The sequence below is a fragment of the Schistocerca cancellata genome, chromosome 2, assembly GCF_023864275.1.
Source record: "Schistocerca cancellata isolate TAMUIC-IGC-003103 chromosome 2, iqSchCanc2.1, whole genome shotgun sequence".
Taxonomy (NCBI): Eukaryota; Metazoa; Arthropoda; class Insecta; order Orthoptera; family Acrididae; genus Schistocerca; species Schistocerca cancellata.
The window spans coordinates 276872989-277449704 of NC_064627.1; the positions used below are offsets into that span (position 1 = coordinate 276872989).

At 40.1% G+C, this 576716-nt stretch overlaps 1 protein-coding gene across 2 annotated transcripts; it reads left to right on the forward strand.

The window, feature by feature from the left end:
* Positions 1-158966: 158966 nt before the first annotated feature.
* Positions 158967-410464, forward strand: LOC126161612 (NFX1-type zinc finger-containing protein 1-like). Of its 2 annotated transcripts, XM_049917567.1 has the most exons (17): positions 158984-159117; positions 179295-179518; positions 214918-217648; positions 225433-225752; positions 249284-249367; positions 249647-249918; positions 264247-264390; positions 291714-291903; positions 304394-304673; positions 309972-310287; positions 324080-324337; positions 332408-332636; positions 361935-362100; positions 365516-365627; positions 375088-375305; positions 376410-376684; positions 409291-410464. In XM_049917567.1, exons 3-17 carry the CDS (start codon positions 214935-214937, stop codon positions 410010-410012), a joined length of 6300 nt encoding a protein of 2099 aa, XP_049773524.1. In that variant the 5' UTR covers positions 158984-159117; positions 179295-179518; positions 214918-214934; the 3' UTR covers positions 410013-410464. The 2 variants fall into 2 exon arrangements, with proteins under 2 accessions (XP_049773523.1, XP_049773524.1); XM_049917566.1 differs by lacking the exon at positions 179295-179518 and having other exon boundaries at positions 158967-159117.
* Positions 410465-576716: the final 166252 nt, after the last annotated feature.

The window sequence follows — 576716 nt, forward strand, 5'->3', positions numbered from 1 at the left end:
AAAAGTCCTTTACTACTTTAAGTGTCTCATTTCCTAATCTAATACCCTCAACATCACCCGACTTAATTCGACTACATTCCATTATCCTCGTTTTCCTTTTGTTGATGCTCATCTTATATCCTCCTTTCATAGCACTGTCCATTCCGTTCAACTGCTCTTCCAAGTCCTTTGCTGTCTCTGACAGAATTACAATGTCATCGGCAAACCTCAAAGTTTTTATTTCTTCTCCCTGGATTTTAAAACCTACTCCAAATTTTTCTTTTGTTTCCTTTACTGATTGCTCAATATACAGATTGAATAACATCGGGGACAGGCTACAACCCTGTCTCACTCCCTTCCCAACCACTGCTTCCCTTTCATGCCCCTCAACTCTTATAACTGCCATCTGGTTTCTGTACAAATTGTAAATAGCCTTTCGCTCCCTGTATTTTACCCCTGCCACCTTTAGAATTTGAAAGAGAGTATTCCAGTCAACATTGTCAAAAGCTTTCTCTAAGTCTACAAATGCTAGAAATGTAGGTTTGCCTTTCCTTAATGTTCCTTCTAAGATAAGTCGTAAGGTCAGTATTGCCTCACGTGTTCCAACATTTCTACAGAATCCAAACTGATCTTCCCCGAGGTCGGCTTCTACCAGTTTTTCCATTCGTCTGTAAAGAATTCGCGGAAGTATTTTGCAGCTGTGACTTATTAAACTGATAGTTCGGTAATTTTCACATCTGTCAACACCTGCTTTCTTTGGGATTGGAATTATTATATTCTTCTTGAAGTCTGAGGGTATTTCGCCTGTCTCGTACATCTTGCTCACCAGATGGTAGAGTTTTGTCAGGACAGGCTCTCCCAAGGCTGTCAGTAGTTCTAATGGAATGTTGTCTACTCCTGGGGCCTTGTTTCAACTCAGGTCTTTCAGTGCTCTGTCAAACTCTTCACGCAGTATCGTATCTCCCATTTCATCTTCACCTACATCCTCTTCCATTTCCATAGTATTGTCCTCAAGTACATCGCCCTTGTATAGACCCTCTATATACTCCTTCCACCTTTCTGCTTTCCCCTCTTTGCTTAGGACTGGGTTTCCATCTGAGCTGTTGATATTCATACAAGTGGCTCTCTTTTCTCCAAAGGTCTCTTTAATTTTCCTGTAGGCTGTATCTATCTTACCCCTAGTGAAATAAGCCTCTACATCCTTACATTTGTCCTCTAGCCATGCCTGCTTAGCCATTTTGCACTTCCTGTCGATAGGACAGTCTCTTAACAATTAACAGCATGGATAGAATAACTGTTAATGCAAGATGGACTTCATCTTCATGTTGCACAGCCAGGGAAGCAGCTGCTGTAGAGGCATTTTGGAAATGCTAGAATTATCAGCCATCATTTCCCTACAGGATGGCCATCCAGAACACATGATCTTAATCCGAGTGACTTCTGCCTGTGAGGTTGTATAAAAGATGCTGTGTTCAGTGCACCGATTAGAAACGTAGCTGAACTGAAGGGAAAAATTGCGCAACACGTTCTGAACATGACCCCTGAGACTCTCTAATCTGTTGTGGAACATGCCGTTCCCCAATTTCAGCTTGTGGCAGAAAATGATGGATAGCATACTAAACATGTCTTACGCCAGTCTCTTAACAATTAAAAATCAATTTCATTCTTGCTTTTTATGCGGTTTTTGGCCTCAGGGCAGTTGAAAACCGATCTTATTGTTGCTTTATATGCGGTTTTCGGCCTCAGGACAATTGAAAACATATGTCATGGTTACTTTATGTCGTTTTTGGGATCAGGTCAATGAAAAATCGGTTTTTACCATCTGATGCGGAACAAGCTTGTTGAGGTGGATGGAATTACTTAACTAACTGTACTACATCTGTTGAATGCCACCCTTGTCCAGCACTGTATATTTGACAGTTCGGTTGGTTTAATGTGCAACTAACACCACAGCCTCATATTACTATTCATCTGTCATTAGTCGCTGAAGCCATTTGCGTTACAATGCTAACAGTGGCATCTAGTGGTGAAATTTTTGTTAAATTTTTTTGTTCCATGTTTTTCACTTCTTCAATAATATTCAGTTCAAATTTGACGTAATCCTGATTAGTAACTCATGTTTACAGCATTCTCAAACTGTAACTTAAATTATATACACTTTAAGACAAATAAAGTGTCGCATCGCGAAAATTGATCTGAATGAGACTGAAAAAGGTAGACGTAATGTACGCTTACAGAAAAACAAATGATCACATTACCGAAAAATTTGATAATTTATTCGAGAGAAAGAGCTTCACAAACTGAGGAAGTCAAAAACGGGTTGGTCCCCCTATGGCCCTTATGCGAGCAGTTGTGTGGCTTGGTATTGATTGATAGAGTTGCTGGATGTCCTCCTGAGGAATATCGTGGCAATTTCTGCCCAGTTGGCACGTTAGATCATCAAAATCCCGAAACTGTTGGAGGGCTATGCCCATAATCCTCCAAACTTTCTCAACTGGGGAGAGATCTGGCGACCTTGATGCCCAAAGTAGGGTTTGGCAATCACGATGAAAATAAGTGGGAACTCTCATCATGTGCAGGCGGGCATTATCTTACTTAAATGTAAGTCCAGGATAGCTTGCCGTGAAGGGCATCAAAACGGGGCGAAGAATATCATCGATGGACCGCTGTGCTGTTTAAGTGCTGCAGATGACAACCAATGAGGCCCTGCTATGAAGGAAATGGCACACCTGACACTCCTGGTGATCAGGCGACAGTCAGATTGGTATCCCAGCGCTGTCCAGGGCGTCTCCAGGCGTGTCTTCGCTTTTCCTCACTTAACCCATTCTACTCCATTCAACGAGATTCAAGGCCACAGACTTTTCTGGAAACGCTCCGAATAGCCATGGGACATCAGCCTGACTGTCGCCCACTATACAGCCTGACAACCAGGCCAGAAGTAGTGGTTTGGGGTGCCATTTATTTTCATAACAAGACCCATTAAAGCAATCGTGAGCTTACATTTCATTAATATAATACCCATCCACACAGACTGCTTGTCATTAAGCTTACCAAACCCTACTTTGGCCAGCAATGACGCCAAATCTGTCCCCAATCGCGAATGTCTAGAGCATTACGGGCAGGGTCCCCAACCAGGTCGGGATTTGGCAACCTAGTGCGCCATTTGGACAGAATTCCGCTTGACATCTCTTAGAAGAATATCCAACAACTCTATTAATCAATGCCAAGCTGTATAACAGCTTACTTAAAGGCCAGGCATGGAACAACCCATTACTGACTTGTTCAATTTGTGAAGCTCTTTCTCTTGAATAAATCACCCATTTTTTCTGAGATTGTAATCATATTTGTCTGTACATGTACATCACATATACTTATTTCTATCCCATTTGGATAATTCCTTCATGATGGATCGATATTTTTGTCTTAGAGTGTATATATGCCAAAGGCCTTGCTGCAGTGTGTAATGGTTGCCTGGTCGTAGATGTTGCTAATTGCTATAATCGCACTATTTCACTCCCATTTACGGAGCTTGTTAGCACTTGATGTTAGGTTGGCGCCATTAAAATGCATTGTGTTGTGGTAATCGCTGCCACTTGCTGGATCGCTGCTGTGTCTCGATGCTGATGCTGGCTCTAAATCTGGTTGTCGAGGGTTAAAAACATGAGGTCCCGTGTTTTTTATGTGCTTTTGATGATAAAGAACGAGCGAAACCAACATATATGTAAACTTCAAATATTTATTACTCTGGTGGCCATCTTAATTCCACTGTCCACCAAAGACCATGACACAACACAAAGTAGTATTTCCGTTACATATTCTTTGCATTGTTTATCCACCTCAAACAATAACACACAAACACACTTTACCAAAGTGACATTCCGACTGCCTCCCGACCGTTCTTGCTGCTTGTATTTATAACATTGTCAAAGAACTACTAAAAAGAGATATAGTTTACAAGTCACATGTACATCTGTTATCATAATTCGTGCAGAAAAGTTATTAATTTGCATCGAGTGACATAATTTAACATGTTATTAAAATGACAGACAGATTTGTTGACTTGACAGAATAATTCTTTGTTACAAAAAGGCCGATTTTTAGAAGTTTGTCAATTGACTTCTCTAATTTGCATAAATAAGTAAATAACATGAATTATTAAGAATTACATTGGTTTTCGTCTAAAATAAGATTGATTTCGTGAATACTGAGTGAAACCGCTCCTAGTGAACAAATAGGTTTCACTGGGTGATTTTTATTTAAGGAGATCCAAAATACCAAAGTTGGCCACTATTTTTCGTACTTCATATTAATTATTTAAGATGAACTTAGTGTTTTTACATGATGACATTTGCTGTATCAGTGATCAAGTGATATAAACTTTTGTGTGGGTCAGTTACTCAGTATAATTTAATGGGTTGACTGTTTATGCAGACATGTTATGCAATCATTGTTAACAAACACAATACCTTTGCTATAATCATAAATACTCGTTAAACTGGTTGAATTTGGAGGGTATCGCATACTTCGGTACAGTAAAGCCTTTAATATGTTCCGTTACAATACCCCCCCTCGGGTAAAATCATTTACAGAATGTTAATGATATTAGCCGACTAGGACGAATGTGTCAAATGGTTAAAATTTGGAAAAGTACTACTTTAATAATTTTGTTTTTTGTTTTACTATGCATAATGTGTATGTATACAAGGACCGTTACAATGTTTCAAAATGACTTTTTCCTGCAAATATTTTAGTTGTGTTGTTTCAAATGCTCTTTGTGTTATGTCATTCAGTATGACAGCATAATAAAAATATTTAGTAATATATGAAAGTAAAAAAAAATGTTAATCTTTGCTCCCAGTGAGCCACATGGAAAATGATCAAAAAGAGACACAAATATATCACATGCGATTTTAAGATATATAAAAAATATATGTAAATTATTTCAAAGTCAGTTCTCATTGAGTCACAGATTAATCAAGATAATAGAAGGAACATAAATATATTACATAGATGGACAGGTCATATGTCCATAGGAAAATATTGCAACTGTCTGCTCTTTTTGAGCCACATAAAAAAATGAAAACAAAGAACATAATTATAAGTATGGACATGATATATAAACACAAACACTAGAGAAGTCACATGTATGAATATAATATGCATTTAAAAAAAAGGAAATATTTAAAAAACTTGTCTCCCATTGAGACACATAGTCCAGACAGTACAAGAACATATTAATACTAAAATTGGACACTTAAATTGGTCACAACATAACACAAACATCAAACTTGGTGAACATCTGATTAGCTGTAGAAAATTGTACACAAATCTTATGCCTAAGAACACAATAGTCACAAAATGATGGGTCTTGCACAACAATTTTTACATTGTCTTTTATTTGGTGCAAGTATGTCCCATATTCAACAATACAAAACGAAAGTAATAAATGTTTGTCACTTTCTTGCCCATTGCAAGTAAAGAAGATGTCTCAAAATTTAATATTCAATAGTAACAATAAAAATATAAAAACATTCTCTCAGAGATCTGGAACTTTTCCAGGGTCTGTAGGATGAGTGGTAGTTGCTATTTGACACACCGAGTAAAAAACTTTGCTCATAACATGCTTTATGGAAAATGGGTAAGTAACTGTATTCAAACAGGGAAATGTGCTTAATCATGTTTATATGGTTTCAATTCAGTGATGTTTCTTAATCCAAATAACCTTCTTGATCCGGGAAAGATAAGTCTATATGCATTAGGATGTGGGCTTTCTTTTATTTCAAATGGACAAATGTCAATGTTTACTTTAACATATGGACAACCTAGCTCAACATCTTTGTCTATTTCAGTATTTTCAAACAGTAGATCATTTTCAATTTCTTTAGTTCCTAAGTCTAATGTCTCTTTCCTACACTTAGACACATCCCTCTCTGTTTGCAAAGCATTGACATTTAAACATAAACCTTTGTTTTCATCTGTTCTTTTAACACTGTGTTGTCACTTAACAAACTACTGTTTTCACCCACTTTTTTATAAAGTCCACTACGGATTCTTGTCCACCATGTAGGATACAAGGTTGCACTTACCTTTGCTAATTCTTTCCAAAAGGCATCTTTGTTTATACAGTTTCCATAGTTGTTCCACAAAACTTCTAAAAACCTTTCCCCTTTTTCTTGAAAACACACATTTACATTCCATCCCTTTATATTTTCTTTAATATTATTATTACCATTCACATAGATTAGTGTTTCATAGTTCCCAATCGGCAATAGCTTGTCTTCAGATACACATTCTCTAGTCTGCATTTCACTTAAATTAACCTCATTATTACTCATGTTTGTCACATCACTTACCTTTACCTCATCATCACTTTTCAATTCTACAAATACTTTTATTTCTTCCTCCACATTCTCATCAATAACATCACTTGATTTAGGATCATTATTTAAATGTCCCTCTATTCCTTCTTCCTCCTCCTCCACAACAACCCCATCCTCAGTTTCCCCCCTACGTATCTGAATCTCAGCAATTGAGTCTTTGGCTCCATTAAACACTTCGTCATCCCCCTTCTTATCAAATAAACCCCCCAAAATAGATTCTATTTGTGGTGTGTCTGACTTGTTATTAACACCAGTATCTTTTTCAGCCCAACTATGGAAGTCTGCAATACCTTCAACTTCTGCACTTTCACTAACTACCTGTGCTTGAACACTGTTTTTATTAACTGTATCACTTTTACTCATAGTAAATTAAATTAAATTCTAATTTATTCATTCTAACAACATCAGTATTTTCATGGTACTTACTCCCTACATTGTATCTTCTCCTTTTCCAGTTTCGGTAATGTGTTGTCCTGTCATAATATTGTCTAGCCCCAAAACTACGGACATCTAGTGGCACTGTCCACCGTTTCCCGGCTGGTTCCCTCGGTCTGTCCGTTTGTAGTTGTCGTTTTGTTCACTAGTTTCAGCAAACCCCCTTCTATCTTGTTCTCTTCCCCAATACCTATTTCTATCATTCCTGTTATCTCTCCTCCATCCTCCCTCCTGTGTATTGTTTCTGAAATCATTTTCATATCTCCTATCTCCCCTATTTGGAGCATTATTTCCAGAATTTTCAAAGTCTCTCCTTCCATAATAATCTCTATTTACATTCCTGTTCCACCCCCCATACTGGTTGTTGCCAGAGCCAACCTTTCCAAGGCCCTATCTAATCTATCTACAAATTTCAGGAACTCTTCCATTGAATCGTCTGGTCCATGGACCAATTCCCACTGCAGTCTCTCTGGTAACCTTCTTTTTAAAACATCAATTTGTGTCATAATATCAAAAGAGTTATTCAAGTGAGCAAGTTTTTTCAATTGATCTCTGCAAAATATTTGCATTCTCCCTACTTTCCCTCTATACACTGGTCCATTTAGAAATTCTGACTTTAATCTGGCTTGTATGGATTGTGACCAAAATTTGCAAATAAATTTAGCTTCAAACTCTTCAAAAGTATTCCAAGAATCATTATTCTCATTTGCCCAGGATAGGGTCTCCCCTTCTAGAAACCGTTTTACTAACTTAATTTTTATGTTATCTGACATTCCTTCAACAAACATATCCTTACATTGGTGAATAAAGTCAATAGGGTGCAGATTTTCACCAGGAAAGCATTTCACTTGGATGTGCCCATACATTGTATTTTGATTGTAAATCGTTTGTTTGGACATCAATGCGTCCTCCAATTGTGTACATTTAGTGTGTATATTTTCTACTTTTGTATCTACATTAGTGGTATACAGGTTGTGTTCTTGTTTAAGGTTTTCTGAAGTTTTGTCTATTCTCTGATCTAATCTTTCAACTTCAGTATCTACTCTGTTGTAGATGACAGCAATGCTGTCTGTGTTAGCTTGTATGTTTTCATTTAAACTTTCAACTTTTACTTGAAATTCTTTTCTAAAGTGTATCAACTGTTCTCTAGTGTCCTTACTGAGGGTAGTTTTAATTTCCTCACACTTCTCATTGAGATGAGTACTTAATAGATCAAAATCCAAACTTAACTTATCCAGTCTATCTGTGAGTTTCAAACTTACTTGTTCACTTGATTTTTTAACATCCAAACGTACTTGTTCACTTGATTGTTTAAAATCCAAACTTACTTGTTCCATTGATTGTTTAAGTTGCGAGCTTATTTGAGTTGCAAACCCTGCTAGCCACTCTGTTAAGTTTAATTGTTCTCCATCCCCTGGTTCAAATTTTACATTTCCTACGATCTCATCACTCTCAGGAAGAGACATGTTAACTAATAATTATTTTAAATGACAACAACAACAAAATACCTTGCTATATGTAGCTATGCTAAGATGTCGTGATCGGTGTTCCTGTTGGCTATCTTCACTTCTATTCGGTTTTATCGAAGCTGAAGTCTTGATTGATGAATTCCATTGACATAATCCAGACGTTAATCTTCCAAGCGGCGTAGTCGCACAAACCCACTTTATTTATTTATTTATTTTTGAAGTATTTTCACTGTTGCCACACTGCACAAATAAACTTTTTTGGAATGATAAGCACTTACGAAATTTATCGCTGCACTATTATCATCGATGCACTTAAAGATCCCGGACGAGCCCCCATTTTTGTAATGGTTGCCTGGTCGCAGATGTTGCTAATTGCTATAATCGCACTATTTCACTCCCATTTACGGAGCTTGTTAGCACTTGATGTTAGGTTGGCGCCATTAAAATGCATTGTGTTGTGGTAATCGCTGCCACTTGCTGGATCGCTGCTGTGTCTCGATGCTGATGCTGGCTCTAAATCTGGTTGTCGAGGGTTAAAAACATGAGGTCCCGTGTTTTTTATGTGCTTTTGATGATAAAGAACGAGCGAAACCAACATATATGTAAACTTCAAATATTTATTACTCTGGTGGCCATCTTAATTCCACTGTCCACCAAAGACCATGACACAACACAAAGTAGTATTTCCGTTACATATTCTTTGCATTGTTTATCCACCTCAAACAATAACACACAAACACACTTTACCAAAGTGACATTCCGACTGCCTCCCGACCGTTCTTGCTGCTTGTATTTATAACATTGTCAAAGAACTACTAAAAAGAGATATAGTTTACAAGTCACATGTACATCTGTTATCATAATTCGTGCAGAAAAGTTATTAATTTGCATCGAGTGACATAATTTAACATGTTATTAAAATGACAGACAGATTTGTTGACTTGACAGAATAATTCTTTGTTACAAAAAGGCCGATTTTTAGAAGTTTGTCAATTGACTTCTCTAATTTGCATAAATAAGTAAATAACATGAATTATTAAGAATTACATTGGTTTTCGTCTAAAATAAGATTGATTTCGTGAATACTGAGTGAAACCGCTCCTAGTGAACAAATAGGTTTCACTGGGTGATTTTTATTTAAGGAGATCCAAAATACCAAAGTTGGCCACTATTTTTCGTACTTCATATTAATTATTTAAGATGAACTTAGTGTTTTTACATGATGACATTTGCTGTATCAGTGATCAAGTGATATAAACTTTTGTGTGGGTCAGTTACTCAGTATAATTTAATGGGTTGACTGTTTATGCAGACATGTTATGCAATCATTGTTAACAAACACAATACCTTTGCTATAATCATAAATACTCGTTAAACTGGTTGAATTTGGAGGGTATCGCATACTTCGGTACAGTAAAGCCTTTAATATGGTTCCGTTACAAGTGGTAGCACCAGTTCCCATCAGGTCACTGTTAAGCACTGTTGGACTTGGCTAGCACATGGATGAGTGACCGTTCGGTTGTGCCAGGTGCTGTTGGCAAGTGGGAACACTCAGGCCTTGTGAGGTCAATTGAGGAGCTAGTTCGTTGAGAAGTAGCGACTCCAGTAACTAAAACACAACAGCTGATTGAGAGCAGTGTGTTGACCACATACCACTCCATATCTGCATCCAGTGAGGCCTGTTGACTGAGAAAGGCACAGTGGCCTGTGAGAGCTGTTGGGCCTTCTAAGGCCCGTTCAAAAGGAGTTTATTTTTTATAGTTTGTAAGTAGGCTGTTTAGATTTTTATATGGGTAATGCCACGTAGCGCTCTGTATGAAAATCACTGGCTGTGCTGTGTGCAGTCTGTGGCTAGTTTGCATTGTTGTCTGCCATTGTTGTCATGAACTGCTATAGCTGGATGCGAACAGCGCGTAGCGCTGGGCAGTTGGAGGTGAGCCGCCAGCAGTGGTGGATGTGGGGAGAGAGATGGCGGAGTTTTGTAATACTGGATGTCAATTATGAATATTAAGGTAAATACATTGTTTGTTCTCCATTAATGTCTTTCATTTGCTAACTATCCCTATCAGTAGTTAGTGCCTTCAGTAGTTTGAATCTTTTATTTAGCTGGCAGTAGTGGCGCTCGCTGTTTTGCAGTAGCTTGTGTAGCGAAGATTTTTGTGAGGTAAGTGATTGGTAAAAGGTATAGGTTAAAGTTAGTCAGGGCCATTGTTTTGTAGGGGTTATTGAAAGTCAGATTGCGTTGCGCATTGTTGTTTTTACTGTAATATTTTTTCTGGTTGCGCTATGTCATGTTTAGGTATAAGTTGCTGCTGTTTGCCAGGCATAGTGTTATTGAATTTGACTTTTGCTAATTTATGCTGCTAGCTTTGCCAATTTGCATTTTTTGTCATTTCTGTTTGTGTTGATTTGTTGTGATGCTGCATTGCCTCGTCCCTTGGTATATATATCTGAGCTCAGTAGATTTAAGTTAGCTTAAGAGGGGGTAGACTATATAAGAAACTGACTATGGAGAATAGGTAAAGAATGCATTGCAAAGTTATATGAAAAAGATTTGGGCCCCAATAAGTATTGTACAATCAGAAATAATTAGTTTGAAAGAAATATGAATAGAATACAGGAAGGAGGTATAAATAGGACTTTTGGGAATAATGATGAACGAAGGGAGATCTCCATGCAAAATACTGCAGTAAAACAAACCTTGTCCTTTCCTTTTGTGTCATCCCTCTATATGTTTGTGTACCCTTGTGTATTTGTGTTTTTCCTGTCTTTATGTGTTGATGTGTTTATGTGCTGATGAGAGCTATGTTGTAGAATTTTCTAATACTCTGTTATTTTCTTTGTAAAGATGCTTAGACATTATTTATTCTGTGTTGTTTTAATGCTCATGTGTGAAGTTGACGTTTCAAAAGTGATTCTGATCTTTTATTTTTGTACTCATGTCATCATTCCTGTAACACTGATGTATATGTTTATTTCTATTCTTTTGTAAAGCCTGTACTACAAATGTTATCAGTATTGTTATGTTTTTAATTATGTATTTTGTACCTTTGTCATTGTATTCTTATGTTATAAAATTGTAATTGACACCAGTTCATCATATTATTAACTTGTAAGCATTCATTTCACTGCACACTTTTCTGTTGGTCATACTATATGGACACTATGTGAGAAGTTGGGACTGTTAGTGTTTGCACGTGTGTTACTAATTCAGCAAGGGACTGGATGACAGCATTGCTGGTTCTAAGGACAATTCCAAAAACTTTGTGAGTGCACAAGTGGTGGTTATGGACTTGCTCTATTATCCGCAAGACTCTTCAATGGTGATTGTGCACCTGCACAGTCGCAGCAGATGGCTGCTGGCCATCTCTACAAGGACTACAGTGGGTCTGCACCTCTGGTGGCCCACCAATACCACAATCTCTACCAGGACTACAGTGGGTCTGCATCTCTGGTGGCCCACCAATACTCTCTACCAGGACTGCAGTGGGTCTGCTCTGTGATGACCTACCTACCAATCTTCATCAACTTCGACTGACTCTGCTGTGGGTTTGCTCCATTGTGGCGCATTACCTGTCAGCATGTCAAGAGTCAGCACTGTCTTTCTGTTGGAAGGACAACACTACTTCTTCAAGACTGCATGGACATCCACTACTTCCGTGTGCATTGTCTTTATTGCTCAGACTTTGATAAAAGAAACGGCAGTTTTACTGTGGTGAATGATCAGGACTGTCTTTATTGACTGTGAGAAAATTTTAGCTGTTGACCAACATTGTATCAATAAGTGTGTGCATTGGATATCTTTGTTAGTGTAATTATGAAAAAAATTTTCGAATCTGTATTGGCCACTGGCCAAAAACATTTTGTAAAATTTTTTGTGGGGAGCATGGGGGCTATGTAAGTAGGCTGTTTAGATTTTTATATGGGTAATGCCACGTAGCGCTCTGTATGAAAATCACTGGCTGTGCTGTGTGCAGTCTGTGGCTAGTTTGCATTGTTGTCTGCCATTGTTGTCATGAACTGCTATAGCTGGATGCGAACAGCGCGTAGCGCTGGGCAGTTGGAGGTGAGCTGCCAGCAGTGGTGGATGTGGGGAGAGAGATGGCGGAGTTTTGTAATACTGGATGTCAATTATGAATATTAAGGTAAATACATTGTTTGTTCTCCATTAATGTCTTTCATTTGCTAACTATCCCTATCAGTAGTTAGTGCCTTCAGTAGTTTGAATCTTTTATTTAGCTGGCAGTAGTGGCGCTCGCTGTTTTGCAGTAGCTTGTGTAGCGAAGATTTTTGTGAGGTAAGTGATTGGTAAAAGGTATAGGTTAAAGTTAGTCAGGGCCATTGTTTTGTAGGGGTTATTGAAAGTCAGATTGCGTTGCGCTAAATAATATTGTGTGTCAGGTTAAGCACAGGCTTGTATAATTGTTCTAAGTGGACGTTTCACATGTAAAATTGTTCAAAGGGGACGTTTCAAGTTATATATACATATACATATATATATATATACACACACACACACACACACACACACACACATATATATATATATATATATATATATATATATATATATATATATATACACTCCTGGAAATTGAAATAAGAACACCGTGAATTCATTGTCCCAGGAAGGGGAAACTTTATTGACACATTCCTGGGGTCAGATACATCACATGATCACACTGACAGAACCACAGGCACATAGACACAGGCAACAGAGCATGCACAATGTCGGCACTAGTACAGTGTATATCCACCTTTCGCAGCAATGCAGGCTGCTATTCTCCCATGGAGACAATCGTAGAGATGCTGGATGTAGTCCTGTGGAACGGCTTGCCATGCCATTTCCACCTGGCGCCTCAGTTGGATCAGCGTTCGTGCTGGACGTGCAGACCGCGTGAGACGACGCTTCATCCAGTCCCAAACATGCTCAATGGGGGACAGATCCGGAGATCTTGCTGGCCAGGGTAGTTGACTTACACCTTCTAGAGCACGTTGGGTGGCACGGGATACATGCGGACGTGCATTGTCCTGTTGGAACAGCAAGTTCCCTTGCCGGTCTAGGAATGGTAGAACGATGGGTTCGATGACGGTTTGGATGTACCGTGCACTATTCAGTGTCCCCTCGACGATCACCAGTGGTGTACGGCCAGCGTAGGAGATCGCTCCCCACACCATGATGCCGGGTGTTGGCCCTGTGTGCCTCGGTCGTATGCAGTCCTGATTGTGGCACTCACCTGCACGGCGCCAAACACGCATACGACCATCATTGGCACCAAGGCAGAAGCGACTCTCATCGCTGAAGACGACACGTCTCCATTCGTCCCTCCATTCACGCCTGTCGCGACACCACTGGAGGCGGGCTGCACGATGTTGGGGCGTGAGCGGAAGACGGCCTAACGGTGTGCGGGACCGTAGCCCAGCTTCATGGAGACGGTTGCGAATGGTCCTCGCCGATACCCCAGGAGCAACAGTGTCCCTAATTTGCTGGGAAGTGGCGGTGCGGTCCCCTACGGCACTGCGCAGGATCCTACGGTCTTGGCGTGCATCCGTGCGTCGCTGCGGTCCGGTCCCAGGTCGACGGGCACGTGCACCTTCCGCCGACCACTGGCGACAACATCGATGTACTGTGGAGACCTCACGCCGCACGTGTTGAGCAATTCGGCGGTAGGTCCACCCGGCCTCCCGCATGCCCACTATACGCCCTCGCTCAAAGTCCGTCAACTGCACATACGGTTCACGTCCACACTGCCGCGGCATGCTACCAGTGTTAATGACTGCGATGGAGCTCCGTATGCCACGGCAAACTGGCTGACACTGACGGCGGCGATGCACAAATGCTGCGCAGCTAGCGCCATTCGACGGCCAACACCGCGGTTCCTGGTGTGTCCGCTGTGCCGTGCGTGTGATCATTGCTTGTACAGCCCTCTCGCAGTATCCGGAGCAAGTATGGTGGGTCTGACACACCGGTGTCAATGTGTTCTTTTTTCCATTTCCAGGAGTGTATATATATGTATTGGCTTTGCTGTGATAGGAGAACATACTATCCTATTTTAAATGTAACTGTTAATAAACAGGTAGTCTCTTTCAAACTTCCCACTTCTGAAAGGCCCAGAAAAAAGTTTGCAGTAGATACAATAGTGAAGTTACACCATATGCTACAGCATCTCAGAAAATTAACATTCCTACATCATATGTGCCAACTATTGTTGTCAGAGTGCAGCTTGTGCGTATGAAGTGAAAATGGCGGCTTCACAGCAGCACGTGCAAGCTCGCACATTACTGTGCAAAGAAATTACTGTAGGTTGTGTGGATGTGATTCACCTGATGTGAAAAAAATTAAAGAATACTGTCGTAATTTTTTGGCAACTGGAAGTGTTATGGAACGCTCTACCAGAACACGACATAGTGTTTTAGAAGAGGCAGCTGAGTACATCAGACAAGTATTTCTCAGAAGCCCATGAAAGTCAGTTACACAGGCATCTAGACAGCTTAATGTACGCTGAGCAACACTATATCGACTATTGCACCAGCGTCTTCGCTTGTATGCTTACAAAGTGCAAGTTCTGCAATATCTGATGATGAATGAGAAACTACACCAATGATAATTTGTTACAGGTATACTGCAGCCTACTGATATGAATTCCAGCTTCCTGGAAAAGTGTTAATTCTCAGATGAGGCAACGTGTCTTGTATCAGGAACGGTTTATCGGCATAAAGTTCGGATTTGGGGCTTGCACCATCCACACGGTATCACTAAATATGTTCGTGATAGCCCTAAGCTCGACATCTGGTGTGGGCTAATGTACTACAGCATTGTTGGAATGTTCTTCTTTGCAGAAAACACAGTGAATGAGCCAATGTATGTGGACATGTTGAAGCAGTTTACATACCCTTAGATATTAGATTTGCACCTCAAAATCATCTTTCAACAAGAAAGATTTCCCCCACATTGCTCAATGACTGTTTGCAAGTTGATGGACGCAAAATTTGCCAATCGCTGGATCGAATGTGGAGGACCCATTGCCACGTCAACAAGTTTACCCACGATTAACCTACTGGTTTTCTTCTTGCAGCAAGGATTCGTGAAGGACTGGATGTGTGCTACCAAAGTGGATAGCATTCATATGCTAACAACTCATATCACTGGATCAATTGCAACAGTGACAGAACGTGTGCTATAAACAAATGCTAAGAAATTGAATACGGACTCAATATCCTTCATTCTAAAAATGGTTCACTCGTGGGGGTGTACTGATGATTATTAAGGAAATTCTTCGAGATGCCTTAACATATTGTGCTATATCATTATCATATCTATTGCTTTTTTCTTCCTGAGCTTTCGAAATATGGAATGTTTGAAAGGGACAAACTGTATACTGATTAAATGAATATCAAACTAGACAATTTTGAACCACTGTATCGAATGACTACATGAAATCATTTTGCTCATAACTGGTTGAGCTTAACATTTTATTATTTATTTTGCCTTCATTTATCTTTACAGATAAAAGGATTGATGAAAACATCATAGCACCGACATGCAGACCCATCTTGCAGGATAATATGTGATACAAAGATCTTGTTCAACACTTTGCGTAAACAATAGGCATATTTAATGATTCTATCACATTGGTTTGACTGTCAGCATGACACCACTAGTGTGGGACGGGAGCGCTGCCAGCATACTCCCAGGAGGACGCGAAATGTTTTAACAGCAGTGTTACGCAGGAAACGGGAGTAAAATTAAGATCCCTGAAGGTAGCAGAAAGTATAGCAAATTTACTAAGGAATGATACTGTGACAGATGATTGTTCATTTATGATGTAATGATTTTTATTAACGACTCATTATTTGAAATATTCTCGGTATTTAATGAGACATGCAATAAAAGAGTTTTGGATCGCCTGCATACTGTGTCTTCTGCTGGCTACTGTGACAAAATGAAACTTACTAGCATTATTTCGCCTGCCTCCTGTCAGGTACATCCTGTTTCCCGTTTGTGGGCGTATTTGGAACGCATCTATAGCGTTCAGTGGGCAGGAACATGGAGAGGATAATTCGGCTGTTACACAGAGTGACACACAGGTCAGTAATTCCTCGCCTCCTTATTGTTAGTGTCTCGTGTGTTGCCATTGACAGCTTGTGAACACTGTTGGTGGAATGGCCTTGGATTTTTGAGGGATAGAATGTGAATTCTTCAGATCTGTATGGCTAGGTGCTGTAGGACATAATATATGTGAGACAGCAGTAGCTGGCATCTGCCTGAATCGTGTGTGAGAGACACTTTGTGATGACGTGCGACTGCGGCTGTATCTTCCCAACCAGCAATCAGGTAACACACGTGTAGACGTGTTATGTAGATTTCCACCATCTCCCCTTTTTTATTTTGTTCTAAATAAAGTGTTTGTTGTCCTACTTCCAGTATCTGAGACTACATGTGCTCTATGTGTCAATGAGTGGAAGACATTAACATGTTCTGCAGGATGTTGACAGTTTGTGCCTGCAAATATAACGCTGTGTGAATTGGTTTGTGATAGACACTATGTCCCAGCGTATGGTCGACTTTCGTCTAACCATGGCATCAAGGAATAGTTAAAGCACTCCGTCTTCTGACCACAAGTGGCCCATCGGGACCAGCCGACCGCCGTGTCATCCTCAGATGAGGATGTGGATAGGAGGGGCGTGTGGTCAGCACACCGCTCTCCTGGTCGTTACGAAGGTTTTATGTGACAGGAGCCGTTGCTATTCGGTCGAGTAGCCCCTCAGTTGGCACCACGAGGCTGAGTGTACCCAGAAAAATGGGAACAGTGCATGGCGGCCCGGATGGTCACCCATCCAAGTACCTGCCACGCCCGACAGCACTTAACTTCGAAGATCTGACGGGAAACGGTGTATCCACTGCATCAAGGCTGTTGCCAAGGAATGGTTAGATGCCATATTTTTCCACGTCCGTGGTGAATTGTATATTTGGACAGAGGGAATTCTAATGCTCGCGAAACAAAAGTATTGTCTCTATTCCTGAAGGCTACACCACAAAGGTATTGTCTATATACCTCCAGAAGCAGGAAGATTGGAGACATGCTGCCTGCAGTGCTTTTTCCTCAAAGTCTTCAATAAAATATACCGACGGAAAAAAATTGCAACACCAAAAAATAATTAATGTAGAGTAATTAAATTTCGGAAATATCCTTGTCTAGGTAACAAATTTAAGTGATTAACATTGCAAGATCACAGGTTAATGTAAGTGTGAGATAAGATATTGCAAATGTGAAATGAAGTTACATTAATAACCGGTGTAACCACCAGAATGTTGAATGCAAGCATGCAGACGTGCATGCATTGTGTTGTACAGGTGGCGGATGTTAGTTTGTGGAATGGATTTCTATGTCTGTTGAACTTGAACAGTCAATACAGGGAGGGTTAGTGCTGGTTGTGGATGACGTTGGAGTTGTCGTTCCATGGTGTCTCGTACGTGCTCGACTGGAGATGGATTAGGTAATCGAGCAGGCCAAGGCAACACGTCGACACGCTGTAGAGTATGTTGGGTTACAACAACGACATGAGCTGCTCTAAACCGTCCCGTGGGATGCTGTTCGTAAATGGCAGCACAATAGGTCGATTCACTAAACTGACGCCATGGTGCGTAGAATAACCACGAGAGTGCTTCTGCTGTCATAAGAAATTGCACTTCAGACCAGGTGCAGGTCCAGTGTGTCCACTACAAAGACAGATTGCCTGCAGACCATCAACTGACCTTCTCCTAACCAATACACGGCTATCACTGATACCTAGGTAGAACCAGCTTTCATCAGAAAACACAACAGACCTCCACCCTGCTCTCTAACGAGCGTTTGTTTGACCCCACTGAAGTCGCAAATGGCGGTGGTTTGAGGTCAGTGGAATGCACGCTTCAGGGCGTCTGGCTCTGAGCTGTCCTTGAAGCAAACGATTTGTAACAGTTCGTTGTGTCACTGTGGTGCCAACTGCTGTTCAATTTGCTACTGCAGATTCTGTACAAAGCGCCAGAGCTGTATGACAAACACGACGGCCTTCCCCCTCGGTAATGCCATGTGGCCGTCTGGAACATGATCACCTTGAGAGCGTACATTTCCGTGACCACCGATGCCAGAAGTCATGTACAGGGGCTACATTCCTACCAAATCTTTCTGCAATACCGCAGAAGAAACATCCAGCTCCTCGTAGCCCTATTACACGACCTCGTTCAAATCCAGTGAGGTGCTGACAACGGCGTTTTTGTCGTCTTAAAGGCACTCTTGACTAACATCAGCCGCGTGGGATTAGCCGAGCGGTCTAGGGAGCTGCAGTCATGGACTGTGCGGCTGGTCCCGGCGGAGGTTCGATTCTCCCTCGGGCATGGGTGTGTGTGTTTGTCCTTAGGATAATTTAGGTTAAGTAGTGTGTAAGCTTAGGGACTGGTGACTTTAGCAGTTAAGTCCCATAAGATTTCACACACATTTGAACATTTTTTTTTTTTTACTAACATTAATTCACAACGTCCATATCTCAAAGGTAACTAACGCTCACAACCGTTACAGCGTGTATTTGAGGCAAACCTGATTTGCATCATCATAGTGGCGCGGTACAACTCCTTCCGGATGTTGCAACTTTTTCCGTCAGTGTAGTTGGCCACCAGTGGAGACAGAGGCCTTCCCATGCGATACTGCCCACTTGTCTACAATACTGGTTATTGAATAAGAAATAAGTTGAGTTAAGCATATGTTTCAACAAACCCATAATGTCTTCCTGAAACTTATTGTTGATGAACTCTAATGAGTCCTGCAGAGGTACTTTCGTAAACAAAGACAGACCGTTAAAGCTAACCAAAAGACGCGACGGTTGTAGCTTAGGTGTCTTTAGGCATCCTATAAAGCCCTCTGAATTCTCTATATGGTGGACACACCTGCCAACGAGAGATCCCAACAGCAAAGCAAAATGTTTAGCCAGGAAAAAAGTAGGGGCTCCAATGTTTCTATTTAGTGGATGCTCCACCTGGTTGTCTACCGTGTTTTTTGTCTTTGTTCTGTTCTGCTACATTTGAGATAAGGATGCATAAAATGTTTTCTAAAAGGCTGTTAAATGATGACAGTGCCTTTCCCATTACTTTATTACCTCGTCTTGTTGTCTTCATCTTACTCCAAACGATATTCGTGAAGTATCTGTAGACATGCTATTACATAAGTGCCGCCTGCTTTCCTCTTTTTATTTTTGTACTGGACACATCATAATGTTTCAGACAGGTTAAATAATTCAGAAGTCAGATTTTAAACCGTACAACATTTCCAACAGGTGATGTGGAGTCTCAATACAATTTATTGTGTACAGGTTATACACTAAAACTGAAGAAATTGGAGAAAGATAGCAAATTAAGAAGGCTGGACTTGTATAAATCGGAAGAATCAGAGGTTTGTGGGGGTTTCAAAGGTACCATTAGGCAAGGATTGGAAGAAACAGGAGAAATGAACACAATAAAAGCCGAATGTGTAACTTTAATAAATGAAATAATGTTGGCAACAAAGGATAAAATAAGCAGAAAGACAAAGTACAGCAATGATGGTTGAATTACACACGGGACACAAAATCTAACTGACGAAAGCAGAACACATGAAAATGAAGCAAATGAAGCAGACAAAAGAAAATACAGACATCTAAAACATGAGATTGACAGGAAGTGAAAAATAGCAAACCAGGAATGGCTGCAAGAGAAATGCAAGGCTGTGGAAGCATGCATGTTTGTGAGGAAGATAGATGCAGCCTACACAAAAACTAACGACGTGGTTGGGGAAAAGAGATGCAGCTATATGAATACCAAAAGCTCAGATGGTAAGCTTATAATAAGCAAAAATACGGGAGGCTGAAAGGTGGGATCTACACAACAGGAGAAAACCTTGGAAATATTTTATAGAAAGATAAGCTGAGATGGGAGATACGATATTGTGAGAAGATTTTAACAGGGTACTGAAAGACGTTATGTCGAAACAAGGCCACTCGGGATTAATGGAGATCCTTGGGGGAGCCATCCATGACAAAACTATTCCATCTCGTGTGCAAGATATGTGAGACAAGGGACCTACACTTACAAGTGGACCTTGTATTGTTAAATTTACCGTTGCTTTGTTCTCTTTCAGACATCTGGTGTTTGTGCGGGTAAGGACTGCTGCTGATTGGTGACACATTGAGCTGGATTTGTACCCAGAGTTACTTATACATCCCTGTACGGAGGTTGTACTGCAGCTTTCCCTTCCTGCCCCCCTTCCCCTGCCCCTACAATGTAGCTTCAGCTGATTTCCTGTTCCCGAAGCAGCAGCGGATAGCGGAGGGCTGATCGAAGGACTGCTGGGCGAACGTACTGTACATACCTGCACGTGATAAATGTCACGCTTGCGCAACGTTCGTGATTCATTTCGGCGGTTGCGTGTGCGATAATGGTGGAGGTCTCAGAAGCACTGTCTAACTAGGCTGTGACCAGACGTCTGTGCGGATGTGATATCAGCAGTAACTGTTGCGGATATCCGTGGGTTACCTGCGGATGTCCGCTGTAACTGCTCTGTACTTAAAACTTACAGGACAATGTTAATCTTACTATATGCTTCTCGTAAAGTGATACTCGTAGTCAGTGAATGATACTGCATGAATCGGCACCGCACGTCTGTTGTAATGTTAGCTATAGACATGATGCCTGTGGAGATTCTACGGCCTCTTTAGTTGCACCCGAGGAACCCGCACCTGTTGACTGTGCATTGCCGCAACCGATCTTCCGCGCAGTCTGTGAAGCACGTCCTGGCTGACGCTAGGAGTATGAGGTCAGCCATCACGACGCTGCCGATGGATCACAAGTCTCCCCTGTGCCGCTACATTTGATTGGTCCCGACGAGCGACAATTTGATTGTTCACCACCAGACGTCAACTTTTCTAACGGAGCATGAATTGTTGTAAAATATTTCACTGAACCTCACGATTGCACTTTATTTATTTATTTATTTTAGAGGATGGAATACCAAAAAAATGGTTCCAATGGCTCTGAGCACTATGGGACTTAACATCTGAGGTCATCAGTCCCCTAGAACTTAGAACTACTTAAACCTAACTAACCTAAGAACAGCACACACATCCATGCCCTAGGCAGGATTTGAACCTGCGACTGTAGCGGTCGCACGGTTCCAGACTGAAGCGCCTAGAACCGCTCGGCCACAACGGCCGGCATGGAATACCACTACATAGGTTTTGACTATGCAATACCCTGGAGAAAAATACATGCATTATTGACATCTGCCGAGGCTTCGACCTAATTTTCCATTCTTTTAAGTCTGCATACTATTTCCATCCTGTAATCGGCTGTCTTAAATCTAATTCCCTTCTCTTTTGCAGCGACAGAGGCCAATTACGCAGTTTCGAAAAGCAATCACATTGTGATAACTAGACTCTGGTAGAAAAAAACCATCTTTGAAATTTTCATTTCCTAATCTCACTCCTGTTTGTTAGTCACAAATGCCATAAATTATGGAAATTGAAGAGGATGTAGGTGAAGATGAAATGGGAGATACGATACTGCGTGAAGAGTTTGACAGAGCACTGAAAGACCTGAGTCAAAACAAGGCCCCGGGAGTAGACAACATTCCATTGGAACTACTGACAGCCTTGGGAGAGCCAGTCCTGACAAAACTCTACCATCTGGTGAGCAAGATGTATGAGACAGGCGAAATACCCTCAGACTTCAAGAAAAATATAATAATTCCAATCCCAAAGAAAGCAGGTGTCGACAGATGTGAAAATTACCGAGCTATCAGTTTAATAAGTCACAGCTGCAAAATACTATGGCGAATTCTTTACAGACGAATGGAAAAACTGGTAGAAGCCAACCTCAGGGAAGATCAATTTCGATTCCGCAGAAATGTTGGGACACGTGAGGCAATACTGACCCTGCGAATTATCTTAGAAAATAGATTAAGAAAAGGCAAACCTACGTTTCTAGCATTTGTAAACTTAGAGAAAGCTTTCGACAATGTTGACTGGAATACTCTCTTTCAAATTCTAAAGATGGCAGGGGTAAAATACAGGGAGCGAAAGGCTATTTACAATTTGTACAGAAATCAGATGGCAGTTATAAGAGTCGAGGGGCATGAAAGGGAAGCAGCGGTTGGGAAGGGAGTGAGACAGGGTTGTAGCCTGTCCCCGATGTTATTCAATCTGTATATTGAGCAAGCAGGAAAGGAAACAAAAAAAAAATTCGGAGTCGGTATTAAAGTCCATGGAAAAGAAATAAAAACGTTGAGGTTCGCCGATGACATTGTAATTCTGTCAGAGACAGCAAAGGATTTGGAAGAGCAGTTGAACGGAATGGATAGTGTCTTGAAAGGAGGATATAAGATTAACATCAACAAAAGCAAAACGAGGATAATGGAATGTAGTCGAATTAAGTCGGGTGATGCTGAGGGAATTAGATTAGAAAATGAGACACTTAAAGTAGTAAAGGAGTTTTGCTATTTGGGGAGCAAAATAACTGATGATGGTCGTAGTAGAGAGGTTACAAAATGTAGACTGGCAATGGGAAGGAAAGAGTTTCTGAAGAAGAGAAATTTGTTAACATCGAGTATAGATTTAAGTGTCAGGAAGTCGTTTCTGAAAGTATTTGTATGGAGTGTAGCCATGTATGGAAGTGAAACATGGACGATTAATAGTTTGGACAAGAAGAGAATAGAAGCTTTCAAAATGTGGTTCTACAGAAGAATGCTGAAGATTAGATGGGTAGATCACATAACTAATGAGGAGGTATTGAAAAGAATTGGGGAGAAGAGGAGTTTGTGGCACAACTTGACAAGAAGAAGGGACCAGTTGGTAGGACATGTTCTGAGGCATCAAGGGATCACAAATTTAGCATTGGAGGGCAGCGTGGAGGGTAAAAATCGTAGAGGGAGACCAAGAGATGAATACACTAAGCAGATTCAGAAGGATGTAGGTTGCAGCAAGTACTGGGAGATGAAGAAGCTTGCACAGGATAGAGTAGCATGGAGAGCTGCATCAAACCAGCCTCAGGACTGAAGACAACAACAACAACAACAACAACAACAACATGCTCCGTATAAAATCGGTGTCCCTATCAACCTTTGTATTAAGTATACTTGAAACTACACGAAGAAATCCTTGTTACAGTGAGAAGAGGAACACGTTGACTTAATGTTGCAATATGGTAACTGGTAAAGGAATGATAAATCAAGTAAGTCACTATTAACATCCCCTTGCAGCTAAAATGATCCACAGAAAAATTCGTAAAATCTGCTTCAAAATTTATGACAGAATGTTATTATTTGTCGACCGTATGGATTAAATTATGTTTTATTAAAATATGAATATGTAACTTATATGGCTTTTACGTAAAATGTTAAAAATTGCGTACGAAATTTTTTCTCGTCACATGGATTAGTAAATAAATAAGAAACAAATATATTTTGTGTCATTGCAATATGAAAGTAAAGGAGCTTGAATTTGATGCGACTGCCTTTGAGAGATAAGGGAAGACAAATGAGAACGAGACAGATGGAAAAAAGTAAGTAAACGGTTTGTTATTTCAAAAGCAATCTCCATAACTGTTAATACATTTATCGTATTGTGAGACTAGATGGTCAGTGGCTTCATGGAAAAATATTTACGGTTGCCTACCAACCGTGATTGTACACAGGCGTGCACCTCTTCGTCCGAAGGAAATCGACGGCTACGGGCGTATTTCTGCAGCCCCCCAAAGACAGTGATATCGCAAGGGGAGAGATCGTCACTGTATAGAGGATGCGTAAGGCTTCCTAGTGACACTTCCGCAGCGTAGTCGAAACAACCTTGGCAACATGCGGACCTGCCTTGGAATCAAAGCAAGACAAGATTCCTCCATTCGTGTAAAAGGTGCATTACATACATTACAATCTTATGTAATTTTGTGACTCTAAAGACGATTAGATTAGATTAGTACTTGTTTCATAGATCATGAATCCGACACTTCGTAATGGTGTGGAACGTGTCGGGTTAATAAGAGGTGTCTATACAAGATATTACATTACACAAAATATTACATGGCATTTAATTTTTTGGAGGGAGAGGGGGGAATTATCCACTTACTACATCCAAAAATTCATCTAATGAGTAGAAGGAGTTGCCATTCAGAAATCCTTTTAATTTCCTTTTAAATGCTACATGGCTATCTGTCAGACTAGTAAGTGACCAAAGACTTTTGTGGCAGCATATTTTCCCCTTTCTGAGCCAAAGTTAGATTTAACCTTGAGTAGTGAAGATCATCCTTTCTCCTAGTGTTGTAGCCATGAACACTGCTATTACTTTTGAATTCGTTCAGATTGTTAATAACAAATTTCATAAGTAAATATATATATTGTGAGGCTACAGCGAAGATCCCAAGCTCTTTAAATAAGTGTCTCCAGGATGACCTTGGATGAGCTCCAGCAATTATTCTGATTACACGCTTTTGTGCAATGAACACTCTTTTACTCAATGATGAGTTACCCCAGAATATGATACCATAAGAAAGCAGAGAATGGAAATAGGCGTGGTAAGTTAATTTAGTGAGATTTATATCGCCAAAATTTGCAGTGACCCTAATAGCATAAGTACAGGGTTATTACAAATGATTGAAGCGATTTCACAGCTCTACAATAACTTTATTATTTGAGATATTTTCACAATGCTTTGCACACACATACAAAAACTCAAAAAGTTTTTTTAGGCATTCACAAATGTTCGATATGTGCCCCTTTAGTGATTCGGCAGACATCAAGCAGATAATCAAGTTCCTCCCACACTCGGCGCAGCATGTCCCCATCAATGAGTTCGAAAGCATCGTTGATGCGAGCTCGCAGTTCTGGCACGTTTCTTGGTAGAGGAGGTTTAATCACTGAATCTTTCACATAACCCCACAGAAAGAAATCGCATGGGGTTAAGTCGGGAGAGCGTGGAGGCCATGACATGAATTACTGATCATGATCTCCACCACGACCGATCCATCGGTTTTCCAATCTCCTGTTTAAGAAATGCCGAACATCATGATGGAAGTGCGGTGGAGCACCACCCTGTGAAAGATGAAGTCGGCGCTGTCGGTCTCCAGTTGTGGCATGAGCCAATTTTCCAGCATGTCCAGATACACGTGTCCTGTAACGTTTTTTTCGCAGAAGAAAAAGGGGCCGTAAACTTTAAACCGTGAGATTGCATAAAACACGTTAACTTTTGGTGAATTGCGAATTTGCTGCACGAATGCGTGAGGATTCTCAACCGCCCAGATTCGCACATTGTGTCTGTTCACTTCACCATTAAGAAAAAATGTTGCTTCATCACTGAAAACAAGTTTCGCACTGAACGCATCCCCTTCCATGAGCTGTTGCAACCGCGCCGAAAATTCAAAGCGTTTGACTTTGTCATCGGGTGTCAGGGCTTGTAGCAATTGTAAACGGTAAGGCTTCTGCTTTAGCCTTTTCCGTAAGATTTTCCAAACCGTCGGCTGTGGTACCTTTAGCTCCCTGCTTGCTTTATTCGTCGACTTCCGCGGGGTACGCGTGAAACTTGCCCGCACGCGTTCAACCGTTTCTTCGCTCACTGCAGGCCGACCCGTTGATTTCCCCTTGCAGAGGCATCCAGAAGCTTTAAACTGCGCATACCATCGCCGAATGGAGTTAGCAGTTGGTGGATCTTTGTTGAACTTCGTCTTGAAGTGTCGTTGCACTGTTATGACTGACTGATGTGAGTGCATTTCAAGCACGACATACGCTTTCTCGGCTCCTGTCGCCATTTTGTCTCACTGTGCTCTCGAGCGCTCTGGCGGCAGAAACCTGAAGTGCGGCTTCAGCCGAAAAAAACTTTATGAGTTTTTCTACGTATCTGTAGTGTGTTGTGACCATATGTCAATGAATGGAGCTACGGTGAATTTATGAAATCGCTTCAATCATTTGTAATAGCCCTGTAGCTGAACTCAAACGTTTCAGCAGATCCTCAGGGTGTATTTTTTTTTCAGTTCAACCCCTTATCAATGCATACACCTAGAAAATTTTAATATTCTACCTTAGCTACCGATTTCTAATCGAATTCTGTATTTATTAATGGTGTCATTCCATTTACCGTGTGGAACTGTATATACTGTGTTTTGTCGAAGTTTAATGAGAGCCTATTTGCAGAGAACCACTTAATGATTTTCTGAAAAACATCGTTTACAATTTCATCAGTTAATTCTTGTCTGTTGGGTGTGATAGCTATACTTGTATCGTCATCAAAAAGTACCAGCTTTGCATCTTCGTTAATATAGAATGGCAAGTCATTAATATATATTAAGAACAGCAGAGGACCCAAGACTGAACCTTGCGGCCCCCCATTCTTGATTGTTCGAGAAATCACCAGTTTTTTGCATATTATGTGAACTGCTTATTTCAACTTTCTGCACTCTTCCAGTTAGGTATGATTTAAACCATTTGAGCGCTGTCCCATTCACAGTACTTGAGCTTATCTAGAACTATTCCATGATTTACACAATAAAAAGCCTTTGAGAGATCACAAAAAATCCCAACGGGTGTCTACCGGTTACTCAGAGCATTTAATATTTCATTAATGAAAGTATATATAGCATTTTCCGCTGAAAAACCTTTCTGGAAAGCAAACTGACATTTTGTTAAAACTTTATTTTTACAAAGGTGTGAAGCTACTGTGCAATACATTACTTTTACAAGAATTTTGGATAAGGCAGTCAGAAGAGAGATTGGGCGGTAGTTGTTGACATCAGACGTATCCCCTTTTTTATGCAGTGCTTTAACAATGGCATACTTCAGTCTATCTGGGAAAATACCCTGCTTCAGAGAGCTATTACATATGTGGCTAAGAATTTCACTTATCTCTTGGGAACAAGCTTTTATTATCCTGCTGGAAATGCCATCAATTCCATGTGAGCTTTTATTCTTGAGAAATTTGTTTTAGTCTTGCGGGATTTCGCATAGAGCCAGATCTTTGGGATCCTCAAGAATTGGCAAATATAGAACCGGAAGCGACATTTAATGAAAAGTTTGAGAGCGTTTCTATACTGTTAGTCTATCCTTCAGCATCACTGGATACATTTTTTGCGGGGGATGATGACGTGTGTTCAGTGCCGGTTAAGTCAGACAAACACATTTTGAACATTTGTTCAGAGCTTAAAAGTTCGTATCAATGTAAACGACGACAAATTTAACAGTGAAATCAACACTGCAGTTCCTGCCCCCGCTACAGCAGAGTTCCGGATCATCAGGAAGTATATGCAAACCTATTTAGTTGCGCATTCGTATGACGAAATGAGTATAACGATGGATGATGTCGAACAACATGATGTCAAAAATTTGATGCTGAAATAAAACACCGCAAAACACTATTTCGGATTTTTCCCAGTACTGCATACGGGCTTACATTGTACAGTATAGAACTGCAAGAGGAAATTTTAACAGGAAGTTTAATTATTGTAGTACATTAAAATTTTATGAGACTTAAAATACAATATCGTTTTTCTTTTCCTTTAACGGTTATTAAGAAAACTAAGAAATACTTCAGTTCCTTCAGTTTCGTGTTAAACGTTTTTCGCCATATTTGAGAGCCTCTTTTTGTGTTTAATTTATTTCGTACAGGATGACTAATTTCACTGCATTCAACACACAAGCAAATGGTCTAACGCTTTTCAATGACATTCATTTACGGAAAGCATCGTACTTGCAGCGTTATCAGATATACTTGAAAACTTTTTTCTTGCTAAACGGCATTCCATTGATATCGCTAATCGCTCTGTGCATCGGTATCAAAGGTGCATGTTTATCTGAAAGAGAAAATAATTGAGCACAGGTAGACTTCTTGCTGCAATGCAACATGTTGCTACTTTCGACGACTTGCATCTTATTGACAATGTTCGAGTATCGAAGCACCTCGTCAGTAGCATACATGAGACTGTGTGCATCTTGCACTAAATCGTGGAACATGGAAAGTTAAGGCGCACTGGGAGGTAACCAGTTAATCTGACAGTCGGTCGTGGTTACATAAGAAGTCTGCAGTACATAAAAACCTGGGTTAGCAAACAGAAAGGTAGCTGAACGACATTCTTTTTAAATACTTTTCTGTAATATGATTATATGTATACAGTAGTAAAATAATATATCAACTGAATTTTGTTTTCCATGTGGAAAGTAAAGGACGAGAGGGTTGGACTCTCATTTGTAACAAATCTCAGTGCTTACAGCTCTGACAGGAGGCCCCTAACTCTTGTGAAGGCAAGATATTATTACCACAAAATAATCAAATAGTAAACGAAGATGTGTGTTTCATATTCTTGGGACTGAAAATAGATAGTAAGTTTTATTATATATGATTTATAAAGAAAGCTCAATTTTTACATGTGTTTCACCTAGGCATTTCGAGAGTATAATCATTACACACAACATGAAACCTTAAAGAAACCTTTTGCATTTTGTGATCTTCACTATCATGTTACTATTGCCCACAAGCGACAGTAGTATGAGAAGATGCATTCTGGCGCAGCATGGGTTGTTCCCAGATTAACCCTCTCCTCTACCCTGGCCCCTATGATATCATGCACATTTGCCAGATTTCCCCTCCTCTCAAAATGGGCCAACTGTCATGTGTATAAATGGCATTGGAAAGGAGATTTTACTAAACAACTGAAAAAACTTAAGTTTGTGTGTGGATTAAACGTTGGGTTCTGTGGGGTGGATGGTTGTGGGTGTAAATTTATAAGCCGTTTGGTGGTATCTGTGGGAAAGAATGTAGGTTGGTGGTCAGTGCCATGGTATCAGGAGAGGAAGAGACTGGGAAAAAGGAGAGGGGGTAGAGAGGCAGGAGAACCGATGTCGAGTGGAATAGGTGGGGAAGAGTTGTAGCTGGTGAATTTGATAATTATCGAAGTGGATTTCATTTACTGGGAGAGGGAGTCAGCCGTAGTTTGTAATAGAGTGGTCAAATGGGAGACAATAGGGTCAGCTTTTGGATAGCTTAGGATAGTGGAGGTGTTTGTTGTGGGGGAGGAGGGATAAGAATTTTATTTGATGTGTGATAGAGGATCCACATGGCAGTTTCGGGATATTGGCAGTGTAGAGAAGATAAAGGAGAGGAGAGAGGATGGAGCCTTGTGATACACCTGTTTTGGGATAGAAAGAGGTTACTACTGTTAATAGTATGATATTGCTAGTATTTTTTAAAAAAATAATGTAATATTATATTCATCATTTTTGTTGGTGGCAAAGCTTCTGAAATGGTAGCATGGTGCATAGAAAATTTTTACTTGTTGATAATGAAATTATATTATGCCATCCAGTATCAGATTGCCATCAGATCGATGAGAACTTTGAAAGGCAGCATTGCTTAGAGGCCAGTGACTGATCTCAAAATAACGCAGTTTGCGTAATTACTTTGCCCGGATATTGATCGAAAAGATCGATAAAAGAGATCTTAGGGACACTGAAACAAAAGTTTAATAAAGCAAATGCCGATTGAACACTAGTAGCATTCGGCTGTAGCCACCAAACAATTCGTCGGCAACTGTCCTTCGCTTCAGCCTGAAAAAGTTCGAGAATGCAACATAATTAATTCAAACATGGCTATTGTAATTAAATTAGCGTACTTATTTAACCAAAAGTTACAGATACGAGAGTGACACATTTTGTTAAACAGCCATCAAAACAAACGAGAGTGAGTGAGAGAGCTCACAGCTCCTGCTTTTATATAATCTAAAAACAAATTACGGCAACTGACTTGAACTTGCTTTACAGTTTCGTCATATAAACATTTCTCTGGAACATTCTTTATCGGAACAGCAGAAAAAAAAGTTCCTCACATTAAACTGTGAGCTTTTCTCCTTACTTTACAGATTTGTTTACACAGAGATAATTTATTCTTAATGTATTTTAGCCTTAATTAAACGATTGGGACATATTCTATTAATTATTCAAAAAGCAACATTTCATTTCATTGCCTTGAACACTTATTACCTATTTTGTCTCTAGAAATACAGAACAAGGGTTCAATTGTGGTAAGAGTAGTATACATTGTGTTACAGAGGAGTAAATAAACATCATATTCCAATAGAATCATTAAAAAATACCCTACCCACTTGGCAGTGCATACTGTTCATAATGTTCAGTACATACACATTATATTTTACTGTCTTTGTGTACCTGTTTCTTAAAGTTTGTTGAAATACATTTGTCATTATGTTCATAAACGTGTAGTAAATATACAGAAACACAATGTTATTGGCATAAGTTCTTTCTGTGTTTGTTATCTCTTTTTCTTTTTTTACTGTTTCTTTTTTTTTTCAAATAGGGAACTTGACGCATGTGTCTGTAAATACAAAACACGGGCGGTCCATCCAATTGACACATCACAACTCCCTCTCGATTTGGCGTGCTCTGTTGAGAAGGCGGGAACGTCGGCTCGTGCGGTGACCTCTGGCGGCGATTCCGGAAAATCGGGGCCGTTGATACATGAAAAACAAAGCAAAGCAATATCAACTCTACAAAAATTAGCTCAATATCGCCGTGCTGCCGTATGGAAAAATTTGATAAGTCCAATAGATTCCACTTTCATTATTGTCTTCCGTCTGTATTGTTCTAGCGATCCAGGTCTGTCTTTAGGGAACTTTATTTCTCAGTAGTTTGTAGTTGGCACCACTTTCTACAGAACATGGTGTATTTTCAAATGAAGTGAGTCGAGTTCTTGACAGCTGAGTTCGTCAACAAAGAGTACTCGTTTATGCTTTTTAGTGTTCACCACACGCATTTCAAGAACGTCTCTGCAGTGTCACTGCTTAGAATTGTTACACAAAAAAAGTTTACTTGATGTATAATTGCAAAGTTTGTGTGCGGCGATAATTAGGCACACTTTCACACGGTTTTCGTTTATTGACGAGACAGTTTTCAACTTGTCCATTACCTCGCCGAAGCAATATTATCTTTTATAACTTCACTAAGTCACTTTTGCGTGTGGATACATGTGTCAATGTGTGTGTACACATCGAAGATATGTGATGTGCACTGGACTTCTCGCTGCGTTGACTGGCGTGCAATGAGTTTGACATATAAACTGTACTTCATGTAGCACTTATTTACTTTATACATTTTGGACTCACAGTGTCACGCGCCATTGCGATCATTGTCCACCAGTTCATGTCGCTATCTTCATTAATAAAAACAGTTATGGATAATTGCGTCTCTTTTTTTCTTATCCATGTCAGTCTCATTCCCTGGTTTGCATTTACTTTTTGTACAAATTAACTGACATAGTTTTTTTTTTTTTTTTTTTTTTTTTTTTACATTTGTCCTTCTTGCGAGTGGAGTACTTTACGTGAATAATGTGTTGCTCATGTGCTTTTTGGAATGTTAGCTGCGTTTGTTACAATGCATTGCTCTTGTTCTGATCCTCACAAAATTCTTTACTAACCTTCTTTTTATATTTCACAGATTGAGTATCATTACCTAGGTTATTGTCATGTTACCACGTACCCACGAACTAATCCTGTTCTAGATATGGACCCTCAAAGAGCAAAGCACAAACGTAATCCAAACAGCATAGACCACTATTACAAAATTAATACATGCCTCCAAAACCACATGTGGCAAAAATCTAAACTCGTGCTCTGCATAAACTCACATAATTCTTGGTCTTACATCATTTAACATATAATGGATCATACCGATGAAATTGTGCCAGTATACCATTGCATAGCAATTATCTAATTCAAAATGGAATTCATGTCAATTCACATGAAATAGATAAGTAAGAGATTAGCGTACATATAAATATTCATGTACAAAATAAAATATCAGTCCAATAGCACATTGTACCAGCTTCTGCTTGACATATACTAGAAGTGCTATCTTTCATGGGGCTTACATACTAGTATTTACAGACTGAATATAGTTATTGCATGGCCTGTACATTTTCCTTTCAATAAATGATCAGATCAATTTAGTGTCACCCTATATAGCACAAGTTTGACCAGAGAATGCACTCTGTTTACATACATTTCACTACCTGGTTTAACTAATTCTCCTTTTATTCAAGGTGTAAGTGTATCACATACACTCCTGGAAATTGAAATAAGAACACCGTGAATTCATTGTCCCAGGAAGGGGAAACTTTATTGACACATTCCTGGGGTCAGATACATCACATGATCACACTGACAGAACCACAGGCACATAGACACAGGCAACAGAGCATGCACAATGTCGGCACTAGTACAGTGTATATCCACCTTTCGCAGCAATGCAGGCTGCTATTCTCCCATGGAGACGATCGTAGAGATGCTGGATGTAGTCCTGTGGAACGGCTTGCCATGCCATTTCCACCTGGCGCCTCAGTTGGACCAGCGTTCGTGCTGGACGTGCAGACCGCGTGAGACGACGCTTCATCCAGTCCCAAACATGCTCAATGGGGGACAGATCCGGAGATCTTGCTGGCCAGGGTAGTTGACTTACACCTTCTAGAGCACGTTGGGTGGCGCGGGATACATGCGGACGTGCATTGTCCTGTTGGAACAGCAAGTTCCCTTGCCGGTCTAGGAATGGTAGAACGATGGGTTCGATGACGGTTTGGATGTACCGTGCACTATTCAGTGTCCCCTCGACGATCACCAGTGGTGTACGGCCATTGTAGGAGATCGCTCCCCACACCATGATGCTGGGTGTTGGCCCTGTGTGCCTCGGTCGTATGCAGTCCTGATTGTGGCGCTCACCTGCACGGCGCCAAACACGCATACGACCATCATTGGCACCAAGGCAGAAGCGACTCTCATCGCTGAAGACGACACGTCTCCATTCGTCCCTCCATTCACGCCTGTCGCGACACCACTGGAGGCGGGCTGCACGATGTTGGGGCGTGAGTGGAAGACGGCCTAACGGTGTGCGGGACCGTAGCTCAGCTTCATGGAGACGGTTGCGAATGGTCCTCGCCGATACCCCAGGAGCAACAGTGTCCCTAATTTGCTGGGAAGTGGCGGTGCGGTCCCCTACGGCACTGCGTAGGATCCTACGGTCTTGGCGTGCATCCGTGCGTCGCTGCGGTCCGGTCCCAGGTCGACGGGCACGTGCACCTTCCGCCGACCACTGGCGACAACATCGATGCACTGTGGAGACCTCACGCCCCACGTGTTGAGCAATTCGGCGGTACGTCCACCCGGCCTCCCGCATGCCCACTATACGCCCTCGCTCAAAGTCCGTCAACTGCACATACGGTTCACGTCCACGCTGTCGCGGCATGCTACCAGTGTTAAAGACTGCGATGGAGCTCCGTATGCCACGGCAAACTGGCTGACACTGACGGCGGCGGTGCACAAATGCTGCGCAGCTAGCGCCATTCGACGGCCAACACCGCGGTTCCTGGTGTGTCCGCTGTGCCGTGCGTGTGATCATTGCTTGTACAGCCCTCTCGCAGTGTCCGGAGCAAGTATGGTGGGTCTGACACACCGGTGTCAATGTGTTCTTTTTTCCATTTCCATGAGTGTATTTATTCCATATAAATTAAACTTGAAAAAAAATGTTTACCACAAGATATATTACTGTCTCCTGCTCTGTATACACTTAGTTATATGTAACAGTTCATCTGTTTTTGTTTGTACTAGGCAAAAAAATGAAAAAAACATCTTTAGTTCTCATTTGGCTTTTGTTGATCACTTTTTCTTACCGTATACTTTAAATAATCTGTACAGAAATATCTTCCATAATAAGCTTGTCTTTTCACTGACAAAATACTCAATCCTCATTTTCATATTTCGCAGTTTTAGTACCATAGTGATACTTTCTCATTGCATAGAGTCACTTTTAACAACTCAAACATACTTTCATGAAAGTACATGGAAAAACTTCCAAACTACTACTCATGTTCAGCAAATAGGCTTTAATAGTATGACAGGTTCAGCATAAAACTTCACAATGTATATATTCACCATACAGAGTGATAGATAAAATATAAAAGACAAAATACTTTGGTATCTGCAAATATACTTACTGAACATATTTCTTCAGATTCTTTTGGTGATAAAGTCCTTTAACTTTCAACAATTCAGGATAGGCCAATAGGTAACTGCCTTCATGAGGTATTCGGATAATCTTTTATGGACCAGTGTACGTTAGCTGCCATTTCTTGTTTTTCCTTAGCAAAAGAGGAGATTTAGGGTGTGTTCTCAACAAGATTTTATCTCCAATTTTGGATTCTTGCATCTTTCCCAGTTTCTTATCATAAGCTGTTTTTCTCAAAGCAGCTGCTGAATTAAGAGCAACCAGAGCTTGCCTAATTCTTTCCTCATGTGACAACCTGCTCTCTGTAAACTCATCCTCTCATTAATCTTAGGCGTATCAAACATGAGCAATGCTGGCATTTGCTGTGTGGGAGTGTGTGGCAGGTTGTTTACCCCCTGCTCAAGTGGAGTAACGAATTCAACCCATTTGGTTTTCTTGTGAGGTACATACATTCTAATGAAGAGGTTGAATCCTCGAAAAATCCTGTCAGTAGGATTTGATTCGGGATAAAAATTACTTATTAACATCTGCTTGATGCCATTTTCTAGCAAAAAGTTTTTCCACTTTCTGCCAGTTAAATTGATAAGATAACATGGCACCCAGTTTCCCGAATCTCGGAATATAATCTTCCTTGATCTGTTTCATTATGGGTGCTGTAGTGGCATACAATTCCACATATGTTGAAAAAAAGTCGTACAAGGCAGCCAAGTATTTTATTCCACCTCGTCCTTGAGGATATGGCCCAGATACGTCGACCAAAATAATCTCTCCGGGTTTGTGAGCCAGTATAGGATGCAGAGCTACTTTGACAGAAAAATTAGATGGTTTACTTATTTGACACACTGTACACGTGCGTAACAAATGATGGAAGCACCGGTGGAAATTTGGAATGTAACAGCACTGTGCAATGCTCAGTTTGCATTTCTTGACACCAAAGTGTCCCCATGTTATATGTGTATGGCATGTAACATGTTCTTTAATCTGTCTGGAATGCAAACACACCAAGAGTTAAGTTGGTTTCTTTGCCTATGAAACAATAGATTACTGCACACGTGATAGTACTGAGACAACTTACGATTGGACTGTTCTGCGAGCGTGCACTTTACTTTCGCCCATTTTGTGACTGCATCCTGTAGTGTCTCTACATATCTGCACATTTCTACATAATACTGTTTATGCAGGGGATCTTTCATTAAAAGTACCTTGAAATGTGACATTTGTTCTATAAGATCCGAATACTCTGGCAGACCTTGTGGAAGCCGGGATACAGCATCCGATACCACATTGTCCTTGCCACTGATATGGTCTACTTCATAATCATACTCCTGTAAGAGGAGAGTCCATCTGGCTAGTTGCTGGTGTAACAACTTACATGTCAACAGAAAGCTCAACACTTGACAGGTCACAATACTTGACATGTTTACCATGAATATAATAGTTGAACTTTTTAAAGGACCAAATCACAGCTAATGCCTCTAATTCTGTGGTTGATTACTATCATTCACAATCTGTGAGCACGCGGCTTGCAAAACTAATCACTTTAATTTCGCGTTTCCCCTCGACATTGTCTTCCTGAAGCAGGCACCCTCCCAAACCGGAACACAATGTGTCTGTCGTGATGCGAAATTATCCTGCATGTTTGGATGGTGAAATATATTCGACTTTACCAGTGCCTGTTTAATTCTCTTAAATTCCTCCTGACATTTGTCGGACCAGTGCAATACCACATTCTTTCTCGATAAATTCAGAAAATCATGATTGTCCATAGACTGATTGGGCACGAACTTTCTGAAGAATGATTGAGGCCGAGAAACGCCTTTAACTGTTTCTTAGTTGAATGAGGCGAAAAATTTTCTATGACCATAATCTTTTCGGGGTCAGGCCAAAGTCCTGATGGCGAAATGATGTGCCCAAGGAATTTGATCTGGTTCCTTGCGAATCTATACCTGTTCAAGTTGGCAACAACTCTGTACTCTAAAAACTTATCGAGCACAATGTTCAACAAGCACAGGTGTTCATGCCAGGTAGCTGTTGTGATTAGCAAATCGTCCACATATAGTGTGACCTGGTCTAACAGTTTGGGTCCAAAAACTGTATTTAGTGTTGAATTATATACTCCGGCACTGACATTCAGACCGAAGGGAAGCACTCGAAATTGGTACGATCTCCGGCGAAGATGAAAGTGGTGTATTTCCACGAATCTTCTGAGGACGCCACTTCCCACTACGAACAATGGAGGTCTTTCGATGACAAATACCGAACTCCATGGAATTTCTGTTGGTGCTCCTCTACAACTTCTGTTCTGGTTCTTACCGGAACAATTATTTTGTTGATGGATCGTGCATCAAGAACAAGGCGCACCCCTCTGCCTGCCTCACCCACAGCTAATAATGGGTTGCTGTATGGCGAAAGGGAAGGATCTCTAACAAGCCACTGTATCATTTTCTGGAGCTCCTGTTTGACAGCCCCACTTTTGGACCGTGGGACAGAATAGGTTACTTGGCAGTAAGTTTTATGCGGTATGACATCTACCCGGTAAACATAGTCCTTAATCACGTCAGTCTTTAATGAAAAAACCTCGACATATTTCTCGAGTAGCATTCATAATTCAATTTTCTGTTCGTCCGATAAGGTCTTCGCTTAATCGGATTTGCATTGTATAAGCGAAGAATCTATTTCGTTTTGCCCACTGTTCTTTAGTTCAGATGCAAACTTGGTGTACTGTGAACGGTCTTGCACTCACAGCACTCTATTCTTAATAATTTTAACTTGTATTCTTTCACACAGTCTGCAGTGTTTCGCTTTGTCTTTATCAGATTCAAAACAAACTCTTCACCTCCTAACCTTATATAGCATTTCCCGTGCGGGAGGTCATACTTTAAGTCCCGTTTCCGCATGAATTCCATGCCAACGAGACAGGACACGGTTAAATTTTTAGCTGCGAGAAACATGCATTGATCCGCTCTGTTCTCGAATTCTATACCAATCCATGCCTGCAACGTAACAGTCTGGCCTCTTGGCACCAATAGCACCAGATACTACGCTGTTTTGAACTGGCAAAGTCGGAATCTTTACAGACTGTGCTATTTTCTTAAAGAAATAAGCTTCTGTCACGTTCACGCCTGCACCGATATATGGAAAATCAGTGTCATGGGAATACCTCCTACAACCGCTCGAACAGCAGCTTGTACGTACTCTGAGGGACCTTCAATATTATTGTCTACCTCATTAAATAACTCTTGATGGATGTTCGTCTCATCGTTACATCGGAGCATGTTTATCCGTTCATTGAATCTATTGCCATCATTCCGCCCCGCGACTGTCACCGGGGAGCTCGATACAGCCGCGTTTAGTTTGACGCCCCTTACATTGTCGTCAGTGGCGCTTCAACCACTCGACTATCTGGACGTCCTGATTATAGTTGTTCCTATTTTGGTTTACCGGCGTACCTTGCTCTTGATTATTTTGCGAGCACTGATTATTGTGGTCTTGATTCCTATTGTTGTTTTGCCGGTTCTCTTTTCAATTATTTTGATAACCGGGATGTATCTAGTATTATTTCACTCTGCCTTTGAAAGAATGCCTGTCCGCTTTGTGGACCACCATTGTTGCTGTTCTGATGTGCACGTCCGGTTTGCAACGTGCCACCGTTAAGGTGAATACAGACTACTCTGGCGTGACTTGGGAACACGTGGGCTCACGTCATAATGCACTTGACACAAAAATGCAATACAGGGTTTCGTACGCATATGTTTATATTGAGCTGACGTGACGTGGAAATGTGTTGGATGACGCGATCTGACGCAACATGCCTTATGACATCAAAAGATCTAGATTTTTCGTTAGTAGTGGGATGGCGTCAGAAGAGTCAAGTGGTTACTCCTGTACCGTTTCCAGTTATTATTCGAAGATGGAGGAGATGTTAAATGAGTACGTTCGGTGAAATCTGGTGCTGTATGACCCTACAAACCCAGAATATCGTAACCAGCGTTCAAGGAAAGAGGCTTGGGACGAAGTAGGAGAAAAACTCGACACTCTAGGTTAGTGAAAACAGTTATTTTTTCCATATATTTTATTAGTTTGTCTTTTTTTTTACTATTTTTAATAGTCCAATAGGCGTTATATTTGATGATGATAGGAAAAAAATACAATCAATATCAAATAAGACCAGATAAGAATATAACAGATATTTATTATATAAATTAGGTTACATGAACTAAAAATAACACCCAAAATTGAAATTGAAACTAGGTTATATTGAACTTAAAACGGTCGTTTATAATGAATGCGCCTATTAAATAAGTAATACTGGACGTGTCACGGAGCAGCTCTACCCTTACTAATGGAGTGCCATTGTCAAGGTTAACTGGATGTACCATAATCAGAAACGAAGTACTTTTTGAACTTATCTGGTGAAGGCCGCTTTTCTCACAAAATTTCTACGAAAGGGTTCGAGGTTGGTTACACCACGAATGAGTTCACTTTCCATTCGGTTTGTTTCTCGAAAGGGAAAATATTGGTTGAAGAATTCCAGAGCATGTTGTGTAGACAGGTAGAAGCTAAGCTATTATATCGGCATTTTCTGGTTTAGTTTCAATAGGCTTCAGAAATATTCTCCAGCGCCCGGCTAGAATTCCGAACGCAATTTTTGTACAGCTCGCCGAGCTCTTAAATGGCGGTAGCTTTATACCTTCTCTTCGTCTCTTTTAAAGGCTGCTTTGCTGTATGGATGCATCTAATAGGTTTTAAGAGGAAAGGCTTAATCTGCAGCAATTACGTAAGGAAACTTCTCCATTGCTGTAATAACTCTTCGCCTTATGGAACGGCGTATTTGTTGCCTTCAAATCTTTTCCCTATCTCAGATCACTCATAAGTTCCTCGATCGCTACTTTTCCCGTAAGCTCCAACATCAACACGCGTGAATTTGTAATTTGCATCTACCAAACCCAATAAAACAATGGAATATGTGCCTTTGTAGTTATAGTACATTAAACCAGCAACAGCTGGACATCGGATTTGAACGTGTTTGCCGTCCAAAGTTCCTGTGCAGTGTGTATAATTCCACTTCTCATCATAATCCTCGGCGATGCGTTTTTATTCGTCTTTGTTTGGTTCTGGCATGTAAATCGGTTGCAGAGTTTTCCAAATTACCTCGCAACACTCTTTAACTATTTCTCCAATAGCTGAAAATCCAATCCGAAAAGAAAAACCCAATGTTCCGTAAGTATTTCCAGTTTCCAAGTATCTGTGAACCGTGAGAAACGCCCAATTATTTAAGTATTACTCTACGTTGTCCTTTGCCATCTACACGACCTTTTATTGTCTTTGGACGCCAATGGAGAAAAAATGAATAACTAATAGATAACTAAAGACTTACCTAGAATTCTAAACTAATTTCTCTTTTCTAGGTAATGAATGTAAAGACAATTGGAATAAACTACGGAATGAGTACATCCAGGCTAAACACCGTAGAGCCACAAAATCAGGTCAGACAGCAAAGAGTTTGAGCAAATGGAAATTTGAAGATGAACTGGCTTTTTTGAATCCAACTCTCGTAACAAGAAAAACTCGAGGAAATGCGGAAGACAGCCCAATAATGAAGATTATGATGGATCACGGGAAGAGATAGGCTAATGTCCAATTGAAACATACTCACAAGTGGTCTCGTCAGAAAGTTCCCAATCCAAACCACGAAGAAACGACCTATTGCAAAGTGCAATCTCTACAATGGCGGAGGCCATCGACAATCTCATGGCCAATGTGTCAGATTCTCCAACATCTTTTACTCAACCTTCAGCAAAGCCCGTAAGGTCTTATGTTGGAAAGAAACGTTTGATGTCTTCTTTACAATTGTACAGGAAATGGTTACAGTTATGAAAGACAACCAACGCTTGCGCTCCAAGTACTTCTTCAAAGTGTATCCGCTGCATCAAGTAACAATGTGGACGATGAATGCGAACTTTTCTCCTCAGCTTTGCGAAAAATGTAAAAAGTTGCGTCCTGACGAGCAAATCAGAGTGAAGATGGAAGTGAGCTACATTGTTTTTGGGGCAGCGTTGCAAGCTGTACGTGGGAGCTCTTTTCAGGTGAACCCTGGTTACCATAATATGTTAATACAAATCCATCACCCTTCCATCAGTGCTTCTCAGCATCATCACCTCAGCAGTCTGAACACAGCTCGGACTGCTCAACGGACTCACTGTTCTCCTACACTTGGCAAGAGAAACAGCAAGAAAACTTTACTAATTTGTAATCACATTTATGATGTATAGCAAAACGCACATTGTGAAAAGAAAATCAATAAACATTCCAAAATGTCACTACGATAATTTTCTCCCTCCCAGGTATATAATAAAACAATGTATTAGCAGTTACCTCCAGCACACTGCAAGTCGTATCTCAGCTGGAGTGCTTCCCCTGAGTTGAGTGGAGTGTTCCTCTATTATCAGACCAATCAAGCTCAGGAGATGGTAGAATTCAGTTTTTCTCACTCTGTACTATCACTTAAACGGCTCTTCAGCTTCTATCAGTTGAGGCATTAAATTTTGGAACTCCCCGAATTCGTCTCGCAGCATATTGATAGGATGCACCGATTTTCTAGACGAGCAAGTGGATGCAATACACAGAGCAACCATTTCTTCTTCTTTTTCTTCCAGCATGGCAAAAACACGAAATACATTCACGGTTGTAAGTTCAAAACAAGCTGTTGGGGAATCCAAAGCACACAAAGTAGTTGTTTCATGTTGCTACACGTCAGGCCAATGTGAAAACCGCTTCTCATCTGACTTGGTCCAACGGTGCCTGACGTAACGTGAGTAGGGGGACAGCCTATGTGCCAGGCCACGCTGGATTGTTGCCAAATTTATTCAAGATGGCGAGAATGACGTCATCCAAGATAGCGGCATGTAGACTTGGCAACATCGCATGACGTCATCCAAGATGGCGGCTTTTGGCGGGAAAATAGGCCAATTGTGCTACATCCACTAACCTAAACTTCAGAAAAAATGGCGGGAATTTTGAATTTTGGCGGAAAATAGCCCAATTGTGCTATGACCACTAACCTAAGCCTCCAGAAGAAACAATGGCGGGAAGTTTGAATTCCAACAGGATAATGCATGCAAAAAACCGTACTTTTCTTCATTATTATTGATTATCATTTATTAACATTTATTATCATTCATTGTCATTTATTATCATTCATTATCATTTATTCTCATTCATTATCATTTATTATTATAGGCCTACCTCCACTAGAAAATTGCGCCAAATTCAAATTCCAACACGATATTGTCTCGAAAACTGTACTTCTATGTATTATCATCATTTATTATTTATTAAAGATGTCCGATTTTCTCGGTGAGAAAGCCATTATCCTTACATACCTTAACAAAAATCTATCACAAGTTCAAATCCCAACACCATAATTGATCACACGTACGAGCTTTCTCCGTCACTTATCTTTTTCACTGGTAGCCTATCATAATCGCCTCACATAATAAACTGCACTTATAGTAACGTAATTCACGTCCTTTGATTTTGCAGGGGGGAGGGGACTGAAGACTTTATTTCAAGCAGTAGGGTCATCATTTTTTCTCCAACACAGTCTGCACACAAATCTTTGATATCGCAGTGCAGTCGCCACGACGTCCGTGCTCCAACTGAATTAGTTCAAATCCTCGCCACCCCCTGGCCAGCGCGCACAGACACTGCCGACGCCTGTCATGTGAGGCGGTCAGCCATTCGCGCTGGGCGCAAGCCCAGTGATCGCTCCCATGTCGTAAACATGTTCTCGCTGGGCACACTGGAACTTGCCGAGTTTGACATCACAGCGGCCCCTTGTCCGCTCACCACGTGTATTCGTCGCCTCCGCACGTTTCCCGCCAAAATTGTCTGCCTCGGAGCTCAATCACCCAACGGTCGACCGTTCGCTGCCACACTTTTGGCGCCAAAGTTGTTTTCCTGGGCACGTTCAAACATGTCAATGCCGACCGCTCACCGTCCACCACGTGTCCCTGTGCGAGCGACAATGCAGTGCTACACATTTGGTGGCAAAGTTTGCTCAACAGTGGAATCCGCCATGACTATATAACAGCACGTTTGGACCGCACTAGAACGCCTGCTAATTACTCGCTACCGCGCACGCGTAATGACTGTACAATCGCTGCGCCGCCGCCCCGCTTACGTCACACACCCTCCATACACGCGACGGACATAGCCTTCTGTAAATACCTGGAAAATGACTCTTTATTTCAGACATTACGGTCATGCAGGTGTGTCCCAACTGACTTCTCCATGCTCACACAGCGAAACTCCAGAGCGCAGCTGACGTCCGCGCGGCCGGCTGAGCCCGCTCCATCGGTAGCTCTCTGGCCAGCTGACGTCAAGCGACCAGTGGTGCCCGCACACCCCCACGGCCAGCGCGCCAGGAAGGCGGCGAGCGGCGCCTCAGGGTCCCGCCACAAACGGTCAGCCGCGTTCGCCTCAGAGTCCGACTACGTAAACATTATTTCCGCGCCCGCGAGCACTTAACGCTGGATAGGATGGAACCTGTCGACTGCGTGCTGAACAAAGGAGCCGTCCGCGAGGCGTGCATGTACATAGAGATACAGAAAACAGAGCAAGCGCTCTCCGAATGTGGAGGTGACTGGATACGCCTTGGTTACATTTAGAGACAATTTTAGAACACAGAACGATAACTTATGTCGCGTTCGCATGGATGGATCTGATATAAAATCGAAAGAAATACGAAAACTGATTAGCGCATTGATGTAAACGAACCTAATATACACCGAAATGCGGTGAAAATGAGAACGTACTTGCTTATCTTCTGGTTCGCAGGGGGGAATTTGTACATGGAGTCAAGTATGCGGCAACAAGAGGAAAGCAGGAAAACGATGACATCGAAGCGAGCGGAATAAAGGAAGGCAGTCAATTTTTTCTCGTTGAGTTCGTATTATAGTGGATGTCTACTGAGATAGCAGTGATACACGCAAGTTGAATACTGTATTTGATGCTTTTCAGGAGAGACAGAAATTCATTCGCGTCTAAACTTACTCACATCTGTGTTAAATGATAACATAGGGTGTACGGGATGATCGATTGAGACAGAGCTTCAACTAGGTACGATTCAAACGTTGACTCATTTATTCTAGAGAAGGACAAGTTGCTGAAGGTAGATTTTTTTTCCCAGTATTCTATTTGGATGCTTTAGTCACGTGATATAGCCAGCGTTCTAGTCGTATGCGGCTACGTGTTCGGTATGTGGTTTAAAGCACTGTCTACTTGCGATCGTTAATGGTGAACCCGTCGGTCATCAGAGGACTTCCATCTCATGTGTGATGAAAGTTGACACATTCCTCTAAACGCACTTTGATTTACGCGATCCCCACCCTGTCGCATGCTTGGTGTAAAATCGAGACTTCAGCGTCATAACTAAGTTAGCTGTGGGTATTTGTGAGGGGCTGTAATCATTGTGTACACACTTACCCGACAGATGTGTGTTTACAGAGTTGGTGACGGGATGACTTGTAATAACCACATGTTGGAGGCTGCTGTTATACGTATCTGTTTGCTTGTAGGATGTACCGGCTGCTAATAACTATCATTTCTTATATAGACCTGATGGAGTAATAGTACTATTTCTGACTCGTGATCTGGTGTAATCATTGGGCACTAGACGTGTCCACAGGGCTATATTGGGCTCGTATCATAGAAAGGAAAAGTTTTACTATTGGGGTAGAGATAGCTCAGCGTAGGGTGAACGGGGAGAAGGATGTATGTCTGACAGGACGGAAAAGTAAGCGATCTAAGGTTATTGCACGTTTTTAAGTGCTGAACGTTCTAGTCTTAGGAGTGTGTGTGTGTTTATGTTCTCTCTCTCTCTCTCTCTCTCTCTCTCCTACCGGAACCTTAGATGCACCAATCATGGACTCTAGAACAATATTTTACACATGATAGATTGGGTGATTTGCTTACAAATCTATCGAACTACGTTGTGTATAAATATCGCTCCGTTCTTGTTCTTCTTAACTGTATGCTATTAAATTAAGGCACTTTGAGATCTGTTACTATAGATAGACATGTTGTGCTAAGCTCCAAGGCTTGGTTACATTTCGAGAAATGTGGTGCACTAGGATGGGTTAGGACTATGAAAGCTCTATTCAGTCAAGAAAGGTGGAGTGTAGCTGTATTCGTCTGCTCGGTTGAGGAATAATTTGGTAGCGATGTTGCAGGGTAGATAGGTCAATGCCGAGGTGTGGATGGTCTTTTAACGTAAGAGGACTAGATAGTTCTGTGACCGCCATACGCAAAGAGATTGATCGAGTACTATGCGTGAGGTCTTAGAAATATGTATAGCATTGTCTGATATAATTTGATCGCCTTTATGTGTTCAAGAATTAAGTGTGAATGGACGTGCTGAGCAGTCATCTATGAATGGTCGCAATGATACTTGCAAAGTAGAGGATATATGGTTTAGCTATGATACTGAAATTAAGAAAACAAGCTGTCACATGATTGGCCAGTGTTGGACTTAATGTAAAATTTTTCGCGATGTCAGCTGTGATGGATAATATTACAGTAGATCGGTGGTGTCTTATCCATCGCATCTGTGCATTGGGTACAACATAATGATTGACTGACAATGCTTGCTTGAGTGGGGGGACAAATTTTGGTTGATGGACCGCAACTTCCGAGGTCGCTAACACCAAAAACCGTGATCCCATACTTGGGTGCAAAAATGACCAATCATTAGAAATGGAATGCAGAGCTATAAACTATTTGGTCACTGCGACATATGAGTTTAAATGTAGAGGTGGTCAATCACTTTCGAGGGAAGTCGCTACAACGCCAGCAGGCTCTTCTATTTTCCTTGTGTTGTGGCTGTCCTTTATTTAAAATCATTCAATGTTATGCTACCGACTGTAAGAATATGATTTACGAGGTGCAAGGTATAGTTTCCTGTGAGAGGCGGTGCATCAATCCATGTTAATGTCTGTTTAGAATCAGACAATGACTTCGAAGTTGTGGCAGAAAGAAGAAATGCTCGGCAGTGTGCAAAAGTGTGTTAGAAAACACTGTTTGAACAAGGGCCAGAGGCAGCTTCTCATTTGCTTAGAGTATGGGTGATCAAACTTTAAAGGGGTCTCTGCAGCGTGTGTGTATATTTAATATGATCTTGTTCATATAGGCATCTGTAGTTTGAGGCGTTGGATTTGGCGAGCTGTTAGGAATTCTTGGATGGTTGCACTCTGAGTTATTTGGGGGGAGTATTGTGAATTCCGTTTGTCCGTGCTGGAGGTGGATCGCATTGGTGCCTTCATGACTTTTTCACTGTTTGATGGTAGAGGATAAAGATGATTGGGTGTTGAGGATGTGTTGTACTTGTACCTAGTTTGAGGCGTACAACATTGCGCGCATTTCCGGCGAATGGTCAAAACAAGGTCCTGTTGTAGTAACTGAGATCGTTCTGTTTACAGACAGGTTGCAAAAGGTAATAGATACGTCTTTCTCTGACTTAAATTGCAGAGATCAGATGGGTGAAGATAAATGCATACTCATCTATGCTTAGAAAGGGAGAATGCTTTTTATTATTAAGTGAGTTTTGGCAGGAGTGAATATGGTTCTATATAAGCGAGTGGAAATTGTCAGCGAAGGGTGAATGTCGTCGGGATCGCTGGCTGGGGGAGACACTGTTTACATGTCCTGTTGGATGCAAGATGCAAGGGGGAGATAGAGATCTGCACTATTCAGGAATCCATTTGTGCACTATATGTCGTTAGACAATGGCTGGAGAGCAGGTATAGAGAGAGAGCCTACTTCAGCATTCTGGTCCTGGGCTGAGTGGACGGCTGTTTAGATGGACAGCTATGTGGCTTTGACATACCGCCGGCGGCGCTCGGACACTCGCTTTGTAAGGCACTATGGGATTAGTTTGAGCATTTAGTACTTGTTTCGGTGGTTATTGGATTAAGAACTGTAATATTGAAGGTCACGTCCTCAGCGGTGACAACAGTTAAGAGCGGAAAAATAGGTACAAATCGAGCGCTGGCCGAATGTTGCGGCAAGGGTAATAATATTTAATTGAAGGTGGAGGTGGTAAATATGGACCAGGCTTTGAATATTGGTGTGAGTGTCGTATGTGCTTGATGCTCTGTATAAAAGTTTGACTCTTTAATTGTGTTTGGTATTTCTGGCTGTGTGTAAAACTAATTTTACTGTTGAAAGTGCGAGAAAGATGAGTTGATTGGTGTTTAGATAGAGGCTACGTTTGTAATTCGAAAAGAGGGGATGAGAATGGTAAACTGATTGATGAGCATGGTTTGTGGGGTGATATATGAGCGCCAAGATAGGGTTGAGGACGTTTGCGAATGTTGATGGTGGGACGGGTGTGAGGTTAGGTGCGGTGGGAGGTGTAAATTAGATCTTATTTTTTAAAAAATGTTGTAAAGTAAGAATAATATTGAGAAGGTTTTAGATGGCTGGTCACATGACGAGGCGAGAGCAGGGATGTGTAGTTATGTTTAGTTAACGGGCCGTGTAATGTCGTGTGAGGAGCAATGCACAGTGTGCTACAGTGTCATAGGAGATAAAGACATGTGTTGCTATGATGTGTCTAGTGTATGGAGGCTGCGCTTTGGAATTATGCTACGTTGATATAAAGTTGACTTTCACCCGCGTTCGGTGGTCGCGGCTCGGGATTGCGGTCCTGGATGTGTGTGCTTTGACCGCTGACGAGCGCGTTGACAGCGCCAACTCACGCTTGCAGAAGCCGAGTAGGAGCTGTGCGAGGTCTGAAATCAGACGGATGGGTGACTTCACGATCCTGTGGGCAGGGTACAGAGTGGGGGTACCTGCGCACGTCTACTGAGTTATTTTGCGAGCGGATCTGCAGACTCTGCTATGCATTATTAGGATAGTTTACGAGTACTGAGCGTTTCTACACATCTGTGTGATGTATTATTTAGTAGCAGTTTGCTATAGTGTGTACTGAAATTATGATTGGGTGCGTGTCTGTGGGCTGTGCAACATGGCCCAGGGCACATCTGGGATTGGTGTTTTGTGATAGCGTGCTAGATATACTGTATGGTTAAAAAAGTTGTTCGAAAAAAATAAATAGAGTGTTCTCAATGATTACACGCGCCTGCAGCGCAGATCAGAGTGATTGGTTTTCCATCACATCTCAGTTGCATGCGAGTAGTAAATGTTTTCCCGGCCGCATTAATCGAGTGTGTCAACGAGCTATGAGCTATTCAGACAATAGACATGAAGGTGGGTCCAGACCTGAGACGCCGGCGGTATACATGAGAAGAAAAATGCAGCTATCACATGTGTCGGCTGTCACGAGCGCTCGGAAGCTGAACTTGGCTGGAGACTCTGGAACCCCCTTCCCCGCCGACCGCACACTCGCGCGGCCTGCCTTGGAACGTAATCTAAGGCGCATAGGTGATATAAATTTCTCTGGTGATAGGTGCGAATGCGACTGTGTTGAGGTCATGTTTGGGGGAGGCCGAGCAGAGACTTTTGGTCGGTTTGGCAGCTGGTGGTGTTTGTGCGCGTCTGTTGCGCTATTTTGCGAGCATGTCTGTGCACTGCGCGGTGCTTTATTTGGAGAGTTTAAGAGTACAGAGCTCGTCTGCTGATATTGTGTATTGCATTATTTAAGAGCTGTTTGGTATTGTGTGGTGAAATTAGGAGTTGTTTATGTGTTTGTGGCCTGTGTCAGATGACCACAGTAGGATCAGTGTGGGTGTTTTGTGACAAATATACACCTAGATTAAATAAAAGGGCTCCAAATAAATAAAGTGCAGCCCTTCCTTACTTCCCCGAGCAGCACAGCGCAGTCTGAGCTTTTTTTGGGCAATAACGGCAATCTGGTCAGAATGTGAGTGAGTAGACAAATAGCTGGACAAATTTATCTGTAGAGGAGTTAAAGGTCTGGATTGTAATGAATATCATGATGGGTGTGGTTGTGTTGCCAAGTGTAGTACACTAATGGAGTTCAGAAACTGCCTTATGTCAGCCTTACATATCGAAACCTATGAGAAGTAAAAGTTTGAAAAAGATACGTCGCAAATAAATAAAGTACACTTGTTCCTCCTTCCATCAGCCTATGCACTGAAGTTATTTCCGAAAATTAGCAGTTGTTTGGCTATTTGGAGGTAAATGTTTTGCATTATTTACGAGCGGTTCGCATGGCTGTAGGCTGTGCTATGAGTTATTTTTAACTGTTTACAAATAGCAAGCGTGTGTCTAGCACATTATAAATGAGTTATGTAGGAGTGTTTCGCAGGTCTGTCTGATGTGGCACATGTCGGTGTGATACATATACTCCATTACTAAATAAAGTAAATTCGTTCCTCCATCCATGGACCTAGTGCAGGGTGAGTCCGTTTACCAGAAATGTGTAGGAAGAGGTTGAGTGCTGGTGGCTTAGTTTGAAACAATTTTCTTAGGTTGGTGGCGGAAGCGCAAGTGAGCTTTGTTTACTGGCAGATTTCAAACTTGGCGCTGGTTCCTAGGAGGAGGAGGTGGCGGTCTGGTCCTCGAAAAGTAGTTGAAGTTAGGGAGTTGAACACGTTTGCATACGTATATGAAATTGTAAATTCAGTTATTTAATATAGCGGGGTGGTGAGAGTGAATTAGCGGGCGTTCTCGCGACGAGCAAGCGTGCTGTTACACACTCATGGTGGATTCCACTGTCGGTCAAACTGTGGTGCCAAACGTATCCTTTGTCCGGCACGCAGTCGACAGGTTCCATCCTGTCCAGCGTTAAGTGTTTGCGGGCACAGAAAGATGTTTACGTAATCGTACACTGAGGCGAGCATGGCTGACCGTTTGTGGCGGGACCCTGAGACGCCGCTCGCCGCCTACCTGGCGCGCTGGCCGTGGGGGTGTGCGGCCACCGCTGGTCGCTTGACGTCAGCCAGCCAGGGAGCTGCCGATGGAGCGGGCTCAGCCGGCCGACCGTATGTCAGCTGCGCTCTGGAGTTTCGCTGTGTGAGCATGGAGAAGTTAGTTGGGACACACCTGCATGACCGTAATGTCTGAAATAAAGAGTCATTACCCAGGAATTTACAGAAGGCTATGTCCGTCGCGTGTATGGAGGGTGTGTGACGCGCTAGAGCGAGTCAATTAGCGGGCATTCTAGTGCGGTCCAAACGTGCTGTTATATAGTCATGGCGGATTCCACTGTCGAGCAAACTTTGCCGCCAAACGTGTAGCACAGCATTCTCGCTCGCACTGGGACACGAGGTGGACGGTAAGCGGTCGGCATTGACAGGTTTGAACGTGCCCAGGAAAACAACTTTGGCGCCAAAAGTGTGGCAGCGAACGGTGGACCACTGTGTGATTGAGATCCGAGGCAGACAATTTTGGCGGGAAACGTGCGGAGACGACGAATACACGTGGTGAGCGGACAAGAGGCCGCTGTGGCATCAAATTCGGCAAGTTCCAGCGTGTCCAGCGAAAACATGTTTACGACGAGGGAGCGATCGCTGGGCTCGCCCCCAGCTCGAATGGCTAACCGCCTCACATGACAGACGTCGGCAGTGTCTGTGCGCGCTGGCCAGGGGGTGGCGAGGATTTGAACTAATTCAGTTGGAGCACGGACGTCGTGGCGACTGCACTCCAATATCAAAGATGTGTGTGCTGACTGTGTTGGAGAAAAAATGATGACCCTACTGCTTGATATAAAGTCTTCAGTCCCTTCCGCCCTGCAAAATCAAAGGACGTGAATTACGTTACTGTAAGTGCAGTTTATTATTTGAGGCGATTACGATAGGCTACCAGTGAAAAAAGATAAGTGACGGAGAAAGCTCGTACGTATGATCAATTATGGTATTGGGATTTGAACTTGTGATAGATTTTTGTTAAGGTATGTAAGGAAAATGGCTTTCTCACCGAGAAAATCGGACATCTAGAATAAATAATAAATGATAATAATACATAGATGTACAGTTTTCGAGACAATATCGTGTTGGGATTTGAATTTGGCGCAATTTTCTAGTGGAGGTAGGCCTATAATAATAAATGATAATGAATGATAATAAATGATAATGAATGATAATAAATGACAATGAATGATAGTGAATGTTAATAAATGGTAATCAATAATAATAAAGAAAAGTACGGTTTTTTGCATGCATTATCCTGTTGGAATTCAAACTTCCCGCCATTGTTTCTTCTGAAGGTTAGGTTAGTGGACATAGCACAATTGGCCTATTTTCCCGCCAAAAGCGTCATGCGTCATGCGATGTTGCCAAGTCTACATGTCGCCATCTTGGATGACGTCATCGCCGCCATCTTGAATAAATTTGGCAACAATGCAGCGTGGCCTGGCACATAGGTTGTCCCCCTACTAACGTGTTTACCCTTAATCCACGACCCGCCGTTACGGCTATTATTGTGGCCGTGTCCGTTCTTATTCACGGACTAAGAGCCACTGCTGCCAGTGCTGCATTTCGCATCTTCTTGTATTATGTCCCAGGTATCAAGCACTGACAAAAAGAGTTCAAGGTCACAATCAAGGACTTTTATTAACTTTTTCCTTATATGAACAGGCAACTTTGCCTCTAAGAGGCGTAATACATCTTTGTGCGCGACCAGGTCGTCCCAGTATCTCGTAAAATTACTGTATTTTTCAAAATACTTTGTAAGTCCACCCTGCTTTGTGTTGTAAATTTCTGGGCTGAAAACCTGTTTTATAACGCGTTCTTGTATGCCCACTGACCAGTATTAGCAAGGTAAGGCTTTTCAAATTGTTCATAAAGTATACAGTTCTTAGCGGCTTCGGTAGACCATAAAACACCGTCTCCTTGTATATGTGAGGCAATGAATTGTATTCTCTGCCTCTCATTCCTTGACCTGGGCAGTTCGTTGCAGAATGAACTTATAAAAATTTCAGGATGAACTTGTCTTTTGTCTGGGATAAAGACCTGAAATTGTCTGTTTTTTAACAGGCCTCCTTCCTGAAAGACCTCTGTTAAGGTTGCACTTGGCCTCATCTCATCACGTGATTGTTGTGCAGGGGAGTTTACAGGCTGACACGCTTCAAAGTATGTCCCTGAGCTTTGTGGACCTGCAATGTATGCGTCCTGCATTTGCGTATCGATAGTCGGTACTTCCCGTGACGGCTGTGGTATTGTTTTCACCGCACATCGCATTTAGTTCACCTGTGACGAAACTTCGTATCGCCACTGTGGAAGGTTGTGATGTATAATGTGCTTTATGTGGTCTATTTCCAAGCGGAGCGTTAGTTTTGCCGTGCCGAGTTCAGTCATCGCTTCGCTCCCAGCACATTGTATTGCGCCTTTCCACTCTGAATTTATTTTATCGGTGAGCGTTTTGTCTTTCTGCTCAAGCCACTTGGCGAATTCGGTATTTAATTTTTCACTCTGTTCATCTAGCCTGGTTTTTAACACTTCTGTTCCCACTGACATCCTGTCAAGATGTGTTAATTCGCGCATCGTATCTTCCATCGTCTTCTGTTCTGATTGTAATGTTTCCACATCCTTTGATAGTTTGAAAACGGTTTCTGGTAAATCCTTATATGCCTCCTTCAGGTTGGTAATTGCGGATGCTATTGTTCCGTAACCAGTGTGTAATTTTTTTTTACTAATTCCTCAATTACCTGAGTGGGAATATGAGTGACCAACTGTTTGTCACGTTCAGTCAAGGTATTATTTATTTGAGATATCAGCGCTACATCTCTCTCAGAAAGAGTAGTACCTATGCATGTAGCAAGCGCTTCATCGTGTTCGTTAATCATCTCAGCAATTTCATTGAATAACAAAGAAAAGGGATCTACGATGGGAGGAGGTATTTGCTCGGCACTTTCAGTTGCTTGTGCCTGCGTATTAGTTTCTGCCACCACATTTCGAGCATTGGATTCTGCCACCGTCGGATCGGTACTACTGTTACCACCATCGACGTTATTTTCAGGAACACTATCAATTGCGGAATCCATGTTTTCAGGTTTACGTATCTTTGTTCTTACACAAATTGAAAATATAATTTGAAATAAAATCTCTTGACAACCCTCTAAATAATTAGCGTAAATTGACCAGAAACTAATTGTTGTATTACTAAAATGACAATATTGCTGCTTCAAACTAAAACAATCCACTATCACTCATTTTCTTCTCGCTTTAGTCATCTTGTATAATGCTCAGCAACAATGCCTACTGCAATTACAAACTACGCAAAATGCAGAAAATCCAAAATTGACCATGAATTAAATGAGTTACACGTTGCAGACTACGAAAGCAAAGTGTTGTGTACATAGTGCCGCGTAGTCAGCGTGTACACAACTTTCCCACTAGAGCGTGCCCTGCTAAGCACAACAGCACAGTCTCCGCTCTACAAGACCGCGCTGCCATAAAGACGGACCAAATTCTGCTTCCACCGATCCGCGTATTAATATGTAACGCAGCTAATGAGATTACTGCTAACGTAGAACCTTTTCTCCTCGCAGATCACACTCGCGCAGTGATACATGAACACACGGGGTATTATAACGAGTATACAGACCTCCGATTAGTCAGTCTGCATTAATCTGCATTAGTCTGTAGTCAAGATTCAGTCGGCGCCTAATAAGATTACCATATTCCTGTACATAGCCATGAAGATAAATGAATAGACACTTTGTCAAGTATCAGAGATATGTGAGAATAAGATTAACGTACCAAGACCAAAGGAACTTCAGATTGTCAATTGTAAATAGCACTCAGAACCAAGTTAAGTTATTTCTATGCTTTTTATTATTTTAATAAATGTGTGTGAAAATTAATCAAGTTCTGTTTAAAGTTGGTCATCGTCAATCTGCTACTCTAAGCGTGCAAGTGGCATTTCTATCGTCTGACCTAACGGCAAAAGATAAACACGCCACGATAACCACGAGACATATTGCTGACACTCTCCTACTTCACTAGAGCGACAAGTCAAATAATCTGATTGTGTGTGTACCGAAGGTTTTACAGTACGCACACCACATAAAGGCAACTGGTAACATGTTGTTACTTAGAGTCTGCTCTGATTCCCGTCACATCAGTTAATTTCGTGTCCGCCCCCGGTAGCTGAATGGTGGCATGGCCATTTTAGTTAGAGAAGGCATCCCCGTACATCACGTTGATAAATTAGAACCGGGGCGAGGTATCGGAATAAATGTAACAGAAGTTACTATTGTCAATTTATATGCGTCTTTTGGAAGCAGTAATAGAGTTGCAAGAGCCACATTCTTTAATGAAAGCGTAATTTATTTACTGAGGAAAAACCCCCTCCAACTTATAATCAGGGGAGATTTTAAATGTGTATTGAGTCGAAAGGATCAAATCCCCAACTGCAGTTATTCAACTGACTTGAGAGGTCTTGTTGTTGATTTAAAATTAAAAGATGCGTGGGAAATAAAATACCCAACAATGGTGCACTTCGCTCATATTGTTTCGAATTCATGTAGTAGAATTGACAGAATTTACGTATAGGAAAATTTAGCAGATAAAGGACTGAAAACAGAAACCGTTCACGTTAGTTTTTCCTATTGCAGTGCGTTCTTGACCTGCGTAAATTTAACACCACAACCTACTTGAAGAGTAAGAAGCCAGTGGAATCTAAATGTATCGTTATTATCAGAAGAAGACTTAGAAGATGCCCTAACTAGAGCTTGGGAAATGTGTCTCCGTTCACTGAACAATTTTGCAAGTGTGATGGAATGGTGGACTCAACGAGAGAAACTGAAGCTAAGGAAAGTTTTAATATCTTTTAGTATAGATATGGCCAGAGAAAGGGAACAGACTGTAGAATTCTACTACAGCGTGCTAAGGGACCTCTACAATCAGACAGACGCAATTCCTACAAGATTAAAAGACATCAAGCAAATAAAAGCAAAATTAATAAGACAGAAGAGACTTAAGATAAACTCCAAAGCAGAGTCAGTCACTGAAGATGAGACTGCTGTACCACCTTGTCAGACACACCAATAACAGAAGAAGAAGTTTCATGGATGAACTTCAAATTGATGATGGTGCCATAATCACCACCCAGAAGGAAATAATTAAAGAGATCTCAGTGTACTATGAACGTATGTATGCGTCAGTGGGAACAAACGAAGAGGAAAATGATGAGCTCTTTGGTACATATCTTCCACGAATATTGCGAGATGATGATGAGAACATTTCTTCGGACATCACCAAGGAAGATGTATTAGAAACTGTGTGCAGCTCCCCCGCTAGGAAATCCCCAGGACCTGACGGACTGCCCATTGAATTTTATAAACGCTTTTGGACCCTAATGGAAGAAAAGTTCACCGAAATTGTCAATGAAGTCTTACAGGGAAAGCCAGTGACTGTAGAGTTCAAACAATGCAAAATCGTGTTGATCCCAGAGAACAGAGGCTGCAAAAAATAAACAACCTACGGCCGATTTCGCTTTTAAATTCGGATTATAAAATGATAGCTCGAGTAATTAATAAGTGCTGACATCATAGGCCAACAGCAGACTTGTGCTTTTAGAAGGACGATTTTACAAACTGTGGCTTTGTATCGCGATGTCACTGTGCTAACGCAGGCAAGTAACATAAAATGTGGAATGCTTTTCATAGACTTCCATAAGGCATTTGATCAAATTAATCACAAATACCTGATAGAGACAATACACGGAGTGGACTTCCTGCCAAAAATCATCGACATAATCAAGAACATGGCAATGGGTTTTACTGCACAAATCTCCGTTAACTGTCAACTGACAAAACAAATTGAAATAAAAAGGGGTGTTACCCAAGGAAGCCCTTTATCCATTGTCCTGTTCGTTATGTCGCTGGAGCCTTTCCTGGGACAGCTACAGCAGAGGCTGACAGGCATTACCATTCAAGGAACAAAGACTGTGGTAGGAGCTTATGCGGACGATGTAGGTGTAACCATCAGAGACCAAGCAGATGTGACACAGCTAGAGATGGCACTTGTAAAATACTGCTCCGCATCAGGTGCGTGGATAAATGAAAACAAAAGTAAATTTCTAAATATAAAGCGGCTTGCTAACTTGTGCATTGAGTGGGCAAACCATGTTAATGAACACAAAGCTCTTGGAATAGCATTGACAACTTCCGTTTTAAAAATGATAGCAATAAATTGGCGGGAAGTGACAAGAAAAATCAAGGGAGCTTTGATTGAAAACTGTCAACGTAGCATAGAAGAGTTCCAGAGAATACTGTTTATCAGCACGTATGAGGGGGGGGGGGGGGGACCCAAAAGTAACCAGAATCGTAATGCTGCACATAGTATACTTGTAGTAGCAGGTTGCGCCGCCGGGGGGTTGTAGTAGGAGCTCTGCTGAGTCATTCTGCCACACGGTGTCACCCAACAGTGAGAAGTGTGGTTTCTTTGGCAGTTCTTTGAGTGTGTGTACAGAGCAGACGTGACACAAGGAAATGGCTAGTTCTTACGAACAACGTGCGGCAGTGAAGTTTTGTTTCTTGCTCGGCAAGAACGCAGCAGAAACTGTTGCGATGATTCAGACAGCCTACAAAGACCATGCTCTTAGTAAAACGCAAGTGTACAAATGGTTTTCTCGGTTTAAAATGGGAGAAATGGTGGTTGAAGATCAGCCCCATTCTGGTCGACCTTCAACTGCTTGAAGCGAAGACAACACGACAAAATCCATGATCTCATCAGTGAAGATCGACGCACGACAATCAACCAACTCGAGAACTTGTCCGGGTTGTCCTGGAGCTCAATTCAGTGCATCTTGACCATCAGTTTGGGGATGCAAAGAGTGGCAGCAAAATTCGTGCCGAAGCTTCTTACCGGAGATCAAAGGGATCGTCGTGTTCAAGCCTGTCTCGAAATGAAGGACGCGTTCAAAGATGATCCACATTTTTTCAACAAAATCATTACAGGTGATGAGTCATGGTACCATGGGTACGATCCAGAAAATAAACAACAATCATCACAATGGAAGTCACCTGGCTCACCTCGACCAAAAAAAGCTCGACAAGTGAAATCGAATGTGAAAATGATGTTGAATTGTTTTTTTTTACATCAAAGGGATCGTACACTCTGAATTTGTCCCTGAAAACCAGACAGTAAATCAACAGTTCTATTTGGAGGTTATGAAACGACTTCGCAGAAATTTGTCGCGAAAACGTTCGGCTTTGTGGGATTCTAGCGTGTGGTTCCTGCATCACGACAACGCTCCCGCGCACACGGCTCTCAGCGCTCGCCTGTTTTTGGCCTCAACGAAGACGACTACCTTAACCCAGGCGCCCTATTCGCCGGATTTAGTACCCACGGACTTGTTCCTATTCCCAAGGATGAAAAGAGACTTGAGAGGGAAGCGTTTTGCGGATGTGGAAGACGTAAAACGCAATGTCATGAAAGTGCTAGCAGGTGTCAAAGAGGACGAATTTAAAAGGTGCTTCGAACCCTGGAATGAACGTTTGGACAAGTGTATTAACGCTAATAGAGAGTACTTCGAAGGAGATTAAGGTTGTATTTTAAAACAATAAAGTATATGCTTTCTAGAAAGAAATTCTGGTTATTTTTGGGTCCCCCCTCATATATTTTATCCAAGGCCTACTACATAGCACAGGTTCTTCCTATTCCATCAATGGTGGCGAAGACGATCATGTCCACCTTAGCAAAGTTTTTGTAGAAAGGGGAATTGCTCTGTGCCGGTGAAGACAGCAGTTTTGGATCCAAGCAATGGAGGAATGGGACTAACCGACATCAAGTCTAAAGCGATGGCATTGTATGTCAAACGAACATGGAGCATAATGTGTAACGATCCAGGGTGCATTACAGCAAAACTATACGACATTGTCAGGCCAGGAAGTGTACAGCCGCCGATAAAAATACAAAAAATAAGTTTTAGACTAAAACATATTAGGGAGTATTATCTTGAACTGAACTAAGTCAGCAAAAATCTTTTAAACTACAAAAACGTTACAGCAAAGGCGATTTTAGCTGAAAGACGGAAACATGAAAGGAAAAATAACATAGAAACTAAATATACTGGAATAGCATGGAATGTGGTCTGGAAAATCATCAGTAGTGATGTTCTTTCGTCTGAAGTGAGAACAGCGTGGTACAAGATGGTCAATAATATCATCAGCACTAATGAGCGCCTCTTTGCCATCGGTTTAAGTGGCACTAACCCCTGCAGCAAATGCAACCTCGTTGATAGTGTGCCTCATCGTTACACATGTGGAGATCGGATTATCAACTGGAGGTGGACCAGGGAGAAAATGGCTCAAATAACAAGAACTTCAGCAAGCAATGTAACGACTAACATTTTCTTCAGACAATAAGAAATTTAATACCCTCAGGCAAAAAATAATGCAGTGATTTGGTTAATAGGTAAATATACAAGCTACATTTTAAACAATATTGGGAGCGATGAATATATTGAATACAAGATGTATATGGAAAATGAATTCGAGAAAACACTTAAGTATCAGAATCACAATAAGAAATATGGTAACATGCTGCGAATTGTCTTCAACAGAATGGGTATAGGTTAGGAACTGGATTCCTCGTGGAGAGGGGATGGGTTGTGTCACGTTCCCGACCCTAACCTCACCTGCAAGCCACACATGAAAAATAAATCAGTAGTACAGAAGGGACAAGAATATGACGGCAAACATCTGGTGTCTGTTATTAAGGAAGATCTTGAACTCCTTCAGGATGTGTTTAGAAGGCTGTAGCTGAAAAAAATAACAAGACAGTAAAGAACTTTGCGATGTCGCTGTTCGGGACTGCTCTTCTGTCCACGTAATTTACCTGGAAGGAATACACATCAAGGATTTACTGAATGATTAATTTGGGTATGGGAAATGATGATGAGAAACCTCAAGCTGCAGGAGAAGAAAATGTCCATGAAGAACTGCCACCAGTTGAAGATGACAGTGGAGGTGCTAAATGTGTGCTACTGCTAAAGACTGCATATCATTGCTCATTCTTTGAATGCTGTAATTTATGACTACAATTATCTGTCACCTTATTTATGTCATTTCATTGTAAGCTAGCCATTTTTGTTACTGTTTTTGTGGAATAAACAAAAAATGGTCAGCGTGAGGGAGTGTCAATGCTCTGGGCCCAGGTTCGATTCCCAGCTGGGTCGCGGAATTTTCTTCGCCCAGGGACTGGGTGTTGTGCTGTCCTCATCATCATCCTATCATCCTCATCGACTGCAGGTCGCCGAAATGGCGTCAAATTGAAATACTGGCACCTGGCGAACGGCCTGACAACGGGGGGCCCTAGCCATATGATTAAATAAATAAGTTAATTTCGTTTATTTTTTGTGTAGCCGTCATCAGTTTGTTCTTTACTCCAACAATGTTCATGAAAAACAGAACAAACAAGCATCAGTTAACATCATACAATTTTTTGTTCGAGCTACACGTTGTCTGCTCCAATATAATATTACTGGTATTTTTTAAAAAAATGTAATATTATATTTATCACTTTTGCTGGTGGCAAAGCTTCTGAAACGGTAAAATGGTGCATAGAAAATTTTTACTTGTCGATAATGAAATTATGTTCCGCCATCCAGCATCAGATTGCCATCAGACCGACGAGAACGTTGACCGGCGGCATTGTTTAGAGGCCAGCGACCGATCTCAAAATTACGCAGCTTGCGTGGTTACTTTACCCGGATACTGATCGAAAAGATCGATGAAAGAGATCTCAGTGACGCTGAGATAAAAGTTTAATAAAGCAAATGCCGATTGAACACTAGTAGCATGCGGCTGTAGCCACCAAACAATTCGTCGGTAACTGACCTTCGCTGCAGCCTGAAAAAGTTCGAAAATGCAACATAATAATTTGAGATGTGGTATTAATGGAAAAGGAAAGTAGTTTCTTAATTCAAACATTTCTATTGTAATTAAATTAGCGTACTTATTTAGCCAAAAGTTACAGATACGAGAGTGACACTCACATTTTGTTAAACAGCCATCGAAAACAAACAAGAGAGAGCTCACACCTCCTGCTTTTATACAATCCAAAACCAAAATAACGGCGATTGCCTTCAACTTGTTTTACAGTCTTGACATATAAACATTTCTCTGGACTGTTCTTTATCAGAACAGCAAAAAAATACATTCCTTATATTAAATCATGACCTTCTCTCCTTACTTTACAGATTTATTTACACAGAGAAAATTATTTCTTAATGTATCTTAGCCTTAATTAAACGTTGGGGCATATTCTATTAATTATTCAAAAAGCAATATTTAATTTAGTAACAGGGGATGAGCATTTACATAGGAAGGATCAAATAAGGTGGACATAGTAAACTGGAAATGCGTATGTTTGGAATTTGAAAAGGAAACTGGAATGCCATACTCAGCCATAGGCTTTCTCCAGCTTGTGGGAGACAAAATTGGCGGATATTTGGGTGTCGAGTTGTTGGGATATGAGGTGAGTGAGGTACAGGAGTTGGTCATCAGAGAAGAATTTGGAATGGAAGCCACACTGGTTAACACGATGGAGATGGTGTTGGTGCAGGTGTCGATGGATGCATCATGGGATGATGGATTGAAAGACTTTGCTGAATAGTGAAGTAAGGTCAATGGGTCGGTTAGAGGAGGTACTGAAAGGGTGTTTGTGGGGTTTGAGAAAAAGCAGGATTTTGGATGTTTCCCACATTTCAAAGTAGGAACCTCTTTAGACGATAGTGATAAAGAGGTTTGCGAGGGTGACCAGAAAGGAAAGGGATATTGTTTGAAGTGGTAAAAGGTAATATGGCTATGACCAGGGACTGTGATACATTTTCTGTGAAGTACTTGTTTTGCAATGAGTACTGTGACTAGTGGCCTCAATAATGTTTGTAATATGTTGTAGAAGTAGTAGAAGCTGGGAGCCAGGGATGAGACAGTGATGTTTGCGACTTCATGGGTGGTAAGGAAGAGATAAGATACAAAGTGGTCAGCTTTGCCCAGATTGTCAGGTAGGGTATGGTTATTACGGAGGAGCAGATAGTGAAGGATGGAATTGTTACCTGCAACTCAATGGAACGATTTCTAATACTTTGAAGAGTTAATGGGGAGGGTAGCATTGAGTCTGGTGCATGGTTGGGGCCAGTGCGTTTTTTTTTATTTAATAAGTTTCTGATGTATCTCTGTATTTGCTGGTGGCATGTGAGTATACCCCGATAATGATTGGAAGAAGAAGTACAGGCGATGAGATTTTCAGAGAAGGTGTAAGGATTGTGGGGGGGGGGGGGAGTGATGCAATGAAGATATGTGATTTTGGTACGGATGTGGGCAAATATGTGCCCTGACAGTATCTGCTGCAAGAAGCTCATAGTGTAAGGGATATCACCATATCCAATATGAGTATCTATGGATCCCTAGTAGCATCCCAATTGGCACAGCAGTACTCTTGTATAACCTCTGGATGGAAACTGGGATAGGGAGCGTGAGATGAGGTAGGATGTAGGGAATGTTGAGGACAACAGGTAGATGATCACTTCCAACTGGATGAAGGATTGCTGCAGGGAAGTGCCCAAGAAGTTTGGGGAAAGCTAAAATGATGTCTGGAATGGTGTTACTTTCGGGAAGAGTGTGCTGTGGAATGACGACAAGGTCATCTTGGAGGGAATTTGTACACTGATGCTACCGCTAGGGTTCTGCAGGGATGGCTGTTGAGGTCAGCAGCAGTAATGTAGATACAAAAGTTGTGTGTGTGAAAGTCATAGGGGATGGGGTGATTAGGTCAGATGTAGGTGGTGGCACAGGTGACACTCAAGGTTTTAAAGAAAGTGGTAATAATAACGTGTCTGGTTGGAGAATTGTACAAGGGTTGTAGCAGAACAGAATCGTTCTTTTGGTAGCTGATTGCAGCTTCACCTATGGGCAGGGGAAAGGGGTTACCTGTATGGTAGAGGATACAGAGAGAGGTTTTGAGGGTGGTTGGGTTGGAGGAATGCTTAACTAAGAATGAAGAAATGGGCACTTTGTTGGACAGGGTTTATACAAAGAGTTGTCTGTTTGTTGTATGGGATGGATGTTGTAGAAAAGGATATCGCAACTTGGTCACATCATGATAAGGGTTTGGGTGAGGTTTGTGTAAATGAGGACTAGAAGATGTTCAGACTAGGTGTGAAGGTGGGTGAAGACGAAGTGGACCTGGTCATTGGTGTAGGTGGCTTGGGAGTTGACTTGGAAAACTGGGTGGGCAGCCAAGAGAGATTTGTTAGAGGAGTGTGGTTGTTGAAATGGATGGATGTTTTGGAAGATGATTGCCATAAGTTCAAGAATTATTATATCTTCAGCAGTGGGAGGTGGGTGGAGGAAACTGTTGGCATGAATGGTGTTAACAATGGAATAAATCAGGACAGTGAGTTCCAGTTTGGCAGGCTGGGACTTGGCTCTTCATTTTGCGAAATGGGTGGGGTGGGAGTTGTCATAGGCATTGTAGGTAGGAGGGGAAACAAGGATGTAGCACCATTTAAGAAAATCAGAAGCTTTTCAGTGGAGACAGGTGAGTGGGTTTTTCCAATCTATGGTGAGGTGATCATAATCTGTGTTGAGTGGGGGTAAGGTTTACGGCTGACTGAGGATATTCTTCTGATGACGGATTGTAACCCTACTTATGGCCAAGGGAAGTGGATTATCTGTAGAGTGGAGGATGTAGGGAGAAATTCAGATCGTGTGATAAGGTTGGATGAACGTTTTACTTAGGATGAATCTACAGATGCTGTAATTGGACAGAGTATGCAATAAAAAGGGATTTTTGGTGGGCAGGGAGTAGATATTACGATACAAGATACTGTATTGCTGCCACACCTTGATGAGAAGCTAGAGAATGGGTTGTGTGGGTTAGGGGTGGAGAGGGTCTAAACGACAATCCTGAGGCAGGTAAATATGAAGTGGTTTTGGTAGCAGGTGGCTAGGGTGTTGAGATGAAATGTGGAGTGTGGAGCAACAGAACTTTGTTGTAGAGTGTGTAGTTTTGAGAATGGGTGAATATTTTGAAGGACGATGGTGGACAATTTGATCATATCTTCAGCAGTGAGAGGTGGGAGGAAGGAGTTATCAGTATGGCTAGGATCATCAACAGCTTGAACAAGCACTGTTAGTTCTTGTTTGATGGGTGGAAAATTGGCTTTGTATTTGGTGTATTAGATTGAGATATCAATGCAGGTAGGACTGGAGATGATATCTGGACATTGGGAATGTGTGGGGTGTACTTACTGATTTCAAGAGTAAGGGATTTAGTGTTAAGGTATTTGGGATCAGGGCAAGATAAGATAAAGGTGTGAAGAGATGGTAAGAAAGTGCAGGTGTGGCCGATGTCCATGTGTTCAATGAGATGGAGATATATTTGGGGTATCTAAGGACAATACTGATAGAGGAGTCTATGTTAGTGCGTTTCTGTGATTTATTGGAGACAGCAGGATGGAATGAGTGTAGGGGAACTGGGAATAATGGAATATGTTGTGGTGCAGGTTTTTCCATTTAGCTGGAGTTGGTTCGGCAGCTTGTTGACTGGGTGACAGGTATTGCAACTTATAATATTGCTGTTATATCATGATGGGATGTCACCCCTGCTGGTGGTTGAACAGGAGAAGTGTTTAGTGTTGGTAAGTTGGAAGTGGGGGATAGGCGAAGGATGTGGTACAAGATGGGGGAGATGTCACAGGAAGGGATGAGTAGGCAAAGGAAGTGATTGTAATGGGGACAAGACTGTGGAGTGGGGAGGGTGGAACAGGTTGATGGATTGGAGGAAGTGCTCCATGTGACGACAGTGGGAGCTAGGGATGGTTGTTATAGATGATAGACATCACAGGAATTTACATTATGGGGTAAGAGTACAGGGAACAGTTAGTAAACGATGACTACTAGTGTCGCCCAGGTGACAGGAAATGACATCAGCAACATCCAGGATAATGTGGTGGTGACTGCAACAAAAGTTAATGACTGAGATGGAGGCACCAGAGGCAAACACAGTACGTCAGAAGTGGTGAATCAGAGGTAGTGGAGGAGATGACGATGATGACGATCCACAGGACAAGATTAGGATGATGGTGAATGCAAATGCACAGAGAAGAAGTCTTGATGACACAAAGAAAACAGGCACACAAGAGGTAATGCTTGTGGAGCGTATGACAGTGGCAACTGATGAATGACGAACTATCGATTCAGTATGAGAAAGTGCTCAGGCCAGTCTAGTAAACAGTTGCTGGAGATGAGGGAGTCCAACACTCAGATGTGAATGCATCCTTTTTTCCTTTATTTTTATTTCATCCCCCTCAGCCTATTTGGGGGGGGGGGGTGCATGGGCTGTCAGTGGTACATTCAATCCTTTCTTCAGCCGAAAGACAAATAATCTAACAGAGAAAAAGAAAAACACAGACGTTGTGGAGTTATTTACAAAAGAATTTAAAAATTTTGAAGGAGATATTTATCTAAGTTTTTATGCATGAACATGACTTTCTTCGTTTTTTGTTAAAAACCGTAATAATAAAATGTAAAAACAGACAAAAATCAATAAGAGTACATTTAAAACGTTTATGAAAACACTGGTGTTGAATCCAAATACTTCAGTCACCAAAACTGTAATGATCTACCCTGGGATAGGCAGTCCGTTGGTGACTGGTCGTTGGGGAGGATAGGAAGGCGGTGGTGTAAGGATGGAGGACTGATGTGTGGTATCGATGGGATATGAGTGGCTGTTGGGGGACAAGGAGGCAGGGTTAGTTGGGGGTGTTGGCCAGACTAAAATCTGAAGAGAAAAAGTGGATAGGGAAAGAAGGGGGAAATTGACAAAAGGAGTAGGGAAATATGAGGAGGGGAGGGAGAAGGAGGCCTGATTAGATGAAATGTTGGGGTTGGCTTTAAGGTTGGTAATATTGGTACATGTCAGGATGGAGTTCATGATCTGGGAGGGGGAAACGCTGAAAGTCTTTTGGAGAGTATGTGGAAGATATGTAAGTGTAGGGTTAGTGGAATGAGTCAGTAGATGCAGCAGTGTACTAGGATTGGAAATTAGTGGGGAAAATTTACGGTTATTGAAGTCGAGTTTGCAGAAGGAGTAGGTTGTTCAGAGGTCTTCAATGAGAGGGGGGAACTTGATGAGTTGTCAAAGGATCCATGTGGCCGATAGTAAATGCATGCAGAAAGCGACGTGAAGTATGTGGCATTCAAGGTTATGGAGCGACTTATAAACTTCTGATGGGGCAGATATCCATGTAACATTTGCATAACAAAGGATGGGTCGACTCAGGACTTTTTAGTTGTGAAGATATGAATTCCCAAGTTCGGCCACTTGGTAGTTTTATTCTATTGGGGGCTCTGTGCTGGATGGTTAGTAGGTAACATTTCCTTGTTAGTCGTCGGTCGATGGTTAGTGCAAGATATTTTAGTGTATTAGTTACCTGGATAGGGCAGTCGTAAATGGTAAGGTAGAAGTCATGGAGATGGAAGATGTGGATGGTGTGTCCCAATATTATTGCCTGGGATTTGTATGGGCTGACCATGAGGAGATGTTGGTTACACCACTCACCAGGAAATAAAATGATTGAGGTAGATTCGCTGGAATCGTTGGGATTTCTGTAGTGTAGGACAGAGGGTGATGAAAAAGGTGTCATCAGTGTACTGAAGGAGGTGTAGTGGTGGAGATGGTTTGGGCATATCAGCAATGTAAAGGAGATATAGGAGAGAGGACAGAGCCTTGGGGCACACATACATTGTGATGAAATTTGTGGGAATTGGTGTTGTTAATAGTGGCAAAGGATGGGCGATTAGAGAAGAAGGATGCAATAAGTCGAACACAATTAACTGGAAGTACGTATATCTGTAGTTTGGAAAGGAGACCAGTATGCTGTACAGGGTTGTTGGCTTTCTCTAGGTTGGAGAAGACAAAACAGTGGATTTGCAGATGTTGCGCTCTTGGGATAGCAGATGAGTGAGGTGCAGGAGCACATGAGCTTTTAGCACTGAGTACATTCCTGATGTGTCTCTGTACTTCTCATGGGCGTGTCAATGGATCCTAGTCATGAGTCTTTGGGAAGGAGCAAGGATGTGGATGGATAAAGTGTCTGACAAGGTCTGCTCCAGAGAGGCAATGGCTTGGGGGATATTGTCATGCCGGTGGATGGTTATGGGGTGGCTTCCAATCTCAATACCTATTGATTCTTGATAGGAATTGCAGTTGACGTGGGAGTAGCCATGGATAGCTCTTGGATGGAGATTGGAATGAGGTGTATGGGGATGTGGTAGGGTGTAGGAGATAGGAGAACAGGAAGCTAGTCATCTCTAGTTGGATTGAGAACTTTTGCAGTGAGACATCCAGGGAAGCTGGACGATGCAGGGACAACATTTGGATGGTGTTGCTTTCAGGATGGGTGTGCTGTGGGATGGGGACAACATCACCTTGGAGAGAGTTTATAAACTGTCACCACCACTGTAGTTCTGCAGGGGAATTACTATGAATGTTGAGGATACTGGCAATAATATAGATGGAAAAGTTATGGTCTGTGTGAGTGAGGAAATTGTATGGTATGGCATTAATAGGTAGAATGTAAATAGTAGCACAGGATTTTGAAGAAGATGCTAATGATAAGGTGTTCAGCAGGGTTACTGAGTAAGAGTTGTGGCCGAGTGAGGATGTTCTTGTGGTGGCCGACTGCAGTGTCACCTCTGGCCAGTGGAAGGGGATTATCTGTATGGTAGAGGATATAGGTTGAGGCTTGGATGGTGTAATAGTGTTGAAGGAACGTTTCATTAAGGATGAAGGTATCAATGTCATGTTGGGAGAGGACATGCATTAAAAGGGGCTAGTTGGTGGTGGGGCACAAACGTTTTGGTACAGAATACCATTTTGCTGTTGCACCGTGATAAGAGCCTAGCATTGGTTTGCCGGGGTGAGGAGGTGGAGAGGTTTAAATGAGTATATCGAGATGGGTGAAAACGAAGTGGACTTCTAGCCACTGAGACTCCTACCGATTTTGATTGCCAACTGTAGGCGTTGTCTTTGAGTGAGTGCCATGCCAGGGGTATTAGAAGGCATGCCCAGAGAACTCTGGGGGATGTAGACAGCCAGTCTCGGACTGACCAGTGGTGTAGTCGTGTAGTGATGGCTCTGCTAGGCAACCAGGAAGTGAGCCACCATATCGAGTACAAGTGAGACGAACCAGGTTCAGTTGTTGACATAGGGCTGTGCCAGTGGACTTTGGCCAGTCATGAGTATACTGAGTCACCTGCATGGTTATTGGAATGTGCTGTGTAGCTCTGGCTGCTGCAAAAACTTTTTCTGAGTTTCATGAGTCCCGTGCACTTTGGTGCCAATTGCTTGTGCTGGGAATGTCCATGTATTAACCCACTTGACCATATTGTCAAGACTACAGTTATGTTGGTGACTATTCCTATTGCTTGTTTACTGTAGCCGTTCAATTCTTATGCGGTGTGACAATGTGTGACTTAGTTTTGAAATTAAGTGTAAAGCCAGCTGGTGTGGCCGAGCGGTTCTAGGCGCTTCAGTCTGGCACCGCGCGACCACTACAGTATCAGGTTCGAATCCTGCCTCAGGCATGGATGCATGTGATGTCCTTAGGTTAGTTAGGTTTAAGTAGTTCTAAGTTCTAGGGGACTAATGACCTCAGATGTTAAGTCCCATAGTGCTCAGAGCCATTTGAACCATTTTTTTACTGTAAATTCTGTAGAACTATGTTGCTCAACTGTATTATAGGAAGTGCTATAAATTTAGGTGGTAATCGATTCCACTCGTATTTTCACTCTAGGTGAAGTTGACAGACTGTATAAATGCAATGCGTTGTAGCCTTTGTGTGTTTTTTATTTCGTGGCAAATGATTGAACATGAACTTAGCCCAAGTTGTTGAGTGAACTTTCTTAGTGTTTGTTTTCAGATTTCATTTTGCTTAATGAAAGCAATCAAAATACCGGGTGATCAAAAAGTCAGTATAAATTTGAAAAATTAATAAACCACAGAATAATGTAGATAGAAAGGTAGAAATTGACACACATGCTTGGAATGACATGGGGTTTTATTAGAACCAAAATAACAAAGTTCACAAAATGTCCGACAGATGGCGCTGGACAGCAAAACATCAGTGACTGGGCATGACAATCGTGTATAAAAGGAGCTGTAATGAGAGAGAGAATCAGATGCGCCAGCAGTCGCAGCATGTTGACATTACCGGAAAAGGCGCTTTTAGTGAAGCTGTGTTATCAGAATGGGGAATGTGCTAGTTCAGCGTTACGATCGTATCGCTATAGGAAGGAGATTCGAATGGGTAAAGGTCCGTTGACAAATGCAGCTGTGGCGAGAATGATTTCGAAGTTCGAAGCCACGGGTTCTTTAGACGATAGACCCCGTAGTGGCCGACCGAGCACAAGGTGTAATGCTGCTGAGACAGTTCAGGAAGAAATGGAGACTGTAACGGGTTCGTCTACGCACGGGGAAGTCAGCGCTTGTGCAGTCGCACGTCGCACCAGCATTCCATACACTACTATTTGGTTGGCACTGAGGCGTACCATCCGATGCTATCCGTACAAAATTCATCGGCATCATGAACTGTTAGCTGGCGATTTAGTGAAGCGGAGGGCATTTGCGGTGTGGACGTTTTAAAAGATGGCGGAAGATGACGATTGGTTGAGTGACATGTTGTGGGCCGACAAAGCTCATTTCACGCTCCGAGGGTCTGTCAACGCTCACAACTGCAGAATTTGGGCTACCGAAAATTCTAGAACTGTCGTGGAAACCATTGCACGACGAGAAAGTCACGGTATGGGTTGGATTTATCACATCTACCGTCATCGGGCCTTTTTTCTTCGAGAAAATGAGTGATTCTGGTTTTGTAACTGCTACCGTGATGGGTGAGAGGTACACCGATATGTTACAGAATCGCATCATCCCCAGCCTGGCTGATAAACACCTGCTGGAAGATACGGTGTTTATGCAGGATGGCGCTCCACCCCATATTGCTAGACGCGTGAAAGATCTCTTGCGCGCGTCGTTTGGTGATGATCGTGTGCTCACCCGCCACTTACGTCATGCTTGGCCTCCCAGGTCCCCAGACCTCAGTCCGTGCGATTATTGGCTTTGGGGTTACCTGAAGTCGCAAGTGCATCGTGATCAACCGACATTTCTAGGGATGCTGAAAGACATCTGACGCCAATGCCTCACCAGAACTCCGGACATGCTTTACAGTGCTGTTCACAACATTATTCCTCGACTACAGCTATTGCTGAGGAATGATGGTGGACATATTGAGCATTTCCTGTAAAGAACATCATCTTTGCTTTGTCTTACTTTGTTATGCGAATTATTGCTATTCTGATCAGATGAAGCGCCATCTGATGGACATTTTTTGAACTTTTGTATTTTTTTGGTTCTAATAAAACCTCATGTCATTCCAAGCATGTGTGTCAACTTGTACCTCTCTATCTACATTATTCAGTGACTTATTCAGTTTTCAAATTTATACTGACTTTTTGATCACCTGGTATATTAGCCTACACCATTTTGGAAAGCAAAGCAGTTTCAACATTTGGTTACCGTTAATTATAAGAATTATATTCCTCATGTTGGGCAAATTGAAGGCCTTGTTAATCTAGAGAAGTTTGTGTACTTCTTAAGTTGTACAGCTGCTGTTCAATGTGAATCAGATTTTGAGTCATTATGACAAATTGCGCTGGTGGTTTGGTACCTATTGCATTAAGTAATATAATCCACAAATGGCAGCTTGTGCTGAAAGACTGTTGTACTGCATTTCTCATTGAATTGTGTTGAACTAGGTCAATATAGTTTTACTTCACAGATGGACGTTGCCGTTCTGAATTCCTTACAGTTATTAAATCACGAAGAGGTTCTTTATTCTTAAGTTAACTCAGTTTAATTAATTGTAATACATTCATTATTATCAGTACTGTTCAAACTTCAGTCGTTCTGCAATTATAACGAAATTCTCTTAAATAGATTAAGGTTTAAAAATTTCAGGGTTTAAATTATTTATAGTTGTTCATGTCAGACCAAGCTCAGTAAATTCAGATATTTTAATGCTTACGCAACTTTTCTGTTGTGGCATAGCTTAAGACTTTAAAGCATTGCAGTTTTTGGTTAAAAAAAGGAATTTGTTTTTGGTCTGTTTACATTTGAAATCTAATCTTAGCTTGTGGTCTGTTGTAGTGATTTGATTGGAACTGCCCTTCTGTCCATTCCCATGGGTCCCATTGGGTGATCCTGTTATGGCGGCTGGCTCCACCAGGTTGTTAGCATCTGTGAAGACGACTACTTAAAGATTCTTGTTCTGAATTTTATACTGAATTTCTTTTGAAAAAGTTTACACTCAAGGTACAAGTAATTTGATTAGAAGTAATACGCAGAACAATCTTTTAAAATAAATATTGCTGAAATTTTTTATTTTGTCATCAATGGTGTTTGAAAAATTACTTCCTTTTACTTGTGGTGTGGCCCTCCCACCCAGCAGCTATTCATGCTGACGCCAAGTTGGCCTAGCATAGCAGCAGTTAACTCCAGGGAGTCGTTATTTGTTAGTTGTGGCTAATTAACTGGTCTTTAAAAACATCATTCACAGTTAAAAAACTTTCTTCTGTTGTCTTATGTTTCTGCTTTGTGGGGAAACTATCGTTCCTCCAACGTTTCAGAATAATGCTGCAGAGGTAATGAAGCCAAGAAGTTGCCTGTGTACAGTATGACTTAGGCAAAAGCAGCTTCTTTATGAACTAAAAATTCATGGTCGGTAAGGAGACGGAAGCATTGTGGAACTTGACATGCACTTGTACACCATGTTGCAATGTCTGGTCTGCATTCCCGCCAACAGCACTGGTAAGGTAGGTCCAGCACTTAACATTCGCACTGAGACTCTCTATGGTGTGCATGAGAACATTGTCCACTTGGAAGCCAGTGATCCTACCCACAACCAAGTATATGGAGTTCAAGCTCAAATTAATCACTGCATTAACTGATTTCAGGGTTTGAAACACCTTAAGATTAGTAAGGAACAAGCTTTTGTTATTGAGCAGTTACTCACCCAAGCCACAGAACTACAAATTAGAGTTAACATGCTGGGTTGGGCTGATATTGGAATGGTAGATCAAGAGGGTTGTTCCTCTCCAAAAGAGGTTAATGAATCAGGTTGTCTTATGGACAAGAGAATTTGGGATCAATTGGTACCTGAATCATTTGCTAGATTACCAGATCCCATTATGCACTTGCTTCAAGAAATTAGTTTCTATTGGTTGAGGGTCTTGCACAAGTGGTGGATATTTTATGGCTAACTATCCCTTTCGAGTTTCAAGATGATGCACATGGGATTTCACATCAGGTGTACCTTCAGCTACATAACCCTTTAACTCAGGGTTATTTAGTAACAGTGTCACTAAGATACTGCCGACCAGGGTACATTGGGGGATCTAAGGAAAAAAATCAATCAGGAAAGTCTGCCATCCAAATTTGGATTTCTGAAGGGTTCTGATATAGAGAAAGCTATTTACACTTACAGTGAGAATGTACTTAATTCATTAGGTAATAAATTACAGGCTATTGGATATTTTCTTTGACCTGTAAAAAGCCTTTGACTGTGCAAACCACAGCATTCTCCTAAGTAAGTTAGAGTATTATGGTGTCACCGGTAATGCTGCAAAATGGTTGAGGTCTTATCTATCTAACAAGAAACAAAGGGCGTCGTTGCAAAATACCTGTGCCATAAGCAGTCAGTCTTGATCTGACTGGGAATTAATTCCATGTGGTGTTCTTCAAGGTTCCATTTTGGGTCCATTGCTTTTTCTTGTGTATATTAATGACCTCTCATCTGTTACATTGCCAGATGCTAAGTTTGTTTTGTTTACAGATTATTCAAACATTGCAATAAGTAGCAAGTCAAGTACAGATTTAGAAATAGCTGCTAATCAAATTTTCACTAACATTAATAAGTGGTTTGAAGCTAATTTGTTGTTTCATTGTCATTAAACTTTGAGAAGACCCACTATATTCAGTTCAGAACCAATAAGATATTTCCTTCCAGCATGAGTATAACGTATGAAGACATGAAGATCGAAGAGGTTGACAGTGCTACATTTCTGGGATTACAACTCAATAATAAATTCAGTTGGGAAGGGCATACCACAGAATTGCTTAAGCGCCTAAACAGGTTTATGTATTTGCCGTGAGAATGACGTCAGATGTAGGAGATATAAATAAAAAAAGACTTGCATACTTTGCTTACTTTCTTTCATTATATGGCATCATATTCTGGGGTAACTCATCAAACCAAGCAAAAGTTTTTAGGGCGCAAAAGCGTGTGATATGAAACATTTGTGGTGTAAATTCAAGAACATCTTGTAGAAACCTGTTCAAGGAACTTTGTATTCTAACCACTGCTTCTCAGTATGTTTATTCCTTAATGAAATTTGTTGCAAGTAATACATCTCTATTTCCAACCAATAGCTCAGTACACAGTATCAATACTAGGAATAAGAAGAATCTACATAAAGACCTAAAATCACTTACCTTGGTCCAAAAAAAGGTCCAATATTCAGGAACACACATTTTTAATAAATTGCCAGCAACCCTTAAAAACTTGGTTTCACATAAAGCACAGTTTAAACAGAGTTTGAAAGACTTTTTGATAGGCAACTCCTTCTACTCCATAGATGAATATCTTAACAGAGACTGTTAAGTCAGCTTATGTAAAAATATCTGTTAGATTTCAGTTTTGGCAACACTTCGTCACAACAGTCAAGATTAGATATTTTGCGTATGATAAATTTATTAATAGTGGATAAAAGTGTTTCATTCTGACAGTGTGTTAGTTCTGTAAACATTAGCTGTCTCAGTTTACTGCATTGTATTAGCTCGTTTTCGACTATCTCCTGACAAATGATCAAGGTAGCAAGTACTGTATTCAAATGTTTTACGTTTTTATATAATACTTTCTGACATTTTCCACAACCACGAGAATCATCTCATTTTTTGGGTCTATGGAACGTAAACTGAATCTAATCTAACCTAATCTCTAAGAGTTAGGAGCAGACTGATGAATAAGTATTTTTTGTGTGTTCAGTTGTACAGTGAGATCCTTGAGCAATATGGTGGGGAAAGTTACATTGCTCTCTCCACCTGAGATTCAGAAGTAGCTAAGGGTGAAGCAGTGGAAAATATTTTCGAAGGAATAAAGCCAGATAATGTTTTTCCGGAAACCCCCACATTTCTGGAATTAAATGGTTTGGTCTATAAATTGAAGGTGTACAGTTTGCACACGAGAAGCATTGACAAAAAACTTTCTTGTTACAGGAGGTGGCAAACAGCAAGGGAATAAGGAAATGGGGCCTTCGCTAATGAGAGGGGGTGTTTTCGGTGTGGCAGGCAGGGACATTTTGTACGTGAATAACCAGTAAGGTGTGAGGGGCGTCTGAACAGCTGATGTAAGCTGAAACGTGAACCACACAAGACTCCACTACTACCAAAGCAATGTAATCGAATTAGGGCAGTAATGAATCAGTGCCATCCTTTCCTTTATGGAGTTAATGCTCTAACCTTTATCTGCCTTGCTTGATTCTGGAAGCAGCCTATCATTACTGGATCGTGATTGGTATTTGAGGTACCATGCTCTACGTAAGCTTCCTCCCTTACGAGCTGTAGCCCAGAGATGTCGTACTACCAATTGGCAGTCGTTGTCTGTGGAAGGCTATTTGCGGGGGAGCCTTGGTGTTCAATGTGTTGCATGACCAACAGAGCTGACTGTAGTTAAGGATTTATCTGTTAATTTGCTTTTGGGCTATGACTTCATCCAATGAAAGGAGCTGGTTCTGAATTACGCTAATAGGAGCTTTCTGGTTAAATTTTGTCCTGGTAGGAAGTCTCGCTTTTGTTCTTATCAGTGGGTGCTGGGGTCAACAGAGTTGTAGCGTTAGATATGGAATCTGAGGTAAGTCACTTGGACGCAACTGAAGGTAAGTGCTTAGGAGAGGTGCTCTGTTGGTTCGCAGAAGTCGTAACCCATACGCTGGGGGGCTGCAAATAGGTTTAATTATAAAATAAGGTTGACCAATGATATTTCTTTCCGACAACCCCTGTACCGGACGTCACCCTCGAAAGCGAAAGCTTTGTAGCATCTCGTCGATAAAGTGCTCCACGATGGCGTTTGTACCTCCCTGTATGCCTAGCAGATGTTTTTAGTCCCAAAGGGCAATGGGCAGGTTGCCGTCTAGTAGTGGTCTATAGAGCTCTTAATTACAAGATGATTTTAGAGTCAGGACCGCTAACTGACCTACACGATTGTCTTATTTGGTTTGTTGGCGCATGCTGGTTCACTGTCTTAAATCACAGCAGCCATATCATCAAATCTCACTTACCGAATATTCCAAGCACATTACCACATTTTGCAGCGATTGGAATCTGTATGAGTTTAATAGGGTTCCTTTCGGTTTATCCAAGGAGCAGCCATTTGATCGCGACTTTTAGACGCAGTACTAGGCAACCTTAAGTTTAAAACCGTATACAACTACTTGGATGATGTAGCTGTAAACAGCGCGACCTTCCAAGAGCACGTCCAACATCTGGAGCAGGTCGTGATCCGACTCTGTGCCGCAGTTTTGACAGTTCAGCCATCAAAAATTAATCTTGCCTGCAAACAAGTTTCCTTTTTGGGGCATTTGGTGTCAGTATACAGTATTAAAATAGATCAGGAAAGAATGCACGATTTGCATCGCTTCCCACCTCCCAAGGATAAGAAAGGAGTCGTCCATTTTTTGGATATGGCAAACTTCATCAGGAAGTTTCCAAGCCTAATTTTGCCCAATTTGCGGCCTCGTTTTATAATTTGCATAAGAAGGGAGAAATGTTTCAGTGAGGAGAAAGTCAGCAGTCCGTTTTTGACGCCATTAAGGTGGCCCTCAGTTATCCACCGGTGTTGCCCATTCCATGTATCGAGTGCCCTTTCATTGTTCAAATAGAATCTGAAATTTTGTGATTGTTGCTGTTCTCTGGAAAGAACAAGATGGTGATCGTCGACCAGTGGCTTATGCCTCTACAGCCTTCTCTAACTAAGTTGAAGTACTGAGTGTATGGATGGGAGGTCCTGACAGAGATGTTCGTCCTGAAAAAATTTAAGTTATATTTGGAGCAACGCCAATTCACCCTTGAGACCGTCAGTCAGGTTGTACATATCTCTGAATTTCGTTTCTCTGTGAAGCACATTAATGGTTCAGACAATCAAATAGCTAATGCATTTAGTCGAATGTTGAGGAGGGTGACAACAAGTACCAGGGTAATTACGTTATTAAAGATACAAGGTTGGGTTTCGGTCATATTAACAGACATACCACAAGTTTCCGATAATCTGAAAGAGAAACGGAGCCACGTCACTTCAATTCAGCAGATAAGATGAAATCTCCTTCCTGGGAAGCAAGTGTCAAGGTATCGTTTAAATAAAGGCATTGTATACTATACGATCAGGAGTGACAAGAAATTTAAGATTTGTTTGCCTGAAAATTAGTTCCCACGATCTTCCGACATTTTCCTCATTCATTATTTGTGAGACATCTCAGTGTCCATAAAACGACCACCAAGAGAAAGAGCATTTGAAATGGCCAACCTTACGCAAGGACACCCACAGATTAGTGGGAGAGTGCGAGGAATGCAAGGCTGCTAAACTGGAACTTAACTCTCGGGAAGGTCTTCTTTAGTCTCGTGGGGAAATTATTTATTGACTATATTGGGCAGTTGCCGCCGGCCCGGAACGGATACTGCTGTAATTTTGTTGCTGTTTATGCCTTTTCCAGGTTTTTGAGTCTCATTCTGAGTCACAGAGTTACTGCCACTTTAACTATCCTCCATTTGTCTAAATTTTTTTCGATCTTTGGCCCTCCCAGAACCTTGGTTAGCGAGAATGCTCAGGCATATTTATCCAAAGACTTAAAGAGTTTCTGTTTGGAAATGCGGTAAGACATTTCAGGACGATACTCTACTACCCCCAGCCTTCATTTGCGGAGATAGTCAACCGTAACCTCAAATCTGTGTTGATAATAATTCGTGCATGCACTCAGAACACATGGGATACATCCATCCCCTGGTTGAATTCAGCATTTAACTCGTCATAAAGTCATCAGGCTAACACTTGTGTCCTTGGTTTTTAGCTACTCACTCAATTCTCTCTTGACCATTTTGTGGTCTATGAACGGTCTCCTTCCAGACAAAATCACTCCTGGACTTATCCAACAAAACTGGAGACCTGCCAAATGCACCAGAGACAGGCACAACGGGAGGCCGGGTGAACGTACCGCCGAATTGCTCAACACGTGGTGCGTGAGGTCTCCACAGTACGTCGATGTTGTCGCCAGTGGTCGGCGGAAGGTGCACGTGCCCGTCGACCTGGGACCGGACCGCAGCGACGCACGGATGCACGCCAAGACCGTAGGATCCTATGCAGTGCCGTAGGGGACCGCACCGCCACTTCCCAGCAAATTAGGGACACTGTTGCTCCTGGGGTATCGACGAGGACCATTCGCAACCGTCTCCATGAAGCTGGGCTATGGTCCCGCACACCGTTAGGCCGTCTTCCGCTCACGCCCCAACATCGTGCAGCCCGCCTCCAGTGGTGTCGCGACAGGCGTGAATGGAGGGACGAATGGAGACGTGTCGTCTTCAGTGATGAGAGTCGCTTCTGCCTTGGTGCCAATGATGGTCGTATGCGTGTTTGGCGTCGTGCAGGTGAGCGCCACAATCAGGACTGCATACGACCGAGGCACACAGGGCCAACACCCGGCATCATGGTGTGGGGAGCGATCTCCTACACTGGCCGTACACCACTGGTGATCGTCGAGGGGACACTGAATAGTGCACAGTACATCCAAACCGTCATCGAACCCATCGTTCTACCATTCCTAGACCGGCAAGGGAACTTGCTGTTCCAACAGGACAATGCACGTCCGCATGTATCCCGTGCCACCCAATGTGCTCTAGAAGGTGTAAGTCAACTACCCTGGCCAGCAAGATCTCTGGATCTGTCCCCCATTGAGCATGTTTGGGAGTGGATGAAGCGTCGTCTCACGCGGTCTGCACGTCCAGCACGAACGCTGGTCCAACTGAGGCGCCAGGTGGAAATGGCATGGCAAGCCGTTCCACAGGACTACATCCAGCATCTCTACGATCGTCTCCATGGGAGAATAGCAGCCTGCATTGCTGCGAAAGGTGGATATACACTGTACTAGTGCCGACATTGTGCATGCTCTGTTGCCTGTGTCTATGTGCCTGTGGTTCTGTCAGTGTGATCATGTGATGTATCTGACCCCAGGAATGTGTCAATAAAGTTTCCCCTTCCTGGGACAATGAATTCACGGTGTTCTTATTTCAATTTCCAGGAGTGTAGTATTTGCAAAACATTTTTTCATGAAATTTATTACACACAGGACCTCTACGGAAATCATTCAGTACACATAACACAATTTTGCAAATGTCCAAGACACCTATATGGAAACGACTGTGAATACGGCCCAACTGTTCCCATCGACTAATACGTGTAACACTATAAGCAAATTCCCATGAAGTTATTCTGTGAACTAACTCATAATTTTTCTGCAAACTGCACTTTCTTCTTTTTCTTCGTTATTTGTTGCTTCACAGATTTGATAACGCCCTGCGAAAGAAGGTGGCCCAAATATTCGACTTCGATCTGAAAAAAACTTCGATTTCTGTAGATTGCATTTATGGCTCGCCTTTTGCAATTTAGTGAACGGAATTTTAAGGTTAACGAGAAGTTTCTGGAATGTGGGACCCGTGAAGATAATGTCCTCAAGACAGTTAACAAAGCATGAAACACCTTACGTTACTTGATCTAAAAATCACTGGACAATGGCAGGAGTACTTGTAATGCCAAACACCAGATGTAAATAACAGCACGACCTGAAGGGAGTGCTGATGACTGTAACCCCACTGAGGGACGGAATCCAGCTGGAACTGCAGGTACACCTCTGCGAAATCAGTTTTTGAACAATCCTCACAGACTGCCAGCTTCATGAATAGTTCTTCTGTGTGGGTTGTGTGGGATTGAAGGGACCAGACTGCTATGGTCATCGGTCTCTTCTGGGTGGGATTTTGTAGGAACCAATCCCGGCAAAAACAAAGACCCAAACTTGTGGTAAAGGTCGTCCAACGCCTAGAAAGGGTTGGAGTCAGGAACTGAAATTTAAATTTAAAACCCAGAAACGGAGAATGCATCGAGACCAAAAATATCTTCAGACGTCGCACTCCCAATGCTCAGAAACGTAACTGCCTGCATAATATGCTGATGCTCACTGTCGATAGTGAATTGACTTTAAGCAGAAATTGCCTGATGCAGTAATCGACCAAATGCCAACTGTTGAAGGTAATTAGATGGGAGAATAATGATAATATATTTCGAGATTCATGAGGAACACGAAGCTTGTAGTATCGACTCATAAATGGAACAGATGTTGCTGAATTTGCAGTGAAATATGGATCTTACTGGGAACACCGAGCTTCTGGCTGGGCACTGGCGTGACGCTATAAATCTCCAGATACTGCACATATGCATCCGAGGACTGGCTGTGTGGGCAACTGCAACAGACAGCTGTGATATGGCTATGTTTACGTCAAGCCACACACTGTGACCTTCAGTGCGGCAGCGACTACGTGCATTTGTTAGTAAATATGAGGGGAAAATAAGTCGGGAAGAGCCACAACTGGTGTCGAATATAGTGAACATGATGAGGTTGTTGGTGAATGATGCGTTTGCTGTAGAAATAAAAGCACTACCGCTATGTCCATTACATCCTCAACTGTTCAGCTGCAGCCTGCGACACTTTGAGCTACTTAGCAACAGCCTCGACTTTCTCACTGTGGAATCTTTTAAACAAAACTCCTCCCAATGAACCTTTTTGTCTGGAGCAAATAACACAACAATGTTGCATATCAGAGAGTTAACACAGGACTGTTTACAATGACCAAAGATAAACCTGCACTTTCAACTTAAACCACAGAGGTCAGCTACCCACACTTGACAGGACTGAACCAGTTTCTTTTGTCACTGGTGAAACTCCATACAGTGAACTGCAATGTGGCTATGCTTAAGATAATAAGCACTGAGCAATGCAAACATTTTAGAAAACGACAACACTGCTGGTTCTGTTAATGGAGTAACTTTCCCAAGCATATGAAATGTTTCAGGCCTGATCAAAGAGAAGAAAAATTATTTTTACAAAGTCAGATCCTGTACTTGAATCGCTGTGAAATACTGTTGCAAATTTCAGATGTATGAGTGCCAAACTTCCTTTGACCCTTAGAATGGTGTAAATCTGGGGGTGCAGGTGGGTATGCTAAGTGTGATTGCAGAAGGACCACGGAAGCCTATGAAGTTGTAACCAACTGACAAAGCAAGTGTAACTGCCGTTATAAAAAGTGAACCAATGATGGATCCATCGTGCTTGCAGGACACATGCAAATACGAAATAACCGTATCACTAAAAACTGTAGTATCTAGAGTTTATCACAAAGAATCAAGGAATACAAAACCCTGGCAGAGCAGAGCTATGCATGCACGATAACCTTAACTGAGAAGAAAAAACAGCCCAAGCAGAGCCTAATACCTGGCAAAATTCTATATCATAGTAAAATAATGGAACAGTCCTTGTTGGTAAGTAGAAACAATACTGAGCCCATCCGATATGTGAGAGAATGACCTGGTTGGTTGATGTATGGCTGTCTCCACATGGCTGGCAAAGGTACTGAATGCAGACAAAACATATTCTCTCGTTTTAGTTTTTCACTGATGGCACTGAATATGCGCTATGGAATTGTGGTCGTGGCATAAGCAGACATGCCACTACACACATCATCTACCTCAGGGAACTGTTGTGCTGAGGAAGAAATAAAAGAAAACCATGAAAAGTGCATATACATACACATAATGAATAACAATAATAATAATAAACACTGATAGAGAGAAATGATGAGTACTTAAGGCCAACTGGTTGAGTCAGTATTTTCTGTCAGAGATAGAAGATCTCTGACGACATTTCATTATGCTGATCGACCTCTCATAAAAGTGACTGTTCCACTTTATGCCTGGTAAGCCTGGATGTTGAGGATAAGATGTCAGGGTTGACAACCACAGCGCCATAGAAATTGAAAGAGCCGGCTGGAGTGGCCGAGCGGTTCTAGGCGCTACTGTCTGGAACCGCGAGACCACTACGGTCACAGGTTCGAATCCTACCTCAGGCATGGATGTATGTGAGGTCCTTAGGTTAGTTAGGTTTAAGTAGTTCTAAGTTCTAGGGGATTTTTGAAAGTGAAAGAACTACTTTTTACTGACAATATTGCATGTTGCACCACATCCCCAGATCCATCATCTTTGATAGCTGTCTTGGTTTCTGATGTCATCAACGATGTCATCGATAACTATCTTGCATAGCCATCTTGACCATCTCAGGACCATGCAGAACACACCAGTACCCTAACCACTGCTATCTTGGATTCCAACAGACTGCTCTAACATCAATCATTTTTTTTCTAGTTTTGTAACAATATGTTTCAGTTTTGTGGCAATTTGTTACAGTTTGGGGTCATTTTATTACAATTTTTTGCTGAAACATTCAGTAACTTGTTATAGTTTTGAAGCAATTTGTTACTGCATTGGGGTAATTTTTTCAGTTTTGAGGTAATTTGTAGATGTATAGACTGAAGTGTTAGAACTTAGTCTCTACTGTGCAGACAGGAGTTATTAAATTTTCTTACCATATTCCCATTTGAGCTTCTCCAAAATATTTCAGAGTTGCATTCATAAAATCAAACTCTCTCCAACCTGGAACAATTCTCTGTCACCGACTGTCGAAGGTATTTCACTACAGTCAAACATATCTCAATGTCCTATAACCTAGCAGACCTGTAAAATTTCTCCTAATTCTGCACTCATGGTCATTTCACATCATATCTTCTGGCACATGCTATCACTGATCAAGAAAACATCTCCTGTGTCAAGCACAGTTCATGAAGGAATAATACAGGCACACATTGGAAGGTGATGTAGAAATCTTATGGAAACATGTAAGCTCGTTAATAGAAGTCTCAGTATACCGCCAAACGATTATAAACATGAGCACCTTTGACTCATCATTCACTCCTTCAGTTTCCTTATTTGCCACCATTAACAAATCCGACAGAAACGCTAGAAGTCCTATGTATCACATAAACACTTACAACTTATGTAAAGAACTATTTAAAAATCTCTTATGAATTCAGTGCTAACTTGGACATTCGATTTATTTCTATTTATAGGAATGATGGTTGAAGTATAAGATTTGTCTGTATCAACATCAGAATTTCTATCATTCCAATGCATACCAGTATTGGAACAACCAGTGTACCATTCCAAAGAGCCATTGACCAAGATGGCGGCAGTGACGTCATCAAAAATGGCGGCCATGTCGGCATTCAAGATGGTGGATTTTGAGGGAAGTTTGAATTTTGGCGAGATAGTACCGTGCCCCCTCCCCCAGAAAAATGACGCGAAGTTCAAATTCCAGCAGGATAATGCACCACACTTCACTTATCTCTAATAAGCAAAGAAAATGGCGGGAAAAAAGTACTTGTCTTTATTATTTAACCAATTGCAAGCAGGTGTGTTCTCCACTGGGTCTAGACTCCAATTGGCTTAGTTCATATCGGTGCCACCATAGCACGCTCTCCTGACGTCAGATGATGACACAAGTACCATTATTCAATATGGCTGCACCCGGTGTATCCACCATGAGCTCAAGAGCCCAACTGACTTAGTTCATATCGTGGCCACCAGAGGGCGCTCTCCTGACATCAGATCATGAGGCAAGTATCGGTATTCTAGATGGCCATATACATTGTGTTCACCATAAGCTCCAGAGCCCAACTGGCTTAGTTCATATCGTGGCCACCAGAGGGCGCTACCGTGATGTCAGTTGATGACACAAGATCATCCGCTCTCTCGCACTGCGCCACTGGCCTGTGGGCATCTGACCGCTTACGTCATACACCCTCGCCGCACCACCTCCATACAAATGCCGGACATAGTCTTCTATAAATATGCTAATCAATTTGACTGAACACAAATGACACCAACATCGCTCATCTTACTTATAAATTATCAAAGTACTTAATTCCATTTCAATTTTAATCATGTTCAATTAGTCAATTTACAATTTCGATATTCAGTGATCAAATCAGAAGTTCCACATTTTCCCACTATCAGCATGGTGTTCATTCATGACCTAGCACCCCACCCCTAGAATGCTGCACCCCTATTGGCTACTGCATTAGTCACGTGATTCGACTTCCTAGAACCTAGGACGTGCAATCAATTTTCCCGAATGCCACACCTACCTGGACTTGGAATCAAATAGTTAAAGTCTCCACCACGATTCTAACCCAGCACCACGCTCCCTTACCGACCCATGTTGGCGGGCTAACGTGTACGAACATACACTAACGTGCACTAACCTATACTAACGTGTATAGGTTCAGAGGTGGATCCACCACATGCAACATCTGTGATATGGTTTGCGGGTGGACTAACCCCACGTTATGTCTGGACACGTATTCTATGTTCGAATTTTGGTCCACCAGCAGATGGGCTGGGTCCAGGGAATCGTCTGCGAGGCATGCATATAAGCAGACATACTGAAAACAGAGATAATGCTCTCTGCATGTGAAGGTGACTGGATACAGTGGAGTATAGTGCTATATTACACCCCTACCCCCCAATCAGCGCATTTGAGCTAGATGTTAGTAGCTGTGCTACATTTAAATATGTTCCTGGCTTGCAGTATTCTTGTGAGTCTGGTATGTATTTGATAATAGGGAGACAATTTTGTGAGTTTAACTGTGAATGCAATTTAGCGACCTGTGTAATATAATGGCTGAAAGCACCACACAGAATTGGTCGATGGTGCTTCAATATCGGCTGTATAAGTAATTCTGCGTGTAAATTCGATAAGAGCAAATCAGAATGCTCCATCGTTTGTGCTGTGATGTAGGGGTCTGTACATAGCGGAGGGAACGTTTGCATATGTGGAAATCTGAGGAGAAAGACGTGAGGAGCGCCAGGATGAGTGTATTCGATGTTATTTTTGTAAGGAGATTCCGTTAGAGTAGGAATTTCCGTGCATACAAGCTGGGACATACAGAAAGCTAGCGTTAACTATTTCTGGGAGAATATACAATTCCAGAGAGGTCGAGTTGGCTATTATTTTTTTTACTAAGCAATATGACTTGAATAAGATTGGGAGCGTTGTTACATGGCGAGCCACGATATGGACGTTTCGCCAGGAGACGCAGCGTGAGCCATGCTGTGGCAGGCAAGTACAGCTGAACACGTCACATATGTTCCATTAAATGGAAGAATGCTGTCTATTCTGCCACCTGCGGTAAAGAAAATGCTGGCCTGAGGTGTCTCGAGTATGGGGCTGCGCCTTGGAGTTCTGTGACGTGAGTATAAGGGAAACTATATAGATGCCACTGATGCCTGCGTTTAGGGTCGGCTCGTGGCTGTGTTCCCACGTGATCACGTCAGCATGTGTGTCTAGGTGAACACGTATTTGGATAGGAATTTCTCAGAAATGAAGTATGGATGAGATGTCGCCGCTTGCGGGACGCGGGTGGGAGCCTATGCGTGGTTTGACAGTTGACAGCTGTGCCACGTCTGTCTGTGCGCTCTACTGTACAGTGGTTGTCGGAGGATGCTTGCGAACATTGATTGAATTATTTTGCGAGCAAGTCTATAGGCTGTGCTATGAGTTATTTGGACAGTTTACGAGTACTGAGCGTGACTAGACATATCTGTGCTGAATTATTTAGGATAAGTGAGAATGTCTGCAATTAAATTATTTGAATAAAGTAGCAGTTGTTTGCTTGTGTGCAGAGTGTATATCATGAGCGCAAGGCTAAGGTGGAGAGTGTTTTGTCTCAGTGTGATGAATATATTAAAATATTCGAAAGGAAATAGAGTGGACTCCTTCCTTACTCTCCCCAGCAGCGTGGCGCAGCCTGACTAATTTTAGCATAATTCTCACCCCTACAGACCACAATCTGGGATTAGGTCATAGGAGGGATGACAGTACGATCTGATGGCAGTAATGTGTACTATGTCAGTTGGACAGTAAATCTCGTGGTGGAGACACCGCCTGTGAAATAAAGACTTGTGTTCAGATCTGATTTCACGCCATTTCACCCCACCATCTTGGATGATGTCACGCACTGTGCACGTTAGTACATGTTAGTGCACATTAGTGCACGTTAGTACACGTTAGCCCGCCAACATGGGTCGGTAAGGGGGCGTGGTGCTGGGTTGAGAATCGTGGTGGAGACTTTTAACTATTTGACTCCAAGTCCAGATAGGTGCGGCATTCGGGAAAATTGATTGCACGTCCTAGGTTCTAGGAAGTCGAATCACGTGACTAATGCAGTAGCCAATAGGGGTGCAGCATTCTAGGGGTGGGGTGCTAGGTCATGAATGAACACTGTGCTGATAGTGGTAAATTGTGGAACTTCTGTTTTGATCACTGAATATTGAAATTATAAGTTGACTAATTGAATATGATTAAAATTTAAATGGAATTAAGTACTTTGATAAAATATAAGTTAGAAGAGCATGGGGGTGTCACTTGTGTTCAGTTAAATTGGGTAGCCTATTTACAGAAGACTATGTCCGGCCTGTGTATGGAGGTGGTGGGGTGAGGGTGTATGGTGTAAGCGGTCAGACGCCCACGGGCCAGTGGCGCAGTGCGAGAGAGCGGATGATCTTGTGTCATCAACCGACATCACGGTAGCGTCCTCTGGTGGCCACGATATGAACTAAGCCAGTTGGGCTCTGGAGCTTATGGTGAACACAATGTATATGGCCATCTAGAATACCAATACTTGCCTCATGATCTGATGTCAGGAGAGCACCCTCTGGTGGCCACAATATGCACTAAGTCAGTTGGGCTCTTGAGCTCATGGTGGATACACAAGGAGCAGCCATATTGAATAAGGTACTTGAGTCACCACCTGACGTCAGGGGAGCGCGCTCTGGTGTCACCGATATGAACTAAGCCAGCTGGAGTCCAGACCCAGTGGAGAACACACCTGCTTGAAGTTGGTTAAACAATAAAGACAAGTACTTTTTCCCGCCATTTTCTTTGCTTATTAGAGATAAGTGAAGTGTGGTGCAATATCCCACTGGAAGTTGAACTTCACGCCATTTTTCCAGAGGAGGGGGGCGTGGCACTTTCCCGCCAAAATTCAAACTTCCCGCCAAAATCCACCATCTTGACTGACGACATGGCCGTCATTTTTGATGATGTCATCGGCGCCATCTTTGTTAACGGTACTTTGGAATGGTAAGCAGGTTGTTCCAAAACTCATACCCACATCGAAAACCAGTACTAGTTATAGAGTAATGCTGTGATCAGAAAGTGTATGTTTGTTGCAGTACAGCTAGTTGAGAATCTATGGTATAAATCTACTACTAGCACTATAGCATAGCCCAGAACCTGTTCAGATCTACTGTATCTACCTTACTGAATTTGCTGTGAGACCTACTATTTTAATCTACTGAATAAATGTACTACTCCAACAGCAACAACCAGTAGAACTCTACAGACTGCAGCTCACCAATCTCGTATCTTTAAGAAATATGATAAAGCGTTTCCTGCACAAACATACTTATAACTGACTGTGGTATTACATTCAATCATGCTACAGTCGTTTTACGAGTAGTTGTGTTGATGTCTTGAAAATTAAATTCGTCTGATCTGAATGCATCTGAGATGCTATTGGATGTCAGTCCTACAGCTGCAATTCACGGGAGTTGTGTAAACATGGAATGCCAGATACCTCTGCAAACCTAGAAGAATCTATTACACTAGTTTGATTTTCTGACAGTCCTAGACCATCATATGGAATGCAGTGTAAATGTAACAGCAGGAACTCGCCACTGTGAGTATTCTTAGCAAGTCTTCAGCAAAAGCTTAGTGTGCAAAAACCCTTGTCTAATGAAGCACATCTCTAGTCACCTAAACTGATTTAGAAATCCAGTGGAAACATTAGATCTCTGTACCGCCTTGACAGAGGCATGTCATGCAGACCAATGCAACTACCCCTACCAATCCATGCACTTCTCTCCTGGAAGCATTCATAAGACCTGACTGTGGCATGAAATTCGCTGACTTATATGTAAAATTTTCTGTATGTAGGCACTAAAGTGACTGTGTTTATTTCCTATTCTGTGGTGTTAGATAGTTTTCATTCTTCATTTTGATTGATCTCCATACTGACGCCTGCATAGCTTCATATCGAACCTTTTGACTTCACTTTTCGTTGTGATAAGCATGCAATTTCTAAATACTGTGTGGTTGTTGTAAAAATCAAAGTGGTCTTAAGTGTGTTGTCCCAAGTTTCTTTTCCAAAATCGAGTCTACAAGGCAAAGTGGATGGTAACTGTATCGCTTCTAGTCATTCCCTTTCCTATTCCACTCGCAATGTAGCAATGTTTGAACGATTACATACTTCCATACATCAGGTGTTCCCTAACGAGTGGCTTTGTCAATGTTGTGACCGAAACATCTAGTGTGGATTAATGTAGTACTGCTCAGCTTACTTTATTTTACAATATAGACCTAAGGAGTCTTGGATGATATCATCATGTCCGCATGGTGAGTTCAACATTTATGTCTTGTGCACATAGGATTGAGCAGGAAATGTTTTCATCTGAGTGGCCTACCATTTCAAATACCATACGTTTCACTCACTCGAAACATATCAAGTATTTGCCCAATCCAAGTCTAGTTGAACTGTGTGCGAAAAGATCGCAAAATACCAACAACTGACTCATTCGTCTTTTTAGATTGCTTCCAACTGCTGTGTTCGTCTCTGTGTGACTTAAATTTTCCAACAAAAGCATCTCTCTGTAACTATGTCTACTGCAGTCATTCCCATTCCTCATTTCAGTTCTCAGAGCATCTCTGTTACACATTCATATTGGTGTATTGACCTGTTATAATCATAATAGTCCGTTGCTAAATAATGTCATGTGCACTTGATAACAACACCAAACCAGCGGACGAGTACTCTAGAATTAAGTAGCTGTAGAAGGTCACATTTTATCTTTCCGAGAACATTCATTGCAAACTCGTTAACAGTATTTTATATCACTTTAATCCTTTCAAATTTTACAGGGTCTTAGCTACTGTACACTCTTAAGGGGTGCCTGCATTCTCATGAGTGGAAACAGTGCATATAAAGAGATCGTCAGTACTGTTTCCACTCTCTCCGTTCTAATTCATGTAATGTGGACTGTGATGTTATGTGAATTCTGGGAGTGGCTGCAGTAACAGTAGCACAACATACAAGTGGTGAGAATGTGAACTTCTATTCTCCACTTCACATTATGCTATTGAATCAGCAGTATGTGTTTGATGACCCTGGGCACTGAGTTGTCTAGTGCTGGCAGTGTGGGTGACTTACATGTGGGCTTCTCCAGCAGCAAGCAGTGGTGCGACTGCACCCAATCGAGTGGCACTCCGATACAACATGCATGCAGCATACTGGCAGCAGTATGATCACGAGTTAGCTCCACTCAGGATGATGCAAGACCCACAGACAGTGGGGCAGATGACCTATCCCCAGTAGTAGAACGAAATTGTATGCTCTAACTCACTAGTTCACTCACTGGCTCAATACCGCAATTTCTGATTAATTCAACCGATTTTTTAAATTCAGTCTATTTAAATCATTCCCATCGATTTCTGAGCTTTATCTCAATACCTCAATTTTTTAATAACTCTTACGATTTTAGCTGTTTACCTCATTTTTTCGTTCACCAAACGATTTCTGAGTTCTTTATTTCATACAAAAGGTGAACGTAAGGAAAAAAAGTGCACATAAGATTCACCCATTTTTACTTCATTCTGTAAAACGTGAATGTAAGTAAATAAATAACATGAATTAGTCAACGAAGGTAAATTATTCGAATTCACATCGTGAACTCTATATCGTGAAATTCATTATTATTATTTTTAAGTTTCTTCATTCCTTTGTATTTCAGTCTTAAGCCCCCTTCTTTTAAATAATTAAAATTACAATCAGTAATTAATTTAGAAAATCTGTCTGGTAAAGTAATCTAAAAATCATTATTGAGCTATAGATAAAGTTTCTCTCCATATCTAGTATTTAAATATTCACAGCCAGTAACATTATATAAAACATTTATCTCTAGCCCACTTATTTTTCTGATCTCTTTCGAGACACATCGTTGAGCTTCTTGATTAGAGTCTCCATTTATACAGAAAACATTTTAGTATCCAGAATGAGATTTTCACTTTGCAGCGGAGTGTGAGCTGATATGAAACTTCCTGGCAGATTAAAACTGTGTGCCAGACCGAGACTCGAACTCGGGACCTTTGCCTTTCACGGGCAAGTGCTCTTCCATCTGAGCTACCCAAGCATGACTCACGCCCTCTCCTCACAGCTGTACTTCTGCCAGTACCTCGTCTCCTACCTTCCAAACTTTACAGAACCTCTCCTGCGAAACTTGCAGAACTAGCACTCCTGAAAGAGGTTGTCATGTGGACTCAAAGCTTTCTTGTTTACCACAGCTGTGAAGATTTCATGGTTTTCACTTCGAATCAAATTAATCGTTCTTTACTCTTCTCTATTGTTAAACAAACAATCCTTGTAATCTAAACTTATTCTGTTTTTTACAACACATTTCTTAACTCTTTTAGATTTTTTCCTCTGTTTTATCACCTGCTTTATAAGCATACATATTTGCTCTCAAACCACAAAATTCTTCCATTATTTTTCCATTACATTCATCTTTCTTTTTTCCAAGAACTTCCTTGTTTACTTAAGGAATACCATAAATATTATCTGCTGGATAGTCTCTTGTATAAAATTTATCAATCATTGATATCATGTCTACATAGAAATCTTCAGTTTTAATATTGTAACTGTCCATATCTTGATAACACGACTCAATATTTTCTCCATATTTTGGTTTCATAACTCTGTAGCGAAAATCGCACATCAGTTCTTTAGACAGATCAACTATACTCATTCCAACATAGATAGGCTTATTAAATGTGATTTTTGTTTTATTTGTATGGATAGCAGCAATATTTTCTTTAAATGTGGGTTTTCCTTTAAAGTTTGACTTAGCTACAGGTATGTCACACACTTCTCAATCTGAAATTAATTTTATATCCACTCTGTTTCTTATATTTTCCATCGTTTTACCAAACACAGAATTGTTCATCAATTTGTAGATATCCTTCTCAAAATCATTTCAAGCCTTGGTCCTCATCTGTGTTCAGATCTAAATAATTCTTTAGCCAATTAGATTGTTTAAATTTTAAAATTTTATGTATTTTTGTGAGTTTCATTCCCAGAGAGAGATGCTGTTTGATGTTTCTATAATGAACTCCATAATTATGGTTGTCAAACAGAATAGTCATCAATTTGCTTTCCTTCAGCCCTGGCACAATTTTCTCTTCAGGAGCTAATGGGAAATCTTTATTTAAATCGTGTAATTCTCTTTGGTATTCTAGATCTACTTCGAATATGTATCCATCTCGACAAATGTTTGACACCTCATAATTTTTTAGTCAAAATTAGCTGTTTCATCCCATTCAAATCCAGAATGAGGTAAATATTGATTCATAGCATAACCATACAGATTGTTTACATCGAAATATGCAAAATGATTTGATATCTATTTAGCATCAAAATGTTTCAAATATTTACTATTTGCTTTTATGTATCTCTTGCAACATTGTGATATTCCTCCTCTTATTCCCTTTTCAACCATTAAAATCATATCATAATCATGTAGTAAATCAAGCAGTTTAGTCATTTTCAACTTTGCATCCAAAGATAACCTGGTGCTGTAAAATACCAAGATGTATCCAAATCATAAACTTTAATACAAGTTTTTCTAAAGTTTTCAAACACATCAGCCAATAACAAAACATCCGTTTTCAGATACAGATCATGCATCACCAAGATTTTTTGTATTGAATTTTTCCCAAACTAATTTTGCATGTTTGTAAGCTTCATCACTTATGTCACAGTCATTCACTTTATTGTAAAATTCTTCTTTTGGCGGTAACTGTGTCTCTTCAAATTTCTTCCAAGAATCCATATAATCATATATACACCTTTTCTGATCACTAGCTCGAACAACTCTGCTGACTGCAGGTCTGAGCCTGCTTCAGTTGGCGCAGAGAAAAATTTCCTAATGTTTGTCGTTTGATTCTTTTGCAAATTTGATGAAAGGTTGTCAAGTGACAAAGGCATAAATTTAAATGTGTCAATAAATCTGATTTTCAAACTTTCACTTCTCATACCAAAACTGATATATCTATTTTCATTGCGTGGGACTAGGTCTATCTTCTTCTCATCGTAGCCAAGTTCTTTCACAAGGAGGTGAGAATCATATCCAGATAAATTATGTAAATAAATAGGTACAAAATGAGTATGCTTTAGTTTCAGATTACAATTATTACACACCAGGGCAATGTATTTTCCAGTTAGATGATCATGATGATGAACCTTTTTATTTTTCTGTGAGTAATGAAATCCAAACAGTATACAAATTTTTGATCTTGCATATTTTGATTGTTGTTCAGGAGTTAATGGTTTCATTTCTACACATTCAGAATAAATTCTTCCAATTTGTTTAACATCTTGTTTTATACATTCAGTGAATTTCTTATGGCAAAAAACAACAGGATCTTTATAATGTCCATTAATGTGCTTGATATAGTAACAGAATCCACTTGGTTCATGTTTTTGATATTTCGTTGTATATGATTTTTCTGGATTTGGTTGACAGTTGTCCACCATCAAGAGTAAACTTTCAAAATCAGCATAAATTACAAATGGAACTTTCAGTGTATGTTGATAATTTTTAAAATGTATGTAAGAACCTTTCTGTGGTATTTCTACTTTTAATGGCTTCTTAGTCAAACAATTTGATGTGCGCTCATCCAACCTCTGCTTGCTGTTGAGGCGAAGCAAACAAATGTCACAAATAAATTATGCTTTGGTATGTTTGGTGGTTTGACTCGAGACAAGCCGAGATAAATTTTTTATTTAACAATAGTGTGGATTTTCATGTTTTTTGAAATAAAGAAGCTTTACATGTTTCTCTTTCTTACTTTTCGTAGTTTTTAATGGATACACTTGATATTCTTCATGAAATGAATAGTTGTTGATAGATACATGAATTCTATCCTCTATTTTGGGAATATGATCAACCACTACATGAAACTCAATATTTTCAAGTGTCTGATCAAGATCAAGACTGATTTGTATTTCGTTACTCTTTCAGCATTTTTATCTACTGGATACAATGCGGATTTTATAGCCCACAGAAAACATTTTTGATCATCGTTTTTTTACATTGAGGCAAGCTTTTTTGGTTTTTCCAGTTGCAGGTAACTCAATGTAAGATGATGCCCTCAGTGGAACATATCGGTTAATTGTTAGCCATAAACCAATAATTCTGTTTAATGCCCATTCTGATCCTTGGGCTTGAAAATTAGATATTTTCGCTAAAATGTTTTACTAAAATCCTTCTCTGTGATAATGGTATAGTTTTGAGTTTGTTGGCCAAATTCCTGAACTTTATCATCCGTTTACAATTTATACTCACAAAATAAATTGAAATTTATCTTCAAACCATGATGTACTCCCAGGGTGTCTTTCACAATATTCAGAATTTTCGTCTTCACTGCAGATAAGAAATGATCAGGTTCAAGAGAGTCTATACTGTTTTCAAAATTTATGGTTTGTAACTTGTTTACAAATGTTTTCGCAACTACGTAATCTTTAACTGTTTTCCTGTCTCTTGGTTTCTGAAATAAATCAGTGTAAAGGGGAAATAATACTTATTTATTGGTTCCAGTCTTCTGTTTCGCAAACATGTCGATAGAAAATGGAAATATTCTTTTCAACGGCTTCGCAAACACATCAGTAGAAAATGAAAATATTCTTTTAAATCGTTTATCTTCTTTAGTTTCGGCAAACAAATCGCTAGAAAATGGACTTCTTTGTTTCAATGGTTTATCCGCCATAGTTTCGAAAATCTCGTCATCGCCTCCAATTTCAGAATATGGCAATTTTTTCCAAAGATTTCGTCCTGCAGGATATCTTATACCTTGTGTCGACTGACGATGTGCTACAACAAATCTAATTAGATCATCCTTGCTCAGTCTGCTGTAGCCACTGAAGTCACCAAGTTGAGCAACTCTGAAGTTTTCCATTTGGACCTTCGATTTAAAGGAAATAAAATTCATTAAATTTGCAAAAAATAGTTTTTCGCAAATCGAAGGATTCTCAAATCGATGGAAAGAATTCTTATTTAACAGATAATTAATCATTAAGTTCAAGATGCTTGACTGCTTGGGCAGGCATTTCTTTAGCTTCTGCTGCTTTAGCTTTCTTATTCTTCAAGTAATCTAAAGTACAATTCTTACATGTAATGTTATGTTTATCTTTATGTGAGGGATTTATATAAAAACAACTTAAATCATTAACCTCTTGACAGCTTTTACATTTCTTTGTAGATGTGGATGCTTGATCAGTTGCAGCTTCTTCGTTATTCATCAACAATAATATTTTAGTATGTTCTTCACTCTGAATTAGTTGTAAATGTTCTTTGTAATAATATTTAGCAACACTTTTTTCCACAAATGCAAGGAATTGGACTTTCATTGTAATTTTTGACATGATATTTATTTATTTGTAGCCTACACATCGTTCTGTAACCATCTTTTGTGTATTTCTGTAATGTAAAATGATTTGTTGACTTCTCAGTATTACAGTATTTAAAAATCTTAGATTTGATGTCTTCTGAAAACTGCTGCGATGGTTGCTGTATGCTCTCCATTTATATAGAAAAAAGCTTATTAGATTTGTGAAAAAGTTAAATTCTCTAATTTTTGTACAGTGCCTTTCAATATATTTATTACTTTAGGAACTAATTTAGATGTTTTATGACAATCAATACCAAATAAAGATAAATCGGTTCTACCAGCTCCAACTACTTTTTTTGTAAATTCGCTGTACTCATAGAATGTATCATCCTTGAAAAAATACAACAAACCATTTCAGTATCTAAATGCAGAATTCATTTTTGGCAGCAGTCATAGAAATTCTCTAGTTATACTTCCTTGTGATTTGTGTGTGAAATTGCATTGATCCAATTCTAAATATAAAACTTCGTTAAAGTGTTAAAGTGTTTACTATGCTATTCACTAAAATTTTTTACTTGATCATGTAGTAGTTATTGACTTTGGATATCCTGAAATTAATTGTAATGTGTGTAAATTTACCATATAAAACATATTACAATTTCACCACTTTGTCTTTCATATATTCCATCAATTTTTTGTAAATCTTGTGGTAAGAATGGTAACCAGTTTCTGATCAATGGTCGTTTTTCATTTATCCATTCCACTTTTGATAAAAAAAATGTATAAATCCCCATTCACAAATAATAACTGATCATGTCTCACATTCAGTCCTTCAGGATGGTCATACTTACCAATTTCACTTAATGATTTAACTGTTTCCCTTGGTTTAGAAGGAACAGTTGGTAGTGTTACTTTTGGTATTGATGGTTTCATTGATATTTTACTGTATAAACTTTGAATAGCATCAATGTCATCTTGAGATAAATCTAAAAGTGATCCATTGTAATAACAATACATAATTGATCCAAAACATATGTGTGCTCTAAACCTAATGCATGGCCGATTTCATGAACCAGAACTTCAAATAGATATGTTTGATATTTTGGTGTATTTTTTTATTAAATTCCAAGTACCAGTTTTTTCTGTATCCATATGTATTGCTACTGGATCATTACTCATATTTGGAAAAAAAGCATGAGCTAACACATTTCCTTTTCCATCTAACTCCTTTGGACATCATTGACCAGTAAGTACATTTAAATGTATTCATTTTAACCTGTAATAAAAAATCAGGATTATTGATATCATGAATAAACTGAATACTGTTATATTCCTGCCATAAACTAAAAGCTGCATGTGTTAATTCCAATACTTTTTATTTTCTCCTTTATAATTCCATTTTATATTCTTTTTATTCCATTTATACATACTAGTTCTATAACTGTGGAATGAATCTTTTACACCACATCTAAGTCTGCTCATAAAACATAAAATTTCTTTACTTAATTCGCCAGTAACCTCAAGATTGTGTTGAAATAATATTAACAATTCTCTTACTAATTCATCACTCACTTGGGTTATTTCAGTTGTTGATGGAATATCTAAGTTACCAAAATCAATTCAATATTTAGCTGCTTTATTGTTTTGATCAGGCTGCAGCCCTAAGGCTGGTGCAGCAAGAAAGGTTGCTTCAGCTGCCACTACTTCAGCTGGCACTGCTACTACTATTTTCACAAACAGCAATAGAAGAAATATCGTCATTTGTGTAGAGTTAAAATAATATAATTGCTCTATATCAATAAAGTTATTTTCATTTACAATTCAACTCTAATCATCATTAGACTCTTAATCAATTTGGGTTATAATATCACTATACACAATGGGCAATTATTTATTTCCTTTACCATTCATCAATACACTATTTGTGAAAAATATGATTACACTTTGTTTTTACAAACTGACGATTTTCATCACTTAAACATATAGAATATTCGATATCTTTGGGTTTTCCAATTAGTTTATAAGGATGAAATATTTTTTGTAAGAGTGGTTCTGATACATATTGATATTTTAAAATGAAATCCCAATTAACTTTATCTTTAAATTCTATATTGAAATTTTCAGATAATTCTTGCTCAATTGATACTTCATTTCAGTCTAATTTGTCTGCAATTCTCTAATGAAATTTTCAAATAATTTTTGCGAAGTTGACATATTTTCCAAATTAACTTTATTCTGAAATTCTCTTATAAAATCATCAGATAATTTTTGAAATTATGATATTGAAGTTCAGTCTAATTTGTCTTGAAATTCTCTTATAAAGTTACCAGACGATACATGGTAATATGATATACCCCCCCCCCCTTCAATTTACTTTATCTTGAAACTCTATAACGAAACCTTCAGACAATATTGGATCAGATGATATACCATTCCAATGTAATCTATCTTGGAATTTTCTGATACAATTTTCAGTCACTTTTTCACAGCATGATATAATATTAGAATGTAATTTGTCTTGAAATTTTCTCATAAAATCTTCAAATAATTCATAAGGTATTGATACATATTCACAAACAATTAGTATTTTCTTTTGCTTTAATTTCCAGCTTGCAGACTTCCAGATTGTTGAGGCTCGCCATTTATCAAAAATAATTTTTATTACCTAACTAAAAAATGAAAATAAATGATACCATTAGAAAACATATTGTTGAAGAAGATAAACTGAAATACAAAAAACTTGGTAGTCCTGAAATGAGACTACCTAAATATATTCAAAAATCAATAAAATTTATCAATGAATCTGGCCTTTACAATTTAGTTATGAGTTCAAAATTACCAGTTCCAAAAATAATTTAAAAGATGGGGTACTGATGAAAGAAAATATGGTGAATAAAAAAACTACAAATTTGAGCTACTGTTATTTTTTTACAAAACTAGTAAAAATGTTTCTCTTAAAAGGAGTCGAATTGTAGATCTATTCAACAACAAGCTTAAATACACCAATAAGCAAGTGTTTTTAATTATTGATGAAAATAACAATGTTGCTGATCTTGTAGGATATGTTCGACCTAGGAAAGCAATTCAAGAGTTTGTTAAACAAAAATATTGTAAATAGTTTGAAAATTTTCGTAGTCCCAAAATGGGACTACCTTAATATATACAGAATTCAACAAAATTTACCAGTGAACTTGGTCTTTATTCTTTAGTTATCAAATCTCAAATGCCTTTTGCAGAAGATTTTCAGGACTGGGTTTATGAAGAAGTTTTATCAGTTATTCGAAAACATGGTGAATATAAGACAAAGATTGATGTAAAGCAGGTTTATAAAAGGCAAATAAATCACTTGAAAGAACAGAATTAAATTAAGGATCACTATATAAAAAAATCAGATTAAATAAATGATAGAAATCTAGAAATTTTACATGAAAGAAATGAAGAAATAAACAGTTTATTACTTCTTGTTGTTCCTCAAATAGTTAATGAAAATTTAAAGCCAACATTCGTTCTTTCAAAATTATTTGATGATGAATGTGAATATGATTATTATATGATTAGAACTCAGAAGAAAAACTTATAGAAAAGGCTATATAGAATTGAAGATCGACATCCTAATTGTGAGGAGCTGTTAAGACTGAATTACAACCTAAATTCAAACAATTTAAACCAAAGATGAAAGAAAACTTTGCCAATGTTTGCCATCAAAATTATTTTAATCTTTTGGTTAATTAACTACAAGAAGAGTTGATTACTGATTTAATGGAATTCAAGAAAAATTCGACATGTAAGTCAATCACTTACATCTTATAAAACTCCTTTATGTTTATTTACCCAGCTGTTGCGTGAATTAGCCGGCCGCGGTGGTCTAGTGGTTCTGGCGCTGCAGTCCGGAACCGCGGGACTGCTACGGTCGCAGGTTCGAATCCTGCCTCGGGCATGGGTGTGTGTGATGTCCTTAGGTTAGTTAGGTTTAAGTAGTTCTAAGTTCTAGGGGACTTATTACCTAAGATGTTGAGTCCCATAGTGCTCAGAGCCATTTGAACCATTTGTTGCGTGAATTACCAAAACTCAACCATGTAACATAAACTTTATTGCCTTTCTTTCTCAAAACCTTTTCAAAGAGATACACATCTGGATATTTTGTCATCTGCAGTTCTTGTTCATAAAAATTTCCTTATACTACTTCGCCATCTAGAGCCTTCAACTTATATGTGATTGGATTAGAATGAATCACATCTTGAATTTCAAAAATTTCTGTTGACCAGTTGGCAGTACATCCTATTTCGAAAAGACCTTTAAGTTCATTAATTCTCACTTTATCAACTTTTTTAAATTAAGCTTTTTCATTAGATACTATGGTAACTATTTTCAAATCTTTCTCACTAACTTCTGTTGGATTCATTTTTATAGTTGCATGTTTTGTGTTATTTAATTCATCAACTAATTTTGAAACTAAGTCAACCCATTTATAAACTCCTTGTATGTCACATTTCTTCCACATCTTCTCTTTCAATGTTCTGTTGAATCTTTCAACAACAGATGCTTTTGATTCTTTAAAAGTTGAATAATGATTAATACTGTATTTCTTTATCAGTTCTTGAAATTCTTTGTTGTAGAATTCTTTGTCGTTATCTGTCTGCAAATTTCCTGGGTGTCTGTCTGTAAATATTTTTTGAAAAGCATCAGTTACATTTTTACCTTTTTATCTTTAACTGGGATAGCCCAAGAAAATTTCGTAAAGACATCAATAACAGTCAATAAATTATTATATCCATTGTTTATTTTTGAAATTCCATTCAAAGTACCGGAATCCATTTCAAGCAGATCAGCTTGCCATAAATCATCTATAGCAAGAAAGACAACCTGTCTTCTTATAAAAAAATTTTCTTATCGGTTTATGTAATTCATTAATTATTTCTTCATGAATATTATTCAGACTGTTACCACTTACAAAAATTTTTAACGAATTTACTCTTTTTAGTTTTACATACTGTGCATAGTACTTCAATTCTTTCTCTTCCATTTTTTGTAGTTACTCTGTGTGGATTATGTGTCTCAGTAAATTTTTTGGACTTGAAGCAATAAATATCATCATCCTTAAGGACTAAATGCGAAGTGTGATCATTCATTTATATAGAATAAATATTTAATAAGGTTTAAATTATTTCACAAAATATAATTAACTTGACATTAAACGGAACAGTTTTAACAGAATCTTTCAATGTTAGTCAGAAAACTTGCTTATTTACTATTATTGACTGATTAGAAGAAGCTATGTCATAAAGATTATCATAAACACTTACAAATTTATTGAAATCATTAAATGTTAATTCTTTATTTATATTTTGACTAATGACTATAACCTTTTTAAAAATAAACCTGTACTCAAAGTAATGAAATTTTTGTTTGCCTCCAGTCATAAAAGTAAAATCAGTGATTTGTTTATCACATAATTTATTTTTAAAATTACTTAAACCATCTAAATATGGCGGTAAACCTGTTTTTGAGAAATAATCCGAAAAAATTTTTTTACTTCCTTTTTTGAAAAGAAATTCTTTAAAGTGTTGTAGTTATCTTTATGAATCACTAATTTTTTCATTCAACTGCGTTAGAATGCTTGCGTATTCGGGTTTTTTAACAACATTTGATAACTCATTATCGAAATTGTTTGTTCACTGCATTCTTTTCATCAACTGGGTCATTTACATTCGTAAATCTTCTGCCCTTAAAGCCAATATAATCTCTAGTTACTTTAAAAATGCATTAAATTCTTTCTGAAATTGTTTAATTTGCATTGGCTATCTTTGGGTCTATTAATGATTGAAATTGCTTGATAATATTTTCTTCAATTTCGTTTTTTATTTTTTTAGATTGAACGCAAGCGCACTAAGCCTTTCAGTTTGTTTAGTTAGAGCTATCTTATTTCCAAAAATGTCCGTTTATTAAATCGAACATATGATTAAAATTAATATTAGCAGACCACAGTTTAAAAAAAACAGACACTAATGTCCATACAGTACTTCATCAAAATTTTGTATTCTCTCGGTATTGTCGTAAGTTCATTTTTTCCCAAATAGTTAACTAGCTGTTTTGGTATATTACCACCAAAGGAATCAAAAACAAATTTTAAATTTTTCGCTTTATACTAACGAATCCAATGAGTACCAGGATGATCAGATGTATCTAAATTAACTATTCCACATTCATATTCTCTTGGGTGACTTGTTAATTCATCAAACATGTATACATCACAAAAGAATTTAATTTTCAATTGTTTAGCAATTTTTTCTATGTCGCAATTAGATAAAGGATTGTTAAATTTTTCGATCAGCTCTTCGAATTTTTTTTCCATCAGTCCAGTTCCAGCTCTCTTCTCCTTTGCTCTTTTCTGTTCTTATACTCCTTTATCAGCTTTCTTCTTGTTTATAACTGCATTTGCGATTGCTGCAGATCCGCCAGCAAATGAAGCAATAGTTGCTAGATATGGTAATGCAGCCAAAAGTAATGGTAGAAATCCACCTTCATGTTGTGTCAGTCCTTTTCCTTCCTTCTTTTTTGTTAGATTTTCAATAATCTTTTTCACAACAGGAATAGCTAATGGTAACAAGTAAATTTCCACCAACAACACTTGAAGCTGTCTCTGGACTGCATCCAGTTCCCTATTCTTTCTTTCGCTTTTGAACATCAGTCAAAAATGGTTCAATCGCATTTAATTGTTCATTATTCAACTTCAATTTAATCGATTTTGGTTTAGTCTTGCAACTAGGTATCAAAGTACAATCAATCGTAAAGTTATTCATTTATATAAATTAAAAATTTGTAAAGATTCTTATAAACTCCAACCATTTTCGTCAAGATCGAGTCCCACCCCTAATTTTCGTGTTTCGTACATTATTCCTCGAATTGCAGTTGCTGCAACTTTAACTCCTAATGAAGCATCACTTGTATACATTCTTTCTTTTGCAGCTAACTGAAGTTCTTTAACAGCTTGGTGTCTAGATTCTAAATCTTTATGATCAAGATATGCAATATCACGTTTTTTGTAAGCCTCGTCTAGTGCATTAAATCCTGGATCACCATGCGCTATTCGCTCATCCAGTTTAGTTCCCGGACCACAGTACGAGTCGCATGGAAGATGCATTTCGAATGGTAATTTTTTGAACAGAGTGTATACTAGGCCCTTGCCATATTTATCATTTTTCCAGAACGTGTGTGGTAAGTTATTCAAAAATCTAATCAGATATGGAATTCCTTTTGGATTGTCTATTATGAAATCACTATATTGATTTGTTAACATCTGTGCTATGCTTTTTCATTGTGAAATTTTTTCTTCCCCACTTGTTCTTCACCATGGATTATTGCTAATCTATCAATCAATTGCCAAACATCATTCATCCAAACATATTCAACTGGTTTTTCTGTATTCCTTTTAATTAAACCTGTACCTTTCTTCTCAGCATCAAAGCTGCGATCAGGTGAGCTAAAATCTGAAGAACTATAGTTGGTCTTCTTAAGTTTGCAAAATAGTCATCAAGAATTGGTTTCATCAAATGTTTATATTTATTACCTCTACTTGATCTTATATTATTCAGATTATTATCAGAATACAATGCTCCTGAGTTGTATAATATATCTGCATAATTTGATAAATCTACACTGTCATACTTTTCACCCATATTATCCACAGTAATCTGTTTTTCAGTTAAAAGACTCATTAATCCATCAGTTCCTTCATATGTCTTGTCACCAATTTTTAATTTATCCCCATTGAACTCAACTGGTTAATTACCAACATATTTAAACATGTCACCGGTTTTCAATCCACAAACTTTATCCTCACTATGATTAAAATACTATAACATTCTTTAACTAACATTTATCTTTTTAGCTTCATTTTCATGACTGCTGGACTGTGTCTGAGATTGTTTCTCTTCTTGGTATTTATTCAAGACATCCTGACTTTCTGATTCACTTAAAGTGTAGTCATACTTCGCAGGAATGTCATCATCAGACTAATCGTGTAATTGTGTAATTGGTGATAAAACTCCAAAATCTTCTATATTTTCTTCAATTATATTCAGAATGTTTTCTCCTAATTCTTCAACTCCTTGTATTACTTTTTTGATAGCATCAATAAGAGGTTGATCTTCCTTTTTATATTTTTCATATTCTGTTCTTGGTTGCTCTTTCCAAAACTTGAATTGTTCTTTCAGTTCTTCAGATTTCTTTCTTTCTCGCTTAGCTTTTTTAACAACCTCCAGATCGTATTTTGCAACCATTTATTAGGGAAGAAAAAACATTAATTATGTTTATGTGTAATGTTTATGTTTATGTTTAATGTTTTATGCTTATGTTGGACATTTATGTTGAACATGTACGTTTATGTTGTTAAGAAATGTATTTTATTTCTGAACTTATCTTCGTTTGGTGTTCTAGCCATGTCTATCGTAAAAAATCCAAACTCATCATTCCAGCATTTACTACAGATTTCTTTAAAATCATCAAACTTTAAATCCCCTCCAATGAACTCATGGTTAATATGATTTAAATTGTGTCATCTTGTCTAAAGATATTTAAAATATTTATGTTATCTCTTATTAGTTGTTTTGGTATCTTCAAGTAGGTTTGAGCTAAGTAAAAACAATCTATTCATTTATGTCTACCTCTAGTAAAATATTCTCTAATGATATCTTGGTTCTCAAGAATGAAGTCATCGAAGACAACAACTGAATTGTCTTGACACTGATCCAAAGGAACAATTTCGTCGTTATTCTCGACAAAGGTAGCTGTTTTTCATTATGTTTATCTTCAATTTTTTCACACCTTTATAAAAATTCTTGACATTTTGGTTGAACCAAACGTTTTGAATAAACATAAAGAGGATTAATTTTATTCCTGTTCAACCAACCAGGAGCTTGAATATAACTGTCTATCATTAATGTAATCTTTCCACATCTGCTCGGTCCAATTATTGCACTTTGAACAGAATTTGGTAAAAACTTGCCATGTTTGTTTTTCGACTTCTTCTCTGAAAGTCTTATTTTTGGCTCCCAACCAGTTTTGCTCATTAATTAATAATTTTTTCAGTAGTAAATGGGTTGGTTGTTTCAATTAAGTGGTAAGTCATCAGTTCTGAAAAGAAAGGTTAACTGTACCTATACGACACAGCTTCAGTAATGTTGCTAGAGTTGGTTTTTATACAACCTTTTTAACTACAAACATTACTTCAAGATATATTAAATTATATACTGATGGAGAAATGACAGAAATTCCTGTAGGACAGTACAGTCTGAAAATTTTTTAAAAATTTATTCATTCGAAATAGCCCAATATTCACCTTAAAGCAGATGAAATTCTAAACAGAATTGTTATCGAAAGTGATGAAAAATTGTACATGGGCATAAAAGACAGTATTGAAAGTTTACTTGGTTTTAGTAGTGAAGTTGTTGAGGCTAAATAAAATGCTGTGGCTAAAAATGTTCCTAAAATTATTCCATTTGAGTTAATCAACATAAATTTCAGTCCCACTGATGGAATGTTTGTAATGGATACTGATAATTTTCACAGAGAAACTTATATTATTGCATCATTCAAGCCTAATGCAGAATTTGATGGGTCAATAACTCATGAACCACATTATCCTCTAAATATTCCTATTTTTGATCCTATTCAAGACTCAACAATTACTGTAACTGATGAAAACGATAATTTAATTATTAATTTAATCGACTTTAATGATTCTACTGTAATAGTTGTTTTAGAAATGTCTTAATAAATTTTTCTTAATAAATCATGAATAAAATCGAGAGTTCCCAGTTTTACTCATTCCCTGTGACTGAGAAAACTAAAAATAATTTGAATGTTCCGAATAAGGATACAGAGATTGAAATAAATATTGGAGATGGGTGGCTTTATCCAAATCATACACAATTGTACATGAATTACAGTATCATTGGAACTGATGGAATGGATTATCCAACATATGATGGGAAATCAAACAAGCGGTTAATCGATAATTACGTCGCAAAACTTTTTGAATTTGTAATGATAACGAAGGTGAATAATATTTTGTCTAGAATTGAGCATCCTTTTATTTCCTCATCAATTTTACTGCATCTGACTTCATATGTTGCTGACAAGATAAGCTTAGAGGAACATATTCTTAACACTGGAAAAATAAAGAGTAAGAGAAATGAAGTCCTTTATCTGTTGTCAATGCTTGGCGGATTTTTTAAAGTTTACAATGAAATTATGTGGGAAGGAGATTTCACTGTGATTCGTGTAGTTCGATTTCTGTAGACGCAATTCTACGATGGGCTGACAAAAAACATGCTGGAATTGAAATAAAAGACACTCTTCTAAAAGAAGGTAACATTGTTGTAGAATCTATGGAGATTCGTGTTCTTATTGTTAAATATGAACCAAATTACGAGCTTGAACAACGAGAAAATATTCTGAAAAATCCGAAAATTCGGATCTCTTTTTATGAACTTCAAACAAGAAGGTGCTGGCTTATCTGGCAAGAAGAGCTTTGATATCATAAATTACTATAACTCGAGAGAATTTGATATGCCATATTTCATGTTCGTTGCATTTCAGACAAATCATAACAATAATCAATTAGTTGACTCGTAATTATTCGATTACGTTAAACTACAGAATATATATTTGAAAAACGGTAGAAACGAAATTTTTCCACAGGAAATGTGGAATATTAATCCACCAAACAATCTTCTCAAAGCATACGATGCATTTGTCGATTTTAAACGAATTACTCTACTGAAAGCAGACATCGATATTAACCCATTTAACCAATTATCCGATTTATGTAATCAATGTGACTCTTAGAAAGAATGATATAACTATACAGAAAACAACTATGAAACTTTGTGCAACTTTTAACGATAAACTTTCGAATGATACACTTGCTTATATAGTTATGTATGGTAAGAAGAATCTGATATACTATGCACAACATAGAATGCTTACTAAAAACTTTTAATTATGTAAATGAATAAAAAACTAGAAAAAGTTGTAGAGATGCTGGCGTTGTATTTACATTTCCTTTCGAAGTATTTTCGGAAAATGCAAACTGAATGCGAATATCCTTTCAAATAACTTTCGGGAATTCAGCCAGGTAACACTTTCAGCGACCGCCGATATTTCGGCGGGAGAACACCCCGCCATTTTCGAGGCAAACTGCAATGGACAGGCGGCATACATGCAATACCTCGGTTCTCGGACCGAAGCAGGAATGATAACACACACACACTGAACACTAGTGCCACCAAAGATGACCAAAGTCAGAACTATCGATAGTGAGACTATGAATTCGCAGGTGAGGCAGCATTGACTCTGTTCCTCTGTTTTTGACAAGGGAGAGAGCCGGATTCCAAACAGAGTTTAAACAGAAACCTCCATCCCTGTTAACAAGGTTGCTCGCTAATTTAATCTCAACTGCCTCCCTAATGACACTGTCCCAATAGCTGGACGTGCATGCCAATATCTCGGTGTTATTATGTAACATGGGGTGACCAGTATCCAAGCAATGTTCGGCAATAGCAGATCTATTTGGCTTCTGTAATCGTGTGCGCCGTTTATGCTCAGTACACCTGTCCTCCACGGTCCTTTGGTGGCACTAGTGTTCAGTGTGTGTGTGTGTGTGTGTTATCTTTCCTGCTTCGGTCCGAGAACCGAGGTATTAAATTTGCATGTACCCCGCCTGTCCGTTGCAGTTTGCCTTGAAAATGGCGGGGTGTTCTCCCGCCGAAATATCGGCGGTCGCTGGAAGTGTTACCTGGCTGAATTCCCGGAAGTTACTTGAAAGTTGTATACGCCAGGAGAAACTCAGGTCTGAAAGCGAATAATTTACCTTCGTTAACGAATTCGTTTTATTTATTTTCTTACATTCGCCTTTTATGGAATGTAGTAAAAATGGGTGAATTTGATGTGCACTTTTTTCCTTATGTTCCCCTTTTATATGAAATAAAGAACTCAGAAATCGGTTGGTGAACAAAGAAATGAGGTAAATAGCTAAAATTGGTAGAGTTATTCAAAAATTGAGCTGCTGAGATAAAGCTCAGAAATCGGTGGGAATGTTTTAAATAGACTGAATTTTAAAAAATCGGTTGAATTATTCAGAAGTTGCGGTATTGAGCTAGTGAGTTAGAACATACAATTTCATTCTACTCCCATCGTTTGTTTAAAGGTAAACACAATTGTTCCTCTATTATCCAAACAGTGGTGGCAATTGTTTAATCATAGCAAAAGTGGATGTAACCTCAAGGCAAATGAACTGTAATGTTCTAGGAAAAAATTTATTCTTTAATTTTCTACCGTTTTAAACTTAGAATTCTATACAATCTTTTAAAGTTAGGGCAAGAGAACTGGAAACCATGCAGATAGCATCACTGAGCTGTGAAATCACAACAATGGCTGCCATAAATAGCCCTGCTGGTCCTTGCATGTCTGAGTTAATAACAGCTTTATATCTATATCGGAAAAACATGTTAATGTGTACTTACTGGTTTTTATGTCACTGAAATTAGGTCAGCTGTAAACAGTTGGCAAATTCAGACTGGTTACTACCTTTAGGGTGAAAAATGTTTACATATCATAAGCCATCAGGTTTCGACAGACAAAAGGTAAAATATCTTCTATCACAAATATGAACAGCAAACCTGCTAAGTGAATTCCTGAAATGGAATGCATTGCAGGTATCAGTGAGACTATACTCTTTGTTACACAGTCAGGATAGGGGAGGGAATGACCTTGAGACACACAGTGCCCATAGTCCCAGATGCAGAACATGTCCACCATCTTCAATTGTTTTGAATCTCACACCAACATGAGACTGCGTCATTTGGGATCTTTTGAATTTCTGGCCTGTTATACTTTGGACATTCAGTTCCTAGAAGGCCGCCAAGTAACATCACATGTATTTTCTTCGTCTGCTAAAGGAATTTATTTAAGAGGTAATAGTGTCAAATTTAAATTTTATTTGTTTTGTATGCTTGCTGTAGTGTCCATTCTTGCCATACAACTGAATATTAGCGTCCCAGCAGAGCGTTTTCTTGAAAAAACGTCTTCTTTAGCTGAAGTGCCGATAAACGCGCCATAACCCGAAATTCTGCGTGACATAAACACAAAGAATTCTATTCACGTTTTCTTGATAGTGCAAAATTCGCTTAAAAAGACAGATACTAGTTTCATCAGTGTCTATTGTCGCAATAAAAGTATGACTAAACGTTTCTAAATCGTATTTAACTAACACATTTCGTATTGTTTACTAGTTAGGAAAAAAATGGTTCAAATGGCTCTAAGCACTATGGGACTTAACATCTGGGGTCGTCAGTCCCCTAGAACTTAGAACTACTTAAACCTAATTAACCTAAGGACATCACATACATCCATGCCCGAGGCAGGATTCGAACCTGCGACCGTAGCGGTCACGCGGTTCCGGACTGAAGTGCCTAGAACCGCACAGCCACAGACGCGATCTAGGCCTAAATTTTCCAAGTTATAAACGTATAAAAACCTGACCAAACACGCCTGATAACGTAAATTCTCTAAAAGCAAAGTAATTACAAACTCGTTCTTCTGTCATTGTATCTCTAAATCAGTACAAAAACAACAACCACCGCATATAAGACCTCTGTGTCGTTTTTTGTTTACACACTGCCAATCTCGCGTCCTTGACAAATTTTAAACATTCTTTAAACTTAATTATTCTTCCGAAACTGACCATGAGTGAGAAATGTGGGAGCTGTTATAGGGTAGTGAGTAGAGGGATTTATTGCCAATATTGTAAGAAATATTTTCACTGGGGAGAATGCAGCTGGGACAATGTGGGGAAAACAGAAGACACTCTCTCCTGGAACTTCAGAGTATGCAGTAGGAACATATTGATTGGGGAATGGGAAAGTAAAATCTGTGCCCTTCAGGCACAGTTGGAGGAAGCAAGGAAGGAACTCATAAGCATCAAGGGAAATAGGTGGGAGGAGGGTGGTTGGGAACTGGCAGCTGGTAGGAGTATAGGAAGAAAGAGAACGTGATCTGACAGTTTTACTGTCAACACCAGAAACAGATACCTTCCTCTGCCAGAGTTAAGTGGAGAAGAGCCTCAGGTATAACGAGGAGCAGGAAATGTGCAGCACACATCAACTGAGGCCAAGAAAACCTAGGAATGTGCGAAGTCTTAGGCAGAAGAAAGTGCTGCTGCTAGGTAGTAGCAATGGGCGAGATGTAGGCCCTCAGGTAAAGGAAAGTTTAGTGGCAACGTACCAGGCCACCAGTATCTTCAAACCAAATGCAGGTCTAAGTCATGTAACAGAGGACTTAGGGTCATTATGTAAGGACTTTACAAAAGAGGACTATGTAGTGGTAGTGGGTGGGGTGGGAAACAGTTTGGACAGGGATGGGGCATATGACATAGGTGGTGACCTTGACAAGATAGCTTCCCTGACTCATGGCACCGACTTACACTTTGTTGAGCTGTTCTGGCCTCATGATCGACCACACCTTTATGGAGTTGTGAGGTGAATCAATGTGGGGTTAAGAATGGCTCTGAGGACAGCCAGCTTTGCTCATATTTCTCTGGTGCCCGTCAGGACTATCAACCGATGGAGTTTCACTAGGCATGGCATACACCTAAACAGGACTGGGAAGGGAAAATTGGTACAGCTGATTCATGAAAATATAGGGGGTGGATCTTGGGCCACACATGGTCAAATACTTGTTGTCGTAGGTAGGAAAGGTAGGTCCTTTTAGGATAAATCCAGACAGCAGGTTCCCCTACTTAAAGAGTATCTCCAGCAGTTTAAAAAATACTGAAACAATCACTCACAAGACAGATTTTAACACTTCAAATATCACATATACCAGATGTCACAAAGGAAAACAAACCATTGGAAAGAGAAACATTGGGCATTTCACAGACTTAACAATCCTCCATCAAAACATGCAATCAATAAAAAATAAAATACAACTATTAGAAGTTGAGCTCCAATCTTTGAACCACACAGTAGTTTGTATTACTGAGTACGGGTGTAGAGACACAGAAAAGCAACATTTAGTATTATCATTGTATGAAAAGGTAAACTCTTACAGCAGTACTACTTCAAAGGGTGAAGAATCATGCATTTATATCAGAACAACGAACACAGTTCCAATCAAGACATGACCTTAGAACAGTAAGTGAAAACAAACACTTTGAAATACCAAATATTGAATTAACAAGGCTTGATATCACCAAGAAATTAATCATTTTGTGTATGTATATATCTCCCAGTGGTAGTATGGACACTTTTTTCAATAAGTCAGTAGGCTTAGATTAAACAATGGATAGAGATTATACAAGGTCCCTTAACAAATATAATAAATGGATCCTTCACATCAGGGCAGTTAAAACAGGCAAGAGTTGTACTTTTGCTTAAGAAAGGTAATGCTGACGACATAGAAAATTACTGGCCCATTTTCCTGCTGTCAGCATTTTCAAAAATAATAGAAGAAATTATGAAAGACAGACTATTGAATTACCTGAATAAGTACAATCCCTAAAGCAAATCACAGTTTAGTTTCTGAAGTGGCAAAAATATGGAGTCACCTATAGTAGAATTCACAAAAGTTGTACTTGATGCTCTTGATAAAGATGAGTGTGGATCTTTCTAAGGCGTTTGATACAATCGACCACAAGATTCTATTAAATAAATTAGAAGCATTATGAATAAGAGGGGTAGCTAATGACTGGTTTTGATCATACCTAACAGATAGGGTACAAAGAGAGAGATAACACATACTTCAAATAGATCCAAAGATTTAGTAAAACACCTATCAGAATCAAAATACATGAATATAGGGGTTCTGCAAGGTAGCATATTAGGACAAATACTGTTCCTGATATACATCAATGACTTTCCCAGTAGTGTTTCTCATGGTGAAAATATTCTCTTCGCTCATGACAGCAATATTATAATCACTGAGAAAACAAGAGAACTCCTTGCCGAGAAAGCAAATCAAACTTTCTACGAAGTTTATGATTGGTCAATAAGCAATAAAGTGACATTGAACATAAAGAAAACTAATGCCATGAATTTCAGTTTGAAGAGGAAAAATGACATGTTAAATTAAATGTAGATGGCACCTCTATAGACTGTGTAACAAATGCAAAATTTCTAGGAATGAATATTGATTCTCTCTTGAAGCGGAGTGAACACATAAAGGTACTTGCAAACAGGATGTCATCAGCACGTTATGCCCGTAGAATCCTATCATCAGAGTGTAACATGAAGTGTCTTTTAATTACATATTATTTAGTTACATACAGTTACATTTAGTTACATATTATTCATAAACTTTCTACAAAGTTTATGATTGGTCAATAAGCAATAAAGTGACATTGAACATAAAGAAAACTAATGCCATGAATTTCAGTTTGAAGAGGAAAAATGACATGTTAAATTAAATGTAGATGGCACCTCTATAGACTGTGTAACAAACGCAAAATTTCTAGGAATGAATATTGATTCTCTGTTGAAGCGGTGTGAACACAAAAAGGTACTTGCAAACAGAATGTCATCAGCATGTTATGCCCATAGAATCCTATCATCAGAGTGTAACATGAAGTGTCTTTTAATTACATATTATTTAGTTACATACAGTTACATTTAGTTACATATTATTCATAAACTTTCTACGAAGTTTATGATTGGTCAAAAAGCAATAAAGTGACATTGAACATAAAGAAAACTAATGCCATGAATTTCAGTTTGAAGAGGAAAAATGACATGTTAAATTAAATGTAGATGGCACCTCTATAGAATGTGTAACAAATGCAAAATTTCTAGGGATGAATATTGATTCTCTGTTGAAGCGGTGTGAACACATAAAGGTACTTGCAAACAGAATGTCATCAGCATATCATGCCCGCAGAATCCTATCATCAGAGTGTAACATGAAGTGTCTTTCGGTTACATATTATTCATATGTTCACTCAGTTCTTAGCTATGGCATTCTTCTTTGGGGAACAAACACACACAATATGAGCACAATTTTCAAACTCCAGAAAAGAGCCATATGAATAAAAACCAAAGATATTAGTCAAGCTTGTTGTAAAGATTTGTTCAAAACACTGTTATTTGGAATATTATTAAAAGAGAAACAAGTCAACCAAGAGCACAGGAAGACAGTATTACCATCAAATTGAATGAAAACTTTATGAACAAAAAGTCAGAAGTTGAAAATATTTTTAATAATCATTTTCTAAATGTTGTGGATATAGTAGGATCCAGGTGTTCATTAGAAGATGCTAGGCTGTTAATGGAAGAGGCCATACCTATGCAATTTGATACAATTGAAATCTCACCCACTTCTCCCTCTGAAATTAGGAAAATAATAAACTTGCTTAAAAGCAAAAACTCACATGGAATTGATGGCATTTCCAGCATAATACTAAAAGCTTGTTCTCAACAGATAAGTAAGATTCTCAGCCACCTGTGTAATAGCTCTCTGGAACAGGGCATTTTCCCTGATAGACTGAAATATGCTATTGTTATACCTTTGCATCTGATGTCAACAATTACCATCCAATCTCCCTTCTAACAGCTTTATCCAAAATTTTTGAGAAAGTAATGTATTCAAGAGTAGCTTCACGTATCTGTAACAATGAAGTAATAAGAAAATGTCAGTTTGGTTTCCAGAAAGGTTTTTCAACAGAAAATGCCATATATGCTTTCACCAATCAAATTTTGAATGATCTGAATAACCAAACACCACCCATTGGGGTTTTTTGTGATCTCTCAAAGGCTTTTGATTGTGTAAATCATGAAATTCTGCTAGACGAGCTCAAGTATTGTGGCATGAGTGGGACAGTGCACAAACGGTTTAATTCGTACCTAACTGGAAGAGTGCAGAAAGTTGAAATAAGTAATTCTCATAATATGCAAAGATCAGCACATTCCTCAAACTGGGGAACTATCAAGAAAGGGGTTCCACAAGGGTCAGTCTTGGGTCCTTTGTTGTTCTTAATATACACTCCTGGAAATGGAAAAAAGAACACATTGACACCGGTGTGTCAGACCCACCATACTTGCTCCGGACACTGCGAGAGGGCTGTACAAGCAATGATCACACGCACGGCACAGCGGACACACCAGGAACCGCGGTGTTGGCCGTCGAATGGCGCTAGCTGCGCAGCATTTGTGCACCGCCGCCGTCAGTGTCAGCCAGTTTGCCGTGGCATACGAAGCTCCATTGCAGTCTTTAACACTGGTAGCATGCCGCGACAGCATGGACGTGAACCGTATGTGCAGCTGACGGACTTTGAGCGAGGGCGTATAGTGGGCATGCGGGAGGCCGGGTGGACGTACCGCCGAATTGCTCAACACGTGGGGCGTGAGGTCTCCACAGTACATCGATGTTGTCGCCAGTGGTCGGCGGAAGGTGCACGTGCCCGTCGACCTGGGACCGGACCGCAGTGACACACGGATGCACGCCAAGACCGTAGGATCCTACGCAGTGCCGTAGGGGACCGCACCGCCACTTCCCAGCAAATTAGGGACACTGTTGCTCCTGGGGTATCGGCGAGGACCATCCGCAACCGTCTCCATGAAGCTGGGCTACGGTCCCGCACACCGTTAGGCCGTCTTCCGCTCACGCCCCAACATCGTGCAGCCCGCCTCCAGTGGCGTCGCGACAGGCGTGAATGGAGGGACGAATGGAGACGTGTCGTCTTCAGCGATGAGAGTCGCTTCTGCCTTGGTGCCAATGATGGTCGTATGCGTGTTTGGCGCCGTGCAGGTGAGCGCCACAATCAGGACTGCATACAACTGAGGCACACAGGGCCAACACCCGGCATCATGGTGTGGGGAGCGATCTCCTACACTGGCCGTACACCACTGGTGATCGTCGAGGGGACACTGAATAGTGCACGGTACATCCAAACCGTCATCGAACCCATCGTTCTACCATTCCTAGACCGGCAAGGGAACTTGCTGTTCCAACAGGACAATACACGTCCGCATGTATCCCATGCCACCCAACGTGCTCTAGAAGGTGTAAGTCAACTACCCTGGCCAGCAAGATCTCCGGATCTGTCCCCCATTGCGCATGTTTGGGACTGGATGAAGCGTCGTCTCACGCGGTCTGCACGTCCAGCACGAACGCTGGTCCAACTGAGGCGCCAGGTGGAAATGGCATGGCAAGCCGTTCCACAGGACTACATCCAGCATCTCTATGATCGTCTCCATGGGAGAATAGCAGCCTGCATTGCTGCGAAAGGTGGATATACACTGTACTCGTGCCGACATTGTGCATGCTCTGTTGCCTGTGTCTATGTGCCTGTGGTTCTGTCAGTATGATCATGTGATGTATCTGACCCCAGGAATGTGTCAATAAAGTTTCCCCTTCCTGGGACAATGAATTCATGGTGTTCTTATTTCAATTTCCAGGAGTGTATATTAATGACTTGCCATTCTATATTCATGAAGAGGCAAAGTTAGTTCTGTTTGCTGATGATACAAATATAGTACTCACACCTGACAAACAAGAATTAACTGATGAAATTGTCAATACTGTCTTTCAGAAAATTACTAAGTTGTGCCTTGTAAACGGACTCTCACTGAATTTTGATAAGACACAGTACATACAGTTCCATACAGTGAATGGTATGACGGCATTAATAAATATAGACCTTAATCAGAAGCATATAGCTAAGGTAGAATATTCCAAATTTTTAGGTGTGTGCATTGATGAGAGATTAAATTGGAAGAAACACATTGATGATCTGCTGAAACGTTTGAGTTCAGCTACTTATGCAATAAGGGTCATTGCAAATTTTGGTGATAAACATCTTAGTAAATTAGCTTACTATGCCTATTTTCACTCGTTGCTTTCATATGGCATCATATTTTGGGGTAATTCATCACTGAGAAATAAAGTATTTATTGCACAAAAGCGTGTAATCAGAATAATAGCTGGAGTCCGCCCAAGATCATCCTGGAGACATTTATTTAAGGATATTCACAGTAGGTTTCGGTATATATACTCTCTTATGAAATTTGTTGTTAACAACCAAACCCAATTCAAAAGTAATAGCAGTGTGCATAACTACAATACTAGGAGAAAGGATGATCTTCACTATTCAAGATTAAATCTAACTTTGGCACAGAAAGGGGTGAATTATACTGGCACTAAAGTCTTTGGTCACTTACCAAATAGTATCAAAAGTCTGACAGATAACCAACAAGTATTTAAGAAGAAATTAAAATAATTTCTGAATGACAACTCTTTCTACTCCATAGAGGAATTTTTAGATATAAATTAAAAAATATATATATTAAAAAAATAAAATAAAAAACACAAAAAAATGAAAAGTTGTTATATTAACTTAAGTATGTTGTTAAATTAACTTAATTATGTCATGTATTGGAAAATTTTACTCGTTCCACATCATTACGAAATATCGTATTCATGATCCATGGAACTAGTATTAATCTAATCTAATCTAATCTCTAATCTACACTGGGGATTTTAACTGCTCCATGTGACTACATTTACCAGTCAGCTGTACACATCAAAAATAACATTGGTACTTACTGCACAAACAGCTCTGTCCATGACCAAGCAACAACTTACATTTATCAAGAAAAAATAAACATAAAACTCAAAACAGCATTTTCTTCCAGGGAATAAATCTGTACAGTAAATTAACAAAAGAGATTAAAGAAATTGCAAAAATACACTTATTGAAAAAGGCAACTAAAAAGCCCTTTTTTGCAATAAATTTTATACATTGAAGGATTACTTAGATAAAACAGAGTGGAGGTTTGATAAAAAAATGTTATACAAATAATAATAATAATAATAATAATAATAATAATTATTATTATTATTATTATTATTATTATTATGAAACATCGAACATTCCACATAACGCCTTCACTTTATGTTTTTTCCTCTTTTTCCCTCTCTAGGAATACTTACCACCGAGCTATGCATAGCAAAATACTAACACTTCTTCCACTTTATGAGCTCAACATTTCACTCATTGTGGAGGGATGCTGGCTCAGTTTGTCAGGATAGCAAATGGGAAGTTGCGGTACAGAAAATGGCCCAAAGATCAGCAGTGTGTGTGTGTGTGTGTGTGTGTGTGTGTGTGAGTTTGGGTTTGTGTGTCTAGTGAGTGAAGTGCTATGAAACAATATGTGTATAGTGAGTGCAGTGACTGATAGTGAGACATGAGTGAACAGTGTGACATTACATTATTTAATAAGTTATTTGTAAAAGAAAGTATTGTATACCAGGAGTAAATCTAAAGATTGTCTCTAACTACAAGTCTGTCAGTATATGTGTCTACAAATTAGCTTATTTTAAATTGATCTAAACTTGTAAATACTTTGACATGTCCTATATCCTTGTAAAAAGACATGTATGGATGAATAAAGCTACTACTACTACTACTACTACTACTACTACTAGGACAACAGCCCTACTTCCACATTAACATCATAGGAGTGGGGGATCAACTGTTGCACAATTGGGCTATTTTTTAATTTCCCTTCATCTTTTGAATTTTCCCCACTTCATGTGTTAACAAGTTGAATAACTGCATGTGGCTCAATGGCCAGATGTAGGTCTTTGATGGGATGCCACTTTAGTGACTTGCATGTCCCTAACATATCCTGATTGTCCAACTGAGAAAGGCAACCTACTGTTTAATGAGGAATCTAAACCATGTCTCTTTCCTGGCAACTCCTCACATCATTGAGAGGTGAAGGCTATTTTAAAGACAGACTGAAAATTTCTGTGGTGTGACCAGGATTCGATCCTGTGACATCTCAGTCTGGAGGCACGCTTTGAGAAAGTCGCTCATGTCAGTGGATTCACTTTTGAGGCCCTCTTCATTATGGATGAAGCAGTGCAGGATTTACGTGGTGGGTGATGTTTTTGGTCGAACATTGTTGATAAGCTCTCTGGGTTTTACTGTGTCATCATGGAAGCAAGTAGTGCACAACTAAGAGCTGTCTTTAAATAGCCTCACTTGTGAAACAAAAAGTCTATAAGCAAAATAATTCCCCATTGGTCTCTGCTCCGTTTGTATAGATTCCTTATTGCATCATGTGCTTTCAACACCACCTGGCGGCATTCAGTCTCCTAATGGGCAGTGTTTGTAATGTTTTGGCTCATCTGTGTATACTCTCTATTGCAATCCGTAGTTAATTCTTTGACCTCACTCTAAAACAACTGGAAAGGAAAACAAGATGCTTTTGGATAACACTACATCTTTTAACATAATCTCCAGTGAGCTCATTTCATTCAGTTCAGTAAAACTTCTTTGTATTTCCTTAGGAAACAAATGTTTGCAACCTAATATAACACTGCCTTAACAGCATAGACAACCTTATCACTGGACAAAAATATCGACCTTTCAAGACTTCTTTTTTAAAGTAAGCAAGCTAAAATTTGTCATGGGTTCAGACGTGGAGAACATGATGGATGCTGAATTACAGCGAAACCCACCCTGTGTCTCTTTTGTTAATCATTTTTATAAACTGGCACCTGAGCAGAAACTCTTACATCCAGCTGTTCTTTGACAACACATTGCATTTTACATTTTTAAATTATGTATTACTAAACTATTATTGTCATCTAACATATTATTAAGTTTTATACACACAAACACACGCACACAGACCTGCAGTATGTGTCCCATCTGTAGCACACAGGAGATTTCGGCGATATTCCAGTTCCTCTCACATCTGCCTTAGCATGCCCTCATAAATGTGTGCAATTGCAGCTCTCACCTTTGGATTGTAGTGCAAAATGAGTGGGTTTTCCTTCCAAAATATGTGTTAGTTACATGTTCCATAGATAATTTGAACGATTCTCTTAACAAACTGATGTGGAATGAGTCAGTTTGCAGATTATGTACACATCATTAGTATTAACATTAACCAACACATCTTTTTAGTTCAACTTATGCAAAATGCTTCAAAACAAGATTTATTTATTTATTTGTTTTATTTTTCTACTGGCTCAGTTTTTAAGTTGAAATTAATCAGTGGAACAGAAATGATTTTAAGTTAGATATAGAACTTTCATTTCTACCCACCAGCTATTTTTTATTATGGGACATATAATTTTTTTTTTTTTTTGGCGAATGTTGAACTACTTTCTGTGCCATCAGCAACTTTAATAATGGATCATAAAAGTACTTTTTCCCTTCTAGTGTTGTAGGTATGGACACCACCATTCTTCTCAAATTGTGATGGATTACTTATGATGAATTTCATTAGCAATTATATGGACTGTGATGATGCAGTTAAAATGCCTGGCTCCTTGAAGACATATATGTATGAATTCCGTGGGTGAACATGATATATTATTTTTATTACTCGTTTTGTTGCAATGAATACTTTCTTTCTACATGATGAGTTACGCTGAGAAATTATTCCATGAGATATTACTGAGTGGAAATATGCAAAATATATCAGGTTTGGCGATTATACAAAGAGCAAAAGTATTTGAACTTATTTGTTTGAGAAGTTCAGTAATATTATTCTTCCAGTTCAAGTTGTCATCAATGTGTACACAAATATGTCGAGCATTCTACCCTATTTACTGATTCCTGTTCATGTAATACATCATTTTTTAAATTTCTAACCAAGAGTCAAATATCAATTGTAGATGTAATCTTAAAAATTCTTTAGTAGCTCTTTAGTAATTATTTATTTTAAAAAAGTTTCACCCACTGTTTTACCCTCTAAGTGGTTAACTTTCCAAAAATGCTGATACAGTATTTTTATTTTCGGATTAAGAAACCAAATAATAGTATTCATACTTCTAGCTTCAAAATTTCCTTAATAGTGACCTACTTTCAAAAAACCTTTCATCCTCTATCTCACCCCCTTAGGAGTGGAATTTCAGAGGCTACACGGGTACCAGGGGTTGTGTGGCGTGGGCTGGGCGGTTTTTTAGGTTAGATGGCCTCGGGCAAGTACAGAAAGGGCAACAGCCTCAACGGGTGCGAGGCAAAGTCAGGACATGGGGGGACCAAGCAGCAATCGGTATTGTAATTGTAAACTGTCGAAGCTGCGTTGGTAAAGTACCGGAACTTCAAGCGCTGATAGAAAGCACCGAAGCTGAAATCGTTATATGTACAGAAAGCTGGCTGAAGCCAGAGATAAATTCTGCCGAAATTTTTACAAACGTACAGACGGTGTTTAGAAAGGATAGATTGCATGCAACCAGTGGTGGAGTGTTCGTTGCTGTTAATAGTAGTTTATCCTGTAGTGAAGTAGAAGTGGATAGTTCCTGTGAATTATTATGGGTGGAGGTTACACTCAACAACCGAGCTAGGTTAATAATTGGCTCCTTTTACCGACCCCCCGACTCAGCAGCATTAGTGGCAGAACAGCTGAGAGAAAATTTGGAATACATTTCACATAAGTTTTCTCAGCATGTTATAGTCTTAGGTGGAGATTTCAATTTACCAGATATAGACTGGGACACTCAGATGTTTAGGACGGGTGATAGGGACAGAGCATCGAGTGACATTATACTGAGTGCACTATCCGAAAATTACCTCGAGCAATTAAACAGAGAACCGACTCGTGGAGATAACATCTTGGACCTACTGATAACAAACAGACCCGAACTTTTCGACTCTGTAAGCGCTGAACAGGGAATCTGATCATAAGGCCGTTGCAGCATCCCTGAATATGGAAGTTAATAGGAATATAAAAAAAGGGAGGAAGGTTTATCTGTTTAGCAAGAGTAATAGAAGGCAGATTTCAGGCTACCTAACAGATCAAAACGAGAATTTCTGTTCCGACACTGACAATGTTGAGTGTTTATGGAAAAAGTTCAAGGCAATCGTAAAATGCGTTTTAGACAGGTACGTGCCGAGTAAAACTGTGAGGGACGGGAAAAACCCACCGTGGTACAACAACAAAGTTAGGAAATTACTGCGAAAGCAAAGAGAGCTTCACTCCAAATTTAAACGCAGCCAAAACCTCTCACACAAACAGAAGCTAAACGATGTCAAAGTTAGCGTAAGGAGGGCTATGCGTGAAGCGTTTAGTGAATTCGAAAGTAAAATACTAGGTACCGACTTGACAGAAAATCCTAGGAAGTTCTGGTCTTACGTTAAATCAGTAAGTGGCTCGAAACAGCATGTCCAGACACTCCGGGACGATGATGTGCATTGAAACAGAGGATGACACGCGTAAAGCTGAAATACTAAACACCTTTTTCCAAAGCTGTTTCACAGAGGAACACCGCACTGCAGTTCCTTCTCTAAATCCTCGCACAAACGAAAAAATGGCTGACATCAAAATAAGTGTCCAAGGAATAGAAAAGCAACTGGAATCACTCAACAGAGGAAAGTCCACTGGACCTGACGGGATACCAATTCGATTCTACACAGAGTACGCGAAAGAACTTGCCCCCCTTCTAACAGCCGTGTACCGCAAGTCTCTAGAGGAACGGAAGGTTCCAAATGATTGGAAAAGAGCACAGGTAGTCACAGTCTTCAAGAAGGGTCGTCGAGCAGATGCGCAAAACTATAGACCTATATCTCTGACGTCGATCTGTTGTAGAATTTTAGAACATGATTTTTGCTCGAGTATCATGTTGTTTTTGGAAACCCAGAATCTACTATGTAGGAATCAACATGAATTCCGGAAACAGCAATCGTGTGAGACCCAACTCGCTTTATTTGTTCATGAGACCCAGAAAATATTAGATACAGGCTCCCAGGTAGATGCTATTTTTCTTGACTTCCGGAAGGCGTTCGATACAGTTCCGCACTGTCGCCTGATAAACAAAGTAAGAGCCTATGGAATATCAGACCAGCTGTGTGGCTGGATTGAAGAGTTTTTAGCAAACAGAACACAGCATGTTGTTATCAACGGAGAGACGTCTACAGACGTTAAAGTAACCTCTGGCGTGCCACAGGGGAGTGTTATGGGACCATTGCTTTTCACAATATATATAAATGACCTAGTAGATAGTGTCGGAAGTTCCATGCGGCTTTTCGCGGATGATGCTGTAGTATACAGAGAAGTTGCAGCATTAGAAAATTGTAGCGAAATGCAGGAAGATCTGCAGCGGATAAGCACTTGGTGCAGAGAGTGGCAACTGACCCTTAACATAGACAAATGTAATGTATTGAGAATACATAGAAAGAAGGATCCTTTATTGTATGATTATATGATAGCGGAACAAACACTGGTAGCAGTTACTTCTGTAAAATATCTGGGAGTATGCGTGTGGAACGATTTGAAGTGGAATGATCATATAAAATTAATGGTTGGTAAGGCGGGTACCAGGTTGAGATTCATTGGGAGAGTCCTTAGAAAATGTAGTCCATCAACAAAGGAGGTGGCTTACAAAACACTCGTTCGACCTATACTTGAGTATTGCTCATCAGTGTGAGATCCATACCAGATCGGGTTGACGGAGGAGATAGAGAAGATCCAAAGAAGAGCGGCGCGTTTCGTCACAGGGTTATTTGGTAACCGTGATAGCGTTACGGAGATGTTTAACAAGCTCAAGTGGCAGACTCTGCAAGAGAGGCGCTCTGCATCGCGGTGTAGCTTGTTCGCCAGGTATCGAGAGGGTGCGTTTCTGGATGAGGTATCGAATGTATTGCTTCCCCCTACTTATACCTCCCGAGGAGATCACGAATGTAAAATCAGAGAGATTAGAGCGCGCACGGAGGCTTTCAGACAGTCGTTCTTCCCGCGAACCATACGCGACTGGAACAGGAAAGGGAGGTAATGACAGTGGCACGTAAAGTGCCCTCCGCCACACACCGTTGGGTGGCTTGCGGAGTATAAATGTAAATGTAAATGTAAACAGTTTTCGTAGTTCTAGCTTCAAAATTCCCTTAATAGTGACATACTTTCAAAAAGCCTTTCGTCCTCTAAATACTAAAGAGCTACTAAAGAATTTTTAAGATTACAGCTACAATTGATATTTAACTCTTGATTAGAAATCTAAAAAATGTGTTTTAGTGTTTCTAGTAATTTAACCCCTAAGGGAGTGCTATAGAGGATGAAAATTTCATATTAAAATTTTTTTGAAGCTAAATTCACGAAAATTAGTATATCACTTCTCAGTTATACATAAAGAAATATTTGTTAAGAGGATGAAAGTTGTTATTAAAGTATCTCCACAAGAGCACAAAAGGCATGGTTATCAAAAACTTTGGGCTCCAGCTACCAGAATAACTTGTTTGTCAGAAGTACATTCGGAAAAGACCATGGATATATGGCCTTAATTTGCATGAAAAACATTGAGGATGTTGAAGTTTGTCAACAACATAAAAATTCGATTAAATACAAAAAAAGCTCTGCAGCTTACGTTTTTATGTGAGCAAAGAGGTGGACACTAAGCTGTTATAGATATATAAGGAATTGGTATGGACCCAAAATTCAACCCAGTGGTATTCACTTTGTGACTCCCATTCACAATAATTTTCTATACTTTCGACTTTGTTTGAATTAATCAGCACTACATTTTGCAATCTGTTAGTTAAGTATTATTCAAAACAGCTGTGTGTAAAGCCATGGATTTCATAAACATGAGTTTTTTTACAGTGAGTAACATGATCTACATAATCAAATGCCTTGAAAAGATCACAAAAATACCAACTGGCAATATTTTATTATTTAAGGCTTGTACTGTTTGATGAATGAATGTGTAAATAGCGTTCTTAGTCCAGCAACCCTTCTGGAATCGAAATTTTGATGTACTAAGTAAATTGTTTTCACTTAAGTGTGAAAAATACTTTTGAGCAAATAAATTTTTTGAGAATTTTGGGAAAAGATGTCAGTAAGGAAACTGAATGATCACTGCTTAAGTATATCTTGACACCTTTCTTAGGAAGATGTCTAATAATTGCGTATTTTCACCTGTCTGAAAAAATTCCCTTTGCCAGTGATGTGTTGCATATATCACTAAGAACATTACTTGTTATGTTGGAACAACTTTACAGAATTCTGTTTGAAATTCCATCAGCACCATACAAGCTTTCCTTTTCAACAGTTTTTGTATTTCTACTGATTCCAGTGCAGGATGTTGGTGCTGCTTTTAATCACTTAAAGTTTTGTGGAATGACATTTTAAATGTATTTTTTTGCTTCTTCAACTGAACTATTTAATTCTATTTTTTGCTGCAACATTCAGAAATTGACTATTGAGTGTAATTGCAACTTGTGCATTATCAGTCATAATGTCATCATTTAGATAAATTTTTATGGTATTTGTACTTGTTTTGCTATCCTGTCTCCTGTTTGACAATATAATATGTAGTTTTAATCTCATTATCTGCATTATTTATTTCTGCCAGGACAGGCATAATTCTGGTCATTTCAAAGCCTTTCCTTAAAATAGTGTAGTATTTTTGTAGTAGGCAAGTAATGATGGATGTTGACTTATTCTGGCCTTTATACAAATTTACACCCTTCCTTTTACATGAGATTTTGATTACATTAATTAACCACAGCTTAATTTTCTTAAGGATCAATTCTTAGGAAAGCAACTTTCAAGTATTGACATAAATTTACTACAGAATAAACTGAATTTGACTTTATCATCTCTTTCTATATGTACCTAATCCCATACAACCACTTTTAACTCATTCTGAAAACATTTTACCATGTTCTCAATAATAAGCCTCACTGCTTTTTACAAATCGGCCTCAGGGTGCAATATTGTTTATTTCCATTAACTTTGCATCATGATCAGATAGTACACATAAATATTTCAGCCTGAGCACAGCCTATAAAAATGTTATCAATCCTTTTAACTTACTCTTGAAACATTGTAAGCTGTTCTCGTTATTATGACTCACTGTTGTGTAAGAACCTGTCTCAGGATATGTGTAGGGTCTTCAGATTGCCTACACATATAAATAAATATTCACGTCATCTCCATTTGGCAAAGATATTGTAGGGATGTATGATTATATCTACTCACTAATCTGGGTGTCTGTCAGTCTTTTGAACTGGTGGGATAAAGATGTACATTATTATGCTGTATTAGTATAGTGTTAAGTAAAAGTTATAATATGCAGAAGTCTCAAGTTTTGATTATACTATCGAGCTGTAGCGTACTTTCCTTCTCCCAATCTGATGATGACTTAAATTTCAATTGGAGATTTTTGGAAGAGTGTGAAGAGAGAATAGCTGCCATAGCCATGCTGGCATTATTGTACACCATTGGCGAGAAAAGGTAAATTACCAAGCCGCATATAAAACTAAAAGACATTAATATGAATTTCATTGTTTTAAAACTGCCACAACGTTCTTAACAGGCATGCATCTATACCTGTGCATGTTTCTGGGCGGACAATTGCTGGTGTGGCTTACCTGAAAATTACTTGTATATACCTCTCTCCCCAACCATTACAGGTGCAAGGTGCAATTTTGTTTATTTCCATTAATTGTGCATCAATATCAGATAACCTATTAGCAGTTGGGTGCACACTGATTGTTTCAGCCTGACAGCCTACAAAAATGTTGTCAATTAATGTCCTACTACCTTGCTGCACATGAATTGGAAATTTGACTGCTGAAATGAGATTGAAACACTCAAATAATGATTCTAGCTTATTTATCTTGTCTGTATCTTTTGAGAAATATAGATACTACTAAATACACAGGGTCTACTATTACATATGTTTCTTCTTGTCTGATAGGTTTCTTCTTGTCTGATAGGTAGTTTAATACTACATCCAGATTTCTCACAAATAGCTGAAAGATTCCTAGAGGGGATCTGTAGACCATTACAATTATTAGTGAAGTTAACATCTCACAAACATATGCTTCTTGGTTCTGGTCAACACAAAACCTATTTATTACAATATTTTTGACTTCTCCCTTTTCAACTGTACACAAAAGCAATGGAAGTCTGTAATCCTAATATTTAACTTCTCCATCCCTGAAGTTATATGGCGTTTAGAGAGGCATGGAACAACTATCAGTTCAGAATTTTCCACATCTTCTAGGTATACAAGAGCCTTATCTATTTTGTCCTTCAGGACTCTAATTTTCTAATGGAACGAATTAATTTAATTTTTCTGGAAACTGTTATTCTGCTCTATTTTCTTTCTGTTTGTGACCTGATACCGATTTAAGAAATGTGCCCCTTTGACTACATTAATCACAGGGATTTTGTTTTGCGTGCTTGTGAGCCCCCTTATGCTTTCTGCAAGATGCTCAGCTAATCTTTCGTGCCGGCCGGAGTGGCCGTGCGGTTCTGGGCGCTACAGTCTGGAGCCGAGCGACCGCTACGGTCGCAGGTTCGAATCCTGCCTCGGGCATGGATGTGTGTGATGTCCTTAGGTTAATTAGGTTTAATTAGTTCTAAGTTCTAGGCGACTGATGACCTCAGCAGTCACATAGTGCTCAGAGCCATTTGAACCATTAATCTTTCGTTCTGTCTACTACACAGGTGCATGCCATGATTTGTGTATTTCCATCTCCCAATTGTAGGAATAGACATTGTATGAGTCAAAAGAAATACGCACAGCTCTCCGCTCAAAGGGCTAACAGCCATGGTAATCCAGGGCTGACCATGTTGCTGCAAAACACCCGCAACTCCCACACGATTGTGTGCTGCTGCTACTGCAATTTCCTTCACGTCATCTTTGTTGCAATATTCTAAGTTGCTAAACAGGCTTTTTCCTGCTCCTTCTACTATAAGCACCTTATCTTCTCCATCAAAACCTCTGCAGAAGGTCCCTATGTTCTCTGTCTGCTGGTTAAGTATGGTGCTAGATTTCATGATGCCTCTTAACAACATTCCTGTAGCAATTGACCTACATCTCTTCTATGACTGTTACCTAGCAGCAAGACTCTTTTCTTTCTACGTGACTTTTGTACTGATTGAGCGTTAAAGTCATTCCTGCGAGTCTGCTGCAGTCTACTTAGCTCAAAAACTAGTTGAGGCTCTTCTCCTACTTCAGGTAATAAGTCAAACAGATTGCTAACTCGAATCTGAAATCTGGTTTCTGAGTTTTTCTCCTTTTACCTATTACTCGTCACCTTCTCCCAGCTCCTACTGTTTCCAGGCAGTATTTCTAATTCTGCCTGGAGGGCACTACCCTTTCTTTCGTGTTCCATTACTTTTTTGCACCGACTACATAATCTACAACTCCATGGAAGAGCCACATCTGACACTTTTTCGGCTTCCCCATTGCATTCTCCCCACTGAAACACCAACTCACAATTCTGACATGTTTCTCCCATGCCAATTAACCTATGACAACACCCACATTTGCCACAAATGACGCTACTCTTACGGTACAGCAAACTAAAAGGCACTACAACGTACTTAAATTGTAATTAATTAGTAATTAGTAAAATCTTATTTCTCGTTAGTTTTGCAGCTGACTTCCATGGAGCAGGCAGACATAGAATAACAGATGTTCATTGCACGTAGGTAGTAGAAGAAAAGAAGGAATGAAAGCAAGCTTGGCTCATGAATATCATCTTCAATCAGATAATCTGGCTCATCATTGATATGACTCAGAATTTCAGTTACAAATGCTTTGTGCTTTGGCCTGTCATCAGTTTGAAGCAGATGCAGCGAGTGCACCTTGTAGTCATGAAGCTCCAGTCTCTTGTGTAGCACCATGTGCACCATGGTTCTTGGCAGCAGCAGTTGTTAAGATGCTGGAGAGATTGATTTGGTTGGGTTCTGGATAAAAGCTGTTGCACCCATTCCACATTTGCATCACTCATGCTTGGACACCCAGAACTTATATTCTTCATGACATTTCAGCATTCCTCCATGTGTACCACAGTCTCATGGTCAGATGTGATAGTGGTGTACTCTTGTGACGTACTGAAAGCTCTGCAGAACCATCAATAACTAATCTCCAAAAATAAAGAAAACAAACAAAAAGCTTCAAGTGTGCATGTGAACATACCTTTGCAACCCATACCTTTGTAGCTATCCACATTTCTGAAATATATGTGATCAAATTTGTAAAGATCATTTTGGAACACCCTTAATACTCCCTTGACCAACGACCTTGCCCATCATATCACCAAAGTTCAGTACTGTTGGGCTTAGCTAGCACTAGGATGGGTGACCATCAGGATATGCTGAATGCTGTTGGCACTTATTTGAGAAATATTGGCTCTGATCACGAAAACATACAGCATCTGGGAGAGCAGTATGCTGACCACATGCTCCTCCATATTCATATTCAGTGACGTCTGTGGGTTGAGGACAGCATGGCGGTCGGTTGGTACCATCGGGACTTCAGGGCCTGTTTGGAAGTGGTCTGAGTTGGTATACTCCTCTTAACATGCCAGAGGACTTCAAAAGTACGTTACACATTATTATGGCAGGCCAAGTAACTTCCATTGCATTGTACACTACACTTCCAAGTAACACAGATTCATGACACTGTTTTTCAGCATAGTCACCAAGCCTCTGTAAACAATGGTCAGCACATTATACCAATCATTCAGTTCCATGCCACTAGAAAGCCGCTGTCTAAATGTCCTCATCGTCGAATATTTCGCGATTGCTGCATATTAGTTCCTCATTTTCCTGGACATTGTTATTTGTGGTCGAAATTGATGGTATCCCTTCCCAGCCAGCAATGCCTGTGTGGCCTTGAGCGAACCATTGACTCCATTTCACTACTGCTCTATATGACATTGCATTTGGGCCATGTATCATCAGAATTTCATGGTGAATCTGTGTGCAATTCAGACGTTTTGTACACAAGAGTCGTATTGTCACACGTACCACATTGGAGTACGTTACCATTTGCCATGGCATTTTACTCCTAACCGTTATCTGCACCGCGGCACAACTGTGTCTGCAGGAACCCAGAGTGTGTACTCCCTTCTGACAATGTGCCACACATGTTGTGCAATGGTCTTAGCATGGGACTGCATGTGCAACATAGTTCTTCAAATCCCCTTGTACAGTCATTAATTAAAACTTCCGGGCTGAATTGACGTGGTCCATATATAAAATTGCTTCTCCTTCCTGACATTTCGTTGCCTACTGCAGGCAACGTCTTCTGAGGTGAGTCGGCGACTGGCTGCTAGACGCTGGAGGTCCCACTTATATAGAACGCTTAGATGGAGCCACCACTCATCACGTGCTTTCGACTTTAAAACTATCTCTGGCTAGTGCCATCTATCTCCATTATAGGTAATCGATAGTCACTTCGTTGGTACAGAGTCGACCGCGATATCTTGCCTAGTTTTAATCCTTCTTCTTTTTTATTAAAATTATTTTCGTGCTTGTAGATCTCTTTAGCTTCTCTATACATGCGGGTATAATAATGTGAGGTCCTAGTTATCACATTTGTCTCACCATCTTTGAAAACGTGTTCCACTGCAGCTGATTTGTCAATTTGTTAGCTATAGAGATCTACAAGCACGAAAATAATTTTAATAAAAAAGAAGAAGGATTAAAACTAGACAAGATATGGCGGTCGACTCTGTACCAACGAAGTGACTATCGATTACCTATATTCGAGAGAGATGGCACTGGTCAGAGATAGTTTTTTAAGTCGAAAGCACGTGATGAGTGGTGGCGCCATCTATGCGCTCTATATAAGCGGGACATCCAGCGCCTAGCAGCCAGTCACCGACTCAGCTCAGAAGATGTTGCCCGCAGTGGGCAACCAAACATCAGGAAGCAGAAGCAGTTTTATATATGGACCATGGCAATTCAGCCCGAAAGTTTTAATTAATGAAGATGCCGGCCGTGAAAGCTTACATGTTATGATCCCCCTTGTATAGTGTTTCTTGCTTAATCACTGTAACTCGTCTCTGCTCTGGTCCCACTTTTCTGCTTACATTGTTTCTATCATGAATGTGGCTTGAAAATGATGACCCTTTGTATGAAAGTCTGAACTTGGTCCTACTCTGAAATATTTCTTGTTTTCGATCACATCACTAATCTCCTGTCTCAGAAATTTACATGTTTTTCTGTCATCAAATTGGGGATGCTCAAAATGTAACCTACCTTCTCTGTCATTTTCACTCGAAAGTCTATGCTAAAGTTCACAGTTTCTTCTTTTTTCTTTGTTCTCTACCTGTATGAAAATTTATCTTGCCTGACCAGCTGTATTGAAAATAGTTTCCACTGTCTTCCCATCTTGGAAAGTAGATGCCTTATGATCCATTTTACATGCTCTTCGTCAAATGATTTACCTAAGTATTAGTTCCATCTCCAAAAATTCTGTTAATGTTTCATCAACCTCTGTCGAATATTCTGTATTATAGACCCCAACTATCATGCAGTCCTGACTGTATTATAACCACACTTTTCCAAAAATTCCAACTCATATTGTGCATACATCATTTGTTCTTTATTGTGCCCGGCTACATCTATCTCCATACAAGGGATTATCAAAAAGAGGCATCTCAGCATCGATAGATACTGATGGTAACATGCTTCTTAAATTCCTACTAACTGCAATATGATGGACATCAGCTATAGGTTTGAATCTATTTAACTGTATGCTTAGTAGAAAGTACACCTGCCCTTGCTCATCATCTCTTAAGTCACCATAGTGCATGCATAGCAAGCATACTTTCGCTACTCTCTGGAGCAATGCTTTGTTTCATTTTCACTCGAAGTCACATATCGATTGCTTTCTGCTAGCAGGTCCGGTATCTGAGTCAGTGTGATCTGAGTGCTCTGCTCTTCTCAGATATTTTTTATAGTATTAATATATTCCTCGAGCTCCTTTTTTTATTTGTTTCTGTAGATAGCTCGGTGTGTACGTTCTCTTATTCATACTTAAATCCAGTGAGCTCTCTTTTAACTACACCAACAGCATGACCGTGATGTTCTAGCACCTCTGGCTCGAATTTATTACCTGCTGTTGCAGTTATTGAACAAAAACTTGTCTGATTTCTTTGAACTGCTTAGCTATGCTACTCTGCAGTTCTTTCAACTATCACTATATATATACTGTTTTGTTAAAACTTTAGGAAGATTAGATTCACTTTTTTCGATTTTATTATGAGGAGTAGCTTGACTTTTCTCTCGGTTGTTCTGATATTCTTCCTGTAAAGTGTTTACATTCTGCAAAAGTAACCACATCATAAAGTGGGATGAGGTGTACTGCAAAAGTAAGCACATCATAGACTGGGATGAGGTGTACAGGGAACCTGACGCTAATATGCTAATTTAGGATTGAACCTATTTCATGACACCTTTGTGAGTACATTTGAAAACAGTTTCCTCAAGAAAGCAGTGAAATATAATTGTAAGAAACTATCTAACAAGCCATGGTTTACTAAAGGGATAAAACTATCCTGTAAACAGAAAAGGGAAGTGTGTCTTATAGCTAGAAGGAGTAATGATCCAGAAACAGTCAAATATCATAAAAACTACGGCACTGTCTTAATAAAAGTTATTACAAAGTCCAGAAGTATATGCATTATGTCTGAGATTAGCACCTCTGATAATAAAACTAAAACAAATTGGAATTTTGTTAAAAGCTAACAGGGGAGCTGAGAGCACAGGCAGGCTGTATTTCTATCAGGCTCAGTGAAAAGCTTGTTAATAAAAAGTCAGAAATAGAAAGCATTTTTAATAATCATTTTTAAGTGTTGAAGAGAAATAGGAACAACTACATTCCAGCTGCATTCATTAGAAAATGGAAGGCTATATATGGAGGAGGCAATACCTTTGCAATTTGATAATATTGAAATTCAATTTACCTCTCCTAATGAAATTAGTAAAATAATAAATTCGCTCAAAAGTAAAAGCTCACATGGAATTGATGGTATTTCCAGTAGAGTACTAAAAGCTTATTCCCAACAGATAAGTAGGATTTTCAGCCACTTACGTATTAACTCACTGAAACAGGGCATTTTTCCAGACAGATTGAAATGTGCTTTTGTTACAACTTTGCATAAAAAAGGGGATAGATATGATGCTAACAACTACTGCCCAATCTCTCTTATGACAGCTTTATCCAAATTTCTTGGAAAAGTGATGTATTAAAGAGTGGCTTCACATATTTGTAGAAATGAAGTACTAACAAAATGTTAGCTTGGTTTTCAGAAGGCTTTTGAACATAAAATGCTATAGATGCTTTCACTGATCAAATATTAAATGCCCTGAATAACTGAACATCACACACTGGAATATACTGTGATTTCTCAAAGGCTTTTGAGCGAGTGCATCATGAAATTCTTCCAGAAAAGCTTAAGTATTACGGTGTGAGTGAGACAGAGCACAAATTGTTTAAGTGACATTTAACTGGAAGAAAGCAGAAGGTTGAAATTAAGAGTACAGATAATCTGTAAAAATCAGCAGAGTACTCATACTGGGGAGGAATCAAGAATGGTATGAAACTTCCTGGCAGATTAAAACTGTATGCTGGACCGACACTCGAACTCAGGACCTTTCTAGTATCAAGAATGGTGTCCCACAGGGTTCAGTCTTGGTTCCCTTATTGTTCTCAATATATACTAATGACTTGACACTCTATATTCATGAAGATGTAAAGCTAGTTCTATTTTCTGATGATAGAAATATAGTAATCACACCCAACAAACAAGAATTAGCTGAGGAAATTGTAAATAACATCTTTCAGAAAATTATTAAGTGTTTCTCTGAAAATGGACTCTCATTACATTTTGAGGAACCACAGTATACACAATACTGTTCAGTAAATGGCATAATACCATTGATAAATATTGACTCTGAACAGATGCCTGTTGCTAAGGCAGAATATTCAAAATTTCTGGGTCTGTGCATTGATGAGAACTGAATTGGAAGAAACACATTGATGATCTGCTGAAACACCTAGATTCAGCTACTTATGCTATTAGGGTTATTGCAAATTTTGGTGACTAACATATAAGTAAATTAGCCTAATATGCTTATTTCTATTCACTGTTTTCATATGGCATCATACACTCCTGGAAATGGAAAAAAGAACACATTGACACCGGTGTGTCAGACCCACCATACTTGCTCTGGACACTGCGAGAGGGCTGTACAAGCAATGATCACACGCACGGCACAGCGGACACACCAGGAACCGCGGTGTTGACCGTCGAATGGCGCTAGCTGCGCAGCATTTGTGCACCGCCGCCGTCAGTGTCAGCCAGTTTGCCGTGGCATACAGAGCTCCATTGCAGTCTTTAACACTGGTAGTATGCCACGACAGCGTGGATGTGAACCGTATGTGCAGTTGACGGACTTTGAGCGAGGGCGTATAGTGGGCATGCGGGAGGCTGGGTGGACGTACCGCCGAATTGCTCAACACGTGGGGCGTGAGGTCTCCACAGTACATCGATGTTGTCGCCAGTGGTCGGCGGAAGGTGCACGTGCCCGTCGACCTGGGACTTGACCGCAGCGACGCACGGATGCACGCCAAGACTGTAAGATCCTACGCAGTGCCGTAGGGGACCGCACCGCCACTTCCCAGCAAATTAGGGACACTGTTGCTCCTGGGGTATCGGCGAGGACCATTCGCAACCGCCTCCATGAAGCTGGGCTACGGTCCCGCACACCGTTAGGCCGTCTTCCGCTCACGCCCTAACATTGTGCAGCCCGCCTCCAGTGGTGTCGCGACAGGCGTGAATGGAGGGACGAATGGAGACGTGTCGTCTTCAGCGATGAGAGTCGCTTCTGCCTTGGTGCCAATGATGGTCGTATGCGTGTTTGGCGCCGTGCAGGTGAGCGCCACAATCAGGACTGCATACGACCGAGGCACACAGGGCCAACACCTGGCATCATGGTGTGGGGAGCGATCTCCTACACTGGCCATACACCACTGGTGATCGTCGAGGGGACACTGAATAGTGCACGGTACATCCAAACCGTCATCGAACCCATCGTTCTACCATTCCTAGACCGGCAAGGGAACTTGCTGTTCCAACAGGACAATGCACGTCCGCATGTATCCCGTGTCACCCAATGTGCTCTAGAAGGTGTAAGTCAACTACCCTGGCCAGCAAGATCTCTGGATCTGTCCCCCATTGCGCATGTTTGGGACAGGATGAAGCGTCGTCTCACGCGGTCTGCACGTCCAGCACGAACGCTGGTCCAACTGAGGCGCCAGGTGGAAATGGCATGGCAAGCCGTTCCACAGGACTACATCCAGCATCTCTACGATCGTCTCCATGGGAGAATAGCAGCCTGCATTGCTGCGAAAGGTGGATATACACTGTACTAGTGCCGACATTGTGCATGCTCTGTTGCCTGTGTCTATGTGCCTGTGGTTCTGTCAGTGTGATCATGTGATGTATCTGACCCCAGGAATGTGTCAATAAAGTTTCCCCTTCCTGGGACAATGAATTCACGGTGTTCTTATTTCAATTTCCAGGAGTGTGTTCTGGGGTAATTCATCACTAAGAGAAAAAGTATTCATTGCACAAAAGAGTGTAATCAGAATAATAACTGAAGCCTCCCCAAGATCCCCTTGAAGACATTGATTTAAGGTACTCAGGATATTCACAATACCTTCATAATACATATATTACTTTATGAATTTTGTTATTAATAACCCATCCCAATTCAAAACTAATGGTGAAGTGCGTAACCACAGCACTAGAAAAAAGGATGATCTTCACTATTCTGGGTTATATCTGATTTTCGCCCAGAAAGGGATGAATTAAGCTCTACAAAAATCTTTGGTCATTTGCCAAATAGCATTAAAAGTCTGACAGGTAGCCAACCCACATTTAAAAACAAATTAAAAGAATTTCTGAATGACAACTCTTTCTACTTAATAGATGAATTTTTGAATATGAAGTAATGACTATACAAGAAAAAAATTAGATTGTGTAATGAAAACTTATGTTAAACTGGTACATTCCACATCATTACAAAATGTTGTACTCATGATCTATGGAAATAGTATTAATGTAATGTAATATTAGAACGATCTTCTTTCCCTGGATTAGCTAGATCTACTAATTGTTGCTTAGTCATTGGCTGAGGTGTGGAGGCATATTTATCCACAACCTCTAGAGTACTATTTCTACCAACACTGTCTTCAATCCTTCCTTGTATCCGCAACTTTAAGTAAGTCTACACTCACAACTGCAACTTTGTCATCCATCTGGGATTTGTCACTATGTGACATAAACAGAATCGTAATATATAACCATAAGTTATTCTACAAAATATTGTTTTAATATTTGCAGCACTCTGTTTACACTATTAATAATGGTTAGCGGCAATACAGTGCCATGGAACACTATATCATGTGCTCAGTTATGCCTGACACGAACTTTTGTCTGTGGTGATGATCTGGCCACTGTTGCAAAGTACTGCAGACGCAGTTCACTGTGATGTGGTGGCTCTGCAACTCTTGTTTCTTATGTAATCTAACTGTGATGAAAAAGGCATCCCATATATGCACTTTTATCGTTTGCATCTACTGTTTCTAATTCTTTTTTGTGGAATATCTTCTCTATTTAATGTCTATGATTAGGCTATTTTTGCACTGAAAATTACTGTCTATTCACGAAGCGGGTGTAAATTCCTTACTAGGGTGGTTGTGACGAAATTAGACATGTCAAGGTCACACCCACCCCCTGCAGTCTGCCGGCGCTAACAGTGGTGTTCGTCCCCCCCTCACCGCCTCATGGCTTTGTTGCTGCATATACACTGTTACCAATGCAGCAGGTCAGCGGCAGCCGAATGTTCAATGTTTGTGTGTGTTATTGTGTGTTCATGTGTAGTTACAGTCCTCCATGGAACAGTTTATTGATGTGTGTTTGGTAGTGAGCAAAATGCAGGAATGAGGGCCTATGTGTAGTGCTACTCTGGTCGGTGTGCGTAAAAGCCGAAAAGACATTCACAAGCTATCTAAAATTGTCATATCATACATACTGAAGATTTTTTACTGATCTGGCCAACAGTGGACAAGCCAGGAAAAATATAAATTTTGCATAAGTTCTAAAATGAGAACAAAACCTTGTGGTATTTCCAAATCGACTGTATTCCGTATTAACAGTGGAGTAACATCGGCAGAATCTCTAGATGTGACCATAAATTTTGATCATCCAAGAAAGGCATATAAATGAAAGCGGAAATTACGGAATTTGACGATTTTAAGAAAAAGTTAGAGTGTAGAAGTAACTATGACAGAGAAGAGTATCTGATGGCTAGAAAAGTACAGGGTAATCTCCATGAAAAAAATCAATTGTTCTGGGTCAGGGACCTCTGTTCTTGTCTTCTCTGCTCATTTGGTTTTTTATTTAGAAAGTATAATGATGGATAAATTTTTTTAATAAAATCCAGAGACATTGCAACAGGAACAACGAAGTTCTGTGTGAAATGGACAGCGGCGTTCAGGTTGATGCCATGTTCCTTGATTTTATTAAGGCATTTGACACCGTGCCGCATTGCCATTTAATGAAAAAAATAGGAGCTTAAGGAGTATCAAAGCAGACCTGCGATTGGGTTCAAAACTTTCTTGCAGATAGGATTCAATACGCCGCTCTTAACTGAACTAAATCGACAGATGTAAAGGTAATATCTGGAGTGCCACAGGGAAGTGTGACAGGACCGTTGCTGTTTACAGTATATACAGTATAAATGATCTAGTAGAAAGCGTCAGATGCTCGTTAAGGCTATTCACGAATGATGCAGTTGTCTATACCAAAGTAGCAATGCCAGAAGATAGTAAGAATTTGCATAACAACTTGCAGAGAATTGATGAATGGTGCAGACTCTGGCAGCTGAGCCTGAACGTAAGTAAATGTAACACATTGCACATACATAGGAAAAGAAATCCACTACTGTACAACTACACAGTTGATGACAAACAGCTGGAGAAAGCGTCTGCAGTAAAATACTTAGGCGTAACTATCCAGAGCGACCTTAAGTGGAATGACCATATAAAACAGATAGAGGGAAAAGCAAGCACCAGACTCAGATTCATTGGAAGGATCTTAAGGAAATGTAACTCAGTCACGAAAGAAGTGGCTCATAAGGCGCTTGTTCACCGGATTCTTGAGTACTGTTCATCTATCCGGGATCCCTATCAGGTAGGACTTGTAGAGGAGATAGAGAAGATCCAACGAAGAGCGGCGTGTTTCGTCACGGGATCGTTTAGCTGGCGAGAGAGCGTTACGGAGTTGCTAAACGTACTCCCCAGGCAGACGTTACAAGAGAGGCGTTGTGCATCACGGAGAGATTTACTATTGAAATTTCGGGACAACCCTTTTCAGGAGCAGTTAGACAACATATACTTCCCCCCACAAAAATCTCGCGATTTGACCACAAGGAGAAAATTCGAGAAATTAGAGCCATACAGATGCTTACCGACAGTCATTCTTCCCACGCACTATTCGCGAGTGGAACAGGGTTGGTGGGATCAGATAGTGGTACCGAAAGTACCCTCCGCCACACACCATTAAGTGGCTTGCGGAGTATGATGTAGATGTAGATTAATGCTCCTGCTGTTTGCTGAGGACAATAATCTTGTAGTATACTTCGATAAAACTTGGGTTTTCCAAAACCACACGCAAAAATATATTTTTCATGACTTTAATGGAAATACTGTACCCATAGTTACTTCTGTGTAGCGTATATCGGCGATTTGGGTGATGGATGCAGTTACGAAGGTCAGTAAGAGCTACAAATAAACTTTCGGTGGGTAGGGAATACTCACATTAAGCCAACCGTCAGAACTAAAATACTGGCGGCGACATACAAGTATTTTTCAAAACGGTAAAGAGCTGCAATCAGTCGACTTTAACATTTTGAAAGTTACATCACAGTCTTGGGGCGCAGTCCACTTTCCTAATGGGAGATAATTTGTTACAAGTATTTGAGCGTTGTCATGCATTGAGTCTCTCGTAAATACAATGCGTTCATACGTGATACGATCCAACATTAACGTTGTGGGAACTAGCGCAGTGAAATAAGTAATTCTGATCACGGAAAACGCAGGAATAAGACAAGCTATATTTTAACATCCATTACATAGAACAGCGCATTTACAATCGGTAGTTGAGGTAAAGCCTACAGTATACAAAGCAGTCATAGAGGTTTATTAGTCCATGCACTACACTTTGCCGCATACAAATTCACATACGAAATTACTGTTCACATCATCCCCCTTGGAACAGATATTGCGGATGTCACTTTCACAGTCAAATCATATTGTCTCACTATCGTCCGAAATTTTTCCTTGTTCAAGGGTTTGTTTAGTGGATCAGCTAACATCTCTTCTGTGCATAAATAGTCTACTTCAGTGCTCCCTTTCTCTATGTGATTCCTTATAAAATGGTGCTTTATATCAGTGTGTTTGGTTCTGGCACTAGTAACATTATTTTTTGCTACATTATAGCTCCCTTATTATCACAGTATATCTTAGTGGGTTCTATATTGATATTAGAATCTATATCACTCATTAGAGTCCTTATCCACAATGCTTCTCGAATTGTGAGTGATAGCCATATACTCAGCTTCTACAGCGCTCAGAGCTACTGTTTTCTGTCTTTTACAGGATCAGTACATAAGTCCCCCCATTAATCTAAAACAACATACAGTAATGGAATGTCTGCTCTCAACTCACTTCCCCAGTCTCGATCACTATAGCCTTCGAATCTTATATTTCCTTTCTTACAATATCTTAATTTACAATCTGTTGTGCCCTTTAGATAACTAAAAATCCTTTTAACGGGTCTCCATCGTTTCTCTCTTGGTCTTCTGCAGAATCTGCTTACATTTGCGGCGAAAGCAGTATCAGGGCTTGACATTTGTGACAAATACAAAATGGTCCTTACTGCCTCTATATATGGTATATTTTCATTGCAGTCTATGTCTTCTTCATTGGTCGTTAACTTGGCTCTTGGTTCCAACGGTGTAGAAATGGGCTTATAGTCACTCATACCAAGATTTTCCAAAATTTTCCTCGTGTACGACGATTGGTCTATGCATAACTCTTCTGTCTTCTTATTTTAAAAAAATCTTCATATCCAAGTTAATTTTAACTCTCCCAATTCGTGCATGTCGAACATGGTTTTCAATTGTCTGTTAAATTGTTCACCTGTTCTTCATCTTTAGTTAGAATGAAGACATCATCCACTCATACAGCCATTACTGTGGCCTCTTCATTACTTCTTCAATGATAGAGACCAAAATCTGTCTGCCTTAGATTGTTTCATACCCTATCTTTAGCAAGGTTTCATGCAGACATCTCTTCCAGCAATGGCCACTCTGTTTCAATCCTTAAATACTTTTCTTCAGTCACCAAAACTTCCCTTTTTCTAGACGAGTTTTTCTAGCTTCTTCTGGTGGGACCTCATTTTTTTCTTCGACTAATTTCCCATTTAAATAACCTGTCTTCACATCCATTTGGTGAATTAGTAAATCTTCTTTTATTGCTAGGGCTAAATGTGCCTAAATGATTCTTATTTAACCACTGGCAGAAATGTCTCTCTGTAGTCTGTCCCTTTTTTCTGTGATTCCGTGATGCTTTGTATTTCGGTGTTTCACTCTCAGGGTGTTTTGTGCTAAACACTTATAGTGATTGTAAGGGTTTTTTTCCTTTCTGACATTCCTACCCATTCGAAAGTTTCATTTTCATAAAATTATTGTAATTCTCTTTCCATAGCTTCTCTCCATTGTTGAGAATTCGGACCACTCATAGCCTCTTCAACTATTGTAGGTTCATCATTAAGAGATTGGACTATATACATTTCTTAACCAAGGTAGTCTTCAGGTTTTGGTACACGAGAAGAACATCTCAAAACAGTTTCTTTCTCTTCTTCATCCACTAGAACTTCATCTTCATAACATGTATTTATGTATTCGTTGCCATCTTATTCTTCCTCTTCTTCATTTGCTGTTTCTTTTCCAGAGTTAGTATTTCTTGAATTTGACGACTTTAATGAAGTGATTGTATTCTCTTGACAATCCTGTTTTATTTCGTTTTTATTATTCCAGGGAATACAACATTTCTACTAGTCAGTATCTTCTTATTCGTAGGACCTATAAGTCGTTAGCCCTTTGGGTCTTCACAATAGCTTACAAAAAATGTTTCTTAGACTTTACGCCCCATTTTCGACTCAATTGTTTCGGGATCTGTGACGTAGCCTCGCGTCCAAAAACTTCTAAGTTGCTTAGACTTGGCATCTTCCCTGTCCATACTTCGTAGGGCAATCTGTTTATTACCGCTTTGGTAGGCGATCGATTGATCAGATATACAGCTGTCGACACCACCTCTGCCTAAAAACATTTAGGTAACCCAGCATCAGTTGACATATTTCTTGCTTTTTCAACAATAGTCCTATTTGATCTCACTGCAACTCCATTCTGGGCTGCACTGTATCTGATGGTGTTTGGTGTCTAATTCCAACTTCCTTCAAATGTTTCTTGAATTTTTGATTGGTATACTCTGTCCCATTATGAGATCTGACAATTTTAACCTTTTACGAAAGTTCTCAAAAATATCTCTCACTTGATCTTTAGAACTTAAAAAATTAAAGTGGTTATATCTTGAATAATCATCTATAAAGGTAACAAAATAATGGTTTTGTCATATAGTTTCACTCTCCATCGGTTCACAAATATCCGTATGTATTAGCTACAGGACTTCCGTAATTCTGATTTTGCTAGGCGTAAAGGGTAGTGTAGTCTGTTTCCCTTGTACACATATTTCACAGATTTATTTACATTAACCGCAATCTTCCATTCCTGTCACCATATCTTTTAATAATGACATTCCTTTTCTGTTGAGGTGCACAAGTCTTCTATGCCATAAGACATATTTTGCAGAATACACACAATGGTTTACAACTTCATCAATACCGTTAGCAGTATTTAACTTGAAAATTCTCCTTTCATTTGCTGCTGTACCTATAACTTACTCATATTGGTTAACTATTTTTGCTCTAATTATATCGAAGGCTACTCAGTTTCCCTTCTTGACTATTTCACTTACAAGGAACAAGTTACTTGCACTATCTTCTACATAGTAAACATTATGTGCAGTAATATTTTCTTGTTTTCCGTTTATCTTAAGCTCCACATTCCCAGAAGGCTCACACTGTAACCTGGAGCCATCCACTACGAACAAACCCACATGCTTTTTACTATTAACATCATAAAGAGCTGTTTTGTTCTAATAATATGTACTGATGCTTCTGAATCTAATATCTATTCTGGTTCTCCGTTACTCGTTACTTCAGAAGGGTAATAAATGGAGAGTGCCTTACCTTTATCAGCAGTTCTCCTCTCTGGACTATTTTCGTCATACCTTCTTTCCTTTGAACATGGCGGCACTGGGATGCGATGGGACTCATCTTCTGGCAGCTGTAGCACTTGACTGGTTTCTTCATTTTCTTCTTAGACTGAAGTGCTGTAGCTGTTTCCTTCTCTGAAGTAAGAAAAACTACATATTTTCCACATCCTGCGGGATCTTCACTTTTATGCTCTCTCCCGTCATCGGTATTCCTGAACTTTCTAACCGCATACTCATGGGTGCATGTTTTTCGGTAAGTCCAGCTAACAAAATGTGCCTACCCACGTGCGAACCCAATGTTCCTTAATCGATTCTATGTGCATTTTGTGTTGTTAACATACTCGTCCACCTACTTGCAGTTATCCACTCGAGTGGTTGTAAATTCACATAGTAATCCGACTTTTCTTGTAAGGCCACTGTCTTCAAATGCGTTCTGTAACTTGTCCCAAACTTCTTTTGCCGTTACAGCTTTCTCCATGTGTATGTAGTTCACTGGACCAATCAATAATATCAGCTTTGACCTTGCCTTCCGGTCCTTATTTGGTAATTTTGCTCACGGACTTCAGTGCACAATTCACTACATCGCATAAATCGTCCAAGTGTAAGTATGCTTCCACAGCAAATTTCCAAGTGGCGTATTTCTCACGACCTACAAGTTTCTCTATTTGGGGTATTTGTGTCGCACTCATTTTCACAATTACTTTCATTGGTAGTAAAGACAGTATTAAACTACTCCGCAGTCAGCTCGTTACGGTAGCTTTCACTACACACTTCTAGGAGTATTCCAACAATATGTCAAAATACATAGTTTATCAAAAAGAATCATCTGATTAGGCACATCTGTATTTCTGAAACTAATGAATATATACAATTAATTTTGTTTTTTGATGAATGGGAAACTCAAAAAGTTTTTTCATACCTTTTCATTAGTGTTCAATATGCCCCCCTCCTGTTGGTAACCGAGGCACATAAACAGAATACTTTATAAACCCCCACAAGAAATAATCACATACAGTCAGGTCCCGCGATGGAGTCCAGTACAATAAAGCTGAGTCATTTGGTCCAGTGTGACCGATCCATCATTCAGTTATCCTATACACACAACTGCAGATGCCAGTGTAAAACTAGAGAGTTTGCAATTCCAACAGTACATTGTTCACGCACACATCTCAAATAATATAATAATTACGATTTTTTTCAAATCAGATGATTCTTTTTGATACACATTGTATTCATTGTGAACGCCTACCCTGTTGGAACTAGCGCAGCGCAGAGAAATAGTAATTCTGAACACAAAAAAGCAGGAATAAGTCAATCTATAATTTAAAATCTATTAGATACAACAGCGCATATACGAGGGGCGTTTGTAAAGTCTGTGCAAAGTCCGAGAGATGGCACCACCAGCGCGTATCGAGGTCATGTTTAGTTAGTAGCATCTTTGGATTGGAAAGAAGGCTTACCACGTTTCAGCCATATTTGTCTATTTCTTTGTGTTCGGCATTCGTGTGAATCAAGGAAGTCGAGTGATTGTCAAAAAACGGACGAAGAAGAATTTCGTGTGGTGATTAAACATTACTTTATGAAAGGCAAAACGCCTCAAGAGACTAAAGAGAAGCTTCATAAACAATACAGTGAATCTGTACCTTCGATTAGAACAGTTTATAAATGATTTCAAAAATGTCAGAGTGGCCACATGGGCAAAAATGAGGCTGAACGTTCTAGACGCCCTGTGGAGGTTACGACTCCAGAAATCATTGATAAAATCCATGATATGGTGATGGATGACAGAAGAGTTAAGATGCATGAGATTGCTAGTGCTGTGGGCATCTCGAATGAATGGGTACATAATATTTTGCATAAACTTTTGGACATGAGATAGCTATCCATAGGATGGGTTCCGCGATTGCTCACATTGACCAAAAACGGAATCGGTTGAAGTGTTGCAAGAATGGTTTGCCGCTTTTCAGGAAGAATCTGAAGGCCTTTAAGCGTCGTTTCGTCACTGTGGATGGAACATGGGTACATTATTATATTCCTGAGACCAAACAATAATCTAAACCATGGGTTACCAAGGGAGAATCTGCACCAAAAAAGATGAAGACCAGTCCTTCGGCCGGAAACGTTATGGCGACTGTTTTTTGGGATTCGCAAGGGATAAACCTCATCGACTATCTGGAAAAGGGTAAAACTATTACAGGTCCATATTATTCATCGTTATTGGACCGTTTGAAAACCGAGCTGCAAGAAAAACGCCGGCGATTTGGGCCGCGAAAAGTCCGTTTCCATCACGATAATGCACCAGCACACACTTCAGCAGTTTTGGTCGCAAAATTAATGGAAATAGGAGTCCAACTCGTTTCACATTCCCCCTATTCTCCAAACTTGGCTCCCTCGGACTACTAGTTGTTCCCCAATTTGAAGAAATGGCTGATAGGACAAAGATTTTATTCAAACAATGAGGTGATTGCACCAACTAATAGCTATTTTGCAGATTTGGACAATTCCTGTTATTCGGAAGGGATCAACAAATTAGAAAGGGTTGGACGAAGTGTATAAGTCTAAAACGAGACTATGTCGAAAAATAAAAAAGGTTTACCCCAAACACGTAAGTGGTTTTTTTCTTTTTTCCACTGACTTTTCAAATGCACCTCGTACAATCGGTAGTAAGGTAGCACCACAGAGTATCCAAAGCAGTCATAGAGGTCTATTACACTCCATGCATTACACTTTGCACAAACACGTTCACATACTAAACTACTGTTCATATGTGTTGCCGACTTCAGTCCAAAGACTGGTTTGATGCAGCTCTCCATGCTACTCTACCCTGAGCAAGCCTCTGCATCTCCCAGTAACTACTGCAATCTACATCCCTCTGAATCTGCTTACAGTATTCATCACTTGGTCTCCCTCTAAGATTTTTACCCTCCATGCTTTTCTCCAGTACTAAATTGGAGATCCCTTGACACATCCGAATGTATTCTACCAACCAATCCCTTCCTCTAGTCATGTTATGCCACAAATTCCTCTTCTCCCCAATTCTACTCAGTACCTCCTCATTAGCTACATAATCTACACATCTCATCTTCTGCATTCTTCTATAGCACCATATTTCGAAAGCCTCTATTTTCTTCTTGTCTAAACTGTTTATTGTTCCTGTTTCACAGCCGTACAGGGCTACACTCCATACAAATAGATTCAGAAAAAACTTCCTGACATCTCAATCTATACCCGATTTCAGCAAATTTATCTTCTTCAGAAACGCTTCCCTTGCCGTCGCCAGTCTAAATTTTATATCCTTTCTACTTCAACCATCCTCAGTTATTTTGCTGCTCAAATAGCAAAACTCATCTACTACTTTAAGTGTCTCATTTCCTAATCTAATTCCCTCAGCATCACCTGATTTAATTCGACTGCATTCCATTATCCCCGTTTCGCTTTTGTTGATGTTCATCTTATACCTCCTTTCAAGACTATTCATTCCATTCAACTGTTCTTCCAAGTCCTTTGCTGTCTCTTTCAGTATTGCAATGTGATCATAAAACCTCAAGGTTTTTATTTCTTCTCCCTGGATTTTAATTCATACTCCAAATTTTTCTTTGGTTTCATTTACTGCTTGTTCAATGTACAGTATGAATAACATCAGGAAGATGCTGTAACCCTCTCTCACTCACTTCTCTACCATCGTTTCCCTTTTATGCCCATCGACTCTTATAACTGCCATCTGGTTTTTGTACAAATTGTAAATAGCCTTTTGCTCCCTGTATTTTACCCCTGCCACCTTCAGAATTTGAAAGAGACATTGTCAATAGCTTTCTCTAAGTCTACAAACGCTATAAACATAGGTTTGCCTTTCCTTAACATCACTTCAAAGATAAATCATAGGGTCAGTATTGCCTTGCTTGTTCCTACATTTTTACGAAATCCAAACTGATCTTCCTCAAGGTCGGCTTCTACCAATTTTTCCATTCGAGTGTGAAGAATTCGTGTTAGTATTTTGCAACTGTGACAAATTAAACTGATAGTTCGGTAATTTTCACGCCTGTCAGCACCTGCTTTCTTTGGAACTGGAATTATTATATTCTTCTTGAAGTCTGCGGATATTTTGCCTGTCTCATACATCTTGCCCACCAGATATGAGATTTTGGTCGTGGCTAGCACTCCCAAGGCTATCAGTAGTATGTGTACTCTGAAGAAATTTGAGAAGATTCAATATGGGCATGTGTTTGCACTGGACAATTATTCCCTCCAATGTAAATTGGAAAAGGGGAAACTATGGCCATAATTTTTCCCAAGGGCATGCAGCTTTACTGTATGGATAAATGATGATGGCGTCCTCTTGGGTAAAATATTCCGGAGGTAAAATAGTTCCCCATTCAGATCTCCGGGCGGGGACTACTCAGGAGGATGTCGTTATCAGGAAAAAGAAAACTGGCGTTCTACGGATCGGAGCGTGGAATGACAGATCCCTTAACCGGAAGTGTAGATTAGAAAATTTGAAAAGGGAAATGGATGGGTTAAAGTTAGATATAGTGGGAATTAGTGAAGTTCGCTGGCAGGAGGAACAAGACTTTTGGTTAGGTGAATACAGGGTTATAAACACAAAATCAAATAGGGGTAATGCAGGAGTAGGTTTAATAATGAATAAAAAAATAGGAGTGCGGGTAAGCTACTACAAACAGCATAGTGAACACATTATTGTGGTCAAGATAGACATGAAGCCCACGCCTACTGCAGTAGTACAAGTTTATATACCAACTAGCTCTGCAGATGATGAAGAAATTGAAGAAATGTCTGATGAGATAAAAGAAATTATTCAGGTAGTGAAGGGAGACGAAAATTTAATAGTCATGGGTGATTGGAATTCGAGAGTAGGAAAAGGGAGAGAAGGAAACATAGTAGGTGAATATGGATTGGGGCTAAGAAATGAAAGAGGAAGCCGCCTGGTAGAATTTTGCACAGAGCACAACTTAATCATAGCTAACACTTGGTTCAAGAATCATGATAGAAGGTTGTATACATGGAAGAATCCTGGAGATACTAGAAGGCATCAGATAGAATATATAATGATAAGACAGAGATTTAGGAACCAGTTTTTAAATTGTAAGACATTTCCAGGGCCAGATGTGGACTCTGACCACAATCTATTGGTTATGAACTGTAGATTAAAACTGAAGAAACTGCAAAAAGGTGGGAATTTAAGGAGATGGGACCTGGATAAACTGAAAGAACCAGAGGTTGTACAGAGTTTCAGGGAGAGCATAAGGGAACAATTGACAGGAATGGGGAAAAGAAGAACAGTAGAAGAAGAGTGGGTAGCTCTGAGGGATGAAGTAGGTGAAGGCAGCAGAGGATCAAGTAGGTAAAAAGACGAGGGCTAGTAGAACTCCTTGGGTAACAGAAGAAATATTGAACTTAATTGATGAAAGGAGAAAATATAAAAATGCAGTAAACGAAGCAGGCAAAAAGGAATACAAACGTCTCAAAAATGAGATCGACAGGAAGTGCAAAATGGCTAAGCAGGGATGGCTAGAGGACAAATGTAAGGATGTAGAGGCGTATCTCACGAGGGGTGAGATAGATACTGCCTACAGGAAAATTAAAGAGACCTTTGGAGAAAAGAGAACCACTTGCATGAATATCAAGAGCTCAGATGGAAACCCAGTTCTAAGCAAAGAAGGGAAAGCAGAGAGGTGGAAGGAGTATATAGAGCGTCTATACAAGGGCGATGTACTTGAGGACAATATTGTGGAAATGGAAGAGGATATAGATGAAGATGAAATGGGAGATACGACACTGCGTGAAGAGTTTGAAAGAGCACTGAAAGACCTGACCTGAGTCGAAACAAGGCCCCGGGAGTAGACAACATTCCATTAGAACTACTGACGGCCTTGGGAGAGCCAGCCCTGACAAAACTCTACCATCTGGTGAGCAAGATGTATGAGGCAGGCGAAATACCCTCAGACTTCAAGAAGAATACAATAATTCCATTGCCAAAGAAAGCAGGTATTGACAGATGTGAAAATTACCGAACTATCAGTTTAATAAGCCACAGCTGCAAAATACTAATGCGTATTCTTTACAGACGAATGGAAAAACTGGTAGAAGCCAACCTCGGGGAAGATCAGTTTGGATTCCATAGAAATATTGGAACACGTGAGGCAATACTGACCTTACGACTTATCTTAGAAGAAAGATTAAGGAAAGGCAAACCTACGTTTCTAGCATTTGTAGACTTAGAGAAAGCTTTTGACAATATTGACTGGAATACTCTCTTTCAAATTCTAAAGGTGGCAGGGGTAAAATACAGGGAGCGAAAGGCTATTTACAATTTGTACAGAAACCAGATGGCAGTTATAAGAGTCGAGGGGCATGAAGGGGAAGCAGTGGTTGGGAAGGGAGTGAGACAGGGTTGTAGCCTCTCCCCGATGTTATTCAATCTGTATATTGAGCAAGCAGTAAGGGAAACAAAAGAAAAATTCGGAGTAGGTATTAAAATCCATGGAGAAGAAATAAAAACTTTGAGGTTCGCCGATGACATTGTAATTCTATCAGAGACAGCAAAGAACTTGGAAGAGCAGTTGAACGGAATGGACAGTGTCTTGAAAGGAGGATATAAGATTAACATCAACAAAAGCAAAACGAGGATAATGGAATGTGGTCGAATTAAGTCGAGTGATGCTGAGGGAATTAGATTAGGAAAGGAGACACTTTAAGTAGTAAAGGAGTTTTGCTATTAGGGGAGCAAAATAACTTATGATGGTCGAAGTAGAGAGGATATGGCAGTGGATGGGGCATGTGTGGAGAACCTAACGGACACTGATTGGTGCAATTTTGTCATATGATGACATGATGGAGACGGTGGCTGTTGTTTGAAGACTAATGTTGATGGTGTTAGGACAGCAACCAGCCCCAATTTTACTTTCAGTTCCTTTATTCAAACGGTACCGTTACCGGTTTCGAATCGTTATGATTCATTATCAGATGGTTTACATGCTTTCTTTATGACATGTGGTGTGTTTTTTACAGATTAATTGTCCTAAAATATAAATAATACATAATTATAAACACGCCACACACAGATGGTTGCATTACCGATTTTCGTTGCATGTGATTTACCTGAAACGTCGGTTTGGAGTCTTTGTTTCCATAACATTCGTCCAACAGATGTAAATGCATTCCCACTGCATTCTTATTGTTGCACACATAAATTGTTCTAACTGTACACTTTAGATTTGTCACTGAGAAGATTTCTACCATGCACCACATGTTTTGATACATACAAAGAGCTTACAAACATATGAGTATCATTGATGCTACGATATGTCGTAACATTTGATGATGCTGTCCTATGTTTGGAAAGGATCATCGATCATATATTCATTTACGCAACTGTAATGCCTTTTACACTAGTACAGAGACATTGAATTTTTGAGTTGTTGTTGTTAAATTAATTACAAAGTTTTTTTATAACTGTATAGGTAAAATAGTATATTATTAAATTATTTAATTACATTTAGCATCATGAGAATTATAGTAACATATAAATTTGCTACTTGATCTGCAGATGGGTGTACTAATATTATTTGCTTTGGAGGCTGGAAAGTAATTTTTGGAAATTTTTCAGGAAAGGGGTGTTAGCTATCTCTGTTTGTTCGTTAAGGATATAGTCTGGGGTGCTGGTTTTGTGTGTGTGTATTTCTAATTCTTCTAATAAATTCATAGTGGTTCCTTTTTCTTCTAGATGCAAAATTTTTAAGTTGTCCTCAATGTTTCCCACTGAATGGTTTTCTTCAGTAATATGGGCTGGAAATGCTGATTTGTTCAAGTTACCAAGTCTTAAAGCATCAATATGTTCTTTGTATCTGATTTCAAAACTTCTGTCTGTCTGTCCAATGTAGAATTTTGGGCCTGTATCACATTTGAGTTTGTATATTCCTGATTTACAGTAGGGACTCTTGGAGGTATTTACATCATGGATTACTTTTTGTTGTAATTTATTGTTTGTGGAAAAGCTGATTGTGATATTTTTCTTCTTTTTAAATAAGTTTGCTATTTGGTATGAAAGTGGGCCTATGTATGGGAGAGTAGCATATTTAGGTTTGGCACACTGATTTGGCTTGAAGTGACTGCTGTGAAATGGATCTTTCTTTTTTGTCTGCATTTTGTTGTGGAGTTTTTCTATTATTGTGGGTTTATATCCATTATTATGAGCAACTGTTTTAATTATATTGATTTAATTTTGTTGGTCTGTGTCACTCATTGGTACTTTTTTAATTTGGTGTAGCATCGTTCTGAAATATGCCATTTTTTATTGGTGGGGGTGGGAAGATGAGTTGCCAATACTGACATCTGTGGTGGTAGGTTTTCTGTAAATACTCAATTGATGTTTATTGTTACTATTGCAAATTTTCAGGTCAAGAAAGTTAATGCTTTTATTAGATTCATGTTCAACTGTGAATTTAATATTTTTGTGCATTTTCCTTAGATCTGCTGCTAATGTATCTATTTCATTGCTTGTACCATCAAAATGCAAGATTTGTAGATGCATGTGATACATTTTTTCTCTGTAATAGGGCAAACCTGGCGTCACGCCATTCTGCATTTTTGTGAAATTTATTCAAGATGGCGGATCCCATATGGCGGCCATAAATGTGGCAAGATCACAGTGACATCATGGGAGAAGTTAAAATTTTGGCGGGAAAAATAGGTCAATTGGGCTACCTCCATTAACCTAATACCCCTCCCCTCCGCCTCCCCTCCCCTGTCCCTCACCCTCCCCATCTGCAAATTGGCAGGAAAAGGACTCCATCTGTGCTAGGCTGTCAGATAGGATGGGCATAAGTCTTTATTTTGTATGCATTGTTTATTCAAAGAATTTGAGTTGTCATAAGCAGTAGCTCCATCCAGTGTGTTCACTATGATGTCTGGAGTCCAACTGACCTAGTTCACAACACAACGACCAGAGGGCACTGCCATCCCACCCCCTCTCCCCTCCCATGACCCAGCTCAAGATGACGGTCTCGGGGAAAAATGGGGGGAAAGGGACACAGTCTGTGTCTACCTGCTGGACTGGGAGGACGGACATAATTGTTTACTGTGTTCAGTGAATGAGATGTCTGTACTGGAGAAGGAAGAGTTTATTAGCTGTAACAATGCATGTGAGGACTATGATGATAGCAATTAAATTCGGTGAATATGAGTATGTTTCAGAAAAGATGCAGCAGGATGGGACTAAGTTACACTTTACAACTAATGTTGATAAATACGTCTGCTGTAACCATAGCTCATTCGATAAAAGTCCGATCAGTCAGTCATCCGATGTGCAAGGGGCAAGATGTTCACCCACTCTGGCTGGGCCTCTTCCAACGAGTGCAGAGATTTGGGCAGGTAGTGCTCCGGCTCATGGCACGACCACGCGCTAGCTGCGCAACTGCGCACTCAGCACTTCCTGAGGTGTTAGAAACCATGGCCCTCCTCCTCTTTCCCATCCCCAGTGTGCAGATGCACTTTGTCATTGAACATGAGCTGCTTCGGGAGATATTAGATCTGGTGTTGCAGAATATTGTCACATACATAACTTGAAAATGTCACAGGAACTAAATGTACCACTGCACAAAGAGAAAATGCTTTGTATATGCGAGAGAATATTTAGACAATTAGACGTTTTATTCCAAGGAATACCACGACAGCCACACTTGAACAATGACTCTAAAAAAAGATCGCGACACACTTGTGAAACCATCCCAGAGACACTTGGGGCACTTTTGTGAAAAATACCCTTGTCTCTGAGAACAGGCTGCTTCGGGAGTTACTAAATCCAGCTGAATATGTCTAAATATACTTTCAAAAGATATCTCTGCACAGTAGTTTGCTTCAATTTTGCAATGTATACCGCCACACTCGAACATGTAATCTAAAAAGATCGCTGCACACTTGTGAAATCGCCCTAAGACACTTCACAGCGCTTTTGTGAGAAAGAGATCTCAGAACCGATCTCATCTGCAATGTCTGATTTTTCACGCCAGAACGATGATATTTGTAAGTTGAAATAAATATCTGTGTAACTCTTAACAGGACGCTCAACACTTTTCGAGTTATAGCTGCTTGTTTGAAGGCACTGACAGAGACAAATTTCGGAGTCCTATAGCAAGTGTGGCATTCATCACTTTTCTGAAACAGTGATTGGGCTTAGTTTTATATTTACTGCTGGTGGAGTCAGTGACGTTATTTTCCTCACTTATCGAAGTATAGACTGCTGTCCAAGCACAGACGGGAGTATCAGAGCAATTACACAAACAGAATTCGAAGCATTGGTTTACAGACGAGAAAAATGGTTGGAATTTTCGGTGAATTTCTGATGTCCTACAGCTGCTGGTCTGGAGATGCTCTAAATCCACAATGGCGGATGAGGGATAGCATCCCACCAGAGGTGGATGGTGTACTTGGGCATGTCTCTGATCACTCGAATGAAGAAGACATCATGTTAGCATTCATGTTGCATTCAGAGAACTTCCCATAAATATGTTGTTCGAACCAGTCTGTAGAGGCTCCTGTGCCCTGTATAAATGATGCCTTGTGAATGGAGCATTCTGATTGGCTCTTGCTGAATTTACCTGCCAAGCTGCTTCTGCTGCTGTTGTGGGAGCATCTTCCTCCATTTTTCGCAGACGAGACAGTCAGTGGCAAAACTGTTTCATACGGACTGAAAAAAAGCATACAGCAGCCATACTGCACTGACGATTAAACCATGCAAAAATGGTCTACAGATAATGAAATATGGAAAGACACTTCCTCAATTACACAGCTCTTACAAAGCTTGAATTTTTTTTCAGCGTGAAACCGATCTCCAACTTGGCTATATCATGTACCATATCGATGTAGTAAACACTATTCGTATTCTGCACCAGACAAATTAATGACTTCTGCGTCCTGCATATGGCTATCAACCACCAGACACCCGTATGTATATTACAAAGACAGTCAAGTCTCAAAACATACATAAGGACATGCTCCGCACATTCCTCGCAGCACTAGATATTTCCCTCAAGGGTGGTCGGTCATCAACTTCAGCGAGCGGTCATGAGTCAACTGCCCCTCACACATGCTGGCCTGATGCGCAATCCGAGTGCCTTCCATGGACAATGGTCACCCTCGGAACTGTTGTACAAAGGCTGTGTTGGTTACCCTCGGCACAAGGGCGTTACTGTTTCCGGTCCTGACCTGCTTGCTTGCTTGTTTACTGCCATGGTTCCCACATACATCTCCACACACTGGGATTAGAAGTACACAATTATTTTCACATGTTTTGCCAAAATATCATACCATTTAAGAGATAATTCTTAATATCAAGCACATAGCAATATCGCTTTCATAATTCCAAAGATAAAAAGTGGAAATAATTTATCTAGAAACCTGAATATTTAGCGAGGTGCAGCGAGGCAGAACATGCTTCAAACCACTGGGTGACTAGAAGCGTATCTCCTCTGTGAAGATCTTTATGTGAAAACTCGAAAAAGTAATGGAAACGACTAGTTCCACTCATGAATACCGATTTCAGTGATATCACATATTCCAAATCATCCTCCTACATTACAAAGTCAACCAAGGTCTAGAGAACCAGCAAAAGTCTCTTTCAGCTGTCGTTCAACATCTAGATGCATACAACACACTACACAATCGATGTTCTCTCGACCAAATAACGACGAGAAATGTGTGGAAGCAGTCAGTTGGACAATTTACATGTTGTTGTTGTTGTGGTCTTCAGTCCTGAGACTGATTTGATGCAGCTCTCCATGCTACCCTATCCTGTGCAAGCTTCTTCATCTCCCAGTACTTACTGCAACCCTCATCCTTCTGAATCTGCTTGGTGTATTCATCTCTTGGTCTCCCTCTACGATTTTTACCCTCCACCCTGTCCTCCAGTGCTAAATTTGTGATCCATTGATGCCTCAGAACATGTCCTACTAACCGGTCCCTCCATTTTGTCAAGTTGTGCCACATACTCCTCTTCTCCCCAATTCTATTCAATACTTCCTCATTAGTTATGTGATCTACCCATCTAACCTTCAGCATTCTTCTGTAGCACCACATTTCGAAAGCTTCTATTCTCTTCTTGTCCAAACTATTTCTTGTCCATGTTACAATTCCATACATGGCTACACTCCATACAAATACGTTCAGAAACGACTTCCTGACACTTAAATCTATACTCGATGTTAACAAATTTCTCTTCTTCAGAAACGCTTTCCTTGCCATTGCCAGTCTACATTTTACATCCTCTCTACTTCGACCATCATAAGTTATTTTGCTCCCCTAATAGCAAAACTCCTTTACTACTTTAAGTGTCTCATTTCCTATTCTAATTCCCTCAGCATCACTCGACTTAATTCGACCACATTCCATTATCCTCGTTTTGCTTTTGTTGATGTTAATCTTATATTCTCCTTTCAAGACACTGTCCATTCCGTTCAACTGCTCTTCTAAGTTCTTTGCTGTCTCTGATAGAATTACAATGTCATCGGCGAACCTCAAAGTTTTTATTTCTTCTCCATAGATTTTAATACCTACTCCGAATTTTTCTTTTGTTTCCTTTACTGCTTGCTCAATATACAGATTGAATAACATCGGGGAGAGGCTACAACCCTGTCTCACTCCCTTCCCAACCACTGCTTCCCCTTCATGCCCCTCGACTCTTATAACTGCCATCTGGTTTCTGTACAAATTGTAAATAGCCTTTCGCTCCCTGTATTTTACCCCTGCCACCTATAGAATTTGAAAGAGAGTATTCCAGTCAATATTGTCAAAAGCTTTCTCTAAGTCTACAAATGCTAGAAACGTAGATTTGCCTTTCCTTAATCTTTCTTCTAAGATAAGTCGTAAGGTCAGTATTGCCTCACGTGCTCCAATATTTCTATGGAATCCAAACTGATCTTCCCCGAGGTTGGCTTCTACCAGTTTTTCCATTCGTCTGTAAAGAATACGCATTAGTATTTTGCAGCTGTGGCTTATTAAACTGATAGTTCGGTAATTTTCACATCTGTCAATACCTGCTTTCTTTGGCAATGGAATTATTGTATTCTTCTTGAAGTCTGAGGGTATTTCGCCTGCCTCATACATCTTGCTCACCAGATGGTAGAGTTTTGTCAGGGCTGGCTCTCCCAAGGCCGTCAGTAGTTCTAATGGAATGTTGTCTACTCCCGGGGCCTTGTTTCGACTCAGGTCAGGTCTTTCAGTGCTCTTTCAAACTCTTCACGCAGTGTCGTATCTCCCATTTCATCTTCATCTATATCCTCTTCCATTTCCACAATATTGTCCTCAAGTACATCGCCCTTGTATAGACGCTCTATATACTCTTCCACCTCTCTGCTTTCCCTTCTTTGCTTAGAACTGGGTTTCCATCTGAGCTCTTGATATTCATGCAAGTGGTTCTCTTTTCTCCAAAGGTCTCTTTAATTTTCCTGTAGGCAGTATCTATCTTACCCCTCGTGAGATACGCCTCTACATCCTTACATTTGTCCTCTAGCCATCCCTGCTTAGCCATTTTGCACTTCCTGTCGATCTCATTTTTGAGACGTTTGTATTCCTTTTTGCCTGCTTCGTTTACTGCATTTTTATATTTTCTCCTTTCATCAATTAAGTTCAATATTTCTTCTGTTACCCAAGGAGTTCTACTAGCCCTCGTCTTTTTACCTACTTGATCCTCTGCTGCCTTCACCTACTTCATCCCTCAGAGCTACCCACTCTTCTTCTACTGTTCTTCTTTTCCCCATTCCTGTCAATTGTTCCCTTATGCTCTCCCTGAAACTCTGTACAACCTCTGGTTCTTTCAGTTTATCCAGGTCCCATCTCCTTAAATTCCCATCTTTTTGCAGTTTTTTCAGTTTTAATCTACAGTTCATAACCAATAGATTGTGGTCAGAGTCCACATCTGGCCCTGGAAATGTCTTACAATTTAAAAACTGGTTCCTAAATCTCTGTCTTATCATTATATATTCTATCTGATGCCTTCTAGTATCTCCAGGATTCTTCCATGTATACAACCTTCTATCATGATTCTTGAACCAAGTGTTAGCTATGATTAAGTTGTGCTCTGTGCAAAATTCTACCAGGCGGCTTCCTCTTTCATTTCTTAGCCCCAATCCATATTCACCTACTATGTTTCCTTCTCTCCCTTTTCCTACTCTCGAATTCCAGTCACCCATGACTATTAAATTTTCGTCTCCCTTCACTACCTGAATAATTTCTTTTATCTCATCAGACATTTCTTCAATTTCTTCATCATCTGCAGAGCTAGTTGGTATATAAACTTGTACTACTGCAGTAGGCGTGGGCTTCATGTCTATCTTGACCACAATAATGTGTTCACTATGCTGTTTGTAGTAGCTTACCCGCACTCCTATTTTTTTATTCATTATTAAACCTACTCCTGCATTACCCCTATTTGATTTTGTGTTTATAACCCTGTATTCACCTAACCAAAAGTCTTGTTCCTCCTGCCAGCGAACTTCACTAATTCCCACTATATCTAACTTTAACCCATCCATTTCCCTTTTCAAATTTTCTAATCTACACTTCCGGTTAAGGGATCTGTCATTCCACGCTCCGATCCGTAGAACGCCAGTTTTCTTTTTCCTGATAACGACATCCTCCTGAGTAGTCCCCGCCCGGAGATCTGAATGGGGAACTATTTTACCTCCGGAATATTTTACCCAAGAGGACGCCATCATCATTTATCCATACAGTAAAGCTGCATGCCCTTGGGAAAAATTATGGCCATAGTTTCCCCTTTTCCAATTTACATTGGAGGGAATAATTGTCCAGTGCAAACACATGCCCATATTGAATCTTCTCAAATTTCTTCAGAGTACACATACTACTGATAGCCTTGGGAGTGCTAGCCACGACCAAAATCTCATATCTGGTGGGCAAGATGTATGAGACAGGCAAAATATCCGCAGACTTCAAGAAGAATATAATAATTCCAGTTCCAAAGAAAGCAGGTGCTGACAGGCGTGAAAATTACCGAACTATCAGTTTAATTTGTCACAGTTGCAAAATACTAACACGAATTCTTCACACTCGAATGGAAAAATTGGTAGAAGCCGACCTTGAGGAAGATCAGTTTGGATTTCGTAAAAATGTAGGAACAAGCAAGGCAATACTGACCCTATGATTTATCTTTGAAGTGATGTTAAGGAAAGGCAAACCTATGTTTATAGCGTTTGTAGACTTAGAGAAAGCTATTGACAATGTCTCTTTCAAATTCTGAAGGTGGCAGGGGTAAAATACAGGGAGCAAAAGGCTATTTACAATTTGTACAAAAACCAGATGGCAGTTATAAGAGTCGATGGGCATAAAAGGGAAACGATGGTAGAGAAGTGAGTGAGAGAGGGTTACAGCATCTTCCTGATGTTATTCATACTGTACATTGAACAAGCAGTAAATGAAACCAAAGAAAAATTTGGAGTATGAATTAAAATCCAGGGAGAAGAAATAAAAACCTTGAGGTTTTATGATCACATTGCAATACTGAAAGAGACAGCAAAGGACTTGGAAGAACAGTTGAATGGAATGAATAGTCTTGAAAGGAGGTATAAGATGAACATCAACAAAAGCGAAACGGGGATAATGGAATGCAGTCGAATTAAATCAGGTGATGCTGAGGGAATTAGATTAGGAAATGAGACACTTAAAGTAGTAGATGAGTTTTGCTATTTGAGCAGCAAAATAACTGAGGATGGTTGAAGTAGAAAGGATATAAAATTTAGACTGGCGACGGCAAGGGAAGCGTTTCTGAAGAAGATAAATTTGCTGAAATCGGGTATAGATTGAGATGTCAGGAAGTTTTTTCTGAATCTATTTGTATGGAGTGTAGCCCTGTACGGCTGTGAAACAGGAACAATAAACAGTTTAGACAAGAAGAAAATAGAGGCTTTCGAAATATGGTGCTATAGAAGAATGCAGAAGATGAGATGTGTAGATTATGTAGCTAATGAGGAGGTACTGAGTAGAATTGGGGAGAAGAGGAATTTGTGGCATAACATGACTAGAGGAAGGGATTGGTTGGTAGAATACATTCGGATGTGTCAAGGGATCTCCAATTTAGTACTGGAGAAAAGCATGGAGGGTAAAAATCTTAGAGGGAGACCAAGTGATGAATACTGTAAGCAGATTCAGAGGGATGTAGATTGCAGTAGTTACTGGGAGATGCAGAGGCTTGCTCAGGGTAGAGTAGCATGAAGAGTTGCATCAAACCAGTCTTTGGACTGAAGACGGCAACACATATGAACAGTAGTTTAGTATGTGAACGTGTTTGTGCAAAGTGTAATGCATGGAGTGTAATAGACCTCTATGACTGCTTTGGATACTCTGTGGTGCTACCTTACTACCGATTGTACGAGGTGCATTTGAAAAGTCAGTGGAAAAAAGAAAAAAACCACTTACGTGTTTGGGGTAAACCTTTTTTATTTTTCGACATAGTCTCGTTTTAGACTTATACACTTCGTCCAACCCTTTCTAATTTGTTGATCCCTTCCGAATAACAGGAATTGTCCAAATCTGCAAAATAGCTATTAGTTGGTGCAATCACCTCATTGTTTGAATAAAATCTTTGCCCCATCAGCCATTTCTTCAAATTGGGGAACAACTAGTAGTCCGAGGGAGCCAAGTTTGGAGAATAGGGGGAACGTGAAACGAGTTGGACTCCTATTTCCATTAATTTTGCGACCAAAACTGCTGAAGTGTGTGCTGGTGCATTATCGTGATGGAAACGGACTTTTCGCGGCCCAAATCGCCGGCGTTTTTCTTGCAGCTCGGTTTTCAAACGGTCCAATAACGATGAATAATATGGACCTGTAATAGTTTTACCCTTTTCCAGATAGTCGATGAGGTTTATCCCTTGCGAATCCCAAAAAACAGTCGCCATAACGTTTCCGGCCGAAGAACTGGTCTTCATCTTTTTTGGTGCAGATTCTCCCTCGGTAACCCATGGTTTAGATTATTGTTTGGTCTCAGGAATATAATAATGTACCCATGTTCCATCCACAGTGACGAAACGACGCTTAAAGGCCTTCAGATTCTTCCTGAAAAGCGGCAAACCATTCTTGCAACACTTCAACCGATTCCGTTTTTGGTCAATGTGAGCAATCGCGGAACCCATCCTATGGATAGCTATCTCATGTCCAAAAGTTTATGCAAAATATTATGTACCCATTCATTCGAGATGCCCACAGCACTAGCAATCTCATGCATCTTAACTCTTCTGTCATCCATCACCATATCATGGATTTTATCAATGATTTCTGGAGTCGTAACCTCCACAGGGCGTCTAGAACGTTCAGCATCATTTTTGCCCATGTGGCCACTCTGACATTTTTGAAATCATTTATAAACTGTTCTAATCGAAGGTACAGAGTCACTGTATTGTTTATGAAGCTTCTCTTTAGTCTCTTGAGGCGTTTTGCCTTTCATAAAGTAATGTTTAATCACCACACGAAATTCTTCTTCGTCCGTTTTTTGACAATCACTCGACTTCCTTGATTCACACGAATGCCGAACACAAAGAAATAGACAAATATGGCTGAAACGTGGTAAGCCTTCTTTCCAATCCAAAGATGCTACTAACTAAACATGACCTCGATACGCGCTGGTGGTGCCATCTCTCGGACTTTGCACAGACTTTACAAACGCCCCTCGTATATGCGCTGTTGTATCTAATAGATTTTAAAATATAGATTGACTTATTCCTGCTTTTTTGTGTTCAGAATTACTATTTCTCTGCGCTGCGCTAGTTCCAACAGGGTAGGCGTTCACAATGAATACAATGTGTATCAAAAAGAATCATCTGATTTGAAAAAAATCGTAATTATTATATTATTTGAGATGTGTGCGTGAACAATGTACTGTTGGAATTGCAAACTCTCTAGTTTTACACTGGCATCTGCAGTTGTGTGTATAGGATAACTGAATGATGGATCGGTCACACTGGACCAAATGACTCAGCTTTATTGTACTGGACTCCATCGCGGGACCTGACTGTATGTGATTATTTCTTGTGGGGTTTATAAAGGATTCTGTTTATGTGCCTCGGTTACCAACAGGAGGGGGGCATATTGAACACTAATGAAAAGGTATGAAAAAACTTTTTGAGTTTCCCATTCATCAAAAAACAAAATTAATTGTATATATTCATTAGTTTCAGAAATACAGATGTGCCTAATCAGATGATTCTTTTTGATAAACTATGTATTTTGACATATTGTTGGAATACTCCTAGAAGTGTGTAGTGAAAGCTACCGTAACGAGCTGACTGCGGAGTAGTTTAATACTGTCTTTACTACCAATGAAAGTAATTGTGAAAATGAGTGCGACACAAATACCCCAAATAGAGAAACTTGTAGGTCGTGAGAAATACGCCACTTGGAAATTTGCTGTGGAAGCATACTTACACTTGGACGATTTATGCGATGTAGTGAATTGTGCACTGAAGTCCGCGAGCAAAATTACCAAATAAGGACCGGAAGGCAAGGTCAAAGCTGATATTATTGATTGGTCCAGTGAACTACATACACATGGAGAAAGCTGTAACGGCAAAAGAAGTTTGGGACAAGTTACAGAACGCATTTGAAGACAGTGGCGTTACAAGAAAAGTCGGATTACTATGTGAATTTACAGCCACTCGAGTGGATAACTGCAAGTAGGTGGACGAGTATGTTAACAACACAAAATGCACATAGAATCGATTAAGGAACATTGGGTTCGCACGTGGGTAGGCACATTTTGTTAGCAGGACTTACCGAAAAACATGCACCCATGAGTCGACATGGCATAGACTCTAGAAGTTGTTGGTAGTCACCTTCAGAAATACTGAGCCATGCTGCCTCTATAGCCTTCCATAATCGAGGAAGTGTTGCCACTGCAGGATTCTGTTGTGCACTTCTAGATTATGTCCCATAAATGTTCGATAGGATTCATGACAGGCAAACTGGATGGCCATATTATTCACCGGAATTGTCCAGAATATTCTTCAAACCAGTCGTGAACAATGGTGGTCTGGTGACATGCTGCACTGTCATCCATAAAAATGCCATTGCTGTTTGGGAGTATGAAATCCATGAATGACAGCAAATAGTCTCCAAGTAACCGAGAATTACCATTTCCAGTTAATGATTTGTTCTGTTAGACCAGAGGACCATGTCCATTCCATTTAAACTCATCCTATACCATGATGGAGCTGCTACCAGCTTGCACAATGCCAAGTTTATGCACTACTCGAATTCTGTCATCAGCTATTACCAATTGAAATCGGGGCTCATCTGAGCAGGCTACAGTTTTCCAGTCGTCTAGGATCTAACCGATATGGTCATGAGCACATTAGGGGTGCTGCAGACAATGTCATGATGTTAGCAAAGGCATTCGCATCGGTCGTTTGGGGCTATAGCCCATAAAATGCCAAATTTCGCTACACTGTCCTCACAGATGCGTTCGTTGTATGTCCAACATAGATTTCTGTGGTTATTGCACGCAGTGTTGTTTGCCTGTTAGCGCTGACAACTCTGCGCTAACGCTGTCGAGTGATTAATGTGCAAGTGTCTGTTCACTCCAATGGAAAAGTAAGATTAAATTCATAGATGATCAGAGACAAATAAAAGTCATATAGGATCCCACCTCTAAGTTTTATTTGAGTAAAAATTGAGATGTTATGCCTGGAGCGTCAAGTATTAAATAAAAAGTCTCCACTCATATTACTGTAAAGGGTAAGATACCGTAAGTTTTGAAGTAGGATAACAGAGAAGAATACAACAGAAATTTATGAAAAGTATGTATGAAAACTGGACAAATACCGCTATGGCGACTTAATGGCACTCCAGCTGATGGCATGCTATCTGAACAAAACATATGATGAGGTATGTGTAACTCCTCAACAAATTATCAGAAATGGGAATGACGGACCTTGATGATGCAAAAAAATACAAACTAGAACAGCGTAACCTCAGGTCTAGAGGATTCTGGCGTCTATAAAATTCCCAAATTTGTCGAGTCCGAGAATGTTAATCTAAGAGGGTAATCCCAAAAGTAAGATCTCCAATTTTTTTATAAGTACATAGACCTGTTTATTTATACAATGGTGTACATCAGATTACAGCTTGAACATTTAGCTATTTTTCGACAGAATCACCGTTTCTGTCGATGCATTTTCGTAGACGCTGTGGCAGTTTTTGTATGCCCATGTCATCCCAGCTCGCTGCCATGCTGTTCAGAAAGTTATGAACCTCTTCTTTCACCTCGTCGTCGGAGCTGAATCGCTGGGACCACAATTAACACTGACAGGTACTGTGAGACTCTGAAAAAACTCAAACGGTCAATTCAGAACCGGAGAAGAGGAATGTTGAGCAAGGGCGTACACATTCTCCATGACAATGCTCGCCCACACATCGCTCGGCAAACCGTTGATCTCCTGCAACAGTTTCAGTGGAACAAAATCACCCACCAACCCTATAGCCCTGACTTGGCACCCAGTTCCCTAGGTTAAAAGAACATTTGGCCGGAAAGTGATTCAGCTCCGACGACGAGGTGAAAGAAGAGTTTCATAACTTTCTGAACAGCATGGCGGTGAGCTGTTATGACATGGGCATACAAAAACTGCCACAGCGTCTACAAAAATGCATCGACAGAAATTGTGATTATGTCGAAAAATAGCTAAATGTTAAAGATGTAAACTGATGTAAATTAGTGTAGAAATAAACAGATCTATGAACTTATAAAAAAATTGGAGACCTTACTTTTGGGATTACCCTCACACATACAATGTTTCATGATTTGAGATCTGTTAACAAAATTTTTATATGAAATCAAATACAGATGCGCATACCGACTAAGAACTTACCTTGAGTATTACTCAAATTCAGGAATAATCACTGAAATGCTGTTATGAACAGCGAAATAAATAGTTCGGATTTGTATGTAAGTCGCCGACAACTATCTAACGAAATGTTATGCCAGCCTTGTCACTGCAATTTCCCAAGCAGAGACTCAAAAATCTCGCTGTGACCTGTTTCTGAAATTTGCATACAAAACGTTGTCGTCACTTTGTATTTCTCATACCTTCGACATTTCTTACTTATAATCGCTTTTTCGACTTCCTTTCATCGCAATAAACGCAGTACAAGCTCTCAGCAAAGAAGGGGATCCACAGCAAACTGCTTGTGCAATTACGCAACGTGTGGACGTCAAAACGCCCATGCGTAAATGCGATGTTCACACAAACTTTTGTGGATACCCTTTTATTCCCGTGCGTCTGCAGCTGCGCACGAGGAAAGATGCATAGTGTGGGCATACCTGTAGAATAATGCAGCGAAATACTGCCAACGCAACTTCGTTTTATGTTTCTGGTCCAATGTCAACTTGTATGTCGTTCTATTAAAAACTTCCAATTTATAGTCCCTTTTATCCTAAACCGTTATCAAAATTGACGTTTTACACTATATATGTAAATGAAAACAAGTTTTTTTTACACAAATAGTCCTCTCTTGATTGACTGAAGGTAAAGTTGGTGTAGGATACTACTGTCTGTGTAGGGCAAATATTTTTTTCTTTTACTATGAATTATTTCCTGTTTTCGGATAATCATGATTACTTTTTTTAAAAAAAAAGAAGTCTGCAAAGGGAATGCTTTCTGAGCACAAATGAAGAAATAAAATCATTAATATCTGATGTAGGGGAATCCCAGACCATTGTGCTAGCATATCGGGTGTTCTCCCATGAAGACACTCTGACTTTTTAGTTCCGAAGGTGATATGACGGAGGAAAGAAGTACGAAAATGAGGCTGTGAAATGCTTAGAATTCTCATAACCGTTTGGATTTCTGTGTCGGATATTTAAAGTACCAACAGGCCATTAGAAACGTGAGTACCGTGAAAATGATGTTTGTTGTTCTCAATGCACTCAGAGTATTTGTGGTATTCGTCATTACTCATTTATCTTACGTCGCAACAAAATCGCACTCACATTACGTACGGTTTATTAGTGAACACGGCTCTGTAGCGTTTTCATTTTTCTTGAATATATAACAGAAAATTGTGGAGAGGTGTTTGACATCACTACTGAATGTGCAGTGTGTGCTGTGCATATCATTTTTGAATGATATGCGTATACCTTGGACGGGCACCAGCATCCACGGAGGTTATATGTTAAATAATTGTATACGAACTGGAATGTTTCAACGTGAGGGTTTATCGTTTTGGTTTTTATTGATGTACAAATGCGAAATGTTAGTTTCTTGCGTTTTAATTTTAACATTCCAGCATGGTGCGAGTATCGTGCGAACGTGTTAGGTATCACACGGCGTATTTTCAGTTACCGGGCCCAGGATATGATTGTATTTTTATGCACGGCAATTCAACGACTTGTCAAGTGTTCATCATGTGAACCGTAATAGAAAATATCACTGCACAGGAACCTCGTAACAATTTTGTAATCTGGGATACATTAAGATGTCTAGCTATTTCTTACTATAATACGTTGCCTTTATAGTTCCCATAGTCTTGGCAAAAAGAAGAAAACACATTCACATACATAAAACACTAGTTGAATACAACACCGTGGTGATGTATTAAAGGTTTTGTGCCTTATGACATATTAGTATGAGGTTCCCTGCAGTACCTACCACACTCTGCATTAAATGTGCTAATGATAATTCTTGGGAAACATTATGAAGGAACTAATGTGCTGTTAAGCTGTTCCAGTAATATTAGAAATAACATGACAGTCACAATAGTATGTAAATGTAAAAACAGTAGGTCTATATAATCATACCTGCAATTTCAAACCAGAAAGATAGGCTAGTTAATTTCGTATTCTCTTACTCTTCTGTGCAGATAAACGCGTACAAGTCACTTAAGGATAAAGTTGCAGAGCTCAAGAACGCCAAAAAAGAAAACGTTTCTAGCAGCTCCTCAGTTTCATAATTGTTGACACTTCAAATCCACATCGTGTGTGGACATTTATAGCCATTACATGTTATTTTGATTGGATGTATTCACCATTGTGATGTCACTTTCAGTATTTGCTCAGTTATGCTGTGATTATAATTTCTTCCTTTAGTAAACAGTTGTGTCTGTTTGTTAGCTTTAACAAAATAGCTCCACATTTCTATTTTATAAAGTGGCTTAATATAATATATTTCTTTTTTAACTTCTTATGACTCTGCTGATTTTTATGAATGCTGCTTGAATATGAGGTTTCCATGTATCTGGAAACATTGTAATTCCAATTTGACAGTTCATATTTTTCCATTTCGTGGTATTATGTCAAAATTTTTTCGAGCAACCAGTAGTGTGTGTAGTCCTTGTTAGTTTCAGCTGTTGTCACAGTTGAGTTCTCTCCCGTACAGTAATGCTCAGCGAGGTGGTATATGTTAGTTAATTGGAAGTGACATGCAGGGATTGTAGCAAAATCTGTTTAGATGAGTGCAAGATTGGGAACATATTATCAAAGAGGCTTCTTGATTATGTGTGTAAACCTAGTTTCCAAAACTTAGGTAGTGTGTTCAGTTTTACGGAGCTATTAAAGGAAACTGCCAAGTGATAAGGCTTTGAGTGTTGTGTTATTGGGAATAATATTATGTGATTGTAAGGCTTATCAAAATCAGTTTAGTGGATACAAACCAGAATAGGTACCTAAAGGATTGAATGATTTGGAGTGTATTATATTCAGCTCGAATTGCTGAAAGACTCATTTCTGTAAGTTTATATTTGTATGGATGTTTAAATCTATCGTTATTTGACACTTCTGTACTGGCAGAAGCAACATTGGTTCAGTCCAAAGCACTAGTCTGTTTAAATACACAGCTCTTTCAGCAACCTAGTAAACTTCATGAGTTTACACAAAGACTGTGTAAGAAATTGTTTTATTCTTTGAAATGTTTCAGTTATAGATTTCAGTCATATGTTCTGTTTTCAATATGTCATTCCTTGCGGGTAGTGGCTTGGAGCATGTTGTTTACGTGACCAATGTAAGCCTAATGGAGATGACAAGCCATTAAAGGGTACAGTATCTTGGATTGTGCTGTATACTAGACTTTTTTGATTTCGAATTTTATTTTTACCGATTGCAGTAAGAGACTGAACAGTAGGGTAACCCAAAAATTAGACTTGGTTTGATGTGATAGCTTTTTCGAGAGTTGATGAAGCCAACAAATGCATCACCACAAACTTTTTTTGCATTATTGTACATTCAATAGTTAGGATTACATTCCTGAATAAAACCACTATTTTGTTACTGTGTTCGGATATTTCCAAGTTTTTTGTGTTTCTTGTGTACACATTCCTGATCTAAAAACACCTATTTATGTGAATTTGATTTGATTTTTTTATTTGGTCCTGTTGATTACAGATTGTACAAAGGGTGTACTAGTAATATAGGAAATGTCAAGAGAAATAATACAAAATTATGTGAGCATTTTATATATCATACAATTACTTATTTTCTATGAACAATTTATTGTGGATAATATTACAACCTGTATTTTACTGGTGTAAGTTCAAGTGAATGCTTAAGATAGCAGAATGAATGGAAATACGCATTTTTATCCCAGTGCCACAAATAAATAATGAAATTTACATTTTGTGATTATGGTTTAAGTTAAAATACAAAATTCTTATCTTCATCGCATAAGTAGGTTTAAATTAATTCTTAATGGAGTAGAATAAATTTCAGAACACATTTTAACTTATGATATGAATAAATTTACATTTCATCACTATAATTTGTATTAGACGTACACAATTTTGTCTTCATGATGTGAGTTAAAATTTATTTCCTCTATTTTTATTCAAAAGGATGCCTTATTACTCTCGGAATTCATTCATTTTATGATAAGTTTGTTCTCTCAAAGATGTTTTTAGTTTCCTTTTGAATACCTGCATGTTATCAATTTCCATTTTTATACTGATGGGAAGCTTGCTATATACTTTTATCCCTGACTCAGTTACTCCACTACGGACTTTTGTCAAAGTTACAGAGCCTGGACTTTTGTCAAAGTTACAGAGCCTTGGTGGAAATTTTCCCCCTGTCTTGTGTTGTGCTTGTGGATGAAACAGTTTTTCTGGAATAATTTCTTGTTACCGGTTACAAACATCAGTCAGTGTATATATTGATTTGCAACAGTAAATATCATGAGAGTCTTAAAGAGACCTCTGCAGGATGTTCAAGAGACCCAACATATGCACCTCGCTGCTTGTTTTTGTAGTTAGAAGGCTCTTTTGAATGCCTGTAGTATTTCCCCATAAAATAATACCACAGAAGAGCACAGAATTGCAAATATGCAAAATATTAGGACAAAAGCAATATTTCTCTGTTAGCAAGTTGAGAAATAGCTCTCAGGGCAAAACACACTGTGCTAAGTTTTTGACCAGCTGATGCTGTGTCCATCATAACTACTTGTTCTTCTGGATGCCTAGGAATTTTTTATTTACTGTGTGAAACTGTATAATGTTTACTTAGTTAGTGACTGTAGGGCAATATCCTGCAATGTGGAGTTGGAACCCTTGATCAGATTACTTTGATAATCTGCAAACATTACTATTTTTGCTCTGTCATTAATTGTAACTGATAGATCAGTAATGCAGATCAGGAAAATCAGTGGCCCAAGGATCAAGCCTTGGGGACTCTGCATTTTACATTTTCTCTGTCTGAGTTTTGCCTCCATTAAGATAACTTTTTCTTCCTGTTATGTAGATAAGATTATGGGAACATCAAAGATTTGTCTTTGATAAACATAGTGTGGAAGCTTTTTTAGCAGTGTGTTATGATCGGCACAGTTGAAAGCATTAGCAAGGTCACAATAGATCCGCATTGAACAACTTCTGACATTTGATTCTCCTAGAGTTTCATCTGTTAGGCTAAATATAGCCTTCTTTGTGGAGAATTCCATACGAAAGCCAAACTGTGTAGATGTCAGTTAGCCTTTTTGTGTCATATGGCCGTAAATCCTATCATAAACTACTCTCTCAAACACCTTTGAGACACTGGCAACAAGGAGATGGGCCAATAATTGGATGTACATTCCTTGCCCCACTTTTGTAGATAGGCATCACTGTTGTATGTTTCAGTCTGTCTGGAAATGCACCAGTTTTCATTGTCTGGTTACATAAACAGCATAACTTGTGACTGATTAAGTCTGCATATGATTTTAAAATCTTAGTTGACATTCCATCATATCCAGAACTTTTAAATAATTTTATGATTTGTTTCAATATCTTTAGGAATTGTGCCTTTGAAAAGAAGTGCTGCATTTGTTGTGGTTTGCATGTGATTTAGTACGTCTTCTGTGGGAGAGTGTTTGTTATGATTTCCTGGTCTTTCAGGTACAGGGGAAAAAGCTGTTAAAAACTGGAAGCTGCAACTTTTTGATTATTCTTGTCTAAACCATTACAAGAGGACTGTGGAGTCCCTGCTTGTTCAGATTTTATGTTCCTATTTGTCACACTTTTTATAATGTTCCATATGGTTTTTACTTCTATTTTTTCTGCATAATGGGTTTGTTTGGAGATCGTATTAGTTTGTAGGATTTTGCTAATGTTTTCATGTTGGTGACATCAACTGTCTCCAGTAATTGGTCTATATAGCATGACATTGTATTGTTAGCTGATAGTGAAGTAAACACAAATGAACTTGAGCACTAATGTCCAAGGTAATGGAAAAGTAGTTTAGGGTTATAATCCTCATTATTTGTAATAGACATAATCATTTTATTGCCATAGAATGCTAATTTTATATCTGCTATATCATAGGCTACTCCGTTTTTTCATTACAACTGCTGTAATTGTAGTCACTTAACCTCATAGTTTTTCCCATAGAGATAACACATTAAATAAAGCTGGCTGGATTAGTATTTTTTCATGGCTTTTCTATTTACTGCCGGTTGCTATTAACTTGTTTCTTATTAAAACTGCAGCTGTAATGCTGGGAAAAGAGTTGAACACCTGCAGGTGAGGGGGGGAGGGGGGACTATAAATATCATTTAAAGGCATCTATTGTGTTAATTTTTCACAGGAAGCATAGCTGTGTACATACTTGCTAAAGTTTGTGATCACTTTGCTGAGGATAAAATGTTCTGTACCTTTCACCCAAGTTTGTAGTAAAGTTGGTTCATTGTGGATACTTCATTAAGCAGTGCAAATAAAGTTCAATTTCTTATTGCGATATGCTTTTTTCTAGTTATGCTAAATCAGTGACTCCGAATTTTAAATTAACTTCAAGTAACACTAAGTAACCAATTCTTTGGATTTATGCAGTTGAAAGTTACAGTCACTAATGTTATTGTGGAAATTGGCTGTTTTCCAAGATCTTGCAATTAATCTATGTAGTTGATGTTTGAAGATAGTAGGTGGCCTGTCTTAAACAAGTATCCTGAAAGACTGTTAAATGTATATGTTTCCTGATACAAGTATGCTTATGAAGGATTGAAATACCCTTATCACATCCATGTGTGGTAAAGTTTTTACACCTCAGTATCACATTTCATGCCACTTCAGCTCTCTGTTGCATCAGAACACTGATACTTCAGCTCAGACAGTTACTCAGCAAAGTGTTAAGAAGAGCAATATATTGGGGAAAGATGTGAGCTTTAGGCAGTGGAGAGCTTCAGATACAGGTCAGAAACTCTCCACGACTTTATTTCTTAGATCCTAATGGATATTGTGTATGATGCCATCCTCAGACCTTTATTGAATTTTTGCGTGTGCGTCTGTATCACTTTGATGAGTGTGATTAATGCAATAGTGTTGCATTTTTGGGGTGAGCCGAAAATTGCAATTCCACCCATGTGGTTTGGTCTGTGACATAACAGTGTTTGATTTGTGACGTCATGGTTGCATGTTGGTGTCATGGAAGCTTCCGATTCCACCTGTCTGCTTTGACCCATGACATAAGTGTTTTGTGGTTTGTGACCTCATTACGGCGTGGAGTTTGAGTTGGTTGTGTTTGTATATGTCGTCTTGTTGTTTTTTACGGTGCCCTCTGGTGGTGGTGGTGGTGGTGTGTGTGTGTGTGTGTGTGTGTGTGTGTGTGTGTGTGTGTGTTTTGTGGGGTGGAGTCAACCAAGATTTATGTGATTGTGACATTGATTAATAAGTATGTTTTTTAATTATTTGTCTGTTTTTTTTTTATTGTAATATGTGTGTTTATAGCTGTTTGTGTACATTGAAATTGGTGATAATGCAAGTTTTCATGAATTTCATGGTTTTTCTTGTATGGTAATTTTGCGAGATGGCGATTGGGTAAATCAATATCACGGATATTGATTTACCATTGTTTGTTAGGTTTTGTTATTTGGCATTAGTTACGCAAGTGATTTTTGGTTTGTTGTACTGTGGACTTTGTTTTAGATAGATAGGGTAAATAAAGGGTTTGGATAACAGATCTGACAATTTCATTTTTGTTTTAGCTGCTATATGGGTCAACCAAAATTTGCGGTGTCAGGTTTAGGTATCGAGGGCTCCCTTCGAACTGTATAAGCCAAGTACAAAGTCACCCTGCATGAACCATGGACTCTGCCATTGGTGGGGAGGCTTACGTGCTCAGCAATACAGGTAGCCGCACCGTAGGTGCAACCACAATGGATGGGTAACTGTTCAGGAGCCAGAAAAACGCAAACATGTGGTTCCTGAGGAGGGGCAGCAGCCTTTTCAGTAGTTGCAGGAGCAACAGGCTCGATGATTGAAGATTTGGCTTTGTGACAGCGACCAAAATGGTCTTGCTGTGCTGGTACTGTGAACGGCTGAAAGCAACGGGAAACTACAGCCATAATTTTTTACAAGGGCATGGCATGCAGCTCTACTGTATGGTTAAATGACGATAGCCTCTTTTTGGGTAAAATATTCCAGGAGTTCAGATCTCCAGGTGGGCACTACTCAGGAGGACATCATTATCATGAGAAACATAACTGACATTCTACAGATCACAACATGGAATCTCAGCTCCCTTAATCGGGCGGGTATGTTAGAAAATTTAAAAGGGAAATGAATAGGTTAAAGTTAGATATAGTGGGAATTAGAGAAACTCTGTGGCAGGAGGAATAGGACTTCTGGTCAGGTGAATACAGTGTTATAAATCAAAATCAAATGTAGGTAATTCAGGCGTAGGTTTAATAGTGTGTGTGTGTGTGTGTGTGTGTGTGTGTGTGTGTGTGTGTGTGTGTCCAAGCTACTATGAAGAGCACAGTGAACACATTATTGTAGCCAAGACAGACGTGAAGCCCACACCCACTGCACTAGTAAAAGTGAATATGCCAACTAGCACTGTAGATGAGGAGGAAATTGAGGAAGTATATGATGAGATAAAACAAATTATTCAGATAGTTAAGGGAGCCAAAAATTTAATTGGTTATGGGGATTGGAGTTCAATAGTAGGAAAAGGAAGTGAGGAAAAGTAGTGGGTAAATATGGACTCGGAGAAAGGAATGAAAGAGGAAGACACCTGGTAGAATTTTGCAGAAATTTGATCGTAGCTAACATTTGGTTTAAGAATCATGAGAGAATGTTGTGATATTAAATTTAATTGATGAAAAGAGAAAATATAAAAATGTAATAAATGAAGCGGGCGAAAGGGAATACAAGCAGCTAAGAAATGAGATCGACAGGAAGTGCAAAACGGCTAAATGGGAATGTCTAGAGGACAAATGTAAGGATGTAGAAGCATGTACCATTAGAGATAAGATAGATGCAGCCTACAGGAAAATTAAAGAGACCTTTGGAGAAAAGAGTACTACCTGTATGAACACCAAGAGCTCGGATGGAAAACCAGTCCAAAGCAAAGAAGGGAAAGAAGAAAGGTGGAAGGAGTATTTAGAGGGTCTATACAAGGAAGAAGTGCTTGAGGGAACTTTTATGGAAATGGAAGAGGACATAAGAGGAAGATGAGATGGGAGCTATAATACTGTATGAAAAATTTGACAAAGCACTGAAAGACTTGTAAGTCGAAACAAGGTCTCGGGTGTAGACAACATTCCATTAGAGCTACTCATAGCTTTGGGAGAGCCAGCCATGACAAAACTCTTGCATTTTGGTGAGCAAGATGTACGAGATGGGCGAAATAACCCCAGACTTCAAGAAGAATATAATAATCCCAATTCCAAATAAAGCAGGTGCTGACAGGTGTGAAAATTAGTGAACTATGAGTTTAATAAGTCACAGCTGCAAAATACTATACGAATCCTTTTCAACAGAATGGAAAATCAGGTAGAAGCTAACCTCAGGGAAGATCTGTTTGGATTCAAGAGGAATATAGGACCATGTGAGGCAATACTGACCCTAAGACTTACCATAGAAGATAGGTTAAGGAAAGACAAACCTACATTTATAGCAATTGTAGACTTAGAGAGAAATCTTTTGACAGTGTTGAGTGGAATACTGAATTCTGAAGGTGGCAGGGCCAAAATACAGGGAGCAAAAGGCTGTTTACAATTTGTACTGAAACCAGACGGCAGTTATAAGAGTCGAGGGGCACAGAAGGGAAACAGTGGTTAAAAGGTAATGATACAGAGGGTTGTAGCCTATCTTCAATGTTATTCAATCTGTATGTTGAGCAAGCAGTAAAGGAAACAAAAGGAAAATTTGAAGTAGGAATTAAAAGTCCAGGGAGAAGAAATAAAAACTTTGAGGTTCGCTGATGACATTGTAATTCTGTCAGACACAGCAGTCGACGTGGAAGAGCAGTTGAATGGAGTGGACGGTATCTTGAAAGGAGGATATAAGACGAACATCAGCAAAAGCAAAATGAGGATAATGAAACGTAGTCTAATTAAATCGGGTGATACTAAGGGAATTAGATTAGGGAATAAGACATTTATAGTAGTAAATGAATTTTGCTATTTGGGAAGCAAAATAACTGATAATGGTTGAAGAAGGGAAGGGGGGATATAAAATGTAGACTGGCAATGGCAAGAAAAGCATTTCTGAAGAAGAGAAATTTGTTAACATCAAGTATTGATTTAAGTGTCCGAAAGTCCGTTCTGAAATTATGTGTATGGAGTGTAGCTATGTATGGAAGTAAAACATGGACGATAAACAGTTTATACAAGAAGAAAATAGGAGCTTTTGAAATGTGGTGCTACATCAGAATGCTGAACATTAGATGGGTAAATCACGTAACTAATGACCAGGTGCGGAATAGAATTTGGGAGAACAGAAATTTGTGGTACAACCTGACTAAAAGAAGGGATTGGTTGGTAGGACACATTTTGAGACATCAAGGGGTCATCAGTTTAGTACTGGAGACTAGAGAGTGTGTGTGGGGGGGGGGGGGGTGGGGGGGTGGAATTGCAGAAGGAGACCAAAGCAGATTCAGAGGGATGTAGGTTGCAGTAGTTACTTGGAGATGAAGGGCCTTGCACAGGATAGAGTAGCATGGAGAGCTGCATCAAACCAGTCTTTGGACTGAAGACCACAACAACAAGCAAAGTAAACTTTGCAATGCCAACGGATTTAGTTTTTGCATTTTTTTCATTGTCTTGAATGTGCTTGATTTTTGGGTTAATATTTGTTTTGGAATGGTGCTATATATTTTGTTTGCTCCTGCCCAAAGACCCCTACTTGCAGCAGTTGTCCAGATGGTTTCATTTTATTGCTAAAGTTAAATATTTTGCCCAATCTGTATGTTTGATAGGGGATGTAATGAGAAGTGTCATGGTTACCATATTGTATGTGCTTGAAATTAAGGTGTCGATCATCTTGGTGGTGTCACAGAACAAAGCAAATGGGTGGATTCACAACTTTCGGTAGTCCCAATTTTTGCTGTGCATAACATGTGTTGTAGGAATGACAATTGGAAAACCTTATGCTGATAGTACACAATACCTCTCAAATAGCAGCAAGGGAGCTGCTGAGCAACTTGTCTGCATTTGATGGGTGGAACTATCATCATCAAGTGTTGCATGCCTTCACATCATGAGGTGCTTTGAGGGGGTGTTTACCATGGAGATTGGTGCGTAGTCTCACGATCAGTAATAGTATGTTCTCATATCTCCTCCCTTGCCACTCAGCAGTATGATAAGGATCTGCAGCTTTTGCTGTGTTTCTTTGCTGATACTACTGGAAATTAGGTATTGTGCATTAGGTATAAACCAAATGAGGTAGTGGTTTAGTTAACCCATTTACTTAATAATATTTTTTTCCCTTAGGCAACCCTACATTTCCCATTTAAATTTACGAAAATGGTTCAAATGGCTCTGAGCACTATGGGACTTGACATCTGAGGTCATCAGTCCCCTAGAAATCAGAACTACTTAAACCTAACTAACCTAAGGACATTGCACTCATCCATGCCTGAGGCAGGATTCGAACCTGCGACCATAGCGGTCGCTCAGTTCCAGACTGAAGCACCTAGAACCGCTCGGCCACACCGGCCGGCAAATTTACGAAACTCAGCGTATTGTGTCTTGTACACTTTTCCCAAAATTATATAATTTTTGATAGGAATTCTTTAAAAATCTTAACTTACTATTTATTAAAGTGATGAGGAGTGAAAGTAGTACTGTTTCAGAAATATTTGTTGGTGTGTTATACCTGAAAGTTGGTGTGTTATACCCGAAAACAATCAGTTGTGTGCAATGCCACTAGACATTTCTCACACTCGTACTGTGTGTCACTTTTACTTCTTCCTTGCTGTGCATGCTACACAATTTTTGGAGGATGTTTTCTTGATGAGATTTGGTAGTTGGGGGGGGGGGGGGAGGGGAGGGGTGAACCTAACAAAATGTGTCTAATTTGCTGCTTGCATTCTAATGGGAAATTCTAGATTGGGACCATCCATGACTAAGGTAGTCTAGTAGAGTGACCTGCTCTATTATGTCCTCACCATGGGAATTCTAAACTGATTGAAACAAGACTTTTCCCTGTCACTTTGTTTAGTAGGATATATGAATTGAAAATCCCAATGTCTGTAAAGTAAAAGAAAATTTTCATATATCCTTTGGCGTATCATATCCTGAGAAGGGAAGATGCCATGTGCTGGTTCTGTCTGTCAACTTTATTCATTGAATTGTGTAATTGCTTGGGGCTTCTGGACTGGGGTTTTATTTTTCCTATCAGTTTTCCTGTTGCAGTCACGTTGACATCTGTGTGGATAGTGGCTAGAATATTTACTTCTTTTTTTATCCATCCACTTCAGAGCCATGAGCTTGTGTGAAGATAACACAAGAGTCTCTCCTTCTCTTAGTTTAGATTTTTGAAACTCATCTGACATATTTTGCCTTGTGGATCTAACTGTCCCTACAGCATTTGTGCACCTTTCAGCGAGCCTGTCCTACCCTTAAACATGCCTTTATATTTTTATTTGTCTGTATTACTCTAGTGCACTATATCTTTTCATCATCTGGTGTTAAGGTGTGTACAACCAAATCGTTGGATATGCGGGATTTTTTATTTCTCTCAGAGAAATTTGTGTTATTTTACAGTAGGGAAAACGAGTGTTTGTTTATAGCAAAGTTTTTTGAAAGTAGTCACTTTTGTGTCTTTACTGTCACGTTATTCAACCTGTATTGTTACTGGCCTGTTTTTATTTGGACATTATTGTGAAGCAGGAATTCTTTATTATTAGACCAGTTTTACTTTATTTATCGAAACTATGGATCCGTGCCGCAAGAATATTAATTGCTTACTTTAGTCTGATGTGGCATATGTGCCATCACTTTTAGCATGCTGTGTTTGGAAGAAAGACACCTGATGTGTGACAACCAAGAACAACATTTTTGGTCCTATTAATTATTTGGACTTGCTGCTCTTGCATTGGCTGTGTTTTGCAAGAGTTTGGTCAGTTTGTGTGTTACTAATGATGATGAGGAGGTCCCCTACTCCAAGGAGCGTAGGGGACGATGCGGGAGACCCACACCGCTGTACTAGGCAAGATTCTAGTGAAGGTGGTTTGCCGGTGCCTCCCTCCAACCGTAATGGGCATGAATGATGTTGATGAAGACAACACAACACCCAATCATCTTGAGGCAGGAAAAATCCCTGACACCGCCAGGAATCGCAGGAAGCGAGAACGCTACTGTACGACCGTGAGCTGCGGAATGTGTGTCACTAATAAATGACAAATCTGCCTTAAATCTTGACTCAAGAGTCAACATCTACTAAATCAGTACTCTGCTTGGGAGTTGCAGTCAGACTTTATTACGCATTGACTATATATCTTCCAAGAGATTAGCATGAGCCTTTATGTTATACTGACATTCAGTCCTGATTCTACATTCAGCCAATTACAACAAAATTCCGTTCAGAAAGATTCAGTGTATATTGACATTATTGCTATATAATTATTAATTTAATTCTAGAAAATGTAGACAAAGAACAGTAGAAGTAAACCAGACTATAATAAAACTGCTAAACAACACAATAAATCAGCTTGCACACAGATGGTGGTGGTAATAAGTGGTAGCAAAGAGGGCTTGCAGTTCATGTCAGTTTCTTATAGATATATTGCAAGGAAAACAGGTGTAAAAATTAATGAAGAGAAAAAACTACATGCTCATGAGCAAAGCACCCAATGAATAGTACCCCATTGACAGTAGATGAAGTAGCCCTTAAAAGAATAGACATCTTAAATATTTGGGAAGCATCTTTAGCGAGCAGAATATAATGGAATTTGAGATTAAGGCAAAGATTGCAGCACCAAACAGAGTGTATTTTGGATTATAGGATATGGTGTGCAATAAAGCAATTTTGAGAAGTTTTAAAATCAGACTGTGCCAGTGTATAACTCTCCTGGTACTCTGTAAGGCTCTGAGACATTTATGTTAAGGAAAACAGATGAACAAAAACTGCTAGTCCTCAAGAAAGAGATATGAAAGAAATGTCTGAAGGATGAAGGAAAAAAGATTGATGTGGGCGGGTCACCTAATTAGAATGGAAGAGGAAAGGCTACCACAAGTAGCATTCTTTGTATCTGTGGAAGGTAGAAGGGGCTGAGGAAGTCGATGGGCAAGATGGAAGGATGATATCAAGAGGGATACAGAGACAGTGGGTGTGAGAAAAGGAAAATGGGCCACAAAAGCCCATTGGTGGAGGAATGTATAGAATGCATTTGGTCTCTCAGGCCAAAGCAACAGTGCACAGTGCTACAGTTCTGGTCTTGTCACCGCATGAAACAGAATACCTCAGGCAAATAAATAGAACAACCAAAACAGCATGTGCACTGTAAGAGAACTTCGTAAATAATAAAAATAATTCTAACCCTCAAAATGACATTTTTACTCAACTTTACCAAAATAAAAATTGTACACTTGTTAGTTTATACAGCAAGCAAGTATGGGATTTTCCTGTTAATTAAATGATTTTCCCCCAGCCAACTAAAATAACAGAAGATCATGTATAGGTCTGCTGCTATGCAAAACACTGTTTTTCATATAGACCCAAACATCTACCAGTACGTTCGTGCCATCAACAGTGGGTTTTCTTTATTCAAATCTGTGAAATGTGATTGTGTTTTAAGTGGTGACAAATCTACAAATATTAAGCCTAAAAATAGTTTTTCTTTGTTTTTGTTATTACCTTAATTTTACGTAATGGGTTTATGCCGATCTCTCTGTACATTTTCAGCTACTGATAACTTGTCATCTGCAACTATAAGATGCTTTTATACACACACACACACACACACACACACACAGGGAGAGAGGGGGGGGGGGGAGGCAAGGGGGGTAAACAAAGTTGGAAGTTGGCGCCAACTCTTTTGAAAACAAGTGAATGCCAGCTGGGATTGGACGCACAATAACAATATATATGCAAGTTTTTTTTTTTTCCCAAAGTGAAAAGAGTTATTTACAAATGAAGTTCTGCAAATTATCGAGATATTGGGGTGCTTCTCAGTAACACGTGGGAAGGCAGATGGAAAAAGGATTTGCCAAAGCTAAACATAAGTAATCACAAATACAGGCACGAAATATTTTCAGACCACAAAATTGCGTTTAGATATAAAGTGAAGTATTAACTCGTTAATGAAATTCGCATCAACATCATTTAGTTGCAGATGACAAGCACCTGATAATGCAACTAGGGTCCTACATAATCATATAATGTAAAATGATAACAACAAACAAAACTGTCCTTAGGCTTAATTTTTGTAAATTAGTTATCATGTGGAATGTGTTCACATTCGCGTATTTGAATGAAGAATACTCACTGACAACAGCACAAAGGTGATGAAACATGTTTGGATCTATATGAAGAAACAATATTTTGCATAACATGGGGATGTGATATCCAATATTTAAAAAAAAAATCTATATAGCATTGAGCACAGTGTGTTTATTTTACTGTATTTTTTTTTAAATCCTTCCTAGTCCGTGGATAGAAGTAACAAAATTACAGGCAGTATCCATTACAAGTTCAAGAGTTTGATTTGCCTTTACCTGTATGAATGACACATGATTATGAAATCTTTATCGTATGAAGCACATTAATGGAAATCCTTTGCTGTGCTGCATACTGATATTACAAGAACTTGTCACCATTAAAAATATACAGCCATGGCCCCTAAACATTATGATGCTAGAAGAAAAGAGAGTAAGCTACCAGACATTTTATGAATTAGTAGCAACTACTGGAAAACTAAGGGAGCTTTCAAGGAATGTTTATATGTTGTTAGGAGTCTGGAAGAAGAAGAAAAGAATAAAGAACAAAATACACCCATGCATGTTTGTTTCTTTCACGAACTTGTAAGTGCTATTATACATTGTTGAAGTTACTGACTTACATTACACTATTATTATTGTTAAGGCGGAGTGAGAACTACTGTATATCTTCACTGTATAATACATCATCATATTTTTGGTGTTTATTGTGTGATACATATGTCTAGAAATAGGATGTAAATATGTTAGGATTAAGAGAGACCTCTCACCGAAAAGCAACACGCTGTCCACCAGGATAAATGGCCACTGCCAAACTGTTGTTGTGAACCAAATTAACCACCCAGTGGCAGCTGACCACAACACACTCAGTTTCAGTGGCTGCTTCATAACACAAGCCATCTGGATCCTTCACTCCACCACCAACTTCTTTGAACTACACAAATGGTAGTTATCCTTACAAAACCTACCAGGAAGTATCATATGAGTGCACACTCCACTGCAGAGTGAAAATTTCATTCAGGAAACATCCCCCAGGCTGTGGCTAAGTTATGTACCAGCAATATCCTTTCTTCCAGGGGTGCTAGTCTTGCAAGTTTTGCAGGAGACCTTCTGTGAAGTTTGGACGGTAGGAGATGAGGTACTGGCGGAAGTAAAGCTGTGAGGACGGGTCATGAGATGTGCTTGGGTAGCTTAGTTAGTAGAGCACTTGCTCGCAAAAGGCAAAGGTCACGAGATCGAGTCTTGGCCAGGCACACAGTTTTAATTTGCCAGGATATTTTGTAACAGCATAAATTTGTAAGTATAACGTAAATATGCCTTGGCTTGTCATATACATAAAAATGGAATGCATACTCAGTAAGTTGGTTCTTAGTTTTCAATTCTGAAGCATGTATTTTTGCATGGTGGACAAATTGATGTATTCAAAGTGTGATATCTCCTGAATCAATTAACCTTTGGTGAAAGTGATTACCCCACAATGGTCATGGGTGGGGACAGTGTATCTGTGATAAAACAGATTTGAAATCCTGTACCCAATGTAAAAGTTGTTAAATTTGTGTACACCTATGATAGTCCCCTCTATATTTGTAATAACAAGATAATGAAGGGTGACTGTAGCATGTTTTGTGGTTGCACTAACATGCTTTCTTTCATATTCCGTAGACAAAGGTTTGAATATATAATAAATAACGTGTGGTGTGTGTGTGTGTGTGTGTGTGTGTGTGTGTGTGTGTGTGTGTGTGTGTGTGTGTGTTTTACGAGAGGAAGGGAGAAATAAATTGGGGGGGGGGGGGGGGTGTAAACTGGAAAGGAACATGAATGCAAAGGCCATTGGAAAGAAATGTCATGTTTTGGAGATAAAATGATTGACTTATTTTCTTTTATTTTTGTATTTTTGTGACTCAAATACTAGAGCATTTCACAATGCCATTACTGGTTTCAACCAGAAGTAGTCATCTTCAGACAGTCAATAGATAAAGACACTACAATCAATCATTTTATAACCTATAAATTCTGTCAAGTAATTGTCTATGTAATAGTAAAAAGAGAATGAAGTCATACTTAGAGATGCTTACTGAAGTGGAGTCTATTGCATTGTCAAAAATATTAAAGCCTTGAGACCACTTGCAGCACGTCACTTTAAGTATAATTTTAGTCTTTTGAATCATTACCTGATAATTGCTTGGCAGATTTTATAGATTACACAGTAATTGTTTGGATCCTTTAGATCAGCAGCCTTAAGATGACCACTGGCTGTTCGAAACTGGTACCAACATCGTGATAGTGTCAAAATATCAGTTTATATAATAAATGTGTGGTTTGTCCTTGCATAATTCTGCAGCCCACCATGGGATTATATGCATGAAGGTGGTTTCAGTTTGGAACTGCAGAAGTTGGGTTCGAAAATATAGGTGTTAAAAGAACGCATCACACCAATGAATTTCTTATGGAAAGTCGTTGAAGCAGCTGGAAATCAAGTGCTGAAGTGCCCAAAGCTGGCCAGAATTTTACAGACTCCTCTAGGTAGCTTGAGAATGTTGTAGAATGTTCCATGATGTTGAAGAATGTTCTCAAATGTTGTGTTATCTTGTTGTGGTGGAGATAATTTCCATCTCAAAATAGCAAGTATAAGGTGATGGTGAAACTGTGTGTCGGTATAGTCTTGAAAATCGTTTGGATTAGATCAAGGAAAAGGGAAAATGATAGAAATTAAAATAAATTTAAATGAAAGTAAATTGCTAAGTTAGTGAATAGTGTATTAATTGTATTCTTAGAATGTTACGTAGTATTAACATTTAACAAGATGCCAAAATGTAAAAGGAGAAGGAAGTCTTACCAGTGATGATGTGAAAAGAAAGTAGCAGAAAGAACAGCAAAGAAACGAAAGAGAACAGGAGTGAAAATCACATGTAGCTACACAACAGAAGAGAATAAATAGTGAAGAGGATAGAGCGAGACATTCAGCAAGCAGACACAGAGATGCTCCTGAAGAAATAAGATTATGTAATAACAAAGTAGACTTACTATCCGTGAAGTTCACGAAAGACAATAATCGCAAGTGCAGGAAGTGTAAAGCAGAAGAATTAAAGATTACATGTTTGGTAGGTGAAACATTTCATTGTGGTCACACTAAAAAGTACACCAAACACATTATCATTGGCAAAATGGATGAAGTGTGTGAGTTCTGGGGTGCCAAGAAATTCAGCAGAGAAACTCCAGAAATGTGTTACATGAGTGGAAAAATTTGATTAGGACCATCACCAGAATTGTTTCACTACATAGCAAAAAGGATAAAGTGTGCTAGTTCTGTAGCACCAAGAAATTATAGAGAGAAACTCTAGGAATATGTTGCGTGAGTGGAGAAAGTTGATTAGGGCTATTGGAAATGCCTTTACCAGAATTGTTTCATTACATAACTGAAGAAACTCTGGTATCAAGACATTTTCTAGAAAATACGAGAGCATACAATTTGTGCTTTAGATGGCATCATTCGATGTTATTCCCTGAGCATTCAAAGGTATTTTTGACAGTGAAATACTTAAATTTTGTCATTTTTTGTTTGTTCATTTTTACAATGTTCTCAAGTTATCTGGAATTTTCTCAGAAAACAAATGAAAGTAAAAACAAAGCCAAGTGCGTCTTTTTCAGCTTGTATAGAAATAAAAGAAGTTTAGAGCTGCACCAAACCAGTCTGCAAATTGATGACCTGAACAATTACGTTGGATGTTGTAACTTCTTAATGGTCTGCAAAAGTGTCATTGTCAGTAATTAGTAAATCTTTATAGCCATTTTATTGAAGTAATGGCATTTTGTCAATGAAACATTGATAACACTGAGTGGCTTTCAAAATATTTTTGGAAGCTGAAATGATAACACTGCCAAAATAGTGGCTTTCAAAATAGTTTTGGAATCAGAAGTAACTCTCTTTTTTATTACGGTGCAGATTATTGCCAAGTTAAGATTCTGTACAAGGAATTCAGTATTTAACCTCTTGAACACTGAACTATTCCATTTTTTATCCCACTAATTAGAAGAGTAGGAGACTTCTTCACTACGTTTGTTGGAGACTGTCCATTCACATAGTAATGATCTCAGAAAAATATCGAGAGACTAGTTCACTATTGCCTTATACTGCTTAGACTATATGATGCGTCTTACTCCCAGCAGTGATGCAGTAGATAAACTTTTCTCCCCCATTACATGCCCATAACAGTTGTCACAGTAACTTGTTAAAATTAACTTGTTGTTTTTTTTTGTGAATTTTGGTAACCATGCAATGTGTGCTTCTCTGTCAACATTCATCTACATCTATACTCCTCAAGCAATTGTGCAGTGCATGTAGGATAAATTGCATCAATATTGACAATTTTCTTTCCTATTCCATTTGCCTATTGAGCCAGAGAAAAACGGCTGTCTAAATGGCTCTGTACACACCCAAATTTCTCTTATCCCTTTCTAATTATCCCTGTGCAAGATAAGCACAGTCATCTTTGAATACAGGTTTTCTAAATGTACCCACCAGGGTTTTTGAGAATTAAGTCATCTTTCTTTCAAGCATAGGTGATACACTTTTGTATGGGCTGTGACGACCTTTTGTGACCCTAGCCATGTGTCTGAAATAATACAGTGTCTGTTTTCATGCCTACTTGATAAGGGTTCCAACATTGGAACAATATTTTATAATTTATCGCACTTGTGTCTTGCATGCAATTTCCTTTAAAGATGCACTACGCTTCCCCAGAACCTTTCCAACAAATGTAAAGTCTCCCTTTTGACGTACCTAAAACTGATGCTATGTGGTCATCCCATATCATTTCGCTTCAGATGTTCACCATTTATCTTGTAATCAGATACTATCCAACTCTTTTTTTCTTATAGGCATTATCTTACATTTATCTAAATTTAAGGTGAGCTGGCATTACTTACACCAACTGGAAGTGTCGACCTTCCAACAACAATTCCTTCCTGTATATGATTGAATCATCAGTTCCTATAGTGCTGCTGATCCTATCTGAGCAGTCGTTCTTATATATTGATAACATTAAAGGTCCAATTACACTTCCTTAGGGCGAACCCAATATTATCTTTATTTATGTTAAACATTCGTCATACGTATAATGTACGGTACTGGTTTCTATCTGTCAAGTATTCGTGGAATGTCTCTTAACATACAATTTCAAATCACTGACTTAATGTACTGGAGACTAGTCAAAACCAAAAAATTGTTTACAATTTTTCTTATAATAGCATAAATATAATATACTGTACTGAATATGTAATTAATATGCAATTAATATTTTTTTAAAAGTAACAAACATTTAACAATCAGCAATCCTAAGTACTCTCCTGCTCAGATTTTCAGGTTGTCCTTCACAAGTTGTTCTACTGAATAGTAGGCTAACATTTCTGCACTAGTTTCTCATATAAGGTTCTAAATTTAAATGGAGCAGTACTCTTCCTTTCACTTTGTTATTCCTCCAGTCAGTTACATACATTTGCAAAGATACTCCATAGGATTGTATCTTTGTTAGTAGTCAAAAATGTGGTACTGTTTGATGTCTCATAGAAAACTAAGAAGAGACACTGTAGATCTTGAGCCGTGTCTTGTTTGTAAGATCTCATGTATGAATAAAGCAAGCTGTGTTTTTCACAAGTTATTTATTCTGAATGTGTGCTGATTGTTCAGAAAACCTTATTTCGCTCCAGAAAAGGTATAAGTTTTAGCTTATAATATGCTCAAGGATACTACAGAAGACACAAGTTAGTAATTTTGCCCTCTGATTCTGTGCATCCAATCTATTACTCCTTTTGTAAACTGGAGTGACATTTGATCTTTTTCCAATCACATGGAAGTATGTGCTGTGCAGGCAATGTACATTGTGTCACAGTTTACTTCCTGTACATAATGCAGTATTCTCTTGAGAATAACTGGCACCATAATTTACGTTTTTTCAGTGACATGCCCATAAGAGAGTCGAAGAACTGCAAACAGAGCAGAAATTTGAGTTGATCCAGCTATGACCATATTGAATAAGAATGCAACAACGATGTCTGTACTTATGTCTTAACAAATGATGAATTGAAGAGTTATATTGTTATATATTCAGAAAAAATTGTAGTAATGTTCGAAGAAAGATACAGTGGAGCTACCAAACACAACTAAATAAGCAATAATTGAGGTAGGTTATTAATTTAAAACATTATTAGATACCAGCACTGAGACATTGTGTTTGTCTCACTGGTTGTAAGTGTACTTCAGGGCAAACCAAAAACTAGCAGAGAAGATACACATGTAGTGGGTGCATATGAAGGGGAAAAATACAGGATAGAATCAGATGGCAGTGGTACTCACACCAGGCATAATATGACAGGGAAATACTTGACTAAAAGTTTCAAAATGTGAGGCTTCAATGACAGTGATGGCAAGGAGTCAGTTGGTTGTTGGAAACCTGAGAAAAGTGAAGAAACAGTGTCAAAAGAAGTCAGAATTTGGTGGAAGTCCAGTGATTCGATCAGCAGAAAAAAGGTGAAAATTCTCAAAATGACTGATGAACAGCAGACTGGGAAAGTTAACACACACACACACACACACACACACACACACACTTCTGGCAATGAGAACCATGTACAACCAATCTGACCAGTGATACTGTGTGCTGTTGTTAGTGTGTTTAAGAAGTATGATTGCTACACACCACTCTATCAGTTTGTTTCTTATTTGTGGCAGTGCTGTAGTCTGTTGGGATCTGCCTAGTCAGTCTTTAATGTCACATGACAAAATATAACAACACTGCTCCTAGCTGTAATCTGGTGGGATCTGCCTGATCTATCTTTAATCACACATGACAAAATATAACAACACTGCTCCTAGCACATTTGAAAAGATAACTTGTTGCCTACCCTCTTCACAATCTGCTTGTACTAGATGCTACCACAATATCTGGTATAACTAGCCACTGAAATTCTTTCAGATGAAAGTATCTGTGACATTACAGGAATTTTTTTATGTGCCGATGTGCCCTCTTGCTTTTAACAGTAGTTATGCTTTTGTTAGTGAACTGTGTGTACATTGTTTGGTTCTCATAGTGTGACAAATGTGATACAAATAATAAGATTTAGAAATATAAAATTTAAAACCATAGCTTCACTGTTAAAAGGGGCAGCAAAGTAATAGAGGAATCTGAGGTGAGAAATGCTATTACAGTAGAACCTCGATTTTACATTCTCCGGTGTTTTATTTTTTGGGATTCTACACCATAAATTCATAGCCCCTGTGAAAACCCCTGAAAATCAATGCTAAAAATTACCGAATTTTACATTTCTTCCTAGTAAGGTTTACTTTGATTGTAAGTTCTTACTAAATGTCTTGCTTGACTTCATCCCGTTTTCTTCCAATTGACATTTGATGTGACTGAACAAGTTACAAATGGTGCAAATGACACATGGTTCACACCATGGGTGATGGTGAAGTTGAGGGAATATTTTAGTCCGTTGTAGAGAGGGGAGATGCGAGAGGAAATGCTGACATAATCCATGATTGGTGTTGCCAATACAACTTGCAACAATTAGCTTTACCGTGCAATTATGATACAACTACTGCTAGCTTGCAGTGGTAAAGGAAAAACAAGCCAGTTGAAGTGAAGTTTTCTGGACTGAGCCAACATTTGACGAAGGGGCCCAGCCACCAACTTTTCTTGTGCCACGTATAACTTAGTCTCATCATTTTACATGTATTTTCGATGTACGGTACTCAACAACAATATCAGTCATCAATATTGTAAATTGAAACACTTAAGTCTCGAAGAATATCTTCGCTCATATTCGAGGAAGTGTCGCCCGTTTCCACCTAGTGAACTCATATTGGCTGGTGACTAAGTTAGTCACCCAATAGCTAGTACAGCACACTCACACATGTAAAATAAGCTTGCCTACTGGATGTATGGAGAGGGGGAACGGCCCTTCATTGACACAAGTGTTGTAGGGGGAAAGAGTTTTGTGAAGTACTGAAAATATACTTTTTGTGCAATTGATGTGCAATGACAGAGACATTACATGGAAATAGAACAAGAGTTTTGCAATAGCATATTTTAAAGACTTTAGTGTTCAAATCTGACATGATACAGTTTGCAACTACTACCTGCACTACTTGTGTATATACTTTGCACTGCACACATCACACACTGTAGATTGTAAAGACTGGCAGCAGTGATACAGGGCACAATGCAAAACTATAGCACCTGAGCTTTCTTCCAAATTTACATTTTATACAGTGTACAGAAATTCACTAAGCCAGCTTCTAACATGCTTGTAACCGACTTCTAATATGCTTGTAACGTCAGCTGGGGAAATAAATTCATGTTTCGTGCCTCTGTTCAGCTCACCAGGCCTAAAATAACACTTTAATTGTGGTGAGCATATGAACTGCGGTTCATAAGAAAAGCATTAAATAATAACAACAATGGTGACAAAGTACGTCATTTAGCATATCTCCGCATTTATGATTATGGTTTAACCACTTAGATGCTGTGATGTTTTTTATTTAATTCAACATTTCATCAATATTTGCTTTTTTCTGGGTGTGCACAAAGAATGATGTCTCAAAAACAAGTGTTTTGAACATATAATTTGTGGTCATAGCGTGTTGGAAAACAGCTCAATTACCTTGTACAAAGATACCAATTTCAATTTTTTGATGAGTTTTTACTTGCTGTTACACATCTGTGATATTTTTTTTTTTTTTTTTTTAAGAACTGATGAAATTCATTACCACAAATTATTGTGCACACATTGTATTGTACATTTAATATCCTTCACTTTGACAGATTTTATACAAAGTATTGGAGAGGATTGTGATTTTTAATCATATATGCCAATTACATGTGTTTTTGCCCATATTTTGGGGGATTTTAATATTTTCTTCGATTCTGCACTTTCTTCAGTTTTGTGTTTTTTTTAGTGTGGACCGCACGAAAACGTGAAATAGGGGTTTCACTGTAGTAAACTAATTCCAGATGTGGTAATCAAGCTTGGCTCCACCAGCATAAACTCTAAAGTTCCTGACAGTAATACTTCTTTCAGGACAGGTACAGTCAAAAATGAAGCCCTAATAAAGCCACACTACAGGGAGGACAGTAAGACTGGCATTAATAATTATAGATCAGTGTCACTGGTCACAGATGTTTCTAAAGTAACTGAAAGAGTAATGTGTGAAAAGTGAGTTGGTTTTCTGAATAAAAATGAGACATTGAGTACTGCTGAGTCTGTTTAGGAAGAACAGATAGACAGAAATAGCAGTTTTCCACATCATGAAGACAGTGCTTTAACTGGCTTGGATAGGAAGGAATTAAGCTGTATGATATTCTTATATTTATTCAGGACATTTTATCTAATCAGCCACAACTTACTGCTTAATGAAAATAGATGTTATGGAGTGCTCCAGCATTCCAAATTACCTGTGAAGTGCCCCAGAGTTTTGTGTTAGGACTTATGTTATTACTGGCATTTATAAATGATTTGCCAAACCAATTCATGTTTGTGTATGACAAGCATGTACACACTGAGGATAATGTACAGCAGAGTCTCTAAGTAAGACATTAAATAAGGCAGAAAAATTGTTTAGAGGTAACACTTCGGTTATAAAAAGTAAATTCAAGTCACGTCTTCTGATGGTTTCCGGTGATTAACGGTGGTACTGGTGTGCAAGACTCACACTCCCCCTTGGCTTTGAACTTATTAGGAGTTGCTTCACCGATCTTCTTTTCATGATAGCCGACTGCGATGTCCTGCACAACTTCTTCTCCGAAGATAAGATGCTGGTTTGGAGGAATTTTTTATACTTTTAAAATAACTCCATACACTCGAGAATACTTTGAACTCAATCTCATTGTATTTTAATCTCATATAACAGTTTTCATACAACATAAACATTTTTTGTAAGCTCGACACCTTCCGGTCCGTCAGAAACTATCACATTAATTTTCCATAAATACAGTCTACAAATCTCTCCAAGTTTAACAAAACAACTCTCTGGACCTTACAAAAGTAAGTGAAAGAATGAATAAGTAATTGTCTCTTCTCATCTTTCAACAACACTCGGATGTTCGCACAATGATGTTTGACGTCGCACCGTCACGGTTACTCCTTGTGCTGGACATGTTACTCCTTAGGCGGGCTCGGCAACTACCTGCCCGCACCAATCATCTGTCCGATACACTCCGCCCCCCCCCCCCCCCCCCCCCACACACACACAATTGTGGTTCAGTAGACACAGTTCTACTTTACCACACTCATCTCTAAAATAATGCGTGTTCGAGACGGTAGAAATTCAAGGGTCTCTAGAATTTACCCTGAAATTCTCGAGGCACTACATATCCCTCCCCTTAGATTGAACACATGGTACTTCATGTATAGCTCTCTTTCCCTTTCCATGTTTATATCATTATAATCATGGGCATTTTGATCTAATCATGGACCTTTTGATCAATGTAAACTTTGTAAGGACAAGAATCTTTCTGTTCCCTTTCCAGTCGTAAACTCCAAGTGTGCATTACCCAAGTGTATGCTGTTATTTGCCCTTACTTCATGTACTAGTTTTTCTAAGTATGGGTTTATTCAATACCTTTTACAATCTGGAGGAATTCTGGGTAAATAAAGGTGTTCTTTTCAACACATGTAACTTCACACAAACATAACAATGCGAGTGGAAACAAGAATTCAAACTTACCAGAATAATCTCTACAAAATATGTGACTTTTGTCACGATACTGCCCTTTTCCTTTAGGCACATTACTTATACCTCACATATGGGTTGATACTATGAAAGCACTTCCTCCTTCCATTTTGGTAGGTACGCCCCTTTAAACAAATTCCTAATTTACTGTGGTACAGGTCAATCCCCTTCTTGGTGCCCGCTATTGTGCTGCTGCTATGGTCGCAGTTTCGAATCCTGCCTCAGGTATGGACGTGTGTGATGTCCTTAGGTTAGTTAGTTTTAAGTAGTTCTAAGTCTAGGGGACTGACAACCTCAGATGTTAAGTCTCATAGTGCTCAGAGCCCTTTGACTCTTGGTGCCCCTGCCCACACAGTGTAGGTCAGCCTTTCTTGGGTCTCCCTACCTGCCCTTTTCCATCCAATCAATGCTGGGTGTGCCCTCCTTCTCCTTCCTGAGTAGGCATCATAGTCCATTGCCCTACTGTACATCTTTATGTACCCTCACACTATATGTTCTTAAATATACTATTCTTATTTATTTTATGTCATTGAGATAACACTCTGCTTATCACCAGATTATTATTCTGTTTGATCCATATTATGTCCAGAGATCGCTGGTTATTCATGATTCCCTAAATTAGTCACAATCGTGTAGTCATGTTTGGCCACTTAAATACTAATATGATAGGATAGTTTAAGAGGTTATGAATAAATTACAGAATAGTTGAAGATTTGAAGGGAATTGGGTTTAGAAAACTAATGTGGAAGGTGCACCGAACCCAACTCAGGAACTGAATGTCGTCACTCTGCCTGGGTTAACATCCCTGGGGTATATACCACTTTATATCCTTAACGTTATATTTCCCTTTTTCTCTTCCAGTTGTAGGATCCACTAAAAATAAGGTTTTTGGGTGGATCACTGATTGTACTCAGTAAGGCCCCACATACTTTTGAAAAAATTTATGCATTTCTTTCTTCAGGGCAGAACTCTATAAAGATGTTGTTTTACTAAGACTAGGTCATCGACCTTATATTGATGTTCTACAGCCTTCTCATTGTGGTTGCTTACTCGTTGTTGTGCTCTCTCAACTGAGTTCTTAGCAACTATCATTTGATTCAGTTGGTAATCAGTAGTAGGTTGCTCTGGCCACGTAAAACATTTGATAAGTGGTTCACCTACAAAGGATTTACCTAATACTTCCAAGGGTGTTAGTCCAGTTGATAAATGTGGTAACTCATTTAAAATGAGCTCTAAATCTTCAATTTATGTTGCCCATGATGTATGGTTTTCATGGCAGTAAGTGCGGCATAATTTCTCAATCTCCTTCGTAACTCATTCATACGGGTTAGTTGGATATTAATATTTGATGAATCCCTCCCCATGCTAAAAATTCTTTAAACTTACTAGGAAACTGTGGTCCATTGTCAGAAAGAAATTGTCTCGGTTTGCCTACTTAGAGAAAGTATTGTTGTAGACAATGTTTTACTGTATGTGTGTTTGCTTTCTTAATGGGGTAGAATGTAACATACTTCGACCAACACTCTATGAGGACAAAAATGTAGGCCACTCCTCCTCTTCCTTTTGGAATTGGTCCTAAGAAATCTGCAGCTGTCAGATCGTGCAATGCTTTAGGAATAATTGAATAAATTTTATATTTAACGTGATAGTTATCCTCTTTGACTCTCTGACAAATCTCACAAGTCTTAATCACTGATGCTACTTCATGTCCTAGCTTTTTAAAGTAATAGAACTTATTCACATGTGTAATGCATTTCTTTATTACCGAAATGTCCATAAACCTTATGAGTGTACCGCACTGACTTGTCTTCCACTAGACTTGGTATACATAAATGCCAACATTGTGTCGTCTTATCGTATCTCCAGAACAAATTATATTGCACAATCTTCCACCTTCCCTCTTGATTAGGCGGTTGTGATTTCCTAACACACATAGCAAAGATGTCCATAAAATAAGGGTCATGTTGGATGTTCTCTGTTATTTTCTGAACCATCTCTTGTACCTCATTGTGTGGGTATTCTAATGTCAGAAAATTAATCGCAAAGATTACGCCAGGTCCTTCCGAATGCTTTAGTTCTTTCATTCCTACTGGTAGCCGAGGCAGTGTCAGGTACAGTGTTCTCCGGACCCTTTACATACTGGATCTTACTGTCGTACCCTTGAAGAAACAACATCCACCACACCAATCTACTATGTAGGAATCGACTATTCATTAGAAATGACAGAGCTTGGTGATCTGTATAGGCATATATTTCGGACCCCCATATCAGTGTTTGGAATTTTTGTATACCCCATACTGTGGCTAATAATTCCTTTTCTGTTGCCGTATAATTTAATTCCTCTTTGTTGAGACTCTAGCTAGCAAAAGATATTGACCTATGGTGGTCAATACTGTCTAACCCCCATTCACCTTGGAAAAGCTCTGCAGCTGTACCATTGTTGGATGCATTGGTCAAAATATTAAATGGTTCACCTATCACCAGATAGTGCAGCAGCGGTGATTCTGATAGCGCCCTCTTTACATTTTCAAATGCGTCACGTGCCTCTTGGTCCCAACTCTGTGGTATTCCCTTTTGTAATAAACACAAAAGTCAAGGGTCGTTCAACTCTTGCTCCTGTACACATCATCTATAATACCCTTCCAATCCAAGAAATCCCTCCAATTGTCTTATGTTTCTAGGTGGTGGACACTCCTTAATAGCCTTTACACATTCTGGATCGGGCTTAATCCTTGTACACCTACGATACGCCCCAAGAATTTTAGTTCTTGCCTGGAAAAGTGTGACTTAGGCAATTTTACTGTAATACCTTTTTCTTTAAATTTTTGCAGGGTTTTCCTCAAGGTTAGGCAAACTCTTTCCAGGTGGGTGATGTTATCAATATATCATCTACATATATAATTAACTCCTTTAATAACTCTCTCCCTATCGCTTCGTCCAACGCGCATATACACTGATACGGAGATATTTAGCCCAAATGGTAACACATTAAAATGATATGATTTTCCATAAAAAAGGAATGCTGCATATTTCCTTGAATCTGGATGTAACCGAATCTGCCAGTACCCAGCAGTCAGGTCCATCGAACTAAAGTACTGTGCTTTCTCAGATTTGGATAACAACTCGTCGATGTTAACGAGTTTATCCCTTTCGGTTTCTATATGTTTATTCAGGGCGCGCGCATCCATTACGAGCCGCACACCACTTGTAGCCTTTGTCACCACTACCAAGGGATCATTTATAATGCTTGTACTGCGTTCTATTATTTTATTACCTACCATTTTATTTATCTCCTCCTTAACCACTTCTTTTAACCTCACCGGTACCGGGTAAGGTTTACCGAAGAATGGTGTATCATCTTTGATCTTAAATTTACATACGTAGTCACCAATACTACCTGGACTATCCAAAAATACCATTTCATGCTCTTAATAGAATTTTGGCTAAATCTGTTTTCTGGTCATTGGTTAGTATTGGGGATTCATTTACTTTATTTTGTGTGTCAGCTCGTTGTGATGCATGCCTTACGTTTTCCATTTCTGGTGATAATTACGCTGTTGCGGTTAATCGTAAACTCTGGCGTTCAGATGTTTGTTTATCAACATAACTGTCTGCTAGAAACTTAACACAATATTTATCTTCCCCAAGTCCAAAATAAAGGCAGCTCTCTTCAAAATTCAATATAATGTTTAAACTCTGACAGTCAATGTAAACCAAATAACACCTCTATTAATATTTTCTACTACCAGCAGTGTTTGCCGGAACGTAATCTCACCAATGACACAGTTTACTTGGGTTTCGTGTTTAACAACCTTACTTTTAGTTCCAGTTATACTGATTATATATACTCCTGTTACGGGTAATACAGGTAAGTTATTGCTAGTTCTTAACATATTAAAGAATCCACTAGAAATAAGTGACACTGCACTACCGGAATCAATAAATATGTCCACTTTGGAATTATCTACTTTTCCAACTATAATCAGTTGTGGAGTAACTGTAGCTACATCAGGTTCTTCTAATAGCAACTATTCTTTTGTTGGTATGTTATGCGTAAAGGAAACATACTTATTATGAGGTAGGCCTCTTAATGTATTTCTACGACCTCGGCCCTCTGTTTTGCTCACTGTTTGTAATCACCGATTTGTTACCAGACCTGTGTATGACATTCCCATTTTGAGCCCTCTTATTGCCAGGTGCAAATTCTTGTGTAGTTACTCGGCCTATATTCAAAGGAGGATGCCTTTTTTGATAATTTTCATTACCCTTATTCTGATTATATTGGTGTACTCTAGCCAAATTCATCTCATGTCTTTTGAAATTACCAGAGCTATTATTATTGCTCCTCCTGTAGTTTTGATTCTCGTTTTCGTGCATATTCTCATTTCGATCTTTATTTATTGCATCCAGTGCATCCACAAAGGAGAGTAATTCTTCTACTGTCTTCCACCCGCTACTTAATATGTCTTTCCTAGCCTAAGTGGGTAATCGCCTTATCAAAATCCATACCAATCCTTCTTCCTCCATTGGTTTATCTAAATATTTGGCTCTTGTTAAATGCCAGTCAAAATATTTTCTCATTGTACCCTACATACTATAGTAATGCTTTGGCTCCCATAAATCAAGTATTAACTTCTCCTGGGCACTTGATGACCAGTATTTCTCCATAAACTTTCTCTGAAAGTCCGGTCCTAGAAGGTAATGTGCAGCAAATTTTTTGCATCTTCCCAATTTTTTGGTAAGGCTTGATTAAATTTTCTTAAGAAATGGGTTGGGTGCACGTCTCCATCTGATCTAAATTTGAGCAATTGTCTGGCGAGACCAGAATTTTCTCCCCATTGTAAATCTGTTACTACTTCACTAGTCAACACTACATTCTGTGAAGCTACCCCCTTCTCTATCTTATTCTGGATAAGTAAATTCCTTCCACAAATCATCTATGCCTTTTTTAGCATCATCAAGCTCTGATGCTAAACGCGGTGGAACGCTATCTGTGCTTACCCTCTTGCCAACTTTGCGGTCGGTTAATTCCTCTATCTGTTCTCCAGACCGCTTATATTTGTGGTGTCTGAGGTTGCTAGCTTTTCATTAAAATTTCCCTCTACCGCGTCTACACGAGTGTTAACCCCCCTGCAGTTTGCAATTGGACAATAGGGATCAGTTTGTCTTGTCTTTCAATGGTGTCTTTTACGGTATGTTAATCTCTGTTTCACTGTGTTGAATGTAACATTACACACACTTTGAAATGACCCTAACTTCTCATTAAATTCAAACTCTATATTGGTACACTTGTCCTCAATATCAAATTCTAATTTCTGGGTCAACTTCTGAAATTGATCATTCTGCTTTTGGTTAAAGTCCATCAACATTTGATTCATTTGTACAGTTAAGAATTACTTCATTCATTCTTTAAATGTACTCGTAAATTTTCAACTTTTATCATTTAACACCTCAGATTCAGAATTTAAAGCTTCACTCTATGCTTCTACTTATTCAAAAGCTGCACTCTGTGCTTCTAGTTTTTCATTTAAAGAACCATTTTGGTCACTTAGTTGTGCTCTAGTTTTTCACTTAAAGAAAGATTTTGGTCACTTAGTTGTTGTGTCTGTACATCTGACTTAATATTTAACTCTGTATTTACTGAGTCTCACTTCAGACTAAGTCCCTTAATTAAATTTGCTGCTTCAGTCCAGTCTGGCGTGACTTTAGTCAGTCATCGCCATAGCTGGTTCTACAGTTTCCGTAGGTTGTTGTTCCTTCTCCGTAGTCCTAATTTTCTTTGATCTTGTGATCATTAAAAAAAATCACCTCTGTGAATAATGACCACCATAGTTTACATTCAGATCGTTATTTCTTGAGCTCACTGAGCATAGGTTTGTAGGTTGCATCAGTGAGGTGTAGGAAACGGCATCGGCGAACGGCACGGGTGCCAGCTGGGTCAAATGTTAGTCACGGTGTTGGCATCGGCAGGCGCAAAGTCAGCAACTCAAACAGCAACCAGCAGCGATGGCGGGTTACTGTGATTGCGTCGGCTGGTTACTGCGTCGGCATCAGCTGCTTACTGCTTGTTTATGAGGATTGCTTCCTCCCCACAACCAAATCGTGGGGTGTTGTCCACGGGGAGGGCCCCTGGTCAGAGTGGGTGTCATCAGGGCGGATGACACGCAATGAAGCGTAGTCCATCAGCTCTTGCTGGTGGTGAAACACCAGCAGTCTCTAAGCGTTCACGAGCTCAATTCAATGCACAGAAGTATGACCCCAAATCGTTCCCCTCCCTGGCCACAACATGGGAGGAACATCATGCTAAGGATGACAGCAAATCGTATTTGCCCCAGTACCTTGTATGTTGAAGAGCTGTTGGGGGATCTGTCATGACTATGAAGCCTCAGTTTTTTGTTGAGCATTTAGAGGACAAGTTTGGGGAGGTGGAGGGCTTGTCTAAAATAAGATCTGGATCAGTCTTGATCAAAACAGCAACCTCTGCCCAGTCACGGGAGTTACTTGCTTGTGACAAGCTGGGGATGTTTCTGTAACCATCACGCCCCATAAGTGCTTAAATATTGTTCAGGGTATCATATTTCACAGGGACCTTTTTTAGCAGTCCGACAGTGAGCTGCGCGCCAATTTAGAGCGGTGAGGTGTACATTTCATCCAGCGTTTCCACTGGGGTCTGAGGGATAATCAGGTTGCCACCAGTGCCTTCATCTTGGCCTTTGAGGGTGATACATTACCTGAGAAGGTCAAGGTGATGGTCTACCACAGTGATGTAAAGCCCTATATCCCTCCTCCGATGCAGTGCTTTAAATGCTGGAAGTTCGGCCATATGTCTCCACACTGTACTTCCAGCTTCACATGCCGAGATTGTGGACGCCCATCACATCCCAATACTCCATGAGCCCCGCCTCCCGTCTGTGTCAATTGCGGACAGCACCATTCGCCTTGCTCACCAGACTGCAGAATTCTCCAGAAAGAAAGGAAAATCATGGAGTACAAGACCCTGAATTGACTGACCTACACTGAGGCCAAGAGAAAATATGAACACCTGCAGCCTGTGCGTATGTCATCTTACGCTGCCGCTACAACAGTTCTGGCACCATCAGCTCTGCCAACCCAAGTCACCTCTCAGAGCTGGAAGACTAAACTTGCCCCTTTCATGGTGGGGGGCATTTCCCTCCCTGTTGCTCCTGCACCACCTACTTTGGGAACAACAGCCCCCGATCTCCCCCCCCCCCCCCCCCCCCAAACCATCAGGGATGTCTGTCACCGGTGGCTGAAGAGCCCAAAAGCAGCTGGTCATAGGCCTTCACACTCATCCTCAGTCCTGGAGACTGAGCCAGTGTAGTCCTGCCAGCCAGGGAAACCCAAGGAGCAGCGAGAGAAATCCAAAAAGAAAATCCCTAAGACCAAGGAAATTGCAGTGGCATCCACACCACCACTACCTACAAGCTCTGCGTCTGAGGATGGGGTGGAGATTTTGGCATCCTCTGAGGACCTAGATCTCGCCAGACCCTCAGACAAAATGGATATAGACTGCTCAGGAAAAAATGTGGTGGCAGCAGGTGTCCCTGAGGTGTAAACTGCCTCATTGAATATTCCATGCCTTCCAAGTCTCATAATGACGTCATCCTCCAGTGGAATTGCGGTGGTTTTTTCCACCGCCTGGCTGAGCTCCGGCAACTGTTGAACTTTACACTTGCTATCTGCATTGCCCTCCAGGATACCTGCTTCTCGGCAATGTGGACCCCTGCCCTCTGTGGCTATAAGGGATATTACAGGAACCATAGCGACTATAATTGAGTGTCGGGTGGAGTTTGCATTTATGTCCTAAACTCAGTATGCAGTGAACTTGTGCCCCTTCAAACTCTCTTGAAGCTGTGGCTGTCAGAATAAGGATGATGCGGGGAATACCTGTCTTGAACTGTACTGTCTCAGTTCGACCTCTGCTGGGGCTCACGGTAGTTATTCGGCCATTGATTTATCAATTTGCAGTCCAGGACTTCTGCCATCTATCCACTGGAGAGCACATGACGACCTGTGTGGTAGTCTTCCTGTCACTGCCCCAGTGTCAGGCCCACGGACACCTGCCCAGATGGGCTTCAAACAAGGCGGACTGGGAAATTTTCACCTCTGCTGTCACCATTGAATCTTCCCCATACGGTAACATCGATGTGATGGTTGAGCAGGTAACTACAACAATTATTTCTGCGGCAGAAAAAGAGATCCCTCGCTCTTTAGGGTGCCCGAGGTGTAAGGCAGTCCCTTGGTGGTCACCAGAAGTTGCTGAGACAATTAGGGAGCATTGACGAGCTCTACAGTGGCATAAGCGGCACCCTTCTCTGGAGCACCTCATAGCCTTTAAACAGCTCCGTGCCCGTGTACACGACCTTATCAAGCGACGGAAGCAAGAGTGTTGGAAGAGATATGTCTCGACCATTGGGTGCCATCTGTCACCTTCCCAAATCTGGGCAAAGATCAAACGTCTTTTCAGGTACCAGGCCTCAACAGGTGTCCCCGGTGTTAACATAAATGGCATGTTATCTACCGATGCAAACGCGATTGCCGAGCACTTTGCTCGAGCCTCTGTGTCGGAGAATTACCCCCCAGCCTTTCGCAAACTCAAATGGCGGCTGGAAGGGAATGTTCTCTCATTCACTACACGCTGCAGTGAATCCTTTAATGCCCCATTTACACAGTGGGAGCCCCTCAGTGGCCTTACACATTGCCCTGACACAGCTCCCGGGCCTGATCAGGTCCTTAGCCAGATGATCAAACATCTCATCTGACTACAACCGACATCTCCTCGTCATCTTCATCCGGATCTGGTGCGGTGGCATCTTTCCATCACAGTGGTGGGAGAGCACCATCATTCCGGTGCTCAGACCCGGTAAAAACCCACTTGATGTGGATAACTATCAGCTCATCAGCCTCACCAATGTTCTTTGTAAGCTGCTGGAACTTATGGTATGTCAGCGGTTGGGTTTGGTCCTGGAGTCACGTGGCCTGCTGGCTCCATGTCAGTGCGGCTTCCGCCGTGGTCGCTCTACCACTGATAATCTTGTGTCCATCAAGTCTGCCATCCGAACAGCCTTTTCCAGATGGCAACACCTGGTTTCCGTCTTTTTTGACTTATGTAAAGCATACAACACGACATGGTGACATTGTATCCTTGCCACATTGTATAAATGGGGTCTCTGGGACCAGCTCCAGATTTTTATCCAAAACTTCCTGTCGCTCTGTACTTTCCGTGTCCAAGTTGGTGCCTCCCATAGTTCCATACATATTCAGGATTATGCAGTCCCACAGGGCTCTGTATTAAGTGTCTCTCTATTTTTAGTGGCCATTAACGGTCTAGCAGCAGCTATTGGGCCCTCTGTCTCACCTTCTCTGTATGCAGATGACTTCTGCGTTTCGTAGTGCTGCCCCAGTACTGGTGTTGCCGAGCGGCGCCTACAGGGAGCCGTCCACAAGGTGCAGTCATGGGCTCTAGCCCATGGCTTCCAGTTTTGAGCTGCAAAGTTGTGTGTCATGCACTTCTGTTGGCGTTGTACCATTCATCCGGAACCAGCACTTTACCTTAATGATGATCCACTCACTGTAGTGGAGACATATCGATTCCTAGGATTGGTTTTCGATGCTCGATTGACTTGGCTCCCTCATCTTTGTCAGCTTAAGCAGAAGTGCTGGCAGCACCTCAATGCACTCTGTTGCCTGAGCAACACCAATTGAGGTGCAGATCGCTCCACGCTGCTGCAGCTCTACAGAGTCGTTGTGCAATCCCGAATTAACTATGGGAGTGTAGTTTATGGTTCGGCAGTGCCTTCAGCATTTCATTTACTCGGCCCTGTGCACCACTGTGGGGTTCGACTAGCGACAGGAGCTTTTAGGACGAGTCCGATGACCAGCGTACTGGTGGAGGTTGGTGTCACTCCATTGCAGGTCAGACGTGCGCAACTGCTCGCCAGTTATGCAGCACACATTCATAGTCCCTCTGAGCATCCGAATTACTGTCTCCTTTTCCCGCCCACGGCAGTCCATCTTCCGCATCGGTGGCCCAGGTCTGGGCTAACAATTAGCTGTTCACGTGCGGTCCCTTCTCTCCAAACTGGAGTCCTTCCCTTTACCACCTCTACTTGGGATCCGTTCACGTACGCCTCCATGGTGTACGCCTCGGCTGCAGCTTCATCTGGACCTTTCGCATGGCTCTAAGGACTCCATTAACCCTACGGCTCTCCGCTGTCACTTCCTCTCAATTCTTGACGCGTTCCGGGTCTCTGAAGTGGTTTATACCAATGGCTCGATGGCTGATGGTCGCATTGGCTTTGCCTAAGTGCACGGTGGCCATATTGAACAGCATTCCCTACTCGAGGACTGCAGTCTATTCACTTCAGAGCTGGTGGCCATGAAAACTATGGACCAGCTCTACCCTCGTCGTCCTTTGGTAGCGTCTGTCCAGGAGTCCATCTGTGCCCTTGAACGGTCCAGTCATTCCGTGTTGTTCGTCTGGACCCCTGGTCACGTCGGAATCCCAGGAAATGAACTTGCTGACAGGCTGACCAAACAGGCTACACGGAAACCACTTCTGGAGATGGCATTCCCGCAACTGACCTGCGTTCATTATTCAACTGCAAGGTTTTTCAGCTTTGGGAGACAAAATGGCAAAATCTATGTGTGCACAACAAACTGTGAGCCATTAAGGGGACCATGAACGTGTGGAAGTCCTCAATGAGGGCGTCTTGCAGGGACTCTGTGGTTTTCTGCAGGCTCCGCATTGACCGTGCATGGGCGACCCATGGCTACCTCCTGCACCGTGAAGACCCACCTCAGTGTCGGTGTGGCACTCTGTTGACAGTGGCCCATATTCTTCTGCTATGGCCTTCTTTGGCTGCCGTGCAACTTCATCTTCGGTTGCCGGACTCATAAGCATTGATTTTAGCAAACAATACCTCATCGGCTGATTTGGTTTTAAATTTCATCCGTGAGAATGGGTTTTATCATTCAATCTGAGCTTTAGCGCCTGTTCGTTGTCCGTCTGTGTCCTCCACCCTAGTGCTTTTAAGGTGAAGATTGTAATGTGTTGCAGAGTGGCTGGCGTTTCCTTTCCATTTTTGCAGTCAACCAGCCATTGTAATCTGCTTCCTTGTTTTACTCTCTTCTAACTGTTTCTTACGCCTCTCTGTTGTCCTCTTGTCCTCTTTTTGTTCCTTTTAGTACTCGTTGCCTTTTGTTCGTTCTTGTGGTCTTTCCTTTCTTTCCGTTTTGTGTTATATGTCTCGTCTATTTTATTTTCACGCTTGTGGCATTTTTTTTATTAAGAATGAGAGACTGATGACCTCTTAGTTTGGTCCCTTTCCCCCCTCTTTTAAACCAGCCAACCAACCGGTGTGTTGTATTGGATTCAAGTTTCATCTCCTGTAGCAATTGATTTCAAAAATTTCTCTCCTTCATTGTGACAATGGTCAAGGAAATTCAAAGCTGACACCATTCGGTGACTTTTGTGGGAATCCATCAACATTTTTGGAACCCAACTAGCACAAAGTTTTTTTTAGCCTAAATGTTCAGTAACGATAGAGTGTACGACAGATCTTGAAACTTCCGGAATTTCCATAGACAAAGCAGTTATAGTGAACCTACAATTTTCTCTAACCACTCTTTCAACTCATTCAACAAGGTCAGCTTTAACGACAAACGTGCATTCTTGGTCTCCTTCATCATGCACATAATTTTGGCCATCTTTAAACTTTCGGCACCATTCACACAGAACACCATCAGTCATAAAGTTATCACCATCACTCGGCTAATTCTCTGATGAATTTCTGCTGCACTATTCCCTTGTGCTTGCAGAAACTGAATTACGCTTTGTAATTCACACTTGATGGGAGCAACAATGACGGCAGCCAAGTTTATGTGGCTGTAGTGCAACGCAGACTGATGCCTTGAGGCTGGCAGTGGTGGTGTGTGTAGTGCAAGAGTTGCACAGTAGCCTACAGCACATGTCCACTTTGTGCCACTTGCGTAGCTTCTTCAATAAGCAGTCAAATTTTGGGAGGGGCGAGGGGCAAAAAAAAATTTGCCCTTGTACAAATGTTACATTCTGGCCGGAGATGCTGAAGTTGGCAGTTTTTTGACAAAGACTGTGGCTGAAAGCTATATGTGAGTGTCTTTTAATTGTGCCTGTCTGCAACTTGATGTGTCTTCTTTACAGTAAGTAGCAACCTTTTCCTCCTACATTGTCAATATGCCTACCTGGAGTTCCAAATGTTACAAAACAAGTGAACAGCTGCTAAAGTAATAAAAAAAAACTTCTAATAACAAATATTACGTCAGTATCACAAAATTTGCTTCTCATAAGTGCACAATTCTAAGCAGATTTTGCAGTGTAGATGTGGCTTACTCCACTAGTTAAAAATAGTGTAATGATCAGTGTCACACCTACAACAATATATGTTCAGCATAGTGGCTCAGCTTCCTGTAGATTTTTACATGGTCTCACTCAGACGACTTAAATTGTATTACCAGGAAAACTCTTTGCTGCAAACCTGAAACCATCAAATAGTTCAGTGAATTTTTGTGACATTTAAGGGACAATGACAGCTTAATCAGATTACACCATATTTTAAACGCACAGGTACACTGCTAGCCTCACTTATGGAAAAGTTGGATTTTGCACTGACTAGATGGGATATGAAAGCAGCAATCCATTGCTACACTTTATATAAAACAAACATAGACGCTTTATCCAGTTCATAAAGTGGCAGAGTATACACTGGCCTGTGAATAAATAACAACTTTGTGACTTCTTTTTATTGAAAATTAGACTCAAGTGTTATATGGATACAATTACTTGTCTAGATTTCTGTGAAAAATTATACATGTTGATAATACATAAGAACTTCCACTTCTTGGGTAATTAATGCAACATTTTACTCGAGACAGCTGTTGTGTTGTGCATTTGTCATTCGTAACGTTTCCATTGGTCAAGTCATGTTGTTGGCTTGTCACGGAGGACTTGCAAGGAACACATTACTGTAAAAACAAACAACACATGGGAATGGGCATAGTTACAATGTAAGCTGGATGTGCGCACTAGAATATGCTTCATAACATTACTTTATAGTGTGTAGTGATACACAGCTTGAGAATACTCAGTTTCAATACGTTCATCTTCCTCATTCTAGTTTTCCTATTTGGCAGAATTTTGTTTTTAATTTCAAGTAAAAAATAAGTCATTGAATACCTGGATGACTGGGACCAGATTGTTATTTGTTCCTAAGATCAGTGATTTCATGTAAGTTAGATGTGCTTCAAATATTCTTCTGAGTGTTATTTGAAACACATTGTGTGGAAAACGTTATTTCTTCTGGGCAGGACTAATGTGGACCCATCTAAGACATAATTCAGTTGATGAAAATGTGAATTATTCGATTCTCTCCTTTTTTAATGTAATTTTATCATTCTGCTGGAGAAGCCTACCAGAGATTGAGTGTATAATTAACACAGTTATTGTAGCAATCTTTCCTATACTCATGTTAACTTTCTCACAAAAATAACCGAAAAACAAGATGATTCGCCTAAGTTAGAATGTTTTGACACTTGCTTACAAAATGTTTATTTTTGATAGGAATTGTTAAGGATTAATCCGTGTCATATCCAAGGCATTTAATAAACCAAACGTGCCTCCAAAGTATGCCAAATAGTAACATCAAAGAAACCTAAATCTTCAAAGGCGAGTACAAGTTGGTGAAGCCTTGCAATGTGGTGGGCTGGTGAGTGCCGCAAGTCCTCTGTAACCCCGGGCTCCATGAATGCTTCAGTGTGGAATGTGGTGTGTCTCACTCACTAAGGAAAATTCAATTGAGAAAACTAGAAAATTGAGGGCAGAAATGCTTTCCAGAACTTAAATCAAGGTGAAATGTGCAGTATAGCCAATGGATGTTTATAAAAATTAAAGAGAGAGACTACCTAACTTTTGGGACTAATAGTTTCTTCATCAGGGAGGATGGGAAAGGTTTAAAAGGAAGGGCAGATCACTTGGTTGGGAAAGTGGATGTGTGTGCAACCAACTTCTGGGATGAGAAATCTGTTGCACGAGTGTTTTATAATGCCTACCCAGGTAAGTTGAGCTCTCTCAATGTATACTTAAATATCCCTAGTTGCTTGTGTTGAAACCTTGCCAAAATTCACACACAAAATATAAAAACAGTCCATACAAGATGGGTGAACTGTCTGAGAGCAGTAACATGTACTCGACCAAAACAGGCTTTATGTAGCCCAGTGAGATCTTACAAAAGAATGCCAATAAATACCAGGACATATAGCATGTCTAAGAATGTGGTGATTATTAAGAGACAGGAGAGAAACTTACGGAAGATGTCCCATGTTTACAGGAAGGCTTTTAATACCATTACTCGCAAGTATCTTCTAATCAAATAGAGTACCATTCCCGTTGTGCGACTGAATTCGTGATTTCCTGTCAGAAAGGTCACAGTTCTTAGTAAATGATGGAAAGTCAAGGAGTAAAACTGTAGCGATGCCTGGTATTTCCCAAGGAAGTGGTTTAGGATCTCTGCTGTTCCTAATCTACATAAACAGTTTAAGAGACAATCAGGACATCCCTCCTAGACCGTTCACAGATGCTGCTGTCATTTACTATCTTCGAAAGTCATCAGAAGATCAAAACCAATTGCAAAATGATTTAGACTACTGACTTGAAGTAATAAAAAGTGTGTGCACGAAAGGTGAAATCTGTTAATTTTTGGTTACATGATAAATCAGATAAATCTAAAGGTTGTCAATTCAACTAAATACAGGAATACAATTACTAACAACTTAAATGAGAAACATCAAGTAGGATATGTTGAAGGAGAAGCGAACCAAAGACAATGTTTTATTGGCGGAACACTGAGAAGATGCAACGGTTCTACTAAAGAGACTGCCCACACGACACTTGCCTGTCTTTTTTTTTTTTTTTTAAATATTAATGTATATATGGGATCCTTACTAGACGGGATTGATGGAGCACTTTGAAAAAGTTCAGAGAAGGGCAGCTCGTTTTTTATTAGTGTGTAAACAGGGGAAGAGTCACTGATATAATATGCGAATTTTGGTGGCAGTCATTAAAAGAAAGGTGTTTTGTGTTGCGGTGAGAGCTTTTCACAGAATTGCAATCACCAGCTTTCTCCTCCAAATGCAAAAATAGTTTATTGATGCCCACCTATGTAGGTAGAAATGATCATTGTAGTAAAATAAGAGAAGTTGAGCTCACAGGGAAATATCGAAGTGTTCTTTTTATTGCGTGCTTTCTGAGAGTGGAACGGTATAGAAATAATTTGAAGATGGTTTGTCAAATCCTCGGCCAAGCACTTAAGTATGAATTGCAAAGAAGTCATTTATTTGCAAAAACACACCTTAAATTATCTGATGCCTTCCTTTCGAGGTCCACAGAAAAGATGACGTAAGTGGGGAGTGTACTGATTAAGGAGTAACCATCTTCGGTATCCATTCCTTACTTCTCACTCAAAAGATTAACCTACAAGCGTTTGCATTGCAATGTACTTGAGGCATAGAATTACTGTATATTCCCTTTTTATCTCTCCCACATGGGCCCCCCTCCTCCGGGGGTGCTCGCCGCTCTTTGGTGGGTGTTTGTGCTTGGCTACGACGGGGCCCCAACCTTTGCAGCATTTTTCCCTTCCATGCAACATGTCTATCCTCTTGCTATTGTTTTTCCCCTCCCTTGGGGAACATGTCTTGGGGTATTCTTGGGAATGTTCTGCGTTCTGATGGTGATGTGCGAACAGTCTCACCTTTGTTTTTCTCTCCCTTTTCCTTTCTTTGTTTCCCTTCTCCTCTCGTTCCTCCACTTCTGCGTTTGAGGATCCTCTTTTTTTTCCTTCTTCCTCCCTGTGCGCTATTGAAGGCTGGTACACGTGACTGGGTAACAGGTGACTGGGTAACGCGTAATTCCCAGCACCGAGTCAACAGGTACGGTTCGCATGTACCCCCTGGTACAGGCCAGGCCCAAGGAGGGGTGAGTGCCTGAGCTATAACCTTCCCAAATTGCCGATTGGTCCCTCCGTCAAGTGTTCGAGAGGTGTGACCTGAGGTGAAGGGGCCCCCAGTTGGAAGGAGCGCACCATTGAAGGCACTGGCAATCATGGGGGATTTCCTCGCTATGAGTCGATCATCTTCCCATTCAACATCTACAAAATGTAAACACAACAAGGCTAATGATTCAAAGACCCTTCCCACTGCACTATAGTTCCTTGTGGTCTCACATACTGAAGATGGTCAGTCCTTCGCTACGATAAATCCGTTTATTATTCAGAAAGGTGTAGATGCAATTGCTGGCCCTCTGAAATCATGCTCTCGTTTACGGAATGGCACTTTGCTTTTGGAGACCACTTCTGATTCTCAATCACAGCAACTGCTTGCTGCATCCCCTCTCCATGCTTACCCTGTTCATGTTGAAGCCCACAGAACTTTGAATTTTTCCCGTGGTGTAATTTACACCAGGCTGCTCGACGGTCTAACCGAGGCTGAAATACAATCTTACCTCTCTGATCAGGGTGTCATTGCTGTTCATCATGTAATGAAAAAGGTGGTTTCCTCCTTAGTGCCTACCCGCACTCTCTTTCTCACTTTCAATAGAGTGGTGCTTCCGTCCGAGCTCAAAGCAGGCTATAAAATTATCACTGTCTGGCCATACATTCCGAACCTGATGCACTACTACCAGTGTCATCATTTTAACCACACTAGAACATCTTGTCGACACCCAGCCAAATGTGTCATCTGTATTAGGGATACGCACGAGGGCGATTGTCCACCTCCTTCTTCCCGCTGTCTCAACTGCAATGGCGGCCATGCCGCCTGCTCTCAGGATTGTCCAGTGTGTTTTGATGAGCAGGCTGTTCAAGAGGTCCTGGTAAAGGTAAAGGTGCCTTATCCAGTAGCTCCCAAATTACTGGCTAGTCGCAAACCCTGTGTTCTCCCGTCTGGTATTTATAGTTCTGTTGTTGTTACTCCTCACTCCGTGAAGGACATGGCCACACAGACATGCAACCTGCAATTCAGCTCTGAGGTCGTGAAATCTCGCAGTGTCAAGGTAGCATCGCCATCCCCCATCCAACTGTGCAACAAGTCGTCAGACTCTCGCCTCAAGAGGGTGAAACCACCAGCTCCACAACCGGTAGGCCGGAAAGGACAGAACGAGTATTCATGTGAAGACTTGCTCCATCCCTCCAGCCAAACAATACCAGATTCTTCATCTACCCGGAAAGGCTCTGAGGAAAGGCAAATGGTCTATTCCTTCGCCACCCTGAGGGTCCTCTTTGATGGTGTCAGCAAGTGATACCTTCGCCCGGCCAGCCTCCGTGTTGCCGGTGCGCACCAACAACTGTTTTTCGGCGTTGGACTCCACATACCGACCGCACAAGCAAGCTGATGCTTCTGTGGACCCCATGGAGCAGGATCCTCCTTCTTCAGTGCTCTGTAGTAGCACCTCTTCCCCAGCCGTCAACCGGCAGCCGCTGATGTGACACCTCCATGTCTCTTCATCATGACTCTCCTCCAATGGAATGTTTGCGGCCTTCGGTTGCACAAAGAGGATTTACGGCTGCTTCTAGTGTCGCAGTGTCCCCGTGTACTCTACCTTCAGGAAACAAAATTGCACCCTCATGACTGCTTTGAGCTTTCACATTTCTTACTGATTCGTTTTGACCTTCCCCTTAAGGTCGGCATTCCCTCTGATGGGGGCATCATGCTGCTCGTACAGGATGACATTCATAGTCAACCCATCTTGCCAACTACCAATCTTCAAGCTGTGGCATTTCGCCTTTTCCTTCCCCACCTGACTTTTTCCCTCTGTACTATATATATGTTCCTCCATCATTCGCTGTCACCAGGGCAGACTTCCTTCAACTTATTGGGCAGCTGCCTTCCCAATTTTTGCTCCTCGATGACTTTAATGCACGTCATCCCCTTTGGGGTTCTCCCAGGACCTTCTTAACCCCCTTAACCTCTTCTGCCTTAACACTGAGGCACACACTTTCCTCTCCGACTCCTAGCACACCTATTCCCATTTGGACCTATCCCTCTGCACTGACCAGCTTGCCCATAGTCTTGAGTGGTCCGTTCTTTCTGACACCTACTTGAGCAACCATTTCCCCATGTGCTATCTGTTTGCTGACCCATACCCCATTCGCGTGCATGCGTAAATGGCAGCTTCTTAGAGCTGACTGGCAGCTTTACTCCTCCCTGGCGACCTTCGAAGAACAAGATTTCCCCAGTTGTGATGCCTAGGTCGAATATCTCAAAAACATTATCCTTACTGCAGCAGAAAATTCCAGCCCCCGCACTTCCTCTCTACCACGTCATGTCACAGTCCCTTGGTAGACTGAGACATGCCACGGCACAATTTGCGCACGTAGACATGCTCTCTACAGTTTTAACCGCCACCCTATTCTGGCAACTGCATTCATTATAAACAGATGTGTGCAAAGCGTCGTTGCATTCTTCACGATAGCAAAAGAGCTAGCTGGATTTCATTCACTAGTTCTTTTAACAGTTCCACCCCTTCCTTTGTCATGTGGGCCCACCTCCGACGGCTCTCTGGGTACAAGATCCATTTCCTAATTTCCAGCATGACAGTAGCAATGTTATTGTGGACCCTATTGCTACCTCCAAAACCTTGGGCCATCATTTTGCGGAAGTTTCGAGCTCTTCTCTCTATCACCCTGCCTTCCTCCATTGGAAACGAGTGGAGGCGGCTCAGGCTATGCCCTTCTCTTCTCCGAATTGTGAGTGCTGCAATGCAGTCTTTACTATGAGGGAGCTAGATCATGGTCTCAGTTCATCCTGATCCTCAACCCCAGGGCCAGTTGCCATCAACATTCTGATGTTGCAGCACCTTTCTCTTACGGGCAAGCACTTTCTGCTTAACATGTACAGTTGCATCTGGGCAGAGGGCACATTTCCTAGACACAGGCGTGAAGCCATCATCATACCCATACCTAAGCCCAGTATGGACAAAAACCATCCTTCTAGCTACTGTCCCATCTCCCTTACTAGCTGCATTTGCAAGGTGATGGAACATATGATTCATGCCTGGCTGGTGTGGTGGCTCGAGTCTCGACATTTACTAATGAATGCACAGTGGGGACTTCGAGTGTGCTAATCCCAGACTTTGGCCGTGTTTTTCAATTTGGAGAAGGCTTGCGACACCTGCCAGAGAACTGGTATCCTCCCTACTCTTTACACGTGGGGCTTCCGTGGGAAACTGCCCTGTTTTCTTTGGGCATTTTTACAATACCGAGTTTTCAAAGTGCGTGTGAGTTGTGCCTTGTTGCACACCTTTATCCAGGAAAATGGTGTGCCTCAGGCTTCAGTCCTGAGTGTTATCCTCTTTGCTATCACCATTACCCCTATAACGACCTGTCTCCCACCAGGCATCTTCGGCTCTCTTTTTGTAGACGATTTTGCCATCTAATGCAGTTCTCCACAGACCTGTCTCACTGAGCGGCGTCTTCAGTGCTTTTTTGATCATCTTTACTCCTGGGGAATTGACAATGGCTTTTGCTTTTCCCCTGACAAAACTGCTGGTGGCACAAATGGTTTCTCCCACCACCTCCACATCTTGGGCCTGTTGCCCTTGCATTCGTTGAAACTACGAAATTTCTGGGGCTCATGCTCGATAGAAACTCTCTTGGTCCTCCCATGTCTCTTACCTGGCAGCCCACTGTACGCGGTCCCTCAATTTCCTATGTGTTCTCAATGGTACTTCCTGGGGTGCCAATCGAACCACTCCCCTTCATTTGTACTGGTCCATTGTCCGTTCGAAACTCGACTATGAGTGCTTTTTATGCATCTGCACGCCCATCCCTCTGTACACTGTCTCAATACTATCCACCATCGTGGCATCCATTTGGCCATGAGCACCTTTTACACCAGCCCGGTTGAGTCTATATGCTGAAGCTGCTGAACTACCACCATCCTACTGCCATGACTTTCTCCTCAGCAGGTATGTATGCCATTTGTCTTCCATATGCGGCCACCCCTCCTATGCCTACTTCTTTGATGATTCCTTTGATCATGAGCATAGGGCTTGTCCCTCTTCTCTGTTACCTCCTAGAGTCCGCTCTTGCCACTTGCTACGGCAGTTTAACTTCATCAAGTGCAGTCAGTCAGTTGTAAACCTTTCATATCATAAGAGTTAGACGCTGTTGTATTCTAGAAAACAAACCTCACTACCTTTCTTATCATAAGAGCAAAATGCTGTTGTATTCTAGAAGACAGCAAGAAGAGCAGGAATTTGTGAACTCCGTAAATCAACTGTTTGCAGACTTGTTAGCTGGTGGCTTTTCACTTCTTGGTAGGGAGTTAGACCCAACTTAATTTACCCTGTTGTACAAGAGCTGTACCAAAAGTAAGGTTCCCAATAAGCTACAGCCTCTAGGGAAGGTGCTAGGCTGAATCTGACAATAGTGCTGTGCGCAGTAGTTCCTCCACTCTCCAGCCCACCCATCCGCGATTTGCTACGTCACTCAGTGTTGGCTTGGCAGCCGTCAGAGATGAAAGTGTTGATCGCCGCTCTCGCCAAGTGCGTGGTTCAAGCAGTAGTCCGGTTTCCCCACACAAGGAAGTTACCACCCGTTGAAGATTCATCGGCATCTGACTGAGGTTTATGGTTAAGAGTGCATGTCCGTTCAGCATGTCTGCGAATGGTGCAGGGCTTTTGCTGAGGGTCGCACAAAAGTTCACGATGAAGAACGGAGTGGAAGACGGCCCGTTACGGATGCGATTGTCCAGGAGATCAACAGTGGGCTGCTCAAAGATCGGATAGTCACTGTCCGTGAACTTGTTGAACGCATTCCTGAAGCTTCCTATGGCACAATTCAAAGAACTTTACCAGAAACGTTGGGTTATTGCAAGGTGTGTGCTCGCTGGGTCCACCAGATGCTGACTGATGGACACAAGGAGCAATGCCTTGACTGTGCTCACAAGTTTCTTCAACAGTGTGAGGGGGAAGACAACAAAGAGAAGTTGTTGTACTCTTATCATCATGGGAGATGAAACATGGGTGTTTCATTAGACCCCCGAAACAAAACAACAATCTCGTCAGTGGCTTCACTCCGGTTCACCACTACCAAAGAAATTCTAACTAACACAATCAGCAGGAAAGGTTATGCTGACTGTGTTTTGGGATCATGCAACCTGGGACAACAATAAACTCGGAAAGATATTGTGAAACATTGACCAAACTCCGGCGAGCAATCCAAAATCCCCAGAGAGGATGACTGAAGGAGGGAGTAGTGCTTCTTCACGACAACGCTCGACCCCACCTCGCTTGACAAACACAGGAGCTTTTGAAGAAACTTGGGTGGACTGTTACGCCCCATCCCCCATACAGCCCAGACTTAGACCCCAGCGATTATCACCTCACTACCTTGTCTGGATCTTAAGAGCATTTATCCTGCACCTGGCCACATTGCTAGTTGAATACATTACTTTCAGTGGCAAACAGCAAAAAATATGTTCTGTATATTGTTTGATGGCTGTGGCAGTGATTCCTTCATGACAAAAATGTAGCAGTTGGCAAGGAAGGAAAAAAAGAGGATGGAGTGCACCTCCTTAATGCAAAATCTCCACACTGCATATTGTTTATGAAATTTTCGTTGTAGACCAAGTAGAACTCACTCTGAAACAATATTTTTATCTACATATACTTTGTGTACTATAGCTGTCATGCCTCTGGACTTAGCTTTGTGTTCAGATCCAGCTGAAAAAAATTGTGTACCATCATCAGCTATAATTTTCACACTTGAGATTATTTCCAAAGTTCACATCAACACAGCTTATGGTGCCCAAGAAACAGTGTAACAAGCAGCAGTCAAAATATCAAAGTCAAGATTGGTATGACCTTGAAGCAACCAGTGACAGCTCACACTCCAGGATGGTTTCCATTGTTCACTGCTTGAAACAAAAACCAGTTTGGTATCTTCACCTTGTGGGGATCAGAGTGAGCAATGGATCAATCAGCAACACTGCAGTTTAAAAGCCTCAGTGAGCTGCTGGTGATGCGCAAGCAGTGAGGTCACAGCGTAAATGTACCCTTGGAATGTAAAAAGTCAGTAATTGTGTGGCTTCATGAATGAAAGTTTGTTTAAAAAATGTTCCTAAGTTTTGAATTCTGTTTGCAAATTTGTGTGAGGAAACTGAAATACCAGCAAATACCGCTAGGTGTCTCCCCATACGTGCCTTGTGACTGTGAACAGAGTAGTTTGGTTAGATGTTGGTGAGAAATTTTCATTATCGTGTTCTTGCAAGTTTGTGATTTTACAATAAGAGCTGCATGTCTGTATAAAGTGTTTTTTATTTTTTTTTTTTTTAATTTGGGAAAGCTTTAGTAGAGAAGACTGTTTGTCAGATACAGTCTTATGACTGACCAAGCATTTCCAAAATAGACGAACATCAGCTATTTATGACAACTGTTCTTATAGGGTGTCAAGTAGTATTAACAGAAGAAAATAGAAAGTGAAGGATCTGATTATGTAAGATTACAGACAGACCATCAGAGACCTCTGCAACATCTTGGGAGTAAGTTACGGAACATGTGAATATATCCTATCATAAGAATTAAACATGAGAAGGATTGTGGTGCAGTTAGCACCACATCTGCGTCAAGGATACCAGAAGGAACCACATGTAAAAGTAAACAGGGAATTTAAACATATGCTTCCAGGTGATCCAAACTTTCTTTCAAGGTGGTCACCAATGATGATAGATGGCTTTATGACTTTGACCCTGAAACTAAGCAGCAATTGTTTCAGTGAAGGAGTCCTCCCCTTGGCCAAATTAAGCTTGAAACAATAAGTCTGTTGACCAGTTTCCTTTATATTGGCGGCATTGTTCATGCCAGAATTTGTTCCTTCTGGTCACACTGTAAATGAAGAGTTCTGTTGCAATGTTCTAAGAAGTTTGTAAGAGGACATGTGGAGAAAATGTCATCAGAAGTAACGTACTAATGACAGGATGTTCCAGTGTTTGAAACAGAGATTGTCTGACAATAGAGTTTTATGCTTTTTTTGCGTTCACATACACAGCTTCATAAGGCATACATCCTGCTACTGTCTTGGATTATGAGCTTAAGAATCAGGATTTGTTCCACACATGACCTTCTCTTTCAAAATCTACCATGATGTCTCCCCAGCCTTGTTGTCTAGATATTTCTTTAGCCTGCTAAGTAGCAGTTTGGAAAGGATCTTGTATGCAGCATGGTAACAGTGGTATTCATCTGCAGTGGTTGAAATCAGTTTTAGATCCTATTTTATGTAAAGGATGAATCAGTGTGCACTTCCATTCCTCTGGAATTTCTTCTGTCAGTTGCACATTTTGCATGATTCATTTAACACTACAGTGGATTTCCGTTAGCCATTGGTTCCTCAAATTTGTGACAGTTCCATCTTCACCTGCTGCTTTGTTGGTTTTCGTGTCTTGAATGATTTTTAGTAGTTCCTTCTTATCTGGTGGAACATATATAAATCATTCAAGATATGGGTTGTACAAATATATTTATATATTATATAAATAATGAATTATATTTTGAGAACTCTTAGAAGATCAAAAGGCTGTAGGTTGCAGTAGTTATTGAGAGCTGAGGCAGCTTCCACAGGATAGAGTAATGTGGATAGCTACATCAAACCATTCTTTGGACTGAAGACCACAACAGTGAAAAACACATTATCATTGACAACCTGATTGTGCAGAGGCAGATAAACTCCATGTTTACTTGAGCAGGCACCCCCTAACAAGTATTTTTTTTTGGTCCTGAGAAGGCCAACAGTACCACCTGAAGGCTTAATATTCCAGATCAACTTTTTGGTACAACGTCCAGCTTTACTATGGATTCTGTTTTATAGCAATTGCATTCACGGGAAGGAGCCAAGTGGAGTGTTTATTTATGGACAGCGTCTTAAATTTCTATTCTTCTTCCAGCTATCCAGCAGTCAAACAGATTTTGTGTTTAACTAATCAGAGATCTGAGATATGGGCAGTTAATACTGGTTTTAGATTTTCTACTGAAAAATCTGTGTGATATTTTTAATTGTCTTTCATGTTGTGTTTTTCACCACTCAGAATTACAAGGATGGATAGAATTTTAAATTTTAAAGATTGTTGGGTCCTCGGGCTTCATTTTGTTTAGAGTAGTTTGAAAAATCTTTCTGTGCTAGTGTGTTCTTTGCTTGTCTCTACATCTCAGTATAACCACTGCAACTTATATCCATTTGAACCTGCTTGTTATATTCAAGGCTTGGACTCCCACAGCAATTTTTCCCACACTGACCCACTTCCACTTTGTTCCATTACCAAATTAATTATTGCTTAATGCCTTAGGATGTGTAATGTCAACATATCCCCCACATTACTTAAGTTTTGCCATAAAGTTCTTAATTCCATTATTTGATTCAGTACCTCTTCATTAGTTATATGATTTACCCATCTAATCTTTAGCATTCTTCTGTAGTATCACATTTCAGAAGAAGTTATTCTCCTGTTGTCTTAGCTGTTTATTATCCATATTTCACTTCCATGTAAGGTTACATTTTTAACACTCCCTGCTAGAATTTCTGGGATTGTTAATTAAAATAAAGAAAGAAGCCTAAAGTTAGTTCATGACCTTGGCTAATGGATGAAGATGATCAAACAATGAGAACTCCATGTAGGAATGTCAGCAGTGTACGAAAAGACAGATTGCTATGTACCGTAAAGAAGACGTGTCAGGTTGCAGAGAGGCACAATTAAGACACTTGCGTAAAGCTTTTGACCACAACCTATATCAGTAAAAGAGACACACCATTCACACACACAAGCAAGCACACCTCACGCACACACAACCACCAGCTCCAGCATCTTGGGCTGGAATGCAACTATCACGTGGCATGCATGCTACAGTCTGGAGGGGGCAAGGAAGGGAAACAGATGTAACGTGCAAGTGGGGAGAGAGATATATGCTGTGTGGTGTAGAGTGCAGGGATTAGACTGCCAAGGTGTAGTGTCAGAAGGTTGTAGGGCAGAGAGGTGGGGAAAAAGGGGAGGGATGGGGAAAGATGGGCAGATGCTTTGGTAGAGGGCTGCAAATAAACAGGGTGGGGGATGAGAATGGGATGGAGATGACATGACAGAGGGGGTGGAAACTGATAGATGAAGGGTGTGGGGAAGTATGTTACCGTAGGCTGAGGCTGGGATAATTATAGGACCGGAGAATGTGTTGTAAGGATAACTCCCATCTGCGCTGTTCAGAAAAGCTGGTGGTGAAGTTAAGGATCCAGATAGCTTGGATAGTGAAGCAGCCATTGAAATAAAGTGTGTTATGTTCAGCTGCATGTTGTGCCATAGGGTGGTCGACTTTCCTCTTGGCCAGAGTATAGCGGTGGTCATTCATCCTGGTAGGCAAATGGTTAGTAGTCATACCAATATAAAAAGCTGTGAAATAATAGCAGCAGAGTTGGTAAATAACATGGCTGCTGCTTTCTCAGATGGTCCGGCTCCTGTTGGGGCAGAATAAACCTGTGACAGGACTGGAATAGGAAGTGCTGGGTGAGTGGATTAGGCAGGTTTTGCACCGGGGTTGAGATTGATGTCCCACATTTCAGGGCGTGATTATAGGTATTCAGAGCCCTGACGAAGGATGTGGTTCAGTTGTTCCAGTCCATGGTGGTACAGGGTGATGAAGGGGACACTCCTTTGTGTCTGGTTCTTGCAGGTTGTGGGAGGATTGGGGGTGTGAGGGGAAATTGCGTGGGAGATCTGTTTGCGGACTCAGTCTGGGGGTAGTGCCTATCTATGAAGGTCTTGACGAGGCCCACAGCATACTGAGCAAAGGAGTTTCTGTCACTACAGATGCACTGCCCGAGGGTGGCCAGGCTGTATGGGAGGGATTTTTTGGTCTGAAAAGAATGACAATTGACAAAATGCAGATTCTGTTGGTGGTTGGTGGGTTTAATGTGGAAAGAGATGCATATGGAGCCATCAGAGAGGAGGAGGTCAACATCAAGGAAAGTGGCATGCTGGGTTGAGGATGACCAGTTGAAGCGTATGGGAGGGAAAGTGTTCAGGTTGTGAAGGAACGAAGATAGGGTGTCAGGTGTCTTGGCCCTGAGTCCAGATTATGAAGATATCATCAATTAACCTGAACCAGACCAGGGGTTTTGTGTTTTGGGAAGCAAGGGAGTCTCTAGATGGCAGCCCATGAAAAGGTTGTCATACAGGGGTGTAATGCAGATGCCCGTGGTTGTGTCACAGATTTGTTTACATTCCTTTCCTCCAAATGAGTAGCTCTGGGTTAGGACAAAGTTAGTGAGGTGTACAAGGAATGATGTAGTGGGTTTTAAGTGTCAAGGTTGTTGGGAAAGGCAGTGTTCAGTAGCAGTAAGACTATGGGCAGGCACAATATTGGTGTATAGGGATTTTGAGTCAACAGTGACAAGTACGGATCCAGGAGGTAAAGGTGTGGGGATGGTGGAGAGTCAGTGAAGGAAGTGGTTGGTGTGTTTGATGTGGGAAGCTAGACATGCAGGCAGTAGGTTGAAGGCGTTGGTCAGTGAGGCCACAAATTCCTTCAGTGGGGGCATAATAACCAGATACAATGGTGCATCCAGGATTGTTGGGTTTGTGGATTTTAGGGAACATGTAGAAGGTGGACATGCAACGTGTCATAGAGGTGAGGAGGGAAATGGATTCAGGGGAGATGTTCTGGGAAGGGCCTAAGGATTTAAGCAGGGATTGGAGTTTGTGTTGGATGTCTCACGTGGGATCACTCTGGCAGAGTTTATAGATGGAGGGTTCAGATAATTGTTGATGGCCTTCTACCAGGTAGACACTGCATGATTCATAGCAACAGTGGTGGAACCTGCACATGGACAATTTGATCAGGATTTGTTTTGACTGAAACTTCTGTGGAGCTGAGCATTTCGGTGGACAGGCTAACAACAGTGTCACAGGAATGTTTGGGCTCTGGATTTGGTGGTGAGTTGGTAGGGAGTTTTGGGGGATGTGGCAAGTTGAAAAGATCAGCTTGGCAGGGTTTAGCTGCTATGAGGGGTGGTCAAGGAGGAACACTGGGGGTACAATTGGGGTTGGATAGTGGGGCTCCAAGGTGGCAGTAAGATATCAGCAATTTGGATAACTTATGGAGGTGGTGTCTGGAATGCTCCTCCAGGTGCTGGAGAGCAAGGTATTTAATTGCAGAGATTTGATGTATTGAGTACAGATTGCAGAGGCAGCAGAGATGGTTCTAGAATGCCATGGAGATGTGTTTTTGCAGTACCAGTTCTGTGAGGACCAATCCCTGTTTATTTGCAACCCTCTGCCAATGCCTCCATCCATCTTTCCCCAGTCCTCTCCTTTTTTACTCCTTACCCCTCCCCCCCCCCCCCTCCCCCTGCCTACAACATCCTGACACTGCACCTGTTGGAAGTCTAGTCCCTGCACTCACCACCAGACAGCATTTGTCTCCCTCCCCCACCTGTACACTACATCCCTCCCCTCCCCTTCCCTGCCCCCTCCAGATTGCTGCTTACATCCCAGTGATAATTGCATTCCAGCCCAAAATGCTGGAGCTGGCAGTCGTGTGTGCATGAGGCATGCTTGTGTGTGTGTGAATAGTTTGTGTGTGTTTCTCTTTTACTGATGAAGGCTGTGGCCAAAAGCTTTATGTAAGTGTCATTTAATTGTGCCTTTCTGCAACTTGATTTGTCTTCTTTACAGTAAGTAACAATCTGTCTTCTCCTAAATTGTGGAAGAAGGTGATTGGTTCAGAAAGGGAGACATTACAGTGCTATTATAGAGCTGCATGTTAATATTGGTATGAGTTTTGGTCCCACAGTAGAATTTTCAAGACAAATAAGTGACAGTTGTCACGTCATTCTACAAACCTAATGATAGTTCATTGTAACACAGTCCACAGCTTGTGGTCTAGTGGCTTGTGTCGCTTTCTGAAGATCCTGAAGCCCTTGGTTCAATTCCATGCTGTGTCTGAGTTTTCTGTGCTCAGTTACTGTGTGTTTATGTTGTTGTAATGCACCAGATGTCTGAACAATCCTTAGACCTGGTCTCCTAGTCACAAATGCCACACGATCATTTCATTTTGGTACAGGAGAAAAATGGAAATGAATTGTCACACAGCACTCTGATTGCTCGTATATATTCAACAGTACATTCAAAACATGACTGATGTGGTAGATGTGAATGTTGTCGTAATATTCACTCATATAGTATTTCACACAGTTCTCCTCTACATCCTCTCATAATAATAATATACTGTATGACTAGTCATTGTAATTACGGCTATTATCGAGACTGCAGTAGACACAATCATTGACTTTCAACCACAACCGCTGACTTCTACTCTGTGATTACTACAGAAACTAACATCACCGAACCAACTTTGATTCCATAAGGAACTGTTCTGCACAGTGACTGTAGACTGTAGGAAGGAGAGGCACACAGCAATCAGTCTCCTTCTGCTTGTACACCAATAAGATTATACTGCTGTGATTTTGTTGGATGTAACTCAAAAGCACTGGAGATGTAGCCAAAATCTAGATATGCAAGAGTTACAAAAACTAATGGGATTGTGACTGATTGCTGTGTGCCTCTCCTTCCTTAACATCACTGGTGTGAGTAAACAAGCAATTACACTGTGTAAGGCATCGTGGAACCCACGCATGTTCCCAACAAATATTTTCAGAAAAGATTCCTAACACTGAAATTTATATTTGATGTTGAAATATTTCTCTTTTTTTCTGTTGCCAATCTAAGATTTAGATCCTCTCTATTTCTGCGTTTGACAGTTAATTTCATGTCTAAATCCACAGTACTCATCTAGTACTTTTTGTGTCTCATTTCGTAATCTAATTCCATCAGCATCACCTAATTTAATTTGACTACATTAATTTTCATCTTATAACCTCTTTTTTCAAGACACTATCCATTCCTTCCTGGGGCTTATATTTCTTGGAAATCAGGATTAGTTGCCATACTAGAGGGGCCTGAAACCTTTGCCTGCCAATCTGAACAGTATTCTAAAATGTGGAAGCCGTAAGTTGTCAGGAGTGTACAGAACATCTCTCCTCTAATTTTTAGCAACTGTGAAAAATCCCGGCTTTATTATGGTTCTACTGTGTATCTGTAAGCTGGGCTGTCTTACTTAAAGAAAGTTAGTGACTGATTTAGGTTGACCAAGGTGTTATTTAGGACAAGCCACATTCACAGTCTCTGCACTGGTCTGGGGAACCGCACAATTCCTCGGGGTGTAACAAGTGAAATACCCAGTTCCTACTCCAATCACATGTCACGTTCCCTATAATGCTGCTTGTGCACCCTGGAATGGTTTTTAACAATGAATTATGAGCAATGAGATCCATTGGAATTTGTATGAAGAGCAGTCCTTTTGAAACTGGTCTGAAAAATATTGATTCTTTACATCTTGTAAATAGCACTTGTAGTGTAGATATGAGTCATTTTTGAAGACAAATGCCACTATTTCATTCCAGTGTATACTGTCTAGTCTAAATGGGGGACTATCTTGAGCTGTCAGTCATTTCTCTGACCATCATTGTAGTGTTCGCCTACCATACGAATTCATTGTATTCAATACATAATTGTATGTGTTCCAAAAGACATTGATACCAATAAGACGTGATGGAATAATTTCCCCATCTGCTCAGATTTCCTTAGCATCCTTAGAGTGATTTCACAGATGTATGCAGCAGAAAAAGTGCATCTCATGGTCCATGACACTGTTATTCATCTACATCATGGGAAGTCAACCTTTTCTACCAACTACCCACTTTTATATTTCCGTTAGTAGTAAAATTTTCCAACCGCTCACCCGTGCCACAGTAATGATAATTTATAAAGTAGGAAAGTAACTTTACAAAATTTATAAAGCGTAGTTAAATCAAGTTAAAACATATAATAATAATTACTTGTCAAATACTTTGTCAAAGTTTTATGAAACCTAATGAAAGCATATTTAAAACCCCACCACTTACTGTCCACGAAGATAGCTGGAAACCAACAGATCGCAGATTCGAATTTTGGTCAGATCATGGATTCTTCAGTTTAACCTAACCTTGACCTCTTAATGATATGAGGAGTCATCAGAAACATGCGGTTTAGATTCCACTTTAAACTGTAGGCCCCCTATCCCCAGTTGGGTAACTGGGATATTTTAAGGACACGTAAGTCACCAAAATGGTGTCCAATAGAAAGTGTTGCACCAGGCCGCTATGCAACATGAAATTATTATTATCGTGTTACATTACAGACAGACACAATTAAAAGAAACTTACATAAAGCTTTCGGCCACAGCCTTCCTCAGTTAATGAGAGATACACACAAACAAGCACACCTCGTGCACAGGTGGAGTTTGCGGTCATGTGTGCATGAGTTGTGTATGAATGTTGTATGTCTCTCTCTCTCTCTCTCTTACTGATGAAGGCTGTGGTTGAAAGCTTTATGTAAGTGTCTTTTAATTGTGCCTGTCTGGATCTTAACATGTCTTTGTTACAGTAAGTAGCAATCTTGTCTTTTCCTACATTGTTTATGTTCTTACCTGGGGTTTACATTGTTTGAAGTTATTGCTCCCTGTACACATAATTAAGTTTGTACAGAACCCTTGGTGTGCGGGTTTTTTTTCCATCTGTCTCATTTTCATTTGACAAATTCCTTATAGGAAACTCCAAATTATATTCTGTTGAACATTATACATGAAAATTTCTGCTAGAATGTAGTAAGTAAATAGACTTTTTGAGAATACAATGTTTTAATTGTATTTTATTGAATTTGTTGCAGGACAATTTGGTGCAGATATGGCAGAAAGTTTGTCAGATAAGTTGTTTTCTGTGCTTGATGCTGCCAATATGGAAAGCAGAACAAGAACAGAGCGCAGACGTCATCAGTCTGTCCCACGAAAGAAATTTGAACTCAATGGCAGAAGGCAAGAAGAGCAAGACACACAAAGTCCTTTTTCATCCAGTCTGTCTTCTACTACAAGAACTGAAAAACAAGGAAATAATAAGAAAACAGGCAGTAATGTTGACATAAGTGTTTCGCACAGGTTACCTTCAAAACATAAGAATGTTGGTGTCCCACAACATTTTGCTGCCCGTTCGAAACACCCTGGAAATTCTAGTCATTTTTTCTCACATGACAGCAATGAAAGAGGAAATGTTCGATGGAGTTCACGTGATCGGCTCACTAATTCAACAAGAGCTGATTGTGAAGCCAGTGTACAACATTCCAATGACAAATCAGTCGCAGCGAGGGGAAGATACAAAATGGGTGCCCATGCAGATCAAAGTTACGAAACTACTTCTAGGTTTGTGAGGGACAAATCACAGGTGGAAGACAGGCAAAAATCTTCTACCTCGATTAAAGGGACTGGGTATAAGTTTCTAGAAAATCTTATTGATAAAGATCCTGTGGACGTTGTTGTAAAATTAGCAAGCTCTAAAACAGGGTTTGATGAAATGTTAAAAAAGGAAATGTTCCCTGATTTAATACATCTTACATTAAGAATCCTTGCAGAGAAAGTCTGTGTTGTTGGTTTTCAACACAACAAAACAACTGTTTTGATTGCAGCGTGCCAGCCACACTTTTTAAACCAGCTTGAAAGGCAAATCAACAAAATCCCAACTGAACATCAATCAAGAAAATCGAAAATATTACCATTCTTAGAAAATCTTCTAATATTTTATAAAACAGTTATTAATGTGCTCCCGCAAACTGCATGTGAAAAATTTAATAATCTGTTTATTATGACAGAACTGTCTATAGAAGGAGCTCAGAGATACCAGAACATTAACTGTGATGATGTTAAGAAGCAGCTTGAAGACCTCAGTGCCCAGCTAAAAAGTAAGAGGGAAGAATACGAACGTAATTCAATAAAAGAAAGTAGCAAAATGGAGCAACTCCAATATTTGCAGCCCCCTGATAATTTTAGACACTACAGTATATTCCCAACTGCTGAAGATTTTGCTAACAAACCATTTTTGCGACCTAGCATCATCAAGGGGGCATATATTGATGTGGAACATTATCTAGATGTCCAGTTCCGCTTGTTGCGGGAAGACTTTGTGGGTCCTTTACGTGAGGGTATATCGCAATATATGGAACATTGTCTCCAAGGCAAGAAAAAATTTAAGAGGATTGACAATGTGCGAATGTATCATGATGCTCAATTTTTAAACACTGTAACTGTTAAAGAAAAAGTGGGTGTGTTATTAAATTTTGATACTAAGAGGAAGCTGAAAAACATTCAGTGGGAACATTCCAAACGTTTTATGTTTGGTTCTTTGTTGTGTTTTACACAAGACAATTTTGGAACCTTCTTTTTTGGTACAGTATTGGACAGGGATAAGAAACAGCTTGAGAAGGGTTGTGTTGTGGTGGAACTTTCTGACGAAATAGATACCAATATATTTGATCGAACTTTTACAGTAGCGGAAAGTGAAGTTTACTTTGAACCATACAGGCAGGTATTAAATGCATTGCAGACCATGCCATTCACAGAATTTCCAATGAAGCCTTATATTGTTGATGGGATTACAGAAGTGGGTCTGCCCCTGTATATACTTGCAAATCCAGTTTCAGTAATATACAACATTGATGATTTTGGAGTTCCAGTTACTGAAATGAATGCTTGGCCCACAGAAGATGATCTGAACTTGGACATTTCACAATATAAGTCATTCAGATCTGCTTTGACAAAAGAGTTTGTAATAATACAAGGACCTCCAGGAACAGGCAAAACTTTCCTTGGGTTGAAGATAATGGAAACTTTTCTCTACAACCAAAACGTATGGAACAGTAACCATAGACCTATTCTTGTAGTATGCTATACTAACCATGCCCTGGATCAAGTCCTGGAAGGAACTTTACAATATACAACAAAAATAATTCGAATTGGTGGTCAATCACAGTCAAAAGCTCTAGAGCCATATAATCTGAAAGAAGTTAGACGATCTCGTGGAGTGAGAGCATCTACATCACATACCAGGGAGATGTTTAGACAAATGCAAGATGTCATCAATCACATTCATTCTCTGCAACGAGATCTAGACAAAATGTCTGACAACTGGGGGGTAGTCAGTATTTCTTCATTGAAGGAAATGGGACTTACTGAAAAACAACTTGCATCATTTATAGATAAACAGTCAGTCAGTGATGAACTTTTCATAGAATGGTTGAAAGGAGATGGAAATGACAACCCAGATAATGAACTTCAGCAGGGCGGTGATGATGCCTGTAATACTACAAATCTAGATGATTTACATAATGTAGATGGTGATAATGTTGGTGCTGAAGATGATGATGACGATGACAACAATATTAATGTATTCAGTGATGAATATGATCTAGTTATACAAACAGTAAGCACGGTACAATTAAAATATGCTGTTGAGCTGTCACGTCTTCTTGCAGATAGTCAGTATTGTCAAGAGCAGATGGAGCGTTCTCGGGATAACCCAGAGGATTTTGTGAAGTTTCAGCAGCTGTGGCTGTATAACATGGGCCTTTACAGGTAATGTCTTATTTACAGTTCATATATATACTGTTTCTAGTTTGCACTTATATCTGTAAATGATAATTTTGTGTCATGGTGGTTGTTTCATATGCTGTACTAAATACTTGGCAAGCTTCTTCAAAAATGACAAACCTACATGTAAAATTGCTGTCTTACACAGTGCTATAAAATAAGTCATCAAATATATTAAGTAACTGCTAGCTGTAGCAGGCTATTTGTGTTTTCATTGCAAGTAATTGCTTCACATTTGTTTCATTTAAGAGTGTGCCTTCAGGAACAGAAAAATTGCAATAATTGGCAGGGCTAATGGATTTTAGAGATTGAGGCAGTCATCAGCCTGAAGGTTGATTTGAACATCAGTCCCGTGTTATGTGTTGTTCCATAAAGGGCAGTATGCTCTAACTTTCTCCTCTGTAAGAAATGACTCTGCCTGTCAGTTACAAGGAAACTTGCACCATTTTGCAGCATTGCATGCTTCACAGACCCAGAGCATTGTCAGAGAGAAACTCCTAGGTGCCGTAAAATGTCCTTAACAAACGACAAATTGAATTTGGAACCGTTGTATGATATATTTTCAGGTTGTTGCCCACTGATCTACCAAGCCATTGTCACTTCCTTATTCCACTGTAATCTTATACAAATTAAATATTCTGTGGCCTATAATCAATCTCATACTGCATCCTACAGATAGCTGGGGTAGAAGATATAACAGTCCAGTTTTCTTCACGATTTATCGCTGTCTCTTTTATTGCCTGCATTTTTGTCATTGTAATATCAAATACAGAAATTACCTGAAAACTTGTATCCAAAGTTTCCTTACAATGTGATGATGGGCTTATTCTGACTTTCTGAAGTAGAGATATGAAATACTATTAATATCAACCTAAATATTGTTATCAAAATTACAGTATTTTAAAACTGGCCAAGCTTTTTGTAAAGTAAGTTCCAAATTTAGTTTTTATGGTGCTTTTCACCGTAACAAAAGATCCAATTTAAGGATTTATTGTGCCTGTAAGAGATAAAGTGTGCTTTTAATGTATTGTACAAGTAATTAGGGGCTGCAGCTGTTGGAGGGTATGAGATATCTAAATCAAATATTCAGAGGGTAAATCCAGTTTGGAATATCAGCAATATTAGGAAAAAAGATTAGATTTCTACTCATCGTAAAGATGACATATTGAGTTGTAGACATCCACAACGAAAAGACTGTTTGTTACACATTTAGCTTTCAGCCAAAGCCTTCCTTAGGTAAGGACACACACTGACTCTCTCTCTCTCTCTCTCTCTCTCTCTCTCTCTCTCTCTCACACACACACACACACACACACACACACACACACACACACAAACACACACAAACGCACGCATTCACACTTTATGCACATGTGATCACCATCTCTGGCAGTTCACACTAGGATGCAATTGAGTGGCAGTATGGAGTAGGGCAGAAAACAGGGAGGGATAGCAGGGAGAGAAGAGCACTGTGTAGTGTAGTATGCAGGGACTAGATGAAGGCATGACAAGACTGCACAGAGTCAGAAGGCTGTGGGATAGGGAAGTTGGGGGGGGGGGGGGGGGGGATAGGACAGCAGCAGGGGTAGGGAAGGTGGGCAGGTGTGTTCGGCAGAGGGTGGAAGACAAAGGGGGTGAGGAGACACGAATAGGGAGGAGGTGATAGGACAGAGGGTGGGGGTGGGGTGGATGGTATGTGAACAATTGACTATTGCAGATTGAGGCTGAGTTAATTTTGGGAGCAGAGAATCTGCACAGGTCAAAAAAGCTGATGACGAAGTGGAAAATCCAGATAGCCTGGGTTTTGAAACAGCGATTGAAATCAAACATGTTATGTTCAGCAGCACGTTGTGCCTCAGGGTGGTCTGCCATGGTCTTGATCACACTTTGGCGGTGGCAATTCACCCTGGTTGACGGCTGATTGGTTGTGTAATGCCAATAGGAACAGCTGATTGCAGCTGAGCTGCTTTCACAGGTGGTCCGGGTTCTGATGGGGAAGGATAATCCTGTGACAGGACTGGAATAAGGAGTGCTGGTGGGTGGACTGGGCATGACTTCCACAGGGATAAGATGCCTGTGGTAAGGGGTTTGGGATTGGGAGTAGCATAGGGATGAACTAGGATGTTGTGTAGGTTGGGTGGGTGACAGAACACCACTTTAGGAGGGGCAGAAAGGATCTTGGGTAGGATCTCCCACATTTCAGGGCATCATCATAGGTAATCAAAGCCTTGCTGAAGGATGTTCAGTTATCTCAGTCCAAGGTGGTATTCGCTGATTAAGGGACCACTCTTTGCACATGGTTCTTACAGGAGATGGGAGGTTAAGGGTTGTGTGTGGGAAAAGGGCATGAGAAATCTTAGCAGACTAGATTTAGGGGTAGTGTCTGTCTGTGAGGGTCTTGGTGAGCACTTCAGCTTACTGGGGAAGGGGGCTCTTATCATTGCAGATATGCTGTCCCCAGACGGCCAGACTGTGTGGGAGTGATTTTTTTGTGCGGAAGAGATGGCAGCTCTCCAAATTCAGGTGCTGTTTTGTTGTTGGTGGGTTTAGTGTGGACAGAGAAGTGGATAGAGTTGTCAGAGAGGAGGAGATCAATGGAAAGGAAGGTGGCATGCTGGGTTGAGGAGGATCAAGCTATGTGGGTGGGAAAGAAGGTGTTGAAGTTATGCAGGAATGAGGATAGAATGTCTTGGTCCTGAGTTCATATCGTATAGATATCATCAGTCATCCTGAACCAGTCCAGGGATTTCAAGTTTTGGAAGGCTAGGAATGTTTCCTCTAAGTGGTCCATAAACAGGTTGGCACAGGAGTGTGCCACACTAGTGCCCATGGCTGTGATGTAATGCCCATGGCTGTGATGCAGGAGAAATGAGGTAATGGGTTTGGGGTCTGAAGGACATTAGGAGAAGTAATGTTCAGTAATGGCAAGTTCATGTACATGGGGGATGTTGGTGTGTAGGGAAGTGGCATTAACAGTGATTAGGGATGTACTAGGTATGGGGATGGGGTTGGTGGCAATTCGGTGAAGGAAGGTGGTTGTTAGTTTTGATATAGGAGGCCAGATTTTGGGCAGTTATGGAACTCCTTACCTCCAACTTTTCTTGACCATACCTCCCCGGGTCCCTTCCTAAGAACACCAAACTTTCAGGAGAAGAAAGGACAGCCATACTGAATCTCAAAATAAATCCTGAGTTATTCATCCAACTTGCAGACAAAGATTCCATCACTGTCATTATGAATCACAGTGACTACCTGGTGGAAGGCCTCTGTCACTTACCTGAGCCCTCTACCCATAAACTGTGCCGGAATGATTTTATCTCAGAAGTGCAACATAACCTCCAATCACTGCTCAAAACCTTAGGCCCTTCCCAGAACATCTGCCCTGGATCCATATGGCTCCTCACCCTGCACACTGACCTTGTACATGCTCCCCAAAATCCACAAACCCAACAGTCCTGGATGCCTCAATATAGATGGTTGCTGCTCCCTCACCAAACAATTTTGGCTCTCATTGACCAACACTTCCAACCAATTGTCCAAAATCTAGCCTCCCACGTCATAGATATTAATCACTTCCTTCACCGACTCTCCAACATCCCATCTCCTTTACCTACTCGTGATGTTGATGGCACTTCCCTATACACCAGCATCCCTCATGCCCCTTGTCTTGCCGCTGTTGAATACTGCTTTTCCCAATGTCCTACATACTCAAAATCCACCATCTCATTCCTCATACACATTGCTAACTTTGTCATAACATACAATTACTTCTCCTTTAAAGGGAAGGCATACAAACAAATCCATGGCACAGCCATGGGCACCTGCATGGCATCCTTGTGTCCCAACCTGTTTATGGGTCATCTAGAGGAAATGTTACTAGCTTCCCAAAACCTCAAACCCTGGGTCTGGTTCAGGTCGGTTGATGAAATCTTCATGATATGGACTCAAGAGTCAAGACACTCTATCCTCATTCCTTCTTAACCTCAACATCTTCTCTACCATCTGCTTTACCTGGTCCTCCTCAACGCAGCCACCTTCCTGGACGTTGACCACCTCCTCTGGTGGCTCTACACAACTCTGTCCACATCAAAACCACCAGCCAACAACAGTACCAGCACTTCAACAGCTGCCATCCCTTCCACACCAAAAGATCACTCCCATACAGCCTGGCCACCCGGGGAAAGCATATCTGCATTGACAAGAACTCCCTTTCCTCAGTATGTTGAAGGTCTCACCCATTCCTCTCTCTCTCTCTCTCTCTCTCTCTCTCTCTCTCTCTCTCACACACACACACACACACACACACACACACACACACACACACACTATCACACTATCCTCCAGACTTAGGCTACAAACAGATTTCCCTTGCCATATCACCACACCACACACCTTCAATCCTCCCATCTCAGCCCTGGAACCAATTACAAAGGAGAGTGCATGCTTCGTCACCTAGTACCAACCCAGACCAGAACAAATGAATCACATGCTTTGTCAGGGCTTTGATTTTTTATCACTATGCCCTGAAATGAGAGACATCCTATCAAAGATCCTTCCCATCTCTCCGAAAGTGATTTTCAGTCAACCACCCGCCCTCTACAACATCCTAGTCCATCCTTAAACCACTTCCAATCCCAACCCCAAACCCTTGCCATAGTGATCATATCTTTGTGGAAGACCCAGATGCAAGACTTGCTCAGTCCACCCACCTAGCACTTCCTGTTCTAGACCTGTCACAGACTTGCCCTTTTCCATCAGGGGTGGCACTGCCAGTGAAAGCAGCCATGTCTTATACCAGCACAGTTTTTTATATTGGTATTACTACTAAACAGCTGTTTACCAGGATGAATGGCCACTACAAAACTGTGTCCAAGAACAAAATGGACCACCCTGCGGCACAACATATGGCTGATTATAACATGCTTGATTCCAATGGCTGCTACGCAATGTGGTCCATTTGGATCCTCCCCTCCATTACCAGCTTTTCTGGACCATGCAGATGGGAGTTACTCTTGCAACACACACTCTGCTCAAATTATACTGGCTTCAATCTACAGTAACCTACTGTCCCCACACTTTCCACCCAACAGTTCCAATCCCCCCCCCCCCCCCCCCCCCCACTCTGTCCTGTCACTCCTTCCCTGTTCACGTCCCCTCATACCCATTGTGTGCTGCCCTCTGCCATCACATCCGCCCATCTTTTCCCATCCCTGCTTTTCTCCTATTTTGCTAGCCACCCCCCCCCCCCCCCCTCCCCACATCCCTACCCCACACCATCATGACACTGTGCCTGGTAGTCTTTTCATGCCTCCATGTAGTCCGTGCACGCACTGCCAGACAGCACTCGTCTTTCTCACACTCATATACCGCTATTGCTCTTCATTTTCTGCCCCATTCCAGATTGCCGCTCAACATAACAGTAGTATTCCGGTGCAAATTGCCAGAGATGATGATCATAAGTGTGTGAGATGTGGTTGTTTGTGTGAATGTGTGTACATCTTCTTTTCTGAAGAAGGCTTTGGCCAAAAGCTAAATGTGTAACAGTCTTTTCATTGTGGCTGTTTACTCGGTGTGCCAACTTTACGGTGAGCAGCAATCTATTCTATTCCTAATATTGCCAAAAAATAAATGATATCCATCAATAATGGAACCACTTTGTTAGAAGATGGGCCACAAAAACAGTGCATTTTTACATTTACATGTTTGTACCAAGATTACTTTTTGTGTTGTTCTGTTGTGAGTGCTTTCACTTCTGTATCTGCATAAACTCTTGGTCACAAAGGAGATTCTTGTCAATAGTTTGTAGCTCCATGGAGTGTTATTCATAATGATGGATTTCCCATGTCTCTGATAAAAACTTATTTTTGCCAGAACTTATTCCCCTGCTTTCTGATATTTTCAATACTTCTTGTGCTGTCTAGTTGAAAACTCTTAAAATCCTTGGGCTAGAAGTATAACTACAGTACAGAAAGTAAAATTTCTATACTCAGTGTCATTCATAGTTTTCACACCTTATAAGCTGAAATTCAAAAATTCATGCACTATGATAAATGTGCAAAGACAATTAAAAAGAAAAGGTATCAGTCTCAATCATGATGAAATATAGTTCATTGTGAGTAAGCCAAAAGTCATAAAATTGATATTACCTGCGAAAAGGTATCAGTCTCAATCATGATGAAATATAGTTCATTGTGAGTAAGCCAAAAGTCATAAAATTGATATTACCTGCGAAAAGTGATCCATCTGATTAATTGTGTAAATCAAAAAACATGTAATGTACGTGTGTTATGTTCATCTAACCTCAAACACATTTTTAAATGTTAAAAAGTGAAAATGCAGCCCTCAAATGTCCATAAAAGCAAGTTATTACATTGCACATTCACTTAAACAATTTCAAAGCCTGTAAAAGAAATTTTAAGTTGTATGTAGGGGCCACCAGTTCAAGTGCCAAAATGTTCAGAATCCATAACTTTGGTTGTAAATGCGCACCCCAGTGCCTATGAAATGTATCAAATCAATGAAGTTCTGCTGACAGTTTGATAGTCAGACAGTTGGCTATCACTAGTAGTTTGTGCGAACATCCATTTAGGAGCTCTTAACCATCACTAAAAACCCAACCAGTTGGCTCATCTCTACTCTTATCAGCTGTTGTTCATGCAGTGTGATGAATCTCAGTGTCCCTTAAAATGATATTTCTCCTTCACTTTCTATAGAGGGGTGGGGGAATAGGATGAAAAAGCAGATCATCCTGTCGCATTGCATATTGGTTTGCAGTGACAGGAGAAAAGAATCATTCCTTTCATATGAAGTTTCTGCTGATCTATCACTAGGTGTCAAAGAGGCTCCATGTTACTTGGAGAGAGACAAGAATGTGTCAGTGATGACACAGTTTTCTCCCCCTGACCCCTCCACCCTCATTCTTTCCCAAATAGTATCCTTCAGTGTTTGAAATAAGGTATTTATTTATCAGTTTGTAACTAGTTCATTCAGTTTTGTTGACTGCTATCTCGGAACAGAAAAATTTTTGGCCTGCAGTATGTATAAACATATAGCCATTTTTTAAAATGAAAAATTTAAGGACCATCTCCATTATGCCCTCACATATCAGTCTGTAAAAGATTTTGGTGGATTATCAAATGTGAATGTCAACTTCTTGAATCATATAGTTGCGAGTTGGCAGCAGGGCTATATGAAGGCACGGTGAGATAAGGCTCTGTCAAGGGTGCGGGCACAGGGAGGTGCAAAAAATGAACAGAAAAAAAAGTTGTATTCATTGCCAACACTGGACAAGTGACTTTTGATTAGAGTCCCTCCCCTGTACAGAAATACACATAATGGATGTATGAGTGCAGGTTGTACACACTTGGTTGACATCATGTGGAATTTTGGGCCTGGCCAGGAAGCGTGCTCAGATGGCCTATCAGTAAGACAACTGCTTGTGATAAGCAGGAAATCTGAGTTGAGTCCCAGTCTCGCACAAATTTTCATTGGTGTCATTCCATTATAATTCTGATGGTTGTCCATGTTCGCAACTTCTAATACATTTCATGGGTTCTGGTGCCTGTTGTGTTTCTATCTTCTGTTGAGGAAAAGAGCATTTAGCTTGAACAGTTGTTCCACAGTTGCTTCTACAGCTTCATTTCACCCATGTAACATCATGGGCTTTGACAGTTATACCAAGGGTGGAGGATTACTTCGGTATGGCTCTGATTGGCAGTGCATTGTAATTGTAATAGGCATAATTCAGATCACATTTTCATCTTTTATAGGTTCTTCAAGAGCCGCCTTACACAGGTTGTCAATATAGATGGGCGTGTTGTTGAGAGACTGACACGTGCTTACAACCTTTGGGAGCTTAACATTGAAGAACGATGGTATTTGTACAAATATTGGTGTCACTGTTTGCACTTAACTCTCATGAAAAGGGTGTGGCACTTACAATCAGAATACAAACAGCTATGTATGAGATACGATGAAATACGTGATATTGAAGATCTCAATATAATGCAAGATGCACTTGTTGTTGGCATGACAACATCTGGTGCTGCAAGGAAGCAACCTTTGTTGCAGGAACTCAAACCCCGAATAGGTAAGTAAAAAAAATTAGCTTTCATTCCTCTTTATTCAAATAGTTTTGCAGTTATTTTGTGGGCTTATCTTCAATTGTTAGCTGCTTGTAGTTGACAGGATAAGTTAAGAAGAATTGTCTTTCTGCAGATTTCAGACTAACTAGTTCTTTCTGAAGAATTTATACATGGAATTGATGGCTTTAGACATTGAATTGATGGCATTATGAATACAAGAGGCTAGATGAGTAAGATGTGATTATTTTTCTCAAAATGAAAACTCGAAGAGGACCAGTAATCATTGAAGTGGCCAAGTTACAGGCAGGGAAGTCTATAAGTTAATAAAGGTTAAGTAAGGGATAAGGCAGCTTAATAGTAACAAGCGAACAGATGTGATCATGAGGTGTGGAAGTCAGGTGAATTTATTGACAAATACTGGGTTCTGGGTAACAAATAATACAGTAGGAAAGCTGTTCAGAATATGAGAAATATTAAAGTAGTAAGCAGTCATTTTAGAAATCTGAGAATCTTGGCTGCTCCCTGACATGCTGAATTCAGTTCTGAGTTTAGGCACTTGTTGTTCAGTTGTTCATTCATTCATTTGTGCATTCAGCATATTCCATAGAATCCATCATAAAAGAACACATTCAGTGATGTGAAATGAGTAAAGCTGTAGAATGAACTATGGTTTGACATCTATTAACCATCTGTTTTTCCTCGTGCTATATTTAATACAGTAAAATTAACAGGAAAGGTGCTATGTGGTATGCAGATGAAAGAAACCTTCAATCCTTGATTCTAAATCATTAAATAATTTTAAACTATGAGAGTTACCCTCTGCCTCCCTTCCTCTTTTTTTATCTTTGTGTCCCCTCATCCTCACAGCAGATGGCTCCTTCTCATCTGTGGGTCTGAGTGACCTGCCCTTCCTTTCTAACATTCCCCAACCCATCCCTTTTTCCTCACTGAGGAAGAAATTAATATTTCCAAAAGTTAGGATAATAATATCAGTATTCAGTATTGTCATTATTCCATCCCAGATTTACCATTACTAGGATAATTTCATGCACTTTATGTGAGTATGCATCAGCAGTACTAAAACCAGTTTTTCTCCTTGAGGACAAACACTGGCCAGCAAATTGGTCATAACTTTATAGTTTTCCTTTTGCTGTCATTGAGTAATTTGCAAGAGTGGGTAATAAGTAGGGACAGGGAAAATGTTGTTTTATTTTATGAGTGATTTCAGTGGCCCTTTGGCTTTTGCTTGTCTGATTCATTATTTTATTTTAGTCTCAATTCACTTTTTTCAGTATTTGTTGTTTGTTGTTGTGGTCTTCAGTCTGAAGGCTGATATTTAATTACGTTTACTGAAAAGAACACAGTGCAGGTTAATGTAGCTCCACTGCATGGGTAACCAAAAACCATAGATAATACAACCTACACAGGCTTTTACTAGAAACTACTACTTACTGTATTTACAGTTGAAAACCCACTGCATTACTTACCCATTACTCACTGGAAACTGACAACATGTTCACCGAACTACACGTACTCTGAATCACCTACTTTCTTGTTCATTTTTCCTGTTACTGTTTTTTATTCACTTTTTCCGTATGAGACTTCTCGTATACCGGAGAGTCAAACTATAAGCATAATCAAACAAATTCTGTTATGCATATTCTAATATGTACACATTTCAGTGCCTTTGTGTGTGTGTGTGTGTGTGTGTGTGTGTGTGTGTGTGTGTGTGTTATAACGGGTTTTTCGATCATCTCATCTTCTCTCTCTTCATCTACTGAACACAATTTATTCACTGTATCCACGTCACTCAGCTTTTCAAATCTCAGTTCGTAGGTATCACTATTTAACCACCCACAGATGTCTTGGTCATCTACACAATTGCAAACTGAAATTTGTATTCAAAGGCGATACAGCTCCCTCAAAATTACGCACAAATTTGCTGAACCTGGTCACTTGCATCTTCCGAATGACAGTGATTTTGGGGATATAGAGAGGAAACTATGGCATTATCCAGAAATATTTGCCACAGAACAGCTTTTTTGTATTATTGAGAATGCCAGAGTGAAGAAAGGTAAATTTGAAGTCGTAAAAATGGATTGTAGTGACTTCAAAAATACTATGCTACTCAAAAAGCAATGACTAACAGAAAAGTAAATCTTTCTGGAGAAAAGGTTGAGTGGCTTAGGATTAAGGAAATGAGATTTGAAAAAGAGAAGCTGGGGATAATGGAGTACAAATATAGCCACAACGACATGGAAGAATACTCTTCAGTGAATTTAAATAAACGCTTAAAAGCTCGCCACTGTTCTCTCAGTCAAATTACATTACCTACACTGTATCCATTAGGTCACACTCTATGCCCTGAGAAACTGAAAGATATTCAGACCCTTCTAATGTGCATACCCCCAATATACCATGAATTCTATAAGGGTCTCAAAATGGCTGAAGTATCAGAAATGAGCAGTGACAGTAATAGAAGAAGATGAGTATTGAGGAAGCATAATCATCGCTTAAGTATATTCCAATGTTCTCTCCTAATTCCAAAAATTGCTTAATAATTGTGTATTACATAAATGCTGAAATTATATTTGTGTGTTTCAGTTGCCAAATAGATCTATATATGAATATAATACAGAAACAAGAAAACCTTACTTTATATTTTGTACTGAAGTGCATTAATGTGATGTGACAACAAAATAACCTAACGTACATGGATATTTTGCATTGTTTCTCTGTAGTTTTAAGTTTCAAGCTGTAATTAAATAATGTGCTGCAAGGCTCATAATGCTTGTAAAAGTTTTTCACACCCGTTATGCACCAGACCACATATATATTCATAAATATTTTTTAATAAATAAGTTGCTGTAAACTCTTTAACTTCAGTCCTTTATTTCTCAAAACTAACTAAATGTCACTTAGTTCATTCTGGTAAAAGACCACTCATATAAACATGGAAGCTATTCTGCCTTAAATGCAACCACAGTTAATTGGTGGTTTTTGGATTTTATACACCGCAGACATTCAACAAAATCAAAATTTGATAGTGGCATGGAAAGTTGTGTTCCCATTTAATTCTGAACAGATTTGTATTCCAACAGAATATCCACATTGATGAGACTTGAAATCCAAGATATATATTATGTCTTGGGGTTGAAGTAAGAATTGAGGCTGCGAATACAGAACTTGAATAGCTCTATGGGCAAAAGAGCTATAGGCCAAGTCTTAAGCTGTAACACAATTTGTTAGTTTCCTTCACCTCTGTCCTCCATCCCTCCCTCTCCCTCCCACTCTCTCTTTTCTCTCCCTCCCTCCCCCCCCCCCTTCTCCCCATCTCTCTCTCTCTCTCTCTCTCTCTCTCTCTCTCTCTCTCTCTCTCTCTTTTAAAGTTGCTTTTTAAGCTTCAAATATTCCTTTTCCCTCAATAAAGAAAGTTTTCAAGCTGTTCTAGCACAGAGTGCAGCTTTTGTGAAGTAAGCTATGTTGAACACCATTTGTATACAGTTATATCAGAAAAATGCTGACAGGCTCTTTATCAGGTATGACCATCATAAGAATGGAAAGTAATTAATAATTTTAAGGATATTCAATACATGCATGTGATCGATCCTGCATATCGATGTTTAAAATACCCTGATTTCATCACAGTATTTTGGCTGAGGAACACTGTGAGTTTCAAGATCTTAGTGTTTCCATAACTTTAATTGTCTTTCATATGCAGTGATAATCTTTCATGAGTAATTATCATTTTCTCTCACTATTAAATTTTGTTACTCAAAGTATTTAAACTTAGAAGCTGCATTCAAATGGTGTAATGAAATGATTGATGAACAGTTCTCATTTACAGACAATTTTATCAAAAACATGATGTAGAAACCTGTTAGTTACTGTCTGTTATTGGACGTATAACTCTTAACAGGATAACCAAAGCAAAACTATGCTGTCAAAATTTAAATGTAAAATTCCAGAAAATGATCATAAATGGAAATCAGTTGAAGAATGTAAGCATTATTTTTGTGAGAGTTATTGTGATACAACCTATATGAAGGATGATATTGGCCATCCCTGGAGATGCAGTGACAGTCATTATCTCTACACATTTCTAGAACTGCTAATCTTGAAACTTCAAGCTGATTGGATAGTGGCAGAAGAGTTAGCTCTATAGCAAACTGACATTAGTGGTGGTAATGTTAGGGTTAGACCAAAAGATTGGATTACAACCAAACTTTCCAAATCAGTGGGAAGATCAAATGCATGTCTCATAACATAAATTTAGTAGTCTCCTTTAGCTTCAGTGCTATGGATAGTGTGAATAAAATAATGCAGACAAACAAACATATTCAGAAACAGCCTGACAGTACAAGGCATAAGCTGCAAGATGAACCAGAAAGGAAAATGTAAAGGTGATTAAAAAGCTAATTTTGCTGGGTAGGGGAATATCAGAACTGGTGTGAAACTCTTTTGTTGACGGTTGTTACCAGGCAACTAGCATTTTTAAGCCTAGTGCAGAGCTTAGTGATGTCATCCAAGATTAAGGTGCTTAGAGGGAAGAATCCAGAAACTGGACAGAAGCAGAAATGATTAGTAAACAAAATAACACAACAAATAGAAGATTTACTTGACTTGGGTTTCTCCAACATACAAAGACTCTTTATGAATAATGTAGCATGAATCAGAGTCCAGCTATCAGAGGCTCAGCAAGGAGAGTGTCTCTGTACTAAAGCACAAATGATGGTGTTGGAACTGGAAGTAGACAGTGTGTGCGTAGTGTAAGATGGCAACATCACTCCAAGTGCAAATAGGTTGAGTGGCTGCCACTGGCCTTTTTATATTGCGGTGGCAGAGGGCACTCGTGGTACCCAGCAGCTGGAGGTGTGGCTCTGCTGACACACACCGTTGAGTCTGTCATATCTCGCCTACCACTGTCGGTGTCAGACGGAACCTTGCCATTCCGTTTCCAACCTGGATGCGCTGGGGGTGATACATGTGTGGGATAACACATTCCTCCTCCCCCACCCCCTCCCAACTTCCTCACTGTTCTCGTATTGTGTAAATGAGTGAATGGGTTGGAGGAGGGAGGAGAGACTAGATGCAGGGGGCAGTGAGGAGATGGGAGTCGACACCAAGGCTGATGTCAAGCTTCTGCACCCTGACGTACACCCTTAGCCTGCCTGGTACCAAGAAATGAAAAATCGGGCAGACGACGTGCAACTACATGCAGAGGTGGAGCAGTAAATAAAGACAGAGGCATCTTGATGACTGCAGAGGGATCCGAGGTGGCATGTAGGACAGCCACCAAGAAGAAAGGCCCATCCCAGGTGACAGTGGCTGTCATGATAGTGACAATCTTGAAAGGGCGTCGACTTCCATTGGTTCTGGGACTGGTGCCAACAGCGCAGGTTCCGTGGGAGCCGGCTGCAGCATGGGCTGCTGTGTCCCAGTAGGCACAGAATCTGAAACCACAAAGCCTATGGCAGGATCACACAATTCACATGGACAAATTGGATTCTGGTGGTGTCTCTGCAATCCTCATGGTTCCTGTAGGAGAAACGTAGAACATCCAATGGTGCCTCGCTCCCAGTGCCTCCATCTGCCATACAATCTGTAGAAGACCAAATCATTAGTGTGATACTTCGCCTGTCCGGGCTGAATGGCACCACCAGCCAGGGCAGGTGCAACAAATGAAGCGATGTGCGGTAGCACCGTCCATGTAAGAGCTCTGCTGGCAAAGGTCCATTGTGAGGCTGGGAGCGGTAGGAAGACAAGAATAACAGAGCTTGGTCCCCTGTGTGGGAGGCATGAAGTTTGTCCGTCTGTTGCTTAAATGTTCATACGAAATGTTAAGCATCACCATTGGATTGCGACTAGTCAGACTTAGCAACAACAAACTGAGGCCCATTGTCAGTCAGTCACAGTCACTTCATGGAAACTCTCGAGGCAAAAGATTGACAACAAGCCCTGGATTTTGAAATGAACCGAAGTAGAGTGAATAGGAGCCATGAAGGAAAACTTGCTGAAAGCATCAGTGATGACAAGCCAGCATGTGAAGTCCAAGTGCAAACATTTCCATGGTGTTTGAGGTTTGGGCCATTCAAAGAACTGCTGATACGGGGCTTCAACACAGGTATGGCACTGACAAATCAACCATTCAATTTGTGCACCCATACCCTGCCAAGTGTAATGATGTTGCACCAACTGCTTGTTGCGAATGATGCCCCAATGACCTTGGTGTAGCAAATGAAGCACGTGAGGCTGGAGAGCTGGGGGACTACAACATTTGACTTGCACACGGGCCAGCAGGAAGGTGAGAAAGAGATTCTGCATTGGCATGCTTACATGTGGGCAGATACACAATCTCATATTGGTGATTTGGCAAAAGAAGGGCCCAACCATTGCAGATTCTATGCTGTGTGAGTTGGGACTGACTAAGAAGGGCTAAGCAAAGATTGTAGAGGTTTATGGTCAGTCACCAAGTAAAATTTTCAGCCAAAAAGATACTGGTGACACTTAGTAATACCATAGACAATGACGAGAGTCCCCTTTTCATTTAAGTATAATTACATTGAGCTTTGTTCAACAACAAAGCAAAGGCAGTCGGCCTGTCAACACAACCAAATTTACATAACAAAACTGCACAAATGCCATAAGAGGAATCATTCACGTTCAAGACCACAGAGTTGCCTGGATCAAAATGAAAAAGGCATTGATCACTAAGCAAAGCAGGTTTAAAGTTCCGGAAAGCAAACTGACACCCTTGCGACCAAACAAAAGAAACATTCTTCCCGCACAAGCAATGCAAGGGAACCGCATCACTTCAAGCAGCTGTGAAATTTGTTGACTCTGAAACTGAGTTAGATGAGCTAAAGGCAGTTGTGGCATTGTAGCCTTTATCTATTAAGCAATGCACAAATACAAAGAGTGAAAAGAAAAAGTAGCTCAAAGAAAGCAAAAAGATATGCGAAAGCAGAAGCCACCGAACTAAGAACATAAAGAGCACAAGCAAGGCAAACACTGGGTATCCTGAACAATGAATAACAGCAATAAAAAAAAAAAAAACACAGTATAGGAGGAAGGAAAGCTTGAAGATTTGATGACAGTCACAAGTAGATAGTAGTACTCTTTGCCTGGGTTTGTTGTGTATGACTTCATACATCATGGGAAGGAGATGTGGACTAGAGAGTGGTGTGGCAACTGTCATCATAAGAAAGCTGGACAGGAGCAGAAATGATTAGCGAACTAGATAATGCAACAAACAGAAGATTTACTTAACTTTATTTCTCCAAGTGTAAGGAGACTAATTACAAATAATTCAGCATGAAACAGAGACCACTGATCACAAGGTCAACAAAAGCACAAATCGAGGTGTTGGAATCACGACTAGAACGTGTCTGCACAGTGTCATGTGGTGAAGTAGCTCCGAGCACAAGTGGGTTGAGTGGCTGCCACTGGCTGTCATCTGTCGGCATGATATGGAAACTTGCCATTCCATTACCAACCTTGATATCCTGTGGGGTTGGTATTGATACTTGATACCACAGACTGGATATGAAAAATTCCTCCAGATGGCTCATAAATAAGTTAGCATCAGACAAAGCTGTGAAGTATTTATGGCAGTACCATGGATTTGGCCTTCGGAAATGAAATAATTGTGGGTCAGGAAGTGGTTGGTTAGGAGCTTTAGTAAAGAGATGGTGGTTTGGTGCAAGTACGGCATTGGGAAACGTAATGTTCCATGGTCGCAAGGTGATAATAGGACAGGAGTTGTGGAAAGGTGATGAAGGATATGAGCAGTGTCTTGAATGTAGGGTGGAAAGTTATGGACAATTGTTTGGAGGTGTTGGTCAAAAAAGATCGAGGTTCGTTCTGTGGGAGCATTGTACCCAGCCACAATGGGACGACCAGTGGGGTTGGGTTTGTGAAGTTGGATAGTAGATAAAAGTGCAGGGAGCTGCTGATATGAGGGGAGAGATAAATTCAGGTGTCAAGTTTTGGGAAGGGCCTAAGGTCTTGAGGAACTGCTGCACACCATGTTGGACATTTGGGATGAGATCATGGTTTTGATGTTTGTATGCAGAGGATTCAGAAAGTTGGCTGAGGCCCTCAGCCATGTAGTTGCTGCAATTCATGACCACTGTGGTGGAGCCTTTGTCAAAGGGAAGGATGATATGGTCTGGATTATTTTTCAGGTTATGTGTAGTGCGTGTTACACCAGAGTAATGTTGGACTCACTGGGGAGAAATTTAAGAAATGAAGGTGAGGTAGAAGTGAGGAACTCCTGAAGGATAACCAGGGGATGACTGTATGAAAAGGGAGGAGCATCATGGTTGGATGGAAGTTGTAACTGTTTTAAACAAGGTCTTGTGTGGGTTGTGGTTGGCTGTTGTTGGGGTGGAGGAAGCTTTTGGGGATGTGGAAGGTGGAGTAAGTCAACAAGGCATAATCGAGAAGCTGTGAGGGACTGGTGGGGTGAGTGGACCAGAGTGGAAGAGTGAGGGGCAGATGGAGAATCATATGGTAGGATTAATGACAGCCTGAGAAGCCAATTTTAATGGCAAGCCCATTAGGTGGGATACATTGTATCAGACAAAATTTCAGAAAGAGAATGTGTACCTGGAGTTTTGTTAGGGCAAAGGTGAATTTTCGAATTGGCGGAGGTAGAATGAGCAGGGATCATGGTTTAATGGTCAGGAGACAAAAGGACAGTCTGAAAAAAGGTTAAAAATTACGAGATGGAAACATATGGTGGAAGTGTTATAAGGTAATAAATAGTAGATATTTTGTAGAGAGATACATAGGAAGATACATGGAAGGTCAGGAAATGTTTTGTAAGTACATACATTCAATTGCAGATTGATGTGTGACATTGAACATGTGCAATTGTACAATGTGGCCTTAAATAAACATGCACGGTCAGTAGTGGAGTAATGTAAAATTCACCATTGCCCTAGCTAAACTCCGAGCATACATCCTCTTTCTGAAATCTTGTAGAGCACTTGGTATTCCATCTATTGTGCTTACCTTTAAAATTGGTATCTCGAGCTGTCACCTTTTCCAATTCAATCTGTTCCAGACATTCACCAGGCCCTTCTGCATAGTCATATGATCCAAGCTCAAACTATACTACACAGCCTTTACTCCTTTCTCAAAAACCTTTTACTCAATGACCACAATTTTCTTGATTCCCATTGCAATAGAAACTCTTGCCCTTCAACAGCTGGAGCATTATTCCCACTACCACCTGAGTAATCTGTCCCAGCTACTCCTTTCTTATGTCTGCATAGAATTACCTATAGCCAAGAAAGAGGCTCCTCCCCCTCCACTACTCCCACCGCCCTGTCAAGCCCTCATAGCTCCCCAAACACGCCTAGCTAACTTACTCTACCATCCATATTCCGAAAACCTTCCTCCACTTTTCATGAAACACATGCTTCGAAACAACCATCTTGTAACACTGTTGTGAAACTCGGCCAACACTCTGACCACTGCAGATTCATGGTACTCTCTAAAGGACTCGAGTTCAGCCATAAACCTAAATTCAACCATGATGGACTTGTAAAGGACCTTCTATCCTCTACACATTATCTGCAGTGGAAACATTTCTTCATCATGGTTTCCACAAACAGCAAACCAAAACCCTGCATCAAAACTTGTTTAAAACAGTTTCAGCCTCCCTACAAACAAGACCGTCCTTCCTTTCCACGCAGTCAACCCCTGGTTATCTTTCAGGAGTTCTTCATATCTAACGTGACCTCATTTTCCATTCCTAAATCTCTCCCCGGTGATATCAACATCCCTCCCATGGAACACACAGTGGTACATAATCTGAAAACCTATACAGATCTTACCACCCTTCCTGGAGACAAAGACTCCACCACATTGGTCTTGGACTGTAGCATCTTCGTGCTGAGGGTTGCCTCCAAATTTCTGACAGCACTGCATCCTAAATTTACAACCATGATCCCATCCAGAAGTTCAATATGCCCACCTTTAGCTCCTCTAGGGCCTTAGGTCCATCCCAAAGCATGACACCTTAATCCATCTCCCTCTTCACACCAACAGCCCCCTCCATTCCTACCTTTCACTTACTCACCAAACTCCACAAACCCAACCCCACAGCCGGCCAGGGTGGCCGAGTGGTACTAGGCGCTACAGTCTGGAACTGCGTGACCGCTACGGTCGCAGGTTCGAATCCTGCCTCAGGCATGGATATGTATGATGTCCTTATGTTAGTTAGGGTTAAGTAGTTCTAAGTTCTATGCGACTGATGACCTCAGAAGTTAAGTCCCATTGTGCTCAGAGCCATTTTGAACCAACCCCACCGTTTTCCCAATGGCCGTCCCGTTGTAGCTGGGTTCAATGCTCCCACAGAACAAACCTCTGCCTTTGTTGACCAACACCTCCAAACTATTGTCCGTAACCTTCCATTCTATATTGAACACACCACTAATGTCCTTCACTGCATTTGCGCACCTCCTGCCCCATTACCACCAGAAACACTGGGGATATGATGTCCTTATATACCAACCTCCACCATGCCCATGGCCCTGTGGCCTTGGAACACTTTCCCATTGTCCTCCTTATACAAAACTCCCACCTCTCTCCATATCCTCCAAGCCAACAATGTCCTGACCAATTGTTTCACTTTTGAAAGCCAAATACGTAAACAAATGGGTCGTACTGCCATGAGTATTTGTATGGCACCATCCCATGCCAACTTATTTATGGACCATGTGCAGTAATTCACTCAACATCAAAAACCCCTCGTCTGGGCCTGATTCATGGATGACTTCTTCATGACTTGGACTAATGGCAGTGTCAATCTTTGCTCTTTCCTCTATAAGCTTAACGTCTACTCCCTAATACACTTCATCTGGTCCTTCTCAACACAATGGACCATCTTTTTAGAAGTCAATCTCTGCCTTTCAGGAGGCTTCATAAATATGCCTGTTTATATCAAGTGCACGAACCACCAACAGTACCTCCACTTTGGCAGCGGTTACCCATCTCATGTCAAAAAGTCTTTTCTATACAACCTCGATACCCTTGGACACTGCATCTGCCCTGAAAAGCAGCATTTGTCAAAATATACCGATACCCTTCCCAGAACCGTTATTGGCAGACCATATCCTATCTAGCTCCTCCATAAGCAAATCATCTGTGCCATCTCCTCCTCTGACACCAGTAACCCCATTAACCAGACACTGACCAACACTCCTCTAATCAATCTGGCCTTGAAATGCTCAACCACATCCTTCACTGGATCTGTGACTACCTCTTGTCGTGCCCTGAGATGAAGGAATCCTACCCCAATCGTCCAAAGTAATGTTCTGTCACCCACCCACCCAACCTACAGAATATCCTTGTCCTTCCCTATTCCAATCCTGCTCCCAATGCTGTGCCCAATTAGTAATTTCCTTGTCGTGTGCGCCGGTGCAAGACCTGCCCATACGTCCACCCATCACCTCATATTGCTGTCCAGTGCCTACACCTCCTCTAACTTGTTTCCCATTGCCTCAGCTTACCTTTTCCCTCCTCTTTTTCTGTCCACACCAGTTCTTCCTTCCCCATCCAAGTTATATATTGCCTTCTTCCACCACCCTTCCTATCCCTTGCCTTTTATGTGGGTGCACTTTCTTCACCCCCCTCCCCCCCCCCCCCCCCCTTTTTCTATCCCGTACATGGTCTGAACTCCTTTTGTCTTGTTGTGCAGCTCCTAAGTCATCTGTCGAAAGTCTTGCCTCACACTATTCTGCTACCCCCTTTTGCCTTTTGTGTTCCTTCCTGACCACCTGTTCCTTCCTGACCTCCTCCACATCTCCATCATGTCAGGAAACTGCTTTCAGTCACCGATGTTCAATAATTAATCTTGTTGCTACTACGGGCTTGTGTGTTAGGTTGTTGATGTGTTTGTATGGGAATGTGTTTACTCCTATTTGAAAAAGAGCAAGAGCTTGAAACCTAGTGTTAATTATTTTCTATTGTATGTTTCTGTGTGCCATGCTACAGTCAGTATTAAAATGTGCTAACTTGATAGGAAACTTTTAAGCTATATTTGTAATCATTCAGTGCCTCTGAGCATATTTCCTGGCAGGCTTGAATACACAGTAGTAATACCCACCTGTAAAACTGATAATTACCAAGCCACCTCTAATAAACTTGTTTCACCCTCCTTAGTTTCATAAGTTGCTGAGAAAATGATCTTAATCACATTATTGATTCATTATCCAGAGAGAGCTTGTTAACTGCCTCCGTTTAGCTTTCATGAAGGATTCCCTTACAAAGAAAGAATGCTTTCACTTTTGGGTATTGTGCATCGTAGCCAAAACCTTTTATTGTGTGGACCACAAGATTCTACTTGACAAACAAAACGCGAAAGAACATATCTTAACACGAATGCAATCTTAGCTGTGTAGCAGAAAACAGATACTTCTATTGATTGACTGCGATATAAGAATGGAACTATGGGAACAGGATCAGTAATCGGGATACAGAAAACTTAATTCCCACATATGTCGTAGCTCGTATATATTTACACTTGACACTGCATCCATACAGAATGAAGTGTAACAAAGAACTGGCTAAAGTAAAGTTAAGTTGGAGGATCGACACAGAGCACTTAGATTTCACAGATATTAAGTTTCATGGTCGATACAAACTATTGACACCACACAGACACACCCCCCCCCCCCCCCCCCCTCTCCTGCAGTGCGGAGTACTACATGTGAGGGCGTGCAGGTGTTGACGTCTGTGCGCGTAGGCAGGTGCACCACAGGTACTTCCATCTCAAATTAGGTGGGTTGTGCATGCGGAGCGGCGAGAGGCAGGTCCACTTCGTAGTCAGTCAGCCACCGTGGCTGGATGAGACGGTGGCCAGCCCGGGACTAAGCAGGCAGGGCAGTCGACGGCGTGGTGGAGGCGTGCGTGGCCCTTAAGTGGATCGAGCTGCCCGTAGAAATGAAAGCACATAGAGATGCTCGGTCACACTCGCGCGGGAGTGTGTGGTTGTGTGCAGTGTTGGCGTGTAAGCGACCGTCCGATGGCGGGACCTCAGTATCTGTCAAAAGAATGAGCGCTCGGCCATCGATTATAATATAGAAATGTCGTTCTCTCGGTGCGGCGGCATGCTGCAGGACAAACTGATTGTAGATGTGTGTGTTTCCAACGTTGGAGGTGAGGGAGTGAAACCTGCACAGGGTGAAACGGGGCGAGGTCGGGAAACCAGTGAACGGTGACGAACAGTCTTCGACGGAAGAGGTGTGCGGTGAGGTTGATGGGAGCCCGTCTTCGATCTTGATCAAGGATGGATCATCTACAGAGTCCGACTGCGGCGGTGTGAGACCATCAGGGTCGGCGAAAGCCAGTTTCAGGCGATGCAGAGAAACTGTCTGTGTGCGGTCTTTAATCATGATATCGAAAGTCATGTCCACCTGCCGGAGGACCTTCTGGGGGCTAAAATAAGGAGGTTGAAGAGGTTGCCTAACCACAGCATGACGTGGGAGCAGTTGGAGAGTGAGTGACTGATGGGTGGGTGCAAACACATTTGTTGAAAATGTGTGTGCATCTGGCTAATGAAGTCTGGCGAGGGGGGAAGATCCTCACTAACCTGGGGAAGAATAACTTCCCCCAGGAGAGCTTCCGACCAGACACAGTGATGGCATTCAAGGGCCGTTTTGAGGGTGCGGTGCCATCTCTCCACCAACCCATTGGTTTGTGGGTGATAGGCGGTAGTGTGTATTTTTTTAATACAGAGGATGGTGAAAAGGGAGGATTCGAACTGTCGACCCTAATCGGTGGTGACAGTGGTCAGGCACCCAAAACGAGCGATCCACGAGCCAATGGGCCTTGGCTACTATCCCGGCCATAATGTTAGGGAGAGAGACAGCCTTGACCCAGCAAGACAAACGGTCGATAGTTGATAAGATATATCTATGGCCCTCCTCCTAGGAGGAAGAAGCCTGGTCAGATCACTATGTATGTAACGGAATCGTCTAGCGGGAATGTCAAACTTGCCCAGAGGCGGGGAGGCAAGTGATGCAGCTGTGTGCCCAGGTTTGACAAACCCGTTTGATATTCTTCCGAACAAAACGTTAAGACACGAGACGTGTGGTGGCTCGAACGCCTGGGTCGGCTAGGTTATGCAGGGCATCAAAAACCTGTCGGCGAAGCCTGGGTGGGAGCAAAGGGCGTAGGGTATCGGTTGAAGAATCACACCACACCTCGTTGAAACTTGTTTTGTGAAAACAAGTGATGTTTGTGGGTCTCGTAGGAGTGCCTGAGGATCTTCGTCAGAAGCTTGGAGGGAGGCCAGATCAGAAAGATCAACGATGTGGGAAACAGCACTATCCATGAGAAGAAATCTGCAATGATGTTATCTGCACCCTTGATGTAACGGACGGTCATTTTGAATTGAGAAACCAGGTCAAAGTGGTGGTAACATTGAGGAGGTGGGTCCTCAGGTGGGTTGTAGTGTGCTTGTGCCAGTGGTTTGTGATCGGTGAGGACGAAAAACGAATGTCCCTCAACGGTGGGGCGGAAATGTTTGATTGCCTCGTAAACATCAAGGAGCTCTCTATCAAATGCAGAATATTTTCTCTGAGCCGTAGACAGTTTCTTGGAGAAGAAATGAATGGGAGAAACCGTGTCGCCATTGCGTTGTTGCAGCACTGCCCCCACCGCGATGTCGCTGGTGTCTGTAGTGATGCATAACTCGGCCAAGGGGTCGGGGTGAGCGAGTGTCACAGTGTGAGCTAAAGAAGTCTTCAGAGCCTTGAAGGCCTCTAGCATCGGAGCAGTCCAAGAGTCGGGTTTGATACTGGAAGTTTGTTTGCCTGGTAGCGCATCCGTCAGGGGTGCCTGAACAGAGGCGGCGGAAGGCAGATGGCGACGATAGTAATTGATGGTGCTGAGGAAACGTCGTAGCTCTTTGTAAGTAGTCAGGGGCGGCAGAGACGTGATAGCCTGCACACGAGATTTGGGAGGCTGTATTCCGTCAGCGGAGACGGTGTAACCTAGGAAGGAGACTGACGCCTGGCACAACTGTAACTTGTCTTTGTTGACCTTGACACCGTTGGAGTTCAAAGTCTGGAGGACTGTAAACAGATGATTTTCATGTTCCTCCACTGAGCTGCTGAAAATGAGAATGTCTTCCAGATAAGCAAAGCAAGATAAGAGTCAATGAAATGTTGCCACATTTGCGCCGCATTCTTTAGGCCGAACGGCATGAAGTGGTGTTGGAATAAACCAAGTGGCGTGATAATAGCCATCTTAGGAATGTGTTTCGGCGTCACGGGAAACTGGTGGTAGGCGCATTTACAGTCAATAACACTGAAAATTATAGCGCCCGATAACATAAGAGTGAAGTCATTGATGTTCGGCACTGGGTAATTGTTCATGACGGTATGAGCGTTTAAGCGTCTTTAATTGCCACACATTTGCAAAGTTCTGACGTATTTGGGGACGAGGTGGATTGGTGAAGACCAGTTGCTGTCTGAAGGTTGCAGAACACCTGCCGCCAAAAGTTCATTAATCTGCTGCCGGGTCGCATGCAACTTGTTAGGGTTGAGGCGTCAGACCTTATATCTAATAGCAGGGCTGGCAGTGGTAACTATCTTGTGTGTCGTTCCATCAGTGACGGAAGAACCTGAGAACTGCTCACGAGATCGGTTAACGTCCAGGCGCCGAGTCTTCGGACGAGTAGGGCGCGATAAGGCATAGCCGTTAGCATGAGTGGGGAAAGGTAGCACGAAAGTCACAAGTCTCTTACGGGAGTGTGGCGTGTGCTTGTGTGGAGGGGGTGAGTGCGTGCAGAGCGCTGAGCGAAGGGGAACAGGCGGCGACTGTCCTCTGTTAACCTTGCACTGGACAACCAGTGCGGGCGAAAGCAGTTCTGGCATCGCACGTGGGCCACAATGGCTGCTGAGTCATGTGGCCGATGAGTGAGAGAGGGTGAATGTTTATCAACATGCACAGTAACTGTCAGAGAGGTGGGCATGGTCGCAACATGCACGCCACTGTCATTAGCAGCACTGCTTGAAACACACGGCACTGGATGAGGTGAGCGCGACTGGGTGGTTGGAATGTCACACACAAGTAAAGTCTGTGGACTAACGTGGTGAGAGTTAGAGCTAGGCTCGGCCGAGCAATCTTGTTTAGGTGGCGGCGCAGTGGACTGCAGTTGCAGAAGCGAGGTACGAGCCACAACAAGCTCGCTGTAAGTGGATGCAATGCATTGTTTCAGTTTCTTGTCCTGGCAGAGTTACGGCGCCGTGTCGTATTCTGACAGTAGGTCGGTAATGCAGGTCACAATGTTGCCTGCGAGGGCGGAGCACTTGCGTATGGTATCGTATGTTACTGTGGAAACTGAGCGTTGCACATAGGAGCAGGTGCACGGTATGTGAGTGTTCGTAGGATGGTGGAGCACTGAACACTGTACGATGTTTGGAGATAGTTTGTAATGAGATAAAATACCCATACCAAGGATCGATTCATTGATGTCGGCAATGTAGAACATCCGCGGAAAATGTAGAGAAGGAGATGGGGTCACCGTACCCTTTACTGAGCCTGAGGTAGGTAACATCGATGTGTTGACAGCTCATAGAAGTTACTTCGTCTGTGGAGAAGTGGGTGGAGCCATTGAAGTAGGTATGGTCGACACGTCAACACCAGTGTCGACCAGAAAAGCTATACCTGACGCAATGTCAGTCACATAGAGACGACCACTTGGCCCGGCGGATGAGTGAACGGAGTGTAATGTAAGGGGATGCCTGTTAGGTTCCCCGCAGGACTCGGCGTCTCTTAATTTGGCGTTTGGGTGTTGGCATGGCAACCTGCACTCCTTGGCTTCATCGCCACTTTGTGGTACCAGCAGAAAGGGTGAGGTGGAGGTGGAGACTGCAACAGCAAGGGCGACTTGTCTTTGTTGATTTGTTTCGGTAAATAGAATAGTACGTAAGGTGCGTGGGCGATCCTGGAGTGCTCGGACAGGGGCGGGAGCTAGCAAACGCTGCCAGGAGAAGTAGACGAGGTGATGGCAGAGTAAGTCCTTCCTCTGCCGGCCAAAGGTTGGTATGAGAGGGCGGCTGTGCCTGCGTTATCGTGAGAGCCTTGAATCGTCTCGCCACATTCCAGGCTGTTTCCTTCTCATATTTTCTCACAGGCATTGCAACATTGCCTGATGGTACCATTGATTAACAGTTTGCCCCTGTGGGACAAATTCGTGATGTGAACTAATCCTTCAAAGTTAAAAGAAAAGTATCAGCATAGCTTTGACATTTGACCTGGCCTGACCTTTTTGGTCTTGGAGCACCTTTCCCACCTCACAGCAAAAATTGATCCTTGGTCTCAACATCAGAACCATAGACTCACATCTCGCCACCAGTTGTGATTCTCTTAATGAACATCTCATTCCATTTGTCTGATCTAAAAAGTTCTTCACAGATTGTGAGGTGAAGGTCTTTCTGGTTTTGGCTCATGAGCCATGGGACAAAATTGGTAGCAACACAATGTATTTGAAGATGTTGTGTTGGAATTTCATGACATGATCCAGCCAAAGTGTTCCATTCTTCTACAATCTTTCAGACAGTGAGTCTTTCATTGTCACGAACAATTTCATTAACATTCCTGACATGAACGTCCTTGATAGATGTCAAAGGGCGTCCTCAATTATGGTCATCTTTAACTTCCATCTGGCCATTTTTAAACAGTGTAAATCATTCATAACACCGAGTATGGCGTAAACACTCATCACCGTAGGCTTCGTGCATCATTTGATGTGTGTCTGTAAAGATTTTTTTGAGTTTCATACAAAATTTAATGCAGACACGTTGCTCCTCTAACCCTACCATCTCAGAATTTGCAAATTGTGTGACACAACCCCACTTGACAATAACTAACAGACATACAACTATGAAACTTCCAGCAATTATACATTAAATACGGGTGTGTGCAGCAATGCCAACTGCATTTTGCTCCAACACACCATTGGCATGAAATTTGCAAATGTTATGGAATTTTGTGAACAGATCTTGTATATCTAACATTAATCCAATTTACACATAAAATTACTCATGTATGACATTGTACGTATCAATTCTGGTTTCAAAAATGACGTGGTCTGAAAAATAATCTCCTCTCACTAAGCATTATCCACAGTAATAAAACTATTAAAATTGTTATTAAGGTTTTAAATTTAAGCTTTATGTCCTCTACTCATAATAAAATTCTTACGAATTCTTCCAATTTTTTCAATAACTATTTTCAAATTCTGACTATGAATCTTAAATGTGACAGTAGCAAAACAACAAATCTCACTTCTTATCTTTCCAGCCACAAATTCCCGCAAAAACAACACAATAGTTGTCTTCGGTGAAAAGCTCAGCATGTAATAACAATGATATGAAAAGAATAGATTGCTACTCACCATACAGAGGGCAGACAGGCACAGAGAAAAGACTGCTGTACACTTAAGCTTTCAGCCAAAAGGACTTCTGAAGTAGAAAACACACACACACACACACACACACAACCAATGTCTCTGCCTGTTGTAGCCAGACTGCAACTGCGCCTGATGGGAAAAGCAGTCTGTGGGTGGTAAGAGTAAGAATGAGACTGGGGTGGGGTGGGGGAAGGATAGCAGGGAACGTGTGGGGAAGGTGTGGTGCTGCTTGCAGGAGAATACTGGGATGTGGTGGGGATGGTGTAGGATTGCTAGATGGAGTCAGGAGGGGGGGGGGGGGGGAGTGTGCAGAAAGAAATGTAGAGAAGGGAAAAAAGATTACTGGGTGCTTTGGGTAGAATAGGATGCTGTGTAGTGCTGGAATTGGAGCAAGGAAGAGGATAGGTAGGTGAAGGACTCTGCAAGGGAGGTTGAGCCAGAGTAGTTATGGGGACTCAGGATGTATTGTGGGGAGAATTCCCACCTGCACAGTTCAGAAAAGCTGGTGTTGATACGAAAGATCCAGATGGTGCAGGCTGTGACGCAGTTATTGAAGTGAAGCACATTGTGTTGGGCAGCATTTTCAGTGATTGGTTGGTCCAGCTGTCTCTTGGCCACAGTTTCCCAGTGGCCATTCGTGCAGACAGATGGTTTGTTAGTTGTCATGCCCATGTAGTAAACAACACAGCAGATGCAGCTTTGTTTTTAGATCACATGACTGCCTTTGCAGGTAGCCTTGCCTTTGGCAGAAGAAAAGATAGTTGGGACCGGACAAGCGTAGGTGATGGTGATGGGAGGATGTATGGGACAGATGTTGCAATTTGGGTGATTGCAAGGATATGGGCCATGAGGAAAGCAGTTGGGAGTAGCCGTGGAGTGGGGATGGACAAGGATATTGCATAAATTTGGTTAGTGGCTGAATACTCCTATGGGAGAGATGGAAAGGAAATTCCTCTGGTCTTGTCCTCAAATACAGCAAAATATAAAACTTCCTGGTAGAGTAAAACTGTGGTCTGACCAACCCAAACTCAGGACCTTTGCCTTTCACAGGCAGGTGCTCTACCAACTGAGCTACCAAATCACAACTTGTGATCTGTCCTCACAGCTTTACTTTCACTAGTACCTCACCTCCTACTTTGCAGAGTAAAGCTATGACGAAAGGCCGTGTGTTGTGTTTTGGCATCTCAGTTGGTAGAGCAGCATTTGCCCACAAAAACGAAAAGTCCTGAGTTCTGATCTCAGTCCAGCACACAGTTTTAATCTGTTTAGCATTCACTCTACTGCAGAGTGAAAATTTCATTATGGAAGTAAGATATATATTATTATTCAAAATGTGAAATGAATTCATAACTATTCAAGCAGTTTTCCATCATAGCGGTGTAAATACTGTAGATGTAACATCAAAAAAATTCTCAGATTTAACTGATAGGACACAAATCTCATTTCAGAAACATAACACTTTTTTAACTCCTAGACAAAATACTAAATAAATTTTTTATTAATATGCTGTGAGATTACTCTTGAAACTCTCTAACACATGTGCACCTACTACCTTAAGAAAGGATAGCACAGTAGTTTAATATAACATGAAAGAGAGTTGTAGATAGAGAGAGGCTGAATGAAACACATTTGGTTATCAAGAGAGCAATGCTTGAAGTCTTCAATGACTACCACAGCAGAATATTGTCAAACAATATTTCACAAAACCCAAAGAAACTCTGGTCATATGTAAGGGCTATTAGTGGCATCAGAGTTCGTGTCCAGTCCTAGCAAACGAGACAGGAAATGAAACTGAGGGTAGCAAAGCAAAAGCTGAAATGCTTAACTCTGTTTTCAAATGTTGCCAAATTGCCCAAATTTAATTCTCATACCACTGAAAAGATAACTGAAATAATAATGAGTGTCAATGGTGTTGAGAAACAGCTGAAATCGTTGAAATTGAACAAAATTCAAACAATGGGAAATCCAGGATTGAATGTAACAATATTATGAGAAGGAAGTTTATCTGCAAAGGACACTGCATATAGGATGCTGGTGCAACCTACTCTTGAAAACTGTTAAAGTGTTTGGGATCTGCACCAGGTTGGACTAAAGGAAGATATTGAAGCAATTCAGAGCTGGGCTGCTAGATTTGTCACTAGTAGTTTCAAACAATATGCAAGTGTTATGGACGTGCTTTTGGAACTCAAATGGAACTACCTGAAGGGAGGAGGCACCATTGGATGCCAAACACGCTGTGCTACCTGAGTGTAGTGCATGCCTGATCCATCGAGGGGGAGTTTGGTTCAATCAAGTAATTATTAAACTAGCAATGGAAAACAAACAGCTACTATTAAATACAACTGAGGCAGGGTGTATATGACCCGGGTCAACCAGGAGATCTGGGAGAAAACCGGGAAAAGCCCGGGCATTTTTTAGAATTCCAGGATTTTTCTTTTTGTTTTGTTTTAGTTTTCATTTACATTTTTGTAATTTTGACTGGTAATAAACAATACTTTAATAAAGGATATTACTGTATCCTGCTACTGCAAAATAATATTGGAGCAATAAAACATGAATTAGAGAGAAAAAAGAAAATAAAAGTGAAGTTGCAAAGGAAATGCACTGCATACAACAAGAAAACACAGTGGTCATACAAGCGTTTGCCAACAGCAAAATGTGTCAAATGCATTAGGAAGTCTGTGCAATGCTTCATAACATTAGATTGCCTCCAATACGAGGCCGACGTCTCGTGGCAGTATCTATCTTACCCCTAGTGAGTGATATCTAACACACGACTGCACATGACTTTTTCATTATCTTTGGTTCTATGGCTAGGAGGGTTATTGCCCCATAATTATTTACATCATGTGGGTGACCCTTTTTGAAAAGTGGAATGGCTTTTAAGATTTTGATGAGTCCCGAAAGCAGCCATTATTTTATAAACTGTTTATTACATCAGAAAGGGGTCCAGCAGATTCTGTGGCAATATTTTTTATTAAGTGGTCAGACAAAGCATTAGTACCACAAGAGTATGAGTTTGTTTGTTTCTCTGATAATTTTTATGACCTCTGCAGCTGATGTTGGTTTTAAGAAGAGTGACCTGTCTGATTTTTTAGCACTATTTCAAAAGTTTTTTGTGGTTTTGTAATTCCTGAGGGAAGATTGCTTACGTTATTTGTGAAATGTGCATTAAACAATTCACATATTTCTTTAGCATCTGATAGTTTTTTCCCATTCTCGTTTAGAAAGTCAGGCAGTGGTTGTTTAGGCTTTGTTGCTGTAGTACCATTGACAACTTTCCACACAGCTGTACTCATGTTGTTTGTATTTTTAATATACTGGTTGACTGAGAGCTTTTTTGCCTTGGATCTCACTTTCTTGAAGACCTTATTTGTATTTTTTGAAATAATTAACAAAATTAGGGTCTGTGTTACTTTTACTTTGCATGTACAGTCTTTATTTAGTTTCACAGGAGATGAGTATCCCTTGTGTTATCCACCCTTTGTGTCCAGGTTTCCTGGGTCCTAATTACATGTTTCTTAAGAGGGAAAACTATATTATAACAGTGACTCAGAGTCAACAAAATTCTTAACCTTTTTATCAGTGTCTTCTTCCAGGTGAACATTTCCCAAAGATTGTTGTATTAACAAATTTTTAAATAATTGCGAACTATCAGGATCATTAATGCACCTCCCGTGAATTATTTTAGGTGAGGTGGACACGGAATTTATTTGATATGGGAGGCTTACATCGAATGGGAGGCATTGGTGGTGAGAGAGACCATTTGACAAGTTCTAAAGTTTTATTACTAGGGTAGAGTAAGGGTTTACAGTGATTGTGCCAATGGATGAAGAGGAAGTGGGAGTACTTGTAGTAGTTTCTTTTACAATATTTTCCCTTCAGAATCTTGCTTGCGCATTTCCTAAGTCACTGGCTTCATGTGAACCCACTGCTAGATTTACTTTAATATCAGAACTCACAATATTTTTTTTCCCTTTTTGCAATGTAATAATGAATTGCAGATTCCAGATTTTGTAGAAAGTGACCCATGTTTCATCTGGTTACCTGCAACTGCAAATAATGATTGTTTGCTGTTCTTTCAGTCTAAGTACACAATGTTTAAAGTGTTCTTCTTCACTTAGATGATACATTTTATTGATTTCACTGGTCTGAATACCATCTCTTAGAAGTATTAGACATCCACCACCTCTTTTAGTGAATCTGCATTAGCTAGTGCCCATGACATATTTCGGAAAATTAAAAAAATGAGAGCTCATCAGCTTTTATCCAGTGTTCAGCAAGGCATATAATATCTACAGTGGGAAGGTCGGACAAGCAATAAATTTTAAATTCTAGGAATTTTTTCCGTACAGATTGGATGTTTTGTGTATATATATTACCAAGACCATGTAGGTGCAGCCCATAATGTTAGTGTAATCTTCTACCGATGTCGGCATTCATTTTTGAAGTGCTTGTGTATTCTTGCAAATCCATAATTAGGAGATTTTATTTCATCATTTACGCACAACCAATTCTAAAGGTCGTAATGGCATGGCACACCAGTGAATACCACATTAGTATGCGTTAATTTGCTGACACACACACACACACACACACACACACACACACACACTCTCTCACTCACTCACTCACTCACTCGCACTCACACATACACATGTTGATGAAAATGCAACTCGCACACACAACTGCAGTCTCAAGAGTCTTTTTGTTGTGCCTATCGGCAACTCAGCATCTCTGTAATAAAATTGATTGAGTTAAAACAATGTAAATATTTCAACACTGATGATTTACTGGGAGCAATGCACCACAGATAAACAGTAGATCTAATGCTGACATTTTACTTACACTGTGTCAGTGTGATATTTAGTAATTTGATCACATAATGTAACATGCCTTCTTTTCTTGAAGCTTTACGGGAATGATTAGCTAATTTGGGTGCACAATACATAATTAGGTGTGTTTCGGTGTTATATAGTTATGAAAATTGCCAGTTACTGTAATAGTTGTCTCACGGCATAATAAGAAATATATATTAAAAATTGCTGATAAAGAGCAACTTAATAAACTGTTTATTGAAATTTTCCTCTCATTTCTTTGCAGTAATAGTTGAAGAAGCAGCTGAAGTACTAGAGTCACATGTTGTTGTTTCTTTAACAAAAGCTTGTGAACATCTCATTCTCATAGGTAAGCATGATGAGGAAGAGATAGAAACTGCTGAATGCTTTGATATTTCTAGTGGTTCAGATAGAGACATTTTAGCAGAATGTCTTTTTGTTTTAAGTAACATAGCATATGATTATTCAGTGTGGATTTCATTGAATTATATCAGTAATGAGAGTTTAGTCTGCCTTACTACTAAATTCTTTAGATTTGATGCACAGCTTATTAAAAATAACATTTGTATCTAATTGTTTACTACATTGGCAAACTTCGGTGCATATGAACAAAACTATTATTTTTCAGGTGATCACAAACAGCTGCGGCCATCAACTGCAGTCTTTGAGCTAGCAAAAAAATATAATTTTGATGTTTCTTTATTTGAACGTATGCTCCAGAATGGAATGCAATATGACTGTTTGGAAGTTCAGCATAGGATGAGGCCAGAAATAGCAAATCTCATCACTCCCACAATTTATCCAACATTAAAGAGTGCACCATCTGTTTACCAGTATGAGAAGGTGAAAGGTGTCACAAAGAACTTGTTTTTCATCAACCATAGATTTCATGAAGAAGAGGTATGTGGTACAGCTTCGATGCATTACACAAATTCTATTCTGGCATTAAATCTGAATATTGAAGTAGAAAACGGAAACTAAAAATTACACATGAAATATATATGAAGCAAGACGGAAGATTTTCTTTGTTCTTTACATGAAATTTACATCTACTTGTACAGTAAACCACTATGGACGGCATGGCAGAAAGTACTTCCTCTCCTACCACATATTAGGATGTTTTCTCGTAAAACTTTTATATGAGATGTGGAATTAATGAATGCTTAAATCTGCTGTAATTAGTCTAATATTGTCTTCACAGTCCCTCTGGAGCAGTATGAAGGGGCTGTAGTATATTCCTAGTTTCCACACTTCATACTGGTTTCAGAAACTTTGAAAGTATGATATTGCAGCATAAGTTATGTTTGCTGGTTCAGGTTTTTTATGCATTTTAGTGACAACAGTCCTTTGGGTATATGTTGCATATATACTGTTAGGACTATTTGGTAAGGGGCCTATGCACTCACGTGAGTGTTTTCTAAGCAATATCTTTTGTAAGTTCACTGCATTTTTCCATTAGCCTACAAATGAACTAAAGTCTGTTGCCTGCTTTATCTATCACTGAGACTGAAAAACATTCATTTTATATCCTGACAAATCGTTAACACCTAGGTACATGCATGAGTTGACTGATTTTAGTTGTCACTCATTGATATTTGAGTTGAAAAAATACTAATTGCTTACATTTTTTGAGTTGCACAGTTTTTTGCACATTTGCACCTTGACATGGTAGGACCACTTCCTCCATCAAATGGACAGTGATCAATGATCAGTCATTTTACATGCTGTCCAGAGGCAACACCAGTGATCAATGTCACCGTGGATACTGTAGCCTCTACATTCGCATTAGGTTGGCTAACTGGTTTGGCTGCCCACTACACAGAACCACTGATTGCAGCTGGCAATTTGCATCCAATTTATTTTCCCAGCTGGCAAATTTATGCAGGTATGGACATCACAAGACTACCAGCTACCAACCTGCCAGTGATGGAATGATTGAAAGATGGCAGTGTTCCCTGAAAGTGATGCTAATGTACTATGGTACGTCCTGGACTTCTGCCCTTCTGATAGTCCTGGAAATATGAACAACATGTAAGGACGACTTGGACTCCTCAGCTGCAGAACTTGTTTATAGAGAACCATTGTGTCTTCCCAGAGGCTTTGTTAAGGACAGCTCACTCCAGTCAGCAACACAAGATCAACTGGAATGGACCACATTGCTTTAATATGACCTTCCACAGCCTCCAGACAGGGTACACTGACCACTTACATGCCTTCGTGACTTAGAAAGCTGCTCACACCTTGTAGTGTTTCGAGAATTTCCGTGAAAATTCTAGAATCTTTCAGCCTTCCACCATCTCGAACACACGATATTTTAGATGTGAGTGGGAGAAAGGAACCCTATCTATTGCGCTTCACCTCTATGTGTTTGTAGGTTTGAAGTTTGTCGTATGAAGACGGTAGACACGGCTGTCGAATGGCACCGACAAGTACTTGTCGGTCGCGCCATGGAAGTCATAACGAAAGCGTACGGCCGAACCGAGGAACTTCTGTGATATTCTGTGCTGTTTTTTAACTATGACTATTGTTAGTGACGAAAGAACAATTGAGTGGAAAAAAGATTTTTAGTAACTTTTTAACTTTAACTTGCTAGAGACAAGACAGGTGTATGATCTCTGTATAATAGAGTCATGGTTAGCAAGCCAACTCTGTTGTAAATGTAACTGTGGTTCTAATGTTTGGATATGCGAGGAGACTTATGTAACAGTATTTATTCATGTGGAGGTGAGATTTGTAAAAGTTTGATGTTTAAATATACGTTGTTAAGTGAAGCAAAAGAAACTGTGTACGTAAGTGGGAAGAGTCTTGAGAAATTCCTGTTCCCAACAATATACTGTGTAGAAGAAGAGAAAGGGAGTTTGCAGCAGCAGGCTAACAAGCTAGGAAAGTTGGCAGCTAGGAAAGTCGGCTGATCATCTCAAGTAAGCTGTATTGTTAAAGAAGTTGAAGTTTTCACACATACTTCACCACTTCAGGTCTTCCAAAATGTTAGAACATGATGCTCCAAACAACATACAGTGTCGTGCCACCACTCAGCTGCCATTCTCTGACCCATGCTGTGTTCTACAAAGATGCACACAGATACTGAACGTCATGGTAAGTGGAAAGCAGACAACTGGTACCATTAACTGTGTCAAGCCTGTGTACATTTTCACGAAAGAGCCACCACCCACATGCACCAAGACTTCACCATCCTCCAGTACCAGCACTACAACCTCCACCACAGGGGCAACAAACGGATAATGCAGACTAACGACAAATGCACAAAACCCGTTCCAGCGGCCACGTGCATTTCTCTGCCACATTCCGAGATGACTTTCCACTTCTACCAAAGGGCTCATGTAACATCTGCTCTATGGCTGAGTGTCATCGCTGCAGTTAACTGTCAACCAATGATGCCCGTATGTTTAGTAGTATAGAGTCACATGTGTGATAACAAGTGAATCGCAGCTGTTAAGCAGCTTCTGCACCATCTGTCAAGAGCCCTTTGTTTTCTAATAAGTTTTTAAATCTGTTTATGGTTTGTTCCTTACTGTGAATATTTGTGTTTCATATGTTTAGTGTTTTATGTTCCATACTCTCGAGTATTTGTACATTCAGGAATGATTAAGTTCAGAGTTTACATTCTATTCAATACTTGACAGACAGTAATGAGTGCTGCACTACCTGGTTACCTAGTTCACTAAATACAGTGACCACAATGAACTATTTTGCTCCAGTGTCAGTGTTGTCACATTTTGCAGAGGTCAGTCAGCTAAAATTGAGCTTGGAAAATGTAAATGTAAAATTTGATTTATTAGTCTCATTACATACATTGTACAGATCAGATCATATGATCTGTTGTACAGGAGATACATTAAGTTTAGCAAAAATATGATGTATAATGATTTACAGAAATTCTTTTTACACTATTTTAAGAATAATGCCAGTGTATACAACATTACAATATTTACTATAAATTAACAGTTTACCAATTTCCTTTGTTGTACACAGACAACATTGCAATATTAGCTACAGATTTTTATTGTTCAAAGTGTCAGACTGTCTTCCATGAATTCTTCAATGCTGTAGTAACATATTTCTGTTGAAATATTTTGGAGTAAACTTTTCAGCAAACCAAGGTGCATTGTTAAATATGTTTCTTCCTTGTAATTTTTTTATATATTATTAGCCCCATGTACAGTGGTGTCTGAGCATAAAGCTTTAAGTGGTGCAAAGGAAATTTGAAATTTTCCTTGTGACGAGTACCATAGCTATGCTTAAAACGGAACTTTTCAAGATTATGTTGATTATTATATACCAAAATCAAAATTTCAAAAATGTACAATGAAGTAATTGTTAGTATTTTTAATTTCTTGAACAATGGGTGACATGACTCATTTTTGTGGGCAGCACACATGTTTCTAATGATTTTCTTCTGAAGAATTAGTAGCCTTGTACTGCTTCTAGAGTTTTCGCAGAAAATTATCCCATACTTAATAACAGATTCAAAATAACTGTGGTAGACTGTCTTTCTTGTGTCCATATGAGTGGCACCAGATAAAATAAACATTGCCAAAGCTAAGGAATTTAATTTATTTGCCAGGAAGTCTATATGTGTCTTCCAGTTTAAACTTTTATCAAGATTTAGGCCCAAGAATTTCACATGGCTCACTTCTGTCGTCAGTTGATTATTATGGGCTATTTGTACAGGACATATTGTTGACAATTTAGAGACGAATTGTTTTATCCGGGTCTTAGTGATATTGAGCTTTAGTTCATTTTTAAGGAACCAGGATTCCAGTTTCACCATAACATTTTCTATACTATCTGGAATCTTTTCTATTGTGTCATTTTCTATATCGACTGAGGTGTCATCTGCAAACGAGACTGAATGAGCATCAATATTAAATGGTAAATCATTTACGTACAACAAGAACAGGTAAGAACCCGGTATTGAACCATTTGGAACTCCTTGGGAAATTGTTTTCCATTCGGAGAGGTAGTTAACAGAATTTGATGTTAAAATAACTCTTGGTTTCCTTTCTGTCAGATTAGAGTTGAACCACTGTAATTCAGTATCTTCAGATCCCATAGCTCTTTCGTTTGTGAAGTAATAATGAGTGGTTCACAGAGTCAAAGGCTTTCGTTAGATCACGGAATATTCCTGAGACTTTTGTACCCTGGTCTAGTGATATGTTTATTTTGTCTGTAACTTCTCTGATGTCATTTATGGTGCTTCTTTCTCTTTGAAAACCGAACTGATTTTTACAAATACTGTCATTTACTGTAAGGAAATTTTCTAGTTGTTTTGCCACAAGTTTTTCAAATGTTTTAGAAGAAACAGGAAGGAGAGAAAGAGGCCTGTAGTTTTCCTTTTTAAATAATGGCCTAATCTCTGCATATTTTAGGACATCTGGGAACAGGGTGTATACGCCCCTGGAGATCCGGGAAAAACCCAGGAATTTTTTCGTCTGGGAAAACCTGGGAATTCTTTAGAATTCTGGGAATTTTTCATTGTTTTTGTTTTCAGGTAATTTTTTTTTAATTTTGACTGGTAAGAACCGATACTCTAACAAAGGATATTACTGTATCCTCCTACTGCAGAATAATACTTCAACAATAAAACATAAATGAGAGAAAACACAGAAAGAAACTTAAATTGCAAAGGAAATGCGCCATATACAACAACGACACAAAGTGTTCATGCTAGCCTCTGCCAACAGCAAAATGTGTCAAAGTCTTTAGGAAGACTACATAATGCTTCATAACAACAAATTGCCTCCAATGAGCGTGAAGTCACAGCTGTTTACATTAGATTCATTTTAGAGTTACGAGCGGGCTCGTGTGCATGCGCAGTTGAGTTGCGTTTAGTGGGAGATCCTCCCGTTTCTGGCTACAGGAATGTGGCTATTGGCTGTGCAAGCAGTCGCAGCAAGCAGCTAGATGCTACCGGGAAAAGGGGGTGCCAAATTCATATTCTTGAGGAAAAGAACTTGTTTCACAAAGCGCCTAGCATCCAGCGCATGTTTGTCTATCGATTATTCATATGATTTTGAAACGCTTCCCTGTTGGTTTTCGAACATTTTTGAACACATTTTTTCAAGTTGATTTCTGAATGAATCATAAGTTGATTTTTTAATGCATGATGTCTCTGTCAGGAGAATCCTCGTTGCATCTAGAAATAAACTTTCCGCAGACAAAAGGGGACGGGGCTATACGAGCTGAGTGAAGTAAAGCCGAACGGATGAATGCCAATTGCTGTCTGATTATGTGGTTGATTAGGTTTGCGAATGATCAGCATTGTTATAATTACTAGCGAAATCTATAGATTCAGACTACCAGAATGGAAATAAACGACGGACAAGAATAACAGGTGAGAAAGATCACGTATTATCTTCTCGTTGTACAGTCCCCGGCTAGCAGCCGCTGAAGTTGTATTTTGGAAGTAATGCGGAAAATGTGTTGTACGAACACGTAACAGTGCTTAACTGGATAATAATCACAGGATAACTAAACATGTGATTCTGGCAGGGTTAGTAAAGTTAATCGGCGAACAAATTTTGACAATGGCAGGAATAGCTACAGAATTTGTGATGACAAGATTGTTTGTTAGAACGAGGAAGGAGAAGAAACTGGGACATCACACAAATTATGGAAGAATACGACTATTCCAAATTATATAAAAATTTCGTAATACTTCTTTTCGATCTCGTGCTTGAGAAACTGATGCATATCGATGAAATGTGAAACTATTTCCTAACATAAATCTTTTTGCTTGTAGTAGGCATAACAGGCATTTGATATTGGTACTTCGTGAATTATATTCTGCCTTGTTGTAAAAATGGCCTTTTGTGCCACAACAGTCTCGTTTATTTGGTGTGTGTTACAAAATTGCTGCATTATTAGAAAGGCCTATTTTGTTTTATCTAGCAGACAGTGACAAAATAGACGTAATCAGATTGAGAAACCACACCAGTCTTGGGTATTATTTGTATTAACAGCTTTTTCATTATTAGGTAACGGCATTTTGATTTTTCATGTAGCAAAACGTTTAACGAACTTTGATAAGGTAATAGATTCTTTCACAGAAAGGAAAGCACGCCATGTAAAGCTGTAGCAAGATGAGAGAGAGGAAAAATGCTAGGAGCTAAGGATTGAAGAAATGTGTAATTTCTTGCTTATTTCTGGTCTTTGTTGGTTTTACATATCCTATATTTAATTTTGTATCACACAAAACAGCAAGTTATTAACTAATAGGCAATAAAGAGTGCAAATTTTCTAGGAGTTCTTGGTCTCCCGATTACAAATAATCCCATCCGCTATTAATTGCGAGATTTTTTTAAAGAGGGGCAAGCTGTCAAACCGGCCAACTGGGAGCAGGAGAGGCACCACAAGACATTTCAATTTCCACTGTCCTGAATATAGTTTGATGGCATCCATTACAAAATACACATTTTTCAGTTCTTCAGAGCGAAATACAGTAACTTGCGATAGAATAATGCTGTATGAAGAGGCGTGACACTGCACTTTGGCACACTTAAGACCAAATAACATGTCTTACATTTCCTTGAACACATATGTTTTATGTTTCAGACTTTTCAGAAAGATGTGCACTAGAATGTGCACATATTTTTGAAAATTTAATTTTTTTTTAGTATTGACCCAGTCCGCAAGTATCGTAGATCCAGGGCTGGTGCGCAGAGCAGTCTAGAGCTATAGTGGGTAGTCTCCACGTGACCAAAAGCTTAATATGAGGCTGGGGTCTACTTCATTGGTAATCTGGACATACGAATGTGCACTTAGGTATGCACTTTAAATGTGCACATTTTAGTATGGTTCACGAAATTCTGATGCTCTTGAACTATCCTCTGATGTCTTGTTTCTTTTATGACATAACGTATGATCTTTTAATATTTTACACGCATGTACATACAGGCTTCCTACGTCATGATAGCTGCGCAAGTGCGGTGTCGCCTGTTACCTGTGCTCTCTGGCAACTGCTGAAACGAACCTATGTGTAGCAAGTCGTGGGAAAATATTGCGAATGGTGGTTTGAAAAGCATTACTTTCAAAGTAAATATTCTTTTACGTAAGTTGAACTATGTGTGAGAATGTACCACGAATTTATTAAATGACAGAGCGTTTGACACTCACTTAAAAATCAAATTTTTGATGACGAGCCATTTAGAAGAATTTCGAACCCTGAAGATCAGACATTTATCGCATTATTAAAAATTTTACTGGCACATTTGTGTGATATATCTTAAGTGTAACACGCGCAGAAAAGATCACCATGATATGCGGAAGCTTAGCTTCTTTTGCAGCTTATTAACCCTAGAGGCCAATATTATATGTGAAAGCTTTGCTTTTATTGTAGCAACACTCTGTATATTAATTTAAACTATTAACTTTCCCTGTTTGTGTGTTCGTGCTACTTAACGGTGAGGTTGCTGTTGGCTGACTATCGCTATATCGATTTCAATGATTCGGAAAGAAACATGCAGTGTTTGGTGGAATTCCAATGTATATTTTTGTAATACGAAATACACAGCGTACATGTTGCTGCACATCAAAGATATTTTCAAAACGTGTCTTTTTCCCTGAGTTTCATTTTCTGAAGTGCTGGGAAATTCTACGCCCATGTATAAAACCATAACCATTCAAAGGATTGATAAGGGAAAATATACTGTCACTTAACATGGAAAATGCATGTTTTCACCTGGGAGAAAGTGTACTTTTAACTGGGAAATTGTTTTCCTTGTCCACGTATACATCATGGGGAAAGGCCCATGTTCAAAGAACTGGTTTACAATAATAGTCAGTGGGTATGAAATAATATGGCTGGGTATGAAATAATATGGCTGGGTATGAAATAATATGGCCTACTGCCTTGATTACCATGGAAGGTATTCCATCCCATCCAGCTGAATTTTGGTTTTTTAATGATAATATTGTGTATTCCACATCTTTCTGAGTGATTTTTCTGAATTTTTTAAAACAAATATTTTATATCTCATCTCTGTGCCTGAAAATTATATTGTCCTGATGGACTGTCATTTCTATGTCAGATTTTGCTATATTGACAAAGAAATCATTGAAGCAGTTTGACATTTGAACATGATTTCCAATATCACCCTGAAACGTAATTTGAGAAATGTCTTGACTTTTTAACATTGACTCCCAACTCCGATTTCACAACAGACCAAACTGCCTTTGTTTTATTTATTTATTTGTTTGCTTATGAATATACTTTTTGCCATTTATTTATTTATTTTTTCCCTGCCAATATCACTTTCTTAAATATAGTCTTAAACATGAGTTACAAAATTTATCAAAATTTTTGTTGCTTGAATCACAGTGGTCTAAAGGGCAGCTTATAACACTTAACTTATCACAAAACAACTCTAAATTTTCTTTGCTAAAATTCCTTCTTATATAAGATTCAGATTTTAGTTTCTCTGATGTGTGGAGCTCTATAAATAAAGCTGAGTGATCAGATATCCCTAGATCTAGGCAAAACTTCCTTGTATCATCAAACCGATAATTTGTAATAATATTATCTATGCAGGTTGCTGAGTGGAAGTTTTCTCTAGTGCACATAGTAAAGTTTAACTTGAAACCAGATTTTTCGATTAAATCGCAAAATTTTTCAGTGTCACTGCTTTCAGTTAATGTGTTTATGTTGAAGTCTCCTGCAATCACAATCTTTTTCTTGCTTTCTTTTTTAAGTTTATCTAAGACATATTGAAATTTTCCTAAGAACACTTTTGTAGCAGAACTCCCAGGGAATTCTGTAAATTGATATTATCACATATTTAAATCACACAGCTCTACACAACAGCTTTCAAAAATATATTCTTCATTGAGATAACTAAAAATCTTCTGACACTTTAAAGTTTTTTCTACAAAAGCTGCTGACAATTTTGAAATTACTGATTTTATTTAGTACATCTAGGCATTCTTTTGTGAGCTAGTGTTCGTTTAAGCAGACTATCTTTATGTTTGCTAGTTCAGGAGATATAACATGCAGTTCATCAATTTTAGAGTAACCTAGATTTGGACATTTTTCTGCTAAACCGCTTATATTTAGATGCATCAAGATAGAATCTTTGAGTTTGTTTATCCTTTGTAGGGCCTCACTTGTTCCATTACGTTTACAGTTTCCATTTTGGATCACCATTTTTGTTTTCTCACCCCTTTCGGAAGTTTTCAGTTTCACTTGCTTTTAATGATTCTGTGGATGTCTACGATCATTTTGCTGAAAGTCATTGAACCTAACCTATTCAAGTGTAGCCCATCCTTTCCCAGACACATACCACTTGAGTCTACAAGAATTGCACCCAGCTTGTCGCACTGTTCCCTCATTCTACTGTTAATCTTATTTATGTATATATCACTTACTGACCTTCTGTGTAAAATTGCGCTAATGACAATTTTTGAATTTGCAGACACACTTTTTGCTGAGCAGATCAAATTCTGTGTTTCACTGATTTTTTCTTCCTCATTGCTGTTCCAGATGGAATTTGTTCTGACATGAATGAAAACACCTTCGTATTTGTCCTTTTTTTTCATTTCCACTTTCAGTTTCACTTCATTTCGAATATTTTGTAAGTGTCTGCTGATCTGATGCGATTGGATTCCGGAATGAACATCGATTTCACAGCCTGGAGCTGTAACATTTTTCAGTATGGAGTCGCCAACAACAAGAAAGTCCCTTTTTTCAATCAGTTTTGCTGCGGCACTTCCTCTATGTTTGTCCTTTTTCTAGGACACTGTTTCCCATTTATATATGTTTACAAATAGTCCAGTGGGTGGGTTTTTGATCACATTTCACACACCATGTATATTTTGAAGGTTTTGTTTCATATTTGGCTGGTGTTTTTCAGATTTCACTTGTTTCTGTTTGATGGGTATCACACACACAGAAATGTTTTTCTTGAGTTAATCTATCATTTTCTTTCTTTGTAGTCAGTAATTCAGTTTTCATTGCTTCAATGTCCTTGTGTAGCTGCTTTATAATTTCATTTTTGGTATCTTCTTTTATTTACGTTTCACAAGTGCAGGCCTGTTTTTCCCATATTAATCTATCCTTTTCTTTTTTTATAGTCACTATTCATTTGTGCTCCTTCCCTGAGCAAAACACCACCATAAAATTATATTGGATGGAATATACTGCACTGACACCGCTGTTCTCACTCTTAGAAGTGTATCTTCTTTCCCCTCCTTGTCATTTATGATGTTGTGTACCCAGCATATACATTAGACTATAATGTCGGCATTATTAGGCTTATCAATTTCACTATTTTTTTGTAGCAGCCTCCATCCACTAGCCATTATTCCAAACACATTCGATCACTTGTCAAACCTTAGAAAGACACTTGTTGAAAGTAGTTAGCAGTGGTTTACACTCCGACAGTGGGAATCATCTCATCAGGTAAGTCTTCAGTTCAGTTGCCTTGTGGCTGACTGGTTGTCAACTGTATGTCGGATGTTACTCAACTGTAATGGACAAGCTTCATCAGTTGGCTGCAGTTGTACAACCGTGCAGACAACCTGTTTGTTGGCCGAATATGTACCTAATGGATGTCCAGGCTAAGAGTGGTACTAACACCAAGTGGGGTGGCGCAGTGGTTAGACACTGGACTCGCATTCGGGAGGACAACGGTTCAATCCCGCATCCGGCCATCCTGATTTAGGTTTTCCGTGATTTCCCTAAATCACTCCAGGCAAATGCCGGGGTGGTTCCTCTGAAAGGGCACGGCCCACTTCCTTCCCTAATCCGATGAGACCGATGACCACGCTGTCTGGTCTCCTTCCCCAACCCAACCAACCAACCAACCAACCAACCAACCTAAGAGTGGTACTGTCATATTTCTCTGACAATACCCTTATCTTTGGTGAACACTAGCTGTCAAGGACAACATACTGGGTTTTATTACTTAAGAAGTCTTCGAGCCACTCACATGGGAAGCTTTTGCATATGCTCTTATCGTCATTAAAATTCTACTGTGGGTGACATGTCATACACTTTCTGGAAATCAAGGAATATGGAATCTACCAGTTGCAATTCATCCATGGTTCGCAGGATATCATGTGAGAAAAAGGTGAGCTGGGTTTCACGCAAGTGATGTTTTCTAAATCCGTGCTGATTTGTGGATAGGAGCTTACTTCGAACTGATGATATGTTAGAGAATTCTTCAGCATACCGGTGTTGAGGATATTGGTGTGTAATTTTGTGGGCCCATTCCTTTAACCCTTCTTATGTATGTCACCGGTGTTTCTTCCAGTCACTTGGGGCTTTGTGTTGGGGGAGATACTTGTGACAAAAGCAAGCTAAGTAAAGGGCCAATGTCGAATTGGGGTACCATCCAGACCCAGTGACTTACTTATCTTTAACTCTTTCAGTTGCTTTTCTAAACCAGGGATGCCTTTTATTGCTTCCTTCATACGGGAATCTGTGTGACAGTTAAACATCGGAATGTTTGTACAATCATATCCTTGTGCATGAATAATTTCTTAAATATAAAATTTAAAAGTTTGTCTTTCATTTTGCTGTCTTCTATTGCCTCGCCAGACTGGTTAATGAGTGACTGGATAGAAGCCGTTGACTGGCTTAACGATTTTACCTATAACTGAAATTTTGTCAGATTCTCAAGAAGATCTTTTGCTCAGGTATGACGATAGTAGTTGTATGTTTCATACATAGATCTTTTTTCAGACACGTGAATTTCCAACAACTTTTACCTGTCATCATTTTTGCATTCTGTTTTAAACTGAGTGAGGTGTGTCTTCTCCATCCATTCACTTACTTGGCTCATAATTCTTCAGACAGCAACTTCAATACCTTTAAACTTCACCCATAATTCCTCTATCTTCATCACACTGGAATTAAATGTCCATTCATTGTCTAAGTATGATGCTAATAACTGGTTATCTCCTCTTCTAGAAAAAATAATCTCCTAGATCTCTAGAATAATTTACTAACTTTATTAGCCATTGCCGATATGAATGCATTGTGATCTGTCTCTATGCTGACACCATCGATAATGTCAGCCGTGTTTGTACCTGCAAGGTGTAAAATATTTTCATTGTAGGTGGGCTGTCAGACTAGCTGCTTAAAATAATATTCCGAAATTGTGTAAGAAAGCACTTTCAGGGCTGGTTCTCCATACCACGTGCAGTGAACCCAGAGATGTACCCATCTATACTCAGTAAATTAAAGTCACCTCCAACTAATATTTCATGATCAGGGGATTTCCAAGCTAGTGAGCATATACTTTCTTTGAATGATTCAAAAGACATTATGATGAAGTTGGGTGGCCAGTAAAAACATAAGAAAATTAACTTGAGTTTATCTACACTTCTGACATGCGTCCAGATAAGTTCCCAGTAGAGACAATATTTGTGTAGACTGCTATGAACCCCCCCCCCCCCCCCCCCATCCTATGGCTTCTTATCTATCTTTTCAATGCCTTGATAAATATTTCAGAGCTTTGTACTCCAGGTTTTATCTAGCTCTTGGTTCTGAGATTAATTTGAGTGCTACAACTTTACTGGAGTGCAGTAAATTCAGGAAATTTGTCACGATTACTTAAATGATTTACTGTTTAAATTTTGACGGTCGAAGTTTCTTTACTTTGCACGCAATATGATTTTGCTCTCTGCATTGGCTGGTGAACGTTCTTCAGAGAACACCATATGCACTCCACAAGTACTCTACTACCTGAGTAGCTACTTCCTTTTTTGTAGTGCACCTCTGTCCTACCCCGTAATGTAAGCCCAGAAATCTGCAGCCACAGCTGTCACAGAATCAGTGAAGCCTTGGGATGAGACCCTCCACTCAGCTCCAAACCAAAGGACCCCAGTCAATTCTGCATGCTTCAAATTGTTAGCTGTGCTTGTACCATGTGTGCAAGGCCAGCAATCTTCACCATTTGCAACAGCTGCTTATATGAACTGAGGCTGCAGAACCCTAGTGACAGATGTCAGTGGAGCTGAGGTGAGCCACAACTTGCAGAAGACTGGACCCTGCACATTCAGTAGCTGCAGGCAGAGCCCCCTTCACATCTCTGGTAAGGCCCCATGGCAGATATAACAACTGCACATTTGATTTTTCCCAGCCCTGGACACTATTTGCTTAAGGACCTCCTTAATGCACCTAACATTGGAGCTCCCAAAAACTAGCTAATTCCTCCCCCATGTGCCTTCTCAGGCCCTGCTGAAGGAGCACGCACCTGTCCACTCACAGAGTGTAAGAGCAAGGCCAGAGGGCCAGCCCCCACAATGACTGTCTCGAGTGATGCAAACTTGTTACCACCTGCCACTCACCCTGAAGTGAGGGTAAACACAAAATTACACCTTTTAAATACAAAAATACGCAAGGAATTTAAGAATTAAACTATGAAGAAACACAGAAAAATATAAAAACATAACTTTCTGCTTTGTTAGTGTGTCCAAGGTGGCAGCTGAAAGCATAACTTTGTCAGCAATAGTTCTACCAATACAGTATAGCCTGTGTTAACGCCTGCTTGACATCCATCTTTTAACAGTGTGTTTGCATAGCTACATTACTTTGTCTGTGCACATATCCAATATAGATGTTGACTGTGTTTTATATTCAGTAGCAATAATCAGTAATTACCATCCATTTTCTTCTCTCCCGTTAACTTTTCGTGGTTGACTCATTAGTCAAGTAGCCATACTAGTTCCGTTACTGCTTCTGCCATATCCTTCTGTGTATTTTTTTTAAAGGGGGGGTGAGGATTTGGGCAGGGGGTCAGAGTGCTACAATTTTAGGTGCTGTTGGACCTTTTAGGTTGTATGTTTGTGGTCCATGATCCTTTTTTGTTCCTGACATATTTTCCAATTTTCCCTTGCATTGGACATCTTCATTGGTGCTCATGGTTGTGCTGAAATGCCAATGCTCAGCAGAAACAGGAGAACCTCACAAGATGTATCTGGATTAAATGTTGGGAACGAAATAGTTTTATGGACCACAACCATAAGATGTGGAAGGTTCACCAGTAGCTAAGAAAACTCATGAAAGACTTCACTGTATATTACATTTTTTTCATATATGTGCTTCAAGAAAGTTTTGAAGAAAATTGCAAGTGTTTCCTGTTGTAGGCTGATTTGTACTTGTTATACTGAAAATTTGTCTGTATATCTTTCACTGTTTTTATATATCATAGAATGTCATTGTCAGTGTGTCACCATCTTTTGTCATTATTTGTTATGATATTTCAGGTGTCTGAAACTGTCAGCCGTCGAAATTTATTTGAAGCTGAATTCCTGATAGCTCTTTGTAGATACCTTTTGCTTCAAGGATATGAAGAAAGTGAAATTACTATCCTTACAACTTATTCAGGACAGATGTTCTACTTGAGGAAAGTAAGTTATTATGAATAATTTGTTTCTGATATTTTGTGGGAGATGTTCTGTTTGGCAGTTTCGTGTACAGCACGTGGTTAAAATAAAATCAGATATAAATGAAAGCTCCAGATCATTTAAGTTAAATGAAATTCATGTTCTTGTTAGTAATATCGGAATCAAGATATGCCTTGCAGAAAAATATTGTTGTAGCTTGAGTCATTCACCTATGGTGAGAACATCCAAATAGCCACAGAAAGAACAGTCACAATAAGCAATGTTATAGAGCAATGAAACAGAGACATAAATAGAAAAAGTTATGTTGTGCTGAAGGTCAGGAGATAGTGTTTATAGAGTGTTATTTTGATTTTTCTAGTCTCTTCCCTCCTATTTGCCTTCTCAATTACTTTAGAAGAAGCTTCTTTGAACGATACATTCAGACTGTGACATTACCTGACAGTTACTGCTGAGTAGTTGCTCTTCTAAACAACATCCCATATGAGTAAACCTGTTACAACTTTGCCTGATATTGCTCGTACTTCAGGTGCTGGGGCTGTGCATGGCTGTGTTTAAAAAGAATAGCTTGATGTAGCCATAGAGTCGAGCTGCATATATCTACTTTCTAGCTCCACAGCTAATTTGCTGGAAATTAACATGTAGCTGTGATCCTGCAGTCAAGTAGTGTTTCCATTGGCTAGAATTGCGACTTAATAAAATACATAGAAATATAAAATAAAAGATAAATGAATAATTTAATAACATGTGTTCTACTCTAACATCTGTAATTGATAAAGACAACAGAGAATTACATTGAATAATGTATAGTCAAGAAAAGACATCTCAAATAAAAGGGCAGTGGTCCTACAATATCCAGTTAAAATGTGGATAGAGAATACCCTTACCTAATGCAGTAAAGTTATGTTGAGAGCAATATGAGAATGGTAGCAAAATCGCCAAACTAAATAGTCATCAAAGACTTGCAAAACTAAGTCCTTTTCATAATCTCAGAACACAAAATATTCATGTTATAACTTCAAGTTGAACAAATATATTTCAAGGAAGACGCAATACATGAAAGTCACAGATCAAGTAAACAGAGAAAGACGTGTGTACACTTTAACAGTCAAATCATAACTGAGTCAAAGCCTAGCGGCCGCTGGCTGGCTGGCCACTTAGGTGGCGCTGGCTGCTGCTGCGTGGCTGGCAGACAGCGCCGCATGTAGAGGACGCGCGTAACTGCGCAGCGGCACTTTAAAAGATCGGCGAGTCACAACACTTTTCCCCCTTTCTAATCTTTTGCACAGGTCTTGATGGAGGTGGCCTGTAGATTGCTAACGTCCATAGGTGTTGTTTGACTGGCCTTAAAGTCTCGAGGAGGAGGCTTTTCGTACGGACGGAAGTGTCCTCGATGATAATGGGTCGAGATGACAGGAGACATGGGGGTCGAATCTGCTGGGGCCCCGTGCACCAATCTGCCCGTTGCGGCAAGTCCGGTTGTTATAACAGGATACACAGGCGATATGTCCGTGTCCGTAGGAGGAGGAGGCGAGTAGAGTTGCTCCGACAGATGATTGTCATCTGGTTCCTGCATGGGCACGTCTCCTGGTGGCGTCAGTTCTTGTACTGGCACCGATATGATGGTGAGAGGACTGCGTTGTGAGTAATGAGAGATTCCAGTATCCCGAGCGTCAGGTAGAGCCGAAGATGTTGTAGTGGGATCCGGAACAGGCGTTGCCAGCACACGAGGCCGAAGCTGGTCCGAATGACACACTACAACACCCGTGTCCATCTGGATTTCATACAGGCGTTGGCCACGGTGTCGTAAGATGCAGCCAGGACTCCATTTTGGCCGCCTGCCATTCCCCGTACCCATACAAGGTCGTCGGCGGTGAACCGGCCAAGCGAAGGCACCCGTGGCCGTGAGGTGGAAGGTCGCTGAAGATGAAGTAGTGTGCGGGGCTGTCGGCCACAGGTCAGCTGGGCTGTGGTCACCCATGGGGGTGAAACAGTAAGAAGCCAGAAATTGGAGAAGCACATCATCAGCAGAAGAAGTCAGGAGTTTCCTCATTTGAGCCTTAAATGTGCGGACCAATTGTTCAGCCTCACCATTTGACTGTGGATGGAACGGAGGGGCCATGACATGCATTACGCCGTGACGGGCCCAAAAATCCGCAAAATCGGAAGAGGCAAATTGCGGACCATTATCAGTAACAAGAGCAGAGGGAAGGCCTTCCAAAGAGAAAATGCGAGCTAGATGTTTGTGATGATGATGTTTGGTTTGTGGGGCGCTCAACAGCGTGGTTATCAGCGCCCGTACAATTACCCAATCTTTGCTCAGTCCAATTGCGCCACTTTCCTGGATGATTGCGAGCTAGAGTATTGGTGGTTGCCGCGGTGGTAGGCGACGTGCAATGGACAATGAAAGGAAAGTTAGAGTCAGTGTCAATAACGAGAAGCCAATAAGTACCTAAAAAAGGTCCCGCGAAGTCAGCATGAATACGCTCCCAGGGCTTCTCAGGCGAAGGCCACGGTTACAAAGATGACTTCGGGGCGGCGGCCTGTGACGCACAAGGGCCACAGGTAGCGACCATGTGTGCGGTTTCAGAGTTGATGCCGGGCCAGTACACATGACAGCACACCAGAGATTTTGTGTGAGAGACACCCCAGTGCCCTTGGTGAAGGAGGCGCAAGACCGAAGCACGCAAAGACGCAGGTACCACAACATGTGTGAAGCATTGTCGGTGGAAAGGAGGATAACACCAGCCCTAGCCATGAGGCGGTAACGCAAAGCGTAGTAGTTCCGCAACGGATCAGAAGTCTTAGCGGGTAGGGTCAGAACCTGTAGCAGCCGCCAGCCAGTCCCCGGTGATGGGGAACCCTTCCACAACCCGCTGCTCGGCAACATCCAGTTGGAAACACAAAAGTTTGTCCCTATTGAATGCCAGATCAGGACCCATGGGAAGGCGAGACAGTGCATCAGCATTCGCATGTTGAGCTGTCGGCCGGAAATGAATCTCATAATTGAAACGAGACAAGTAAAGAGCCCAACGCTGGAGGCAGTGTGCAGCCTTGTCGGGAAGTGACGTAGAAGGATGAAACAATGAAACAAGTGGTTTGTCATCCGTAACAAGATGAAATTTGTATCCATAGAGAAAAACACCAAACTTATGAAGAGCATAAATAATGGCCAGAGCTCCTTTTTCAATTTGAGAATACTTTTGTTGGGCATCCGTGAGCGTTTTGGAGGCATAAGCAATGGGTTGTTCAGAACCATCAGAAAAACTGTGCGCAAGGACTGCACCAACCCTGTATTGAGAGGCGTCCGTGGCAAGAACAAGATGTTGGCCAGATCGATAAGTGGCCAGGCACGGGGCCTGTTTCAGCATAGTCTTCAATTTCTGGAAAGCCGCATCGCACGATGCGGACCAGTGAAAAGGCACATTTTTATGCAACAGGCGATTCAACGGCTGAGCCACCGAAGCAGCAGACGGTAAAAACTTGTGATAGTATGCTATTTTCCCCAAGAAGGCCTGCAGTTCCTTACCAGATGTAGGGTGAGGAAGGGCATCAATCGCAGTGACAGTTTGCTGAAGTGGACGAATACCATCCCGAGAGAGTTGAAACCCCAAGTACGTGATGATGCCTGGAAAAAATTTTGATTTCTGAAGATTACACTTAAGACCGGCAGTCTGTAAGACATGAAAAATGTGCGGAGATTTTGAAGATGTTCGTCAGTGGTGGAGCCAGTGACAACAATGTTGTTCTGGTAATCTATACACCCAGGGACAGCGAGCAATAATTGTTCCAAGAATTGCTGAAAGAGAGCAGGAGCACTGGCAACCCCGAATGGCAATCGTTGTTATTGATAGAGGCCGAAAGGCGTGTTAAGGTCCAGAAACTGCCGGGAAGCAGCGTGGAGAGGAAGTTGATGATAAGCTTCTGACAGGTCAAGTTTAGAAAAATACTGGCCTCCAGCAAGTTTAGTGAACAATTCTTCAGGTTGAGGCATAGGGTAAGTGTCGGTAAGGCATTGAGCATTTACAGTGGCTTTGAAATCGCCACAGAGACTAATATCACAACAACGACAGGAGAGGACCACTCACTGGAAGTGACAGGAAGCAAGACCCCTGAAGCAGTGAGACGATCCAGCTCCCGTTTGACCTGATCACGAAGGGCCACAGGAATGGGCCGAGCCCAAAAAAACTTAGGCCGAGCAGTGGGTTTGAGCGTGACATGAGCTTCAAAGTCGTTTGCACAGCCTAACCCAGGAAAAAAACGGGACGCAAATGTCGTCGACAAGGAATCAAATTGAGCATAAGGAATAACATCAGAGATGATATTAACAGAGTCATCTATGGAGAACCCAAAAAACGCGAAAGGCATTGAAACAAAAAAGATTCTCCGCGTTACTATGCTCGACCACAAATATGGGAACAGTGTGAATGACAGATTTGTAAGATATCTCACCATCAAATTGTCCCAAGAGAGAAATCTTCTGTTTATTATAAGTCCGTAATTGCCTAGTGACAGGTGACAGGAACGGAGAACCCAACTGGAGATACGTCTGAGAATTGATGATAGTGGCAGCAGAACCAGTATCCACCTGCATGCGAACATCTCGACCAAGTATTCGGACAGTGAGGAATAACTTCCCTGAAAGGGAAGAAGTACAATTAGCATACAACACAGAATCAGAATCAGCGTCATGTTTATGAACATCATGTATGCGGTTGGATTTGCAAACGGATGACACATGACCCTTTTTTTTTTTTTTTTTTTTTGCATTTGTGACACACGGCCCAACATTGTGTACAATCTTCTCATGAATGTTTCGTAAAACCTGTGGACAGAAAGGAAGTTGCCGGGGGTTTTGCTGCAGTTTCTGAGAGGTTTTTTACGGTTAGGCCAAGGCTGCACTTGGGAGCATACTGCGGCCACGTCGACTGGTGGGGACACACCACACGCTTTGTCAACATCGCACAGAGGTTGTATTTCCCTGACGTCGCTTCATGCCTCTATTTGCGCTCCAGCGGCGTGAGAAATTTCAAAAGACTGAGCGATGGATAGGACTTCATCTAGAGTCGGATTTGCCAACTGATGGGCACGTTGCCTAACTTCTTTGTCGGGTGCTGATCAGATAATAGCATCCCGTACCGTGGAATCTGCGTAGGATTCTTTGTGAACGTCAGTAACAAATTGACACTTTCGACTGAGGCCGTGAAGTTCAGCAGCCCAAGTGCAATAGGATTGATTTGGTTGTTTTTGACAACGATAAAAGGCAACACTAGAGGCTACCACATGCATTTGCTTTTGAAAATATACGGACAGAAGGGAGCACATTTCAGCAAAGGACAAAGACGCAGGATCTTTCAAAGGAGCCAATTGCGACAACAACCGATACATTTGGGGTGAAATCCATGAAAGGAACAGAGACTTACATGTTTGTTCGTCCGTCACATGAAATGCCAAGAAGTGCTGTCGAAGACGTTATTCGTAATCAGACCAGTCTTCCGCCGTCTCGTCGTAAGGAGGAAAAGTAGGTAGAGACAACGACGAGAGACGCCCCGCATTTGATGCTGCGACGAAATCACGAATCGCATATGTGAGAAGCATTTGCTGTTCTATGAGACCTGGCAATAGTTGCTTTAAAGTAGCCATGGAAACATATGGCTCAACGATGGAAAAGAAAAATCACTACCTCGTCGCCAATTGTTATAATTTCAAGTTGAACAAATTTATTTCAAGGAAGACGCAATATATGAATGTCACAGATCAAGTAAACAGAGTAAGATGTGTGTACACTTTAACAGTCAAATCATAACTGAGTCCAAGTCTAGTGGCCACTGGCTGGCTGGCCGCTTAGGTGGCACTGCTGCTGCATGGCTGGCAGACAGCGCCACATGTAGAGGATGCGCGTAACTGTGCAGCGGCACTTTGAAAGATCGGCGAGTCACAACAATTCACCAACTCAAAATAGTGCAGAGTTCAACATCATTATTCACAAATGATACAAAAAACAGTAACTCAGTAACTCATACTCTGTTGATTCTCAGTTCTGTACACCAAGCAGCAAAAGTTAGAGAGTCCCACTCTGGAGCAATTCAGAACTGTCGAAATCTAAAGTCACTTCAAATATTGTATGGTAGTGGCCATTCTCCACCAAGAATCAAACATCTCCATGGTTTAATACCACTCATTATCACAGGCAGGCCTGCCTCCTTGGAGATCTCGACATAAAGTGTCCAGAATTGTGCCTTTGAGCTCTTCAATTGAAATGTCTCAGTCTCCACGTGGCTCCAGCAGTGTTCTACCATTGTCCAACTCTCATTAGCTGAAGACCATCCCCACCAAAAATACATTGTTCTCAAGCTCTACAGACATGATTTGACTCAATTGATCACTTTCTTGCTCGAAACTAATATATTATAACGATATTCAAATAAAAGAAATGTTATGATCATTCAGTTACCTACGGACCCGTTACAATAAATATAAGTAATAGTTGATTCATTAATAAATAAGCTAGCATTCTTGGGCAAGTGCGCTCAAATTAATTGATAAAAAATTGTCATTAAATACAGTTTAAAAAGTTATTTAGGCCTGCTTGTCAGAAGAGTCTTTTGGCATTCTTTTAGAGATGTGGTGTCTGTTAACACATACTGTTGACCACTTTTAAATTAGCACAATTCTTTAATAGAATTTGCAATCAACATTTAAATAAAGTTGCTGGGAAAATAGAAACCTATTCATTAAACAAAAATGCAAGTTTGGGAAAAATGAGGTGGATGTATTCATTTGCTGTGTAAGTGCTCAGATATGATGTTCTAACAAAAGTTCTAACAAACATTTGCACAATGAAACAGGTATAAAAGAAATAGTAAATCAGTAAATAAAATAGATATGTATCTGTAGCTTTCAGCTATGATAGCTATAGTGTAGTGCTGTCATCTGAGATTCTGTTTGTTCAAATGATATGAACATTGTATAAATGTCTATTCACTGTGAAATATTAACTTCTGTATTTTTAAAGTTATTGAAATATTGTTGTGTCATTGGATGCACCACGTTTTATGTGAGATTGCAGATGTATTCAGATTTGCTTTAATATTGGATTTGAGTTACTGTCAATCCTCAGAGGGCTGTAACTTGGCTATCTTTAATAGTGTCTGACACTCCGCCATCTCCTGAAATGTGCTCTGCACAAAGGCAATGTGAGCATCAGCCATCCAATTTCCCAGTTCTGGGATTTCCCCTTTTCTGATGACATCCTCATTGTCTCTGCACCTGGCTTGCTGGAAATGTTCAACTACATGGGCTGGTCATGGTGCTCCCTGAGTCCTGTGCCCAATAGCATTCAGCTAGCTTCAAATTCACCTTAGGCCGGTATTACACTATCAAATTTCTTTGATCAAAGATGTGATCAAATATTCCATCAAATATATTTGACAAAGATCTTTGACGTAGTGCTAGAAGGGGTATTTCACTGTCATCATATTTTTCGTCAAAGTTCAAGATGGCTGACAACAGCAACTTGTTGTTAACTGCAGCAGTTGCGTGTACCACAATTGCACTGTGTGCACATGCGGAAGAGAAGTGGGTGGAAAAAAGGAAACATACCTGGGTGAAGCTGTGGGTTTTACGACGACATGATCAAAGCATTAAACAAAACTTGTTACGTAAGCTTATAGTGGAGGATGTCAAGTCGTACATCAATTACTTAAGAATGGATGAGAATACATTTTTGTATGTGCTCAATGACGTGTATCCTCATATCACAAAGCACAATATTCACTTAAGAACTGCTACATCTGCAGAAGGCAGGCTAACTGTAACACTCAGATTCCTTGCTACAGGAGAGGGTTGGGTTAGGTTAGGTTAGGTCAGGTCTCCAATCTTCGTAATCTATTTTTGTATTCAGCGTGTCTCACGTTGTAAAGTGCCTCATCAGCTTCATACATCTCTATTAATTTTGTAGTTATCGGCGAACACCAATTGTATTTACCGGCAATGTTTATAAAAACACTTCAGATGACAGAATGCAGCAATGCTAGTGCTCCATGTGGTAACATGTCACATTGTGATAAACAGAAGACATGCGACTCCTTTGATCAAATCTAAGCAAGGCCCTAGATTTGATCAAATATTGGACGACATTTGACAAAGTTCCCTATTACACCATCAAATGTCTTTGACAAAGAAATTTGATAGTGTAATACTGGCCTTACCTCATATCAGTTCTAGGTTGTTGATCAGCTCTTCTAGATTCACGTAAAGATGAAAGACAATCTGCAACCCTTCGAGCAGAACATTTACACGTACCGATTGCAATACTCTTTTAAATAATATTCACTCCTTCCCTGCAACAGGGTGATAAAATAACTGGCTAGAACGTACCTTCAACAGATGAAACTTTCTGTACTACGAATGCACACATTTAAAAACAGAAAATACTGTTCCCATCATTTGGAACTGTTAATGTCTTCTTTAGGGAGGAAAGAGGATTAGCTTGAGAGAGAGGGAGAGGTCACTCAAACCCCAGGATGTGTGGGACTCGCCTGTTGTTATGATGGAGAGAGAGAAAGATGAAGGGGCAGTACAATTTCAAAGATATAGCATTGGTAAAAATAGTGCCAGTTTCAATTCAGAGATGATGTGTGGATGGAACAAGAAATAAAAACACATTGGACTGAGAGGAAGAGAAATGTGATGAATAATAAGTAGTGTCATGAAGAATTTTTAAACCATGAAAGGAGACTGGGGATAATGAAAATGAAGAGTGGAAAATGAAAAATAAAAATGGGGAAAGAGGGAGAGGGGGGAAAATGGTCCAATAATTTAGGGAATGTCATCATTGAAAAAATATAGAGAAATAATTGGGGAATGTGGTTTGTTAATGGAGGTTAGAACCACAATGATGATGGGACACAAGAATGTGTTGAACGATAAATTCCCATCTCTAGTATTGGGGGTGTTACAAATTGGCCCAAAGAGTGTAGTCCTTTAGTCATGCTGTAGAGCACACTCAGCAACTAGGTATGGGCATCCCTAAGGTAGGAAGTTGATCTGTGTTCATTCAGGCACTCAGCTGGTTTGGTTATGGCCATTCCTACCTAAAAAGCTATGTCGTGGACGTGTTAGTTGGTAAATAACATGTGGTTTCAAATGTTGCTGGCTTAGTGGTGGTCATTCCTACACAAAACGCTTTGTGGTCGACGCGTTAGTTGGTAAACATGTGTTGTTTCAAATGTTGCCCTGTCTTTGATGTTATGGGATTTACCAGGGTTGGTGCTGGAGAGAGCTGTCTGTAGTGGTTGGATGCATGGAACAGGTTTTCTAGTGGGGACATTTGTAGGGATAGGAATTTTGTGGTAGGAATAATGGCCCGGGAATGTCGTGGTTTTACAAGGACAGTAGAAAGCTTAGGTGACCTTGCATGAGCTACTAATGTGATTGCATCTCCATTATGTTCTGCTCACTAGAATAACTGTGGCTTAAGCTCAAAAGCATGGACCACAGTCTAGATAAATATGAATCAAGTTCCTCAACATTCTTTCTGTCAAAAAGCAATGGATGTCTTGGCCACATAGATTGGTATCTACATACTACCAGCTATCCCCCCCCCCCCCCATCCCCCCATCCCCCTCTCTTCCAAGCACAGAAATATTCCATTCTGAGGACCTGCATGCATCAAGTAGAAACCATTATAAGTGCTGAAAACTTGCCTGAAGAACTGAGACAACATTCAACAAATTTCACTAGCAATTTCACTGAAAGTACATAAGCAGAAGGCCCCTGAGAAGGACAAACTTGCATAGTTGCCATTCTGTGGCTCTGTAACATGAAAAATTAGCCAGCTCCTCAAAAGGTCCAAAACTGACTCATTCCCCAGACCTTCAGTAAAAATTCAATAACTCATATGAGTCATGTCTCAGAATGCTAGAGACATACAAAATACCATGTGGATGTGGACAGTTCTCTGTTGAACAGACTGTGTGCATTATTGAACAGTGCTTTTATCTATTGCATTGTGAGATATCAGTGGTAGAATAGTTCAAAGAACCATCTTTAAATGATGATTCTAGGAATATACTACAACCACGTACATTTCTGTTCTGTAAGGATCATGAGGACAAGATTAGATTAATTACAACACGCATGGATGCATTTAAGCAGTCATTGTTCCCACACTCCATGCATGAATGGAACAGAAACTGTTGCAGTGGGATGTACCCTCTGCCACACAATTCCGTGGTTTGCAGAGTATAGATGTAGATTTAGACGCTGTGGAAAATGGATACCGAATTGCATTTGACAAGATATTTATTATTAAATGGACAAACAGTTTCTGAGATAGCATTATAAAAGGAGTGAGTGAGATAAAAATTGCTGACATCTTCTGTAAAGATGGTGATCTGCAGCTGAGTATAACTGGAGACACAGCCATTGGAAGCTTGAAGCAGGCATGGTGGTCTTGTAATCGAAACATTACCTTATGTGGTAACAGTGTCACTACATAGTTATCTAGGAAATAGCATGGCTATGTAAGGACAAAAGTAGCAAACTTATGACACAGTCCGTGTGATTTGTCCAAGGAGCATTTGTCTGAAAGCTCGTGGGTTTTTAACCACTTTTCACAGCTGGAGGTTCAAGAATATTGTTCAAAGATAATAAAAGATTATGAAGATCCACTTTGGTATAACAATACCACTTGGAGAATGTCTAGAAATGGATTACTACACTGTCATTAGAAAAGGGAACACAATGGGCACATCTGAAAAAATGACTGTGTGAAGTGTACTGTAATTTCTCTTCCAGTCCAATTGCTGCACCTGTATTCTCCATCCAGCATACTCTGGGGAAATTGTGTCGTAACAACTGTGCATCATGACCAATACAACACAACCTACATGTAAACATGTATCTGATATTCATTTTTACTAATGAATGGAAAGGGAACTAATTGTTCTTCCTCCTTGTTTACATTGCAGAACAATATTGTTTCAGACATACATTTACTACAATATCATTTTTATCTGCTTATACTGAGCAGCAATTTTCAGTTAAAATGTCCTCTTTCAAACGGGAATTACGTAATGTGCGTACAAGTACAGGTTGTGATACAGGAGCAATAATGTATGGTAGTTTGGGTCTGATCGTGAGTCATGCTTGAATAACTGAAGCGGTTAAGGCAACCACTCATATAAAGAAGGAAATCCAAGATCCCAGTCCAGCACTAATCTTAATTTTCATAATTCCCTTATACAGCTGATGGTTGTCCGTATTAGCAACTGCAAATGTGTTTCCTACATTGCTATAGTATAGTTAATTACAAACCCTATCAATAATTTCCTTGTTTAATGCTCTCTACTCTTCACCATCTGCCATACCCTCATAACCGAGGCTAAAAATTAAAAATTATTTAAAAAATAATTTTTTTTTAAATTTGTGTAAAAAGCTATAAATCTTATTCTAATAAATGTATCTACAAAATCTGCCAAAGTAGATAGTCCTTTTGCAAATATAAATGTGTAAATAGACAGAGAGGATTTCACTCCACCAACAAAACGTCATTCTCAACATCTACCTACACTTACCCCCAGTACAGTTGACAATGCAAGGGAAACTGTTTCCAGCATGTGTCCTTAGGTATGATTTTGTTCTTTTTATCAGTAGATAGATACTTATTTGGCAGGTTTTGTAGATTCTATAATGATTCTTTGTTTTCTCTTCTTACCTTTTAAGTAGTCTGAGGGAAACCTACGACAGCGTTGTGAAATCCTCATGAATCACTTATCTCCATGAAAAAATGTCCAAAGTGTTCCTTTGCGTTTGTCCCAATGTAATCAACAGTAGTCATTCCTGAGCATCAAGTTTTGTATGGAGCAGAAATAGCATATTCAAAAACTGGAAAGTCCAGGATGGAATAACAACAATATGGAAAGGATATATCGCTATTTACCCCATAAATGAGGTGATGAGTCGCATATAGGCACAATGAAATCCATCCTAGAAATAGAAATCCTTCTTCAGAAGTATGAAAAACGCACATATTCACTCAAGCACAACTCATAAACGTGGGCACTGTCATATTCATTCTTAGTGCCCGGAGAATATGGTGGCCATGTAAGTGTGAATTGTGCTTGTGTGAATGTGTTTTCTACTTTTTCTAAGACTCTTCTTTTCATTGTGCCTGACCGTAACTCGATGTCTCTTCTATGTGGTGAGTGGAAATCTGTTCTTTCCATATTATAGAAATAACATGTTGGAAGAAATCTGTTGGTAATGTTAAATGAAATAAAATGTTTATAGTTCTTACACAATGTGGTGTTGATTACTGGGATAGAGGGATGATCTGCTTTTTTAATGCAAAGCATATTGAAGGTGTCAGCACTGACAGCATGATATAAGATGCTGTAATCTTACCCTCCCTCACATCACCAGTTGATTTTCACTCTTCTAAATTATTGGCTCGTTTCATAAGCTTCGAAAGGTGTAAGATTTAAAAATAAACATTTTTATGTATCTTCTTTTCTCATAGTTTGCCCCAGTCTGTCACGTCTAGGGGTTGATTCTTGAGGCTGAAACTTTTTGTTTTTGTAGGTTCCAAATGAAATGATAACTATTAAGTAAGTCTGCTGAGCAATTTCTGTTTTTGTACTTTCCCCCCCCCCCCCCCCCCTTCCTTAATTCTATCACATTTTTCTATATCATGCTGTCTTTACAATTTCCACTTCCATAAAACCAAAAATTACATTGTTATTGCCAAAATTAAAAGCGTCTGATTCCATCAGAGGAATACCCACCACTAACTCGTTCTGCAGTACTAACAATATTCCAAAGAGTTCATAAAACAAAAATAGTTTACAAATGTTCTTGAGAAAAGAAGAATCGTCACCAAGTTATATCATTCTTGTATAAACGAATCCAGAAATAAATTTAATAAATATTTTCAGATAGTGCCATTAATAATAGGAATTTTAAGTATACCAGATATTTTGTAATTTCAAATATATCTAAAAGAAAAGTAGTTTTGACTGTATGTACAGAGTTACTACAAATCAATTTTAATAAAGTAATAAAATAACTTCTTTTTATACATTTCAGCCTGATATATAATACATCATATATGAAATCATATGAAATTCTTTTAGTTAAACAGCATAGATAATATTAATCTATACAAGATTTGAAAATATTTTTGGTATCAATTACTTTTGTCGAATAAAGGTAATGTTAGAGGAAGGTGTCCCTTTACATTGCTACAATGTGGGCTGTTCGTGTTGTATATTAATGACCTTGCAGACATTATTAACAGTAAAATCAGGCTTTTTGCAGATGCTGTAATTCAAGTACTATCTGAGAGAAGCTACATAAATATTCAGTCAGATTTTAATCAGATTTCAACATGGAGCAGAGATTGACAACTTGCTCTAAATGTTCAGAAATGTAAAATTTTGCACTTCACAGAACGAAAAATGTAGTATCCTATGTCTGTAATACCAGTGAGTCTCTGTTGGAATCAACCAACTCACATAACAATGTGGGTGTAACAGTTTGTAGGGATATGAAATGGAATGATCACATAAGAGCCTCTCCGTCGTTTCTAGGTCCCCGGTTAACATAACATAACATAACATAAAATCATCATGGTAGCCATTACAGCAGTTTTCTTCGCTGTGGCAGTGGGAAGATGCACACTGGTAATGGTAATGATAACACTGTACACTGGAGTGACATAACTTCATCTTTTCAGATGAGGCACTGTTCTGAGTATAGCATCATAGTTGACCTATCTTTGTAGTGAGATGTTGAGGAGAATGAACATCTCTAAATTGCATTCATCATTGTCATTATGGGCCCAATATCTGGCAATTTCCTCGGATACACAACACCATCACCTCTGGTTCATGTAGCCTGCAATTTGGAGAGTAGATGCTATATTTCTGACTTGTTAAGTCCAGTGGCTATGTCATTCTTTTAGGTTTCATGTCATCATGACTATTCTTTTACTTTGCATGTATATATGTGAGGATTTTCATTTTCCTGTCTGATGTTCATTGGAAACCTGTTACTGACTTTCACACCAGAAGATAAAGCTCCATTCTGAATCCTGTAAAAGGATGCTTAGTCAAAATTGAAATTACCTCTACTTCTGGTGTTACGGTTGTGAATTGCTGAGCTCATCCTAAAATTAGTCTTGTTATTAACCACAAATACCGTTACGGGTATTTGTATTGCAATGTAAGAGGGAGAACCCCTAAGTCCCTGAAATGGCTTTTGCAAGATTGTCAGGTATGTATGTTACACAATATTCTTACTGCACACTTCTGTAGAATAAACACATTTTTCACCTTAGCTGTAATGCTCCAGAAGATTGTGCCACGGAACAGAATTGAGTGAAAATATAGTAGCAATCTTGTCTGCAGTTCAACACAGGGAGGGAGGGAGAGAGAGAGAGAGAGAGAGAGAGAGAGAAGTGAGTGCAAAGCTGGCAGAATTGAGTTTTTTAGTTAACTTGGTCGCATACTGATGCCACTGCAGTTTGTTATCCATCTTGATACCCAAGAACTTCACACAGTGAGTTTCATCCAATATCTGCCCATAGATCACTATGTCTCATATTTGTAAATATAGTGTAATTGGATAGATGAAAAATCTACTCACCAAGCAGTGGCAGGAGGAAAATATAATTTATTTTTCTGGAGACTCTTAAAGCATTTTAAATAAAAAAAAATGTTATTAACATTCTGCATCATTATTTTTCGTGTCTGTATATTTGCAAATTGTAGTGTGTAACATGGTTGTGTGTAACGTAACTATATCGGTGAGTAAGAGACAGCATACCGGTAATAAGAGTTCCGAATTCAAAGAGTTTGTTTACCTCTGGAGCACTGTTTCCTTCAGCATGACAATGCCTAACCCCACACAAGCATTGCAACAATCAAACACCTTGGGTTCACCAACACCAGTCATCCTCCATACCATCCTGATGTGGCCCCATCCAATTTTCATCTGTTACCAGAACTTAAAGAACACCTTTGAGGATTTCACTCTGATAGTGGTGAAAGGTTATGCAGGCAGAAGTAGGTTGTGGCTCTGTCAACAAAGTCAAACATTTTACAGTGATGATATCAATAAAGTGGTCTCTCGTTGGAGAAATGTGTTTGTCACCAGGGTGTCTGTGTTGAAAAATAAATACATTGTAAACATGAAGAATAGAGATGTAGAATCTTTACAAAGTTTGTTCTATTTAAAATGCATGAAGAGTTTTCACATTAAAATTTTTGGAGGCATTACTTCTCAGCACGCCCTTGTGTGAATGTTCTGTGCACTGCTCTCAAATGGGGGAAACAGTGTAGAACACCTGAAGTATTAAACCACCATCTTAATTCTTCTCAATTTTTTATTCACCAGTCTTGAAATTTTTTGGATTGACAGTATGTTCTTGTTGGTAATTTAATTGTGGGAGTCAAACGAAACCTGGAAATAATTAATTCTAAGTAGCCTTGGCAAGAAAATATCGTAGATGAAATCTGTATTGATATCTCTGCATTCACTTACTTCCAAAAAATTTCTGCTACCCCTGGAATTCTTTTACTGATTTCTTGTTTCATTTAGTTCTTAATGAAATTGTTGCAAATAATAAAAATAAGTTTCAGTTGATTACTGGTTTTCACAATCACAATACAAACAATTTCCAATTATTATTTTGTCTTTATTTGTGTTACAAGCAGGGCTCTCTATTACATTGCAAAGATCTTCAAAACACACTTATGTGTCTAAGCAAGAAGTAGAAAATCACTTTAGATTGAAAAGAAAATTAAAAACGTGCCTCTGTAGTCAGTCCTTTACAATTTACTTGATTATCTATATACGAGGACTGAACCCTTAATAGCTACGTGACAGTAGCACTGTTCATTATAAACGTGACTATTTATGGCTCATAGATGTTATGCTAGTAACAAGAAATAAACCCAAATTTTTATCCTAAGTGAGAAAGCAGCAAAGATTTTCCATGTACAACATCAGGAAAGTGTTTCTTTTTTGGTATAATTGCCATGTTCTGGAAAGCACTTATGAGGAATTCAGGAAAAATGTAGAGAGCTGGAATTACAGAAAAGAGATCATGCCCATTCTTGGATTTGATTAATGAGTATCAAAAATATATACAACTACTAGCTGTAGAGAAGAAAAGGTTTGACAGTGTATTTAGTCTTTTGGGAGAAGTCTGTAGGTCATGGACATACAGAGTAAATCAGTATCAAAGCCGTGAAGAATTTCTGCAAAGTTGCCTGAATAAGCACTGGTCAAGAAATACAAAATACTTAATGAGATAATTTGCAAGGAGCGTGTACTGTGTAGCAAAAATGCACCTGATGTCAAAGCATATTATGAAAGAAAGTTGCTTTAGCTCCCTTTCACTAGATGTACTGGTAAATGATGATTTTTGAAATATAGTGAACTTTGGAGAACACTGCCTAAATATATAAAAAGTCTGATTGGAGGAGACACTCTGACTGACAAAGAATAGTTATTGAAGAGAAAAATGATAAATTATGGTGACAGCAGACAGCATAAGTGGAGGGCAGTTATCTAGGAAAAGGAGTAAACAGGTTGTGGGAACAGTCCATCTGAATCTGAACTGGAGAGGTACAGATGGATTTCAGAGACAAAGTTTGATAATGATGAGTGAAGGATTTAAGAAAAAGTGGGCCATGCAGTGGCACAGGAGAAGAAATAATACACTGAATTGCCAAAGAAATTGGTATAGGCATGTGTATTCAAATACAGAGAGATGTAAACAGGCAGAATGCAGCGCTGCAGTCGGTAATTCCTATATAAGACAACAAGTGTCTGGCGCAGTTGTTCGATCGGTTACTGCTGCTACAATTGCAGATTACCTAGATTGAAGTGAGTTTGAACATACTGTTATAATTGCCGCATGAGCGATGGGGCACAGCATCTCTGAGGTAGCGATGAATTGGGGATTTTCCCTTACGATCATTTCACAAGTGTACAGTGAATATCAGGAATCCGGTGAAACATCAAATCTCCAACATCACTGTGGATGGAAAAAGATCCTGCAAGAACGCAATCAGTGATGGCTGAAGGAGTCACTCAGTATGACAGAAGTGCCACCCTTCTGCAGATTTCAATTCTGGACCATCAACAAGTGTCAGCATGTCAACCATTCAATGAAACATCATTGATATGGGCTTTTGAAGCTGAAGACCCACTCCTGTACCCTTGATGACTGCACGACACAAAAGCTTTACGCCTTGCCTAGCCCCGTCAGCACAACATTGGACTGTTGACGACTGGAAACATGTTGCCTGGTCAGACGAGTTTTCTTTCAAATTTTATCAAGCTGATGGATGTTTATGGGTGTGGAGACAACCTCATTAATCCAAGGACCCTGCATATCAGCAGGGGACTGTTCGAGCTGGTAGAGGCTCTATAATGATGTGGGGCATGTACAGTTGGAGTGATATGGGACCTCTGGTATGTCTGGATACGACTCTGACAGGTGACATGAACTATCTCGAGTAGGATGCCCCTCACTTAGGGCTCAGTGATGGGTAATCAGAGCACTAGCGAAGGATGTGGTTCAGTTGTTACAGTCCAGGGTGGTCCTGGGTGATGAAGGGGACACTCCTTTGTGGCTATGGACTTGCATTCGGGAGGACGACGGTTCAATCCCGCGTCCGGCCATCCTGATTTAGGTTTTCCGTGATTTCCCTAAATCGCTCCAGGCAAATGCCGGGATGCTTCCTTTCAAAAGGCATGGCCGACATCCTTCCCCGTCCTTCCCTAATCCGATGAGACCGCTCTCTGGTCTCCTTCCCCAAAACAACCAGCAACCTTTGTGGCTAGTCCTTGGGTATGGTGGGGGGTTTGGGGGAAATGGTACAGGAGATCTGTTGTGGACTAGGCCCGTGGTATAGTGCCTGTGTGTGGAATCCTTGGTGAGACCCTCAGCAAACTGACCAAGGGAGTTTTTGTCACTGCAGTTATGCTGTTTCCAGGTAACCGGGCTATATGGGAGAGATTTTTTGGTGTGAAAGGGATGACAGCTGTCAAAGTGCAGGTACTCTTGGTGACTGGTGGGTTTAATGTCAACAGAGGAGTGAATGGAGCCATCAGGGAGGTGGAGGTCAACATCTAGAGAGGTGACACACTGGGTTGAGAAGGACCACATGAAGCAGATTGGAGAGAAGGCGTTGAGATTATGGAGGAACGAAGATAGGGCGTCTTCGTGCTGAGGCCAGACCATGAAGATATCATCAGAAACTGAACCAGACAAGGGGTTTGGCGTTTTGGGAGGATAGGAATGTATCTAGATGGCCCATAAAAAGGTTGGTATAGGGGGCTGCCATGCGGGTGCCCATGGCTGTGCCGCGGATTTGTTTATATACCTTCCATTCAAATGAGAAGTAGTTGTGAGTTTGGATAAAGTAAGTAAGGTGTATGAGGAAGTGGATTTTGAGTCTGAAGGACATTGGGAAAGGTAATGTTCAATAGTGAAGACCATAGACATGAGGGATGTTAGTGTATAGGGATGTGGCATCAGCAGTGAAGAGTAGAGCCCAGGAGGTAAACGGATGGTGGTGGTGGAGAGTCATTGAAGGACGTGGTTTGTGTGTTTGAAGTGGGATGTTAGATTAAGGGCAATTGGTTGTAGTTGTTGGTCAATGAGGGCTGAAATTCTTCCTTATGGGTCACTGTAACCAGCCACAATGGGGCATCCAGAATTTTGGATTCTGGGGAGCATATAGAAAGTGGGTATGTAGTGTATCATAGAGGTGAGGAGGGAAATGGATTCAGAGATGTTCTGGGATGAGCCTAAGGCTTTAAGGGGAGCTGGAACGATGAAAATAGCAACATTAACGTCTTTTGGTTTTTTCATTATAAAATTATTTGGAGTCTTCTGAACAAAACAAATCAGGTCTCACCCTTCTAAGTGAATTCTAAGCGTGTTTTTTATCACTACAAAGATGACACACCACGTAAATCGTTGTAGCGACTTGGTGTGTCACCTCTGACGGCACCACTCGCTGGATGCAAGCAGGGTATCTGTGCGAAATTAGACAGTGTTTTGTTTTCCAACATTGTACGGCTTTATCTCTGTGCCAAGTGACTGTTCATATCGGTATGCCATGTGTGTTGACTTGTGGAAATTGATTTGTGTTGTTTAGCTGTTCAATTTTGCGTATTTGATGAGTTTTGCTCGTACCTGTTTTACGTATTTGGTTTGTGGATATCAGTATGCTCCATTTCAGCAATCAAGTGTTTAAGAAAAGCCACAATGAGTGGAAGAAGAAATCTTTCGTTGTTTCGAAGGGAGATGCTGCTCAGACTGCTTCACCGGCTACTCCAGGTGAATGTGATAGAACTTCTTCCAACAAGAAACTGTGACAGCAAAGAAAAATTTGAAAACTATGAAAGTGACAGTAATGATGTGAATGAAATAATTAAAATTTCCTTGCTCTCTAATATTTTGAAACATAAAGTATTATGCCAGGTTTGCAAAGAAAGAGGACTGGAATTGAAAATAGCTTCACACATTGGTTTGGCATGTGAAATGTTATTGAAGTGTAACAAATATGCTGCAGAAGTTTTGTTTTCTAATTCTAACAGTATTCCTCATAGTGGTAATAGTGGAAATAAGGTGTATGATATAAATGTTAGGTTATTATATGGCTTGCATTGCATTGGCAAGGGCAGTGCTGCAGGGACAATGTTATGTGGAATTATGATCTTGCCAGAACAACCAACCAAGTTTGGATTTTATAATGAATTGGTGGGATCTTGTGCTGAAGATACTGCTCAAGCAACAATGAAGAAGGCAGTTGAAGAAACTGTGACAGATAATGGGAATTGTAGAGATTTAACTGTTGCTTTAGATGGATCATGGCAATGTAGAGGTCATAAATCTCTAAATGGAGTTGTGACAGCTACCAGGGGAGACAGTTGCAAAGTAATTGATGTTGCTATCCTTTCAAAACATTGTAGATGTAAGGCCAATACCAAGGACGAATATAGTGGAAGTTGTGAAGCAAATTTTCATGGCACGAGTGGAACGATGGAAGTAGAGGGAGTGAAAGCAATTTTTTCCAGATCATAGGAGTGGTATAATGTATGATACACTAACTATGTAGGAGTTGGTGATTCTAAGGGATATAAAGCTGTAGAGGAACTCGAACCTTATGGCAATAAAATTCACATTAAAGTACAGGAGTGCATTGGACATGTGCAGAATCGCATGGGGGCTCGCTTGCACAAACTAAAGCAGACATTAGGATCCCAGAAGCTTAGTGATGGTAAGACCCTTGGAGGAAGAGGAAGATTGACAGATGAAGCAATTGATAGATTGCAGAGGTATTATGGGTGTGCAATTAGGCAAAATACAAGAAGCATTGAGCATATGAGGAGAGCAGTATGGGCATTATTTTTTCATAGTGTTTCAACAAATGAGCACCGACAACGTGCACTGTGCCCCACAGGTGATGACTCATAGTGTAAGTACCAATCAGGAAAGGAATATGCCCATAAAAATAGTTTGCCAAATGCTCTAATTGATGTAATTATGCCCGTATTCAGAGATTTATCACAGCCAAGTTTATTGGAAAAGTGTTTACATGGGAAAACACAACATCCAAATGAAAGTGTAAATAATTTAATATGGATTAGGATTCCCAAAAGAATGTTTGTACTGATAAAAATTTTGCATTTTGGAGTGTATGATGCAGTGGCAACATACAATGAAGGAAACATTATCAAATTTGATGTGCTGAACAACCAGGACACAACACCATTTCCACAATGCGCCTAATTGATGAAGAAAGACTAAGAGGTGCAGGAATAAGAGACAAAAGCTTACAACATGCAGCAAAGGGGAAGAAAAGACCAGTGAAAGGGAAACTAACGCTTGAAAAAGAAGAGGATACTGATAATCTATCATATGGGGCAGGAATGTATTAAAAAACTTTGGAAGCCATTTCCCATAACTTTAAAATTTTCATCTTTGAGAAAAATTTTCTCAAAAACTGCTAACAGTATATCAATGAAATTTAGACACAATATTGTTGACTTCTTTTCCTTCATTTGTATAACAAATTGTAAAAAAATATTTTATGATTCAAGAGTTATAGAAGAAAAAGTGCGAAATTTTAGAGAAAAAAAGCATCTGTTTAGAAAAATTGTAAAACAAAAACCAATAAATATTTCTTAACGTAGCATTATAACTTTGTAGAGAAATATTCACTGAACATGTAGTCCATATTTCAGAGCAATATGTTTAATGGTTTTAGAAAAAATGTTCCTTCTATTTGCTAAAATTAACATGGAGGAGATGGATCGTTCCGGACCCCCTTAAGCAGCGATTGGAGTTTGTTTTGGAATGCAGGGATGTGGTTGCTCTGGAACAGTTTAGAGACCGAGCAGTCAGATAATTAGCATAGGCCTTCTGCCAGGTAGTCACTGTGATTCATAACAACAGTAGTGGAACCTCTGTCTGCAGGTAAGATGATTAGGTCAGGATTTTTTTTTTTTTTTTATATATATATAGGTTGTGTGTGGCTGTTCTTTCTTGTATGGAAAGGTTGGTGTTCTGAGGAGGAAGGAATGGGGGGAATGATGGTGAGGCTAAATTTGAGGTAAGGAATTCTTGGAAGGTGACCAGTGGTTGGTTAGTTGGGAACTGATAGGGGGAGGGTTCAGTGTTGGAATTAGGGTGGTTCTGGATGGTGGGATTGGTGGCAAAGAAGTGCTTCCATTGCAGGTATAGGGAGAAGGATAGTAGGTCTTTAACAAGTCCAGCATGGTTAAATTTGGGTGTAGGGCTAAAGGTGAGGCCTTTGAATAGGAGTGAAACTTCTGTAGAGCTGTGGGTTTTAATGGAAAGGTTAACAACAGTGTTATGAGAATGTTTTGGCTCTGCATTTGGTGGAGAGTTGGTAGGGAGCTTTAGAGGACATGGCCTGTTGAAAAGTTTAGCTAGGCAGGGTTTAGCTGCTATAAGCGATAGACAAGGAGTAACTCTGTGGGTACGAAAGGGGTTGGATAGTGGTTCCGTGAGATGACAGTAGATTGTTAGCAAGTTAGATAACTTATGGAAGTTGTGTATGGAATGCTCCTCCAGGTGCTGGAGACCGGGTATGTAGGTTGAATGGAAGGCTTTCCTAGTATGAGTGAAATAGATTATAATTGACTTCTATAACACCCCAAAACTCTATTAAGACAAGTGAGAAAACGTGTATTACAGCTGCCATTTTTAATGTAATTAAAAAAAGCGGTGCCTCGGGAGAGGTTGAAAACTTTAACAAGGTCAAACATGAAATTCTTAAAGGTGGCTCAAATAGCCAAATGTGCTTTTTTAAAATAAAATAAAAAAAAACAAGTTAGTACAGTAGCCCAAACATAATTACATTTAAAGCCCCCTCACCAAGTGTACTCAATAAAACAGAAATACAGGCCAAAAGCAAAAGCAAAAACAAAAACAAATTACGCCCAAGAGGGAGGCTTAGAATAGCATTGCTAGATTGGCATGAACACACCAAAGGCACACTAAAAAAGCAATATGGGCATATGTTGAAGTAAAGAAGAAAGTGGTGCATCATTACATGGCATATGGGCAAGCTGGCAGATAATATTCCAAGAACTGTGCAAACACTCCACTGTCCAGATCTGAGGAACACCACCAATGCATGAGGATAATTGTGGCGGTCACCCAGTCTTAATAGGTCCAGGAGCAGCAAGGCTTCATCCTCCGGATAAACCAGCACCAACAGCAAAGTCTGGAAAACAGAAGTTGCTGCAGGTTGCACATCTTCTGGTCTTGGCGTGTCCCCAGCTACAGTGCAGGAACATCGGCATGTTTTTGCTCTTTCTTCTTACTCACCCAGCGAGCTCCAAACAAGAGCCCTTCCACACTGAGTGCCTCGTAGCCACAACAGACTGCCAGCAACCTCTTTCAGCCACCAGAAATCTCTCCCGTATGCTGTCCCATCCTGCTCTGTCTGAAGAAACCAAAGAGACCCTCATATCGCAGCACCACAGACATACTCATGAGTTGGGTGCGAGGTATGGACCTGGCAGCATGGCTCAGTTGTCCCCTTGTCATCTAAAAATGTGTTATTCAGACACAAAACAAAAGTAAACACTTCCATGATTCCATCAAGGTTCTACACATTGATATTTGTTGTGATGTAACCAGAATACGAGCCCCTATAGCATCAGTGAAAATTCTGAAGGTGTTGTGTCAATTACTCGCAAATGTGGGCTCTATATCAACATATAAATGCTTTAAAAAAACTCCGTACCACTGCTGGGGACCCCTCCTTGTTAGAAGTATCTCTCATTGCTTTGGCTTATTTTGAATATTTTAATCCCCTGTTTTATATTATCTTTTGGGGCACAGCACCTAAAGTAAATAAAATATTTATTCAACAGAAGTCAGCGGTAAGTATAACTCTTAGAGTAGATAATTACACTTATTACAGAGCTCTCTTTAAGGATATTGGACTACTCAGTCCCATTTCCAAGTACATTTACTGCGTCATGGCTTTTGTTGTAGCTAATGAAAGTCTATATCAGCTGAAACTGTACTATAAATGAAATTATGGGGCATATGTCATGCAAATACACTATTTCTGCAACATTGATACTGCAAAGTAAAAGACTTAAAAATAGAAACTGTAGTTGTTATACTATGTGACAAGATAAAGTGACACAGAAGAGGCTGGAAATGGCAGCAGAGTGACTAGAAGCAAATGGGCCAATAGATTTAGTGGCCGAACAGTAAACAGAAAATTAGAGATTGGTGTGGGTATCAGCAATCCAGTGACAAGCAGAAATGTTGCAAGAACATTGCATTGAATCATGAAAGGCAATAGCATGCAGTTCAGAAATCAGTCTGAAGTACATGTCATTGTCAGTCAAACATAGAATATCCAAAGAACAATCCCAAGCAAGACAGTGAGACATAGCCAGGTATGTTCAAAGGTACTGAATGGTGCACGATATACAGTTTCATACAATACTGGAGAGTGGATCGTATGCTGTAGATTTGGACAGCTCTAGGATCTATGATTTATTGGTGATGTTGACATCAGTGTCATACAATAGTGAAGTTCTTGTGACAATGTATGAGAAATCTGAAGAAGTTCAAGGAGAGCTTTTTGCTGTCCATGAAGAACTTTTGAAGTTTATCTGGACAGTGAAAAGCTTTGCAGTCTTTGTTGAATACATCAGACCAAAATGTGTACCTATTGATACATCTAAATTCCTGAAATAAGTGGGCTATGAAATGTAATTGAAGCTAATTCATGCAAGGAAATTTTCAATGAAAACTGTTTTTGATAGGACTATAAGTAACGCAGCATTAATGGAAAAAGCAGAGTTGAAACCTTCAAGCTCAAATACTTAAGACAAGGATATTTTAAATAATAGGCTTAGTGTTTTTCATTTCCTTTAATATTTTTGTTCTTTTGTGTGTGTGTGTGTGTGTGTGTGTGTGTGTGTGTGTGTGTGAGAGAGAGAGAGAGAGAGAGAGAGAGAGAGAGAGAGAGAGAGAGAGAGATGTAAGCAGTGTTGTTATACGAGTAGGAAATGCAAATGTATGACCTGTGAGAGTGGAAAATAACAGCTATCAAAATAAGCTACTACGGGATATGAAATCAACTAGCATAGTTGTGCTTGACCTAATGAGAAACCTGTGAGATTTTACTTAGAATAAATTAAAAACTTGCTCCTCTTTTAGGAGTGTAGAAGGTTCATTGAGCAAATGTGCACAATCATTGCACTGTATTCTTGGAATCAATCTGTTGCAGAATTTTATAGCATGTCTTACACGAATGTAATAAACATGACCTTCCTGAAGGAGAAAAAAGTGCCTCTATAGCAATCACCTTGGAATTAGCAACCAATGGTGTTGCTGTGTTCAATTAAAAGACTTAGAACACAATAGTAACAGGTGCCCAGTCAATGCCGTGTTACTTAACTTCAGGAAGGTGTTCCACACTATTCCAGATGCTTTGTTGTTGAACAGAACATGAGCTTATATAATATTAGATCAGCTGTGTGGTTGGTAGAAGTAGTAAATAGGGCACAGCATGTCATTTTTAAAAGAGAAATATCTTCCGTTTATCTAGCTGATTCTGAAAGTCCATGCACTTGCTGTTGCATTTGCACATTGTCTGATTTACAGTAATGAAACATTGACACTAAGCAGTTCAGACTAGAAGAGAAAAGAAACTTTTGAAGTGCAGTGCTTCAGAAGAATACTGAAGTTTAGTAGGGTAGATCTAATAGCTAATGGAAAGGTACTGAATCAGATTAGGGAAAAAAGAAATTTATGGTAGGGGGGTACCCTACTGAAAAAGGGATGAGTTGAGACAACACATCACGAGGGCATCAAGCATCAAGGGATTATCAGTTCGGTAATGGAGAAAGTTATTTGGGTGGGTTGGGGGGGGGATTAAAATGGTGAATGTAGACCGAAGTTTGAATACAATCAGCAGATTCATATGGATATAGGTTGTCATAGTTGTGCAGAGATGAGGAAACTTGCACAGGATAGCCTAGCATGGGGAGCTGTGTCAAACTAGCCTTCAGATTGAAGACCACAACAGCAACACACCTAATGTATGAGAACACAAAGAAAAGCGATTAAATGTAGTTGTGAACATTTAAATATGAAGAATTTAGTTTGGTAATGTGCAATGATACTTTTATGTGACTAGCATCCAGTTATTGATGTACAGTGTTTCCATAGGAAATTTATTTATCTTGTAGCTTTGTTCATGTAAATAAGTTCTAGTTTTGTTTCTTTAGATCAAAAATGTTTATTATTATTTCATCCCTATCTTGTGTTAAATATGCAGTATACCACCAGGTTGAAAGAAATGGAAGTTTGTGTTTATAGAAATGCAAAAAATGTACAATATGGTAGAGCTTATAAAGATTTCTACATCTACATCTACATCCATACTCCGCAAGCCACCTGACGGTGTGTGGCGGAGTGTACCCTGAGTACCTCTATCAGTTCTCCCTTCTATTCCAGTCTCGTATTGTTCGTGGAAAGAAGGATTGTCGGTATGCTTCTGTGTGGGCTCTAATCTCTGATTTTATCCTCATGGTCTCTTCGCGAGATATACGTAGGAGGGAGCAATATACTGCTGGACTCTTCGGTGAAGGTATGTTCTTGAAACTTTAACAAAAGCCCATACCGAGCTACTGAGCGTCTCTCGTGCAGAGTCTTCCACTAGAGTTTATCTATCATCTCCGTAACGCTTTCGCGATTACTAAATGATCCTGTAACGAAGCGCACTGCTCTCCGTTGGATCTTCTCTATTTAAAACATTCCAGTAAGCTGTCATTTAGAGTTTTATTCCAGAGACATATGCATCTATACTAACAATCAATTATGAGTAGTGCTAATCTCTCCACACTGATAATTGTGGTAATTATTCTTATCACCAGTAATATTCTCAGACCAAGATCCAATCATAAAGCAATAGCAGCAGTCAATAATCCCGAGCATAACTAGCTCCTTCTTCTAGCACTTGTTGGCTGGTTTGTGGAAAGGGACCAACCAGCGTCATTGGTCCCACTAGCATTTGTAAAATGTTAGGAGAGTGGTAACTTTTGAGGTAATAGTTTCCGTAACATTACCAATACAAACAATCTTCCATTAGCAACTGTCACCAGTATTTATTGTTTTAGGGTTGCACCTATATTAAAGTTATGACAATTTTTTAATTAATTGTGTTGGTTTCTGTATTTGGAGTTCTGCTCTTTTCAGATGACGGCGTTGCTGTCATAAAAAAATGAAGTTTTATGTACCTACATGGCAAATCATTTATGGATATCAATTAATGGACTAGTATGCAGTCCTGATCTTAGTTTATGTTCAGTATTGTGTGTTGTTGATCTTACTGCTTTTTATTTGTATTTATGTCATAGAGGAAAAATTGGTAGACATAGATGGGAAGAGTGAGGTTATATTAACCTTCCAGACAACGTTCTTCTTCAAAGCTAACAAAGGAACATACACATACAGCAAAATTACACCGGCATAGAGACCCAAGGTGATACCTTGGTGGAAAATAGTGGTACAAATAGTAACCAGGGTTTGCAAAATTAACCATAATTAATGGTTTTATGATAGTGAAGTTTTAAATTTAATTGACATTTTTGCATGGAAAAGTAAATTTCCCTCTGAACTAAAAAGAAATACTGTACAAAATAGCTATGTTATAAAATAAGTTTATTTTAGGATAAACTAGTATAATGTATAAGGGAATTTGATGGTGTTTGCTCACTGCCACTGCTTAAATTTTCAGCTGAAAAGGGAATCCGGTGCTCTGCCAAATGTTCGAATAACAGTTGTAGATAATTTTCAAGGTGAAGAAAACAAAATAATTTTACTGTCATTGGTACGGAGCAATGAAGACGCCAACATTGGTTTTCTGAAAGTTGAAAATAGAGTATGTGTAGCTCTCTCACGAGCTAAAGAAGGATTTTACATAATTGGTAAGTCCTGTTTTTTATAAAACATTTTACTCATTTGAACACATGAAGAATGAATATTCAGTTTGCAAACATTCCCCCAGGCTTTGGGAGTTTGCAAGGTAGGAGATAATGGCAGAAGTAAAGCTTTGAGGGCAAGTCGTAAGCCAAGCTTGGACAGCTCAATTGGTAGAGCACTTTCCCATAAATCTACCAGTAAGTTTCAGATCAGCCCACACTCCAGTGCAGAGTGAATATTCATTCTGAAAGCCATTATACAAGGGTAATCCAGATTTCATTGTAAGCTGTTTGGACTTCAACCGTGTATGTAACAGCACACTGTCGAAGAAAATATTGGCCCCTATCCGATCTATGAGGGTAATCCCAAAAGTAAGGTCTCCTATTTTTTTATAAGTACGTAGAGCTGTTTATTTCTACAGTGGTTTACATCAGTTTACAGCTTGAACATTTGGCTATTTTTTGACATAATCACCATTTCTGACGATGCATTTATGTAGACGCTGTGGCAGTTTTTGTATGCCAATGTCTTACCAGCTCGCCACCATGCTGTTCAGAAAGTTATGAACCTCTTCTTTCACCTCGTCGTCGGAGCTGAATCGCTGGGACCACAGTTAACGCTGTCAGGCACTGTGAGACTCTGAAAAAACTCAAACAGCAATTCAGAACCGGAGAAGAGGGATGTTGAGCAAGGGCGTACACATTGTCCATGGCAATGCTCGCCCACACATCGCTCGGCAAACCGTTTCTCTCCTGCAGCAGTTTCAGTGGAACATAATTACCCACCCACCCTATAATCCTGACTTGGCGCACAGTTACTATGGCGGTGAGCTGGTATGACATGGACATACAAAAACTGCCACAGCGTCTACAAAAGTGCATCGGCAGAAATGGTGATTATGTCGAAAAATAGCTAAATGTTGAAGCTGTAAACTGATGTAAACCATTGTAGAAATAAACAGGTCTATATACTTATTTAATAATAGGAGACCTTACTTTTAGGATTACCCTTGTATGTTTAAACAGACAGTAGAGTTGAATCCAAATTATCTGATGCATTCTGGAGTAGTGGCTGATGAGGCAGTGTTTCACTTTGTTTTTGCACCTCTTAAATTCATTCTTGTTATCAAAATACTTTTAAGGGCTGTATGTATTGACAAGTAAGTGTCTGAATCCTAGGTCTCTGGAAGAGGCTTATTCTAGAAGTGCAGTTATGAATTTTCTGCAGTATTCTCTCTTCTGCTAAATGAATGTTTTTTTGACCCTAGTTGCATTGCCACAGAAAATATGCAATAGGGGAGACTGAGTGAAAATATGCAATGTCTGCCATCATTCCCATCTGTAGGTGAACACAACAGTCAGCAGAACTGAATTTTCTGGTTAACTTACCCATTTTCTGGTGCTATTTCAGTTTATTATCCATTTAGATGCCAAAGAACCTCACGCACAGAGCTTCATTTAGTGTGCACCCATTAATCTCTACTTCTAGTTGCACCATGTCATTTTTATTTGTTTGGAAAGGCAAAATATGAGTTTTCATAAGACTAATGAATCAGTTGTATGGCTGTTCCATTATTTTCCTACTCAAGTCTGGTAGTGACGTGTTTCTGTCTATTAATATTCTTGTGTCATCAGTAAACATTGGTTTGCAAATAGGCCTCTCATATCCCAGGCAGTCATTTGTGTGTGTGTGTGTGTGTGTGTGTGTGTGTGTGTGTGTGTGTGTGTGTGTGTTATAGAGAGAGAGAGAGAGAGAGAGAGAGAGAGAGAGAGAGAGAGTGTTTAGGATATCATATTTAAGCAAATGCAAGCATTGCCTGCATGGCGGACAGGGACACATTTTAAGTAATGTGTGGAACATGGCTGCAGTTCACATATTATTTGACCTGTGGATCAAAGATACAGTTCCTAGGTTTTGGGATTAATACTTCATTTCTCAGGGAAAAGAGAGAGATGAGTTGGGGAAGATTAAAAGGAAGGACATGTTGTTCAGACCACAGAATGGGGAGACCCAGCTTCAGCGAGTCTGAGGAGAAAAAAAGATGAAAGGTTAGGTGTTGGACATAATAGGTCAGAGCTCTGAACAGCAGGTAGAACTGTTGGTTTCAAAAGCAAAGATGTGTATCACTTTTACTTTTATATGTTTAGTGGCAGTATTAAATGTCTCCCCTCCTGAAGGTAAATTGTGGCCAGAATATCATTATATTATTCCCACAGATTGAGGATGCCTGCAAGTGTCAAGTAAAACCAGTCAAAATAAATCAAATAATACACAACCAGTGTCTGTGTTCAGTACGTTATTTATCATATTTAACATTTACTACTCATTACAAATTTTTTTTTCATGTGGTATCATTTAATAATATAATATGTCTTTTTCTGTGTGTGGTGTGTGACTGGCTCCATACAAGGAGAATGCCTTTGCCATAAAATTTTAGTTTTCCTATTGCAGTATTACAATTTTTAAAAGCCCAAACAAGAAAATAAATGTATACACAGTAGCGAATTCTGTCTCTCTGATTTTGATGCACAGTTGTTAGGATAAATGTAGTAGTGTTCTTCTCAGTGGCAATCTGAATAATTAATGACTGCAGGTATAATGTTTTTCGTAATGATTAACATGAGATGACCTGGGATGAAATTCATAAGTAACCAATTGCTGACATAAAATTTAATTTATTCCATTGTAAATTCATATCATTATCTGAAAATATCTTTCTACATAAGATAATCAGAAAGTAGGTTAAATAGCTACATAAAAGAATGGGAGAATTAAAAGAGTCTTTTGAAAAAGGGGAAATGTTATTGTTGGCAAGAATAAGTTAAAATCTTGCAATAGCGGCCCTCTACAAGAACCACTCAAAATTACTAAGAAAAGTTACGAAAAAAGCAAGGAACATTCACATCATGTCAGAAATCAGTAATTCTGGTGCCAGTCTGTGTGGAATGTAGCAAAACAAGAAAGAGGGCAATGGGCCACAGAACAGGGTAATTTCACTGTTTGTTCAAATGGAAGGGCTGTAAATGATCAATCGCAGGATAAATGATCAGTCACAGGTAACAGACATGTTTAATAATCATGTGTTAAATGTAGTACAAAAAATAGGGCTATGCAGTTCAGGAGAAAAAACAGAAAAGTTTGTTAAAAAAGTGATTCACATAAAATAAATTAAATGTATGTCTCAGCCACGTCTCCTTCTGAAATTAAGTCACATATTCTCTCAAAAATAAAAGCTCATCTGGATTTGATAGAGTACTAAAGCAATGTTCTCATATAATGAATGCAGTCTCTTCTGAAATACGTAATGCATCACTCACACGGGATATTTCCCCAGAGATATTAAGATATGCTATTGTTATACCCCTTTAAATAAACATGATAGGAGAGATTCCTCAGTAAATTACAGTTTGGATTTCAAGAGAGTTACTGAACAGAGAATGATATTTACATGCTCATAAGCATTAAATAGTGAAATAACACCGCCTGTTATTTTCTGCGACCTATCTAAGGCATCTGACTCTGTTAATCCCAATACTCCTGGATAAACTGAGGTTACATGGAGTCGACAGTATAGCCAACAAAGGAATAATGTCATATCTAATCAAAACAATGCAGAAAGTTGTACAATTCAGTCAATGAAAGCACGGCTGATTCTTATGAAAGTGGAGAAATCATTTATGTGGTAGTGTAGGGCTCAGTCTGGTCGATTACTGTATCGCATACCTGTCAACTATCAGAACGGTAGTTCGGTATAATGTTGGCAGGGTACCTCCTCAAAAAATTCTGAGAACACAGAAAGAGAGAAGTGGGTCTATAACAGTAACTTGCTTATCACTCCTTTTATAAATTGGTGTTACTAATGCTTATTTCAGACTTAAGGAATTACATGGTGACTTATTTTATTTAATTATTATGAAGGTAACTCGTAGGGACACTATCAAGTCAGCACATTGTTTTATTACAATGGTTGAAATGCCATAATAACAAGAAGAGTAATTGCTGTACATGGCCTTATGATTTTTGTGATATCTCTGACTAGCTAACTTGCCAAAATTTGATGTCTTTTGATGTAGAATACAATTCCTGAGTCTCAGTAAATTTAATGGTGCTGTGATCAGTTATCAGTTTTTATCTCTTAGTTTTTAACTATTGTTAAGAAGAATTCATTGAAGTTAGTGGGGACTGATTGCAAACTAACATCACATATCAATACTACTTTCATCTGGGAGTTTGAGTATCATTTGCCATACTTAATTTATTCATTCCATGCTTCATAATACTCCAAATTATCTGTGCTTTGTTCTTAAAACTTCGAATTTTTTCTGCATGTTGCATGTTTTCTGCCCTTTTTTTAGGCTTCCGGACCTCAAATCAGTAAAAACGGAATCCTTGTAGGATCACTTTATTGTCCATCTGTCTGTCCAATTGTAAAAAACTTTTTTTCTCAGGAACTGGTTGGCAAATCATGTTGAAATTTCAACAGTGTAGGAAAAGATAGACTGGCCTTTTACGTCACATATTTTGATACTCTCAGAATGACTCATTAAAACCTATAGGATACTTCCCGTTGATGTAAAATTATGAAATTCTGCAAGAAGTAAGGTTTCACAATACAAGAATGGAAAAAATCATAAAAGTGTTAATCTGTAAGTATACCCCATCAGAAAGATATTTTTTTTGGTCCTTTGTCAGACTTGAAATTAAAATATTCGCAGAAGTCTTGGAAACCCTGGGACCAATTTCTTTCCAGTATGAATGTTGACAACAGGCAAAAATTGTCAAGATTCTAAATTTCCAGAATGATGAACTGTCTTTATACATAATTATATTTGTATGGAACCATCAGTGTGTTACTCCTACTTGCACCTGGCCAATTTTTTTGACATGGTGAAGATTTATGAAATACTGCTTGTAGTGCACCAATCCCAAAGAAAGCAGGTGTTGACAGATGTAAAATTACCGAACTGTCAGTTTACTAAGTCACAGCTGCAAAATACTAACACGATTTTTTTACAGACGAATGGAAAACCTGGTAGAAGCTGACCTCAGGGAAGATCAGTTTGGATTCCATAGAAATGTTGGAACACATGAGGCAATACTGACCCTATGACTATCTTAGAAGATAGGCTAAGGAAAGGCAAACCTACATTTCTAGAATTTGTGGACTTAGAGAATGCTTTTGACAATGTTGACTGGAATACTCTTTTTCAAATTCTGAAGGTGGCAGGGGTAAAATACAGGGAGTGAAAGGCTATTTACAATTTGTACAGAAACCAGATGGCAGTTCTAAAAGTCGAGAGGCATGAAAGGGAAGCAGTGGTTGGGAAAGGAGTGAGACAGGGTTGTAGCCTATCCCCAATGTTATTCAATCTATATATTGAGCAAGCAGTAAAGGAAACAAAAGAAAAATTCGGAGTAGGAATTAAAATACACGGAGAAGAAATAAAAACTTTGAGGTTCATCGATGATATTGTAATTCTGTCAGAGATGGCAAAAGACCTGGAAGAGCAGTTGAACGGAATGGACAGTGTCTTGAAAGGAGGATATAAGATGAACATCAACAAAAGCAAAGTGAGGATAATAGAATGTAGTCGAATTAAATCAGGTGATGCTGAGGGAATTAGATTAGGAAATGAGACACTTAAAGTAGTAATGGAGTTTTGCTATTTGGGGAGCAAAATAACTGATGATGGTCGAAGTAGAGAGGATATAAAATGTAGACTGGCAATGGCAAGGAAAGCGTTTCTGAAGAAGAGAAATTCGTTAACATCCAGTATTGATTTAAGTGTCAGGAAGTCGTTTCTGAAAGTATTTGTATGGAGTGTAGCCATACATGGAAGATAAATAGTTTAGACAAGAAGAGAATAGAAGCTTTCAAAATGCGGTGCTACAGAAAAACACCTGAAGATTAGATGGGTAGACCACTTAACTATTGAGAAGGTATTGAATAGAATTGGGGAGAAGAGCATTTGTTGCACAACTTGACTAGAAGAAAGGATTAGTTGGTAGGACATGTTCTGAGGCATCAAGGGATCCCCAATTTAGTATTGGAGGGCAGCATGGAGGGTAAAAATCATAGAGGGACACCAAAAACTGAATACACCAAGCAGATTCAGAAAGATGTATGTTGCAGTAGGTACTGGGAGATGAAGAATCTTGCACAGGATAGAGTAACATGGAGAGTTGCATCAAACCAGTCTCTGGACTGAAGACCAAAACAACAACAGTGCACCTTTGAGTCTTGGTAAGAGCTAGCCCTCAGTGTTAAATAAAGGTCTCTTTTTCCACAGGCACATTAGACTTTGATCCCAAATGTTATACATGTATTATTTTCATATACCCTGCAATGAAACTTGGGTTCAGTGTGTTGTAGAAATATTTTTAGTAATCGAATTTTCATTTGTTATATGTCTGTAGTAAAGTTTTTACCTTAATTCATGCTATAAATTCTCTCTGAATGGCGTATCTGAATACGTATTTGTGATTATGTGAAACTACTTTCACCTCTTTAGATAAACCTGATTATTGCGGCGGCTTCATTGCTGTTATTTAACCATCAAGGGCAGAAACACTAGGACATTAGAAATAAATTTGCAAGTATTGTTGCCCTGTGTTCTTCTGTACTTGTTGGAAATGTTACAGTGTGGAACAAACCAAAGATGGACATAAGTAGCTCTATCAGTCGGGGTGTCGATTCTCCTGTAAAACGTGAATTTCTCAAGGAATTTACATTTTACTTGGTAAAATCTGGGTAATCTCGGGGAATTTCAGGATATTCTGTGTTTTTATTCTAGCATTGGAATTTTTTTTCTATTGAGTCTTTATAAATCACAAATTTTAAACTACCTAATATTTCAAAGTTTGTTAATTATGTGAATATTATTTCATATAAATTATCAGTCTTTAAAAACTGTGATGTTCTCAGCCAAGAGGAAAGAGAAAAGTTGTTGTTGTTGTGAAACAGCCCCCCTCCCCAATCCCCCTCTCCGCTAATCATGAGTTATCAGGAACTTCTTATTTTGCATCAGAACAAAACTTTGTTTTTCTGAATGTTTTTCTGGCCTCAATATTTATATTTCTGGATGTCAGCAGCCATTTCATTTCTCAAAAAAAGAAAGAAAATAAGCTCTGTGCCCAGGTCCTGGTGGCCCAAGAGATTTTGACCAGCTGCTGTGTCATCCTCTCCCATCCAGTGTCATTCAGATGCAGTATTCCACTATTTGAGGGGCATGTTGTCAGCATAGCACTCTTCCAGCAATGTTGCTGACTTACCAGACCTTGGAACCTCTACTTCTCATCAAGTGGCTCCTCAGATGACATCGCAAGGCTGAGTGCAACCCGTATTAGTCCTTCCATCAAGGAAAAATCCTTGGCAGTACCTGGAATCGAACTTGGGTCCTCTGCACGGTAGCCATCTAAGCTGAGAACTCAGCTATGGAGCTGGGCTATTTATTTTTATAAAAAAACTCCTTCTCCTTGTTAAAATCTGTGCTATTGTATATATCTTTCATATTTCTTCATTACCTGCTCTGCTCCAGAAACAAAATATTTACCAACCTCTTCAAGAGTCTCTAGATCAAATTTGACATTTAACTGTCCAGCGTGTCTGCCTACGCAAACCATTACTTTTTTGTTTGTTTATATTTGCTGTAACCGTCATATAACTTATTCTATTTCATTAACCACCCAACTCGAATTCCTATTCACTTTCGGCAGCTAGTACTGTGTACTCAGCAAACCATATCACGCAGCCTTTCTGTCCATGACAAACAACATGACAAACATTGATGTAATTCATCAATATATAAATTAAATATCAGTGATGAAAATGAGCAATGCTGCCACATACCTTTCCTCTCCCCATTGCACCCCCTTCAGATTTAGTGGTAAGAGGGCCCAAGGGACAAACCATCAAAAGGTGAACGCAGATTAAGCATGAAAACAGGAAGACAATGTACTGAACTGATCTACAAGCTAAGCTGCAACCATGGTGCTGCATTCTACGTGGCCATGACAACCAAAAAGCTATCTGTCCTCGTGAATGGGCACCAACAAACTGTGGCCAAGAAACAGCTGGACCACCCTGTTGCTTAGCATGCCATCCAACACAACGTTCTTCATTTCAGTGACTGCTTCACAGCCTGTACCATATGGATGCTTCCCACCAACACCGGCTTTTCCGAATTGCACAGATGGGAACTCTCCCTGCAATATATTCTATATTCCTGTAATCCTCCTCGCCACAACCTTAGTCATTTTCTTTACCCATCTAGCCCCTTCCGTGTTCCCTGTATTCCACCAATGCACCAAGTCCTTTTAATTCTCTCCTTTTTCCTTTTCCGCTATCCCCCCCACCTTCCCCACCTCTCCACCGCCCTGTGTTTAACCTCCCGACTACACCTAGCTGCCCTACCCTCTTCCACCTTGTTCCTGCGTGCTCCCCAGCAGCACATCACCATCCCCCACCCCTACCATGCTATCCCTCCCCCACCCCACTGCGACTCCTCCTTACCCCAATCCAATTGCCTCTCCCATCATGCACTGCTGCTGCTGCTCGTAGTGCGGCTTCAGCTGCCAGAGGCTGTGGTCATTTTTGTGTGAGTTTCGTTTGTGTGTGTGTGTGTGTGTGTGTGTGTGTGTGTGTGTGTGTGTGGACAGTCTTTTTGTCGTGACTCAGTAACTCTGCTATATGTTGAGTAGCGACTATCCTTTTTATAATATTGTTACATTTCATCCAGGATTTTCCATTGTGTAGTTGCTAGAAAGTAGTGTTTGTAAAAGGAAAGTTTGGGAAGCAGTTTGTCTCAAAGAATGAGCACGGGTTCAAAAGTGTTTGTGGCTACGCACCATCAAGGATGTAAATAACCAGCCACAACGTGCACAGAATATAAAAAACTGTCAGAAAGCCACTGAAGTGGCACAACAGTAATATTTTGATAACAATCCCACCCCATCTACCCTTTTACTATTTACTATCCATATTTACAGAATGATTATGACTAGGCAATGGGAGACTGAAGGATTTTACCTAGTAACTCCACTTCTTATAAAGCATGGGAACACAACCTTTCATAGGATGCAACATTTCGTTTAGATGGTGTTCAGCCACCTGTGAAGACATATAGAGTCCTCTAAAAGGGACCAGCTAAGTAGTTCAAATGTCGAGCATTCATGAAGTTTTAAGAGGAATGTGATGGGGCCTAACAATTCAGATTATTTTACAATCAATCCAGTAATAAGCCTGCACAAATTTCCCAATCGCTTGGACATGACCTGTGTCAGACATGGCATATGAATTTTGTCATCTTAAAGATTGTCTCCAAGAGCACCAATACTAATTATCTTCCTATGGATATTATTCCTTGTGTCTGCTTTCAGCCTTGTGTTATTAGAATGTTGCTTATCTGTCAAGATCTTATCGTACGTGACTCCTAAATATTTTGGATATAGTGTAGCAGACACTGAGTTTACGATGTACCTGTCTTTGATTAATATAAAAATATAAATACATAGCTGTTTCAAACCTAAGTAACCTCCTGTACACCATCTGAAGATGTGCCCGGAATGGTTCAAAAATCGGTTCATGGAATAAATAACTATTTAAAAAAAGTGACTGGTGCAGTTTTATTTATTTACGTTGAATAAACAGCCACAGGTTCTGAAACATCCATCATGGATAAGCTTAATATAGAAAATGCACAGTTGGGTTTTAACTGGGTTTGGGTAAAGTTGTCCTGTCAAGTAAGCTCAAGATTTTAATACTCTACTAGGAACACAGACAGACACTGCCAAAAATTATCCACTTTTTGCTGACTGTGTCATTACCCAATGTTTACTGCCGTTGTAGTTGCTCTTCCAAACAGTAGTCCAAATGAGCGAACCAGGTGCATCTTCACCTGCGGTTACTTATCCTGTAGGTGCTTGCACTAAGCATAGCTCTGTTTTAAAAAGGATAACTCAATGTAGTCATATAGTCAAGCCGCACACATCTACTTTCACGCCCTGTAGCTCATTCACAGCAAGTAACACACTGTTACTGTAATCCTGCAGTCAAATAGCTAATCTATTCACTGGAATTGTAAATTAATAAAATATACAGAAGACAAAAGAAGAGATAGAAGAATAATGCAATAAAAGGCGTGTGTTCTAATGTCTGTAATTGATGATAGAGAATTATTCAAAAAAGGACTTTTCAAGTAAATAGGAAGAGGTGCTACAACATTCAGTCAAAATACAGATAGAAATTATCTTTTTCAAATGGAATATAGTTACATTGATAGCATTGTGAGAATGGCAGCAAAATCCAGAAACTAAATAGTCATCAAACACTCACAAAAGATACTCCAGCTCAAAATAGTTCAGAGTTCAATGTGATCTCACAAATTAAAATACGTGATATGAAGAATAGTAACCCATATACTGTGTCTATTCTCAGTTCGATAAATCAAGTGGCAAAAGTTGAGAGTTCAATGTGATCTCACAAATTAAAATACGTGATATGAAGAATAGTAACCCATATACTGTGTCTATTCTCAGTTCGATAAATCAAGTGGCAAAAGTTGAGAGTCCTACTCTGGAACACATTCAGACCTCTCAAAATAAAAAGTCTCTTCAAAAGTTAAGAGTATTATAGCAGCCATTCACCACCCATGAACAATCAACTGTATGACTAAATTGTGCACATCACTCTACACAGGTCTGCCTTCTTCCAGAAATTGCCACAAAGTGTCCCAAATCACTGCCTTGAGCTCTAGAGTCAAAAGAGTCCTGGTCTCCACTTGATTCCCGTAGTGTTTGGCTACCTCTGCCCTTCCATTGGCTGTTGGCTGTCCCCACCAAAAATGCATCATTCATAATCTCTAGAGCCATGATTTAATTGAACATGACCAATTTCCTGCACTAAGCTATTACAACAACATTTAAATAAAATAAATGTTATAAACATTCGGTTACATTTAGCTCATTTACAAAAATAAGTAGAGTTGGTTTATAAATAAACAAACCAGTATTCTTGCCCATGTCATTCACATGAAATGACTACAGATTATCACTGTATATTACTCAAACAATTATTTGTGTCTTTTTGACAGAGGTGTCTTTTGGTTCTCTTTTCAATTTGGTGTCTGCTAACACACGTGATTGACCACTTTTAAATTAGCACAGTTTTTTAATAGCACTTGCAACCAACATTTAAATACTGTTACTGTTACAATAGTAAATCATTAATTAAATAAAAACGCAAGTATGAAAAAATACGAGGCATTCATGCTGCATTCATTTGCTGTATAAATGTGGAGAATGTGATGTTGTAACAAACTTTTGCATAATGCAAAAGATGTTGTGATTCAATAAATAAAATAGATACAGATATGTAGCTTTCAGGGATGATAGCTATAGTGCAATGCTGTCTGCTGAGATGACATTTGTTGATATTGCATGAAGTGATTAGAAGTTGTTAATTCAGAGGGTCATTGCGAAAATGTTTATTTGCTGTGAGATATTAACTTCTGTTAGTTTTAAAGACATTGAGATATTATTGTGTCATTGGATGCACTTAATTTTTCTGATACCGCAGATGTATTCAGATTTGCATTAATATTTGATGTGACTTATTGTCAAATCTCAGAGAGGTGTAACTTGGCTGTCCTTAAGATTGTCTGACACTCCGCCATTTCCTGGAGCATATTTTGCACAAAAGCAATGCGAGCATCAGCCTTTCAAAGTACCAGCTTTGGATTTTACCCATTTCTGGCAATGCGTTCGCTGTCTCTGCACCCAGCCGGCAATAACATTCAACTATCTGGGCTGGCCACTGCGTTCCTTGAGCCCTGGGGCTGCTAGCATTCAGCCATGCATTAAATTCCCCTTACCTTGTAGCAATTCTAGGCAGTCAATTAGCCCACTTAGATACCCATAACATTACATGACTAAAATCTCTGTAACCAGATCCCCACTCTGAACTTAATTAGTAAATCCAGTGACCACTGAGTTGAGTGTTTAATTTTGTTTTGTGCAATATGCATGTGTTTAGTGGTTATGACAATAGACAGGAGGATTTTGCAGCATCATTATGAGTTGTTAATTGTAGAAATTTCATCAGTCTATATTTGAATAATTGTTGAGATTAGAACAAAAAGCCTCTAGCTTTATTTACATCTTTACATCAAGTAAGAATAATAATCTATTACTTAAAATTTCATTGAAATAGTGTTATATTTAAAAAGGTAATATATCTAATCTTTGGAAGGTCTGTTGGATACAAGCCAGGTAGCATCAATAAAAATTTATCTCCACAAAGCGGAAAACATCATAATGATAATGTAGACGAACTAAAAATTCAGTGAAATAAATAAAAAAGGTCATTCTGTAAAAAGTTTTCAGTACCATCCCAAGAACATTTTCACACTGCATAGGTGATCAAATGCAAAAAGACTTTGCTTTGTGGTGATTGTAAACTGCAGTTATAATGTGATTTATGTTGTTCCTGACACATAGGTAACATGGAAAACCTAATTAGGAGCAGCAAAATATGGCCACAAATAAATGAAACACTCGTGAAACAAGATGCAATTGGTTCTCATCTGACATTAAAATGTCAGGTACATCCAAGTGAGGAAACAAAGGTGGCCTCAGCAGCAGACTTCAAGGCTGTTCCTGAAGGAGGTTGCAGCCTTCCTTGTGAGGCCGAACTTACTTGTGGCCACAAATGTCAGAGTGTGTGTCATGTAAAGAACAGATTCCATGAAAATTACAAATGCTACTTTCCATGTGAAAGGTAAGACTTTTTAAAGCATAATCACAGTTAGTCACAAGTTCTGGGGTACACGTGCAATTTGAATATAATGCATTATGTTTAACAGTTGTTGAAAGATGCTAGTCTTTGAACATGTTCGTATGGATGCATTCTCTTGTTTTATTTTTGTTTTATTTGTATTATGCAGAAGAACTAAAAGTTATAATAGAAGGAAACATTCCACGAAGGAAAAATATACCTAAAAACAAAAGATGATGTGACTTACCAAATGAAAGTGCTGGCAGGTCGACAGTGTGTCTGTCGACCTGCCAGCACTTTCATTTGGTAAGTCACATCATCTTTGTTTTTAGGTATATAGAACTAAAAGTTAGGTATACATGCATTATTTTAGACTGAACTTTCTTTCATGTGAAATCTCCATCACTTAAACTTAAAAAATATACTGATGGAAAAAAAAATCGCAGCACCAAGAAGGAGTCGTTTGGCATAAACAGAAGTTGCTATGCATGTTTCTAAGTCTGAAAGATGATGTCTATTAAAATTTCATGTCAGTTGCATAAGAGTGGTACTAGTAATGCCACTATGAGGATGCAAATCAGATTTGCTTTAAATACATGCTATAATGGTCATGAGAGTTAGTTACCTTTGACTGAGTGAGGTAGCACAGTGGTTAGCACACTGGACTAACATTCAGGAGGACGATGTTTCAAACCTATGTGCAGCCATGCAGATTTAGGTTTTCCATGATTTCTCCAAATCAAATGCAAATGCAAGGATGGTTCCTTTGAAAGGGTGTGACCAGTTTCCTTCCCCATTGTGGAAATATTCTGAGCTCATGCTCCATCTCTAATAACATTAATGTTGACAGGACGTTAAACCTAATCTTCCTTCTGCCTTTAGTTACCTTTGATATTATATGTGATGAATTGGTGTTAATCAAGAATGCTTTTAAGGTGACAAAGACATCATTTGCAGCACCTCACTGAGTTTGAACCAGTTCATGTAATAGGGCTACAGGAAGCCGGCTGTTCCTTCTGCAATATTGCAGAAAGACTTGGCAGGACTGTAGTCACTGTACAGGATTGCTAGCAGCAGTGGTCATGGGAGTGCACAGTCGCAAGAAGACTGAACTTCGGATGGCTACATGGCCCTGAAAAGAGGTGAAAACCATTGTGTTCAGTGTATGGCTCTGGCGCATTGTTCTGCATCTGCTGCAGGAGTTTTTTTGAACAGCAGTTGGCACCACAGTGACACAACAAACTGTTACAAATTGGTTACTTTGTGGAGAACTCAAAGACAGATGCCCTGCAGCGTGCATTCCACTGACCCCAAACCACCACCATTTGTGACATCAGTGCTGTCAAGCGAGTGCTCATTGGAGGGCAGGATGGAGGTCTGTTGTGTTTTCTGATGAATGCTGGTTCTCCCTTGGTGCCAGTGATGACCATTTGTTACTTAGGAGGAGGTCAGTTGAGGGCCTGCAACCAACTTGTCTGCATGATAGGCAACCTGGATCTACACCTGGAGTTAAGGTCTGCGATGCGATTTCTTACGACAGCAGGAGCACTCTCATGGGTATCCCACGCACCATGACTGCAAATTTGTACATCAGTCTGGTGGTTTGTTCCGTTGTGCTGCCATTCATGAACAGCATTCCAGGGGTGATTTCCAGCAAGATAATCCTTACCCACATAGTGCTGTTCTACAGTGTGTCAACATGTTGCCTTGCCTCCTCGATCACAACATCTGCCTTCAGTATAGCACATATGGGAAATAATTGAATGACAACTTCAGCATCATCCACAGTCAGCATTAACTGTTCCTGTATTGACTGACCAAGTGCAACATGTGTGGCTCTCCATCCCCCAAAATGGCATCCCGCACCTGTAGAACAGAATGCATGCATGTTTACATACTTCTAGTCAACATTCTGGCAGTTACACTGGTTATTAATGTACAAGCATTTCACATTTGCAATGGCTATCTCGCACATACATCAATTAACCTGTGATCCTTCAATGTTAATCACTTACATATGTTTCCTAGACAAATATATTCCTGAAATTTCATTACTTTGCCTTAACTGTTTTTCGGTCTTGTCAATTTTTTTTTTTTTTTTTTTTTTTTTTCCATCAGTGTATGTAATTTTATGAAGTGTTCCTCAGCAAAATGCTATATTACCGATAACATCAGATTGGTATTTTCAACAATGCAATAAACAGAGTCCAAGAATCTGATCAGTTATCTCTTGCAAAGAATAATCTTGCAACTTTATGAGACAGAACCCCTGCTGTCATGTATGGAGTGGAAGTGTGCTATCATTTCAAGTAATCTCAGGAGTAGAATGTCTGTTTCGTGGTTATGTGATAAGCGACACAAATATAAATTTTATACTTAGTTTATTTATTTTGTAACAGAAGTTAGGGGTCAAACGAATATCATAGTTTCATTTGCACACTTCACGTCTTTAACTAAGAACTGCAAGCAGAATGTTATGAAAGAAGGATGATTGTTTAAATGCCTCTGTGCATACCATAATTAGTCTAATCTTCTCTTCACAGTCCCTAGAAGAGTGATTGTGGGGGAGATGTATCAGATCTTATTTTTCATTTCTTTTACTTCCAACTGCTTAAAATGAACTGTGACAACTTAAGTCCTATAGGACTCACAATCTGATGATAATATTGCCCCTATATGACTTTAATATATAGGTATGTGGTACTCCTGTTGAGATAATTAGAATTGTAGTCAGATCAATAAAATTACTTTGAAAGAATTTTTTTCCATTAGTAACAGTCTTATGGTGCTATTACTTTTACTTATGAAGTACACCAATTCCAATAAATCCTCATTAACACATTTACAACTCTTATTTTATATGAAGAATAGGGTGAAGAATAGGGCATTGATTGTTGCACCATGAAAAACAAAACAAACAACCCTAAGATTTTTGCATTAAAAATTTCTTTTTCATCGGGCTGCTTTCTTTTAGTTATGTTCATAAAGTTTTTGCTTGACCTTAAATTGTGATCTCTTTAGTTAAATTTATCGACTTTCAAAAATTGCAACTTCAGAAATAATCATTACTTTTCCTGTATCAAATTAGGGAATACGCTGCTTAGACATGAGTATCTTTTTCCAGTTTAAACTTCTACATCTAATTGTTCCACTGCTTTTTTACTTTCTCCACACTAAACTTACTTAAAAAAGCTTTTCCTTTTTAGGTGTTGTACTTATAAAACATGTCTAAAGAGAAAATCCAAATTTGCTCCCTTTAATGTCTTATTGCTATTTACATGGAAGGAGGTAATCTTTTACATTACCAAATTACCAAGCCTGGCTCCAATTTCATATCTTTGGTGTCCAGCAGTGGTCCCAGTTCTCACTAGCAGGTGGCTCTGCTATCGCCACAGCTCATCCAGGCTCTGTACCACATATGAAACAGAACAGTTACAACTACAATTAATATACATTTATAGGATCCAAGGTTATCCTTTCCATAATTGTACAACAAAAAAAAATTAAAAATTTAATCAGTGGCTCAACATTGTTTGGGTGGAAATGTACTAACAACACGCACAGATACTAGCCTTACAAAGGGTTACCTTACAGTTGTAGTGTATTTCTAGATTCCTCTCTTAATACTGCTTCTTGTAAATAGGCTTTTATGGATAGTTGGCATAAATCTTTTTTTAAAAGTGTCATGGTTTTCACCATCTTAGTACTACTCTTGTGGGTCAAACAAACCTTTGATGATTTGTGCTGTCCTTTGTTAGTTTTGCTCGATATAAGTCCCACACACGTTTCTAGGATGGCTCACACATAAACTTTTTTATGCATTGTTACTTGTAGATCCGTCTATTAATATGACTTGCTGATATTGTAGCCATAGGATACCACATTCTTAAATTTTGTGAAGTGCACAATTTCACATTCTGAACATTTAAAACAAATCACCAATCTTATCACCAACCAAAACGTGGCAGACAGTACTATATTATAGGGAAGTGCAACAGTTGCAAAAAGCCTGATGTTACTATTAATATTATGTGCCAGGTTATTAATATATATCATGAACAGCAAGGGTTCCAACACACTTTTGTGGGGTACTCTTGAAATTACTTCTACATTTTCTTTACTGTGGGACCTGCAGCATGTATTATGTCAGAGTAGAAGATTATGCAGAGAATTAATAGACCAGATGCTGTTTAATATTTTATTTTGGTATATAATCTTACTTCGGCTTTATTGCCTTTATCAGTACATGTCCTGATGCTGTATATAGACATTGACTTTGAGTTAACTATTACTGCTATCTGTAGTTGTTGGGTGTAGATTTTTTCCTTCTTCCAGTAACGTTTTAAGTTTTAAAGTTTTTTGATAAGTTGATGTTGCACGTATAATATAGTACATTTTTTAAATTATTTTAACTCTCATAGAAATACAAGTTTGAAAGCTAGTTGTTTACTCAAAGTGGTGTATAGGGCTCATGTCAAACAAGACTAATAAAGAAGGACAGTACAAGTGATGATTGCTTTGTTTGACCCACAGGAGCATCACAAAGATGCTGAAAATCATGACACTTCATGTACTTTGGGTAAACAACTAGCTGTTAAATTTGAGTGTCTACGAAAATGTATTGTACGTGCAACGTCAGCATATCAAACAACTTTAAAATGTTACTAAAAAAAGTTACATACAACAACTACGTAAAGCAGTAATAGTTTACTCAAAATTGATGTATGTGGTAAGTGTATCAGACTTAACCTTTAATGCTTCTCAGTTGTTGACAGAACCTACTGATGTAGTTTGACAGTTGTGTCACTCTTTTCTTTTCCAGTGTCACACTCTCTCTCAGCTCGCATTTAAGTAAATGAAATGGGTTCTTTTCCTCATGCTGTAGTAATAGTCAAAGTTTGTATTCCAATTTATCCCAGCTACAACACTGGCTCAGAAGTATCACAGAATGTCATGACTGAGCTACAAATTGTCAGATCTTTTTAGGTTCTCAATAGTAACGAAATCTTCATTCTATTCTTCCCAAAATTACATTTAAATATTTTAACTGGATCATACGTTATATTTCTGGGATATATTTTTATTGCTGTCTGAGACAGATTATCTGATTTTTTACACAGTGTTGTAAGTTACTGTTTCTTAGACACTTTGATGTTTACACTTATTGCTGCTACAGAGAGTGTATTGTGTTTTCTTGTGCTTGTCCTAGATTACCAGAGAATCCCATAAACAGATTGTTATGATGATGGTTTTCAGTTATTCCTTAGTACTTTAAATCGTTATCTTTTTTTTTAAATTCAGGATTCCACAGCAGTGTCCGTTGGGCCACAAGTGTCTTAAAAAATGTTTCCAAGAATGTGGGGATTGTGAGACGCCTATGGAGAGGGAGCTTCCTTGTAAACATGTAAAGACCTTAGCATGTCATATGGATGTTAACAAGTATAGATGCAAGGAAGTAGTGGAAGCTGTTCTGGAACCTTGCAATCACAAAGTTAACAAACTTTGCTTTCAAGATGTTAAAAGCGTGCATTGTTCATTTCCTTGTGAAGACAGGCTTCTTTGTGGTCATAGCTGTGTGAGGAACTGCCACGCTGCTGACGATCCAGATCATCTTGAGGTTGGTTGTAATTAGTAATTAAAACATATACATATCTCAACAAAATTATGAAAGGGATAGATTGCTACTCCCCATATACAGGAGACATTGAATTGCAGACAGCACAAAAATTAAGCTTTTGGCTGGACAGCCTTCTACTGAAACAGAAAATGTACACACATCCACACAACTCTCACACCCATGATCACTGTTTCTGGTGATTCAGTGTGTCCTCTGTATGGAGAGCAGTAATATGTCCTTTTTATAATATTGCCGTTATTCAGTCGTGGACTTTCGTAACTGACCATGAAACCATGGATTGCTAATATATTGTGGATTCAATCTTATCTTCTCAGTATATAAAGAGATAATTTTATTATTGTGTATGAATGTGGACGAATTCTGGTTCAGTATTGATCACAAGAGGATGGCAGTTTTCTCCATGATTTGTCTATTGTTCTAGATAACAGGTGGGTGAGGGAGGAAAATGTTTTAAGGTTTATATTGTTCGGAATCCCACCCAAATTATTGCATAGGATATTTTAAAGTGGACAACATGGTTGTGGAGAGAAGCAGCGATTAGTATGATCAATCAATAATTCAGGAACAGTCTTAATCACATTTATTATTATTATTATTATTATTATTATACCGCCAACTGGTTTCAACCCGACGTAGGGGTCATCTTCTGGGCGTTTACACCATTGGTCGACTGCTGGTGATATCACTCCTGTTATGTAAACGCCCAGAAGATGACTCCTACCTCGGGTTGAAACTGATTGGCGGTATAATAATAATAATAATTGCGATTAAGACTGTTCTTGAATTATTGATATTTTAAAGGTTCTCAGAGTGACTGGTTCATCATTTTTATGTTTCCAAACCTCAGTCAGTAAAAATGGAGCCTTTGTAGGATCACTTTGTTGTCTGTCTCTGACTGACTGTTAACTAAGGCCTCTATTTTCTCAGGAACATGTACAGGTATCAAAGTGCCACAGGTACTAAAGTCTATGATCCTTGGGTGGTATAAAAAAATTAAGCTTCTAAGCAATTGCAATCAAAAGATAACAACTATTTACATCACATATTTTGATACTCACAAACTCACACGTCAAAGCTGTAGGATTACTTCCCGTTGACCCAGAATTATAAAATTTGGCAAGAAGCAAGTCTCAGAAGTAAAAATAAAGGAAAAGGAATTAAAAAATGATAATTTGTGATTTTACCACATAAAAATGTTTTATTTACATCTTGTTGCCCATCTGTTTGCCCATCTGTTAAGACTCATATGTCTTGGGAACAGGTAAAGATATCTGTTCCATCCATTGCTGAGTGATGTGACTGAATGTAGCAAAATGCACACTTTGAAATCACAACAGTTTATTACAGAAACTAAACGAAGTACACTTCTGAGAGTGAATATGTTCTTAACTTGATAGCAGAAAATTTACTATCCTGGAAATGCCTCAAGGAGCAGGGAAGAGAGAACTATACTGTCATACAGGGTGAGGAGCTTGTAGGCAGCCACTGATGATAGTGGCAGCACAGTGCCTTGGGGTTGGCTGTTGTAAGCGTAGCTGCAGGTGAGGCATCTGGGTGGGCAGAGACCATGGGCAGCAGGGTGCAGTGCAGAAACTTGGAGCAAAACTTGATCTGTCAGAGTCACGAACATGTCTGGCCTTGTCCTGGGGGGTGAGCGCAGACCTGAGTAGCCGCCTGCAGAAGGATATGGGGTGGTACCACATGAGCACATAACTGCATGGACATAAGATAGTGCCTGATTATTGTAGCACTGTGTGCTTCGACTCTCGCCACATAGTGGTGATTTTCTCACTTCCGAACATTCTAGCGGCTACTGTGGCTCACCTGTACGCCTTGCCTTGCCTTGCCTTGTCCAGTAACAGCTTGCCTTAGTAACAGCTTCATAGGTGAGGCATGAGCTGAATCTGGCCTGCTAAACATAGAATTCTGGTGGTCCAACTGTGCAGGGGACAGCCCTGCATACATCACGATTTCCCTCCCTCCCCAGAAGAGGTGGAACAACCATCTCAAATAAGTGCCGCATGCAAGGAAGGAGGCACAGCACAACCGCCAGTGCTGACTGGCCAAACATTTGCAACGAAACGTTACAGTCAGCCAATATGTAAAAATACCTGGGAAATGACCAACATATGGCTAACAACTTTAGCACAACCTTGCATTCTGCAAGCAGTGAACAGAAGAAAACAGTATACAGAACATTTAAACAAGAATGCAACCGATAATGAACAAGACTGCTGAGCATGGAGTGTAGGACCAATGACATCCGATTCACAAAAACAGTAAAAGTACGTTCACACTGCATAACTTCCAGAAACTCGGCACCACTTACCTGCAAATATAGAACTGAACCACTAATCACCAAAATAAAATGACCTCAATAGAACAAGCGTACCACATCCATGTAGGGGAATGGTGACTGGCCATCTCAGGAGGTGGCGGGGAAGACCGAGCACTGGCAGGGCTTGCAGCAAAACTTCCAAGGAGGTGCACCCCATGGCCCAGAAGAACACACGACATGATAGGCAGTGCCAGCTGGGATGGTGAGACTGGCAAAGGGTCAGCAGCAACAACAGGAGTGGCAGTGTGGACAGCCACGGCAATGCCAGCAGGGACAACTGGGACAACCAAAGCAAAAGTGGTGGCGGCAAGTGTACGAGCCATGGTAGGGCCAACGACTGTCTAGACAGCTGGTGTCACCACTGATAGGGCTGGCGATGGCATGGGGGCTAGCCAGAACAGGGCCAGTAGCAAGAAAACTGGTGAACAGATGGACATTGCTGCTGACGGACTTGATGATACCAGGAGGGAACGGGGCCCTCACGGGCATCTCGAACAAGCTGAGCAATAACATGAAGTTAGGCACAGCCAGGAATGATGCTGAGAGGAGGACTGACAGCGACAGGACCAGCACCTTCAGAACTGATGCCGATGATGAAGGAGTTGGCATCCAAAAAAAAAGGCACTACAGGCTGGGCCAAGTGTGGCGGGACTGCCACTACACATCTCTGTGAACACAACACTGGGGGCCACACTGTACAACAGCATTGCACACAATCTGAGAAAGTGGCCTAGTTTGGCACATAATTAATTTCTTGTCATCCATTCCTGATACTGATCATCAACAAGCTTACTGGAACACTGTGTGATGACTGGTCTATATTAACCAAAAACAGGGCACGTGCACTGCTTGGCTGGAGTGACTGCCACAACAAAAATGCACATGCAACTGTTCCACTAACAAGTCATAGTCTGTGTCCTCCATATGAGAATCTGGGAAAAACTGTCAAACAAACTAAACATATTTGCACCTGCACTGACCAGAAATTGAGCAGTGCATTGCATACCTTGTACACTGTAGGCCATAATGTGCAACCACAGCTGTTGGCAGTACATACAAGGTGCGTTCCATAAGTAATGTGACCAAATTCATTAAAAAATCATTTATTGAATATATTCATACGAATAATCAAAACTTTTCAAAATAGCACCCTCTTGCGTTGATGCACTTCTCGAGGCGGTGTTTCCATGCCTGGAAGACATCCTGGAATACCTTTTCTGAAATGTCCTTTAGAGCTGATGTAACATGCACCTGGATGCATTCAATCGTGTCCCAATGTTTTCCTTTCATGACTCCTTTTAACCGAGGAAACAAAAAAAAGTCAGCGGGAGCCAGGTCAGGACTCTAGGGATGCCGGGGAGCAAATGGAGTCTTGGTCCTAGCCAGGAATTCCTTGGCAATGAAGACGCTGTGACTCGGCGCATTGTTGTGGTGAACTTTCCACGTGTCCTTGATGTCGCTTCGGCAGCCCGAGACCCTACTTTTCAGTCTTTTGAGCACTTCCAAGTAGCAATCTGAGTTCACTGCAGTCCCGGTAGGTATGAATTAGGTGGTGCATAATGCCTCTGACGTCAAAGAAGACAATGAGCGTGGCTTTGATCCTGGACTTGCTCATGCGTGCCTTCTTGGGACGGGGTGACGATGGGGTGTGGCACTCTGAACTTTTCCTTTTTGTGTCAGGGTCTTACTCAAAAATCCACAATTCATCACCAGTGATAACTGAGTTTAAAAAATGAGGATCATTTTCACACATTTCCAACATTTCTCAGCACTGAAGCACTTGCATGTGCTTGTGGTTGTTGATCAACACTTTTGGAACGAGTTCGGCACACACGTTTCTCATGTTTAAATCTTCGGTCACAATGCGGAAAACGGTTGTTTTTGACATGTTCAGAGTTTGTGCTATCAATTGTAGGCTCAGTCGTCTGTCAGAGTGCAAACAGTTGCGCACATGTGTCACATTTTCGTTGACTCGTGTGGTTGATGGCCGTCCACTGCGAGGTTTGTTGGTGATCTCCTCTTGGCCATCCATAAATGACTTGTGCCATCAGAAAACTTGTGGTTTGGGCAAGCAATCAGTCCCAAAAAATAATGGAAACATTTCGGTGGCGGACTTCCCAAGTTTAACCCAAAATTTGGTAGCGTACCATTTCTCTACAGAATGATCCATTGTGCCGTGTTGCATAAACTCAAAACGGGGTTGACGGAAACGCAAGTCCTGACGCTCCGGCAGCTCGCAGCCAAATGAGACAAAGAGCGTTTTGAAGCTAACACCCCTCTCCACTTAGCCCAGCCGGTTACAACACGCTGTGGTGTACCGTTGCGTCAGAAAAAAATTGGTCGCATTACTTATGGAATGCACTCTGTATCCCAGTCCTCTTTCTGACTGTCAAACACTCAAAAAGTCACCGCAGATGAGGGAGCAGCATGCTGAGATACAGCTGTTAAAGCCAAAACCTGGGTGAGCTGAGTTACGCCCTGCAGCAGTTTCTGAATTTTCTGCTCCTGTAACTGAATGACTTTGATAAAGACAGCTCTTTTGACGATGAGACAGACATGATAATGAAAAGAAAGACTCGGACTATTTGAACAAAGTCCAGTTTGAATTACTGAAAACAACTGAGACTAACAGCTACAATTAAGAGAATTCACACTTGTGCAACACATGAACGGACCAACTGAACTATGTAGGAAAGACAATATTTACTAGGAAACTTGTTTCATGGATGTGCATATACCAAGAAACTTACCCTGTTGGAGGAACTGCAAAGTACAATGAACACATCTGCCTACAGAATCAAACAACACAAGAATCATAAGACACTGCCCTAACAAATCAATTATGACAGAGCAAAAATCACTGGGTTTAAAAACCACACAAACAAATTTGAAAACAAAATGCCTGCTCCAACAAAATGAACTAATACACCCCAAGAAATCTTAAAACACACTTTAAAAATACAGAAACACTAAACTGTTTACCTTGTCACCAATGGAATGGTAGAGGAGAGGATATGAAAACAAGATTAACAGTTCTCAAGACACTAAAGCACTGTACATCTCAGAAAACTCGTAATCACAAATGTTTATTACAGAAACTAAACAAAATACAGTTCTGACAGTGAATATCTTCACAACTTGAAACTGAAAATAGTCTGTCCTGGACAATGCCTTGAGGAGAAACTGAAAATAGTCTGTCCTGGACAATGCCTTGAGGAGCAGGGAAGAGAGAACTACATAGTCCTACATGGCAAGGAGCTCATAGGCAACCATGAGTACACATGTTGAGCTCTTTGGAATGCCTTTTGTAAGCACAGCAGCAGATGTGACATCTGACAACTAGCCTGGCAGCAGCCACAGCAGGTGCGGTCTTGGTTTTATTCTTATTCTATCCAAGTCCATAACATGTCTGGCTTCCATTGGGCAGAGTGCAGACCTATGTAGCCATCTGCAGAAGGATATGGCTCAATGCCACATGATCATGTGATGGTGTGGGTGTAAGATAGTGCCCATTGACTGCAGCGCTGCATGCTTCAACTCGCATGACATAATGTCGGAGCTGGCAACCCCCGCCATATACTTTTACAGTTACTGGAAAGTCAACTGTATAAAATACCTTGCTTTGTCTGTTTACTGGCAACTGCTAAAAATAGACGGAAGTGTGGTGGTTGAACTCTGCAGGAGGCACCTCTGCATACATCAAAGTACCAAGTTCAAATTTATGTCAGATACTAAGGTATGCGATTCCTCGGCAGTGTATAAAATTTAAGCTTCTAAGTCAGTGCAGTCAATAGATACAGCTGTCTATGTCAAATATTTTGGTACTCGAAACTCACTCATCAGAACTTATTGATGAACTAGCTATATATATATGCCAGGCCTTGGAGGTCTACTGGTATACCGCGTGCCTGGAAACTGAGAGATTGCAGCATTGAATGTCAAGTCATGCCATTAATTTTTCGGTCTTCATTGTAGCCTAGCCTTTGCTTGTCAATGATGTGAACAACACATGGTTCAGATTCCAACTTCCCAGTTGAATAACTGGGGTAGATAAGGAATGCGCAAGACGCTGGAAAGGTGACCAGTAGAAAGACTTGCACCACGCGATTGAGCTACATGAAATTATTATTATTATTATTATCACCACCATCATCATCTATATACATTAATGCCAATGGCCTTGCCACAGTGGTAACACCGGTTCCCGTCAGATCACTGAAGTTACGCGCTGTCGAGCTGGGCTAGCACTTGGGAGGGTGACCATCTGGTCTGCACAGCACTGTTGGCAAGCGCGGTGCACTCAGCCCATGTGAGACAAACTGAGGAGTTACTTGATTGAGAAGTAGTTGCTCCGGTCACGTAAACTGACATACGGCCGGGAGAGCAGTCTGCTGACCACATACCCCTCCACCCAGGGACGCCTGTGGGCTGACGATGACATGGCGGCCGGTTGGTACTGTTGGGCCTTTTTTCGGACAGAGGGAGAGAGAGAGAAAGAGAGAGAGAGAGAGAGAGAGAGAGAGAGAAAGAAAGAGGTACATTAATGAAGTCTGCATAGAACTCTCGTAGGAGCAAGGCATTTCATCAGTGATAAGACTATATGTCAATATCCCTTTTTCTTTTTGTATTATTAGTGATTACCCAGCCAAGTGTATTTGCAAAAATACTTAATACTTTTTTCAGCTATGCTCGCTATGCTCATCTTATTTAGTATTTAAATCATAACTATGTTATAGTTTTATTACATTGTGAGAAAAGGGCATGAACATTCGTCTAAACTTGCCTCTACCCATGTTTGTGTGTGCTTTTATTTTATTATTGTTATACATTTGAATGTTTATAAGCAAATATATTCTATGTTGTGTTGTCATGCCATACAATCTTTTTAAGGCACTAAAATGTGTCAGTCAGCTATTGTACAAATAAATTGTTTATAAGTAAAGACTACTCATCTCACTAAATGCATATTGTCGTGCAACCATGTGATAACTATGCTTTGAGTGCGCTGAAACTAATCTCATCATCATTTTGTGACCCATGCATGGATATTGCAAGGGATTTAATGACAAGAGATTCATGCTACAAGTAACATCAGCCAATTGGCCAAGTGAGAAGGCATCTCTGAATGGCTCTCTCTCATTCCCTGGGCAAATAAACTATTGAGGCAGAGACAATGACAATAACTTGCTGTTTCACCAACTTACAAAATTACACATACTCCCTCCTAAGACCAATTATTCAATATAATTTTGCCTAAATTCCCTTAAGTTTAGACAGTCATCAAACACACAGTCTCCACTGAAGTTCAACTACCTTTTCTCGTAATGCAGTCTGCACTCTTAACTGTTCACTGACTGATTTGAGACTCGAGATGGGCAAAACTGTTCTTTTCAAAAGGAAGGTACATTGTCTTTTTAATTTAGGTTATTAAACCTGTATTTATATCTGATTTGGTCCTATTTTGAAAGAACATATAAAAGAGGAGCAATAATTTTGCGTTATGTCTCTAGTAATTTTCAGATACAAAAGTTTCAAATTTCATCTACTGCAAAAGTTATAAATATTACAACACAATCCTAAATATTTTTTACCAAGTGGAAAATTTAAGAGTGAAGACTTATTCTTGTTATATTTTAATGTTTTTATCAGAAAAAAACCAGTGTAAGAACTATATCAACTTCAATTGAAGTGTATCTGCAGTCATCATTTAGTCAGTATTACCATATGTGTTCCCATAAAAGATAAATTAATTAGTATTATCATTTATGAATAAAATTTGACCCATACTAGTCGATGCGAGTCTTTTTCTCTTCTCAGTGCATATTTGTCCTGCTTTTGAAAATATTCATTCATAGGCCACTGATGTTGCTGTGATACATTATACTTTTAGAACTAATTGATACAGCACTGACCACAACAAGTTTTTTGTTTCGCACCAGTTAAGGGATTGCTGTTTCTAGGCAAATATCCCTCCACTAAATTTTCTGGTTTGTGACTTACTAGAAGTTGACTAATAGTTTCATTGAACTCGTACCAGATTGAAGAAGTCTCATGTGTAACAGTGCTAACTGGTTGAGGCATGAACTCTGTTTTTTCTTGTTGAACAACCAACACTTTCATTTCTACAGCAGCCTTCATGTAGCAGTTGTGAAATGTTTTGTCATCTGAAAATCCTTGCCTATGACTCGGGGTTCAGTAATGTTGCCTGACTAATTGTTTTGTTGCTGGATATCCCAAACCACTCTGATATCCCTTCAAGCAAATTATCAACCAGGGACCTTGTTTTTTGAGGATATTCTTTATTTTTGTCTTCAAAATGTTTTAGTTGCCCCTCCATTAATCTTGGCAAGATTTTCATTATTGAAACTGATACTGTTTTCTGTGAGGGCACCTCATCAAAAACTTTCAAAATCCGAAAAGCCTGTTGCTTTATCTTCCAGTCTGTATCTTTTGAATTTAAAGTGATCGATTTTCCAGCTGAGATAGCGAGATAAGAAATTATGGAATTTTTATTTAAATTAAATCTTTTGTATGAACTTCTGAATTGCATGTTGTGCAGTGGGGTTTATAGAATGTGCAAAGCATGGAGTATAAGGAAGTTTTAAAAGCATGACAGTTAAATTAGTATTTGACACATTTTCTGTTATTATGGAAATGATTTTAAAATTGATACTGTATTTGGGATAACAGACTTTACCCAGTTTGAGATGTTTTCTGCAGTCTGTCTGTCTTCGAACTGTGTGGTATGACGTTAGTTCACTTTATTCAAACTAACGTAACATACATTCATCCACGCATCAGACGTATGGCAGATTGCCTTTTTGGTGACTGAAAAAATTTTAATTTTTACTGCAAATCATTTTTAAAAGCTGTACATCTAATGACATACATTTACTTAATGTGGACGGCTTTATAATATTAAAAAAATTACTTATTGGTTATTGTAAATGAAAAGCACACACAAAGGAGATAAATCAGGATTTGGTCCAGAACCTGAGGACACTGATGGGCTGGATAGTGCTCGAGACTCAATTTGCCTTTTTGGGAGGATAGCTTCACACAAGGTGGAAGCAGACATCTGCGAGTACAGTTTACAAGAAATGATTTCTCGAATTTCTGCACCAGTTGATGGCAATCTTGATTGACTTCCTGACCCACATTGTTCCAGAGTACTGTAGGATGCTTCAATTTCAGATGTCCATCCTGGTTTGATGATGAGCCAGAAGCGATGACAATTGTCTGCTGACAGTAGCAGCATTTTCCTTTTTCTTTGATTTTGGTAAAATGGTATTGTACATCACTTGTAATTCTTCTAGGTGAATGCAATGTAGATAAGATATTGTTAGGCAGCACTGAAAGTACACTGGTAAAATCTTAAACATTTGCTATTAACATAGCTATTTTACGTTGTAAAAGCTTAAAGTGATAACAAATATACATGCAGCACACACTATAATCAGAAGTTTTAGATTAGGCTGTAGGAAGTTCTGATCTGCGAAATCTACAGCCTCAATCCTGAAGTTTGTATCATGCACGAAAGGGTCTGAAACAGTCATAGTGGTTAAGAAACTCATGAAGACAAGCCTGAGAATATGAGGATTTCACTGCTGAAAGATAAAAATTTTGCATAATGTGATATCCAAATTTGGGCTACACTGTATGTGAACAAGAGATGACAGGATAATGGTGTGGATAAAGGCTGGAAAAAAGCAGTGCAAATGAACTCTAAAGTCTGTGCTTTAGAAGCTACGAACTTTTCTACTCATGCAGCCACTATTTCTATTAGCATGTTTGTATTGTTACTGTAGAACATAGCCATCACTTTCAAATCATTTCAGTGAACTCCGCCATATATTTCAGACTATCAACATCCATGTCTTTCTTCTAATGAACTTGGACATCTGGCTCAGCCAAGCGTGCTCTACTGCTCCCTAAATATGGACTCCACTGTCCTAAGATATCACATAAGTAACAGATGAGGAGGTGGAGTAGTGGCATGCAAACACTTTGACTTATATGTCTGCCCCCAGTAGCTGAGTGGTCAGCGCGACAGAATATCAATCCTAAGGGCCCGGGTTCGATTCCCGGATGGTTCGGAGATTTTCTCCACTCAGGGACTGGGTGTTGTGTTGTCCTAATCATTTCATCCCCATCAACATGCAAGTCACCGAAGTGGCATCAAATCGAAAGACTTGCGCCAGCGAACAGTCTACCTGACGGGAGGCCTTAGTCACACAACACTTATTTACTTTGACTTATTACTGACCATACTTCTCACATCCAATATTAATGAAGACAAACAAGACAAATATATGTAAATAAATTTCAAACCTCTTCAAAAGAATTGCATAATGTGCATCCTGTACAGATCTCCAAAAATAGGCGGGATAGCATGTTTCAATACTGACCTTTCAAAATTCAATTTGACTTGATCATACAAATAATGCTAGGAACACTAACATAAATATTCTGCCCCTTCACTGTAAAATTCAAGTGCATAGTTGCTTCTTCAAATGCAGCAGTGTTTCAGCTTGCACCTACCCATAACGCAGCCTATAGTCAGGCCCCCCATACATATATCTGCCACAAAATCCACAAGCAAAGAAATTGGTACCAGGAATATCAGCTCACAACATCATTACCATACTAACTCTGTTACATAGTAAATTTGCTTCCCCAGAGACTGGAAACCTGAAGGGAAAACCTGCACCTTGGCTAACAGAACAGCTAAAACAGTCCATACTGTCAGAGATACTGCACGTCAGACTCACAAACGACCTCCTTCGCTGGAAAATAAAATTGATTACAAGCATAAAGCAAACAGAATCAATCAAACTCAGGAAAACAATAACTAAGACATGCCAATACATTAATCTAAAACATAAAGACCAGATGCTCTATGGAAAAGCTTGTGTGATCTAGGGATTAGAAGGCAAAGTAGAAGCAGCAGCTGATCCCATTGTCCCAACCAAGAAACTACGCCAGTACTTGACTTTAGCGATAATCTTCTTTGAACCGTAAACAAAACACAGACTGGATGATTATTTCGCAGAGGTAAATGATGGTAGTTGCAAAAAATTCTTTCTTGAGCTGACAACACTGCCGAAAAGTCCTTCAGCTCAGCAATTACTGTACAGGACGGCATCGCAGTCCAAATACTCAAACTTGTTGATCCACTACTGCCCATAATAACTACTGCTCCCTACACCTTGATGCTCTTTCCTGGACAACACAGTAGAAACACATGTTTCCATCAGAGTACAAGCACTAGAGATCCAATTGCTAAGAAGAATAGCTGGATACATTCTGTCTGTGGAGAGTGTAAATGGAGGCATAGAAAAGAACTGAGAGGGAAAAACTTAAATAAGCACATGAAAGACTACAGGAAGAATTATGTCAAAAGAATGGAAGACAACAGATTACCAAAATTTGTGTTTAATTATTAAACAGTGTTCTGAAGATATTTAGGAAGCCCAAGGAAAATAAACAGTTTCAGCCTAGAGATCATAACAGGCAAATGCCTACTACATGTGGAGAGAAGAAGAGGAGGCATCATATTAAAAATATTATGATTTTTTAAGTAACTGTGATATTAATAAGTTTTGTAATTAGGCCTATATATAAAACTGTGGTCTGATGCAAAAGGATTCCTGGCGGCATTACTGTGTTTGGGTTAAATGAATAAATAAAAAATTAAACATAATATACAGGTTGCCCCAGAATGAATGTTCAGTGTCCAGGGATATGACAGAAACAATAATTTGTAGCAGAAAACTTCATGTGGACATGTTTTCTCTTCTGAATGGTTTCTGAGATGGAACGTATTTAATGTACATTGTTACTTATTTTATTTATTAGTCAGTACATTGTCATTGTTTACAACATGCCATAGTAGTGTAGACAATTTTGAAATGAACAATTTGATGTAGGACATGTTTCTATCAAGTTGAGAAACTACCTCAAACTGGCTTACCTACACCTCAGTGCATGCGTTGCACAAGAATTTCCATTTTCTCTCGCTGTCTTCACGTAATCTGAAAGTCCTTGAGAAAAAATGAATAGGACCCTTTTAAAGGAAATTTATTGTAGTTTAATTTTATACTGTGACAAGTTTTCACTAGAGGTTGCGGATTTTGTGTTATTCAAGAAAAACATACAAAAGTAACTTTAAATATGTTTCATCTCTGAAACCGTTTGGAATAGGACATATGTCCATATTTAGTTTCTTGCTTCAAATTATCGTTCTTGTCATATCTCTGAATATTGACCATTCCTCCTGAGACAACCTGTATATGTGGACTGTTATGTAGGATAACATAACTGTTACATTTAGTATCCTATTCACCCAAAGCAATTAAAAGGTGCATAAAGACTACTGGAACACCAACAAAAGCAACTATCTATGCAACATATATAGAAGAAGACATAATACTACACCTAACAAGAAAACACACACATCGAGAAAACAGAAGAGCAACAACACAAGATGACAACAATTAGAATAGAGCAAATAAGGATACTAGGAGTTAAGAGCTGAACTGGAATGGAGACGTGCTCAGTCATGAAAGCTTCACTGTGCACAGAGAACAGAGTTACGCCTCAAGTCACCGTGTGGTCTGCTCTGTGCGATTTCGTCTGCAGAGCTAGTTACCTTGGTGAGGAGCAGTGAGCTACCTTGCAATCTGTTCCCTGAGAGTGGTGGGAAGCAGTGAGCTAGTGAGACAGCCTATGGTCCAATCGGTGAGAGTGATGGAAACACTCAGGGGAGCGATGCCTGGATCGCTTTGCGACATGCACCACGCGGTGGCCGAAGGCCGCAGCTTTTACGATCACTGGCAACACATTATGAGTGCTATGCTAAGTCAAAGGATAAGAAGTAATAACTCGCTCAGAAGCGTGTAACCGTTCATTGAGCTTCTTAAATTGAAGACATGTTTTGAAATCAAGAACGGAAACATGCTGGAAGTGTTTTCTGCATTAATGTGTCATTCTGAAGACCTCAACTTCTTGTGATGCTCGGTTCAGTCCAAAGTACGTGTCATCTGATCTAGACAAATGTTTCTCTTGTCTGGTATCTTATTTAACATGTTTGACAGTGCTGCCACCAGGTAGCCTCATTAATTTTATCTAAGTTCTTACCAGTTTATTTCCTAAGGACATACTCATTTTTTTCCCCAGAGCTTGGCCTGTTCTCTTACATGCAGGACCATCACCAGCTCTTATCATATATCCATCGGGATTTTTCTTGAGTAACCATTCTCTAGTTAAATATTCGTAGTGATGTCCCTGTTAGTATGCTATTGCATTGGGCAAGTTAGTTTGCAATATTTACCCTTAAACATAGAACATAACACTACAATACATTTATTTTTTAAACCTATTTCAATTTTTTTTATTTCTTTAATGTTCTTCATCTATTTTTTTCTTTTGCAGTACAAGTGTAATAAACCTTGTGAAAAAAACAATGCTGGCTGCAAAAGAAACCACAAATGCAACAAAAAATGTTATGAAGAGTGTGGAGACTGTGTTGTTGAAATTAAAGTGCAACTCAATTGTGGACATACCCATCAGATACGTTGTAGTTCTGATCCATCAGAAGTGAAATGTGGTAGGGACTGCAAGCGTACAATGGAATGTGGACACAAATGTCGTCTTCTCTGTTTCCAGCCATGTGGAAATTGTCCAGTTAAGGTAAGTGGAATACTTGCTTCAAAATATACACAATTTTATGACTGATTTATATCTAATATAGAAAGAATGTTTTTATTTCTATTTGAAATAGCTTTGTTGTTACTAAAAAGCATACTTCCTCTTCCATGGCAGTATTATTTATTGTACTTGTTGTACTTGCAAAAGTATGGTGCAACATCAAACAAAAGCCAAGAAGTTCACAATAAAATAATTATCCTGAGCCACAAGAAAATTAAAGAATTTGTGCAACTAAATTACTGAGCATGCAAGTTGACTGAACACAGGACAGTTTGGCCTTATAATAACCCAGGTATAGCCATATTGATAGACCATAAAATGTAATTGGGTAGATAAAAGAATCTACTCATGAAGGGGTAGCAGAAGAACAAACTCACAAAAAGATTTAGCGTACGCAAGGTTTTGGAGCCAGTGGCTTCTCCTTGCAGCAGAAGAGTTGTATGGGAGGGAAAGGGGTTGAAGGAAAAGAATTCGAGAGGTTTAGCAAAAGGGATACAGTGCGGAAAAGTCACCCAGCACCCCAGGTCAGAGGAGACTTACTGGACAGGAACAGAAGGAAAGACTGGTTTAACGTAAATTAAGGCCAGGTGGGTAGCGAGAAACAGTGACATGTTGTAGCTCTAGTTCACACCTGTGGAGTTCTGAGAAACTGGTATCCGTTGGAAGAATCCAGATGGCGTGTATGGTGATGCAGGCACCAAGACCACAACTGCCATGTAGAGCATGCTGTGCAACAGGATATTTTGTGTTGCCAGTATACACCCTCTGCCTGTGCCCATTCATTCTGACTGATAACTGGTGGTAGTCATGCCGGTATAAAAACACCAAACAGTATTTTCATAAGAGCTGGAATATGTCATGGTCATTTCACAGGTAGCTCTCCCTTTGGTAGTATATCTTTTGCCAGTTACAGGGCTGGTATAGGCAGCGATAGAGGGGTGCATAGGGAAAGCCTTGCAGTGAGGACAATCATGGAGGTAGGAGCCATAGTGTAGGGAGATGAGTGCAGAAGGAGCATAGGGTCTTTTAAAATGTAACTACTGTTGTTTGTTAGTAGGTTTAATGTGGACAGAAGTGTGTAGCTGTTCTTTAGTGACGATGAGATCAGCATCAAGGAAAATGGCATAGGATTCAGAATAGGACCCAGTGAAATTTAATTGGGAGAAGATATTCAGTGATTCCAGGAATTTCAGCAGGTCAGTCTCACCAGGAGTCCATGTGGTAAAGACATCATCAACATATCTAAACCAAACCAATTGCTGAAAGTCGCTCAGTATTGTCGCTTACTGTTATCCTGGTCTTGACTGTATTAATCAACTATTTCAATAAGGCCATGACTTCCTAATATCGTGTCCTGAAATGAGATTCATTCTGTCTGAAGTTCTGCCCACCGCATCTAGAATCACTTTTCATCACCCTCCCAACCTCCACAGTATCCTTGTCAGACCCTATGCTGCTCCTTCTGCACCCAACTCCCTTCGCTTTGTCTCCTACCCCTGTGCTTGTCCCTGCTGCAAGACTTGGCCTATGCACCCCTCCACCACTGCCTATACCAGCCCTCTAACTGGCAAAACATATACTGTCAAAGGGAGAGCCACCTGTGAAATTACACGTCATATATGAGCTGTTATGTAAACGCTGTTCAGCCGTTTGACACCAGCATGACTACCACCCAGTTATCAGTCAGAATGAATGGGCACTGGCAGAGGGTGTATGCCAACAATGCACAATATCCTGTTGCATAGCATGCTCTACAACATGACAGTCGTGACCTTGGTGCCTTTTTCACCACATGCACCATCTGGATTCTACCCCCAGACACCAATTTCTCAGAGCTCCGCAGGTGCGCTCTAACGCTACAACATGTCACTGGTTCTCGCCACGAACTTGGCCTTAAGTTAAATGGCTCTGAGCACTATGGGACTTAACATCGATGGTCATCAGTTCCGGCCTTAAGTTACATTAATCCCTTCCGTGTCAGGATTTCTTTACTGTATCTGCTCCTTTCTTCGCTTCATTTTAGTTTTCTACATCTTTCATTTTCTGACCTTCCTATTCTTCGCTGTCCTCCTCCCAGCTCCATCACAGACAATGCACTTAGCTTTTCACTCTTATTACCTCATGCATGATGTTTTAGTAGTAATCTTTAAGCTCTCAGATTTTCAAATCTCATCCAGTGCAGTCCCCAACAATCTGTCTTTCCTTCTCATCTTGTCCGGAAAATCTCCTCTGACCCAGGGTTGTGTGTGACTTTTCTGGACCTTACCCCTTTCCCTAAACCTCTCCAATCCTTTTCCTTCAACGATCTTCCTTCCGTCTCCAGTCTTCTGTGGGAATAAGGATCCACTGGCTCCAAAATCTTCCATAAGTTAAACCTGTGTGTGTGTGTGTGTGTGTGTGTGTGTGTGTGTGTGTGTGTGTTCCCCTGCTGCTACTTGGTGAGTAAATCTTTTTACCTATCTAGTCGCATTATATTGTCAATAATTGATTATTTTTGTTGTCATATTGATAGACAGTTATGGAAATCACTGTAACAATTACTTTGTTTGCTTGGCTAAATAATTTACCAGTCTGTAAGTGCTGACCCCAATAACACTCTTACACACACACACACACACACACACACACACACACACACACACACACACACACAGCCTTAGTCTACTTGTACAGCTTTACGAGCAGTGTGCTTGATCGTGCAACAGTCCAAAAGTATAGTGGTGTTATTGAGGGAAGCATGAGTTTGATTGGAACATGGCTTTGTGGCTGCCATACAGAAAATGAGAGCAGGCTCTTGGCCATAGGGGGGCCCAAGTTGGCCATCTAGCTGGTCTCATATGATCAGTCGGCTGGAGATTATGTTTTTTCTTGCTGGCAATGCCTTGCCACATGTAGACTTAATGATACTTGTCAGTTGTCTTCCATTGATGTATGCAGTGGGTTTACAAGATCTGTTCACAAGTTGCAGTGCATAGAGCTGAAACTAGGCCAGTGTGGGGAATTGAGGCAAGGTGGCAGTGTGCTGTTGATTGAAAAAGTCCCTGTTGTCAATTCTGAAGTGATGCTCTAGTCCCCAAGTGATGGCTGTGGAACTGGAGGCTCTAGAGAGCCTATGGGAACTTAGGACACAGGGTGCACCATACTAATAACAGCAGTCCTGGCTGTTCTGAGAGAGGAGCCAGATCAGTGTCATGGGGATCCTCTGTAGTGGGTGGGATGGAACGACCAGATCTTGTTGTATGGTGTAAGCTGCTGAAGTGCCTGTCGTGGCAGTTTGCACAGGTGCACTGATGTTCTGGACTTTGGAGATGTCTATCCAGGGTGTCACAACTGGACTTTGGAGATGTCTATCTGGGGTGTCACAATCACAGCTGGTTGTGGTGTCTGTGCAGCTTCCCACTTGCAGTCACTACCAGAACCAGCTGGCATCCCTGCTGTGTTGCAGTGGGTCTCCATATCCCACCCAAGATCTGCCCAAAAATGTGCACCTGCACCTGGGTGCCCACGTGAAATGCTGTTGCTTCGTGGGAAGTGAAGACTTGGCAGTGTCTTGCCTATTCAATAATTCTTGCCTATCAATATTTCTGCCAGGCTACAAAACTGTGCAGACACTGACATGTAAGAAGATAAATAGGTATTAAGATCTGAGTCTGATGTAGTTGACATGATGGCATTTGCTATTTGTGTTTTAAAAGTGTAAACAATAGAGACATTGAGAAATGATTAGAAGTTGGATAAAAAGGTGGAGGCCTTAAATGCTTAATGTTGTTTGAGTTCATAACGTCAGGACTTATGACTGTGAACTGAGATCTGTTGCATATAACCAAGGTCCAGGGTGCTCCATCGATGGCGAAAATTTGTTGTTCATGGACTTGTGTGTGTGTGAGTGTGTGTGTGTGTGTGTGTGTGTGTAGTGGGAAGGCGTGGTGTCACCACCCGGTAACCGTCATCTTCTTGGGCTAGATTTGAAGTTGTTGAACAAACACTGGAGGCCTGGTGGTATTGTGGCCTACAACGCGGTGGGCCATTCCTTGTGGACATGGTAGAGGACTCACTGGAGAAATGAGGCATGCTTGGATGCTGTTGGAACACACATAGAATTGAGTAGAAAGTCTTCCAAGAACTGCTCTATTTGTGTGTCCATCTAGATCGAGACATTTCTGCCTGTCAACGTCTATGTCCCAGCCCATGGGAAGTTGAGACAAGGCGTCCCAGAGGACGCTGGTTGGATGGATCTCAGTGTATTGAATACTGTTACTTTGGCCAGTACAATGCCCACTGATGCAAGCAATGGGCCGTGAAATCTGGGAACTTAGTTTGGGCCCAATCAGGGTTAATAATGGCTTACGATGTGTAATTAACTGGAACTTCTGGCCATATAAAAAAGTACCATATTTGTCCAATCCAAAAACAACAATTACCATCTCTTTGGAGTAATATTCCTCTTCATGATAGTTTTGGACTATAAACATAACATCTTGCATATTTAATGTGGTCAGTTCTTGGTGAGTACATAAGAGAAAGAAAACAACACTCAAGTTTAAATGTACTATGCTACTAAAACAATTAAAAAACAGTTGTCAATCATTTTCATGATATTCACATGTTGCAGAAGAATTATGGAGTCACGACTTTGCCTCAGATTCTCCTGAATCTGATTCCTCGCTGACTACTGGGTTCCTTTCCATTTTGTCTTTACATGGACTGTTCAGTATGTATGTTTCATTGGCATCAACAGGATTAGGTCGTGTTCCCACTCCACTCATTGATTTCCAATTATATAGGAAAGGTAGGTTAGTTTTGCAGCTGACTGATGAGTCAGGGGTCAGGTATCGTCCCCGCCCCCCTCCTCCTGCCCCTCTGTGGATCCGTCCAAGAATGAAGAGTAGAAATGGTAAAAAGAAAAAGGACAGGATTAATGTGTAGCTAGTTGGAATGAAAGTAAAAGAACATGCTTCTTCTTTCTTTTCATTCTTAGTAATAAAGGCAATCAATGATACACTTAGGTTTAAGTGTAAACATTTACTAATTTTTAATATTGGAAGTATCGTCCCATCCCTTATTTTAATTGCTGAATTATTCCTTCTAGCAATAAAACTTTAAAAAGTACTTTTTTTATAAATGCCCGGATTTTGGACATTTAAAACCGCTTTGGGCAAATGCCCAATTAGAAATTTCCTGTCCACAGGGCATTTCTCCGCTCCACATCACTTCTTGCTACACAATGCTTTGATACTGATGCCAAACTGCCTGTAATTAAAATCAGTGGTTGTAATCACAGACGACACCCCACTTCTACTATCTTGGACAACTGCTCTCAATAATGCCACTGCTGCAATAGTAGGATACGTTTGCCTGTATTTGTGGTTTTTTGTGTGTGACTTATGTACTTTCTGCTAGAAAAAGATCTAGAGCTCAAAAGTTAGTGAGTACTGTTTTTGGTTGTGTGTGTATGCACCACATATCTGTTATAAGTAATGTTCACCTTATGTTCATAGTGTTCATAAACTTTCTGTAGGTTTTACATTCATCATAGTTGAACAATATTCAGCTGAAACTATTGATTTCATGCATTAGCACTATTGATAATGCACGTGATGGAAGCAAAAAAAGTATTCCATACTTTGAGAGGCCAAAACAAGACAAATTTTCAGTAAACATGCACTCTAAATGTATACCTTAAGAGCTATGAGCACTTGATCATCTTCACTACTTTGAAACACATCACTTATTCTGCAAGCCCATTACTATTATGAATGACCTACAGAATACAATAGGATGATAACCTGATAAGACTTCATCAATGAAAATTACCAAAAACCTTGCACTTTCAAAAAGTGTGAAAGAAAAACCTTTTGCTGTCTCACGTGTCTTCCAAGAGGGAGGAAAGAAGAGAATAAATGTTTATAAAGTAAAGTCACACATTCCTTGGGCTACCATATGCCACTAGCTAGTATCATCATCCACAAATCATTATGGCAGTTTGATGATTAGTATATATCATTTTATTTCTGTATAATGCGGAAAGTAATGGTCCTGTAACATATCTCAAGAAAGACCTGTTTTTTAGACTGAATTTCTTAGTTGACATTTTCCTAAAACAGTACATCACATTTCTGTAACAAATTTGTCGGTAGTTCAGCTTGTAGCATAATCAGCATGTAATAGTGAAGTCACTGGTTCGAATCTTGCTTGTAGCAACTTTGTTTGTTAGTTTTTACATTTTGTATTTATTAACCAAGGGAATCCTAATTAACAAATATTGAAAAGTTTGTTGTTAATAAAATTAATATTTTTATCAGTTACTGGTTTTTTTGAAAATAAACTAAAATTTGATACAGACACGCAGAATGATTTTTTGTTAAAAAACTATGTGCAGTGATAATAGTGTTCAATGTTTGGAAATCAAAAAGAATTTTCTCTTTGATGTTTCGAATTTTTATACCAAGCTTTTTCTGAATACTTAAATTTTCATATGACCATTAACTGAAAATAAGTGTTATTTTTATTTAAAAAGTATGATTCTGTATTTGTTAACTAACATTTCCATTTGTAAAAAATTATAGCATTTAAAATAATGTGTGCTACTAGCCAGATTCAATCCAGTAACTTAATGATTACAATATGACTACACTGCATGCGGAACTACCGATGAATTTGTTACTAAACAACATATGTTTTGTACTTAACTAATTTGTTTGTGAATTGCATCACACTACTTTAGAACATGATATATGTGATCTGACCTACTGAAGTTCGGAAGTTAAAAAAAGAAGGGCAGGTCTTTCAGTCCCCTGAATCAGTTGAACTCACCTGTTGTCCAAACTTGTCCTCACAACAGGTGAGTCCCTCTCATCCTGGAATCTGAACCACTTTCTTTTTAACCTTCCCCAATCTATCGCACTCTCCTCACCAGGGAAGGAACTAGTGCTTCTGAAAGCTAGGATAGTGATGTGTATTTTTATAAGTGTCTATTAGCAATAATAGTACAGATTGCCATCAAAGGTAATTACTGGCCATCCATTGTGTCTCACAATTGAATGGTTTCCTTTTATTTATATATTTAGTCTGCAGTGAGCTAAAATGTTTAATGTGTCTTTGGGGAGACCTGTCATTCTGTTACCGGTATCCCAAATGTTTAACTTACTTTCAAGCTTTTATTATTTATGTAATTAATTTGTTAGATGTAAATGAGAAATCAGCATGGTTCTCATCAACATAAATGCATTAAGCTATATAGAAGTCAATCAGTATTGTACTCATCAAAATAAATGCATTAAGTTACATACACGTCAACCATTGTGGCAGAAAAGAGGTAGTTAATCCTATATAAATTTTTCTGCAGCCTTGGTAAGTCACATTATTTTAGCAGTCAGTAACAGCTTCTCTATTCAGAATAAAGATACATTACATGAAAACTAGATAACAGTTACTGCAGAAGGTGTTTTTGCAATTAAATTTTTGCATTATTTATTTTTATGTTTTTGGTTCATAGTGAGTGTTAATTACTTCCAGTGCACGTTAGAATTATTGCTGATCACACAGTGTAGTTGATACTATGATTAACTTCGAAAGATGTAAGTCAGGTGTAGGCTCTGTTAATAGACAAATGTTCAGGTCAAACTATATTAGAAATTGTAGTATCCAGAAGGAAACGTTTACTAATTGACATTCCAAGAACACATTAAGATTGAATGTATATTGCACCATGTAGCAAATGATGTAATGTTGCTTATTTTTACTAAATACCAGTTTTAATTTGTAATTGTTTCAAAATATATCTGAAAAATGAATACCATTTTGTTTTTTTGGCTGAAGAACCCTGTTTGATTCGTTACTTTCAGGGTCTCTTTTTATCAGCACCTGCTCTAGGGATACTGTAGAAAGTAGGCTCCTTATTTTGAAATAATTTAAAGTTGTTGAAACTGTCTGTGCTATGTATCAGATATATTGTACAACTGTAAATTGTAAAGCTATCAGTGATGAAAACGCAGTAAAAATAAATAATTATGATTTGATGCGGCGAATAAGAAAGATTTATTTTTCCTACAGGTACAGAAAGTTATACCAGAATGTGGACATGAAGTTGTTGTACCTTGTTGTAAGCAACCCTCACGCAACATGTGTAGAAAGACTTGTGAAAGACTTCTTCCTTGTGGACATCGTTGTAAGAGCATGTGCTGCAATCCATGCACGTCACAGTGTGAGGAACTCGTACCAAGTCGTATTAGACCAGCATGTGGACATGCTGTAGAAATTCCATGTTATCTGAGAAGCAAAGGTATGATAAATATTTCAGTAGTGTGTAAATTTGTCAGTACCATTAACAACAACACTTAACACAGTAAAAAAAAAGTGTAATAATTTATGGATAATCATAAGAACATCATCTTAGAAACACTTCCTGATTTTACTAAATATTAGTTTAATATTGTGAAAGAAGAAGAAAGCATTTAGTCAGTGGACAAAAGTCTATGGGATGAAGTGGAATGTATTGTCTTTTTATCCTTTTCAGGACTGATGTGTGCCTCTATTTACCAGTCTGACACATTTTTTCTGTTAAGATGAGAAACAGACTCCCCATCTACACTTACACTCTGCAAACCATTATAAAGTGCATGGCAAAGGGTATTTTCCGTAGCACCATATGTTAAGGTTTCTTCGTGTTCCACTTTTGTATGAGGTACAGAATGAATGACTGCCTAAATAATCCCTCTGGGCAAGGTGTAATTACTTCAGTTTTACCATTGTGATCCCTGTTTGGGAGTGCTGCTCCCAGATACTCCACTTAATACTGTTTCTTGAAACTGTGTATGTAGGCATCTAAAAGTTCTGGTCTTGTGTTTAACCAGTAAGTGGATCAGATCAGTCTATACAGTCTCTATAACTATATAAAATTCCATATCCCAAATTTTTTTCACAGAGGAGGATCATGCTATAATACCCCCTTCGAATCATTACAGGTGCAGAGATATGTTAGATATCAAGATAAGTGATCAAGGTATACCGATGCCTCTTTTTAGTCTTTTTCTTCTTCTTGTTTATTCCAGCTTCTTGAGATCTCATGTGAAGAGACACGATACATCAAGTTCCACAGTGACGTAGGACAGTCAGTGAAGTACACAACAGTTTATTATCTAACTTTTGAAACTGCCAGTTTCTTGGCATTTATGGAAATAAAAACAATCCCATACTCTCATGCAGTCAGCTAACTTCCTGTAACATTTTGTGTGTGTGTAATGGGCCTCACTACATCACAAATCATTCTAATGAGTTAATTAAGCTGCTTTACAGTGTTGCTAGGTAGTGTAATCAACAAGGTGATGTTGTTCTTGTTGTGGTCTTCAGTCCAGAGACTGGTTTGATGCAGCTCTCCATACTATTCTATCCTGTGCAAGCTTCTTCATTTCCGAGTAACTACTGCAACCTACATCCTTCTGAATCTGCTTAGTGTATTCATCTCTTGGTCTCCCTCTACGATTTTTACCCTCCACACTTCCCTCCATCACTAAATTGGTGATCCCTTGATGCTGTGAACGTGTCCTACTAACCGATTCCTTCTTCTAGTCAAGTTGTGCCACAAATTCCTCTTCTCCCTGATTCTATTCAGTACTTTCTCATTAGTTACGTGATCTACCCACCTAATCTTAAGCGTTCTTCTGTAGCACCACATTTCGAAAGCTTCTATTCTCTTCTCGTCTAAACTATTTATCGTCCACGTTTCACTTCAATACATGGCTACACTCCATACAAATACTTTCAGAAATGGCTTCCTGACACTTAAATCTATACTTGATGTTAACAAATTTCTCTTCTTCAGAAACGCTGTCCTTGCCATTGCCCGTCTACATTTTATATCCTCTCTACTTCGACCATCATCAGTTATTTTGCTCCCCAAATAGCAGAACTCATCTACTACTTTAAGTGTCTCATTTCCTAATCTGATTCCCTTAGCATCACCTGGGTTAATTAAACTACATCCCATGTTCCTCGTTTTGCTTTTGTTGATGTTCATCTTACATACGCTTTTCAAGACACTGTCCATTCTGTTCAACTGCTCTTCCACGTCCTTCGCTGTCTCTGACAGAATTACAGTGTCATCGGCAAACCTCAAAGTTTTTATTTCTTCTCCATGGGTTTTAATTCCTACTCCAAATTTTTCTTTTGTTTCCTTTTCTGCTTGCTCAATATACATATTGAATAACATTGGGGATAGGCTACAGCCCTGTCTCACTCCCTTCTCAATCACTGCTTCCCTTTTGTGCCCCTCAACTTTTATAAATCAACTTTAAAACCACCATCTGGTTTCTGTACAAATTGTAAATAGCCTTTCGCTCCCTGTATTTGACCCCTGCCACCCTCAGAATTTGAAAGAGAGTATTCCAGTCAACCTTGTCAAAAGCTTTCTCTAAGTCTACAAATGCTAGAAACATAGGTTTGCCTTTCCTTAACCTATCTTCTAAGGTTAGTCGTTGGGTCAGTATTGCCTCACATGTTGCAACATTTCTACAGAATCCGAACTGATCTTCCCCAAGGTCGGCTTCTACCAGTTTTTCCATTCCTGCGTAAAGAATTTGTGTTAGTATTTTGCAGCCATGACGTATTAACCTGATAGTTTGGTAATTTTCACACCTGTCATCACCTGCTTTCTTTGGGATTGGAATTATTATATTCTTCTTGAAGTCTGAGGGTAAAGTCTGAGGGTATTTCGTCTGTCTCATACAACTTGCTCACCAGATGGTAGAGTTTTGTCATAACTGGCTCTCCCAAGGCTATCTGTAGTTCTAATAGAATGTTGTCAACTCCCGGGGCCTTGTTTCGACTTAGGTCTTCAAGTGCTCTGTCAAATTCTTCACGCAGTATCACATCTCCCATTTCCTCTTCACTTACATCCTCTTCCATTTCCGTAACATTGCCCTCAAGTACATCACCCTTGTATAGACCCTCTATATGCTCCTTCCACCTTTCTGTTTTCCCTTCTTTGCTTAGAACTCGTTTTCCATCTGAGCTCTTGATATTCACACAAGTGGTTCTCTTTTCTCCAAAGGTCTCTAATTTTCCTGTAGGTTACAACGTGCTTTACCCACAACTGACCCTACGTGATCATTCCATTTCATATCCCTACAAAGTATTACACCACCTGTTTGTATGAGTTGTCTGATTCCAACAGTGACTCATGATATTACAGTCACAGGATACTTATTTCTGAACATTCAGAGCAAGTTGCCAATCTCTGCACCATGTTGAAATCATATCAAGATCTAACTGAACATTTATACAGCTTCTCTCAGATAGTATTTCATTATAGATAACTACATCATCTGCAGAAAGCCTCATTTTACTGTTAATATTGTCTGCAAGGTCATTAATATACTACATGAACAGCAATGGTCCCAACACACTTCCCCACTGAGTGAGGTGACACAAGGTGACACAGTGGTCAGCACACTGGACTTGCAATCCTGAGAATAACAGTTCAAACCCGCATTCAGCCATCCTGATTAGGTTTCCGTGATTTCTCTAAATCGCTTCAGGCCAATGCCAGGATGCTTCCTTTGAAAGGGAATGGCCAGTTTCCTATCTCATCCTTTCATAGTCCAAGCTTCTGCTCCATCCCTAATGACCTCATTGTCAATGGGACATTAAACGCTAATCTCCTCCTCCTCCTCCTCCTCCTCCTCCTGGGGCACATATGAAGTTACTTCTACATCTGATGATGATTCCCCATCCGAGGTAACATGCTGTGTTCTCCCTACCAAAAAGTCCTCAATGCAGTCACAAATTTCACTTGATACACCATATGATTGACAATAAGCATAGGTGCAGTACTGATTCAAACGCTTTTCGGAAATGAAGAAACACTGCATCTTCCTGGTTGCCTTGATGCAAAGCTTTCAGTATAAAAATTAAACTCTGCCCAAACAGTCCGTGCAGGTCCAAAGGTACTGACCAGCCACCATGTCATCCTCAGCCCGAAGGCATCACTGGATGCGAATATGGAGGGGCATGTGGTCAGCACACCGCTCTCCCGGCCGTATGTCAGTTTCCGAGACCGGAGCCGCTACTTCTCAATCAAGTAGCTCCTCAGTTTGCTTCACATAGGCTGAGTGCACCGCGCTCACCAACAGCGCTCAGCAGACTGGAGGGTCACCCATTCAAGTGCTAGCCCAGCCCGACAGCAGTGATCTGACGGGAACCGTGTTACCAATGCAGCAAGGCCATTGGCAAAGCTTGCAGTATGTCATGTGATAAAAGTAATAGTTGGGTTTCACACGATCGATGTTTTCGAAAACTGTACTGGTTGGCATTGAGGAGGCCATTCAGTTCAAGATACTTATTATGTTCGAGCTCAGATTATGTCCTGAGATTCTGCAACAATCAATGTCAAGGATGTTGGATGGTAGTATTTTGGATCACTTCTGTAATCCTTCTTGTAGATGGGTGTGATCTGTGTCTTTTCCAAGAACAGGGCACGGTTTTTTTCTTCTGCATTAGATTATAGTGAGAAGAGGGGCTAACTCAGCCACAAATTCAGTATAGAATATGAAGGGGATTGCATGGGGGCCTGGGGCTTTGTTCAGTTTTAACGATTTCAGCTGTTTCTCAACACCACTGACACAGCGTGTGCCAAGCTATCTTAATGTACTGTTATTAAGTCAGCCCCAGTAGTGAAATTGCAAATGACCAATGTGTCATTAACATTACACTTCACATTATGTAATCCGGATCTAGCAGTGAAGTTGTAAACCTAAAGTAGTTTTAAGTTGGTTAGCATCAAACTGTTACAGGGCAGTATAGTTTTCAGTGTTGTGTAAATTAATATGGTATTCTGCCAGCAATGAACTTAGTGAATGGTTATCACCTGATGTAGCTTACTGGTCTGTTTAGAATATTGAGGCTCTTACATGTTTCACAGTTGATCATCAACAATTGGACATTATCTATTAATAAATATGAAGAGATCAAAAATCAGTTGCTGCAGTGTTGCGTCTTTCCTTTAACAAGTTGGATATCAAGCCCATTACCATATTTACTCGAATCTAAGCCACACCTGAAAAATGAGACTCGAAATCAAGGAAAAAAAAATTTCCCGAATCTAAGCCGCACCTGAAATTTGAGACTCAAAATTCAAGGGGAGAGAAAAGTTTTAGGCCGCATCTCCAAATTGAAACAAAGTTGGTTCATTGTAATATGAGGCATAATTTAGGTCGAATGAATGACGATACAGCTATAGTACTTTGGTTCGAGTCGTAAGCTTAGCAGTTAAGCTTTACCAGGTAGCCATTGCTATGCGTCGGGCGCTCCGTCTGTATTTGTACGGGTACCCTGCCTTTTTCACGTGCTTCGTCTGGTTTGAATTGATTGCTTATTTTCCTTTGATCTGATAAGTGCCGTTCTCTTTGTTATAGGGGTTTACGTCATTCTAAGCTGAAAAAAGAGAAAGAGGAATCGTCTCATTAGCGAAACAGTGGCAAGAGACTGCTATTTGTTGTTACTTACACTTCTGCTTTCTTTGATAATGATCAACAAGAACCAAATAATAGACTGCATATGATAGAAGGTGTTCTGAACGAGAGGTTAGCGAAAAATTTTCTCCGTTTGAAAATCTTTGCAGACACCTCTTTAGTACATTACATTCTGCACGGAAATTAGTCGTCTTAGATTTAAAAATCTAGTCAATTGCCGTGCTTCATTTCTGACTGTATCACTATTAGGCATAAGAATAATAGGAATATAAACATGACACGATATGTATATTCTTCCGCTTTTGCTGTTGTCTCACTCTAGTTTCGTTGTTTATTAGACAGACAGGATTTAAATGAGATAGCAGCAAACATGAAAGAATACATGGCAAAATGTTTATATTTGTATTATTCTTATGGTGAAGAGAATAATGCATGTGATTCACAATTCATAAAAGTTGAAATTCTGCTACATTCGAAGATGAACAATACGGAATTTGTATTTACTTCATTGGACAATATATGAAAATGCAGTGGTCGAAACTCAGGGCGGAGAAAAAAGCTCGTCTTCCACCTTTTTTTCTTTAAATTTATTTACTGACGCAGAGGTTTTGGCGCCAGTATTTACCTTCGTGCCTGCAAACCATGCCTGTGTAGCGCTACATATATTCGACGGCAGAAGTTAATTGTGGCGGCATCTACCAACATTTTTCAGAACTTCCGCTTACTTTGCACTCGATTCTAAGCTGCAGGTGGTCTTTTGGATTACAAAAACCGGAAAAAAAGTGCGGCTTAGATTCGAGTAAATACGGTAATAGCAGGACATCCCAGAGGACAGGCTATGAGATTGCAGAGGATATGTTCCAAGTCGGTAAGCATGCAGATTCAGTTAATGTTTGGTTATACAACTGCTGAATAATTCCTATAAACAGTAACCTCCATTAAATATCTGGGAGCAGGTACAGACTGATTTAAGGCAGGTGCCAGGCTGAGGTTCATACAAGAATCCTCAGGAAATGTCGTCCATCAGGGCCATTCCTTGTGACTGGGACATTTACATAACATTGTAAAACGTTTCACATTTAAAATGAAATTGCTATTGAAGCAAGAGCTCTTTTTATTTGGCCTTGAAGTGGTATAGGCCTAAATATAATTTAGTAAAATGAAATTTTAGAAATGTTATTTAGAATTTTGTAAACTAGTTAAAATACATGTGATGGATCCGAAATTCGTTGTGGTAACAAAGTATAAAAATTGTGTGAAATAAAATCCAACTGGTTTCTAAAGTTTTTTGTGCTTGGTTAGTAAGATACAATAGTCTAATCTCCATTAATACTTGTTTGTTCTCATCTGCTGTTTTAACATTCAGATTATTTCTTCAAGTGATAAATTGGACACTCATTGTGACAGAATGGAACTACCACAGAAAAATTTAATTTTATGCTGTTTATTTTGAAAATATTGGTATCCACCATGAATGTTATACAAATTTTACATTTTAATGAAATCACACCAATATAATTTTCAGAATTTGGTGCACCACAACTCGTAAATATTTGAAGAACGTCATTATTTGTGCTGGAAAATTTTTTTCTTGAACAGTCAGTTTCAGTCCACAAACAATTACCAAATGAAAGACTGTAAAAGAAAACATTACAAGACTGTCACAATCCTGTTAACTGATGTACCTGTTAACGTAAAACCACATATAACAACATGTCACATACTGACATAAAATCATTTACAACATCATACTTGGCAATATAAAATCAGTGGTATCAGACAGTGAAATCGACGAATTTGCTGCCGTAAGGAAAAGTACGACACATGCAAAAATGTAAACAACTATGAACAAAGTATAAAATTAAAAAAAAACATAGATACATTTATACAGAGTTACCTGTTGTCACATAGTGATATAAATTACATTGTCAATCATAAAATGTGCCAGGCAGTGCAGTCCTTTATGCTGTATCAGCAGTCGGCATGAATGCTAAGAAGAGTTGCACTCTACATACTATCAACTGCACAGCTGATCACTGTTTACCATTGAAGCAAAGCTGATTTAGGAGTATGTGTACATTGGTAGTTCCAGTACAATTCTAGTGTCTAGTGTATTAAGATTATGTATGTTGTGTGTCATATATTACACTGAATAGATGTGACAAGGCTGGAAGGGAGGCAGTGGGTGCAGAAGATACAAATGCAGGAGAGTGAGGCAGCAGGTTAACAGGAAAAGAATGTGATACCGGCACAAGATGACAATGACATGTGGAAGACTATATCATTGGGAGGTGACAGAACATCACACTACCTACACCCACAACCTTTTCCTTGCAGTCTCCCCTTCTTCTGTTCTGTCACCTGCTACCAATCCACTTCTTCCACATCATCATACACTGCACAAACCTACCAAGTGTAGGTGCATGTGTCACCTCCTTATCCCAAGAATCTGCTTCCTCCCTCCCAGATGTCAGCCACTCTTCTTCAGCCCTCCCTTCTGCTCTCCATCTCCTTTCTCCCCTGTTCACTTGACTTGACACAATCCCTCACTCCAGTAAAGTTTCAGAACTGCATTCTCAGCACAGTGTATTCTGCTGCACCACATGCGTGTGTGCATGTGAGCATGGGCATGTGCGCACATGCTCAAAATGTTGTTGGTGGCAGTGCAGTTAATCACAAATGCTGGTTCTCTAAGCTTTCCCAGTAATGTTTCGTGAATAGGATGCCTTCCATTCAGGGAGCAGTTCTGTAATATTTCCTGGCTGATCAAGTCTACAAATAGAAATATAGAACAATGCATCTGATTTGCTTTGATATCTTCCTTTAATCCAACCTTAGTGGGGCCCCCAGTGAATCAAGCAATACTAAAGAAAAGGGCAGCTCAAGAGTTCTATACATATTCTCCTTTGTAAATAAGCTGCACTTTCCAAAAATTTTCCCAATAAACCAAAGTCGACATTTTGCTTCCCTAACAGTTGACCTTATATGGTTGGTTGTTCCATCTCACATTGCTTTGCAATGTTACACCTGACATGCTGACATGCAGCCCACAAATACTCTGTTTCCCAAGTACTAGCTTCCTTTTTATAGCACGCACATTACCTACTAAGAGAAATCTTAGAACACTCCACCTCATAATGCAGGTCCAGAAATCTGCAGTGAAGACTGTCGCAGAAAACTGACGGAACATCTAGTTGAGACCCTCTTCTTGGCCCCAAAGCAAAGGATCTTCATCAATTGTGGGTATGATACTGCAAAATGTAAGGTCTGCTTGCATTTTACAAGTAAGGCCTGCATGTCTTAATGAGTTGCACTAGCAGGCTGTATGAACTAAGGATGACCTCAGAATCCAAGTGACAGATGTTACTGGTGCTGATATTAGCCACAACTGGTGGATGGCTGCACACTCTACCCTCTTTAGCTGCAGCAAGGACGTCCTCCACATCTTCATGTATGTGTATCATCTTTCAAAAGGATTTTTCCAAAAGCTATCAAATTTTTCAGTCTTATTAATGTGCATCTTGATGACACAACACACTACTATTCAGTGAGTCATTTGTTATCTTTAGTCTGAAAAATTTTGTACATTCTACCAACATTTACTATTACGGGATTTATTTTCCCGTTGACAAATCCTTTGCTCAATCCAAGAAAAGCAGCACTATTGAATACCTTGCAACAGCCTGATTTAAAACACAGAAGTGTTGACTCACCGTGCAATGACTCTGCCACAGCCCAGTCCACACGTCTAGCCTGTTAGAAAATGGGTAACGTTTGTCAGTTAGAGAAAACTGTAGAAAAAATTAACTGCACTACGCATCTCTACAAGCTGCATCGAATGTTAACTTAGTATCAGATTAACTGAGCAATTAATTGAAAGGTAGTCTGTGAGTTAAAAACTCACTACAAAAACACTACCAGGCCATGCTAATCTTTAAGTTATAGTTTTAACAGTCACACGCAATCACTGTCACTTGTAATAAGTAGCACATGGTATTTAACTAACCCTGTTACCAGAAGGATAACAAAATGGACTGTCTGTGACAGAATGCTAACTCAAATACCCCACAACTGATACCTTTGAACATCCAGCTCTTGGTCCCGACTTGCACAGTATGCTATATGGCATGATTTTCAGCCAGTGAATCACGCATTTGATGATACGCTGTCAGGACATAATGAAGTATTTTGTTAGAGAAATGATTCAAATATATAACTGACGAAACAAATCAGTTTTATTTATTCACCAAGGAGAATACTCCAGAATCAGTGATTTCTCAAATATCAAAGTGGAAAAATACTGGATATGAAGAAATGTATTGCTTCATAGCTGTTTGTCTTGTGATGCCTCTTGTGGTGGGGGTGGGGGGCCGGGGGGGGGGGGGGATGAAAATTAGCGAGTACTGGACCAGAGATGTTCTTCTAAATACTCCAGTTTTTAATGAACTTGTCAAGAGACCACTTTTTGTTACTTATGAGAATGTTATATTTCAGTGACAACTCTACCAGTACTGGAGGAGGCAGAGTATTCAAAATTAGGAATGTTGTCGATAAAGTTCATACAGCTTTCTGTATTTACTCCACATCAGAAACTCTGCATTTATGAAAGTGAAAGTTTGTTATTATATAAAGGACGCTTATCTTTCAGACAATTCAGTCCATAAACAGAGTAGATTCGTAATAAAAACATTTGTTTTTGTGATTGTAAGACTGGCTGTCTCTTAGATTTCACTGTTTATACAGGGACATCAACAGAAACTGAGTTCCACAGTTTTGGGAAAAGTGGTGATGTAGTGGCTACACTTATAAGACCCTGTTTAGAATGTGGAGATACCCCTACCTCGATACTTGATACTCAAGTCCAGACTTATTTTCCTGGCCTCGCAGTCATGGGACAAACTCATGTGGTATGTCTGTAAGAACAGACGCAACATGCTGAAACTTCAGAAGAAACTGAAAGGAGGAGACATTCAGTTTGTGTGTACTAGTATAATGCTTGTTATAAACTGGTGTGACAAAAGGGAAGTGTGGATGTTGACCACATGTAACACCACAGAATGGTTGACACAGGAAAGACTGACAGGAATAGTGAAGAGAAAATTAAGAAACCACAAAGTATTGTAGATTATTGTTATATCCTAGCCAGTGGTGCCAGCCGAGCCCGCTGCCAAAAGGTTGGCAGCATCAAAGTCCGGATGCCGTCCGCATAAGCAGCGCCAGCGATACAGGAAATCGCCGCAAGTCTGCGCGCGCCACCGCTGGCTTCTGGCTTCTTAAGCGCTGGAGTCGCGAGCACCAGGACAGTTCTGTATTCGCCGCTCAGTGGTATGCTCGCCGCCGATTTGTGTACTTGCTAGTCCGTTGTGTGTTCATCGCAGCAGAGTTGATGTTTGTCGTCAGCCGACGCTGACCTAGCCACTCCGACTCGATCTAGACAGATTTCTGTAGACACGGAGTTCACTACTGTGTTTCTGTATCTTCGTTAATAAAGATAAGTACCGACTGTTATTTAATCAGAGTGTTTGGGTTTTCATCTTTCTGTTCACTGTTCCAGCGGACCGGTCGGCCCGCTATTAAAAGTGTGGCGGTGACTTCGTAAGCCGTTTCTACAGCGAAGTGTTTGTCGCGGCACCACCGCCATAAAAATTATAACGTGGAATATGGGAGCAGTTGACTGTTCTGATATACTGCTTAGCTCTGTCGGAAGTATACAGGAAACAGTGAAGTGGTATAAGAAGTTCCTTTTTCATGTTGTCGATACGTGTGTTTTAAATGCTCATGTCCTACACAGATCACCAACATGTCATAAAATGTCAATAGCAGAGTTTCGTTTGTTACTGGTAACGGAACGTACGGGAACGTATGCAGCAGAGCGCAGAAAAGCTGGCAGGGGAAGGTGTTCTGATGATTATCCTCTAAGGGTTGTGGGAACGCATTTTCCAAACATTAAAACAAATGAGCATTTCAAGAAAAGCATGCTTGTAGATGCATTGTTTGCTGGAAACAGAAAGTGGGTTGAGAAAGCAGGCATGAAAGTAAAATTTGCAAGGAACCATGTTTTGAAAATGACTACACAAAAACGAATTACCAACTACAGCACAGAATGAATCAACAAAGCTATCAGAAAAAAATTATAAAAAAGTAAAAAATAAAACAAAAATATATTTTTAACTTCTCCGTGCTGGTCCAAAACTCAAAAGGAAGGACAGAAAATATATTCACTAAGTGTAAAAGGAACTTCTAAATTTACAGTTCATGACTTTTAATCTTCTCTATAAGTGAATTTAATGTGTTAACGAAAAGACAGACTTCACAGCTTCCAAATGTTGGAAAATCTGTTGAGTTTCATATGTGCAACAATTAAAAGTATACCACAAGGAAAAAGATCAGTGGCAGGCAATCAATCATTTCCAGCTATTCCAAATTATGACAGCAGTGATTACCGTCTGCAAAAGACGGCAGCATCTGCGCCTGGATGTAAAACTTTACACAGTGTACCTACTACAGTCAAAGAATCTGACAGCAGATGACTAAGCTCTCAGTTTGTTGTATGCTCAGTAACAAGTTGTAAACCTTTTGAAATTTCCAAACATGTCACAAAGTGAAGTTAACTAAGTGAAGGAAAATTATTCTTACCATTGCTCACAGTAAACTCCGATGTTGTGTGATATGGAACATGATCTGGATGTCGCTTTTTCCTATAAACAACATAATATAATGTTATGAATATAATAGCAGGAAACATTCCACGTGGGAAAAATATATCTAAAAACAAAGATGATTTGACTTACCAAACAAAAGCACTGGCACTTCGATAGACACACAAACATACACACAAAATTCTAGCTTTCGCAACCAACGGTTGCCTCGTCAGGAAAGATTGAAGGAGAGGGAAAGACGAAAGGATTAGGGTTTTAAGGGAGAGGGTAAGGAGTCATTCCAGTCCCGGGAGTGGAAAGACTTATCTTAGGGGGAAAAAAGGACGGGTATACACTCGTGCGCGCGCACACACACACGCACACACACACACACACACACACACACACATATCCATCCACACATATACAGTCACAAGCAGACATATACAGAGGCAAAGAGTTTCAAACTCTTTGCCTCTGTATATGTCTGCTTGCAAACTCTTTGCCTCTGTATATGTCTGTATATGTGTGGATGGATATGTGTGTGTGTGCGAGTGTATACCCGTCCTTTTTTCCCCCTAAGGTAAGTCTTTCCACTTCCGGGATTGGAATGACTCCTTACCCTCTCCCTTAAAACCCTAATCCTTTCGTCTTTCCCTCTCCTTCCCTCTTTCCTGACGAGGCAACCGTTGGTTGCGAAAGCTAGAATTTTGTGTGTATGTTTGTGTTTGTTTGTGTGTCTGTCGACGTGCCAGTGCTTTCGTTTGGTAAGTCACATAATATAATGTTTTGAACAGCAAAAACAATGTATAGTAATCTGTAATCTATGGCTTTTTTAATTCGTTAGTGCAGTGAGGAACCCATAGAGAAATGTGGATGTTATAAACAGATATGCAAGAAAGAACAGTAAACTATTGAGGTAAATCTAACGAATTTCACACATTCATCTTTCTCATTAATTTGTGTTCACTTTGCAGTACTCCACAGTCCAGTGTAATTCATAATTCCAAAAATTTTTACATCTACTCAGAGCTCCTTACATGATGATGGCTGAGCTTTGAACTGTTCCTAGCCCCCAAAATCATGTGAATGTATTGTCCTCTGAGTGGCTCATATGCAGTACATCATAGCCAATTCGATATCATTATTAAACCACACAATCCTCCCATCAACCCTGTTACCAAAAGGATTACAAATCAGATTGTCTGCAACAAAATGCTTGCGCAAATACTGGACATCTTGATCCCTTTGAACATTTAGTTCTTGGTCCAGACTTGCACAATATGCCACACAGATACTTTACATGTATAAAATGGAATTTCACACATTCATCTTTCTCATTCATTTGCGTTCACTTTGCAGCACTGCGCAGTCAAGTTTAATTCATAATTCCACAATATTAATACATCTACTCAGAGTTCCTTACATGATGTTGACTGAACTTTGAACTGTCTCTAGATGTCACACTGCAGTTAGTTAGCTTCCAAAATATGTGCAAACATACTGTCCTCTGATTGGCTGATGTATATTATAACTAATCCAATGTCGTTATTAAACCACACAATATTGTGTCTTTTACATTTTAACAATCACAACCTAATAGCTTGTGTGAGAAATTTAGCAAATGAAAATTTTCTTAAATCCACAAATAACAAAATACCTCCCCCCTTAAATAACTGAATTATCATAAAATGTTTCTTGTTTTCCCAGTACCATAAACTGACTAGTTTCATTTGACAAATTTCCTCTTGTAGTATGGTTAACTATCTGTATAGACACAGTTCTCCAGCTAACATGTACTCCGGTAACGGACAAAACTATACTCATTTATTATATTACTTTCTGTGCATGCCATCATTGACACTAATAATGAAACTTATTAAATCAACAATAATTAATAGAGGATATATTATTCACAGAAGATACAATTTTGTTTCCGAAGTACACTGTTTTAACTATGTATGCTTTATGTCTGTAAGTTGGTGACACCTTTCGGCCACAACCATAACAATTTCTAACTACTGCTGGATCAGAGTGCATATCTGTCGTGTTAGAACCATGAGTCATTGTCTGTATCTATCTGCTTGCTACCATCTGACTTACTTAGGCACACTACAGGGCGCTACACTTTGCAGCTGTATTATTAAAAAAAAAAATTGCAAACAAACTTTTAGTAATTGTACTACATCACAACTATTTTGAAATTTTAATCAATTCCCAAAAGCAAGCTTAATTAATTAAATTCATAATTCTTACTTTTGACTTGCAGTTCTAAAACTGACCCAGCCTGTTGTTTTACAAAATCTTATTTTTTCTTTCAAACTCTGTACCAAATCATGTTTTATACAAATTCTTGTTCAAAACAATAAATTTTATGTTTTAGAACAATTCAGATTCTTTGTAGCAGTTTAGTTAAACACTAAGTTTAAGTTTTGTTTAAATTTTAATCACTCTAATTTATTTATATGCCTTGTGGTCTGTCTTGTCTACGCTTTGAATCACTTAATTCTTTTCCTACACTTTTCACTTTCCTACACTTTTCACTTTATAATTCACCCATGTGTATGATGGAAAATATATTACTTCTGTATAATTGGCACTTCACTAGTGCCCTCCTTCCTTAAAAATCATTTTTCTTGCTTTGCCAAGGCATCTTATTTGTGGGGAATCTGTAACACTACCTTCACTTAGAATACAGTCTATGCTGCAGTCAAATGCTGATCTTCCTGCAAATACAGTAACTTTAGCAGAATAGTTTGTCAGTGAAAGTATTGTCTAGATTTACTTAACTAATTCAGCCTATTTACTTTATACTCATTTTTCAAATTTTTTCAACAAATCTTAAATCTAGTTCAAATTATTCTTTTACAAAGTTTACAACAGAAAAAACTTATTGTTTTACCAGTTTCTTCTTCTGAATTTATATACATTTGCATATACTATATGTAGGCCACATTGCCTCCCACACAGTTGTCACAATAAAATATTTGACCTAGTACAGAAAGAGATTACATTCAAAATCATGAAATTATTAACAAAATTCTGCCTGTCACTTCTTTTCATTCTTGCTCTCACACACTAGGGTTTAGCCACATTAGAGTATCTATTCCACTTTACCACGACACTTTTTAAGTCGCCATACTATTCAGTTTACTTCAAAAGTTACAGTTGGTAATTTTGCATGAAATTATGTCACGTTCCATTATACATTTTTCATCACAACATTGCAACTTTCTCCAGTTTGTTATCTGTTTCCTTGTTATTTTCCAAACATTAACTAGTTCATTTCCCTAGTCATATCTGGTAAGTTTTATGTTGCTCTTTCAAAACCTATTAATCAGTTTTCTTCACAACAACATGCCTTTCTGCTACTAATCACCTTCTTCCATTAATAATTTCCACATTCTAGTTATTTTACCAATTAGTCATTTCAGGAAATCTTTACTTTGTTGCTGCACAACCTTCTGTGTATTTTCTAACACAATAACACCCATGTGTACTACAAGTCACATCATTCCACCACTAATATTCTTGTGCTAATCATTTCATATACGTGTCACTTCCTATAATCTTCACCTCAGTCCTTCAATATCTATAGATATGTTCTCTTTTCTTTAAATACATACTACATTTTCACTAGCTAACTAATCCCCCTATTTTACTCCAGACAGTGAAGAAGATAAAAGATGATAGAAATAGTTCAGAATGACAGAAGAGGCAGCTTGACAATATGAAAGAAAATGAAATAATGTTGCCAATAACATTAGTACCTGGTGATTGACAGTCACCTGACATTGCAAAGAGAGCAGTGTCATCTGAGCCCTTTACCCTCTGCTCCTATCTAATACAAGCAAGTACTCCACTTTGCCTCTGATTTACTATTGACTGTTCGTAATACCTCTCTATCCAACCCCACATATTCATCTTATTCATAATACTCATCCAACTTCCTACAATATGTTGTGAGAATATTGTCCTTCTCCTGAGTTATCAATTTCATTTTCTTAAAATGGCACAGTAACTTTTTCCCCACTTACTTTCAGAAATCACTAAATCATCATTAAAATACAACTTCCCGTTGTATTTATTAAAAATGAATGCCTTAATCAACATTTACTGTACAAACTGGAAATTATCAGAAAGCTGTGTTACAACTGGATACCACTTATGTTAATAGGTAACATTACTTCATATTTAACAAGCTTCTTCACTTTTATAGTGGCTACGATTATTTGGATACCTGTGACAGACATTATTACTAGTTCCTCCTTATTAGGTAAAGCATCTTACTGTCCTCTGTTAGCTACACTACACATCTTCATCCTGAATCAATAAACTAATTACTGGCTGTCCTGTCTTTTCCCTACTAGTAGTGACTCCATCTTCCTCCAGTAAATTGTGTACAGTTTCCCTTCTACTACGGTTTACACAAATTTGTAGGATTTTACTCAATATTTGCCCTTTCAGCATTTGGCAGTTTGTCCACCAGTGACAGATCAAACCACTACTCCAAATCTATCTCCTATTGTTTCACAGTACTTAATTTTTCAAGTAATTCTTCATATTCCCTGTCCTCTTCATCTTCCTTCAAACTCTCACTAATTGACTCGGCCCCCTTACGGTCATCACCTGATGCACATAAATCTTCATTAATTGCCTTCAATATTTGATCCATCCTTTTCTCATCTAGTTCCCGCAGTTCATCATCAGTTTCACTGTACACACTTCCCTGTGTGTCATGTTCCATCACTTTTCTTTAAACTATCTTCTCTGTACTGCAGTGTTTACTTCATTTTCTTCTGTTAAAAATCTCTTCCAAGCCCGTGTTAAACATGCATGTTCTAACTTCATTGATCTCATCTGTCTCAGTTGCATCACTCCTGCCATTACTTTGATCTTCCAGTATCTTATTGTTGTAAACAAAAGACATGGCTAGCGGATTCCAATAACTGTTACTCGTTCTACTAATGATAGCCACTTCACAGACGAGATAAAGTGTCCTATACTCAGCGATTTTGGTTCATTTCCTACTCTTACTCCTGTTGTCTGTTTTGCAAATCATCATCATAATGAATTGGATAATGCTACCTATACACAGATACTTGCTCTCTGGTAATTGGTCTATTTGCCATGGTGTGGCACCAACTACCAGCTTCTCATCTATTGTCATTATGGAACTTGACCATTCTGGTGGCTATCGACTTTAATTTGGGGCGAAATGTTCCAACTAGCTTGCTCCTCCTCCTGCAACAATTTTTCCACACTTTCTAAATAACTAATAAGTTTGTTAAAATTTAACAATGGGAAAAATATTATTAATAACTTTGTTAACGTCATATATAGGTGCAGCAATGCTTTTATTATGCCAACTCATAGGCAGCTTCCCATCTAAACTCATTATGATTTGTGCAGCTCTAATTTATTAATCAAATATAACAAATTAGTGACCTACCTTAAAGCAAACCTTTTTACACTTTTGTCTTTGGGATTAAATTTTTCACCTCCAGAGACTATTTTGCAACTCCAATAATAATAATAATAATTATTATTATTATTATTATTATTATTATTATTTTTCCCCCGTATCCTTTGAAGAAGGCTTCCTTAAAGTTTTCTAATGCATCGTACTGCTCATTAGCACTCACATCCCACATTCTAGCGACACTTAAAAATTTCTGCATAATAAAACAAATTTTTTGTCGAACATTCCACAAACTGTGTAACAAATTTCCGAAATTATTCCAGAAGTCTTTTGCATGCACATTTCCTGACAGATCAAGATGTAAAAATTGTCAATCACTGTCACTCGTAATAGCCAGTGTATGATATTTAACTAACCCTGTTACTAAAAGTATTACAAAACGGATTGCCTGTAACGGAATGCTCACTCGAATACTCAACAACTTGATCCCTTTAAATATTTAGTTCTTGGTCGTGACTTGCACAATAAGCCACATGGATTTTAGTTAGTTCAAAAGTCACAATTTACGTATCTAATCCGGAATTTTACGCTTTCATCTTTTTCGTTCATTCATGTTCACTTTGTGGCACTACACAGTCAAGTTCAATTCATAATTCCGAAAAAGTATTATATCTACACAGGACTCCTTAGAGCTGTATACAAACATCTGTACATCATGACAAATGAACTCTGAACCATCCCTAGACTTCACACCACAATTCTTTAATCCCCAAAATATGTGTGAATGTACTCTCCTCAGATCACCTGATATACGGTACATCATAGCCAATCTCATATTATTAAACCACATAATACTGTGTCTTTTACATTTTACTGATCACAACATAACATCTTTTGTGATCAGTTTATTAAAAGAACAGATTTGTGAAATGGACAAATGCCAAAATAGTTCGTTCTTTTATTCCTCACTAAGCGTAATAAGAGAGAGATGTGTCTGACATCAGTTGATTTCCACAGACTACCAAATCTCTTCCTTCTCCCACAAGTCTCTGGGTTGTTGTTGTTTTTTTCAATAAATTCTTTAATCTTTTCTTAATATTTTTCCACTTTCTCATCAATATGCTGGTTGGCTGACATGCACCCCTGTATTAATACCACATCTTTTGCAGTAAGCTGTAGTCATAACATCATCAATCTTCTATCACTATATTGCACCTTCATTATCTTATTTTTCAGTTTCTGGTCTATCAGTATTCGCATTCTGTTTTCTCTGCTCTTGACTCCCACTGATTAGAAAAGCTTATAATCTCCACTGTCGTGTGTTATCTCCCCAACTCATTTCACTCATGCCGAGCTCATTTTAACTGTTCTTTTTCATCTCCTGTTTGTATTTTCTAGCTTTCCTACTTGCAGCAATGTGTAAACATTCCATCTTCCAATCATTAATTTTCTTTCCTTCATTCTTCCATTCAAACATGTTTTCTCTCAGTATGGTCCTCTTCCATAGATCAGGCCAGGGGGGAACTTTAACTCCAAACTCTTTCACATGCAGAGTCATATCATTCACTGCTCGGAAAATTAATGTGGTACTATGTGGTTACTTTCTGCATAGGCTGTAAGTTGCCCAGCCTAAAATCAACCATTCACTAGGAATCAGACACTGTCTGTGACCGCCCCTCTGGGATACAGTTGCTAGTTCTACTCTTTATGCACCCAAATAAAGAAAGTCTCTCTTCCACCAGTTCCACCATACTGAAAGACACTTTCTCTACTGTCACTGCTATTGAGGTCTAAGATATACACAGTCACAATACAGGGTACAATAATAATTTTCATGTAGACTTTTCCTTCTTGTCCAAGGCACAAAATGGAGTGGTAAGATAATCCACAAACGCCTGTCCAACATAAAACAAGAATTGGGAATACCTACCAATTCAAGTGGCAGTGTTTTGTTATATTGCTGTAAGACAGGTAAACTGTGGAGATAGTAGATTTTTTCACAGTAGCAGCTGTATTTCTAAATTACTCAATTAAATTTAGGTGGCATAAGTGTGAATAACAATAAGTATAGTGGCAGTTTATTGTTAATATAGTATATAGATTAAGTTTACATGATTTCTTTGTCTATGTGAAAATGAATACCTTGAATCATTCATCTTGTTGATATGATCTACAGGACACGGTGAACAAATGAATGAATTTGTCTGAAAAAGAGAGTTTACAATCATTGTTAGCAGTTGTCACTCATTAGAAGCCATGCGGGGAAGCTGTGTGGTCTGAGACACCTTGCCACAGTTCGTGCACCTTCCCCCCCTCCCCCCCCCCTCTCTCCCCATTGGAGATTATAGTCCTCCATCGGTCATGAGGTGTGTGTATTGTCCTTAGTGTATGTTAGTTTTAAGTTGGATTAAGTAGTGTGTAAGCCTAGGGACCGATGACCTCAGCAGTTTGGTCCCATAGGAACTTACCACAAATTAATTTACTCATTAGGAGACAGTGGCTGTCATTGTAAAAACTATTCAAAACTGAGAGCTGCTTAGTGAATAATGGAGAGATTTACAATAGGATATCTATGAGAAACAGAAAAACACATACTTATATCAGGAAGCAAATTATACTGTAAGATTTAATTGTGACTGTAATGAAAATTAAATGGTGGATTGATGATGGAACGTGTAACAGGCAAATGGGTGACAGATAGGTGTGGAACTTCTTTGTTGGGTTTCAAGAAATAAGGAAAGAATGAGGAAAAAACCTAACAGAAGATGGATAGATGACGTTACCAAACATTCTTTTGGACAGTATGAAGCGTATATAGATAAAAACTAATTTAATGAAATGCCTAGAGGATGCCTTTGGTCAGCATCCAGAAATAAATATCAAATGACTGATTATCATGTTTGTGAGGATGCCACAAAGTTTTCAGAATCCTCCAAGAATTTGCCATCTTGTACATAGAAAGCAATTTAACAAACTACTGTTTGTGTCTGACAAGAACACGTTTGGAGGCCATTTGTAATCAATAGCCACCACATGACTTTAATGAGTATCCTGTATATGAAATATTTCAGTGGGTAGAATGAACTTGAAACATTAATTTTTGAAGAACTCCGATCATCATGTCTGTAGCATCGAGTCACAAAGCTGTTACATAGAAGGGACCAATTAATAACAACAGCAATCCTATTGTTCCAGCTATTATCCAGTTAAACATTTTCTTTACAATCCTTACTAATATGTATAAGAAATACATGTTATGAAATGGTCTGCACATTGTTACAAGGGCTATCCACAAAGTACATTATGTTTTGGAATTAAAAATAAATAAAGTATTGGAAATTTTTTTTATTATATGCAGATGAAAGCCACACTTAAATACTACTTTTCTACATAGTTGCCATTTAAATTAAGGCACTTATCGTAGCGATGGACGAGCTTGGAAATTCCTTCATCGTAAAATTCGACCGGCTGCGCCTTCAACCACGTGGTTACCTCTTCTTGAAGCTGTGTGTTGTCATCAAAACGCTGCATAGCCCACCACTTCTTCATTGCTGGGAATAAGTGGAAGTCGCTCGGTGCCAGGTCGGGACTGTATGGCAGATGAGGAAACAACTCCCACTTAAAAGATTCGAGAACTTCACGAGTGGCATTTGCCGTGTGGGCCCGGGTGTTGTCGTGAATCAGCAAGATCTTTGAGCCCAACTTTCCCCTGCGCTTGTTTTGTATTGCTCTTCTGAGGTTGTGCAGAGTTTGGCAATACCTTTGAGAGTTTATTGTAGTGCCTCTTTCCAGGAAATCCACAAAAATCACACCTTTTCTGTCCCAAAAGACAGTCGCCATCACCTTCCTTGCCGACATTGTCTGCATGCATTTCTTGGGTTTTTGGGGGGAATTTGTGTGCCCCCACTGCATTGACTGCAATTTTGTCTCGCAGTTCAGATGCTTAACCCATGTTTCGTCACCAGTAACGATGCGATCGAGTAATGAGTCGCCATCTTTGTTGTAAGCGTCCAAAAACGTTAACGCTGAAGCCATTCACTGATTTTTGTGAATCTCTGTCAAGATTTTTGGTATCCATCTTGCACAAAACTTGTGGTAACCAAGCTTTTCAGTAATGATTTCGTGCAACAAACTTCGTGAAATTTGTGGAAAACTCATAGAGAGTGCCGTTATTGTGAAATTACGGTTTTTACGGACCGCGGCATCGACTTTTTCAACAAGTTCGGCAGTCACTATGCTGGTTCTTCCACTTCGCTCTTCGTCGTGAACGTTAGTTCGCCCATTATTAAATTTAATGACCCATTGACGCACTCCACCTTCAGTGATTATGTTGTCCCCATACACTTCACAAAGCTGCTGATAGATTTCTATCGGTGTACAGTTTTTTGCAGTCAGAAACCTTATTACAGCACGCACTTCACACTTCGTGGCATTTTCAATTAACGCTGACATTTCAAACTGTCACAGTAACTCAACGGACTACAGCACGAACCTCTCACTAGCACGGCGGAATGCCATGACACCAGGATGGCCGCATTAGCCCCGCCCCTAACGGACACAAATGAAAACGTAATGTACTTTGTAGATAGCCTTCGTACAAATGCCTGAGAGAATGTTTTTTGGGAATTGTTGAAGTTTTCAACAAACCTCAATTTTTTGGACTTTGTTTTTATGGTTCGATTAATTCATTAATTGGACTCAAAAACATCAAAGATATAGCTATTTGTTAAGATTTGTAACTCTGCAGTATTCAAGTTTAAAAACTGCTACAAGTCCATTGGCCAGTTCCAAAGAATTAGATGAAGCCTCATGTTAAAACCTGTTGTTGTAAGGTTGTTCTTCTTGGTTTGTAGAGCTTCATGCTGGTGTATTGACACATACACTATCTATGTGATATTCTTCCTGCTATATTTCAGTATTTTTATCGCCCCCTGGGGCACAGCATTCATTTTCTGGTTATGTGTTTGGCAACTCCAGGTTCCTGAGTTGGGGGCTGTTCCCGTAAACTCTGGGCCTGCTTCAGCTACCACTGAAAGCACAGTGGTGGAATGTTATTTTCCGCAAGGAACAGGGATCTTCACTGGACCATACAGATGGTAAGGATGGTTAAAATCTTGATGAAGAAAAAAAAAAGGTGTGCTGGGCACCAGTGAGATGCATGGCTGTTGAGGTGGAACAGTTGTCAGTGGTCAACCTCTGGAGAAACTGCCGCATATCAGTTGTGTAAGGCTTACCCAGGCAAGTGAGGCTATGTCTGAGTGGATGATTATTGCTCTTGCTGTTCATGACCTCAAGATGGAGCTCTCTAAATTTTCTCCTCCTCCTCAGTGGAATGAGTGAGCTGTTGGAAGGTACTCACACTCGCTCTAATAAGAGGGCTCATGTAGGCAGTCCTCCAGACTCAGGAATATTTCAGAGTTCTTGTGATAATAGTAACAGGATGTGAGCTGACAGTCCAAATAGGTTTTTTATAGATAATCTACATCTACATCTACATCTACATCTATACTCCGCGAGCCACCTTACGGTGTGTGGCGGAGGGTACTTATTGTACCACTATCTGATCCCCCCTTCCCTGTTCCATTCACGAATTGTGCGTGGGAAGAACGACTGCTTGTAAGTCTCCGTATTTGCTCTAATTTCTCGGATCTTTTCGTTGTGATCATTATGCGAGATATATGTGGGCGGTAGTAATATGTTGCCCATCTCTTCCCGGAATGTGCTCTCTCGTAATTTCGATAATAAACCTCTCCGTATTGCGTAACGCCTTTCTTGAAGTGTCCGCCACTGGAGCTTGTTCAGCATCTCTGTAACGCTCTCACGCTGACTAAATGTCCCCATGACGAATCGCGCTGCTTTTCGCTGGATCATGTCTATCTCTTCTATTAATGCAACCTGGTAAGGGTCCCATACTGATGAGCAATACTCAAGAATCGGACGAACAAGCGTTTTGTAAGCTACTTCTTTCGTCGATGAGTCACATTTTCTTAGAATTCTTCCTATGAATCTCAACCTGGCGCCTGCTTTTCCCACTATTTGTTTTATGTGATCATTCCACTTCAGATCGCTCCGGATAGTAACTCCTAAGTATTTTACGGTCGTTACCGCTTTCAATGATTTACCACCTATGGCATAATCGTACTGGAATGGATTTCTGCCCCTATGTATGCGCATTATATTACATTTATCTACGTTTAGGGAAAGCTGCCAGCTGTCGCACCATGCATTAATCCTCTGCAGGTCTTCCTGGAGTACGTACGAGTCTTCTGATGTTGCTACTTTCTTGTAGACAACCGTGTCATCTGCAAATAGCCTCACGGAGCTACCGATGTTGTCAACTAAGTCATTTATGTATATTGTAAACAATAAAGGTCCTATCACGCTTCCTTGCGGTACTCCCGAAATTACCTCTACATCTGCAGATTTTGAACCGTTAAGAATGACATGTTGTGTTCTTTCTTCTAGGAAATCCTGAATCCAATCACAAACCTGGTCCGATATTCCGTAAGCTCGTATTTTTTTCACTAAACGTAAGTGCGGAACCGTATCAAATGCCTTCCTGAAGTCCAGGAATACGGCATCAATCTGCTCGCCAGTGTCTACGGCACTGTGAATTTCTTGGGCAAATAGGGCGAGCTGAGTTTCACATGATCTCTGTTTGCGGAATCCGTGTTGGTTATGATGAAGGAGATTTGTATTATCTAAGAACGTCATAATACGAGAACACAAAACATGTTCCATTATTCTACAACAGATTGACGTAAGCGAAATAGGCCTATAATTATTCGCATCTGATTTATGACCCTTCTTGAAAATGGGAACGACCTGCGCTTTCTTCCAGTCGCTAGGTACTTTACGTTCTTCCAACGATCTACGATAAATTGCTGATAGAAAGGGGGCAAGATAGGAAAGAGGGTACCTTTGAGATGGTTTCCCTTTCCTATATTCAGAAGGGTGTAGAGAGCATTGCTGGCACTTTAAAATCTGTTGGGTGATTGCACAGTGTGACACTGTTGGTAGAAACTTATAGGTCCCAACAATTAAAGAACCTCCAGAAAGATAAAAGCATCATTCCCAAAGAGGAACTGAAAGCTGATGGGGCCCAAGAAGGTATTGTTGTCATGCAAAATACAGTGAAAAGAATGGATGACAATCTGATCAAATCAGACTGATTCATACTTACTTTCAACAGTACGGAACTTCCAGAGCATGTCATGGCAGGGTTTCTTCACCTAGATGTGCAGCCTTACATCCCCAACCCAGTGCGCTGTTTCAAATGTCAGCACTTTGGGCACAACACTGTAGTGTGTAAGGGAGAAACCACTTGTGGCTAATATGGTAAGGCCACCCGTCTGGAGTATGCAGTGTCTTCCTTGAAGAAAGGAAGATACAGGAGATTAAAACAACGAAGTATGTCCCTTATGGTGAGCCAAAAAGATCTATAAGGCCATGCAGCACCCCTCCACACACACACACACACACACACACACACACACACACACACACACACCACATTTGCTACCGCCCTGCTAAAATTCTCCAACAGCCAGTTCTGAAAACTGATGCGCAACAAAAACGGAGGTTGCTGGTGTCAGCTCCAGTATCTGCATTTGTCAATGCATCTGTACTGCTGCAGTTATTTTGAAGCCCATATGTCCCACTAAAATATCACAAAACGCTGTGGTTGCTGACCTTCACAGATCTCCCTGCCCGTCTAGAAGTTGAGTGTAGACTGCCGTAGTTCTGTTTCTGAAGCCTCACCAGGCCAAAACAATCAAGAGGCGAAACGTCAACTGCTGACAGAGGTGGGAAGTAAGCAGTCTGACGATGTGGATGTCACTCTTTCTGACATGTCGTATGATTCATCTTCAGAACTGATGGACCTTGGTATCAGTCTGGGGCACTCATCTCGCCCCAAAACTGTGCCTCCATCCATTCTGGACTCCCCTCCCTGGTGAAATTACTACCCCATAATAAGTGGCTCCCATAATGTGGGGCTTCACCTCAACTTGTCCTCAGTGTCAGGGTTTGGAGAGCATTGTGATGCCTCATGAGCTGTGCATCATGAACACAGGTGTTCCCGCTTATTTCAGTGCTGCTTCTCAGTCATCCTCAGCCAAAGACTTTCTGACCGTCATTCCATTGACCACTTCCCACTCCATATTATTAATGAATCCCACCCTGAAAGGATGCAACAACAATGGATGATCCACAGGGCCAACTAGATGCCGTTCAGCCAGCTGGCTGTGTTTAAATGATGTGACAGTGTCCAAGAGTGGGTGTACCACATCACACGAGTGATCCACCATGCTGCTAATGTCATTGTCTCCATTCCGAAGTCTTCTGCTCATCTTTGGAGGCAAGTTGCAAGTTGTTCCTAGGCTTACTGATGAGTGCTGTTCCGTTATCCAGTTCAGAAGTGTGGCTCTGTCATTGTTGAAAATGCTGCCCAAATACAAACAACCTCACCACCTTTGAGGGCCAAGGCTGAATGCTTCGTCAAGGAGAGAAAGAAAAGATCTTGGCAAGCATTGACTGTATCAACAATTGTACTTGATCTAAAACAGCGTGGGAAACCAACGGGAGGATTTCCAGTAAAGGCATTGACTTTGTTGAAACAGGAATGTCTCCAAACAACACCTGGAGATATTGCACAGACAATGGCAGAGCATTTTGCACTGATTACCACCACTGCCAGATAGGATCCAGTCTTCTATCGCTACTGTGTCACCATGGAGATGGTTGCATTTAGCTTCTGGTCCATCAATTCAGAGTCTTACAACTGCCCATCTCCATGTGGGAGCTGGATTTGAGCTGTCTGACATTCATGAAATGGCATCTGGTCATGACCAAATCTAGCACAGCATGCTGCATCACCTGCAGCACTTGACAGTGGTGTCAAAGAAATCCTCTTACAGTGTTTTAATTCAATATGGCTGACAGGCCAATTTCCTGACTCATGGCAATAGGCAATTTTGATAACTCTCCTTAAACCAGGCAAGGACTGAATATGTCCCAGTAGCTATCGGAGCAATGCCTTAACAAGGTGTGTAGGAAAGACCCTCAAGCATGTGCTCAATCATCATCTGGTCTGGATAAAGAGACCAGGCAGCTCCTTAGCCGCCCTCATTGTGGATTCAGATGTTGGTAGACTGTCGACAATCTGACCACTAGAGGCAGGGATCCAGCAGGCTTTCCTACATAACAAACATGTCTAGGGGTTTTTTTTTTTTTTTTTTTTTTTTTACATTAGTAAGGAGTATGATACTACTTGGAGCCACCATATTCTCAGTCAGCTACATCAGTGGGGCTTTCGTGGCCATCTCCCCATCTTCAGTCAGTCCTTCCTCTGGAGGTGCCTTTGTAGGTACAGAGTCAGTGACATGCTGTCAGATCGTTTTGTGCAGGAGAATGGTATTGCCCAAGGCAGTGTTTTAAGTGTCAGCTTGTGTTTTATAGCAATTAACAGTATAACAGCAATTAACAGTATAACATCCATAGTACAGAGTGCTGTCCAGTGCTCCTTCTGTTGCAGTTTTGTACTCCTTCTCCAATACTGCAGTAGCAAGTCGTCAGTTGCAACATACAGTGAATAGGTTGGAGGAGTGGGCTGCAATGACTGATTTTACATTTTATGCGGAGAAATTGTGTATGTGTGTTTTCATTTATTGTGCTTGTCATATTTGTAATTCACCTGAATTGTGACTGTAGGACACCATTCTCACTTTTAAAGACTGTGAGGTTTCTCTTAGAAGTGTTTTAACCACAGCTCCTTGGGAGTGGACAGGGTGTGTCTGCTCCAGTTTTATAGAGACTTTGTGAGATTGTGGTTCTACTATGGATGCACAGTGTACGGGTCAGTGAGGCCTTCTTACCTGAAGGTCATAGATGCAATACACCATGAGGGGACCAGGTTGCCCATGGGTGCTTACAAGACCTGACCCCTAGCCAGGCTCTGTGCTAAGGCTAGTGAACCACTTTACATCTGGCAGCAACTTCTCGTGGTGCATGAAGTGTGGAAATTCTTTATTGATGGGCACGGCCCAGAGTGATTTTTGATTTAGTGTAGTACAGGAAAGATTGCACTCCAGCTTCTCTTTTTAATATGATATTTTTCCGACATTTTAAATGAGCTCCACAACTCTATAGCTCTATTTACAGATGAGTCAAAACAGAGGGTCTTGGATGGTTGCTCTGTTGTGTTCTCTGATCATATCCTCAAGATCCAACTGCCTCAAGACTTTACTGTGCTCATTGTAATTATCTGCGATATTGGGGGCCAGAAACAGATGAGATATGCCATCCCTACAAAATTCCACAACTTTTCTGACTCACTGAGTGCCATTCAGTCTCTATAACATATGCATCTGGCGGATAAAGTAGTTCTGGATATCCAGAACACCTTTCCAACTACGTGGGCTGGGGAAGGAGATGTCTTTCTGCTGGGTGCCGTAGCACATGGGCACTTAAGCAGCCAAGGAGACATAGTGCAGTGTGCAGTCCCCCTGCATTCTATCACCGCACTGTTGAGGTACAAAGTTATGCATTGATGGGAAGACAAGCAGCTGGAAGTGACGGACAGTAAGCTACGCCTAGTAAAGTCCCCAACGTGGTTGTGGCGTACCTCCTTTGAGCCATGCAGGGGGGATGAGGTCCTTCTTCCTTGTGTTTGCTCGCATACAGATCATTGTGCACCATATTTTACCAGACTGTGGTGTCTTTTTAAACCAGAGCATAGCAGCGTAGTTGCCAACTGATCTGCCCTCTGTTATAAGTGACGTCCAAAAAATTTTTGTTAGAGTTTTAAGGTTTTGTGATACATTCAGCTTGTTCCCAAAAATTTTAGGCAGATGTTCTTATGTGTTAACAGGATGACTGGCTCACTTATGTTGTTTTTACGTGGTCACAATTCTCTTTGCTGCTTTTTTAGCTCTTCTTTCACATATATTGTTCTACTTTCAGTTTTAGCGTCTTTAAGGTCTTTTCAGCCTGGCATACCCATATTTTTTGTAAGCAATTAGCCAGTCTCACAAACTTCCTTATGCTGTTATTTTAGCTCCTCCACATTTATTTATGTTTTAATCCCAAGTGTAGCACCTTTCATCATTCCTCCATCTTATGGCGTGTGAGATGGAGTGATGTGTTGGTAAACACAGGTGAGGTGGTAGTTAGTGAGTGAGTCTCATTTTGTAGGTTTCCTACCCACATTGTGACATTGCAACATTTTTAACACTTTTGCTGATATTCGTTTCTTTTAATATGTGTAAGGGCAGTAATAACCTTGTTGTCGAGCGCAGTACTTTTATCATCATGTTTGGTGTTCAGCTACATAGAAGGAAAGTCAAAGGTCAAGGTAGTCGCATACTCAAGGAATGAATGTAGTGCAGCAGACCTTGGAATCTTGCATCACTATTCAAGGTAAGGTCCTGCAGGAGGTTTTCTATTGCCTTCCTCCAATGTATTGTGAAGTGTCAAGTTTGTATCTATGTTGAGTGTGACAAATTTTTGTACACTGTAGTGTTGGGTTTGTGTTGTTGTGGATGGAGGGTGGGAGAGTGGGGAACCCAGTGCTAACACATAGCCTACTCCTCTTAACTACTACCAAGCAGGCCGTCAAGCTTCATGTCCTAATCTTACAGATAAATCACAGTCTACAGTATCACTTGCGTTCGCTTCACACAACGCTGTGGAGAGGTTTAAAATTTAATCCAGGACATTTTTGCAATGACTTGTGATCAGAAACCTTACACCACCAGCTCTCGTGTTCTTGCCAGCCAAATACTGGCAATGAAAGTTTTCCACTACCACACAGTCAAGTGCCACCACACAGCTGTGCTACCTAGCATATGGAAGCAGTTCAAGGAGTACAATTATTGTGGATATTTTAAATCATCGCTGAAGTAACTTGTGTGCTGTCACACTGCTAAATTTCAATTATTAGTGTTTCATAAATATCCTAATGAATTAATTTTCACAGCTTTGTCATGCAAGTCTTGTTTCGTTGTTCTACACACTAATTTTCTCAGATATTATCATTATATGTGTAATTTCAGAATTATCGCCATACAGCACCAAGTTGTTATCAAGGTGTGAAATGCCATGCAGGAAAGTCCTGCAGTGTGAACATGTGTGTGAAGGGACTTGTGGTGCATGTCATCAAGGACGTTTGCATTTGCCATGCCAGCAAAAGTGTGGTCGTGTGCAAATATGTGGGCACAGGTATGTTTATTATGTGGATCATGTTTTTGATTGTTTGATATTAAATATAAAAAACCAATAACTGTACAATATTTGATTAAATGTACAATTGAACTTCAGATTCTGGAAGGAATTGTTACAAGGGTGCCCATACGATAGTTTGTGGGGGAGGAGGCAGACTGGGGGTAAACGAAACTGCACTACATTTATTTTACTTTGCCAAGAAGCTGTGGGAGACCTCACAATAATCTTTTTATTTTGTAATTTTCATAAGTTGTAAGCTAAGTGCTGTGGGACAACACTAAAGGGTCTTGCTTTAACTGCAGATTTTTCGTATGAGAACTGTAGATTAGATTAGATTCACTGATTTGTGACATAGCTGTGTGTTCAGTTTCTTTTCTTATTTCTTTACATAAGAGTTGCAAACCTGCAAAAGTAGGCATTCCTAAACTAATGACTGTTTGCACATTTGTCTCTCTCTCTTGCGCATGCGCGCCTGTGTGTGTGTGTGGGGGGGGGGGGGGGGCTCCACCACTGCTACCCCACCTCTGCGAAGTTTTAACATTATGTTAAGATGTCTGGAAAGGTGAGAGTTTGGCTAGTGGCTACTCATGGAGAGCATTGCAAAAGCTTGAATATGAATATGGATCTGGTAGCTGTCAGGAAATGGATAAAGAGTTCTTGGTGTTCATGTAATTGGATATTTAGCTTAGAGATTATTTGGAAGGATCAGAGAAGGATGAGGGGAGAGGGACTTGTATAGTGTTATTCTGATGGTCATCTGTTGGGTTATTGCTCTACTGTTTTCTCTGTTAATGTGAGTAGTGAATGGTTTGTCTAATACACTAGGTCGTTCAAAAGGGTTATCTTTTTGGTTCAGGAGCATATGAGAACCTGGAATTATGGGAGAAATCACTTTGCATTTGCAGAGCATTTTGGAGATCATCATCACAAACTAACCTCAGAGAAGGAATGAAGATAAACAGATTAAATAATACAACACAATTTCTAACATTGTAAGAAAATTATCGTACAAAAAAACAATACGAAAAAGAAGCCCATTTGAATGCCCAAGTGTACATGACAAATAACTCCCTATTCACATTAATTGATTAAATAACACAATAACAGCCCAACAGATGATTTTCAGAATATTACCACACAACCCCTTTCCCTTCACTGTGCTCCGATTGCAACCAAATAGCCTCTAAACCAAATATACAATCATTGAAAGACCTAGGACACTTTCCCCACTTCCTGATAGCTCGTAGATCCACATTCCACTATTAGTGGTGACCACAGCACTTAGCTTATGAAACAGGAAATCTGCAAAACCAAAAGATCATTGTGACATGAAAATGTGTCTGTGATTTATAAGTGAAGTAACACAGCGACCTCATTAATGAGCAGTTGAGAGGTTCACAAATGTAGCAAAAAAAGAAAAAAAAAAAAACTTGTTTTCTACTCCAGAAGTATTACAAATAAAAACAAAACTGTATTATTCCAAATTAAATCCCTTGAAGATGCCTTAATGTAAAAGGGCAAAATGTGTTTGGTACATCAATAAATATAAATTTCAGCAAGAAAAAGGCATTTCAGTTTATGAAACAAATATTTATATTGTTGCTGTGTGTAGTGTCCGTGCCATCAAACATCATATAGCATTGTAGATTTAGAGAAAGCTCTTCCCACTGTTGAGTGAAAGCTCTTCCCACTGTTGAGTGGAATACTCTTTGAACACTGAAGGTTATCCCCAACTTGTGTAGAAACCAGAAAGCAGTTAAAAAAGTCGAAGAACATGAAAATGAGGCAGAAGTTGAGGAGGGACTGGTGCTGGGTAGCTTATCCCTGATGTTATTTATCTGTACGCTGTGCAGATAGCAATTGGAACAAAGATTAAATTGGAAAAGGCAATAAAAGTTTACAGAGAAGAAATAAAAGCATTGATATTTGTTGGTGACATTGTTGTTCTGCCATATATCACAAGAGAGTTGGAAGATAAGTTGACCTTTGTGGTTAGCATGTTTAGAAGAGACTATTGAAAGATGAGTTTTGTTATTTGTGGACCAAGATAATTGACGATGTCTAAAGCGAGGAAAATGTAAAATGCACATTTACAATAGCGAGAAAAACTTTTCTGGAAAACAAATTAACATGTGCTGTAAATTTAAGTGTTCAGTTTTCTGAAAGTTTTTGTCTGGCATTGTCATATTATATGGATGTACTTCTGGACTGACAGGAAGGTTGTGTTTAATTGTACACATCCGTGGGCATATAGCAATTTCATGAATTTGACTGCAAGTGAGGGAAAGGATTGGGGGGGGGGGGGGGGGGGCATAGAAAAAATTAACAGTGTTAGATCAAGGTTTGATTACAGTAATGAGGTTCAAGTGGATGTAAATTGCAGTACTTATGCAGAGATTATGAGGCAAGTGCAGGATAGACTGGTGGTTACAGCTGTATGAAACCAGTCTTTGGACTGAGTTTGACAACAACAACAACTTCATCATTCCAGGTTTTGAATCCATAATGGTTTAATAATGAAACCAGTATAGATGCTAATGACACAAATGTGCATCATAAAGACAAGAAATCATCATTTCATTGCAATCAGCATGTGATAAAAGCCACCTTGTATTTGCATCAAGTTCTGTCATGCTTCATTGTTTTTGTCCGTTGGTGAATACTTCACTTTTCTCTTTTTATAAAAATTGCGAGTGATTATTCCATCACCTGTTAGTGTGGCACCTTTTTTTGGCTGTTTCTGAGTTGCTATCTCTCTTAATTAAGAAATCAGCACTATCATTACTTCTCAATCTATGCCGAAACTTGGATTTTTTTATTTTGTCTCTCTCTTTCTCTCTCTCTCTCTCTCTCTCTCTCTCTCCATGCTGTAGTATTGAGGGAAATATCTTTTTAAATGTGATACCTGGCAGAATGTAAATAATTTAGGGATGAAGGTAACAACTCACCGAATAATGGAAGCATTGAGTCATCAACAGGCTCACAAAGAGGAATGAAAACTTGGCTATCTGTCAGAGAAATCTTTGTTAAGCTAGGACACACACACACACACACACACACACACACACACACACACTACACAGCGCCATCTGAGTACTCACTGTCACACTGCAGGTTGGCTGAGTTGAGGGGTTTTACCTGCCAAACTGCAGTCCTGACACTTTGTATTCAGCCAGCACAATGTAGCTGTATAGGTGTGTGCTGAAAGAAGTTTTCATCTAAGAGTTAATGATACTTTTGAAAAGGTGCGTGTCAGCGACTGTGCGATGGAGATATCTTTTTTATAGTTGTTTCTCACGTAACACTTCAATCATTAGTTGAATATTAACAAAAACTGGGCATTGTGCTATCGCAAGTAGTATTATATTTTTTCATAATATCTTTGATGAAACCGCTTCCTTTTCACTTGCAGCTGTAATGTTGATTGTGCAAAAAATTGCCCGCCATGTAACCAGAAGTGTGAATATCGATGCAGGCATTCACGTTGCAGTTTGAGATGTGGTGTTCCTTGTACACCCTGCAGGGTAAGTATTGTATATATAGACACACACATGTTCAGTATGTCCTTGAGTTACAAATGCGCACACACTCACACCATACTATTAAACTCCTACAGAGACTGAAATTCTTGAATGAATTGGAACTAGTTGTCAGGCAGATATGACTGAAACTTGTATTTGAAGTTAATTTTGTTACACATGATTTTGTAGGTGGTCAAAGATTTTTATGGCTGAATCTCTCACTTGTTTCTATAATTTAATTTGACAGATAAAAAATCTCGCCAAGTGGCAGCATAAGAACACACACTCAAAAGTGTTGAAGTTTACAAGCTGGCAGAAAGAGTGAATGGAAAGGAACAAGGATGAAAGAAAAGGACTGGAGAGGTTTAGGAAAAGGGGTAGAATTCAGAAAAGTCTCCCAGAACCTCTGACGTGGAGTTTGGGCAACTTTTACTAAACTTCACCAGTCCTTTTCCTTCACCCTTCTTCCTTCCCCTTCCACCTTTCTTCCAGAAGGAGGAGCGACTGGCTCCAAAAGCTAGTAAAATCTTACACCTTTGTGTGTGTTCTCCTGCCACCTTTTGGTGAGTAGCTTTTTATCTGTCCAATTACATTATTGTTTCATCAATTGATTATTTTTGTTCACTCATTTCTGTGCTATACTGAGGCTGGCTGATGGATAGTGTAAATCTCGTATCTCTAAAGTATTATATTTATGAATGTTTCTTTTGTTTTCAAACTGTGAATATTGTCAACAATCTTCATAAGAGAGTATATGTACAGTGAAGCTGTTGTCAGTATTCTGTTTAAAGAGCTGTGTATGTGAGGTTCTAGAGGGATGTCACATATTGTCATTACTATACACTTATGTGCAACAAACACTGTTTTCCTCAGTGATGTGTAACCTTAATATATGATGACATTAGTAAATGACAGTAGGAAAAATAAGTCAATTTTTTGACATTTAAGTTGCAGTGCTTAGACGAGAACTGTTACATGTGACATCTAGTCCATGGTCTTATCAATATAAACACTCAAGAATTTAGTATGTTTTTATTGATTTGTCCTCACACATCAGATGGTGCAGTTAAACCTTGTGCAATACTGAATTGCATGTATCACATTTTTATTTAAATTTTTCAACAACTCATTTGCAGGGAACCAGTCATTAATTTTCAGTAACAAGTTATTAGCACTTCAGTTGCTGAAGTTACTCCATTAGACTTAATTCTATTATGCCTCATAGGATTCATTGAGTTTATATGTTTTGAATTCTTCCAAATTTTTAAATTTGTCTACAGCTTTGACTTCTTGTTCTTCTATTTCAATATTGTTCACAAGTGGTGAGTCTGTTAACATAATTAGTGTTTCTTCAATGGATAGTATGAGATTGACTTTCTGTGCTACTCCCTGTAGTGACTTAACTTGTCAGGTGGTGTTATGATTGTTGTTGAACCAGAGAGAAAGACCATCAGTGAAACCGAGACAGTTTAAATTTATATTGTCTTTGAGTCTTCAGTTTTGGTGGTGTTCGAGATTAACCTTGTACTGTTCTCTCATTGTTCGTTATGTCCCAGGAAGAATAGTCAGTATTCAGAGGTATGAAATAAATTATCATTCAAATCAAAATAACATCTAGTAAACATTGGTCTCTAAAATTTGTACACTAAGAGCTATGAGAACTTGTTCAGATGAAAATATCTATTTTACAGTAGCAGAAATGGAAAACTGCAGTTAGCTCTTAATGTAAGTATTGTAAAGTCCTGTTTACTAGACGCTTTTGGTTCAAATGCAGTCTCCCTGTCTTAAACGATCATATATGGGTAATGACTCAGAAAGTTCCCCTCTGAACTTGACTTCAGATTTAGTGTTGGTTGAGCTGAGTACTCAATTTGATTATAATTTGCTTGTAGTCCAAAATTTTGAAGGACTGTTAACACAGTCACATGCCTTCTTAAAGATCTACGAAGGATATTGCAAGAGACATATTTTGTTTCCCGTACCATACCATGACTAATTTGAAAGTGATGATTGGTTCTGCAAGCTTCTCCCTTTTATTCGCCTAATTGTTGTTTAAATCAGCTATTTAAAAATCTTGTTTGTGTGATCCAAGAAACATTTATTTCTGTATTTTTCGGACAGCTGTTATCTCATTTTTTGTCGAGTGAGTGGAGTATTACTGTGGTCCAGTGTTCACCAAGTTTCTCTGCTGCTCAGTGTGTTCAGGTTTGATCTGTAATGATGTGCTTATGTTAATTTTAAAAAAATGCTTCATAGTTTAAAAGTATATCAAATGCTTTTGCCAAGATTGCAGCATTTTTCTTGGTAGTCTGTGTCATTTATCTGTCCTCACTTTTCAGCATTAATGTAGTGATGGTGTATTTCTGTAGTTGTCTTCCACAGGTCTGACAGTAGTGTCTGGAATTGGTTTTATGGTTTTCATTTGTTGAATTGATGAGATCTATCTGATATTGTCCCTTAAATTGTGTGATAATTTTAGTGACTTTTTTCATTATTTTTGTGGTAGATGACTTTTTTCTTCTACTTTGTGGGTTTGAAATATTAACCATACCAATCGTCCTTTTTCATGATTTTTATCACATTCAGAACTCATCTTTTCTTGGTTGGTTTTCAGTTTCTTCGTCTTCTCCTCTATGTAGTGGACTGAAAACAATATATATTTGTCTTCGTATTTTAATGATGTAGATTTATCTGGGAAAAATTTTATCTGTTCATATGTGATCTGGCTCCCATTCCCTTTCCTCCAGACAGGATGTTTTGAATTTGGTTTGGCTTCCTTTTGAAGTGAAGTATGTGGAGTTAGAGATGAGGTTGTGGTGTCGCAAGTCTTTGGCCATTGCTGTTGGTATGTTTATCTAGAGTCCATTTCCCAGTTATATCTCAGTTATTTTTTTCTCCTCCTAGTTGGGCATTGAGTTGCCCTAATAGGATATTAACGTTGTTTTTACTTACTCGGGTTACTTCTGCTTGAGGAGCAAGAATTTCTTTATTCATATATTATATGCTTATTGTACAGATGTAAATCATTTACAGGTGTATTTTCCATCTTTTGTTTAAATAACAATTTATTTTCTTTAAATTTGCAGACCATTGGTGACAGAGTTATAAAGATTTTGAAACCAGTTGAGCATTTATGACTCAGTTATAAACTTTTGAAACCAGTCTGCTAATAAATTTCAAGACTGTGTTGGTCAAATGGAAAGTAAATGTACTACTGAGCCATTTTGTGCATCAAAAACGAACACCCAAATCCATGGAGCCAGGGCTGCTTCAGATAAGCAACACTTTGGCTTCGAGATCAGACACCCGATGACAGTGTTCAGTAGAAGCAGGTGCTCAGTGATATTAGATCAGCAGTGTCGGGGAAATCAATATGTGTGCCATTCAACATAGCCAGAAGAACCAACACAAAGTGCGGTTTTCATTCTGTGGTGCAACAACTAGTAACACAGGTAAAGTCGTAAACAGGCAAGGAATCAGATCAGTCTTTGGCCCACCTAGGAAAATTAAGGAAATGTTGTGACATGTTAAAGATAATATTGGCCTGAGAGTATGAGGGATTTATATGTTCCTTCTGAATGTGACAGCAGCTACTGGGAGCAGTCTGTAGACTATTTTCAATCTCTATAGACTATTTTCAATCACTGTGTCATCTTAGCTACCGGAACAGCCTGTTAAAGAAACACAAGATTATATTTTAATATACAAAAATTCTGGCCCACACTTTGAACTAGTGGCATTCTTTGATTAGAGCAGTACAGGAAATAAGACAGCGTGACAAAATCTTCAATAAAAAAACTGACCATCATCTAGCAATGCATGGAAGAATGCAGTTGCTCAAGAAAGAGTGCAGAGAAAGGTTTACTGTGGTTTACCACACATTGTGACTGATGGCATTGCAAGTGATACACGACAGAGAACACTAACATAGTCTGGGGATGTAGACAGCACCATTTCCATTATGTCATAATGATACAATCCAGTTGATCAGATGCCATCCTTTGGGTATCAAAGTGGATACCTGGCCAGTCTCAAGACAGTCGGTCTTGATCTAACTGTGATTCAGGCAATCATCAAAACAATGGTATTTTATTCCAAATTTGATGCAGCAAGTAACCAAGAACTTTTGACCCTACCTTGTGTTTACTTATTGGATTCAGGGGGGTCATGTTTCTAGTTCTTTGCATAAAGAACTATCTACATACTGGAGACAAATTATGACAAATCTGACAGATCAATAGAATATGTTATATGTAACTACCATTCCAGTGTAACTGATCTGTGCTGCATGTAATGTAGCATAGTGATTCGCATCGTTGGCTAGTATGCTGCAGGTCACCAGGAGATTATTGAAGCAGAAGCTAATAACCTAGCAACGTGTTTGGTTCAAGAGGAAATGCTTATATCAGAACATTACTCCAAAAATATGTCAGCATTAAATCAAAGTGTACTTACCAAACTACAATGAAGGCTATCAAGAGCAGTGAATGAATGTGGAGCAGAGAATCCATGGTAACATTAAGTTCACGTTTAAAAGTTTGTCACATGCTTACTATGACCATTATTCATCCTGTGCTAGTTCGATAGTTTTGATTGCAATATTCCAAAGAGGAAAATTGTTTCAGTTAACAAAAGAGAAACTGTCAACAACGCCTAGTCAAAATCGGCAGCTTGCTGATTGAATTACGAACTTATGAAATATAACAGTTACTATGGATGAGCTCAAAGTGTTAAATAAAAGTATTATATATGCTTCACCATCCATATCTCTGAGAAACAGCTAAATGTGCTAAAAGTAGATCATGAGCAGATATTAGGTGATGATGTTTCAATGAAACATTTCTTAGGCTACGACTTAAAAACTGCTGCTGATGCTGCTAGTGATGAACTTTCATTGGATGAAGTTAGTACGTTAAACAAGTATAAGAAGAAAATAATTTCCAACAATGTTATTGCCACAGCTGAAAAATCAAGTAGTTTAGTTCATTGGAACGAAAGTGATTATATTATCAAAGTGAACGAGTTCCTTGATAGTTGTTCTTAAGGATAGGCAAATGGGGAAATGGAGGTGGTGTATGTGTTGCAGTAGACAAAAAACTCAAATGCACTGAATTGAAGCTGCTTGTGAGATTATTTGGTCAAGACTCTGTATCAGGGGTGGGCATAAAATGGTAATTCAGTCCTTCTATCGCCCACCAGACTCATCTCTTGATGTAATCAGAAACTTTAGAGACAACCACAGTTCACCTGTACGTAAGTTCCCAATCCTATTAGACATCCTGCAAAACTTTACTAAATGCCTTCTCTGAAAACTACCTAGAACAGATGGTTAGTAACCCTACTCATGATGGAAATATATTGGATCTAATGGCAACAAATAGATGTGACCTCTTTGAGGATGTCCGCATTGAAACTGGTATCAGTGACTGCAAGGCAGTTGTGACAACAATGAGTACTAAAGTGCAAAGGAAAAATAGAACAAGCAGAAAGATATAGAGTAAAGAGCCAAAGAAACTGGTACACCTGCCTAATACCTTGTAGGGCCCCCGTGAACACACAGAAGTGCTGCAACATGATGTGGCATGGACTTGAGTAAAGTTTGAAGTAGTGCTGGAAGGAATTGACACCATGAATCCCGCAGGGCTGTCCATAAATCCATAAGAGTACGAGGGGGTGGAGATCTCTTCTGAACAGCACCTTCCAAGGCATCCCAGATATGCTAAATAATGTTCATGTCTGGAGAGTTTTGTGGGTCAGTGGAAGTTCTTAAACTCAGAAGAGTGTTCCGGAAGCCACTCTGTAGCAATTCTGGATTTGTGGGGTGTCACAACCCAAGTCCATCGGAATGCGAAATGCACATGAATGGATGCAGGTGATCAGATGGGATGCTTACATATGTGTCATCTGTCAGAGTCGTATATAGATGTATCTCGAATCCCATATCACTCCAGCTGCACACGCCCTACACCATACAGAGCCCCCAGCAGCTTGAACAGTCCCCTTCTGACATGCAGGGTCCCTGGATTCATGAGGTTGTTTCCATACCCATACACGTCCATCTACTCGATACAATTTGAAACAAGACTTGTCTGATCAGACAACATGTTTTCAGTCATCAACAGCCCAATGTCAGTGTTGGCGGGCCAAGGTGAGGCGTAAACTTTGTGTCGTGCAATCATCAAGGGTACACAAGTGGGCCTTCAGCTCTGAAAGCCCATATTGGTGATGTTTAGTTGAATGGTTCATACACTGGCACTTGTTGATGGCCCAGCATTGAAATCTGCAACCATTTGCAGAAGGATTGCACTTCTGTCACATTCAATGATTCTGTTCAGTCATCGTTGGTCCCGTTCTTGCAGGATCTTTTTCCGACCACAGCGATGTTGGAGATTTGATGTTCTACCAGATTCTGGATATTCACGGTACACTCGTGAAATGGTTGTATGGGAAGATCCCCACTTCATCGTTACCTCGAAGATGCTGTGTCCCATTGCTCACGTACCGACTATTAACACCACATTCAAACTTAACACCACATTCAAACTCGCTCATATACTGATAACCTGCCATTGTAGCAGCAGGTACCGATCTGTTGACTGCACCAGACATTTGTTGTCTTATATAGGCGTTGCTGACCGCAGCACTGTATTCTGCCTGTTTACATATCTCTGTATTTGAATACTCACGCTTATACCAGTCTCTTTGACAGTTCAGTGTTTACATCCAATAAACTAGGTAAAAAATCAGTAATGTCTTATCTCAATGAGGAACTTGAAATTTAGCACAGGTCAGGAGCATTTAGAGGAAGTCTGGCTCAAGTTTAAAAAAGTAGCTGACCTCACACAGTATAGATATGTACCCAGTAGAACAGTTTGATATGGGAGGGAACCTCCATGGTATACAGTCACTGTGAAGAAACTTCTAAAAAAACAGATATTATTGCATAATAGGTGTAAAACAAAGCATAGGGCTATAGATAGAGATATGCTGAATGAAACACGTTTGGATGTCAAGAGAGCAATGGGAGATGCTTTCAATGACTACCGTAGCAGAATATAGTCATTATGACGTTTCACAAAATCCAAAGAAATCTGGTCGCATGTAAAGGCTGTCAGCGGTACCAAAGTTAGTGTCCAGTCTCTTGTGATGAGACAGGAACTGAAATTGAAGGTATCAAAGCAAAAGCTGAAATGTTTACTTCCATTTTCAAATGTTTCTTAACAAAGGAAGACCCTGGAGAATTGTCCCAATTTAATCCTTGTCCCACTGAAAAAATGAATGAAATTGGTATTAGTGTCAGTGGTGCAGAAAAACAACAGAAATTGTTAAAATTGAACAAAGCTCCAGGTCCAATGGAATCCCTGTCAGATTCTATAATCAGTTTGTGGCTGAGTTAGCCCTCTTCTCACTACAACCTATCATAGATCCCTCAAGCAGAACACGTACTTAGTTCTTGGAAAAAGGCACAGGTCACAACCAAACTATCGTCCAGAATCCTTGACAGTGATTTGTTGTAGAACTGTAGAACATATTCTAAGCTCAAACACAATGAGTTATCTTGAACAAAGTGACCTTCTCAATGCCAACCAGCATGGATCTAGAAAATGTTGATCATGTGAAACCTAATTTGCACTTTTCTCACATGACATGCGGAAAACTTTGGATCAAGGTAACGAGGTGGATGCAGTGTTTCTTGATTTCCAAAAATCATTTGACTCAGTACCACACTACGCTTATTGTCAAAAGTACAATCATATTGGTATCAAGTGAAATTAGTGACTGGATTGAGGACTTTTTGGTAGGGAGGACACTGCATGTTATCTTGGATGAGGAGTCATCGTCAGATGTAGAAGTAACTTTTGGTGTGTCGCAGGGAAGTGTGTTATGACCCTTGCTGTTAGTGTTGTATATTAATGACCTTGCAGACGATATTAATAGTAAAATCAGTTATCTATAATGAGGTAATATCTGATAGTTGCTGCTTAAATATTCGGTCAGATCTTGATAAGATTTAAAACTGGTACAGAGATTGGCAACTTGCTTTAAATGTTCATAAATGTAAAATTGTGCACTTCAAAAAACGAAAAATGACTATAATATCACTGAGTCACTGGTGGAATCAGCTGACTCGTACAAGTTGCTGGGTGTAACGCTTTGTAGGGATGTGAAATGCAGTGATCACATATGTTCAGTTGTATGTAAACCAGCTGGTAAACTTCGGTGTATTGGTAGTATACTGGGGAAGTGCAATCAGTCTACAAGGGAGATTGCTTCAAATCACTCATGTGACCCATCATAGAATATTGCTCAGATGTGTGGGATCCATACCAGATAGGACTTACCAGATAGGACTAACAGAGGATGTTGAACATATACAGAGAGAGGCAGTATGAATGGTCATAGGTTTTGTTTAAGCCATGGGAGAGTGTTACAAAGATACTGAAGAAACTGAATGGTGGACTCTTGAAGACACAAGTAAACTACACGGAGAAAGGCTGTTAACAATGTTTCAAGAACCAGCTTTAAATTATTACTCTAGGGATGTGCTATAACACCCAAGGTATCACTCACACAGGTATTGTGAGGATAAGATTAGAAAAATTACTGCACACACAGAGGCATTCAAACAATCATGCTTCCCACACTCCATATGTGAATGGAACAGGAAGTAACCCTAATAACTCGTACAATGGGACATATCCTCTGCTATGTGCCTCATGTTGGTTTGTAGAGTATAGATGTAGATGTAGACATAATTGATATTATTTATGTGTTTGTAAAACAGAATTACTTCTAGTGTCAGACTAGTACTGCAGTCAATCTGAAGGCCTAGTTACAGGATCACCTCAGTTCAATACTATCTGAAATTTTCATAGACGATTTTATACAATTTTTCTCACAGAGGCATGGAATTGCACAGTTAATAGCTGGTTCAGACTGCTACAAAATTTGAGCTAACAGTATGAGAAAATTTGGTTCACAATGGCGCTGGGAGGCTCTTTTATGAATTTCTTGTACCTTACTATAGATATTAGAACTGGAAGACACCTAGTTAGCATTTACATAGCTACAGATATGGTAGTCCCTACAAGCTCCCAGCTTCCACACAGCCACAAATATGTGGCTTTCCATTTGATGCTGCAATGGATAGTCTCCTCTACAAAATGTACAGGATCTGTCTCCTCTCATCCATTTGACTGTGAGTGGCATGTTGGCTGTAGGCTTTAGTGGAGGCAGGAACAAGAGAGATCTCGGGGTGTTATACCCATATCCCTAAGAAGTTTGAGGTGCTGCTAAATTTGACACACATGTATTTCCACTAGGAACGACGATCAGGTTGTGCTATATTTATTTTGCAGTGTTTCACAGTATGTATTATATAATAATATTGTGCAGAGAAGAAAGTTAAATTGTTCTACAGCATGTCAGTTGTTATTATAAAATCATGTCTGTTACATTTCAGGAACCTTGTGAATGGCGTTGTGAACATTCCCGATGCACAAAGCTTTGCTATGAGCTTTGTAATCGTTCTCCATGTTATGAACCTTGTGAGAAAAAGCTTAAATGTGGGCATGATTGTGTTGGCTTCTGTGGTGAACCATGCCCCCCTCTTTGTAGAATTTGTGATGAAGATGAATTAACAACAATTGTCTTTGGCTCTGAAGATGAAGAGGGTGCCAGGTATATTTCTTAATATATAATTTTAAACTGGTATTCTGTAGAAAGGTTGAAGTATATTTAGCTTCTTGGCTTAATTATGAATTTTTAAAATTATTTTTACAATCTTAAATGTCACTAAAAGTGGCTTCATTTTGAAAATGACTCATTCAACTGGAATAAACCTGAACAATAAATTCTGGCTATTTAACATTCACATCACATGGTGCAGATTTAATTCTTTGGTGAAAGAGCTGAAAACTAACTCTCAGCTTAACTTTTGTCAAAACACATGGCACCTGAGAGACTCTGCCTCCCTGTAAAATTATTTAATGAAGTGACATCACATGTTATAGAGTTTCTATGCTGAAAGGTAGAAACAGATGTTTCCTGCATGCTCCTGCCCTCTTTATGTGTGTTTATCATTTCTTTGGTGATAGACTGAAGAAGTAAAAATTTCAGTTACATGTTGACATCAATTCTATGAAAATACTTTAATAGTAGTTGCAACCAGATAATGTATGATTTTGATGAAAGAGAAGCTTAAAGAATATTACAGGAGCTGTTTGGTGAGTCTGACATGGAAGTAGCCCACATATGATTAAAAGATTGACTGGGATTTCAAAGATTGTGATTTTGAAAATATAGCCCATTGCTTTCTTGCAAATGAAATTTATTGTATTTTGTATTATCATCTGCATAAAACTGTTTCTCATGATGGCCCAAAATTCTCACTCAACAGCTTCAAAGTCTGCCACCAAGAGAATATTTCAAATTTTGATAACAATCCATCACATGTGAACTTGGGGCATTTTATAGTTGTTTCAATGCCACAATTTCCTGCTTTTATCGTTCTATACTTCAATCAGCAAAAACTGAACCCTTATAAGATCACTTTGTTGTCAGTGTGTCTGTCTGACAGTTAAGATCCCTTTTCTCAGGGATGAGTAGAAGTATCAAGCTGAAATTTGTGTCGTGTATAGGTTGTCTTCAGCTCATTGTAACATTGTCAAATGCTGTCTCATTTTAAATGTAATGTCATGCATGTCCCCATATTAGTAAAGGCTTTTTACGAAACTGTTTCTGAAAACGATTTTAAGATACACCTGTAATATTTTATAATTCTAGGTTTGTTTATCTGGAGGACTGCAAACACACTGTTGAGTCTAAGGCATTGGATGAGTGGTTGAAACAGCAAAGTGTTGAAATATGTCTCAGAAGCTGTCCTCTTTGTAAAACACCAATAAAGAGAAGCTTGAGGTTCTTAAATTATTTGAAAATTTCATATAACGACATCCAAAATATAAAGGAAAAAGTATTTGGAAATCCACAAGACAATAATGCAAAGAGGATACAACTGAATATTACACTGAAAAAAATAGTTCTTCCAGACATAGTAAGACGTAAGTATTGAAATACTGATTACAATGGTTTTTTATATGTATTGTGCTTCTTGTATACACTTACCACCTTCTTTTTCCTACTTTATGCTCAGAAGTCATGAGGTAACATTTATGCTGTTAACAGGACAGTTCCATTCAGGGCTGCGTGTGTTTTTTAAATACACTTGGAGACAGATGGCTCTACCAGTATTTACTTTCAAGAGGCACAATTTTCAGTACAGCTGAAAGAAAGGGCAACAGCACACATACTTTTTTCAAGGGAGAAAAATGGGAATAGCTGAATTGGGAGGGAAGGGAGAAGAATCACTCAGTATCCTTCTTACCATGGATCTCCTGTGTATGACCAGCACTCTCCATCCTCCCCCCCCCCCTCCCCCCCTCCTTTTTAATTAAAAATTGGGAGAGGGTCCATACTGCTTCAATCTGTTTGCTGCACTGAAGAAGAGCCTATGGCTCCAAAAGTTATGAATATTGTTGTCTACTTTCATATGTTAGTATCAGTCATTCTAGGAATTGCCTCTTGGAGGCAGACACTGGCCAGTGCATCTGTTCCTTTGTGAAGTATTGGGTAATATGGTATACACGAAGTTGCAGAGCATATTCTGAGGGGGCAAGTAATCACTGTTAGCAAGTGCATTATATTGTTGTTAATAGTTCTAAAAGATAAAATATTTTGTGTTAACTTAGATTGGGTATATAAATAGGAAACAGCTGAGAATAAAGTACACACTATGAAAATCAGAAAATAGCATGTTGTATGATTTGCTGAAATGATTGTGAATATGGCTGGTACTGCAGAAAAATTTATAATGTCTTTCATGACTCATTAAACTTTAGTAAAATTGATTACTACTTGTATGTTGAGTAAAAGGTGAAACAAACAAATGTTGATTCTGTACATCTTCAAGGAGAATTTTATGACTGTACGCTTGTAATGAGCTGGCCTGCAATGCTTGATTCTTAAAAGTAGCCTGTACTGTTCTCAGAATTGTTCTTTAAACAAAATTAATGGAGTGCTTTCACATAGACTTTCATCAAGGTTTATTTTGATCATATTACAAAATGTTACTACCACCAAAGTTATATTATTTATGAATGATGTATTTAAATAATTTGGATTATTTTTTGTGGTTTCCAGTGCTGCACAAATTTATTTCATCCGATGTGTCAGTACAATGTAGTCCATAGTGCTGCCAGCAAACTTTCATGCAATGCAAAGTATTTGTATATATAATGAACATACTGAGCATCAGAATAGAACGATGAATATTAACCCTTTCACTGCTATATATGAGCTCTTTGGATTCTGTGCTGAGGCTCCGTATGTTATTGCGGTACTGCTAACCAAATGCTAATGCCTGTGTTGAGAGATGGCATTCTGGCTGATATGAAGTACTTACCATCCAATTTTTTGAAAACTATTTGGTGAAAAATTTGATTTTTGAACATTTTATAGTCTGATATCTTCACTCGATAAAGATTAGTAAAATTCACAGAGGTAAAAATTCATTGGGCAAACTTTGTATATGGTTGATTTTAGCTCATACATTGCAGTGAATGCAATGTAGACGAGATATCAAAATTTTCTTTAAAATTGAGAGCAGAACGATATCTAATTTCGTTCTTGAGTTATTGGGTTTTATATCCAAAGAAATGTCACACACGCTGCATCCACTCACAGCCTTGCAGATCACTAATCGTGTGGTCATAACAATTTTTGTATCTCCTAAATAAGTCAAGGTATCAAAATGAGGGTTTTTTGCAAATTATAACACAGAATGAAGCACGTGTGTTGTTTGATAAATACTCTAAAAACCTTTATTCTCTGGGATATGGAAGTAACTTGTCTTCAGCAGTTAGATATCAGTGGCTCAGGACGCATTCAGATGTCAATAACACTGTAGGAAAATTCAAGCAGTGTGCATATAAACCCGCAGAACACCTGGGGACTGGTGTAGTAGGATGTTTATAAATGCCCACAGTAGTGAAAGGGTTAAAGAAATAAGAACATATCCACTGGTCAAAAAAAATGAAAAATATAAGATTGTTGCAAAAGTAGGCTACTTGTCACCTTCAGAATACAGTTGTGTGGTAGAAACATATACACATACCATAGAACAACAGAATGAAAATATTTCAATTGTAAAATTTCCATTAACAATAAAATCTGTGAAAAAGTAATTCACCACGCTGTTACACTCAAGATGGTACTGTTTTGAGACACTGAACAGTCCTGTGAATTAGAATGGTGGAATCCTTCATTGATTGGAAGATGGTGAAGTTGGAGAGTAGACTAGGGTGTAGTCATTAACTATTAAGGCTATGACAATGGATCTGAAGATGTTGATTGGAAGGTAACATCTGTCTACAACAGACCTGTGAGAATGAAGTAAGAAAATCCTAGTCATGAAGACAGAGAATGGTATCCTATAATATGATGGGATATTTTGGAGAGATAGCTTCCTCGTGCAGCTCATATATTCTGCAACTTAGCGATACATTTCAGAATTGGTAACGATGTACTCGTGGCTGATTAAATTACTAACCGATGTTTGAGGTTGATGATTAAAACTTAGAAATCAAAAATTATATTCCAAAAAAGGGCTCTGCGTCAAATGTAATCCGACAAATTTTTGAGGAGCAGTACATGGCAGGTGGATGTAAAAATTATTTGATGAGTGCTTGTATAAATAATACTTCTACAGAAGACGATAGTAGTTTCAGATGAGCAAGAGTGTGTCTGGGGTTCAGTTGTGGCAGGAGGGTGAGGGATTCTCATAATTTTGAGCAACTGTTTTCATAATATGTTTAATCATCAGTTACTGTGGAAGGGATGGGGGCATAAGGAAGAGAGAGATTAAGAGAGTAATCCCTGCACCCACTCCATATTCGCTGTTCAGTTTATGGCTGGCTTTCATCATAGTTTCTCACTGTTAAGTGAAGCTTCTCATAAAAACTACACAATTTAATTAAATACTCTCTATGAATTCTGGTATGAAAATATCAGAAAAACAAACTGATCTGCTCATTGTGAGAAACGTCACTGGATTCACCGAATTTAATTGAAAAGAATTTTGCATCTCTGACCTTCTTTCTCAAATTATCTCCTTCCTCAGATCAATAACTTGATTTTTGTACCATGATGGTGCTCTGTATGGTCTTGGATGAAGTGGTTTCTACACAGTGATGTAGAATGGTTCACTCGACTCAACTATGAAGTGCAAAATATTCCATCGTTACTACTGTGGGATTTGAAAAAATGAGGGATTTAAATGTTTTCTTATCAATGGACTAGTGACTTATCAGGGAAGCGGAGTAACTGTGTGTGTTCACGGAGAATCTATCTTCACAGGGAAGACGTGAATTACATTGGACTGTTATTTGGTTTGACTCATGCTTGGAGTTTGTAACTGTCTTGAAGGTAAATAGTGTATGTGAGGATCTGAACCATTTTCTTGCAAATTTTGGAGGCTCTGTCACAATCGGCTAAATGAATGATGATACAATTTTGGCTGTCTGTATATATAAAGTTTAGGATGAACTTCCCTGGGAGTCAGAGCAATGTGTGGTTGCATGGCTTTTGAATCTGCAACAAAGATTCACATTTTGATAATAATTAGCAGTATCAGAACAAGGCAAGCAGAAACTGTAAACAAAATGTCTAATGATGAAACAAATTAAGACAAAACAAGTTATAACATGGAAGGTCGATTTGGAACCTGCAACAACAAGTTTATCTATCAAAATGTTGTGTGTTGTATGTGCCAGTTAGCTGTGTAAAGAATTTCATGGTCACCCTTTTTTATTGATTTTTTATTTGTCTTTACATAAGTGTGTCAGTCTGGTGGCAGAATGACCATGAACTTGTTTTGTAGCTGCAGACTCCATCACCATTGTACCTTCTTCTGTGCTACCTGAAATATCATTCTAGAAAACCAACTTCTGTGAAATAACGCCCACTCCCTATTCTTAAGAGATTTATGTGTTGTATCTCGTGTTTATAATTTGGAATAGTTCACTTACAGATTGTTCACAGACTTTTATATGGGCAGTACTTGTTAGTACAAACCCATCAACGCTCTTTTAGGTCTAGTTACTAATGCTGACTTCATTTATTAAGACATCATCACTATTGTCTTGATATTATAGATTCCATAGCCCACAGAGCACTGCTGAGCCAGGACAGCAGTGGCACGGAATAACCTCCCAAGTAGTGGGTGTCGCAACTCTTGGAAAGACTGCTCTCATTACCCTGTGTTGTAGATACCCTGTGCCTATCCAAATTCAGGGATGTGCACAAAAGAATCAAAAATTCTGTGCACAGTATGTGGGCTGAAACTAATTACTTAACTTAAAAAATAACACTTGCCAAGGTTACGGCTATCATTTGATCACTCTTTGATTAAAGAAAGACATGGCGCAGCACATCACTTTCCCAAAAAGTGATATATTACACCACATATCACCCCCACTGATACGAATGGCATCGTAACAGCTCTATCATCTAACTTAACAAACTTTTTCATCTTATAACTCTGAATAGGGACAACATCTCCTTCTCTTTTGATACCCACTTTCATTATTATATAACAAACACAAGGCTGTTAGTGGCACCAAAGTTAGAATCCAGTCCATAGTAAATGAGATAGGAATTGAAATTCAGGGTAGCAGAGCAAAAGCTTAAATGCTTACTTCCATTTTCAAATGTTCCTTTACAAAGGAAAACCCAGGAGAATTGCCCAGATTTAATACTCGTACCACTGAAAAAACGAATGAAATAAGTATTTGTGTCAGTGTTGTTGAGAAACAGCTGACGTCCTTAAAACGAACAAAGCTCCAGGGCCAATGGAATCCCTGTCAGATTCTCTACTGAATTTGCGGATGCGTCAGCCCCTCTTCTAACTATAATCTATCGTAGATCCCTCGGACAAAAAACCGTGCCCAGTTCTTGGAAAAAGGAACAGCTCACACCCATGTACAAGAAGGGCAGTAGAAGTGATCCACAAAACTACTGTCCAATATCCTTGACATCAGTTTGTTGTAGAATCTTAGGACATATTCTGAGCTCAGACATAATGAGGTATCTTGAACTCTTGATCTCCTCAATGCCAACCAGCATGGATTTTGAAAACATCGATCATATGAAACCCATCTCGCACTTTTCTCACATGACATGTTGAAAGCTTTGGATCCAGGTGAACAGATGGATGCAGTGTTTCTTGATTTCTGAAAAGCACTTGACTCAGTGCCACACATACACTTACTGTTGAAAGTATGATCATATGGGGTATCAAGTGAAATTTGTGACTGGATTGAGGACTTTTTGGTAGGCAGGACACAGCATGTTATCTTGGATGGGGAGTCATCATCAGATGTAGAAGTGTGTTGGGACTCTTGCTGCTCATGTTGCATATTAATGACCTTGCAGACAATAGTAATAGTAAAATAAGGCTTTTTGCAGATGAAGCAGTTATTTATAATGACGAACTGTCTTAGGGAAGCTGCATAAATATTCAGCCAGATCTTCATAAGATTTAAACATGGTACGGAGATTGTCAACTTGATCTAAATGTTCGTAAATGTAAACTTCTGCATTTCACAAAACAAAAAAAGTAGTATATATGATTTTTTTTTATCCTCATATTAGAGTTTGAAACTTCAGAAAAATGCAAACTATGGTTAATAGTTCTTTCTTGGGTGCTGTATAATTTATCTCCTGTTTGTGAAGACTTCTGCTGGCAAAAGCTGTGCTCCCCTTGCTCAGGATCCCACTCACCATGAAACAGTTCACACACCAAACCGTATTCCAATATGTCTGTAGTCAAATGGTTGATGCATCTCTGGATGGCATAAAATTTTAGCATCTAAGAGATACAGCATAATATTATTAAATTCTTTGGATGCACGGTCATCCCATATCCATCTCAATCAATGATTAAGCAGGAATAGAAGTCTAGGATAGTTCATTGAGTGCCCCGCCAATCCTAAAATGAACATAACATTTTCATGTTGCATGGTTTAGGACTTTCTTTTATCACTTGGATCCGTTTTGGATCAAGTTGTATTCCTTTTACATAATATGTCCAGATTTTAGTTCATCCCCACCAAAATGAGACTTGGCATATTTTATTGTGATTCCCTTTTGCTGTAGTCAATGTAAAGTTCTGATTGATAATACACAATGTTCCTCCCATGCCTTAGATAATAGTAGCAAGTTATCTGTGTATATAATTTGGTCATTTACCAAATCATTATCCAAAGTCTTATTTAATCTTCCTATCAAAATAGCTACAGATATGTGTAGCTCAAATAGATGCACACGAAGTTCTTAAGATTTGCCCTCAAATAGAAATGCTGTATAAGTTCTGGAATCTTCTTCCAAATGCACCTGCCACTCACCCACTCTTAAGTCCTTGGACCTAAGGAATTGATCCTGCTCAAGCTTAATAAAGTTTTTATATCTACTAATTTTTAGTGCGTAGCTCCTTTATCCTTAATTGTGATTATAATTTTGCTAGTATTTTAAATACCTTGTATATATCCAGAGTGAAATTTTTCACTTAAACATTATATAGGCCCTTTACGAGATGATTCTTAATTTAGAGTTCATTGTCTCGCTACATATCATCACATTCATTATCAAGTTGACTTAAGGTCTTCCTTTCAGTTGCATATAAGGAGGCGTCATTTCAGTAGTGGAACACATCCAGTTTTGTTCATGTCAAGATACTGAGATTTAAACATAATTGAGTGATGACAATTCTCTGACTGAGACATCTGAAGTGTTGCAGTCCATCGCTTGTTGCAAGGGGTTATTGTTTCTTTCTATTGTCATCAGACATTCATATCAAATTGTTTCTTCGTTCCTCTTGTTTCATGATTGAGCGATTCACTTACTACAGTTCCCACTTCGTTTTCATAGTCTTTTCTGCTTAAAATGTTGTTTTTTCATAGATTTTGCATCTTCGCAATAATTAGGTACACCAATCCTTTTTATTTTTTTATTTATTTTTTCATTATTCTATCATTGCAAAGGTTAAAGAATTCTTGTCCTGTTAGTTTGCATCCTGTATTTCTTTTGTTATATAACTTCAAAAGTACTATATATCTTTCTTACCATTGGAATGTCAAAGCAACTGAATGACCGCTGTTTCTTATTGCATATGTACCAACTTCGATTTTTTCACAACGTTGATTGCCACATTTTTTGTATATGACATGATATTTTTTTCCTATGTTCTTTTAAACCTAAGAAATAATTCATTTTGATACTACACACACATTATACACAGTCTTACCTTAAACTGTATTATATTGCCATTAATTATCATCATTTTCTACTACTACTACTCCTACTGCTTTGTATATATTTTTCATACATTATATCTTTATACACCGTCCCTATTAAATGGTCTTTATGACATTTCTTATTTTTGACTCCTTACTGAATGTGTTTCATATCTTAGACATTGAATGAATATGTAGGTTTGCTTCATCCCATTATAATGACACCATTGTGCTCCATAGTTGTCTCAATAGACCTGATGTACTCAAATCTTAGGTCTATGAACTACTGTTGTTATATTATTTTTAGTTCATAGTTATTTACTTGTATCTATTTCATGTAACAGATTTAATTATATTGCTGAACTTATTTTGTACCTTATTGTTTTAAGTATTTTTTGTAACCACATAGGCTTCTGAAGAAGATACTACTGAGGCATTGAAACTGGTAGCCTAAATAAAGTTTCAAAAAATAACAGCAGATAGTATATCGTTCTACAGCTGTTCATACAGCCATGTTACTGTCTCCATATTTTTATGATGGATTTACGATTTGTCATAAGTTGCATCTTCTGTGCTAGCTGAAATGTCATTCTAGAAAAAGCAATGTCTACAAAATTACATCCACTTTCCCTTATTAAGAGATGTGTAATTCTATCTGTATTTACAATTTGGAATACTTCAGTTATAGATCATTTTACATGAATGATGCTTGTTATACAAATCCATCAATATTCTTTTAGGACTAGTTAGCAAATGCTAACTTCATTTATTATGATATCATCAGTGTTGTAATGATATTCTAGATTCCATGGTCCATAGCACATTCCTGAGCCAGGACAGTGGTGGCATGGAGTAATTACCCACATCCAAATTCAGCAACATACACAAAAGAAACAAAACTTTTGTGCACAGTATGCAGATCAAAACTAAAACTAAAAAGAAAATACTTGTCAAGAGCATGGCTATCATTCATCAGTTAGAGAAAGGCATGGGGCAACACATCACTTTTCCCAAAGTAATATGTTAAACCACACTATGTATTTTGGGACATTATAGCATACTCATTTGGGCTACTTTGGTATGTAACTAAATGTGAAACAAGATTATAATGTATCTATAAATGGCAGTGTTAGGGGGAATTGGAAAAAAAGTAACCTCTGTACTGGGTAAAGTCATTAAATCTTATGTAAGTTAATTTTCGAAACAGTTCCAGATGACGGGAAATATTGTAAATGCTTGAGTGAATCTTCTGGTTTTACTTATCAATCAGGTGGTGGTGAACTTTAAGCTAAGAAGTCGAAGTCATTTATTGAAGTATCATTTACAGGACCAGAATTGCAGGCAATCTACATCATATTTTTTCTAGATAGTGAGGCAGAAACTGAAATGACAACCAAAATTTATTATTCTTGAAAGTCTCCTTGGGTTTGCTACAGGATCCTAAAATCAACATGATTCAATTTTTCAATGATCCTTCTGTCCACCAACTTTAGTAGAATGCTGCTACTGCTGAGTCATGCTGAAAACTGATGCCATCATCCTATATAGGCCTCCATACTGTACACAGCGCAAGCGCTGCCCATCGCAATTCTTGCCCTCCCAAGACCAGGCCGGTGGCACCACTCTTAGTAGAACACCAGCGGCAACAATATATTGCACTCAAAGACTATTTTCAAACACATAAGGCTGAGCACACTGAAGTAGTTCTGTTTTGCTGTGGGATAGCACAAGATTCAACGTCCTGCTGAAAGGAAAACCTTTGTCTCTGTTGATCAAATTAGCTGCTGACCTAATTTCAGTTGCCTCTTTATAAAGACTGTTCCAAAAATCGAAAGTGTTTGGAACTATCATAGACTCATCAGATACCATTCCATGTTCCTCATTTAGGCAACATTCTGCTACCACAAATTTTTCCAGCTGTTGTAGCCTCGTATGATGGCACTTTCCATGCACCTGACGTGAACTGTGTGAATCAAATGGCCAATATAAGCCTTCCCACACTGACACAGAATTTTAAGAATTTTATTTATATGCTGGTATTCCTAAGCCACAGATCATCTCTCACAGAGCCAACTAATGCCCTAATCTTGGAAGGTGCTCAAACACAGTTAAAACTCCTTGAAATTCTTCCATTATTAAACGATATGTCCCCAGCCTAAGGAATAATGCCACACTTCTGTGCTCCTCTTTATGTACATTTGGAGATGGTCCAAACACCATAGCCTGATAAGTCTGCTTCTCAAGAGTATCCATTTTCCTTAAAACCAGCCATCAAATGTCAAAGTTCTTGGGTTAAACCATCTGTGTGGAAAATGGCATATGCTCTTCTACCAGAGTCCCAAGGTAGCCATTGCGTTGGTATGGTGCATGGTAACTCTTAGCATGAAGATACCAAACAGTGTGTGTGTGTCTGGTTTTTGGTGAACGCTAAGTCTTAAAGTACTATCTCGTTGTGTGTAAACCATGCCGTCCAAAAATGGAAGCGCCTCCCATCACTTTTGACCTCCTTGGTAAATTTAATGCTGGGATGAAATCAGTTTAGATGGTCCATAAATCTGTTGAGAATATCACATCCATGTTTGTCCTTTAGTGCAGCCAGCCTGAGTGTTTGAAAATAGTCTTTGACTACAATATATCATTGCCACTGGTGTTCTACTAAGGACGGCACCACCAGCCCAGTCTTGGAGGATAATAACTGTGATGGGTGGTGCATGCACTGTGTATGGTGCAGAGGCCTAGGACAATCATTTACATCCGTGGCATCAGTTTTTAGTGGAACTCAGCAGCACTCTCCTGTTGATGGCAGACAGATGGAGTGCCGAAATATTGAATCGTGTTGATTTTAGGATCCGGCAGCAGACCCAACGAGACTTTCAAGAACTATTATGCGGGAAAACTTACGACATCACAAAATTTATCATCTTGTATCCAATATAGAAAAACTTATTGAGTATTAAAGGCGACAGAGAAAGTGAAGAGGATGATTATGCTGCTGCTGCTGCTGCTGCTGCTGCTGATGATGATGATGATGATGATGATGATGATGCAGTGCAAAAGGATAGTGATGGAAGGTTGAATTTATTGAAAGAAATTGAAAAAAATATTCCAATTCAGAAACAAGTGATAAATTCTGATCACATTTGCAGAATCAACATAAATTTTCTATGTGCATTCGTGATGTTGAGGATGCTCATAAGTCATTTAGTGGTAGTGATGGATATCCAGTTTAAATTGCATCTTCTGCTTTGAGGAAATAGAATGTTTAATGCTGCAAAAATGCTTATTTTTCCAAAAACAAAAATTTCTTTAAGGTTTAATCAAGCTTTTTATTAACTGTTAGAAGAGTCTTAAGTGGGGCTGCACAGAAGAAAGCTTTCCAAGAAGAATTCAGCATAAAGGCAAGTGCAGCAGAGATCCACTAACTGCTGTCTCAGCAAAAGAAGAAACAAAGTCTCTCTCCAAGAATGTTTTCTCGTAATGAAAGAGTTTACCAGCTGTTCCTATATTGCCAGCGACTCGTTATTCGAGTATGTGGTCACAAAAAAGAAGGTGATTCAGCTCCAAAACTCGTACTTTAAGGTGCTGGAAAAGTGAAAGAGTTTAAGGAAAAGTGAGGCATTATGAAAGAGCTTTAAAGTCATTGCAGAAACAAAATGACCAAAGCTATAGCACTGAAAATTTTGAAAACTCCAATAAAAAGATACTAAAGACTCAAGAAACAGAAACACTTAAAATCACAGCTAGGGATCTACACAGAAAGTGTTTCAACTGTAGTGCAAATGGGCACAAGTCAAGTGATTGCAACCTAAGAGCAAACTATTTAGGCCATATTTCATCTGTGTGCATCAAGGAGTAGAATAATCAAAATATGACTAGGAATTCATAAGTTATTAAGAATATCGTTAACAGTTATAAATTTGAAGATTTCTAAATACATAACCGAAAGGTACAGGTGCTAAATGACTGTGGTAGTCAATTTATTATGAAAAGATGTTAATGAAGCAGTGAATGCTCCAAGATTGAAGGATACAGTTGTAATCTTTACAGGAATTGGGAAAAACTTTGTCTCTCAAACGGATATTTTACAGTTACTGTTGAGATTGATGATGTGAAATTTGAAACAGGTGTTCGTGTGGTTTCTGAAGAAACTATGAACATAGATCAGATTGATGTCTTAATAAACAAGGACAGAATTAGTATTAGGAAACCAGAAGGGGAAACTCATCCCGCATGTACCAGTATAGCAGACAGCCCAGAATTAAAAATGAGACAAAGGAACATATTAAAGATTTAGTGACTAATTACACCCAATAAAGTCAAAGACTTCCGACATCAGAAAGATTATCACCAGGGTTGACAACCAAGTTCAAGTATGGCGTGATTGAGGAATAATTGAACCAAATTCATCTGAGTATATGTGTGAGGCAGGTCATAGTTGTAAAACAGAAGATTGGAGAGCATCATGTCTTTATAGATTATGGAAAATTAAACAAAATTACAGTGAAAGATTGTTACTCGTTGCTCCTTATTGCAGATCCACATAAACGATAAGATGACTGTGTATTTTGCATACTATACCTCTCAGGACTGAAGACAACAACAACAACCTCAAGAGAAGATTTTTTTCTGATTGATGTTTAAGAGGGAAACTGAAGGTATATCAACAATGTAGGAAAAGACAGATTGCTACTTACCATAAAGAAGGCACATTAAGTTGCAGACATGCACAATTAAGACATTTACATAAAGCTTTCAGCCACAGCCTTCATCAGCAAAAGAGAAACACACATCACTAATCCACATATAACCGCCAACTCCAGCATCTCGGGTGAGAGTGCTGAAGATATTATACTGAAGGAATAATTCATTTGTAACACTCTGGCCTTTCTAGTTCAAGAAAGTTCATTTGGAGTACCAGATTAGCCCGCAATATTCCAATGATATACAAGAATGTTTTCTGACAATGTGAAATCATCAATGTGCTGAAGGAAGGACACATTCTGTTGAAAGAAATGAAGAGAAAATGGAACAGGACTATTATATATTGTATTTTACAGACTATAAGACGCACCTTAATTTTTAAGCAAAATTTTAAAAATAATTACATTATTACCATTTTTATTGTTAGATTGTAAAGCCACACTAAAAAAAAACGATTTCTTAGTTTATAAAACTGAATGGACCGATTAAATCCCTGAAAATCATCATCTGAACTTACTTCTTCTTCTTGGTCATCATCATTGTCCTCTTCATATATCAGATGGTCTTCATTGCCATGCCACAGTTCTTGAGAGATTAGACAATAATGTTCACCATGACTTTTATCCAATGACACAACTGTTTGATTGTAGGTCATTTTAAAGCTCCCTTTGGTGTGAACTCATGTTGGGGTTTCATCCATCATCCATTTGTTCCATTGCTCTCTCATACACACTTTAAATGGTTTATTTCCCAAGATATCAAGAGGTTGCAGCTGTGAAGTAAGTCCTCCAGGAATAACAGCAAGCTCTGTATTTTCGTACCTCAATTTCTCTTTCACTGAATTTTTCAAATTACTTCTAAACTTATCTAGCACAAAAAAGAGAACTCTTCAAAAAAAAAAAAAAAAAAAAAAATAGAACTCTTCTTCAACAAAGCACTTCTCCTTCTCTCCATCTGTTAATCCATAATTTCTTACCAGCCTTGTCCATCCAATCCTTGTCATGTATGCGAACAACACCACTTGACAGTATTTCAGAAGGTTTTGGCATGTTTTGCACTTGAAAATAATCATCGAATTAAGGTTATTATCATCAGCACAACATGAAAGGACAATAGTGTAGTGCATTTTTTCGTGGCCACTTGTTTTTATAGACAATATTAGCCCCTTTCATGGCAACAGTTCTGTTACTTGGCACATCAGATGTCAGAGGAGTTTCGTTCATATTCGCTATTTTGCTTAGTTCCACACTGTTTATCTTTCGATATTGAATAATAAAGTGAGGGAAGGATAATATTTTCTCTTCAAACTCTTATGGCGTTTTGTAAAAAAATGTTGGTTTTGGTTCGCATGGTAAGTCCACGACACTTCATAAACTGTAGCACCAACCAGCTCTACTCTTAAAGTCTGTTAAGTTCCACTATTTGAATCATTTTTGTATTAATTCCAGTGTCATTTTGATGATGTCTTTGAAGCCATTTCAATATGTCGTTTTCTAGTTTCGGCCATTTTGCATTGAGTCTTATACTTGCACAATATTCGTCGCCTCTCTCTTTTTTAAATAGCCTGCCAATCGCGAATCGTTTTTTCTGTCGGTGGAGGGCTGAAATGCTGTTCTGTTTCTGTGTTCTTTTGCATATGCTGTTACTTTCAATTTATAGCTGGCATCATATGAATACCATTTAGTTTTTTCCATTACACCACCTATTAACAAAAATATTGTTCTGTAGCTATTCAGACAGCTGTTGTCTCATTTTTTGTCCATTGTTCATGAAGTTTTTCTGCTGCCCAATGGATTTTTTTAAGCCATGTTGGGGGAAGTTCACACCATTTCTGGGAAAAACTTCAAATTTTCTTCATGCTATTCTGTTTTTCAGCTCCTGTGATACTTCCATGTCTTTATACTAACGACTCTGACCACAATCTGTTGGTTATGAACTGTAGATTAAAACTGAAGAAACTGCAAAAAGGTGGGAATTTAAGGAGATGGGACCTGGATAAACTGAAAGAACCAGAGGTTGTACAGAGTTTCAGGGAGAGCATAAAGGAACAGTTGACAGGAATGGGGGAAAGAAATACAGTAGAAGAAGAATGGGTAGCTTTGAGGGATGAAATAGTGAAGACAGCAGAGGATCAAAATGGTAAAAAGACGAGGGCTAGTAGAAACCCTTGGGTCACAGAAGAAATATTGAATTTAATTGATGAAAGGAGAAAATATAAAAATGCAGTAAATGAAGCAGGCAAAAAGGAATACAAACGTTTCAAAAATGATATCGACAGGAAGTGCAAAATGGCTAAGCAGGGATGGCTAGAGGAAAAATGTAAGGATGTAGAGGCTTATCTCACTAGGGGTAAGATAGATATTGCCTACAGGAAAATTAAAGAGACCTTTGGAGAAAATAGAACCACTTGTCTGAATATCAAGAGCTCAGATGGAAACCCAGTTCTAAGCAAAGAAGGGAAAGCAGAAAGGTGGCAGGAGTATATAGAGGGTCTGTACAAGGGCGATGTACTTGAGGACAATATTATGGAAATGGAAGAGGATGTAGATGAAGATGAAATGGGAGATATGATACTGCATGAAGAGTTCGACAGAGCACTGAAAGACCTGAGTCGAAACAAGGCCCCGGAGTAGACAACATCCCATTAGAACTACTGACACCCTTGGGAGAGCCAGTCCTGACAAAACTCTACCATCTGGTGAGCAAGATGTATGAGACAGGCGAAATACCCTCAGACTTCAAGAAGAATATAATAATTCCAATCCCAAAGAAAGCAGGTGTTGACAGATGTGAAAATTACAGAACTAGCAGTTTAATAAGTCACAGGTGCAAAATACTAATGCGAATTCTTTACAGACGAATGGAAAAACTGGTAGAAGCCGACCTCGGGGAAGATCAGTTTGGATTCCGTAGAAATGTTGGAACACATGAGGCAATACTGACCGTACAATTTATCTTAGAAGAAAGAATAAGGAAAGGCAAACCTATGTTTCTAGCATTTGTAGACTTAGAGAAAGCTTTTGACAATGCTGATTGGAATACTCTCTTTCAAATTCTGAAGGTGGCAGGGGTAAAATACAGGGAGCGAAAGGCTATTTACAATTTGTGCAGAAACCAGATGGCAGTTATAAGAGTCGAGGGGTATGAAAGGGAAGCAGTTTGTTGGGAAGGGAGTGAGACAGGATTGTAGCCTGTCCCCGATGTTATTCAATCTGTATATTGAGCAAGCAATAAAGGAAACAAAAGAAAAGTTCGGAGTAGATATTAAAATCCATGGAGTAGAAATAAAAACTTTGAGGTTCGCTGATGACATTGTAATTCTGTCAGAGACAGCAAGGGGCTTAGAAAAGCAGTTGAACGGAATGGACAGTGTCTTGAAAGGAGGATATAAGACGAACATCAACAAAAGCAAAACCAGGATCATGGAATGCAGTCGAATTAAGTCAGGTGATGCTGAGGGAATTAGATTAGGAAATGAGACACTTAAAGTAGTAATGGAGTTTTGCTATTTGGGGAGCAAAATAACTGATAATGGTCGAAGTAGAGAGGATAGAAAATGAAGACTGGCAATGGCAAGGAAAGTGTTTCTGAAGAAGAGAAATTTGTTAACACCGAGTTTAGATTTAAATGTCGTAAAGTCGTTTCTGAAAGTATTTGTATGGAAGTGAAACATGGACGATAAATAGTTTTCAAAATGTGGTGCTATAGGAGAATGCTGAAGATTAGATGGGTAGATCACATAACTAATAAGGAGGTATTGAATAGAATTGGGGAGAAGAGTAGCTTGTGGCACAACTTGACTAGAAGAAGGGATCGGTTGGTAGGACATGCTCTGAGACGTCGAGGGATCACCAATTTAGCATTGGAGGGCAGCGTGGAGGGTAAAAATCGTAGAGGGAGACAAAGAGATGAATACACTAAGCAGATTCAGAAGGATGTAGGCTGCAGTAGGTACTGGGAGATGATGAAGCTTGCACAGGATAGAGTAGCATGGAGAGCTGCATCAAACCAGTCTCAGGACTGAAGGCCACAACAACAACAACATACTAACAAGTGTCGAATGCTTTAACCATGGTCTCAATAGTCATGTATAACCAGTTTCATAATAAGGTAGTGAGACCAGTGGCCAGCGATAGATATAGAAAGGGCTATTGCAGGGATCAGTTCCACTATATCAAGGACTAAGGTTTCAAAAGTTCCTGCTGCCTGAGGTACAGTTTGAAGAGATATATTTGGTCTTCATACTTACACACTCTTAGCACTTGGGAGACAATTTTGAATGCAATCTTCTACACCTTTCTTTCATTGTGTCCACTAGTAATGCCCTGCAACATGTGCCTGTGAATCGCTTTTCCCATTATGACACGCCTGTATGCAATCATTAAATAGTTGCAGTATGCACTTGGAGAGTCTGTGGAACTGCTATCCGTCCTCAAAGAGCCATTTTCATACATATATGATCATCTTTTGTAATACAATGCAGCGATGTACCCAGTTTCTTACATCAGATTCTTGTGCTTTTTTGATTTACTAAAGAGCATGCTATTTACTTGTAAGATCTTAATTTTGCTGCACAAGGCACCTGCATTCTGATTTACCTTGCCTGGATTGTGTTTGGCTGTGTAGTCATATTCACTGTGTTTTGAGGTCTACCCTCAAAATTTGTGGGATCTTTTAAACTTAAACAGCCATTGTAGAGCAGTGTCTTCAGTAATTACTGTGAACTGTCATCAGTATAGGTAACACCGAAAGTAATGATTGTCAAAAGCAATTCCCAGAAGTTCCTTTTATGGTGTGCTGGTAGTTTACTTGGTTTGATTCAGCCGGTGCAGTGAGTAGCCATTTGGTTTTTCTTTGGCATCTTGTGTTTGACTTAATGTGCAGCCTACAGAGAAGTTGCTAGCATCTCGTAACAAAATAAAAGTTTGCTCAAAATCCAGATATACCAAAACAGGTGAATTTGGAAGAACTTCTTTCACTTTTAACATGGCACTCTCACTGTCCACTGTCCAGACAAAAGGAGTTCCCTTCTTTAATAATTTTGTGAGAGATTTCATGGTGACTGCATAGTTCTCCATGAAACGTCAATAGTAATTTGCTAACTCAAAAAAAGTTTGCAATTTTTTAAGATTTCTGGAAGTCTTCCACTGTGTCTGTTAACCAAGGGTCTGGGTAACACAGTCTGCTGAAATTCCAAGCTCTAGATACTGCATTTGTAGTTGCACAGTAGCGGTCTTTTTCTAATTTAGATTAGTGTCACTAACATGAGTTAGCACATTTCCAAGTTGCACTGCACACCCTCTCATTGCACTTGAAAACACGATTATGGCATACAGGTACACTAGAAACAGCTTTAAAACCCGTAAACATAAATCAGCAAAGTGTCCAAATGTGGTAGGTGCATTTCAGAGGCCAAAGGGCATCCTTATGTAATTGTAAAACCTCGAGGGCACCACAAAAGCTGTTTTTTCATTATCTTTCATAGCTATCAGTATTTGACATAACTGTTTTGCACATCTAAGGTACTGAAAAATTTATGTTTGGCTGGGTGATTCAGAGAATCATTGATTCTTGGAGGGGGATAAATACTATGTGTTGTGACCTTATTGACAAGTTTTATGTCTGTGGAAATGTGATAAGGCTTTTCTCTCTTTTCCATTTCTTGTTTTCTTGGGGACTGTAACTCTAGATGACACCCAAGAACTGAAGGAAGGTTCTGGATAACAGGGAAACTGCTTCTAGTAAATCTGAAACATTTTTCTCTGACACGAGCTGCAGGTGATAAGTTCTGGAATATGATTTGCGGATTATAGGTTTAGCATCCTCCATAGGATTCTCATGATACATTAAGAAGGGTGCTGGAAGTTAGTTCCTTTCTTAAAACAAAGTCGCGAATTTTGTTAAAATGTGTACAACACATCCTGATCTACGTTCACAGGTATTCAAGGTTCTTAATTTCTCCCTTTGTATGTAAGGTAACTGAGATGGAATTTATGTAAACTGTTCTTTACGGTTGTTTGTTTTCTTGGTATGACTAAGAAAATACCTCCTCTAAGAAAATCTTTCTTCACTTCTATCCAAAGACTTTTTCCTATATGACCTGATATAGCTTTATTTGACTTTAGTGGTATGGTACATGGTTTGTGCATTGTCAGAACATGGTCATTTGTTCTGGACTCTTATCACATCCAAATAGTGGGAACATTGCCCAAATTGTGGACATTTCCTCCAATTTGTGCTCCATGCGTTTGGAAGTTTCCTATTCCTTGAAAATGGCACAGGCAATCGTTGTCAAAGATGACATGAAAATCTTTATCATAGTTCCACAACATTTTGCATGTAAACAGCTATCTCCATCTGTCTATTTCCAGTTCAACATTTTGCAAACTTACATTTTTATTAGGTTGCTTTCATGTCTCAGTGTTTGGTTGAAATTTTGCAGTTGATTCGAAACTAACCTCCCGATAAGATAGAGACTGGAAATTTTAAATATAGCTCAGAACTGATGACAGTGCAGTAGTTGGGGGAACCACCTGCCTACAGTGGGGGTGGGGATGAAAACAGGGTGCCAAAGCATAACACAGAACACCACTGGTCCAATTGGAGTTCCTGCACAATGGCTCTGCATAACAGATTGTGCCACAGGCCCTAGAAATGCAATATGCATAAATAACCTGCTACAGAAAGAATCTGTGACATCTCATTCGATTTATAGGTGGACGCTAAAAGAGCTGAAGCAATTCCTATCAAATTGAGCACACATATCACTTGCAATCTAGAAAAAAAATTACTGTAGTAATAAGATACTTCCCCCTTCCCCTCACCCACCCAGTACCTCTGCAGCTGAGGATATGGGTGAAACAAGGTGCCATAAAAGCACATCTCGGAGATGCCTGGAGCAATTTCAACCAAATGTGGTATCTACACAACTCATCTTACTATATACACTACTCATTTTACTATGTTTTCATTAACTGACTCTCCTGGCTGGTTGCTGTCTGTTTGGTAGAGATTTTTCAGTTGATTTTAAAGTAACTTCCTGATGAGCTAGAGACTTGAAACTGTCAACATAACTCAGAACTGGGACAAATATTAACTCCTTTCTTGTGTATTGTGTGGTGGCACATACTTTATTTACTACTGTCATTTCTTGATGAGCTAGAGACTTGAAATTAACAACATAGCTCAGAACTGGATGTCAGTGCAATATTAACTCGCTGTCACCAGCATGTGACTGAGGTTACTTCGTGTACCACTGCCATGGTCCCCCTTTCCTGTTCCAGCTGTGAATGGTTTGCAGAAAGAATGTTTGTTGGTAAGCCGCCATGTAATCTTGAATCTCTATCATTTTTACCTTCACGGTACGTTTGCAATACATGCATTGCAGGAAGAAATATATTGATTGAGTCAATTGAAGAGAACCTTAAATAATCTTGAAATTGATTGAAGAATTTCACACACACAAGACTAACAGGCAAAAAATAATTATTTGAATAAAAATAATTTTTAATATACAGCAGAGTCCCACTAATCCGAACCCTGAAAATCTGAACGTTTTAGTTAATCCGAACATAAAAAATGCTAGTCAAAGTATGGAAAACTGTGCGGTAATTTGCTGTACATACACACTGTTTTAATTTACACAGTACAGTAAACACATATTAGAAAAATTGGCAAGAAAACAGTAGGTGTGAACAATGCATAACAATGAAAGAAAAGATGTCAAATTTACTAAAATACAGCGGACATTTTATCCTCACTTTTTAGATGACAAAAACTCAGTCTTTTTTTGGTGTAATGAAGACAATCTGTTATATGAGACATAGTTGCTCCATCGTCTCAGAAACATCAGATCAACATGTGTGGCAGTGGACTGTTGCTCCAAATAATGTAGTGTGAGATCAAGGGCTTCTGCTGCATCACTGTGGGCATCAGCTCTCCTTTATCGCTTTCAGGCTCATTGTCACTTCTGTCACAGCAAGTCCACTTCTTCCTGGTCTTGAGCCACAGCAGCAACTAAATCAGCGTCAGTAAGGTTCTCCACACATGCCCCATCTGCTGCCATCCACTCATCTACGTCTCCTTCACTAGCTTCTATACATCCAGGGATTGTTTGTATCATTTGTAGTAGATTTTCCTCTTCATTTTCAACTAGGTTATCCTGAAATTGAAGAGATGTCCACAGTTTTCTCCACGATTTTCTAAGAGTTTTCTGAAATATTCTGCCATGTCTCAGTAAACATCATCCTTCACATTGGTCTTTTTTATTTTGTCCACTAAAGGATGCTATCATCTTGGATCATCGTTCTTAAAAATTGTTTTGTGTAAGTCAGTAAAAATGTTTGCAGTGCACCCTGGTCCATCAACTATAGAACTGGTGTAACATTCGACAGCAAAAACTTAGCCACAATTTCTCCATCACATAATTCCTTAGTGCTGGGGTGAGATGGATCAAAAGGATTGCACGGGGAGGCAAATGATTTTCCTTAGAAAACCGTCGAACAGAAGGAACAAACTGGCCATGAAACAATTCTTTGAACAACATGCCATCCATCAATGCTTTTTTTTTCTGGTTGCAATATTATACGGGCAGGGGTTCATCCTGCGGTTTTTAAAAGCTCTGGGCCTAGCAGATTTGCTGATCAGCGTTAAAGGCAGCTTGTGATTACCAGCAGTGTTGCTGCACACTAATAAAGTCACACAATCTTTGCACATTTTAAAACCAGGAGCATGGTCTTCTGCTTTTGATGCCAGGCTTTTTGTTGGCAATGCCTTGAAATTAAGGCCAGTCTCATCAGCATTATAAATTTGTTGGGGAAAATACTTCCCCTCTATCATTTTTTCAAACTCACCCATGTATTCCTTCGCTACATCACAGTCAGATCAAAGCTTCTTTCCAGTAATTGTTAGCGGACAGATTCCATAACGTATTTTGAATCTGTCCAAACAACCCGTACTCGCACTAAAAGACTCACCATTCATTAACTTGTTCAGGTAAACAGCCTTCTCCTGAACCAGTCCTCCACTCAGAGGAGTTCCCCTCTCTCTTTCCTGCGTAAACCAAAGTAAAAGAGCTTCATCCACTTTATCACACTGAGGCAGTTTCAAAGTATGCCAAATTTCGAGTGTTTTTCCCGAAGATGTTGCACAGGACTGTTCAAGCTTCACTCGGTTCTTCTTCCAATCACAAATGGTTGCTTTACCAACACCCAGTTCTGTTGCCAGTTTAGATACATTCTTACATTGTCTATCCACTTCAAAGCTTTCAGGTTTTCTTTGAGAGTTAACACCGTAAGTTTCCATTCACTCATGAAGAAAATACGTACACCACTACACCTGAACAAATACAATACAACTGTTGCACATGCCAGCGATAGATAACTAACATAACCAAGCGCTTTGTCAGCCAACTGGCAGTGAACTGACCTCAGACACTACAAAGGTCTCAACAACAATAAGGGCAGGGAGTGAGTGAGCCACACAACAAGGGCAGGGAGTGAGTGAGCCATTGTTCCCACACTTGTTACTATGGTGTACCTACTTATCTGCTCGGTATACTTCATTCTAGAAACTCGTCACCATAATTCTGGCCAATACCAACAAATTGGTAAACCGAAGAGGTCCGGTCCCAATTAGTTCGGATTAACGGGACTCTGCTGTAGTGCCTTTTTATGTCTGACTAAAAATTATTTTCCACTTTTTAGTCTGATATGAAAATGTGTTATGTTAAAAATTTATTACTATTTCAATAATTATTCTGATATAAAAATATGTTATATTAAAATTTATTTTTATTTAAATAATTATTCCCAGTCTGCTCAGTTTACAACATAGTGGTTTGTGTTTGTGACTGCAAGTTGATTTAACTCGTTCACGTACAATGATAGCAGCAGCTGTCACAGTGTTGTACATATAACTTGAGACTGTTCTGTAGCTCAGTGCTTTCTATAATAGTTCTGCATCTATACCATTAGCTGGCACTAATTGTATGAATTGTACACTAGTCATAAGTTCGAGTTTGCATGCATTTAGTCTGTGTTTTGTGAGCTCAGTGAGTGAAAATGTACCTGACCCCGACAAAGCTGAGAGAATTCAACATTTTTTGGAAGCAAGTGACTTCAGGGTTTCTATTAATGATGAAGACTATGGCATTACAAGTGAATCATCATCAAATGCCTAGTGTTTTGGATGACAGGGAAACTGGAAGAATGCAACACAGCATGGTGATGCAAGAAACATTTACCTATGTGACAACAAATGCACTGCAGACTGTTCAAAAGCATTTTATTGTGACTGGGTCAGTGTAACTAATTATCCTAAAATTAGAAGATACATTGTGACAGTTGAAATAGAAACATCAATTCTGTGGTTTGTGGCACAAAAAATCCTACAGAACTTAGTCATGAATTATTTTCCAGCAACACCGTTTATTGAGTCCATCATAACATAAACAAACTCTTAATGCAGCAAAAAGCCAGAAGCTGGCGACATTTTTCACTGAAACTATCACCGACTTAAAAGATAACTGCATTCTCTAGAAGCTGTAAAATTTGTTACAGTCAACAACATCATCGGGAAATCTGTTTTGAATGTAATACATGTGAAGTTGCCCTTCATGTGACAAATGTTTCACAATATTCCATACACAGCTAAACTATGTGTGAATATTTATGAAGAATTAAAAATGACTCATGGTGCACCACAAACATTGTAATGATGTGGGAGTGTGTGTAGGTGTTGTAAGTCCCTAGACAAATAAATTTCTTCTTGATTAGTAAATAATTGTGTATATGTGAGATACAAAAATATTTTGTCAAAAATTTTCCTACAACAAATCATACGTGAGTAGGTCAATGAACAAAACTTTTATTTGTGAGCCTGTATCACCTTGCATAGTTATATTTAAGCCTGAGAGGTCCTCTCTCTCTTACTGTATTCAGCTTGAGGAAGGAGAATGAAGGGCAGGCGGAGAACCACTCCCATTATTCACTTTACCTATTATTGCATTCTTATATCCATTTCCTGGAGCATCTCGGTAACCTGTTTGGTTAGCCAGTAGATTTCATAAAATCAGGCAGTGTGGTCTCTCATGTCCAATCTTCCAATGGTAGCCACATGCCAGTTCCAAATATTCAGGAGCTTTGTGACTTGGGCTTAGCGACAAGTGCAATGCTCTTCAACGGTGAATGTACATCTAGTGAGGTTTACACTGCTGTGGCATTGGAAGAATTGCTCGGCCTCCTGACAGAAAAATGTGATTTGTATGGCCTTCCGTACTGTGCTCAGTGAAGCACGCTTCACTTCAGCATCTACTTGTGCGTCAATCCCATAAATGAATACATCCACACAGCAAGCTTCTCCTTCATTGAGTTGTACCTCATTGCTTTCTTATTTTACTCCAGTGGGGAAGTGCTCTAAATCCTCCCTGCAATTCTGCCATGGGATGGAAGACTTGCCTCTGTCCTTACCTCCATACCTATCCACTAGTCCTTTTGGAAGGGCATCAAATGTCTTGGTATATCTGAGCCCTGGTTATTTACATAAGTGCAAGCCTATCTTTGCAATGTAAGGTTGGCAAATCCCACTAACACTTTGTGACAGTATTTTATGTACATCAATTAGCTTTGTAAGAAAGTGTGTAAGTTTTTGCATGGTTCACCTATGAGGGTGGGAACCAGAGGACCCAATGAAACATTAATTACAAGCCGGGACAGAACACTGTGAGAATCCCAGAAATTGAGAAACGAGGCTAGCTGGGGGCACAGTGCTGCTATTTAGCTTTGCACTTAGTAATGAGTCATCTCTGCAGATCTTCATTCTCAGCCCGGAGTTGTTCCGTCCATGCTTAAAATTCTGGATCCATCTCAGCTGCCCCTGTGATCTGATGTGTGCATCCCTTTAAAGTATATACATCAAAAGAAGCAAAAATCTTTAATGACAGCTCTCAGTGATGTGTCTGGCAGCATTGACACCAGTAACATGTTGTTCCTAAAGCTAAGCTTGCGACTTATGTCTCTTGATAGACGATCATTGGGCAGCAATAGAATGGTGATGCCTGATGAGTGAGTATTGTCAGGGGAGAGAGAGAAGGTAACTCCATAGATCCAGACTCATCTCACAGGAGAACAGAAGTAAAGAGGTCAAGAAGATTAGGTCATTTAGCATCTGCTGTGGGCTGTGCCCTGAGGGAAAAAGTGCTCCACTTGTGGCCATGACCCCAGGAGCCCTCTGCCTCACAAGTTATGTGACCGCTGCAGCATGTTTTGATTGGCAGGGTGACTTTGCTGATGGCAGTTAGTCATACTCCAGTGCAAACTATTTGACTCTTGTCACATCAGTGGAAAGGTGACAGACCAAAAATGTGTTGTTTTTTCCAATATCAGTAGTAGATTTGAGGCAGCTACTGCAGAATGTTATTTTATTGGAAAAAGTGGTCAATGTAATGTAATTCTTCCCAGAAATGTTATATAGTGTAGTGAAAGAAGTCATTAGACTGCTCAAGAACAGAGAGACTACATGCACTAAGGCTTGGAGAATGAAGCAGGAAACCACTTTAAGACTGTCGTTTACAAAATAAGGTACCTTTGCTTTCCAACAGATTCTATTTGCAGATTAGTAATGGTTTTGAATTTTCTTCCCTATTGGGTTTGCCAACAATGAGATTGCCAATGATACACCCACATACATATGTTATTTCTTCCATGGCTATCCATATGTGCTTGTTAAATATATAGTGCCGCACACTGTTTAGTCTTCTGGTAACACAAGTCTTCCCCCCCCCCCCCCCCCCCCCCCCCCCCCAAATTTGGTTCGTCAGGAATCCGTTGCCTGGAGTACTTTTGTTGAAATGAACAATATTCTGGCACTTGAAATACATACCATGGAATGTTTGCAGAAACCGTAGTTGAGCATATATTATGGAAAAATTCATTTGTGGAATTTGAAGTCTTTTTGTACCTGTGTCAAAAGAATTGCTTCTTTTAGGATTATGTGCTTTGTTCTTTCTGTGCATATCACTATGTACGTGGTGCTGAAGTTGGAAGTTGTTTCATGCACACCACAGAACAATATCTCAGCCAGTACTGAAAGAGTCTTCCCAATATCTTAATTTAAATGATAATTTTGATGCAACTGGAAGTATCATGAATACAGACAGCCATGAAATCTATTCTTATCGTAAGCACCCGCTGATTTTGAATCGGCTCAAGCACTAGTAGTTGGAAAGTTTCAGGCTGTTAGTCTTTTGTTTGCTCTACTGCCACTTTCAACAGCATACAAAGCCCTTCACTACAGACAATAATGGCTACCACAATGATACTCACAGTATCATTATTGTATGTGCTTTGCTTTTGAAAACTAGAACTCCAAATCTTAGAAAATTAAGTGGAAGTACATCCTTCATAATCAACTCAAAGTGCAGTCAGCCATGTTTTATTACAGTAGAATTTTATTTTTAGAGATAATTTACTGTCTGTCTTCAACTTTTATGGTTGTTCCAATTCAGATATTTTTCTAACGGAGCAGTCTATTGGTTAGACTAACGGAGCAGTCTATTGGTTAGATGGGAAAGTATGAAGAACAGTAAAAAAGGGATAAGTGATTTTATGTAGCATACAGTTAAAATACATAAAACCACATAATTGTAATGCAATATGTAATGATAACATGAATAGTCAAACAAGATAGAAATCAGCAGTCTGTTGCAATTCATTCTGTACTTTATTGCAGATCTAGATTTCAGCACAGTATAGCTGTTATCAGTGTGTATGAAGTATATCATGTAGACTCAGCAAGCTATTGAATGGCCATTTTACTACACAACCATAATTTAATTCAGTTAGTTTAAATTAGCTGTGTACACGCTAATGTCGTGTAGTAACACGTGATGAGTCTTCATGACTCACTTTGTATGCATTGATAACAGCAATACTGTAGCTGAAACCTAGATCTGCAATAACGTGCAGATTGAATCACGAATCACTTCCTTCCTGTTTTAATTAAACCACAGTCGTTGTGAACAAACGGTCCCCAATGGAATCCTACATGATGAAATATACCATTGCAGGAAACCTAATTTATGAACATTTACAGTTTTCCTATGTAGAAAGAAAGAAAAGAATATGCAATTACATAAAAATCTGGACTCTAATCATAATATTGGCAAACCATTATTGGCAACATGTGAGAGGAAAACTTATATCCATCGTCATCACTACCATGTTCCATTTAACTGAACCAACTCTCTCAAGTTCTCTTGTTGTTAAGTGACTTTTTTTGTACTTCAGTAGCAGCCTTCTTCCATTAGAAAGTAGACATGAAAAGCTGGTGAAGTGGCTTGTTTAAACAAACCTTGGTGAAGGATTCACTCCTCATCCATACTTGTGACTGGCATGATATTAATATACTTCGGACAGTAAACCGTCTTGTGGTCTACAAGGTGTGTTATAAAAAGTTACATGCAATGTCTGAGTATGTTCCCAACCATCCATTAGCAGTGTCATTGAAGTACCGCTCACATAGAATCTTCTACATGTTGTCTTTCTTCTAATCCAAAAGCTTCAGGTCAGTGAATAGTCTAAAATGTGAACTATTTTGAGGAGTACACACCGATAACAATGTTGTAAAATAATGTGCTTTTATTTTGTTCGTTCTGATTAATCACGAAAATGAATAGCCATTAAAATGTGTGCCAGAACTACCAGTCATAACATACAGTAACTGATCTACATGCAACTTGTACACCAAGTAGGTTCGGTTAATGTATGCTGAGATCACACACTACTATTCAGCTTTGTGTTTTGAGCACTTCAATCACAAAATCCAAACATTATGACATTACTCATAGTGACATGACATACTTCATTGAGCTTATCGTCTCATCCAAAGATTGGATCACCATCAACAATGCATAATACGTTCACTCCATCTGATGCTGTAGGGAGATTTTGAATGCTATCCTGGACAGTAATACAAAAATGTGGCGATCAGTGGCTCTTCTCAATCAGAATGCTAGTGGTGAAATTCCTTTCACCATCAGTATCAAACCAGTCTCCTTTGAGTTGAGCACCACTGTACAAGTGTGAGTTAGTGACCTTAGATTCTGAGGTGGATATTGATGTGATAAATGTGTAAAAACTCTTTTTGAGTAGAGATTTCGTAGAATTCACCAATGGCAGTGACTGTTATTCTGTAGCCTTTGGCCTCAAAACCACAGTATTTTTGCCAGCTTTTATAAGCAAATAAGTAAAGCACTAAACTTAGTGAAAATATTTTTCACTAGGTGAAAATTCAGTGATTTATATTTTTCAGTTTAAAGGCAATTGCTGTTAGCCATATTCACAGTACCATTTAGTGCACTCTTGACTCTCTGACTTGCTCACCAAGAAAAGAAATTAATGTTCCATATTATTATATTCATTAACTTTATACATCTGTTTCAAAAAACACTCTAATATTCATGAATTTCACTTATAAATTCTGCGTTCTTACAACTTGCAGTCATAATTATGTCTCTGAATGGATCCATATCTCTGTGGACAACTTTTTTCCGCAATGATTAAAGCTAAGTACACCAAGAAGTCATTGACTGTGTTTGAATTGTTAATAAAGAAAAAGTGTTAGCAGACATGCTTTGTTTCACAGAGGAAACAAAAAATTATTCAGTAACTTTAAAAAAATTGTGTAATTTAAATGTCATGAAATTAAGTTTGACAACAATAGAAAGTTTATCAGAATATATTCTTTATTTTGAGACTATTTCATTTTGAAAAGATTCTCATACACCAATATTTATTTGCCCTATATTTGTAGCATTTTAAGAATGTTACAAGTAAAATTAAAGTAACTTGCTATTGTGTCTAAAACTGACATGGTGAAACCGTGGCTGTGTACAATTAATGTAGGTTAATTCTTACAGAGAAGAAAACAGTGACTGGTTGCTGTTTTCTTCTCTGTAAGAATTAACCTACATTAAAGTAATGGTGTTTAGATAGAAATTTCATAGCTCTGCCGTCATTGGTGCAGTATGCTACTGAATGCCATGAATTGTATTAATGGATCACTATTTTACTAAACATCCCCCAACAATATAAAATCAACAGCCCAAAAAATTAGCTTGTAGACTAGAGGTCTGTAAATTGGAAACGGGGAGGGGGGGGAGGGGTGTTGCATGCGCATACTTGCTTGAATGTTTCACCCTCAATCATGGCATCCCTGAGTATGAATGCTCAGAACGAGCATGGTATGATTTAATGGAGCACCAAAGGGGAGGCTTGGAGCTGCCAGGTCTGTTCCATTTGTTGCTCTGTTTTTGTCACCAGAGCTCCTCCTCTGTTGCCTGGTGTTGATTCTGATGTCCCATCAGTTGACAGGAATAATTTCTGATGAGTGTCAAATAATTTGTGATATTTTCATTATTCTGAAGTAACTTTTCCTAAACACATTCAATAAACTGAGAAAAAGTCGTTCTACACTACTGGCCATTAAAATTGCTACACCACGAAGATGTCATGCTACAGACGCAAAATTAATCTGACAGGAAGAAGATGCTGTGATATGCAAATGATTAGCTTTTCAGAGCATTCACACAAGGTTGGCGCTGGTCGCGACACCTACAATGTGCTGACATGAGGAAAGTTTCCAACCAATATCTCGTACACAAACAGCAATTGACCGGCGTTGCCTGGTGAAACGTTGTTGTGATGCCTTGTGTAAGGATGAGAAATGCGTACCATCACATTTCCGACTTTGATAAAGGTCTGATTGTAGCCTATCGCAATTGCTGCTCGCATTGGTTGAGATCCACAGACTGTTAGCAGAATATGGAATCGGTAGGTTCAGAAGGGTAATACAGAACGCCGTGCTGGATCCCAACGGCCTCGTATCACTAGCAGTCGAGATGACAGGCATCTTATCCACATGGCTGTAAGGGATCGTGGAGCCACAACTCGATCCCTAAGTCAACAGATGGGGACGTTAGCAAGACAGCAACCATCTGCACGAACAGTTCGCAGACGTTTGCAGCAGCATGGACTATCAGCTCGGAGACCATGGCTGCGGTTACCGTTGACGCAGCATCACAGACAGGATCGCCTGCGATGGTGTACTCTACAACTAACCTGGGCGCACGAATGGCAAAACGTCATTTTTTCGGATGAATCCAGGTTCTGTTTACAGCATCATGATGGTCACATCCGTGTTTGGCAACATCGTGGTGAACGCACAATGGAAGCGTGTATTCTTCATCGCCATACTGGCGTATCACCCGGCGTGATGGTATGGGGTGCCATTGGTTACATGTCTCGGTCACCTCTTGTTCACATTCACAACACTTCAAACAGTGGACGTTACATTTCAGATGTGTTACGACCTGTGGCTCTACTCGTCATTTGATCCCTGCGAAACCCTGCATTTCAGCAGGATAATGCACGACCGCATGTTGAAGGTCCTGTATGGGCCTTTCTGGATACAGAAAATGTTCGTCTGCTGCCCTGGCCAGTACATTCTCCAGATCTCTCACCAACTGAAAATGTCTGGTCAAGGTGGCCGAGCAACTGGCTCATCACAATACGCTAGTCACTACCTTTGATGAACTGTGGTACCATGTTGAAGCTGCATGGGCAGCTGTACCTGTACACGCCGTCCAAGCTCTGTTTGACTCAATGCCCAAGCATATCAAGGCCGTTATTATGGCCAGAGGTGGTTGTTCTGGGTACTGATTTCTCAGGATCTATGCAATGTAATCACATGTCAGTTCTAGTATAATATATTTGTCCATACCCGTTTATCATCTGCATTTCTTTTTGGTGTAGCAATTTTAATGGCCAGTAGTGTATTTGACATTGTTAGCTTGTATACACTGATGCTGGAGCTGTAATTGTGCTGAGAAAATACAAGGTATTTAAAAAAGAAAAAAAAAAAGAAAGAAAGAAAGGAAAAAAAAAAAGAAAAGAGAGAGAAGACCCTTTTTAAATATGGTCTCTGCTGGTGGCGATGTGTGCTGAGTACCAAGTCTGTTGGCTACCCACGGACACTGTAATGGAAACATTCTTATTTGTTTTTGTTTATGCTACTTTAAAATGCCTAAGTTAATTGAAAATCATGCCAAGTGTTAAATACATTAAGCAATTTGTCGTAAATGTCCGAAAGAAATAAAAACAGTGAAAATGCAGTGACAAATTAGTTTCAGTGATGGAATGGTAAGAAAATGAGTTAGAGCATTTAAAGATGGTTCATGATGAAGTGCAAAGTAGACAACGATCTGTCATTGCTTACGACTTAGTGCAGAAATCTGATGAAAAAAGCTCAAGACAATGGAAACTTTGTCCTCATCTAATGGCTTTATTCTAGTTGCAGTAAGTGTTCTTTATAAAAAGTCGAATGCTTAAACTGCTGGAAGCTGTTCACATTCCTCGTACTGATAATGCTGACTTGAGTTGCATAAAACCATTCAAGTGGCCAGGACTTCGAATTTTCTTATTAGTACTTATTTAAATAAATTATATGCCCTCTATAATTATGGGTAATTCTAAAATATTTCTGTTTGCTGATGACACTAGCTTGGTATAAAGGATGTTGTGTGCAACATTGGCTGTGTTTCAAATAGTGCAGTTCATGACATAAGTTCATGGCTTGTAGAAAATAAACTAACACTAAATCACAGCAAGACTCAGTTTTTACAGTTTCTAACACACAGTTCAACAAAACCTGAGATTTTAATTTTTCAGAATGGGCATATGATCAGTGAAACTGGATATTTCAAATTTCTAGGTGTTCAGATAGATAGTAAACTGTCAGGGAAAACCCACGTTCAGGACCATGTTCAAAGACTTAATGCTGCCATTTTTACTATTCGAACGGTATCTGAAGTAAGTGATCGTTTGACGCAAAAATTAGTCTACTTTGCTTATTTTCATTCACTTATGTCATATGGTACTATAGTTTGAGGTGATTCTTCCCATCCTCAAAGGATATTTTTGGCTGGGAAATGGGCAGTTCGGGCAGTAAGTGGTGTAAGTTCGCGAACCTCTTGTTGACCCTTGTTCACTGGTCTAGGTATTTTGACATTGCCTGCCTCCCACCCTCCCTCCCTCTCTTATATATATTTCTACTGTCATTTCTTGTTAACAGTATCAGCTTATTCCCAAGAAGTAGCAGCTTTCACCCAGTTAATACTCAGCAGACATCCAATCTTCATGTGGATCACACTTCCTTAACTCTTGTGCAGAAAGGTGTGCAGTATACTGCTGCATCCATTTTCAGTAAGCTACCACAAGAATTCAAAAATCTTAGCAGTAATCCAGGCATTTTCAAATCAAAGCTGGAGAGTTTCCTCATGGGTCACTCCACGTATTCTGTTGAGGAGCTGATTCTTATATTATATTGTTGATTGCATTTGCTTAAACTTATGGCTTGACTTTTATGGGCTCATAAACATTTTATTTTATCTGTTATTACTTTTATGTTGTAATTTCATGTACTGACATGTTCCATGACCTTGGAGATTTGCTCCTCAATTTTGTCCTATGGAACTAGATGTGTAGTGTAAATAAATAAATAAATAACATAACTAATTTCTAATCCAGGTGGTCACTAGAGACTTAAAATATGTTGCCCATGTTACCTGCCAGGGTGAAAACAGCAGTCCCTGAAACAGAGGCATTCGACATCACTTTAAAAAAGTGAAGTTCATACAAGCTCAAAATTTCCTGTACACAACATATTGCAGCAAGCAAGGGTTATTGCTTGTGGAATTTTTGCCCCCGGGTAACAAACACAATCAATTCTGAGATCTATTGAGAGACCTTAATTAAAACTTGTTGCATAATTCGAAACAAAAAGATGCGGCAAGCTCAGTAGATGATTTTGCGTTTCAGTGCCCATTCGCATATGACCTTACAAACAAAATATGAGTATCTCATCACATCTGCAAATAGCTTGATTACCAGTGCCATTTGATTACTAACTCCATTTTATCTACCATCACCAGTATAATAGTAGATGCCAAAATAGCTGTTCTGTAGTAGTTTGCAAAGTAGGTGACAGATTTGTAAGTGAATGGAATTAAGAAATAGGCTGCTGGTTGCAAGTGCATTATGGTAGACGTTATATTGAGTAGATTACAGTATAGGCTCTCGTGCAGTGATAAAATAGTTGTAAAAATTCATTTGCATTTGCTTAATATCAACTGGCACTTACTTCCAAAGCATCCCTCAATATGTGCGTGCGTGCACACGCGCGTGCATGCATGCTTGCGGTTTTCTTAAATTAAACCTCCCTCTCCCACATAGCTTTTGCCAATATATTGTGCCTTGAGGGGTGCTGTTTCATACTAAATTGCCAGTACTGCCAGACAAAGTCATTCATTACTCAGACAATGCTGTCAGAGAGTGCTTCAGAAACCCCCTTGCAATCAGTATTTTGATCTAACAATAATACTGCTAAAGCCTTTGACCTGGATGAGTACTGTTTCAAGTGCAAAATATCTACCAATATTTTAATACCGCCTGTTTGAATGGTGGTTTCTAAAATTAGTATTTACTGTGTGAGAGTTTTGTACATAATATCTATTTAATTATGTTTCATTATTTTATATAATGAATACATTGTTGGTTTTACAGGAGAAAGCAGCGAAATACAGAAGATTCTAACATTACTGCAATCTAACCTACAAAATGTACAGGGAAAAAGACGAATATTCCTTTCAAAAACAGACCTCGACTCACTATCAATTAAAATAGAGTTTGTCTCAAAACTTCTCGAAACTGTGAAACTCTTTCATAAAGCTTTGAATGGAGAACCATGTAAAAAACTTATGAAGCAGTTTGACAGGCTGGTGTATTTGATGAGAACAAGGAATATAAATATGAGTCAACAGGAAGTAAATGATTTCAATTTGGAAGTAAGCAGATTCATGAGAGCAGCTCAGTTCCGCAGTATTGAGAGCAGCGATGATTTCAAAGCATCCCGATCTAATGATGTTATTAAGGATTTACACAAAAAAGCTTTGCAAGTAGTAAAATCTATTGAAAGTTACACACCAGCAAATGACCAAAAACTGAAAGAAATTTTGGATAAATTGAACAAACAGTTGAAGGCTGTTGCCCCACTTGATATTGAAACAATAAGGAGAGAGATTGTGAAAGCAGTAGGTTTAACACCTGGTCATTGGTACAAATGCCCAAATGGACATTACTATGCTATTGGAGAATGTGGAGGAGCAATGGAAGTAGGAAAGTGTCCAGATTGTGGGGCACGAATTGGTGGTAGTAGCCATCGGTTGCTAGACGACAATCGTCATGCTGGGGAACTTGATGGGTCAACACGCCCTGCTTGGGGTTAGAATTGATGGTGGCAGCTGTTGGTTGCATAGTAACAGTAGCCTCGCTGAGAGGCTTGATGGGTCAGTGCATCCATCTTATCCTACTATGTGAACATTTTTTTTTTTCATGGGAACTTTTTTATCTGTAAGCATGAACTTTATTTATGTTTGGTTAATGTAGATTATGTTGTTATAAGCCTATGCCCAAATTTGATGATAACCTAAGACTGCATCAGTGTGCATATTATTTTTACAAGTATTTACTTTTTTATGCTGTGTGAACTGTAACTGGTTCCTGTATGAAATGAAGCAACTTATTTTAATCATTGTATGGTGAATGTAAATAGCTCATTAGATTCCATCAAATGTCTGTGCCTTTACTTGTGTGATACGTAGGGTAGCAGTATTATGTGCAATGTTTATCACTATATGAAAATCAAGCACTTGTACTAATTAAAGAAAACTGAAAGACATACTATTTTTTGCGTTCCTGAAACATGATATTATTAAAGTACTCTTCCTCTGACAACATTAAATTTAAAGGTGTACTGACACATCACCAGGACATACTATGATGTATTAAAAGATTATGTAGTAATACAAGTACCTGGGACATAAAAAGGGAGCAAGCTGTGCTTTTGTGCCTAAACAGAAAAATAATCCTAATCAGTTGTCTTACAGATAAAAGACCAAATTAATCAACTGGTGATATGGACCAAAGAAAAAGTAGAATACACACGGAAAAATACTGATGGGCAAATGGTATCTAAATTTTAATGTTTCATTTTAATTGACTTAATCTTAGATGTGCTGCATCTACAGGAGAAGGGGGGGGGGGGGGGGGGGGGCTTATAGTCAGATGAATTTTAAATGAAACGTGATTCTTGCTCTCTTCACTAATTTCATTACAACTAGCAAGTGTCTCTCCTTTCAGAAGTTAAACTACGGACGGTCATAAGGCTGATATCTTCAACAAGAACTGTATTAATATCGCCGGGTGGGGTAGCTGCATGGTTTAGGCACCTTGCCATGGTTAGCGTGGCTCCCCATCAGAGTTTCAAGTCCTCCCTCGGGCATGGATGTGTGTGTTGCCCTTAGCAAAAGTTAGATTATATAGTGTGTAAGCCTAGGGCCCAATGGCCTCAGCAGTTTGGCCCCATAGGAACTTACACAAAATGAATATCTGAATGTATAATTATGCATTGTAAACACAATTTTTTCCATGAAATTCTTTCAGAGGTGCATTGTTTGTCAGTATTACTGTAGTGAAAAGAAGCAATATGGCTGCTGCAGTGAGTAACATGGCTACAGATGCAGGGATTCATAATTTGCATATGCAAGGAAAATTAGTGAAGAAAAGTATTAATGAAACAGAGATTTTATATGTATGTAGAGATCATGGGCCAGTAAATAAGGTGGAAAACTGTATAACAATGTGCTGCTGCTTAATGCATATTCCAGACCTGTATGACCTCAGTAGATGAACCAAGGATCAGTGCAAAGTTGGAAGCTTTGTTGTCTGAAAGATGCATTACCATTGAAACAATTGTCAGAGGTTGGTACTGCTGTAGGATCAGCTCACAACATACTGCATGTGGTAAAAGTATTGGTCCATTGGAGCAGGGAGCAGCATATGACATCTGCAGTGGAGATGTTGAAAATGTCCACAAACAAGAGAATGAATTTTTCAACAATCTCATTACAGTGGACAAATTTTGAGTTCACCATCTACCATCCAGAAATTAATGCAAACAATTGGATTTTTGAGGAGTTATCCTCACAGATTATGCAAGAAAGAAAAATCTGTGGCCTTAGATCAAACAGGGGTCTCTGTATACATAAATGATCTGTCAGGCAGGGTGAGCAACAATCTGTGGCTGTTTGCTAATTTTCCCATGGTGTATGGGAAGGTGCCATAGTTGAGTGACTGTAAGACGATAAAAGATGACTTGGACAGAAATTCTAGTTGGTGTGATGAATGGCAGCTTGCTATAAATGTAGAAAAATTCAAGTTAGTGCAGATGAATAAGGAAAACAATCTTGTAATATTCAAATAAAGCATTAGCAGTGTGTTGCTTGACATAGTCACATTGATTAAATATCTAGGAGTAATGTTGCAAAGCAATATGAAATGGAATGAGCTTGTAAGGACGATAGTAGTGAAGGTGAAATGGTCGACTTTTGGGAAATTTTAGGAAAGTTTAGCTCGTGTATAAAGCTATAAAGGAGATCACACATAGAACACTTGGGTGACCCATTCATGAGTATTGCTGGAGTGTTTGGAACTCCCGCCAGGTGGGATTAATGAAAGAGATCAAAGCAATTCAGAGGCATAATTCTAGAGTTGGTATAGATATCTTCAAGCGACATGCACATATTACAGAGATGATTCATAAGCACAAATCTGAATCCCTGTAAATATGACAATGTTCATTTTTGCTGCAGGCAATTTATAGATACATTAAATCATGAAATATATCCGCAAATTGCGAACACAGTACCAGCACAGCTACACAATTTATTAGAAATAAATGGAAAGTAAATTTGTGCCAGACAGGAAGTAGAACCTTAATTTCCCACTTTATGCAAACAGATGCCTTAACCTGTTTGGCTATCTGATCACAGGGTGGTATGTATTTGGTTTTATTGACAGATTGCCTTGGATTTGGCATGAAATACATTATTGCGGTGTCCATATTTGACAGTGTCTGTAAGGTTAGACATTAAGTTTCCTTCAGACATCCATGTATTGAATTTTACAGATTCTTGTCAAATACAGACATTGCACTAACACATTTTGTGCCAAAGCCAAGGCGGGCTGATGATAATAAGTTAGTCTGCTTGTGTGGGAATCACATAATTGAGCAAGCACTGTGGGAAACAGACATTGGAATACATGGAAGTTTGGGTCTGTCCATGATGTTATACAGGTAATCAAAGCAGATATGGCGGCCACTTGCATAAAGTTGGAAATACTGGTCCGAGTCCTGGAAGTGGCTGGTATTGCTAACATTTTCAAAAGGTCTGTGAGGACGGGGACAGTAAGGCATATCAGAAAGTGGCAGAAGATAAACCTTATGGGCCTAGAGTCAAAATTAATAAACTGGAATGTATAGGACATGTATAGAAAAGAATGGGATCACGACTTCTAAAGATATGTAAGGAAAAAAAGTTAGATGGTAAAGGGGGCCTGACAAAGGCTGACATAGACAGGATCCAGACTTATTATGGTATGGCCATTAGAAATAACTGCAACAATGTAGAAGCAATGAGGAGAGCCATCTGGGCTATATTCTTTCATAAAATTTCAACAGATGAGGAACCACAACATAACCTTTGCCCAAGGGGACCTGACAGCTGGTGCAAATTCAACAACCCAGCTACATCTTCCAGCTATAAGCACAAACATTCAATTCCAGAAAAAAATCCTGCTAGCTGTGGAACCCATTTTCAGAGACCTTAGCCAACAAGAGCTCTTGAAAAAGTGTCTCCATGGGAAAACTCAAAACCCAAATGAAAGTTTGAATTCTGTCATTTGGACAAGGCTACCAAAAACTGTTTTCGTTAGAAAAAAAAAAACACTAAAATTTCGTGTTCATGATGCAGTGATGTGCTTCAGTGCTGGTGTGTCAAAGAAGTCTGATGTATTAAGACTCTTGCGAACAAAGGATGGTATCAATACTGAAAGGGGACTGAAAGAGATTGACATGGACCGTATCCGTTATGCTGATATTTCTGCAGGAAATGCCACCAAGGAGGCCTGGATAGCCAGAAGATCAAAGAAAAGAAGATAAAGATCAAGAAGCTGAGCCACAGTATAGCCCTGGAATGTTTTAAAAGTGTTTGTGTATGACATTGTACATTACTTTCTTGCATGTAAAACTTTAATACCATTTTTCTCAAAACTACATTTTTTGACCTTCTGCTACACTTTTCTCAAAAACTATGACTGCTACAGTCATCAGACTTACAGTATCTCTTGTTAATACAACGATGATTAATTAGATAAAAAAATAGACCAGTAGTGATAAAAAGAACAGATTTACAAGCTCCAAGGTGTTTAGAAAAGTTTTAATTTTTTGTCTTATAGAACAAAAAAAAAAATGATAACTCATGAAATATATAAAATACATTAACCATTTTATGTGATTTGAGAATGATGTTTCAGCTGTACACTGTAAAAGTTTCAGGTCTTTATCTCCATTAGTAACTTCAGAAAGTGTACCTGACATTTGCTTGTTTTAGCATTGATTCCTTATGGGAGTTCCCTCGCGACTGTGTCCCCTTAAGGTTCTCATCAATGTTTGGTTTGGTATTGCTATATCGAATCAAGAGAATTGTTTTCAAATATTCATCAGTCAGCCTCATTCAATACACTGACTTTAACATACCTCATTTTCAAAAAGGTTTGCTCACAAACCTAAGTTGTTCCAAACAATTTTTTTTTTTTTTCAGAAACTCATCAGGTAAGTAACTGCAAAATTCAAGAAGTTTTCATTCTCTGTGGTTCTCTTTCAACAAGTCATTTGCTTGCAAGTCAGTGAGCTCCAAGTGTAGTTCCACTGGCATATCATCAAGGCTAAATCAAAGTGATTCTGGAACAAAGAATGTCCTCACATATTTGTGAAAGTCTAAAAATCTCTCCAAAAAATGTTTCTTCTAGTCACATATATGTATATATTCAGATAATCAAGGTTAACGTCTTTGAGCATTGTAGCATGAAACTCGCTAAAACAGTGAAAATGAGAAATGTTTTCTCCTTCCAGTTGTGCTTGAAACAGCATCAACTTCCTCTGACCTGAGGTTTCAGTTTCATTCTTACATGTGGGATGTGATGTCGACCGAAAATGACAAATTTAACAGCCAGGTAGGATACGACAGCTGTGTATCAGCTCCATCTTTTTCAGTGAGAAGAACATCTCTCTCATTTCAGAGCTTGTACAAAATTAAACAAGATTTTCAAACAATGGAAAATCCAGGATGGAATGTTACAATACCAGAGAAGGAAAGTTGCTACTCACCATACATCGGAGATGCTGAGTCGCGATGGGCTCAACAAAAAGAGTCACACAATTAAAGCTTTCGGCCATGAAGGCCTTTGTCAGCAGTAGAAACACATACACACACACTCATGTAAACGCTACTTGCACTCACATCTGCAGTCTCAGAGAGCTGAAACCACACTGCCAACCGCAGCACCAGTGCATGATGGGAGTGGCAACTAGGTGGGGGTAAGGAGGAGGCTGTGGCGGGGAGGGAGAGGAATAGTATGGTGGGAGTGGTGGACAGTGAAGTGTTGCAGTTTAGATGGAGGGCAGGAGAGAAGGTGCGGAAGAGGGAGGGGGTAAGTAGCGGAAAGGAGAGAAATAAAAGAAATTGAAAGACTGGGTGTGGCAGTGAAATGACGACTATGTAGTGCTGGAATGGGAACAGGGCGGAGGCTGGATGGGTGAGGACAGTGACTAACGAAGGTTGAGGCCAGGAGGGTTACGGGAACGTAGGATGTATTGCAGGGAAACTCCTTCGCTTTCCGTGCTGCAAGTCTGTCTTTCTATTATTCTTTTTTTCTCTCTATCTTATCCTTTGGATGGTTTTCTCAGTGACAATTGTGCTTGGATCTGTTTTGTGTTTCAGATACTTGTTTTCTTATCTTCCAGCCCTCTTACAACTTTTAATTACTAATTATATGGTCTTCTTGTTGAGTGAAACCTGATATTTCATTTCTAAATTTTACTAAAGTTCAGATCATACAGGGAAGGTCACCCAGTGCAGCATATACTCCACCTTTGTGTTTTTCTCTTTCTGCACCCAGCACCCATCTTGCTTGCAACAGTATTATGCTCAAATACCACCACAGTAGCAAATTCCATTGTGGGTGGCAGTCATCAGTACCTATAGCTCGCTGACCATGCAGGGATCATGCTGTTGGTGCCTGAGCTGGAAACATCCCACACAAGACCAGGAGTATACGTGCCCATAGTACCTGGGCACCCTAGGCAAAAGCTTACTGGCCAGGTAACCGTTGCTGTGGCTGGGTTGTGCCCATGGAGAGAGCTCCTGTTTGGAGTCAGTGGTACCATGGTGGAAGATGGGCACATAGAGTGAATTAAACTTTCTTTTTCTGGTGGCTGCACAGCCCCAGCAGTCTGTTCTGAGGCAAAAACATCAACAACATGGAGAGGTATGACCTCAAAATGTTAACTTCCCTGGCTATGGCATGGGAGCAACATAGGGCTCAGAGAGAATGTGAGAAATCCTGCCCCCACCTGTACTTGGTTTGGCCTAGGACAGCTGGGGATTCCTATTTGACCACAAAGCCTTTGTTCTTCATTGATCATCTTAAGGACGGGCTTGGGGAAGTGACAGTGATATCAGAAATGGAAGGTGGTTCTATTCTGCTTAGAAAGGCCTCCCCTGCTCAGTCACGGGACTGCTCGCCAGCTACTAGTTGGACGATACTCCTATCACTATAACCTCCCATAAAAGTCTGAATATGATATGGATGTCATTTTCCACGAACATCTCCTTTTACAGACTGAGGACAAGTTGTATGCTAATTTGGAGCGACAAGGCATGCACTTTGTCTGTCGCATACATTGGGGACCAAAGGGAACGAAGTTGATACTCTAGCATTCATCTTGGCCTGTGAAGATGACTTATTGCCTGAGAAGGTGAAGGTGATGGTGTATCACTGTGATATCAAGCCATTGTGGTGCTACATATGCGTGTGATTTGGACACAGGTCTTTTGGTTGCAAACGTAGCCCAGTCTGCAGGGATTTTGGCTGTCAGTTGCTCATGAAGCTCGTTGTGCCCCTCCTCCCATCTGTGTCAACTATGTGGAACACCTTTCCCTCTGCCCTGCACCATTTTCAAACATGAAAAGAAAATCCAAGAATACAAGACCCTTGATCACCTCACATATCAAGAGGCCACGAAGAAATATGTTCGCCTACATGACTATGATGTATGCCAATGCTACGACATCATCATCAGCTTTAGTGACTGTGTCATCACCCACTGTATCTTCTAAGTCCAGCCCTCGGGGCTGCCCAACTACACTTGCTCTCCTGATAGCTGGGAGCCCTGCTATTACTGCTTCCTCCACACCTCCTCTGAAGCATTGACTCCCTATCCACCAGTGATGTCAGTCCCCAACTCCAGTGGGAGAAGTACCACCCCCCTCTGGCGTCCCTTTACAGGAAGGGATCCCTTGGGATGCTCCTATTCCAGGAATCTGTTGAGCTGCAGCCGGATGCTAGCCAGTTTCTGAAGGAGCCAGAAGTTGCAGGTTGCTGTGTTAAGCCATTTAAGCAAATGACATTTCCCACTCCCTATTTATGACAAGATGATCATGACAAAATAGTATTAGGTAGGGAGTAAGTTGCAAAACACGTACCGTGTGCAGTCATTTTATGTCGCAGCTTGGTAGTGTCTTAACTGTTAAAGAGCAGTTAAAGCTCTGAAATGAAATGACGTACTTGTGAACTTCTTCTTGTTGAGCCTTCGAGATGGATGTTATGTTTGAATTAAAAGTGTATCTGTACCAAGTTATGAAGTAATTCTGATGTGTACATCCATTGAAACAAATACAAGACAGTCGATGATGAAATGCTAACAGCATTTCATAATTGGAGTAGTTATCGATTTTCCTTCCACCAATAACAGCTGCAAAGCAGAAGAGTTCAAGTCTTTCCAGGGCTAGACATGGTTCTACGGAAATACCATTTTACAGGACCTCCATGTAAAGAGGATAGTTAACAGCAACTGAGTTACATCAAAGGTAAATTAACACACAATATGTCAGGTGACAGACAAATATGAGTGTTCTGACTCAACTCCAAACACATAAGAAGAGGGTCCAAAAACACCTCAATTGGACTTAGCATTCCTCCTCTGTCTCAGAATCTTGGGGAAACAAGCCCTCACAGAAGTCTAAATCATTTAAAGACAAGTTATCAAAAAAGAAGGAGACTCTGATAGCCTCCCATGGCATCAGACCTCACATGTTCTGCCTATGTATCCAAGGCAGCATTCATAGTGGCTCCCATGGTTGTGGATCCACCTATGCACCCTGATTCGGAATAAATGTGTACTGATGGTGTATCCAGAATCAGTGGCAGTAGACAGCACTGAGGCATAACCTGCCTCCTGGATCCCTGCACAGCCCCACAGGAAATGGATAGTGTCATCCTCCAGTAGAACTGTAGCATTTTTTTTCCACTACTTGGCTGAGCTACGACATCTTTTCTGTGCATCTCCTGTTTTTTGCACTGACTTCCAGGAAACTTATTTCCTAACAGTGTGAACTTCTACCTGCCATAGCTATCTATTTTAAGAACTGCACTGACTGTGAAAGACCATCAGATGGTGTTTGCATGTACGTTATGGTCTCTGTCCCCAGCAAACACATAACTTTGGAGGCTGTGGCTGTCCGTGTGAAGGCATCTCTGGAATTTACCACCTGTAATGTGTATCTCCCTCCCCTCGCTGAAGTCTCCCAGAAAGTGTTGTCTGCACTGTTTTCTCAACTCCACTCACCCTTCCTAATACTGGGTGACTTCAACGCCCCAGCCCTTTGTGGAGTGAAACCATGACCACTGGCAGCTGAAAAGCTGTCAAAACCGTGCTCACAGAGTTTGATCCTTGCCTCTTGAGTACAGGTGTTCCTACACACTTTATTGTGGTGTATGAGTTTTATTCAGCCATTGATCTATTCAAAGCCCAGGTTTTCTCCTATCCCTACATAGGATAGTCCTTGATCGTGTGCTACAGTGATCATTTTCCGATTGTTTTGATCCTCCCTCAACATCACGCACCTGGATGTCTGTCCAGATGGGCTCTCTCCAAAGCTGATTGGGATGCTTTCAACACTGCCGTTGCCCTTCACATGCCGTCACATGGATGTATCGAAGCGGTTGTCCAGAGCACAACTGCAGTCGTTCTATTCGCAGCTGTCTCAGCGATCCACTCTTCCTTGGGATGCCTCCATCATAAGACAGTCCCCAAAAATTGTCATGGCCATTAGAGATTGTATGCGGGCTCTCCATTGTCATAAGGTAATATCCATTGACGGATCCCCTCATTGATTCCAAAACCCAGGCCTGTCACCTAATGAAAAGAAATGAGAATGCTGGGAACAGTATATTGCTACCATTGGACCACATGTCTCCCTTCGTAGGTTTGGGTGAAGATTTGACGTCTCTGTGGACACCAGCTGTGGGTGTACAATGTACCTCTGTGAATGGTGATGTCTACACTGATCCAGGTGTTGTTGCCACGCATTTTGCTTTTTATTATGCTCAAGCATCTGCATCTGGGGATTATCAGCCTGCATTTTGTGTCTTCAAACAGCAGGTAGAGTGACTTCCATTACCATTTACTACACATCTACTGGAACTTCATACTGCGCTGTTCAGTGAATGGGAATTCCTCTGTGCCCAAGCCTTTTGCCCTGACATGGCTCCAGTGCCAGACCATATGCACAGCCAAATCCTCTAACATTTATCAATGGTTCACCAATGTCACATCCTTGCTATTTTCAACTGTATCTGGAGTGAGTGTGAGTTTCTGCCTCGGTGTCAAGAAAGTGTGATCATTCCAGTACTGAAACTGTGTAAACACCCCCTTGATATGAACAGCTGTCATAATGTTCTCTGCAAGTTGCTTAAGATTAGATTAGATTCAGTTTTCGTTCCAGAGACCCTAAAATGAGATGATTCTCATGGGTGTGGAACAAGTCAGAAAGTGTAACTTAAAGAACATAAAACATCTGAATATAATACTGACTCCCCTGATCATTTGTCAGGAGACTGTCAAGTTATGTGAATACATTCCAGTAAACTGGAACTGCTGATATTTACAGAATTACGGAATGAAATGTAGTTCAGTGCTTTTAATAAATTTATCATGCACAAGATACCTAATCTGTTGAAACCAAATGCTGGCATAGCTGAAATCTAACATATTTTTTTCTTAAGCTGGTGTAATAGTCCCTATTAAGATATTCATCTGTAAAGTAGAAGGAGTTGCCTACCAAAAAGTCTGCCAAACTATATGATAAGCCAATGGCTGTTTTGGTACCTTGAGTTGTGGGGTCTTTTGGCTCCATCCCAGGCCATTCTACTGCTGACAATTTGGTCTGCCTGGAGTCTGCTATTTGGTCAGCTATTGCCTGGTGTTAACATCTTATCACTGTCTTCTTTGACATGCGTAAGGCATACAACAGCACGTAGCATCACCACATTCTCGTTACTCTACATGAATGGGGCCTCAGGGGCCAACTGCCAATGTTTATCCAGAACTTCTTGTCTTGTCTTGTCTTGTCTTACTGTCCAGATTCAATTTAATGCCTCCCATAGTACTCCCCATCTGCAAGAAAATAGGGTCCCTGTGTGCTGCTGACTTTTGCATCTATTATTCTTCCTCAGTTGTGGGTGCTGCCGAGTGCTGACTGAGGGTACCATGTGAAAGGCACAGTTCTGGATTCTCAGCCATGGTTTCCAGTTTTCCGCCACCAAGACGTGTCGGGCACTTATGTCACTGTTGTACTCTCCATCCTCGAGCAGAACTGTACCTGAAGGACCAAATGCTCAATGTCGTGGAATCTTATCATTTTTTAAATCATTCTTCAATGATCGGTTGACATGGCTTCCCCATCTTCATGTACTTAAGCAAATGTGCTGGTCTCATCTTAATACTCTTCATTATCTCAGAATACCAGGTTGGGTGCAGATCACTCTACATGTTTGTGGCTCTACAAGTCTCTCTTCCTGCCTGTCTAGATTATGTTAGCCTGGCATATGTCTCAGCATCGCCTTCAGCATTGTGGATGATGAATCCAATACATAACTGTTGGGTCCGACTTACCTTTCGGACCAGCCCTGTAAACAGAGCCTACTCACAGAGGCTGGTGTCCCTCCCCTACAGATCAGGCACCAACAACTGTTACTCAGCTATGCAATAGGCATTCACTGCTCCCCTAAGCATCTGAACAACTATGTCATTTTTTCTGGTAGGGAGATCTATCCCTCACAACAGAGGCCAAGGTCTGGAGTCATGATTGCATTTACACACAGAGTCTCTGCTCCGAACTCCAACTTTCCCCACTGTTGCCTCTTATGAGGGAGAAATCGCAAACACCCCCTTGGTTGTATACTCTGTCCTCTCGAATCTGCCCCAACCTTTCCTTTTGGACCAAAAGACCGAATAGACCCTATGGTTTTTCACCGTCTGTTCCTAGACATCCTTGACGATTTCGAGGCTCCGATGTCGTAAACACTGATGGCTGTACATTTGCTGAATGAACCACTTTTGCCTACAAACATGCAGGATGCAGGGAGCTAAGCTCTCTGCTGAACAGATGCAGTGTATTCACTGCTGAGTTGGTGGTGACTGCTTGATCCCTCATCCACCTTTGTTCTTGTTCTGGCGAATCATTCCTAATTGGCAGTGACATCTTGAGTAGCCTTCAGGCTGTCAACCAGTGCTACACTCAACTCCCATTGGATGTGACTATCCAGGCTCTCCTGAATGACCTCCATCATACTGGACAGTCAGTCATCTTTGTGTGGACCTTCAGTCAACTCTACACCAACAGTTATTGGAGGCTTGGAATGGCCCACATCCTATTGGACTGCACTAATTTGGCCACCTTATGGCGAAACTTTAAACTTACTGACACGCTACCTCCCTCTGGTGCTAGCGGACAACACCAAAGCAGCTGATTTATGGGTAAAATATAAAACCAAAAGTGGTTTTTACTCCTCTCCGTGATGTAGGGCACATTAACCTTGTTGGTTGATTGAGGGACTGGAGACATGCCCCGACCCCTGCTTCAACCCGAGGGGCCCATGGCTGCCCTTGCTCAGTATCTGACCTGGCTCCTGCCTTTCCCTCATTTTGAATTCTTCGTATTCTTTTACATATGTCATTGGTTGGCAGACTCATTGTCATTGTTCCCTTTACTGAGATTTTATCTTATCCCTGTAGCTAGTTTTCTTGTGATAATTGAGGGCGTGGAAGCACCAGTCAGATGCTGAGGGTGAGTCTCCAATTGCATAACATGTCTCGGGGACCTCCAGCTGCTTTCTGGGTGGGGCAACTCTCCCACCTCCATGCTTTTACCCATGTCTCATTTGTACTTGCTTCTTTCTCTTGGCAGTTTTGATTCTCAGATACAGTCAAGTCGATTGGGATCTGTCTTTTGCGTACCTCCTCTCTGTGGACTATTCCAGACTTGACACACAAAGGATCAAGGGAGCAATGACGTCATGGTTCTGTCACTTTAAACCCATCAATTCATCCATCCATCAGATGCCATCTGTGGGCTGGGTGAACTGACATCACAGGCTGGATTTGCCCATGAGCCATAGTTTGGTGACCCTTGATCTATATAATTACAGATATCAAGTTCATTTTTATTGCAGATGATACAAACATTGCAATAAATAGCAAATCAAGTATAGTCTTGGGAAGATCAGTTAATGAAATTTTCATGGGAATTAATAAATTGTTCCTAGCCAAGTCTTTGTCAACGAGCTTTGGGAAAGCTTGTAAGAGGTTTCTCATCAGTACGTACCTAAAATATGATGACAAAACAGATAGTGTCAAATTCAGGAGATTAACTGCCTGATGACAAGTTCAACTGGGAGGACCATACCACAAAACTGCTGAAGCGCCTACACAAATCTCTACTTGCAGTGCAAATGTTGTCTGACGTAGGAGATATAAAAATAATTATTTTCATTCCATATTTTCATACAGGATTATTTTTGGGGGTAACTAATCAAGCCAAGCTAAAGTTTTGCGAATCCAAAAATGTGAAATAAGAATTATTTGTGATGTGAGCTCAAGAAACTATGTTTGAAAAGTGCAACAAGACGCTATTGAACAAAAATTTAAAAAATGTCAATATTATTAAACAAGATTTGCCAAATTATATTAAGAATTATTTCATAAATGCAACAACTTCATTAAGCTTAAACTTTACAAACGAAGAAAAACCTGAATATCCAAAAACAGCTTGTAGGATGAGGGTAGAGCCAACAAATGAGGGTGAAGTGTTGAAAGTGATACAAAGCTTGAAACCCAAAATGTCGGCTGGCATAGATGAGGTGCCTGTGTCAATCATAACAAGGACAGCACCACAAATCGCAAAGCCCCTTGCACACGTGGCCAATTTATAATTCAGCGAAGGAGCTTTTCCAGAAAGGATGAAAATTTCAAAAGTTGAAGCCATTATTTAAAAACGGCGACAAGTATAAGGTAGAAAACTATCGCCCAATATCTCTCCTCCCAGCATTTTCAAAAATATTAGAAAAACTGATGAAGCACTGAATCAACAAATATCTAAATGACCATAATTTATTTAACAGAAATCAGCATGGCTTCCAAGCACGTAAAAATACCGAAACAGCAGTAATGTGCTACACTGAACAAATTATCAAAAATCTAGAAAAAGATTATAGTGTAGTAGGAGTAAATTTAGACCTCTTCAAAGCTTTTGACACTGTGAACCAGGACATTCTTTTAGAATAATTGGAAGCGTTGGGTATAGGGTATACATGGGATAGGAAAAAAATGGTTTGAATCATACCTAAAAAACAGAACACAGGTTGTAGGACTGACATCAACTTACTCCAACCACAAAATAAATTCAGTATCAGAGGCAAAAAATGTAGAAATAGGAGTACCACAAGGCAGCATCCTAGGGCCCATATTGTTTCTTGTCTATATAAATGATTTTCATATCTCAGATGATGCAGCCAAAGCAATAATATTTGCAGACGATACTAGTGTGATAATAAGTGCACCAAAGCAATAGCTACCAACAACTGCTGATAAAGTACTAAATTACATCCACTCTTGGCTCAATGCAAACAGGTTGACATTGCATGTAAATAAAACAAATTATATTCAGTTTGGGAAAAGATGTCAAAATGTAAATCTCGATCTGGTGTGGGGTGACAAAGCCTGAGACAGAGTGACATCCACAAAATTGCTGGGGTTTCATGTGGATGAAAACTTAAATTTTAATGACCACGTAATAAAACTTGCACAGAAACTTAATTCAGCCTGTTTTGCCCTCAGAATTATTGCAAATGTCTGTACCTCAGAGGGTGCCAGAATGGCATATTTTGGCTATTTTCAGTCTCTTGCTACATACGGAATAATATTTTGGGGTTCCACGACAGGGCGCCTAAAACAAATTTTTCTGTTGCAGAAGAGGGCCATCTGAATAATAACTCACAGTCATCCACAGAAACACTGCAAACCCATATTCAAAAAGCTTAGAACACTCACTATACCATCATTATACATATACAAATGTGTATTGTATGTCAGGACCCACATTGCAGATTTTCAGACAAATGCCGACTTTCATTACTGCAATACACGTAATAGCGCAGTACTCCATACTCAGCGAACAAAAAGAACGAATACACAAAGGCATGTGAGCCATATTTGTGCAAAACTGTACAACGCACTGCCAGTCAACATCAGGCAGTTAGAAGATGATAACAAATTTAAAAGAGAATTAAAAAAATTTCTAGTAGAACAATGTTTTTATTCTGTAAATGACTATGTAGGTCAATAAATTTGTTCTGATGATATTTATAAAGGCAAAATGGAAAATACTCTATCTGTACCTAATCATTCATTACATTTACATACTTAAAGGACAGCTGTTGTGTGACGTAAATATATACTTAAGCAGTGTTGTGTATATAAGGACTTGCCGTTTAGGGAGGACAAAACTAAAGCCTCATGAAAAACAGACTATGCATTTAAAATAACAAGTAGGTATGTATATAGGCTATATTAATTTCATTGTATTATTTTGTTTTGTACTTTTTTGCGTGTATATTGTTTGTGTCCCATTTCTTTGAAATGGCTTACATGTACCCTTGACAACATCCATACAATACTTATTGTCAACAGATGGATAAATAAAATAAATAAATAAATAAAGTGGTCATAATGTTTTGGCTCATCATAGTACGTGTTTTGTAACACACCTTTTAAGTGAAAAAAAGTTTAAATTTTTTGACTTATTCACATCTTTGTGGACCATTTCATTTATGATCTGTGAAAGGTACATGAACATATTTGCTTTTCCTTGTAAATATTTATTTATTTTTATTATTGACATGTTCTACATCCTGGAGGTTCACCTCACTATGGATCTATTGGAACAAAAATTACATCTAATCTAATCTAAAATACTTTAATCACACATCACATGTAAAGAGCAAATATGGAAGACTCTGATGCATTACAAGTTCTTCAAATACAAGCTGAACCTGTGAGAAGATTGGTTTACTGAAGGAATGGTAGAGTAACCAGTAATCACACGGCGGGCACAGCAGGCAGCTCTTCTGTGCTGCCACCTACCTCATGGCAGTCAACATGTTAATCAGCTACACTCAATGTATATCGTATGTGAATGTTTGAGTTCGAATTATTAAAGAAATAGTAACATGCTTACTCATTTATATGGGGCAGTATTTGTGAGGGTACAAAATTTATTTGTAGTTAAATTTGGGATATTTCCCTTGTAAGTGAGAGTAGCAGTGTCTTTCATAACTCCATCATCATATATAAATGAGCAATCATGTTGTTTATTAATGTGATCCTAAAGCATATATTTCAAATAGCATACAGATCTGCATTTTTGTATAGGATACACTATGTTAGTGAAGATAGTTGTTTGTTGTTATTGGAATGTGGCTATAAAAAAGGATTACTTTTAATTTTGTTAGAGTGATACTCACGAGGAGAACACGGCAAGTGCCATCACTCGATTTCCCAGGAACTTTTCTGAGTGGTAGAGAAGTCAGAATTAGCGAACATGTGTTCGGACTTATCCATAGAAAACAACCATTTCTGGAAAAATGATGGTCAAAGATTTTGAGTTAATTCAAAGTTCACAGAAACTTCCATCCGATTGTGGACAGCAAAAATAGTACTTACCATAAGCTGGCTAGGTATTTACATTACAAAATTAAGGACAACTTTGTTTTCGGGAAAAATTACTCTGTCGAATTGGTAAATAAAGTGAATAATGTAATCTGCCATGCCACATCAAAGCTGGCTTCCTTTGATGTTTCCAGCCTCTGTACCAATGTTCCTGTAGATCAGACTTTAAATATTTTGGAACGCAACTTACACCTCCATAAGAAATTACCAGATGTTGAAATTGATGAGCTCATGAATCTCTGCATTGTTTTGAAATACAATTCCTTTTCTTTTAATGACAAAATATACTCACAACCATACGGGTTAGCAATGGGTAGCCCTCTAGCAGGGATTCTTTCTGATATATTCTTGAAGATAGAAGATAGAATCTCAATTTTTTGTTAGCAATATAGAGATAGCAGAGAAAATAAAGTTCTATGCAAGATACGTGGATGATATTCTCTTGGTAATTGATGAGTCCCAAGAAGACATAGATCAGATACTTCTACTGTTTAACAATCTCCATGAGAAAATTGTTTTTACTCTTGAAAACGAGTCATCCAGTAAGACGTTGAACTACTTAGATCTTACGTTATCTATAGTAGATGATCACATAGAATATGAGATCTTCAAGAAGTGTATGCTTTCTGACAATGTCATACCCGCTGATTCTGCACACCTGCTAGCACATAAAATGACATTTTTTTCATTCTAGTATACATAGAGCGATATCCATTCCCCTATCCACAGAAGCCTTGGAACACGAACTGGTAACCTTTGAAACAGTAGCCCAAAATAACGGTTACGAGCCTGGGATGGTGAGACAGCTCTACAACAATAAAGTAAATAATAATAGAACCACAATAAGTTCCACGGTAGGTACCATGCCAGAAGTTAGTCCATCTGCCATAATACCTATTCCATTCATAGGTAAAGTTTCATATAAAATAGGGTGTCTTCTAAAGAACCATGGATTCAAGACAACTTTTTCTACTAATAATAGCCTGCAGAAGAGTCTAATTCACACTTTAAAAAAGCCTGAAGATAAATTGTCATTATTTGGCGTTTACAAGATTACATGTGGAAATTGCCTAAAATTTTACATCGGCCAAACAGGAAGAGCTTTACCAACAAGATACAAGGAATGTATCCCTACTAAAAAGTTGGAGGTGGCACGCATGGTTCAACATTCGCTGAACACTTAGTGCAAATGGCTCACGCACCCAACCCTCCGGATAATACTCAGCTCTTTCACTGTGAAGTGAAGGGTGCGAGGTTGGATATTTTGGAAGAAATGCAATACTTTAAACACTTACTATATGACAAAAATAAACTTCTTAATGACCAGCTGCAAATGCAAAACAAAAACTTTTTTGAAGGTTTGCAACTGTTATTCCATCCGCCATAATTTTAGGGAGTAATTATTATAGCACTGATTTTGAACACTACAGGAATTTCACCAAAAACAGTTCCAAATAATTTTATCATTTTTTTTTAATTCATTCATCTGACACATTTAGCAGATGAAAGGACAACATTATATCAATATACACCAAAAGTAATAATTGGGTTTCAAACAAGGAGTGCAAAATTAAGAAGCCACAACGCTACCCACTGTGCCAGTATTTCGTTTGAGGATATCATGGACTAAAAAGCGCATAAAGTGCCCCAAAAACTTTGATGGTTTTTCAGAAAAGGTTAAGTATCTACGGATAAACAGAGACACATGTTCACTTACTTTGATCATTCCTGCACTTAGCAAAGTTTCTGGGAAATCCCGTTATGGCAGTTTCTGTCCTCTCCTCATCACACAAACAAACATTAAAAGCACAGTTGTAAATGCTCATGCCATAAACAAAAACTGAGTGAAAATTCATTGGAAATAGTTAAAAAAGAGAAACTACTTAATATATTGCAACAGAATGTATTCCAAGAACAATTTTTCATGATGTTGCTACCCAGATGCCTATCAGTGATTAATTAGTTTCTTCTCAGAGGATACACATAGTTTCACAAGAAATTGCTGGACATATCACTCTCATCATGTTTAGTCACTAGCATCCATTGGCAAGCAGTATTATTACTTGAACCTAAGTTTATCAGGGCAGCAGAAGTCATATTATGTTTTTTTTTTTTTTTTAACTCAATAATTTTACATGAGCATCATGAAAAACTCAGGAATTTTCACTGTACAACATATAACAAAGCATGACAATATGGAATCTTATGTTGACATTAAGGATCATGATTCATGTACAATATGGTAACAGCCAAATTAGTCTACAGTGCTGGCAATGTAATCAGCCAACGACAGTATTTTAAACATAAGTTGCCATGTTGTTATGGAAACATATTCTTTAATGTAAATGTAAGGTTCCATGTTGTCACACGATGTTGTATATTTTAAAGTGTAAGTTCCAGTGTTTCTAATGATGATGTTTTAAAATTATAGAGCAGAACTAGGAAAAATAAATCATACTGATTGCGACTTGTGGCTGTCATGATAAAGTTAATTTCAACACTCACTGTTTCCCCTACAGACAATGTTCACTCTGGCAGAATTTCTTAAAGCTATTGCTAAAATTTATAATGTGATGTTTAATTTTCAAAAGCAATAGAGCAATGGCAAATTTCACTGTGAAAGTGGAACTAAATTTAACTTGTAATATAATGTGGTTAGGCCTCACAATTATTAGATATTGTGTTACTTCCAGACTCAATAAACGAAGCAAATGTATGAACTGTTATCCATTCAAAACAACCTTATAACTTAAATTGAAGATCTGATGATTTTAATATTCATAAATAAAAGAGAAACATTTCAATTTGGGTGACACAGTCAGGTTTCGTACAGTGTGTGTTCTCTTTATTAACAATATCTGACTCATGTCCAGTCACCACAAAGAAAACTCCTTAGATTAAGAATTCGCAAAATATAAGAGGAAAAGATTGCAGATTAATGCTGATGAAGGAGATCATTTCAGTTCTCTTATACAGACTTATGTACAATCTCTTAGTTTTCCCTTTTAAGGTCACTGAATTATTGCCAAAAAAATAAAATAAAATAAATTATGGTAGTAACACATTATTAGGAGGCTACAGTGTAGGGCAGAAACTCATTCCAATTAATGTGCTGGCTATTTGCATAATCTGTTTTCGTTATTATTCTGTACACATGGTCTTTGAAGTGCTCTGGTTTATTTATAATTTTTTTATTTATGAAAAACAAACAAACACACACACACACACAAATGCAACTCACACACATGACCATAGTCTCTGGCAGCTGGAACCATACTGCAAGCAGCAGCACATTAGGAGAGAGGCAACCAAGTGGGGCTAAGGAGGCGGCTAGGGCGGGGAGGGGGGAGAGAGAGAGCAGGGTAGAAGCAGGGGATGGTAAAGTGCTGTTGGTAGCATGCAGGGACGAGGTGGAGAATAGGGCAGCCAGCTGCAGACTGGAGGTCAGGGGGAGAGAGAGAGAGGGGGGGGGGGTTGCAGAAAATGAGAGAATTAAAAATACTGGGTGCGTTGGTGACATAGACAACTGTGCAGTGCTGGAAAGGGAATGATGACTAACGCAGATTGACGGCAAGAGGATTTATGGGAACGTAGGATATATTGCAGGGAGAGTTCACACCTGTGTAATTCAGAAAAGCTGGTGTTGGTGGGAAGGATCCAGATGGCACAGGCTGTACAGCAGTCATTGAAATGAAGAACGTTGTGTTGGGCGGCATGCTCAGCAACAGGATGGTCCAGTTGTTTCTTGGCCACCGTTTGTTGGTGGCCATTCATGTGGACAGACAGTTTGTTGGTTGTAACTCTTCAGGCTTTCCCGGCGAGATCTTGACATGTGGAATAATCGGGTCTAACGCTAGATGTTTGTGTCGCTCTGGCACAATATTTCGGCCACGTAACTCGTTACCTTCTTCAGGTGCTACCTGAAGAAGGCAACGAGTTACATGCCTCCAACACGGCAGTCTCAGGTAGCACCTGGAGAAGGCAACGAGTTACATGGCCGAAATATTGTGCCAGAGCGACACAAACATCCGGCAGTAGACCCGATTATTTCACATGTCAGTTTGTTGGTTGTTATGCCCAAGTAGAATGCAACATCGTCTTTGCAGCTTAGCTTGTAGATCTCAACTGGTTTCACAGGTTGCCCTTCTTTTGATGGGATAGGTGATGTTTGTGACTGGATTGGAGTATGTGGTGGTGAGAGGATGTATGTGGCAGTTCCTGCTTCTAGGTCTATTGCAGGGATATGAGCCGCAATGCAAGGGTTTGGGAGTAGGGGTTGTGTGGGGATGGACAAGGATATTGTGTAAGTTTGGTGGACACTGGAATACCACTGTCGAAGATGTGGGAAGGATACTGGGTAGGACATTTCTCATTTCAGGGCACGATGAGAGGTAATCGAAACCCAGGCAGAGAATGTAATTCACTTGCTCCAGTTCTGAGTGGTACTGAGTCATGAGAGGAATGCTCCTCTGTGACTGGATGGTGAGACTTTGGTAGGTGATGGGTGACTGGAATGATAAAGTGCAGGAGATCTGTTTTTGTACAAGGTTGGGTGGGTAATTACAATCTGTAAAGACATTAGTGAGACACTCAGTATGTTTCGAGAGGGACTGCTTGTCACCATAGATGCGACAGCCATAGGTGGCTAGGCTGTATGGAAGGGACCTGTTGGTATGGAATGGCTGACAACTGTCAAAGGAGAGGTATTGCTGGTGGTTAGTAGCTTTGGTATGTACAGAGGCACTGATGTAGCCATCTTTGAAGCGAAGGTTATCATTGAGGAAGGTGACTTGATGGGTTGAGTAGGACCAGGTGAAGTGAATGGGGGAGAAGATGTTGTGGTTCTGGAGGAATGAGGATAGGATGTCCTCGCCCTCGATCCAGATCCTGAAGATGTCATCATTGAATCTGAACCAGGTGAGGGGTGTGGGATTCTGGGGATTTAGAAAGGATTCCTCTAGATGGCCCATGAGTAGGCTGGTATAGGATGGTACCATGCAGGTGCCCATAGCCATAGTCTGGATTTGTTTGTAGGTAATGCCTTCAAGGAGAAGTAAGTGTGGGTGAGGATGTAGTTGTTAATGATGACTAGGAAGGTGATTTTTGGTTTGGAATCTGTCAGGCGTTGGGAAAGGTAGTGTTGAGTGGCGGTAAAGCCATGGGCATTTTGGATATGAATGTAAAGAGAGGTGGCATCAATACTGACGAGCAGGGCACTGTGTGAAAAAGGAACAGGAACTGTGTAGAGTCGGTGGAGGAAATGGTTGGCATCTTTTATATAGGAGGGTGGGTTGCAGGTTATTGGCTGAAGGTGTTGGTCTAGGAGAGCAGAGATTCTTTCAGTGGAGGCACAGAAACCAGCCACAATGGGATGTCCTGTGTGGTTGAGTTCATGGACGTAAGGAAGCACAGAGAAGATAGGAGTGTGGGGAGTGGTAGGGGTGAGAAGAGAGGTGGACTCCAGGGAGAGGTTCTGGGATGGGTCTTAGGATTTGAGGAGAGACTGGAGATCCTGCTGGATATCTGGAATTGGCTCGCTGTGGCAGGGTATGTAGGTGGATGAATCTGATACGTGGCGGATACCTTCTGCGGTTCAAAAACAATAGTGGTGGAGTCTTCGTCAGCAGGTAGAATTATAAGGTTGGGATCAGGTTTTAGGTGGTAGATTGCAGATCTTTCTCATGATGTCAGATTAGTTGCATGTTGAAGGATTTGTGGAATGATGGTGAGGCAATGTCATAGGTTAAGAAATTCTGGAAAGTTAACAGGGGATGATCTGGGCACAGAGAGGGTGAATCACGGTTTGTTAGAGGAGTGAACTGAGTTCAACATTGGTCTTTGGTTGAGTCTTATTGGTAGGGTTGGTGGCAACAAGTGTTTCCATTGTAGTGGCCAGGAGAAGGAAAGAAGGTATTGTAACAAGTCCTGCATGATTAAATTTGGGAGTGGGTCAACTGGTGAGGTCTTTGGAAAGAAGTGATACTTCTGCTGGGCCAAGGCAGTTGGAGGAAAGGTTCATGACTGTCTTTTGGGTCTGTTTAGGTTCTGGATTCTGTGTGGGTAGTGGGAGTGAGTTTTGGAGGGTGGGGTAAGTGTAGTAGGTCTGCGAGACAGGGTTTGTCAGCTACGAGGGGACATGGTGGAGGTTTGGAGGTTGTTGTGGAGATGGTGGACAGAGGTAGTCCAAGGTGGTAGTAGAAAGTGGTTACGTTGGAGAGCTTCTTGGGGTGGCGTTGTGCATTTTGCTCTACTTCCTGAAGGGCAAGAGTTTCAATGTGTGTCATGGGATCCAGGAAATTGGGATTGCATAAGAAGAGACTTTTACAGATGGAGAGCGAATATTGCAAGGAGGTTTGGGCCTGAGTGACATGGTTTTGCAGGACTATGTTGGTGAGGGTTAAGGATCTACATCTACATCTACATTTATACTCCGCAAGCCACCCAACGGTGTGTGGCGGAGGGCACTTTACGTGCCACTGTCATTACCTCCCTTTCCTGTTCCAGTCGCGTATGGTTCGCGGGAAGAACAACTGTCTGAAAGCCTCTGTGCGCGCTCTAATCTCTCTAATTTTACATTCGTGATCTCCTCGGGAGGTATAAGTAGGGGGAAGCAATATATTCGATACCTCATCCAGAAACGCACCCTCTCGAAACCTGGCGAGCAAGCTACACCGCGATGCAGAGCGCCTCTTTTGCAGAGTCCGCCACTTGAGTTTGTTAAACATCTCCGTAACGCTATCACGGTTACCAAATAACCCTGTGACGAAACGCGCCGCTCTTCTTTGAATCTTCTCTATCTCCTCCGTCAACCCAATCTGGTACGGATCCCACACTGATGAGCAATACTCAAGTATAGGTCGAACGAGTGTTTTGTAAGCCACCTCCTTTGTTGATGGACTACATTTTCTAAGGACTCTCCCAATGAATCTCAACCTGGTACCCGCCTTACCAACAATTAATTTTATATGATCATTCCACTTCAAATCGTTCCGCACGCATACTCCCAGATATTTTACAGAAGTAACTGCTACCAGTGTTTGTTCCGCTATCATATAATCATACAATAAAGGATCCTTCTTTCTATGTATTCGCAATACATTACATTTGTCTATGTTAAGGGTCAGTTGCCACTCCCTGCACCAAGTGCCTATCCGCTGCAGATCTTCCTGCATTTCGCTACAATTTTCTAATGCTGCAACTTCTCTGTATACTACAGCATCATCCGCGAAAAGCCGCATGGAACTTCCGACACTATCTACTAGGTCATTTATATATATTGTGAAAAGCAATGGTCCCATAACACTCCCCTGTGGCACACCAGAGGTTGCTTTAACGTCTGTAGACGTCTCTCCGTTGATAACAACATGCTGTGTTCTGTTTGCTAAAAACTCTTCAATCCAGCCACACAGCTGGTCTGATATTCCGTAGGCTCTTACTTTGTTTATCAGGCGACAGTGCGGAACTGTATCGAACGCCTTCCGGAAGTCAAGAAAAATAGCATCTACCTGGGAGCCTGTATCTAATATTTTCTGGGTCTCATGAACAAATAAAGCGAGTTGGGTCTCACACGATCGCTGTTTCCGGAATCCATGTTGATTCCTACATAGTAGACTCTGAGTTTCCAAGAACGACATGATATTCGAGCAAAAAACATGTTCTAAAATTCTACAACAGATCGACGTCAGAGATATAGGTCTATAGTTTTGCGCATCTGCTCGACGACCCTTCTTGAAGACTGGGACTACCTGTGCTCTTTTCCAATCATTTGGAACCTTCCGTTCCTCTAGAGACTTGCGGTACACGGCTGTTAGAAGGGGGGCAAGTTCTTTCGCGTACTCTGTGTAGAATCGAATTGGTATCCCGTCAGGTCCAGTGGACTTTCCTCTGTTGAGTGATTCCAGTTGCTTTTCTATTCCTTGGACACTTATTTCGATGTCAGCCATTTTTTCGTTTGTGCGAGGATTTAGAGAAGGAACTGCAGTGCGGTCTTCCTCTGTGAAACAGCTTTGGAAAAAGGTGTTTAGTATTTCAGCTTTACGCTTGTCATCCTCTGTTTCAATGCCATCATCATCCTGGAGTGTCTGGATATGCTGTTTCGAGCCACTTACTGATTTAACGTAAGACCAGAACTTCCTAGGATTTTCTGTCAAGTCGGTACATAGAATTTTACTTTCGAATTCACTGAACGCTTCACGCACAGCCCTCCTTACGCTAACTTTGACATCGTTTAGCTTCTGTTTGTCTGAGAGGTTTTGGCTGCGTTTAAACTTGCAGTGAAGCTCTCTTTGCTTTCGCAGTAGTTTCCTAACTTTGTTGTTGTACCACGGTGGGTTTTTCCTGTCCCTCACAGTTTTACTCGGCACGTACCTGTCTAAAACGCATTTTACGATTGCCTTGAACTTTTTCCATAAACACTCAACATTGTCAGTGTCGGAACAGAAATTTTCGTTTTGATCTGTTAGGTATTCTGAAATCTGCCTTCTATTACTCTTGCTAAACAGATAAACCTTCCGCCCTTTTTTTATATTCCTATTAACTTCCAAATTCAGGGATGCTGCAATGGCCTTATGATCACTGATTCCCTGTTCTGCACTTACAGAGTCGAAAAGTTCGGGTCTGTTTGTTACCAGTACGTCCAAGATGTTATCTCCACGAGTCGGTTCTCTGTTTAATTGCTCGAGGTAATTTTCGGATAGTGCACTCAGTATAATGTCACTCGATGCTCTGTCCCTACCACCCGTCCTAAACATCTGAGTGTCCCAGTCTATATCTGGTAAATTGAAATCTCCACCTAAGACTATAACATGCTGAGAAAATTTATGTGAAATGTATTCCAAATTTTCTCTCAGTTGTTCTGCCACTAATGCTGCTGAGTCGGGGGGTCGGTAAAAGGAGCCAATTATTAACCTAGCTCGGTTGTTGATTGTAACCTCCACCCATAATAATTCACAGGAACTATCCACTTCTACTTCACTACAGGATAAACTACTACTAACAGCGACGAACACTCCACCACCGGTTGCATGCAATCTATCCTTTCTAAACACCGTCTGTACCTTTGTAAAAATTTCGGCAGAATTTATCTCTGGCTTCAGCCAGCTTTCTGTACCTATAACGATTTCAGCTTCAGTGCTTTCTATCAGCGCTTGAAGTTCCGGTACTTTACCAACGCAGCTTCGACAGTTTACAATTACAATACCGATTGCTGCTTGGTCCCCACATGTTCTGACTTTGCCCCGCACCCGTTGAGGCTGTTGCCCTTTCTGTACTTGCCCGAGGCCATCTAACCTAAAAAAACGCCCAGCCCACGCCACACAACCCCTGCTACCCGTGTAGCCGCTTGTTGCGTGTAGTGGACTCCTGACCTATCCAGCGGAACCCGAAACCCCACCACCCTATGGCGCAAGTCGAGGAATCTGCAGCCCACAAGGTCGCAGAACCGTCTCAGCCTCTGATTCAGACCCTCCACTCGGCTCTGTACCAAAGGTCCGCAGTCAGTCCTGTCGACGATGCTGCAGATGGTGACCTCTGCTTTCATCCCGCTAGCGAGACTGGCAGTCTTCACCAAATCAGACAGCCGCCGGAAGCCAGAGAGGATTTCCTCCGATCCATAGCGACACACATCATTGGTGCCGACATGAGCGACCACCTGCAGATGGGTGCACCCTGTACCCTTCATGGCATCCGGAAGGACCCTTTCCACATCTGGAATGACTCCCCCCGGTATGCACACGGAGTGCACTTTGGTCTTGTTCCCCTCCCTTGCTGCCATACCCCTAAGGGGCCCCATTACGCGCCTGACGTTGGAGCTCCCAACTACCAGTAAGCCCACCCTCTGCGACAGCCCGGATCTTGCAGACTGAGGGGCAACCTCTGGAACAGGACAGGCAACCATGTCAGGCCGAAGATCAGTATCAGCCTGAGACAGAGCCTGAAACCGGTTCATCAGATAAACTGGAGAGGCCTTCCGTTCAGCCCTCCGGAATGTCTTTCGCCCCCTGCCACACCTTGAGACGACCTCCCACTCTACCACAGGTGAGGGATCAGCCTCAATGCGGGCAGTATCCCGGGCAACCACAGTTGTAGCCCGATCGGGGGATGCGTGGGACGAGCTGGCCGTCCCCGACAAACCCCCATCCGGACCCTCACAGTGATGCCCATTGGCAACAGCCTCAAGCTGTGTGACCGAAGCCAACACTGCCTGAAGCTGGGAGCGAAGGGATGCCAACTCAGCCTGCATCCGAACACAGCAGTTGCAGTCCCTATCCATGCTAAAAACTGTTGTGCAAAGAACGTCTGAACTAATCTACAGAGAGCGCAAACAAATTGACACAAAATTTAAACGGTTATTAAAATACGAGATTGCCTAGTAAATGCAGTAATGCTGCCACTTGTGCACTGCTGACACACTGCTCGGCGGCGGAAGGAGACTACGCGAATTTACACTATTCAGGTACTAAAACGCGATGCTACAACTCTCAAATACTATAAAACGCCCGAAATTTATGAATTAAACAATGCAAGTAACAAAAACACGCAAAGAAATTAAGAATTAAACTATGTAACAAATGAGTGGGCTAGGAGTATACGACTTGCTGCTGCAGCTGCTTATCCAACGGCGGCAGGGATTGGTGGAATCTGAACAGATGGAGGTCATTGTGGAAGGAAGCCAGAAATGGGTAATTTGATGGTAAGGCTATTTGGGGGGCTTTCATGAGCCAAGCAACAACACAGGACCAGTATGTGGGACTGGGTTTTGTCTAGGCATAGGGAAACTTTTCTGTATTGACGGATATGGAAGGAGAAAGGATCCATAGTGGTGGGAAAAAATGCGTAAAAATATGTAAATAATATAGCAATACATGTAAAAAAAAATTGCTAAAATACATTGGAACATGTGGGAGAAATAATGAAAAGATTGAAACAGGTGAAATATAGGGAACCAATATGAAATTTGAGACAATAGGTTAAATGGTGAAAGGCAAAAACCAACTGAAATTGGCGTGAAGTCACAATGAGATGAAATAAAAAATAAAAATATTTATCTACATCTACATGAATACTCTGCAAATTACATTTAAGTGTCTTGCAGAGCGTTCATTGAACCACCTGCATAATTCCCTATTATTCCAATCTCATACACGCGCGGAAAGAACGAACACCTATATCTTTCCGAACGAGACCTGATTTCCCTTATTTTATCATGATAATCATTTCTCCCTATGTAGGTCGGCATCAACAAAATATTTTCTCATTTGGAGGAGAAAGTTGGTGATGGAATTTTGTGAGAAGATTGCTCCGCAGTGAAAAATGCCTTTGTTTTAATGATGTCCACCCCAAACCTGTATCATTCCAGTGACACTCTCACCCATATTTCGCAATAACACAAAACATGCTGCCCTTCTTTCAACTTTTTCAGTGTACTCCGTCAATCCTACCTGGTAAGGATCTCGCACCATGCAGCAGTATTGTAAAAGAGGACAGACAAGCATAGTGTAGATCTGTTACATTTCCTAAGTGCCTTGCCAATAAAACACAGTCTTTGGTTAGCCTTCTCCACAACATTTTCTATGTGATCCTTCCAATTTCATTTCTTAATTGTAATTCCTAGGTATTTAGTTGAATTTACGGCTTTTAGATTTGACTGGTTTATCGTTTAACTGAAGTTTAATGGATTCCTTTCAGCACTCATGTGCATGACCTCTCACTTTTCATTATTTAAAGTCAATTACCAATTTTTGCACAATACAGATATCTTTCCTAAATCGCTTTGCAATTTGTTTTGATCTTCTGATGACTTTATTAGTCGATAAATGGCAGCATCATCTGCAAACAACCTAAGACTGCTGCTCACATTGTCTCCCAAATTGTTTATATGACTAAAAAACAGCAAAGATCCTTTAACACTACCTTGGGGAATGCCAGAAATCATTTCTGTCCTACTCAAAGACTTTCCTTCAATTGCTACGTAACTGTGGCCTGTCTGACAGGAAATCACAAATCCAGTCACATAACTGAGACGATACTCCATAAGCAAGCAATTTCACTACAAGCCGCTTGTGTGGTACAGTGTCAAAAGCCTTCCAGAAATATGGAATCAATTTGAAATCCCTTGTCAATAGCACCCAACATTCCATGTGAGTAAAGAGCTAGTTACAGCCCCAAAAGTAGACAGTAGTATGTTGTTAACTCCCACAAATGATAATGAAATATTGAAGGTGATACAGAGTCTAAAATCAAAAATGTCTGCAGGTGTGTATGAAGTGCCTGTGTCAATAATAAAAAAAGTTGCCCAACAAATTATAAAGCCCCTGGTAGGGGAGACTGTGATGAAATTGGAATATATATTTGGATTATTTCCTGTCTGTCCTGTATTATTTACAATTTGTATAGAAACCAGATGGCAGTTATTAGAGTCGAGGGACATGAAAGGGAAGCAGTGGTTGGGAAGGGAGTAAGAAAGGGTTGTAGCCTCTCCCCAATGTTATTCAATCTGTATATTGAGCAAGCAGTGAAGGAAACAAAAGAAAAATTCGGAGTAGGTATTAAAATCCATGGAGAAGAAATAAAAACTTTGAGGTTCGCCGATGACATTGTAATTCTGTCAGAGACAGCAAAGGACTTGGAAGAGCAGTTGAACGGAATGGATGGTGTCTTGAAAGGAGGATATAAGATGAACATCAACAAAAGCAAAACGAGGATAATGGAATGTAGTCGAATTAAGTCGGGTGATGTTGAGGGTATTAGATTAGGAAATGAGACACTTAAAGTAGTAAAGGAGTTTTGCTATTTGGGGAGCAAAATAACTGATGATGGTCGAAGTAGAGAGGATATAAAATGTAGACTGGCAATGGCAAGGAAAGCGTTTCTGAAGAAGAGAAATTTGTTAACATCGAGTATAGATTTAAGTGTCAGGAAGTCATTTCTGAAAGTATTTGTATGGAGTGTAGCCATGTATGGAAGTGAAACATGGACGGTAAATAGTTTGGACGAGAAGAGAATAGAAGCTTTCAAAATGTGGTGCTACAGAAGAATGCTGAAGAATAGATGGGTAGATCACATAACTAATGAGGAAGTATTGAATAGGATTGGGGAGAAGAGAAGTTTGTGGCACAACTTGACCAGAAGAAGGGATCGGTTGGTAGGACATGTTCTGAGGCATCAAGGCATCACCAATTTAGTATTGGAGGGCAGTGTGGAGGGTAAAAATCGTAGGGGGAGACCAAGAGATGAATACACTAAGCAGATTCAGAAGGATGTAGGTTGCAGTAGGTACTGGGAGATGAAGAAGCTTGCACAGGATAGAGTAGCATGGAGAGCTGCATCAAACCAGTCTCAGGACTGAAGACCACAACAACAACAACATTTCCTGTCTGGCAGGAAGCCTAAATCATCTTGTATCTATGTTAATTTAATTGTTTTGCTCTGATAAAAATTTTACAAATGAAAGCAAAGTCATGTTAAAGTGCCCACTGTACCCCCATCATGGGGTACTGTGAGCACTGGTATGGGGCACAGTGAGCACTAGTAAAAAAATCCTCACACATGCTGAAAACATGTATTTTATTGCTAAACATTATTTGATACATTGAATGGATACACTATACAATCACTGGACATTGTATGATTCCATGTCAATGGGAAATACAAACATTCCTATTGTTCGTTTTGTGCCACCAACTGTGGAAGGCTTTGGTAATTTACAAATGACATTTGTTAAACAAATTTCACCTGTTTCTGCACCTGCAGGAAGTGAAAAATGTCTGTCAAACTTACGTGACTTTTGCAAATAAGTCACAATTGCTGTGCCTTCATTTTTATTCATTGAATTAATATGCGCAACAAAGTAGCGAAATGGTATTTCTTTTCCTTTCGTTGGCACTTTCACAATAACAAAGTCATTCTCTTCAGGCTCACCTTCCATGTTAAATTCTTCTTCACTGTGAAGACTCAAATTATCATCACTATCATTAACATGGAGAGTAGCAGAGCCTTCACTGTCTGCTGAGCTATTCTCTGGTTGCAGTTTCCTTCTGACTTTTTTAAAAATGGGCTTCTGGGCTGTTTTGTTAGTAGAGTTTGGTCTGTTTCATTTTTCCCTAATGTTCTCAGATTCTAGAAGCTCCTGCTTCTCTGGGGTGTCACTAAGATTTCTTGTCCTTCGTCTTTTTCTTCCATGCTGAGGGTGTCTTACAGATGGTTGCTTTTGCAAGAGGTCAAATTTCCTTTGGTGATACCAAGGATCATGACGTACTTGAACAGCTACTATTCACAGGCAGATGTACTGATGGAACAGTGCTTGTGTTGTTGCAGTCTGTTATATTTGTCCCATTGGCATCATCAACAGTATTTTCTGGTACATTTACAACTACTGCACCTTGTTGACCATATGTGACCTGTCTCTCTTCTATCCTGTCAGTAACATATGAGCCCAAATAATCCTCATCAGAGAAAACATCAGGATTAAATGGCCAAATACCAGTATAGTGGAAACCAGAAACAATATTCTTTGAAGTAAATGCTAATGGGTATGCCTTTCCTACAAGTCCTGCAATTTCAAGTATTGTTATAGTTTTTCCTGGATTCATCAGCATGTAATTGTCACAGGTATTGTTATAAAACTTTTTGAATGGGCCATATACAGTTCTATCTAAAGGCTGCAACTTGTGACTGCAGTGTGGTGGCAATGTCAGAATAGTTACATTATTTGCTTTTGCCAGATCAATGGTTTTAACACTTAGGTGTGAATCATGGTTGTCATATATACGTAAAACTGGGTGCTCTTTGGATGCATTTGGAAACTGAATGAAATGTTTGATTACACAATGTAAATTATCTACTGTTATCCAGCCGGAAGGATGCACCAGTCGCAGTGTCTGTGCAGGGGCTCCATGAAGGAAACTCTCCTTAAATCAAACTCGGAGGGAAATATCAGGACTGGTGGAATTGCATTCCCTAGTGCATTAACAAATCCAACAAATGTAACCAGTTGGCCACGTTCACCAGAGGTGCATCTTTCAACTTGTTTTTGACCCTTTGGTGCAATGATTTTAGTTGGTGTCTGTACAGTGGTTACACCAGATTCATCTTAGTTGTATATGTCCTCAGGACCATAAGAGTGGCTGGTATATACAGCTCTTAACTTTTCGAAAAAGAGTAGCCAGTTGGTTCTATGAAATCCAGTTGCTCTCCCAAGACTTGTTGGCTATGGAACCCTCAGTGATAGTCAATGTCTCCTTATAAATCCCTGGCACCAATCAACTCCTGCCATCTTATTTGTAGTGCAATTTACAGGCATACAGATATTGTTAACAGTAGCAAAGTCATATGCCAGTTGCCTCAGACTCTTCATTGGTAAGCTATATAATATGTTGACTGATTCCCGTGCATATCCCATAAACATGTTTTCTTCTTTTTCCATTAAAACTAATCTGGACTCATACTTTGGACAGTATTGCAATTCATCTGGATTGGCAGCTGCCTTGGCCTGTTTCACATACCTAGAAAAGGTGAAGGTAATATGTAAAGCCTGGCTACCTAAATTTAATTTTAACCCTACATAAAATAGAAAAAAAGTAATTGTTAAAGGAATTGCTACAGGTGTTTATTCAGAATATCATTATTCAAGGGATATCAGTCTCATATTGCAGGGAAACCTCAATAAAACCTGAAATTAAGGAGCATTTTTTCAAAACTTGGTATATGCACAACAAAAATCAATAGACCTATTGAATTAGGCATGATAATGGCATAATGTTGACATTTTACATGAACCAATTTTAATAACTATCATTGCAATGTTTCATTACTGTCACAATACCAGGGACGGAAAGTTGCTACTCACCTTATAGCGGAGATGCTGAGTCATGATAGGCACAATAAAAAGATTCACACAATTAAAGCTTGTGGCCAATAAGGCCATTGTCAGCAGTAGACACACATACACAAACACGCACACACACACTCACATAAATGCAATTTGCACACACATCTGCAGTCTCAGAGAGCTGATACCATGCTGAACAACAGCACCAGTACATGATGAGAGTGGTGACTGGTTGGGGGTAAGGAAGAGGCTGGAGAGGGAGGGGGACAGATAGTATGGTGGGAGTAGCGGACAGACAAAATTTGCAGTTTAAACAGAAGGCGGGTGAGAAGGTGCGGAGAGAGGAGGGGGTAAGTAGCGGAAAGGAGAGAAAATAAAAGACTGGGTGTGGCGAAGAAATGACGGCTGTGTAGTGCTGGGATGGGAACAGGGAGGGGGATGGATGGGTGAGGACAGAGACTAACAAAGGTTGAGGCCAGGGGGGTTACAGGTATGTAGGATGTATTGCAGGGGAAGTTCCCACCTGTGCAGTTCAGAAAAGCTGGTGTTGGTGGGAAGGATCCATATGGCACAGGCTGTGAAGCAGTCATTAAGATGAGGGATATCGTGTTTGGCTGCATGTTCAGCAATAGGGTGGTCCACTTGTTTCTTGGCCACAGTTTCTCGGTGGCCATTCATGCGGACAGACAGCTTGTTGGTTGTCATGCCTACATAGAACGCAGCACAGAGGTTGCAGCTTAGCTTGTAAATCATATGACTGGTTTCACAGGTACCCCTGCCTTTGATGGGATAGGTGATGTTAGTGACCGGACTGGAATAGGTGGTGGTAGGAGGATGTATGAGACAGGTCTTGTATCTAGTCTATTACAGGGGTATGAGCCATGAGGTAAGGGATTGGGAGCAGGGGTTGTGTAAGGATGGACAAGTATATTGTGTAGGTTTGGTGGACGGTGGAATACCACGGTAGGAGGGGTGGGAAGGATAGTGGGCAGGACATTTATCATATCAGGGCATGACGAGATGTAATCGAAACCATGGCAGAGAATGTAATTCAGTTGCTCCAGTCCCACATGGTACTGGGTTACAAAGGGAATGCTCCTCTGTGGCTGGACTGTGGGACTTTTGGAGGTGGTGGGAGACTGGAAAGATAAGGCATGGGAGATTTGTTTTTGTACAAGGATGGGAGGATAATTACGGTCAGTGCGACACTCGGTATATTTTGAGAGGGACTGCTCGTCATTGCAGATGTGACGACCATGGGCGGCTAGGCTCTACGCAAGGGACTTCTAGGTATGGAATGGGTGGCAGCTGTCAAAGTGGAGGTATTGCTGGTGGTTAGTAGGTTTGAAATGGATGGAGGTACTGATGTAGCCATCTCTGAGTTGAAGGTCAACATCTAGGAAGGTGGCTTGTTGGGTTGAGTAGGACCAGGTGAAGCAAAAGGGGGAGAAGTTGTTGAGGTTCTGGAGGAATGTGAATAAGGTGTCCTCACCTTCAATCCAGATAGCAAAGATGTCATCAGTGAATCTGAACCAGGTGAGGGGTTTAGGATTCTGGGCTTTTAGGAAGAATTCCTTTAGATGGCCCATGAATATGTTAGCATAGGATGGTGCCATGCGGGTGCCCATAGCCGTACCGCGGATTTGTTTGTAGGTAATGCCTTCAAAGGAGAAGTAATTGTGGGTGAGGGTATTTTTCGGACATAATTCTACTTTCTCACGTAATGTTTCGCATATTTGCACCATCATGGATCCATGCTCCTTCCATCTGCGTCAATACAGAAAAGTTTCCTTGTTCCTAGCCAGATCCCAGTCCCACATACTGTTCCTGTGTTGTTGCTTGTGTCATGAAATCCTCCCTAATGGCCTTACCATCAAATTACCCATCTCTGGCTGCCACCCCTCCATCCACAATGACCTCCACCTGTTCAGATTCCACCAATCCTTAGCCCTCACCAACATAGTTCTGCAAAACCATATCAGCCAAGCCCAATCCTCCTTGCAGTACCTTCTCTCCATCCACAAAACTCTCCTGCTATGGAATCACAAATTCCTGGAACCCATAACACACATTGAAACCCTTGCCCTGCAGTCCTACTCACTTCCTACTCCCCCCTTGGAGTACCACTGTCCACCACTTCTACAACCACCTCCAAACCTCCCCCACGCCCCCTCATAGGTGACAAACCCTGTCTCGCAGACCTACTACATTTACCCCACCCTCCAAAACTCCCTCCCACCACCAAACAGAACCCAGAACCTAAACACAGTTATGAACCTTTCCTCCAGAAGCCTTACTTCCACAGAAATATCAGTCCTTTCCAAAGGCCTCACCTTTGCCCCACTCCCAAATTCAACCATGCTCGACCAGTTAAAGACCTTCTCTCCTTCTCCCGGTCCCTACAGTGGAAGCACTTTTTCGCTACCAACCTTACCAATTAGACTCAACTAAAGACCAATATTGAACCTTGCCTAATTCAGTTCACTCCTCCATCCAACCGTGATCTACCCCCACTGCCTCCATACCACCCCCTGTTAACTTTCCAGAATTTCTTAACCTCGAACCTTGCCTCAACATTATTCCCCAAATCCCTCAACATGCAAACTAACCTTACATCTGCAGAAAGAACCGCAGTCCACCATCTAAAAACTGATCCCTACCTTATAATCCTACTTGCTGACAAAGGCTCCACCACCGTTGTTTTGAACTGCAAGGATTACGTGGCAGAAGGACTCCGTCAGCTGTCAGATACTTCCACCTATAAACCATGCCATAGTGATCCCATTCCAGTAATCCAGCAGGATCTCCAGTCACTACTCAAATCCTTAGGCCCATCCCAGAACCTCTACCCAGAGTCCATCTCTGTACTTTCCCCTACCACTCCCCGCACTACCACCTTCTACAATCTTCCGAAAGTCCATAAATCCAACCACACAGGATGCCCCATTGTGGCCGGTTACTGTGCCCCAACCGAGAGAATCTCTGTTCTCGTAGATCAGCACCTTCAACCTATTACCCGGAACCTATGCTCCTATATAAAAGATAACAACCATTTCCTTGACCAACTCTCCACAGTTCCTGTCCCTTTACCACACGGTGCCCTGCCCGTCACTATTGATGCCACCTCCCTGGACACAAACATTCCTAATGCCCACGGCCTTACTGCTGTCGAACACTACTCTTCCAGACGCCCCATGGATTCCTCCTTCCTAGTCTCCATGACCAACTATATCCTCACCCACAATTACTTCTCCTTTGAAGGCATTACCTATAAACAATTCAACGATACGTCTATGGGCACCCACATGGCACCATCCTATGCTAACCTATTCATGGACCATCTAGAGGAATCCTTCCTAAAAACCCAGACTCCTAAACCTCACACCTGGTTCAGATTCATTGATAACATCTTTGCTATCTGGATTGAAGGTTAGGACACCTTATTCAAATTCCCCCAGAACCTCAACAACTTCTCCCCCATTTGCTTCACCTGGTCCTACTCAACCCAACAAGCCACCTTCCTAGATGTTGACCTTCAACTCAGAGATGGCTACATCAGTACCTCCATCCATTTCAAACCTACTAACCACCAGCAATACCTCCACTTTGACAGCTGCCACCCATTCCATACCTAGAAGTCCCTTGCGTAGAGCCTAGCCACCCATGGTCGTCACATCTGCAATGACGAGCAGTCCCTCTCAAAATATACCGAGTGTCTCACTGACCGTAATTATCCTCCCATCCTTGTACAAAAACAAATCTCCCGTGCCTTATCTTTCCAGTCTCCCACCACCTCCAAAAGTCCCACAGTCCAGCCACAGAGGAGCATTCCCCTCGTAACTCAGTACCATATGGAACTGGAGCAACTGAATTACATTCTCTGCCAGGGTTTCGATTACCTCTTGTCATGACCTGAAATGAGAAATGTCCTGCCCACTATCCTTCCCACCCCTCCTACCGTGGTATTCCACCGTCCACCAAACCTACACAATATACTCGTCCATCCTTACACAACCCCTGCTCCCAATCCCTTACCTCATGGCTCATACCCCTGTAATAGACCTAGATGCAAGACCTGTCTCATACATCCTCCTACCACCACCTATTCCAGTCTGGTCACTAACATCACCTATCCCATCAAAGGCAAGGCTACCTGTGAAACCAGTCATGTGATTTACAAGCTAAGCTGCAACCTCTGTGCTGCATTCTATGTAGGCATGACAACCAACAAGCTGTCTGTCCGCATGAACGGCCACCGAGAAACTGTGGCCAAGAAACAAGTGGACCACCCTGTTGCTGAACACGCTGCCAAACACGATATCCCTCATCTTAATGACTGCTTCACAGCCTGTGCCATATGGATCACTCCCACCAACACCAGCTTTTCTGAATTGCACAGGTGGGAACTTTCCCTGCAATACATCCTACGTTCCCGTAACCCTCCTGGCCTCAACCATTGTTAGTCACTGTTCTCACCCATCCATCCCCCTCCCTGTTCCCAGTTCAGCACTACACAGCCGTCATTTCACCGCCACACCCAGTCTTTTATTTTCTGTCCTTTCCGCTATTTACCCCTCCCCCCTCCGCACCTTCTCTCCTGCCCTCCGTCTAAACTGCAACACTTGACTGTCCACCACTCCCACCATACTATCCCTCCCCTTCCCTGCCCCAGCCTCCTCCTTATCCCCACCCGGTTGCCACTCCCATCATGCACTGGTGCTGCTGTTTGCAGTGTGGTCTCAGCTCTCTCAGGCTGCAGATGTGTGTGGAAGTTGCATTTATGTGAGTGTGTGTGTGTGTGTGTGTGTGTGTGTGTGTGTGTGCATGCGTGTGTGTATTTTTGTCTAGTGCTGACAAAGGCCTTAATGACCGCAAGCTTTAATTGTGTGAATCTTTTTATTATGCCTATCACAACTCAGCATCTCCACTATATGGTGAGTAGCAACTTTCCTTCTCTGGTATTGTTACATTCCATCCTGGAGTTTCCATTGTTTGATTTTATTAATGTCAGTGAGATTGAGTAGGCCTAGTAATGTAAAATTGTTCAAATTTATCTAGCTAAAAAAAGAATAACTCATTTTATGCTAAACTCTATCTGTTCCATTTATCGAGTTCTGAAGAAACCCTCCTGAGTTATTATACGAATGAACACTGCAGCTACTGCTAAAATAACCAACCTTTGAGAGTCTACCTTGGGATATTGTATAGTTCCGCTGCTGCCAAAACTGTCATTCCATCTGCAATAGTACTATTCACAGTTTTCTTCATTTCTTCAGCAGGTGTTAACCCAAAAGACATCTTCCTCTTTCTGTAGTGAACCATTTTTCTTTTCCGAAAGTTATGGAATAGACTACTTTTTAAATGGAATGACACATGGGGCATAGTGAGCACCTATGCTCTTCTTACCTTCTCAATCTTTTGTTGGTGCAAAATGTAGAAGTACAGTCCCTTTCACAAAATGCAGTAAAATTCACTGTGGAAGATCATAAAACCAAAGAGTCACAATTTCAAATCTACAGCATCATTCTGCCATCTTGTTTTCACTGCCCTCTATATGCTCAGAGACTGTAATTCCAAGGAGCAAAACTTTGCTGGAATCCTGGCAGCAGTCATCAATTATATATAATCAATTGCTCACTGTGCGCCGCTGCCCACTGTGCCCCAGTCTCCCCTAAATATTCTAACAACTAAATTGTTTATTCAAGGTGTGGCCCATTTATTCATTTGGTACCTGCTACTCTCAACATAATTCTCTTCTTCTGCACCGTGATGATGCACTGGTCACTGAAAGAAAAAACTTAAAACTAACTTAAAACTAATTGCATTGCGTAGCTTGGTGCCCACTGATTCATTTGGTCGTTGCATATGTCCACAGATATTTTCACATTTCGCATAAATTCATATCCATTCTTTTATTCTGTTATCCATTATGATCATTTACTCTGCAAAGAAAATTATCTGACATTTCTTATGGTATTTTGTCGTTTGTCGTTAGCTTACAGGTCTCGTACAGTTTTTTATAATGCTTCCTTCTTGTTGCAAGTATGTTGTATATACATAGTATTTAATTAAATCTTTGTGTACATATATCAATAGGTTACTTGGTTCTTAGACAGTAGTTGTATTTATGTAGTATTTCCGTTTACTTTTTATTTATGTTAGGTACATATTGCATTCCTACCGGTATTTTGGCTGCACCTTCATCCAGTCTGTCATGTATGTGCACAGGTCAGTGCTTCCTCTCCTGCTACTGATGTCAGCACGTATGGTTGAGCACCCGACAGCTGAGCCATAAGCTAATTTCGTTTATACTTTCGCTTCGAAGGAAGCGGCGTGTTACTTCTCATTGCTGATAATTTTTATTCCTATGTGTACAAATCAAAAGAATCAGTTATGTCTATACACATTACTTTATCTTAACATACACTCTAGAAGAAAAATTACACTTAAAATTATGTACACTGTGTACAATTACCTTGTGGGAAAAAAAAGAAGTTACCATGCTTTGTCATTCTGTAAACACTTTTATATCTTTGTGAGGGTAGAGACCCTTGTCTCTTCCTGTTTTCTAATAGGCCAATCTGTATGTCCCAGGATATGGTATTTTGGAAATTACATACGGTCCTGAATAGAGTAATTGTCACTTCTTATTCAGTTTACCAAATTTTGTTGATTTAGGGTGAGTCCATAAGAGGACTCGTTGCCCTTCAAAAAATTGTGTAATGCATTTCAGTTTCTTGTTATAAATTTTTCTTCTATACTCGGTCCTATTTTCAAGTGTACTCATGGCTTGTTTGATTTTGTCTTGTAGTGTCATTTCTGTAGTAGGTATCTTTGGTATGGGGGCGACTCCCACTCATTTGTTTCCTTTGTACATAACACCAATTCATTAGGTGTGAAACCTGTTGAAGAATGTGGAAGGTTATTGACAACTTGCATGAAAGGAGTTACATATTCTACCCATTGGGTATGTTTGTGAGGGGTGTATGTCCTAATAAACTGGTTGAATTCCTTAAAGACTTGTTCAATTGGGCTTGCTTCTGGGTGAAAGAAGCTTACTATAGTCTGATTTAAACTAGTTGTCACTTGACGTTTGCGCTGCGAAGTTGCGGCGTTGTCACGTCAAGCACTGGCTGGAGGCAGCCACCTCAGCGCATCGTTACCCCCGGCGATAGAAAATCGTTTTAAAGCCTGTATCTCCTACAAAAAGTAAGTAAAAAATTTCAAACCCACATATGATGTATATCTCTACAATGTCTCTCAATCTGTCAAATATCTATTCTTAATTTTAATTAGGACAAGAGTTACGTTAATTTGTTTGAAACCATTTAAATTCTCGAATTCGTAAACAGCTTCTAACTTATCACGTCATTACTGAAAAAGTATTAGTGTCACAGCAAAATATTTTTTTTCCATTCATTACCAAAATAATGCACTCGGCAAAGAATCCTTCAAAGTTTTCGTAGTGCATTACGTTTCCTGTATACAAATTTCTGAAAACAGCGTTTTTAAGCAACCCTATCAGTACTGAACTCGAAACAAGTATGACGTTTAAAATCTCTATCTCCTACAAATATTATGTGAACATTTTGAAATTTACGTACAGTATCTGTCTCAGTGGTATCTATAAGCATATCAAATATCTTTTCTTAAATTTAATTAGGGCCGTTGTCACATTAACTATTGTAGTGTGAGAAATTTTCGCGTCCGGAAAATTATTCTTCTTTAGATTGCAAATCTCGAAAACTATTACACACATTGAATAACATCTTGGTGTATAAACAAAATGAAATAGAATTAAAATTCAGTCTAACTTACCGTAAGGAGATGACGGAAGCTGGCCAAACAGTATTTCTTAGTCTCACAACAAGAATAAGAATTAATCGAAATAAATTCACAAACACAATATTTAATGGCAGTAAGTACACTACACACTAATTAGACAATGCGAAAACACCGCTTAATTCAGAGTCAGAGTCAGTGGAACTATCCGTGTCGCTGCTCGTATTGACAGATATAATCAAGTCTTCGACACTTTGTTGTAAGATACCTTCATTGTTCCATGCGTCCTGTATCACTCCTTTCACGTGATGCATTACCTTCTGCCAGTCTTCCGATGTCACAATTTCAACTGCCTCTTTCAAAAGGCGTTCCACCTCGGTTAATGTGAATTTCTTATTTTCTGCAGCAATATGCCGTTTAACCTGAGCCCAAATCAGCTCTATTGCGTTGAAATGGAATCAGCTCTATTTCGTTGAAATGGCAATGGTAAGGAGGCAATCTGAGCACTTTATGCCCGTATTTTTTTGCTACTTCATCCACAATGTAAGTCGGGTTCTTTGGCTTGTGTTGCGATACAAATTCTAATAATTCTGCCCTTGTCAAATTACTGTCGAACTGCACCTTATGTTTCTGTAACCAGCTAACAATGTCGTTTTTCCTCGTTGCCTTTGTGGGTGCTTTATCTTGTATTACTGAGTGATAAGGAGCGTTATCCATAATAATGATAGAGTTTTTTGTTAAGTTCTGGAGCACACCGTCTTCAAACCATTTCACAAAAGTATTGTGGTTCATCTCTTCGTGGTAGTCGGAGGTCTTATTTGAACTGAATAGCAGCAGACAATTTGGAATGAATCCTTTTGAATTTCCGGCATGTGCTACAATTATCCTTTTTCCTCTGCCGATCGGAGCTGCCATACTACCGCTGATGGTACCGTCTGTCAGCCTTTTTTTAAACTGTGTCCTGTATTCACCCACGTTTCATCAAGCCAAACGATATAATCAAAATATGTCCCCACTAATTCTCTAAGAAAGCGGCATCGCCAGGCTGCAATATCTTGGCGTTCCATTAGTAACTTTCTGCCAGAGATGGATGTATAGCGGAATCCTAAGATTTTCACGACTCTTAACAAAGACGATTTACTACCCTGAAACAGGTCAGCCGCTGTGAGGGTAGCATGTAGTTTTTTGAGTGTTGGATACTCCTTGCTCGAATAAAATGCATATATTTGACGACGAATGGCATCTTCCTGAAAAGAGTCAAGTTTTGTGACCCTCTTCTCTAGTCGCCTCTTTTTCCCAGGTGTCTCCAATTTAGATGATTCACTTGAGCCTTATTTCGTGAATTTCTCCTTGCAGATTCTTATTACTGATCGTTCGCTAACTTGCAGAGCAGCTGCAGTTCGCTCCACCACCTTATCCAAAGGAACGAGAGGCCCTCCTGCATCCCTCTCTCTCTCAAAATACTCCCTTAAGAACACACGTATTCACGCGACTGACTGCGTATAACGACGCCATGTCCGCCACTTTTTGGAGGTTTCCGAGGAGTGTGCAGCCTCGGCCTCCCTCTCTTGCGATTGCTTTTATGAGACATCGTAAACACGCGAAGCTACAAGTCACTCAAATCTCTCACCCGCACGTCTACAACGGCTCGCTGAGGACTGGCTGGCACAATGCCTAGTCAGCTCAGCAGAGCGAAGTGGCAACGCAGTGGCAGCCGACAGCGCCGGCTGCCATTGGTTTATTGGTGGCGGGAGCCCTGCAGCCCGTTGCCTGTCAAGTGACAACTACTTTAAATCAGACTATAGTATGTGCTTGCTGCCCTGTGAGGTCATAAATTGTTTCCACTTCTGCCCAATGAAATATGTAGCATTATCAGTTAGTAGTACCTTTGGTGTACCTACTCTTCTCAAATAGTCTCCCTCAGTACTTTTTCGTATATATATGGCATACATTTTGACATGTTTTGAGAAAATATCGTGTAGTGCTACTACGTATCTTACTCCTCCTTTACTTCTTAGATATGGACCGGCTATGTCCAGGGATACTATATCTAGTGGGTTTTTTGTGCATATTGGGTGTAGCTCAGTATATTTTGACACATTGGACTGTTTTGATTTTTGACATGTTGCACACTTTCTTAATACCTGTAGGACTCGCCTTTTCAAATTTGGAAAATAACAAAGTGTTGCAATTTTTTTAGTACATTTGCCTACTCCATAACGTCCCCATACTTCATGTGTGTGTCTTATAACTTCGTCGATATAATCTTCTGGGATACAGACACACCACTGATCAGATTTTTCATGTTTCCTATGAAACAAAGCATCCTTGTAATCCTGATTCCATTTACTTACCTTTCCACTTTCACCTTGCTTAAGGTTTTGCATGACTTTACTCCATCTGTGATCTTGTTGTTGTATAATTTTCCTCTGATTACAAAACTTATGGTAATCAGACTTCTGTGTTGTACCTTGCATTAATAATGTTTTGATTACTGCATCTTGCTCTGTTAATTCACTAAATTCCTCTAAACCTTGTGGTAACCTAGACAAGACATGTGCAAAAATGATCTGACTTCCTTTAATATAAATGATTTCGAAATTGAATTCCTGTAAATATAGACACCACCTAGATAATCTGTGGTGCAATAGTTTACATGTTAAAAGAAATGACAGTGACTGGTGGTCACAGTAAACTTTGGTATTCCTGCCCCACAAAATATATTCAAACTTTTTAAATGCCCATATTACCGCTAAACTTACCAATTCTGACACAGAGTAAGACCTTTCTGCTTCTGATGATGTGCAACTAGCAAAATGGATGACCTTGGATATTTCCTTACCTTCTTCCTCTCGCATCTGGAATAAGCATGCCCCCAGCCCTTGAGTTGAGGTATCTGTGCATAGACAAAAATCCTTGGACATGTCAGGGTGGCTAAGAATGTTTGCATTTACCGATGCCTGCATAATGTTATTAAAGTCCTCTTGACACTTATCATCCCGTACCAGAGCCTATTTTTTCGTAACAAGTTGAGGAATGCATCACTGTCCATCAGTTGTTGTGGTACGAATTTACGAAAAAACGAAGCTAGTCCTAAAAAGGCTTTTAGTTGTTTTTTATTCCTTGGAGCTAGACAACTGCATATGGCATCAAGTTTTTTTTCGGATCAGGTAATATACCCTCTTCTGACACAACATGTCCCAAAAATTTGACTTGCTCCTCACCAAAACTAGAGCTTTTTTTTTTTTTTTTTTTTTTTTTTTTTTTTTTTTTTTTTTTTTTTTTTAAATTGGCTGTTACTCTGTAATCTGCGCTCCTGTTCAATGAGCCTGATATGTCCTAACCAAGTAGGTATGGCTATAGCAGGTCGTCTACATAGACAGTGACTTCGCTAAGCAATTCTGGTCCTAAAACCTTGTCCAATGCAGATATAAACACTCCTGCACTAACGTTCAGTCCAAATAGTAGAACACAGAATTCGTAACTTCTGCCCCCACAAACAATTGCTGTATATTTTCGACTTTCTTTGTGGTGTTTTATTTGTGAGTAGGACATTTTGAGACCAAGTACAGTGAAGTATTTGTATTGTAAAACTTTAGAAGTTGTTTGTCCAAATTTTCAGGGCTTATGCTTACTGGTATTATAATTTTGATACCTCTAGCATTGAGGACTAACCTTACAGGACCATGGTTTGCTTACTGGTAATATTGGACTATAATAGAATGAAAATGAAAGTTGTATCATTCCCCATTTAATCATACGATTGATCTCTTCCCTTACTGCCTCTCGTTTTGCTCATGGAATAGAATATGACATTACACAAAATGTCTCATGTGGATATACTTCAAATTTATATTCATTGTCTTTGATTACTCCTGGCTACTTACTGAAAACAGTGGCATACTTAAATAACAAGTGAGAAAGTTCATGTCGTTGGATATCATTTAGTACCTGTGATTCACTTAGCTTCTGCTCTACAATTTCCTAATTAACCTCAGTGTTCACTTCTATCAAATTTGTATGTGAAATACACAGCTGGAAAGTAATATTGTACTATGAATTTGACTCTGGTTTGTTTTTCTTACTTTCATGAGGTGTTTTGACTAAATCAATAGAAAATATCTGATCCTTCACATAAAAGTGGCATTTACCATTACTTATGTCAATCTGTCTTTTGTACATTCTAAACATGTCCATACCAATAAGACAATTAACTATAAGTTTGTCAATTATAAGAAAGTTGCACTTCACTGTAAAACGTTCAGTTTGTACTGGAATAAGTGCTTGATACTTAACCAATTTCGTCTTACTGCCTGTAGCAGTTTGCACCTTGCAATTTTGTACAGTAAATGTTGAGAAATTGCCTCTCTTCTTCAATCACAAAAAAAATGCATTTAACATTAGGTTGGTAGTGGAACCTGTATCTAATATTAACTGTGTGTCAGTGTTAAATATTTTCACCTCAATGATTGCTTGTACTTGTTCTCCCTTGACTTTATCAACTATATCTAACTCATGTTGATACAAATCATCCTTGATCTCACCTCGTTTGTCAAATCTTATGAAACATGTTTGTAGTTCTGCCTTGCCCCACTCCCTGAGAGGTCAATAGCCTGGGGCTTAACTACGACCGGTTGGTGTTTTCCGACGGTTTAGTGTGACTTAGTTCATTACCTGGAGAAATTTCAATGAGTTGCATGGTGTGTGTACCTCACCAGTTTGTGTCGTTAGCTGCTGTGCAGTTATTTTGCTGCCCAAAGATCGGCTGTGGTACAGCGTAAGGCATGGCATTGTTGCCGCACGATGTCCACTGCTGCGGTTTCTATTCATATTCAGCGTAGGGCATTGTGATGGTGAATTGTAATTCGCTCATGCATTTAAATTACCCCTGTGGTTTTGGAAATTTCTTTAAAATCGTTTGTTTTTTCCATTCCCGTTACTGTGCTCATTACGTCTGGGTATGCAAGTTTACTGTTGTGTGTACCAACCGTCCTGTGTGTTTAAATCACGTTTTGCTGACTGATTTACATAATTATGTTGTTGTTGTGTCTAATTTTTTGTTGCCCTATGGGGTACCGGTCTTTCCTCATGGATTAAGTTTTCAGTATTCAGTATTCAGTTTATTCACCATTGACCACTTACAGCGGAATAGGTCTGAACATTAAATATACAATTAACAATAACTTTACAGTAAAGTTTTTACAATTTAATTCCTTTTCTTTTAGGAATATTCTTATATACTAATGTCAATGATTATTTCAAAATATTCTGTTATCTTATGAAATGGGTGTTTGAGTAACAAGTCAACCTTACGTTTGAAAATATTTCTTGTCAGTGACCGAGCAGATGATGGAAGTTTATTGAAGAGTTTTAAACTCATTATTTTGTGTGAGTTTGCAGTCTTTGTGAGTCTGTGTCTTGGTATGTCGAAGTCCAGTTTGCCTCTGGTGTTGTGGGGATGTATGTTCTCTCTGGTCTCGAACTCATTTAAGTTGCTTTTGACATAAACCAGTGCTGTGTAGATGTATAGATTCACAACAGTTAATATGTGGTTGATAAAGAGGGGGCGGCAGTGTTCCTTGGGCTTAACTTTGTTCATTATTCTGATTACTTTTTTTGAATTTTCAGAATTTCACTGACAAAGCAAGAATGTCCCCATAACAATATGCCGTAGGAAATGTGTGACTGAAGGAGGCCAAAATATACCACCTTTAGATACCCATCAGTGATTACATCTGTCAGTCTCCAGATGAGATAACACACTCTTGCTATTCTCTTGCAGATATGGCTAATGTGTTCGTCCCAGCTTAATTTTGAATCAATGTGGAATCCTAACAATTTTACTGATTTGCTTTCAACAGCTGTAGTTAAACCCAGAATTAGTTCTTGTGTTTTATCAGGATTACACAGGAGATAATTAGAAGAAAACCAATCCATTACTAGTTCTAGTTTTTCCTGTGTTGCCTGATACAGATCTGTTGTGTCATGGTGTGTATTGAGCAATGTTGTATCATCTGCATAACACACAATTGAATTTGCTCCTACATGGTAAGGTAAGTCATTAATTGCAATGATGAACAGAAAAGGACCTAGGACTGAGCCCTGAGGCACTCCAGTCCAAACTTCCTTCAGTGGGGAGCATCTATTTTTAATTGATAGAAACTGTCTCCTGTTACTTAAGTATGATTCGATTACATCCAAAGATGGTTTGTGTATGCCATAAAATTCCAGTTTTGCAAGTAGGGTGTTAGATGGTACGCAGTCGAAGGCTTTGCTAAGATCACAAAATACGACTGATACTAGATCCTTATTTTCGAATGCAGTTAACACCTGGTTAACAACTTCAGTGACAGCAGAAGTGGTATTTTTACCATGTTGATATGCAAACTGTCTGTTGGAGAGGAGATCATGCTTATCAAAATAGTTATTTAGTTGACTGTACATTACATATTCAAAAACTTGAGAGAAAATTGGGACAATAGAAACTGGTCGATAGTTTTGGGGCAGATGCTTATCTCCCTTTTTAAAGACTGGTATCACTTTAGCAGTTTTGAGTGCATCTGGGAAAACTCCAGATTCTAAACACATATTAAAAATGAAAGAAGGAGGTTGACCGATAAGGTGTATTATTTTTTTCATTACATAGTTAGAAAACCAATCAAAGTCCATACTTTTGGAGTTGGTGAACCTTGCCACAGCTTTTACAATATCCTCTGGGGTGACAGCATTCCAGTGGAAAGTATACATCCTATGGGGCACAGCACCAAGATGATCAAGTGCACAAGTGCCATTTTGCTTGATTTTGTTTTTCAGCTCGCTCACTGAGGTTAGGAAGTAATTATTTACTTCTTCTGGGACCACCATTGCATCTTGTGTATGGATTTGTGAATTATATTGGTTGATGACATCCCATGCTGCTTTACATTTGTTGGGAGCACTTTCAATGTAAAGTTGACATGCTTGTTTTTTGACCAAGGACAGTTTGTCTTTTTAGATTTCTTTACATTTTAGATAAGCTCTATAAGAAGTATTATCTAGCTCAGGTCCTTGTTTACAAGAATTTTTATATATTCTGTACAGTCTGAGCATCTCCTCCCTAGTGAGAGCTAGCTCATGTGTATACCATTTTAGCTGTTTGTTTTTCTGTTTATGCTTAGGGCTACTTTTGATTAATGGTGAGCAGGAGTACGATAACTCTATGAGTATTTCCGGGAAGTTGTTAAACACCATTTCACCAGCACCCTTCTCAGGTTGTGTGTTGTATACAAAGTCCCAGTTAACATCAGATATTCTGTCAATAAATAAATTAATATATTCATCTTTCTGCCCTCTTACCCATGTGGCATTAGACTTGATTCTGACTGATTTGTCTGATTTAGGCAACTGATCACAGGAGAATGTTAAAATCAATGGTTCATGATCAGCTAGGGCTCCACTGGCAAATCTGACGTCATACATGTCTCTAGAAAAATTTACTATAATATTATCTAAGCACACCTTATCCCGTGTTGGTGTGTAATTTGTACAATGTAAATTTAGTGATCTTACGATATTAAAAAATGTTCTAGTAACATGTTCATCACTGTTGGTCATTTCAATGTTGAAATCGCCACAGATAATTAGTTTTATGTTAGATTTTAGTATTTTCCTCATAAGCAGCTCAAATCTTTCGAAAAATGTATTTACATCTCCTCCTGGTGATCTATATAAGCTAACAATTATAGTATTCTCCACGTTTAGTCTTATACAGCTAAATTCTCCATCTAGTTCTGCACAGTAAGAGCTAACATCTATTTTAGTAAACATTATACTATCTTTAACAAATATTAGGGCACCTCCATTCTTTCTTTCACTTCTACACATAATGTCTCCAACAGCATAACCTTGAGGAACAAAATTTTGTACTTGATCTTCTGTCAGCCAATGTTCTGAGATACAAACAACATCAACGTTTTCAATACTGCAAAAATGTTCTAATTGTAATACTTTGTTCCTAATGCAGCGAATGTTCGTTTGCATCACAGTAACAGATTTATCTTTATTGTTTATTGTCTGTGAACACTCTTTCATTCGAAAGTCGCTTTTAGCACCTAGTTCAAGTGCAGGAGGTTTATTACCCGCCGATTCACAGACTTTTATACTAAAAAATGACGTACATTCCAGGTATTACTCAAACCGCTACTTTCGTAGATTGTTTTATTACGTGTGAGTCTTTCTTTAATTATTTCATTGACACGTTCGCACACAAACTTTTTCCCTTCATAGTTCAGGTGGTGCCCATGTGTGGTGTGAACGTTAAGCTGCAGTTTACTTATATCGACCACAGCACAATTTGCGTATTCAGAGCACAGTTTCTTTATTTTAATATTTGTTCTTCGAATTTCTTTGTTAACGCACGAACTCCATAGAATCGAGCACTGACAGAAAATATTCAGTGTCATGCTCGGGCATTGTGACTAATTTTCCTCTAATGTGCGATGGTAAATGACTTTTCAAAAATTTTAACACATCTACTTTTGATATTGGGTTCATCGAGTAGCATGTCTTGTTTAGGTATTTTTCAGGGTATCCACGTAGGCTACCGTATTTGCCATTGAATGGTGCAGGGTTGAAAACCCGTTCAAATTGGGTATAAGTGCTGCAACGTTCGCCGACTTCAGTTGCCCTTAAGACCACATCGCCTTGCGTATATCCCACAACAAATCCGATTGTCTGTGCTTCCGTCCAGTCGCATGGAAATATATGATGAAAATAAATACTACGCGATTCTTTCTTTTACCTTCAGTAGTAAATGTAGGAAATAGTCGCTGTCTCAGCAAACCTTCATCTTCAAAAATAGTTGATAGACTCTTGGCGTTTTCGATCATATTTATGTTGTTATTGTAGTTACCTGTAATTCTGACTGGTAATTGTTTAGGTATTGGAGTTGTGGGTATGTTTACATTTTGCAATCTACAACTGACACTGGTACCTGCTGTGGGACTCGTGACAATTTTGTGAATAGATACCAACAGGTTGTGGTTTGTTTACTGTAGCCTGTGTATTATTTACATGCATATTTCGAGATCCGGTAATATTTTCTTAAAAAGGATTGCGGATTCTATTTTTCGCGGCTTGTGTGTTAATGTTTACTTTGTTCATGATTTCATTTTCTTTTTTCTGAATGGCCTTTTCTACTACATCCGTGTATAACTTACCACCGGTTACTAACTTCTCTGCAGTGGTGTTACCCTTATATAGCGTACCTTCTTCAGCTTGACTAAAGATATCACTCAGATTTTCATTATCTTCTCTCCCTCCTCCTTAGCACATGCTGAGTCAACTTCTAATGTTGCTGCCGGCCACTGTGGCCGAGCAATCTAGGCACTTCAGTCCAGAACCGCACAGCTGCTATGGTCGCAGGTTCGAGTCCTGCCTCGGGCATGGATGTGTGTAATGTCCTTAGGTTAGGTTTAAGTAGTTCTAAGCTTAGGGGATTGATGACCTCAGATTTTAAGTCCCATAGTGCTTCGAGCCACATGAATTTCTAATGTTGCTACCCTTAAAGTAAGCTCTTCTAGCGCTAGACGTACGCCTTCATAGTTTTTATTTAGTTTGTTAATGACAGTGGTTACCTTTTTTACTGTCGAAACCAAATGGCTTTTTTTCGCTTCAGTGTTTGTGTGTACGTCTGTGATTTTCTTTAGCTGTTGTTCTACTAGATCGCAATGGTCATTAAAAGAATCTACCTTCTGTTTTATCTCCGTAATGTTAGTGTTAACTTCAGAAAGTACTTCATGCTTTACCTTCAAATTTTCGTCGATTTCAGCGCGAAAATTTTTGCCTAAGCCATCGAATTTCTGTGAGACCGTATCTTGAAAATCCTTGAATACTTGTTTTTGTTCTTGCTTCATTGTCTTTAGATCTTATGTAACAGTGTTTTGTTGCTGTTTTACCGTGTTCGTATCTTGTATACCAGTGTTTTGCTGCTGTTTTACCATGTTCATATCTTGTGTCAAATTACGAAATTGGTGTCTATGTTGTGTTTCATATCATCAAATTTCGCATTTATGTTAGATGGTAGCTGCCATAGCAGTGCTCCAGTTGAACTACTGTGGTTGCTGTCCTCTGTACTTCCCGAGTTAATGTTCGTGTTGTGACCAAGTGGTGTTTGTAACGTGTTGTCAAGATTCATATTTAGATCGCTCTCCAACGTTTCATTCATGAGCGGTGGGCCTATGTCGCTCTGGGAGATGCGTGACATTGTCTTGTCAATTGTAAACATTGTGTCATCAAGGTTATTCTGTTGTGGAGTGTCGCTATCATTTATCACTCCTGTGACACTCATCTCTGATCTACTTAAACCTTCTGCAGTAGGCACGCATTGCACCTGAAGTTCAATTGATCGATCTCGCAATTCTACGCCATCTTGGTTGATTGTGTATTCGCTATCGCTATCAACAATGGGCATATAGTTTTCGGTCATGTTATACGAATTTGCTAAAAATGGAAATTTCACAGAAATGTTAAAAATTTCACACACTAATTATTATACTAATTACGTAAATTACGTAACGTCAAAGCCTGTTTTACGTCTATTATGATGATCAAACTATTGTGTTCAAATCTTTATGTTTTACTGACAATTCCGTAAATTTTTCACCAATAAAATCCAAGGAAGGAAATAATGAGGAAAAGGTTTCAATCTACATCAAAAGAGCCGCTATCAAGAGTAACCATGCAAGCAACTTGCGTAGCCGTCCTACCTTTACCGCGATGAATAAAACAGCTTACTATGGAAATTTTTTTATGTAACCTGCGTCCAGTTCTTATCCCCCTCAAAATTTTCTCCTCTACTTTTGCCTTTTTCCGTTAGTTGCGTGACGTTTTGATTCATGCAAACAGAAAATACAGGCAATTAGTTTTTATAATTCATAACAATGTCCTAGAAATTTCTTACTGTAACAAACATTACTCACGATCAGTGCCCATAAGTCCTGTCATGGTCACCAGTTGCAATATATAAAAAAAAAATAATTTGTAATCACGAAAATCCTCTTCCTGTAATTTTCCTCTTCACTTACTTCAATAAATAAAATGCTTGATATGGTTCTTTAACATTATATTATTCATTCACACATATAATACATCGAGATCACAATACTTCATCTCTAAAATCGCACATCCTCATCATCTTTCTACATACAAGAGAGTTAGTTTGTGTCTGTCTAAAAGGAAAAACTGTACAACCAACTGAATGAAAAATTGCGCCTTATTGCGCATTCATAATTAATGTCTTTGCCAACCCTCTGGTTACTCAGTGTTTCAATTTTTTTTATATAAATCTTAATTTTATGGCATCCTGGGCCCTTTCATCATGTGACCTGGCACACATCAACAGCAGGTATCAGCCCCACATTCTCCAGCTGCCACCCTTCCTTCCACAATGACCTCCATCTGTTCAGATTTCGCCAACCTTAATGCTGACCAACATAGTCCTGCAAAACCATATCAATCAGACCCAAACAAACTTGCTATACCTTTTCTCCATACATGAAATTCTCTTGCTATGCAATCCCAGATTCCTGAAACCCATAACACACATTTAAACTATTGCCCTCCAGGAAGTGGAGCAACATGCACAACACCATCTCAAAAAACTCTCCTACCAGTTCACTTCCAACTCCCACCTTGGACTACCATTGTCCACCACCTCCACAATAACCTCCAAACCTCCCCCACGTCCACCCGTAGCTGGCAAACCCTGTCTCGCAGACCTACTACACTCCAAAACTCTCTTCCACCACCACACAGAATCCAGAACCTAAACAGATCTGAAAGACAGTCACGAACCTTTCCTCCAAAACCCTTAGCACTGCAGAAGTATGACTCCTTTCCAAAGGCCTCACCTTTTGCCCCACTCCCAAATTCAATCATGCAGACCTTCTCTCCTTCTCCTGGTCCCTATAGTGGAAAAACGTTTTCGCCACTGACCCTACCAACCAGACCCAAGCAAAGACCAATGTTGAACTCTTCCTGACTCAGTTCACTCCTCCATCCAACTGTGACCCATATCCACTGTCCCCAAAACACCCCTTTTTAACATTCAAGAATTTCTTAACCTCCAACCTTGCCTCATCATCATTCCCCAAATGCTTCAAATACAAACTAACTTCACACCTGCAGAAAGATCCACAATCCACCACCTAAAAACTGATCCTGACCTTATCTCCCTACCTGCTGACAAAGCCTCCACTACTCTTGTTTTGAACCACAAGCATTATCAGGCAGAAGGACTCCACCAACTGTCAGACTCATCCACCTACAAACCTTGACACAGTGACCCCATTCCAGATATCCAGGAGGACCTCCAGTCTCTCCTCAAATCCTTAGGTCCATCCCAGAACTTGTCCCAGAGTCGCCCTCTCTCCTCACCCCTACCACTCCTCTCAGTCCCACTTTCTACATGCTTCCTGTCCATAAACCCAACCACCCTGGTTGCCCCGTTGTGGCCAGTTACTGGGCCCCCATTGAGAGAATTTCTGCTTTCGTAGGCAAACACCTTCTGCCTATTACCTGCAACCTACCCTCCTCTATAAAAGATACCAATCATTTCCTCCACCCATTCTCCACAGTTCCTGCCCCTTTGCCACACAGTGTCCTTCTCATCACCATTGATGCCACCTCTCTTTACACTAACGCCCCTAATGACCAAGCTCTTACTGCTATTGAACACTACTTCTGCTGAGGCCCAACAGATTCCAAACCAACCACTCCCCTTCCTAGTCACCATCACCAACTATATACTCACCCACACTTACTTCTCCTTCGAAGGCATTACCTACAAACAAATCCAAAGTAAGGCTATGAGCACCCGCATGGTACCATCCTATGCCAGCCTATTCATGGGCCATCTAGAGGAATCCTTTCTAAACACCCAGAGTCACATACCCCTCACCTTGTTCAGATTCACTGACGAAATCTTCGTGATCTGGATCGAAGGTGAGGCCATCCTATCCACATTCCTCCCGAACCACAACACCTTCTACCCCACCTACTTCACCTGGTCCTACTCAACCCATCAAGCCACCTTCCTCGATGTTGACCTCCACCTCAAAGATGGCTACATCAGTACCTTTGTCCATATAAAACCTACTAAACACTCATTCCATAGCAACAAGTCCCTTGCATACTGCCTAGCCACCGGTGGCTGTCACATCTGTAGTGATGAGAGGTCCCTCTTGAAGTATTCCGAGAGTCTCACTGATACCTTTACAGAATGTAATTACTCTCTCTACCTTGTACAGACACAGATATCTCCGATGGCTTATCTTTCCAGTCAATCATCACATCCCGTAGTCCCACTGTCCCAGGCCTGCAGGAACTGAATTACATTATCTGCAAGGGCTTTGACTACCTCTCATCCTGCTCTAAAATGAGAAATGTCCTACCCACTATCCTTCCCACCCCACCCACAGTGATATTTCACCACCAACTTAACCTACACAATATCCTCGTCCATCCCTACACAATCCCTGCTCCCAAACCATTGCCTCATCGCACATGTCCCAGTGATAGACCTCGATGCTGGACTTGTCCCACACATCCTCCCACCAGCACCTACTCTAGTCGGTCATAAACATAACCTATCCCACCAAAGGCAGGGCTACCTGCTACCCGCTACCTGTGAAGCCAGTCGTGATCTAAAGCTAAGCTGCAACCACTGTGTTGCATTCTACGTGGACATGACAACCAACAAACGGTGGCCAAGAAACAACTGGACCACCCTTTGCTGAGCTTGCCATTCAACACAACGTTCTTCGTTTTAATGACTGTTGATGGCCTGTGCCATCTGGATCCTTCCCACCAACACAAGCTTTTCTGAATTGCACAAGTGTGAACTCTCCCTGCAGTATATCCTATGTTCCCATAAATCCTCCTGCCGTCAACCTTTATTAGTCATTCTCCTTACCCATCTAGCCCCTTTCCTGTTCCGATTCCAGCACTACACAGTTGTCTATCCCACCAATGCACCCACTGTTTGTGCTTCTCTCATTTTCTGCTAACACCCCTCTCTCCCCCACCCACCGTCTAACTTCCCAATTGTACCTAGCTCCGCTATCACTCCCTCTCCCTGCCCCAGCCTTCTTCTTATCCCAACCCAGTGGCCTCTCCCATAATGTGCTGCTCCTTGCAGTAAGGCTCCACCTGCCAGAGATTGTGGTCATGATGTGTGAGTTGCGTCTGTGTGTGTGTGTGTGTGTGTGTGTGTGTGTGTGTGTGTGTGTGTGTAGCAACTATTGTTTTCATAATATTGTTACATTCCATCCTGGATTTTCCATTGTTAGAAAAGATTTAAATAATTAGAAGAATTTACACAATGCCAATGGTCTGTAAATACTGAACACCATCATTTTGAAAGGTATGTTGGCTTCAGGCAGTCTCATGTATTGGTGCCCCGATGCAAAAGTTCTGGTCCCTGAGTACAAAGTAAGTAGTTCATCATGTAGCAATCCCCATCTCTTTTCTGAGCCCTCCAAAAATCCGTGATTCATGGCTCATTGCTGAAACTCCCCTTCTTGCCACCCCCTCCCCCCCCTCCTACTTCTTGCCGAGCCTATAAGGCTCTATAAGTATTAAAGTCAAGTACCTGTCTGAATATGTCCTTGATGAAACTCAGCTGTACCATCTGCTGAGTCTGCTGCTAAGAAAGCCCATCGTCAGCACAGAAATGTAGCTGTGACATGAACTGCTGACTGTCTCCACATTACTTCTTACCTGGATGATATAATACTTTATAATGAAGTTCACTGAGCCACACTGCCCATCTTGTGAGACCACTGGTGGGGGTTTTTCAAATGTAGGAGCCACTTCAATGCAGTGTAGTCAGACACCACTATCACCTCCGCCACACACTGTCAGGTGGCTTGCGGAGTATGGATGTAGATCTAGATGTATCAAATATTTTCATTTTAGGTAACATTGAAAATAAATTCATCTTTAGATTAAACTAAGTAATTAATGTTACAGGGTTGTGGTATTCTTCTCAATTTTATTTGGATGTTTGGGAGTGTAGGTTACTGGATGTTACTGGCCATTTATTTCTTGCGATATAATACACCCAATAATAAATTTTCTAGGGTTGCGGGACATAATGAATGGCTTTTGATACTACATGGGTGTCCAAAATTAAAGCAACAAATGGAAATTTTCAGTTTGCATTTATTTTGCCACAAAACAGTACAAACATTTGATAGTAAAGCAGAGACTATGTAAAGAATACAGAATGTAAAAAAATGCAACATGAAAAATGGTACACAAAAATTTTGTTCCTTTTTTCCAACTTAACGGATTTGCACACACATTCCAACAACTGGTTAACGTGCTCAGTATGGGGTGTGGCCACCTCTAGCAGCAGTACAGGTGTAACGATGATGGGACATGCTGTGAATGATATCATCAATCTCATGCTGAGGCAGTGGCACCCATTCTTCCTGCAGAGCTTCTCGCAAGCATTTGGAGAGTGATTGGTGGATGCTGACACGATGCAATTTGTCTCCCTAGTGCATCTCAGACATGCTCCGTGGGATTCAAATCAGGAGAGCCAGCAGGCCACACTATGTTTCTAATATCTTCCATTTCCAAGAAAACCATCCATGCTCTTTAAGGTTGAGCATTATCATCCATTAATACAGAGTCTGGGCCTACAGCACCTGGCAACAACCGCACAAGAGGTTCAGGATCTCATCACAATACCTGACAGCAGTTAAATCTTGCCAGTACACCCATACAGTTCCATAAAGATGTGTTCAAGTGGTCAACATAATCACTACCCACGCTATTGTGGATCCTCCTCAATATCAGTCCCAAAATTGTGTTCAACCTTATCTCCAGATGGGAATCTGTCAAGAATCACTCTCCAGGCAATTGGAGCTCACCTATGAAAAGAACATTGGCCTGCTATTTGACCGTCCAGGTAGCATGTTGATGACTTCACTCTAGATGTTCCATTCTGTGAAGATGCATCATAGGTATAAATACAGCAGTCTCTGGCAATAAAGGCTATTCTGCTGAAGTGTTCTATACACCATTTGCACCAATATAACGCATCCAGTGGATGCTGCGAGGTCAGATGCCAGTTATTGTACAGTATTAAGGCAGTACCATCGTGCCCTTACAGTCAAATAATGGTCCTCTATTTCTGATGCCAAACGTGGTCGGCCTTGCCATGGTCTTTGTGATACACTTTCCATCTCTATAACCTTTGCCACATCCAGGAAACAAAAGAACAGTTCACATTAAGGCCTCGAGCCACATTAGTTTGTGACTGTCCTGCTGCCATTTTTACTATGGCAATCCACCACAGAGAATCTGGTAGGCATCTTCTCTGTGCCATAGTGCAATGTCTTTGTCTGTGTACATGATTGTGGATGTGGAACTACCCAACAAATACTACCCCATTTGATAGGTACTTTGATGTCATTGTCGGCATGGTTTTTCATTGACTGGAGTGCCATATTCCATTCAGAACATGATCGCATGAACAGATGTTGATAGTTTGTATGATTGTATTGTGAATTAGACATAGAATGGTGAAATACCGATTTGTTGCTTTTATTTAGTACACCAGTGTATATGTTAGAGTGCTTTGGGCCAGACATGAAGAGTACCATCATTTACATAAGACACTCTTGAACATCGTGATTCATAGTAATATAATACCTTTCTCAGGCCAATGAGTTAGCGATTTAGGAACTTTCATAAAGTCAGAATCAAACTTATGGAAATAATTTACCTGGCACAAAAAGAATTGCAGCACCTTCCTTGCAGTAGGTGAGGGATCTCCTGCATAGCTTACACAAGCCAGGGGTAGTAGACTGCACATCCTGTCCAACAATGTGGCTGAGGTAATGTACTTTGAGAAGTGCAGAAGAACACTCTTCCAGATTCAGTGTTCTCTCCATCATACTTACGTGCTACAATACATTCCACAACAGTTCTGACTAAATTTAGACATCACAACAAACACATTTCGCCAATCCACAGGTACTGCCTCCAACTGATGGTAACTGTAATATGTGCAGGGTTGGACTACACCATATTTGGGCACCACTCTAGCAAATATGTGCCCCTACCTTACCTTTAGAGGTTGCTTGTCAACAGAAGGGTTACTGAGCTGTTTACCACAAAGCTGCCACAGTATCTGGGAGTGCAAGCTATGACAGTAGTTGGCACATAGGGCATAGTAAACAGTGCTGGAGCCACAGGCACCTAATGGTGTCTAAAAGATCACATGTCCAGGTGACATTGTGCTTGTGTTCCTCCACTGATGGATACTTGGGTTTCTGTACAGCCCCATGACGATCATTTCAGCTCCAGGTTCCAGACTGACCTCCAGCTGCCCTCAAGTCTACATTTCAGACCACAACACCTGCCACTGCTGCTACCAATCAGGCAGTGCCTTGTCACACTTTCACCAGGACCACAGCTGCTGTATGCCCATCATCTGCTCTGGAAGGAAATGCTTCACTGGACCTGCACCTTAACTGCCCACAGCCTCATGGGACTGTGTCACTACGCATCCATGACACCTTCCAGCTCATTACCACTACTGTTGTTCATTGACTTAATCATAGAAAGGCCATACTATTCACTATCGTAGATGGACAGTCATTTGTACTCATGTGTGGAATCCGAAGAGGAGCAGCAGTCTTCTCATTAGTTGCAGAGATGGATGACCAGATAACTGAGTAATATGGACTTCTAACATGACCAACATGTTGGTATTGCAGATGGCTAAGGGGGAAACTACAGCTGTTATATTTCCAGAGGATATGCAGCTCTACTGTACGGTTTAATAATGATGGTATCTTCCTGGGTAAAATATTCTGGAGGTGAAATAGTCCCATATTTGCACCTTATGCTCAGGAGGATGGGGTCATCAGAAAAATACAAATCTGTGGATCTGCAGGAAAGTGCAGGCAATGTTAAGAGTGGTTAATGAAATAAATAATTTGGATACCAGAAACAGATATGGATAGTGTGTAGGTAGATATAGTGACAATTAGTAAATCAAGGTGGCAGTAGGAACATGATTTATGGTAGGCGAGTACAAGGTTAGCACAAAATCAAATAGGGGTAATTCATGACTAGCTCTAATAATGAACAAGAAAGTAGAAATGCAGGTACACTACAAGGACCACCATTGTGAATGGATCATAACCAAGACAGGCAAAAAGCCACAAGCTACCACACCAGTGCAAATATGTACATCTATTAGCTCTGCATGTGACAAAAAAGACTGAAAACATACAATGACTTAAAAAGTTATTCAGTTTAGTAACAGAGACAATTTAATTATGGTAGGGAACTGTAATTCAGTAGGAAAAGGAAGAGAAGAAAAAACAGTAATAAAACATGATCTGGGGGAACAAATGAAAGGAGAAGTTGTCTGGCAAAATGTTGCACAGAGCATGACTTACTCATTACAGAAACTTACGTTAAGACTCTTGAAGAAAGATTGGACATGTGGAGGATGCCTAGTGACACTGGAAGGTATCAGATAAATTATGTAATGGTAACACAAATTTCAAAACCAGATTTTAATCTGCAAAACATTTCCAGGAGCTGATGTGAACTCTGACCATAATTCATTGGTTATGAAGTGCAGATTAAAATAGAGGGAAATTTCAGAAAAGTGGGAAATTAAGGAGAGGGATCTGAAGAATTTAAAAGAATCAGAAGTAGTATTATGCAACAATTGACGGAAACAAGGACATAAATACAATAAAAGACAAGAGGGTGACTGCGAGAGATGAAATAGTGAAAGCAGCAGATCTAATAGGCAGAAGATAGGGCTTGGTAGAAATCTGAGGTAACACACAAGACATTGAATTTAATTGATGGAAGGAGTAAAGCTATATAACCAAAAGCAACTTGAAGACAATATTATGATAACAGAAGAGGAAGTAGATGAAAATGAGATGAATAATTTGACAGAGCACTGAAAGACGTAATTCAAAACAAGATACCTGGAGTGGACCATACTCCATCAGAATTACTCATTTCCAAGAGAGAACTAGCTGTGACACTATCTTTGTTAGATACATGGGACATGCAGTGTACCCTCAGACATGATGAAGAATGCAATCCCAATACCAATGAATACGGTGCTGACAGGTGTATTACCAATCCACTAGTTTGTTTAGTAATGGTTGCAAACACTAATATCAATTATCTACAGAAGGAAGAGATGGCTGGTAGAAGCTAAGTGGGAGGAGATCAATTTAGGTTACTGAGACATTAAGGAATATGTTGAAACCACTTGCTTGCCTGTTAAGCATTATTTTCTTTAAATTTAAAAATAAACATGCAAAGTATTTCACCTTCAAACTGAATTGTTGAAGATATTTCAAGAGGTTACAACATCCTTTTAATAAGCTCAATGCTAGTATGGCACATATTGTTTTCATGGGCAAGGTCAATGCTCAAATCATGATTCCAAAGTAAACTTTATATTCACCTACATTTGATGCTCTCTGTACAGTGTGCCTCATTGTCCAGGGTTTCCGGGCTTTATGTTAAAGTGAATAAAAGCATTTTGTTGTTTCAAAATTGAGATTTATTTTTCTTCACATCTTGGTTGACTTCAGTAGTAAATCCACAAAAAGTTATGTTCCATTAAAACAATGTCACATTTTCAAAATAACAGTAAATCTCATTCATACGTGCTTCACAATTTTGTACAAACAAGCTGAATAATAAAATTGGAACTATCTAGCCAGAACAAAGAAACTGAATAGACAAGGAACTGACTTTTATGGAAAGAGCTAACTGTCTCAGTCATATACAAACTGTGTTTTGAAACGACTTTAACAAGTATTCATAAGTTGCAGTTATACACCAGAACATTCAAGAAACCCGCTAGTGTCATTTTAAGTATTTTATTTAGATCCATTTTTAAGTAACTACAAATTTAAATGATACGAATATAATGGAGGGAAACATTCCACATGGGAAAAATATGTCTAAAAACAAAGATGCTGCAACTTACCAAATGAAAGCGTTGGTATGTTGATAGAGACAATAAAAAACACACAAACACACACAGAAATTTCAAGCTTTCGCAACCCAAGGCTGCTTCATCAGGAAAGAGGGAAGGAGAGGGAAAGACGAAAGGATGTGGGTTTTAATGGAGAGGGTAAGGAGTCATTCTAATACTGGGAACAGAAAGACTTACCTTAGTGGGAAAAAAGGACAGGTATACACTTGCGCACACACACATATCCATCCACACATATACAGAAACAGGCAGACATATGTAAATGCACAGAGGTTGGGCAGAGATGTCAGTTGAGGCGGAAGTACAGAGGCAAAGATGTTGATGAATGACAGGTGAGGTACGAGCGGCAGCAACTTAAAATTAGCGGAGATTGAGGCCTGGTGGGTAACGTGAAGAGAGAATATATTGAAGGTCAAGTTCCCATCTCCGGAGTTCTGATAGGTTGGTGTCAGTGGGAAGTATCCAGATAACCCAGATGGTGTAACACTGTGCCAAGATGTGCTGGCCGTGCACTAAGGCATGTTTAGCCACAGGGTGATCCTCATTACCAACAAACACTGTCTGCCTGTGTCCATTCATGCGAATGGACAGTTTGTTGCTGGTCATTCCCACATAGAAGGCTTCACAGTGTAGGCATGTCAGTTGGTAAATCACGTGGGTGCTTTCACACGTGGCTCTGCCTTTGATCTTGTACATTTTCCGGGTTACAGGACTGGAGTAGGTGGTGGTGGGAGGGTGTATGGGACAGGTCTTACATCGGGGGCGGTTACAAGGGTAGGAGCTAGAGTGTAGGGAAGGTGGTTTGGGGATTTCATGGGAATGAACCAAGAGGTTACGAAGGTTAGGTGGATGGCGGAAAGACACTCTTGGTGGAGTGGGAAGAATTTCATGAAGGATGGATCTCATTTCAGGGCAGGATTTGAGGAAGTCATATGTGGCTCTCCAGCAGGGATATGACTTCCTCAAATCCTGCCCTGAAATGAGATCCATCCGTCATGAAATCCTCCCCACTCCACCAAGAGTGTCTTTCCGCCATCCACCTAACCTTTGTAGCCTCTTGGTTCATCCCCACGAAATCCCCAAACCATCTTCCCTACACTCTGGCTCCTACCCTTGTAACCGCCCCCGGTGTAAGGCCTGTCCCATGCACCCTCCCACCACCACCTACTCCAGTCGTGTAACCTGGAAGGTGTACACGATCAAAAGCAGAGCCACATGTGAAAGCACCCACGTGATTTACCAACTGACATGCCTACACTGTGAAGCGTTCTATGTGGGAATGACCAGCAACAAACTGTCCATTCACTTGAACGGACACAGGCAGACAGTGTTTGTTGGTAATGAGGATCACCCTGTGGCTAAACATGCCTTGGTGCATGGCCAGCACATGTTGGCACAGTGTTACACCATCTGGGTTATCTGGATACTTCCCACTGACACCGACCTATCAGAACTCCAGAGATGGGAACTTGCCCGTTACCCACCAGGCCTCAATCTCCGCTAATTTTAAGTTGCCGCCGCTTGTACCTCACCTGTCATTCATCAACATCTTTGCCTCTGTACTTCTGCCTCAACTGACATCTCTGCCCAACCTCTTTGCATTTACATATGTCTGCCTGTTTCTGTATATGTGCGGATGGATATGTGTGTGTGTAGTCTTTCCGCTCCCAGGATTGGAATGACTCCTCACCCTCTCCCTTAAAACCCACATCCTTTTGTCTTTCCCTCTCCTTCCCTCTTTCCTGATGAAGCAACCTTGGGTTGCGAAAGCTAGAAATTTCTGTGTGTGTTTGTGTGTTTTTTATTGTCTCTATCAACATACCAATGCCTTCGTTTGGTAAGTTACAGCATCTTTGTTTTTAGATATACAAATTGAAATGAAAATATATATTTCCTTTTGCAAAAGATTAAAAGAACAAAAGAAAACAATGGGAAATCCGGAGTGGAATGTAAAAATATTACAAGAATGAAAGTTGCTACTCCTCATATAGTGGAGATGCTGAGTCGCAAACAGGCACAACAAAAAGATTCTCACAATTAAAGCTTTCTGCCATTAAGGCCTTCATCAACAATAGACATACATAAGCGAACACATTCATGTACACACAACTCACACACATGACTGCAGTCTCAGGCAACAGAAAGAAAAGCAATGACAATATTTGTGTTAAGTAATTACAATTTTATGTTGCAGAGTTCTAGACTGTCAAAACTTTATGAAAGTTGATTATTTTGGCATAAATACATTTTAATGAAATATAATGTTTACTGACAAGAGAACAATGAGAATCTCTTAAATTGGTAATTAATAATCCATCTTGTAACTTTTTGTTTTTGACAAAACTTTTGTAATATGTTTTGTTTACATAATTATGTTATGGAGTTTTTCATTAAATAAAAATATTGTTGTGATACTCACCACATTTCCACAGTCAAAAGGTAAATTTGCTATTCTGAGCAAATTAAATCATTGAAAGTTACAATGTTTGCAACATGGACTTATCTTCAAACTGAACGGGCGCTGAAGACCTTGCTGTCGTGCGCCCACCCAACCCTTCTACTACTACTACTACTATCTTCAAAATTATGTCCTCTCTTATTCTCTGTTTTGAAGTGAAATTAATAGAGTGACCAGCATTGTGGTATATATGTTTACATACTATGACAACAGGAATATTCTCATGAAATACAAACAGCAATTTACCTTAGGGGATAGACAGAAGAAAGACAAAGCTACATTTATAATGTTTGTAGACTATGAAAGAAATTCTAACAATATTGACAGGAGCCCAATCTTCAAAATTCTGAAGTTATGAATAAAATACAGGGAGCAAAGGGCTGAAATCATGTGTTGAAGGAAATGAAAGGGGGGGGGGGGGGCACTAGGTGAGAAGAGAATGGGACAGCATTGTAGCCCCCCCCCCTCCCTCCCCGCTGTGAAAAACCAGTAAAGGAAACAAAGGAGAAATTTGGAAAGTGGTTTGAAGTTCAATGGATGACATTGTAATTCTGTCAGAGACAGCTGAGGACTTGTAACAATATTATGAATACGATAGCTGTCACCATATAGCAGAGATTCTGAGTTGCAGACAGGCGCAACAAAAAGAGGGTCGGGAAGTTAGCTTTTGGCCAACAAGGCCTTTGTTGAAAATAGACAAAAAAAACACACACACAGAGCGAGAGAAAGAGAGAGAGAGAGAGAGAGAGAGAGAGAGAGAGAGAGAGAGAGCGCCTCTGGCAGCTGAATCCAGGTAACCCTCCCAGACATTTTCTGATTTGTGTTTTGAAAATTCTAGGGGTTTGCTTGTTGAAATGTCAAGGTTTTTGATGAATTTACCCAGCTGCATTCCCATGAATAATTTGAGCATAAAATGTGCTCGGAAAAGCTTAATATCTCCTTGGGCAATATACTGAACCTTACAGTCTGCATACATCAACATTCCTAATTAATAAAGGCTATTCGCAGTTGATATGTTGACAAACACATTTTTTTAAACCAGGAATCTTTAAAACCAAGAAATGTTATTACCTTACTTTGTTCCAAAGTCTACAATGTAATACCATTGTCACTGCTATTTGAGTCTATGTCCAAACTATCTGATTGTAAATTTAGAATGACAGCTTCAAGGTTTACATCCACCTCCCTATCAAAGTGTTCTTTCTGAAGCTTGTTAGTGTGCCACACACAGTGTGCCCACGCTGAAGGGGGTTGTCTATTACTTCATCCACAAGTGATTCAGTGTCTGTTATTTTGAGTGTCCTCCCCCACCACACACACACACATATAGCCTTTGTGTAGGTACATGGTGAAAGAGCCACCCCCACCCCCCACCCCCCGAATATGGTAAAGTTAAAATTCATGAAAAAAGAACTTTAAAAAATAAAACAGCAATAATGACAGAAACAAGGACTGACCAGAAGTGTCGGCAAAGGCATTAATTATGAAGTCGCAGTAAGGCAATATCATTCACTTTTCTTTGTACATGATTTTGTTTCTCTCTCTCATATGTAGAAGGATGGTTAAGATATATTGCTCGAACTATGACGTGCTACGAATGTTTTGTACTACATGTGATTTAAGAGAGAAGACTAAACAACAGTATTAAGTATTTTTATAGAAGTGAAGTGAAGCCAAGTTGGGAGGATTTCCTTCACCTTGAGAGGCACTGGTGTCCTTGGAGTCAGCTGCCTGCACCTACAATTGAAATGTAGGAGAGGAAGTCCGTGGTCCTATTTCGTAAGATTAAGAGAAGTATAAGAGCTTTCAGGAGATGACAAATATAATTAAAATATATATATAGTGACTGGACACACACACACACACACACACACACACACACACACACACACACAAAGAAAGAAAAAGGGAGAAGCAACACAATGTGGGGTGAGTGAAGAGAGGCACAATTTTGTACATGCAGAACATTTGCTAGTAGTGCATTTATACTACCCTTCAATTTTACTATTATTATTGTTATTATTATTATTATTATTATACAACTGGTGACATAAATACCATGACTTCAGGGCTCAGCTGTAAGCAGGGCTTGTTAACTATTGTTATACTAAGAAATTTCTATGACATTGTTATTAGTCATAAAAACTAATTGTCTGTATTTTCTGTTTACATGAATCACTATGGGGCGGGGAAAAAAAATAGGAGAAAATTTTGGAAAGAAATAAGAATTGGACCCAGGTTACATAAAATTTTCCAAAGTAAGCTGTTTCGTTCACACAGCAACAAAGGTAGGATTGCTACACAAGTTGCTTGCATGGTTATGCTTGGTAGCGCCTCTTTTGATGTAGGTAGAAACCTTTCCCTCGTTATTCCCTTCCTTGAATTTTATTGTGGAAAATTCACAGGAATTTTTCAGTGTGATACACGTTGTCAGTAAACATAAAGAATTGTGACACAATAGTTAGCATATCATAATAGATGTAAAAGAGGCTTTGACAGCACGTAAATTACAATTATCTAGTGTAATAATTAGCATATGAAATTTTACCATTTTTGTGAAATTATTATTTTTGCATATTCACACAGCATGGCAGAAAAATTTATGTCCAAGGTTGATAGCAAGAACGAAAACACAATCAGCCTAGATGGCGTAGAAATGCGAAATCAAACAATTGAAGTTCAGGCACCATGCATGCCTACCGCAGAAAGTTTAAGTAGATCAGAGATGAGTGTCGCAGGTGTGACAAATGATAGTGACACTCCACAGCAGAATAACCTTGATGGCACAATGTTTGTAACTGATGAGACAATGTCACACATCTTCCAGAGTGGTATACCGCTCATGAATGAAACATTGGAGAGTGATACAAATATGAATCTTAACAACACATTGCAAACACCACTTGTTCACAACAAAAACATTAACTTGGAAAGTACAGCTGACAGCAACCACAGTAATACAACTGACGCACTGCTATGGCAGTTAATTATCTAACATAAACATGAAATTAGATAATGTGAACACCAATTTCAGTGATATGAAACAAGATATGAATACCAAAATTGATCATGTGACACAAGATATGAATACAGTAAAACAGCAACAAAACACTGTTACATAAGACCTAAATACAATGAAACAGGAACAAAAACAAGTATTCAAAGATGACAGGGTCTCACAGAAGTTCAATGACATAGCCAAAAATGTTTTCACTGAAATCGATGAAAAACTGAATGATATGAAACAAACAAGTAAAGCATGAAGTACTTTCTGAAGTTAACAGTAATATTACAGAGTTAAAACAGAAGGTAGATTCTTTTAATGACCATCATAATCTAGTAGAGCAACAGATAAAGAAAATCACGGATGCAAACACAAATATTGAAGCCACACAAAACTAGTTGTGTTCAACAGCAAAAAAGGTAGCCACTGTCAATAAGAAGCTAAACAAAGACTAGAAAGGTTTACCTCTAGCTGTAGAATAGCTTACTTTAAGGGTAGCAACATCAGAAGTTGTCTCAGTGTGTGCTAAGAAGGAGAGAGGGATGGTCAATGAAAATCTAAGTGATATCATTAGTCAAGCTGAAGCAGGTACATTAGATTACAGTAATACCATTGCAGAAAAGTTAGTAACTGATTGTCATTGCCTCATCACACAGAGGGAGGGGGGGGGGGGGGGGGGGCGTGCTTATTTCCAGATGCGAGAAGAAGAAGAAGAAGGTAAAGAAGTACCCAAGGTCATCAGTTTTGCTAGTCAAACATTATCAGAAGCACCAAAGATCTTACTCTGTGTCACAATGGGAAAGTTTAGCTGTAATATGGGCATTTAAAAAGTTTGAATATTTTTTGTGAGGTAAGAATATCAAAGTTTACCGTGACCATCAGTCTCTGTCATTTCTTTTAACATGTAAACTACTGCACCGTAGATTAGCTAGGTGGGGTCTATATTTACAAGAATTCAGTTTTGAGATCATTTATATTCAAGGAAGTCAAAATGTTATTGCAGATACCTTGTCTGAGTTACCACAAGGTTTCTATGAATTTAGTGAATTAACAGAGCAAGATGCAGAAATCAAAACATTATTAATGTAAGGTTCAACACAAAAGTCTGATTACCATACGTTTTGTAAGCAGATGAAAATTATACAACAGCAAGATCGCAGATGGAGTAAAGTCATGCAAAACCTTAAGCAAGGTGAAGGTGGAAAGGTAAGTAAACGGTATCAGGAGTACAAGGGCCTTTGTTTCATAGGAAACATGAAAAATCTAATCAATGGTGTGCAGGTATTCATAAAGATTATATCGACAAAAGACACATACATTAAGTATGGGGGCATTATGGAGGAGGCAAATGTACTGAAAAATTGCAACACTTTGTTATTTCCAAATTTGAAAAGGCAAGTCCTACAGGTATTAAGAAAGTGCAATATGTCAAAAATCAAAACAGTCCAACGGGTCAAAATATACTGAACTACACCCAATACTCACAAAAAACCCACTGGATATAATATCCCTGGGCGTAGCTGATCCATATCCAAGAAATAAAAGAGTAAGATATATAGTAGCACTGTACAATATTTTCTCGAAACATATCAAAATGTATGCCATTAAAAATGCCAGAGCCACAAATATTGGAAAAAGAATTGAGGAAGGTTATTTGAGAAGAATAGGTAAACCAAAGGTACTACTTACTGATAATGCTACATATTTCGTTGGGCAAAAGTGGAAACAATGTATGACCTTGCAGGGCATAAAACATGTATTAGTAAGCTTTTTTCACGCAGAAGCAAACCCAGTTGAACGAGTCTTTCAAGAATTTAAGCAGTTCATTAGGACATACACCCCTCACAAATAAATCCATGGAAAAGAAATAAAAACTTTGAGGTTCGCCAATGACATTGTAATTCTGTCAGAGACAGCAAAGGACTTGGAAGAGTAGTTGAACGGAATGGATGGTGTCTTGAAGGGAGGATATAAGATGAACATCAACAAAAACAAAACGAGGATAATGGAATGTAGTCGAATTAAGTCGGGTGATGTTGAGGGTATTAGATTAGGAAATGAGACACTTAAAGTAGTAAAGGAGTTTTGCTATTTGGGGAGCAAAATAACTGATGATGTTCGAAGTAGAGAGGATATAAAATGTATACTGGCAATGGCAAGGAAAGCGTTTCTGAAGAAGAGAAATTTGTTAACATCGAGTATAGATTTAAGTGTCAGGAAGTCATTTTCGAAAATATTTGTATGGAGTGTAGCCAAGTATGGAAGTGAAACATGGATGGTAAATAGTTTGGACAAGAAGAGAATAGAAGCTTTCGAAATGTGGTGCTACAGAAGAATGCTTAAGATTAGATGGTTAGATCACATAACTAATGAGGAAGTATTGAATAGGATTGGGGAGAAGAGAAGTTTGTAGCACAACTTGACCAGAAGAAGGGATCGGTTGGTAGGACATGTTCTGAGGCATCAAGGGATCACCAATTTAGTATTGGAGGGCAGCGTGGAGGGTAAAAATCGTAGGGGGAGACCAAGAGATGAATACACTAAGCAGATTCAGAAGGATGTAGGTTGCAGTAGGTACTGGGAGATGAAGAAATTTGCACAGGATAGAGTAGCATGGAGAGCTGCATCAAACCAGTCTCAGGACTGAAGACCACAACAACAACAACAACAACATCCCTGTAATAGACCTAGATGCAACAAGACCTGCCCTATACATCCTGCCACCACCACCAACTCCAGTCTAGTCACAAACATCACCTACCCCTCAAAGGCAGTGCTACCTGTGAAACCTGTCATGAGATTTACAAGTTAAGCTGCAAGCACTGTGCTGCATTCTATGTGGGCATGACAACCAACAAGCTGTCTGTCTGCATGAATGACCACCGACAAACTGTGGCAAACAAACAAGTGGACCACCCTGTTGCTGAACATGCAGCCAAACATGATATCCCTCTTTTCAATGACTGCTTCACAGCTTGTGCCATATGGATTCTTCCCACCAACACCTGCTTTTCTGAATTGTGTAGGTGGGAACTTTCCCTGCAATGCATCCTACGTTCCTGTAACCCTTCTGGCCTCAACTTTTGTCAAGTCACTGTCCTCACCCTTACAGCCCCTTCCCTGTTCCCATTACAGTGCTACACAGATATCATTCCACCACCACGCCCAGTCTTTTTATTTCTCTACTTCCCCACCCCCTTCCCACCACTCCCCTGCCCTCGGTCAAACATGCAGCACTTCACAGTCTGCCACCTGCATCATACTATCTGTCCCCATCCCCACCCCAGCCTCCTCCTTACCCCCACCCAGTCACCACTCCCACTGCTGCTCGCAGTGAGGCCTCAGTTGCCTGAGTCTGCAGTCATGTGTGTGTGAGTTGCGTTTGCATGAGTGTGTATGTGTGTGTTTGCCATCTAATTCTGATGAAGGCCTTACTGGCCAAAAGCTATATTTGTGACAGTCCTTTTGTTGTGCTTATCTGTGACTTAGCATCTCTGCTATATGTTGACTAGCAACTTTCCGTTTCGCAATATTGTTATATTCCATCCTGGATTTTCCATTGTTTGAAACCCTGCAATTATATTTCCATATTTGAATAATGAAATGCAGTATTAGCAGACATACTCCAGAAACAGTGCATGCAGAATCCAAAAATTCATGTAATTGCTTTGGCAGAAAAGAAGTATGCAAGGCAACTTGTTGCAAAGTTTTTACTAAAGTCTGATTAAAACAGAAAGTTGTCATAGATGCCAAGTTCTTTATCTACATTTGCTGCTGAATATATGACATTACTCTTGTCACAACATCATTTATAACATTCATTTTTATGTTCTCTCCACAATTTCCAAATTTAATGTAGATATGGTTCAGTTGACTATTTAAGAAGAAATATAAATAAATTATGGAGCAGTTACTGCTACTCTTATGTGAATGTTATTTTTGGATGGTATGCTGATGAAAAAAATATTAGAACTGCAGATTTTGAGATGGTACAATAGAACTTTAGCTGCAGTTAAAGTGATGTTAAACATAAGTTTTGCACTTTTAAAATGCTCAGAAAAGTGTTAAAATACCGTTTTATGAAGTCTAAGTTTCAAAAACAAACCCTGGAATGTCACAGTGCCAGAAGCTCATTTTTTTACAAATAAAGCACTGTGGAAGGATATTTATTGTGTTACACAATTTTCATTAAGAGCAGTGTTTGCTTCCAGCCACACTTAGCTAATCGTGGTTCCAGACATAAAGAACTGTATCAGTAGTGTGTGATAATGTGTTAACAAAAAGTGTAAATAATATATACTACCTACTGCATGATAGCAGGTGATTAAACATGAAATGCAAAATAAATAGTGAGGTAACTGATTTGAGTAGCTGTTGGTTAGGCATATCATCTGCAGCTTCTGAAACTTCTTTCCCAAGAGGTGGGTTGGATTTTGTTAACAATCCGCTTATGTTGTATGTCATTTACAAATTGATCATCTATATTTGGAAGGTATTGCCATATGCCAATAATGAATGGAAATTGCTAAATTAGTTAGTTTCTTTGGGAAGTATTGTAGCTGGGTTACCCACACAGGTTTGTCAATTACACAGCCACAACAGTCTGTTTCATTTGTTTGCATCCAGATACTGGTATTGAAGATGGTTTTAACAGAGTGACAACACTGATTTAGTATTGTTTCTTCTGCACTTCCCCCTCAGTATTTAGTAAGAGTTGTTTATTTCCTTTTCCTCAGTCTTAGAAAGGTTTATAATTGTAATAGTTTTAGCCACACTTCTCACAGAGTATTTTATGATAGGACACTGAGGACCTCACTCTTTGTTGACATAATGCCACTGTCTCATCACTGTCATGAAAGTGACACAAAAAGCAAACATTGCAGAGCTCAGTCTCTTTTATAAATGTAGTAGAATACAGAAGGTCCAGTTCAGTCCAGTGTCAACTTAATCATCCTCTGCATTTTATTTAGTGTGATTAAAGTTGTGTGTCTCTGATAACTGTTAGCAAGACTGCCAGGCATATGTACACTGTAGAGCATTAATAGTAAACAGTAGGCACAAAGAATATACTTTATCCTTTGCTTTTGAATGTATTTGGTTATTCGTGGACGAGATGAGGGGACCAAAACCAGTATGGACAAAGCTCCTAACTACACTATTACAGAATGGCAGGGAGGAAGGTGTGGGTCAAGAAAGTAGTGGCCAGAGTAGGAGAGGAAGGAATGTCCTGGGGATGGGCTTGAGCATATAGATAATAAATGGCAATGTACTACAGTAATAACAAGTGAGTTAGAAGGTGGAAATAAAGAATATCATGTGTGTTTGTGTGTGTGCGGGTAGGGGGGGGGGGGGGGGGGGAGTGCAAAGTGAGGGCCATACCCTGCTTACCACAAGCTATCACTTGCCATTTAAGAACAGCTTTCTCCACACTGGTGTACTGTCCCCTTCTTTTCTGCGGAAAAGCAAATGTGTCCATAACCTAAGAGCTGAGTATATTATGTGACTAGTCTGCTCTGTTTTAAAATGTGTTTTTATTATTTTTCAGACATCAGTTTCCTTTTTAAGTGCTGTTTATTACTTCCTTCTATAAGCATCATTTGCTAAAGTCTAGATCAAGGCCACTGCTTCTTTGAATATATCATGGGTCGCGTACTGTCCTTGGTTTGCAGATAGTAGCACAGTTTAAATAGCTGCAACTCAAACAAAGAGCAATTAAATTTATAATCCTCATTTACAGTAATTTTTTCCAAATGTATTACTTCGAAATATGTCATATGCTGCTGCTGCTCTCTCTCTCTTTCTCTTTCTCTCTCTCTCTCTCTCTCTCTCTCTCATTGGCTGCATAACACAAACAGCAGACAACCTTCTCTTGTTCCCATCATACCTCACAACAAGTGCTGACAACATTCCTGCAAAAAACATGTAAGTATGCCACTGGTCCTGTTCTGGAGTTTTACCAGCATCTTTATAGCCTTGCAGTATAATTTGTAGTGAATAATTTTGTCTTCTTAGAACTGCAATAGTAATATGAAGCTGCTTCTTTGCATTAATGATTGTCTTCCTTAATGCTTCCTTATTTATGGACTTTGGCAATTTTTAAATGATTATTTTAGAAATGCCTCTTCAGTCTGTAATGAAAATTCATTGATGTATACATTTAATTTAGTATTAAAATTGTCAATACTATATACAGGAAACCATCATAAGCTATAGTTTATGACTGAAGATTTTTCATTGTACCCCTAATTATTAACTGGTTCTGAATTGCAAAAACACGCTGAACAATCAAGATCATCCTCAGCTCTTTCAGTTACAAAATTTACATTAAAATCTCCCCACAAAGTTATTTGTCCCTTTTTAGTATTAGATGCAGCAGGTATGTTGTTTACCATAAAAATACTAAATTAATATACAGGTGATTCATAAACTGCCAGCTGTTACTAGCATACTGTCAACTTATCTCCCCTGCACAGGGCAAACATTGGAAGTGTGCAGCCATTTGTTAATTTTTTTTACATCTATATACTTTTGCACAATATAATTATCTTGCTGGTCTACAATAATAGGCTACATGAGCGTGTGTCCATGTGGCATTTTATGAGAAGCCCAGCAAATGACCACTATCTACTAACTCTAAAATGTTGCTGAAGCACCCAATGAACGGGTTTGTGTTCTGCTCTTCGGCAAGAGGATGGACCAGCTCTACTTCAATACTGGTCACATTTTTAAATGAGGTTCTCCATTATATCAACTTACATATGGAAGTGTGCTGAAGTTCTCAGTCCAGCGACTTCCTTTATACCTTCAACACACTGACTGCCGTGTGGCCACTGGAGATCACAGCAGTACCTCGCACCTTTAACACCTGACCTGGTGGTGAAACATCCATCACTAAGTATGTGGCAATCAATAAATACCATAACAAAATTTCAATTTATGGGCAGTTGCAAATGTATGAGGGTCATTCAATAAGTAATGACCCACATTTTTTTTTAAAAAAAGCCATTAATATACATAGACAAATGTCCTTCACATTTGATGTTTGCTCTGTGTGCTAGTGAAGTTTTGAACCATTCTGGCAGATGGCAGAGCTGTAGTACAGTATCAAAATGGCGTCTACATGTGACTCATGTTACAAGCAGTGTGCTGTTATTGAATTATTACATGCAGAAAAAGATACCATGGTCACCATCCATAAACATTTGTGTGCAGTGTATGGTGATGCTGCAGTTCATAGGTGTACAGTTGGGCGATGGGTAAAGAAAGTTACAGCCTCAGAAAATGCAGAAACGGAGCTCCATGATCAGCCACGCTCAGGACATCCTGTCACAGCCACTTCTCCAGACATGCTGAATCGTGCAGATGCCATTATTCATGCTGACTGGCACATCACAACTCAACAATTGGCTCTACAGCTGCTGGTCAGCATTGGAAGTGCATCTGCAATGATCAGAACTCTTGGATATTCAAAGAAGTCCTCACAATGGGTTCCACAAATGCTCACAGCAGATCACAAGATACAAAGAAAGGCCATTTCATCTGAATGGTTGGAGCATTTTGAGAGTGATAGAGAGGCCATTCTGTCACAGATGATTATGAGGGACGAAAGATGGGTGCACCACTTTTGCGCCGGAAACAGAAAGGCAGTCCACGGAATGGCATCATTCTCATTCACCACAAAAGAAGAAATTCAAGACAACTTCCTCAGCCAGAAAAGTCATGGTGCCAGTCTTCTGGGATTGTGGTGGCATCATTCTCATGGGTGTGTTGCCAAGAGGGTCAACCATCAATTCAGAGGCATATGCGAAGGCTCTGAATAAACTCAAGAGCCATTTCTGACGTGTTTAATCAGACAAGAGTCCAGCAGAAATCTTGCTCCAACATGATAATGCATGAGCACACACAAGTCTGAGGACCCACAAAACATCACCAAAAGTGGGCTGGACATCATTGCCTCATCCATCGTACATTCCACACCTGGGGCACCCTCGGACTTCAATTTCTTTGGGCTGCTTAAAGAATCTCTACGGGAAACACACTTTGAAGGTGATGAGAGTGTCAGTCATGCAGTGAAAACATGGCTATGCCTACAGGACAAGAGCTTTTACCCCCAGAGAATGCATGCTCTTTCACAATGTTGGTGTATAGCCATAGAACATGGTGGAGACTACATAGAAATGGACAGGACATGTTGATGTATATTGTCACCAAATTTTGACTCTTAACAATAAATATGTTCTGAGAAAAAAAACGTGTAACACATCTTCAGTTTGTGAAATTTTGTGCAGTAACTAATTACCTTGTCAGTACAGAGAGATAAATGGATGCTCAAAGTAAAACTTGGGTTGAATGGGAGCATGTCCCATCACATTCAGGTACACAAAGCTCACTTGTTCCATTGCATCAGATGTGTAGAGCAGGGGAGTCCTTGTGGATTTTAATACTGCTGGAGTAATATTTATAAGACATCACTTCTCAGACCAACAACCCACAACACATCACAGTTCTCTCTCTCTCTCCCCCCCCCCCCCCCTCCCCCCCTCCTCCCCAAGTGAGTTGGAACATTTGCAGTGAGAATTATGTTAGCTCCATTTTGGTCATTTCAGGTAATGAGGTATGAAGCCAAGTAGGTACAAGTATGTAGATTTCTCTTTACTTGGTGTTCTGGCTTCATTAGTGATGGAAAATAGGAGTACAAGATTTAAAAGAAATATGAAGTACCAAAATGAAAACATTGCAGAATAATTTTTAAAATCCTTTCTGCATTTGTGCCACTACGTCACACAGGAAAACATTAGTGACCAGTGATGACTGAAGTTCTTGTGGTACCTACAATCTGAAATGCAATGTATCTCATAACATGCAAGACAAATCATGTGATTTGTTGCAAAAACTTCAAATTGCATAAAAAATATTGTGAATTACAAAAGTGAAATAACTAAATTTTAAAACCATTATTGCTTCAGCTGTAACAGTGATATTCAGGAGTTTACAGCTTGAAACATATCTATTAGAGAGTTATAACAAACTCACAATCATGAATTATTAGATGGAATAGTAGCACCTTTTGCTGGACTACCTACATTTCTAATGACATTCAGTATTAGTAGTCTTGAGTTCACTCTCCCCAGAAAATTCCATACTGATTTATTATCTACCTGATGGGGGACAATGACTGTTCACATCCATAGTATACCTAAGCTATGCACTTTGAGACAGCCAAACAATCCTCGATCTCGATCATCGACTCCTGGCTAATTGTACATCAACTGTCACTGATGTGAGGGACACCACATATGCCTGTCTATAGAAAAGGCCATTCTCAGAGCCCATGGATGAGGCCCCTTGGACCTATCAAGATTTGCCAGATTAACATAGAGGGAATAAGTTGGGCTAAATGCCAAGTATTAAGTAAGATTTTATGTGATGACAGCATTGATCTTGTTGCAGTTCAGTAAACTCATGCTGAAGATGATCACTTAAACAAAGAGGCAAGATCCCAGGTTACAAACTCGTTGGTGCAACATATCATCATGCCCATGGTGTGGCCACGTATGTTTGATCTGTGATTGGAGATGCCCCACCTATGCTCAGCAACAGTGCATGATGGCATACATGAAGTTGTTCTCAAGATAGGAGAATTGTCAGCAAGTAAAGTGTACAAACCACCAAGCACTACCTGGCCTCATTAAGTTCTAGCTTGCCTACTACACCCAGCCATATATGTGTGGGATTTTAATAGCCACCACCCTCTGTGGAGATACAGAACAGCTGATGGAAATTGCAAGGCTCTTATTAACTGGCCAGACAATAGCAACCTGTTCCTAGTTTTCATCCCAAAGGATCAAAGAACATACAAGTCAGCAGCTTGGAGAAAGGAATACAATTCAGAGCTCTGCTTTGTGACAACTAGCAAAAACCAAACACCACTCAGTTCTTCAAGATGTGTATTAACAGGCTTCCCTCACAGCCAACACTGTCCAGTCCTGTTTGAAATTGGAACTAATATACCACTAATAACAACCACACAATGCCCATAGTGGAATTTCAGAAAAGTTAAGTGGAATATCTATGAGGAGAAATTGGATAAATGCTTGGGATGGATCTACTCAACCTCCAGTAATGACAACAAAGTCTAAGATGCCATTAAAAGTGCAGTAAAATCCGCTGTCCCAAGGGGGTTCTGCAAACAATTTGTACCAGGCTGGGACAAAAAGTGTGAAAGCAAGTGGAGACCCTGAGATTGCAGATGTCCTGCTCCACAGCCTAGAAGATGCTCGACAAGAGAAATGGGTTGATCCCAAAGAGTCATTTGATTTAAAAACATCTATAAGAAAGGCCCAGTCTCTCCTCTGAAAACTAAGTGGAGCTAACAAATTACATCATAACTCTACAGATATTTCTACAAATAGGATTCCAGCTCACATACAGACTACATCCAAATTTACCACTGCTGAAATCAGAGACATGCTGAAGAATGTCAAAGCAGGAAAGGCACCTGGACTAGATGGAATACACCCAGAATTTCTTTTTCACTTGGGAAGCATGCCAAAAAATGGCAGGGAACATACCACAGGAAATGAAGAATTCAAAGATCATTGCACTACTTAAGCTGGGAAAACCAAGTAACCAGCCAAAGAGCTATAGACCAATTGCATTGCTCAGTGCCGCACATAAGCTGATTGAGACACCTATAGAACAGACTGAGCCAAAAAATACTGGAATTAGTCCCAGATGAACAAGCAGGATTCTGCCCTAATAGAAGCTGCACTGATCAAGTGCATTCCCTGGCAGTCTATATAGAGGCAGGCTATCAGAGAAAGCAATAAACGTTAACTGCATTCATAGATCTGAGCGCAGCCAATGACACTGTCTGAAGACAAAGGCTGTTCTACAAACTAATTAAAATAATTCCATGCAGCAATACTATCAGACTGGTCAATAACATGCTTGCTGAGAGAGCTTTTAAAGTGTTTACTGGAGAAAGAAAGAGTTCCACCAAAGTACTCAACAATGAGCTACCACAGCACTCAGTCCTTGTCTCACTGTTCTTCAATATTTACAATTCTGACATTCCAAACACACAATCTAGGAAGTTTGGCTATGCAGACAACTGGGCACTACCTGCACAACATGGATCATTTGAGGCCACTGAAGACATCCTGTGCTCTGATATGATATCACTGAGTGGCTACTCTCACAAATGGAGACACAGCTGAACCCGAACAATACTGAAGTATCATACTTCCACCTTTGCAACCACTGAGCAATGAAGGGAGATGTCTTAACTGTAACAACTACCCCAAATATCTAGGAGTTGAAAGGAGCACCTGACATAGATTGCAGGCAAAATGAGCAAAATTGTGGGTTATTTGCAAGATATCAGGAAAACTGTTCATAATTATTGATAGCACATTGTTGTATCACCTATAACAAGGAATATATAAAGCTTACTTTTCACTCAAAAAATATAAATACGCAATTTAATTTATTCCTATTTCAAATTCACACACAAAATCCATGTATGCTTGTATAACACGAAACATTAAAAATACTCTGACATATACAATAATATCACATTTCAAAAACCCTACAACTACTAGCCTATTTGAACAACATATTTAGAGTAAGCTAGACAGATCGAAAGATGCATGGATCTATTCATATTGTCACAGAAGAAGCTGAGTAGTACCGTGGGGTAGTGGTTATGATATTAAACTGGTAAACAGAGGGTCGTGAGTTCAAAACTCACCTGGACTGACCATTTTAATTTCTATATTTGATATGAGTCTCCACAAATGTCAAGAAACATAGTTCTGGAATGTTCTGTAGCAGTATGTATGTTATATGTGTTCTGTCTGTATGTGCAAGTGCTGAATAAACCTTCGTTAAGTGAAGTTAGTGTTTGCCATTCATCTAAATACACTTTCTTCTATGTGACATTATTCTGGTGGAGACGCTGGGTATTAGAACTTGTGATAGTACACATTATCAACGCCACAGTGGCTCCCATCAGGCCACAACAGAGCCACCGTTTACGTGGTGAGAAACCCGAGTTCGAGCCATATTCAACAGATCACAATCTACCAGAGACAGAAAAGAAGAGGACGATACAATGACAGCAACTGTGTGCCACCACATGAGACATTCTTCCAGGTTCTCTGGTGACGATGGCCGAGATCCAAACAAGTGGCTGAAGGTGTATGAGTGTATAGCCAAATTTAACAAATGGGATGACACTGTGTGTTTGGCTAATGTATTCACAAGTTGGGAAATATTTCAGGCAGAACTGCACAAGTATGTCGGCGACACACAACGACAGAAGTGCAAGGTTGAAGATAAATTAAAGTGCAGAGCACAGCGTCCAGGAGGAACTACAACATCCTACATTCAAGACGTCTTGGAACTGTGTGAAATAATGAATCGTATAATGGAGGAGGAAGATAAGGTTGCACATCTCATGAAGGGTGTTGCTGAGGACATGTATCAAGCCCCATTCCTGAAGGAGGTTTCGACAGCAGACGACTTCATAAAATGGTGCCAGTATATAGAGACAATGCATCAAAAAAAGAATTACATGCATGAAGTTTGAATGGCTTCCAAATGTCGTATCAATGTCTGTGATGGAGGAAGCAACTGATTTCACAAGTGTTCTTCGTCAGAAAGTGAGAAAGGAAGTTCAGAAGGCACTTGGATTGCACAGCGAGCAAAAAACAGAGACGCTTCAAGAGGTCATAAGGGAGGAAGTGGAACAGACATTGAACCCAATCCCTTGTCCTTCATTTCCCTTTAAAATGGTGAAAAAGTCGAGACCCAGGCAAAGTTATGTTCCTACAATACCACATGAGGAGCCAAGGAAGAGTGACATCTGGAGGACCCAGGATAACCTACCAGTAAGTTTCCACTGTCGACGACTGGGACATGTGGTGCACTGTTGTCAAGAAAGGCAGTGGATATTTGATGACACCCATGGCAGAAGACGGCAGACCAATCTTAGCTGACACCAACTCTGGGCCGACAAAGGTGAACAAGAAGATGTGGGTGCAGGACAACGTAGGTCACCATCACTGCAAGCTAGCTGCTGGAGAAGACACTCTCCAACACACCGATCAAGGTCTCCATCACCGTTTAGAAGCTCCAGCCAAACACCTAGTTGCCACAACCTGCAAAACTAAAGGGTGCGACCTTCCTTGGAGGTGAGACCGCCGAAGAGAAAAATCCTCTGCTGTCGATCACTACAAAAATTATAGGAAACTACATTGATATCCTCATGGATGGCCAACCAGCCCAAGCTCTTGTGGACTCTGGAGCATCATATTGTCATTTCAGAGAAGTACCATCGCCAGTTGCAGAAAACCATATTCGTCGACAACAAAATGGGAAATACGTAAAACCTACAGGAAGATGTACCATTCATGTGGGTATAAGTGGCCATACACAACCCTTAGAATTCATCGTCTTACAAGAGTGTAGTCATGACTTCATTCTCGGATGGGACTTTTTGAAAGCTTCTCAGCAATTATAGATTGTGGTCGCTCGAAGATTATATGCTAGATGAGGTGAGACACTGTGGACAGGAAGATGCACATCCGAGTGTGTGGAGACTATGTGTGCTGCAGGAAGTGATCATTCCCACAGTCAGCGCTAGAAAGGTAACTGTCACGTGTCATGCCATGCATCAACCCATGGATCTTGTAGTGGTATGTAAGAGAAGCTTACCACTGAAGAATAACTAGGTCATTCCAGCCTCTGTCATCTCGTTTAAGAATGGATTCAGTGAATTGTGGATAGTTAACTATCGCCGAGAACCAGAGATCCTTCCAAGACACATGTGCATAGCAAACGCTGAGTGTAAGAACAGCTGAGCATCATAAAAAACCTCCCATGCTGAGTCTGTGCCGAAATTAGCGCTACCACTATGAGACAAGATCTTCTAGCTCGACTACCACCAGATCTCACTAAGGAACAACAGAAGAAGCTACACTACTGGCCATTAAAATTGCTACACTACGAAGATGACGTGCTACAGACGCGAAATTTAACTGACAGGAAGAAGATGCTGTGATATGCCAATGATTAGCTGTTCAGACCATTCACACGAGGTTGGTGCTGGTGGTGACACCTACAATGTGCTGACACGAGGAACGTTTCCAACCGATTTCTCATACACAAACAGCAGTTGACCAACGTTACCTGGTGAAACGTTGTTGTGATGCCACATGTAAGGAGGAGAAATGCGTACCATCACATTTCCGACTTTGATAAAGGTCCAATAGTAGCCTATCGTGATTGCAGTTTATCCTATTGTGACATTGCTGCTTGCATTGGTCGATATCCAATGGCTGTTAGCAGAATATAGGTGTATCACCTGGCGTGGTGGTATGGGGTGCCATTGGTTACATGTCTTGGTCACCTCTTGTTCACATTGACGTCACTTTGAACAGTGGACATTACATTTCAGATGTGTTATGACTCGTGGCTCTACCCTTTATTCGATCCCTGTGAAACCCTGCATTTCAGCAGGATAATGCACGACCGCATGTTGCAGGTCCTGTTCGGGCCTTTCTGGATACAGAAAATGTTTGACTGTGCCCTGGCCAGCACATTCTACAGATCTCTCACCAATTGAAAATGTCTGGTCAATGGTGGCTGAGCAACTGGCTCATGACAATACACCAGTCACTACTCTTGATGAACTGTGGTATCGTGTTGAAGCTGCATGGGCAGCTGTACCTGTACACGCCATCCAAGCTCTGTTTGACTCAATGCCCAGGCGTATCAAGGCTGTTATTACGGCCAGAGTTGGTTGTTCTGGGTACTGATTTCTCAGGATCTATGCACCCAAATTGCGTGAAAATGTAATCACATGTCAGTTCTAGTATAATATATTTGTCCAATGAATACCCGTTTATCATCTGCATTTCTTCTTGGTGTAGCAATTTTAATGGCCAGTAGTGTACTTGCCATTCTTCAGGAATTCTCTGAATGCCTCAATCCACAGGTGAAGAGCAAATTAGACAAATCGGCAGTGAAGCACCGGATTAGCACTGGAGACCATCAACCAATAAGCCAGAGAGTGTACTGTGTGTCAGCAACGGAACATCGAATAATTCGCGATGAGGTAGAGAAAATGATGAAGATCATGAGGAAACTGTATGAGTTTAAGGTAATGCCATTCGGTTTGTGTAATGCACCAGATAATGATAAATAATCTTCTATGTCACCTGAAGTGGATGATGTGCCTTTATTATTTAAATGACATTATAGTGTTCTCTGAGACATTTGATGAACATTTAAAAAAGACTGAGGACCGCTCTTAAGTGTCTCCAACAAGGCAGACTGGAACTTACTCCATTAAAGTGTCTCTTTGGAGCAAAAGAAATCAAAATACTTGGACACCTTGTGTCAAACAAAGGTGTGTGGCCAGACCAAGAAAAGGTGAAATCCATAAGGGAATTTCCTACTCCTAAAAGTATTAGAGATGTGAGAAGCTTCCACGGATTATGTTCTTATTACCGTCATTTTATCAAAGACTTTTGTACCACAATCAGGCCACTCCAAGAGTCATTAAAAGCTGATGCTAAGTTTATCTGGGGTGGTGCTCAACAGATTCTTTTGATGTGCTGTGAAAAGCTCTGATGACTGACCCTGTACTTGGTCTGTATGATGAGAGAGCACCTACAGAACTACACACAGATGCCAGTGGGTATGGGCTTGGTGCTGTTCTGGTCCAAATTTTGGATGGAAAAGAGAAGTTTTAGCCTATGCTTCTAGGACACTTACAAAAGCTGAGAAAAACTACTCAACTACAGAAAGAGAATGTCCTGCTGTGATCTGGGCCATGTGCAGATTTCGACAGTATCTCAATGGAAGGCCATTCATAGTTGTTACAGACCATAATTCACTTTGTTGCTTGACAGGTCATAAGGATCGAAGAGGACGACTCGCCAGGTGGGCACTATACCTTCAGGACTATGACATTACCGTAGTGTACAAAAGTGGAAGAAAACACCAAGATGCCGACTGTCTCTCAAGAAACCATGTGCAAGACCATCAAGACTTTGATGAAGATAGTGACTGTCTCGCTGCACTCTAGGATCTCTCTGCTGAGCAGAAGAAGAACGCCAAGATATCACAAATTATGCTTGCCTTAAATTGGTCAGAGGATGTGAAAGGACAATTTAAGGTAGTTAATGGATTACTTTGAAAGAAAAACTTTGATCCGTTTGGAAACAGGTGGCCACCAGTGATTGCTAAACACAAGCGCTTAGATGTTCTACAGAAATTCCTTGACACACCTGAGGCTGGACATTTAGCTTTTATTAAGACCTTTGATAGAATCTGCAAGAGATTTTTCTGGCCAGGTTTATTTAGGAGTGTTTGTCACTATGTGTTGCACTGTAGAGAGTGCCAGAGGAGAAAGGCACTTCCTCAGAAACCACCTGGCTGACTCATACCAATTCCATCAGCCAAAACGCCTTTCTAGTGTGTTGGGATTGACCTCCTCGGATGATTTCCAACGTCTGCTAGTGGCAATAAATGGATTATTGTTTGCACTGATTATCTGACACAAAAGCCGTGAAAACAGCTGAAGCATCTGAGGTAGTCAAATTCATCATGGAAGACATTGTATTAAAACACAGATTGAGGGAAAGTTTTTCAATTGAATCTTGTGACAGAGCTAAACCATCGCTGCAACATTACTCATCACATGACGACTGCCTACTATCCGCAAACTAACAGACTTACTGAATGCCTAAATAAGACCTTGGCCAACATGCTATCAATGTTCATCAATGTTGAGCAGAGCAACTGGGAAGAGGTGCTACCTTTCGTGGCGTTTGCCTATAACACCACCAAAAAAGACACCACGGGATTTACGCCATTTTCCTGGTGCATGGGCGTGAGGTGACTACGTCATTGGACATTGTCTTTCCATTATATCCTGATGACATGGATGATGACTACATCAGCCAGGTGTTAACAGGAGCTGAGGAAGCTTGGCAGTTAGCTCAACTCCGCACACTGCAGGCTCAAGAAAACGATCACCGAAGATATGACGCGAGCCACTGCCCTGTTGTCTACCAACCTGGTGACCTCATCTGGATCTTCACTCCTGTTCAGAAGGTTGGGCTCTCTGAGAAGCTCCTCAGGCGCTACTTTGGACCTTATAAGGTTGTAAGACAGTTGTCTGATCTTACTTATGAAGTTGAAGATTTCGACCGTGATGCAAGACGACGAAAGATCAGAGATACGGTCCATGTCCTTCGAATGAAGCACTACAAGGATGCTGCCAACCAGAGTAAATTCGAAGCTCTGGTGACAGGCAACAAGTGGAAAGGTGATGAAGAGCGTAGCAGCAAAAGAAGTTCTAAGATCACTGCCAGGGTGAGCATCAGTCATCGGGAGTCAGAGTATGTAGGACCAATGACTCTTTCCCGGACTAGGTGGACATAACACCAAGACGCTGTTCTCTGAAGGAGGGAACAATGTCGCAGCAGAAGCTGAGTAGTACTGTGGTGTAACGGTTATGAAACTAAACTGGTGAATGGAGGGTCATGAGTTCAAAACTCACCTGGATTGTACCATTTTAATTTCTATATTCGGTTCAAGTACATTCTAGAAGTATCCAAAAATGTCAAGAAACATTGTACTGCAATGTTTTGTAGCTGTATATATACTGTATGTGTTCTGGCCAGAGGCATTTCGCTCCGCAGTCTTATATGTGCAAGTACTGAATAAACCTTCGTTAAGTGAAGTCAGTGTTCGTCATTTATCTATGTACACCTACTTCTGTGTGACAATATCATAAGATACAATTTCAAATCATTGTTGATTTGATGTATTGGAGACATATCAGGACTTTTTACATTATTTTTTACACACTTCTGAGATATTGCTACACAATTACGTACTACTGTTTTCAGTATAAAAAAAGTAAATGCATAATTTCCTTGTTCAGACTGGAAAACTGTTCTCAAGGAATTCTTCGATAGAATAGTAATACTTTTCTAGCAGACAGGTGTAGAGCAACCTTTTCAGTGAATCTGACTCCTTGTAAAATATGTTACTGCCTTGTATTTTATTGTAAATTTTTAATCCTATATACTCTGGTGTTTGGGCATAACATTTTAAATAGTGTGTATGGTGTTTGAAATTCTCTATGTGGCGAGGGAAGTGTGATAGGACCATTGCTATTTTCTGTATTCATAAATGATCTGGTAGACAGGACGGGCAGCGATCTGCGGTTGTATGCTGATGATGCTGCAGTGTACAGGAAGGTGTCGAAGATAAGTGACTGTAGACTGATACAAGTTGATCAAGACAAAATTTTTTAGTTGGTGTGATGAATTGCAGCTACCTCTAAATGTAGGAAAATGTAAGTTAATGCAGGTGAGTAGGAAAAATAAACCCATAATGTTCAGATACAGCATTAATAATGTCCTGCTTGATACAATCATGTCGTTTAAATATCTGGGCATAACACTGTGAAGCAATATGAAATGGAGCAAGCATGTGAGGATTGTGCTAGGGAAGGGAAATGGTCAATTTCAGTTTACTGGGAGAAGTTTAGGAATGTGTAGTTCATCTGTAAAGGAGACCACATACAGGATGCTTTTGTGACATATTCTTGGCTACTGCTCGAGTGTTTGGAATCAGCACCAGGTTGAATTGAAAGGAGACACTGAAGCAATTCAGAGGCAAGCTGCTAGATTTGTTAATGGTAGATTTGATCAACATGCACGTGTTACGGATATGCTTCAGGAGATAATGTGGGAATCCATGGAGGGTAGAAGACATTCATTTCAAGGAACACTAGTTAGAGAGATTAGAGAACCAGCATTTGAAGCTGACTGCAGAACGATCCTACTGCAGCCAACATACATTTCGTGCAGGGACTACAAAGATAAGATATGAGAAATTAGTGGTCTAGTGAAGCAGGTGATACAACCCGTCAGCTTTGACCAGTGACATCAGAATTGGCCAGAGAGCATTTATTACACAGATGAAAGAGCTGACAAGACAGTTCAGAAACAAAGGAATATGAGAGACAAAAAATATAGTCGACATATATCAAGCCAAATACTATTTTCACGTTAAGGATATTGCTTGTTTGTATCATATTATTTCTGTGGAAAAAGAAGGAGAAAAAATTGATGGAAATACTGGTGGCATAGAATACCTCACGTCACATATATATGGGTTGTACCTCGAACCTCATTTGAACTGTATTGGTTAACTGCAGTATGGGATACAAGTTTACTGTATGTTGATTTCTTTGTTTTCGTTAGCATTAATATCCTGTTGTTCAGTTGAACTATATAGGTCAACTGAAGCATGGGATACAAATTTTACATGTGTTGTTTCTTTCGCCTCTGCTACCACTAATAGCATGTTCTTATGTAGATAGTAGTACTGCCGATGGCAGAAGGAGCTACGTACATAATATTTGTATCCTATACTTCCGTTAACCTATATATATATGTACACTGCTAACGGAAACATTGAAATGGATGTACCAATGCTAATAGTATCAACTGAAAGCTGATCACAGCAGTGACAATAGTATCCCATTCTTTAGTTGAGCTATATAGCTATACACAACATTTGTATCCTGCTGTCCAATTGACATATATAGGTAAATCTCATCAATGTTACATACGTCATTCTTTTCGAATAGGTAGTCTCAGTGTAATGGTCAACTGAAGGACAGTATACAAATTTTAGTTGTGTCGGGTGTTTCACCTTTTATTGCTAGTACAGATTTGAAAAAATCGTACTGATACTAGTGCTGGGAAACGAAAGAAGAACGACAGCTGCGAAATTTCTATTACATACTGGAGTACACGAAAACAAATGTAATGGTGTAACACAACAATGAAATACGTCAAAATAGTCAAATGCAGTAAGAGAAAAAAATGGAAAACTGAACTTACCGCACGGGAACTTCTTAAAAGAATCGAAGCTTGCCTAGAAAGACATCAACAAAAATCACACACCCACATACAAAACAAACAAAACATTACAAAAACACACACACACACACACACACACACACACACACACACACACACACACACACACATATACACTTCAAGGAATCCTCAGAACCTTAGGCCCCCTACAAAACCTTTCACCCGACTCCATCAACCTCCTGACCCCACCAACACCCCGCACCCCTACCTTCTACCTTCTTCCCAAAATTCACAAACCCAATCATCCCGGCCGTCCCATTGTAGCTGGTTACCAAGCCCCCACCGAACGCATCTCTGCCTACGTAGATCAACACCTTCAACCCATTACATGCAGTCTCCCATCCTTCATCAAAGACACCAACCACTTTCTCGAACGCCTGGAATCCCTACCCAGTCTGTTACCCCCGGAAACCATCCTTGTAACCATTGATGCCACTTCCTTATACACAAATATTCCGCATGTCCAGGGCCTCGCTGCGATGGAGCACTTCCTTTCACGCCGATCACCTGCCGCCCTACCTAAAACCTCTTTCCTCATTACCTTAGCCAGCTTCATCCTGACCCACAACTTCTTCACTTTTGAAGGCCAGACATACCAACAATTAAAGGGAACAGCCATGGGTACCAGGATGGCCCCCTCGTATGCCAACCTATTCATGGGTCGCTTAGAGGAAGCCTTCTTGGTTACCCAGGCCTGCCAACCCGAAGTTTGGTACAGATTTATTGATGACATTTTCATGATCTGGACTCACAGTGAAGAAGAACTCCAGAATTTCCTCTCCAACCTCAACTCCTTTGGTTCCATCAGATTCACCTGGTCCCACTCCAAATCCCATGCCACTTTCCTTGACGTTGACCTCCACCTGTCCAATGGCCAGCTTCACACGTCCGTCCACATCAAACCCACCAACAAGCAACAGTACCTCCATTATGACAGCTGCCACCCGTTCCACATCAAACGGTCCCTTCCCTACAGCCTAGGTCTTCGTGGCAAACGAATCTGCTCCAGTCCGGAATCCTTGAACCACTACACCAACAACCTGAAAACAGCTTTTGCATCCCGTAACTACCCTCCCGACCTGGTACACAAGCAAATAACCAGAGCCACTTCCTCATCTCCTCAAACCCGGAACCTTCCACAGAAGAACCTCAAAAGTGCCCCACTTGTGACAGGATACTTTCCGGGACTGGATCAGATTCTGAATGTGGCTCTCCAGCAGGGATACGACTTCCTCAAATCCTGCCCTGAAATGAGATCCATCCTTCATGAAATCCTCCCCACTCCACCAAGAGTGTCTTTCCGCCGTCCACCTAACCTTCGCAACCTTTTAGTTCATCCCTATGAAATCCCCAGACCACCTTCCCTACCCTCTGGCTCCTACCCCTGTAACCGCCCCCGGTGTAAAACCTGTCCCATGCACCCTCCCACCACCACCTACTCCAGTCCTGTAACCCGGAAGGTGTACACGATCAAAGGCAGAGCCACGTGTGAAAGCACCCACGTGATTTACCAACTGACCTGCCTACACTGTGAAGCGTTCTATGTGGGAATGACCAGCAACAAACTGTCCATTCGCATGAATGGACACAGGCAGACAGTGTTTGTTGGTAATGAGGATCACCCTGTGGCTAAACATGCCTTGGTGCACGGCCAGCACATCTTGGCACAGTGTTACACCGTCCGGGTTATCTGGATACTTCCCACTAACACCAACCTGTCAGAACTCCGGAGATGGGAACTTGCCCTTCAGCATATCCTCTCTTCTCGCTATCCGCCAGGCCTCAATCTCCGCTAATTTCTAATTTCAATTTGCCGCCGCTCGTACCTCACCTGTCTTTCAACATCATCTTTGCCTTTGTACATCCGCCCCGACTGACATCTCTGCCCAAACTCTTTGCCTTTACAAATGTCTGCTTGTGTCTGTGTATATGAGGATGGATATGTGTGTGTGTGCGAGTGTATACCTGTCCTTTTTTCCCTCCTTTTTTCCCCCTAAGGTAAGTCTTTCCGCTCCCGGGATTGGAATGACTCCTTACCCTCTCCCTTAAAACCCAAATCCTTTTGTCTTTCCCTCTCCTTCCCTCTTTCCTGACGAGGCAACCATTGGTTGCGAAAGCTAGATTTTGTGTGTATGTTTGTGTTTGTCTGTGTGTCTATCGACCTGCCAGCGCTTTTGTTTGGTAAGTCTCATCATCTTTCTTTTTATATATATATATATATATATATATATATATATATATATATATATATATATATATATATATATATATATATATTAACCCCCACCCCCCGCCCCGCATCCTAATGTGAAATTAGCTAACATTTTTTGGATGGTACATTTGGCCAACATGTTTAACAAAACATTTAAATGGGAAATATATTTGGGGAATACTACACCTCCATGAATATTCGTCCAGGTGACTTTGAAGTGTGGAAATCCGGCGTTTCCCCTTCCCTACAAGAGAGTGCATAGTTAACCAATAATCCTCTATGCTATTTGCGCAAGCCCCTGTGGATAATGATCTGAACTCAATATTGTGATTAACTATGAGATGCTGATAACCCCTTTCCCCTAAATCCATATACGAAGAAAAACCATCTGAAATTACAATGGAGCCCTCTGCAGCGTGATCTTCAATTAAGCTAACCAAAACACAATTCCTTCAATTGGGTACTACTTTAAACACTACATTGTCGCACCCTTGACCTGAAACTCCCCCCCCCCCCCCCCCCCAACCCATAATTCCATTGAGGTTCCCCTCTGCTGTACTTCCTATTGCCAAAATGCGACTCGTCAATTTCGACCATAACACCCCCCCCCCCCTTCCCAATGCCCCCCTATATTTGATATATTCCCCCAAACTTCCCTACAAAAAGAGTACCAATCCACAACTGTATGCATACTCACATGACATTCATGGACACACACCAACAGTACATGATTTTCATAATGTCTCTCAAGGCAAGCTTAGATTTTTCAAACCACGTCCCTCATCTAATGGACGGCCACAACCGATCTTTGCTGCAGCGCCATACGAATAAGTTGTGAGTACAGTGACGAGATACACCTGTGAGGCACCTATGTTCGCCGCACTCACGACATCAAACATAATTGACAACGAGACCAACCATTTGTATAAAACAAATCGTGGCCAACATGTCTACACCAATAGCCCCTCTCAAATCATCCAGGTTCATTGGAACAGGTAAATCCATACCTAAAAATGAAAATGAGACACTAAAAATTGTCCTAAAATAAGAAATTAATAGTCCAAATTACCTCAATATCACTAAGAATCCAAATTACATCAATATCACTAAGAATCCAAATTACCTCAATATCACTAAGAACACCCCCCCCCCCCCCCCCCCCCCCCCCCCCCCCCCGGCCCCATGAACCATGGAACTTGCCGTTGGTGGGGAGGCTTGCGTGCCTCAACGATACAGATAGCCGTACCGTAGGTGCAACCACAACGGAGGGGTATCTGTTGAGAGGCCAGACAAACATGTGGTTCCTGAAGAGGGGCAGCAGCCTTTTCAGTAGTTGCAGGGCAACAGTCTAGATGATTGACTGATCTGGCCTTGTAACACTCACCAAAATGGCCTTGCTGTTCTGGTATTGCGAACGGCTGAAAGCAAGGGGAAACTACAGCCGTAATTTTTCCCGAGGGCATGCAGCTTTACTGTATGGTTAAATGATGATGGCGTCCTCTTAGGTAAAATATTCCAGAGGTAAAATAGTCCCCCATTCGGATCTCCGGGCGGGGACTACTCAAGAGGATGTTGTTATCAGGAGAAAGAAAACTGGCATTCTATGGATCGGAGCGTAGAATGTCAGATCCCTTAATCGGGCAGGTAGGTTAGAAAATTTAAAAAGGGAAATGGCTAGGTTAAAGTTAGATATAGTGGGAATTAGTGAAGTTTGGTGGCAGGTGGAACAAGACTTTTGGTCAGGTGAATACAGGGTTATAAATACAAAATCAAATAGGGGTAATGCAGGAGTAGGTTTAATAGTGAATAAAAAAATAGGAGTGCATGCGGGTAAGCTACTACAAACAGCATAGTGAATGCATTATTGTGGCCAAGATAGACACGAAGCCCATGCCTACTACAGTAGTAAAAGTTTATATGCCAACTAGCTCTGCAGATGACAAAGAAATTGATGAAATGTATGATGAGATAAAAGAAATTATTCAGGTAGTGAAGGGAGACGAAATTTTAATAGTCATGGGTGACTGGAATTCGTCAGTAGGAAAAGGGAGAGAAGGTAACAGGTGAATATTGATTGGGGCTAAGAAATGAAAGAGGAAGCCGCCTGGTAGAATTTTGCGCAGAGCATAACTTAATCATAGCTAACACTTGGTTCAAGAATCATGAAAGAAGGTTGTATACATGGAAGAACCCTGGAGATACTAAAAGGTATCAGATAGATTATATAATGGGAAGACAGAGATTGAGGAACAAGCTTTTAAATTGTAAGACATTTCCAGGGGCAGATGTGGACTCTGACCACAATCTATTGGTTATAAACTGTAGATTAAAACTGAATAATCTGCAAAAAGGTGGGAATTTAAGGAGATGGGACCTGGATAAACTGAAAGAACCAGAGGTTGTACAGAGTTTCAGGGAGAGCAAAAGGGAACAATTGACAGTAATGGGGGAAAGAAATACAGTAGAAGAAGAATGGGTAGCTTTGAGGGATGAAATAGTGAAGGCAGCAGAGGATCAAATAAGTAAAAAGACAAGGGCTAGTAAAAGCCCTTGGGTAACAGAAAAAATATTGAATTTGATTGATGAAAGGAGAAAATATAAAAATGCAGTAAATGAAGCAGGCAAAAAGGAATACAAACGTCTCAAAAATGAGATCGACAGGAAGTGGAAAATGGCTAAGCAGGGATGGCTAGAGGACAAATGTAAGGATGTTGAGGCTTATCTCACTAGGGGTAAGATAGATATTGCTTACAGGAAAATTAAAGAGACCTTTGGAGAAAGGAGAACCACTTGCATTAATATCAAGAGCTTTGATGGAAACCCAGTTCTAAGCAAAGAAGGGAAAGCAGAAAGGTGGAAGGAGTATATAGAGGGTCCATACAAGGGTGACGTACTTGAGGACAATATTATGGAAATGGGAGATATGATACTGCGTAAAGAGTTTGACAGAGCACTGAAATACCTGAGTCGAAACAAGGCCCCCGGAGTAGACAACATTCCATTAGAACTACTGATAGCCTTGGGAGAGCCAGTCCTGACAGAACTCTACCATCTGGTGAGCAAGATGTATGAGACAAGTGAAATACCCTCAGACTTCAAGAAGAATATAATAATTCCAATCCCAAAGAAAGCAAGTGTTGACAGTGTTTAATAAGTCACAGCTGCAAAATACTAACGCGAATTCTATACAGACGAATGGAAAAACTGATAGAAGCCAACCTCGGGGAAGATCAGTTTGGATTCTGTAGAAATGTTGGAACACGTGAGGCAATACTGACCCTACGATTTATCTTAGAAGAAAGATTAAGGAAAAGCAAACCTACATTTCTAGCATTTGTAGACTTGGAGAAAGCTTTTGAAAATGTTGATTGGAATACTCTCTTTCAAATTCTGAAGGTGGCAGGGGTAAAATACAGGGAGCGAAAGGCTATTTACAATTTGTACAGAAAGCAGATGGCAGTTGTAAGAGTCGAGGGGTATGAAAGGGAAGCAAAGGTTGGGAAGGGAGTGAGACAGGGTTGTAGCCTATCCCCGATGTTATTCAATCTGTATATTGAGCAAGCAATAAAGGAAACAAAAGAAAATTATGAAGATGCACAACAAAGGAAAAGTTTGGAGTAGATATTAAAATCCATGGAGAAGAAATAAAAACTTTGAGGTTCGCCGATCACATTGTAATCCTGTCAGAGACAGCAAAGGACTTGGAAGAGCAGCTGAACGGAATGGACAGTGTCTTGAAAGGAGGGTACAAGATGAACATCAAAAAAAGCAAAACGAGGATAATGGAATGTAGTCGAATTAAGTCGAGTTATGCTGAGGGAATTAGATTAGGAAATGAGACACTTAAAGTAGTAAAGTAGTTTTGCTATTTGGGGAGCAAAATAACCGACGATGGTCAAAGTAGAGAGGATATAAAATGTATACTGGCAATGGCAAGGAAAGCGTTTCTGAAGAAGAGAAATTTGTTAACATCGAGTATAGATTTAAATGTCAGCAAGTCGTTTCTGAAAATATTTGTATGGAGTGTAGCCATGTATGGAAGTGAAACGTGGACGATAAATAGTTTAGACAAGAAGAGAATAGAAGCTTTTGAAATGTGTTGCTACAGAAGAATGCTGAAGATTAGATGGGTAGATCACATAACTAATGAGGAGGTATTGAATAGAATTGGGGAGAAGAGGAGCATGTGGCACAACTTGACCAGAAGAAGGATTTGGTTGGTAGGACATGTTCTGAGACATCGAAGGGTCACCAATTTAGTATTCTAGGGTAGTGTGGAGGGTAAAAATCGTAGATGTAGACCAACCCAGATAGCACAGTAAGCCGGTTTCAAACTTGTTTCCAGCTGTAAAGTTCAAGTATGTAAGCTTGATCAAAGCTGGAATATTCAAGCCTGTTAGCTGGATTCAAGCTTGAAACAAACATCAAAGTTGGTAGAGTTCAAGCTATATTTCAAGCTTGACTTATCAAGCTTGGCTCCAGCTGTATCTACACACGTGGAATACAGCCTGGTATTTACAGCTTGTTTTAAGCTATATAAATATTAATCTGAATTTATTGAACCTAATTAATTACGTTACGTAATATTTAACATTTGTAACATTAACGTACCGAACTGTTTTCTAGTATAAAACAAACTTGTCAACAAACCACAACCATTAACGCGCGTCACAAAGGTAAAATGGCCGTAAACGTAACTTTACGTTACGTAATATTTAACATTTGTAACATTAACGTACCGAACTGTTTCCTAGTATAAAACAAACTTGTCAACAAACCACAACCATTAACGCGCGTCACAAAGGTAAAATGGCGGTAAACATAGCAAAGCTCAGAAAAGTAAATAAAATAAGATAAAACAGAACTGGAGACAGCCACACTCAAACCAAACTCCGCGCCATCATGACGTCACACATGACAACACCCTTACGTCACGGCTTATAAACGCTTGTGGCGCTTCCCGTGGACGTCTATGGAAGCAATGCTGCGCGCGCATCTGCTGTACAGCCTTCCAGGGAAATTACAGTTTATTTCAAGCTTGGGAAAATTATTTTAATTCAAGCTAAGTTTTTACAGCTTGATGTAAACTGTGTAACAGGTTGATTTTTCAATCTTGAATTTTCAACTGAACCTAAACTCAATACCCACCTTGAAACAAGCTGTGTAACAGGTTGATTTTTCAATCTTGAATTTTCAACTGAACCTAAACTCAATATCCACCTTGAAATAAGCTTGAGTGCTAGCTGGGAAGAGATGAATACACTAAGCAGATTCAGAAAGATGTAGGCTGCAGTAGGCACTGGGAGATGAAGAGGCTTGCACAGGATAGAGTAGCATGGAGAGCTGCTTAAAACCAGTCTCAGGACTGAAGACTACAACAACAACAACAACAACATCACTAAGAATGAAATGAAATACAGAATGAATTGCAAACAACCAATTATTTAAATAAATGCACACAAAGAATATTTTGAGCAATATATAGTGATATCTTTTAAAATCACATTCAATTATTTTAATGTACAATGATAGCGCTTATCCGGAACACAGAACTGTTTTATTATCTAGGGCTGAAAGTGAAGACATTATTATCTATTAGTAACGTATGATGTCATTGGTCAAAGGTGAAGGTTTGTATCCCCTGCTTCACTAGACCCACAGTTCACACACAAACATCGCCTCGAGTAAATACCACAATTTAGACGAAACACATGGAAACAGTGCCCGGTCACGTGAACCATTGTGCAAAAGGAAAATAAAAAGAAAATATATTTTTAGCTAATGTGATTGCCAGAGTGTGGGCGTCTGTATTCCACATAAATGTATCCTGTATTTTCTCAGGAATTTTACATAGTTCTTTGTAATAGTGCATAAATCCATTACTGCTGTTTCCTTTGTGCTGTCACTGAGCTGACTTTCATTGAGGTTATGATGCAGAGATTAATTAGAAAAATGTCTACCTGGGATATGGAGCTATGAAATTCAAATTACTGTATGATCTTGAGTTTCTCATCTATAGTTTCAGTAAGTTCAATGACATCTTCAACTATGAAAGAACTTACGTCTATAGCACAGTAATTAATGCCACTTTATGCAAATGTTACAACATGACCACATTTGGCCTCCCTACTGAATTTTGAGCAAAGATGTATTGTTAATAGGTGCTGAGGATTTTTTGTTCAGGATACCGTTGCTCAGTATTAACTGTCAGGTTAATTGATACATGTTATGATGCTTTAATTATTACCACTGTTTAGGAGGCTGCTAGAATATGTGTGGATAATGCTGGAACTGTATTGGGATTGCTGAATCATACTGGTAGACAAAGTCCATCAGGCTCTAAAATTTTCTCAGTACCACAATGAAATTTTGATTATAGTGTAAGCTGTCTTCATCTCTAGAAATGCTTGCTGGTGAACCTGGGTTCTCATAGGGAATAGAACCTTTAAAGACACTTTGAAGCCCTCAAAATCAAACTTCTCATTGAGGTTATTTCTTTCACATCTACACTTTTTTCTCATTGTCCTGCTAGATTTTATTTTAATTTCTGCTATTAATCTGGCTTTTACTTTAATGTTGTTAATGGGAGTGTGTAATTAAATCATATATACCAATGTGGCAGTTGACCATAAATAACGAAAAGTGTGAGGTCATCCACATGAGTGCTAAAAGGAACTCATTAAACTTCGGTTACATGATAAATCAGTCTAATCTAAACACTGTAAATTCAAATAAATACCTAGGTATTACAATTACAAACAACTTAAATTGGAAAGAACACACAGAAAATATTGTGGGGAAGGCTAACCAAAGGCTGTGTTTTATTGGCAGGACACTTAGATAATGTAACAGACCTACTAAGGAGACTGCCTACACTACGCTTGTCCATCCTCTTTTAGAATACTGCTGTGTGGTGTGGGATCCATACCAGGTAGGACTGATGGAGTACATTGAAAAAGTTCAAAGAAAGGCAGCACATTTTGTGTTATTGCGAAATATGGGAGAGAGTGTCACAGAAATGATATGGGATTTTGGCTGGAAATCATTAGAAGAACGGCATCTTTTATTGCGATAGAATCTTCTCACAAAATTCCAATCACCAACTTTCTCCTCCAAATGCGAAAATATTTTGTTGACACCAACCTACATAGGGCAGAATAATCACCACAATAAAATAAGGGAAATCAGAGCTCATACGGAAAGATATAGGTGTTCGTTCTTTCCGCGTGCTATACAAGATTGGAATAATAGAGAATTGTGAAGGTGGTTCGATGAACCCTCTGACAGGCACTTAAATGTGATTTGCAGAGTATCCATGTAGATGTAGATTGTTTTATTTTTTGTAGATTTTCTTCGTACAACATAGGACTTGGGATGTGGCTAAATGTCTTCTTGAGATATTATCTCAGTTCTTCTACCACTAGTGTTGACTTCTTAAGAAGATGAAGGAATGTTAAGATCTGCATCTATAAGCTTGCCAGGAAGACCAATAGCAGAAATAGATGGCAAATTGTTTTGAAGTTTGGTGTGTGTCAGGTGAATAAGCCTTAAAAGTGCTGTACTATTTCTGTTGGTGATGACAAGGAGGAATTCTGTGCTAACCATCCCAGATTGTGATTGATTTTGCTCTACTTGTCATTAGACCATAGTTTCCTGTATCATATAATAACTTAAGAGAAGCAAGACTTCTCAGCTGTAGCTTATGGCTTGTATGATGTGGCAGAGTAAGCAAAATTATACTGGTGTTATTGTTGTTTTGTTGTTTTTTGGTTGTGGTGGAGGTGGTTTTTTTCCATACATATGATAATCATACAGAATCATTGGTTAGTGGTCCTTGATGGGAGTGTCTGATGTATGTAATGGAAGTTTCAAAAATTCTGTGAGGAATTCCAGTCCTGTCAAGTTCTCTTTCCCACGTCTTTGTTACAGATTTCCATCCCTTTGCAAATTAATATGGCAGAATGCTTGCAGATTTTTTGCTTAAGCTGTAATGGATATTGTATTGTGAAGTAACACAGTCAGAAGTCTTTCTTCCATGTTTGGCAGCCTAAAACTGATATTTTAAATTCTGGGAGAAAAATCTTTTTGTAATTTCTACAAAAACTTTTTCATGGGTATATTAACCAGTTTAAACTTTCATCAGTTGTACTGGATAATTTTGATGATTGGTGAGTGTCTTATTCATTGTCTATAAAACCTGAAATTCATTTTGTGCTTAATTATTATGCTTAATAAAGCTTCTGTTAACATAATATAAGGCATGCTTGTAATCAGATTAATTGAAGCAGTGATCAGTTAACCACAAAACTAGGAGGTCACTTAGCCTCATGTGGACTTGGAAAATATTTTGCATAATCATAATCACAACTGAAAGAACATTTTATGATCACAATTTTAACAGAAGTCATCAGAAATGTAATTCATGGTCAGTGACTAACAACAGAATAAAAGAAAAAGAGTAAACAATCGAACTCTAAATCTTTTTAACTCAGCAATGGTTAATAATATGACATTTACTTACTTTAGATGCCAAAAACATCAAATGTGATGAAAGGCTGCATACATTAAATAACTAAATTTTGTAGAGACTAAAATTTCCCTATTCATTCATTTTTGCTCAGATAACTTTGTCTAGTTACCTTCAGTTTATACGACTGCTTACTTTATTCTCACGTGGAAACACTTCTGGATCAGTTGAAAATTGTGGGATTTCCATACTGTTTGAGAAGCAGTTGTTATAAAGAGCTATCTTCAGATGTTATGAAAAGTAAGTGAACTGCTGCATTAATTACTTTAGTTTACCATTTTAGTTCGTGTATGTATACTTGAAGGACGAACTTAGTTTGGTGGAATTAGTGATAGTATATATAATTTAAATGGACATTTCTTTTTAAGCTGCATTAACAACTGATGGAATTGACTCTTTTGTTTTTGTTAATAGCTGTTGTGATATGCAAAGCAGAATTGTATTCATTATTTTCCTCTATGTTGTGGACTTTTTTGTCATTTGTTATCGATTTTTGCATCCATACACTCAGTAATTGATTGATAGATTGATTTTTATTGCCCAAAAACAAAACATTTACAGGGATGTAAAGCTTGTATAAGCAACGTCAATAAATGTACAAACAACAATGACAATACTTACACAAATAATTAATCTATGTTAGAAATTATACTCACAGAAATCTTCCATTGAATGAAAACAATTTTGAATTAATAAAGTTCTTACAGATATCTTAAATTTTTTCAGCTCCAGACTCTTAACTGACTCTGGTAGTTTATTAAATAGCTTTCCACATGTGTGTTTGAAGCTATATAGAGTTTTTGTATATGAGCAGTAAGTCTTTTCTTACATCATTACAGTGTCGTGTGTCGTAACTATGTACATCAGAATTCAGACAAGTTCATCTTAATGTACAAGAGACATTGAAATATGTATATACATGGCAAGGTCATAATACTAAGTTTAATAAATAATTCTCTACAGTGAGTTCTAGGTGGTACTTTACATACCAGTCTGACAGCTTTTATCTGGGCTGTAAATAAGCATTTTGAGAAGCAATTATTTCCCCACAAGATTGTCCCATATGTCAAATGAGAGTGAATATAACTATAATAAACAGAAAGCAAAATTTTCTCATCTACTGTTGCTTCTAATTTTCTGAGCATAATATTCCTTTAGAAATTTTTGGTGTTAAGTAATTCACATGTGCTTGCCAGGCAAAATTATTTTGCAAAACAATGCCAAGAAACTTTACAGGAACTGTCTCGAAGGTGATTCTATTGTTATAAGAAATGTTTAATTCCTGTGTTTTATTTATGTTCATAGACAGGCTATTGGCATTGCACCAGTCAGTAGGATATCTACCTTGAGTGAGATAGAATTATTTATGTTATTGTTCGTATGCACTGTAACACTTAAACTGATATCATCTGCATACAAGTAACAGTTTGTAGTATCATCTATTACATTGCTAGGTAGGTCATTCATATATAATATGAACAAGAGAGGGCCCAAGATTGACCCTTGAGGAACACCATGGCTAATGGGTACGAAACTAGGATATTGGTTATTGAAGTAAACAGTTTGAGATATATTAGATAAGTATGACTGAATAATTTTAACAGCAGAGTCTGAGAAATGTACAGTTTTTAATTTCAGCAGCAGAGTGTTGTGGCACACAGTGTCAAACGCTTTTGATAAATAAAAAAACTTTGTACTTACAATAAATTTTTCTTCTTTTGCTTCAAGACAGTTACATATGTAGCTCATAACAGCATCACATGTTGATAATTTTTCCTAAGTAATTGATGAGAATATAGAAAATTGATTATTTGAATACTCATTAGTTTCTCAATGACTTTGGATAAAAGTGGTACAAGAGAAACTGTCCTATAATTGCTAGGCAAATTTTTGTCACCTTTTTTGTGGACTGGGATTACTTTAGCTACACACTTTCATTTGATAATAGTATGATTAGAATTATTTGTTGGTTGACGATTCACCTGTTGGAGCTGGTTTCCTCCAATCAGAGTGCTCAATATATCATGCCCAGACTACCTCTATTCGCCATTTCCAAACTGCCACAACAGATGATCAATCCACTTCCATTTTCTTGTCTGGCTTTCTTTTTGAAGTGTTTGAATGCCATGCAATCATTTGCTGCCTTCAACCAGATCAGCCTTACACAATATCTTACGACAGAAGACCTAGCTAACTTGCCTTACACAATATCTTTATGATGCTAGAGCTAGCTTTAGCATTGTAAGATATTGTGAAAGGCTGATCTGGTTGAAGGCAGCACATGATCGTTGGGACCAAATAATCTTAAATATGAGTGTAATGTAAAGTGGTGACGTAGTGTAATGGATAAAAAACATTCCTGGTGCATAGGAAGTTGTGGATTTGAGTCTTGTCAGATTCTCTGATATTTTTTACATCAAAATCTTATCAAAATTACTTCATTATTTTTATTCAGATAATAGATTTGGACGCAATTTTATTTCGAACACTTTGTTGTGTCATTTTCAACATTTATTTACTTTGTATTTCCTTATATTTCTTCTTCCTATCATTCATTTTTCATTTGGAATCAGCTTGTCACCTGTAACACATAACCGAATGCAAACCAGGTCTCATCAGCTGGTAACTCAGCAGGTCATGTAGCCTGTGTGAGAATAGTTTTGGGTGCCATAATTTGTGAAAAGAAGAAATTAGTTTGCTTTTAGCACTGAAACACAAATTTTTCTGTCGTGAGTTTGCTTATAGAGGATAGCTTCAGCTAGTTTCCTTCCACACTCTTAGTGTTGGATGTTTCACCATCAAGCCAAGCCAGGCAATGGCTTTAGGTGTGAGGCTCTGCTGCAACTGTCTATGGGCACATGGCATTAAACATATTAATTGTTGTGAACAAACTGAGCACCATTAACAGTTCTGTAGAATGCTGACAGCAATTTTCTAGGATATATTGCACATCATGAGGTTGTGTTAGGTTACCAAATGAGTTTAATTTCAGGGGTATAAGATGTCGTATGTGTCACAGTTATGCCATTGGTCACTCCAAAATCAGTTGTCGGCAGAGCACCTCATATTCTTGTCATCGCACAATGGGCACTTCCAACCCTGCACAGAGTTACACGTATGTGTCTCCCATTATTTTGTAATCCCAACTTGCACTCTGCCTCAACTGAGTTGAACCTACTTTTTGTAACATGAAAATTAAATTGAACAGCACTCACTGAGTGACTGCTCTGTTTGTTGCCTATAATACAGCAACAGCTAATGTGCCACCACCGTAGCAACTAGTGACAGATGTCAACTAACATGTAATTTTAATGAAGCTATACCACTATGTTCATGTAGAAATGGTTTCTGTGGTTTTCGATAATTGTGGTGTTGATGTGTAAAACAGTAGTCAGCTCATTGACCTACTGACAGGGCACATTCAGCATAATTGTCTTCCCAGTTAAGTTTATTTTTTGTAAATCCACATTTATAGTAATAAGATCTTTCTACAGAAATATTCTTCACATCCCCTTCGGTTACAAAGAATATTAATTCCACAATTATTGGAATCACAATAAACCACTTCACTTGTCTGAAAGCAGTATGGTATCCTCATTGCACATGGCAGACAGTTCCGTTTCTTTGCTAGATACAAAAGGTGTGACAGACAGTAAAATTTTGCTCCAGCACTATGTCCAATATTTAGACAATCTGCTTCCATCAGTTCAGAACTTTATTATTTGACAATACCTTTGAACTGAATGAAATGTTTTCTCATATTGAATTTAATTAATTAACAATAACAATATTTGTCTTTTTGTCTGTGAGAAATATATTATTAACTGTTCCAGGTAAAACAAAGTATTTCTTTAGGCAGATGCAGGGACATGTTCCCATCCCCTTTTTTGGCTCTGCATTTGCTGTTGAGTGTTTGTGGGGCCAAAATATTATAAAAGTAAGAGACTGGTGTGCCTGAGCACTTGGTAACATCGTGCTGTGTTGAGGTATACTTACTTTTGATAAAACAAGTTTGTTACAGGGAAAGTTTATTAAATAAATTTTATAGCAGTTCTTTATCCTTTTAAGAAGACAATGTGAATCTTCGGTAGAGGCTGAGAATCATGGATACAAGGAAAAGCAGTTGCCCAGCTGTCTAAACATAAAATGTATAAGGGTGTATCCCAACTACATTATGCTGTCAAGTAACTGAACATGGGGATACCAAGGCAAAAGCGAGTATCCAGTCTGGGTTATGCTTGGAGAAAATTTTATGTGATCAGTTGACAGTATACTTAAAAATCACTTGTTTTTAATTCTCTTAATTAAATAACTGATACATTTGTTACACCTTACAGGTTCTTGCAAGGTTACACAAAGACTTATCATTGCCATGCCCGCCAAATAGTTATTTGCGTTACTACTTGACTGCTTCCCCAGCAAGTGCAGACACACATGCTACCAAAAATGTTGAAGCAAGTGGGTACATACATCCTTCACTTGTAAATGAAATAAAAAATTTAGTACTCAATGGAACGACATTTCTCAAAGTCATTAAGTTGGCTCTAGATAGATTTGTTGATAACAATTTCACGGGGACACACATACCAGGTCGAATGAATACTACATTTTACCCCACTGAGAAAACAATTTACAGTCACATATATTGGACCCTGAGTGGCATAATAAAGTATTGTTTGATGACACTGCACTGCAGAATCAGGTTGACAAGTGGATTAAGGTTTCAAGCAGTCACATTATTTATTACAGACATTGTACGGGTGCCAATGGAGATGTGAAACCATTACATTTTTGCTATCAGAGCTGTTGGCAGTGAGATCTTTCGAAGAAGTGTGGGGATAGTTGTTTGTTAGACGCAATATACAAAACAAGAACATGTGATATTCCTTTATTTTTTATAGCTGTGAAGAGTAAAGTGGGCTATTTGGTTGTCGTTTTTTTATTATTATTATTTCTTTCCTTTCTCAGACATTATGTCTGGTTAAAAATGGAAAGTGACGCGGACCTTGATCAAGCATGACTTCCTTTTAACTGTACGGTATATGTTACATTGCATTTAGGAACATTCAGGTAATTGAACATGCATCAATAATTACAGATTTCTGTAGATGTATATTTACATTTAGATGTAGCTGTATTGTGTTGATGTACTGGTGGATATTGTGTGTTATGACTCCTGTACCTGATAGTATAATGGGTATAATGTCAACTATATCCTGATGCCACATGTCCTTGACTTCCTCAGCCAGTTGGATGTATTTTTCAATTTTTTCTCCTGTTTTCTTCTGTACATTTGTTGTATTGGGTACGGATATTTCGATTAGTTGTGTTAATTTCTTCTTTTTATTGGTGAATATGATGTCATGTTTGTTATGTGGTGCTGTTTTATCTGTTATAATGGTTCTGTTCCAGTATAATTTGTATTCATCATTCTCCAGTACATTTTGTGGTGAATACTTGTATGTGGGAATGTGCTGTTTTATTAGTTTATGTTGTATGGCAAGTTGTTGATGTATTATTTTTGCTACATTGTCATGTCTTCTGGGGTATTCTGTATTTGCTAGTATTGTACATCTGCTTGCGATGTGATCTACTGTTTCTATTTGTTGTTTGCAAAGTCTGCATTTATCTGTTGTGGTATTGGGATCTTTAATCATATGCTTGCTGTAATATCTGGTGTTTATTGTTTGATCCTGTATTGCAATCACGAATCCTTCCGTCTCACTGTATATATTGCCTTTTCTTAGCCATGTGTTGGATGCGTCTTGATCGATGTGTGGCTGTGTTAGATGATACAGGTGCTTGCCATGTAGTGTTTTCTTTTTCCAATTTACTTTCTTTGTATCTGTTGATGTTATGTGATCTAAAGGGTTGTAGAGGTGGTTATGAAATTGCAGTGGTGTAGCCGATGTATTTATATGAGTGACTGCTTTGTGTATTTTGCTAGTTTCTGCTCATTCTATAAAGAATATTATTAAATTGTCTACCTGTCCATAATGTAGGTTTTTTATGTCGATAAATCCCCTTCCTCCTTCCTTTCTGCTTAATGTGAATCTTTCTGTTGCTGAATGTATGTGATGTATTCTATATTTGTGGCATTGTGATCATGGAAGTGTATTGAGTGCTTCTAGTTCTGTGTTACTCCATTTCACTACTCCAAATGAATAGGTCAATATTGGTATAGCGTAAGTATTTATAGCTTTTGTCTTGTTTCTTGCTGTCAATTCTGTTTTCAGTATCTTTGTTAGTCTTTGTCTATATTTTTCTTTTAGTTCTTCCTTAATATTTGTATTATCTATTCCTATTTTTTGCCTGTATCCTAGATATTTATAGGCATCTGTTTTTTCCATCACTTCTATTATTATTATTATCATTATTATTATTATTCAGGTTGAAATGCAAGATCCCCTCATGAAGCGCTATACATTTTCAAGGACTGGAACAAGGATAGGAATCCCCTCTGTTGGAGATAAAGGCAATTGAACAAGCATTCCCTCAGACAAAAGTTTACTTGAGCCTTTTCCATTGGAAATAGGTTTGGAGAAGACGGCTGGAGGGGGGGGGGGGGGGAAAAAAAAAGAGAGAGAGAGAGAGAGAGAGGGAGGGAGAGAGAGAAGGTGATCTACATGTACCGAATGACGTGAAGACATTTCTGGATATGTGGCAAGAAATTTCAGTATCTCCAAACCGAGAGAGAATTTAGAGATGGTGTAGAAGAGTAGCGAAAGCATGAGGTTTCTCGGAGAAACGAACATGTATGACTTTAAACAGCAATGGCTATCAGTATGAGAAATATGGGTGAAGGGATATGCGGACTAGGGCAGATTTGCAACCAAATGGAGTTGAAGCCATGAACAAGATTGTAAAACATTTTTTTCCTAAAGCACAATGCAGACAGGACTTTGACAGGGGTTGCTAAGGTTATAATAAATCAATTCCTTCCAAGCCTAATTAGAAAGTACTGTCTGAAGAATTCTGCTGTCAAATCATATAACAAAGATCTTCCACTGTTTTTGCATAAAAAAAAAAAACATGTCATGCAGCGATGTGCACCAACTAAAGTTGAGTTAACTGCAACATCAGCAAGTAGGAGATCAGACGGTTCATTTTGTGTGGAGAGTACAATGTCCAAAAACTGTCATTATGTTGTAAAATTTGATAAACCAGATTGCACATGTGAAGATTTTCAGAGACATAAATACCCAAGCAAGCATTTCTGTGAATCAAGTTTATACCCAGAGTGGAGTTTTTGATAAAATGCCAGAAAGTTATAAGAATAACCTATTAATCTGTCTTGATGAAATGTATTGGGTTGGCTTCAGAGTTGGCTCTTGAGTAATTTCATATGAAGGCAGTAGCAGTGACAAAGCAGTTGAGGAGGCTGTTGAGGTTTAGGAGGCTGTCGAGGCATCAAATATAGATGGTCTTGTTGAAACCCTGAATATCCCTGTGCAGCAGTTTGCAACAAGCTAGCTGTGTAAACAGATTTACAATCTCACCTACAACTGCAGCAACAGTGAAACATTACAAAAAGTACTTGAATCACTCAGCAACTGTGTGCAAGATTTACAATTAGCAAACCCTTAAGTTGGTGGTCTCCCATTAGCAGCCATCAAGTTCCAAACAATAGAGAAGAAAGATGCCAAAAACCATACATGACCTGACTTAAACATATCATAACTTTCTATTTGAAGGGTAAGAAACGATAGTTTATTTGTATTCTAGACAGATCTTTGCCTGTGTAAAATAGCAGGGTTGCCACAAGTTCTGGAAATCAGGGAATTTCAAATGTATGAGGGAAATTTGGGAAAAAAAACCACTGGAAAAATTTCGTTTTTATCTCAGTAGATGAAATGGCTTGCTTACTGACATGTCATGCATCATCGCTGAGTATGTGAGCCAGTTCCCTACTTCCTCATTCTTACTGCTTGTTCCCTTTCTACCAATCCCCTCAGCTTGCAGTTAATGCTGCCAACACTTCTTGCTGCTAACCTAGCAGCTGCTGATGACAGGCATGGAGGTATGAGGAGTGGTTTGTTTGGATCTGATTCTTAGAGACTGTTGACACAGTGGCCAGAAACAGCGGTCATGTGTGCGTGAGTGATGCAACTCTCCATGCTACTCTATCCTGTGCAAGCCTCTTCATCTCCCAGTACCTACTGCAGCCTACATCCTTCTGAATCTGCTTGGTGTATTCATCTCTTGGTCTCCCTCTACGATTTTTACCCTCCACACTGCCCTCCAGTACTAAATTGGTGATCCCTTGATGCCTCAGAACAAGTCCTACCAACCGATCCCTTCTTCTAGTCAAGTTGTGCCACAAACTCCTCTTCTCCCCAATTCTATTCAATACCTCCTCATTAGTTATGTGACCTATCCATCTAATCGTCAGCATTCTTCTGTAGCAACACATTTCGAAAGCTTCTATTCTCTTCTTATCTAAACTATTAATCATCCATGTTTCACTTCCATACATGGCTACACTCCATACAAATACTTTCCGAAACGACTTTCTGACACTAAAATCAACATTCGATGTTAACAAATTTCTCTTCTTCAGAAACGTTTTCCTTGCCATTGTCGGTCTACATTTTATATCCTCTCTACTTCGACCATCATGAGTTATTTTGCTCCCCAAATAGCAAAACTCCTTTACTACTTTAAGTGTCTCATTTCCTAATCTAATTCCCTCAGCATCACCCAATTTAATTCAACTACATTCCATTATCCTCATTTTGCTTTTGTTGGTGTTCATCTTATACCCTCCTTTCAAAACACTGTCCATTCCGTTCAACTGCTCTTCCAAGTCCTTTGCTGTCTCTGACAGAATTATAATGTCATCAGCGAACCTCAAAGTTTTTATTTCTTCTCCATGGATTTTAATACCTACTCCGAAATTTTCTTTCATTTCCTTTACTGCTTGCTCATTATACAGATTGAATAACATCGGGGAGAGGCTACAACCCCGTCTCACTCCCTTCCCAACCACTGCTTCCCCGTCATGTCCCTCGACTCCTATAACTGCCATCTGCTTTCTGTACAAATTGTAAATAGCCTTTCGCTCCCTGTATTTTACCCCTGCCACCTTCAGAATTTGAAAGAGGGTATTCCAGTCAACATAAGAATAACACGTACCGGAAGTGAATTTTCAAGCAACACGGGTTAAGTAAATATATGGGACGATCAAAACTTAAACTCCAACAATAGCTACAATTTTAATAAGCATGGATGGTGATTGAGAGCATCCCAGAGTGCCCCTGAGAGCATCCCAGAGTGACCCAGAGAGCATCCCAGAGTGCCCCTGAGAGCTACAACACCAAGAAGAATCGCTTCTTGGCTTTTGGCAAGATCAATGTGTAGTTGTTCTTTAATAATTATAAGTTCTATCCTAGTCTCTAAGTCTACAAATGCTAGAAATGTAGGTTTGTCTTTCCTTAATTTTTCTTCTAAGATAAGTCATAGGGTCAGTATTGCCTCACGTGTTCCAACATTTCTACAGAATCCAAACTGATCTTCCCCAAGGTCGGCTTCTACCAGTTTTTCCATTCATCTGTAAAGAATTCGTGTTAGTATTTTGCAGCTGTGACTTATTAAACTGATAGTTCGGTAATTTTCACATCTGTCAACACCTGCTTCTTTGGGATTGGAATTATTATGTTCTTCTTGAAGTCTGAGGGTATTTCGTCTGTCTCATACATCTTGCTCACCAGATGGTAGAGTTTTGTCATGACTGGCTCTCCCAAGGCTGTCAGTAGTTCTAATGGAATGTTGTCCACTCCTTGTTTCAACTTAGGTCTTCCAGTGCTCTGTCAAACTCTTCACACAGTATCATATCTCCCATTTCATCTTCATCTACCTCCTCTTCCATTTCCATAATATTGTCCTCAAGAACATCGCCCCTGTATAGACCCTCTATATACTCCTTCCACCTTTCTGCTTTCCCTTCTTCGCTTAGAACTGGGTTTCCATCTGAGCTCTTGATATTCATGCAAGTGGTTCTCTTTTCTCCAAAGGTCTCTTTAATTTTACTGTAGGCAGTATCTATCTTACCCCTCATGAGATAAGCCTCTACATCCTTACATTTGTCCTCTAGCCATCCCTGCTTAGCCATTTTGCACTTCCTGTTGATCTCATTTTTGAGACGTTTGTATTCCTGACAAAGGCTATGGCCAAAAATTTAGTTGTTAGAGTATGATTATCTTCTCCATGTGCCTGTCTGCAGCTCAGTAATCATTTTTACAGAGAGTTGCTGCCTATCCTCATTAATATTGATTCTCAGAGTATTCACACAAGTTATCTGTTGCATCGATTGATCACCACAGTCTCATTTTGTCAACATGATGTCTGTGATGTGTAAATAGCTGGCCACACTGGTGGACTTCCATGACAGGCCAAAACCACAGGCCATTTCTGTGGGTATCTCTAACGGATTGGCCTGCCAATCTGAAGCCCATCTTTTCCCACTAATGTGCAGGCCCTGCCCGTCGGGTCTAGTCTCACTGATCTGCCTGCAGGCCAGGCCTATCTGTGTGTGGTATAATGCAGCAGATTTTCATGGTTTATCCATGGACTCAGGACTGTGGTGCTCCTCAACTGGCCAGAAGCCATGGACAACGGATTTCAGGAATTGTGACTGTCTGACTGCAAGAACATTGTACAGTGTGGCATTTTATAGACATTTTATTTATTCTAGTACATTTTGGCACTTTAAAAGTAGTTATATATTAGAAATTTAGAAAGTATGGATGATAAGAGTAAGAAAATAGTGGCAGACACTGGCAGTTTGTATGCTATGTACTCACATATTTTGTGAAGGAAAAACCACCCAATAACTGTAAAATAATAGACCGTGAAAGAAAAACCACACAATAACTGTAAAATAATAGACATAACACAGTGGGTAATAACCAAGAATAAACATACATAGTAGAACCAACATTTTATTGGCAGTCACAGATTAGTCTTGGTTTACACAATTCTTCCCTCCCTTATACACTTCTTTCAAGTGGTCTACTTTTTTCTGACATTATTTCTGAAATCAGTGAAGATATTTTAAATCTGTCTTGCGACTCCAATGAAATGCATATTTTTGTCACCAAATGTGTTTCGTTTTATTGAAATAAAGTATCATCAGTGGTCTTAATGAAACATTTATATACCATTTGGCTTGCATTCCTCTGTCTAAGAACAGTTCATTGCAAAAGATGTTGATGTTAGTCCTTAAGATTTTGGCTCACAAGTTTAGAAATACAGAATGCCTTACATTCTTTTACCCCTGAGATCTCAAAATTTGTTCCCCCAGGGGCCCACAGCTCTTCTGTGGGTACGAGTGTGGTGCGCACATGTTCTTGAGCTATTGCAGCCTTTATTCTTTTCTGGGCTGCTTTACTTTCCCCTTCCTTCTCCTTCCCTGTCCTTCTTCCTTTCCCTTTGCTTCTTCCTTTTCTTGTCTTGGTGTTCTTCTTTATGTCAGCCTGGCTATCCTCATGTCTTTGCTGCATCTTAAGGTTTTGGTTGGTTGCTGTTCCTCCTCCTTTTTGGCTTTTCATTTTTGGTCCCTCTTAAGGGTTTGACCTCCATCTCCAAATCTGAAATCTGTAGTGTGAGCCAGATAGGGAAGAACTCCCTCCCTAGTGTCTTTGACATGGGTTCTTCTTCCCCTCCTCCTTCTCCTCTCCCTCTTCCTTTTCCCCATTCCCTTCCCTCCCCGCCAAAGCCCTTTCATCTTCTTGCTAGGTCACCACCTCAGTAACCAGTCCGTGTGGTGGGGCTGTTATGTATCCATCTGGCTGAGTCCCCTGACAACACAGGGATCACACTGCTGGTACCTGCACTGTGAACATCTTGTATTAGTTTTGGAGTTGTTGCCCACCTTTTCGGGACATCAGAACTCCCATCAGCGACCATCCTGCCAGGCAGCCATTGCTGTGGTTTGGTGGCATACACAAGGTGAGCCCCAGTTCGGAGTGGGTGGTACTACGGTGGATGTTTGGCACATAAAATATGTTAAACTCTCTGGCTGCTCTAATGTGGCCATGTCTCTCTTTATCATAGTTCTGTATCAGTTCCTGTGTCTGTCTTCCTGGCGTTACTCTCCTTGGATGCACCCTGGGAGGATGGCCAGACCTGTCGGTTTGGGGCAAAACCCTTTCCGCATTTCCTGATCTGTACCAGGACTGACGGGGAGACTTTTTCTGCCACCAAACCCCTTTTCTTTGTGGAACATACTGAGGACACTTTTGGTGAAGTTGAGTCATTAAGCAAGATGAGATCTGGCTCTCCTCTTATAAAGACAACTTCTGCCAGTCAGTCTGCCTCCCTCTGTACCTGTGACCATTTAGAGGACATTCCTGTGACTATCACTCCTCACAAGTCACTAAATGTGATGCAGGATATAATTTCTATAAGGACTTTCTGTTCCAGATTGATGATGAACTTACAGCTAATCTGGAACAACATGGCGTTCATTTTGTCCAGCATGTAGAAAGCCCCTAAAAACCTTTATGTAGACACTGGCACCTTCATCATGCCATTTGAGGGTGATGCCCCACCCAAGAAGGGTAAGGTAACGGTGTACAGATGTGACGTGAAACCATACATTCCACCTCCGATGCTCTGCTTCCATTGCCTCAAGTTCAGCCACATGTCCACACAATGCGATGCCACTCCCATCTATTGTGACTGTGGCCGCCCTCTTCATGTGGGAAGTTCTTACACCCCACTGCCTAACTGTGTAAACTGCTCTAATCTCCATTCTCCCCCCTCAATGGAGTGTCCAGCGTAGATGAAGGAAAAAAGAATTCAGGAAATAAAGATCCTTGACCGTCTCAGCTTCTTTGAGGCCCGGAAGAAGTTTGACAGACTTCACCCTATAAACCTCTCCTCTACCTTTGCCTCAGTTATGTCCTTCCCTCCTAACCCCTCCCCCTTACCACCATCCTTGCCCCCCTTCCCTTTCTTCACCCTCAGCGGCTCCTGTCGCTTCCCCTCCAGGAAACACTCCTCCTCCTCCTCCTCCTCCCCCCCCCCCCCCCCCCCCCCCCCCCCCCCCTCAGCCAGGGAAAGAAGATTTCTTGACTGACTCCTGCCAGGGATGGGGCTCTGTCTTGGAACATTGGAACATCGCTTCCCAATGTTCTCAGGACGGGAAGCTTGCAAACTTGGGCCAGAGGAGAGACCCGCACTCAGAGGGCCTCAAAGCAAATCACTCTATGTCCGCTCCCAACATCACTGCCACATATTCCCTTACTGATAAGGTCTCCTCCCTCCATCCAAGGGAGAAGAAGAAGCAGCCACACAATAATCCAGCAGAATTGCAACGTATGTTATTGTCACCTCCCGGAAATACAATGCCTTGTTTCCTCCTACTCTTCATTCTGTCTTGCTCTTCAAGAAACTCACTTTCCTGATGACCAATCTCCAACATTTCGTGTTATTGGGCATTCTGCCAGAACCATGCCGGCCCTGGGATAGCATCTGGAAGGGTCTGCACTTTGGTTTGCGTTGGATCCCCCTTAGTGCCAACCTGGAAGCGATAGAGGTTAGAGTGCAGACAACTCCAGCAGCAGTGTCTACTTCCCTCCAGGTAGGCCACTTCCTTATATTGAACTGTCTACCTTAATATAGCAACTCCCACCCTCGCATCTCCTTGGGGTCTTCAATGCACATCATGCCCTGTGGGGGAATGCCACTTCGTCAGGTAGTGTTCTTCTACTTGACCAACTTATTACAGACTTTGATTTGTGTCTCCTCAATGACAGTTCCCATACCCATTTCAGTGCCACTCATGGCACCTTTACTGCTATTGATCTCACTATCTCCTCCCCCTGCTCTCGTGGCTTGACTACATTGGTCGCCCCATGATTATATTTGTGACAGTGAACACTTTCTGGTGATTCTGTCATTCCGCTGCTGCCACCGGGCAGGCAGGCCCCATGTTGGGCATTCTGCAGGGCCATTTGGTCTCTATATACTAGAGATGGGCAGAACTGTTCTTTTCAGAGATCAGATGAGACCTGATCATTCACTGGAATGAACTAGCTCTTTTTCATGACTCAGCAGTCCCCATTCACTCACAAGAATAAGTGAAAGGAAGGTACATTGCCTTTTTAATTCATGTCTCTAAATCTGTATTTTTATCTAATTTGGTCCGACTTTGAAAGAACATATAAAGAGGAGTATTGATTTTGTGTTATGTCCCTAGTAATAATTTTCAGATACAAAAGTTTAAAATTTTGTTTGCTGTAAAAATTATAAATATTACAACAAAATCCTAAATATTTATCAAGTAGAATTTTAAGAATGAAGACTGATTATTGTTATATTGTGATACTTTTACTGAAAAAAATTAATATAAAAATTATTACAACTTTAGTTGAAGTGTATCTGCAGTCATCATTTACAGTCAGTATTACCATCTATGTTCCCATAAAGGAAAAATTAATAAATATTGTCATTCATAAATAAAATTTGATCCATTTTAGTTGATGTAAGTCTCGCTCTTCTTAGTGCACATTTGTCCAGCTTTTGAAAATATTCATTCACAGACCACAGATGTTGCTGTGATACGTGACACTTTTAGAACCAATTGGAACAGTGCAGGTCACAGCAGTTTTCTTGTTTCCCAGCAGTTTAAGGAATTGCTGTTTCTAGGGAAATATCCCCCCCCACTAAACATCTGTTCTGTTCGACACTTGCTACACTTTCTGAATCGTGTCTTGCTTGAAGATGACTAATAGTTTCATTGAACTCCTCCCAGACTGAAGGAGTCTCATGTGTTACAGTAGTAACTGGTTGAGAAATGAGCTCTGTTTTGAACAACCAACGCTTTCATTTCTTCAGTAGCCTTCATGTAGCAGTCCTAAAATGTTCACGGCATGGCAGTTGAGTGACAGCTTCGGAGTTGGTAGCATGAAACCCACTATTGTTTCTATGTTTGTATATGCACGCAATTTATTAGTGAATTAAAGGTTATAACACTTTTTGGCGACGAGGTCGGATATTTTTTTTCCAGCGTTGGAGTATTGCGCCTTCGTGTCTGGGCAGACATGGAACAGCTTATGCAAGCACTCATTGAACAACAAACACAGCTGACGGCAGCTATTCAGGCGTTGTCGACGTCGCTTACTCATCGTCTGTCATCCTCTTCTCCGCCTCCGTTCCCTCCTTACGACGAGGCCGCTGAAGACTGGGAGGATTATGAGAAGCATTTGCGGCAACACTTCTTGGCTTTCGGCGTTGTTGACACTCCGATGTGCAAGTCGTTATTTCTATCTTGGATTTTCCCACGGATCTATCAGCTGCTATCTCAGTTAGCACCTCTGCGGGAACCTGCCTCTCTGTCCTTCCAAGAAATGTGTGATTTATTGTCTAACTATTACCGAAAAAACACCCACGTCGTTGCCGCCCACGTGGCGTTCTACCGGTGTCATAAACAGCCCCATCAATCTTACCGGGCTTGGGCGGCGGAACTCCACGGTCTGAGTAGGAAATGTCAGTTTGTCACGGACACTCATCATGAGTCTTATGCTGATTCAGTGGTTAGGGATGCTATTCTACGGCTTGCTCCTGATAAAGAAGTTCGGCAACGTGCCCTACAACTGCCAAACCCTTCGTTATTGGAAGTTCTAAGCATCGCTCAATCCTTTGAAGTGTCTCACGCTGCTGGCGTGCAAATAGACGCGTGGTGTGATGTGGGCGCTGTAAAGTCAACTTTCGACACAGACAATTTGCCTGTTTCCCAGGAGAACGATGATGTGGCACCGGTTTACTCATGTAAACAACGTCGCGTTTGGCCGCAACGCTCGCAGCGAAAACAGCAACCACAGAAACAGGTTCGTTCCGCCCTTCCTTCTTCTCCACGTTGTTTCGTACAGCATGACAGGGCCGCGTGTCCAAAACGTTGGGCCACATGTAATTCATGTAGGAAAAAAGGCCACATTGCTTCTGTGTGTCAGTCCCCTCACGTTCCTGTCGACGAGGACGAGGCATCGGACATGGATGTTAACTGTGTGCTTTCTCAAACAAATAAGTTATTTGTTACTGTTCGTGTTCTGGATAAAGACATTTGCATGCAAGTGGACACTGGCTCTGCAGTAACTCTCATTAATTCTCACACGTATTTGGAGTTGGGCTCCCCTCCCCTGTCTCCAGTTACGCGAAATCTGAGAACTTATAATAAACAGAAAATTCCTATCATTGGCCAGTTTGATGCTTCCACTGCTTACAAGTCTGTTGTTCGGCCCCTCACATTTTACGTGGTGGATCATGCGGGCACTGAAAATCTGTTCGGTTATGATGCTTTCCAGTTGTTTGGGTTCTCCATTGATGATGATGTGCACCTCATATCTGAGGATATTCCGTATCAACAGCTGGATGGATTGTGTTCCGAATTCTCGTCCGTGTTCTCTGCTGGTCTGGGTCATGCCAAGGATTTTGAAGCCCACATTACTCTTAAACCTACAGCTCGCCCTAAGTTTTTCCGGGCACGCCCTATTCTGATGGCTTTGCGGGCACCTGTCAAGGCTGAGATAGACAGGTTAACAGCTTCAGGGATTCTCCTTCCTGTTACCTCCAGCGAATGGGCATCGCCAATCGTGGTGGTTTCTAAACCCAACGGGAGTCTGCGATTGTGTGGCGATTTTAAAGCCACTGTCAACGCTCAGAGTCTCATTGACACTTATCCTCTTCCCCGTCCTGAGGAGTTATTTACCAAGCTCGCTGGGGGCCAGTTCTTTTCCAAACTTGACTTATCGGAGGCGTACCATCAGTTGCCATTGGATGCGTCTTCCAAGGAATTTCTCGTCATCAACACTCCTTGTGGGTTGTATCAGTACCAGCGGTTACCATTTGGTGTTGCTAGCACGCCGGCCATTTTTCAGCGGTTTTTGGAACAGCTCACGGCTTCCGTTCCTGGCTGCATCAACTACCTAGATGACATTGTTGTCACGGGGGCCTCCACTGAGGAGCACCTTCGCAATTTGCGTTCATTATTTTGGCTTCTGCATTCGGCTGGGTTGAAGTGCAATCTGGACAAGTCACAGTTCTTCCAACCTTCCATTGTGTATCTTGGTTTCCACTTGTCCCGTGAAGGTATACGTCCTCTACGTCAGCACGTTGCAGCCATCACCGCTCTCCCCCGGCCGTCTACGGTCAAAGAACTTCAGGCGTTTCTAGGCAAGATTGCTTATTATCACAAATTCATTCCATCCGCGGCGGCTGTGGCTCATCCTCTGCATCAGCTGTTACGCAAAAACGTACCTTTCTGTTGGTCCGACGAGTGTGAGCAGGCTTTTGTCCGCCTGAAGGCTCATTTGCAGTCGGCGCCTTGTCTTGGCACCTTCCGTCCGGGTCAGCACTTGGTTCTGGCGACTGACGCGTCACAGTATGGCCTAGGGGCTGTTCTCGCCCATCGGTATGAGGATGGGTCGGAACGACCCATCGCCTATGCTTCAAAGACCCTCAACGATGCCCAACGGCGTTACTCTCAAATCGAAAAGGAGGCGCTCACTATCATTTATGCTCTAAAAAAGTTCAGCGTTTTTTTGTATGGTTCTAAGTTTCACCTCATCACCGACCACAAGCCGCTGGTCTCTCTGTTCAGCCCTTCGGCGTCGCTTCCGGATAAGGCAGCTCACCGCCTGCAACGTTGGGCCTTATACTTGTCTCGTTTTCACTATGAGATTCACTATCGCCCCACGGCCCAGCACGCCAACGCTGATGCGTTGTTGTGTTTGCCGATGGGCCCCGACCCGGTTTCGATCAAGATGAACTACTCTGTTTCCACATTGATGAGGAAGAACGTCGTGCGGTCGAGGGTTTTCCGCTTACAGGTTCGCAGGTCGCGTCGGCTACTGCGCGGGACCCGGTCCTGCGTCAGGTGATCGGTTTTGTTCAACGGGGTTGGCCGGACAGGACCAAGGACCGGGCATCGGATCCCCTTCGCATCTACCATGCCTTGCGCCTTCGTCTGTCTGTTCATGAGGGTGTTGTTCTTCTGGCCACGGATGGCGCATCTCCACAGGTCGTGGTGCCAGCTTCTCTTCGCAAAGATGTTCTCAAACTATTGCATGCAGGCCATTGGGGGATTTCTCGGACTAAGTCCCTGGCCCGCAGGCATGTTTATTGGCCCGCTATCGATTCGGACATCTCCCACATGGTCGCTGCGTGTGGTCAGTGTGCTCATCAACTGGCTACACCCCGTACAATGCCCTCTCCGTGGCCTGATCCGGCGCAGCCATGGGAACGGGTGCACGCTGACTTTGCCGGCCCCTTCCTCGGCACTTATTGGCTACTGTTGATTGACGCCTTCTCAAAGTTTCCGTTTGTGGTTCGATGTCCGTCGCCCACCACTGCGGCGACGACGCTGGCTTTGTCCAAAATGTTTGCGCTAGAAGGTCTTCCCTCCACGATTGTCACGGACAACAGCCCTCAGTTCTCTTCGCAGGCCTTCCGTGATTTTTGTACTGGACAAGAGATTCATCATGTTACAGCACCGCCCTTCCATCCCCAATCGAATGGGGAGGTCGAGCGCCTTGTCCGCACTTTCAAAAGCCAGATGAAAAAATTCCTTACTGATTTTTCTACCGATGACGCTCTGTTGCAATTTCTGAGTTCTTATCGCTTCACGCCTCTGGGTGATCGCAGCCCTGCTGAACTCTTGCATGGCCGCCAACCGCGCACTCTACTGCACCTGCTTCACCCTGTCAGGCCTGGTACTATGTCCCCTCGTGCGGGAAAATACTCGGTGGGCGCCGACGTGTGGGCACGAGGGTATGGATCTCGCCCTAAATGGATTCCAGGGGTGGTCAAGGCTCTTCGTGGCCACCGGCTTTGTGAAATACGTACGGACGACGGCATGGTTGTTCGTCATTACGACCAGATGCGCCCACGAGTGGTGGCCACGCCGGTGCCACCGCCCCTTCTTTCGCCTCCACCAGCCCGAGAAGCCAGTCCTGTCGCTGCTGCCGATCTCCCGTGCGTGTCGCTGCAGCCAACGTTGCTGCCGCTTCCGAGTACGCCGGAACCAGCCCCAGTCGCGACGCCGCCTTCTCCGGGAATCATCTCGCTGGAGCACACCCCCAGGTCCACGACACCTATGGATGCTGCTCCGGAGTTTTCACCCATCATCTCGTCCAGGAGGCTTGTTCCATGCACAGGCTTCCGTCCTGGACATTTTCGACCATATTCTCGTGTTTCTCCGCGGGATCTTCTCGGGGTCTCCCAAGAGGCCATGGATGTCTCCGCACTGTCCGTGTCTCCCAGGAAGTGAGTGTTTTTTTTCAAGGGGGGAAAAGTGTTGTGACAGTGCCACGAGATTTAAAAGTGCCGCTACGTCAGTACACAAACACGGCGATAGAGGCGCTCCGCAGCTCGGCTGAGCGCGGGAGCGCCACCTGGCTATGAACGGTGCCGGCCGCATGTCACGGCATGGCAGTTGAGTGACAGCTACGGAGTTGGTAGCATGAAACCCACTATTGTTTCTACGTTTGTATATCCACGCAATTTATTAGTGAAGTAAAGGTTATAACACTTTTGTCATCTGAAAATGCTTGACTTTGGAGTGGGGTTCCTGTAAATTTGCCTGATTAATCAGTTCGTTGCTGGAGATAGTCCAAAACCACTCTGCTAACCATTTAAGCAAATTATCAACCAATGACTCTGTTTCTGGAGGACATTCTTTATTTTTGTCTTTAAAAGATTTTAGCTACCATCCCATTAATCTTGGCAAGATTTTCATTTTTAAAAGTGAGACTGTTTTCTCTGAAGACACTTCTTTGGTTACCTTATCAAAAATTTTCAAAATCTGTAAAGCCTGTAGCATTATCTCCCAGTCTTTACCTTTTAAATTTAAGGTGGTCAATTTTCCACCTAAAATAGCGAACCAAGAAATTATGGGATCTTTATTTAAAGTGAATCTTTGCAACATTTCATAAGTAGAGGTCCATCTGGGAGGGACAGCTTGTTTCAGTTGGCCTTTTTTTTAATTTTTTGTATTTCAGCAAGTTTCGTTAAAGCAAAGGGACTTTCCTGAAGAAAGATAACAACTCAGATCCGTCTGGGAGGGACAGCCTGTTTCAGGTGGCTTCTTTTTTTAAATTTTTTGTATTTCAGCAAGTTTTGTTAAAGCAAAGGGACTTTCCTTAAGAAAGATAACAACTCATTTACCATCGCAAATGGTTTTCTGTATGGACTTCTGAATTGCATGTTGCGCAGTGAGTTTTAAAGAATGTGCAAAGTGTGGGATATGTGGAAGTTTCAGAAGCATGGCAGTTAATGTCATATTTGACACTTTTTCTGTTATTATAGAAGTGATTTTAAAATTGATATTGTATTTGGGATAATAGACGTTACCCAGTTTGAGATGTCTTCTGCAGGGTGTCTGTCTTCAAATTGTGAGCACTCTAAAAGGTATGACTTAGTTCACTCATCTATGAAATGTGCAGCGAGTGCATAGAAACCAATGTTATTTACACTCGTCCACACACCAGATAAAAGACAGACTGCCATTGCTTATTGACTGTTGTACATGAAAAGCAGTTGGCTGTGTAGTCATCACAAAAGGAAATAAGTCAGGACTTGACCCAGAACCTGATGACACTGCTGGGCTGGATACAGTTTGAGACTCAGTTTGCCTTACTGAGAGAATACCTTCACCCGGGGCAGAAGCCGACATCACGGTTCACGAGAAATGATTTCTTGAATTTCTGCATTGATTGATGGCATGTTCGGTTTCCTGACCCACATCATTCCAGAGATGCTGTAGGATGCTTTGATTTTAGATGTCTCTTCAGGTTTGATGATGAGCCAGAATCCATGGCAATTATCGGCTGACAGTAGCGGAGTTTCCCATTCTCTTCCATTTTGGTAAAATGGTACCAAACATTGCTCGTAATTCTTCTAGATGAAGGAAATTTGGATGACATACTGTTGTGCAGCATTGAGAAGTACACTCGTAAAATTAAAATATATACTATTAACACTGCCATTTTAAATTGTAAAAGCTTAAAGTGAGAACAAATATACATGCAGCACATTCTATAATCAGAAGTTATACAGCAGGATATAGAATGTTGTGATTTACGAAACCTAGAAATAGTCATAGTGATTAAGAAACTCGCAAAGACAAGCCTGATAAAATGAGAGGATTTCACTACTGAAATATAAAATTTTTGAATAATGTGATATCCGAATTTGGGCTACACAGCATGCAAACAAGAGATGGCAGGATAACGGTGCAGATAAAGGCTGGAGAAAAGCAGTGCAAATGAATTCTAACGCCTGTGCTTTAGAAGCTACAAACTTGTCTACTCATGCAGCCACTAATTCTACCAGTGTGTCTGTATTGTTACTATAGAACATAATTGACCCTAACTTTCAACTCATTTCGATGAACTCCACCATATGTTTCAGAGTACTGACAACCGTGTTCTTCTTCAAACATACGTTGACACCTGGCTCAAGCCAAGCATGCTTTCCAGTTCCCTAAATAAAGACTCCACTCCTCCAAGACACAACAGAAGTAACAGATGAGCAGGTGGAGTAGTGGCATACAAACGTTTTGTCTTATTACCGACCATGCTACTCACACCCAATGGTAGAGAAGATAAATAAGTCAAATATATGTTCGTAAACATCAAATCCATTCATAAAATTTGCATAATGTGCATCCTCTACAGACCTCTGAAAGTAGTAGGGACAGCATGTTTTAAAACTGATCTTTCAAAATTCGATTTGACTTAGAAGCATACAAATAATTCTAGGAACGCTAACATCAATATTCTGCCCCTTCACTTTGAAATTCAAGTGTATAATTTCTTCTTCAAATGTAACAGTATTTCAGCTTGCACCTACCCATAATCCAGCCTATTGTCATATCCCCATATATATTTGCCACGAGATCCACAAGCAAAGAAATTCATAACTGGAATATCAGCTCACATCATCATATTCATTACTTACTCTCTAAAATATGCAACAGTGCCAACATACAGAGACTTTTAGGTGTATCAGTGTAACTGAAATTGCAGCAGAGGCACAAGAGATCATTTGGGAGACAACCTCCCTACCATTCCTGGATGTGAAAAAGAACAGCTCCAGGATTTACTACCAAACTAATTCTATTACACAATAAATATGCCCCCTCCCCCACAGAAACCTGAAGGGAAAACCTGCACCTTGGCTAGCAGAAGAGCTAAAACAGTTCATGAGTCCTGGAGACACTGCACTTCGGACTTACGTATGACCTCCTACCCTTAAAAATGAAATTGATTACAAGTAGAAAGAAATAATCGATCAATCTGAGACATACCAATACATTAATCTAAAACATAAAGACCAGATGTTTGATGGAAAAGCTTGTGTGGTCTAGGGAAGGGTAGGCTAAGAAGATGCTGCAGCTGATCTTATTGCTCCAAAATAGGAAATAAACCATTACTTGACTTTAGCGATAACTTTCATTGAATTTCAAACAAAACATAGACTTACTGATTATTTCACAGAGGTAAATGATTGTAGTTGCGAAAAGTTCTTTCTTGAGCTCACAATGCCATCAAAACATCCTTCAGTCAGCATTTACTGTGTAGGGTGATGTCGCAGTCCAAATGATCAGGCTTATTGTTGACCTACTACTGCTCATAATAAATACTGCTCTGTAGACCGTGAAGCTCTTGCCTGGACAACACAGCATAATCAATCGTTCCCATCAGAAAGGCAAGCACTAAAGATCCGATTGCTTAGAAGAGTAGCTGGGTACATTCTGTCTGATGGGAGAGTGAATGTAGAAATCAGAAAACAACTGAGAGTGAAAAACTTCAATGAGCAGATTAAAGAATACAGAAACAACTGGAAGGATTTCGTCACGAGAATGGAAGGTGACAGATTACCAAAATTGGTAATAATTATTACTCAATGGGCAGAAGACATTTAGGAAGACCAAGAAAAACCGACAATTTCAACCAAGAGGGTGAAACAGGCAAATACCTAATACATGCTGAGAGAAGAAGAGATATTATGTTAAAAATATTATTTTTTAGTAACTGTGATTGTAATAAGTTTTGGTATTACATATAAAACTCTGGTGTGATGTAAGAGGACACCTGAAGGCATTAATCTGTTAGGGTTAAATGAATAAATTAAAAATTAAACATAATGTATAGGCTGTCCTGGGATGAATGGTCAATATTCAGGGATATGACAGGAACGATAATTTGAACCAGAAAAATTCATGTGGACATATGCACTATTGTGAAATGTTTTTGTGATAGAACATACTTAATGTACCTTGTTACTTATTTTGATTATTGTTCAGTACATTGTCATTGTTTACAATGTACCATAGTAGTGTAGACGAAGTCAAGATGAATAATTTGATACAGGACATGTAGTCTATCAAGTTGGGACTCTACAGTAAACTGGCGTACCTACACCTCAACGAACATACGTTGCACAGGATTTTGCATATTCTCTCGCTCTCTTCATGCAACCTATAAGGCCTCAATAAAAAATGAATTGGACCTTTTTAAAGGAAATTTAATATAGTTTAATTTTGTACTGCGAGAAGTTTTTGCTAGAGGCTGCAGATTTTGTGTTATTCAAGAAAAACATACAAATGTAATTTTACATATGTTCCATCTCAGAAACCATTTGGAATAGGGCATATGTCAATATTTAGTTTTTTGCTTCAAATGATTATTCCTATCATATCTCCGAATATTGACCATTTCTCCCAAGACAACCTTTATACAAGGACTATCATGTATGTTAAAATAATTACACAGACCATTATATTTAGTGTCCTATCCACCCATAGTAATTAAAACCTGCATAAAATATACCAGCACACCGACAACAGCAACTATAAATGCAATGGACATAGAAGACATAATAGTACATCTAACAAGAACTCACACAATATAAGAAAACAAAAGAGCAACAAAACAGAAGATGACAACTAGAACAAATCAAATAAGGATACAAAGAGTAAAGAAGTGAACTCGAATGGAGAGGTACTCAGTCAAGAAAGCGAGTTGCGAGTGCCAGAAGTGCAGTGAACAGAGGGATGCCTCAAGTCACTGCATGGTCTGCTCCGTGGGATCTTTCCCATGAGAGTGGGAGGAGCAGTGAGGTACCTTGCAATCTGATGGTGGGGGAACAATGAGCTAGTGAGCTACCATTAAAAGCTTGGTTTCAGATAAAACACGGTTTAAACAGAGTTTGAAAGACTTTTTGATAGGCATCTCCTTCTACTCTATAGATGAATGTCTTAACAGAGACAGTTAAGCCAGCTTAAGTAGAAATCTCTGTTAGATTTCAGTTTTGACAGCATTTGGTCACAACAGTCAAGATTAGGTATTTTTTGTATGATAAATTTATTAATAGGGCATAATAATGTTTCATTCTGACAGCGTGTTAATTCTGTTCATATGAGGGGTGGAACTTAAATAGTGGCAACTATTTATTCACAACCGATATGAAAGAGTTACATGTTTGCACCTGTTACTGTCCTTCAAAGTAGTCACCAGTGTTGTGTAGAACCCACTGCAAGCAATGTGGAAGGTGTATTATACCATTAGCAGAGCCTGTTCTGTTGATGGTGCGAGTGCAGTGGTCTACTGCCTGTCGAATCTATGGAACAGTTCTGAAGCGAATGCCATGAACTGGTTCCTTCATCTTCAGAATCAAATCAAGCATCAGGATGGGTTCCGCATGACTTGACGAAAATGCAGAAATGGATGCATTACGACGCTGCTCAGATGCACTTGGAGCGCTATGAGCATAAAGGAGAGGCTTTCTTATGCCATATTGTAACACTGGATGAGACATGGGCCTCATTGTGCAAGCCAAAACTGAAATGCCAGTCCAACGAATGGTGTCATTATGGGTCACCGTGAAAGTCAAAAGTGCGTCAGAGCCCCAGTATGGCGAAAATTATGGTGATTCTCATGTGCGACTGTGATGCTGTTATCCTAACACATTACATGCCTCCACAGCAGACCGTCAATGCACAGTATTATTGTTTATTTTTGGAGCGTCACCTGTGACCAGCTTTGCAAAAGAAGCGGCGACACTTTCTGCGCAACCCATCCATCATTTTTCACGACAATGCACAGGCACATACAGCACAAGCTATGGCTGCTCTGTTTGGTCGATGGGACTGGGAAGTACTGTACCGTCCACCATACTCCCCAGACTTAAGTCCTTGTGACTTTGATTTGATTCCGAAGATGAAGGAACCACTTCATGGCATTCACTTCAGAGATTCAACAAGCAGTAGACCGCTCCATTCTCACCATCAACAGAGCAGGCTCTGCTAATGGTATACTACGCCTTCCACATAGCTGGCAACGGGTTCTACGCAACGCTGGTGACTACTTTGAAGGACAGTAACAGATGCAAACATGTAACTTTTGTACCGGTTGTGAATAAATAGTTGCCACTAATTAAGTTCCAACCCACATATTAGCTGTTCCAGTTTACCACATTGTATTCAGCTATTTCGGCAACCTCCTGACAAATGATCAGGGTAGTAAGTATTATATTTAAATGTTTTTATGTTATACTTTATGACATGTTCCACACCCATGAGAATCATCTCATTTTTTGGGTCTATGGAATAAAAACTGAATCTAATCTTTGCAGTCCGATCCCTGAGAATGGTGGGGAACAGCAAGCTAGAGATTGCTTATGACCCAATCGGTGAGAGTGGTGGGGAGCACTGAGCTGTTGGGAGGGGAGTGATGCCTGGGTTGCTTTGTAATATGCTCAGATGGCAGCTTTTATGCTCGCTGCTCACACATTCTGAGTGCAATGCTAAGTTGAGGGAAAAGAAGTAACAACTCATTCAAAAGTATGCAAACATTTATTGAGCTTCTGAAATGTGACACATGCTTTTGAAATTGAGGGCGAAAACATGATGCTGGAAATGTTTTCTGGATTAATATGTACTGAAGCATTGTTGGCTGTCTGCCTCGATAGCTTCACAGTCAGTGCAGCAGATTGTGAAGAAAAGGGACCCAGGTTCAATTCCTGGTTGGGTTGAAAATATTTTTCCACTCTGAGACTGGGTGTTGTGTTATGCTTACTTTCATGTTGTCATAATTGGTATTACAATTGAGATGTATGAATGGGTACTGCCTGCCAGCCAATAAATTGGGGGGGGGGGGGGGGGGGGGGGGGAAGAAAAAAAAGGAAATGGAACTTTCTTTATTTTCTCTTTTCATGGACGAGGAAAAACTTCTGGTACTAATAAGGTATCCAACTCCATACATTTTTTGAAGCTTGGGAAATGTCTTCTTAAAGATGCGAGGTGAGGTGCCATTGCAGCAGCCTAGTGCAGAATTTTCATCCTGATCATTACAGCCACCAAAGGCACATTTTGAAATCAGAGAGCTATCATTCATTTTTTTCTGAATCATTATTCATCCACTCTTTAGAAAGATTGGGCTCTTTGAATCAGTTCAGGGGCAGACTGCCCATCACTATTATATACGTTTGCTGTGCAATTCGACACCTCTTTCTAGAATTGCAGTGATGCGGTTGTGCAGGGCACATCTGCCACTATTCTTCATGCTGCTGGCACTGCTGTCCCCCTATCCACAGGTCCTGCTCATCGAAGGCCGGTACTGTGGTGAACCAAGGATGTAGCAGTCACTGTCCAGGTCCACCAATGGGTGCTGCAACAATTTAAACGACACCCTTCACAGACCAACCTCTTCGCTTTTAAGTGTCTCCATGCTAAAGCTCGTTATCTTATTAAGCAAAGTAAAAAGGAATGCTGGTAGCACTATGTTTCCTCCCTGGGGACAAATGGCTCTTCATTGTAGGTTTGGTCCAAGCTCTAGCCTTCTGGGCCGCCAGCGACAGTAAACTATCCAGGGGCTTATCCTCAAAGGTGCTCTGTCTACTGATCCATCGGTCCTTGCACAACATCTCACAACACACTTTGTGACAACATCAGCAGAATCACAGAGTTGAACACACCCCCGCCTCCTTTGTTTCAACCCTCACCAAGCTGAACCCTTCCCTGAATGAGAATTCTTGCATGCTATTACCTCTTCACATGACATTGCCCCAGTCCCAGATTCCATCCAGAGCCAGATGATCCAACACTTGGACATTTCACAGAGGTAATATCTACTTGGGGTCTTCAAATGCATTTGACTCAATGGTGCCTTTCCCTCACAATGGTGAGACAGTACTGTTATACCATCCTTAAGTCGGGGAAGAACCCAATGTCTCTAGACAGTTACCACCCAATTAGCCTAACAAAAGTACTTTGTAAAGTGCTTGAGAGGATGGTTAGCTTCTGATTTTGTTGGGTACTCAAATCTCAGGGCCTTTTGTCCCTGTATCAGTGTGGCTTCTGGGAAGGACTATCTCCAACTGACTATTTACTCAGATTGGAAATTGCAATTTGACAGGATTTTACTATCTGTTGACACCTTGTCAGTCTTCTTGATGATGCAGCTTGCCGCTATCACATTTTAGTTACCCTCCCACGACTGGGGCTTTCGTGGCCCCCTTCCGATTTTTATTCGTTAATTTTTATCACACCAGCTGTTCCAGGTTCCAATTGACTCTCCAGTCAGCACCCTTCGGATTCAGGAGAATGGTATCCCACAGGGTTCTGTTTTAAGTGCCACACACTTCCTCATAGCCATCCATGGGCTTGTAACCTCTGTTGGCCCTCAGGTTATGCCAGTGTTTTATGTCAATGATTTTTGTATCTCATGCAGCTCCCACTCGGTAGTGTCTGCTGAGCGCTGGGTCCAAGATGCCATCCGACAGACCTCTGCATGGGCTGTCTCCCACAGCTACTAACTTTCTCCTTCCAAAACGCATTTTTGTCATCAACCCATAGTATACCCTGACCCAGAACTTTATTTAGGCGACCAGCTCCCAGATTTTGCAGCACAGTCCTGTTTCTTGAACCTTATTTTTGATGGAAAGCTGACATGGCTGCACCATATTCATTGCCTGAAGACTACATGCATGCGGAAGCTTAATGCTCTCTGTCTCCTGGCCCATATATCTTGGGGTGCAGACCATACTACACTTCATCTTTACCGTGCATTCTGGTCTTGTCTAGACTATATTTTAAAAGTCATGTTTATGGCTGAGTGGCTCCTTCCACTCTTAAAATACATGATCCTGTTTGCTACTGTGTCGTGCATCTGGCTATTGGTGCCTTTCACACTAGTCACGTTGACAGTTTCCTCATAGAAGCATGGATTCCCTCTCTAACTAATACGGCAACGCCAACCCATGGTTTCTTATGCAATTGCCATTTGCAGATTCCCTGAACATCCCATGTACCCTGTCCTCTTTGTAAGTGAGGGACATCTCTCTCCTAATCTTCGCCCACAGATGGAATTGCCAGTTGGAATGTGTCTCAGTTCCCTCTCTTGGGATCTCCATCTCCATTCACTGAAATGCACCCTATGTATTTCCTCTTACACCACCTTGGATGGTGCCTACGCCACAGATTAGGACCGATCTATTCTAGAGTCCTAAGGTCTCTGTCACCCCTATGGTCTTTCAGTGTCTTGTACATTCCATCCTTGCATAGTTCCAGGGTGCTACCATCTTCTACACCGATGGTTCTAAGCACGATAGATAAAGCAGGATACACTTTCACATCTCCTACTGGCTTAAAATACCACTTGTTGCCAGAATCATGTAGTGTATTCACAGCAGAACTGGTAGCCATTACCACGGCCCTCCATTTTATTACTCAAGCCTCCCTCCACAGTGTTTTAAAATGTAACAACTCAATGAACAGCCTTCTGCTCTTGTCATCCTTTGGTCTCTGCTATCCATGGCTTTTTATCCTCCCTTGGCTGTGCCACCTGTTCAGTTGTCTTTCTCTGTGTCCCAAGTCATGTGGGTATCTCAGGGAACAAACTGGCTGACTGTTTGGTTAGAGAAGCTGATACTCACCCTCCATTCCCTTTCATGACTCCAGCTGCAGATATTCAGATCTATGTCAAATCTCTCTTTGCCCAAAAGTGGAATGACATCTGGTGCACTACTGCTCTCAGTAATAAACTCCGCACCCTCAAGGATACTATTGAGCTTTGGTGCTCTTCTGTCCATTCCTCTCAGAAGGAGTCAACTGCTTTATGCCGTCTATGCATTAGTCATACCAGGCTCACTCATTGTTTCCTCCTGTGTAGCGAATGACCCCCACAATACAGTTGTGCTAAGTATAGTCTTCCTTAATTTGAATATTAGCAGACAAGTCACAGATGGTTGAACTAGTCCTCAGTTTCCTCTGTGAAATTGGTTATTTCCACATACAAGGTTTTGCTTTACTCCTGGAGCAGGGGCAGGGTGGTTGTGGTTGGGGCCTCTCCATTTTTCTCAGGCTGGTACCCCATGACCACTACCCCATTGAAAGACTGCTGTTTTTCTTCCAGTTTTTAGATTTGGTCTAACCTTTTATGCATTTTACTTAGTGTGTTTTGACCTCCTTGTTTTATAGTTTGACTCCCATGACTGGATCCATCCACTTTTAGTGGACCCTCTTTCTTCTGTGAGTAGCTTGGGTATCGTGGGACTGATGACCTCACCATCTGGTCCCATAAACACTCTCAATTAATCAGTCTATCAGTCTCGGAATTTGTCAGGGAAAACTGCTAAAACCTGTCTGAAAATCAGGGAAATATCAGGGAATTTCACTTGTGGCAACCCGGAATACAAATAAGCTATGTCATTTCTGATCCTCGAGATGGAATGCTATGAGGTCTTTATGTTGGGCTCTGATTTTAAACTGTGTTGCACATTTTAATTTTGAAGTAGCAGTAGATAAAATAGTATTATAAACAGGATAGATGCACACGCCCCCCCCCCCCCCACCCACACACACATACACGCGGTCACAGACCCTGGCAGCTAGAGCTGGGTCTATGGGTCCCCCCCCCCCCCCCCCACCCCCCTCCCGTCTACTTTTGCAAAAGGCCTTGTTGGTTGAAAGCTAACTTTCAGACAGTCTTTTTTGTTGTGCCTTTCTGCGACTCAGCATCTTCACTATATGGTGAGTAGCAACAACTATCCCTTTCATAATATTGTTACATTCCATAGTGGATTTTCCACTGTTCAGCGGACAAAATAGATTTTGTTGAGGAATTAGACAAGATGGTAGCGTAGAGCTTGTGAATTTTTAAAATATGAAGTGAAAGATTTTAACGTGGAAGTTACATTTCAGATATGGAACAATGTTGAGAGTTGAATAGGTGGAAAAAAGAAATTTGATATATCTAAATGTGGCATTGAGATGCCGTATGGCTAAAGTAAGAAAGATTTTGCATGTCTTTTCCCAGTAAGAATGTACTTGCTGTCACTTGCTTCAATACATTTCTAGTGATTCATGTGAAACACAGAAAAAGATAAAGAATTACCCTGTTAATGAACATCTGAGATTGCCCAATAACACACTGACAGAAGAGTACAGTGCTTCCTTGATGTGGTATCTGGTCAGCAATGTCATTGGGGAGCAAATGAAGTAAGTATTCAGTTTTTTAATTGCATTGGAAGCTTAATGTGTATCAGTTATCTACACATTGGATGTCTGCCTTCTTGGTTCTAATGTTCTTAATAACTTTACAGAGTTACTGCAGATACCACACAGAAGCAAATACTGTTAGTGGAATACCAGTAATGTTTATTAGATTCATTTGTAAAGAATATCTGGGCATTGCAGCTGGTGAGCAATGTCGTCGGGCACCAAAAGATGTGAGTATTCAATTTTGAAATTATGCTTTGCAAACTTCATGTGTTATCAGTTATTTTCATGTTGCATAACTCAATTACTTGGTCTCAAAGTTGTTAATTTATTGGTTAGGTTCAGTTATGATGGATTTCTGGGCACTCAATTCATGGGAAAGTTCACACCAGATTGCATCAAGACTGTTCTATTCCAGGGACAGCTTGGAAGATTGATAGTATTGCTGACAGAAAACCATCCATATAGTGTTTCACATGTATATCAAATTGACATTTGTAGTGGCACATAAATGTTTGCAACTTGATTGTAATTTGTGAACACAGTTTATCAGCAATCCAAGAATTTCCTGTAATGAGAAGTATACATCGTTACCTGGGTAAAGGAAATAAAAATCATGGTCAATACAACTATCTTGTTGGCTTTCCACAGAAAAATATTTTTCTCTGCTGCTACTTAAAAATTCATATGTGTGTGAAAGTTTACTTACAGAACCTGGCATAAAGATCTCCCTTATATGTAGTTTAAATAGCTCTTATTGTTTGACACTTCAAGTGGAATGCTATGACCTCCATTTTTGATCTATTCCTTAGTAGTTAATTACCCATGAAGGTACAAGTATATGAACATTACAATTAGTGGGGTCCTTATGCCAGGCTGTGTAAAATTAACGGCATCTTACTTAATATTATTGTTAGGAATTTGATGGTACAGCTGTGGGGAGACCACAAACTTCAGGGTTTGCTAACTGCAAATCTTCCACACAGGTGCTGAGTGATTAAAGTATTTTTTGTAATGTTTCACTGTTGCTACAGTTGTACATTTTATTTTATTTATTTATTTATCCATCCTTAGACAATATACATTGTGTGGATGTCATCAGTGAATGTACAAATTATGGTATGAAGTCTAAATATTTTCTTAAAAAATGCCATTTACATTGTTTAATAAGCATAGGTATTTTGATGTAGAACTAACATACATAAATACACTCCTGGAAATGGAAAAAAGAACACATTGACACCGGTGTGTCAGACCCACCATACTTGCTCCGGACACTGCGAGAGGGCTGTACAAGCAATGATCACACGCACGGCACAGCGGACACACCAGGAACCGCGGTGTTGGCCGTCGAATGGCGCTAGCTGCGCAGCATTTGTGCACCGCCGCCGTCAGTGTCAGCCAGTTTGCCGTGGCTTACGGAGCTCCATCACAGTCTTTAACACTGGTAGCATGCCGCGACAGCGTGGACGTGAACCGTATGTGCAGTTGACGGACTTTGAGCGAGGGCGTATAGTGGGCATGCGGGAGGCCGGGTGGACGTACCGCCGAATTGCTCAACACGTGGGGTGTGAGGTCTCCACAGTACATCGATGTTGTCGCCAGTGGTCGGCGGAAGGTGCACGTGCCCGTCGACCTGGGACCGGACCGCAGCGACGCACGGATGCACGCCAAGACCGTAGGATCCTATGCAGTGCCGTAGGGGACCGCACCGCCACTTCCCAGCAAATTAGGGACACTGTTGCTCCTGGGGTATCGGCGAGGACCATTCGCAACCGTCTCCATGAAGCTGGGCTACGGTCCCGCACACCGTTAGGCCGTCTTCCGCTCACGCCCCAACATCGTGCAGCCCGCCTCCAGTGGTGTCGCGACAGGCGTGAATGGAGGGACGAATGGAGACGTGTCGTCTTCAGCGATGAGAGTCGCTTCTGCCTTGGTGCCAGTGATGGTCGTATGTGTGTTTGGCGCCGTGCACGTGAGCGCCACAATCAGGACTGCATACGACCGAGGCACACAGGGCCAACACCCGGCATCATGGTGTGGGGAGCGATCTCCTACACTGGCCGTACACCACTGGTGATCGTCGAGGGGACACTGAATAGTGCACGGTACATCCAAACCGTCATCGAACCCATCGTTCTACCATTCCTAGACCAGCAAGGGAACTTGCTGTTCCAACAGGACACTGCACGTCCGCATGTATCCCGTGCCACCCAACATGCTCTAGAAGGTGTAAGTCAACTACCCTGGCCAGCAAGATCTCCGGATCTGTCCCCCATTGAGCATGTTTGGGACTGGATGAAGCGTCGTCTCACGCGGTCTGCACGTCCAGCACGAACGCTGGTCCAACTGAGGCGCCAGGTGGAAATGGCATGGCAAGCCGTTCCACAGGACTACATCCAGCATCTCTACGATCGTCTCCATGGGAGAATAGCAGCCTGCATTGCTGCGAAAGGTGGATATACACTGTACTAGTGCCGACATTGTGCATGCTCTGTTGCCTGTGTCTATGTGCCTGTGGTTCTGTCAGTGTGATCATGTGATGTATCTGACCCTAGGAATGTGTCAATAAAGTTTCCCCTTCCTGGGACAATGAATTCACGGTGTTCTTATTTCAATTTCCAGGAGTGTACAAAGCCCTCCATATATATTACATAAATGTAAAAAGATAATTTATATTGTTTAAATAAATATACTATGTGTATTGATATGGAACTAGCAGACAAATACATTGGCCTAAATACACAATACATGCATGAAGAAAATACGTCAGGTATAACTTATGATAGGTGTTCCCAACAATTCTTTGGTTTTCATTTAAGATATTCGTCCAAAGTGTAGAAAATGCTCTTGCAGAAACAGCTTCACAGTTTTTTTTAAAGAATACATACTGTTAATTCCTTCCATATTCTGTGGCAGCTTATTATAGATTATCACGCCTCGATAATCAAGACTGTTCTGAGCTTTTAGCTTATTTTTTCTATCTAAATGGAGGCAATGACTCAACCTTGTGTTATGATCATGAATAATGTTATTCAAGCTATAATTGTAAAGATTTTTTATGATGTACATTATGGTTTGAAAAATAAACTCACAAGGAACTGTCAGAACGCCCAGGTTTTTAAATAATTCTTTGCAATGAGCTCATTTAAATTTATGGACTTGTACTTCTTGTTTATTCTAAAGTACATGCTGTTTGTTTTCTTAATTTTGAGAGTTACTCTGTTCTTTGTAGACCATTTGCAAACATCTGCTAGTGCTTCATTGGCTTTTTCCAATAGCAGGTCAGGTGTCTTGCTGGTAATCAGTATATTACTGTCATCAGCAAAAAGCACTTTCTCTCCATGCTACACACATTGTGGGAAATCTTAATATCAATATTGGGCCCAGAACACTTCCTTATGAGACTTCTATATTAACATACTGTGGGTCAGATAAGTGATTTACCACATATTTGGATGTGCTATGAGAAATTTCTACTCTCTGTTATTTAGGTATGATTGGAACCGTTTATTTACCACTCCCCTGATTCCCAGAGACTCCAACTTGCGTAGAAGAATAACATTATCAATGGTATCGAAGGCCTTCGACAGATTTAGGAAATTTCCAGTTACATAACTGTCCTTGTCTAGCAATTCAAGAACAATTTTTGTAAACTGAGCTATTGCGGTTTCAGTGTTTCTGCCCGGTATGAAGCCATGCTGTTCCTTGCAGAGAAGATTATTTAAGTAGCCCATAAGTCTATTTTTCATTAAAGTCTCCACTATTTTGGAAAATACTGGAAGTAAAGCAATTGGCCTGTAATTTTCAATGTTTTGAACATCACCTTTTTTGTGAAGAGGTATGATTTTAGTTAGTTTCAGGTAGTCTGGGAAGCAGCCAGTCTTAAGACTGGTTAATGATGTCAGTTAAAGGGGCTTTAATGTTGTCTATGCATTCTTTTAACACACAAATATGGACTTCATCCAGACCTGTTGAGGAATTGTTTTATGTGAGATTATAAACATGTTTACACAACTCCCTCACTTCAAATTGCTGCAACGAAATTGTTAAGGTATCAATGTGATGCTCTATATTTGTTTCCTCAACTGCATCCTCATTGCTACTGTCTTCATGTGAAATTACTGCAGAGCAACTTCTGGAGCTATACTCGTGTACATCTCATCAAGACAGATTTATGGGCTATTCCTGTGGCTTTCTGGTATTTTATGAAAATGCCACTCGGATAGAAAATAGAGTATTCACAGAAATGCTTGCATGGATATTTATACATCTGAAAATCTTCACATGTGCAGGTTGGTAGAGCAAAGTTTACAACATAATTACAGTCTTTGAACATTGTACTCTCCCCACTAAACAAACCGTCCAACCTCATATTCACTAATCTTGCAGTTAACTCAACTTTTGCTGGAGCATATCACTAAATGACATGTTTCACAAACGTGTTTGTTTTTTATGCAAAAACAGTGGAAGATCTTTGTTATATGATTTGATGGCAAAATTCTTCCGACAGTACTTTCTAATTATGCTTGGAAGAAACTGATTTATTATACCCTTAGTAACCCCCTTCGAGGTCCCATCTGTGTTGTATTTTAGGAAAAAAATTTGTACGATCTTGTTCATGGCTTCATCTCCATTTGTAATGTCAGTGGTGCCAAAATTGCCCTTGTCCTCTTCCACCCATTTTTCATGTACTGATAGCGACAGCCATTAAAAATATGGCCACGCATTTTTGTTTCTCTGAGACGCCTCATTATCTCTTCTGTATGATCTGTAAATTCTCTTTTGGCGATTCTGAAATTTCTTGCCACATGCCCAGAAATATCTTCACATCATTTGGTATATATTCAGCCACCTTCCCCAAGCCTATTTCTGATGGAAAATGCACAAGTAAATTTTTGTCTGAGGAAATGCTTGTTCAGTTGTGTTTATCTCTGACTATGAGACATCAGTAACCCAGCAGATGGGATTCCAATCCTTGAAAATGCCTTGCACTTCATGAATGGATGTTGCATTTTCAACTATAAAAATAAAGGCATATCATATGTTGTTGTTTTGTATGTTGCATATAACAAACAGCTATTCCCATACTTCTTCAAAAGATCTCTTTGCCAACAGCTCTGATAAAAAGAAAGTACTGGTTTTACTCCTCCATCGACACCCGTACCAGGTCTGTAATAAATCATGTGATTGCTTGATTCCTCATGCCACAAATTAACCTGATTTTGCAATCTAGTCTCGTCAAACAATGCTTTATTTGTGCAATACAGGGTCCGATATATGTGACTATAAATTGTTTTTTCAGTGGGGTAAAATGCAGTATTCATTTGATCCAATATGTGTGTCCCAGTGAAATTATCAACAAATGTATCTAGAGCCAACTTATTGGCTATAAGATGTCATTCCGTTATGCACCTGAACTTGTATTTTCTTTACAAGCTTCAAGCTTTTGTTAGAAAAATAAAAAATGTGTGTGTGTGTCTGTGTGTGTGTGTGTGAGAGCGCGCGTGCGCCAATTTGCTAGAGAAGCAGACAGCGTTCCATATGGCGTGGTTCCTGGTTCGAGAAGTCTAGGTTGGGCATGCATGAGATTGTACTGGTGACTTATTATTTTTGTTATTGATTCCTACACAGGTTTTGCGTGCATGAGACTGGTGTGAGTGAGAGGAGTGTGCTTGATTGGTTTTCTTTTTGCTGTGAAGTGTGTTCCGAGTTCATTAAGTACAGGCGTAAGCTGGGGGGCATGGGGTTGATGTGGAGGTGGACAAGTCACAGTTTGGGAATAGGAAGTATGGGAGGGGTAAGTCTGTGGTTGGTCTCTGGGTGTGGAGGGGCTGTTGTTCCGGGGGGTGGGTGCTCTGAATGTGTTTTTAGGGTTGTGGAAGGGAGGTCTAAGGCGGAATTAGTGGGGTTAATTGATGAGTACATAGAACTGGGGTCCACAGTAGTTTCAGATGCATTTCTTCATATAGGGGGTTGGGTGAGAGGGGATTCCATCATTTAGTCATTAACCATAGCTTTGAGTTCAAAAATTATGAGACGGGGGCTTGCACAAATACAATAGAGGGGATGTGGGGGGCTGTTAAGTCAGTCCTCGGGATGGGGAAGAGGTGCTCTTCCAACCTTCAGCCTTCAGCCTCATTTAGACGAGTACTGTTGGCGGAAGAGTGTCCATGAGCGTTTTTTTTTTTTTTTTTTTTTTTTTGTGGGCTGTTAGCAAAATGTATAGACTGAAAGTGGTTGGTTAGGGTGGTTTGGGTAGGTGGGTGGGTGGCTGCAGCTCAGGGTGCGTGTTAGAGTGTTTGTGTGTGTGTGGGGGAGGGGGGGGTGTTGGTTTGTGTTTTGGTTATGGAGGATCTATTTTGTTGAAGTTTTTTTATGTTGCATTTGGTTTTTGTTTATGGTTTTTTTTTTATTTTGGGGTGAGGAGGCAGGTTGGGTTTGTTTTGGGGAGGGGGGGGTTTGAGGTGAGGATGTGTCGGGTCTTTCTTTTGGTAGAGTATTTTTTCGTTGGTTTTTGTGTGTGTGTATGCGTGAGTGAGTGAGATTGTGGTGGCCAACCTCGTTTGTGGCGCCGTAACTTTTTTGTGGTAAGTTTTTATTTTTAGTGTATGTGTTGGGGTCTAGGGAAGTGTTTTATTGAAATGTGTGGCTGTGAATGTTGGTATTGGTATCAGGAGATGTTTTTGAGCTATATAGGGAAGTGTTTGATCCTAATTTATGGGATCGGGAGCTGCTGTTGAGCTATATAGGGCAAGGGAAGTGTTCGATCCCAATGTATGGGATCCGGAGCTGCTGTTGAGCTATATAAGTCAAGGGAAGTGTCAGATTCCAGATGATATTGTGTTTACTGAATTTGGGGAGTTTTGTGATATCGGTTTTGTTCATTGTTTTGTGTGGTTTTGTATGGGGGTGGGTGTCTAAATTTGTATATATTTAGTTCGTCCCCACCCAAAAACCCCCCATTTCCTGTGCTTCTCCCGTTAGTGTTATTAGGCTATTTGTGGAAGGTGTGTGTGTCTGTTTTTCGATGTATTTTCGTCCTCATATTGTGTACGTAACGACTTTATATGCGCCATATCGGAATCGTGGTTTATGGTCATTTCCGCCATATTTGTGCCGTCATGGGTCAAAGCAGATGGGCGGGATCAGACGCTTCCATATTTCCCTTCATTTATGTTATCATAACCACTGGAACACTTTTAGTTAAAGGATTTTATGATGGATGCTACTTCTTAGGGAGAAATGTCATTTCCATTTAATTGAAGTTACTTGTTGGGCCTGATCTCCAGTAACTTTGCACTACGTGGTGCAAATTGTAGATGTACCATGATAGTGAAAGGGTGCATAACATATTTTTATAGGCTCTCACAGTAAGAATGGTTACAAGAATGCTTTATGAACCTGAAACTAGAGTAAGAAAAGCTTTGTAGTGTTCTGTTGTTTGTCAATGTTTAGTACAATTTTCAAAAACTGAACAGTTACAGTATTTATTAGAAGAAAGTCCACATGAACTGGACTCATAGGCAAAATGAAATATTTCATTCAGCTGTGAAGTGTGCATAGTTAAATTTGCAGGAAAATGAAAATAATGTGGTAGGTTTAAGGTAACACTCTTTGTAAAACAGCTCGTGGCATTCACTCTTCTTTCTTCCTGTTCCTGCTGAGAAAGCTGTGCGCTCAGTAGCAAAGTGCCTCATAGTTTGTGCAGTCAAGTTATTTACCCATTCTTCTTACGTCTATATATCTAATCTTGAGTGAGGACACTGTGTTTCATTATTCAGGTGCAACACACAAGTATTGTTACCAATTTGACTGTGGTAGAATGACCACAGGAAGAACAGTTTTTTAAAGAATTTTATGGTGCCCCTGGAGCTTTCTTTCATGATCCTTTAAAGCTGTTTTTGCATGATCCAAATCCATTTGTATGATCATAGCAACTATTATTAATATACAAGATAAAAAGTTATCCTGTGTATAGCCAAACAACAACCACTTAAATGTATAACAAATGTTGCTCCTTCTGAAAAGTTGTTTAATAATTAACGGAGAAGACTGAAAAATGCATTAATCAACTTCCTGTCAGGCATAACCTAACACATTTTTTAACACAAGTAATAGCTCTTGGTAAACCAATATATCATTATAATTGGACTGGAATATAAAGTATCCTATGAAATAAAAATTAATGGCCTTATCACGACACTAGTCTTAACAGTTTATCGTTGTTTTTCTTTTTTCCATGTATGGGCTGCTTAATCGACAAAAAATGTTATTTCTCGTAAGCAATCAATGTTCAGCTTCTCTACGGTTATACATGATGGTTCAAGGAAAGTGTTACGGAAATGCTACATTCATTATAATTTAGGTGTATACGTTACGCACACATTTTATGCTGCCTGTTTGGTCCTCGATGGAATAAACAGATCAATCGCAGCATGGTCAAGAAACAGGTTAAATCCGAGAATCCATAAGACTTATTTACTCATACGTAATTTATAAATACATTTCCATTTCTCCGCTACAGTGTAAATGCAATAATAGCCACATCTCTTTCACACTATGGTCACAATCAGCGGATCACACGTGTTTCAAGAATCAAGACCATTCCGCAGGCATGCACCGACGTGTTAACAAACACTCTAGTCTAGTGGTGGAAGATTCGTTTGGGCAGTTGCCAGGAGGCTCGTGCGCAATCGCAGAGCTGAATTCGCGTATAAGCAGTGCCTTCCTACCGCTTCTGCCTGCCCTACTTGAAGTGTGGTTATTTGCCATAGGTATATGAGCACTAGCAGCAAGTTGCCAGATGCTACCCATAAAAATTTTTCCAGCATGTCCAAGCTGCCAGATTCACGCATGCGTAGTGGTGGGCAGGAAATCGCGTATCTGTTAGAAATCACAGTGACTGAGAAGTCACAGATATCACAGTAGCAACTTTACAGATTCTAACTGCGATTTCAGGCACAATTAGCAGTTGCAAGTAGTATTTCATATTCAAAGACGTGAGACATCTATTGGTCGAATTTAGCACTGCTTTCTGCGATTTCAGTGACAAGTCGCAACTAAGAGTCGCAAGTAGCAACTAAAAAGCGCGGTTAACAGTGGCATCTGTTGGCCAAAGTTCGTACTACGTCCATCTCTGCGGTACGCTATGGAGTCCAACTGCGATTTCCGTGACAATTCGCAACTAAGAGTCACAAGTAGCAACTAAAAAGCGCAGTTAACAGTGCCATCTGATGGCCAAAGTTTGTACTACGTCCATCTCTGCGATCGGTATCGAGTCTAACTGCGATTTCCGTGACAAGTCGCAACTAAGAGTCGCAAGTAGCAATTAGAAAGCGCGGTTAACAGTGCCATCTGTTGGCCAAAGTTCGTAATACGTCCATCTCTGCGATACGGTATCGAGTCTAACTGCGATTTCCGTGACAAATAGCAACTAAGAGTCGCAAGTAGCAACTAAAAAGCGCAGTTAGCACTGCCATCTGTTGAGCAAAGTTCATACTACGCTATTCGCTACCAGTCAAACTGCGATTTCTGTGACAAATCGCAACTAAGAGTCGCAAGTAGCAACTAAAAAGCGCAGTTAACATACTATTCCTAGTGTCATCTGTTGACCGACGTACGTACTTCGTTATGAGAGCCTTGTGCCTCACGAGAGCGATGTGCTGTGTGTGCATATGAAGGGCTTATTTCAATAGTGGTACAAGTCCATTTTTGTTCATTTTGAGATACAGAGTCGTAAAAATAAATGAGCGCTGACAAATCTGCATTTGAGATACCAGAAATATTCAAACATATGGCTTCTTGCTAGAGATGAACCTTTATTTATGTTTGTTTGGATCACTAATTTCAGAAGCATTATAAGACAGAAAAGTGGAGGTAATGGACTTGTACCACTATTGAAATAAGCCCTTCATATTATATGACGACATGCACATTCAGCATCAGTTATGGTTGGTCAAATACTGCTGTGACTCTGAATGTATTATATTAATAAGAAGCAACATTGCCTTTTTCTCCTGAAAATATCAAGTAACGTAACAAATGTGTTTGATTCTGCTTCCAATATGACAGTTTTGGTTAATACTCCACATGCCTACAGGACTTTGCAATGCTAACACAGCAGAACTCAGACATCTGTATAAGTGTAGAGAAATGAAAACAGTCATATGAATGCCTCACTTTGGTTCCGACACAGTTCAAGACTCGGGAGAAAAGTTTTACACCTGGTGTTCTACATGGCAACTTCACACACAAGAACTTTTTGCCGACACTAATACCACCTACATAAGTAAACTTTTCCTGTGTTATTTTCAAGTAATGCACTTAAGCTATTCCTGATTTAACTGGAAGATCTGTACTTACCACTTTCATTTCGACAGCCTCAAAATGCATATTGTAGGCTTCGGGATATGTTACAGATCAGTGTCACACCAAGATTGTGGAGAAAGGGGGGGGGGGGGCGGCATGTCACTCTCCAACAAGTGTTTACCAATAAGTAAGTGGCGGAAAATTATGGGTATAGGACAGCTTAAACATGTGGAAAATGAGATTTTTATTATTCACTCACTGTATTTGACATTTATTATTCCTTTAAAATCGCACAACTACTTCAATAAAACACAGTTTAATCATTCACACACTTATTTCACAATTACTTCACTTTTAAACTGTAAATCCTCCAAGAGCTGTCTTAAATCTTCGCAAGTCTCTCTCAAAAACAGCCTTGATGTGGATAGATACGTACAGCAACCAGTAATCAGAGTCAGAACTGTGTCTGCAAAAACACAAGGATTATTAAACAATTTTTGCCGTCATTAATTACTAGCAATATAATTGACAGAGTAGATTGCTAATATTTGCTATAATAAATATCACATTTGCAAGAACGATCTCACTGAAGTAATTAAGTCCATCGAAACGCTTAGAAACTAACCTCTCGTCTGACGAAAACGGTCTAAAGACGCAGTGGCAATTTTTTCAGATCTGTTGACAATGATATTTTGAGTTATCACTTTACTGAGTGACTGAAATGTAGTTCAGGTACCTGTGAACATAACAATATGTTAGAATTCATTTTCTAAATACGAACTATTACGGTACTGTACGGCTACTTCCATATTAATTACACTATTAATATTTTCACAGTTGTTTCTTTAATACAAAATTAAAGCCAACGGAAGAAAAAACGTAAAACTTGCCAAAGACAGGTTTATTGAGATGCAATTTTCTGTGTTGACAGATGTAACTTTTTCATACGGTGGTAAGTCGCAGAAATCGCAGAAGTCGCAGAAATCGCAGAAGTAGCAGAAGTCACAGAAATCGCAGAAGTAGCAGAAGTCACAGAAATCGCAGAAATCGCGGAAGTAGCAGAAATCGCAGAAATAGCAGTGGCGGAGGGATACACGACCTATGTTCCTTAACTGCGACTCTTAACTGCGACAAATCACAGTTAAGAATAAGAGATACTGAAAAGTAGCATTCACAGAAATCACTGATATCGGAAAATCGCAGTTTAGCCCATCACTACGCATGCGCAAACCACGCTGAGTTAGGGGAAGGGGGGGGGGGGGGGTGTCCTTCTCCACGTGACCCGTGTATATGTTTCGTGATATTGCTGGTCTCTTTGTTTACGGCTCCCATGTTAAGAAAACAAAACATTTCTGTGGCCGGGAGCCATCAAGTGAATTAATATATGTTCTCATAGTCATGAAAGGCCAAAATAAGTTAGTAGTTTCAATTTTCTGATTTTATATTATTTCCACGTTATTAGTAATCAGCCATTAGTGTCGTAATGAAGCTATTTCTGTCTATTTTGTAGAGAAATTTGCTTCTATTAATTTTTTCCGCTGAGGCAGGTAGTTTATTTGTAACAAAGCGTTTCGTTCCACACTATTGATTACTTTCAACTTCGTTCATTTTCAAGTGGAAATTTTCATTTTCTGGGAGGAATGGCATTATATCATAATAAAGAACCAAACATGAGAATACAGTACTGGACCTCCAATAAAATTGGTATGACGAAAACCACATAGAAAAGCTGAACATCAGGTACTTCAGAGTGCAGCTGGACATATAAATGTGCATTTAGAGCGGAATGAAGCATTTTAGTATGGTTTATGAAACTCCGATGCTGCTGGAGTAGTCTCTTATGTCCTTTTCCTTTTATGACACTGTAAGATCTCTTAATACTATATACATACGAACATACATAAACAATGACTTGAAGCTAAGTAGGCATTTGGTCAGTAGTTTTGAACTAAATACTTTGTTTCAAATATAGTGACAGCTGTAGCAGAATTTTACAAATCTGCCTTCTGTGAAACAGTGTTTTTCGATCACAAGGCATTTGTCTAGTACTTCCTCTAAGCCTGACGGTATTTCTTAATTTGTGTTTACATCTTACATTTATAGAATGCCATTCTAAGCTAGGGTGTCCATTCGTCCCGTTTTTCCCGGGACAGTTCCGTTTTTTACCAAAATGTCCCGCCGTCCCGAAAGTTTTTTTGGGGACGCTCAAATGTCCCGTTTTTTTTATGATTCCACTTGGCTAGAGTATTTTACGCTACTGGTTGTTTTACTTGCTATTAACTGCTCAATTATTTACGCTAGGAAGCGTGTGATGACTTTCAGCATACCCCAAACATGTACCGAACTGTCAACAATCCCAATTTTAAACGCACTATAGGTTACGAATAACAACGAAGATTCTTCTCTTGAATCTCTTCTAAATCGATCCACTCAATCCGTCCTTTCGGTCCAGAGATACAGGTACTCTACACCACTAATACTTGCTCTCTGGCTTTCATCACCTCACTGTTAATGTTTTGCACTGTGCAATCACTGTTTCATTATGCCAAAACGAAAGTGTAATTTTAACAGCAATATAAAAAGCAAGTTTCCTTTTATCACAGGTAGTGGAGAAACTGTAGAATGTACGTTGTACAGATCAAAATTTGATATTGATCATGGTGTAAAGTCTGACATTGTGAAACACATTAAGACTAAGAAACATCGCATGAGTGATCAAACGAAAAGAGCAAACAAATGTGTGAGTGACTACTATGTAAACTTAAAATCAGTAGCAGAAATGGATAGGCAGTTGGCAGCACAGGAAGCTACGTTTGCATACCACAGTGCAATGCATGACCATAGCTTTAAGTCAATGGACTGTACTACAGCCGTTGTTAAAAAACTTTTCAATCCTAAATTCACATGTGGACACACAAAATGTAATGCAATTATTTCAAATGTTATTGCACCGTATGCATCTCAGCAGGTTTTAAATGAACTGAAAAGTGCTCGATTCATTTCTGTAATTATTGATACATCGAATCATCTGGATTTGAAGTTGGTTCCTCTCCTTATCAGGTATTTTCACCCTGAAAATGGCATCACGGTGAAAGTGGTCGAATTGCTTAATTTAGCTGGAAAAACTTCAGATTTACTTCACAGTTATGTGCTGGAGGTTTTACAGAAATATGATCTTGAGGGAAAGGTGATTGTAGTTCCTGCAGACAACACTAACACCAATTTTGGTGGCAAGCAGAGGAAAGGGGAAAAAAAAACAATTTGTTCTATAAACTGCAACAGAACACAGTGAATAATATAGTAGGTGTTGGCTGTCCCGCACATGTGGTGCACAATTCCTTACAAACTGGCTCAGATTGCCTACCCATCGACTGCCAATTAATTGTAAACAAAATCTACCAGCATTTCCACATATATACAGTAACGGTTGAATCTCTGAAGTAATTCTGTAAGTTTAATGAAACTGTATACAAAACTGTACTTGGGCACAGCAAGACAAGGTGGCTATCTCTGCTACCAGCATTGGAAAGAATTGTAGAGATATTTCTTGCTTTAAAATCATATTTCATTTCCCTTGATAAGTGTCCTGTTATCCTTAAACAATTCTTTGATAACCTTGTGTCTATTGTTCTTCTACATTTTCTTGCTAGCAAGCTAAAACCTTTCTCCACAACTATTAAATGTATTGAGAAACAAGAAATCACAATAGTGGAAGTTTGTCAAGAAATAATCAAATAATTGGGCAAATTGCAATGTAGAAAATCTGAAAGATTTCCCACATTCTGTGTACATGAGACTCTAAGAAAGCTGGAAAAAGAGGGTGAAATTACTGTAGAACAATTTCATATTTATGCTGACGTTTTCTATGACTCTTGCATTGAGTATATTAAAGAATGGTGTTTACCATTTCTCACGCCTTTTAAAGCATTTGACTGGGTTAATACTGAAAAGGACCAGCTACAGTAAAGGATATTCAGGACTGTTGTGTTTTTGTGAAAAGTATTGTACCAAAGTTTCCTGTTGATGAAGACGAACTGTTTGATGAATTTTCATGTACACAGAACTTCGAAAAAGTGAAGAAGGAGACAAAGAAAGTGTTAGTGCAACGTGGTCTAAAATATATGCTCATTTCAAAAGTAAAAACATTAACACGAAAAACATGATTCATTTGGTGGAGTTTTGTCTGGCAATTCCCCAATGCTGCTGTGGAACGTGTGTTCTCGTTAGTGAACTCTTTGTGGACAGATGAAAAAACCAGAATGAAAGTTGAGAAACAGTGAGGGCCTTGCTCATTGTCAAAACACACTTTAATGGTGTATTGTGTACTTACTTTTATGATACAATTTCAAATGAATATGCACTTCTTGATAAAGTACATAAAAGTAAAAAGTACGGCGATAGTGTGGCAGAATAATTGTAAAAAGTTATTTACGGTCATCTGACTGCACGTTTTAAAGGTAAACTTGTATGTGTACTAAATTAGTCTATACAATATTTATGTCCCGTTTTTTTTCTTCATTGTCCCAGGTTTTTCTCTAATTTATTTTAAATGTCCCCTTTTTCAATGAAAATTAAATGGACACCCTATTATAAGCTAAATTGTAGACTGGCAGCATACCGTGTTTTATCGTTTTAACTCCCCCACATGGATTTATATTTATTCCTAGAGTAGAATATAAACTGCCGGTTGTACAGTTTCTTTGTCTCACAGACAACCTTGTCAATTTTTTTAGGCATTTTGAAATAGTCATGAAATTTATTGTCCTTTATTCTGATGCAAGCTACACAAGAAACTGGTTCATTTGTTTGCAAGTAATTTGTATTCCATCCTACTAGCTTTTTGCAGTGCTGTGTAGATGTAAACCTGATTGCTAATGCTACACAATAATATTGCAGAGTACGAGTTAAAAAAGAAAAAACTGTCAAAGTAACCCTATAGCAAAATGTTATGGTACTTTGAGCTATGGGGTCTAATTTTGAAATGACATTATGCCAAGAACTGCTTCCTTATTTGCATCCTTTATCAGGGTGGGATATGATAAAACAATTACTCTAAGTACAACTCTGTATGTCCTCTCAACAACAAGCCGCGGGGGCACAACTTCACGTGATGCCCCACCACGCACACGAAATTCCACACAGAAAAGCGGATCAGCAGAGCAAGCACCAAGCACGGGCTGCCTACGTCGTCGTAGCTGCGCAGGCGCAGTACACCCTGTTGTCTGCCGCTGTCTGGTAACTGCTCAAACTGAAATCGCAGTTGGATTCTGTTAAGTTGTTATTGTGATATCGGTGGCTTCTCAATCACGGTGATTTCTAACAGATACAGGATTTCATACTGATTTCTGCGATTTCAGTGACAAGTCGCAATTAAAAGTCGCAAGTAGCAACTAAAAAGCACAGTTAACAGTGCCATCTTTTGGCCAAGGATCGTGCTACGCTCATCTCTGCGATTAGCTATCGAGTCCAACTCTTCGACCATAGATATTTGTGGTCGAAGGTCCAACTGCGATTTCTGTGACAAATCGCAACTAGAAGTCGAAAGTGTCAAATAAAATGAGCAGTTAACCTTTTCCTAGCGCCATCTGTTGACCGACGTTCGTATTTTGTTATAAGAACCTTGTGCCTCACGAGATCGATGTACTGTGTGTGAATGTTATATGACGACATGCACATTCAGCACCAGTTACTATTGGTCAAACACAGCAGTGACTCTGAATGTATTGTTACAGGATTGTAAATAATATCACAAGTTCATATTTGCTTCTGTTACATATGTGCAAGTATCTTTGATGCAAAGTTAATGTTTGATGTAATATTTGTATTAGAGATATACGAAGTTTTAAGAAAAAAATATATAGTTGTTCTGTTGTTGATCTTACATTAAGTTCTGGTACTTTAATAAATCTTTGTGCAATCATTTAGTGGTTGGATATACATATTTTTATCCTAACATGTCAAGAGGAATATAATAATTCCAATCCCAAAGAAAGCAGGTGTTGACAGACGTGAAAATTACCGAACTATCAGTTTCATAAGCCAAGGCTGCAAAATACTAAGACGAATTCTTTACAGACGAATGGAAAAACTGTTAGAAGCCGACCTCGGGGATGATCAGTTTGGATTCCGTAGAAATGTTGGAACACGTGAGGCAATGCTGACCCTAGAACTTATCTTAGAAAATAGATTAAAGAAAGGCAAACCTACCTTTCTAGCATTTGTAAACTTAGAGAAGGCTTTTGACAATGTTGACTGGAATAGTCTCCTTCAAATTCTGAAGGTGGCAGCGGTAAAATACAGGGAGCAAAAGGTTATTTGCCACCCAAGGTGGCCGAGCGGTTCTAGGCGCTACAGTCTGGAACCGTGCGAAGAGTATGGTCGCAGGTTCGAATCCTGCCTTGGGAATGGATGTGTGTGATGTCCTTAGGTTAGTTAGGTTTAAGTAGTTCTAAGTTCTAGGGGAATGATGACCTCAGAAGTTAAGTCCCATAGTGCTCAGAGCCATTTTGAAAAGGCTATTTTCAATTTGTACAGAAACCAGATGGTGGTTTTAAAGTTGAGTTATAAAAGTTGAGGGGCACAAAAGGGAAGCAGTGATTGAGAAGGGAGTGAGACATGGCTGTAGCCTATCCCCAATGTTATTCAATATTTATATTGAGCAAGCAGTAAAGGAAACAGAAGAAACATTTGGAGTAGGAATTAAAATCCATGGAGAAGAAATAAAAACTTTAAGGTTCGCCGATGACATTGTAATTCTGTCAGAGACAGCAAAGGACTTGGAAGAGCAGTTGAACGGAATGGATAGTGTCTTGAAAGGAGGATATAAGATGAACATCAACAAAACCAAACAAAATTAAATTGGGTGATGCTGTGGGAATTGGATTAGGGAATAAGACACTTAAATTAGTAAATGAGTTTTGCTATTTGAGGAGCAAAATAACACATGATGGTCGAAGTAGAGAGGATATAAAATGTAGACTGGCAATGGTAATGAAAGCATTTCTGAAGAAGAGAAAATTGTTAACATCCAGTATAGATTTAAGTGTCAGGAAGCCGTTTCTGAAAGTATTTGTATGGAGTGTAGCCACGTATGAAAGTGAAACATGGATGATAAATAGTTTAGACAAGAAGAGAATAGAAGCTTTCTAAATGTGGTGCTACAGAAGAATGCTGAAGATTAGATGGATAGATCACACAACTAATGAGGAGGTATTGAATAGAATTGGAGAGAAGAGAAATTTGTGGCACAACTTGACTAGAAGAAGGGATCAATTGGTAGGGCATATTCTGAGGCATCAACCAATCACCATTTTAGTATTGGAGGGCAGCGTGGAGGGTAAAAACCATAGAGGGAGACCAAGAGATGAATACACGAAACAGATTCAGAAGGATGTAGGTTGCGGTAGGTACTGGGAGATGAAGATGTTTGCACAGGATAGAGTAGTGTGGAGAGCTACTTCAAACAGTCTCTGGACAGAAGACCACAACAACAACAACAACAACATCCTAACATAGTAGTAGAGGAGCGTGGTTGTGTTTAGCATTGATTTGATATATAATTGAGACGTGTTCAATAGTGTCAGAATCGACTAATTCAAGCAGATGGCTTGTCACACGATATCTACATCTACATTTACATCTACATCATTACTCCGCAAGCCACCTGACGGTGTGTGGTGGAGGGTACCTTGAGTACCTCTATCGGTTCTCCTTTCTGTTCCAGTCTCGTATTGTTCGTGGAAAGAAGGATTGTCGGTATGCCTCTGTGTGGGCTCTAATCTCTCTGATTTTATCCTCATGGTCTCTTTGCGAGATATACGTAGGAGGGAGCAATATACTGCTTGACTCTCCGGTGAAGGTATGTTCTCGAAACTTCAACAAAAGCCCGTACCAAGCTACTGAGCGTCTCTCCTGCAGAGTCTTCCACTGGAGTTTATCTATCATCTCTGTAACACTTAGGCAATTACTAAATGATCCTGTAAAGAAGTGTGCTGCTCACCGTTGGATCTTCTCTATCTCTTCTATCAACCCTATCTGGTACAGATCGCACACTGCTGAGCAGTATTCAAGTAGTGGGCGAACAAGCGTACTGTAACCTACTTCCTATGTTTTCAGATTGCGTTTCCTTAGGATTCTTCCAATGAATCTCAGTCTGGCATCTGCTTTACCGACGATCAACTTTATATGATCATTCCATTTTAAATCACTCCTACTGCGTACTCCCAGATAATTTATGGCATTAACTGCTTCCAGTTGCTGACCTGCTATATTGTAGCTAAATGATAAGGGATCTTTCTTTCTATGTATTCGCAGCACGTTACACTTGTCTACATTGACATTCAATTGCCATTCCCTGCACCATGTGTCAATTTGTTGCAGATCCTCCTGCATTTCAGTACAATTTTCCATTGTTACAACCTCTCGATATACCACAGCATCACCCGCAAAAAGCCTCAGTGAACTTCCGATGTCATCCACAAGGTCATTTATGTATATTGTGAAAGCAACAATCCTACGACACTCCCCTGCGGCACACCTGAAATCACTCTTACTTCAGAAGATTTCTCTCCATTGAGAATGACATGCTGCATTCTGTTATCTAGGAACGCTTCAATCCAATCACACAATTGGTCTGATAGTCCATATGCTCTTACTTTGTTCATTAAACGACTGTGGGGAACTGTATCGAACGCCTTGCGGAAGTCAAGAAACATGGCCTCTACCTGAGAACCCGTGTCTATGGGCCTCTAAGTCTCATGGACGAATAGCGAGAGCTGGGTTTCACACGACTGTCTTTTTCGAAACCCATGCTGATTCCTACAGAGTAGATTTCTAATCTCCAGAAAAGTCATTATACTCGAACATAATAAGTGTCCCAAAATTCTACAACTGATCGATTTTAATTGTTTCTCTATCCCTCTGTCAACTATTTCGATATCTACCATTTTGTCATCTGTGCAACAATCTAGAGAAGGACTACAGTGTAGTCTTCCTCTGTGAAACAGCTTTGGAAAAAGACATTTAGTATTTCGGCCTTTAGTCTGTCATCCTCTGTTTCAGTGCCATTTTGGTCACAGAGTGTCTGGACATTTTGTTTTGATCCACGTACCGCTTTGACATAAGACCAAAATTTCTTAGGATTTTCTGCCAAGTCAGTACATAGAACTTTACTTTCGAATTCATTCAATGCCTCTTGCATAGCCCTCCTCACACTACATTTCGTTTTGCGTAATTTTTGTTTGTCTGCAAGGCTTTGGCTATGTTTATGTTTGCTGTGAAGTTCCCTTTGCTTCCGCAGCAGTTTTCTAACTCGGTTGTTGTACCACGGTGGCTCTTTTCCATCTCTTACGATCTTGCTTGGCACATACTCATCTAACGCTTATTGTACGATGGTTTTGAACTTTGTCCACTGATCCTCAACACTATCTGTACTTGAGACAAAACTTTTGTGTTGAGCCGTCAGGTACTCTGAAATCTGCTTTTTGTCACTTTTCCTAAACAGAAAAATCTTCCTACCTTTTTTAATATTTCTATTTACGGCTGAAATCATCGATGCAGTAACCGCTTCATAATCGCTGATTCCCTGTTATGCATTAACTGTTTCAAATAGTTCGCGTCTGTTTGTCACCAGAAGGTCTAATATGTTATCGCCACGAGTCGGTTCTCTGTTTAACTGCTCAAGGTAGTTTTCAGATAAAGCACTCAAAAAAATTTCACTGGATTCTTTGTCCCTGGCACTCGTTATGGACGTTTGAGTCTCCCAGTCTATATCCGGCAAATTAAAATCTCTACCCAGAACTATAACATGGTGGGGAAATCTAGTCGAAATATTTTCCAAATTATCCTTCAGGTGTTCAGCCACAACAGCTGCTGAGCCAGGGGGCCTATAGAGACATCCAATTACCATGTCTGAGCCTGCTTTAACCGTGACCTTCACCCAAATTATTTCACATTTCGGATCTCCGTCAATTTCCTTCGATACTATTACACTTCTTATCGCTATAAACACGCCTCCCCTTTCACTGTCCAGCCTGTCTCTGCAGTATACATTCCAATCTGAGTTTAGGATTTCATTACTGTTTACGTCTGGTTTCAGCCAATTTTCTGTCCCTAGTACTATGTGGGCATTGTGGTCGTTTATTAATGAGAGCTGTTCTGGGACCTTTCTATAGACGCTCCTGCAGTTTACTATTAGCACATTAATATTGTTATTCCCTGTTGCATTTTGCCCACTCCTACCTTGCCACGCCTCAGGAGGCGTCTTGTCGGGCCTAGGGAGGGAATCCTTTAACCTAAAAAACCCACATGTGCACTCCACACGTACTCCACTACCCTTGTAGTAGCTTCCTGCGTGTAGTGTATGCCTGACCTATTCAGGGGACCCTACATCTCTCCACCCCATAGTGGAGGTCGAGAAATTTGCACCCCAGATCTCTGCAGAATCGTCTGAGCCTCTGGTTTAAGCCTTTTACTCGGCTCCAAACCAGAGGACCGCGATCGGTTCTGGGAACGATACTACAAATAGTTAGCTCAGATTCCACCCTGTGAACGAGGCTTTCCACCTTCACCAACTCCACCAACCGACTGTACGAACTGAGGATGACTTCTGAACCCAGACGGCAGGAGTCATTGGTGCCGACATGAGCAAAAATTTGCAGTCGGGTGCACCCAGTGCTCTCTATCGCCCCCGGCAGGGCCTCCTCCACATCTCGGATGAGACCCCTCCAGCAAGCAGACAGAGTGAACACTGGCCTTCTTCCTCGACCTTTCCGCTATTTCCCTAAGGGGCTCCATCACCTGCCTAACGTTGGAGCTCCCAATAACTAATAAACCCCTCCCCCGTGTACCTGCTCGGACCTTGCTGAAGGAGCAGGCACATGTCCACTCACAGGCAGAGCGGGCGATGACACACGGCCAGCCTCCGGATTGACCCTCCGCCTCGCACGCCGCGAACGCCGTTGAACCCGCCACTCCACTTGGGGAGAGGGTGGGCCAACCACATCCGGTACCCGCGAAGATGTCTCGACAGCAGGGACAGTGAGTGACCATGTAACACCTGGGGTGTACCATACGACGCACCAGACTCCCAACTGCCGCTACATTCCGAGGCAGCAGCCTGTAACCGGCTGACCGCGGCCATCAACACGTTCAGCTGTTCACAAACAGTGGCCAGCTCCTCCTGCGTCCGTACACAGCAGTCACACATCCTATCCATTCTAAGAAATCAGTTTACTGTAGAGAATTAATCAACTTTTAACTAGGCTGTTAATTCACTAAAGGCAGCTGATAGTTGACTAAACTGTGGTTACTAGACACTTCTTGTAGAAAACAATGAAAATAGCACTACCTGTCTCTGAACTGTATTGAAAACAAACACTAGCACTACTGGCACTATGGTTAACTATAGGGACTCTATTCAAAACAAACACGAAATCTATGGAACACTATTACTAGCACTCGACTATTAAAGCTTCCTAAAAGCAAAAACACACGGAAGAAGAAGTGACAAGTAAGAAAAAAATACAGTTAATACTTAAATTAACGTAGTTCGCTGCACAGCAGAAGTGACGCAGATGGCAGTTACGACGGCACCCTTTTTGCAGACAGTTTACGAAGTTGTTCGACGTGTTTGTAAGCGTAAACAGAAAATAAAGGTAAAACATAGTGACTGAATAAAAACAACAGGTTGAAAAATTAAATGGCGAAGAAAATTGGGCTACCTGGCATATTTTCATGAAGGCTGTCTTGGAATGTTATGCTGTTTACGATGTTGTGAAACCGGAAACAAATCTTGAAGATTATGTAACGAAGTAAAGTTCTTGGACGAAAGCGAAGAAACGTCTTGTTTTGTCACTAGAAACAAAACCGCTACTTCGAGTAGCTACACGTGAAACTGCAAAAGATGTTCGGGATAAATTACGCTAGACTTATGATATTCAGTCTGCTGAAAATATCGACTTGTTGCGACATAAGTTCCACAATTTCGAATGGGATGGTCAGGCAGTATGGAAGGTCATTTAGCACAATTTGACAAATAAAGATGTCTCTGCTACATAAACCATTAGAGGAAGCTGATTTGTGTGCACGTTTGCATCAGACACTGCCAAAAGAGTTTGATCACATTTATGTAACTTGGCATGATATACCACAAACTGACCAAACATTGCATAAACTACAGAAAAGGTGCTTGAATAATGAGCTGCGAATTCAAGACAAAGAAGAAACAAATCTAGGAGCTGCAATGTTTTCAAGCACCAAGGGAAGTGTATCTCCACAGCAACGAAGCAAAATGAAATTGGGTAATGCGAAAAAGGTGCAAAATTCAAGCAACTGCGATGTGAAGAAATGTTTTTCATGTAGTAAAATTGGACACATTTCGAAAGTATGCAAAATGGGCATAGTGTGTTTTAGATGCAGAAACAAAGGTCATACCTCCAGGAACTGTCCTACTGGTGGTGGTGGTTCTGCAATGTTATCAGCCGTTAAAACATTGTCACGAGAAATTCCAGAAGAAACTTTGTTTAAAGTGTGTAATTTACCTACAAATGTAGATGTATCAGAATGTGATGAGTGGTATATTGATAGTGGCGCGACACATCACGTTACAAATCTTCAAGACTGGTATGTTGTATACACTCCTTTTGATGTACCACAGAAAATGGACAGTGCTAAAAATAATGTGCATATCGAAGAATTTGGGAGTGGTCGTATTGATGTTGAAACTTTTAATGGAAGGGAGTGGATCAAACGATATTTTGAAGATGTATGGTATTGTCCAGATGGTGCTTATAATTTATTTTCTGTTAAAAACGCAGGAGAAAAAGGTATTGATCGAAGTATCAAAAATGATGGTAAAATATGGCCATTTTATAAAGACAATATTCCAATTGCTATTGCTCTATCTTAAAGCAAGAATGAACGTCATCACTTGGCAGTGAAAATGATTAAGCAAGGAAAGTCCTGTGTAGTAAAGGAAGCTTCTCATACTCTCAGGTGTAGCATGAAAGATTTGGGCACCAGAACAAACAACGTGTACAATCATTTTTTACTGCTCATGATATCAGTGTAAGGTTAGACAATGAATTATGTGAAGGCTGTATGCTAGGTAAACATCATAGGCTACTTTTTGGTTCATGAGTTGACAAGTCAACTAGCCCAGGTGAATTAATCTTCGCTGATATCTGTGGTCCAATGGAAGAAAACGATTTAGCTCGCCATCGATATTTTCTTGTTTTTAAAGATGACTTCTCAAGCTTCAGAGTGACATATCTTTCAAGGAAAAAGGATGAGGTAAAGAAGAAGTTGCCAATATTTATAGTGATGGTGAAAACACAAACTCAATGTACAATTAAAGAACTGCAGACTGATGGTGACAAGGAGTTTGACAATATTGATATGAGAAGATATGCTGAGTCAATTGTATTCTGACATTCCTTGGTTGTGCCATAGACACCACCGCAAAATGGAGTTGCTCAGCGTGAAAACAGGATTATCTGCAAAATGGTACGTTTATGGCTACAGTCAGCAAAGCCTATTCCAAAAGCTTTATGGGGAGAAGCTGTACTTGAAGCTGGGTGAACGAAGGTTAAAGAAAAGACACCAATAGAATTATTTTTGAGAAGGAAGAGTCAGTTTAATCATCTAAAAGTATTTGGGAAATAATGTTTTGTCTGGATCCCAGCACAGAAACGGAGAAAGTTTGATGCCAAATCTCTGAAAGGTTATATAGTTGGTTATGATGACTGTGGCTGTTGTGTATACCTTCCAGATAGGCATTCAGTTATTGTTAGCCGAGATGTAAAATTCAAGGACGAAATATTAAAGCAATCATTGAAGAGTGATGTTACCAAATTAGTTGAAATATCGACACTGATGATACAGACATATCTGATTCTTATGATAACGAAATATCAGAAGAACATATTACAAGACTGGATCATCAAGATCATGTAGAAGCAACTGAAAATGCAGATGGTCATCGAGTTTTGAGGGACAGAGAAACAAATAGAAGGCCAATACGTTACCTAGATGAACCTGAGCAACCCAAGATGATGATGCTGAGAGACATTCCAAGGAACTACGACAAAGCAGTGAAATCCTCAGATGTAGAAAATTGGAAAGCTGCAATGGATGAAGAAATGGACTCACATCAAAAGATTGGTACTTGGAAATTAGTTCATTTACCAGCTGGCAGGAAGGCTATTGGCAATCGATGGGTGTTTGCAGTTAAATTTGATAATAACAATAACATTGTACAGTACAAAGCAAGGCTAGTTGCAAAAGGATTTAGCCAAAGGCCAGGGCTTGTTTTTTTCTGAAACTTTCAGTCCTGTGGTTAGGTTTGAAACACTGAGAGTCCTCTTGTGCATTGCTGTTCAAAGAAATTGGAACATCAAACAATTTGATATTAAAACAGCATACTTGAATGGTAAACTGGAGGAAGAAATTTACATGCAACAACCACGAGTTTATGGTGATGACACAGGCCATGTCTGCAGATTGCTTTGAGGCTTGTATGGACTGAAGCAAGCAGCACAATGATGGTATGAGTGTTTAGTTACACCTTAACAAATCAAATTTGTGGGAGAGTAATTGTAATCCTTGTATGTATTTTAAGGAAAATTTAATCGCTTTATTTCACATGGATGATGGATTGTTAATGGGACCTGGTGAAACAGTTCATAATTACACAAAACAGTTACATGTAGAGTTTGATATGGTAGTAGGTGAAGTGGATTGTTATCTTGGCTTGCAAATCCAAAGATTTAATGATTGTATGAAGATTAATCAGATTGCATATGTGAAAAAAGTGTTTGCCAGGTATCATATGACTTATACAAAGCGAATATCATTACCAATTGCGCCTGATTGGATACCTGGTAATTCACCACCAGCTACTGATACCAACACTTACCAAGAAATTATAGGTAGTTTCACATATTTAATATTGGGGACACTTCCAGATCTAGCTTATGCTGTAAATGTTGCTTCAAGAGCATAATATTCGCCTACCGAAGGACACCCAAAATTAATTGAACGGATTCTTCGCTATTTGAAGGGTACAATAAACGATGGAATTTAGTTTAGGAAAACGAACAATTCTGATACAGAAGACTATAGCAATGCTGATTATGCAGGTGAAAAATTGACTAGACGTTCAACAAGTGGAGTTTTAATGAAGTTTTGTGGTGGACCAGTAATGAGGAAAAGTAAATTACAGAAACGTGTCGCACAATCAACAATGGAAGCTGAATTTGTTGCTGCCAGAGAGGCAAGTAAATCTTTAGTATGGTTTGATCTTTTTTTGAAAGAAATTGACATTGTTGAAAAGAGTACAATTCCTACTTTACGCACTGACAATCAAAATGCTATTAAATATATCAAAGGCGCAGGATTCTATGAATGCTCGAAGCATATTGAAACACACTATTAGTATGTATGACATTTAGTCAATATGAAGAAGATCAATGTTGAGTATTGTAAAGGATGAGCCAGACAATAAGAGATTTTACTTTATTGCATGAGCCTCAAACCGGTAACTTCGTTTTCCCATTACGGCCAAGCCACGGCCGGCAGCGTTAGCGGCCTGTAAATTCTTTCGTCCCACGGTCTAGTAACAGGAAGTCAGCACCGATGAAGGGCACCTTGTTCACGCGCCTCTCTCATGTGCTGACGAGGTAACGCCGCCCCAGGCGTCGCTTAGCAGGCAACGCTCTGGAAAGTTCCATGCCGCCCGCACGGTTTGCTCGGTCCTGACAAATCAGGGCGGAGGAAGCCGCGTGGTGCGTCGAACATACCCGGCCGCCCGTCGCCGGGCTCGCTCTCTTGTATTCTTGCTCACCCGCGAGTCGGATGCGCGCCCTGCAGCACCGAACATCTCCCGCTTCTCCCGGTGCTGCGGCACTGTGGACTTAGTTTTGACAGACAACCACTTTCGGTAGCTTCGAGAACAATGTTCGCCAAATTGTAAGCTCTGGCTCACCCTCACCTCCCTAGGCCTATGTAGCCCCTTTTCATCATGCTTTAGCCAATAAATGGCCTTTCTCTAAAAATTACACTATTATTCCATAACGCCCACCGCCTGCCCATACCCGCCATCCTGTACAATTGGTGTCAGAAGTGGGATGCGTTCCCGTAGTGACTTTGTCGCTACACTAAATTTCTCCCGGCAAGACGCCGTACACTTCACGCATGGAATGCGCCAACCGGCCGCCACGTTTGCTCCACGTGGGCCGTGGCTGCTCCACTAAACACGAACATGGCGCGCGCTGCAGCGAGGCAGCCTACGCTAGTCAGCCACGTGAGCCGGACGCCGCCGCGCTGCCCGCTGCCTGAGTTCGACGGGCCTGCGCTGCGCTGCGCGACCGGCCGGGCCGCCGTCATCCGCCGCCGCGCCAGCCGCCGCCGCCGCGCCGCCCACCGCCGCTGTCACCGACGCGCCAGGGGCCTGCCGCCATCGCCGACCGGCCGAGCCAGCGCCGTCCGCCGCCAACACATTTGCCGCCGCCCGAGGGTCCGGACGCCGCCGCCGCCGCTCGCCGACCACCGCCCGCCGCAGCCACTGCACCACGCCGTCGCCGCCACCACTGCGTCGCACCCTCTCCATCGCCATGTAAGTCGCCGCGATGCTTACAACTATAGCTTCGACGATCTTCCGCCGCTGGATTGAGAATTTTTGTGGCCGTCCTTTTCTTGTAACAATCATTACTTTTTTCTGGTCACTAGCGTCCCATAAAATTGTAAACATGCCGATGGGAACACGAGCGACGGAACGGGATACCCTCGCAGAGGCACCTGCCTCGCAAGACCCGCTCGAGGCCATAAATGCGCAAATGCTCCAGTTATTCGCACAAAATCAGGAGCTACTTGAGCAAAACCGCGTCTTGAAACAGACGCTGGAAGCTAGTGCGCGAACTTCCGTACCTGTGGCTAGCTCCGCACCTGTAACAAATGCTCAAACAGAGGCAACTAACACTAATTCTGTCTCTAATACAAACGCAACAATTTCAGCTAACATGGCGACTGTAAGCAATTTTCCTGCGGCTGATTTCATTCCCACCTTTTCTGGGAAGTCCCACGAAAATGTGGCTATGTTCTTACAAAATATTCGTGATGTGGGTCGCACGTGTGCCTGGCAGGATGATCTACTGGTCAATGTAGCCAGACTGAAGTTGACAGGGGAAACTCGAATGTTTATAGAAACGGTGGACGAATTGCGTGACACGCACGAATTTGAAGTATTGGCTCGCGGATTGACTACGCGTTATTCCGATACCAGAGGTACCGCATATTACAGAGATCAATTATCAACCCTTAGGCAGAAGCCTAATGAGGATTTTGATGCCTTTGCAGATCGCATACGAGCAGTATCTTGTCGTACATATAAGCTAGGCGAAAATGCCAGTGAAAACAGAATTTTGCGCTCAGAAGCGGAAGCGCGTGCAATTGATGCATTTGTTCGCGGTATTGACCCCCGCATCGGAGGAGAAGTCAAAGCAGCCTCCCCCACTTCCCTGTTTGAAGCTGTTCGTTTGGCAATGTTACGCGAAGAGGTATTGCGTTTTTGCGCTGCCGCACCGCGCCCATCGGACCCAGTACCGGTCCCAGCAAAAGAAGTATTTTGTCAGCGTTGCGGGAAGCCCAACCATACGGCGGCCACCGCCGCAACGCGGGGTCGAATCAGGGAAACGCTTGGGGGGCAGGTTCCGCCACCCACCCGCGCCCCCGACAAAAATAATACACCCGGTTAGGACCGAAAAATGTAAAGAGGTGGAAGAAGTTAGTCTAGTTGGCGTACTCGGGAACAAATTAGTTAGAATTTTAGTTGATACTGGTGCTCAAGTTAGTGTACTGTTTGTGGAGAAAAATGATCGAAGGGTGTTACAGCCACCCCGGTACCATATCAGTGGCCTTGGAGAGGAAGTAATTGTCCCTGCAGGTTCGTGTGTAGTGAATCTGCAAGTAGACGACGGTAAATACAGTCAGAGGATGGAAGTAGTAAGGCTAAAGAAGGGTGAATTTGACATCATACTAGGGAATGACTTCCTGCACCGTTATCAGGGGATAATGGATTATCGAACGCGAACTGTGCAGTTCGGCGAAGCAATTCACCGATTTGGCAGTGCGCACCCCCGTCAGACGCGAGGGAGTTGCGAAAGGCACCGTTCACAGTCTCCCACAAAACCGCAGATGTGGGCGATAAAAACCACTGACCCTGTGAAGATAAAAGGCGGAAGTGGAAAGACTCTCTGGATAGATGTCAAAAATCAAGAACAGCCTAAGACAGACGTTCTGGTTGACCCGCTCACCCAGAATGATGTTTTAGATCGTCAGTCAGTACATATAAAGAGAAGTATCTGCCGACCGGAGAGGAGACAGAAGGGTTTTGCGATACCAGTAAGTATAGATAATTTTGGCGTAAAAGATGTTGTGATACCGAAGGGTACTATTGTTGCCAGTGGACAAGAAATTTTTGAGGAAATAAGAGGAGCTGAGAAGCAGCGAGATAAAAATGAGAAAGGAAGGAGAGGAAAGAAATGTTCAGTTAGAGAAGTGCGATATGTCGCGTCGACGATAAGGAGTCAGTTAGCAGAGAAGTTAGGTCATTTAAACAGTGAGGAGAAAAGGATGCTGCAGCCAGTATTAGAGGAATTTTCGTGGTTATTTGAAGAGAGGCAGTTTCTACCGGTTACGGATTTGGTTCAGCACGAAATTCTGACAGGAGAAGCTCGGCCTATTACGCCAGTAGTTCCACCCAAAAAAGCAAGAAAGAAGGTAACACAACCGCCTAGACAGCAACGTAGATATGCTCTAAGGTCAAACCCCTATGATTTGCGTTCCAGAAAGTAGGTCTGAAATGGTATGTAAACAGTTGGAAAAGTCCTGCATGCAGCAAGAGAATCAATTGACGGAAAACACCGTCGTTACTATACATTTAATTAAATTGTGCATGTTAATTATAAGTGGACATAAGAATTGGCAACCATTGGTAATAGAATTTATGATGTCCCATGTTAATGGAAGTGATTGAAGTTTTGTAATCATTTTGTCTTGTCATTTAACGTCTCCAGTAATGTTATCGTAGCAGTCGAGAATTAAAAAACCAAACATTCTTTAATCATGGAATTAAGGGGAAAGTTGTCCTTGTCAAAAGAACACGTAGAGAAAGAATCAGTTAATCTAGAATATATCAAAGGGATTCACATTTCACCTTTTAATTTAGTGAATAGTGCACGAACACAGGTATTAAAGCTTTACTATAAAAACATGATCGTAATACACCTTCATAACTGCCAGTAGATCAATGACTACATGCTGCCGTCTACCTGTCCTTTGAAATACGCCATATTACATGTATGTTTTGCTAAATGACCACACAACGATAATAACAAGAATAAATATGTCCAAGTTAAACAACCAATATGTTACTCTAAAGTAAAAGGAGTTTTCGACAAGTGCTATTTTATTGTTTTCATGATGCGATGTGAACAGACAACAAGGTAAGTTTTCTTGGTACCACGTATTTCTGTATATCAAATGCCACGGAAGGAGTCGCGTAAATACCGCCACTGTTGTCTACAGCTGTTCACATGCGGCGAGTCCCGCCCCTCCCTGTCAGCTGGCGACGTGGCCCCCTTCCCTTCCCTCTCCCGGCCTGCCGAGAGGGCGGCCATTGCAGTTCCCACTTCCCCACCCACCGCCTCTGTCTTTGGCGCATATAGCATCTGCACCCCTCCCCTCGCCCCTCCTCACCCTCATCCTATCAACCTGCACGCCACGTGCGTCAGCCACGTTACACATTCGTACATTCGTACGTTGCAGTTTAAACAGCAAACCTAAAGGGATAGTTATAGAAATAAAATCACCAGCTTAATATTGTCCTACAGATTTTATTAGTCTTATCTAAAGACGGGAATCTATTTGTGATATCTATCCGTGTTTTCAGTAAGGAACAAAAATCGTGAGAGAACTTTTTCCTGGTACGCATTGTCTAAACCATCAGGATTAGCAAACGTTGGAATTTCAGATCAATCTCCGGCTATGTTGTATCACCACCACGGTTAATAAACGGATCTATATGGCGTCAAGGAAGCCGGCACTTGCCGCTATATCTGTCCAGTAAACGACCGCTGTGTGGGAAACGCATTAGCCAAGGAGTTGGGTTTGGAATGCCATCGCAAAATGCAGTTCATCTAGAAGCCTGACACCTGCCAGTTACCTAAATTTTAGAAGAACATAGTGTTTAAGTAAAATATTTGGAACCCGATAGTTTTGTGATCTCCAGCGATTTATGTTATTAGAGTCCCTTAGAAAAGAACATCCTCCATGCATAACTGTCGTGAACAACATAAGATAACTCGAGAAGGAAATTTTGTAACTGTACCGAGAGATTAACTCCACGCGTAGCAAGAGGACGGACCCAGCGTGAACGCCAGTTATGCTGCCGAGCCAGTGAAACCGGACGCAGCCGTACTGTCAGCTGTGCTGTCAGCAACTTACAATCTCACGAGCGCGACGCGTGTCGCACCTTAGCACCTCAAGCTGCACTGAATCTCAACACAGAAATACTTAACCATTGTATAACGAACCATTTGAATAACTTTATGCACATTTTCAATACTAAGGAACTTACTTTGCTCCCCACACACTTTATATACTATATGACAAATGAACTCTAAATTTTATTAAAAACCAAAGCAACGACAGGTAAGTCATATCGACGTCTTCCGAGATGCAACTAGCTTCGTCGAGCCGCCAGTAATGATTATATGGAAGCAGGTAGGTGAGAGAATTAACAAAAGGAACAACAATCATATCCTTGAACGATTGACTGGGTGACTGATAATCACAAATATTTGCGAAAAACAAATCAACACAGCAAACAGCATATCACACGTTTAATAATTATTGGTCTGTCCATTGAAGGAGACATAAAATCATTTTTCATCAAAATCTTCTTAAAGGAAGTATTAACGTGATATTACACTATTCCACAGCATTACACACAACATTGCCATTACTTAATGACAGTTTTCTTGTGGGTAGAAGTACCAAAGATCGGTTGGAATGAAAATACAAACGAGAGCTTAAAGGAATACCAGGGGATACTTACATTCATTTTGCTACGAAATGTAACTGGAGGATAAGGAAACTTTGTTTGAAAGAAATATTATTTTGAACTTTTGCTTTTGTTGCGGTTTTGCCATGTCTTGTATCACTATGACGAGTTGCCAATTACTTACGTCTAATTACTTATGTCCAATTGATTATGTCTAATTACTTATGTTGATGTATTATTTTTACTATTGTTCATTTTGTCCATGTCTTATTTATGCTATTATCAAATGTTCAGACAGTTTTAGCCAGAGTTTGCCAGCACCAGTAATTTAGTATTTGTATCAAAGTAGTGTTTCCATGTGTCACTGTGTTACTATATTGATGAGGATAATCGTTTTGTAGGATTTCAAGTATGCTAGGATAGGTTCCCGAGTACTGCCAATTATTTGTTTATTAATAATGATGTCTTAGGTAAGAAATAGTTTTGGAAGGATAATTTAGGATGTAACAATGCTTTATTTTCATTTGTATTTGAATGTTCATCTGGAGGGACATACCACATGCCTACCCCCGTGATAGATAACCTAAACAGAGTGAATCACACCCACAGAACGAGTAAGCTTTGTCTATATACTTAGTCTGTTGGTTGAACAAGAGAACCACACCCGCAAGGGCACGTACCTTACGTGACGCGGCTGGCACCCGCGCGGTCCCTTAGCTGTCTGTGTCGTTTCTTCACTTTTCAGTTTCGCGACATAGTCCATCCTACCCACTTTCATCTTTCCTCTCTCAACACAACACATGAAGAGTCATACACCACCCGCAAGGGCACGTACCTGACGTGACGCGAATGGCGATCGCGCGGAACCCTAGCTGTCTATGCCGTTTCTTCACTTTTCATCTTCGCGGCATAGTCCATCCTAACCACTTTCATCTTTCAACTATCAACAGAACAACCCTTGAAGAGACATGCACCACCCGCAAGGGCACGTACCTTACGTGACGCGGTTGGCACCCGCGCGAACCCTTAGCTGTCTGTGTCGTTTCTTCACTTTTCCGTTTCGCGACATAGTCCGTTCTAACCACTTTCATCTTTCAATTATCAACAGAATAACCCGCAGGGGCACGTACCTGATGTGACGCGAATGGCGATCGCGCGGAACCCTAGCTGTCTAGGCCGTTTCTTCACTTTTCATCTTCGCGGCATAGTCCATCCTAACCACTTTCATCTTTCTACTATCAACAGAACAACACATGAAGAATCATGCACCACCCGCGAGGGCACGTACCTTACGTGACGCGGTTGGCACCCGCGCGGTCCCTTAGCTGTCTGTGTCGTTTCTTCACTTTTCCATTTCGCGACATAGTCCGTCCTATCCACTTTCATCTGACAACTTTCAACCGAACAACGCCTTTTGCAGTCTATTACCCGGGCGTATCCTAACACAAAACTATTCAGCCCACACTTCGCTCTTCCATCTCGAAGAAGAGTTCACGAGAACAGTGTTCCGTGCTCTCTGACGACAGCTGATCAGGCAACGTCAGACGCGAACCGCGTCTAGCCCGCAGCTAAACGCCAGTAAGCGGAAATCTCTGTTCAAAACCTTGAGCCTTCTTTGTTTTCCATTGTATTTTCCGAAGGAATACCGACTATTGAAGTAGTAGCATTTAACTGTATGACGTGTCCCAGGACACTGCGATATGACCAAGAATAGACGGAGTTTTAAGCAACCAGCTGGGCCCGAGGAGGCCAGCACCATGGAGTTATAGAGACGGCGAGTTTAGTCGCAAAATGTTGAGAGGATGAAGACGGCGAATTTGGTCGCAAAGTAAAGTTAGTCGCAAAATGTTGAGAGGATAAAGACGTCGAATTTGGTCGCACAACGAAGTTATTTTTGTGAGAAATGTCGAGTTTTTGGAAGAAATACGTAGGAACTATCTTGAAGTCGCAGAATTGTCATTTACACAGTTAAGTAGGCGACACCGTCGTGTCAACGATGCGCCGTGCACTATACCTTCAAAAAAGGAAAAGTCCTTCAGAAATTACGCTCAAATTAGTCTTTTCTAATTCAATTCCTTACACTTTCTTTTTCCATTCTGGAAATCTCTAGATTCTCGTCGAGTTTTGTTCTTCTCGCCTCATTAGCAACAGCGTTGACATCCAATGACACAATCTACGCCCCACCTGCACAAAACTGGTGTCACTTTTCTTTGTCAATTTCACTTGATATGTTCGGCAAAAATGTTGATGCATGAGGAACTTTTTCTCACACTTAGAGGGTCAGCCCTAAGAGGCACTTAACTTTCTTTGTTTAGTAATATGGAATATGCAGTAAATTTAATATGATATTTGTGTATTTCATTTTTATATTTTCATGAACCAATTTACTAATGCATAATGTAACAACGCGTCTAGCGAGATGTCACGCGTAATCCCACTTCTATTTTGTTGCATTTGACAGTCGGCATTTGACAGTCGTAGACCCCTCAGCTGCCGCGTGCAGCCCTGACGCCGCGCTGCCCTTGGAAGTTATCTGCCGCGCGCCTTTCTGACGTAGAGCGAGATTCGGCCTTGCAGTCAGCTGCCACTCTGACGTAGCCTCCGCGCAGGTCTTTAGCAAACGGTTCCTGTTGGAACACCACTTATAACCTTTCATGCCACTACGGCTTACTCACTTAGTATTCGCGCCCCCTTTAATTATGTTTTTTATACCTGAAAGCCCATTCATGATTCCCTTGTCAGCTAACTCGCCAGCTTTGTCTAACATATCAAATGATCACCTCCTATCGTCAGTTGACGACTTGCTAAAAAATGAAAAAGGACAAATTTCTTACGTTCGCCTGTTGGTACACTTAAATGAATGGCAAACAGCCACAAACTAAACTAAAGAAAAGAGAAAACAAGAACCTATCAGGCATGTGCCCTCCCTTAGTTTTAAGAGTGAAACTGAGATGTCAACTAATGTGGAGAAACTAGTGTAGTGTAGTGAAGTGTTCCCTTAGTGATAACTCCCTTTTCAACTGTGTTTTGAAACATGTGGACCTCCCCTCATACCCCCCTGCGCTGAGTTCCAGTGCAAGGACCTGGCCACGGCCACGCCCCCTACCCGCCGGCAGCCTGCACGCTGCCCGCTGAGGACAACACACCACGCCGCCTCGTGCCACTCGCCCTCGCCGTGACTCATCAGTGGTGATATCTTTACATTTTCAACTTATTCAAACAAAAGAAAAAAAAGACATTTTTACCTCGTCTTAGCAACAAGAACACTCAGCACGTTTACCTAACACACACTGTCATGTTTTGTTCGAATTTTATTTTGATATTTTATAATGTTTTGATGTTTTATGATGTTTTGGTGTTTTATGATGGTTCTTGTATGCACACAGTATTGTTGATGTAAGTCCCCTTGCGACCCTTAGGAGGTCTTTAGAGTCTCTATATCCTCCCATAGATTAAGACCCCTGCCGTCTTCCGTGAGAGCCAATGTTCACTTTCTTTTGCAAGATAAATTTGTTTACATTCAAATAATAATTGCATTGAGCGAATTCACATACGTTCTCCGCTCCCACGGAAGGGGGAGGAATGTAAAGGATGAGCCAGACAATAAGAGATTTTACTTTATTACATGAGCCTCAAACCGGTAACTTCGTTTTCCCATTACGGCCAAGCCACGGCCGGCAGCGTTAGCTGCCTGTAAATTCTTTCGTCCCACGGTCTAGTAACAGGAAGTCAGCACCGATGAAGGGCACCTTGTTCACGCGCCTCTCTCATGTGCTGACGAGGTAACGCCGCCCCAGGCGTCGCTTAGCAGGCAACGCTCTGGAAAGTTCCATGCCGCCCGCACGGTTTGCTCGGTCCTGACCAATCAGGGCGGAGGAAGCCGCGTGGTGCGTCGAACATACCCGGCCGCCCGTCGCCGGGCTCGCTCTCTTGTATTCTTGCTCACCCGCGAGTCGGATGCGCGCCCTGCAGCACCGAACATCTCCCGCTTCTCCCGGTGCTGCGGCACTGTGGACTTAGTTTTGACAGACAACCACTTTCGGTAGCTTCGAGAACAATGTTCGCCAAATTGTAAGCTCTGGCTCACCCTCACCTCCCTAGGCCTATGTAGCCCCTTTTCATCATGCTTTAGCCAATAAATGGCCTTTCTCTAAAAATTACACTATTATTCCATAACGCCCACCGCCTGCCCATACCCGCCATCCTGCACAGTATGTTTCAACACAAGATCAGGCAGCTGACATTCTTAATAAGGGCTTATCAGCAAGGAAGCTATCAAGAATGAAAACTTTGACTTGGATGGAAGTAACTAATGAAAATAAAGACTGAGTTAAATTCTTGATTCGGTGATGAAATATGAACTTGTGGGAGCGTGTTAAAGGATTGTAAATAATATTTCTAGCTCATATTTGTTTCTGTTAGATGTGTGCAAGTATATTTGATGCAAAGTTAATGATTGATGTATTTATTCTTTGTATTAGAGATTTGTAAAGTTTTAAGAAAAATATATAGTTGTTCTGTTGTTGATCTTATGTTAAGTTCTACCACTTTAATAAATAAGTTAATGTTTCCTGTATTTATTATTTGTATTAGACATTTGTTGATCTTATGTTAAGTTGTAGCACTTTACTAAATCTTTGCATAATCATTTAGAGGTTGAATATATATATATATATATATATATATATATATATATATATATATATATATATATATATATATATATTTTTTTTCACGTACAACTCTCTCGCGAATTGTAAAATTGTTGCTCTTTGGTTTATTTATTCTCTTTGTAACAACACATTTACGAAAAGAGTTACGCGAAATACTTTTAGCAATGCTGTGCTTTGCTTTTCTTTATCATCATTACCTTTTAGCGAAATAAAATGTATATATGGAAGTCTTATTGTTCTGTATCTGGCCTACAATTTAAGGAACGATTTTTCGTAACTGCAACTCATGCTAAGAATCAATATATCTTCCCTACTTCATAGTGATTAAAAGTTGAAATTACTTTGTTATGAACATTGATGTTACAGTTCGTATGATCGTTCAAAAACACAAGTTCGCAGTGGATTTTATTTCTCGTTAAAATGCTATTTCGTACCACGACTAGCCCAAGAACATGAGACTCTCATTAAAAAATACGTTGTCACTATAAAGTTTGCCAGATCAGAACGGAGCACAGCAAGATTCCTATCAGATTCTGAAGGTACATTAAATTATTTGCACTATAAATTATATCCTATCAGCAGCCCGCGTCAATCTGCAACACATCATAAAATCCGCTGATCTTCACTGCCAGTCTGGGAGCTAAAAGAAATAATATTATTTTACTATTATTTTACCGCTTCCTTGCGGTATGCTCGACTATATTGTAAGTCGTTTAAATACGCCGCGGCAGCGGCTCTTCGTTCTCCACACAGCTCAGCACCACAGATAATATTTATATAACTGAAAAGTGTCTCAACAGGATGGGATAATATGCAAGCAAGCTTAACAATAAATAATACAAGTTTTCATTTATACAACTCTATTAAAACCTTTAAATATCTCAGTGATTACAGACCTTTGTGAATTCACACGTAATGGCGTACATTGCTTAGTCTCGACAAAAGAGTGTTACATTCGCGTTCTCTACGACAACAACAGGAGATCTTACTCGCACAACTTCCAAATCAAGAAGACAAAGACATTCATATTCAACACATATTATATACTAGTTCCTTTTTTAATCTCTGTTTAACATTTATCTTCTGTGTCGGTTTTATTACTCGCCGACGCAGACGTTCTCAAAAAAAAATAATAAAAAAAATTACATAATTTTATGCAATGACACAATATGATACATCTAATTCTCTAATTACTACATAATATATTGTTTTTGTTTCTCTAGACGTTACTATATATATATATATATATATATATATATATATATATATATATATCCTAACATTTATTATATAAATAAGAAGCAACATTGCCTTTTTCTCCTGAAAATATCATTTATAGACAAGTAACCTAAAAAAATGTGTTTGATTCTGCTTCCAATATGACAGTTGTGGTTAATACTCCACATGCCTACAGGTCTTTGCAATGTTAACACAGCAGAACTCAGACATCTGTATAAGTGTAATGAAATGAAAACAGTAGTACTGAGTCATATGAATGCCTCACTTTTGTTCCGACACAATTGAAGACTCTGGAGAAAAATTTTACACCTGGTGTTCTACATGGCAACTGCACACATAAAAACTTTTTGCTGACACTACAACCACCTACATACGTAAGCTTTTCCTGTGTTACCTTCAAGTACTGCACTTAAACTATTCCTGATTTAACTGGAATATTTGTACTTCCCACTTTCATATCAACAGCCTCAAATTGCATACTCTAGACCTCAGGCTATGTTACAGGTCAGTGTCACACCAAGCTTGTGGGGAATTGGCGGGAGGGAGGGAGGAGGGGGGGGGGCCGCAGCGGAGGCATGTCACTCTCCAACAAGTGGTGACCAATAATTAAATGGTGGAAAATATACGGGTATAGGACGGCTCAACATTTGAAAAATGAGATTTTCATTATTCACTCATGGTATTTAACATCTATCATTCCTTTAAAATCGGATAACAACTTCAATTAAACACAGTTCAATCACTCATTCTGCACACTTATTTCATAACTATGGCACTTGTAAACTGCAAATCCCCTAAGAATTGCCTTGAATCTTTGGGATTCTCTCTCAAGAGCCTTGACGTGGATAGATAAGTACAGTAACCAGTAATCATGGTTGGAACTGCACCTGCAAAATCACAAGGATTATTAAACAATTTTGCTGTCACTAATTACAAGCAATGTAATTGACCGAATAGTATTGTTAATATTTCCTGTAATGAAAGCCACTCAATGGGGGATATATTACATTTGCATAAACGATCCCACTTACGTAATTAAATTTATCGAAACACTTAGAAACTAACCTCTCGTCTGACGAAGACAGTCTAAAGACGCAGTGGCAATTTCTTCAGATCTGTTGACAATGATATTTTGAATTATCGCTTTACTGAGTGACTGAAATGTAGTCCAGGTACCTGTGAACATAAAGCAGTGTACACACTGAGCCTGAAACATGTTTTCGAAACACAGAAACATATATCTGTAGCAGTGTCAGTACAGATCAAAGGAAACAATGTTTAAGGCTAGCTACCATTTGTCACACCGCTGCACGGCGCTAGCATGTGTGTGTATGTGTTATCAACTGTTAAGTGGTGTTATTTTTACTATGGTGTCGTTTTCGCTTAATTTTTCTAAAACAACACAAAAACACTGTTAAAAAACACGATGCACTTGCAAAAATTGCAGCAGCTTTTGGCCACGATCGCTCGTGGTTACTCACAGGCGTGAGAAAAGAAAAATTTATTTCCAGCAGACCATCTGGTAGTGGCGCAGGCACTGCATATGATTCCAACTGGTTCGGCTATCGGCTGCTGCAGTTCTTGGACGTTGTTCATGAGCCGAAGGAGACCACAGATACTGTGGAAAATGAGGTATGAAAATTATGCTTGTTTTTTTCTTTATTCGTATTTTGTGGTATACAGTCACATTCACCCATAGTTATTTTGCCACGGTACATTTGCTTGTGGGCTTAAAAAATAGTTTGCAAAATCGTCTCGAATTTTTTTTTTTTCGTGGAAGCAGCTTTCCTTGGTATATTCTGCGCTGCAATGAAAACTGATGCAGTGTCATCTCGTCTCCATGTGCTTGGAATCATCTCAACTATTTGTAAATCGTAGGAATCGAAGGTTCCATGTGGAGTTTACTCATTCCTTGCCTCAACATTTCGCCTTGAAAATTGTGGAGACACAGTTGTAAGTGTGACAGTTTTTGCCTTCTCCAGTTGAAGCAACATAGATTTTCTAAACACATAAAAAACTGAAGCCATAATGCCGAAAGGGTTCAACAACCATTCTGGCACTAGAAATTCTGTAATTAAAAACTCTCTCTTTTGAACCTTTAAAATGTTTTCCTGGGTAGGGTTTCCCGTAAGGAAAAGCTACAAAAACATATGGTAGGGCCTTTGTTTTTTCCTGTTTAATATGAATTGACATGTGCTGTGGTATTAATAAAAGAAGATTATGTGACACATTCATACTGTTTCAGTTAACGTTATTACCATAATTTTTCCAAAATTAAATTCTCTTGATTTCTGTTGAAAACTTTGTGCAATTGTCTGAAATTTAAGAAGCAAATTGGGCCAAGTAGTTCATAAATTAAAAATTTTACAAAATTACATCTTTGCTTCTCTGGATGTTCTGAAAAACTACTGCATATACACTGTGAGATCAAAAGTATCTGGACACCCCCAAAAACATACTTTTTCGTATTAGGTTCATTGTGCTGCCAAATACTGACAGATACTCCATATCAGCGACCTCAGTAATCATTACACATCGTGAGATAGCAGAATGGGACGCTCCGCGGAACTCACGGACTTCAGATGTGGTAAGATGATTGGGTGTCACTTGTGTCAAACGTCTACCGCGAGATTTCCTCCCTCTTAAACATCCCTAGGTCCACTGTTTCTGATGTGATAATGAAGGGGAAACGTGAAGGGACTAGGCACATATCTATCCAGACCATTACACAGGAATTCCAAACTGCATCAGGATCCACTGCAAGTACTATGACAGTGAGGCGGGAGGTGAGAAAACTTGGATTTCATGGTCGAGCAGCTGCTCATAAGCCACACATCACGCCGGTAAATGCCAAACGACGCCTCACTTGGTGTAATGAGTGTAAACATTGGACGATTGAACAGTGGGAAAACGTTGTGTGTAGTGACGAATCACGGTACAGAAGGTGGCGATTCGGATGGCAGGATGTGGGTATTGCAAATGCCCAGTGAACGTAATCTACCAGCGTGTTTAGTGCCAACAGTAAAATTCAGGGGCGGTGGTGTTATGATGTTGTCGTCTTTTCCATGGAGGGGGCTTGCAATCCTTGTTGTTTTGCATGGCACTATCACAGTACAGACCTACATTGATGTTTTAA

Bases quoted from the DNA above. Each gene is read 5' to 3' on its own strand.
- LOC126161612 (XM_049917566.1), top strand. From the start codon at position 214,935: ATGGCAGAAAGTTTGTCAGATAAGTTGTTTTCTGTGCTTGATGCTGCC. The intron at 324,338-332,407 runs GTAAGTGGAATA...TTTTTCCTACAG, and splicing joins GTGGAAATTGTCCAGTTAAG to GTACAGAAAGTTATACCAGA. The intron at 362,101-365,515 runs GTATGTTTATTA...TTTCACTTGCAG, and splicing joins GTGCAAATATGTGGGCACAG to CTGTAATGTTGATTGTGCAA.